This window comes from Pelodiscus sinensis, chromosome 5 (genome assembly GCF_049634645.1).
Source record: "Pelodiscus sinensis isolate JC-2024 chromosome 5, ASM4963464v1, whole genome shotgun sequence".
In the NCBI taxonomy this organism is placed as follows: domain Eukaryota; kingdom Metazoa; phylum Chordata; order Testudines; family Trionychidae; genus Pelodiscus; species Pelodiscus sinensis.
The window spans coordinates 131,083,547-131,654,519 of NC_134715.1; the positions used below are offsets into that span (position 1 = coordinate 131,083,547).

The 570,973-nt window shown below is 51.4% G+C and overlaps 4 protein-coding genes and 1 long non-coding RNA gene across 17 annotated transcripts; 3 read left to right on the forward strand and 2 right to left on the reverse strand.

The window, feature by feature from the left end:
• Window positions 1-50,107: 50,107 nt before the first annotated feature.
• On the reverse strand, window positions 50,108-52,757 carry LOC102446095 (homeobox protein not2-like). The gene is made up of 3 exons (XM_006115629.4): window positions 52,381-52,757; window positions 52,117-52,292; window positions 50,108-50,552 (listed from the first exon to the last, which is right to left on the reverse strand). Exons 1-3 carry the CDS (start codon window positions 52,676-52,678, stop codon window positions 50,355-50,357), a joined length of 672 nt encoding a protein of 223 aa, XP_006115691.2. The 5' UTR covers window positions 52,679-52,757; the 3' UTR covers window positions 50,108-50,354.
• Window positions 52,758-165,921: 113,164 nt separating this feature from the next.
• Window positions 165,922-252,931, forward strand: RAB11FIP5 (RAB11 family interacting protein 5). 4 transcript variants are annotated; one of them, XM_075931039.1, is made up of 6 exons: window positions 165,923-166,485; window positions 210,141-210,598; window positions 212,693-213,434; window positions 233,507-233,720; window positions 246,037-246,217; window positions 248,196-252,931. In XM_075931039.1, exons 1-6 carry the CDS (start codon window positions 166,055-166,057, stop codon window positions 248,579-248,581), a joined length of 2,412 nt encoding a protein of 803 aa, XP_075787154.1. In that variant the 5' UTR covers window positions 165,923-166,054; the 3' UTR covers window positions 248,582-252,931. The 4 variants fall into 4 exon arrangements, with proteins under 4 accessions (XP_075787155.1, XP_075787154.1, XP_075787153.1 ...); XM_075931038.1 differs by lacking the exon at window positions 233,507-233,720 and adding an exon at window positions 233,759-236,470 and having other exon boundaries at window positions 248,196-248,458; XM_075931040.1 differs by lacking the exons at window positions 246,037-246,217; window positions 248,196-252,931 and adding an exon at window positions 233,759-233,957 and having other exon boundaries at window positions 165,922-166,485; window positions 233,507-233,525.
• Window positions 252,932-263,562: 10,631 nt separating this feature from the next.
• Window positions 263,563-466,067, forward strand: SFXN5 (sideroflexin 5). Of its 2 annotated transcripts, XM_075931041.1 has the most exons (14): window positions 263,563-263,708; window positions 291,491-291,559; window positions 310,914-310,991; window positions 331,037-331,063; window positions 333,669-333,723; window positions 335,321-335,346; window positions 340,932-340,985; window positions 345,651-345,707; window positions 349,233-349,298; window positions 376,071-376,161; window positions 399,988-400,103; window positions 405,922-406,007; window positions 421,680-421,797; window positions 453,924-466,067. In XM_075931041.1, the coding sequence occupies exons 1-14, from the start codon at window positions 263,652-263,654 to the stop codon at window positions 453,999-454,001; spliced, it is 978 nt and encodes a 325-aa protein (XP_075787156.1). In that variant the 5' UTR covers window positions 263,563-263,651; the 3' UTR covers window positions 454,002-466,067. The 2 variants fall into 2 exon arrangements, with proteins under 2 accessions (XP_075787156.1, XP_075787157.1); XM_075931042.1 differs by lacking the exon at window positions 291,491-291,559 and having other exon boundaries at window positions 263,592-263,708.
• An 18,770-nt stretch (window positions 466,068-484,837) lies between these two features.
• EMX1 (empty spiracles homeobox 1) lies at window positions 484,838-515,292 on the reverse strand. The gene is made up of 3 exons (XM_075931043.1): window positions 514,684-515,292; window positions 508,367-508,551; window positions 484,838-485,358 (listed from the first exon to the last, which is right to left on the reverse strand). The coding sequence occupies exons 1-3, from the start codon at window positions 515,036-515,038 to the stop codon at window positions 485,191-485,193; spliced, it is 708 nt and encodes a 235-aa protein (XP_075787158.1). The 5' UTR covers window positions 515,039-515,292; the 3' UTR covers window positions 484,838-485,190.
• A 435-nt stretch (window positions 515,293-515,727) lies between these two features.
• Window positions 515,728-543,592, forward strand: LOC142829713 (uncharacterized). Of its 9 annotated transcripts, XR_012904463.1 has the most exons (7): window positions 515,728-517,178; window positions 518,617-519,770; window positions 529,648-529,886; window positions 534,945-537,066; window positions 537,570-537,678; window positions 542,982-543,047; window positions 543,374-543,592. It is a non-coding gene; the product is annotated as an uncharacterized LOC142829713 (long non-coding RNA). The 9 variants fall into 9 exon arrangements; XR_012904461.1 differs by lacking the exon at window positions 542,982-543,047; XR_012904459.1 differs by lacking the exons at window positions 542,982-543,047; window positions 543,374-543,592 and adding an exon at window positions 530,270-530,782 and having other exon boundaries at window positions 537,570-538,894.
• Window positions 543,593-570,973: the final 27,381 nt, after the last annotated feature.

A 570,973-nucleotide genomic window follows, 5' to 3' on the forward strand; every position in this document is an offset into this window, starting at 1 on the left:
AAGGAGAGTTTGCTCCAACTCCTGATGCTTTGCAGGACGCCTTCAGGACACAGGGGATGTCCTGGGAGATGTCTTGGGGGGCAGATGCTGCCTAGATTGACCAGGTCTATTGGGAAAGATCAAATGGGAAGTGAGGTCTCATATTTCATACAAATACACACACATACGATGCCTCTAACCCCCCGCAAATGCAGACAATATAAATACAAGCAAAGCGCAGACACATCCACCTACACATACCACATATCGATACAAAAGTACAGGGAATGACACAAACATTCATCATATAAATGTCAAACTATGGTCACACACACGCTATAAACACAAATGGCCATGGACAGACGCACACACAGCACCGCAAAGCTATACAAACAAAGACCTGCACGCATGAGCACGCGATGTGCACGCATGTGCACATCCAGACATGCGAATGGAAATTTGCTGTTACTTTGCAACAATGTATGTGTACACTGGAGTGTGCAATTGTGTGCATGTCTCTGTACCGATCCATCCACACCCTAGGTGTGATTCCTGCCCCTCTGTCTTTCTACTGTCACACAAAGCCGGAAGCTCTGCCGTGTGATCCCAATGTCTCTCCCACGCTGGAGGTTTTCAGAGTCCTTTCCAGAGCTGTGTGCCCCTAAAGAAAATGCATCTTCCATTGCTGATGTCTGAGTCCTGGCAAAGTCTGTGCCTTCAAGCCCTGGTTTTGTCCGGCACAGACATCAGAGGCTACGAACCTTTTGGCTTTTACTTGCAAATAAACTGTAGATGTATGAATAAGCGTGTGTCCATGTGTGTGTATTAATAAATCTGCCTTAAATGTAATTTACATGTTAAAGATCCATTATGTTACCAGAGCTGTGTAAATGGGTCTTTCTGTAAAAGCTAATTCGAATCAGTGTTTTAAACTCTGAGTATTTCAGGGTAAAAGTAAATCATGAAACTATATTGGAATACTATTAGATGATTTTCTTGTTAGTAAGGAAATACCCTGGGAATGGGTGCCCAAGCCAGACCCTAGAGAGAGAGAGATGATAAAACCACCTGCTGGCACAAAAGAATCCATCAGCTTTTTCTGTAGAGTGTTTAATTTTCCCGTTGAGCAGGCTGTCTTCCGTGACAATTTGGAAATACGTAAATAAATAAATACAGCTGTGGTTTTATTGCTCCTTGTTACAATGTAAGGCCTCAGTCCTTCAAACCCTTCCTAACCGAAGTCACGTGCGTAAAAGCTAGGGCATATGCTTAAGCATCTTGCATGGCAATAAAAAAATAGACTTCCCAACTCCCCAGAGCCTGATGTTTTCCAACTCCAGGTCTTCTTTGATGTTTTGCAATAAGATCGCTGGGGTCAATATTCTGTTACTTGCAATCAAGATTTCCTTTCCAAATAACGTAACATGTTCTGGTTAGTGTCTTTAATATCTATATCTATCTAATGGTGAATCATTCTCATAATTATTGCACTTTATATAAGAAAAGCATAGAGCTGTGGAATAATAAGCATTGTATGGGATAAATCCTCTGATATATTTGCAAATAAATACAAAATTGAAACGGGGAAAATAATTTTTCCTTCTGCAAACTTCAGAGTGAAGCTGATAATTAATTTTAATCTCTACATAAATTTAATGTAGCTGTAAGTAATTATTCTATAAAAATTAATGATAATATATAAAGCCCTTCCTCCTAGCTACTGGTAAGTAGCTCTCCACTGTGATTGGAGATTGATGGAATCATGCATAGCCCAACATTAGAGGGTACATCTAGACTGCAAGCTTCTTCCGAAAGAAAGTGTCCACACTGCCAAAGTGCATCAAAAAAGTGATCTGCTTTTTCAAAAGAGAGCATCCACACTCTTTGGGCGCTCTCTCCCATGTAAGCTGTGATTACTATGGATGGAATAGCCACCAGGGCACCTGTGCTTTTTCCTGGAGGCCTCTTCTTTCGAAAAAACTCCCTCTTCTGTGTCCACACACGCCTTTTTCTGAAAGAGCTCTTTTGGAAAAGGCATTCTTCCTTGTAGAATGAGGTTTACCAATGTCAGAAACACCCCTGATCTGAGGAAGTGGGTCTGGCCCACGAAAGCTCATCATCTAATAAACCATCTTGTTAGTCTTTAAAGTGCTACATTGTCCTGCATTTTGCAGAAACACCCCTGTGTTCTTTCGATTTTTTTTTCAAAAGAACGCAATAGCAGTGTGGACATAAGTGAAGTTTTTTTGGAAAAATGGCCATTTTTCTAAAAAAAACCTTGCAGTCTAGACGCACCCAGATTTTAGACGGAGGGGTGTGATTGGGGATGGATGGAAAAATGTACATTAACCTCTTTCAAATGAGGTATCATAAGCTTTCGTGGGCACATCCCACTTCTTCAGATGACCGGAGTTTTGAGTTGCACCTTTACACTGTCACTTCCCTAGTTAAAACAAAGCAGAAAAACTCCTTATGGGGCTGCCTGGTGCATTTGGAGTATTGTGTCCAGTTCTGGGCATCGCATTTCGGGAAGAATGTGGAGAAATTGGAGAGGGTCCAGAGAAGAGCAACAAGAATGATGAAAGGTCTAGAGAACATGAGCTATGAGGGAAGGCTGAAAGAATTGGGTTTGTTTAGTTTAGAAAAGAGAAGACTGAGGGGCGGCGTGATAGCCGTTTCCAGGTATCTAAAAGGGTGTCATGAGGAGGAGGGAGAAAACTTGTTCATCTTGGTCTCTGAGGAAAGAACAAGAAGCAATGGGCTTAAACTGCAGCAAGGGAGGTTTAGGTTGGACATTAGGAAAAAGTTCCTAACTGTCAGGGTGGTCAAACACAGGAATAAATTGCCCAGGGAGGTTGTGGAATCTCCATCTTTGGAGATATTTAAGAGCAGGTTAGATAAATGTCTGTCAGGGATGGTCTAGACAGTATTTGGTCCTGCCGTGAGGGCAGGGGACTGGACTCGATGCCCTCTCGAGGTCCCTTCCAGTCCTAGTATTCTATGATTCTATGATTGTGTCCCACCAGCTCTTGTAATCAGAGTTAGAATCATAGAATCAAAGAGCTGGAAGAGACCTCAGAAAGTCATCAAGTCCAGCCCCCTGCTCTAGGCAGGACCAAACCCAACTAAATCAACCCGGCCAGGGCTTTGTCAAGCCGAGACTTAAACACCTCTAGGGATGGAGACTCCACTACTTCCCTAGGGAACCCATTCCAGTTGGGGAGGGGGCTCCAAAGTCAGCGGGATCTAAGAGACGGTGATGGGCAGAGTAAAGGGCAAAGAGATTCCTGCACGGTGAGCGGGAGAAAGACAGGGTGTCTTTGGACAGACGGCAGCGACAGGTGAGTTCTGTATTTCCCCACTACGGCCTGGTAAAATTAGCTGGCTAATGAGGCATTTTGTTTCCCATTAGCACTGTGTGCTCTGCTAATGTATTTCTGTGAAAAAGCTGGGGATTTTCACCCAGTGGTAACGACTTGGGAAATGTCGCACCCACCAGCAAGCAAAACGGGGGAGGGGGGGGAGCCAGGTGCTTGCCCCGCTAACAACCCCCTCCTGTCTGTTGGGGTGTGCGGGGGTCTGTGGCCAGCCCCTGGGCCCAGTAGAGAGAAGCTTTTGCTGGGGAGCAGGGAGGGGAGATAAAAGGATGTCCCTCAGCCTCCTTTTTTGTGTTTTGTTTTTGAAGGCGGTGGAAAATAAAAGGGGAGGGGGAGTTTCTTAGAGCACTTTAAATAAAAGCCCTTTGTAAACATCCCCCCTTGAGCCAAAGGAACCGGGCTGGAAAGCATTTCCTGACAACTCCATTAAAGAAGGGAGCTGTATTAACATTCCAAGCACCTTGACAAGAGATGAAAAGGGGGGACTTGAATCCAGCCTCCCCTTGCTCCAGATGTTGTTACGGGCTCCCTGAAAGGGGTTTCTTTCTCCCTCGCTCTTTTTTCAGAGACAAAGATGTTGCCCACTTCAAACGATTCTAATTGATGCTAATGATTATTAGATAGAGTGGGGGGGGGCTTGTTCCCCCCGCCAGGGGAGTGCATTTTACAATCCTTTCATAGAAAGTGCCTCTTTCCCCCACCCCCCCCCAAAAAAGGGGGGGGGCTGCTGCTTTTAGAATTTCTGTCTCTTTTCTGGCTGCTGATTTTTTCCTCTCTCTCGCCCACCTTCCCCTAGACACCCTGCGGCTTTCACTTCTTTGCCCATGAGAAATTTCACACCTAGCTTCTTTCGAAGCAGGGGGGGGGACTGCATTTCCATCTGACTTGAACTGGCAGTCTCCACAGCAGAAAAGGGGCGGTGGATTTCCTAACACCAAAACGCAACACAAACCACCCCCAAAATGGGATGGAGGCCTCTTTTAATCGGGGGCCGGAGTTGCTTTTAATGCACGAAAGCATCAGGAGGGAAGAAATCTTTGCGTTCAGCTCTTCGGCTGCACGGGGAAAGGATTCGTGCCGACGATGATTACCGTAAAGGCTTTGTTATCCAGCATGTTGGGGGAGCCGGAGCGTGGGGGGGGTTGGTTATTTAAAAATTGCAATTAACGAAGTCGTGGTCTACACTCGGGAGTTATTTGGAAATAACCCCCCTTATTTCGAAAGAAAAAGTGGTGCATCCACACGACCAAGCCCGTTATTTCGAAATAAGGGGCTGGTCATTCCGAAATCCGCCCTTCTGCTTCCTTTGGGGAAGAAGCTTATTTTGAAATAGTTGTTCCGGGAGTTATTGTTTCGAATTTAGTTATTTTGAAATAATTTCCGAGTGTAGACACGCCCCAAGAGTTGGAGACTCAGCGGGAGGCCACACCCATCCCTGGGTGGTGCACATCTGCACATGTGTTGGTGCACAGAAAAAAATATTCCGCACATTGATAGAAAATATTACAGGGAACATTAGTGTTGAGGCTCCCCCATGGCAATGTATGCCGTGTGAATTCAGAATGTTCCCTGCCCTTACAATCTATGAAGGAGACAGCAAGCAGCTACAGACAGACCAATAAGAGAAACAAAGAAACAGGCCAGCATGACGGGCCATGGTCTGAGCACACCAGCAGCCTAGATCATAGGGCTCCCGCATTGATTTGATAGGTGTTGGTTATAATTTCACAGGCTGATCGTTTCAGCCTCGCCAGACCCAAGGGCTCCAAAAGGAGTCAGCCCCATCTCAAATGCTGGTAGTAAGAGGGACACTTGCATCCCTGACCATCTTTGCTAATAGCCAGCGAGGGGACAATCCTGCATGATCCAGGCCTTTTCTGCACCCAGTTATACTTTTGGCCGTCACATTCTCCTGTGGCAACAAGGGCCACGGGTTAGCTGTGCACTGGATGGAGAAGTACTTCCTCTTCTTTGTTATTCGACTTGCTGCCTAGTAATTCCATCAGGGGATGCCTGGCTTTTGTATTGTGCGAAAGGGTAAAACCTCTCTATTCACTCTTTCCACACCATTCATGATCTTATGGACCTCTGGCGTATCCACCTTGAGCTGTCTCTTTCCAGGCTAAGCACCCCTAACCTTTTCGTCTTTCCTCCTCTGGCTGCCACACCGTACCCAATGGCTGCCATGCTGTACCCTCTGGCTGCTATGCTGTACCCTCTGACTGCTGGCCTGTACCCCCTGGCTGCCGCGCTGTACCCTCTGGCTGCCATGTTGTACCCTCTGGCTGCTATGCTGTACCCTCTGACTGCCAGACCGTACCCTCTGGCTGCCACGCTGTACCCTCTGGCTGCTATGCTGTACCCTCTGACTGCTGCACTGTACCCCCTGGCTTTCACACCGTATCCTCTGACTGCTAGATCGTACCCTTTGGCTGCTGCGCCGTACCCCCTGGCTGCCGGGCTGTACCCTCTGGCTGCTGCACTGTACCCCCTGGCTTTCATGCCGTACCCTCTGACTGCCACGCTGTACCCTCTGACTACCACGCTGTACCCTCTGGCTGTTGGGCTGTACCCTCTGGCTGCCACGCTGTACCCTCTGATTGCCGTGCTGTACCCTCTGGCTTCCTGGCTGTACCCTCTGACTGCCGTGCCATACCCCCTGGCTGCCGTGCTGTTCCCTCTCACTGCCGGGCTGTATCCCCTGTCTGCCACACTGTACCCCCTGGCTGCAGTGCTGTACCCTCTGACTGCCGCATCGTACCCCCGGCTGCTGCGCCATACCCCCTGGCTGCTGGGGTATACCCTTTGGCTGCCGTGCCTTACGCGCCATACCCTCTGGCTGCCATGCCGTACCCTCTGACTACTGTGCTGTACTCTCTCGCTGCCGGGCCGTACCCTCTGGGTGCCGAGCCGTATGTCTCCCCTTTTTGAAAGAACTGAAGACAAATCTTAATGGATAGATACAGAGACCGACCAGTGAGACAATCAGCAAGACAGGCTGGGGTCTTAGGGGTCTTAGCCTATAAGTCTAGGCCAGGTCAACCATGGATAGAGTTATAGTACTGACCTCCACCTAGCTACCTTGCAGAAACAAATAGAGGTACAATTTCACAGCGGGGCAGCTAAAGCCCATGAGTTATCCCACTGTAACCCTCTCCGTTTTGTTCTGTTTTGTTTTGCAGTGAAGACGTAGCCAAAGTTAGTTTCACCTTCTGATTTCGAGGCTCATGTCCGGTGGTACCTTGTTTGGATGGCAAGGTAAGCCCCACATCTGAAAAGAGACGCTAATTTCATACCATTTGCCTTTAACACAATGAAAGCATGTTGAGGCAGGTTTGAATCCGCATCTAACATCATGCCTGCTTGTTATTTTTAGTATTGATCCAAGATTATTTCTGACATTTGATTATGCTCCAGTCCATCTTTTTTCTTTTCTTTTCTTTTCTTTTCTTTTCTTTTCTTTTCTTTTCTTTTCTTTTCTACAAAAATTTGCGTTTTCACTTAAACTGCCCCTTGGGGCTGTCTAATGGGGCGGGGCATATCACTAATCCTGCGCATCATCCTGTCAAACACTGTGTATGGGCCAACGGCAGAGTTGCAGATGATGTTGGAATTGTCATGCTGTTTCCAGACCAAACAGATGGATGCTCCATCCAGAGAAGTCTCCTTTAACATCAGTAGGGTGGTACAGAGTGGTGTCAATTGGCCACAAAGGGGTAAATCCAGGTCCCATTGAAGACAATGGTGAAATTCTCACTGATTTCTATGGGCGCACCCAGGAGGGAATTTTGCTGTTGGCTGCAGTGGAGCAGAACTGAGAGGGGATATGATAGAGGTACATAAAATCATGAGTGGTGTGGAGAGGGCGGATAAAGAAAAGTTATTTATTAGTTCTCTAAATAGAAGAAGTAGAGGACACCAAATGAAATTAATGGGTAGCAGGTTTAAAACTAATAAAAGAAAGTTCTTCACACAGCGTGTAGTCAACCTGTGGAACTCCTTGCCGGAGGAGGCTGTGAAGGCTAGGACTATAACAGAGTTTAAAGAGAAGCTAGATAATTTCATGGAGGTTAGGTCCATAAAAGGCTATTAGCCAGGGGATAGAAATGGTGTCCCTGGCCTCGGTTTGTCAGAGGCTGGAGAGGGATGGCAGGAGACAAATCGCTTGATCACTGTCTTCGGTCCACCCTCTCTGGGGCACCTGGTGCTGGCCACTGTGGGCAGACAGGCTACTGGGCTAGAAGGACCGTTGGTCTGACCCAGTACGGCCGTTCTTATGTTCTTAACTTTCACCCTGTGGCTGGATTTTCACCAATGCAAAGTCAGACAGCGGAATATTTTTCTTTCTAAAAAAACAAGTTACATTTTGCCAGGTTCTCCAGAGGAGATCGTTGTGAAAACACCGATTTCCTTGGGCTTGTCGGCTCGTCCAGGGCCTGATCCTGCAGGCGTACAAGCGCTGAGTTCTACGCACAGGTGCCGTGAATGGAATTTGGGCCGGGTCCCAGTGTGACCAGTTCAGCGAGGGCTTCGTGCGCAGTCAGGAGTTCTGCTGCGCTTCCCGCGAAGCCTCTGCCGGTGCGCTTCGCCGCATCCGGCTGTTCATGGCATCTGCCCTCACTGCTCTCTGCTCGCCTGCCAGATCATGGGTGTGTCTTGCGAATGATTTTGATTTAAATCGATTTACGATTTTGATTTACGAACCTCCTCACTCTCGTTCCGGCCCGTTCCTGTCGCACGGGGCAGAAAGGGGACATACTAGCTTTGATTGCAGCCGGGGGTGGGAGGAGAACAGCCACAGCAGAGGACAGTCATATGGCTGCCTCCCAAAACCCCAGTGTAGGGGCGTGTTGGAGGAAGGGCCATAGCATCCAGGCTCACCCCTCGGATCCCACCTACATGGGCCTTTCTGGCTACGTCACTGGTTGGGGTCACTGTCAGGAGAACCTCTGTGAGCACCAGCAGTGTCTACACGAGAGCTTCCAGGGTTATGCCAGGGATTTCCCCTGACCTTGAAGTAACTTAGCTTTGGGAGGGTGGATCCACCTTTGTTTTTCCCCCTGGGCCATGAATTCTGTGCGGTGCCTGTGAGAATCTCTGCAGTACGGTTCCCTGTGTGCGTCCAGAGGCTAGCTCTGAAACAGACTAAGCATTTGAAAGGACGCATGAAAATGCCAGTGATCATAGAATCACAGAACACTAGAAGGGATCTGAAGGAGTCATCGAATCCAGTCCCCTACCCACATGGCAGAACCCAGCACCATCTAGATCATCCCTGAGGGATGTCTGTCCAACCTGCTCTTAAAACATCTCCATCCACAACCTCCCTACGTTTTATTTTACTCCAGTTTATTTATTCCAGGGTTTACCCACCCAGATAGGTTGGAAGTTTTTCCTAATATCCAACCTAAACCTCCCTTGCTGCAGTTTAAGCCCCTTGCTTCTTGTCCTGTCCTCAGAGGCCAAGGAGAACAATTTTTCTCCCTCCTTGGAACACCCTGTAAATAATAACTAGCCATTCTTTCCTACTTCCTACTGGAATCTGCGCAAGATTATTCTTGCGCAAGAGGGCCAGTGTAGACAGCCACGTTTCTTTCTTGCGCAAGAAAGCCTGATGGCTAAAATGGCCATCAGAGCTTTCTTGCGCAAGAGAGCATCTACACTGGGCACGGGTGCTTTGGCGCAAAAGCAAATCTTTTGCGCAAAGGCACATGCCAGCATAGACGCTTTCTTTTGCAAATACTTTTTTCTGTTAAAAGTATTTTTGCAAAATCTTGCCAATCTAGACGCAGCCCCTGTGTCTGAGCCCCTCGCAACAGCAGTGCGGGGCTGGAAGGCACGTTGCTCCCCAGTTTACAAGAGGGAAGCTGAGGCACACAGAAGGATAAGGGACTTGCCCAAGGTCGTGCCAGAAATGAGAGGCAAAGCTGTCAGTTCAGCACCCGTTTATTTACTGCCTCCCTGAGCTTAACCAACTGAGCAGCCTGCCTCTCAACAGGCGTCGCAGGTTCTCTGCCGGTCTCACCGTGTGTGATAGCTGTGAGTGGTGCTTAAAGCCCCAGCCCCTGGAGTTATGTGATGAAGGGGGAAAAGTGGTTGCAGATTAAAACTTGAAAATCTGTTCCGGGTGGCTCCAAAAGGCATAGACAGTGGAAACACAATTATTTGTGCTTGTTGTAAATCTCATGATTTTTGAAGTCAAGCTCAGGGCCTTTTGAGGGCAGAGACACAATATTTCAACATTCGGACTTAGCAATCTTGGAAAAAACGAATGGCTCAATAAAATTCAAGCTCTTTTATATCTTCACAAAGGGAGATTTTTCAGTGGGTGCTGGGCACCCGGCTCCCTTATGGTCCATCGACACTGCAAAGAAAAACCCACCATGCTGAGTCTCAGAGCCTCTCTGGGGCTCCCGCCTTGCTGGATTTCAGACCCCAGGCTGTGCATTTTGGCCCATGGGATTTAGGCACCTAAAAGCAGAGTTTCTCTTTGTCGTTCCCATCTCCTGACTCAACGGTAGAGCCTGAGGACCATCTCTCTGACCGTGGGTGGTGGGTGCAGCTGGAGCTGGGGGAGGCAGGCGCCCAGCCCCACCTACAGCCCCACCCCCTCTGCTGAGGCCCCGCCCTTCATGGGGAGGGGAGTAGGCGGGGCAGCGCACCGAGCGCTCCTCAACGTCCCCAGAGCACCGGGGAGGGGCAGGGAGGCGAGGGGAGCATGCACACAGTGCAGCTCCTGGAGCACCAGGGGAGGAGAGGCGGTCGCATGATTCCAACCTCCCCGGCCAGGAGCACAGGGGAGGGCAGATGCTGCTGGGGGCAGTAGCACTCAGCCCCCAGAACGCCTATAGTAGGCATTTTGGGGGTGGACCGTGGGCGGGGCCAGGTGGGCGGTTTAGAAGGGCAAAGGCTTCCCCCACCTAACCCACCGGATGCCCCTGTTTCTGACCCTGCATTGGTCTGGTGGGACTAGGATAGATCTTTTCCCCTTAGGCCCAGATCTTGTCTAATTGTCTCATTCCCCATCTCCGGCTGGGCCAGCATTGTATGCAAGGCAAGGCCTGGGCGCAGGCCCTAGCTCCATTACAGGCTCCCTTTGTGTTCCCTGGGGCTCTTCGCTCACTCTCGCTGCGCCTCAGTCCCCCCTTGGGGGGGTAATGCGACTTCCTTCCGCCTCCGTTTCTCTCCTTAGCCCCGGCCCTCAGGAACTTGCCCTCTGTTCTTACTTGCACATGTACAGCACCCAGCACGGCTGGGCCTTGAGCCTGCTTGGGACGTTTAGATGCTGCCGTATTACAATTAATAATAATATGTCAGAGGGGCATGAGTGCTCCACTTAGGAAGGAACAATCAGTTCCATACATACAAGATGGGAAGCGACTGTCTAGGAAGGAGCATGGCAGAAAGGGATCTAGGGGTCATAGTGGACCACAAGTTGAATATGAGTCAACAGTGTGATGCTGTTGCAAAAAAAGCAAATATGATTCTAGGTTGTATCAACAGGTGCGTTGTAAGCAAAACTCGTGAAGTCATTCTGCCGCTCTACTCTGCACTAGTTAGGCCTCAGCTGGAGTACTGTGTCCAGTTCTGGGCGCCACATTTCAAGAAAGATGTGGAGAAATTGGAAAGGGTACAGAGAAGAGCGACAAGAATGATTAAAGGTTTAGAGAACATGACCTATGAAGCCAGGCTTCATGAACTGGGCTTGTTTAGTTTGGAAAAAAGAAGATTAAGGGGGGGACATGATAGCGGTTTTCAAATATCTAAAAGGGTGTCACAAGGAGGAAGGCGAAAATTTGTTCCTCTTGGTTTCTGAGGACAGGACAAGGAGTAATGGGCTTAAAGTGCAGCAGGGGAGGTTTAGATTGGACATTAGGAAAAAATTCCTAACTGTCAGGGTGGTCAAATATTGGAATAAATTGCCAAGGGAGGTGGTGGAATCTCCCTCTCTGGAGATATTTAAGAACAGGTTAGATAGACATCTGTCAGGGATGGTGTAGACGGAGCTTGGTCCTGCCTTGAGGGCGGGGGGCTGGACTCGATGACCTCTTGAGGTCCCTTCCAGTCCTATGATTCTATTATTCTATGATTCTATGATTCTATGAGTGGTGGGTGAAAGTAGGGTTGGGGGAGACAAGTGCCCAGCCCTGCCTCCAGCACTGTGTAGCCCATGTCTCCTGGCCCTGGAACATTGGGGAGGGTGGGTGTTCCGGGGCTGCTACACTCCGCCCCCCAGTACGCCTACAGTAGGGCTGCGTCTAGACGGGCATGATTTTCCACAAACGCTTCTAACGGAAAAGTTTTTCCGTTAAAAGCGTTTGCGGAAAAGCGCGTCTAGATTGGCACGGACGCTTTTCCCCAAAAGCACTTTTTGCGGAACAGCGTCCGTGCCAATCTAGAGGTGGTTTTGCGCAAGAAAGCCCCAATCGCCATTTTCGCCATCGGGGCTTTTTTGCGCAAAACAGTTTTGAGCTGTCTACACTGGCCCTCTTGCGCAAAAGCATTTGCACAAGAGGGCTTTTTCCCGAACGGGAGCAGCATAGTATTTGTGAAAGAACACTGACAATCTTACAATCTTACATGAGATCGTCAGTGTTCTTGCGCAAATTCAAGTGGCCAGTGTAGACAACTGGCAAGTTTTTCCACAAAAGCAGCTGCTTTTGCCGAAAAACTTGCCAGTCTAGACTCAGCCTAGGTGTTCTGGAGGCAGAGGGTCTGAGTGGGGCCAGCCTGGTGGTTTCCCCCACCTCTTATACCCAGTGCTCCTGCCCCTGGGGGGCAAGGGGGTGCACCACAGGGAATTTCTTGCCCCATGGGGGTGTGTGTGTGCTTGCCCTACTATCTAAGCATCACATTGCTTTGATGTTCAGCAGCTTTTCCACTTGGCTGGCTTTGCCATGCACACAGAAGTTACTGCACTTGCTTCTCTGTGGCCAGCTGCAGAATACCAACACCCATTGGCATCCCCAGGCATACTCTCCTGTGTTTTGGAAGGGGCCGTGGTGGAAGACACCCAGGCAGGCCTTCACAGGGCAGAAGCCCCATGCTGCAGAGACTTGGTGGGATCCCCTGCGAAGTAGACATGCAGCAGGAGCTGTTGCAGGTTCCGGGCCCCACTCCAGAAGAGACGGGTTCACTGCCTTCAGAAATGCCTCCCTGGTGGAACTGAAGACAGAATTTGCCCCACTCTCTGCTGGATTGAGTTGCAGTTTTTGAGCCTGCAAGAGGGGGCACCTTTTCCCTTGGAGCCCCCCCCCCCCAGGCCCTCAGCACACATGCGAGTTTCTAAACCCACCCCCCGGGTGCCTGTCACTGACTCAGCTCTACCCCCTCAGAGCAGAGCCTGCCTGACATCGGTATGAAACACAGTAGCAGGCATCCCATGGGCACAACAGCTCCTGAATCCAGGTTAGCAGAGCATGGAAAGGCCCTTAGTGTAGGCGTAACCAGCACCAGGCAGATTTGAACTCGGGACCACTGGAGCTTAGCATAGGCGCCTCTACCACTCGAGCTGTAAAGCCTGCTGGGGCTTAGTGTAGGCTGTAGACCTCCCTGGTTCTTAGCGCTCGCCGTAAGCAGTCTAAGTGCCACTGCAGGGGACAGTGACCCATGCTAGGTGTGTGTGTTACACAGGCAGGGCCTGAGAGCTGAGCATGCTTAGCCCCTGGCCGGATTGGACTCCTTATTCCTTGTTCACTGGGCTCCTTGGGAAGGAATTGTGCAGGCACACAGGATCGGGCCCTTCATTTTTGGTTTTAGCCCTTTGCCGTAGACTTAGTGGACCTGAACAAAGAGAAAACACGGGAGTGGGGGGGGGGGGGGGGGGGAGAAGCAGGCTGCCTGGCTTGCAAAAGGCCTGTTTCTCTGCCCCCCAGGCCCAGACAGCGAATACACAACCAGGGCCAAGTTTCAGACCCTCCCTCCTCCCGACCCATTGTCAGGTTAATGTTGGGTAATGGCACTGGAAAGCCCCTTAGCCACATGCAGATCTCATTAGCACTTGATAATACCAGGCATCCTGGAGAATTTCACCTCCTCAGTTACCTGTGGCACGTAGGCTGGACACCTGGAACCTGGACCATTCTGTGACTCTAATGGAGTGGGTCAATGGGCCAGCTTTACATATGCCCCATGGCCAGGAGGGGGGAGGGCGCTCCTTCCTCACCCTTTTCCATGCCCCATTGTTCTTCTGGGGCCAAGTGTTAAATGGCTACACACACCAATAGAAGCATCCAATGTTTACAGTAGCTTGAGGCCAGGGCAGCTCCTCATTATAAAAATTCCCCACATGAACTAAACCCTAAAAGCCCTTTTCTGCCACTATAATGGTGCCTACACTGGGGCTTTCGCTGGTTTAGAAATGTCAGTGAAAATCACCCCCCCCCCACACACACACACTGTTACTATACCGGTGAAAGTTTCTGAACGAAGACTACACTTCAATAACAACCAAAGACCGGGGTCGGCCCTCTGTACAGCCAATAAGTGAACTGACGTCAGTGGCGATTCCTTTAGGTTTACATCTACGGAATGTCTAGATTCAGAGTTGCGCCGATTTTAATCTTGGCTATGTCTGCACTGCCTGGTTATTTCGAAATACGAACTCCCGAAATAACTCTTTTGATATAGCGCTATTCCTCTACACAAGCAGGAGTTAGTATTTCGAAATACCAACCCCTTTATTTCGAAATAATGGGCGTGGTCATGTGGATGCACGCTTTTTTCAAAACAAGGGGCCTAGCTGTACTGGTGCAGCTTTGGTGTATAGACAAGGCCTTGTGCTGGATTAAAGCCAGCGTCAATTAGAGAGAATTGGGCCATTGACCTTATTGCCAACTTGCATGATTTTGCCATGGGTCTCATGATAATGCTTGTTTTCCTTACATAAGAACATAAAAATGGCTGTACTGTGTCAGACCAAAGGTCCATCTAGCCCAGTATCCTGTCTACCGACAGTGGCCAGCACCAGGTGCCCCAGAGAGGGTGGACCAAAGACAATGATCAAGCGATTTGTCTCCTGCCATCCCTCTCCAGCCTCTGACAAACAGAGGCCAAGGACACCATTTCTATCCCCTGGCTAATAGCCTTTTATGGACCTAACCTCCATGAAATTATCTAGCTTCTCTTTAAACTCTATTATAGTCCTAGCCTTCACAGCCTCCTCTGGCAAGGAGTTCCACAGGTTGACTGCACGCTGTGTGAAGAAGAACTTTCTTTTATTAGTTTTAAACCTGCTACCCATTAATTTCATTTGGTGTCCTCTACTTCTTCTATTTAGGGAACTAATAAATAACTTTTCTTTATCAGCCCTCTCCACACCACTCATGATTTTATAGACCTCTATCATATCCCCCCCTCAGTCTCCTCTTTTCTAAACTGAAGTCCACAGTTCTTGGAGTCAAGCCCCCTCCCCCCCCCCTCTCTTGTATGGATTTCTGTCTTCATTCGTACAGAGAAAGTAAGTTTCTAGCCCTCGTGAGTGTGCAGAAAGCTTCAAAATGTGACCCCAGTGCATCCAAATGGCTCAAAAATCAGAAAGCAAATAAAAAGAGCACCAAATCTGTGATTTTTAAGAGATTCTCATGATTTTTAAAGCCAATCTCATGATTTTTCAGGATTATTGAACATTCGGGGTTGGCCATACAGGGCGAGGGAAACAAGCTTGCCTGAGAATAGCTTTTCCCTGTGACTTTTCAGCTTAGAAAAGAGGAGACTAAGGGAGGATCTGATAGAGGTCTATAAAATCATGACTGGTGGGGAGAAAGTGAGTAAGGAAAAGTTATTTACTCCTTTGCATAACATAAGCACTAGGGTGTTGAAAAGTTTCAGAGTGGCAGCCGAGTTAGTCTGCAACTGGAAAAACTTAAAAAACAACAAATGGTCTGGTAGCACTTTAAAGACTAACAAAACATGGAGATGGCATCATGAGCTTTTGTAGAAGTGGGCTGTGCCCACAGAAGCTCATGATACCATCTACATGTTTTGTTACTCTTTAAAGTGCCACCAAACTATTCGTTGTTTTATAAGAACTAGGGGTCACCAAATGAAATGAATAGGCAGCAGTTTTAAAACAAAAGGAAGTTTTTCTTCACGCAGCACACAGTCAACCTGTGGAACTCCTTGCCGGAGGATATTGTGAAGACCAGGACTTTAACAGGGTTCAAGAAAGAACTAGAGACATTCACAGAGGACAGGTCCATCAATGGCTTTTAGCCAGAATGGATAGGGAGGGTGTCCCTGGACTCTTGTTTGTCAGAAGCTGGGATCGGGCGACAGAGGAGGGATCGCTTGATGATTCCCTGTTCTGTTCACTCCTTCTGGGGCATCTGGCCTTGGCCACAGGACACTGGGCTAGATGGACCTTTGGTCTGACCCAGTGTGGCCGTTCTTATGTTCTTATGCGTCCCATTCAGAGAAGCTTTTACCTGTCCAAAGTTTGCACTCGTCCGGCTGCCCCATGCCCATTTACCACTGGAGTTCTTCAGCTGGGACACTACCAGCAAAACTCACTAGCACCTGGCTGGAACCCACTTAGCCCATCCTGTGGGGCTTTCAATCATCCCTCCCCACGGAAGCCACCCGCTCTGATCTGTGCTTTGCCGCAGAGCCCGTACCCACCGTTCCTGGCATCACAGAACCAAGAATCCAGCCCACGGCATGGGTCAACGGGATGTACCTCCCCACCCCGTGCCGAGTGTTATGCAGTGCTGCTGTCAGGAGGCCCTTTAACGTCTTCCCAGCAGCTCCTAATCTCTGCACAGAGATGCACTGTACACGGACCTTCCAGCTGATTTTAATGGAGGGTTAGAGTCCGGAGATAAAGTTCTGAAACCTTAAATTTTAAATTAATTAGGAATTATGAACAAAATGACCTTTGATTTAGCAGGAGCAACCCCTAATCCCAGTGCTGCCTTTCAATTATCTTTTATTTCTTCATTGTTCTCCCCTAATTGGGATGCTAATGACCAAAGGATAGTTTCTAAGTGGTTCCCAGACTCTCCTTGCCTAGGGCAAACAACCATCCACAATAGGATCACAAATTGCAGGGAGAAGCGCCGGCTGATCGCATCAGAAATGGTGCAGGGATTTATCTTTCTTCCCTAACAATAACAGTATGTTCTTAATCGCCCCTCGAAAGGGAGGACTAGCAGGGGATCATTAAAAGCTGGCAGCATCTTTGTCGGAGAATCCCCTTTGTTCATCTTTCATTATTTTAATGCTCCCTCTCCTTTTAGTCCTTTCCATCTTATTAAATCAATAGACACCAGTGGGGGTAGTTTGGGGTCTGGGCCCAACCCTGGCCTGACTTGCTCACACAAGCGCATCTGTCGGAAGGTGGCTGGGTCTGGATTTCACTCTGGATGTCCGTGCGTGGCGTGGCTCCTGATTTGCACAGGTGTAAGGGAGAGCGGATGCCAGCCCAGCGGGTGCACTCGGGCAAGCCAAGGGTGCAGGATCGGGCCCCACATCCTGCCCCACTTTAAACGGAGACGCATGATGATTGAGAAGTGATGGCGCCCCACCGCTGACACAGGGCCAAGGCATAAACGTATACCCTAATGGGGCAGGCAGTAGTTCTGGTTAAAGCAAACCTTCGCACTAGGACAGCTTCTCCGTGGATGCCAACTGGCATAGATCCATTCACCTTAATGAAGCTACTTGACGTTCCTCCCGTTTCGATCGGGCCCGTTGACTCCAATGGAGCAGCACCTGTTCACACCATCTGTGAATCCCTTCAGCTGAAGAGCGCAACATGCCTTGAAAATAATAATTAATTTACCCCCTGGTAGGCAGGGCAGTTGCATTGCCCCCATTGTATTGATGGGGAAACTGAGGCACAGAGCGGCTATGTGACTCTCCCAAACGTACTGGGAAAGCTCTTAGCAGAGTCAGGAACAGGGTCCGGATCCCCCAGCCTCTGGCTCTGTGCCTTGCACCCAGAGCACCTCTCCTCCCCAGCTCTATTTATTATCCATTGTTTAATTACTGTTGCCATTATTTGCCTGGCTGATATTGCTAATGATTTAACAGATATACTCCTCACATGGTGCCTGCCCTACAAATGGATCTCAAGGTACTTTACACACATTCATAGACTCACAGAACACTTGGGCTGTGTCTACACTGGCCACTTATTCCGGAAAATCAGCCGCTTTTCCGGAATAACTTGCCAGCTGTCTACACTGGCCCCTTGAACTTCCAGAAAAGCACTGACGATCTACTGTAAAATCATCAGTGCTTTTCCGGAAATACTATGCTGCTCCCGTTCGGGCAAAAGTCCTTTTTCCGGAAAACTGTTCCGGAAAAGGGCCAGTGTAGACAGCACAGTAGTGTTTTCCGCAAAAAAGCCCTGATCGCGAAAATGACGATCGGGGCTTTTTTGCGGAAAAGCGCGTCTACATTGCTTTTCCGGAAAAAGTGCTTTTCCGGAAAAGCATCCTGCCAAGGTAGACGCGCTTTTTCCGGAAATACTTATAACGGAAAACTGTTCTGTTTTAAGCATTTCTGGAAAATCAAGCCAGTGTAGACGTAGCCTGTGACTGGAAGGGACTTTGAGAGTCACCAAGTCCAGTTGCCTGCCCCCATGGCAGGACCAAGCAACATCTACCATCCCTGACAGGTGTCTCTCTAACATGCTCTTAAATCTCTCCAGTGACGGAGATTCCACAACCCCCCTAGGTAATTAATTCCAGTGTTTCACCACCCTGACAGGTAGGAAGTTTTTCCTAATGTCCATCCTAAACCTCCCTTGCAGCAATTTAAGCCCCTTGCTTCTTGTCCTATCCTCACTTGACTGATTATATGGCCTATGGGCCTTATGCAACTTGTCCCTCTGGAGTGGAATTGTACTGGAGGTGTCACGGAGCACTAGTTTGGCCCGCAGCCTCTGCATCCTGGTGAGGGCGGGTGAGAAGGAAAAAAGCTAGGCTGAGAGCCTGCTACCAGAGACCCGAGGGCGTTTGCAGAGCTGGTAGTTGGAGGGAGGAGTGGATCTGTGGAAACTGAAGAAATCTGATCTCGAATAAACGGGACACAATAGAAACGGAACCTCCCGATGTACGAGATGACTTAGGGCTTGTCTACACTGTCACTTCTCTGTGCTGTAGCTTTCTCGCACGCGGTGTGAAAACACACTCATACACCCTGAGCACAGCAAGTTACAGTGCTGCAAAGTGCCAGTGTAAACAGACTCCCAGCACTGCTAGCCACGCCCCCGGGGTATGTGGTTTATCCACAGCAGGGGGAGTAGATAAGTATAGGCAAAGCCTTAAGATCTTTGGAGCCAGAGCCATCGCTATATTCTGTGTTTGTACAGCACCTAGCGCAGTGGCCTTCCATGAAAGGGACTTTTCCATGCTGTGGCCAGATAAATAATAACAATAGCACAGCTGGGGGCTCATCCAGGCAGGAAGGACAGTTTGGGGGCTCCCACGGCTCTCGTCCAATCTCTAGGGCAACATTTGGAGGAGCTGGATCTTGTGTCACCCCATGTGCGGTTGAATCGTTTGAGAGCAGAGCTTGTTGTGAGCCCTGATCTTTCCCATAGTAGAGAGGCTCAAGCCAAGCATGGGGGGAAACCCGGTGGCTGTTCTCGTTATACAAAGAGAGGCCAAGTGTTTGAAGAGTGGTTAATGATTTGGAAGGCTCACCTGGAGACACCTGTCAGGAGATGCTTAGACTCCAAACCCCTGAAAACCAGGCTTCTATAAGCTACCTTAAACTGCATCCCCAAAATGGCTAGTCCTTTTGGAAAATCTTGGCCGTAGCGCTAATCACTGCAGCGTCTGGTAGCTGCTAAAACGAACCTTCTGACGACGGCTCTGGATGACACAGATTCTCCATTGCCTGGCGTGCTCTGTTTACATACTGTGATTATTTTATTGTCCGGGTCCCTTTGTGCTCGGTGCTGTACGAACACATGGGGAGGGTGTCTCTAAGCTGCATTGGTTTCACTTAAGGTGAGTCTTTGGAGCCGATTTAGCTGAAACGAAACCAGCTGGCCTAATGAAACCAATGCCTGTGTGTGCGTGGCCCAAGGGAGACTGCCGGTGTATAGACAGAAAGTGCAACTCTCCGTTTTTGCGACCGTTGCAGTTTCTGTCATGCATACATGCAATTCGGTGCTACTGCTCAGGACTTGCTACCCGGCACCGGCCCCACGGCACTTCCATGAGTCAGTGCAGTCTAATAACTGAAGCGCGAACCTGCCACTTTGGGGTGTTTTAGATGCTGCTTGTAATTATTAGAACTGGGAGCACTGGCTGTTGGGAATCTGGAAGCACAGGAAATAGGAAGGCGGGGGGAGGAGATGGGCCAGGCCTGAGTGAGAGCTACAGAGGGGAGCAGCAGCAGCAGCTTTGTAAAGAGGTTTCACCTTTGTTAAGTAAAGGCCTGTTGAAGATTGTTAGTCCCTTGCTTGCATGATACAACACGCTTGGGAGCCCAGGGTTCTATTCCTGGCTCTACCACTGCAGTTCTGGGGGAAACTTCCCCCAAGCCTCAGTTGGCCCCTCTGTGACAGAGGGTGAATGATATTTTATTGACCTCTTTTGTAAAGCGCTTTGAGGGATATGAATGAAAAGTGCTCTGTCTATGAGAGTGAGGGGCCAGATTTGTTAAAGACCTTTAGGCACCTAACTCCCACTGGTTTTGGTGCCACGTAGGCACATAAATACCCATAAAAACCTGTCCTTAAGTGGTGGTGGCGGTGGTATAAAATAGACAAAGGGTGGGAAGAAGGAATGTTATTAGCCTCTTCATGGTACAGATGGGAAACTGAGGCAAAGAGGCGTGACGACCCAAAGCCCATTCTTAGATATAAGCACTGGCTTACATCCCGGGAACTCACTCATTTGACAGATGTGGCTTGTCCTTGTGTCAGCAGTCGCTAAGCATTTTCCACACAGGTCGTCAGTGTAGAGCGTACGCAGTATTTATTTGCTTGCTTTTTGTTAATGATAGGATCACGATTCGGATCCGTGTTTCACACTACGTGCACTCATGGATGTTACACCGTTATAGTTAGTGGTAACCCCCACCCGCCACCTAATGGGAATGCAGACTGGCTAACATAAAGGTGCTTTATATACCGATGTAGCTGACTTCCCTTCCGATATGGGCATAAGCTATATGGGCATCAGCACTTCTGCCTCCATAGCTCAGGCTACATCGAGACTGAAGGCTTCTTGCACAAGAAGCTTTTTGCGGAAGATCTCTTCCACAAAAACTCCTTGTGCAAGAGTGCTTCCACGCTGCAAAAGCGCATCGCAAAAGCACTGCACTTTTGCGCAAGAGAGCATCCAGATTACATGGAGCTTTCTCGCAAGAAAGCTCTGATTATGATTCATAGAATAGCCACTAGAGCACCCGTATTTTTTTCGATTGGCACTTTTTGCGCAAAAAACCCCTGTTGCCCATCCACACACACCTTTTTGCGCAAGAACTCTTGTGCAAAAAGGAGTTATTCGTCGTAGAAAGAGGAATCCCTGTATCGCAAAACCCCCTCTGTTCTGCCGAGTCACTGTAAATTTACTTGCACAAAAACACACTTGAGGTGTGAACGTGCCGCGGGTTTTTGTGCAAAACCAACTGTTTTTGCACAAAAATCCTGTAGTGTAGAAGGAGCCTCCAGGGTTGTCTCCTGCGCCTTATATCTGCTTTGTTAAAGTGGTGTGAGTTTTGTGTGTAGCCCAAGAGAGACATTTTCTTTGGCGCACTACTGTCACTGTTAAAAACAAGACCGTTTTTGCGGGGTAAGGCGATCCATTAAGGCAATTTTAACAGGAACTGCTCTGTTGAGGGGTTTAAAAGAAAAGTGACAAAATGGGCATCATAACATTGAAAACAATATAAAATAAAAGTCGGCTCCTGGCCTGTCTTCATTTTTACACCAGTGTGTGCCCCGGCGTTGGAAGATTCATAAGAGAAATGAGGAATTGTACGTACGCAATGAAGCAGTCTTGTCCTTCCTCTAAATATCATGGGGCCATGCCGAAAAGAGTGGGGATTTTGGCCACTTAAGGACTGCAGGATCTGTGCCGATGCCTTTTCTGTAATGGTTTAGTCCACTTTATGAGCCTCATTAGCACCGGTCCTACCGTTGTTCTGTAGAAGTGAGCTTTGCCCACGAAAGCCCATGATACTAGATATATTTTTGGTAGTGTCTAAGGTGCTACAGGATTCCCCATTTTTAAAGTTACAAACTAAAACAGTGATAGAAATGTAGCCGTGTTAGTCTAGTGTAGCTGAAACAAAATACAGGACTATGTAGCACTTTAAAGACTAACAAGATGGTTTATTAGATGATGAGCTTTCGTGGGCCAGACCCACTTCCTCAGATCAAACAGTGGAAGAAAATAGTTGTCCTTTTCATATGTGTTCATTTTTTAAAATTGTATCCTTTGGTATATATGGCTGTGACTATTTTCTTCCACTATTTGATCTGAGGAAGTGGGTCTGGCCCACGAAAGCTCATCATCTAATAAACCATCTTGTTAGTCTTTAAAGTGCTACATAGTCCTGTATTTTGTTTCAGACTAAAACAGTCACCCCTCTCCGAGATGTTTTGTAATGTTTGAGGAACGATACGCAACTGCTTTCAGTTCCCGTGTTCCTTTTTAGCTCAGGCCCGTCGGTCAGAGCTGTCCAGATGTCCCTGAGCTGGTTTATTTGATGTTCCAATCAGGAATTAAGGAAAAGAGCTTCTTAGCCATTTAACAAGATTACATGACAAGACAGAGACTGGAAACAAATGTGGCTGACCCCTTAACCTTTGATACATGGATCCAGACAGATCTTTTGCCTTGAACCTCGCTTCTTCCCTCAGTAGTCTGTCACCACACTGAGCGGAATGTATAGGCCAAGACTCTGGTATGAATAATCCCATTTAGAAAAATCCATCAAAAATAAAGAACTAAATAAGAGAGAGAGAGAGAGAAATCAACAACCTAAGCAGTGCAGGGAGTCTGGGCTGAACAAGCATTTAAAAAGCCACAAATGGTTACTAGAAATGTACATTAGGGAAGGGGAAAAATGGAGAACTGAATACACAAAATTAATAGATGATCGTCGTAAACAACCAGTCATGGGTAATGATCCTAGTGGTGAGGATTTATGCTCAAGTCACCAGAATTCCTGCTAAGAACAGGAGGCAAAATTCATCTCTCTAGAGAGGTCACTGGATTTCTTCCAGATTTACTCTCCAGCAAGTTCAGGTGCAAGGGCAGAATTTGGCCCACTTGGTCGTATATAGAGCGGCGGTTTTGCTGGGAGTCAGAGCCCAGTTCTGGGTGGGACTGAGGGTCCTTAGTTCCCATTCATATCTAGGGGAAAGGTTTGCCCTGAACTCATTGACTTAAAGGGTGCAGGCTTGGACCTGAGATCTTAGTACCTTGCAGGATTGGGCCCTTAAAGAGGAGGAGACACATCCCACTGGCTCAGTCCTGTACCGACTAATGCAGCTCGTGGGGAGACACCATGAGCCCCCCGGGGGGTTGGAAACAGCTGCACAGGTTCTAACGCATTACAGAGGATGGGGCGCTGCCCCCACCCCACGCTCAACAGCATCCCTGGGCTGGAACGCACGGCTGTGCTGCTTCAGCAACTTCCTCCAGCTGGGGCTCTTTGCTCTTGTCGACAGAATGGACCTTTTACCCCAAGGGGACAAGCAGGGCCAGACTGCGACCTCACCGACTCAGACTTCCAGGTCAGAAGAAACCATCACGATCATCTGACCAGCACATCGCGGGCAGGGCTCCCTGTAAGCTGAGCGCTTGGGCGGCCGCCCAGGAGAGAGTCACGTGCCACCCAGCTGATTGGCAGAGTGCTCACAGCTGCCCCCAGCCAGCAGCATGTGTTGCTATAGGTGGTGCACATCTGCACATGCCTGGGTGCACATGACAAAATTTATTCCACACACATATGGAAAAACTTGAAAGAACATTGATTGCAGGCCACAGAACCTCACACACCTGCTCCTGGAACAGACGAGCTGGGTTACTGATGGCCTGAAATCAATGGTTTAAAGACTTCAAGTTACCAAGACTCCACCAATTACACTCGTTTCAACCTGACCCCATGCTGCCAAAGAAGGCGAACCCGCCCACCTCCCCGGGTCTCTGCCAGCCTGATCCAGGGAAAAATCCCTTTCTGACCCCAAATATGGGATCAGTGGGACCCTGAGCATGTGGGCAAGACCCATCAGGCGGACACCCGGGAGGCATCCTCTGTAGCCACTCAGAGCCCTCCTCACGTCGGGTCCCGTCACTGTCCCAGAGGACTAGCTTTGTGCTGCGGAAAGGACCGTGTGTGGGCTGAGTGCTCTGGGAGGAAGATTTCCAGTGCAGCCCTTCACCTCAGCCTCGGCTGTCTGCACTGACACGGGTCCAGCTGACCCACACAGGAGGCAAATAAAACACAGGCGTCCCGCGAAGTCGTTGCCCACTTGTTACTAGACATGGCTTGATCCGACGCCCACAGAGCCAGGCTGCCCTGTTTGTACACCTCCTAGCCACAAGGGGCACTGTCATTGGCTGACCAAGAGTCATTGGACTCTTCAGTTCAGTTTAGAAAAGAGGAGACTGAGGGGGGATATGATAGAGTTCAATAAAATCATGAGTGGTGTGGAGAGGGCTGATAAAGAAAAGTTATTTATTAGTTCCCTAAATAGAAGAACTAGAGGGCACCCAATGAAATTAATGGGTAGCAGGTTTAAAACTAATAAAAGAAAGTTCTTCACACAGCGTGTAGTCAACCTGTGGAACTCCTTGCCAGAGGAGGCTGTGAAGACTAGGACTATAATAGTGTTTAAAGAGAAGCTAGATAATTTCCTGGAGGTTAGGTCCATAAAAGGCTATTAGCCAGGGGATAAAATGGTGTCCTTGGCCTCTGTTTGTCAGAGGCTGGAGAGGGATGGCAGGAGACAAATCGCTTGATTATTGTCTTCGGTCCACCCTCTCTGGGGCACCTGGTGCTGGCCATTGTCGGCAGACAGGATACTGGGCTAGATGGACCTTTGGTCTGACCCAGTACGGCCGTTCTTATGTTCTTATGTTATGTTCGTATGGCCCATGGGCACGGCTGCAGTCCAGATTCCCGGGGGCGGTGCTGGGTTCCGACTTGGACCCGTAAGTTTTCCGTCGACTAGTTTTCGTCTGGAGGAGTGCAAATCTGCAGGCCTTTCCTCGCCTGCACGAGAATGACTCACGCAGACGCTCCCATCCATTGGGACGTGGTCAGTAGGACTAGTTCCACGCGTAACGCCTACTCTGAGAGGCAGGGTGGGCACGACCGGGCGCTAGTATTGCAGCTTCGTCTGGTCCAAACCTTTCTGCTGGCCGGCAGTGATAGCCACCTATCAGCATAAGAGCTCAGCACTCCTTCCGGAAAGTCAGTATCGGCCGGCTAATCCTCTTCATCAGGGTTATTAGCACTTATTAATGAGTCTCTAGACCCAGAAGACAGATAGCTGCTTTGCAGGCAAGCCTCTGCCCCTGACCACGTATTTGGGGTGGAAGTTTGGGGCCAGGGCAAAGAATTCTTTGAAAGAAACCAGCTCCAGGAAAGGCACTCTGCTTTGGCTATGGCTACGTCTATACTACGAGTTTTCTCGGCAAAAAAGATGCTAATGAGGGACTCATTTGCATGAGTTGCAATCTCGTTTGCATATTTTCTGCCAAACCGTTTTTGCGCTAGGGGGTTTTTGCGCAAAACCAAGCAGTGTGGACAATTTCTTTTTGCGCAAAACCCCCCTTTTCTGCAAGATCCTTATGCCCCCAAAAAGGAGGTCTACTGATCTTGCAGAAAAGGGGGGGTTTACGCAAAAAGAAAACATCCATGCTCCTTGGTTTTGCCCAAAAACCCCTAGTGCAAAAAATGGTTCACCTTTGGCTTTCCCTATGGGGGGAGGGGGCAGCGTGTGCGTCACACCCAGCCTGCCCCACCCAGGCGGGGATCCCTGACCCTGCGCAGGTCCCATGCTGTGGCAGAGCCTGGAGGGGTCAATGCCATGCAAGATGGAGGGATGTGAATGGGGATGGATAGAGGGGGTGGATAGGGATGGATGGAGGGATAAATAGAGGGGTGTGGGTGGGGAGGGATGGATGGATGGGGAGGGATGGATAGATGGACATGCAGGTGAAGATAGATAGCAGGGTGGGTGAAGATAGATATGCACAGAAAATTGGGGAGGATGGATGGATGTGGGTGGGGAGGGAAGGATGGATGGACGGGGTGGGTGAGACAGACAGAGGGGTGGGATGGATGGGGGTGGTGGGGGATGGATGGATGGACAGATGGGGTGCGATGGATGGGGGTGGTGGGGGATGGACGGATGGATGGACGGGGTGGGTGAGACAGACAGGAGGGGGAGTGGATGGGGGCGGTGGGGGATGGACGGATGGATGGACGGGGTGGGTGAGACAGACAGGAGGGGGGTGGATGGGGGCGGTGGGGGATGGCCGGACGGGGTGGGTGAGACAGACAGGGGGGGGGTGGATGGGGGCGGTGGAGGATGGACGGATGGTGTGGGTGAGACAGACAGAAGGGGGGTGGATGGGGAATGGCCGGACGAGGTGGGAGAGACAGACAGGAGTGGGGGTGGATGGGGGCAGTGGGGGATGGACGGATGGTGTGGGTGAGACAGACAGGAGGGGGGTGGATGGGGGCGGTGGGGGATGGATGGACGGGGTGGGTGAGACAGACAGGAGGGGGGGTGGATGGGGGCGGTGGGGGATGGACGGACGGGGTGGGTGAGACAGACAGGAGGGGGGTGGATGGGGGTGGTGGGGGATGGACGGACGGGGTGGGTGAGACAGACAGGAGGGGGGTGGATGGGGCGGTGGGGGATGGACAGACGGGGTGGGTGAGACAGACAGGAGGGGGGTGGATGGGGGCGGTGGGGGATGGCCGAACGGGGTGGGTGAGACAGACAGGAGGGGGGTGGATGGGGGTGGTGGGGGATGGACGGACGGGGTGGGTGAGACAGACAGGAGGGGGGGTGGATGGGGGTGGTGGGGGATGGACGGATGGGGTGGGTGAGACAGACAGGAGGGGGGTGGATGGGGGCGGTGGGGGATGGACGGACGGGGTGGGTGAGACAGACAGGAGGGGGGGTGGATGGGGGTGGTGGGGGATGGACGGACGGGTGGGTGAGACAGACAGGAGGGGGGTGGATGGGGGTGGTGGGGGATGGACGGACGGGGTGGGTGAGACAGACAGGAGGGGGGGTGGATGGGGGTGGTGGGGGATGGACGGACGGGGTGGGTGAGACAGACAGGAGGGGGGGTGGATGGGGCGGTGGGGGATGGATGGACGGGGTGGGTGAGACAGACAGGAGGGGGGTGGATGGGGGCGGTGGGGGATGGACGGATGGGGTGGGTGAGACAGACAGGAGGGGGGGTGGATGGGGCGGTGGGGGATGGATGGACGGGGTGGGTGAGACAGACAGGAGGGGGGTGGATGGGGGCGGTGGGGGATGGACGGATGGGGTGGGTGAGACAGACAGGAGGGGGGGTGGATGGGGCGGTGGGGGATGGATGGACGGGGTGGGTGAGACAGACAGGAGGGGGGGTGGATGGGGGCGGTGGGGGATGGATGGACGGGGTGGGTGAGACAGACAGGAGGGGGGGTGGATGGGGCGGTGGGGGATGGATGGACGGGGTGGGTGAGACAGACAGGAGGGGGGGTGGATGGGGCGGTGGGGGATGGATGGACGGGGTGGGTGAGACAGACAGGAGGGGGGGTGGATGGGGGTGGTGGGGGATGGACGGACGGGGTGGGTGAGACAGACAGGAGGGGGTGGATGGGGGCGGTGGGGGATGGATGGACGGGGTGGGTGAGACAGACAGGAGGGGGGGTGGATGGGGGTGGTGGGCGATGGATGGACGGGGTGGGTGAGACAGACAGGAGGGGGGGTGGATGGGGGCGGTGGGGGATGGATGGACGGGGTGGGTGAGACAGACAGGAGGGGGGGTGGATGGGGGCGGTGGGGGATGGATGGACGGGGTGGGTGAGACAGACAGGAGGGGGGGTGGATGGGGCGGTGGGGGATGGATGGACGGGGTGGGTGAGACAGACAGGAGGGGGGGTGGATGGGGCGGTGGGGGATGGATGGACGGGGTGGGTGAGACAGACAGGAGGGGGTGGATGGGGGCGGTGGGGGATGGATGGACGGGGTGGGTGAGACAGACAGGAGGGGGGGTGGATGGGGCGGTGGGGGATGGATGGACGGGGTGGGTGAGACAGACAGGAGGGGGGGTGGATGGGGCGGTGGGGGATGGATGGACGGGGTGGGTGAGACAGACAGGAGGGGGGGTGGATGGGGGAGGTGGGGGATGGACGGACGGGGTGGGTGAGACAGACAGGAGGGGGTGGATGGGGGCGGTGGGGGATGGATGGACGGGGTGGGTGAGACAGACAGGAGGGGGGGTGGATGGGGGTGGTGGGCGATGGATGGACGGGGTGGGTGAGACAGACAGGAGGGGGGGTGGATGGCGGTGGTGGGGGATGGATGGACGGGGTGGGTGAGACAGACAGGAGGGGGGGTGGATGGCGGTGGTGGGGGATGGACGGACGGGGTGGGTGAGACAGACAGGAGGGGGGTGGATGGGGGCGGTGGGGGATGGATGGACGGGGTGGGTGAGACAGACAGGAGGGGGGGTGGATGGGGGCGGTGGGGGATGGCCGGACGGGGTGGGTGAGACAGACAGGAGGGGGTGGATGGGGCGGTGGGGGATGGCTGGACGGGGTGGGTGAGACAGACAGGAGGGGGTGGATGGGGCGGTGGGGGATGGCTGGACGGGGTGGGTGAGACAGACAGGAGGGGGGTGGATGGGGCGGTGGGGGATGGATGGACGGGGTGGGTGAGACAGACAGGAGGGGGGGTGGATGGGGGCGGTGGGGGATGGATGGACGGGGTGGGTGAGACAGACAGGAGGGGGGGTGGATGGGGGCGGTGGGGGATGGATGGACGGGGTGGGTGAGACAGACAGGAGGGGGGTGGATGGGGCGGTGGGGGATGGATGGACGGGGTGGGTGAGACAGACAGGAGGGGGTGGATGGGGCGGTGGGGGATGGCCGGACAGGGTGGGTGAGACAGACAGGAGGGGGTGGATGGGGCGGTGGGGGATGGCCGGACAGGGTGGGTGAGACAGACAGGAGGGGGGGTGGATGGGGGCGGTGGGGGATGGCCGGACGGGGTGGGTGAGACAGACAGGAGGGGGTGGATGGGGCGGTGGGGGATGGCTGGACGGGGTGGGTGAGACAGACAGGAGGGGGGGTGGATGGGGCGGTGGGGGATGGATGGACGGGGTGGGTGAGACAGACAGGAGGGGGTGGATGGGGCGGTGGGGGATGGCCGGACGGGGTGGGTGAGACAGACAGGAGGGGGGGTGGATGGGGCGGTGGGGGATGGATGGACGGGGTGGGTGAGACAGACAGGAGGGGGGGTGGATGGGGCGGTGGGGGATGGATGGACGGGGTGGGTGAGACAGACAGGAGGGGGTGGATGGGGCGGTGGGGGATGGACGGACGGGGTGGGTGAGACAGACAGGAGGGGGTGGATGGGGGCGGTGGGGGATGGACGGACGGGGTGGGTGAGACAGACAGGAGGGGGTGGATGGGGGCGGTGGGGGATGGCCGGACGGGGTGGGTGAGACAGACAGGAGGGGGGGTGGATGGGGGCGGTGGGGGATGGACGGACGGGGTGGGTGAGACAGACAGGAGGGGGGGTGGATGGGGCGGTGGGGGATGGCCGGACGGGGTGGGTGAGACAGACAGGAGGGGGGGTGGATGGGGCGGTGGGGGATGGATGGACGGGGTGGGTGAGACAGACAGGAGGGGGGGTGGATGGGGTGGTGGGGGATGGATGGACGGGGTGGGTGAGACAGACAGGAGGGGGGGTGGATGGGGTGGTGGGGGATGGATGGACGGGGTGGGTGAGACAGACAGGAGGGGGGGTGGATGGGGCGGTGGGGGATGGATGGACGGGGTGGGTGAGACAGACAGGAGGCGGGGTGGATGGGGCGGTGGGGGATGGATGGACGGGGTGGGTGAGACAGACAGGAGGGGGGGTGGATGGGGGCGGTGGGGGATGGATGGACGGGGTGGGTGAGACAGACAGGAGGGGGGGTGGATGGGGCGGTGGGGGATGGATGGACGGGGTGGGTGAGACAGACAGGAGGGGGGGTGGATGGGGCGGTGGGGGATGGATGGACGGGGTGGGTGAGACAGACAGGAGGGGGGGTGGATGGGGCGGTGGGGGATGGATGGACGGGGTGGGTGAGACAGACAGGAGGGGGTGGATGGGGCGGTGGGGGATGGCCGGACGGGGTGGGTGAGACAGACAGGAGGGGGGGTGGATGGGGCGGTGGGGGATGGATGGACGGGGTGGGTGAGACAGACAGGAGGGGGGGTGGATGGGGCGGTGGGGGATGGCCGGACGGGGTGGGTGAGACAGACAGGAGGGGGGGTGGATGGGGGCGGTGGGGGATGGACGGACGGGGTGGGTGAGACAGACAGGAGGGGGTGGATGGGGCGGTGGGGGATGGCTGGACGGGGTGGGTGAGACAGACAGGAGGGGGGTGGATGGGGCGGTGGGGGATGGATGGACGGGGTGGGTGAGACAGACAGGAGGGGGGGTGGATGGGGGCGGTGGGGGATGGATGGACGGGGTGGGTGAGACAGACAGGAGGGGGGGTGGATGGGGGCGGTGGGGGATGGATGGACGGGGTGGGTGAGACAGACAGGAGGGGGGGTGGATGGGGGCGGTGGGGGATGGATGGACGGGGTGGGTGAGACAGACAGGAGGGGGGTGGATGGGGCGGTGGGGGATGGATGGACGGGGTGGGTGAGACAGACAGGAGGGGGTGGATGGGGCGGTGGGGGATGGCCGGACAGGGTGGGTGAGACAGACAGGAGGGGGTGGATGGGGCGGTGGGGGATGGATGGACGGGGTGGGTGAGACAGACAGGAGGGGGGGTGGATGGGGGCGGTGGGGGATGGCCGGACAGGGTGGGTGAGACAGACAGGAGGGGGGGTGGATGGGGGCGGTGGGGGATGGCCGGACAGGGTGGGTGAGACAGACAGGAGGGGGGGTGGATGGGGGCGGTGGGGGATGGCCGGACAGGGTGGGTGAGACAGACAGGAGGGGGGGTGGATGGGGGCGGTGGGGGATGGCCGGACGGGGTGGGTGAGACAGACAGGAGGGGGTGGATGGGGCGGTGGGGGATGGCTGGACGGGGTGGGTGAGACAGACAGGAGGGGGGGTGGATGGGGGCGGTGGGGGATGGCCGGACAGGGTGGGTGAGACAGACAGGAGGGGGGGTGGATGGGGGCGGTGGGGGATGGCCGGACGGGGTGGGTGAGACAGACAGGAGGGGGTGGATGGGGCGGTGGGGGATGGCTGGACGGGGTGGGTGAGACAGACAGGAGGGGGGGTGGATGGGGCGGTGGGGGATGGATGGACGGGGTGGGTGAGACAGACAGGAGGGGGTGGATGGGGCGGTGGGGGATGGCCGGACGGGGTGGGTGAGACAGACAGGAGGGGGGGTGGATGGGGCGGTGGGGGATGGATGGACGGGGTGGGTGAGACAGACAGGAGGGGGTGGATGGGGCGGTGGGGGATGGACGGACGGGGTGGGTGAGACAGACAGGAGGGGGTGGATGGGGGCGGTGGGGGATGGCCGGACGGGGTGGGTGAGACAGACAGGAGGGGGGGTGGATGGGGGCGGTGGGGGATGGACGGACGGGGTGGGTGAGACAGACAGGAGGGGGTGGATGGGGGCGGTGGGGGATGGACGGACGGGGTGGGTGAGACAGACAGGAGGGGGTGGATGGGGGCGGTGGGGGATGGCCGGACGGGGTGGGTGAGACAGACAGGAGGGGGTGGATGGGGGCGGTGGGGGATGGCCGGACGGGGTGGGTGAGACAGACAGGAGGGGGTGGATGGGGCGGTGGGGGATGGCTGGACGGGGTGGGTGAGACAGACAGGAGGGGGGTGGATGGGGCGGTGGGGGATGGATGGACGGGGTGGGTGAGACAGACAGGAGGGGGGGTGGATGGGGGCGGTGGGGGATGGATGGACGGGGTGGGTGAGACAGACAGGAGGGGGGGTGGATGGGGGCGGTGGGGGATGGATGGACGGGGTGGGTGAGACAGACAGGAGGGGGGGTGGATGGGGGCGGTGGGGGATGGATGGACGGGGTGGGTGAGACAGACAGGAGGGGGGTGGATGGGGCGGTGGGGGATGGATGGACGGGGTGGGTGAGACAGACAGGAGGGGGTGGATGGGGCGGTGGGGGATGGCCGGACAGGGTGGGTGAGACAGACAGGAGGGGGTGGATGGGGCGGTGGGGGATGGCCGGACAGGGTGGGTGAGACAGACAGGAGGGGGGGTGGATGGGGGCGGTGGGGGATGGCCGGACGGGGTGGGTGAGACAGACAGGAGGGGGGGTGGATGGGGCGGTGGGGGATGGATGGACGGGGTGGGTGAGACAGACAGGAGGGGGTGGATGGGGCGGTGGGGGATGGCTGGACGGGGTGGGTGAGACAGACAGGAGGGGGGGTGGATGGGGCGGTGGGGGATGGATGGACGGGGTGGGTGAGACAGACAGGAGGGGGTGGATGGGGCGGTGGGGGATGGCCGGACGGGGTGGGTGAGACAGACAGGAGGGGGGGTGGATGGGGCGGTGGGGGATGGATGGACGGGGTGGGTGAGACAGACAGGAGGGGGGGTGGATGGGGCGGTGGGGGATGGATGGACGGGGTGGGTGAGACAGACAGGAGGGGGTGGATGGGGCGGTGGGGGATGGACGGACGGGGTGGGTGAGACAGACAGGAGGGGGTGGATGGGGGCGGTGGGGGATGGACGGACGGGGTGGGTGAGACAGACAGGAGGGGGTGGATGGGGGCGGTGGGGGATGGCCGGACGGGGTGGGTGAGACAGACAGGAGGGGGGGTGGATGGGGGCGGTGGGGGATGGCCGGACGGGGTGGGTGAGACAGACAGGAGGGGGGGTGGATGGGGCGGTGGGGGATGGATGGACGGGGTGGGTGAGACAGACAGGAGGGGGGGTGGATGGGGTGGTGGGGGATGGATGGACGGGGTGGGTGAGACAGACAGGAGGGGGGGTGGATGGGGTGGTGGGGGATGGATGGACGGGGTGGGTGAGACAGACAGGAGGGGGGGTGGATGGGGCGGTGGGGGATGGATGGACGGGGTGGGTGAGACAGACAGGAGGCGGGGTGGATGGGGCGGTGGGGGATGGATGGACGGGGTGGGTGAGACAGACAGGAGGGGGGGTGGATGGGGGCGGTGGGGGATGGATGGACGGGGTGGGTGAGACAGACAGGAGGGGGGGTGGATGGGGCGGTGGGGGATGGATGGACGGGGTGGGTGAGACAGACAGGAGGGGGGGTGGATGGGGCGGTGGGGGATGGATGGACGGGGTGGGTGAGACAGACAGGAGGGGGGTGGATGGGGCGGTGGGGGATGGATGGACGGGGTGGGTGAGACAGACAGGAGGGGGGGTGGATGGGGCGGTGGGGGATGGATGGACGGGGTGGGTGAGACAGACAGGAGGGGGGGTGGATGGGGCGGTGGGGGATGGATGGACGGGGTGGGTGAGACAGACAGGAGGGGGGTGGATGGGGCGGTGGGGGATGGCCGGACGGGGTGGGTGAGACAGACAGGAGGGGGGGTGGATGGGGCGGTGGGGGATGGATGGACGGGGTGGGTGAGACAGACAGGAGGGGGGGTGGATGGGGCGGTGGGGGATGGATGGACGGGGTGGGTGAGACAGACAGGAGGGGGGGTGGATGGGGCGGTGGGGGATGGATGGACGGGGTGGGTGAGACAGACAGGAGGGGGGGTGGATGGGGGTGGTGGGGGATGGACGGACGGGGTGGGTGAGACAGACAGGAGGGGGTGGATGGGGCGGTGGGGGATGGATGGACGGGGTGGGTGAGACAGACAGGAGGGGGGGTGGATGGGGCGGTGGGGGATGGATGGACGGGGTGGGTGAGACAGACAGGAGGGGGGGTGGATGGGGGAGGTGGGGGATGGACGGACGGGGTGGGTGAGACAGACAGGAGGGGGGGTGGATGGGGGAGGTGGGGGATGGACGGACGGGGTGGGTGAGACAGACAGGAGGGGGTGGATGGGGGCGGTGGGGGATGGATGGACGGGGTGGGTGAGACAGACAGGAGGGGGGGTGGATGGGGGTGGTGGGCGATGGATGGACGGGGTGGGTGAGACAGACAGGAGGGGGGGTGGATGGCGGTGGTGGGGGATGGACGGACGGGGTGGGTGAGACAGACAGGAGGGGGGGTGGATGGCGGTGGTGGGGGATGGACGGACGGGGTGGGTGAGACAGACAGGAGGGGGGTGGATGGGGGCGGTGGGGGATGGCCGGACGGGGTGGGTGAGACAGACAGGAGGGGGGGTGGATGGGGGCGGTGGGGGATGGATGGACGGGGTGGGTGAGACAGACAGGAGGGGGGGTGGATGGGGGTGGTGGGGGATGGATGGACGGGGTGGGTGAGACAGACAGGAGGGGGGTGGATGGGGGCGGTGGGGGATGGCTGGACAGGGGTGGGTGAGACAGACAGGAGGGGGTGGATGGGGCGGTGGGGGATGGATGGACGGGGTGGGTGAGACAGACAGGAGGGGGGTGGATGGGGGCGGCGGGGGATGGATGGACGGGGTGGGTGAGACAGACAGGAGGGGGTGGATGGGGCGGTGGGGGATGGATGGACGGGGTGGGTGAGACAGACAGGAGGGGGGTGGATGGGGCGGTGGGGGATGGCCGGACGGGGTGGGTGAGACAGACAGGAGGGGGTGGACGGGGCGGTGGGGGATGGCCGGACGGGGTGGGTGAGACAGACAGGAGGGGGGGTGGATGGGGGCGGTGGGGGATGGCCGGACGGGGTGGGTGAGACAGACAGGAGGGGGTGGATGGGGGCGGTGGGGGATGGATGGACGGGGTGGGTGAGACAGACAGGAGGGGGGTGGATGGGGGCGGTGGGGGATGGCTGGACGGGGTGGGTGAGACAGACAGGAGGGGGGTGGATGGGGCGGTGGGGGATGGATGGACGGGGTGGGTGAGACAGACAGGAGGGGGGGTGGATGGGGGCGGTGGGGGATGGATGGACGGGGTGGGTGAGACAGACAGGAGGGGGGGTGGATGGGGGCGGTGGGGGATGGATGGACGGGGTGGGTGAGACAGACAGGAGGGGGGTGGATGGGGCGGTGGGGGATGGATGGACGGGGTGGGTGAGACAGACAGGAGGGGGTGGATGGGGCGGTGGGGGATGGCCGGACAGGGTGGGTGAGACAGACAGGAGGGGGTGGATGGGGCGGTGGGGGATGGCCGGACAGGGTGGGTGAGACAGACAGGAGGGGGGGTGGATGGGGGCGGTGGGGGATGGCCGGACGGGGTGGGTGAGACAGACAGGAGGGGGTGGATGGGGCGGTGGGGGATGGCTGGACGGGGTGGGTGAGACAGACAGGAGGGGGGGTGGATGGGGCGGTGGGGGATGGATGGACGGGGTGGGTGAGACAGACAGGAGGGGGTGGATGGGGCGGTGGGGGATGGCCGGACGGGGTGGGTGAGACAGACAGGAGGGGGGGTGGATGGGGCGGTGGGGGATGGATGGACGGGGTGGGTGAGACAGACAGGAGGGGGGGTGGATGGGGCGGTGGGGGATGGATGGACGGGGTGGGTGAGACAGACAGGAGGGGGTGGATGGGGCGGTGGGGGATGGACGGACGGGGTGGGTGAGACAGACAGGAGGGGGTGGATGGGGGCGGTGGGGGATGGCCGGACGGGGTGGGTGAGACAGACAGGAGGGGGGGTGGATGGGGGCGGTGGGGGATGGACGGACGGGGTGGGTGAGACAGACAGGAGGGGGGGTGGATGGGGCGGTGGGGGATGGCCGGACGGGGTGGGTGAGACAGACAGGAGGGGGGGTGGATGGGGCGGTGGGGGATGGATGGACGGGGTGGGTGAGACAGACAGGAGGGGGGGTGGATGGGGTGGTGGGGGATGGATGGACGGGGTGGGTGAGACAGACAGGAGGGGGGGTGGATGGGGTGGTGGGGGATGGATGGACGGGGTGGGTGAGACAGACAGGAGGGGGGGTGGATGGGGCGGTGGGGGATGGATGGACGGGGTGGGTGAGACAGACAGGAGGGGGGGTGGATGGGGCGGTGGGGGATGGATGGACGGGGTGGGTGAGACAGACAGGAGGGAGGGTGGATGGGGGCGGTGGGGATGGATGGACGGGGTGGGTGAGACAGACAGGAGGGGGGGTGGATGGGGCGGTGGGGGATGGATGGACGGGGTGGGTGAGACAGACAGGAGGGGGGGTGGATGGGGCGGTGGGGGATGGATGGACGGGGTGGGTGAGACAGACAGGAGGGGGGGTGGATGGGGCGGTGGGGGATGGATGGACGGGGTGGGTGAGACAGACAGGAGGGGGTGGATGGGGCGGTGGGGGATGGCCGGACGGGGTGGGTGAGACAGACAGGAGGGGGGGTGGATGGGGCGGTGGGGGATGGATGGACGGGGTGGGTGAGACAGACAGGAGGGGGGGTGGATGGGGCGGTGGGGGATGGCCGGACGGGGTGGGTGAGACAGACAGGAGGGGGGGTGGATGGGGGCGGTGGGGGATGGACGGACGGGGTGGGTGAGACAGACAGGAGGGGGTGGATGGGGCGGTGGGGGATGGCTGGACGGGGTGGGTGAGACAGACAGGAGGGGGGTGGATGGGGCGGTGGGGGATGGATGGACGGGGTGGGTGAGACAGACAGGAGGGGGGGTGGATGGGGGCGGTGGGGGATGGATGGACGGGGTGGGTGAGACAGACAGGAGGGGGGGTGGATGGGGGCGGTGGGGGATGGATGGACGGGGTGGGTGAGACAGACAGGAGGGGGGGTGGATGGGGGCGGTGGGGGATGGATGGACGGGGTGGGTGAGACAGACAGGAGGGGGGTGGATGGGGCGGTGGGGGATGGATGGACGGGGTGGGTGAGACAGACAGGAGGGGGTGGATGGGGCGGTGGGGGATGGACGGACGGGGTGGGTGAGACAGACAGGAGGGGGTGGATGGGGCGGTGGGGGATGGCCGGACAGGGTGGGTGAGACAGACAGGAGGGGGTGGATGGGGCGGTGGGGGATGGCCGGACAGGGTGGGTGAGACAGACAGGAGGGGGGGTGGATGGGGGCGGTGGGGGATGGCCGGACGGGGTGGGTGAGACAGACAGGAGGGGGTGGATGGGGCGGTGGGGGATGGCTGGACGGGGTGGGTGAGACAGACAGGAGGGGGGGTGGATGGGGCGGTGGGGGATGGATGGACGGGGTGGGTGAGACAGACAGGAGGGGGTGGATGGGGCGGTGGGGGATGGCCGGACGGGGTGGGTGAGACAGACAGGAGGGGGGGTGGATGGGGCGGTGGGGGATGGATGGACGGGGTGGGTGAGACAGACAGGAGCGGGTGGATGGGGCGGTGGGGGATGGACGGACGGGGTGGGTGAGACAGACAGGAGGGGGTGGATGGGGGCGGTGGGGGATGGACGGACGGGGTGGGTGAGACAGACAGGAGGGGGTGGATGGGGGCGGTGGGGGATGGCCGGACGGGGTGGGTGAGACAGACAGGAGGGGGGGTGGATGGGGGCGGTGGGGGATGGACGGACGGGGTGGGTGAGACAGACAGGAGGGGGTGGATGGGGGCGGTGGGGGATGGCCGGACGGGGTGGGTGAGACAGACAGGAGGGGGTGGATGGGGGCGGTGGGGGATGGCCGGACGGGGTGGGTGAGACAGACAGGAGGGGGTGGATGGGGGCGGTGGGGGATGGCCGGACGGGGTGGGTGAGACAGACAGGAGGGGGTGGATGGGGCGGTGGGGGATGGCTGGACGGGGTGGGTGAGACAGACAGGAGGGGGGTGGATGGGGCGGTGGGGGATGGATGGACGGGGTGGGTGAGACAGACAGGAGGGGGGGTGGATGGGGGCGGTGGGGGATGGATGGACGGGGTGGGTGAGACAGACAGGAGGGGGGGTGGATGGGGGCGGTGGGGGATGGATGGACGTGGTGGGTGAGACAGACAGGAGGGGGGTGGATGGGGCGGTGGGGGATGGATGGACGGGGTGGGTGAGACAGACAGGAGGGGGTGGATGGGGCGGTGGGGGATGGCCGGACAGGGTGGGTGAGACAGACAGGAGGGGGGGTGGATGGGGGCGGTGGGGGATGGCCGGACGGGGTGGGTGAGACAGACAGGAGGGGGTGGATGGGGCGGTGGGGGATGGCTGGACGGGGTGGGTGAGACAGACAGGAGGGGGGGTGGATGGGGCGGTGGGGGATGGATGGACGGGGTGGGTGAGACAGACAGGAGGGGGTGGATGGGGCGGTGGGGGATGGCCGGACGGGGTGGGTGAGACAGACAGGAGGGGGGGTGGATGGGGCGGTGGGGGATGGATGGACGGGGTGGGTGAGACAGACAGGAGGGGGGGTGGATGGGGCGGTGGGGGATGGATGGACGGGGTGGGTGAGACAGACAGGAGGGGGTGGATGGGGCGGTGGGGGATGGACGGACGGGGTGGGTGAGACAGACAGGAGGGGGTGGATGGGGGCGGTGGGGGATGGACGGACGGGGTGGGTGAGACAGACAGGAGGGGGTGGATGGGGGCGGTGGGGGATGGCCGGACGGGGTGGGTGAGACAGACAGGAGGGGGGGTGGATGGGGGCGGTGGGGGATGGACGGACGGGGTGGGTGAGACAGACAGGAGGGGGGGTGGATGGGGCGGTGGGGGATGGCCGGACGGGGTGGGTGAGACAGACAGGAGGGGGGGTGGATGGGGGCGGTGGGGGATGGCCGGACGGGGTGGGTGAGACAGACAGGAGGGGGGGTGGATGGGGCGGTGGGGGATGGATGGACGGGGTGGGTGAGACAGACAGGAGGGGGGGTGGATGGGGGCGGTGGGGGATGGATGGACGGGGTGGGTGAGACAGACAGGAGGGGGGGTGGATGGGGTGGTGGGGGATGGATGGACGGGGTGGGTGAGACAGACAGGAGGGGGGGTGGATGGGGTGGTGGGGGATGGATGGACGGGGTGGGTGAGACAGACAGGAGGGGGGGTGGATGGGGCGGTGGGGGATGGCCGGACGGGGTGGGTGAGACAGACAGGAGGGGGGGTGGATGGGGCGGTGGGGGATGGATGGACGGGGTGGGTGAGACAGACAGGAGGGGGGGTGGATGGGGGCGGTGGGGGATGGATGGACGGGGTGGGTGAGACAGACAGGAGGGGGGGTGGATGGGGTGGTGGGGGATGGATGGACGGGGTGGGTGAGACAGACAGGAGGGGGGGTGGATGGGGTGGTGGGGGATGGATGGACGGGGTGGGTGAGACAGACAGGAGGGGGGGTGGATGGGGCGGTGGGGGATGGATGGACGGGGTGGGTGAGACAGACAGGAGGGGGGGTGGATGGGGCGGTGGGGGATGGATGGACGGGGTGGGTGAGACAGACAGGAGGGGGGGTGGATGGGGCGGTGGGGGATGGATGGACGGGGTGGGTGAGACAGACAGGAGGGGGGGTGGATGGGGCGGTGGGGGATGGATGGACGGGGTGGGTGAGACAGACAGGAGGGGGTGGATGGGGCGGTGGGGGATGGCCGGACGGGGTGGGTGAGACAGACAGGAGGGGGGGTGGATGGGGCGGTGGGGGATGGATGGACGGGGTGGGTGAGACAGACAGGAGGGGGTGGATGGGGCGGTGGGGGATGGCCGGACGGGGTGGGTGAGACAGACAGGAGGGGGGGTGGATGGGGGCGGTGGGGGATGGACGGACGGGGTGGGTGAGACAGACAGGAGGGGGTGGATGGGGCGGTGGGGGATGGACGGACGGGGTGGGTGAGACAGACAGGAGGGGGTGGATGGGGCGGTGGGGGATGGCCGGACGGGGTGGGTGAGACAGACAGGAGGGGGGGTGGATGGGGGCGGTGGGGGATGGACGGACGGGGTGGGTGAGACAGACAGGAGGGGGTGGATGGGGCGGTGGGGGATGGACGGACGGGGTGGGTGAGACAGACAGGAGGGGGTGGATGGGGCGGTGGGGGATGGACGGACGGGGTGGGTGAGACAGACAGGAGGGGGTGGATGGGGCGGTGGGGGATGGCCGGACGGGGTGGGTGAGACAGACAGGAGGGGGTGGATGGGGGCGGTGGGGGATGGCCGGACGGGGTGGGTGAGACAGACAGGAGGGGGTGGATGGGGCGGTGGGGGATGGACGGACGGGGATCTGTGGATGGGGACAACAGAAGGAACTCAGCGGAGAGGGACAGTGCGCTCCAATTCTTGCAAGCCGAGTGGTTCTCTTTACAGAGGGAAGTGCCTGACCCCGAGGTAACAATCTAATGGAGCTACAGGGGGTCCTCCCTGGGAGGCCCCCTCGGGACCTGAGCTGTCCCAGGCCAGGGACCTTGCGGGACCGGGGGAGGTCAGCGCTCCCCTGCTGGCTGCCTGCTCCCAAGCGTCTCTCCCTGAGGCTCCCTGCCCTGCCGCTGCCCCGACATGGCTCCCCGCTTGCTGCCTGCCCGCTGCCCCAGGGTCTCCAGGGGCCCGCTTGGCCGCTGCCAGGCCTGATCCCGCAGGCTGTTCTCTGGGGTTCCCGGCTGGGGTCGCCCACCCTGCCCCACCCCGCTGCCACCTGCCTCCACCAGCCCTGCTTCAGCTGGGGGGTTCCCAGGGGAGGCTGCCTGGTCATGCCAGCCGCACTGCCCCTGGGGGTTTGCCTGGGTTCCTGGCCGGGGCCACCCGGCTGCAGGCAGCCCTGCTGTAGCCAGGCGTTTCCCAGCTGGGGCCAGGACTCCCCGGTCTCCCGGCCCCACTAACGCCGGGGGCTCCCCGTCCCGGTGGGAGCTCCCTGGCCACGTGGCCCTGCTAACACTGGGGGTTCCCTGGCCATGATTGGAGCTCCCCAGCCACCAGTGGGTCCTCTTAATGCTGGGGTTCTGGGCCAGGGCGGGGGCTCCCCACATGCCGCCTGGCCCAGCCAGGACTCCCCAGCCCCTGTGTTGCTCCAGGGTCACTGGTCCAGCAACATCCATGTCCCTGCAACATCCATGTCCCTGCCAGACACGGACGTTGCCGGAGCAGAGAGTCCGGGATTGGGGAAGTTCAGCCTGTAGGACGTCAGCGAAAACCTCCCCAAAAGCACCAGGGCCCAGTGTTTCCAGCTCTTCGCGTATGTTTCCCCTCTCCCGGCCACCCCTCTTGCTTGTCCTCTCAGGCCCGTGGCCAGTCCCCCTGCCCTGCCTCCCGGCCTTGCGAAGCGTGGCGGCCGCGCCCCGCCCCTGGCTCTGCCCGAGGGGCCCGGCCCAGCTCACGTTCTTGGGTTTCACTCCTCTCGGGGTCCCGTGGGCCACGGGGGGAAGTGGCTGGGCTGTAAAACCGCACGTGCAGATGCCTCCATTCCCAGCGTTTTTATGGCCGCCATGGGGCACCTTACAAGCCATCCCCCAAGACAGCAGGATCGCCGGCGCCGATCGGAATAGCTGGGGCGAGGGCTGAGGGGCGTTGCAGAGCGGGGGCCGGATCCCTGGCGGGTGGGAACGGGGGCAGTTAACGGGTGTGAAGCCGCACAGCTCCCTTTGGGGGAACGGGCTGATCAGAACCACCCACATCATTCTGGCCTCGCCCTGTTGGAGGCAATGAAGCCAGCTTGCACCCACTAAGGATCTGGCCCTGTCTGCCTTCCCTGCCAGGTTCTGCACGTCTTCCTCCCACGAGTAAGGCTGGCGAGGTCAATGGGCCCCCTCGGGTGAGTACGGGTTTGTGGGGTAAGGGCGTAAGAACAGCCACACTGAGTCAGACCAAACGTCCATCCAACCCGGTGTCCCCTTTCAGATGCCAGATGCCCCAGAGGGAGTGAACAGAACGGGGGACCATCCAGTGATCCCTCCCCTGTCGCCCGATCCCAGCCTCTGACAAACAGAGGCCCGGGACACCCTTCCAACCCTCCTTGAATGTATCTAGCTCTTTTTTGATCCCTGTTAAAGTCTTGGTCTTCGCAACATCCTCCGGCAAGGAGTTCCACAGGTTGACTGTGCGCTGCATGAAGAAAAACGTCTTTTTCATGCCCAGTCCATCAATTTCTCCTCCAGGAACCCAGACCAGCAGTGCTTATTCCTGTAAAACTCCTGTGGGGCCCACTGGGCTGTGAGCCTGAGTAAAGACTGCAGGGTAAGAGCTGCCAAAAGGCAACATGAACTGCAGAGCCTGGCTCGCTAGCACCGAGAATATCCACGGTAGGTCTGAGTTAACGTGCGGGTTGCTCCTGGCAGCCTCTGTACTGGAGGTTTCTCCTCCACAACCAGCTGCCCACAGGCTCCCTGAGTATTTATTAAGCAACAAATTGTGAAGCTCCCTCTCCTCTTCCAGCATTGGGCCCTGTCTGCACCCCTGTAGCCTCGGCTGCTCCGGGGTTCCCTCGGAAGCCAGGCGCCCCCTTGGGATGAAGGGGTACGATGAGGCTGGCAGATGTTCCATGCTTGGCGCAGGGCCTGAGCCTGCAAGCACTGCCCCGAGGGTGCCACGGTCTGAGCGGGCCTGCCTGTGGGAAATCTACCCTGGCAAACCTGGAGGGGCACCGCTGAAATCAGCGAAACCGTCCGAGGGACCCTGACGTCCGTCCCACTCAAAATGGCTGCCAGGATCGGGCCCTTTGTTGGTGTTTCTTTGTACTCTTATTATTTGCTATAGTATCAACAGGCCCCATGTGGGATCAGGGCCCCACGGTGCTGCCCATAGGCACCCTGATTGCCCCTCCCTCCCTGCAGAGCTTCCTGTCTAAAGAGCGAAAGTGTGGGAGGGGAAACTGAGGCACGGTGACTTGCCCCAAGTCACTCGCAGAGCCGGGCCCAGAACTCAGGTCTCCTGAACCTCAGCCCAGGGCCGCATCAATTAGCTCATGGTGCCAACCCGGTGAAAAGAGAGCCCTCCCTCTTCCCCCGCACTGCCGGACACAGGATTCTAGAAAACGGGTCCATAGCCAAGATGGGTCAGACTAGAGACTAATTCAAACAGGCTCCCACTAGGGATGTAAAATCCCATTTCATTGGTTACCTGGTTACACATAGGCTGCGTCTAGACTGGCATGATTTTGCGGAAATACTTTTAACGGAAAAGTTTTTCCGTTAAAAATATTTCCGCAAAAGCGCATCTAGATTGGCAAGTGCTTTTGCGCAAAAGCATCCATGGCCAGTCTAGACGCGATTATGCACAAGAAAACCCCGATCGCCATTTTAGCCATCGGGGCTATTTTGCGCAAAACAGTTCTTCCCTGGCTACACTGGCCCTCTTGCGCAAGTATTCTTGCGCAAGAGGGCTTTCTCCTGAGCGGGAGCGTGAAAGTATTTGCGCAAGAAGCACTGATTTTGTACATTACAAAGTCAGTGTTCTTGCACAAATTCAAGCGGCCAATGTAGACAGCTGGCAAGGTTTTGCGCAAAAGCAAACCTTGCAAAAGCAAAGTTTTCCGTTAAAAGCATTTTCGGAAAAGCGCATCTAGATTGGCAGGACGCTTTTCCGGAAAAGCACTTTTTGCGCATAAGCATCCGTGGCCAATCTAGACGCCCTTTTCCGCAAAAAAGCCCTAATCGCCTTTTTCGCAATCAGGGCTTTTTTGCGGAAAACACTACCGTGCTGTCTACACTGGCCCTTTTGTGCAAAAGTCTTTCGGAAAAAGACTTTTGCCCGAACGGGAGCAGCATAGTTTTTCCGGAAAAGCACTGATGATTTTACATGAGATCGTCAGTGCTTTTCCAGAAATTCAAGCGGCCAGTGTAGACAGCTGGCAAGTTTTTCCGGAAAAGCGGCTGATTTTCCAGAAAAACTTGCCAGTCTAGACACAGCCATAGTGTTTAACCAGTTAACTGATTAAAGTGGGGAGGGGGGAGAAAGCCCACCCAGCCGGAGCAACACCTGCCTGCCGGGTGCCTAGGCCAGCCGCAGACAAGGGCGGCTCCTTATCTGCGGTGCCCCCCCACTCTCCCTTCCCGGGGTACAGCAGGGAGAGAGCTACTCCATCCCCCACCGATTAACCAAAACAGGTAACGGCTTACCAGTTAACCGGTTAAACATTCGCTTCCCTAGTTCCCACTAGAAGAATACCCAGGCAGGCAGGTGAGACTTGGGCAAAACTCCTCTCACATCAGGACTGCCGGGCCGGACTAAGCTTGTAAAGGGTTCGACACCCCCTCTTTTCCACCCAACCTCTTACTGAGTTTGGAGCCTGCAGGATACCACAGGATCGGGCCCCACACCGCAGCCTGGTTGTATGGAAGGGCCCGGACTCTGGCCTCCGTTCCCCATCACTGGGGCTGAGACCCCCGAGCTGCTCAGACCTCTCCCCACGCCCCAGGTGCATTATATTTCAAATGCCCTGCTGGCTGTGGGCAGTAAAGCTAGTGGCATCCCAGGTGATACGTGCTGTCGGGCCCCACCAGACAGCTACAGCCATTAGCACAGTTTGGGCTCTGGGAGACCCCCGCTAACCCCAGCCCGCTCTGAACACCGCTGGAACAAAGAGTCTCTCCAGCCTCTTCTCTTCCCTCTGCGGCTGCTTTGTGTTTCGCGCCAGCCGGAATAAACACCCTAATCCGCTGGGTTCCGCCCTCCCCCATCCGTGGGGCTGCGGATTATCGAGCCTGGGGAATCGTGGCAGGGTGAGGGACACGGTCAGTGGTTCCGATCAGTTTCAGGGTGCAGTCCTGCCAGCCCTCGCCGGTATTACACTGTGCCCAGTCCTGTGCAACTAGGGGCTGAATGGGCATGGGAACTGGCTCCGTAGACTTCGCTATTATGGAGTTTAATGGGGTGGATTCGGGACATGGTCGGTGTTTGCGATGTGGGCGGATGGGACGCTCCTAAAGCAGCAGTAGTGTTGACATGGCCGAAGTGAGTGCGAAAGTCTCTCTGCGGATCAGATAGCAGGATCAGGGTCTTCTCTTGTGTCAGGCACACAAGCGGCCATTTGGCCTAGGGCATGTCGTAAGGTGTGTTGGTTATTCTAGGGACCTCTCCCGCCCCGCTTCCCAAGCGGAGAGCCTCATTAGGAGAAAGTTCTGAATAAAATCAAGTTATCTTTCCCTGTCTCCGCTGGCCTGCACATGGATTTGTTCCTGATTAACTCCATGTCTGAGCACTCTTAGGCTACGTCTAGACTGGCATGTTTTTCCGGAAATGCTTTTAACGGAAAAGTTTTCCATTAAAAGCATTTTTGGAAAAGAGCATCTAGATTGGCCCAGACGCTTTTCTGCAAAAGCACTGTTTGCGGAAAAGCGTCCGTGGCCAATCTAGACGCCCTTTTCTGCAAAAAAGCCCCGATCACCATTTTCGCAATCGGGGCTTTTTTGCGCAAAACAAATCTGAGCTGTCTACACTGGCCCTTTTGCGCAAACGTTTTGGCAAAAGGGACTTTTGCCCGAACGGGAGCAGCATAGTATTTCCGCAAGAAGCACTGATTTCTTACAGTAGGAAGTCAGTGCTTTTGCGGAAATTCAAGCGGCCAGTGTAGACAGCTGGCAAGTTTTTCCGGAAAAGCTGCTGATTTTCCAGAAAAACTGGCCAGTCTAGACACAACCTTAGGGTACGGCTACACTAGCTCATTAGTTCGAGCTAGGTAGGGTAATGAGGGCAAGCGGAGTTGCAAATGAAGCCCAGGATTTAAATATCATTCCATGAGGAGTCACGGTAGTTCGAATTAGGATCTTTAATTCGAACTACCTAGTCTGTGCCGCGTGTAGCCGCAGGCATGGAGTTCGGACTAAGGGGGATTTAAAAATGGTGTTGCCCAGGAACATGCAAATGAAGCCCGGGATATTTAAATCCCGAGCTTCATTTGCAACTCTGCTTGCCCTCATTACCCTACCTAGCTCAAACTAACGAGCTAGTGTAGACGTACCCTTAGGATGCGTCTACACCAGTGTTTCTCAACCTTTTCCCATAAAGTGCCCTTTAAAAAAAAGAGATAAGTACCTCCAGTAACTACAGTTTTCAGACACAATTTTTTTCTACCATTGCAGCACATTTGTTTAAACAACTTAATCATAGCCGAGTGGGTGATGAACATTTTGGGTGTAAAAAGTAGAAAAATAATAAAACACTGTAAAACTTAGAACAAAAATTCAGTTTTCTCCAAATTTCAGTTGTGTTGACGTGCCCCCAGACTTCTTTTGAGTAGCTCATGCCACTGGTTGAGAAACACTGGTCTATACTGCACCCTAAACTGAAATAAGACACACAATTTGCGTATCTTATTTCGATTTTATTTAGAACTTTGGCACGTCTACATGGCACCAAATTTCAAAATAAAGCACTCTTTCGAGCCATTCCTTAACCCTCGTGCAACAAGGGATGGTGAAATAGCGCATCTGTTATTTGGAAAAATATTTTGAAATAACAGGTGTGTTCCTTGGACATGGGGTAGCTATTTCAGGGTACCTCTGCTATCCTGAAATAGTTGTGCAGTGTAAACGTACCCATTCCGCAGTAAGTGTGTCCACTCATGGAATTCTTCAGGGAGATTGCACGTTACACTCCCCCACTCTCTGAATCAGATACCACTTCCAAGTGTAGACAAAGTCTTCCATGTTTCTGAGACATGCCTCCCCCTGCACTCACTCCAGTCCAGAAGTATGGAGTGCGGACCTGCTTTTCTGAGCACAGTGGCGTCCCCAGCTCTCAGCAGGTGTGATAAAACTGGCCCTGTGTTTTACTGTGGGCTCGATTCTGCTAGCCCTCAAAGCCAGTGTTAAATCCGGAGTGACTCCAGGGCTGTGTCCAGACTCAGGGTTTTTTTCGAAAAAAGTAGCCTTTTTTCGAAAAAACTTCCCCTGCGTCCAGACTCAAGCCGCGTTCTTTCGAAATTAATTCGAAAGAACACGGCTTTTCTTTCGATGGCGGTAAACCTCATTTCACGAGGAAGAACGCCTTCTTTCGAAAGTTCCTCTTTCGAAAGAAGGCGTTCTTCAATGTAAATAGGGCTTCTTCAAAAGAGAGCATCCAGACTCACTGGATGCTTTCTTTCGAAAAAGCAAGCCGCTTTTTCGAAATTTCTCCGTGCAGTCTAGACGCTCTCTTTCGAAAGAGGCTCTTTCGAAAGATGCTTTCGAAAGAGCCTGTTTCGAAAGAAGCCTGCAGTCTAGACATAGCCCAGGTGTTGGACCTCTTGTCTTTGTGACTGTCAGAAGTTAAACTTAGTGAGGCTCAGCTCCCCAAAAGCATTTAGGCACCTCACTCACACTGTTGGTTTCAATGGCGTTAGGAGCCAAAAGACCTTTATAGATCTGGGTCCAGGAGTTTTGTAGCTAACCTGAAGACTGGGCCCTTTCCCCTGACGTCTGTGCAGAGCTGAATTGGACCCTGGCAGTCTGGTTGGTGAATATACCGGTTCCTTTTGTTTGTAATTTCATAGAATCATAGAATAGGACTGGAAGGGACCTCGAGAGGTCATCGAGTCCAGCCCCCCCCCCCCGCTCTCAAGGCAGGACCAAGCTCTGTCTACACCATCCCTGACAGATGTCTATCTAACCTGTTCCTAAATATCTCCAGAGAGGGAGATTCCACCACCTCCCTTGGCAATTGATTCCAATATTTGACCACCCTGACAGTTAGGAATTTTTTCCTAATGTCCAATCTAAACCTCCCCTGCTGCACTTTAAGCCCATTACTCCTTGTCCTGTCCTCAGAAACCAAGAGGAACAAATTTTCTCCTTCCTCCTTGTGACACCCTTTTAGATATTTGAAAACCGCTATCATGTCCCCCCTTAATCTTCTTTTTTCCAAACTAAACAAGCCCAGTTCATGAAGCCTGGCTTCATAGGTCATGTTCTCTAAACCTTTAATCATTCTTGTCGCTCTTCTCTGTACCCTTTCCAATTTCTCCACATCTTTCTTGAAATGTGGCGCCCAGAACTGGACACAGTACTCCAGCTGAGGCCTAACTAGTGCAGAGTAGAGCGGCAGAATGACTTCATGAGTTTTGCTTACAATTTGTTCAGCTCTTCTAAGCTACTAACCCCTCTCCCCGACACCGGAGTATCTGACCTCCCAATTTTAATCTGTGTCCCAAGTGGTACTGTTACCCCAACGGTACAGGTGGGGAAACTGAGTCAGGGGGACTAAAGCTAAATGGTTCGAGCGATTGGTGATTTGGGGGGCCCAATCTGAGACATCTTGAAGGGGCTTGATTTCCAGAGGGCAGGTGTTTTGATGCTCACTGGTAAGTGAGAAGGTGGTAGAATCCAGCCCATCTACTTCAGTCAAGCATGTTTCACGACATGCCACTTCTCAAACGATACAAATATTCATTCAATGTAACACTAAACGCCCAGCTCTTCTCGTGGCGGGCATTCCTCCTCGTTTGTGCCCCGCTGCTGACAACACTCAGGAGGGAGAGCTGTGCGTACAACCAGGCATAAGGCACCTGGAACGGAGCACAGCTCCCAGTTGTGTGTGCAGGAGAGGGCTCATACCCTGCAGCCTTTGCCCCCGTTTTAAAGGGCAATGCACATGGGTGAGCAAAACACAATACAAACTGGACCTCCCAGCTACGTCTACACTGGCATGATTTTCCGGAAATGCTTTTCACGGAAAAGTTTTCCGTGAAAAGCATTTTCGGAAAAGCACGTCTAGGTTGGCAGGATGCTTTTCCGCAAAAGCACTTTTTGTGGAAAAGTGTCCGTGGCCAATCTAGATGCAGTTTTCCGCAAAAAAGCCCCAATCGTCATTTTCGCGATCGGGGCTTTTTTGCGGAAAACAGTACTATGCTGTCTACACTGGCCCGTTTCCGGAACAGTTTTCCAGAAAAAAACTTTTGCCCGAACAGGAGCAGCATAGTTTTTCTAGAAAAGCACTGATGATTTTACATTAGATCGTCAGTGCTTTTCCGGAAATTCAAGCGGCCAGTCTAGACAGCTGGCAAGTTATTCTGGAAAAGCAGCTGATTCTGGAAAAGCCTTGGGCTGGCTCTGCTGGTGTCCTTAGTGCCTGGCTCTCAGCTCTTCTCCCAGCCATCAACCCCCCACCCCTGGTCCTGCTCCGGCCACCCAGCTGCCAGCTGGGGGCTCTGTGGTCCAGCAACATCCATGATCTAGCAGGACCGCAGATGTCGCTAGACCAGGCTGTGTCTAGACTACACCTCTGTCGATGGAGAGATGTAGATTAGGCATGTTGAAATTGCTAATGAAGCAGAGATTTAAATATCCCATGCTTCATTAGCATAAACATGGCCACCACTTTTTTTCGAAACGGAGCTTTTTCAAAAAAAAAAAAGGCAGTCTAGACGTGGATCTGTGGAAAATAAACCCTTTTTCGACAGATCCCGTATTCTTCAAATACAGTCTAGACTGCTGGGTTGTTTTTTTAAAAAAAGCTCAGTTTCGAAAAAAAAAGCGGCGGCCATGTTTATGCTAATGAAGCACGGGATATTTAAATCCCTGCTTCATTAGCAATTTCGACGTGCTTGATTTGCAGTCGACAGAGGGATGCAGTCTAGATGTAGCCCCCGAGAGGTCCAACCTGTATTACCTTGGCTCTTTCAGCATTAACAAAAACTGCTTGTGGCCTGTACAATACAGACATAGCAGTGCTGTTGGAGTCGGTTTTCCCTTAGCGTGCTGAAGTGGGAGTCTGGATGCCTGAGTGCTATTCTCAGCCTCTGCCACTGCCCTCCGTGTGGCCTTGGGCAAGTTCCTTTGCCCCTCTGCTCCCCTTTGTCTTGACTGTTGTAAACTGGGGCTGGGATAGATTCCTACTGTGTTTGTCCCTAGTGCAGCAGAGCCCTGCTCTCAGTTGGAGGCCACAGAAGTTGCTGTCGTATAGAAGGTCACATCTGTTACTGGCTCAACTTCTGCCCACAAGAGATAGTCCTATTCACCTTGAACAAAAAACAGGACTATGTAGCACTTTAAAGACTAACAAGATGGTTTATTAGATGATGAACTTTCGTGGGCCAGACCCACTTCCTCAGATCAAACAGTGGAAGAAAATTGTCACACACTACATAGTCCTGATTTTTGTTTCAGCTACACCAGACTAACACGGCTACATTTCTATCCTACTCACCTTGTCACCCACCAGGCTACATCACTGGAAACAGAGATGAGAACAAACTGAGGCCAGCTCTACACTGTACTGTCACTCCGAGGTGTGAAAAATCCACACTTCTCAAAATGGCCCACCTAACGCCAGGGGAGAGCATCTCCCATTGATATAGCTCCTGCCACGTACAGGGGCGGACTAACTACCCCAGTGGGAGATGCTCTCTTGGAGGGCCGGTAGCATCTTCACGGATGCTGGGCTTGTAAGTGTCAGTCGCTCAGGCCCAGCTGGTTTTATTCTTCTCTGATTTGGAAGGAGTGTTAACCCAGCATCCTCCTATTTGTCCGTACCCCTTATTGTGCCAGCGTGAAGCTGTGATTCCTGCTACACCCTTCTGGGGCGGGAGGGGAGGTGTCTTTTATTTTGTCTCCCCGCTTCACCAGAAAGTTGGTTGGACCAAGAGCAGCGAGGCAAAGAGAGATTAACAAAAGCCAAACCCCAGGTGTTCCCATGAGCCAAGAAGCCTCGTTCCAGGCTAAATCAGAGATTTATTATGAGGGGGATGGGGAAGGAGGAGTTATTAAATTGGAGGGGGGGGGGATTTGTATCCTGTCGCAAATCCAGATTGGGTGCCACTCTTTTACATTACCAAGCCATGAGCTCATATGTAGGTGCCCAGAGACCGGGGGTAAGGCCTGGCGGAAGAACCTGAGCCGGGGGGGAGCAGCAGAGTAACTGTGTTTTATTTTTAAAATAATGGCATAAATTAATCTATTTTTGCACTGCAAAAAAGTATCCCTACACTGTATATATTAGATATGTGCCCGGCCAGCTATGATACAGTATGTACAGGGTGAGGGGCTACGCACACCGCAGGAGTGTCCGGAGAGGGGTGCAGCCGCTTACTCCGAGTGAGGGGAGGCCAAACCCTGGTCATCGGGAGATTCCTCGGGGGCGTCCTTCTCTCCTTCCTCTTCCTGGTCGGGCTGTGCACCGGGTCTTTGGGGAGCAGCCAGGCCCATCTTCACCAGCTTGGCTTGCTGCTGTTCCAGACTCTGCTTCCGCCACTTGATCCGTCTGTTCTGGAACCAGACTTTCACCTTTGGTAGAGAAGAAGGGGGGTTAAAAAACCCAGACTGGCCCAGGGACCTGCACACGGCAGGCCCAGTAGCTCTAGAGGATGCTGTGGTGATGGGCGCCGGTGGCAAAGCAGAGGTACCCTCAAAGGCTGAAAAGTTTGTGGGAGATGACAGCCAGCCCCTTCCGCCCCCCTCATGGATCCCTGTCTAACAGGTCCCTCCAGGGGCCCGATCCTGAGCCCACTGCCAGTCATACTCATTGATTTAAGGGTCAGTCCAAATACACATTTGCCTAGTTGCTGGAGAGGGTCCGTTCTCCCTTCACGGGGAGGCAAAGGGGCGTCCGCAGATGCAGGAGAGCTAAGTTTGCTTCCTGCTGGCTGTGAAGCCAGGCCCAGCGCCTCACGTTCCAACTGGCGTCACCGGGCCTTAGCCACCCACTGGCGCTCCACCAGGTAGCTCGCCATGGCAACCGCCCGGGGTGTGGCGTGGGGGAAAGGCCCCATGGGCATCCTGGGGTGAATTCCCTGCTGGGCTGTTTTCAGTTCCCCGCCTGGAGTGGAAAGGGGACTGTGCGTTGCCCGCTCTGTGGAGACTGCGGCTGTCGGGGGAGACTGGGTTGTGACCATGGGTCCTACAGCGCCTGGCACAATGCGACCCAGGTCCTGAGCAGAGCTATTGTGGAGATAAGAAACAACCTTGGGCCCTGCTCAGACCTGTTCCTGTCCCAGGCCCCCGAAGGAGAAATGGGTAAAAAAATCCAGCTTGTAAGAGCCTGTGGAGCTAGATTCTGCCCGTCCCCCTACTCCCAGTGAGTGGCTCCTTCCAGAGGCCTGACTCAAAGCCCTGGCGCACGGAGGAAAAGTTCCATCCCCTCCCATGGGCTTTGGGTCAAGCCCAGAGTAAGGAGTGCACGATCCAGCTCTTGGAAATCAGGCCTGAAAGACAAACCCATTAGATGCCTCCCTTTCAGATCCCTGGTTCCTTGATCCATGGGATTCTAACAACAGAGCGGCCACACTGGGTCAGACCAAAGATCCATCTTGCCCCGTGCCCGGTCCTGACAGTGGCCAATGCCAGGGGCCCCAGAGGGAGTGAACAAAAAGTAACCCTCATTCCTAGCTCCTGACAAACAGAGTCCAGGGGCACCGTCTACCCATCCTGGCCTACAGTCATTGATGGACCTACCCCTCCATGAATCTAGCTAGTTCTGGCCCCTAATCTGTTCTGGAGGCTTTGTCCCCTCTGGCTTGGTCTCCACTCCCCTTCCTTTGGGAAACTCTTTATGTTCAGTCCCTTGATTTCCTCCCAGCCCTCCAAAACCGGGCAAGCCAGAGAAAGCCCGGGGGAGGGTCCTGCGATGAAGCAGGTACAGATTTGCTCCATCTTAGAGGAAAACTTATAGGGAAGTCATTGGTAAGGGGGCCGAAGTCCAGGGAGGTCACCTGTGGGTCCCGTCCCCCTGGGAGCTGGACGCACGGGGAGCCAGACCGTGGGGGCAGGCAGGAGGCGGCTCGGGGCGGGCGGTTCCCCGGCACTGCCTCCCCCATCTGTCCCAGGACGGGGGGAGGCGGCCTCGGCTTACCTGCTCCTCGGTGAGGTGGAGCGCCGAGGCCAGCAGGCACCGCTCCGTGCCCACCATGTACTGCTGCAGCGCGAACTCCTTCTCCAGCCGGGCCAGCTGGTCGCTGGTGAAGATGGTCCGGACGCGCTTGGCTTTGCCCGCCTTGGCTCGGAAGCAGCATTTGGCGAGCAGGCAGCCTGCGCGCAAAGCGGGGAGAGGTCAGTGGGGCCGCCAGGCGTGGGGGGCCCGGCGTGGGGGGCGAGCCGAGGGGCATCAGGCTCTTACCTGGAGCTCCGAGAGGGGGGCGCCAGCCCCCCAGGCCCGGGTAGCAGCCGGGGTAGAGCGGCCGAGGCTGCAGGAGTGGGTGCGCCTGGGCGCACGGCAAGGGCGCACCGCCCGGCCAGGGGTCCCAGCGCGCGGCGCTTGGAGGCGGCGGCGGCGGCTCTGAGCGGCCCAGGAGGGCGTCGATGGTGAAGGATTTCCCCGCCGGAGCCTTGGGGGGGTGCCCGAGTGGCGGGGCGCCGGGGTAGGGCAGCAGGGCCGGGGCGGGCAGCCCCCAGGGCAGCAGGGTAGTGGCGAGCATGGCCAGGCTGTGCCAGAGAGCGGCGCGGGGCCCGGCACCGGGAGGAGGCGGAGGCAGCAGGTGAGGGGCTGCTCAGACAGCCCGGCCGGCCCCGCTCCCTCCCTTATATCCGGAGCAGGGACCCTGAAGTGCTAATGGCTCCTGCTGCGCTTTTGTTCGCCCCTAAGTAGCAGATGAAAAAGGTGTCCGGGCCGACAAGGGAGCCAATTAATGGATGGGAGGCGGGGGAGGGGGGGCAGAAATCTTCCAAGACCTCAGGTGGGGTGCGCCTTGGGTTCACACACACCCCTCCCTCCGGAGTCACATCGACTAGTTCCATTCCGGAGTCACTTCCATCCACTGGTTCGGAGCTGCCAGCCCTCGGGCCAAACCCGGGCTGGGGGGAGAAGGGGAGTCAAGACATGAATCCAGAGGCAAAGTGCCCCAAATTTTCCTCACCCTCTTTTCACCACCTCCTGCCCTGCTTCCTGGCTTGGAAATAGGCCACCCCCGGCCAGAGCCGGGCAGCGGAAGGTGCCCGGAGCCTGGGCAGTGAAGCAAACGTGGGATCCTCCCTCTAACTGGGCCAGTTTGGTCCCAGTGGGGTTCCCCAGGCTTCAGGGAGTTGCTCCTGAGGAGGGGAAGGCAAGGCTGCAGGCGGCACCTCGCTCCCTCCTGCCTTGTCCCCCTTTCTCGCTTGATGCCGGCTGCATTGTGGGGTTCTTTGCGCGTATGACATAACCCTTTAAGGCCAGATCTGTCCCCTGCCTGTCCCCATCGCATTAAGGCACCGTAACACCCCCGTGAAGGCAGGAAATGCTTCTATCCCCATTTTACAGGTGGGAAACTGAGGCAGAGTGAATACAGCCCAGATCCACAGAAGTATTTCGGCTTCAAACTCAAATTGAAATCAATGGGAAGTAAGCGCCTACATCCCCCTGGGGATCTGGGTCTAAGTGACTTGCCCAGGGTCACACAAGGTCTTTGTGGCAGGGACTTGAACCCAGGGGTGCCCCCAGGCTAGTGCTCAGGCTGCTGCATCTTTCCCCAGCACTGGCTGCTGCTGCTACCTGCTCCTGGGGGCAGCTCTGCTGATGGGATTCAGATGGCCATTAGGTTTTGAAATTCTGAAAATTGTACACCTTTTCCTAATGAGCTGGGAAAAGTCACACCTCCGTCCCGGGCCCCGCAGGGGGGCGGACCCCGCTCCAAAGACTCCAGCGTGGCCTGCTTTTTATTGGGGGAGGAAATGGGAGTGGAGGGAGAGCGCAAGCCAGGGCCCAAACATCTGCAACGCGTTTCCCCCAGCAAGGCCGGCAAAAGACAGTGTCCTGTCGTCCCCCCCAGCTTGGGTTTCACTAGGTTCCAGGGACCGCACCGGCCGAGGGCAGAGCCCCACCACAAGCGCAAGGGGGCCACTCCCAGAGCTGAGAAAGTCATTATGGGGCTCGCCGGAGGCAGCGCCGCCTCTAGCTTGCTCTGCGCCTGCCACGAAGGGGATGTGTCCTCTTCTGCAGCTGCTGCAGGGCTGGTTGGGGAGGGGAGGGGATTGGAAAACACACGCACACACCCACATACACACATAGAGACACATACATGCACTCACACACATGCACATCCACATGCATGCACGCACACTCATACAGACACACTCACATGCACATGCACACATACAGAGCCACACACATGCAATTTGCACACACTCATACAGACATCCACACACACACATGCACAAACACACACATGCAGGCACGCACACTCATACAGATACTCACGCACACACAGACACATGCACAAACACACATGCAGGCATACACACTCATACAGACACATGCACATGCACACACACATGCACGTACACACACTCATACAGACACTCATGCACACACATAGAGACACACACTCATCCAGACACGTGCACATGCACGTACACACACTCATACAGACACCCACACACACACATGCACAAACACACATGCATGCACACACACATCCAGACACATGCACATGCACACACACATGCCCGCACACACACACACTCAACATGCACACTCACACACACATGTCTATATTCAATGCACACACGCACGCACGCATGCACACACACAAGCACACATACACACTCACACATGCACACACGCACACACACATGTCTATATTCAATGCACACACACGCACGCACGCATGCACACACACAAGCACACATACACACTCACACATGCACACACACACTCACACACACCCCAAGCTGAGGAAGGAGAGGGCTGGGGGATTTGCTATTGTCTTCCCTGCTTCATCTGCTCCTGAAAGTGCTTTGACATTCCCTCGGCTCCTGCCCACCAGATTCCCTCTTGGGCCGGGTGCCCTCTCCCCCCAGCCCCTTGGACCAATGCTCAAGAAAGAATCGAGGGCCAGATGCTGCATTCCTGGCCCACTGACGCTAAGGGCAAACAAACAATGCAGGACGGGGCCCAAAGTTACCGGCTGTCAATCAGTGATAGGGGGCCCTGGGTTGCTTGAGCATCTTCCTGGAGGTTTCATCCCATGACATCATCATGGGCGATTAATCGTGGACCCCTGGAGACTCCAGGACAGCCCTTGCTTTCTGCACCAGGCATCTGGGGGAAGTAAGGCCCAGAGCCTCCAAGATATTTTGGTGTCTAACTCCCTTGGGAACCCATGGGAGTTAGGCCCTGACACACCTTGGAGCCTCTGGCCTGACGGCCACCAGCTGAGCCTCGGTATCTTGGATGGGTAGAGAACGCAGAGCCAAGGGGGCACGCCGACCCCAGGGGAAGCACCATCAACGCAGAGAGGACTGGCCCCAGCTGGAACTGAAGAAGCCATAAAAGTTCAAGGTGGCCAAGCGAAGAGCAGCTTGTGCGCCGTTGTCCTGCTTTTTTATCTGTGCGGGGAACGTCCGGCATCTGCAAAGAAAGGCCGGCGGAGCGGGCGAGATGAAAGGGCAGCCTTGCAAAGCAGAGATGTCATTATTAGGTCTTAATGACCAGCCGTGAAAGGCCCAGGAGAGAAAGGAGCGCGGCTCCTTTAAAAGGGGGAGAGGGGCCTGCTTGCTCCATTTCATGAGTGTGTACTTTCCCTTTCCAAAACCAGGCAGCTCTGCAAACTCCCCCCCCCCCCTCACCCCATCCCACATGGGAGGGAAGCCTCTTCAAACGCTTGTTGGGAGCAGCGGCCCCCGGTGACCCCTGAGCTTCCAAATTACTTTTCCTCCCTGACATCCCCTTGCAGAAGAGATGGGCAAACACAGCCGTGTTTGGCCGGGTCAACAGATCTTTCCAGCCCCTCCCCTGGTCAGCCCCACACCTTGCAGGACAAGTGAACGGAGGGGAAGCTCCCCAGGCCTGCTTTGTGTGCCTCCCCCGCTGGGAACAGCTGGGATCCCACCTGCCCCTTGGGCACCAAAACTACCCCTCTCCTTTGTCTCGTGTGTGCCTGCGGAACGGGCACAGGTTTGCTGGGTGAACCTGGAACCTGGGGAGAGCTGGTGCCGTTCTCAGACCTCCAGCTCCTCCCGGCACACGTGCACCCACAGAGCCATGCTGGCCCTGTTTCATTTATAGCACCCTGGGAGGTGGCATGGTCTCCCCTCTTTGCAATAAAACACACAGACATCTGTCCATCCCCCTGCCCAGGAGAACAGGGCGGCCTCGTGCCTGGTAACCCATTCACTGGGTTTATTGCCAGTTACAGTAAAGCAAACAACCATAAAACCCAGGGGCAGCTCCACACTAAGCCATGTGGTCAGAGCGAATTCCGGGCAGTATCGGCAGCTCCGGAGGGGACAATTTTAAGACCAGTTCTGCCATTTTTCTTCAATGGCGGCAGGGTGGGACCCACAAGGGGTCTCAACCTCCTAGAAGATTTCTATCCAGCCCTCCCACCCCTCTCCTGTGGCTCTGAACCTGTCTTTGCAAAGCCTTGATTGTCTGGATGGAGAGAGACCAGAACCTCCTGTTTGCCCCCCACCCCGATTGTTTGATAAAGCGAGTTGGTCTCTGACAGAGTTTTAAGGACATTGGAGGGTCACGTCCAGCGTGCCCTGTAAGCTGGGCACTTCTGCGGCTGCTCAGGAGAGATTCAAATGCTGCCCAGCTGATGAGCAGAGTGACTGCAGCTAGATTTTTGTTTCTAGTGGTGGTGCACATTTGCACATGCCTCAGTGCGCAGAGAAATTTATTCCACACAGACATGGAAAAGAGAGGGAGCCTGGCTCATGTCCCAGTACACTGGGCTGCCATTTGCAACCCATCTCTCCGAGGAGTCTCACATTCTGCCTGGCTTTCGAGTGAGGCAGCCAGGCGCCCTAAACCCTCTGTTGAAAACTCCCTGAACCAGTCAGGTCAAAAGGGTTTTTCCTCCCCTCTTTGCTTCCCTATTTCAGCAGATCTCGGTTCCTTGCTGAGATCCAGAGGCAGCTCTAACTCCGGCATGTGAGCTTCCTCCAGGGTTTGTAATCCCCTTTTAATTACATCACCTTCGTGGTCCCCTCCAACCAAGCCAGAGAGCTGCACCCGCATCCCCAGGGCACAGGCGATTGTGTGGGAAACCCTCTTTTGCTTGGTCTTTGCCGGTTTTGGCTCTGGCACGGAGACACTACGAGGCCCTGATTAACTTACCTGGTATCTTTTAGATTATAGCAGCATTTGTGGACACCCAGTGAGAGACCGTCTCTGTGCCTCCCTCCCCCCAGGGTACAATCGAAATCGACAAACCAAGCCAAGGGGAAAGTGATCACACAGCTGGTGTTAGCCTCAAGCCTCGCTCCCGTGTGTCCATCCCACTTCCAAAGCCTTGTCCATTGAACCGTGCACGTCCCGGCAGATTTCTTCTGTTGTGGGGAACCCCAGGCCCACGGGTTTGCCTGAATCCAGCCCCCAAGAACAGAGCTCCCCGCCAGCCATTTCCCATCTTCCTTCGTGTGTTGGTGCTCCAGCCACAAGGCTGGAGCACACGAAATCTACTAAGCTAGACGCTGGTCTACTAATCTAGGCTCTGGTGTGCGAGGGGACGGTGGGGAGTGTCTGTCTGCTTCTCAGCCAGGGCCCCCTCGGTGAGAATTTGTGGTGGGTTGCGACTGATTTTTCTGTGGGTCAGCAGCCCCCGCCCCAGAAGGGTTCCCCGCCCCTGTGCCGACTCCCACAGTCTGTACGGGATGCTGACTTCCTTGAGCTGCCTGGCAACCAGACCGTGCACGGCAGCTGCAACCTGCTAGGGTCTGTCTCTTGCATCCCTTTCCGCTTAAACGCCTGTAGAGCTTGTCAGCCCTGCAGCCAGTGGTGCAGGGGAGCTTAGCACACGAGGCTGGGCATCCGGCGGCTGTGGTTCTCCTCCTGACATTGCAGCTTGCTCTCTGAGTGCTCCTACAACAGGCATCGGGGCCTAAATGTCTTGGAGGACACAGTCCCGACTCCGCTGAAGACGGGGACTTGAAGAGCCGACATTTCATGGCCCCGCAAGGGAGCTCGTTCTCCAGACTTTCAAAAACGGGGAATTCAGCTTTCGATTCAGGCCAGTGAGTTTGAAAAGTGGAGCCCCCGTGCCTCAGTTTCCCCATCTGTCAATCCAGGACAATGGCACTTTCCTTTCCTTTGTAGAGCACCTCAGTGTGTTGGCTGTCGAGAGCTCTGTGACTTCTCAGAGGGTGACCCTCTTTTCCTGTTTTCAGGGACCCCCCCCAAATTACTTAACATGAACAATGACCTCCCCCGAACCCAAACCTTGCTAAAGTGCAGAAAGCTTCACCTCATTGCTAACCCACTGAGTCAGCCCGTCGCTGTGGTTACCAACTCCCACGGCCCCAATCTGGAAAGACACCCCCCCCCATGCTCCCACCCCATCACATGGCCTCTGCATAGCGCACAAAGTGCCTGCCTCCCTTCGCTGCAGGTCAGCCTGGCATGTACGCCCTGCAAGGGTTAATGGGCTGCAGTGGAGGTGAGCTCATTGGTCCCTGGCAGGGGCTGGGATGGCTGGGTTATCCGAGAAAAGATGACCCTGATCACTTACCAAAGGCGTAGCCCTGGGCCCCTGCCTATGGGAGCTGATACAGGCCTAGATAGCCCATCCAGCTGCGGTGGGAGAGTGCGGGGGGGGGGGGGGGTTAGCTTTCTTTGATAACTGCACCTTGAACAGAAGCTGTCTGGGAAGTAGCCTCTCCCCAGCTGCTTGTGTATTAACCATCTGGTGTGAGAGCCTGGGCCGGGAACCCTTGTAACATCTTGTAAGAGACCCTCAGCCTGCATGCACCTGTAGAATGGGCCCAGTTCCAGGGTGCCGACCCCCGCAGGTTTGTCACCAGTCCTGTGATAGTTACTTATTGTTTTCCTTAAAGTCCCAGCACCTGCAGTCAAGCGGGTGTGTGGCTAAAACAGCTCGGCTGTGTCTCCACAAGCCAATGCAGATGTGTGGGTTCTAGGGCAACCCATACACGAGGGGAGGCGTTCCCGGTCCACACGGGTGCTTTACAGCGCTGTAACTTGCTGTGTGTGTTTGGGTGTGTTTTCACACCCCTGAGCAAGGAAATGACAGAGCAGTAAGTTGCCCGCATAGACAAGCCCCCAGTGTTAAAGGGCTAGAGAGTTCCTGCAAATAGAGTTGCCAGATGGTCTCCCAAAAAATACCGAACATGCGGGCTAAACATTTATCGAAGAAAAAAAACCAAAAAACAAAACACTGCCACGAACACACATGCTATGTTTAATACTTAACTTTATTATAAACAGTCTTCATCCTACGCCATGTCTATGTAAAGAGGCGTAGAAGTAATGGTGCAAATGTGCGTGCTATTTTGATTGGTTTCTATTCCTCTAAAGCAGGCATGTCCAAAGTCCGGCCCGCGGGCCAATTGCGGCCCGCGGTCGGATTTAATACGAACCCCGCTTCTCCCGGCTCCCCGGTGCTCTTTTCAACTGGCGCGCGCAGCGCAGCGCACCGCTTCGGGCCGCGCTGCCGCCACAGTCCTAGACCCTGCCCTGTAGGGCACGTCCGCAGCCCCGCTCCCCCGCTTGGCTGCGGGTTCGCCCTGCCCCCGTGCCGCCGTGAGGCCAGCGTGCCCTGCGCTCTCCTGTGCTGCAGTCCAGATCTCAGTTTCACCCTTCACATTAGTATAGGCAAGTTTTTTTTTCAATTGAGATGAATACATTGTAAAATCTCAGTTAATGTCAGTTGGTCTAAATCAGTTATAAATATATTTGGACACAACATGTATACCTGGTGTTATGTTCCTGTTCATATTTTTTGAACTTAAAAGTTGATAATATGTAATGTACTTTACAATGTTCCTGACATATATTTCAGCTTCCTGGATTTTTTTTCATCTGGCCTTCAGATATGAAAGGCAGAGTGATTTAACACCTGTTTAGATTTGTCATCCATGTGACGAAATGAAAAGTATGCCGTTTGCAATAAACTTTGCATAAACTAGTTAATTTGCATTTAATTTTAATGGTTCAAAGAATGTCAGGCAAAATGGTCGGCCCTCACGCATGTTCACTTCTTCAAATCTGGCCCTCTTTGAAAAAAGTTTGGACACCCCTGCTCTAAAGCAAAGACTGTAGGAGAATTTAGAAGAACTCCTTTTTATCCAGCAGCTGAAATGATTGTAGAGATCTCCCAGCACTGATCGCGCCCTGCCTCCCGGCCACTCCCCCCGCCCCCGCTAGGCTTCTGGGCTTCTCACGCACCCAGAGCGGCGATCGCGGCCCCGCATCCCAGCTGGGACTCCCAGGCGCTCCCAGCGGGGCCGCGATCGGCGCTGGGAGCCTGTGATTGCACAGAAGCCTTGCGGGGACACGGGGAGGGGCTGGGAGTCCCAGCCGCTCTCCCCGCCTGCATCAGGTTTCTGTCTGGTGCGCAGCCGGAAAAATCAGAAAACACCAGACATTGATGTGTCCGGTATTTTCTGATTTTTTTTACCAGACTGAGAGCCCAAGTCCCGGACTGTCCGGTAGAATACTAGACACCTGGCAACCCTACGTGCAAACCCTGACAGACCCACTGCCATCGGTCCCTGGTAGGGTTGCCAGGTGTCCGGTATTGACCCAGACACGCCGGTATTTTCACCTCCTGTCCGGTAACAGAAAATACCAGACACCTAGAATGTCCTGTATTTTCTGATTTTTTCCCAGCCAGGAGGCGAAAATCCCAGGCTGTCCGGCTCAATAGGAGGCAGCCTAGCAACCCTAATGCTTACCGGGGAGCTGACCGGCCCAGCGCAGGGAGGCACGATGGTAAGTGGCCACCAGCAGCCTGTTGGGGCCAAAAATCCTCACCATGTGTTTCTTAAAGGGGCCACGATGTTTTTTTTTTTATTTATATATTTTTTGCTTAACAACTCTTGGGATCCTTGTATTTATTTTTTTTGCTTAACTCTTGGTATTTTTTCTGAAACCCTCTGGCAACCCTAGACCCTGTGAGAAAGGGAGTGGCCGAAAAAATGTTGACAAGAACAGGGTGTGCCTGTGTGTACATTAACTTCAATAATGAGATGTAAAGAATGCACTGCAATCTAATTTAGTTATTGCATACATTTACATGTCGTTAGGAGTAACAATGGGAGAGCTCTTATTGAAGGCTAGGGGTCTAAAAGAGCAAAAATGGGCCTGGGTAGCATCTCAATAGGTGTCTGGAATGGGCAATGGCTTGTTATTTCCATTTAGAATGATCTGTGTCGCCTACAGGTTGAACCTCCCAAATCCAGGACTCTGGTCTGGTAACATCCGTGGTGGGGAAGGGCCACGGATGTTACTGGACCAAAGAGCCCCGCAGGCCGGGAGCGGGAGCCAGCTGGGAGAACGCAGGGGCTGGGGAAACCCAGCTGGACCAGTAGCAGCTGTGCTGGAGAGCTCCCCCATCAACAGGGCCAGGTGGCGGCCGGAGAGCCCCCGGCCCGGGCAGGGAAATCCCTGGTGGCAGCAGGGACGGGGTGGCTGAGCAGCCCCACCAGTGGACCCCCCCGGCGGCAGAGCGTCGGGCAGTAACCGCACAGGGCTGGCTGCGGCAGGGGAACCCTGGGGAATCCCCAGCAGCAGTGGGTGGGCAGCCAAGGGGAGCCCCATCTGGCCAGCGATAGCAGGGCAGACCAAGGCAGGGAGCCCCAAGAAGAGGAGCTGGCAGCGGGGCAGCCAGCAGGGGAACACTGACCTCCCCTAGTCCGGCAAACTCCCTGGTTCAGGACCACTCAGGTCCTGAGGGTGCCGGACCAGGGAGGTCCCACCTGTACTATCTCTGCGCTGCCACCTTTTCCCTTCACACCCTTCTTTTGTTTGCCTGTTGAGTCTCTGGGGGCAGGGGCCAATCTCTCCCATGAGGGGGGGCGAGGGTGCGTGTGTGCGCACGCGCGTGTGTGTATAGATCCAGCACTGACTCAAGAGAACTTGGTTTCTTTTTCTAGCTCTGCCATAGATTGCCGGAGTGGAAGTCCCTCCCATCTCTCTGTACCTCAGTTTCCTTATCTTTCCCTGGATGATGATTCCTCCGGGTCTCCCCTGGTGGGGGGGGAGGGGAGCAGGCATTGGGACACTTAATTAATTAGTGATAGAAATGTAGCCGTGTTAGTCTGGGGTAGTTGAAGCAAAATGCAGGACAATGTAGCACTTTAAAGACTAACAAGATGGTTTATTAGGTGATGAGCTTTCGTGAGCCAGACCCACTTCCTCAGATCAAATAGTGGAAGAAAGTAGTCACAATTAATTAATTAATTAGTGTTTGCAAAGAGCTTTGGGGTCAAGAGCTGGGAAGGTGCAAGAATATCCTCATTTCACAACCAGCCTTGTCTTTCTGCATTTCATGAAGGAATAAAAAACCCTTTGGCGGCACATTGAGCACTGCTGATTACCCCCTGAGTTCCACCTTTCTAATTGTGAGCTAGAGCACCTCATTGGTAAACAGGGCAGCCCTTCGCCATGCCAGGCACTCCCAGCAAGCACCCAAACAGCAGCCTTCATTAGCTAACAATTAGAGTGCCAACTGCCTGCATATCCCTAATGGGTCTAATGCTTGCTCCCAAGGTGTAACCGCTTGAGACCCTAGGGCCTGGGAGCAGATAAGCCAGGAGCTAATTAATAACAATGATGGCCATTAGCAAGCCAATGGCATTTGGAACATGCCTATGAAAGGGATGAGCTGGAGGTGAGCTGTTGCCTGGCCCGTTGTGGATTGACTGTCTGGTTTGGCTCCGCAGACCGGAAGGGGGTGTCTAGAGGTGAGATGCAGGCCTGCTCTTGTGGCTTTGGAATGGGGAGACGTTTTGGTTCACTCTGGAACCAGAAATCACAACCCAGGTCTACCTACTGCGGTATCGAGCTGTGTATTATGTCTCTACTGCACCAAGCCACCATCAATTCATTCCATCCACCTAACACAGCCACGCACCCATTAAATGTCCATCTAGCTAAATTCTGTGGCTTCCTATTAAATAACATCCCCTAGGCCAGGGATTCCCAAACTTTTCGGCATCACGCCCCCCCTTTCTGATTTTTGAAAAACCCTTACTCCCCCCCCCCCCAAAAAATAGCAGCAAAACTTGTTGAGAAAGAAAAGAAACTGAGTAGGGCAGCAAAACTTGATGGGAGGGGCGGAGGCTGGGTCGCCTTGCGCCCCCCCTGGAATTTCTTTACACCCCCCCTCAGGGGGGCACGCCCCCCAGTTTGGAAACCTGTGCTCTAAGCCCATTTAGAATTGTAGTCCTCTTTTGGTGCCTGAGTATTAGAGACCCAGGACCAAACCAGGCCAAATGGACTGACCATATCAACGGAATTCAGGGGCAAAATCGCCATTGACTCTAGTGCTGCAAGACCAGATGCAAAAGAAGGTATGTCTGCACTGCAGAGTTTTTCCAGAAAAATGGCCGTTTTTCCGGAAAAACAACGCTTACGTCCGCACTGCTATTGCGTTCTTTTGACAGAAAGTCAAAAGAACGCAGGGTTTTTCCAACAGCGGTAAACTGCATTCTGTGAGGAAGAAGCCTTTTTCTGAAAAAGCCTTTTAGGAAAAAGGCGTGTGTGGACGCGGAAGAGAGTATTTTTTCGGAAGAAGAGGCCTCCAGGAAAAAGTAGAGGTGCCCTGGTGGCCACGTTGTCCAAAGTAATCACAGCTGAAATGCGAGATAGCATCCGATCAATGTGTACGCTCTCTTTCGAAAAAGCCAGTCGCTTTTTCAATGCGCTTTTGCTGTGTAGACACTCTCTTTTGAAAAAAGGTTTTCCCGAAGATCTCTTCCGGAAAAGCCTCTTCCGAAAGAAGCCTGCAGTCTAGACGTAGCCGGAAAGAGTCAAAATGGTTTTTTGTTCTTTTCTTACATGAGAACAGCCGTACTGGGTCAGACCAAAGGTCCATCCTGCCCAGTACCCTGTCTGCCGACAGTGGCCAATGCCAGATGCCCCAGAGGGAGTGAATCGAACAGGTAATGATCAAGCGATCTCTCTCCTGCCATCCATCTCCACCCTCTGACAAACAGAGGCTGGGGACACCATCTTTACCCATACTGGCTAATAGCCATTTATGGACTTAACCTCCATGAATTTATCTGAAGCAAAATGCAGGACTATGTAGCACTTTAAAGACTAACAAGATGGTTTATTAGGTGATGAGCTTTCGTGGGCCAGACGCACTTCCTCAGATCAAATAGTGGAAGAAAATAGTCACAACCATGAATTTATCTATTTCTCTTTTAAAGTCCCAGCCTTCACAGCCTCCTCTGGCAAGGAGTTCCACAGATCGACTATGCGCTGTGTGAATCAGAACTTCCTTTTATTTGTTTTAAACCTGCTGCCCATTAATTTCATTTGGTGGCCTCTAGTTCTTATATTATGGGAACAAGTAAATAACTTTTCCTTATTCACTTTCTCCACACCACTCATGATTTTATAGACCTCTATCATATCCCCCCTCAGTCTCCTTTTTTCTGAACTGAAAAGTCCCAGTCACTTTAATCTCTCCTCATATGGGACCCGTTCCAAACCCCTCATCATTTTAGTTGCCCTTCTCTGAACCTTTTCTAATGCCAATATATCTTTTTTGAGATGAGGAGACCTCATCTGTACGCAGTATTCTTACTTCATTTTAAAAACGTGTGGGACAAAATATTACCAAAAAGAGAGAGAAATACCCGAAAAGCGAGTAGCCAACTAACTAATCATTCATTCATTAACAAATGAGATGATTCATACCAAGCTCTTGTCTAGCACATTTTAGCCATGGCTCTCAAAGCAGGTCAATATCATTCTCCCCAAAATGTGGCATTCCCTCAGAAGCTCCCTTTCCCAGATAGCGTTTCTCCAGATAGCGTTTCTTTTTTTGTTGAGCAAAAAAAAAAAAAAAAAGGAACTGACTGGGGCTGAAAAACAAAAATAGCAGCAAAACTTACGGGGGGGGGGGAGGAATTAATGGGAGAGGTTGAGTCGCCTCATGCCCCCCCTGGAATTTCTTCATGCCTTCCCCAAAGGGGCATACCCCCCAGTTTGGGAACCCATGCTCTAGGGGATGCATAGAGGATATGAATAGAGATGTAGCCGTGTTAGTCTGGTCTTGCTGAAACAAAAGACAGGTCTATGCAGCACTTTAAAGACTAACAAGATGGTTTATTAGGGGATGAGCTTTCGTGGGTCAGACCCATTTCCTCAGATCAAATTGAGGAAGAAAATTGGCATGCCCGTATATGCTGCATAGTCCTGTCTAGAGGATATGAGTCTGTTCCAGCGCCCAGCTGGAGCTCTGATCTCTTCAATACTCGGGAAGGCTTCTGGTATTGGCTAAGAGGGCAGTGGGCACCTTAGCTTTGGCGCTGTCTGTGCTGTGGCTACATGGAGTCAGTCAACAGCTCTGGCACCAAAAAGCTGAACGAGGTCAGAGCCTTTGGAAACACAGAAATCTCTTTCCTGTGGGCATGGGCGCTGGGTGAAGATAGGAGGCAAGATCCCAGACCCACCCTTTCTGTCCAGGCCCCGCCCCCAGGAGCCAAGCCCCACCCCCAGCACCACAGGGAGAGAGGAGAGTACTTGGTCCCAGCCTTTCTGGCCCCAGAGAATGGGGAGGGCGGGTGCTGGGGGGCAGCCACACTCTGCCCCCAGTATACCGACAGCAATGTCTTCTTCCAGCTGCTATACTCTCCGCCCCTGCCTATGGGACTGTGAGCCCTTTGGAGCAGGGGTTGTCATGTGCTCTGTGTACAGCACCTAGGCCACCGGGTCTGCCCCCTTCACAGCCCTGAGGGCTACTCCAATACAAATAAAGTGAGTGCAGCAATACCAACCACCAGGACCATCAGCTGACCGCTCTCTACTGTCTTTCATTCCCCAGGTGCTTTAGATACAAAGGTCACGTCCCCCACCATTGAAATGCAGCCCCCCCTCTGGGGCGTAAGGCACCAGGAGTCAGAGCCACAAAGATATTTAGGCACCTAAAGATTCAGATCAGCACCGTCGGGGGTTTACAAAAGTGCCTAAGCTGGTTAGGTGCCTAATGCACTTAGGTGCTAGTGGAAATCCCACGAGGCGTCAGCTGTCTGCCCACGGAGAGCAGCGCCACCGAACGGGTTAGGACAGGAAGTGAAGCGGGATCCCCTTCCCCAACGGAAATGGCAGAGCGAATTCGGGAAGGCAAGCTGTTGTTAGGTTTTGCCGGGGTCCCCCTCCCCCCAGATGAAAAACCCTGCTGGTTCCTTAATGATTCCAGATGCACCGAGTTTTACCAGGCGTCAGCTCAGCAATGGGCTCTCTGTGGTAGTGTTGATTGTTTATATTACAACACCTAAGGACCCTGTCATGTTAGGCGCTGTACCAGCCTCGGAGGAGAGAGCCCCTGCCTCAAAGAGCGTTGCCATCAAAACAGAGAAGAGTGGAAGCGTGATATCACTGCATTGAAGGGTCGAGACAGGACGACGGAGTGACTGGCCCGATATTCCAGAGAGAGTTTATGGGCAAGCCAGCTGCCTAAAAGATGAGACAAGGACCTTAGCTCTCAGACCATGCTGAGGCAGGGAGGCCCAGCAGGGAAGAGGGACACCTTTAGAAATCCCAATACCATCTTCTACCACCACTTCCAAGTTCTCCAGAGTCACCCACTCAGGGCTGGCGCGGACCTGACCACACCTGGTACCTAAGGGCTGGCAAGTTCCCCACCTGGACGGATCTGTAGCAGACTAATTAGCAAGGGTAAGTCCATTAATGGCTATTAGCCAGGATGGGTAAAGAATGGTGTCCCTAGCCTTTGTTTGTTAGGCTACATCTACACTGCCAGTTTTTGCGGCAGAAAATATACTAACGAGGGACTCATTTGCATGAGTCGTGATCTCATTTGCATATTTTCTGCCAATCCGTTTTTGCGCAAAAACAAGCAGCGTGGACGTTTTCTTTTTGTGCAAAAACCCCTTTTTGCGCCAGATCGGTAAACCTCCTTTTTCTGCACTGCTTGTTTTTGCACAAAAACCCCAGAACGGATGGGCAGAAAATATGCAAATGAGATCGCGACGCATGCAAACGAGTCCCTCATTAGCATATTTTCTGCCGCAAAAACTGGCAGTGTAGTCGTAGCCTCAGCGGGTGGAGATGGATGGCAGGAGAGAGATCGCTTGATCATTTCCTGTTCGGTTCACTCCCTCTGGGGCACCTGGCATTGGCCACTGTGGGCAGACAGGACACTGGGCAGACAGTGTGGCCGTTCTTATGTTCTTAGGTTCCCTCCTGCTGGATGGGTTGCCCCTTCGGTTGCTACACAACCCCCATCAGCTATGGTGGGCCTGGGAGGTGTGGCTGGCCCTCTGTCACCACAGCTGAGCCATTCTGCAAGCAGGCATGGTGATGAACTGCCCATTAAGTGAGCCTGCCCGGTGTGTTTGCCAGACAAATGCTGGGAAAACCCAAGCCCAGCGCGCTTGGTGTCACCTCTGAACGGGCTGCCAGTAAAGAGCAAGCCGCATTACCCTGCCACCGAGAGGCCAGGGCATTCCCCTTGCTCCAAGAGCACGATGTGGCCAAAGGCAGCACCACCGACTCATTCTACATGTGTGCCAGGGACACAGTGGTGGGGGCCGTCTGTGCCGCGGCTTGATTCCTAGCATGGCCGGAAAGATGTTCACACTTGTGTGGCAGCAGCTGGCGTGTGTGAAGGCCTGTGCCGTGTGTGGGGAGGGTCTTGTTAACACAGAAAGACCAACCTTTGTTTTGAACGGAGTCGTCGGGCCCTGCAAATCCGCAGATACCCGCTTTATATCCCCGCTCTCCGCAACTGTTCATGTCAGTGTGGATATCCGTGGCTCATCTCTGCGGAGACAGACGTGGCTGCCCAGGGTTCTACTGATTCAAGCACCAACGTTTCAGGGCATCTGCCCTGCCGCGCTAACGAGCCGTGTTGGATTGCTGCATGACCACCCTGAAGGTCAGCTCCCAGACAAATGCACTAGGCAATGCAGTATGGGAAGGCGGTGGACAGCCCTTGGTGGGGAAAGAACAAGTTAGGAACTATTTAGAAAAGCTAAACACACACAAATCCATGGGCCCGGATTTAATGCATCCGAGGGTACTGAGGGAGTTGGCAAATGTCATTGCAGAGCCATTGGCCATTATCTTTGAAAACTCAAGGAGATTGGGAGAGATGGTTGGAAAAAGGCAAATGTAGTGTCCAAAAAGGGAAGAAGGACAATCCAGGGAGCTACAGACTGGTCAGCCTTACCTCAGGGGATCCTCAAGGAATCCATTTTGAATCACTTGGAAGAGGGGAAAGTGATCAGGAATAGTCAACATGGATTCACGAAGGGCAAGTCGTGCCTGATCAACCTGATTAGCTTCTGTGATGAGGTAACTGGCTTTGTGGATATGGAAAAGTCAGTGGATGTGATAGACCTTGACGTTAGCAAAGCTTTGGATACTGTCTCCCACAATATTCTTACCAGCAAGTTAAGGGGTGGGTGAGATTCTGTGGCCTGCACTGTGCAGGGGGTCGGACTAGATGATCATAATGGTCCCTTCTGACCTTAAAGTCTATGAGTCTATGAGAAACAACTATATCTCAGCCAATGTTCCTGCTAATCTTTTCCACCCATGTGTGGATTTTTCTACCACATGCGGAATAATTTTCTCCATGTGCACCAAAGCATGTGTGAATGTGCACCACCATTAGAAACACAAACCTAACTGTGAGCACTCTGCTAATCTGCTGGGCAGCCTTTGAGTCTCTCCTGAGCGGCTGCCGAAGTGCTCAGGTAGCAGGGAACACCAATCTCAGCAATGTTTAGTCCTGCTGAAGTACAGTCTATTCCAAAGGGAACACAGCCCCCTCTGCAAACCACTGGGGAAACGAGCATCACGTAACACACCAGAACCATCTGGTGCTAAAACCAGACGTGTGCATCTTCGAGGTGGGTTTTGGTTTACACGTGGCTTGTTAGTTCTGCGGGGGGCGGGGCTGCCTTTTTGTTCTGAGTTTGTACAGCGCCTGGCACCTTGGGAGTTTTGGTCCATGACTGGGTACCTGTAGAAATAATGCATAGCATGGGCACGTATGTACGCATGGATGTGTGTGTTCAGATGCATGCGCTGTGTGTGTGCGTGCACTGTGGACACAGCCGTGCATATGTGTAGTATGTTTTCCAGTTGTGTTTGACAGCAGGAGCATTTTGACCCTTCCTCCCTGGAGTGTTCGGAAAACTTTATATCCCCTCCTTAAGCCACTCCGGGTGGGTTCAGGGTGCCAGCAGCCGCCCGGAGTGGATGGGCCTCAATCATGCGCTGTGTTTATTTACTAGCGCGCTCTGCTGTGTGTTCCTAGGGAGGGCTGTTTGTAATTCACACTTGCGGGTAGCTTCAGAGCTGGGCTTCAAACAGAATCTTCTCTTCCATTCTGCCGCTGACATTTTTATTTAAACGCCCTGTTTGTTTTTGATGGTAAGTCTATAGCCTTGGTTTATCTGCATGATAAATGTCATCTTCCTGTGATTGCTATTTAAAGGTCTAAGAGGCGGGATTTGGGGGTGGAATGAATCCCTCTCTTAAGCATTTTAAGATATGCGCCTGGATTTCTTCCATCAATAGATTTGACCTGGTGAAGGAGCTTGGAAGGGTGGCTTTCTCAGACAAGACTTGGAAGTAACTAGTTAACAGGCAATGCCCTGAATTGTTTACTGGTTGCAAGGCAGAACATTTAAAATAGGTACATGGAAATGCTAGGAGTTGGGGGGCGGGGGAGGTTCCACAGCAGTTAATTGACCTGTGAAACTCACTGCCACAGGACCTTATGGAGGCCAAGATTTTAGCAGGGCTCAGAAATAAAGGAGACATTTCTATGAATAATAAGACCATCGGCAGCTGCATAATAGAGGGTAAAATACATGAGAGAGATAAATCCAGCTGAAGAGCAGAAGCCAATCGCTACAACTTTGGCTTTAAGGAGGAAACTTATCTTGCAGGAAGATTGTCCTGTAATTATTTATTTATGTGATTTCTTGCACCTTTTTGTGAAGTGGTTGGTGCTGGCCGCTATCGGAAATAGGATACTAGGGTGGGATGAATCTAGCTATTCCTGTCTTCCTTGATTCTGGAGCAGTAGGAAGTAGGAGAAGGAGGATTTTAGAGGAATTTGCTTTTCTCCTTAGGATGAATTCAGAGGAACTTTGACACTGGTGAGTCATACCATATCCTACTATAATACTTTTTATACCTTCCATGCAACTCTTTTACACACTTTAGTGACTCGAGCCTCACTATGGGTGTGTCTAGACTACAGGGTTTTGTCGACAAAAGTGGACTTTTGTTGACAAAACTAAACCTGCGTCTACACTACCGCTGAGTTCTGTCGACATAACGTCGACAGAACTCAGCAGTTTTGTCGACGCTGGTAAACCTCATTTCACGAGGCATAACGCCTTCTGTCGACAGAGTTCTGTCAACAGAAAGCGTTATTGCATGTAAACTGTCCTTTGCGTCTACACTGCCATGTCGGCAAAGCAGCTTGCTTTGTCGACAGAACTGAATGTAGTGGAGACGCTCTTTGTCGACAGAAGCTTTGTCGACTGTATTTGTCGACAAAACTTCTGTCGACAAAACCTTGTAGTCTAGACGTACCCAAAGAGAGGGAAATGTTTCCCTCCCCCCATTTTACAGATGGGGAAACCAAGGCAAGGAAAGGTGAAATGGCTTCTCTGGGTTCTCACACAAAGTCTGGAGTAGGTAGGCCTCGCAGCTCCTCATTCCCAGACCGCTGCTCTTCACCACTAAGCCAGCGTTCACCTGTATCTAACCCGATATGTGTGAACCTTAAGAACGCACGTATCCATTCTGGAAAGGGAACTCTTCCCGTCTATGTAATCTGAGCATTCCCCTCCCCTTTCCCACCAGGTACAACGTCCTGTGGTCTTGACTGAGTTGTGATTTATTTATTGCAGTTGCCTCTGGGAGCTCCAGACATGACCCCGGGCCCCATTGTTCTGGTAACTGCACACACACCGAACAAAAAGCGTGAGTAAGCTCTTTGGGGCTGGAACAGGTCACCGCCTATATCTCTAGTGCTCGATAAATGATAATGGAGGCAGACGGCGGCACCCTCATAGTCCAGGTACCCTCGTAGTCCAGGTACCCTCGTAGTCCAGGTACGCGAGGGGGTGTGATCCCCAGCCTGAGGAGTCCCGCGCTGTCCAGGCTAGCGTGCTAACAGTAGAATTACAGCAGCAGTGGTGCAAACAGCAGGAGGCGCTAGCCGTCCGCAGTGTGTGCCTGGCATCTTGGCTGGGTGTGCACGTGGCTCACGCTACCGTGGCCATGTCCCCTTGTGAACACACTCGCTTGAGAAGAGCTAGCACGCCTTCCCACTGGAAAAGGAGACACGCCTTTCGCTGACCCGACCTATGAGGGGCTGTCCTCCAACTCCCTCATCATATGTATAGTGGGGTGGTTTCCATCATGCCCCTGGCACCAGTGTAGACGTACTCTAGGTCAGGGTGGGATTCCTGGCCTGCTACCCGCCTGTTATCCTGGTGCGGAGAATAGCAGGGACAGCTGCTTGGGGAGGGTTTCGTACTGATTTTATAGACTTCGTCCTAACGTTGCAGGTGACCTGGAGGCTCTAGCAAGCACATACGTGCCCCGCCTAATCCACCTCTCACTCACACCGCTTTGCTTCTGAGGCGTTTACACCCGTCTGAGGGAGAAGCCCATAGCCCCCTTCAGGTCACTCCAGGTGTCATTGAATATGGATTAGAGCCCATCCGTGGAGAAAGCTGTAAGGTTGGAGGGAAACCGAGGAGAACAAACCGGTGTCTGGAGAAGGGGGCTCAGGGCAGCAGGATCAGTCGCTCCAGCTAGGGACAAGGGATGGGGCCGGGGCATTTACAGAGGGCAGGAGGGCAGGCATTGAGGGCCTGCCAAGGGAGTGTAAGGAAGAAGAGCGCTGCGGATCTGAGGGAAGGGGAAATGAAGGCTCCCGATAGCAACTAACCTAAGACCGTTGTAGGGCCAGACCCCCTGCCCCAACCTCCCTCAGACAGCCCCCCTCTCAGGAGAGCCACCCCACTGCTGTGCCGAAGGCCCAGCAGGGGGAATTGGGGACAAAGCTACCCCCAGGTATACCCCTGAGGAGGGGAGAAAACAGATGTGCTGGGGGGAGAGAGGAATTGGAGGCGAAAGGATCCCACAAGGGCCACGTCTCCATGGAAACACCAGGCACTTAGGAAACGACACACCCGCCTCAAAGGGCCTGGCTGGAGCGAGTCCCCAGGGCCCACGTGTCTCATTAGCAGGTTATGGCCTTTTGTGGCTGCTCTAGACCTTGGGAGCTGGGGAGAAAGGGGGCTGATTTAGCAGGCCAAAGTGCCTGTCGCATTACGGCACTCGGTGGGTGGCTGGGACCACACAGATGGCAGGATGTGAAGTCGGGGCATTTTGCTGGCAGGGGTTCCTGCTATTCGTGGGACGGCTGTCCTCTTCCAAGGCCGCTCCTGAAGGAAAGCCCAGGTTGGTGCGGCCTTTGCTTTCTTTTTTCTCCCAGTCATGTATTCAGGGATGCGACAGTCTCTTATAATTACTGGGGAAACTGAGGCACACAGTGATGACATTACTCAGCCAAAGTCCTGGAGAGAGCCAAATAGGGGTCCTGGCTTGCACGCCCCCACATTAGCCAACCCATGTGTCCTCCCTCGGTAGCCTGTTTTTTTCAGACCATCCAAACCTCTTGAGCCTGCAACACCAGGTTTTGGCGGGGTTCCTCTGAGAGCCAGGCAGCTTACTGGGGAAAACCCTGTAGAACGTAACCGATTTTCTGTAGCAGTTTTTGTACCATTGTATATAATGGAGTAACACATTATATTCCTCCCTTAGAATTACACAAGGTGCGGTTTAGGGGAGGGGACCCCCCTAAAGTCAATACAAAAATCTGTTCTCTCTCAATGCTGTTTTGTTAAAAAACTAAAAAACTAGATAAATTCATGGGGGAAAGGTCCATCAGTGGCTATTAGCCAGGATCCCGACCTTTGTTTGCCAGAGGCTGGGAATGGGCGACAGAGGAGGGATCACATGATGGTTCTCGGTTCTGTTCACGCCCTCTGGCATTGGCTACAGGATACCGGGATGGATGGACCTTCGGTCTGACCCAGTGTGGCCGTCCTGTTCAGCTCTTCTGTGCCTGATTCCTGCCAGGTCCCAGCCGGCCAAAGGCAGCGCACAGAAACGAGCTGGTTTCGACGGCACCGAAGCCCAGATTCTCAAGGACATTTCGGCACCAACGTCCCACCGATTTCAGGGGGAGTTAGGTGGCCTATTTCCTTGGCACATCTGGGCCCAAGTAGCTGTGGAATCCGGCTCATGTCAGCAACCTCCAATAGGCCCGGTGGAAGGGTCAGGTTTATCGTTCTGCCACCGGAGGGCACTGCTTAACCACTAATGCAAGGAGCCAAGGGAGATTGGGTTCTTTTCTGCGCCTTCCTGTGGCGCTGCTAGGCGTGCCCGTCTGTCAGTATTGGCCTGGTTGCTGCCGGAGCAGAGCCGAGCCCTGTATGTGAGCATGTAATTGCTCTGGTCCAGGGCAGGACTCCTGGCCAGCCCACAGGTTTGTGGTGGGAGCCAGCAGGGAATAAATGAAAGGGAGGCCGGTTCAGAACACGCCTGTCTCCTGGATGCGGCCGCAATGTTAGGGACTGGTCCATTGGAACAGAGTAGTTTTGGGTTTAAAGCTCAGGCCTGGGACCCCGGCTCGTCTCAGCTAGGCCGCTGCCTTGCTGTGCGATTTCAAGCTGTTCACGGGGCTGCCTCAGTTTCCCCCCAGAGAGGATGCTGACACCTCCCTGTCTTAGGGTTGCCAACTGTCTAACTGCAGAATGGTCGCACTGTCCCTGCCCTGCCCTGCTCTGCCCCTTCCTTGAATGCCACCCCTACCCCAAACCTTCTCTGAGGCCCCCTCCTCCGCTCACTTAGAATCATAGAATACTAGGACTGGAAGGGACCTCGAGAGGTCATTGAGTCCAGTCCCCTGCCCCCATGGCAGGACCAAATACTGTCTAGACCATCCCTGACAGACATTTATCTAACCTGCTCTTAAATATCTCCAGAGATGGGGATTCCACAACCTCCCTGGGCAATTTATTCCAGTGTTTGACCACCCTGACAGGTAGGAACTTTTTCCTAATGTCCAACCTAAACCTCCCTTGCTGCAGTTTAAGCCCATTGCTTCTTGTTCTATCCTCAGGCCAAGATGAACAGGTTTTCTCCCTCCTCCTTATGACACCCTTTTAGATACCTGAAAACTGCTCTCATGTCCCCCCTCAATCTTCTCTTTTCTAAACTAAACAAGCCCAGTTCCTTCAGCCTTCCCTCATAGCTCATGTTCTCTAGACCTTTCATCATTCTTGTTGCTCTTCTCTGGACCCTCTCCAATTTCTCCACATCTTTCTTGAAATGCGGTGCCCAGAAATACTTCTGCTCCCCTCCCTCCATTGCTCACTCTCCCCCACTCTCTCTCACTTTCACTGGGTGGGACCAACAGTTTGGGATGCGGGAAAAGGGGAGGGTTACAGCTGGGGATGAGGGCTGGTGTGTAAAGCTAGAAAGGAGGGGGTTCAGAGTGTGGGACGGGGCTCCGGGCTGGTACAGGGACTTGGAGTGTGGGAGGGAGTGAGGGTCCGGCTGGAGGTGTGAGCTCTGAGGTGGGTCTGGGGATGAAGGGTTTGGGTGCAGGGGAAAGCTCATACCTGGGCCAGAAGGTTGGGGTGCGGGAAGCGGTGTGGGTCGCAGATCGGATTTAACTCAGGAGCTGAGGCCTGATTTATGATTTTTGACCTTCTGCTGTTTGACAACGCCTAACTAAATCCACTGTGCCAATGACCGATTTGTCCATCCAGAGAACGAACCAAACACGTTGAAAACATTGTTTTGGGAGCACACAAAACATTTCAAAGTCTTATTGGTTAAATAAAAAAAACACAGTTGTAATAACATTGAAACCTCAAAGTGGCCGTGAATCTGGAAAAGCGGGTTCTGTTTCCATTGGGGTGCAGGGAGAAGTATTTTTTACTCGATGAATTCAACAGAATTTTTAAAAATGCTTCTGTCGCCTCTGCACTTTCCGGCATGGGAGTTTCCCCTGAAAACTTTTGCCCTGCTCTTGCTGCACAGAGACTGGTGAATACAGAGGTGCTAGGGGGATTAGAAGCTGCTTTGGTGAGCTGTGCTCCTCGTGCGATGTGGCAGGGGGGATGAGCTGCACTCGCCCGGATTGCATCTGAAGTGGGGACCCTAGAGCAGGTGTGATGTTAAAGAAGGAAGCTGTGTATGTGGATATTGATTTGGAGTTTCTGTTATCCTGCCGTCCTGTGGAACTGATGTGCCATCAGTCTGGTCCCCTGCCGTAGCAGGGCCGTGGCCATGGGCGAGGATCCACAGTCCCTCATGTGCCTGCAGCACATTGTTGTGTGGTCGGCTGTGGACTGGTTGTCGGGAGTGGTGGGAGGGTGGCTGTGATGTACATGTGACCTACTACTGAGTGTGGTTCACTCTCCTGTGTAGTGCCACCCAGACCACTTACACAGCGAGAGAAGGAGTTTGCTCTACAGCCTGAACGGACAGCCAGCCGGCTTTTCATCCAAGCAGTAGAGACTCATGCACTAAACTTCAGGGGTGCATCTAGACAGGCAAGATTTTGCGTAAAAGCAACTGCTTTTGCGCAAAAACTTGCCAGCTGTCTATACTGGCCTCTTGAATTTGCGCAAGAGCACTGACTTTGTAATGTACAAAATCAGTGCTTCTTGTGCAAATACTTTCACACTCCTGCTCAGGGATAAGCCCTCTTGCGCAAGAATACTTGCACAAGAGGGCCAGTGTAGACAGGCACCTTAATTTTTGGCGCAAGAAAGCCCACTGGCTAAAATGGCCATAGGAGCTTTCTTGCGCAAAAGCGCGTCTAGATTGGCACGGATGCTTTCGCGCAAAAGCACTTTTTGCGCAAAAACATCCGTGCCAATCTAGACGCTCTTTTGCGGAAATACTTTTAACGGAAAAATGTTTCCGTAAAAGTATTTCCGCAAAATCATGTCAGTCTAGACGCAGCCCTGAGGTCCCAGGCTCAGTTCTGCCTGTTGGCCTTACATACAGATCAGCTCAGAGGATCTGTGGGCCCGTCTGGCTCCAAGCAGATCTCAACCCTCTAGCATGTGAGGGGTCCAAGGGAGCTCCTGCAGGTACAACTCCCCTTGCCTTGCTCTTGTGCGCCACCCATGGGTAAGCCCACTCTCCTTTCTGGGTGCCTGCTTCCCCCTGCACCTGGTCATCTCCACTGGCACGACATGGGTTTGCACTAGGGTTGCCAGGTGTCCGATATTGAACTGGATGGTCTGGTATTTTTGCCTCCTGTCTGGTAAAAAAATTCAGAAAATGCCAGACACCTCAAATGTTCGGTATTTTCCGACTTTTTCCCAGCCAGGAGGCAAAACTCCCGGGCTGTACAGCTCAATACGGAGGCAGCCTAGCAACCCTAGTGCTTACCGGGTTCTGCAGGGGAGCTGTCTGGCTCCTCGCAGGGAGGCAAGATGGCGGGCAGATGCCGGCAGCCTGTTGTGACCAAAAAGCCTCATCACACAGTTTTTAAAGGGGCCACGGTGGGGTTTTTGGCTTGTTTTTTTTTTTTTTTTTTTTGCTCAACAAACTTTTTCCTGGTGTGTTTTTATTGTTGTTGCTCGGTATTTTTTCTGAAACCATCTGGCAACCCTAGTTTGCACGGCAGCAGCATTACCTGACGCTTGGGGTGTCATGGCTGTCCTGTACCGAAGATTCAGGCTGGTGCTTTCAGTGACTTTTCTGCCTTCTCTCCAGGATCCAGAGTTTTCATTCTCTGTTTCAGTACCTGGGAGGCTCACAGGCCCCCTTTCTCACCGATGCCATCTGGGCCGCCCGGACCCACCGACGTGGAGCTGGGCGCGACTCCTGGGAGCCGAGCCCTGAAGAATCCATCTGTCCGGCCCAGAATGTCAAAAGCAGAGTCAATGCCAAATGCAGAAGCTCCTGCGGAATTGATGGCAGGGGATTTCCGAGTTTATTTGTCAACAAGAACCGCTCTCCCCCGCCCTCCTCCCCGCAAGCCCATCTAATCTCCGATACAATTGCAGTTTGCTGTGCAAACAGATTTCGGAGCAGTGTGGGGCCTGCATCCGAAATGTGTCATTTAAAGCCAGGCGGCGGAATGCTGGGTAATCTAGCGAGTGAATCCCGGCATCGCTAAAGCCGGATTGAAGCGATTTTGAAGCAATTGCCCTTCAATACCCTTAATCCCTGGCAGTGAATGGGGTTTTTAACTCTGGCCGTTATTCCGGCATTATGATCTATTGATTGACTTTTAGAAAGGGTAATAATGTAAATAGAATTATGCTCTGGAGGCTAGCGCGGCGTGATTGCCTCTGTCTCCAAAGCGCCGCGTCCCCCTCGCTCGGCCTCCCCCCACAAGCCAGCTGCATGGAAAGAAAAGACCCTGAAGCCGTACAGGGTGGGGTCAGGAGGTGACAAGTCGTAGGCTGATGGGGCTTGGAGACATTCCGGCCTGCTGAGAAATCGAGCTGCTCATCCTAACTAGCGTCGCGATGGAAAAGCCAGTGCTGGCCGGGCGGGTCTGATCCATGCCATGACGGTCGCTCTTCTGTCCCACAGGAGCAAAGCCAGGCGGGTCAACCATGCCAGCAGGTCTCTTCCAAGCCCTTACTGGTATTAACAAATCACTGAGGGTATGTCTACACTGCCACCCTAGTTCGAACTAGGGTGGCAGTGTAGACATACCCTGACTGCCCATCATGAACAATGCAGCTGCCCTGCCCCTGCGCATGTTTGTCCACACTGTGAAATGCCCTCTTAGGCCATGTGGACACAGCCTGGGGGGTTTAGAGTGGCAGGACAGTCCGGTCACTGGCCTATGACTTGAGAGACCTGCATATAATTCCCTGCTCTGCTACTGACACCCTGTGAGACCTTGGGCATGTCACTTAGTCCCAGAGCCCCTTGAGGCACCGAAAGCCTATTGATTTTATTCGGGCCTCAGTCCCTCCCTCCCTGTACCATGGGAAGAACAACATGCATTCCGTGGGTTCTCCTGGGAGCAGAAATACGTTAGAGACGGGACAAAGCTCAGATAGTATTTGAATGGGGGGCAGCTAAGTAGCGTAGCGCCTTGCCTCAGTGGGCTGCAAGCCCTCGAGTTACCCATGACCGTCTGGCAGCACGTCCCTGCACGGAGACACATTCCAGCTGACGAAAGGTCCCCCCCACCAGCGATTTCCCCGAGTAGCCCAGCTCTGCGAGAGGGATAGTTTCCCTCGCCCCGCGTGACACACGGAAGCATGTGAGAGTTGAAGCATCACGAGGCAAGAGTTCGCTCTCCCCAAGCCGGAGATCCTAGCAGGCCCAGCGTCGGGATGGGGTCTGAGAGAGAGACCCCGCAGGACAATAACGTCCAACCCCGACAATCGCCCCAGCTGCCACCCAGATGTGCGACTCCCTTCTCTGGTGTCTTTATCCAGCACTCGTCCCTATAGGACGGGGGTGGGGAGAAGAATCTTTTTTGGGTTGGGGACCCACAGAAAAAATCAGTCAGGGGCTGCACCAAAGTGAGAAGCCGACCCCCACAGTCCCTCACACACCAGAGCCTAAGGGGGCCCAGGCTAGTAGATTTTGTGAGCCCCCCTACACTCTGCGATGGGTTCAGTGTGTGGGGGGGAGGGGCTGCTGGGAAGCAGGCTCAGGGTGTGGGTCTGGGGTAGGGGTGCCAGGTGTCCGGTTTTGAACCAGACAGTCCAGTTTTGGAGCTTTCTGTTCGGGAAACCAATGGAGAAAATAGAACTGTCCGGTATTTTCTAAATCGGATGGAATGTAGATGGGGATGGACTGTCAAGAGTGTCCGGTAACCATCTGGCAACCCTCGTTGGGGGTTGGTGGGTCTGGGGAGGTGGTAGGGTGCAGGAGCAGAGTGGGGGTGCAGAGTGGGTGGGATGGGGCGAGGAGCCTTGATCTTGAGAGGTTGGATCCAGAGAAGCCAGGGGCCCGATGTGGCCCCCAAGCTGTAGGTTTCCCACCCCTGCTGTAGGACCTGAGCACCTAACAGGCGTGCTTTGGGGCAGAGGATGTCTTTCTGTTCTGGGTGTGTCCAGCGTCAGGCACAACGGAGTCCTGAGAATGCAACCGAAGAGTGATTCTAAGCATGCAGGGGGAGTGGCTGGGCGTGGATTATGGTTTATAACTGACAGCTGGACCCACCCGTGGCTGCGTGGTTCTGTTCGCCAAGGCGGGTCTGAGAGCAGCGCCGGGCACGTAGCGCAGGAGACGGGATGTTTTGCCCCGGGATTTCTGCAGCCCTTGCGTGGCAGCTGGCCCCAGATATCCCGAGAGCAGGTAGATGCAGAATTGGTAGGGCGTGGTTCTCGGGCCAGTGTTATGCAGGGCCATGATGCCGACTCTGGCTAGTCCAGGGATGGCTGCGGCTAGAACCTCCCCCCCCCCAAGCTCCAGCCCTCTTGGGAAATTTAGACTTGCCTGAGGGAGACCCCATCACTGATTGGCTGCCTGCTCCATGTCTCCGCCTCCTGTGATAGAGCAGCCAATCAGAGCTATGGCAAGCTGACACCCCCCCCCCACACACACACCCTCATCAGCAGCCAAGATGAATTTTTTTTGGGGGGGGCAGGAGAAAGAGAGCCCAGCAGGTCCACTCCTCCTCCTCCCCTCTTGTGAAATATGGGTTAGCTTGATCCCTTCCCCTCTCCACCCCTGCAACACCTCCCGCCCTGCAACTGCTCCCCCAGGCCTGAAAGAGGGGGGTGAAAAGGCTCTGGAGTTGCAGCAGGAGCAAACATAGGAGCTGTCGGGGGTCAAAGGTGATGTGGGGATGGGAGAGCGGCTGATGTTGAGCACACTGGGTAAAGGGGCCTACAGGGAAAGCTCCTCTTGCATCCCTAGCAGTCATGTGGCTCCCCAGAGAGGCCAAGACAGCAGGGCGCTCATCTCAGCTCTGCCACTGACTGACTGTGTGTCCTTGGGTGAATCTCTTGTCCTCACCTTTTCAGAAGTTTCTGCTGATTTTGGGCACACTGTGTTTGGGTGTCTGTCCACCAGGGGCTGGGTTCCTAGTGCTGGCTAAAGCCCATGGGAGTCTGGGTCACACAAGACCTCAGAAAACGCAGCCTCTGTTGTCCCATAAAGTGAGAGTGCCACAATGCAAGTGTGGGCTTAGACCACGCCGCGCCTCAGTTTCCTCCTCTATAACTTGAGGGAGATGGTGGCTGCCACCCTTTCCAATGAAGAGTAGTAAGAATGCCAGGTATTGTAGCCAGTGGAGGTGCTCAGTGTCGGGGTACTAGACACCCCCTTCTCTCCACCTCCCCAGTAAAAAACATTACCCCCTTCCTATCCACCCCCCACTGAAAACATCAACAACCCTGTTATCCAAAACACCCCCCAGTAGAACAGTAAAATCTAGACAGTCAAAGCTACAAGCTCGACCCCAAACGTTTCCCTCATCAACTGGGAGGAGAGCCAGGGACCACAACAGCCCTGAGGGACCTAGCTACCCAACCTCATATGGAAGGCGCTTGGCTGGTGATCATAGAGACCTCTGGAGTCATCAAGTCCAGCCCTCTGCCCAAGGCAGGACCAACCCCAACTCAATCAACCCAGCCAGGGCTTTGTCAAGCCAGGACTTAAACACTTCTAAGGATGGAGATTCCACCACCTCTGTAGGTAACCGGTCCCAGTGCTTCCCCACCCTCCTAGGGAAATAGTTTTTCCTACTGTCCATCCTAGACACCCCTCCCCACTGTAACTTGAGCCCATTGCTCCTTGTTCTGCCACGGGTCTCTACTGAGAACAGCCTCTCTCCATCCTCTTTGGAACCTCCCCTCAGGAAATTGAAGGCTGCTCTCAAAAATTGAAGGCTGATGGGCAGCTGTATAAAACCACAGGCTAGCCAAATCCCATGGTGCCCAGTTCCCCCCACTATTTTGTTTTCACCACGAGTAAAATACGACTGTGACTGTTGCTAATCTGTGGGGTTGAGTCAAAGAACCAGCCGTATCTCTGTAAGGTCAAAAGTAGCCAGGACTGGGTGAGAAGGGGAGTTTAGGAGAGGGAGAGAGATTTTTTTTCCCCCTTCGGTAAAATAATAATAATACAAAATTATTTCTCCTGTTTCCTGAGATTAATGATAAACTGTCCATCCCCTAACAGAACCTGATAAGGCCTCTAATTTTACTCGAAGGCCTTCAGAGGCCATTTCTACGCAAAGCAGGGGCCCAAGAGATGAATAAAGGATCTTTTCCCAGGCGCGCTTTTGATAGAATTGTTGGGGTTTTTTTTCCTTTTTGGATTTAAACAGGAAATGCCCCCTGGAGCTACAAACAATGCACAATAAAGCAAAATAATATTTTAGTCAAAATAGGCAGCCGGCGCTCGCAGCCAACTTTCAAATTAGCATTTTGAGGGCAAATATGCAGAGAATTTGAGATAATGAGGCCTGATTATTCAATCCAATGAATGTTAAATAGGGAGCGAGGGCTCCGGAGCCTTATCTCGCCGGCTTTCGATTTATTTTATTTTATTTTTAATCGTTTCACATTTGAACTCTTTATTTGTTTTAGTGCCCTTCCCCCCAACGCCCCCCTTCGCGCCTGCATGTCCGCAGCAAAGCTGATTGTCGGAAGGGGGCGGGGGAGCGGGTTGTTAAGTGTCAGCAGCATTTTGCATAGGGAAATAGCCACGGACAGAGCCCTCTGGCCAACCGATAAGGTGGCTCTGCCCCCAACCAATGTCACTTCCATGGCAAACAAGTCCAGCTTCCTCTCCAAGCTGGCTTCAGGCCTCACCGGGCCGCTGGGACGTCTGCACATTTCCCCCTGCCCACCCTGTGAGCTTTAGAAAAAAGAAACTTTATTACAGTTTAGACCTGGGTCCTTACTCCATACTGGGCCATCTCCCCAGCCCGGCCTTCTTCTAGCCGCACCAAGGACACCCAGAAAGCTCCTCCTGAGAAAGGCTTCTGCACGGCCGGGCAGTGGGGATGGGGCGGGCAGGTGCTGAGCGCTCCCTGGGGGCCCCCAGCCCTGCCGGGCCCTATGCGGCAGAGGTTGAATGAGAGGAAGGTTTCAAAGTCAGTACGGGGAGGGGCCAAGGTGTAGATGAGTCTCTGTGGGAGAGGGTCTGAGCCACACCGGAACGGAGGGGGGTTGCTGACTTGTTTGGGTGGGGCGGTCACAGGTTGTTAGGATGTGAAATTGCTGTTAATTGATTCGTCAAGTAGTCGATGGAATTACCATCGACTACTCGACTAGTCGATAGGCACTTCCGCATTCTTCCTTGGAAATGTACGAGAGCCCCCCCGGGTCCCCGCCGGGGCTCTTGTACATTTCCAAGAAGGAATGCGGAACTCCGCGGGCAGCCCGGAGCCAGCGGGAAGTCCGGCTGACTCCGGGCTGCAAGCGTGGGCTCTTGTGCATTTCAAAGTGGGAGCGCAGCATGGAGCCCGAGGTCAAGGGGGACTCTCCACGCGCTGCCGCTTTGAAGTACCCCTCTTCTCCCCGCCCTTTGCTGCCTCTATCTAATAGAGGCAGCAAAGGGGCGGGGAATCAACTAGTCGACTAGTCCTTCACATCCCTAGCTCAGAGCTGCCGGGGGGAAGCGCTAGTGAGCCTGACGGGTAAAGCAAGAGCCTCAGAAACAAACCAGACGCCTTAACCTGCGTCTCCCGGGAAGTGGCCTCTGGCGGCTCAGTATTGCTGGCACACAGTCCTGCCCTCTGCCCATCCTGGGATTCCCCCCACAGCTCGGCTGGAGCCCCTCAGTCCCACCTGGCCGCCCTCTGGCTCCCTCCCCCCACAGCTTGGCCGGTGCCCCTCAGTCCCACCCGGCCGCCCTCTCCCTCCCCCACAGCTCGGCCGGCGCCCCTCAGTCCCACCTGGCCGCCCTCTGGCTCCCTCCCCCACAGCTCGGCCGGCGCCCCTCAGTCCCACCTGGCTGCCCTCTGGCTCCCTCCCCCACAGCTCGGCCGGCGCCCCTCAGTCCCACCTGGCTGCCCTCTGGCTCCCTCCCCCACAGCTCGGCCAGCGCCCCTCAGTCCCACCTGGCCGCCCTCTGGCTCCCTCCCCCACAGCTCGGCCAGCGCCCCTCAGTCCCACCTGGCCGCCCTCTGGCTCCCTCCCCCCACAGCTCGGCCGGTGCCCCTCAGTCCCACCCGGCCGCCCTCTCCCTCCCCCACAGCGCGGCCGGCGCCCCTCAGTCCCACCTGGCCGCCCTCTGGCTCCCTCCCCCACAGCTCGGCCAGCGCCCCTCAGTCCCACCTGGCCGCCCTCTCCCTCCCCCACAGCGCGGCCGGCGCCCCTCAGTCCCACCTGGCCGCCCTCTGGCTCCCTCCCCCACAGCTCGGCCAGCGCCCCTCAGTCCCACCCGGCCGCCCTCTCCCTCCCCCACAGCTCGGCCGGCGCCCCTCAGTCCCACCCGGCCGCCCTCTCCCTCCCCCACAGCTCGGCCAGCGCCCCTCAGTCCCACCTGGCCGCCCTCTGGCTCCCTCCCCCCACAGCTCGGCCGGTGCCCCTCAGTCCCACCCGGCCGCCCTCTCCCTCCCCCACAGCGCGGCCGGCGCCCCTCAGTCCCACCTGGCCGCCCTCTGGCTCCCTCCCCCACAGCTCGGCCAGCGCCCCTCAGTCCCACCTGGCCGCCCTCTCCCTCCTCCACAGCTCGGCCGGCGCCCCTCAGTCCCACCCGGCCGCCCTCTGGCTCCCTCCCCCACAACTCCCTCTCTCCCCTGCGGCTCAGGCTCTCTGCAGACTCAGGCAGCTGCTGCTGTATGATGCTGCCGAATGGCTCTTCCACCCGCCAAGGCTAGAAAGTCTTTTCTTTTCAATGACAGTAGAGGCCCTGATGCAGGAGCACCTGGTGTAAGCACAGATCCATGGCGCTTAGGCTTCAGCCTGGCCCTGGAGACCGCAGAAGGGAGAGGGCCTCGTGGAGCAGAGGCTGTGGGCAAAGGGAGCAGAGGGGGCCTGTGTAGGATAGGAAGCAAGCGTCTAGAGTTTCCAGGGGAGAGAGGGAACCACGCCGGCCCATCTCTGTGGCCAGGGGAGGACCAGGGCAGAGCTGGGGGAAAAGGACACGTGGCCTGCTCCTCTGGAGGAGAAACTCTCTCCTGGGATTGGCCGAGGAGCAGCAAGACTGGAGATGGCCAAGGTGTGAGAGGGAGGCTGCCTGCCTGGAGAGCCTGGTAAACTGAGGCACTGAGAGGGGAAACTGAGGCCCCCCTTGCCCTCCTTAGCGCCTGTGGGATGGCATAGGAGCCTCTGGGTGTCATCGGGCTGTTCTCTGCATTTCTCCCCCAGCCAGGAGGAGGCTGAGCTGCCTGGTAACCCAGCTCACCTCCCAGGGCCTGCTCCCCGGCGCAGGGAGGTAAGCCATGGGGTGAGCTGCTGGTGGGACCTGTTGTCAGAGGGGCGCATGGCCAGCGCTAGACCCAAGGGGCCCAGGCAGCATTCCCGTCCAGGCGCACACTGCCCCAAGCTCTGGGCGGCTCTGTGCGAGGGGAATGTGGGGAGCTTTTCCTCAGTTGAGGGTTCTTTTTTTATTGTTTGTTTGGTTTTGCTTCTCACCGGTCTGCAGCCCCCCGCATTGATTTTTCTGTGGGTCAGCGGCCCCCCAACCCACAGAAGGTTCCCCACCCCGAGTCCTGAGCTCCTTTGCCCCTGCCCTCCACCTCCTGCCGCCTTTTCTCCCAGCTCCTCGTGTCTGGCAGCTAGCCGGGCCAGGGAGGTGGGTGAGACGGGGCCTTGGCTCGAGCAGCGCGGCTGAGCTGGCGCCTTCTCCTCGACATGTTTACTTGCAAGCTGTCAGGAAAGCGCGAATCCTCTTCAAAGTACATTTCACCCAATTAAATAATTAACCCAGGGTGTCACGTTGCATTTTCTACCTCCCCTCGTTCCTTGTCAGCGTCTTCCCCACCCGCACCGTTCCGTAGCGGCATCCCCAGGGCCTCTCGTGCCCTAGCTCCATGGTGAGAGCCTCATCAGGAGTCAGGGCTACAGTGACAGCAAGATTTGGCCTTTCACACCTTTCAGGTGTCTCGGAGCACAAACATTTCTGTACAACTCTGCCACTGCTCTCGGGGAGAGCAGCTGAAGCTGTTTGGTATGCAGGAACAGTCAGGCCAGATCTGACTGCAGTGCAGCTAGTCCAGCATCCTGTCCCTGGCAGTGACCAGTACCAGATGCTTGAGAGGACGGGGCAAGAATCCTGCTGCAGGGAGTTCCGGGAATAACCTGCTCCCAGAGAAAACCCCCAACCCTCACAGAGTTGGGTTCATGGCCCAAAACTGGAGCGTTCCAAAGTCTCTCCTATTCCTGGTAGAAGCAGAATTTCAAAGGCAAAGAGGCCAGACAGGCACCCGATTGCACTTTTGAAAATGTCTCCTTTCGTCTTTGCTGCTATAAGGACTGGTCTATACAGAGGACTTACGCTGCTTTAACAGCTAGAGCACTGCACTGGGACTCAAAAGGCCTGGCTTCTATTCCCAGCTTTACCATCGACCTGCTGGGTGATCTTGGGCAAGTCATGTCCCTGCCCTGTGCCTCAGTTTCCCCATCTATCAAATGGTGACAACGATACTGATCTTTGTTTCTACTGACAAAATGTGCTGTAGAAGAGTGAGGTGGTGGTAGCGGGAGTGTTGTTATTGACTATGTTAGTTTTATATTGAATGTCCAGGGTGAATGCAGGTTCTGCCTGCCTAGAGACTGTCTTCAGACCAACATAGGTCATTCCCCGGCCTTTATACTGGTATGTGTGTGTGTTAGCACAAAGGGGTTGTACCAATTTAATTGTATTGGTAAAAAATTCACACACTGCCTAGGGAAAGTGTTAATTGGGTATGAAAACTGTGTAGCTCTGTGATGGGGCCCACTCCACACGAGGTCTAAAGGGATCAGTTAGGCCAATTACCCTTAGGCTGCACCTGAAGGAAAGCCAGGAAGTGCCAGGGCCTAATTGCTGATGAAGCTCAGGGGAGGAGGAGCTATAAAGAGAGGAAGTCGGCAGCCTGTGTGTGGACTGACAGAACTGCAGCTCCTGGGCCAGGAGAGGCCATGGAGTAGGTGAGGCTGAGGACCTGCAGGAAGGAGTGTCAGGCCTGGTGGAAGAGCTAATTCCCCTAATGCACAAGGGGTGAGTAGAGCTGATGCTGTGGCAAGATCACCCCTCATTCTGGATAGAGTTGGTAGCCATAAAAATGTGTAATCCTCTTAGGGTCTGTGTGAGTCTTGGCCTCACGGACATCCTGTGGCCATGAGTTCCGCTGTGTAACGAGGTGGGGGAAGGGGAGTGTTTCCTTCTATCAGTTCTGACTTGCCACTGTTTTTGTCCAGTTGATTCTCCCCTTGCTCTCATGTTACGATGCAGGGGGAATAGCAGTTTCTGCTCTGCCTTCTCTCTAGCATGTGATTTCTTTTATAAATGGCGCCTAGGACTCCCAGCTCTCAGTCCTGTGCTCTAACCACTGTGTGAAAGGGTGCCAGTCACGCAAGCGCTGTACAGAGCTAGGGTGGCCGAGCCCTCCAGGGTGTGGGGAATCAGCTGTGGGCCCCCACAAGACCATCCTGGGAAGCAGGAGAAGACCCCCAGGGTGTGTCTAGACGATACCTCTCTGTGGACAGAGAGATGTAGATTAGGCACTTCGAAATGGCTAACGAAGCTGGGATTTACATATCCCGTGCTTCATTAGCCTAAACATGGCTGCTGCTTTTTCTTTTAAAAAAAAAAACCCCAGCCAACTAGGCGTGGATCTGTCGAAAATAAACCCTCTTTCGGCAGATCCTGTAAGCCTCATTTTTTGAGGAATAGAGGATCTGTCGAAAAAGGGTTTATTTTCGACAGCCGCGTCTAGACTGCTGTGGGTTTTTTTTTTTTTTTTTTTTTTTAAAGCTGTGTTGGAAAAAAGCGGCGGCCATGTTGATGCTAAAGAGGCACGGGATATTTAAATCCCAGCTTCATTAGCAATTTCGATGTGCTTGATTTGCATCCCTCTGTCGGCAGAAGGATGCAGTCTAGACGTAGCCCCAGAGGCTTCCAACTAACGGGAAACGCAAGCTCGCGGCATCGCCCGGTCCCTCCCCCGAGCGAGAGGGGAGCAAGGTGTTTGCTGGCAAGGCGGGGCTCTCTCATTCATCATGCACCCAGTGCAGGTTACAGCAGCAGCAGCCTGCTCGCAGGGGAGGCCCCACCTCTGCGTGTACAACTGGGACTTGGTGAGAGGGTGCTGCAAGGCATCTGTTTGCCACACGGTTCCAGCTGGGTGTTCCGTTCAGCAGCACAGATTTTGCCCAGTCTGGCGGCCTGTGGCAGTAAAGGGCAGAGAATGCTCTCCATTGGTTTGCTGTTAGTCTGACACGCTAACGACAACCCCAGGGCTTCCCATAGGTCAAGTGTGCTTGTGCACTAAGGCTACGTCGAGACGGCAAGCCTCGTTCGAAAGAGAGCGTCTAGACTGCAACCTCTTCTTTCGAAAAAGTGAGCCGCTTTTTCGAAAGAGCATCCAGCCCGTCTGGATGCTCTGTTTCGAAAAAGCCCTGTTGGCATTCAAGAACGCCTTTTTACGAAAGAACACTTTCGGGAAAAGGCGTTATTCCTCGTGAAATGAGGATTGCCGCCATCGAAAGAAAAGCTGCGTTCTTTCGATTTAATTTCGAAAAAGCGGCTGTATTCTAGACGCAGGCGAAGTTTTTTTTGAAAAAAAGCTACTTTTTTTTTTTTTTTTTTTTTTTTTGAAAAAACCCTGCAGTCTGGACAGTCTGAGAACTTGGGACGCTCTCTGCAGGGCCAGGATATTGAGGGAAGCGATGCTTCCCCTTCATTTGGCACTGGGGGAAGCCACATCTGGAGTACTGCGGCCAATTCTAGGCCTTCCCGTGGCAGAAGGGATGTAGACGCGTTGGAGAGAGCCCAGCGGAAGGCAATGACAATGATGAGGTGGCTGGAGCACATGACTTATGAGGAGAGGCTGATGGATTTGGGTTTGTTTTGTCTGCAGAAGAGAAGAGTGAGGGGGGATTTGAGAGCAGCCTTCGATTCTCTGAAGGCGGGGGGCTCCAAAGAGGATGGAGAGAGGCTGTTCTCAGTGGTGGCAGATGGCAGAACAAGGAGTAAAGGTCTCAAGTTGCAGTGGGGGAGGTCTCGGTTGGATATTTAAAAAAAAAAAAAAAGATTTTTCCCTAGGTGGGTGGGGAAGCACTGGAATGGGTTCCCTAGGGCAGGGGTGGAATCTCCATCCCTAGAGGTCTTGAAGTCCCGATTTGACAAAGCCCTGGCTGGGAGGGTTTAGTTGGGGTTGGTCGTGTTTCTGGCAGGGGCTGGACTTGATGACTCCTGAGGTCTCTTGTAGCCCTAGGATTCTATGACTCTACGTGTTCATCAGCTCAAGACTGGCGTCTAGCATCATACTCTTGCTGGGGCTCTGTTTGAAAATCACTGAGACACTCAAACTTCTGCAGAATCCAGGCCTGTATGCAGGATTTTCGGGGGTGGGGTGTAGGGTTACCAGATACTTTCTAAAAAAAAAAAAAAAAAAAGTCGCTGTGCCTTTAAATCCCCGTGTTCCCCACTCCCCCTGCCCAGACGTAGCAGGGAAGAATGTCCCCACCAGCCTTCTGTCCGAGAAACAGAAAATACTGGACATTTTACGTGTGGTTTTTGTAAACGGGGGCTGCAATTTTTTTTAATATAAAGGAGTTCAAAATAGCCGTGCAACGAGTGTGCAGAAGAGAGGTTAATGAAAATTTGAATGGAAACAGTGCTTGGTAAAATGATTGTCATAACATACTAAACATTTATAGCAGGTTTTACCGCAAGATCCCAGAAGGTAATATCCTAGAGAAACAATATTCCAAAATATTCCAGTCTTCCTCCCTGGCCGCCTGGGACAGAATCAGCTGTTTGGCCAGGCCACTGTTGCAGCAGTCTGACCCGAGCTGTGGGAGGGGCTGGTGGCTGTCCTGCTCCTGCGATAGAAGCCCAGCCCTGCCCCTCCCCTTGCTCTTGGGAGAATGGGGGGGAAATCAGACCCAGGCTTCCCCAGCCTGGCTGAAATCAGCCCCATGGGGGGAGGTGTGTTTGCATCCTTCGCACCCCCTACCTCGTGTACAGGCCTGGAATCTCTTCCAGCACATAGCTTGTTGCACTGGGCTCCGTACTACATGCTGGCTGCTAGCTAGGTTTGGGGCGACCTGAGATCTTGGAAAATGGGCCTTATGGTGAGAGACTGAAATGGACAGAGGTTCCTAGCTTAGCCTTGTCTTTGGCCTGGAAGTACCCACATGGAGAGGAGATGTCTGATAGTAGAGGACTCTTTAACCTAGCAAAGAGGTAACGAGACCCAACAGCCAGAAGAGGAAGCTAGACACACATGAGACCTAAGGGGCATATTGCAACAGTGACACGAACCAAGTTCTGGGACAAAGGATGGGCTGGATTCTCGGTGAGCTAAAGCTATTCAGTCTGGGTGTCAATCTAAACAAAACGCTTCAGCTTATCCAGAATTTACAGGCTTGACCCAGGATTCCTGGCTGAGGTTCTGTCCTGACTCCTGCAGATCAGTCTTAGCGTGGTCCCTCAAGTGACAGCCTCTGGGAGATTCATAGACATCTTGTCCTGAAATTGCCCACGGCCATAGGCGTGTGCAGCACATTTCATTAAGGTGCGCACCCAGGGAATTTTATGTTTTATTTTTTAAAGGTGAGCATTTATTGAATACTCAATCAAAAGGACATTATTTTTATTCATCAAACAAACTAAAGCTTAACTAGACTTTTTTTTAAACTAACAACTAAACTTTACTTAAAAGAGTGTATCATGCGATTAAATTAAAACACAAAGCCACTCTTTTTGAGACATTAGGGTGAGCCTGGATACACCTGGCACACCCCCTGTGCATGCCTATGCCCACTGCCCATTGGAAGCTGGCTGTGTATGTACGTGGCACAGCCCCCTGGGCAGCACGTAAGAATAGTGAGGAACCAGTGCAAAGTGCACTAGGCTCGTGCAGCATGCAATTGCTGGGGTACCAAAGGGAGGTCCAATTGGAACTTGCTTTCACCCCAGCAATCCAAGGAACTCTCCTTGGTGGGGGTGATTCTCCCCCCCCCCCCCCGCCCCCACCCAGTATTACTAATGTTACAGGAGGGCGCATTGTCCAAATTCAGCAAAGTGGGAATCAGGCGAACAGTGTTCCTGGCTACATTACTGACTCTGACAATAAGCAAATTACCCCACCTTCCTGTGCCCCAGTTTGCACACCTCTACAAAAGAGAGTACTTCCCTCCAAAGACGTGTAGGGCAATAGCTCTTCCCTCCTGGGTACTCCCATCAGAGGGGTGTGTGGAGGTGTAACTAATATTTGACAAACTTAAACAATGGTCCTGTAGCATTTTACAGATTAACCAAATATAGATAGATAGCTAGTCCTCATTGAAACAGCAGGGATAGTCTCATGCTGCTTGCTCCAGAAACCTGGCCCCATCCCTTGACCTAAAGGAGAATCTCCATTAGCAATACAAGGGCAATGAGACACAGCCAAGCAATTTTGATCCCCCCCCCCCCCAGGAGAGGGCAATGGAGTGCGGGAATGGTGACTAGAGCGCCACCTGCTGACCAGCCTGCAGCTGGTTGGGTTTTGGTGGCAGGAGGGCTGATGCCCTCATGTTGCATTAGAGATCTCACTGGTTTCGGCCCCCCAGTTTGTGGTACCGTGTAGCGGGAAGGCGGAGAGGATCTCTGGGGGCTCAGGGACCTGGTTTTGTGCTGCATGCGCTTGCCAACAGTGGGAAGAAGGGAGCCCATAATCCACCTCCAGTGCAGTCCCTCTGGATGGTAGAGGTGGTGGGATGGATCGGGTTGAGACATTGGCCAATTGAATCTTTAGTTACTTTGGTGCGAGTGCCCACAAGAGATCCAGCAGCAGGGCAGATCTGGCGCTATGTGTGCTGGCTTGCTTGGAACCAGGGGCCGGAGACCCCAAGCAGCTCAGCTCACATCTAGGCACTAAATATTGCTGAGCCCTGCTGAAAACTGGGCCACTTATTTAGATATCTGGAGTTGAGCTCTTGGAATCTGGCTTTGATCTGAGACCTGCCCCCACTCTGGTCATCTCACTGAGGGCACCTATTAGACATCAGGTGGGGGATGGCTTTCCACTTGGGCTGGGTTAGAACAACTCCTCTACCTGCAATGGGGAGTAATGGTAGTTCAAATTAGGAGCTTTAATTCGAACTACCTAGTCCGTGCCGCGTGTAGCCACGGGCAGGGAGTTTGAACTACGGGGGATTTAAAAATGGCGGCGCCTGGGAACATACAAATAAAGCCCAGGATATTTAAATCCCAGGCTTCATTTGCAAGTTCGAATGCCTACATTAGCCACCCTAGTTCGAACTAGGGTGGCAGTGTAGACATACCCATAGAAACCAAAGCATCCCCCAGTAGAGTGGTGTGTGCGCATGCATTTGATTTTTTTTTTTTGGTTTTTTTGCTCAACCAATTTTTTTTCTGCCATGTTAGTTTCACAAAAAAATACAGATCTGGCAACCAATCCCCCAGCCTGACCTTTGACCTGGCCTCCACAGAGGCGGTCGCTTGCCTGGGCTGGCTGATGGGGAGCATGACATGAACACCGCTATTAAGGACCCGGAGGTCGGAGACTCTGCCGCCTCGACCTGAGCCAGGCCAGGACCATTTTAACAGCACACGTGCTTGTCTCCTTCCTGCCGAGGCCCAACAAAAACGTTCTTCCCCCAGAATGCGCGATCTCCCCCCCCCCCTCTAGTGTTCTCCTCTGTGTCGGTAACGGGAGACCTTGTGGCATTTAGACTAGGATGCTGCGGGTGGGGGACCTACCACGTGCCCAGAGAAATCAAACTCCCGTTGGGCCGGCTGGTATAGCACACCTAGGACTGAGGGTTGTTTCGCACTGGGGCAGCCAAGAGCACAACCAGGCTCTTAGATCTGCCTCCCCATGTCCAATAGGGTCTTGATTACTTAGTCCGAACCTAGACAGTTCAGGATCTGAGCCCCACAGGCCTGGTGGATGTGGTAAGGATGTGAAAGGTTAACTGGCTCATTGGCTCGCATCAGCCTTCATGGGTAATGCTTCGTGGTTCTGGTTAACTGGTGGGGGCAGGAGTAGCCGCTTGCCTGCCATGGGCAGGGAGCTGCTCCAGCCCTGTGGGGCCTGCTGTGAAGAGGGGCTGTTCCCGGCATCCAAGGTGGGCCCATGGGAGCCACAAACAAGGACAGCTCCGCCATGGTGGATAGGGGCAGCATTCCCTTGTGCGGCCGCTCAGGAGAGATTCCAATGCTGCCCCGCTGATCAGCAGCACACCCAAAGCTAGGGTTTTTTGTTCCTACTGGTGGTGCACATGCATTGGTGCACATGGAAAAAAATATTCCACACATGGATGGAAAAAATCCTCCCATGGATGGAAAAGAGTAGAGGGCACATTGGTTGGGGGAGCCCACTCCAGCCCAGTTGGACTGCAGTGCCCCTCGTCCCTTAATTGGATAACCGGTTAACCAATCACAGAGGCTTTTACATCCCTAGTACATGGTGCAAGTGCATTGAGGCCAGTGCAGCTGGTAGAGCAGGCCTTGAGTGGATACGTAGTTCATAGACCTAATTCCACGCGCCTTGGGAAAGATAAATATTCCTCCTCCAGGAGACTCTCCCATGGGCAGAGCTGTTTAGATGGAGGCGCTGGGCTGTTTGCTGAATCAATACGACAGCTGCCGCCTCTGCGGCTTGCAACCTTCCCAGGCAGGAATACGCATTAGAGGCGCTGAACCTTCCCTGCCCCTCCTCAAAAATTAGACTTACAAATCTAATCCTAGCGCCCACTCGCTCTGACACATGGCTTATCCCCACCACAACCCTCCTGCCCTGATCCAGCACGCCGGACCAGGATCAAGCCATTTAGATGTTGTGTTGTGAGTTGCTCTTTTAATCAGAGGGCTCGGCACCTCTACCTTGACGCTGACACTGCGTTGACCCTGACACTGAGTTGGTGGCCCAAGGGACAGGCATTAATGGACTGTTACAAAGCACTCTCTAGGGTAACCAAGGAAACAAACATTGGCTTTACTTGTAGCTTTTTTCTCTCTCTTCCCCTTTGGAAAATATAATTAGATCAATTTGCAACTTTAAAATGCACACACGCAAATCATCAAATTCATTTAGGAGCTGTAGAATTTTGGCACTTCAGAGGATCAATTTTTTTATTTTCTAGCAGGCAACAGCCAGGCAATTATATTGCAAGGTGAGGCTAGTTCGAAGTCATTAAACTCTTCCAACGAATTTTTACTTTCCCGGTTTTACTTGGGTCCCACTCATTTCTGAGATGGATGAGCACTGGGCAATGTCATTTCATTCGCGTTATTGTAATTCGTTGGGCCCTGTAAATGTAGCTTTTTGTTTTCCACTATTGTCCTCACACTTATGTAGTTGCAAACCCTGAATGTCGATGGTGTAAAATGGGGCTTGCACTAGTTAGTGGTTTTTACTGGTGTCATTGTGGCTACATCTAGACTGCAAAGTTTTTGTGCAAAAACTCTCGGAGCATCCACACCTCAAACGTGTTTTTGCACAAGTAAATTGACAGAGCAGAGGGGGTTTTGCACAAGAGTAGTTCCTCTTTTTCTACACGGATGAACTCCTTTTTGCGCAAGAGCTCTTGCACAAAAAAAGCTGTGTGTGGATGGGGAATGCTTCTTTTTTGTGCAAAAAAAAAACTATTAAAAAAAGCACAGGTGCCCTAGTGGCCGTTCTGTGAATACCTATCAGCGCTTTCTTTCAAGAGACTGTCCATGCAGTCTGGATGCACTCTTGCACAAAAGGGCCTTGCTTTTTTGATGCGCTTTTGCAGTGTGGCCGCGTGCTTGCGCAAGACGTTTTTGAGGAAGATCTCTTCCGCAAAAAGCTTCATGCACAAGAAGCCTGTAGTCTAGACCTAGCCTATGTTGGCACAAGTGGCTGTAGTCTAGCAAAGCCCATGAGCTCCAGTGTCCACACTATTCTTTTTACAAACCTAGTGTGGCTGTTCCATGTGATCAAGGGGGGGGAAAATCAGAAGACAAAGACTGAAATAGAAAGAGTCTTTATTGGCGGTAGTCCTATAATGCCTAGACACTGGGACCTGATCGTTGGCTGCAAGAACCATCATATTGAGGGTTCCAGGAGGGAAATGGCGTGTCTGTATGTGGGCTATATCTGACAATGGATCGACTGCTACCTCTGAAGGGGGAGAAGAAATGGGGGGAGGAGGGCAGAAACTCATAAGAACGGCCATCTTGGGCCAGCCCAAGTCTTTCCAGCCCAGGATCCTGTCTCGGACAATGGCCAATGCCAGGAGAGAAAAAAGGTGTTTGTGTTTAAGGCTGTACATTAACAAAACAGAACACAAAGTTACATTTAGTATTGCAAGCACGTGGCTCTCAACTTTTCCAGACTCCTATACCCCTTTCAGGAGGCAGATTTGTCTGGTGTAAAAAGTTTCATCTCACTTTAAAACCACTCGCTTGCGAAATCCGACCTACAAATAGATGTCACAGCAAATGTTACAGAAAAACTGCTGACTTGCACATTTGTACTATATAACTGTGACCCCCACTCCCCAGGTCTGAGAAACACTGGTCGATCTATATATTTTAGAAATGGGTGTCTGTCCATCTGAGTCTGTTGGTTCAAGAACTCCACCAGGTTTGCTAGGTTGCCTCCTCTTTTCCTAACTTAAAGCAAGGTCAGCGTTTGGTGCCAGGACAGTGGGCTGGAATTCTGTTTCCCATAAATGGAAAGGGAGGGGTCTGGTAGGAGGGCGTTATACTGTGGAATGACCACAAGGGGGCAGCAAGCACCCCAGCAGGAAGCCACTAGTGGGCAGCAGCCGACACCCCAGACTTGACCAGGGAGCAGCTGTGTGGCTCCTGCCATCCCCAGGCCAGCTGTGGGGAGCACTGGTGGGAGGCCTGTGCTGTCCCCCCTACCCCTGGACCAGACCTGGGGAGCTCTAGTGGGAAACTTCTTCTGTCCCTTCCTTCCCCGGGACAGCCCCAGTTCGAAGCTGTGGCCCAAGGCAATAGTGTGGTTCCCTCTGCCCCCACCGCCACCCAGGGTGGCTCAAGGTACCCCCATTCCCTGCCCCTAGGCCAACCCCTTCATCCTAGGCTGCCCTCAGGGTGAAGCCAGCAGCTAGGGATATGTAGCTTCCCCCTGGTTGGCACTGGGAAGAAGCCAGTGTGAGGGGGGCAGGTGTGTGCATGTGTTCCCCTTCCCTCCCCCCTCTCTGGGCTGACCCAGGAAGAAGCCATCAGTTAGGGTGTGCGCCCCATCCCTACCCTGGGCTGGACCCGGGCAACGCTGTGTAAGTCTTCTAGTATAGCATGTAGAGCGGTATAAATAAGTCTTCTCAATACAGCTACACGGCACGCTTATTTCAAAATAAGCCATTCCGGAAGAAATACTCCCAAGTAGCTTATTTTGAAATAGCACGTCTACACTACAGGGTAGCCTGGAAATTCATCCGGGGCAGGCTCCCCTAATGTGGACGCGCTACCTCGATTGAGAACCCCAGGAAGCACTGGGGAGTAATGACTTTGAATGGCCCTGGGGGAGCAGCATTTCGAAATAGCAGCAGTGGCGCGTCCACGCTACTGCTACTCCGAAATAGCTCTTGCGGAAGAGGCGTTATTCCTCGTGGAATGAGGTTACAGCATCTGGAATAAACCACCTGTTACTTCAAATCCATTTTGAAAATGCGCTTGCTGTGTGGACACACCCTGTGAAATGTTAGTTTTGTAGAGACTTCATCATTGCTTCTCGTGTAGCCTGTCGTACACATGAGGCACGTGTCTAGATGAGTTGACCTATCCCCTGATGTGCCCCATGTACCTCTAGGAGTACAGCTGGGGATCTCCGTCGTAGGCAAATGCTCATCAGTCACTGCCCTCTGCCAAAGGTTTGGAGACCCTGATCTCTACTCCCCGTAGGCAGCCATCCCTGGAACTGCTCAGGCACGTGACCAATGAACAGGCCACAGAAGATGGCCGATCTCCTTTGACTGCCCAGGCTTCACGGGCTGTGACTTTCAGGACTTTAACAGGGTTCAAAAAAGAGCTAGATTCATGGAGGTGAGGTCCATCAGTGGCTATGAGCCAGGCTGGGCAGGAATGGTGTCCCTAGACTCTGTTTCTCTGGAGGTGGGTGACAGGGGAGGGATCACGTGAGGATTGCCTGTTGTGTATCCTCCCTCTGGGGCACCTGGTGCTGGCCACTGTCAGCAGACAGGATACTGGGCTAGATGGACCATTGATCTGACCCAGTGTGGCCGTTCTTATGTGACCCAGAAGACCTCTCTCCCAAAGGCCTCTCTCCCAGCTAAGAGCTCTTCTTTTCCATGCAGCTCCGGATAGACGCCTGTTGGCTCCAAGTCTCTTAGCATGGTGGAGAGACGTGGGCCATGGTGACAGAATCTTCATCACCAGTCCAGAAACCCCAGAGTTTGGCCTTGGCCACTTTGCTGTAGCCTAGCAGAGAAAGGTAGCCATGGTACACGGCTGGTATGTCCAATTCTGATGGGCTCGGAAGGAGGCCTTCCAGGCCTGGCAGCTTCAGGCCCATAACAAAGTGCCCTGAAAACAAGAGCAGCTGGAGGCCGCAGGACAACCCAAGCTGAAACTCCCCATGTAGGTCCCCTTTGCATTGTACCGCCACCCACTGATGGCTGGAAACTAGCACAGCAGCTCCCAGCCTTTCCCAAATGGGGACCCATTTTCATAGAATCATAGAACCATAGAGCTGGAAGAGACCTTAGAAGGCCAAGTCCAGCCCCCTGCTCTAGGCAGGACCAATCCCAACTAAATCAACCCGGCCAGGGCTTTGTCAAGCCGAGACTTAAACACCTCTAGGGATGGAGACTCCACTACTTCCCTAGGGAACCCAACCCAGTGCTTCACCACCCTCCTTTGACAATTTTGACAATTCAGGAAGACTTAGGCTATGTCTAGACTGCAGGCTTCTTTCGAAAGAGGCTCTTTCAAAAGATCGCGTCTAGACTGCAGGCGGATCTTTCGAAAGAGAAATCCGCTTTTTCGAAAGAGAGCACCCAGCGAGTCTGGATGCTCTCTTTCGAAGACGGCCTCTTTACATTGAAGAATGCCTTCTTTTGAAAGAGGAACTTTCGAAAGAAGGCGTTCTTCCTCGTGAAACGAGGTTTACCGCCATCGAAAGAAAAGCCGCGTTCTTTCGAAATAATTTCGAAAGAACGCGGTTTGAGTCTGGACACAGGGGAAGCTTTTTCGGGAAAAGGCTACTCTTCCCGAAAAAACCCCTGAGTCTGGACACGGCCTTAGTGACCCAAGGCAACGCCATCTGGGGAGACACTTGACGACCCTTTTGAAATGTAATGGCGACCCATATTTGGGGTCTCACCCATAGGCTGGGAAACCCTGCTCTAGCAGGAAGGTTGCCTCGAAAGCTGCATCGGGGGCGCTAGCATGTGCTCTGGTTGGGACTGGTAACAGCCTCCATCCCCCAGTGGCTAAACTGAGCGTGGTTTGAATTGTAAATGCTGATGTTCCTCACGGGAACGCAAGCGACAATCCGGAAACCAGACCAACAGCCTCCTCCCCTCGCCCCCAAACTCCCCCCCTACAACCTGATTTGCACAACCCCCCACCATATGGTGTAAACAAAGAGAAGAAAAGAAAATGATCCAATTAGCACATGCAATTGCCAACTTTCAGACTACTAATCAGCTCCACAACTGCCCTAGGTGAGAACCTATCATCCAGGAAGTAGCAAGATCACAACAATATATAGACACCCGCGCACAGACAAGAGCTAATTGTATAAACAGAGGCTGTGATTCCTTCCCGGATGCTGTTGAGGCATGGAGGGGTTAGTGATTCAGCCTCTGACACTTGCAAGAAAGGCTTCTCTTTGTCTAGGGAGCGAGAGGGTTAGCAGGACAAGCACGGGGGCGCCATGCTGGAGGCTGGAGGGGTTCCCACGTGTCTGATGCTCATTGCACAGCTTGTCTAACCTGTCCCGGCTCCAGGAGGCAGGGAATGGAATTGGCTGGGCCGTGGAGGAGGCTTGCTGGACAATGGTGTTGGAACAGGTTTGATAGAGCAGCGGTGGAAGCCGTGCGCTTGGGGAGCGGTTACTACAGGTGTGGCCAGCCTGAGCCTGAGAAGGAACCACAGTTGACCAATGTTCATTGCCAAAGAGCTACAGTAATTTGTCAGCAGTCCCCGTCCAGTGTCGCCTCCTCTCCCATCTCCAGCATCTTTTGCCCACCAGCAGCCGCACCGATCAGCGCCTCCTCTTCCTTTCCCACCCACTGCAATCAGCTGTTTCCTGGCCCTCCGCAGGTTCTGTGGGGGAGGGAAGGAGTGAGGGCGCAATATGCTTGGAGGTGGAGCCAGGAGTGGAGCATTGGAAATTTGGCACTTGTAGCTACAGCCCCAGAGTCGGTGCCTGAGCAAGGAGCAGCATATTAACTTCAGAAGAGCCACAGGTGGCTTTAGAGCCACAGGTTGCCCCCCCCCCCCCGTTACTACTTCCTGCCAGTGGGGTGTAGCTGCACCCTAGTTCCAGCCTCTGGTACTGGGGCTTTTGAGTAATGTCTGTTGCTGACTTCAGAGCCACCAGCCACCTCCCCAGAGCTGGTATGGCCATGCCACGCCATTCTCATGCTATTGGGCCTGGAGAGTGATGGAGACCGCACAGCGGGGGCTCCTAGGTGCTGAATACGAGTCATGCAGAAGGCAGGAGATGGTGTGAGGGGGCATTGTCCTGGGAAGTTTGGGGTGGAGAATCCGCCGAACAGGAGTTCTCACTGTGATGCGGCTGCGCTCCCAGGATACCTAAGCAGGGAATCTCCAGTCAGAGAGGTTATTTTGCCTCTGTCAGTCACATCTGTGACCACTGCGGGGAGCGTGGGTCCAGATCTGGCATCAACAAGCTAGAATGATGTTGATAAATTGGAGAGGGCTCAGAACAGCGCCCGTGGCGGATTAGAAGTCCTGCCTCCGAGCGATAGATTCAAGGAGCCTAATTTATTGCGAGGAACAAAGACCGCTAAGGGGGTGACTCGATCCCAGTCTGTGGATTTCTATGGGGATCAAATATGTGGTGGAGTGGAGGGGGGGGCTCTTCAATCTAGCAGAGACTGATACAACGCAATCTGATGGCTGGAAGTTGAAGCTGGACAAATTCAGACTAGGAATGAGCCGTGCGTGTTTAACAGTGAGGGTTGTGGTGGATGCTTCATCCCTGGCAATTTTAAAATCAGGACTAGATGTTTTCCTGAAAGATCTGCCCCAGGAATTATTGTGGGGCAGTTCTCTGGTGAACCTCACTGATATTTCGTCTGCAAATGTTTCCCATCCATGCAGTCTCCATGTGCCCTATGAACAGAGGGAGGCAAATAGAATCCTAGAACTGCAAGGAACCTCAAGAAATCAAGTCCCGTCCCCACCCTCACAGCAGGACCAAGCACCATCTAGACCAGTGGTTCTCAAACTCTTCGGCAACATGTCCCCTTTTTGATTTTTGAGAAACCCTCATGCCCCCCCCCCCCCCCCCCCCCCCATAGCAGCAAAACTTATTGAGCAAAAGAACTGACCAGGGCCAAAAAAACAAATAGCAGCAAAACTTGGGGGGGGGGATTAATGAGGAGGGGCTGGGTCACCTCGTGCTACCCCAGAATTTCTTCACCCCCCCCCCCCCAGGGGGGCATGCCTCCCAGTTTGGGAACCCATGATCTAGACCATCCCTGACAGGTGTCTGTCTAATCTCCTCCTAAAATCTCCAGTGATGGAGATTCCACAACCCTCCAGGCAACTTATTCCAGTGTTTAACCACCCTGGCAGGTGGGAAGTTTTTCCTAATGTCCAACCTGAACCTCCCTTGCTGCAGTTTAAGCCCATTGCTTCTTGTCCTGTCCTCAGAAATTGAGGGGAATCATTTTTCTCCCTGAGACAACCTTTTCGGTACTTGAAAGCAGTTATTTCCCTCTCAGTCTTCTCTTTTCCAGACTAAACACACCCCATTCTTTCAATTTTCTCTCAGGTGCAATTTTCTAGACTTTATTTTTTGTTGCTCTTCTCTGGACCTTCTTCAATTTGTCCATCTTGCCTGAAATGTGGTGCCCAGAACTGGACCCAATACTCCAAATGAGGCCTAATCAGAGCAGAGCGGAAGAATGACTTCTCGTGTCTTGCTCACAACGCTCCTATTAACACATCCAAGAATCACGTTTGCTTTTTCCCAACAGTGTCACATTGCTGGCTCCTGTCTAGCATGTGATCCCTTCTGGCCTCTAGATCCTTTTCTGCAGGACTCCTTCCTAGACTGTCGCTTCCCATTCCGTGTGTGTGAAACAGATTGCTCCTTCCTACAAGGATTTCTCTGAATTTCATCCTCAGACCACTTCTCTAGCTTGTCCAGATCATGTTGCATTATAATCCTGTCCTCCAAAGCACTTTGAACCCTTCCCGGCTTGGTAGCATCCGCAGACTTGATAAACGTACTCTCTATGCTATTATCTGTAAATGAATGATACAGGAATTTAGGTGACCTTCCTGTAGAATGCCTGTGCCATGTGATCATTCCAAGGGGTAACTTCCAGTGCGGCAAGTGTGCTAGCTCTGATCAAGCACATATGCTAGCGATTGCAGCTTGGCTGTGGCCAAGAGCAGTCCCACCCGATTTCCTGAACGTGCACGTAGGCAGCTAGTCTCAGCAGCTGCTGTGGCCACATTAGTTTTCGGCGCTCGGTTGAGCAGAGCTATTGCCTGTCTGGGTGCCGGTCCAGAGGTAGCCCTCCTTCTGGGGAGAGGTGGTATGTCAGCAAGTGCAGTGGTTCCCAACCACCGGGCTGCAGCCCGCTGCTGTGCTGTGGACCTGTGGCTGCTGGGCCGTGGCGGGTTTAGGGGCCGGGGATGGGGTACACCGCTCTCGCCCCAGCTGTTGGGAGAGCCATGCCCTGCCCTGCTTCTCCACCAACCAGCGCTCTTCTGCAGCCAGGAGGAGACTCCGCCCCTGCCCGGTGCTGGTTGGCTGAGAGGCAGAGCAGGACACGCCTCTCCCAACAGCTGTGGCAGGAGGGGCGGCACTGGGCGGTATACCCCAGCTTTGGCCTCCAGAGTCGCCGCCAGGCGGGCAGCAATGCAGGGCTAAGGGAAGGGGGTGGGGCAGGCACTTGGGGCTCCAAGAGTGGGGCTATTGCTGGAGGGCTCTGGTGTCGGAGTTAGTTTGGGGGGGGGCTCTAGGGGCAGGGCTAATATTGGGGGGCTGGCACTGGGAGGGTTGAGTGCAGGGGACTCTGAGGTTAGTGGGAGGGTGGGAGCTCCAGGTGTTAGGGCTGGCATTGGGGGCTCTGGAGGCTGGAATTTTGGTGGACTGGTAAGGTTTTATTTGCATAATGAATATGCAAATAAAATGTTACCAGTCCACCAAAAGTTTGTGATGGGTTTGCATGGTCCCCAGTATCCAAAAGGTTGGGAACAGCTGAGCTAGCGGGCCAGGACCACTGCTTTTTATGCTTTAGAACAAACTTGCCCCCCCAAAATTTACCAATGCACATGAAACAGCACTGGAGTTTAATGGAGGACTTCCACTGCCTGCCCATTCATCCACTGGTGGCTTCCAGTTACAACATACTCCCCAAACTTTCCCGGGTGGTCTGGAATCTTACTGTGTGCTGAAATAGTATTAGACAGCATGGAAAGGTCAGAAGGGTTTGTCAGTATCACCCTCCAGCAGGCAGTTTCACCTTGGCTAGCGGGGGTACGTTGATTCTTTGCTGCAGATTTTCTTCTACGGGTGGGAGTAGGGGGGTGTGTGGGTGGCTTTTTGGAGGGGGGGTTGTTTTGGTTTTTTGGTGGCAGCGTGTGCTTGGTGGCTTGTTTGTTTTGACAGAAACCAAAGGTCACAACTTGCAGGAATAACGAACAATGATTTATTTCCTCCCTCCAAACTGCAAACGAGGGAATAAAACAAAGAGCTGAACAAAGGAAAGCCAAAGCGCAGGTGGGGAGGAAGCCGAAAGCGACTGGGGCGAAGGAGAGGGGAAGAGGAAAGGAAAGAAATACAATTACAATTACCGAGCCCGAGCCAATGACAGAAGGCGACAAAAAGGCCAAGATAGGGAACGAGGAAAGATAATCAAAAGAGGAGAGAGAAAACAATCAGAGGAAGGAGAAATAAAAGGAAGATGATGAATAAAGATAGAAGGGGCTGGCAGAGCTGGGCTAAGAACCGGAACTGAATGTATAATTGGATTTCAGGCCATGTGCGCTGTGATAAGAAATGCCGTGTGCTGATATTTAAAAAAAAAAAGAAATTTCCCTGCGAGATTTGAATAACCCCATTGGGGCTGCAAATAGCCATTACAGACAATGGGCAACTCTCCTTGATGCCATTGGGGTGGGATAGGATCCCACCAAGAATTTTGGCTCAAGTCCTCTCCAGCATTTAGGTTCCCTTCACCCACCTTCTCTCCCTTGTTGGTTTTCCGTGGAAGTTACGTCTTTGATTGGACCGACTTCTGTTGGTGAAAGACGCTTCCAAGCTCCTCAGCTCCATGTACACTTGAAAGCATGTTTCTTTCGCCCACAGAAGTTGGTCCAGTAAAAGATTCTCTCACCTGGTCTCTCTAATGTCCCAACATGCCTCTCACAACATGTAAGTTTGTCAAGAAGCAATGGGCTTAACTTGCAGCAAGGGAGGTTTTAGGTTGGACAGTAGGAAACTTCCTGCTGGTCAGGGTGATTAAACACTGGAATAAATTGCCTAGGGAGGTTGTGGAATAATCAAGAGCAGGTTTGACAGACACCTGTCAGGGATGATTTAGATCAGTGTTTCCCAATTGATGCTCTGTGGAACCCCGGCACTTCCCATCCTCCCCCTTAGAGAGCTTTTTTGAGTAGGGACTTTTTTTTAAGGCAACCCTAGGGGTTCCATGGCCAAATAAAATTGGGAAACCCTGATCTAGATGGTGCTTGGTCCTGCTGTGAGGGCAGGAGACTGGACTTGATGACCTCTCGGTCCCTTCCAGCTCTAGTGTTCTAGGATTGTATGAAATCCAGGGAAGTTAGGGGCCCAAATATCTTTGTGGGTCTGGGCCTTTGTCTCCATCCGTAGATAATCAGTGGTTCTAGTCTGGTCCAGGGCTAGCAGAGACTGGGGATTGTTACCCCTGGCTGTTTTGGGGGCCTGAATTGTGGGTGATCTCAGCAAAGCTCCTCATATCAGACAGATGCAACATAATTGGTTGTAAGTCAACCCTAGTTTGCATTCTTGGCAGAGGCGCTATAGAGAATTAATTCATACATTACCCCCCCAGAAGCACACTGGTAGCTCAGTGGGCCCTGGTCTGCACTAGGGCTTTATTTCAGAATAACCCCTCTTAGGTCAAATTTATAAGCAGAGTGTCTGCGCTACCAAGCCTATTGCTTCGAAATAACTGGCTGCTTCATTCGAAATCTGTGCTTCTGCTTTCTCTGGGGAGTAACGCTAATTCCAAATTAACAGTAGTGTGGATGCTCCAGTGCCACTACTTAGAAATAATCATTCCCCGGAATATTTTGAACAAATTACTCGCCCTGTCCCGGGCTCCCTTGGGCTCAAAGTACGAGGTAGCACGTCCACATTAAGGGAATCTGCCTCGGATTCATTTCGAGGTTTCCCTGTAGTATGGGCGCACTAGTTTGACTTTGTTAAATCGGGAGCTATCAAGTCGAATTTACTACTTTGGAAATAGTTTCCTAGTGTAAACGTGGCCTGGATGGAAAGCCTGCTCTGTAGCTATCGGCTGTCCGTGCCCTGTAGTTACAGGCTGTCTGGCATTCGCTCCTCTTGCACTTATATAACACAGTTTGCAACTGGGCTAAGCTCATTCCTCAGTATCCCGTGCCACCCTGGAGGAGATCCCAGCTCGCTGCCAGACTCACTGGCTCCCAAAGAACAGAGGAAGCCAACGGGCTCTGACGAACGCTGGGAGGTTGAGTGCAGACATGACCGGCCTTTGAACTTCCCCCAACTCAGTTCCTTCTTGGTGGTTACCTACCGGTTGTACTTGGGACTTTGATTCAGGTTCCTCATTTGGGCATCTAGGAACGCCAATCCCGGACCAAGGCCCCAGTGTGCACGGCGCTGTACAAAAAAGAACAAAGTGCTTAAGCTAAGTATAAGATGAGCCTATTGGCAGATGTAGCACGTGGTGGGTCCTGGCATATCAGTGCTGAACCCTTGTTTGCTAGTGGGAAAGGAAAATAATTTTTTTTAAACTTGGGCTGGAGCATCTTCATTGTACAAGCCAAGCCAGGGGCGGTTCTGTCTCTCGGACAGAGGTGTGAATCAGTCTCTCCCATGCACACATGCAGCCACTTCCAGAGGGAAGTGCAGCAGCTGTTTGAACAGCGCCAGGACTGTGAAAATGCCCATCCTGCATCTAGTAATGCCAGGATCACTCCACAGGGCACTTGGGCTTGGGTAGAGGACTAGGAGCTGGGAGATCCAGAGGCCGTGGTTGAGTGACTCCCTCCCGCTACGAGCGCGTGTCCTCAACGGTATGGCAGGGAGGTGAGGACTTGCCCATCTCGCAGGGAGGCGCAAGAGGATCAGAATCAGATGTGGCCTGTCAAAAAGGGCCTGGAACATTCAGCCGTTCTCCTAGGTTTGTTCAGACCCAGCCTTGCTGGAGAGGATGTTGTGAATCCTAGAATCACAGAACTCTAGAACCGGAAGGGACCTCGCGAGGGCATCCAGTCCAGTCCCCTGCCCTCACGGCAGGTCCAAGCTCCATCTAGATCATGGATTGCCAAACTAGGGGAACGTGCCAAAATTCCAGGGGAGGGCGCGAGGCGACCCAGCCCCCCCCCTGTCAAGTTTTGCTGCTGTTTTTGTTTTTCACTGCTGGTCAGTTCCCTTTTTTTCTTTTTTTTTTTTTCTTTTTGCTCAAGTTTTGCTGCTATTTTTAAGGGGGGGGCATGAGGGTTTCTTAGGAATCAAAAAGGGGGCGTAATGCTGAAAAGTTTGGGAACCACTCATCTAGCCCATCCCTGACAGGTGTCTGTCAAGCCTATTCTTAAATATCTCCAGCGATGGAGATTCCACACCCTCACTAGTCAATTTATTCCAGTGTTTCACCACCCTGACAGGCAGGAATTTTTTCCTAATGTCCAACCTACACCTCCCTTGCTGCAGTTTAAGCCCATTGCGTCTTGTCCTTGAAGAGTAACTCAGGAGAGGTTGCCCAGCCCCTGCCAGGAGACCTGAATTCCCAGTAGGACGGGGTGATGGAAGGGATTAGGGATTATGGATGCGAACCTCAGGAGACCCGGGCCAACTTTCCTGAATAAATCATGACTCGTCCATCTTCCGGTGTGCTCCAGTCACATTAGCAGAGCCTGCCTCGTGCTAATCCAGCTGCAGCTGCTAAACGTCCCTGGGTCGTTTCGCCCTTGAACGCCTGTCGCTTCTATCTTCTGCAGGGCACAGCAGAGAACTCGCCGCAGTCCTAGGCCACTTCAGGCTCCGGGCTTGGCGTTCTCCACTCCTGGACCAAGATCTTCCCTGGTAGTTAGCAGTCCAAAGCCCTTTTCAATGCATAGAACACATCAGGAGTCAGCGTCAGACGCCCCATTTTGCAGCTGGGAGAACTCAGGCTGGGTTATTCACTCGCTGGCAGAATTAAATTCTGGCCAGTCCCCCTCCTCTGGATTACAGCTTTGTCCTTCCTTTGCACTGAGAGCAATTGATCTTATTTCTACTAGCTCTTAACACGTTTCTGGCTGTTACCAGCCCACCCTCGCTTTTCTTTTCTTCAGGTTAAATGTCTTAGCAAAGTTTTTAAAAATCGGAATAGGCCAAGTTTTCCAAACTACAGTAAACTTCCGATAAACCAGCACCTTTAGGGCCCAGGGGGTGTCGGATTTTCAGCTATCAGAAGGGGGGGCTATGAGGGGTGGGGGGAATGCGCCCCTCAGCGCTGCAGGACCAACCCAGCAGCACCCCAGCTGCTCTGCCCCAGGTGTCCAAGTCAGCCGCTGCTGAAACTGACCAGCGGCTGACTCGGGGAAGCTGAGGGCAGAGCAGCTCCAATTTTCTGGCTGCCTGGAGCACTTCCGGGTTCCAGATGGTGCCGGACCATTGGATGCCGGACCAATGGAGTTTTACTGTAGTTCTCACTTTGACTGCTTTCCGCTGGACTATCTCTTTCTTTGTCTAGCCCTGGGCTTCCTCCCACTCATTTGACTCCCATCCTCATTTCATTTGTCGCTCCCTTGTTAACTCCACGGAGGCCTGAAGCCACCCAGCGGAGACCTCACAACTTGTGCAGAGCAGAATAGTTACCTCCTTTCTCTTAGACAATTAACTCCCTGATACCACACCCCACAACATTGGTCGTCTTTTGCAGCTGCAGCGCATTGTTGGCTGGTATTCAATGTGTGATCCGCTAGACCAGTGGTCACCAACCAGTCGATCGGGATCTACTGGTAGATCTTGGAGCATCTGACAGGAGATCCTGACTGGTGTGGCCAAGAGGCTAGCAAGCCCGGCACTTCAGCTGCCTCTTGCCCCACTGCTGCACATCTCCTGCCCTTTGCCTTGGAGCAGCCTGCCCCTCGCGAGCCTCCTGCTTGCTGTGCAGGGCAGAGAAGGAAGATGAGGGGGTGCTGATGTCAAGGTGCCCCTCCCACCTTGTATTCTATCTCCACAGTACAGATAGGTGGGGCTGGGATGGAGCAAGTTTGCGGGCTGCTTTTGAGGGTGGTGCAGGGCCAGGGCAGGGGTGAGCCTGCCTTAGCGTCACTGCACAACCTGTGGTAAGCAGTGTCCAGCTGGAGCCTGCATCCTGAACCCCTGCCCCAGTCACAAACCCCTTCCTGCACCCCAAACCCTTGCCCCAGACCTAAACTCCCTTACAGAGCCTGTACCCTGAACCCCCTCCTGCACCCCAACTCCCTGCCCCAGGCTCAGCTCAGAGCCCCTCTCACACTCCAGATCCCTTAGCCCAAGACAGAGCCTGCACCCCAACCCTCTGCCCCTGCCTGGTGAAAGGGAGGGAGCATGGGGGAGGAAGGGAGGACAGAGTGACTGGGATAGGGACTACAAGAAGGAGCATGAAGGAGGTGGGACGAGGGAGTTCGGGTCTGAGGTAGATCCTGGATTGCACTTACATTCAAAAAGTGAACTCATGCTTAAAAAGGTTGAAGACCCCTGCGCTAGAACCTCAGATCTTTTTCAGCCTGGCCAGTTATTCTGCAGTTTGTAGTTCTTGAACTTTTTTCCTTTCTAAGTGAAGCACTTGTCTCTATTGAATTTCATCTTGTTGCTTTGCAAACAAATTCTGCAATTTGTCAAGGTCATTTTGAATTTTAATCCTGTCCCCACCCCCCACCACAAATTATTTGCAACTCCTCCCAGCTTGATGTCAGCCACACATTTTCTAAGTCTACTCCCCCTCCATTATCCAAGTCGTTGATGAATCTCCACCACTGACTCACTTTAAGACCTTGGTCAAGCCACTTCACATCCCCATGCTTCAGTTTCATCAGCCCTAAAACAGGGTTAATGACACTAACCAAGGGTGTTCTGCGACGTTGGTCTCTAGTCACTGCCTCAGTTTCCCCATCCATAAATTGGGGACAATGACACTGATTGTGAGATCTACTGAGTTAAAGTACTACAGGTGAACAAGCTGGTATTATTAGTAGAATGTTTGTTTGATCTTAAAGCACTGTTCAAATATTCTCAGCTAGAAGTGTGTATGGCTGAAAAATATTGTTATGGCAGGTGTCACTAAGTGCTGCTATTACCTATAGTCCTCCAAAAAAAACTTAAACAACAATGGTCCTCTATCACCATAGTATAGTGATCTATCACCATAGAGACTAACCAAAAAATATATAGATAGTATCATGAGCTTTCGTGGGCACAACCCACTTCTTCAGATGACAATTAAGTCCTCCAAGTTTTTTCCTAGCACGTGAGCAAATTTTCACTCATGGGAAGACATGCTGGGTTGCGGTGAGCTTTGGGTTAACCAGTGGTCCCCAACGCGGTGCCCGAGGGCACCATGGCACCTGCTGGGCCATTTCTGTGCACCCGCCAAGTGATCGGGGCCGGCCCCCGGGCACACGGCACATGGGCACTGCCGGCTCCTGGGCACGCAGTGTAGGGGCGTCCCCACGCCTGGACATGTGGCACAGGAGCAGCACCAGCCCTGGGAGTGCAGTGCATGGGTGGTGCCGGCACCGGACATGTGGCGTATGGGCGGCTCTGCCCCTGGGTGCCCAGTGCGTGAGTGGCCCCACCCCTGGGCGCCCGGCAGCCCCAAAAGGTTGGAGACGACTTGGTTAGACAAAGTTTTTTGTATACAGGCAGCTTTATCTAGCCTCCCCCTGTGTGGGCCGGGAGCTTTAGGTGAGGATGCTGTTGGAGCAGGAGGACACTTGGCTGTCTGCCTTAGCCTGTGGTTACACAGGGCCAGAAGGGGGTCTTAAGGCAGGGGGGCTCCCTAGGAATGAAGTTTTGATGTTGGTCTGAGATGTCTAGGAGAAAGGATTGCCCTGCTTGCTGTTTGACCATCTCTGTGCCAGGACTGGGGTGTTTGTTACACAAGCTACACTTGGAATATACCCAGATCCTGTGTCATTGATTTCTGCTCCATTGAACCTGCACAGCCCTGAGTTTTACCACGGCCCAGTAGGGGAGTAACTCAGCAGTGTGAACAGGACAGTGGGAGCAGAAAAAGGGGCATCTTCCAGCCCTAGCGTTCTAGAGTCCTCGAGTCATCGAGTCCAGCCTCCTGCCCAAAGCAGGACCAACCCCAACTCCATCATCCCAGCCAGGACTTGGTCAGGCCAGGACTTCAAAACCTCTAAGGATGGAGATGAATCTTCTCTCCCCTTTAGTACTTGGGGGTGTGGAGTCAGCATGAATCATAGAATCATAGAATACTAGGACTGGAAGGGACCTCGAGAGGTCATCGAGTCCAGTCCCCTGCCCTCATGGGAGGACCAAATACTGTCTAGACCATCCCTGATAGACATTTATAAACCTGCTCTTCAATATCTCCAGAGATGGAGATTCCACAACCTCCCTGGGCAATTTATTCCAGTGTTTGACCACCCTGACAGTTAGGAACTTTTCCCTAATGTCCAACCTAAACCTCCCTTGCTGCAGTTTAAGCCCATTGCTTCTTGTTCTAATCCCAGAGGCCAAGATGAACCAGTTTTCTCCCTCCTCCTTCAGACACCCTTTTAGATACCTGAAAATGGCTATCATGGCCCTCCTCAATCTTCTCTTTTCTTAACTAAACAAACCCAATTCCTTCAGCCTTCCCTCACAGGTCATGTTCTCTAGACCTTTCATCATTATCGTTGCTCTTCTCTGGACTTTCTCCAATTTCTCCACATCTTTCTTGAAATGCGGTGCCCAGAACTGAACACAATACTCCAACTGAGGCCTAACCAGCGCAGAGCAGAGCGGAAGAATGACTTCTCGTGTCTTGCTCACAACACACCTGTTAATACATCCCAGAATCATGTTTGCTTTCTTTGCAACAGCATCACACGGCTGACTCATATTTAACTTGTGGTCCACTCTAACCCCTAGATCCCTTTCTGCCGTACTCCTTCCCAGACAGTCTCTTCCCATTCTGTATGTGTGAAACTGATTGTTCCTTCCTAAGTAGAGCACTTTTACATTTGCCTTTATTAAACTTCATCCTATTTATCTCAGACCATTTCTCCAATTTGTCCAGGTCATTTTGAATTATGACCCTATTCTCCAGAGCAGTTGCAACCCCTCCCAGCTTGGTATATGAATTGTAATGGCCTGAAGTGTGGGGGGATCCCAGGCGTGGCTCTGTGTGGGGTTTGGATCAGGGGATTTCTCGTTGCCCAGATATTCTGTCCAAAGAGCCTCTCCTGGAAACCAGGCCATGGTTGGCTTGTGCTTTTGGGTGGTGCCTGCCTTGTTTAAACATCCTGCATCTCCAAATTGCAGGGAGCTGTCAGCCCTGGGCTTCCTCCCACTCATTAGACTCCCGTCTTCATCTCATTTGTAGCTCCCTCGTTAACTCCACGGAGGCCTGAAGCCACCCAGCAAGACAAGCCATCAAGCATCGGGGGCTCCAGCGGAGCTCTTTGAACTGGAGGTGTCAGGCCGTTATTGCCCGGCGGGGGGGTGTAGAAATCAGAGCCCCGCTTGCCAGGTGCCGTAAATGACTGCAGTGGCCTTGGATGAAAAGGCTGAGCCGCATCGGAGGCCGTGCAGTGCCCCTTCTGCTTCGTGGCGCGGTACAATGGCCGGATCGCCCTGCAGGCTGGCTTTTCCTGACCTGCCGCTTCCAGCCTGGCCTGGCCCCAATCTCTGCCCATTTGAGGGCCCCTGGCTCCAGTCCTGCGGCCACTGACGTCTGGTGCCATGCTGCCCGTGGGAGAACTGGTAGGCTCCGGACAGGGGCTTAGCTCTCACATGAAGTGCTGCGGCACACCCCAAGCACCAGGCCAGGCAACTGGCTCTGTTCTGCCATGGCTCCATCGTCTGACTGGCTCCCCGGCAGGTCTGAGAATTCCCGAGGATCCTGCGTGACTTGCCAAGCACCCCCCACCCCCCCCCCACTCCGCCTTCCTGGCATGGCTCACAAGACACGGCAGCTGTGAGGAAGCTTGGAGCCGCTCAGCCTGACTCAGGACTGGGAAGGGCGCTACAGGGAGAAAGCAAACAGGGCGGCAGGTCTGCCTGGCTTTGGGGGGGCCCCCCTCCCCCACCGGTCCTTGCTCAGGCTCTGGGCTCAGATCCAAAGCTCTCCCCGGGACCCAGCCGCGCTCCTCTGTAGCGAACTGGAAGAGGCCAGTGTTCCCCTCGCTGCCTCCTCTTGGGCCACTTCCACCGCGCAGCACGGAGCAGCCCTGCCATTGGGGTGCCCAGAAAACAAGGGTGAAAAATCAGGTGTGGGGAAGGGAAATAGGAGGCCTAGATAAGCAGCTAATATCGAGGTGTCTAGTCCCCCCCTCTCGTATCTAGAGAGCAAACGCAGTTCCTTGAGACCTCTGCACATTGGTTTTATTGTGGAAAAGATGCAAAAGACTCAACCAGCCAGGTGGGCTCTCTCCCTGGGCATAAGTGAAAGAGCTGGTGAATAATACCAGGGCCTAGTGCAGGGGTGGGCAATAACAAGGTGGTGGTTCGCCAGGGTTAGCTCCTGGTGGGCTGGCACCTCTATCTACCTGCATGGCCGCAGGTTCCAGTAAGTGCAGCTCCCATTGGCCGCGGATTGCCATTCCCGCCCAATGGGAGTAGCGGGAAGTGACAGGGAGAGGGACACCGTTTTCTGCGGCTCCCATTGGCTGAGAATGCCAATGGGAGCTGTGCTTGCCAGTACTTCCGGCCGTGCAGGTAAATAAAGCGATGGGGGACACCATGAGCGGACCGGATCTGGCCTGCAGGTCAGTATTTGCCTACTCCCATCTAGTGGAAATGAAACTTAATGGAGGTTGTCAGTCGACTGCTCTGTGCTTGGGGTACTTTCACCCGTGGGCCCTTCTCAGCTGTGGGTCCAGATCTCAGGATCTGCCCTTGCTCCTGCCCTGCTCAGGCGCTCAGCAGAGCAAAGTTCTGCAGCCTGATGCAATGGGATGGTCTAGGGGATCCAATGGGATGCAAGGTTCTTTAAACTAAACCGTGCTGATTATACAAGATCTCGGCTAAGGGGAGAAAGAGCTGGAAGGAAGGCAGGAGATGATCGCTTGGGAAAAAGGTTGAGAACTCCTGGCTGGCAGAGCTATAAACCCTCAAGTGAAGAGACAGTGAACATAAGAATGGCCACAGTAAGTCAGACCAAGGGCGCGTATCTTATTTCGATTTTATTTTGAAATTTGGTGCATCTACACGGCACCAAATTTTGAAATAACACACTATTTTGAGCCATCCCGTATCCTCATGAAGCGCCTGTTATTTCTAAAAGAGCAACGAGGAGTCCTGTGGCACCTTATAGACTAACTGAAGTGTAGGAGCATAAGCTTTCGTGGGCAAAGACCCACTTCGTCAGATGCATATAGTGGAAATTTCCAGAGGCAGGTATAAATATGCAGGCCAGGATCAGGCTGGAGATAAAAATATTTTGAAATAACAAGCAGCTTCTGTAGATGCAGGGTAGCTATTTTGGGATAAGGGATCTTTCGGAAAAGGCTTTATTTTCCGCAAGATCAGCATCTAGACTGGCGCTTTTTTTCGGCAAAGCTCCGTGCGGGGGGGGAAAAAAGTGGCAGCCATTTTTATGCTAATGAAGTGAGGGAGATTTAAATCCCCGCTTCATTAGCAATTGCGATACGTCTAATTTTCATCCCTTTTTATGAAAAAGGGATGTAGTCCAGATGTAGCCTTGCAGTGTAGACATCCCCCAAAGGCCCATCTAGCCCAGTATCCTGTCTTCTGACAGTGGCCAATGCCAGGAATGAACAGAAGAGGGAATCAAGTGATCACTCCCTGTCTTCCTTTCTCAGTTTCTGACAAACAGGCTAGGGACATCATCCCTGCCCATCTTGGCTAATATCCTCTGAGAGCATCTAGTTCTTTTTTAACCTTATTATAGTCTTAGATTTCACAACATCTTCTGGCAAGGAGTTCCACTGGTTGGCTGTGCATTGCATTGAAAAAATACTTCCTTCTGTTTGTTTTTAAACCCGCGGCCTATTAGTGCAAGCCAGCAGAAGGACTTCTGCCTAGATAGCTACACCAGTTCCGTGAACATTGTTCACTAAGCTGCCAGAAGCAATCAATTGTTGTAGATATATCTACCCTGGGCTTTTGCTAGCATAATTACAGCAGGGAGGAGGTGTGAATTTTTTACCACACTCTAAGCTGCCACAGCTGTGCCAGAACACTCTGGGATGTGGACCAGGCATGAATGTCCAACCATTTGTGGACATGCATGACTCTCTGGAGCTTTTCACTGGAGTAGGGGTGTGAACTCTAGTAACGTGCCAAATTTCATCTCCAGTCTTCCTAGTATATTCATACTGACTTGTTCTCCTTGGTATTTCAGCCAATGGAGGTGGTAGTCTTCAGTTCCTGAGCCAAACTCAGGAAGTTGGCTGCTAAGTTGCATGTTCCACCCCAGAAGCAGTTGCATTACATCAGCGGGCTACTCCTGTTCTTTGGGATGAAAAGTGCTGTGAAAATAGCAGGTAGCGTCACTTCCTTTGACATTAATCCCTTACCATTCGTGCACCCTTCTTAGGGACCCCCAGAGAAAGTACTGTCAATACGAGGAGAGGCACAAAGCCAGCGCGGCTTACTCCGGGATTAATGTCTCTTGACAATATTTACCCCCGTGTTAAAAAGTTCAATGCAAAATTAAGGTCCTTCGCTCTGCTACCCTTCTCTGTCCTTTCCCCAGGCCCAGGCTTCTCAGATTGTATGTGGTGGGGAGAGGCTAGTGGGATATTTGAATTTAATGTGTGAGTTTTAGACCCTTGAGATATTTGGAAAGGGGGTTTTTGACACAGCTATGAGATGAGGCAAAGGAAATGGGAGCAAAGACAGGTGGCCAGAGTGGACAAGTGAAGTGTCTGCCCCCTGGGGTCTTACTCAGCAACATGCAGCCGGGTCATTTTTCATTCTCCCTGCCTGCAGAACGAACACCGAATACCGTGGTGACCTCCCTGGGGGATGAGCTGGTCATTGCATGCAACAGCTCCTGGAGGGATTGGCTTAGAGGTCAGCTTGGAGGTGCTGAAGTCTTCCTAGCTCAGCTCTGTGCAGGGCAGCGCTACAGGCCCGAGGTGCCCCCAAAGCTAGTGTTGATCGAGATCACTCCTTGCTCAGTCAGGGCAACCGGTGGAGTCCAGTGTTCCCTGTAAGCTGAGCACTTGGGTGGCTACCCAGGTGAGATTTGGGCACTGCCCAAATGATTAGCAGAGTGCCTATTAGCGAAGTTAAATTTAGATTTAACTGGCTAATCAAATAGGCGATGCAGTGCCCCGCTCGCCCCGCACTTCCCACAGTGTTTCAAGGCGGCAGTGCCGCATGGAGCCTGGGGTCAGCTGGGAACTCAGCTTTAAAATGCCACCAAGAGCCTGAGGCCAGCTGGGAGTCCAGTCCCCAACTGACCCTGGGCTGCACATGGCATTTCAAAGCTGTAGGTGCCGGGCTCCGTGTGGCGTTTCAAAGCGGCAGCACCGCATGGAGCCTGGGCGCTGTGGCTATTCTTTTAAAGCACCCCCTTTCTCCCCACCCTTGCTGCCTCTTTCTGATAGAGGCAGCAAGGGGGGTAAGTAACTAGTCAACTTCGACAAGCAAATGCTTATCGGATAGTCCATTGACTACATGTTCACAGCCCTAGTATCTAAAGTTGCCCATAACGGACAGCCTGTGCTTCTAGTGGTGGTGCACATCTGCACGTGCCTTAGTGCACAGAACAAAATTTATTCTGCACACGGATGGAAGAAATTAGAGGGAACAATAATAAAGTCTATACCTCCAGCCTTGGGTGGGTGCGCAGGGCTTCACTAGCTGGGGTATGGGCTGCCGCTTCCCCCCCCCCCACCCCCCTCCGATTGCAGTCTAGGCATGCGCTCTGAAGCTCTGTCCTGCATCCCTGCAGCAGGGTTGGTCGGTGGAGTGCTCTGCCACATGCCCTGTGAGGACTCATGATCCAAGGAGGCTAATGGTCCCATGGCACTTTTTCATTTAAAGGGGGCTTTCCACCAGTGTCCTTGGCCAAACTCTTCTCCCTAGGGCAGCAGGCCGTGCACCAGCTGGGGGCTACCGTCCCACCCCAGAAGTAGCAGCATTTGCTTGGTGCTCTTTTGGGATGGGAGCAGCTATGGGAAGTCAGATGTCCTGGTTGCATGGGATCTCCTTCAGAGCAGGGAGTTACACAGGCCACATCAATGAAATGAAATAACTAAACACAGTCAAATGGCCCTCCCAATATCCTACCAAATTCTCCATCAGGGCCGGGGGGAGGGGAATGGACCCTTGTATTCCCTTATAATCTTATAGGTCTCTGGTGGGAGGCCAAGACCCCAGTCTCCCCCAGGGGCCAGTCTGCTGCTGTCAGAACAAAATAAGATTCCTCCTTCCCCGCACATCACCTCCCATCCCATGTGATCTTCTGGCTAAAGGAGAGTCCCCAAAAGGATCACACACCGCACAGTTCTGGCAGAGGGGGCAGATCCAGGCTTTCTGTGTGACCCCATTACAACGGATAAGGGAGTGACTCGATCAGTCTTGTGCATCTATGTGGGAACCAATATTTAATAGGGCTGTTCAGTGATTGAAACACAAATCACAGATAATAAACAAGAATAGTTTTATATATTTTGGGTGCTTTCTGCACTTTCAGCTTTGACTTCCAATGACTGCATAGAACACACAGTGTGCCGTGCTCCCTTTAGATCGATCGTTATTATACCTAACCGGAGGCTCAGGGCCGGTCTTGTCTCTCTCTGCCTAGGCTCCACTGTGCAGGTATCTGAGGCGGGATCTGCCTGTGAGGGTTGCCAGATGGTTTCAACAAAAATACCGGACACGCTTGACATTCCATCCCCATCGACATTCCATCCGATTTAGAAAATACCGGACGGTTCTATTTTCTCCATTTGTTTCCCAAACAGAAAGCTCCAATACTGGACTGTCCGGTTCAAAACCAGACACCTGGCCACCCTACTGCCCATTGGCAGTGTGAGAGAGGAACGGAGGGAAGGAGAGAGAAATGTGAAGAGAACAGACTGCCAATTAGCATATAATGAGACATCCTAGTCATACACCGTGACTCCGTACTCCTCATTCGGGAACACCGGGGCTATGTCTAGACTGGCATTATTTTCTGCAAATGCTGTTAACGGAAAAGTTTTTCCGTTAAAAGCATTTGTGGAAAAGAGCATCTAGATTGGCACGGACGCTTTTCCGCAAAAGCACTTTTTGTGGAAAAGCGTCCGTGCCAATCTAGACGTGGTTTTGTGCAAGAAAGCCCCGATCGCCATTTTTGCGCAAAACGGTTCTCAGCTATCTATACTGGCCCTCTTGCGCAAAAGCATTTGTACAAGAGGGCTTTCTCCCGAACGGGAGAGTCATTGTATTTGCAGAAGAACACTGACAATCTTACATAAGATCAGTGTTCTTGCGCAAATTCAAAGCGGCCAATGTAGACAGCTGGCAAGCTTTTTTTTGTGGAAAAACTTGCCAGTCTAGACGCAGCCCTGTAGTACAGACCCTGGCAGGGGGAGGAGAAAGCAGCTCGGTTTGTTGCTGCATCCTTCCCTCCAGCTGTGGGAACAGCAGCTCTGCCAGAGTTTTCCCCACTGCTCCCATAGAGGCAGTGCCTGGGTGCAGCAGGGGATGCAGTGTGCCAAGTAAGCCCCCTTCCCCTTTCCCCTTCGCTCTTTCCCTGGCCTGGCCAAATCTTTAACCCCGCAAACCTTGTTCCCCAGGCTTGCCAGATTAGAGGTTCAAGGGGAATCCGTGTTACAGACTCGTTTGCACAGAGCACCAGAAATAGTAAGCACAACTATTGCAATGGTGATATGGCCTGCACAGGCCTACACCGTAACCCTGTCTGCTTACGCCAAGCCGCGCGTGACTCCTGGCCTTTGCTGAAGTCAGCATTTGGCACAAGCCGATAGGAAACGTGTCAGCAAGAAGATCGATGGGTTCCGTGCCTTCGTGCAAGCCGAGGCAGTGTCTCCAGCAGCGGGAACGCTCGCATCCACAGCAAAGGGAAGGAACTGAACCGCAAGGGAGCTGGGACAAATCGATGGGTTGGATCTCAGTGACGTGTAAAGAACCTTGTAAAATCGTGTACATCCTACTAGCCACAGTGTGCTGCCTGGGGAGCGCTGGGCCGTCTCAGGCCTCTGGCCCGACCTCCCGTGCCGTCTGCGTAAGGCTAATGTAATCTCGCTGCGCAGGCTCTGTGGACCGGGGTGGGGAACCTTTTTGGCTTGGGGGCTCTGACCCACGGAAAAATCACTTGGGGGCTGCACATGAGTGAGAAGCAACCAGTTGCTCATGTGACCCGGGGGGGGAGGGGGAAGCCTTGAACCTCAGGGGCTGGATCAAGGCAAGCTGGGGGCTGCATCGGGCCCCTGGGCCTTAGTTTCCCCACCCCTGAATAGGCCCTTCTCCCTGTGCCATATAACAAACTGTGACTGTTGCTAGTTCTTGGGGTGTGTGAGTCTGTTTCATAATGAATCCGCCTCTCGGCAAGCCAGTGCCCATGTCATTTCTCAGCAGGGCAACAGAGTGAAGGGGGAGAGCAGAGCGGGGAAGGGAGCAAAGGAAGAAGGATCATTTCATCCCGACTGGTCATTAAGGAGTCTGGGGTATCTCCTCCCAGTGGCGGGATTGGAGATGCTCTGACTGACCCCAGGAGAGTGGCATTAGATGTTATTCCAGGTAGAGCTTAGTGTGCGGTTTGGGGGAGGGGAGGTTATTCCAGACTTAAGGCAATAACCGGACGGCTCTCCAGGCTCTTTACAAGCCCGGCTGCTTTCTATGAAGCTATCCCAGGGGGAGGGATAGCTCAGTGGTTTGAGCATTGGCCTGCTAAACCCAGGGTTGTGAGTTCAATCCTTGCAGGGCAAAAATTCATCAGGGATGGTACTTGGTCATGCTGTGAAGGCAGGGGACTGGACTTGATCTTTCAAGGTCCCTTCTAGTTCTAGGAGATAGGCAATCTCTATATTTAAAAAAAACAGCCCTGTTTTACATGGGCCCTGATAGCCTAAGGCAGGGGTTCTCAACTTGTTTCAGTCCACAGACCACCAGGCCAATCAAAAACTGTTCGTGGACCACCTCCTTTGGGAGACAAGATTTTAAAAAAAGCAGACAACGAACATTTTGGTGTGAAATGTATTTTTTACGAACAGATTTTTGGTGCCTGCCCCCGCCGTGGGACTTTGGACAATGTTCCTATGGACCACCGAAAAAGTCGCCATGGACCACCAGTTGAGAACCACAGGCCTAAGGCTACCCAAGCCTGGCAGAGCCGAGAATCGAACGCAGGAGTCGGGCGTGGCCGGTTGTGGGGCCAGTGAGTAAAAACGAAGCTGCCATAAAACGAAAGCGTGGAGGAGGCGTGCCCTGGGTGACCACTAGAGGGCAGTCGGTGCACGCAGAGTCATCTCTGGGACCTGAGCTGTGAGGGGACAAGATTTTATTCAGACAAAATATCCCCCCCCCCCCCCCCACACACACACACGCTGCACTGCCGTGCCTCTAGATGAGGTGTGGGGAATGTTTCTTTTTAGGCCGTGGGCCGCTGACCCACAGCAAAACCAATGGGGGCTGGAACTCCCCGATGCTGGGGGTAGCCTGGAACCTTGGGGGCCGGGGCCAGGCGAGCCGGGGGCCACATCCGGCCCTCAGGCCTTAGGTTTCCCACCTCTGCTCTAGACACCGACCGACAAGTGGGGCTTCCCTCTGGATTTGGAGCTGGCTGGCCTGTCTTACAAGGGTGGGGTGCCCTGAGGGTACGATTGGGGTCTCTCTGAGCTCACGCACGCTCCTACTCCGTGAGCTTTGGTCGTCCCATGGCTTCAAGCATCTTCCCCACGTGTACCTGGTACGTGTGCCATGGATCATTATTCATTCCTGTGCTACGGTAACGGCTCAGGTACGGGCCCCGTGGCGCGAGGCACCGTACAAACACCATCAAGAAGGGGGCCCGGCCTGCGAGAGCTCAGAGTCTAAGCAGTGTCCTCATGCTCCTGCGTCGTTCACCCCCACTTTCAAAATCTTCCCCACTGTGTTCACGAGCAGGGGTGAATAGCCGTCCCTCGCCTCTACCACACCGTAAACACAGGGTGTGGGTGTGTGTGTGGGTGGGTGGGTGTGTGTACACGCTTGTGATCTGCTCTCCCCATCTTCTTGGCTCCTGAGCAAGCCCCACAGGTAACGAAAGCAGCGTGGGCCAGAGGTTTTCTCCAGGGTGGGACCGGGCCTTAAGTTTGCAATCAGATCAAAACAAGCAAAGAAATTTCAGTCTACAAATGGGAGGTGGCTTCCCCCCCCCTCCTCCAGCTCCTTATCTCAGGGCTCCCAAGTGGAACAAATAGCGCAGGCCTGGGGAGTGAAGGAAAGAACGGCAGGAGGCATTAGAGAGAAAATGAGCCTGTTTTTATTCCGGCGGCTAAGCCGGCCAGATGGGACAGATAAAGCATGGTGTTCTGTGCCTGGCCTATTAGCCAGGGCCAGGAACACAGCCCCTAAACACCCTCTATCTCGTTTGAATCAGGCAGTTTTCAAAGCAGCAGGCGCCTTTTTCCCAGGGGGCAGAGATGGAAGCAAGATAGCTCCGGGAAAGGGCGAGCAACTGGCCGTGTAGGGTCTGACCACGAGCGCGCCAATTGCCCTGTAATGCGCCAAGCCAAGGGGAGACCGATTCTGCTTCCGCCGGGAGCCAGCGTGCCAGGGCGGCGTGGGCCATTCAGCCGGGGCTGCTCCCCGCTGGGAATTTTCCTCGGCCGGGAAAGACGCGGGAGAGGCTTGAGTGTGACCTTGCTTGGGGGGCGGAGGGGAATGTGATTCTGACGTGCTAAACGCCGCGCAATCAAGGATTTCATTATTTTCATTATGAGCCTCATTGGCAGCATTTTACATGGCTTAATAAGAGCCTCTCCGGCTATGCTCGGCCGGCCGCCTTATCGGAGACACTTTGCTTCCCTTCCCCGCCCTGTTCGCTCGTGGGCTGCTCCCTGGCCAGTGCCTCCTGCCATGTCACTGAAAGCGGGGCTGGCGAAAGGGAATGCGAGCTGGGTTTATTAGGCAGGTGCGTTCGCTTGGCTGTTGGGGGTTTTTTCTTCCTGGTCAGTCCCTTTGGGGGCGCTGGTAAATGAAAATGTCACCCACGTACAAGCCGGGGACAAGAGGGCAGCACCAGCTACCAAAACAAGGAGGCTCATCTTCCTCCTCCTGTGCAAGGGGTGGCGTGGCCAAAACTGGAAGGATCCGTCCAGCACAATTGTTGGCGGAGCTGCCTTGACTCAGTAGCTTTCACTAGCAGCCTCCTGTCCCCCTCCCGGGAGGATGTAAATCTGTCTTCCCAGGCAAGCCTGAGCTGTGAAGCAAATCGCAGAGGGAGATGGAGCAACATCGATATATTTTACAGGGGTAGAGGTGGGTCAGTGGTTTGAGCATTGGCCTGCAGAACCCAGGGTTGTGAGTTCAATCCCTGAGGGAGCCGTTTAGGGATATGGGGCAAATCTATCAGGGATGGTATTTGGTCCTGCTGCAAAGGCAGGGGACTGGATTCAATGATCTCTCAAGGTCCCTTCCAGCTCTTTGTAATAGGTAAATCTCCATGAAGAAGAAGGGGAAAAAAGCAGTGGTACAATTTTGGAATTCTGCAGGGCAGCATTGAGCTAGAGGAGGGGGGTGCGTCAGACAGATCAGGAAGGACTCTCCACTGATCTGCAACTCTGCCCTCCTGAAGGAGAGGGCTTGGGCCCCTACGTAAGAGGGTGAAGTTACCCCTCCTCCAGATGGCACTGCCCCAGTCACAGCCCCCCATGCTTGGGGGGCACTAAAATTACTTACCAACATCTGAAGAAGTGGGTTGTGCCCACAAAAGCTCATGATTTCATCAACATGTTTTGTTCGTCTTTAAAGTGCTACCAGACCACTGGTTGTTTTTTTAAGTTGATCCTGTACAGATGAACTCCCCCTCTGAAGCTTTTGAGATGGGAAGGAGCTGGAGAGAAAGGGGTTAACACTCTCCCCCTCCCCCCCAGCACTAGGACGTCTGGGGACAGGAGGGACTCGCTCAAGTGACTTCTCCCACGGCCAGGGCTGGTGACGCCAAAGAGCCAGCGAGTCCCTGCAGCCCTGGCTCAGGTCGCTATGAGGGAGGTAAAAACCAGTATTAGAAAAGTAACGGTTAAAAATTTCTAACGGTTCCACGTGGGGCAGCAGCAGGGAGCCGGTGCGCGCCGGTGAAACGTTTAAGCGGATGCTCATCGGTGAATTGTTTACACGGTGAAACTCTTACAGCGCGCGTGGCTATTAGCAAAGGTCGTCCTGGTTTTCCATGACGTGGCATGTCACAGGGAAGCCCTCCACCAAGGCCACCGCCCGCTGGGCAGGGCCCTGCACACACGCGTGGGGCGACCCGCAGGCTCACGTGTGCCAGGCTGATCTGCCACCCTGGCGCCTGTATTGGCTGCGAGGCCTGGTCTGCGCTAGAAAATTAGGTCGCTTTGACGACACCGGTCGCCCCTCCACGGCAGTGTGACGCCGACAGCGCTCGGGCGAGGGCAGAGTTCTTTTGCCGCCCGAGCGACACCCCCTGCAGCTAGCCCGCTGGGATTGCCGGTGGCAGGGGAACCCCTGCGGTCGGAGCAGGCCATGCCTGCATTGCGTGGCACACGAGGTGTGGCTGTGGGACACGAGGTCACCCAGCCCCTGGTGGGGCTAGATCGGCTTATTCGCCTTGGGCAGCCTTCCAGACTCTGGGCGATCATCTGTGCTAACCCCCCCCCCCCGTCTGAATGCCGGCTTGGCCGTGGGGGTGGGGGTGGCGTTGCTTGACACTCCCCACCGCCTTGCCTAGCGTTTCATTCCCAGGGGCCCCCGGGCGCCCCTTCTCTCTGCCCCGCGACGCCAGGCCGGGCTTCGTTTCCCAGCGGCCTGAACACCCACGCCTGTCTCTTGCCCGGCCCAGCCTGCCGCCGGCTTCTCAGCTCCTACCCGTGAAGGCAAGCTGCCCCGCGTGGCCACAAGCCCCCTCTCCCAGCAGCTTTCTGAGAAAAATAATGCCAGGCTGGCCAGTCTGCCAGGTTCCCTGGGGACAGGACGGGCGTGGAGTGGGAGCCCTGAGCCTCAGAGAGCTCCATGCACGGCACCGCCCCAGCCCCATCGCCGCTGCGGCAAGGCAGGAGCACGAGGCAACCAGAGGCCGGTCCCCAGGAGAGCCAGAGCTTGGACAACACAGGCCTGCTCCCACTGTAGCTTATGGAGGCCCTGGAACCGCCATTCCGGCCTTGCTGCTTGGGGACAAGAGGGTGTCCTGGGATCGTCAGGAGCAGCGTTGAGTGCTCTGAGTGTGTGTCTGCCCGCAACGGGTATCAGCCGCTCCGCTTCCCCAAAGGGGGCTTCTCCCTGGATCCCCCCGTTCCCTGGCTCCTCCTGGCCTAGTGCTTGCTTTCCCCTTCTCTGCTTCCACTCCCCCCCCCCCCCCTCTCCACCGCACATCTTTCCTGGCTCCAGGGCTTGGCTCTTTCTTCCTTTTTTCAAGAATATTTTCCGTCCTTGCGTGGCTGTTCCTCCTCCCATCCCCTTCCCCTTTGTACCTTCTGTGATTTCTTTCTCGCTCGTCCGTTCCCTTCCCCCAGAAACATGTTTAACCCACTCCCCTCCCTCACACGGAATCCCAGCATCCCAGTGCGTCAGCTCTTTATCACGGACACCGTCTCGCTCAGGCACGTACCTGGTCTCCATCACCTCAGTCAGCATTTCCCGAGCTTTATTCTATTTACCCTCATGGCATCTCTGTGAGACAGGGCAAGGGAGGGTAATTATCTTTGTTCAGCTGGGGAAACTGAGGCACGGGGCTACTAAGTGACTTGCCAAAAGCCACATGGGAAGGCTGTGGCAGAGTAGGGCCTTGAATGCCAGCTGGTGTCCTCACCGCTGAGCCATCCCTCCCCTTGCAAGGGGCACTAGCCCTTTTTGGAAAATAGCATTTCTCCCTGAACGTTTTTGAGCTTTCTGTCCACAAAACCAGATCGGTTTCAGTTTGGGGAACTGAGAAACCAAGCCCCGCCTATGTCGGGCTGAAAAGCTAAGTCTGAGTCAATGCTGATCGTGCCCTGTTTGCATCATGTGACCTTTTTAAGCAACACTTTTAATTTTAGATAACCCAAGCATGGCACCCACACTTAGAGGTCTTTTTTTTTTCTTAACCAGTGTAACATGCCATTCAGTATTTCAAACATCAGCTTTTGTAGGTGCATTCTGGTGGTAGCTTTGCCTCAGCCCAGCACCCCGCTGTACTAGGTGCTGTACAAACGGAACAAAAAGCTGATCCCTGCCCCACGGTGCTGCCTAATGAAGCAAAGGAGAGCCAGCTGTGGGGCGGGGGCAGAGGAAATCCTGCTCAGCTTATTGGCTTGTCAGGAAGAACACCCAAAGTGGTTAATAAGTGAATTACGTCCCCTCTCCAGGGGTCCAGTTCAGCAATTTTCAGCAGGATTTTTGTTGTTGAGACTATGGAAAGTCCCTTCCCACCACCTCCTCCCCCCTCCAATCCTGCATAGGCTGAGGGGGGCGGGGTAACAGATCAGATGCCCTAATAGGTCTGCGATTTAAGGACAGATACATCCCAAGAAACCCCCTCTTGACAGTCAGTTTAACAAGAGCCAGGTGGCTCCATGCGGCCTGCCCTGTACAATGTGATGTGGACTTCTCACACCTGTGAGGCCCACAGTAAAGGGGAGGGCGGTATGCAGGGCTGTTCTCCATTACACTGATTACAGGGGGGCTTCTCTCAGCCCCCCAGGCAGGAGGCTGCCCCTACCCCAGCCTGGTCGCGCCGAACTGTCCTGGGAGATGGACGGGCAGGTGTCCCCGGCTCACTTCAAAGCAGGAGAGGTCAGAGGCTGGGAACGGACGGAGGTCAGCAACAGCTGGTGATTTGTTTTATGAGCCAATTTGGAAATAGTCGGCAGGGAGGAAGGCCCTGCAGCGAGGTTTTCCCTTGGAGCAGAGCAAGGAGGATGCCGGTACCACTCAGGTACTGTTTGAATCTGTTTAGAGGCTGTAAGACCAGTGTCCTCGCCAGAGAGCAGAGACCAGGCTGTAAGAACTAGAAGGCTGCGTCTACACAGCACCCTTACCTCGAAATAAGCGACGCAGTTGGCGCTATGCAAAATGTGTAGCTTATTTTGAGGAAATTTCTAAATAGCTTATTTCAAAATTAATTTAGGAATAAAGCACGATGCCAACAAGTCCCTTAACCTTTGTGGAACAAGGGTTTCAGGGATGCTGGAACGGCATGCCCGTTATTTTGAAATAAGGGGCGCGTTTAAAGACGCAGAATTGCTATTTTGGGATACTTCCAGTATCCCAAAACAGCCCCGCTGTCCAGACGTAGCCTAAATCACAGTCTGATTGTGGCTAATAGACCATGTGGCTGGCTCTCTAACTCCCAGCCTGCCTCATACGGTGGCTAGTAGGTGAAGGCTGTGAGGCCTAGTGGCTAGCGCACTGGACTGGAAACTTGAGTGCAAGAGCCCAGCTGTGCTGCGCCACAGCTAGTTGATCTTGAGTAAGAGGTGATGATGCTCACTGCCTCAGTTTCCATAGTTGGTAAATGAGAATAAAGAGACTGACCGCTTTGGGATGTACCGATAAACAGAGCTGTGCATGAGCTAGGCGGTGTTAGTGGAGCCTGTGCTCACTACAATACACAGAATGCCCCTGTGATGGCACGTTGTGGTTCCCCACACTTCCTGCACCCCCGAAGTGGCACGAACAGACTCCACCAGCCAGTAGAATAGAGGGAGTTTATTGCTTCTCCAGGATACAGCACAGCACAAATATAATCTGGTTCCAGGGCAGGCCTAGGATGCCTCAGCCCCTCTTGCGATGGGGGAGCCTGGGCCCCTAAATCCCAGCCCCTTGCTTAGGCTGCTTCCTCCATGATACCAGACAGAAACTAAAACTCTCTTCTAGCCCTGCCCCCCAGCCAGGTACTGGTCTCCGCCTTCCTCCCTTTGTCTCTCCCTGGGAGGCTGAGCCCGGGTGTCTGGGTTAATCCACATTTGGGAGAGTCAGTGAGAATTTCCCATCACAGCGCAGGGGGACCCCAGGTCACAGAGCAGACAGCCCCCCCACTACGTCACAGCCCCTACCACCGGGACTCATTTTACCTTCTACCATGAAGATTTGCCCGTCTGTGCAATGGGAGAAAAGCATCAGCTACCCAAGCTTCGACTAGTTCCAGCCGTGGGGTGAGACACGGTCCCGATCCAAGGGGGTGCTGATCTTGGGGGGAGTCTTTAGGGGCTGCCATCATTTACAACAAAGACAATGCTATGTTGCTTATCCAACTCTGGGCATGACCAGCCTAATTCCCAATCTAACCTAAACCAACCTCTGCAGGCGGGGTATGGTGAGCGCTCACATAGGACATGATGGACAGGTGGATCTGACGGGGCTTGTCTGAAACATTGTGCCCAACTGGCAGGTGGTTCTCATCCTGGGAAAGGATTCGGTGGGGTCTGACTCCTCCAGGTAGGCGGCTTTTTGCCCTGCCTGAACGTGGGGGTGGCTTTCTGCGGAAAGAGGATCTAAGGGGTGAGCTGAGTAGTCCCGAAAGAGGAGTCTTAGGACCACCAACACCTGGGGAGAACGCTGGAGCTCATCCTTGTGTTCATGTCTTGGATGACAAAGCCAAACTCTAAACAAAGGGGCTGTGTCTAGACTGGCATGATTTCGCGGAAATGCTTTTAACGGAAAAGTTTTTCCGTTCTAAGTATTTCACCAAAAGAGCGTCTAGATTGGCACGGATGCTTTTGCACAAAAAGCACTTTTGTGCAAAAGCATCCGTGCCCCGTATAGATGCGCTTTTGCGCAAGAAAGCTCCGATGGCCATTTTAGCCATCGGGCTTTCTTGCGCAAAAAATTAAGGTGCCTGTCTACGCTGGCCCCCTTGCGCAAGTATTCTTGTGCAAGAGGGCTTATCCCTGAGCGGGAGCGTCAAAGTATTTGCACAAGAAGCACTGAATTCTTACATTAGAACATCAGTGCTCTTGCGCAAATTCAAGCAGCCAGTGTAGACAGCAAAATCTTGCCAGTCTAGATGCACCCAGGGGGATTTTGACCCTCGCCATTGTGTGGACAGTCATAGACTTTAAGGTCAGAAGGGACCATTATGATCATCTAGTCTGACCCCCTGCACAGTGCAGGCCACAGAATTTCACCCACCCCTCTTAGAATAATCCTCTCACCTATATCTCAGATATTGAAGCCTTCAAATACTTCGAAGACCCCAAGCTGCAGAGAATCCTCCAGTTGTGATCTGTGCCCCATGCTACAGAGGAAGGCGAAAATCCTGTTTTACAGCCAGCTGGGAAAGGCACTTGCAGAATCCGGCCAGGCTCTATCTAATACAATAACCTATGTCAGAATAGCCAGTTCCATCTGCTATAGAGGAAGGTGCAAGAACCCCCCCCCCCCAAAGATGTTAGTCCTGAGATTTTATGCCCACGCAGAAACCTCTGAGATGTCACTGTGATGGGAAGTGAGTGGGCAGGCAAGAATAGAACAATGTAAACCACCGTTTTTACTGATCCCCGGCCATTCAAAAAGAAAACCAATTGTGGGCTCAACCCAAAATAGAATTTGTTCAAAATGTTCCCCAAATAGGAAAGTGTTAAATACATTTTGTTTTTTTCAGGTCAAATGACATTTTTCAGTTCGATCCTGCACAATTTAAAAATATTTGTAAAAGGGCTGTCAATGAATCACATGTAACGCCTGCAATTCATTGAAAGCAAACTGAACCTGCTAATTATTTTTAATGCATGAATAGCATACCTGTGGGCAGGGCGGGAGGCATCAGCCGGGCTGGAGAAGACCCAACGTGCAGCTTCTCAGGCAGTGGGAGGGGGATGTAGCCCACAGAACTTGACTCCCCGACCACTGAAATAGACCCCTAACCTCTGGCTGGGTTACTGACATGCTCACATCATAGGGTCTGTTTCACAAGGCATAAGGGAGCGGTCGACAAAGCCTTCCCTTGGCGACCGATCCGCGTCTGGACTCGCGCGCTGTGCCGATGATCAGCTGAGCTCGAACAGCACCGTGGCCGTTTCTATTTTAATGAAGCCGGGGATATTTAAATCCCAGCTTCATTGACTATGTCGGGTAGTCTAATTTACATGCCTCTGTCGGCAGAGGCATGTAGTCTAGACTTACCCATAGATTCATAGAATACTAGAACTGGAAGGGACCTCGAGATCATCAAGTCCAGTCCCCTGCCCTCCTGTCCAACCTGCTCTTGAATATCTCCAGTGATGGGGATTCCACAACCCCCTGGGCAATTTATTCCAGTGTTTCACCACCCTGACAGTTGGGAACTTTTTCCTAATGTCCAACCTAAACCTCCCTTGCTGCAGTTTAAGCCCATTGCTTCTTGTCCTGTCCTCAGAGGCCAAGGAGAACAATGTTTCTCCCTCCTCCTTGTGACACCCTTTTAGATACCTGAAAACCGCTGTCCTGTCCCCTCTCAGTCTTCTCCTTTCCAAACTAACCAAGCCCGATTCTTGCAGGGAGTTGGGCTTTGGGAGGGGTGCCAGGTGCAGGCTCTGCCTGGGAGGCGCTTACCTTCACATCTCCCTGCCCCACAGCCCAGCAGGAGCCTCAGGCAGGCTTCCCGCCTGCCACCCGTGATTGAAAGACTTTCCGTTACAGAGAATCCATCATTGGGTTCCAGCCTGCAAGTGACCCAGTGCCCTTTGCTGCAGAAAAAAGCAACGCCCCCTAGATCTGCCAGGCTGACCCGGGGGAACATTCCCTTCCCGACCCCAGGTGGGGCGAGCCGTTGGACCCGCTGTTCTCCGTGGGAGTGGAGACCGAGCAGCCTGAGACTTGGAGGCACAATCTAGCCCCCCTGCTCCGGCTGATACCCTCCCAGATGGGGCTGGGCGGCAGGTGCCATGGAGCCGTTCCCGAGCACAGAGCGTTCTTTCATCCGGCCAGACGGCCATGATCCCTTTGACTGACAAGTCAACTGCCTGATGTCTTGATAACCAGCCACTTCCCTCCCCGCCTAATTAAAAACAAACTCCGACATGCAGCAGGTCCTGCGGCTCTGACCTCCTGAGCGCTCGCTTCCTTGGCGACTTCACCTCTATTAACCTTGCTCCGGCACATTAATTGGCTGGTGTAATTGAAGCAAGGAGGGAGAATGCAAGGGGGGCTCAGTTACATTCCTCCCCCCACCCGCCCCTTCTGTTGTCCAGAGAGGGGCAAGTTCACTGGGCTACCCTGTGTGGTTGGAGGCGAATCACGTCCCGTCTCGTTTCTGGTGGATCCTGCCTGGATCTCCAGCCCCTCTGGTTAATTAACTCCCCACGCAGGGCTCGGGAGCCTGGTTTATGAGTGAGGAATCTCGTCCTTCTTGCACCCTTGCCTGGTGGCAATGACTCCAGGCCAGCCCAGTTACTCATCAGCTGCATTGAGCAGTCTGGGCTGCTGACAGCACCCCAGGTAGGAGATTACCCAGGTCCTGGAGATGAACCAGGAGGAATGCCAAGATACTAGGGAATGGCCAGACCTTCTTTTCACCCAGACCCTATGTCCGAAGGCTTGTGCCTACACAGGAGAGAAGGCGCTTGGGAGGTGGGAACAGGGAGGCCTGGGTGGGGCTGGGAACAGGAATTGGCCCCTGGAGGTCTGAGCCAATGAGAAGAAGGAGCCCATTCTAGTGGGCTGTGTCTAGACTGGCAAGTTTTTCTGCAAAATCATCTGATTTTGTGGAAAAACTCGCCAGCTGTCTCCACTGGCCGCTTGAATTTCCACAAGAACACTGACGATCTCATGTAAGATCGTCAGTGTTCTTGCGGAAATACTGTGCTACTCCCATTCGGGCAAAAGGCCTCTTGCGCAAACAGCACGGTACTGTTTTCCGCAAAAAAGCCCCGATCACGAAAATGGCGATCAGGGCTTTTTTGCGGAAAAGCACGTCTAGATTGGCCGCGGACGCTTTTCTGCAAAAAGTGCTTTTGCGGAAAAGCGTCCGTGCCAATCTAGATGCTCTTTTCCGAAAATGCTTTTAACGGAAAACTTTTCTATTAAAAGCATTTCCAGAAAATCATGCCAGTCTAGACGTAGCAGTGGTGTTTAACTCTCCTTGGAGACCGAGTTCAGAATCCTGTCGCACTTGGCATGGCTCAGACACTGAGTAAGAAATGTTTCCTTCCCCCCAAAAGCATAGGAGGTATATTGTATCCCTGCTGTACAGATGGGGACCTAATGCATGGGAAGATTAAATGACTTGGCCAAGGTCATGCAGACCATCAGTGGCAGAGGCAGGAATTAACTCCGTGCCTGAGCTGCCAGACAGCCATTCATCCACCTGGGGAAACAATTCCTCTCTGTCCGTAGCAGGCACCCCAGCAGGACTTGTGAGTGATAATTCCAATGTGAACTATCCACTGCTCTCTTTATTCCGCTTCTCAAATGCTTTATTCTACTTCTCTCTGCCACCTGATCTTTCCCGATTACTGCTCAGGAGCCAATCCGCTCACTTTTCTGCTGCACCCAGAGGCTAGTGCACCCCCTAACTCTGCTGTTCCAAGCTGATTGAATTGCAATTTGCCCATTGCACATGGTTTGTAGCCTGAGAGAAAATTTGTAGATGATCATGAAATTCAACTCAGCATTGCTAAGTGCAAAATAATACACATGGAGTCTAAATTAGCTGTGTCTACCAGGAAAGAGATCTTTGAATCACTGTGGCCAGTTCTTGGAGAACATCTACTCCATGTGCAGCTGCAGCCAAAAGAGCTAACACCGTCAGAAGCCTTTGGCAAAGGGATCGGTAATGAGAGACAATATCATAGTGCCTCTTTATAGCCCCATCTTCCCCACACTTTGAACACGGCATGCAGGTCTGGCCCTCCCCACTCACTAAAGATATATTGGAATTGGAAAAGCTGCAGAGAAGGGCAACAAAAACGATCAAGAGTATGGCACAGTCTCCCTATAAGGAGAGATTTAAAAGACTGAGACTGGTCGGCATGGGAAAGAGATGACTAAGGAGGAATATGAGAGGGGTCTATACAGTCATGACAGGTGGGGAGAAAGAATAGAGACATGTTATTTACTCCTTCATGTAACACAAGAACCAGGAGTCTCCCAATCAAATCCATAGGCAGCCAGTGTGAAACAAACCAAAGGAAGCATTTCTTCACATGACACACGGTCGATCTGTGGAACTCCTTGCCCAGGGGATGTTGTGAAGAACAAAAGTGTCACTGGGTTCAAACAGAATTAGATCAGTTCCTGGCAGATGGGCCCTGTTCGCCAAGAGGGTCAGGGATGCAAACCCAAGCACCGGGTGTCTTTCAACCTCTGACTGCCAGAGTTGGGACTGGACCACAGGGGAGGGATCACTTGATAATTGCCCTGGTCTGTTCATTCCCTCTGAAGCACCTGGCATTAGCCACTGTTGGAACAGGACACTGGGCTAGATGGACCTTTGGTCTGACCCAGTGTGGCTGTTCTTATGTGAGGCAAGAAATGTAACCACACAACATTCATGGAGCCGGTGTTGGCTCAGGGGCCACATGGGAGCGGCTGTCTCTGGAAGGGCTGTACGTACGCAAAGCGCCAAATAGTCAGGCCAGCCTGGCAGCACTGGAGAGCAACAGTCTCTTCACCCGGCAGAACAAGAGGCAGCAAAACTACAATGTGGGAGGCAGCACTGCCTAGTGGTTAGTGTGCTGGGCGGCCATGCAGGAAAGCTGGCGCCTATTCCCATATCTGCCCCCGGCCTGCTGGACGACCTTGGGCTAGTCACTTTACCTCTGTGTAAAAGAGGCATAGTGCTGGCTGGCTTCTTTGTAAAGTGCTTTGAAATCTACCGCTAGTACCCGATGCGCTGGCTGTGCGGGGCAATGGTTGCGTTATCGGTGTTCCTCATGGCGCAGCCTCAAGAAGTTAATATACCAAGAGACACGCCACACCACAGCCCCTAATTAGCAGGGGAGAGGCAGTGTGGTCTAGTGGGTAAGGACTTGAACAGCTCTCGTACACCTGAGCTCTGTTTCTCACGCTGCTGCTCTCTTGTCCGTCTCGACTGAGAGAGAAACCTGGGCCGAGTTGCCACAGTTTACCAAACGCAGGCAGATTTTTAACACCTGGTCCCACCCTCTAGACCATCCCATGGGCTCTGAAGAGGTATTAGCATTCGCAGCCATGAGATATTGCAGCTGCCCATCCTGCTGTGGTTGGCAGTTAAGGGGTTAAATATTGTCTGGATGAGAGGCAGCTGGAAAGGGGGACCTTGTCGCCCTATTCTACAAGAATCCCCACTTGCTTCCCAGAATCCAGGATCATTCTCCTTTGGGGGAAGGGTTGCGAAGGGGGGTAGCAGGGCAAAAATCACCGGAGGACTTTGCCCCTTCTACTCTTGTCTGAGGCTCTCGGTGAAACCTCACTGAATGTGTCACAACTCTGACCAGGCCAGGGGAGTTGGGGTGATTGCTACCCCTCCCCCCCCCCCCGGAGGACGAGGGATGTTAGCCACTCTGTTTTATAGTTGAGGAAACCGAGGCACAGATCTGAGACCCAGATGGGACTGGTGAGGTGTGGGAACCTCCACTTCTGACTGCCCCAAGTTGAGACATCTTCAACGGGTCCGACTGCCAGAAAATGCACCCCCTCGCCCTCCTCCCCGCACGCTGGTCCTCCACCTGGTCAAGAGCACACAGGGAATGTGGGGCAGGAACTGCTTGGTGCTTTATGGGCTTTGTACATCCCTTAACCCCCCCCCCCCCTTCACGTCATTTAAACTCACCTTTTTGTTACTGATCCCGTGAGCGGGTACCGATCCCTGGGGTCGGTACCGAACACCGGCAGAGGCTGTGTGTGTGGGGGTGGGGATCAACGCCAGCTGCTAGCAGCCATGTCTCCGCAGGGCCAGGCCGGAGCATGTGGGTAGGTGAGCTGCTGTACGGAGGGGGGTGTCAAGGATGTGGTTTTACCATTCCACTGCCAGCAGGGGGCGCTGTTGGTCTCCGCATGCCAATGTAGCCACAGGCAAGTTAATAGAAAATACTAACTAGAGGAGAAGTAAAAATCCAGGCGGGTGCAGAACTAGATTCTCCAGATCAAACTGGCCAGTAAACCAGAGAAAATCTCTACACACAGGTAGTCACCGATCACGAGATGGTCCGTTCACCTGAGATACAAAACGTGTCTGTCCGAGCCCCGGCGATATTTTATCTTACAGCATCCTTTAGGAAGGCGCATCTCTCTGTCTGTCTGTGAGCCTGTTTGTCCAAGAACTCCCCCTAAGCAGTAAGAGCTAGGACCACCCCATTCAGTGTGTAGCTTCCTCTTCTCCAAACTTACAGCAAGGGCAGGGTTTGGCTGTACCAGGACAATGGGATGTGCCTGGAATGGGATTGTTTCATATCAGACGGAAAGGGAGGAGTGTGATTAGAATCACAGAATCCGAGGCCTAGAAGAGACCTCAGGAGTCATCCAGTCCAGCCCCCTGCCCAAAGTAGGACCAACCCCAGCTCAATCATCCCAGCCAGGGCTTGTCAAGCCGGGGCTTAAAAATCTCTAGGGATGGAGATTCCACCCTCTCCCTAGGGAACCCATTCCAGGGCTTCCCCGCCTTCGTAGGGAAATAGTTTTTCCTAATCTCCAACCTAGACCTCCCCCACTGCAACTTGAGCCCATTGCTCCTTGTTCTGCATCTGCCACCCCCAAGAACAGCCTCTCTCCATCCTCTTTGGAACCCCCCTTCAGGGAGTTGAAGGCTGCTCTCAAATCCCCCCTCACTCTTCTCTTCTGCAGACTAAATAAGCCCAAATCCCTCAGCTGCTCCTCATAGGTCATGTGCTCCAGCCCCTTAATCATTTTCATTGCCTTCCCTGGACCCTCTCCAATGCGTCCACATCCTTCCTGCAACGGGGGGTCCAGAATTGGCCGCAATACTCCAGATGCGGCCTCCCCAGTGCCGAATCAAGGGGAATCATCGCTTCCCTCGATCTGCTGGCCATGCAGAGAGCATTCCATGGTCTTTCTCTTAGTGCACAAGCATGTTCTGACCCATGGGAAGCCCCGGGGGGTTGTCGGAGGCATGAGTTATGTAAGGTTTTCATAGAGAACTAATGGGGAGAATTCTCTGGCCTTTGCTCCACAGGTGGCCAGTCATGTGCTCCAGCCTCCAAATCATTTTCGTTGCCCTCTGCAGGGCCTTCTCCAATGCGTCCACATCCTTTCTATAATGGAGGGCCCACAACTGGATGCAATACTCCAGATGTGGCCTCCCTAGTGCTGAATAAAGGGGAATAATCACTTCCCTGGATCTGCTGGGATCCTCCCTTCCCACGCTCCTCCTCTCCTAATGCAGCCCAATATGCCATTCGCCTTCTTGGCTACAAGGGCGCCTGTTGACTCAGAGCCAGCGTCTCCTCCACTGCAGGGAGTTATATTCACACACGACCACAGGGCGGCAGCAAGCGCCCAACCGAGCAGCCACTGGCCGGCAGCATGGCCCCCTGCCCAGGAGAGGAGCTGCCCCCCATGCTGCATGGCCCGGCCCTCGCTGCCTCAGGGAGCAGCTTCGGCCACTGTGCAACCCCCACCCTCCCGGGCCCACCCCAGAGAGTGCCGGTGGGTGGTCCCAGCCCAGCCGGGGAGAAGCAGCAGGCAGGCCACGCAGCCCTTTCTCCCCACCCCAGGAGAAGCTGACGGATGGGGCTATGGCCCCTGCCCACCCCAGGCCAGTCCCAGGGAGAAGCTGGTGGGCCCCCACTCCCTGCCCTGCATCTGCTCCCCTGAGCCCCCTTCGTCTCCACCCCCTGCCCTAACTCCCTGCTCGCCACTCCCTGAACCCCCCACATTCCCAGCCCCCTGGCTGAGCATCTTATACCCCCCCACACACCCTCAGCCTGCTGCCCTGAGCCCCTCACATCCCCAAGTCCTTCTCTGGCTCCTGCACCCCCCCACTGCTAGCCCCCTGCCCTGAAGGCCCCGAGCAGTGCTGGGTAAGTCGTGCAGAACGTCTCCAGGGGCCTTTGAGAGAAGGATGATTCCAGGGCCACGCTGCTGAGCTGGGGCTCGGGGCACCTGGGTTCTGTTCCCGGCTCTGCTGACAGATGGGCAGGGCCATCACGGGCCAGTCTCCTAAAAAAGCCATCGACTGTCTGGGCGTCGCAGCGAGGGCTCGGTTTTGGCCGGAGGGGGGTGCCCTCTGTTTGCTCCCACTGGATTGGTGCGTGCGCTGTTGGAGGGCACCCTAAAATCTGAGCCTGGAGACCCGAATGGCTCTGGGCCTCAGTGCCCCCATGCGTATAATGGGGAGAACAGCACCGGCGTGCCTGCTTAGAAAATAGACCCCCGGCGGCTCACCCGAACCCAACCGCTCGCCGTGGAGGCCAGGCCTAAGCGCGATGCCGAGACAGTCAGTGCGCTACCAGCGCCAGCCTGCTGGGAGAGGTGTGGCTGGAAGGCGGAGATGGGCACAGGGCTGTATTAGCCTTCTGACTGAGCATCGCCAGCGCGTGTTTCGTCTCAAGGGATCCCACGGGGCTTTGCCAGCTCTGGAGCCGTGGTCCCTCCAGAATGCAGCTGTTTCTGAGAGGGAGGAAAGGAGGGAGGGAGCCCGTACCCAGCAGGGCCTGCTGCTGCTCTTCCAAGTGCTGGTGGAGGACATAGTGTTAACGTCACGGGAGGGTCCTGCACAGAGGGGCCGGCACTGTAGGCTCCTGACTTTTATTTCCCCCCTGCCCCGGTGCTTCACCCCCCTGCTCCTCCCCGTCCCTTCCCCCAAATCCTGCCCTTGCTCTGCCTCTTCCCGCCCTTGCTCCACCCCCTGCTCTAGGCCCCGCCCAAATCCCACCTTTTCCTGACTCCTGCTCCACCCCCTCCCCAAGGCCCCGCCCACCGGCTATTCGCTGCTCTCCACCCTGCCCCCCAGTCCCTCCCTGAGCTGCCAATCAGCTGCCTGAAGGAGAGCCCCCTCCTGGAATGGCTAGTTGCCTAGTGGTTAGGGCACAGTGCCCCCAGTCAGCTGTGGCAGAAGGGGTTGCCCTGGGGCAGCCAGCCCTCAGCACCGCCCAGATAACGGAGCTGGACCACCATCCCCCCGCCTCCTCAGAGCCACGTGGCGCCACTGTGCAGCATTCCCATGGTGATTCTAAAGGGCCACGGCCCCTGCCACAGTAGCAGTGATGGCAGCCAGGAGCCTCAGACCCCTTTGAATCTCCGGACTCTGGGGCAACTGCCCTCTGTGCCCCTTCCCCACCCCTGTGGGCAGGTCCGGAGACAGGATCCTGAGCATCATTCCCGCTAAGGGCCTGCTTCAGTTGTCATGGCTACCACGTGGCGGGGAGGCCTGCTCCAGTTGTCATGGCTACCACGTGGCAGGGAGGCCTGCTCCAGTTGTCATGGCTACCACGTGGCGGGGGGGGGGGGGGCCGGGGCCTGTTCTGGCGGCTGGGGCCAGGAATGGAACCTGCCACGTGGCGGGGGGGGGGGCGTGTCTGCTCCAGTGGCCGGGAACCGGACTTGCCACATGGCCGGGGCAGGCGGGGTCTGCTCCGGCAGCTGGGAATGGGACGTGCTGCATGGCAGGGGGGAGGAGGAGGGAGTTCTGCTCCGGCAGATGGGAACGTGAGTGTGTTAATAAATTAGGTGCCACAGTAGCACACCTCCAAACCAGCGCACATGACCTCAGTATTGGTGCACAGGCCAAAACTCCCTCCACTCGTGGTTGGAAAATCTTAGAGGGACCCCTGATCCTGAGCTAGCAGGGTCTGGGGTCTGATCCGGGCTGGCGGTCCCTCTGTTCTGGAGTGGTCTTCAGGGAGAACCATTCTCCCTACCGGAAGCTAGTTCAGCGCTTGACTCACAACTCCGAGCACCCACCATATTTTGTCCCTCCTTTGGGCATGTTGGGCAGTGGTGGAGTGTTTGCTACCGGCTACGTCTGGGCAGTAGAAATCAGGACGCCTGGCTTCCATTCCTGGCTCTGCTGACTCACTGGCTCCCGGGCACTTGAATCTGAGCTGAGTTTGGTGCTGCACGTGGGATGATAAGGCCTTGCTCCCTAAGGCACGTGAAACGCTTTGAGAGCCTCACGTGAAAGGTGCCACGTAAGACTGATGGATCAGCAGGCGTGCCACAGCCTCCGTGAGCCCCTGGGCAAGGTGGGCGGGGCCTCAGGTGGAAAGGGCGGGGCCAGGGCAGCCAGCCCTCAGAGCCGCCTGGAGCACCCGATGTGGTGCTCTGGTGGTGATTTAAAGGGCCCGGATAGCAAAGTCTGGTCTAGCCAAATACTTACTCCAGGTGTAGTTCTTAATCTCCTCAGCATTTACCTTGAACGGGACATCTCCTGGCAGTGCGTTTGTAGCAGCAGGCCCTTTGTGACCAGCCCTTTGAAGCTGGAACACCAAACTTTGGAACCCTTTGCCCCCAGGGAACGTGGAAAACCCGGTGGAATTTTCTGAGAGATGGCTGGACCCCCCAGCACCGCGGAGGAATCCGAATCACTTCAAAAAGAGCTGGAGTCAGTCCCTGCCTGCGCAGTGACACTCGACCTGGGTGGGAAGCAGGTTTCCCGTCCTGTGAAAACGTCTGCAGTTTCGAAACATTTCCCGTTCCGCGCTGGACCGACTGGTGACCCTTGGGGAATTTGCTGTGAAGAAACAGAGCGAAAGTGAGAGACCAATAGCCAGCTTCTTTGGGCACTTCCCTGCGGGGTGGGGGCCAGGCCTGCTCTGCCTGATTCGGAGCAGGGACTTGCACCAAACTTTCCCTCACCCCAGACAAGGGCCCGGCCACCAAGCAACCAGCCATTCCAGGACAGGGCTCTTCTTCAGCCAGGAGTGCCATCTGGGACCTGACAAACCTTCCGGATGAAAGTTTAGTTGAATCAGACTCTTTGTGGCTGAACGTAAAATCAGTTATTCAATGTTCCCGCTAATCTTTTCCACCCATGTGCAGAATAAAATTGGTATGTGCACCAAGGCATGAGTGAATGTGCACCACCAAGAGAAACACAAACCCTACTGTGGGAGCTCTGCTAATCGGCCGCACACGCACAGAGCTCCAAACCTGTTGGCATCCTCTCTTCAGGTACAGATCCTGCGCTCACAGAGGGGCAGAGTCTATGAGCTTTCCAGTCTCTGCCTCTGGGTTTTGCATTCAGTCCGTCCACAGATGTCCAGGTGAACTTTAGGACACACACACACACACGTGAATTCTGGGACACACACACACACAAAACCAGGTGAACTCTGGGACACACACAAACACATACAAAACCAGGTGAACTCTGGGACACACATAAACATACAAAACCAGGCGAATTCTGGGATACACACACACATACACACACAAAACCAGGTGAACTCTGGGACACACACACACACACACACAGAACCAGGTGAACTCTGGGACACGGACACACACACACACAAAACCAGGTGAACTCTGGGACACGGACACACACACACACACAAAACCAGGTGTACTCTGGGACACGGACACACACACACAAAACCAGGTGTACTCTGGGACACGGACATACACACACACACACAAAACCAGGTGAACTCTGGGACATGGCCACACACACACACACACACACACACACAAAACCAGGGGAACGGACACACACATACACACCCCGGTGCAGTTCAGTATAGATCATGGTGGTGCACTTAATGAGAGCCATGTGGGCTAAGAGGCTCTGGGATTTATTTTCCAGGCATGGGGGTGTAAATCAGAAGTACTTTTCCCGCTAACTCCCTTGGCCAGGTTCCCAGTGAGCGGAGCTCCCCTGAACACAACGACACCTTTGCAGATTTCCACCCGCACAGCCGAGACCACAGTCCAGCCAGTGGCTGTAACAGGATCAGGCTGAATGATCCCGCTAATGAAATCCCTTGATTTAATTCTCTGCGGATAGCCTGTGACTAACGCGAGGAGGTAGCGTGAGGAGCTCTGCCCCGATCAGATTTAGCTGGAGCATTTTCCTGTTCACTGCCAGCCACAGCCATCAGCCTGACGTTGAGAGGTCAGCTGAGCCGGTACATCTGTCAGCCGACTCACGGGCCGAGCTCAGACCTGCCAGCATAAATCTGCAATGGCCCCCCTGAAATCAGCCAGCCGCCTCCACATTTGAGGTGGGCTAATTCAGCGCAGAATCTCTTGGGGTCACCAGCTGAGCTCTGTCGAGCCAAACACCCAATTAATTCATCTCTGCTAATGAAGATTGAGTCACGATGCTGCTTGCTGCATTCTGATGAACAGGCTTTTAAAGCCAGAGGTCAGATTATTTATAGCAAGGGGATTTTTTTTATTTGTTTTTGTTTTAAACACACACTCGTACTGCAAGTGTTGCTAGATTTGCTTTCCTGGCTCTTCCTGCACAGCTGTGGTATGACTGGAGATGCTACTTTTTCATGCAGTCCTTGACCTGCGGGGAGCTCTGAGGTACTGTGGCTCTTGCTTTCCCCAGCAACAGTCAGGTTCATTTTAAAAGATCTGTCTTTGGCTAGCCCTCCCATGGACTATATGACAGGGCTGCAGTAATAGGCCACTGGACTTTGATGACCTGGGGGGCCCTTCCAACCCAGTGTGTCTGACTGTGGTCCCTATACACCCGTAAAGTCCCTTTAAGCAGGGGCAGCCCGTGAGCATAGGCAGACTCGGCAGTCGCCTAGGGCGCTGCCGGCTCGGGGCGCCCGATGATGATGTCACGGGGCACCCAGACGCTCAATGATGACATCATGGCCATTGATGGCCGTGCAGGCGGGGACGCTGATCGCGCCTTCCACCTGGGGTGCCGGCTGCCGCAGCCGGCCTCGGGCCACTCCTGCCTTTAAGCACGTATAGAATCATAGAACCGTAGGGCTGGAAGACACCTCTGGAGGTCATTAAATCCACCCCTCTCAAAGCAGAGCCATGTCTAAAGGGGGACTAATAATAAGAGTTTACCAGGCCCAAAGGTCACAGGTTCAAATCCAGCCCCTTGTTGTGGGCTACTGCACAGAGATGTCTCAGCAGGTTCTATGGAATGAAGGTTGGTTGAGGTACCATTGCTGGTAAAGCAGTAGACAAATCACAGGTGGTTGTTGACAGCCTCACCAGCCCGTCTGAGGGCTGACGGAGGAGCTAAGCCAGATGAGCACATAGGACCACAGAGCTGCCAACAATCGGGGCTTGGTTGGTGCTTTCTGACACTTCAGGGTGCTCCAGTCTCAGCCAGTGACCAAGGATGACAAGCACCAGCAAGCTGCTGTTGTGTGGACAGGAGAAGGCCTAGAAAGCTTCCACTGAAAGCAGGTGTAGAATCATGGGTCTGAAAGGGAGCTCAAGCGGTCATCAAGTCCAGTCCCCTGCCCTCGCAGCAGGACCAAGCACCATTTAGACCAGTGTTTCTCAACCTTTTTTTTTATAAAGTACCCCTTTTTCAAACAAGCAAACAAAAAGTACCCCCAGGACCTACAGTTTGCAGACACACACAATTTTTTTCTACCATTGCAACACATTTGTTTAAACCAATTAATTGTAGTTGGGTGGGCAATGAAATTTTTGGGTGTAAAAAGTACAAAAATAATAAAACGCTGTAAAACGTACAACAAAAATTCAGTTTTATCCACATTTCAATTGTGTTGACATACCCCCCAGACTTCTCTCAAGTACCACTGGTTGAGAAACACGGGTCTAGACCAGGGCTACTCAACTTTGGAAGCCCCAGGGTCCACAGTGATACTCACAGCACATGCCGAGGGACAAAACTTAAATGTGGTTGCATAAGTCATTCTGCCGCTCTATTCTGCACTAGTTAGGCCTCAGCTGGAGTACTGTGTCCAGTTCTGGGCGCCACATTTCAAGAAAGATGTGGAGAAATTGGAAAGGGTACAGAGAAGAGCGACAAGAATGATGAAAGGTCTAGAGAACATGACCTATGAAGCCAGGCTTCATGAACTGGGCTTGTTTAGTTTGGAAAAAAGAAGATTAAGGGGGGACATGATAGCGGTTTTCAAATATCTAAAAGGGTGTCACAAGGAGGAAGGCGAAAATTTGTTCCTCTTGGTTTCTGAGGACAGGACAAGGAGTAATGGGCTTAAAGTGCAGCAGGGGAGGTTTAGATTGGACATTAGGAAAAAATTCCTAACTGTCAGGGTGGTCAAATATTGGAATAAATTGCCAAGGGAGGTGGTGGAATCTCCCTCTCTGGAGATATTTAAGAACAGGTTAGATAGACATCTGTCAGGGATGGTGTAGACGGAGCTTGATCCTGCCTTGAGGGCGGGGGGCTGGACTCGATGACCTCTCGAGGTCCCTTCCAGTCCTATTATTCTATGATTCTATGATTCTATGATATTCATGCAAATAGATATGCTAGTAGCTTCTTTCACACTGACGGGCATGAATACAAAAGTTAAGGCAAGACTATACAACATGCAGGCCCCATTTAAGTCAGTTCTGCTGGTATTAATAAAATGCAAGAGTTACCTGATTTCCAGCCATATGACAGCACTTTTAATGAGCAATTGACTGTTCAGGAATACAACTACTAAAATGCATCCCAACAGAGGACCATTCTATTGATTACTTTTTTGTTTTGGCTTGACAACAGGCCAGGAATTTAACTACTAAAACACATATCAACCCAAACCGTACCATAAACCCAAACCGCATCGTGGGCTGCAAGCAAACGGGTTGCAAGCCGCATGTGGCTCAAGGGCCACATGTTGAGTAGCCCTGCTCTAGATCACCCGACAGGTGTCTGTCTAACTTGCTCTTAACTATCTCCGGAGATGGAGATCCTACGACCTCCCTAGGCAATTTATTCCAGTGTTTAACCACTCTGACAGGCAGGAAGTTTTTCCTAATGTCCAACCTCAACCTCCCTTGCTGCAGTTTAAGCTCATTGTGTCTTGTCCTATCATCAGAGGTCAAAGGAGAACATATTTGCTCCCTCCTCTTCATTACAATCCTTTAGGTACTTGAAAACAGTTATCATGTGCCTTCTAAGCCTTCTCTTTTCCCAAAGGAAAAAACAACAACCATGATCTTGCCAAGTCAACAATCTCTGTCTCTTTAACACCCTGACCCTTTCCATGTGCTGTGTGATTGAAGCCAAGGCTTATATTTGGCACACAAGGCCAGCTTGGGGGAGGCTCTGTCCCCCGATAGTGGCACCTGCTAGTGGCACCTAGAACACCTGAAAATGATGAGGGGTTTGGAATGGCTGCCATATGAAAAGAGATTAAAAAGACTGGGACTTTTCAGCTTAGAAAAGAGGAGACTAAGGGTGCGTCTACACATCAGGGTTTAACTCGAAATAAGGGAGTATGGATTGGATACATGGACGGTAAGATGGATAGAAAGCTGGCTAGACTGTTGGGCCCAACGGGTAGTGATCAACGGCTCGATGTCAGGTTGGCGGTCGGGTTCTAGTGGAATGCCCCAAGGATCGGTTCTTGGACCAGTTTTGTTCAACATCTTTATTAATGACCCAGATGAGGGGATGGGTTGCACCCTCAGCTTGCAGATGTCACTAAGCTAGGGGGAGAGGTAGATACGCTGGAGGGCAGGGATAGGGTCCAGAGTGACCTGGACAGATTAGAGGATTAAAATCTGATGAGGTTCAACAAGGACAAGTGTAGCGTCCTGCACTGGGGGCAGAAGAATCCCAAGCATTGGTACAGGCTGGGGACCGTCTGGCTAAGTAGCAGTTCCAGTGGCGGCCTGTCAATACAGGCGAACTAGGCGGTCACCTTGGGCACCAAGATAAACAGCCATTGAGGGTTTTGGAGGCGGAGGCGCTGGTCGCGAGCTGATCACGTGTTTCGCCAAGGGCGCCAGTTGCTGGCAGCACATCTAGGGCCGTTCCTGAGCAGTTCTGCAGAAAAGGACCTGGGGGTGACAGTGGATGAGAAGCTGGAGATAAGTCAACAGGGTGCCCTTGTAGCCAAGAAGGCGAATGGCATATTAGGGTGCATTAGGAGGAGCATTGCCAGCAGATCTAGAGAAGTGATTATTCCCCTTTATTTGGCTCTGGTGAAGCCACAACTGGAGTATCGTGTCCAGTTCTGGGCCCCCCACTATAGAAAGGATGTGGATGCATTGGAGAGGGTCCAGCGGAGGGCGACCAAAATGATTACAGGGCGCATGACCTATGAGGAGAGGCTGAGGGATTTGGGTTTGTTTAGTCTGCAGAAGAGAAGAGTGAGGGGGGATTTGAGAGCAGCCTTCAATTCCCTGAAGGGAGGTTCCTAAGAGGCTGGAGAGAGGCCGTTCTCAGTAGTGACAGATGCAGAACAAGGAGCAATGGTCTCAAGTTACAGCGGGAGAAATCTAGGTTGGATATTAGGAAAAACGATTTCCCTAGGCGGGTGGGAACCACTGGGCTGGGTTCCCTAGGGCGGGGGTGGAATCTCCATCCCTAGAGGTGTTTAAGTCTCGGCTTGACAAAGCCCTGGCTGGGTTGATTTAGTTGGGATTGGTCCTGCCTAGAACAGGGGGCTGGACTTGATGACTCCCGAGGTCTCTTCCAGCCCTAGGATTCTATGATTCTAAGCCACACAAGTTGAGCTTTGTCAATTGTGGAGCTTATTTCGAATTTGGGAGCGTCTACACAGCACTTACTTAGAAATAGATCCCTCTTCCTCCGCATGCCCTTATTCCTGGTACTATGAGGGTTACAGGAGTTGGAGTGAGAAGTCCTCCAGCTCGACAGTATTTGGACATTATTTCAAAATAACTGCCTGCTGTGTAGGCACAGACCAAGTTATTTAGAAATAAAGCAAGTTATTTCAAAATAATGTTGCAGTGTAGACATACCCTGAGGGGGGATAGGATAGAGGTCTATAAAATCATGACAGCTCGGGGAGAAAGTGTATAAGGAAAAGTTATTTGCTTGTTCCCGTAACATAAGAACTGGGGGGGGGGGGGGGTCACCAAATGAAATTAATAGGAAGCAGGTTTAAAACAAACAAAAGGAAATTTTTCTTCATGCAGCACACAGTCAACCCGTGGAACTCCTTGCCTGAGGATTTTGTGAAGGCCAGGACTTCAATAGAATTTAAAAAAAGAGCTAGCTATATTCATGGAGGATAGGTCCTTCAATGACTTAGCCAGGATGGTGTCCCTGGCCTCCGTTTGCGAGAGGCTGGGAATGGGTGACAGGGGAGGGATCACTTGATGGTTCCCAATTCTGTTCCCTCCCTCTGGGGCACTTGGCACTGGCCACTGTGGGCAGACAGGACACTGGGCTAGCTGGACCTCTGGCCTGACCCGGTACGGTCGTTCTTATGTAGAGACTAATGAGCTTGCTATGGACTTTTAGTGCACACAGTGAGTAAGAGCTCATGCATTTAGTGTCAGAGGTCGGAGGTTCAATCCCAGCTGCTGAGGAGTTTTTGACATTACCTTCCCATGAGACCCATCAGCGGAGGGAGAGGCCAGCCAGCCATGTACAACAGCAAAGCCTCATTACCAGTAAACTGGCCTAACATGTAGTTCCTAAACTGAGTGCCCGGCTGTGCACTCCTCAGTCCTGGTAAAAGCAGTGCCAGCTTAGCTTCTGCATGCATGTGCAGAGGTCTCACTGCTGGCTGGGAATGGGCAGGAGCCTTTTAGTTCCGGCCACGGGGAGTCTGCAGGTTTGAGGTTACGGCACCTTCCCATCAGAGGCGCTCGGGAAATTGGGCAGCAAGTGGTGGGGGAGGGGTGTTCAAAGGCAAATCGAGAGAAATGGACGGCGCTTGCTCTGGCCCCAGACAAGGAGGGCTCCAATCTGGGGCATGGTTCAGCTTGATTCTGACTGTCTCAGAGGCAGTCTGGAACCATCTTGTCCCCCTTTGAGATTCGCACGGCTCCTCCCAGTGCCTGAACGCCGGCTGTGCCCGGGATGCGTTGGTGTGCACAGTTGTCATGGCACTGGGGGGTGTATCGTGGGCTCTCCTCCTGACGCGGCGGCAGGTCTAGGGCTGAGCCCCATAGCAGAATGGGCCCCAGGCGCTGACACCGAGGGTCTGCCCACGAGGGCTGTGAATTTCTGACCCAGATGGCTCCACTGCCATTTCAGTGCTGTGGGTCTCATCCCAAGACGGCGTCCACCCTCGCTAATTTCTCTGGGGGTATTTTAACACGCCCGTGCTTTGGCTCGCAGCCTGTGCGCTGTGTGATACTCTCCTGGCATTGCCCTCTGTGCACTGTGGTAATCCCTGGAGATAAAAGGCCAGGCAAGATCCTAAAATGTCACGCTAGCCTTTTGCCTGCGTGGGAACTAACAGCCGGTCGAGGTGTTTTCAATAATGAAATGTGACAAACGGGGACGAAAACCCAAGCCAGGGTCTGGATTAGCCCACACACCGAGGGCCTGATGGTGGGACAGAAGGATGGTATAACCAGAGGAGGAATCAGAAGTGAATGGACCTGGATGGGTGTGGTGGGTATTAGGCATAACAGGTGGAGTAAATCCGGAGCCGGATGAACTATGCCAGCCATCCCCCCCTTCTAGGGGGTCTTTAAAAGAGCCTTTGAGAAAACCTCTCCTCTCCCGTCCCATTTTGCCTCGAGACATCTGACCCCACTCTAGAAGTCGACCAGCCTGGCAGACTTCCTGCCTAAGGAGAAAGCTCACAGGCCTTGCTCTTCTGCAAAGAACTTTACTTTTTCATTCATGAGTCCTGGAAACCATATTGTCCGGACATGCAGCCCTCAGCCCAGCGGTGAGGATAACTAAGGGCCAGGCTGCAGAGGTACGTAACTGCCTTTTGGTTCCCTTCCTTTTGTGCTGCTTCCCCTCCCTCCTCCTACCCTATCTCTTAGGCTATGTCTACACTGCAGTTCTCTTTCGGAAAAAGGTACGCAAATTGAAAACCGCAATTTGTGTATCTGTTTCCGATTCTTTTTTGGGAAGAGACTTTTCCACCATTTGACCAGCCTACATGAAACCAAATGTGGGAAAAACCTCCTCTTTCGGAAGAGGAATACAGGGCTTCCGAAAGAACACGCCCACTTTTTCGGGAACTGATCCGAAAAAGCGGACGTGTTCCCTGGACATGGCAGTAGACATAGTCTTATTCTCTTGGCTGTTCATCAAAGCCTGAAATCAACTGGGAGCAGGGGGCTGGATTTGCTGACCTCCTGAGGTCTCTTCCAACCCTGGGATGCTATGATCAACTGCGCTGCATCAGTGCAGGGGGTGAAATGACCGCCAGAGCCCTCCCTGTCTAAGGAGAAAAGACCCAGTCAGAATCCCTGGTGGGATTGTGAATCAGGGTGCAAGCAATGGAGCCTTGGTTTGACCTGCTAGGCAAAGTATCCATTCGTGGCTGACCTGCCATCCAGGACGGCCCGTGACTATAGGTGGACTCGGCCGTCGCCTAGGGCACCGCCTTCAACGGGGTGCCCAGGGACACCCAATGATGACATCACGGGGCGCTCGGGGCACCCGATGATGATGTCAGTCCATTGATGGCCGTGCAGACAGGGACGCCGATCGTGCATTCCGCCTGGGGCGCCAGCTGCCGCAGCCCGCCTCAGGCCGCTCCTGCTGCCATCCAGTAATTGAAAGACATCAGCAAAGATCATATCTCCCCAACCTGTTCCAGCCTCTCTCCCTCTCCCCAGTGTCCATCTGTTTGTTAGACCGAGTCCACACTGCCTAGTTTTGTCAACAAAACTTACGCTGTCACCCCATGTTGTGTGGTTCGGCTTTTGGATACGAGAGGAGCCAGTAAAAACACTTCAGATGGACTCTTGTTAACTTTATTATGCACAGAATAGTAAAGGAAAGCAGTGCATGGTTACACAGATCTATTTCAATACACAGGATAGTTAGTACAGACAATAATATAGTTATCTCTATAAGTCACACACACACACACACATACACACACACATACACACACACACACACACACACACACGTCCACCGCTAAGACTTTACGATTATTAGATGATTGGATGATTGTCAGATGGGAGGTCGCGGCCCCGTTGTTTCCCCACGCGCAGAGGCGTCCACAATACATCAGTCGGTAGGAACAGGCACAGCTTCCAATTGCAGCTAGTGAGGACCCCTTACCCAAACCCTGCCACCAATTGCCTCTTCTACACCTACTTTTACAGCAAAGCAAAACTTGACGTGGTTGTTCTAGTGAAATCTGCCAATTAATCATCTCTTGTGCACGCCCCTCTTTTGACACATCCTACTAATCAAACTACACTATACGTCATTGGTAGTTCTATGACTGCATCAGTGATTTTGCTCATTAGCATTGTTATGTACCGGTACCAGGTTACTCCCAATGTTCCTGGCATGGTTTCTCTAACCAATACTCTTAACGCACTATTGTTCAACGCACTCCTGACTTTCAAAGCTCGACCGTTGGCCTGGCCTACATGCTTTCATGCACTAGGCTCAAATCAGGCCTGGTTTGCTTTGTTAGAAGCCTCACTTTGGTCAAGGCAGCCATTTTTAGTCCGGTCCATGCAGGGCCGGTCACCGCAGACATTACTATTCTGGTCAAGACGGGGTGGTCCAGGCTCCCCTACACCCCAAAGTTGACAAAATGAAACTCGCCAGAGGGTGTTCACACTCACTCCCTCTGTCGACAGATCATGTCCACAGCATCGACAGTATGAGCACTGCGCTGTGTGTACATTGCACAGTGCAGCATTGCGGGAAGGCGGAGTTGATCGCCGATTCCCTCCAGGTTTGGGCAGCATGAGTAGCTCTATGAGCTCTCCAAGCTGAGGAGTGTCTGTCCCCCTCCCCCTGCAGCAGCTGCCTGCCTGCCACTGTGTTCCTAGCAGGGCAGAACAGAAGCATCCCAATGATTTGCTCTTAGTTGTTCCCCAAATAGAGCAACTCTGTTCCAGAGCTTTGAAAGGGGAGGGACACAGGCCTGCAGGGCAGCAGAGATCAAAACACTGAGCAGAGCCATCAGGGAAGGCATAGAGAGGCGGGGGGATACTGATAGAAGTCACTTTTGCAGACAAACTTGTGGGACACACCTCTATTTACCTCTCTCCAGAGTGAAAACTGACCACTTATTCCGAATCCTTTTATTTCCTATATTTTAACTAGTTACCTACCCATGAGAGGACCGCACTCTCCTCTTCCTCCACAGCTCTTTACTTTGCTCATGAGCCTTTGGCGAGGGACCTTGTCAAAGGCTTTCTGAGAGCCCAAGTACACTACATCCACTGGATCCCCCTTGTCCCGATGCTTGCTGACCTCCTTGAAGAATTCTAATGGATTGGTGAGTGCGACGCTGGCCTACGAAGGGTTAAATCTGGCCCAGGGAGAGGGCTGAGAGGTGGAGCCTGCAGCTGAGGCAGATACAGCTAATTAAGGTCCGTATAAATAAGGACTCCTGGAGTAGAGGAAACAAAAGACAGGACTATGCAGCACTTTAAAGACTAACAAGATGGTTTATTAAATGATGAGCTTTCGTGGGCCAGACCCACTACCTCAGATCAATATGTGGAAGAAAATTGGCACGACCATATATACCAAAGTGATACAATCAAAAAAATGAACACACATCAAATTGATGAATCAGATTTAAGAACAGAGGAGGGGTGAGGGGGGAAGGTTAGTGTCTGTGAGGTAATGACATTAGGGTGATAATTGGGGAAGCTATCTTTGTAATGGGTGAGATAATTAGCATCTTTGTTAAGACCCATACGTAAAGTGTCAAATTGAAGCATGAATGACAGTTCTGAGGCTTCTCTTTGAAGTCTGGAGTTAAAATCTCTTTGAAGCAATATGCATGTTTTAAGGTCATTGAGAGAATGGTCAGTCTGGTTAAAATGGCAAGCAACAGTTTTCTCTCTGTGAGAGAGCCTGATGTCTGTTCTCTGTGCATTGATTCTTTGGCGAAGTGTCTGAGAAGTTTGTCCAATAGCAGAAAGACACTGTAGGCACATGATGGAATAAATTGTATTTCTGGATGAACAGGAGTATGTGTTCTTGATGGTACCTGGCATGGTTAGGTCCAATAATGGTGTCAGCAGAGTACATATGTGGACAAAGCTGGCACCGGGGTTTGCTGCAAGGGAAAGTTCCAGGGTTGGTATTAGTGTGGTATGTCCTGTAGTTGTCGGTAAGAATCATCCTGAGGTTAGGTGGTTGTCTATAGGAGACTTGAGTCTGTCTCCCAAAGCCTCTTGGAGTTTAGTATCCTGTTCCAGTATAGGTTGTAGTTTATTGATAATGTGTTGGACGGGTTTAAGTTGGGGGCTGTAGGTGATGACACGGGGTGTTCTATTGTTGGTTTTCTTGGCTCTGTCTTGCAGTAGATGGTTTCTGGGTATTTGTCTGGCTCTTTCAATGTGTAGAGGAACACACTCACTCACTCACACTCCAGCTGTGGAGCAGGAGGGACCTGGCTGCCAAGGAAGCTGGAGTCTTCCTGACACAGAGCAGGGCTGGAGAAAGAGAGGCAGCGCTGGCGAGCTCTGGCCAGGCGAACTACCAGGCTGCAGGGCCTGAGACAAAGCCTGAAAGTATTAGGGCTGCAGAGGAGCAGCCAGGGTAGACAGAGACCTGCCTTGCCTATGCTGAGTGGTCATTTCAGACGGCAGTGTGCCCCTGAGGTAAGGGGCTACATGCCAACTGGCCGTGGGTCCCTGAGGCAAGGTGGCACAAGGTGTTGGGGTTCCCCAAAGGGGAGTACCCCAGAGTGTGGGGGCGCTGCGGCAGGGCAGTACCCAGAGGGGAGAGCACCGTGATCTGGGAGGGATGCAGGTCCGGATACAAGGTGGAGAACAAACAGGTAAAGCAGGCGACACACCGGCCACAAGGGGGCGCTCCAGGGCTGAATCGAGCGAATTCTCAGAGTGCCCAGCAGGAGGCACCGCGAAGGGTGAGTCGCGCCGTGTTACGGCGAGACACGATTTTCCTTTACCAAAGCCGTCTTGACTCTTCCCCAACCTACCGTATTCACCCACATGTCCGGTAATCCTGTTCTTTAGTGTCCGCCATCATCCCTGGCACTGACGCGAGATGTACGGCCCCGCAATTGCCACCACCTCCATCGTCCAGGGCCCACGTGCAGTGCTGAAGTTGTACCACAGCTTGCCAGGGCTGGGGCTTGCCTCCTCAGTTATGGAACTAAAAAAAAATTGCTTGACGTCCTTTATTACATGTTAAACACCTTCCCCTATGATTCTTTGGCAGGCTTCCTGCTTCTGAGGTACCTAAAACAACTTTTCCCCCCTATTAGCTGTTGCATCTTTTGCTAGTTGCTCTTCAAATTCTAGTTTGGCCTGCCTATTATACTTTCACACTTGACTTGCCATAGTTCATTCTCCCTTCTATTTTCCTCAGTAGGATTTCACTTCCAATGAATAAAGGATGCCTTTTTGCCTCTAAACACCTCTTTTTTTTTCTTGCTGTTTAGCCAAAGGGGCATTTTTCCCAAACAGGTGTTTTTGGGTGGGGGTATATATTTAGTTTGAACCTCTTGTTAGGGTGTTTCTAAAAAAGTTTCCACACCGCTTGCTGGCTTTTCACTCTTGTGACTTGTTGCTTTTTAATTTCTCTGTAACTGGCTTCCTCATTTTTGTGCAATTTCCCTTTTTTGAAGTTAAATGCTACTGTGGTGAGTTTCTTTGATATTTCTTTCCCTCCCCTCCCTTCCCCAGATGTTACATTTAATTACATTATGATTGCAATTACCAACAGGTTCAGCTATATTCACCTCCTGTGATCCACTTAGGACTAAAACAAGACTTGTTCTCCCCTTGTGAGTTCCAGGACTAGCTGCTCCAAGAAGCTGCCATCATGGTGTCTAGAATTGTCATCTCTGCATCCATCCTCAGGTGACATGAACCCAGTTAATACGGGGATAGTTGAAACCCCCGTTATTATTGGGTTTTCTGGTTTTACCGGCCTCTCTAATCTCCCTTAGCATTTCACAATCCCCCTCACCATCCTGGTCAGGTGGTTGCTAATATATTCCTACTGCTATTCCTACTCTTATGAATCAAGCATGGCATTTCTAGCCATAGAGATTTGATGGGACTGGTTGATTCACTGAAGATTTTTACTGTATTTGACTCTGCTTGGTTTACATATAATACCACACCCCTACCAGCACAACCTACACTGTCAGTCCTATCTATTTGATACCCTGGCATTACCATGTCCCATGGATTACCATCAGTCCACCAAATTTCTGTTCCTGTTATATCGATATTTTGTCTGGCAATGGATGACAGGGGAGGGATCACGGGACGATTACCTGTTGTGTTCCCTCCCTCTGGGGCATTTGGCCTTGGCCACTGTTGGCAGACAGGACACTGGGCTGGACAGACCATTGATCTGACCCAGTGTGGCTGTTCTTTTGTTCAATATCCCCCTTTAATACCAGGCCCTCAAGTTCATTCACGGCAGTAACCCGATTTCTCACATTTGTATACAAGCTCTTCTCAAATGTGTCAATAGTTCGTCGTCTGCCTTCATGTGATGGAATTGAATGGGACTCCCTTCTATTTGATTGTTTCTCTTCCGTTCCTAATTGCACTTGACCAGTGTCTCTCCTCTTCTCTTTATTAGGATTAGAGAGAATCCCTATTAACAAATCCTTCCCCACGGGATGCCTTTGTCCACACTGTGAGCTCTTCTCAACCTGCTAGCTTTTCCCCAGCCCTTGCTTTAAAAATTCTTCTACAACATTTTACAATTATACACGACAGCAGTCTGGCTCTGTATTGGTTTATGGGGAGCCCATCCATTCTGTGTAGGCGTCTCCTTTCCCAGTAGCCCCCCCCCCCCAGTTGCTAATAAACCTAAACCTCTTCTCCCTACACCATCATCTCATGCATATGTTCAAACTCTGCCCTTCTGCCTGTCTAACAGGATCCTGGGCACAGAACCAGAAGCATTTCAGAGACTGGTTGGACTTTAATCTCTTACCTAGCAACCTAAGCAGAACCTCTTTCCTGCCTTGCCCTATGTCATTGGTAGGTACCTACATGTGTAAAGTAATGCACGTTGGAAAAAATAACCCCAACTATACATACAGTATGATGGGGGCTAATTTGGCTACGACAAATCAGGAAAGATCTTGGAGTTATCGTGGACAGTTCTCTGAAAACTTCCACACAGTGTGCAGTGGCGGTCAAAAAGGCAAATAGGATGCTAGGAATTATTAAGAAAGGGATAGAAAATAAGACCCAGAATATCTTACTGCCCCTGTATAAAACTATGGAACGCCCACATCTTGAATACTGTGAACAGATGTGATCTCCTCGCCTCAAAAAGATATTTTGGCCTTGAAAAGGGTTCAGAAAAGGGCAACTAAAATGATGAGGGGTTTGGAACGGGTCCCATATGAGGAGAGGTTAAAGCGACTGGGACTTTTCAGTTTAGAAACGAGGAGACTGAGGGGGGATATGATAGAGGTCTATAAAATCATGAGTGGTGTGGAGAGGGCGAATAAAGAAAAGTTATTTATTAGTTCCTATAATAGAAGAACTAGAGGACACCAAATGAAATTAATGGGTAGCAGGTTTGAAACTAATACAAGTTCTTCTTCACACAGCGTGCAGTCAACCTGTGGAACTCCTTGCCAGAGGAGGCTGTGAAGGCTAGGACTATAACAGAGTTTAAAGAGAAGCTAGATAATTTCACGGAGGTTAGGTCCATAAAAGGCTATTAGCCAGGGGATAGAAATGGTGTCCCTGGCCTCTATTTGTCAGAGGCTGAGAGGGATGGCAGGAGACAAATTGCTTGATCACTGTCTTCGGTCCACCCTCTCTGGGGCACCTTGCGCTGGCCACTGTGGTCTAGATGGACCTTTGGTCTGACCAAATACTGCCATTCTTATATGCTTATTAAGAGCACTGGCTCCTCCCCAGCACCGCTCAGAAGGCTGTCTAGATCAGTGGCTCTCACCTTTTCCAGATGACTATCCCCCTTTGGGGAGTCTGATTTGTCTTGTGTACTCCCACATTTTACCTCACTAAAAACTACCTGGGGTACGGCTAGACAGCGGGGGTATCCTGCAGGTATCCCGAAAAAACTCTGCTTGCGTCCAGGGAATGCGTTTGCTCTTCCGCTCTTTTTTGCAGAAGAGCAAACACGCTCTTTCAGAAGCCCGTGTATTCCTTGTTCCACGAGGAAAAAGGGGGCTTTCAAAAGAGGGTTTTTTTCCAAAATTTGGCCCAGCCTAGATGGGCCAAATTTAGGAAAAGCCTCTTCCGACAAAAGTATTGGAAAGAGATACGCAAAAGGCAGAGTGCATTTTTATCTTTTCCCGATAGATCCTCTCAGTCTAGCCGTACCCTTGCTTACAAAATCAGACAGAACGTCACAACACGCTCTTTCTGAGGAATTCTGGACTCTCTCCTGTTTACCATGTAGTGATAAAATAAATCAGCTGGAATATAAATAATGCGCATGCATTTCAGTGTCCAGTTTACAGAGCAGTGTAAACAACTCGTTGTCTACAATTTGAGTTGGTATTGACTTTGCTGGTGCTTTCCAGGTAGCCTGCTGTAGAACTAGGCGCATCTCTACACAAGCTGATGTACCCCCGGGGAGAGCTCGGTGTACCCCCCGAGGTACGTGTACCCTGGTTGAGAACCACTGGCCTAGACATCTCAAGGGCTCTGCATGCATCACGCTCAGCAGGCAATTCCCTGTGCAGTTCTCTCGGTCATCACAAACCCAACCGTCTGTATTGCGAATAATCGAATCCCAGTGACATTGCTATTACTTATTCCCCTGGGGCCGTCAGCGATTGTGGTGGAGGGACGGGGGTATATTTGTGTTGTCTGAGTTGTTTGGAGTTTGTGGAGCTGAGGCATCATAAATATCCTGGGATCGGGGCTTCCAACCTAAATAATCTCCCAGGAGTGGGGGGGAACAGCATGTCTGCTGCCTTGGCGGGTTAGCTTCACATAGTGTTACATGCTGAGCATCCAGGCACTATATGAGCTGATATTACACACACACATACACACGCACACACGACACACAGACACATGACACACACACAGATACACACACACACAGACACATGACACACAGATACACACAGATACACAGACACATATGACACACAGACACATGATACACACACAGATACAGACACACATGACACACATACATATGATACACACACAGACACACACGACACACAGACACACGACACACACACAGACACACGACACACAGACAGACAACACACAGACACATGACACACGACACACACTCAGACACATACGACACACAGATAAACACACAGACACATACGACACACAGATACACACGACACACAGACACACAGACAGACATACATGACACACACACACAACACGCACTATACACAGACACACACAGATACATATACACAGACACACATGACACACACACACCACACACACACACACGCTGGCCCTGAAGGAATGTGCTTTTCCACTTCCACCTGCAGGCAGGAAGGAGGAAACAGAGGAGGCCGTGGAGTCTGAGCCTGGCTTGGTGTCGCTCTTGCTAAGCACACATATGTGCCGTCCGTTAACAGGAGGGCGTTGGGCGGTGCAAACGTGCTCCGTCAGGCATAGAACCGAGCGCCTCTATCACCAAGCTCCAGGCTTCCTGGTTTTGCCCTTCCCTCACCCCTTGCGATACCAGGTCTGGGTGGGACCAAACCACAGTGTCAGAGGCATGGCCCAGGGAGGGGAAGGACCTTCCCCACCACGGGCTGGATGAAGGCCAAGCAGCCTATTTCCTCTCTGTGCTGTCCAACCCCCAGCAGCCCTTAGTCCTCCCCCGAGATGTGGTCGGCTGTTCACCAGGGAAAGGCAGAACCACACAGGAGAGTCTGTTCCAAGTCCCAGAGCTGGGCAGTGTCAGAGGGCCGCGGAGCCCCAGCACCCAAACCCAGACCCTATTTACTAAGCACTGCTAGACGCCTGCTAATGGGCATGTGCCGTTTAAAGGCTAGCTCTGTGCTTGGTGCTGCACCAGGCCTAGAAGATAATTCGGGTCCTGCTCTCCACGTTTTCCTGAGCCCAGCTCTCCCCCCGAGTAAGACGGCATAAATCAATGCTGCACCTTCTGGCAAGGCCACAACTGGCATTAGAACAGGGCCCCCAGGGAATGTCTACACACAATTTTTATTTCGAGAGAAGGATGCAAATAGCGCTGCTCATTTGCATCCTTCCTCTATTGTTGTTTTTTTTCCGGAAGACGGTGTTCCGTTAGTGACCCGCGTCTACACGCAGCCGAATTTCGAAAGACCCCTGTAGACCTCATTGTAGGAGGAATAAGGGGTCTTTTGAAATAGGGGTTTATTTCGAAATTCGGCCATGTGTAGACGCGGGTAAATATCAGAAGAGCATCTTCCAGAAAAAAACCACGGAGGAAGTATGCACATGCGTGGCACTATTTGCATCCTTTTCCCAAAATACAAATTGTGTGTAGACCTACCCCCAGAGTCTAATACAGGGCTTACCCACTGGCCTACCCTGCCTGCTTATTGGAAACGTTTTCTCCCAAGTGGTCTGTTCAGGAAATCCTGGTGCGTGCTTTGTGATTCAGTGGGAAGGAGTGAGAGAGCGGAGTCAGCACCAGCCTCTTCCTTCATGATCCAAAAAGAGGGAATAAGTAGCCTGGGAGTGAAAATCACAGACACAGGAGTGGGCAGGAGAGGACAGAGAAATAACAGCCTGGAAGATAATACTCTGGGACTGAGATAAGAAACTCCTTCGCTCTAACCCACTGGCTTGCTCAGTCCTGTTATTGATTCTTTCCAGTCATGTTTGGGGGATTCCTGCAATGAAAAAGACCCAGATTGGAGATCAAACGTCAGTGAACAATATTCGCCTGTGTTGTGCCAGCAATCCAGTGTGAGCTCACGGCAGGGAGAAAGGAAACAATTCAACGCTCCACCTAGCTGTGCCTGCAAATCAAACAGCCCTCACGCTGCCAGCACCCATCCCTGCAAGTGAGTTCAGGGGGCAAGTCAGGTTGTGTTTACACTGGGCGACAAAAGTGCTGTCGACATGCAAACATTGCTGAAAACTGGTCAAACCGTTTTTTTTGGCTCCCGTGGTCGACATTTCATGGCCACATTGCCGGCTCCTCTGTGAGCAGACAGAGCAAAGCATTGTGGGTAAGCATCCCAAAGTGTAGTGTTGTGGGAAGGCAGATTTGATCCCTGTGTTTCTTGGGATTCCCTTCTAGCTCTTGGAGCTCTCCAGGTTGAGGAGTGTCAAAGCAGCACAGCCGTCCCTCCAGCTCTTCCCCTGTAGCACCAGCAGCCTGCCTGCCTCTGTGCTCCTAGCAGGGCAGAACAGAAGCATTCCAATGATTTGTTCTTTGTTTGTTCCCCAAATGGAGCAGCTCACTCAGCTGTCAGACACTTCTTGGAGCTTTAAAAGGGGAGGGGTGCATGCTTGCAGGGCAGCAGAGATAACAAAACACTGAGCAGAGCCATCAGCACAGGCATTGAGGGACACTGGCGGAAGCCAGTTCTCTCAACAAAACAAACAGTTGAATCCACAGAAGCTCTCTGTCAACAATAAAGAGAGGGGGAAAGACAAATGTCTCTCCCAGGACTGGAAGTTTTTTGTTGCCCAAACTGGGTGTATTTCCCGACAAAAGTCGCATTGCCATGTAAACGCTCTCACTGTTTTGTCGCCGAATGCAGTTTTTGATGACAAAATGTGCCAATGTAGACAAGGCCTCAGGCCACGAGCTAAATCTCTTTTAACAAATGTGCCCCCTAAAAAGTAACTTCATACAAAATGAACAGCATGGACTTGCTCTTTACGTAGAGCATTATGTAAATGTGTGGAACTATATCAATGATGAATGAAGATAATAGAGATCTGCCCTGAGATGCCAAGAATAGAAATTGTGTCTGTAGCAGGGGGGTTGCTCCTGACATCTCTCGGCTTCCAGAAGCGATCTAGGTGGAAGCTGGGTAAGCAGTGAGGGAGACTGAAATGACAGGGAATGTTTAATTCAGGGAGGAGACGCATAAGGGGAGAAGTGACAGAGGAATACAAAATAATGAAAGGGAGAGAGAAGAAAATTGGGGCACTTCCATCTAACCTAAATGGGGACGAGCTTTCTAATTGTTGGCAGCTTTTTAGTATATCACGGAAGAGAGAAGGCTCCATTGGATTAGGGGAGACATGAAGCAATGGGCAAGAAGCAAGGGGCTTAAAATGCAGCAAGGGGAGGTTTAGGTTGGACATTAGGAAAAACTTCCTACCTGTCAGGGTGGTGAAACACTGGAATAAATTGCCCAGGGAGGTTGTGGAATCCCCATCTCTGGAGATATTTAAGAGTAGGTTAGATAAATGTCTATCAGGGATGGTCTAGACAGTATTTGGTCCTGCCATGAGGGCAGGGGACTGGACTCGATGACCTCGCGAGGTCCCTTCCAGTTCTAGCATTCTAGGATTCTCTGCCTAGCAAGGAAAGAACAGAAAACTGTCTAACATGCATAGGTGAAAGTGGGCCGGTGCAGGCCGGCCCAGTGTACCAGTAAGAAGTGTCTGGCATTACAGGCCCAGATACAGCTTTTCCTTCCCCGTCGGCAGCTGGGCTGGTAGGGTCCGGCTGTGCTGCTGCGGCGGTGCTTAACTTACCTGCCCCTTCCCCCCCAAGGCCCACCACTGGGCGGGAGAACAGAAAGGGGCAGGGACATTAAAGTGTTGCCATAGCAGCACTGGCAGAGTCACTGAGAGGCGGGAGACGGGGCTGCCAATGGTAGGGGGGGAAACGGAGCAGCTGCCCTAAGGCCTGGTGGAGCCGCAGGCCCTTTAAATTGCTGCTGGAGCCCCAGGGGCCCACATGATGCAGTGCTGAAAGGCTGGCTGGGTGAGGCTGGTTCCCACCCCCAACCCTTCCACCCAAGGCTCCGCCCCTTCTGCTTGAGGCCCCGCCCCTGATGCATGAGGCCCCGCCCCTTCTGCTTGAGGCCCCACCCCTGATGCATGAGGCCCTGCCCTTTTCTGGCCCCTGTACTGGTAAGGTTTTTAAATTCCTTTCATCCCTGATATAGGGAGAGAGGATGCTCACCCCAATCTGAGAACTGTCCTGAGCCCGTGACGAGGGCTGGCCCAGCAACAGCGTTTAAAGTGCTTTGAAACCTGCCAGGGTCTCCATGTGGCAGGTGGGCGCCCCCTGGGGGGACTAGACATGCAGGTGAGCCCTGTGCTGTGCTCGAGATCTGTTTTCTCTGTGTGAAAGTAGAAAGAATTATAATGTAAGAGAAAGATGAATTGTGCTGTAATAATTGAATAAGTTGAAGGAATACTGTTTGTCTCTGAACAGGAAGAAGAAAAGTATGTTAATGTTGTTTGTAAGTATGCAGATCAATGTGCTAGCCAGAGTTAATAGGAAAAGGAACATTAGGTGTTAGGGAGAAAGCAATTGAGAACCAAGTAGATATGGACAGGAGATTGCTGTGTGCTTGATGTGGAAATGAAGATACTTGACTAAGTCTCACACTAATCATGTGAAGTTTTGCCCCTCCTTTTAATCCTGTTAACTTGACTTTTTTTTGACTGTATAAATCAAGGGGTTTGAACCTTGTATGGTGCTCACATTTTCTGGATGCATTTTAGCAGAGCTTTGCTGAATAAACAGAGCGGTCTGACAAATCTGTGAGTCCTGTCTAACTTTGACAATTGTCCAGCTGTTGTTGTGTACAGACAGTTCTTGGCTGTGTGGAAGCGGTGGGGTCATTGGTTAGCCCTGCCCCTGAGAGAAGAGACTGTTTGGACTGAACTCTCAGAGGGTGTGCTGAGGGGCGCACAGCCTAAATCCCTGCTTTCCAGGGAGAGAATTATGGGACTTTGCACAGGAAAAGCTGACGTTGAGAGCTGGCAGCTAAGCGGCGTGCCTTCAGGGAAGTCACAACAGGGTCAGAGGTGCCGTCGCCTCGGGCACCGTGACAGGGGCAGCGGCTGAAGGGGGGCAGGCACGGCTGGAGGTGTAAGATGAAAGAAGGGTCTGTAACCACTAGGACACATGCCCTTCCGCAACCTGGAATAGAATCCCCGATGGCCACGTTTCAGTGTTTCTCTGCGAGCTAGCTGGGAAACCCACGGGGAAAAGTGTGCGTTTCATACACTCTAGTCAGGGCTGTCCCTAGCGGGATGCGGGGCCTGGGACAACCCCCCACTCTGCCCCACTCCACCCTTTCCCCAAGCCTCTATCCCCTCCTCTCTTGAGTGATTGCGGGAGCTGGCAAGGAGGGGCACCTCCCCACAGTGCCCTGTCCTGTGCAGGGGATGGCTCTGCCTTTAGCAGCGGTTCCCCAAGAGAAAGTATTGGCCTGCTCCCAGGTACCTTCTCAGCAGTCGGTGCTGTGGGCTGTGGTCCCGCTTATGTGCTGCGGGGGGGTCAGGATGATCCCAGCTGGCGGAATAGCTGTTTCTTCAGGTACAAACAAGATAGAAAAGTTGCCACTCAGAAGTGGGAAACCAGTCATCACACGATCCCATGGAGAACGGCGCGTCGGGAAGATTACGATTTGTCACGGCCATTTGTAGTAAAAGTCATTGGCACGTCCCAGGCAGCAAACAAAAAATTCACGGGAGGCCGTGACCTCGTTGTGATTTTTACCAACAATACCTGGGGCGGGGAGGTGGTGGGAGGGAAATGATACTGTCAGGAGTGGAGCACGGGCCCAGGTCCAGCCCTGCCCAAAGTCACGGGGCAGGGGCGCACAACCCTGGCTCCGGCTCTAGCTGCAGCTACTGACAGTCGGAAGGAGTCTCAGAGGTTCGGAAAAATCATGGGTGACTTCTGTGACTAAATCGCATCCTTAATCGCAGCGCGTCGGCAGTGCGAGTTGAACTAGGATTGCATGAGCACCTTTCTTTTAGCATTTCCAAACATTGGAGTACACGGCTTGGAGTGTTCCGGGTAATATCAATCTTGCGGGGGCTGTATTTGTTTACAAACTGTGCTCCAGTAAAGTTTTAACAACTTTGCATCAATCCACCACTTAACACTGCGGCTGCAACTTCAGCAAGTAGTTTGAAGCCCTGATCTGGCCAGATGTTGCGTGTTTTACAGGTGCCTCTCAGGGTAGATAAGAACATGACATAAGAGCAGCGATACCGGGGTTGCATGTAAGAACTGCCCTATGGTGGCCAATGCCAGGTGCCCAAGAGGGAGTGAACAGACAGGGAACCATCAAATGATCCCTCCTCTGTCGCCCATTCCCAGCAAGGTCTGGAACACTTCAGAGAATGATTTTGCATTATTGCTCATCTTTTTAAATAGCCCTTAATTCTGTGTTATGAGGACTAAATAATGCTTCTTTATTTACCTTCTCCAGTCCAGTCCTGATTTTATAGATCTCTATCATACCCTCCCTTAGTCATCTCATTTCAAGCTGAAAAGTCCCAGTCTTATTCATCTCTCCTCATATGGAAGCTGCTGCAAACCACTCATCATTTTGTTTCCCTTTTCCAATTCCAATGTACCGTTTTTTATACGGGGCAACCAGATCTGCATGCGGCATTCAAGATGTGGGCGTACCATGGGATTTATATAGAAGCAGTATGATATTTTCTGTGTTATTATATATCCCTTTCTTAATGATTTCCAACATTCTGTTAGTTTTTTGACTGCTGCTGCACACTGAGTGGATGTTTTCAGAAAACTAGCCTCAATGACTGCAAGATCTCTCTCTTGAATGGTAACCGCTAATTTAGATCCCATCATTTCATACGCAGAGTTGGGTTTATGTTTTGCATTTCTCAACATCAAATTTCATTTGCCGTTTTGTTGCCCAGTCACCCAGTTTTTTGAGATCCCTCTGTAACTCTTCACAGTCTGCTTTGAATTGAACATAACTATCTTGAGCATCATCTGCCAATTTTGCCTCCTTCTCTATTTACCCCCTTTTCCATATAATTTATGAGTATGTTAAACAGTGCCGATCTCTTTCCAGACTTCTGGGGGACATTTCTATTTATCTCTCTCCATTCTGAAAACTGACCATTTATGCCGACCCTTTGTTTCCTATCTTTTAACCAGTTATCAGTCCATGAGAGGATCTTCCCTCTTATCCCAATGACAGCTTACTTTGCTTCAGAGTGTTTGGTGAGGGACCTTGTCAAAGACTTCCCGAAAATCTCAGTACACCATATCCACTGGATCTTCCTTGTCCACATATTTCTTGACCACTCTGAAAGAGTTCTATTAGATTGGTGAGGCCTGATTTCCCTTTACAAAAACCATGCTGACTCTTCTCATAGAATCATAGAATAATAGGACTGGAAGGGACCTCAAGAGGTCATCGAGTCCAGCCCCCCGCCCTCAAGGCAGGACCAAGCTCCGTCTACACCATCCCTGACAGATGTCTATCTAACCTGTTCTTAAATATCTCCAGAGAGGGAGATTCCACCACCTCCCTTGGCAATTTATTCCAATATTTGACCACCCTGACAGTTAGGAATTTTTTCCTAATGTCCAATCTAAACCTCCCCTGCTGCACTTTAAGCCCATTACTCCTTGTCCTGTCCTCAGAAACCAAGAGGAACAAATTTTCTCCTTCCTCCTTGTGACACCCTTTTAGATATTTGAAAACCGCTATCATGTCCCCCCTTAATCTTCTTTTTTCCAAACTAAACAAGCCCCGTTCATGAAGCCTGGCTTCATAGGTCATGTTCTCTAAACCTTTAATCATTCTTGTCGCTCTTCTCTGTACCCTTTCCAATTTCTCCACATCTTTCTTGAAATGTGGCGCCCAGAACTGGACACAGTACTCCAGCTGAGGCCTAACTAGTGCAGAGTAGAGCGGCAGATAACACATAACACATCCTCCCACAAACCACATCCATCTCTGTGTTTGATAATTCCACTCTTTACTGTAATTTTAACCAACTTTCTTGTACTGAAATTAGGCTTATTGGACTGTAATTACTAAGGTCTCCTCTGGAGCCTTTGAAAAAAATTGGCACCACAATAGTTATCTGGTACAGAAGCTGAAATAAACCACAGTTAGTAGTTCTGCAATTTCATATTTGAGTTCCTTCAGAACTCTTGGGTGAAGACCATCTGGTCCCGGTGACTTACTACTGTTTAACATACCAGTTTGTTCCAAACCTTCTCTAATGACACCTCCATCTGGGGCAGTTCCTCATATCTGTCACCCAAAATAAACGGCGCCGATACTGAAACATCCATCACAGCCTCGGCAGTGAAGACCGATGCAAAGAATTCATTTAGCTTTTCTGAAATGGCCTTATCTTCCTTTAGCATTTCCAATATCCAGCGGCTCTGATTGTTTGGAAGGATGCCTGCTTCTCATGTACGTATTTTTTTTTTTACAGTTCATTGTGTCTTTTGCAAGTTTCTCTTTAAATTCTATTTTGGCCTGCCCTATTATACTTTCACACTCGAGTTGCCACAGTTTATGCCCCTTTCTATTTTCTTCAGTTGGTTTTCACTTCCAATTTTTAAAGGATGTCTTTTGGCCACTAACCACCTCTGCTACTCTGTGGTTTAGTCAGAGTGGCATTTTTGATCCTCGTACTGTGGTTTTTAATTTGGGTATGTGTTTAAATTGAACCTCTATTATGATGTCTTTAAAAAGTTCCCATGAAGCTTGCAAGGATTTCAGTTTCCTCACTGTTCCTTTTAATTTCCAATTAACTGACTTCCGCATTTTTGTGAAGTTCCCCTTTTTGAAATTAAATGCTACCAAGGTGGGCTGCTCTGATGCTCCCCCCCACCCCCAGGAGTATAACATTTTATTATGTTATGGTCACTATTATCAAGTGATTCAGCTATATTCACTTCTTGGACTAGACCCTGTGCTCCACGAAGGACTAAGTCAAGAACTGCCTCTCTCTTTGTAGGTTCCAAGACTAGTTGCCCCAAGAAGCAGTCACTGAAGATGCAAGAAAAAACAAGGACTGTGGTGGCGCTTTAAAGACTAACAGATGTATTAGGATATTCAAGCATGAACTTTTGTGAGCTGCAACTCATTTCCTCAGATGCTGAATTGGGAGGGGTTGCGACTAATCTGGAGGATAGGGTCATAATTCAAAATGACCTGGACAAATTGGAGAAATGGTCTGAGATAAATAGGATGAAGTTTAATAAAGACAAATGCAAAGTGCTCCACTTAGGAAGGAACAATCTGTTTCACACATAGGCTATGTCTAGACTGCAGGTTTCTTTCGAAAGAGCCTCTTTCGAAAGATCGCATCTAGACTGCAGGCGGATCTTTCGAAAGAGAAATCCGCTTTTTCGAAAGAGAGCACCCAGCGAGTCTGGATGCTCTCTTTCGAAGACGGCCTCTTTACATTGAAGAACGCCTTCTTTCGAAAGAGGAACTTTCGAAAGAAGGCGTTCTTCCTCGTGAAATGAGGTTTACCGCCATCGAAAGAAAAGCCGCGTTCTTTCGAAATAATTTCGAAAGAACGCGGCTTGAGTCTGGACGCAGGGGAAGTTTTTTCGGGAAAAGGCTACTTTTCCCGAAAAAACCCCTGAGTCTGGACACGGCCATACAGAATGGGAAGCGACTGTCTGGGAAGGAGTACGGCAGAAAGGGATCTAGGGGTCAGAGTGGACTACAAGTTAAATATGAGTCAGCAGTGTGATGCTGTTGCAAAGAAAGCAAACATGATTCTGAGATGTATTAACAGGTGTGTTGTGAGCAAGACACGAGGAGTCATTCTTCTGCTCTACTCTGCGCTGGTTAGGCCTCAATTGGAGTACTGTGTCCAGTTCTGGGCACCGCATTTCAAGAAAGATGTGGAAAAATTGGAGAGGGTCCAGAGAAGAGCAATGAGAATGATTAAAGGTCTAGAGAACATGACCTATGAGGGAAGGCTGAAGGAATTGGGTTTGTTTAGTTCAGAAAAGTGAAGATTGAGGGAGGACATGATAGCTGTTTTCAGGTATCTAAAAGGGTGTCATGAGGAGGAGGGAGAAAACTTGTTCATCTTGGTCTCTGAGGATAGGACAAGAAGCAATGGGCTTAAATTGCAGCAAGGGAGGTTTAGGTTGGACATTAGGAAAAAGTTCTTAACTGTCAGGGTGGTCAAACACTGGAATAAATTGCCCACGGGGGTTGTGGAATCCCCATCTCTGAAGATATTTAAGAGCAGGTTAGATAAATGTCTATCAGGGATGGTCTAGACAGTATTTGGTCCTGCCATGAGGGCAGGAGACTGGACTCGATGACCTCTCGAGGTCCCTTCCAGTCCTAGTATGCTATGATTCTATGAAGAGAAAAAGAAAGACGGACGGTCGAGGTTGGATATTAGGAAAAACGATTTCCCTAGGCGGGTGGGGAAGCTCTGGGATGGGTTCCCTAGGGAGGGGGTGGAATCTCCATCCCTAGAGGTGTTTAAGTCTCTGCTTGACAAAACCCTGGCTGGGATGATTGAGTTGGGATTGGTCCTGCTTTGGGCAGGGGGCTGGACTCGATGACTCCTGAGGTCTCTTCCAGCCCTGGGATTCTATGCTATTTTACATTAGTAGCTATGCAGTGAATGAGTCTTTGATGGTGTGGCTGATGTGGTTAGGTCCTGTGATGGTATCACTAGGGTAGATGTGTGGACAGAGTTGGTGACAGGGATTGGTTCTTGGATTAGTGTTTCTGTTGTGGGGAGTGTGGTTAGTGGTGGGTATTTGCTTTAGGTTGGGGGCCTGTCTGGCCTGTCTCCCAATGTCTGTGAGAGCGAGGGATCGCCAACGAGGGTGGGTTGTAGAGCCTTCATGATGTGTAAGCGAAGTTTTATCAGGGGGCTGTAGGTAGTGGCTAATGATGTTCTGTTGCTTTCTGTTTCATCTGAAGATGTGGGTTGTGCCCAGAAAAGCTCATGAGACCATCTACATGTTTTCTTAGGGCGCTGTAAGACTATTTGGTGTTTTAAAAGTTTTTCCAGTTACAGACTAACATGGCCACCCCTCTGAAACTCTTGCTTTCTTGGTTGGGGCTGTCTTCTAACAGGTGACTTCTGGGTACCCACCTGGCTTTATCCGTCTGTTTCTTCACTTCCCCCGATGGGTACTGTAGTTTTAAGAATGCTTGACAGAGATCCTGTGGGCGTTTGCCTCTGGGTGAGGGATTGGAGCAGCTGTGATTCTATTTTAGGGCCTGGCGGCCGTGCAGACAATGGGTTGTGTGATGTGTTTAGTGGAGGTGTGTAAGTCTAGTGGTCAGTAGGTTTCCAGAATAGAGTGGCGTTTACCCGACTCTCCGTTATTTGTGCTGTAGTGTCCAGGAAGTGGATCTCTTGTAGGGGGTGCTCCAGGCTGAAATTTATGGTGGGGTGGAAACTGCTGAAACCCCTGTGGAATTCTTCAAGGGCCTCCTTCCCGCGGGTGCAGATGAGGGAGACGTCATCAATGTAATGTAAGGAGAGGATGGGCCCCTCTGCACCCCATGCTGAGGCGACATGTATCCAGTCAATATGGGGATAGTGGAATTCCCCCATTATTAATGAATGCTTTTTATTTTGACAGGCTCTCTAATCTCCCTGGGCGTTCCACTAGGCAAGGTGATCTGTCGTCAAAGATTCAAAGGAGTCTGGGGGTCCCAGCTGCTACTGCAGCTGGAGCTCCGGGCCCTTGAAATTGGTTCCGGAGCGCCAAGCTGTGCTCTACGGACGGGGCTGGAGCACGTTGCAGTCTGAGCGGCTCCCCTGGCCTTGCCCCTTCTGGGAGCACGGAGCCACTCCTCCCTTCCCCAGGGGCCTGCGCAGGCTGTCAGCTGGCTCCCGTCTAGAACAGATCCCACCTATTATTGCTATCCTGTTACCCAAACATGGAACTACTCGCCAGAGAGACTCTATGGCACAGCTTGGCTCCTTGAAGATTTTTGCTTCCTCTGACTCCGGGCTTGCTTTCACTGAGACGGTCTCTCCCTACAGCCCCCAACCCAGTTCTGCGCCGGTCGCGTGGGTTTCCAAACCCGCGCTGCCTGCAAACCTGGGCTAACAATTGCTGGAGCCGAGTCTCACCGCCCGGTAAGCACGTCCACGCGGATGTTAGGAGCCGGGTCTCGGTGAGTGGCTTGCCCTCCCAGCGCCAAACGACCCAGGTCACAGCGGGCCTCAAAAAAGATATTTTGGCCTTGGAAAGGGTTCAGAAAAGGGCAACTAAAATGATTAGGGGTTTGGAACGGGTCCCATATGAGGAGAGGTTAAAGCGACTGGGACTTTTCAGTTTAGAAAAGAGGAGACTGAGGGGGGATATGATAGAGGTCTATAAAATCATGAGTGGTGTGGAGAGGGCGAATAAAGAAAAGTTATTTATTAGTTCCCATAATAGAAGAACTAGAGGACACCAAATGAAATTAATGGGTAGCAGGTTTAAAACTAATACAAGTTCTTCTTCACACAGCGTGTAGTCAACCTGTGGAACTCCTTGCCAGAGGAGGCTGTGAAGGCTAGGACTATAACAGAGTTTAAAGAGAAGCTAGATAATTTCCTGGAGGTTAGGTCCATAAAAGGCTATTAGCCAGGGGATAGAAATGGTGTCCCTGGCCTCTATTTGTCAGAGGCTGAGAGGGATGGCAGGAGACAAATCGCTTGATCATTGTCTTCGGTCCACCCTCTCCGGGGCACCTGGTGCTGGCCACTGTCGGCAGACAGGCTACTGGGCTAGATGGACCTTTGGTCTGACCCAGTACGGCCGTTCTTATGCCTTGGCCTTGGCGCCATTCTCCTGGCAGGGCCCCAGTGCTGGGTGATGCCGTGAGTGGACAGAAGGCAGGACTGGGCTCCAAGCAGAGCCAGGGCGGGGTTAGCAGGGGACTGGCAGCCCCCCGTGGCCACAGGAGGGAGGGACTGGCCCTATCTGGCCTGCTCCTTCCTTTGCCCCCCGCCTGGTGCTTTGGGAATGCCGGGGCGCCCCGTGGCTTGCCCTTCCCGCAGCATTGCAAGCCCGGGGGCGGGCTGGAGGCTGCAGCGGCGGAGCAGCAGGCGGGGGCGGGGCGCCAGGCCCGGAGGGGGCGGGCCCGGTGCAGGGCCCGGGGAGGGGCGGCGCGCGGCTTGCAGCAGCCGGGGCGGGGAAGGCGCAGCTGCGCTGCGGGCAGGGAAAGTTACTTTGCAGCCGGGGCGGCGGCTGCAGCGACCCTCCCTCCCCGCGCTGCACCGGGGCCCGGTCCTGCCGCCGCCATGGCCCTGCTGCGGGTGGCGGAGCTGTCGCCGGAGCCGGCCCCGCCGCGCTGGCTGCCCACCCACGTCCAGGTGACGGTGCTGCAGGCCCGCGGCTTGCGGAGCAAGGGCGGCGGCGGCGCGGGCAAGCCGGGCTCCAGCGATGCCTACACCATCATCCAGCTGGGCCGGGAGAAGTACAGCACGTCGGTGGCGGAGAAGAGCCCCGGCAGCCCGGCCTGGCGGGAGGAGTGCTCCTTCGAGCTGCCCGCCGGCGCCCTGGAGCTGGGCGAGCCGGCGGACTGGGGAGGGGGCGCCCCGCGCGGCCCGGGGGGCTGCGAGCTGGTGCTGACGGTCATGCACCGGGCGCTCATCGGCATGGACAAGTTCCTGGGCCTGGCCACCGTGCCCCTGCAGCCGGTCTTCCGAGAGGGCCGCTCCGTGAAGAGCCAGTGAGTAACCCAGCAGGATCGGGGCCCCCGGAGGGGAGGGGGCATCGCCCCACATCAGAGCCGGCTGGGAGGGGGGGGGGCTGCCGCCCCCCTCCCCGCATTGCACTTGGCTAGGGAAGTTCAGCTCTCCCCTGCAGCAGGGCAAAGCCCGGGGAAGCGGGTCTCGTCCCCCCCCCCCCCTCCCCTCCCCCCCCCCTCCCCTCCCCTCCGTGGAAATGTCATTGGGAAAAGTTCAAGCAAAAGCGGCCGAGAAGGGGTCCGCGTCCTGGGCGCGCAGAGCTGGCTGGCTGCGCGCCGAATTGTGCGCGCCCAGTGGCGCAGCGCGCCCCCCGGGGACATGGCAGGAGCGCGGCTTTTCCAGGGCGCTCGCCACCCCCCGCACCAGGAGGAGCCGGCTGCAGTGGGGTCTCCCTTCCCTCCTAGCCCCGGAGGGGGAAATAGAAGCGCCCAGGTGTTGGCGTGGCTGGAGCCCTGGGTGGGGGTTTTTGAAAGCATCAAACTCTTCTTCCCAAGTGGCGTTTCCCAGCTTGTCTGCACCAAATTTCAACATCAGGGAGCCTGCTCACCACTCACTGCAGCGGACTTGGGAGGGGCTGGGCGGCTATCCGTTGGGTAGTGTCCCTCTCCCAGGCCTGGCAGGAGACAGAGCAGAATTAACAGCCTTAAAGGGATCCGGACATTCCCCCCCCAAACCCCAAACAAATCTGGTTTGTTTTGTTCCACCGGCTTGTGGGGCTCTGCCTTGGGGAATATGGGCAGGTTTTGGTGGAAATAGGGGTCGATGGGTCATGTTCAAAAGGGACTTATTTTTCTGGGAGCATTTGCTGATTGTTTTACTCTGTGGAAGAGATCGGAAGCGTGTGTGGCTCGAAAGAGAAGTCATCGTTAGGGCTAGTTGGAGGCAAAAGCTTTATCTGCAGGCTTTGGAGCCATGGTGTCCAAGCAGTTCTGAAGCAGTGGTCGCTACTGCTCTAGCGAACTAGCCACGTTATTCTGAAAACGCAAATAATGTTGCGAGCCAACTAGCCGCGCTCAACCAGCCGAATAGCCACATGTGGCTAGCAGCTAGCGTGTTGGACGCCACAGCTTCAGAGGGAGACTGGATTGCTGGGTCATACCCATTTGCAGGCAGTTTCTCTCTAATGTGCATGCCTGTGCGTGAAATCTAACTTTCCGTGCTCCTTGCGGCTTGCTCCGGGCATTGATGGATTACGCTCTGGGCAAGGTTGGACTTGGAATGCACTAGGCTGGCCACGGGGAAAGCAATGCCTCTTTGTCAGGGTATTTGAAGAACGCAATTGTGTGAAGGGAGAGGCCCTGCATTCCCACCATGCAAACTATTTAATGAGGGAAACCGTGTTAAATAAACAGCGCCCGGTCTCTTTGCTTTGGCTCAGGTCCCTGGGTAAGCACCTGCTTAACTTTGTGCACAGGAATAGTATCCCTGCCAGTAGGAGCGGAGCCGACGGCTGTCGGGAGCCATCTCTTTGTGGTGTGCCTGGCACAGGTGGCCTCTGATTTTTGAGGGCCTACATGAGCAACAGTAACAAATGTACCATCCGGCTGTTATCTTGGGAGCCTTTTGCACTCTTTACATTTGACAGGCTTGGCCTCTGGCTGCCTTGCTTGCCGTTGCTTGTGGCTGCGTCCGGAGCTGGCGGTGATGGTGTCTCATGTGATCCTTGCATCACCGCCGTAAGATTGCTTGGGTGCTTTGGTGTGTAACCCACGTCGTGGGCTCTTGGCCAGGAACTTTGCTGTGCTCATCTTAACCCTTTTCTTGGCTCAGTGTTGTTCCTTTGAAGGCATTATGCAAAGCGCCCTCTAACTTTTTCTGTCCACGTGCAGCATCAATTTTATGTGCACTGAGGCAAGCGTGGATGTGCACCACCCATAGAAACACATGCTGTGGGCGCTCTGCTGATCAGCTGGAGTTCATTTGAATCCCTCCTGGGTGGCTGCTGAAGTACTCAGCTTCCAGGGAACCCTGGTCCATGGAGTTGTGTTTTTAATCCCGCTTAAGGTGCGGCACACTGAATGTCCCTGCAGCTGTATAAAGTTGATAGTAGAATCATCCTAAGCCAGTGGTCACCAACCAGTAGATCGGGATCGACTGGTAGATCTTGGAGCATCTGACGGGTGATCTTTACTGGTTTGGTCAAGAGGCCGTCAAATGCCAGCACTTCAGCTGCCCCTCCCATACTGCTCCATAGCCCCTGTCCTTTGCCTTCGAGCTGTCCCTTCCCACTTGCTAGGCAGGGTGGGAAGAGGAGGAGGTTCTGATTACAGGGTGGTGCAGGGCCAGGACAGGGGTGAGCCTGCCTTAGCCTCACTGCACAACCTGTGGTAAGCAGTGTCCAGCTGGAGCCTGCGTCCTGAACCCCTGCCCCAGTCACAAACCCCTTCCTGCACCCCAAACCCTTGCCCTAGCCCCCCCAGACCTAAACTCCCATACAGAGCCTGTACCCTGAACCCCCTCCTTGAACCTCAACAACTCAGCGCAGAGAAATTCCATCTCCCTTGACCAAAGACCAGAACCTGCACCCCAGCCTTCTGCCCCTGCCTGATGAAAAGGAGGAAGGATACGGGGGGGGGGAGGGAGGATGGAGTGAGGAGGGACAGGGCCTTTGAGAAGGGGCACACAGGAGGCAGGACAAGGGTATTTGGGTTTGAGGTAGATCCTAGATTGCACTTAAGATCACTTTTTTGAATTTGTGCTTAAAAAGGTTGGAGATCGCCGCCCTAAACAAAGGTTAAATCCAGGCTTGTATCTCAGGACCACATGGAATAACCAAACACTGGCTGCTTTGATTTCCAAAGAAACTCTTTAAGCACTAAATTGCACAAGGTAAGAGTTTTGAAGCGTCTGTGCCATCACACGCCCGCGATGGCCGGGGGCTATACGCGTCAGGACTTCCTGTGACAATGGCATGACGATTCGCGTGCTCCAGGACTCAAAGCTAGGAGACTCTCCATTCGTTGTCAGCAGAGTAGGGCCTAAGACACACAGCTGAGCAGTTGTGATCCCATCTAATGAGGGGGGAGGTCATTGCTCAAATGCTAGCTAGTTCAGAGCAGCGTGTTGTAATTGGGAGGTCAGCCGTGCGGGCTAACAGGGGAGCTTGATGTAGATTTTTATGGCAAGCATCAGAGATGCATAGAGAGCCGCACGGTGAGTCACTAACTTGCCTGAGGTGCTTGCATTTTCTAGGCAAGCTGATGCAGCGTACAAGCTGTGTACTGGCATAGAGTGAATCCTTCACAGGGCCCATATAGACCTACGGGAGTCTATTTGGAGGAGACCGAGGTTGTTTAGCAAACCCTCGCTGGAGACGGCAGGTTTGCAGGCTGGTATGAAAGGGTGCAAAACCCTGCAAGTCCGAGGAGTTAGTACAACAGGCTACAACCGTTACACAGTAACTTATAATTGCCCAAGCTCGGAAGCAAACTTCCAAAGTCTGGCTGAGTGGGTGAGACACAACTTTGTGTAGGAGGATGTCTGCTCCTACCAGATAACAATCAGCTAAGCTCTTGATTGAGGCCCCATCACAGCCTCGGTTGTTCTCCCCAGGTCCTATGCATGGAGATAAACAGGGGGGCTGCAGGAATTCATTAAGAACTGTCCTGCGGTATCAGATGGTGACTGACATGCAACTGGTGCTTTGCAGGGGCTGCTCACCCTGAAGAGCTTGCAACCAGGGCTGTGACAGGACCGGAGAAGATAAACTGCGAGTGGGTGGGGAGAGAAAGCCAGGGTTACAGCAGAAGGTCAACGCCTGGTTACGTTGGTGTTTTTTCTAAGCAACTCTCTCTTTTGTGCAAAGACATTGCCTGGTGCGTGATAGGCCTCGAAGAAGCAGCTTGAGGAGGAATAGCAGACAAGTCAAGGGAAGGGTCCGGGTAGTTGGAGGGTGGCAGGGAACCACGGAGACAGAAACAGGAACATAAAGTGTGGAGGAGGAACAGTGACAGTCCCTAAGTGTGCAGCTTTTGCAGAGGTGAGGGCTGTGTGTGCATCTGGTTAGGCACCTGTGGGTAGCACAGTGGGGAACTAGGGTTATTCACGGTGTCTCTTGGCACTGGTTACAAGCAGTAGACTAGCTGGTAGTTCCTCACTGCTGCTGTAGACCAATGTTTCTCCACCTTTTTTTTATAAAGAACCCCTTTAAAAAAAAAAGTACCCCCAGTACCTACAGTTTTCAGATACACTCAATTTTTTTTCTACCATTGCAACACATTTGTTTAAACAACTTAATCGTAGCCAGGAGGGCGATGAAATGTTTGAGTGTAAAAAGTACAAAAATAATAAAACGCTGTAAAACTTAACACAAAAAATCGGTTTTCTCCAAATTTCAGTTGTTGACGTACCCCCCAGACTTCTCTCGAGTACCCCCAAGGGGACGCATACCACTGGTTGAGAAACACGGCTGTAGACCATTTGTCATTGGGGCCTTGGGAAGTGATTCGTTTGAGTAGGCCGGCACAAGCCTTGTGAGCTGATGGCTTTCAGAGATGCTAAATTCAGGCTCTTTGTGGCCAGTGGTTGCTTGTGGGTTGGTACAACCTGGAATGGTGGGACCACGGTGTCCCTTAACACTCCTCCTTGGGCTGACACTGACAATGCAACACACATGACAAGCAGCAGACACCTCCAGGTGCTGTGATCATTCAGCCAACAGCGTGCAGGGACACACCCAGCTACGTTGTCCTCTAAGCCACTCATGAGCTGTACAGAGACACACAGGCCAGTAAATCCCCCCAGGTCACCAAGCCTTGCTCCCAGAAATGCCCCATTGTACACCGCTCCAGACCGTCTCTTGAGCAACGCAGGCTTGTTCATTAGTTCGCTGCTTCGTTAGAGGACAGCAAACATGCTCCAACTCTTGTCACCTGAGCAGATTCCCCCGCAAGCAGTGTGGGCAAATTGGTTGCAAAGGATACAACATTAACATACGTGTAACTGCAGAAAAATTAATTTAGGCATAGCGGTAAAGTTGGTTCCCTAAGAAATCAAATCTCAGTCTAAATGTTAAACTTTCTCCGACTAAGCAGGATTGGAATCCAGCATCCAGCAGTTTTTCCTCCCCCTGACTAGGTTTTGTAAGTAGGTTACACAAGTGGAATTCTTGGGATCAATTTTCCTAGCTCCGAGTCTTTTCTTCCAAAGGTCCTTGTTGCCTTCAGAGTAGTTGGGGAGGAGGGAGGCCAAAGTCTGTTCTGAGTCCAATTTCTACACCGCCCCCCAGTCCGTGGGCATGGAAAGATATTGACTCAGGCATAGAGTGAAGGGTCACAAGTTCTCTGTCCCTTGCTAAGTCAGTGAGAGCAATCCTCATTCTCTGCATGCTTGGGTGAGTGGATTTTCCTTAATGGGCCATCAACACAGTGCTGACTAGTCCTGATGTAAATCTCTCTGGGCTGTTCCTTAGCTGCCATGGAAAGGCCAGCGGTGAGCCTCTCCCAGGCTAGCAGAACCGCAGTGATCCCCACAGCAAAACTTGATAACTTCACATGCACCGGAATGAATACATTCAGCAGGGCAGTAACGCAACAGATCGCAACGTCTCCAAAGAGACCACCCCAGGCTTACGTTGGACGAAACATACACACTTGAATCTCCTTACTCCAGATGTTCCCAGTCCGGGAACACCCCTGGTTCGGACCCTAGCAGGGGGAGGAGGAAGCTAGGGAGGGGCACGCAGCAAAGCGCTGGTCCGGAGGTTTTTCCCCGGCGATGCCTAGGAGCTGCTATATTGAGTTTGAGTGTCACAAAGGGACAATCGGATCATTCAGGTGTGAACTTTTGTATAGCAACGGCTGTTGAATTTCACCCCATCTCCTGTGTTGAGACTAATCACCTGTATTTGGCAAACTCCCGTCTTAAAGGCATCCAGAGGTGGGGAATCCACGACTTCTTTTGGTGGTTTGGTCCAACCCATGGCTCATCAGCCTCACTGTTTAAAAAAGCCGGTGCGTCATTTCCAGTTTGAATTGATCTGGCTTCAGCTTTCAGCCCGGGGCTCTTGTTCTGCCATCGTCCACTGGAGCAGAGCTCTGTAGTACCTAGGACAGGGGTGGGCAATAACTTTTTGCTGGGGGTCACTCCAACAATGGTATTTTATAAAAAATAATAGAGGCGAGGCCTCAAACAGAAGGGCGGGGCCAGGATGCTTCTAGGCTTCCTCATCCACAGACCACGATTGATCTGAGGGTAGGGGAGCCTCTTTGCCCTTCCAGGTTCTCCCTAGGCACCCAGGCCGCTGGCGGTGAGAGGAGACTTCCCGTGTTCCCCCATCCCCAGACCAGTCAGGGAGCAGGGGATCATGCGAAGCTTCCTTCCACCCTGCCAGGTGCGCATGGCACTTCTGAATGCTGTGTGCTCCTCACAGGATGGGGCCGGAATGGAGGAAACTTCGTGTGCTCTCCCCACCCCTAATTAGCTTGGGACCGGGAGAGTGGCAGGGCCTCCGTGGGCCGGATCAACTCTCTTGGTGGGCCGAATCTGCCCCACAAGGGCCCTTTTGCCCACTCCTGACCTAAATCCCTCGCTGTTAAGCATTTGCTCCAGTTCTCGCTTCACTTCGGTGGCTCTTTTCGGCAGGTTGTAACAGCCTTTGAAAACCGTGGGCCCCAGCGCGGCTTGCAGGGTTCTAATGTCTGCCCTGCTAATGCAGTGGACAGAGGTAAAGTCACCCTGCTTGCCTGCCCTTGGCCTGCTTATACCGAAGGGTCGCGGCAGCTCTTTTGTCACCTGTTGGCAGCCAGAGCTCGTGATGAGTCATAGAACCAGAATCACAGAGCTGGAAGAGACCTCGGGAGGACATCAAGTCCAGCCCCTGCTCTAGGCAGGACCAATCCCAAGTAAATTGGAGAGCATCCTGAGAAGAGCAACAAGAATGATGAAAGGTCTAGAGAACATGAGCTGTGAGGGAAGGCTGAAGGAATTGGGTTTGTTTAGGCTGGAAAAGAGAAGATTGAGGGGGACATGAAAGCCGTTTTCAGGTATCTAAAAGGGTGTCAGAAGGAGGAGGGAGAAAACTTGTTTTTCCTGGCCTCTGAGGATAGAACAAGAAGCAATGGGCTTAAACTGCAGCAAGGGAGGTTTAGGTTGGACATCAGGACAAAGTTCCTAACTGTCAGGGTGGTCAAACACTGGAATAAGTTGCCCAGGGGCAGGGTCAATTTTCCCATTGAAAATAATGGTAAAGGTGGGGGTTGCGTTTCAAGCGGTGGTGTCCGTTGGGACTAGGACATAAGGTTGGGGGAGAAAGGGGACGGGGTTACAGCAGGGAGGGGAGTGTTTGGCTCTGGGGAAGGGAAGGGGAGGAGAAGGGAGGGAGATTGGGTTGGGAGTATACTCCTGTGATGGGTCTGCTGGGACCCACGCTGTGTCTGGCGAGGGGGAGTCAGCGGGGATGGCGCGGCGAGCGGCGAACCCTCCTACGCTTTGCAGGGAGGCGGGGAAGCCCTGTGCAGCCACTGGCAATGGGCCAGCTGGGGAAATCGTGTTATTCTGGAGATGGTCGTGTAATTCAAAAAACCTTCCCTAAAAAAAAAATCCTGCTATGGTGAAAACGTGTGAAGCAGGCACGTGTTAAATGAGGAATGACTGTATCTGAGAATGAAATTAACCATTTTAAAAATCCTATCGCTCTGAAATTGATCACAATGCACCATGAATTTGCTAGGGCCCTACTGATGGGCCCGTCTGGCCTCTGCTAACGCTGCCAAGGTTGGTCATGGGGAGACAAACTAGCCTAACCACTGGAGGTGATGCCGCTAAGGATGAGGCATGTTGGTGGGCAGCACAGTGTGACCTAGGACCTCTGGCGCTGTGTGTGCTTCTCTGTGGGTACCTGACAGCCGCCAGGACGTGACATCTGGCATGTGCGCGAGAACTGAGTTTAGGGGTTTGTCAAATGGCGTATCCAGAATGCCGCCCTCTCTGCCGCATCGGAAATAAATGTCTCGCTGCAAATGGGGACTGCATTGAGCTAGGATGCTCTCCCCTAAACCCGGCCCCGCCTGCTCCCGTGCAGGCCTGGCCATCTGTCTTGCCCTGCCACCCGCTGTCCAGCCGTCCTGCACGGCTGGCTGCACCGTCTGTCCTAACTCTGTTTGGAAGGAGCGATGCACTGACAGGTCACCCGAGCAGAGGTCTAATAGAAGCCATCGCTGTTCCTGCTGGTGCTTGGGACTGGCTCAGCTGTCTTCCGACAAACCCCAGGTGTAACAGGAGCTGTTGTCCGCGTGTGCCAAGCGGTTCCTGTAGAGCGTGCATGACAGATGCCATTTGCAGATCCCGAACGGCGTGACGGGGCGCGATTGCCGAATGAAACGGCTTCCTTTGCACAGCAGGGGATGGGACAGAGGGAGGAGAGGATCTTCTGCTGCTCTTGAAATGCCTTGAGGTGGAGAGGTTGCTCTGCACGGTGAGAGCTGCCCAGGTGAAGGCTGTCAAACCACCAGGTGTTAGATCGGGGTGGGCAAATACCGGCCCGTGGGCCGTGTCTGGTCTGTTAGGGTTCAACCCCGATGGGCTCCCCACCACCGTATTTACCTGCACCTCCACAGGTCTGGGGGTTGCCAGCTCCTGTTCCTGGGCAGTGGGTGCTGTGATCGCCCGTATCTGCAGGGGTGCAGGTAAATAGAGCAGCTAAGTCCCATCAAGTTCTTTTGCCCATCCCTGGATTAAACTATGTGCAGGGCCCTAGATCAGGGAGGGGCGCAAAAACGAGCCAACGCAAATCACGTTCCGCTGCACCCTGAAAAAGGTGGGGGTTCCTGGGGAGGGTGTTGGCGGGTAATACGGTTTTGCAAGGCTCCAAAACCCTACTTTCCGGTGGCGAGCGGCAGTGCCTTCTGGCCAATGGGGCTTGGGGGTTGCGGAACGCCGTTCTGGTTCTGTTCGGAAGGGAAGTTGTGCTCGGTGAGCTGTTTTGCTGCCCGGCGGTCTCGTTGCAAAGAAACCGGAGCTGTTGCGTCTCGTGCGTGGGTTTGGCTGCAGGTTACCTCTGCTGCTCCAGCGTGCTGCTTTTCCAAGGCCGGGGAGAGCAAAACACCCTCCCCCACGGCTGCCCTTCGGCACCTCCGTGTCCCTGGCACGCTGCTGCTTCTACAGAGCAAACGTAGGCGCAGCCAGGCAGCTATTCCAAGGGGCAGAAGATTCCACCAAAAGCGGCACGCAGGAGCAGCCGTGAAGCCTCCTCTGCCTTCTTGCACCTGGTAGCCAACTGAGTGAGGAGCAGCTCTGAGGACGGAGCCTTCTCTCCCTTCCCGCAGCACGGAGGAGCGAAGGTGCTACGGGCGTCCTTCCCCCTTAACAGCAGTGGAGGACGCGTCCGGTCGCCTGGCCAGGGCGTTGCCCCAGAAGATAACTGCGGAGAGGGTTGGCATCTGGCTAGTAGACAGCCAGTAAAATTTGCAGGCCCTGCGGGGGTGATGCGCTAGGGGTAAAGGGCATGTAGGACGCTGGCTTGGAATCCAGACCACAGGCCATACACACAGCCTGCGCTGACTCTAGGCTCGCCCAGTCAAAGAGCTTTGGACGGGTATTAACCTGGCGCTGTAACCGTGCTGGCTGCCCCCCGGCTGGCAGCTGGAATTCCTGACCGGGTTCGGTAGGGGACACGAGCCGTCGCGGTTAAATCTCCCTGTGTTTTGCAGAGTGCTGCAGCATGAAATGAGTTGCCAACAGCTGCGCCTGTTACAATGCGGGAGAGCTGAGCAGAGCTCTCCTGCTGGGGCTGGCTCTCCCCCCTCTGCGGGTCCAGGGGCTTTGGTGCTAGGAAAAGCCCCTCAAGGCAGAAACGGGAGAAGAGTCGTCATGGCTGGGCTTGTAGCTCCGGTCTTGCTGTAAACCTGTTGCAGAGAGAGGCCGAGGGCTGCGGCTGATTGCTGGCAAGAGCCGCCGTGCTTTGGATGTGTATCCTTGTGCGGCCAAAGTGGTTAAGAGACAGGAGCGGAGGCAGAGCTCATTCCTCGAGGCACCTCGACAATGGAGTGCAGGGCTCATAAGAACGGCCCTACTGGGTCAGTTAAAAGGACATTTTTTCCATCTTGCAATGCACAGGCAACCTGTGGAACTCCTTGCCAGAGGAGGCTGTGAAGACCAGAACTTTCACAGGGTTAAAAAAAGAGCTAGATACATTCATGGAGGTTATGCCTATCAATGGCTATTAGGCAGGATGGGTAGGAATGGTGTCCCTAGCCTCTGTTTCTCTGGAAGTGGGTGACGGGAGGAATCATGTGAGGATTACCTGTTGTGTTCCCTCCCTCTGGGGCACCTGGTATTGGTCGCTGTCGGCAGACAGGAAACTGGGCTGGATGGACCTTTGGTTTGACTCAGTACAGCTGTTCTTATGTATGTTCTTAACATTCTTAGTGTAACCACTGAAAATTTCAGCGGTTATACACACCTGCAGCAGGGGGCAACAGCCAGCTCCCTGGGAGCCAGTGTGCACCGTCTGCTGCCTCGTATCAGTGGCAGCAGCGCAGGGCGGCAGCCGGCTCCCTGGGAGCCAGTGCACACCAGAAGCTAGCTTCTTTTAAGCCTGCTTCTGGTGCATACTGGCTCCCACGTGCAGCCAGCTCCCTGGGAGCGGGGTGGGAGCTTGCGCATAACCATTCATGGTAACCGATAAAACCAGGCTTATCGATTAACTGTGTAAATGGTTGTCTTGTTACATCCCTCGTAGAAGAGGAGGAAAAACCGCGTGGAGATGCTTGCTCTCCAAGCCAAGCAGAACAATGTTACTGCCCTGAACTGGTGCCTGAAATTGCTGTGCTTGGCCTTCACGTCCCTCCTGAAGTCCTGCTTTTGCTGGGAGGCCTGACAGGAACTGGCCAGCTACTCGTGTCTTGGGAGGAGGGAGCTTTGGGGCGAGTCCCGATCTATCTCCCTGCCTGTCCCGTTAGCCTGTGAGCCCTCTTTGGGAGAGACCGCGTCTGTGGCTGGCCTGAAACCCTGACATGCTGCGAGGAAGGGTCATCTCAGCAAAGCTACAGCATGATTAGCCCCTCCCTAATGGCTGAGCAAATACCACTCCATGTGCGTCCTGTCGCTTGAGATAAGAGCGTCCCTGGTGCCTAGCTGAGCCGGGCCCATCCCAGCGGAGGGGTGACCTGCAGAGGAGACTTGCTGCTTTGTGGTTAAGGCACAAGCTGGGGAGACCCGAGATCTGTTCCCACTTGGTTTCGAGGCTGTTTAAGCGCCGGGGTTCTCTGTATCTCCAGTGCTCACATGAGGCTAATGCCCGTCCGTCCGAGTGGGAAGCGAGAGGAAATAGAAACTGATCACAGGAACTTGTCCTGTGGCCCAGCTAGGTTTTGAAAAACAAGGTGTTGAAATGCTCTTCCCGAGGAGGGGGGAGCTGTGTGCAGGGCAGGGCCCGGCCCAGCATGAGCTGTGATGAAATCTTTGTTTTTTTGGGACTGGAAAGGCAGCTGTATGGGGATATTTTTCGTGGTAACTTGACCAAGCCAGGAAATGCCTGGCTGTGTTGAAACCCATGATTAGTAAGCCGATCCTTCGGCGTGGGGGAAGGTAGAGGAGACGGTTAAGTGGAACGCTTTGAGTGGTGGTAGATCAAGTCAGTTGGAATAAATGGACCCAGTATTCGGGGATGTTTCCCATACCCGTGAAACTGACCAACTTTTAACCACGTTTATTAACCGGAGTGTTGTGAGCAAAACACGAGAAGTCGTTCTTCTGCTCTGCTCTGCTCTGCACTGATTCGGCCTCAGTTAGAGTATTGGGTCCGGTTTTGGGCACCGCATTTCAGGAAGGATGTGGTGAAATTGGAGATGGCCCAGAGAAGAGCAACAAAAACGAAAACATGAGCTATGAGGGAAGACTGAAAGAATTGGGCTTGTTTAATGTAGAAAAGAGAAGACACAGAGAATGGACGTGAGAGCAGCTTTCAAATACCTAAAAGGGTGTTTGGAGGAGGAGGAAGACCCATTGTTCTCCTTGGCCTTTGAGGATAGAACAAGAAGCAATGGGCTTAAACTGCAGCAAGGGAGGTTTAGGTTGGACATTGGGAAAATCAGGGCAGTTAAGTACTGGAATAAATTGCCTAGGGAGATTGTGGAATCTCTATCACTGGAGATATTTAAGAGCAGGGTAGACAGACACCTGTCAGGGATGATCTATACCAGGGATGGGCAATAATTTTTGGTGGGGGGGCCACTCCAAGGTTTTGGGAAGTGGTGAAGGGCTGCACTTTTTCTGTGGCGGAGATGCAGGATCTAGGATGGAGGTTGGGTGCAGAAGGGTGCATGGGGTAAGGGACTCGGCTGCAGGAGATGGTGTGAGGTCTCAGAGGGAGTTTGGGTGAAGGGGGGGTGCGTTGTGACCTGGGGCAGGGGATTGGGGTGTAGGGTCAGGGAGGGCGATGATGTCGCACTGGTCACCACACCCGTTCTGGCTAAACAGAGCTACTTCTCCACCCTCACTCCTCTGCCCGTCTTCCTCCCTGCAATGAAGGACAGTTGGCTGCTCTTCCCTCTGGAACCCGTTCACCTGCCCCAGTGACACTGTTTCCTGCTGCGGGGCGGAATCCAGGGGTGGCGTTTCATGCTCTGCATGCTGCCAGCTGTGACCTTCCTCGGTTCCTTTTCCGGGCAGGCGCTTGTTTTTCGCAGTCCCGTTTTCCTTGCCTGTCGCGCTGTTGGGATGCGACTTGCGTCCTTGCCCGCCGACCTGGCTGCGGCCAGAGAAGCTGTGGTGGCTGGATTCGCTGAGCCCCAACAGCGCCTTGGGGGGCTCTGCGGGACTCTTACATTTTGTGACCAGTCGCCTGGATTAGCAGGAGGCTCAAGGAGGAGCTCTCCCTAGCACACAAGCGGTGTGAGCTAGTGGTTAGAGCACAGGGCTGGGGGAGGGGGGGGTCAGGCAGTTTCCGGCATTCTGATCCTATCAGCCTCTTCCTGGGGGCAAGGGCGTGTTGCTTCCCCGTGGGTGGGTTTCCCCATCCTGCAAGAGGTGTGGCCCGTGGCTGGCTCTCAGAGGCGGCTGTTGGTGCTTGGGGCATCGTGTGAAATACGTCATGGCTGGACATCGGCGAGCGTGGGATCCACGTTGCAGGGGGGTCGGCCCATCCCCTGGTCACGGCGCTTGGCTTGGGCCAGGGCCCTGGCTGTTACGCCCCTGGGGGCCAGCATAAGCAGCGTGGAGGCTGCAGCCTGCGCATGGCAGTGTTTGTATTTCCCCTGTGTGCGGGGAAGGGTGGGGTGGGGCCTGGCTTCCTCCCGGCTCCCCCACCCCCCGGCCTCACTTCTGCTATCTCTGCACGCCTGGCCTCCACATCCGCGCTGGCCCCGTGCCGCCTGCTTGGCCGGGCTCCTCCCACAGCCTGCCAACGTGAGCCCCCCCAGGCTCCGGCTGGGCGCCGGAGAGCTCGCCGCTTCTCGGTTCCGCGCTCCTGGCTCGCCCGGCGGGTCTGGCGCGAGGGCCGAGCACCCGCCCGCTCCGGTAACAGACCCCAGGCTCTGCCTGAGTTACTCGAGTCCTCACAGCTTGCTCGCTAGACGCCTGGAGGCTGAGAACCCGCCTGGCCTCAGTTTACACCTGCACGTGATTGTGTCACCCTGAACCGGGGCTCTCCGGTCTGGCAACATCTGGGGTGGATCACGCATGTCCCTGGGCCGCAGAGCCCAGGAACCGGGAGGTCTGGCGGCAGGGCAGGAGCATGGTGGGGGGGCTGGTGACTCAGCTAGGAGGCTGGGGAGGAAGGTGGGGGGCTCTATCCCTGGTGGCCAGGGCTGCAGTTCCGCAGCCACCTGGCTCCACGGGCAGGGGGCCAGGGCCTGAGTTCCCTGGCTGCTGTTGGGGCTGGACCTTCCTGGCCGTTGGGGGGCTCCGCGGCTGGGGAACTCCAGCCACAGCGGCGGCCAGGGAACTCAAGCCCCCAGCCCCCTGCAGCTCTGGCCCCGGGGGCTGGGACAGCAGCAGGCCCAGTCTGGAGCCCTAGGGACCTTCCCTGGTCCGGCAAATCCCCTCGTTCGGGAGCAGTCAGGTCCCGAGGGTGCCGGACCAGAGAGGTCCAGCCTGTACTAGCCGTCCCAGACCCGCTCCGTGCCGTTGTTGGTTTCCAAGCCAGGCAAGTCCCTCTCTTCCCTTTACTCAGCCTTTTCTCCCTCCCCTGTGTCCCTGCCAGCTCATGCCAGCCATCAGGTGCAGGCCACCTTGCTGTGGAGCTCTGTGTCTCTCTGGCGGCCTGCTGTCTCCAGGGCGGGAGAGCGCTTCATCCCTCTGGCTCTCCCAAGGCCGGGTTCATTCCACAAACAGCCTCCCTATTCTCTTCCAGTCGCCTGGCAGGCCTCACGGGCAGCTCAGGTTCTGGGCAGCTGGTGCTTTGTCCTCGGCTTTTGGCAGCGTTGAGGTCTGGACGATGTTCCTGGAGAGGCTGCTCGTGCCAGACGGTGCGGAGGCTCCGTTGAGGCGTGGGCTGGGGCACGTCCGTTGTCCAGAAAACGGCGCGCCCCACGGCACCAGTGCAAGGTGGCTCTGGGTTTGACTCCCGGGCCCGACTGTCGAATGCCTTTTTTCCTCTCCCGTGCACCGTGCTGCTTTACCCCCCCCCCCCCCCCCCCCGAAAGCTAACGAGGAGGGTATGTGGGGAGAGCACTCGGGGGCGTGACTAGCTTCAAAAGCAGATTTAGTCCCGCTCGCTGGCCACAAGGGAAAACCTGCAGTTGTGCAAATAGGGCAAAATAGGGGGAGGGCAGTCGACTGGCTGGCGAGGTCACCTCTGTGGGCCTGGTCTCCTCCCACTTGCAGCTCAGAATTGGGTTGCGGATGATGTTCGGCCTCCCGCCGGCCTGTCAGCACTGTCTCCTGGTGGCTTTTCCTTGGACTTCTGTATTACCACTCGAGAGAGAGATTTTGGAGTATTTGCGGATAGTTCTCGGAAAACACCACTCAGAGTGCAGTGGCAGTCAGACATGCATGTTAGGCTTTGTTTTATTCTCTATCCCTTTTTCAATAATTCCTGTCTTATTGCCTCTCTATAAATCCATGGTACGCTCACATCTCGACTGCTGTCTACAGATGTTGTCACTTCAACTCAAAAAAGAGATCTTGGCATTGGAAAAGGTTCCAAAAAGGGCAACAAAAAAGATTAGGAGTTTGGAACGGGTCCCATATGAAGAGAGATTAAAAAAACTTGGACTTTTCATCTTAGAAAAGAGGAGACTAAGCAGGGATAGGACAGAGGTCTATAAAATCAAAACAGGTGTGGGAAAAGTGATTAAGGAAAAGTTTGACTTGTTCCCATAATGCAAGAACCAGGGGTCACCCAATGAAATTACTAGGTAGCAGGTTTAAAACAAAGCAAAGGAAGTTTTTCTGCACGCAGCGCATAGTCAACCTGTGGAACTCCTTGCCAGAGGATGTGGTGAAGGCCAGGACTTTAGCAGGGTTCAATAAAGAACCAGATAGATTCATGGAGGTTAGGTCCATCAATGGCTATTAGCCAGGATGGGTAGGAATGGTGTCCCTAGCCTCCGTTTGTCTGGAGATGGGCGACAGGGGAGGGTTCACGTGAAGATTCCCTGTTCTGTTCACTCCCTCTGAGGCATCTGGCATTGGCTACTGTCCGAATGGATGCTGGGCTAGATGGACCTTTGGTCTGATCTGTTCTCAGGTTCTTGTGTACTCTACCCCCAACTAAGCTTGGGAATTCTGGCAAGATCCCAGCCCAGGGAGATCTGGCTGCAGCTGGAGGCGGTGGTAGGGATGCCCTAAGGGAGGTAGAGCAGGGTGTGCCTGCTTAGGAGTCATCGATTTTCTGCACAGAGCAGCTTGGCGGTGTATTGGCTTGGCGGTGTATTGGCTTGGCGGTGCATTGCTTCATATTCAGGTTAGAGTGTGGGGTTTTTTTAAACCTGCAGACACAGATCTTCTGTAAACTAGGTGTCATGGGAAGAGCTGTAGGGACACTGCCGTTTTCCCTGGATAGGTTAAACCAGTTAAGCTGCGTTTTCCCCGGACAGAGACTAACCACGTCCAGACCCTGTTTGTACAAAGCCTCAACCAACGGGTGTGCCAATGGCTGGGTTCACATCCTGTGCAGGGCCACGAGTGGCTCTAGGCGTCCCCAGGTGCATCTGTCATTAAAGTCGTTCCCTTCGTATTCCCTGGGGATCTGCAGCAGCATCTCCAACCTGCGTGTCCTTGAGAGCGCAGCTGGAGCAGAAGAGCGGGATGGGCCTCCCAGCTATTGCAGTGACTGGAACTCGGGCTCTGTTTCTGATTTGCTCCGTCGCCGTAACAAGACGCCGTCGTCGTTGGGTGCCTCAGTTTCCCCGCCTGTCAAACAAGAGTCTCTCCAGGCCTTGTCTGCCTCGATCACCCCATTCTAGGGCGTTAATGGCTTGCGTTAGTGACAACTTGACGCTGCGAGGTGCGGCCCTGGCCACCGACGACTCATCGGGTAGCCTCACTGCCCTCCTGAAGGGAACGTGGGGGTTGGGTGGAAAATACAGGCCACGTGAACGACGGTCATTCCTCACGGCGCTGGAGGGGAAGCCATGTATGACTTTCTCGCATGGTTCTCTCCTTTCATCTTCTAGCCAAGGGAGGACCGTGAATCGGTCCCCAGTCTCCGGGGAAAAAGCCTCTCTTTCTCGTGTTATGACAGGCCACTTCAGTGACCATGCAGCTAGCTGTTTTCGCTCATAGCCAAAATGCTTTAAGTGCTTGAGGGGAGCAAATTGGGGGCAGACATCACTCGGGTCTTTCTCTGGATGAGTCTTGCTTCTGCCTACCGCAGCAGTAGGGGTACGTTTCAGACAGAAGCATGGCTTGTAAATTGAGAGATGGGGCGGTCTCGTTTTCTCCCCGAGCCTTCGGTGATTGTAAAGGAGCAAGGGCTAGTTCTGCTGTGGTAGGAGGCTTTTCCACCTGGCCTGCTCCTCCCAGAATATAAATAGCTCGGATCAGTTTCCAGCAGGGTTTTGCTGAGCTCGTGCAGTCGTCGGAGAGCGTTGCAAGGAGCTGAAGCTAGAAGAGTGAAGGCCTCTTGGGCCGTGTCCACACTCAGGGATTCTTTCGAAAAAAGTACCCTTTTTTCGAAAGAACTTCCCCTGCATCCAGACTCAAGCCGCGTTCTTTCGAAATTATTTCGAAAGAACGCGGCTTTTCTTTCGATGGCGGTAAACCTCGTTTCACGAGGAAGAACGCCTTCCTTCGAAAGTTCCTCTTTCGAAGGAAGGCGTTCTTCAATGTAAAGAGGCCGTCTTCGAAAGAGAGCATCCAGACTCGCTGGGTGCTCTCTTTCGAAAAAGCGGATTTCCTCTATCGAAAGATCCGCCTGCAGTCTAGACGCGATCTTTCGAAAGAGCCTCTTTCGAAAGAAGCCTGCAGTCTAGACACAGCCTTGCTGTCCAGGTTGGAAGAGACCTGGGCTCCTTTTTAACCCTTTGTGCTCTGCTTTGCCCCCAGCCCAATTCCTATTAAACCCCTGCATACGTCCGATATTTGTCCTTCAGCTCTGGCATCAGGAAATGGCAACGCCAGGCAGGCAGCGTGAACGTTGCTCTGGGCTTCAGGACGTGCTTCTGTTCCCAAATCTAGCAGTGAGCACAACGTCCTCCCCTCTTGCCGTGGAGATCTTGGGCCCCTGGGTTTTTCCACTGGCACGGTCGCCGTCTAACACAGGCACCTCTTGTGCTGTGACCTGGGGATGTAAGCGAGTAGACAAGTAATCGACTAACCGATAAGCCTAGGCTTATTGGCTGCTCGCGTCAACTCCTCACATTCCCCCCCCCCCCACCTTGCTGCCTCTTTATCAGAGGCAGCAAGGGTGGGGGAGGAGAAAGGAGGAGCCAGTCCGGGGGGGAGGGGGAGAGCTGGCTTGAAGGAGCCACTGCAGATAGGGGCTGCTGGACCTGGCCCGAGCCAGAGCTCAGCAACACTGGCTCAGTCCAGGCTTGCTCCGGGTCTGGGACCTACCCGCCCTGCAGCTCTGAAATTTAAATGTAGTAGGAGCCGGGCGGGACATTCCAACTGCAGAGCTGCAGCGGGCGTTCCTCCTGGACGTGGCGCAAGCCTCCGGCTTCTCCCTTATCAACTGATCGTGTAGTCGACGGAATGTCTATTAACTACGTGATTCGTTACTTACTCGCTTCCTAACACGCCTAGTTTGACCTCAGAGAGCTGCTGAAACCGTGTCACTTGGGGTCTTTGAGGTTTGTAGGGGTCTTGTGACGGACCGGGCCGTGTCTGGGCACAGCTGAGGGCGTCCGCTCAGGGCGAATTGCTCAAATCCGGGGCTCCTTACAGCCCCCAGACTGGTGACCTCTCCAAACAGGCCACAAACCAGTCCCAGAGCGCTTCAGCTGCCTGCCTGAAGCCTCACGAGCAAAACCCCTCCGACACCCCAGCAATATCCGTGCCCCAGATGGCCCCGGGCCTCATACACAGGTGGGGGGTCCTAGCACCCAATCCCACCTACCCCGAACAAGTTCTGTCCAGTCCCAAGAAACCAGCCACAGATCCCTGGTCAATTTACCCTCTGGACCTTACCCACAAATCACGCTGGGCCAATCCTTTAGAATCTATATCTAAAGGTTTATTATCACAATAAAGAAAAGCCTGAGAGTAAGGTTGTTAAAGTACAGTACGTTACATGCACCGAATCTCCCAGTTCTCGATGCAGGCTCTAGCAGAGATGTTACAGCTGCTGGTTTAAAAGTCCTTGTTGCACATCCTAGCATCAGGATGGGTTCACAGGTCTTCCGGGCTCTTCGATCCCTGCAATGCTGCCTCTGGGATGAAGTGCTGAGCTGAGAACAAAATGGCATCGACCACATGGCCTCTTTATACCTCCTTCCTGGCCTCTTGTAGTATGTAGCAGGTCACCTGGACAGAGGCCAATCTCTGTGTTCCCTGCTGGCTGCTCTCAGATGACATCCCCCATTCTTTAGGTGTGTCCTTGGCCCATTGAGAGCCATTGTCCCACAGGGCCTCGGTAATTAGCATGTCCACAGGCCCGGCCCTGCCCAATGCTTAACCACATGCAGGGAAATCTTCAGTGTCCATAATATTACATGCTAATAATTGCACACACAGACATTATACAAACACCAGAACAGCATACATAGGATTATCAGACAATAAGCTTCTATTCAATACCTCACATGGCCCCCTTCTATACCATTTTTGGGGCCAACACCCCCACCTATGGGTGCATCAGTGATCTGGCTGCTCCCCTCAAGATCCAGCAACGTGATAGGTCTAGAGGCCTCCTCCCTGAACGGGGGTTGCAGGAGTATTTTGGTGGACATGAATCTCCTGTTCTCTTCCTTCCCTGGCCTCTAGGAGCTGCTCTGATGCTTCCAATTGCTTCCAGCCACTGGCCTGTGAACAGAGTCGAGGGATGCAAAATCCCGTTAAATCAGCTAACTAGTTTAACCAGTTAAGTGGGATCCCAGGCAGGGGACTGCTCTAGCCAGTGGGGCTGCTGGTCCTGTGGTGTGGTGGGGCTGGAGCAGCCCTGTGCTTGGGGCAGGCCCTGGGTCGCAGGTCGCTCCTGGACACCAGTTAATCGTTACCCAGAAAGCATCGCGCAGTGAGGGTGCTGCTTCCCTGTTCCCTGGTTACCCATTCACATCCCTAGCAGAGACCCTAGACAACGACATGATTAACCGATAAGCCTGGGCTTACTGCTTAACCGTGTCCCCTACATGCATTTCCCTCCCCTTGCTGCCTCTGTGTCAGAGGCAGCAACAGAGGAGGGGGGAGTGGGAGCTGGTGCCCATGGGGAGCTGGCTTAAAAGCTGGCTCCCTGTGCTGCTGCTTCTGATACGGGGAACAGCGTGGAGGGTGAGGGGGGCAGGCTGGAGCCGATAAGAGCAGGGAGCTGGCTTTCCAGTCAGCTCCCTGTGTATATTGGCTCTCGTGGACCTGCCTCCTAAGACCCAGTTCCCCCCGGCACTAGGTCCCTGGTGCCTCCCCCCCACTCCCTATGCTGCTACTTCTATCAGAGGTAGCAACATGGTGTGGGAGAGCAGGGGAGGTTGCTGTGAAGGAGCCTTTGTCTGCAGTGGGCCCGAGCTCCCCGTGGGCAGAGGCTGCTCCATGGCAGGGGCTGCTCCATGGCAGGGGCTGCTGCAGAGCTTGGACCCCACCCCCTGCAGACAGGGGCTGCTACTGTAACCCACACCCCTAGTGTGGTTACTGAGCAATGCAAATGGCCCCTAGACCACTGCAACAGTTAAGGTCAAGAGACCTCTACAGCCCGGGCTGGGAGCCAACTGGCTTTTAGCTCAGAGGGTAAAGGATCCTATAGTCAGCTCCCGAGGTCCCAGGTTCAAATCCGCCTTGGTGGTGGTTACACTACCACCATGCGCTGCTGCCTCTGTATCAGAGACAGCAGCTCAGGGAGGCAGGCAGCTGGTCCATGAGGGGAGCTGGTTTTTAAACCGGCTCCCCTCACGGGCCAGCTCCCGCCGTGGGGCGGCAGGGGACTCCCCGGGAGTGGGGCTGGGAGCGCACTGGCTGTCGGCCCCACTTCTGGGGACTAGCAAATAGTTGCGTAGCCGCTAAGATTTCATGTGGTTGCACAACGATTCCGTTACCCCCGAGCTAACATCCTTGTTGCATTGTGGGCGCTGGGGGTCACGTCCGTCTCCCAGAAACCCCGAGCTCCTTGTCTGCCAGCGAGGAGCGGAAAATGCCCTTGAGCAAGCGTCTCACCGATACCTTGCGCAGAACAGACGCTTCCGTTTCGAAAAGAACCTGGGTGAGTGCCCAGCTCGCCGGCACGTAGGGCTGCCCCCTCAGTTCTGCCGACAGACTCCCAGTGCCTCTGCTACAGCGGGGGCAAAGCGGGGAGCCGAGAGGACTGGTTGGCCTCCCGCTGCTGTTCCGAAAGCCCAACCGAGGTGGGCCTATGGGGCGGTTCCCAGAAGAGGAACGGAGGCTGGGAGGTGCCGGGGAGGGGCAGTTCCTCTGACCCATCCCAAAGGCCCCTCTTCCTTCCAGCCGCCAGAGGAGGTTCCGACTTCGTGCCCCTGCTGGTGGACTCTGCTACGGAAAACTGCCCTTGCCAAGGTTGCAGGCCCGTAGGAATCCAACAGCCTGTCCTTCCCCAGGAAAAGCGCTCTGCTTTTTCAGCCCTGGGGTGGCGGTGGCTCAGCCAGGCTGCTCTTGGCCCCTCAGGAGCGTGAGGCTCCAATGCCGGTGCCGACTGGGGCCAGGAGCAGCAGGGAGCCGGCCGTGCCCTTGGCTTTCTGTTTCCGTGGGAAGCTGCAGGCTTCCTTGGCAGTTTATCCTCCCGCCTGCGTGTTCTGGGGGGTGGACTCGGAGCTGCCTGGCACTGACGAGAGGCGCCAGCGAGCCCCGGAGGCCCTGCCAGTTCTAGTAACTCCCACGGCATCCCCTGCCCGCCAGGCTAGGCAAGCGACGGTTCCCAGGTAGGCTTGCGTAAGGGGTTTCTAGTCAGACTAGTACATTGCTCAGCTCGGCAGGTAACTTCTTGAGTTGATTTTGGCAGGCGAGAGCAGGTGCTGCTGCGTTCCCCTGTGGGAACTGCTGGGGCTGGAGGCCTTGAGGGCTGGCTTGGCAGGCTGCCTTGGCCGCATGTTAACCCTGTATATGGCCTTGGTCGTTATCCTCGGCTGGACTAGGCTAGTCTTGTAGAGTACTTGGCCCTCTTCCCTCTCCTGAGCTCTTCCTTCCCTCTAATTACCTGGGCTATGTCTCGACTGCAAGCCTCTTTCGAAAAAGCCTCTTTCGAAAAAGAGCGTCTAGACTGCAAGCGGAACTTTTGAAAAAGCAAGCCGCTTTTTCGAAAGAAAGCAGCGAGTGAGTCTGGATGCTCTCTTTCTAAAAAGCCCTGTTGGCATTCAAGAACGCCTTTTTTCGAAAGAGCACTTTCGAAAAAAGGCGTTCTTCCTCGTGAAATGAGGTTTACCGCCGTCGAAAGAAAAGCCGCGTTCTTTCGATTTAATTTCGAAAGAACGCGGCTGTAGTCTAGATGCAGGTGAAGTTTTTTCAAAAAAAGGCTACTTTTTTCGAAAAAAACCCTGAGTCTGGACACAGCCCTGGTGCTTGAAGTGGAATTGGCCTCGTTCCACCCTTGGAGAAACTGAGGCAGGGCCTCCAAAGCTGCCTCTCCTGCACGTTTTGAGGCAAGAATAGAACTGGGGCAAAGTCCTCCACTTCCTTTCCCGAGCTAGTGTCTGGCAAGTTGTTGCGTGTGGTGCGTTAGCTCTGGTTTTTCCCAGTCAAGGGCCTCCCTTCATTGAGTAGATGAATCAGCTTGTGTAGTAAAAGACGTGTCGTCCGTAGGCCCCCTCCCTTCATAGAGCCACTGGCTTAGGGAGGACCACAAGGGTGCTCACCCCCTGCCCACGCATCTTGTGTCTATCCCATCCAAGGCCGATGGCCACACGGCCTGTTTCTGAAAACCTCCCGTGAAGGAGCATCCACACTGTCCCTACGCCTCGGTTTTGTGTCCTGCAGTTCTCATAGCTGGGAAGCTTTTCCGGAGATGGACTCTTAAATGGGCTCTCTTGTCGTTTGAATCCACTGCCTCCTGTCCTGCCTTTCTGGCAAGGAAATACCATTTTCTCCGCCTCTTGTATGGCAAGCTTTCCAGTGCTGAAAGGCTGCTACCAGGCCCCCTCTGGGTCTTCTCTCTTCCCAACAAAACATACCCCGTTCCCTCTGCCTTTGTGCACCTGCCTGGCCTTCGGTCCCTTTGGCCATCTCCGATGCCCGCTTCTGGACCCTTTCCAGTTTCTCCACGTGCTTTGTGTCCTGCCATGACCAAAACTATAGTGCACATCATTTGCCTCCCAGGGCTGTGCCTCTGTTAATGGAACCCAACGTTGCATTGTTAACTTGTGTTGAGGCTGCGCTCCACCATACCTCCCACACCCTTCTCAGCCGGGCTGCTGCCAGGCCGGTCAGCTCCCATTCTGGATGTGGGCGTTGGGGTTTTTTCCCCGAAGGCCAGCAAATTGTCTCCTGCCATCCTTCTCCAGCCTTTGACAAACAGAGGCCAGGGACACCGTTTTATCCCCTGGCGAGTAGCCTTTTATGGACCTAACCGCTATGAATTTATCTAGCTCTTTTTTAAACTCTGTTATAGTCCTAGCCTTCACAGCCTCCTCTGGCAAGGAGTTCCACAGATTGTCTGTGCGCTGTGTGAAGAAGAACTTTCTTTTATTAGTTTTAAACCTGCTTCCCATTAATTTCATTTAGTGTCCCCTAGTTCTTCTCTTTTGGGAACAAGTAAATAACTTTTCTTTATGCACCCTCTCCACACCACTCATGATTTTATAGACCTCTATCATATCCCCCCTCAGTTTCCTCTTTTTTCTAAACTGAAAAGACCCTGTCTCTTTAGCCTCTCCTCATATGAGACCCGTTCCCTCAGCATTTTAGTTGCTCTTTTCTGAACCTTTTCTAATGAACCTTAGATGTCTGACGTTACATTTGAATCTCATTTAGTTGTATACAGCCCAGGTTGCCAATTTATCAGGAGCCTTCTGAATTTTAGCTGTGTCCTCCAAAGCACTGGCAGAAGTCCCCCCCTTTGTGTCTGTAAACGTGATTGGTTTATGTGCGCTCATTCCACGACCAGGTCATTCACAAAGATGTTTAATAACACTGCGTCTCCAACAAACTTGGTGGCAGAAGTTGGAAGGCGTCCAGCATTGAGGCAGGGGACAGAAGGAGTTCGTGGAGGGTGCTGGGCAAGTCCCTTACACCAGACTTTCCACAGACGGTCGTTCACCACCCTGTACTTCGTTGTCGTGGTACCCAAATTGAGAAGCTGTGGTCTGACCCACAGGAGTGCCATACTTTGGCTGCCTGATGCTAAGTACTCTGAAAAATCAGGCCCTAGAGGTTTAAAATTGTGCACCACAAATTCACGCATACTTCGAACCTTGGTCTCTTTGCGCCTCAACTCCTGTCTGTAAAATGGGCATAATAGTGCTAGGGATGTAAAATCTTGTAATCGGTTAGCTGGTGAAACGGGTGTAAGCGGGGCGGGGGCTGCTCCAGCCTGTCTGGACTGGAGCGCCCCCTGCCTGTGGCAGGCCCTGCTGGGTTGGAACAGCTCACTCCCTCCCACCCCCCAAGTGTAACTGGTAAGCATCACCCAGTAAGGGTGAGGGTTACCATGTAACCGGTTAACCAGTCACATCCCTAAATAGCATCCCCTTCCCTCCCAAGCTGTTCTGAAGATAAATGACTTTTTATCACGGTCTCCGCTATTACAGGGGTGAGAGCCATAGAAAAGCCCATGCAGACATTCAGCATTCTGTTTTCAGGGCAGGGTCTGAATGGTGTGCAGTAAATAAGGCCTGGGACCACGCACTGGCCAGGAAGGAGAAAACCAAGTTTTGAATAGCTGCTCGTTCAGAGCGCACCCCCGATTGTGGGCTCTGAAGGAGGCCAGGGTTCTGGGGACACAGGACCCAAAGCTGGCGCAGTTAAAAGCTGTATCATGGATCATAGACATAAGGAGGCCAAATGAAAGGTCCTCAGGCTATCTCCATTCTGGCCTTTCCCACCCTTTGGGTGTGTCTAAACTACACAGCTCCATCGATAGAGCCATGTAGATTAGGCTGGTTGGCAGAGGGAAATGAAGCCGCGATTTCAATAATCGCGGCTTCATTTAAATTTAAATGGCTGCCCCGCTCTGCCGATCAGCTGTTTGTCGGCAGATCGGGGCAGTCTGGATGCTCCCCTGCCGACATGAAAGCCCTTTATCGACCTCCCTGGTAAACCTCATCCTACGAGGCACAACGGGGAGGTCGATAACGGGCTTTCAGGTCGGCGCGGGAGTGTCCAGACTAGCGCGCTGAGCCAACAAACAGCTGATCAGCTGTTTGTCTGCTCAGCACAGCAGCCATTTAAATTTAAATGAAGCCGCGATTATTGAAATCACGGCTTCATTTCCCTCTGCCGATCAGCCTAATATACATGGCTCCATCAATGGAGCCATGTAGTTTAGACACACCCTTTGAGTGCTAGGCTTTGCAGCCTTGTTACTGCTCTTTTCAGGCTCTATTTTTGAGTACAATCTGCCAGGGAAACCGAGACAGGCTCTGAAACACGTAGCACTCCCAGTAATGTTCTCAGCTGCCCTATTTTTGCTAAGAACTGCATCTAGCCTCCATCGAGTCCCTAGGCAGCTGCAAAAGGCCATGCAAAATCCATGCTCGGGAATAAATACATGCGTCGCAAGCCTGCCTGCTTTGGAATCTATTCTGCGGTAGAGCCGTTGTGTGTTTCTGCTGCATAACGCTCCAAAACGTGTCTGTCTTGCAATACCGGTCTGCGTTAACTGGCTGCTGCTGCAAAACCAAGCTATTAAAAGTGCCTTCAAACGTTTTCGCCTTTCCCCCCCACTTGTTTGAGCGTGTATGTTAGTGGAACATGTGGCAACACCTGATTTTTTTTTTTTTTTTTTTTTTTTTAATGCAGGGCTTGTCAGAAGTTTGTGGAAGTTGGGTTGATGGGGATAAGGCAGGGATTGTTTGGGCCCGTTTTGCCGTGGGAGAATGTACTGGCCAGTGATGCAAAATCACTGCGTTGCGGCACAATCCAAAGAACAACGTTGTGGAGTTGCGAGAACTTGTGTGTATGTGTCCTGGTTCAGGAAGCACGTTTGTTCCGGTGGGGCACAAACATCACCAGCTATGGCAAAGCCTGCACAGGGCTGCAGACTTCGCTGGGGAGCCAACGACTAACGGTGGAACGTCGAATTTGATACAGGCCTGCTTTGGTGTCACGGACATCGGAATATAGGAAACGCCATGCTGCATAGGGGTGTCAGTGGCTAACTGGTGAGCCGCTTGGCTTGCCGACCGGTTACACGCTGGCTTCTGGCCTGCTCGGAAGCTTAATACTTCAGACAGGGCCGGACTAAGGGGTGGGCTAGCTGGGCAGCTGTCCAGGGTGCCAACCTACAGGGGGCGCCCGGTTCCTGGCGGGCTACAGCGGCTGCCCATGGCGGGGGACATGTTAACCCCTGCAGCACCAGCCAGCAGCACCCTTCCCCCTGCGGCCACAGGGCTCTGCACGGCCAGGCGCAGCCCATCCTGGGCTGCGCGCCATTGGCGGTAGCCGGACTGACTGGACAGGAGGTCCATCAGTGACTATCCAGCTCTTTTCTGAATCCTGTTAAAGTCCTGGCCTTCACCACATCCTCTGGCAAGGAGTTCCACAGGTTGACTGTGCTGAGTGAAGAAAAACTTCTTTTTGTTTGTTTTAAACCTGCTGGCTATTAATTGCATTTGGTGAGCCCTAGTTCTTATATTGTGGGAATAAGGAAGTTATTTCCTTATTCATGTTTTCCAGTCATGATTTTATAGACCTCTATCCTATCCCCTCTTAGTCTCCTCTTTTCTAAATTGAAAAGTCCAAGTCTTTGTAATCTCGCTTCATATGGGACCACTTCAAACCCTAATCACTTTTGTTGCCCTTTTCTGAGCCTTTTCCAATGCCAAGGTGGAAAAGATGAGACAATCACATCTGTATGCAGTATTTAAGATGTGAGTGTACCATGGTTTTATATAGAGCCGTGTTTCTTAAACTTTTTAAGACTGAGGAACACGAAACAATAATTTTTTTTTTCATGGGGAACTCCAATATTTTTTTTTTTTTTTTTTTTTTTTTTTTTTTTTTTTTTTTTTGTCAAGCGCAAAAAAAAAAAAGTGTTGGGAAAATAATTGAGCAAAAAAAGAGAGCAGTCATTTTGAACTCTTGTTCTTCGCAGCACACCAGTGTTCCCCACCAGAACACAGTTTAAGAAACACTGAGATAGAGGCAATAAGGTGTTTTCTGTTTTGTTCTTTATCCCATTTTTTGGATACTCGTTAAGCCTCTGTAATGAGGCAGTGAGTTCCGCAGGCTAATTTTATAATCTGTTGAAAATACCCGGTTAATTTTTGGTCAACATGCTGTGAGCGCAGGGAATGAGCTGAAAAAAAAAAAAAATCTGCCTGTTGCAAGCTGGAGTCTGATTTGTTTCGACCGGCGCAGTTCCCCCACCGGATTCCTCATGGTTTCAGACCTCTAACATTCGTACCTTTTTTGGAAGGGGAGGGCAGGAGAAATACACACGTAGGGTTGACTTACGTGGCCAGCTGTGGGGCTGGTGCTGACTGCCTGTTGGCATTATTTGAAACTGGCATTTGTGGAAAATCTTCAGGCTTTCACGTCGCACCAAGAAAATGCGGCTGAGATAGCAATGCTTGGAATGACATTGTGTGTGCACCAGGTTTGCCACTCGATTTCAGGATGGAGTCCAGCGAAACGCCCTTCCTTTGAAGAGATACCCTTGCCTCCAGGCGTGGTATTTCTGCTTTGGGCAGGTCCATCCACACAGATAGACTCTGCAGCTGAGTCAGTGGTAACTAGAAAAGCTTAAGAACATAAGAACGGCCGTACTGGGTCAGACCAAAGGTCCTTCTAGCCCAGTATCCTGTCTGCCAACAGTGGCCAGCACCAGGTGCCCCAGAGAGGGTGGACCAAAGACAATGATCAAGCGATTTGTCTCCTGCCATCTCTCTCCAGCCTCTGACAAACAGAGGCCAAGGACAACATTTCTATCCCCTGGCTAATAGCCTTTTATGGACCTAACCTCCATGAAATTATCTAGCTTCTCTTTAAACTCTATTATAGTCCCAGCCTTCCCAGCCTCCTCTGGCAAGGAGTTCCACAGGTTGACTACACGTTGTGTGAAGAAGAACTTTCTTTTATTAGTTTTAAACCTGCTACCCCATTAGCTTCCAAGGGAGCACGAAAGAGAATAATGAGGGTGATTTCCTGTTGGGCTGCGTGTCTTGGTCTCTTTTCTTAGTTCACAGTTGTCATAACTCAGGCTTGTGGTCATCAGCTGGTCTCAATCCGGTGTCTTGGAATAGGCACGCATGATTCATGAGCAAGAGCCAGTTCCAATGTTTGCTCGTGTTATGAATGAACAATTGGCGGGTGACCCATTTATTAGCAAAGCACTCTTAAGTTTGCAATGCTACTTTGTTTCTAAAGCGGCATGGAGCCTTGTGAATTCTGTTCCTTCCTAAAGAAGAGCTATTTTATTTTGTATTTCATTAGGATTCTTGGGGCTAGAATTCACTTTGTCAGTATCTTCATGGACAGCATTTCTGCCTTCCTGAAGTCCTTTCCTTATTGTGCGGTGCCCTAAGCATTAACTCTCCCCCCCCCCCCTTAAGTCACATGGCTGCATATTTTAAATAGCTTCTATGTTCGTCTCCAGAGGGGTGGGTGCATGAGTTGATGGGTGAAATCATTCTTCTACAGCAGTCCAGTGTGTCCTTTTTAGGTAGCAGCTGGGGTGAAGTTCCTCAGCTGTGGATTGGCACCACCTGAGGTGCATTATCAGGGAAGTGCTGCAACTTCCTTGACTAGCCAACCTTTCATGCCAAAGCCTAGTGATCTCCTTCAGAAGCAGACATTTGAAATACAAGCACAGAGCCAGCGCTCAGAACGTCAAATCCAAATACGACGCGTGCCTATGAGTGGTATGAACAGAATCGGCGAATCGGCAGCTTTCCATAGACACCTCACTTGACCCACTTCGGACAAGATTTGGTGCCAGTATAGAACAGTGGTTGCAACAGTGATTTGTATGTTTCTCTCTCAATCCAAGAACACCATACAGATTTCTGAAACCTGAGAATCTCCTTCTCACAGAGCAGCCGGAACTCTTTGGTCCATTCGCTTAGTCCAGAAAAGCCTGTTGGCTTCTGCCCTGTGTCTTGGGGGTCGGATAATTTCCACTTGCCCTGTTGGCTCTCTGAGCCTGATACTTTTTTCTCCTCTCCCACACCCTATAATACTTGCAGGGAATGTGGCCTAGCAGGTGTGGCATCCCAGGCCTGCCAGTGAGTGAGGGGTTTAGTTGGATTCACGTGGCTCATGAATCACCTTACTCTATCTGCCTCCGCTTCCTTGGCTGGCAAAGGGGTTTTATCTCCGAGCGGTGCCAAGCCTGATTAGAAGGCTGTGTGGCCCACTGCAACTTGAGACCATTGCTCCTCGTTCTGCCATCACTACTGAGAACAGCCTCTTGCCTTCCTCTTTGCAACCCCCTTTCAGGCAGTTGAAGGCTGCTACCAAATCCCCCCTCACCCTTCTCTTCTGCAGACTAAACAAGCCGAAATCCCTCAGTCTCTCCCCCTAGGTCATGTGCTCCAGCCCCCTCATCATTTGTCGCCCTCCGCTGGACCCGCTCCAATGCATCCACATCCTTTCTGCAACGGGGGCCCGGAATTGGACATTGTGTTGGGCATTTCCAATGCTCGTTGGCGCTTGCTCAGACTCCTACAGGAGAGGAAATGCTCTCTCTGTGCGGGCGGCCCCGGGGCACGTCCTGCAGTGGGTTGTACTAAATAATGCAGGCTGGCACTCGATAGCAATGGACTTGAAAGCCCTTGGCAGCATGAATTCTGCCTGAGCCTCTGTGCTCTTCTTACACTCGCTGATACTCCTGTTATGTGAGCCTGGGTGGGACGTGGGTCCTCTGTGGCTTTCCCCAGGACGGTTCAGTCTCTGGTTGACAGGGGAGGGAGAGGTTGGTTCTCTGTTGTTTTCATTAGGGATGCAAAAGGCACCACCGTTGCACCCCCACTGGTCACCTGATCCCCGTACTGGGCCGCGCCCCGTCATGGCAAACCTCTGTACTATGGAATCTTTCCTGTGCCGTCAGCCTGTGGCAGCTTTCCACCCCAGCTTGCAGGGCATGAGGTGTTTGTACAGGCCGGCCCTCAGTCCTCGCACCACCCCTGCGCGGTGTGAGTGCCACACCGATGGCTAAGCTCGCCCAGAGTTGCTAAGTATTTTGTCTAAGGCTTGTGCAGATCCGTGGCAGGGTTGGGAGTCCTCTCCACGATGATGCATCTGACGAGGCGGATGAAAGCTTATGCTCCTACGCTTAAGTTAGTCTATAAGGTGCCACAGGACTCCTTGCTGCTTTTGCAGATTCAGACTAACACGGCGACCGCTCTGATACTTTCCACAATTGGCTCCCAGGCACTAGGGTGATGATGGCTCCCTGGATCCGCTGCGTGTCATTGGGATGGGTTCTTGTAGCATTGACCCAGGTGGCTGTTGATGTCCTATAGCAATGCCAGGCTGGCTGGAACTCTGTTTAGCTAGCTGTGTCACAGGGGTATTGTGCGCCTCCCACACACCATAGTACGATAGCACCAGTATGCTGGGCGCACTCTCTTTGCAGATCCATATTCTGCAGTCTGCCTCTGGACGCCGTTCCTGCTTTATCCCGGTCGCTCCGAAAAGCAGCATGCCGCGGCCTGGCCAGATCAGCTGGAAATGAATAGCTTCATCTAATCCACTGCCCTCTAATGCTTTTGAAAAAGGCTCCTGTTTCAGCCATTCTCGAAGGAGTCTTCAGGGAGACAAACCTCTTCCCATGTGGTACGATCTACTCATTCCTGTCCTACCGACAGAGAACCATTTCTGCTGAGCTCCACGACCTCTGTTTCTGTCCTTCCCTCGCTTTCAGCAGCACCAGAGGTTTGACTTGCAAAGAAGGGAGATTTAAAAGCAAAATGATATGACCCCGTACTTAAAAGGTAGCAGGTTTAAAACAAACAAAAATAAGTTTTTCTTCACACCGCTCACAGTCAACCTGTGGAACTCCTTGCTGGAGGATGTTGTGAAGACCAGGACTTTAACAGGATTCAACAAAGAGCTAGATAGATTCACGGAGGTTAGGTCCATTAATGGCTATTAGCCAGGGTGGACAGGGATGGTTTCCTTAGCCTCTGTTTGTTTGTCAGAGGCTGGAGATGGATGATGGGAGAGGGATCACTTGATGATTCTCTGTTCTGTTCACTCCCTCTGTGGGCATCTGGCATTGGCCTCTGTTGGCAGACAAGACCCCAGGCCAGATGGACCTTTGGTCTGACCCAATATGGCCGTTCTTATGTTCTTACTCTGGAAAATGTCCCCAAGTTAGAACATAACATAAGAACATAAGAACGGCCGTACTGGGTCAGACCAAAGGTCCATCTAGCCCAGTATCCTGTCTGTCAACAGTGGCCAGCACCAGGTGCCCCAGAGAGGGTGGACCGAAGACAATGATCAAGCGATTTGTCTCCTGCCATCCCTCTCCAGCCTCTGACAAACAGAGGCCAAGGGCACCATTTTATCCCCTGGCTAATAGCCTTTTATGGACCTAACCTCCATGAATTTATCCAGCTTCTCTTTAAACTCTATTATAGTCCTAGCCTTCACTGCCTCCTCTGGCAAGGAGTTCAACAGATTGACTACATGCTGTGTGAAGAACTTTCTTTTATTAGTTTTAAACCTGCTACCCATTAATTTCAGTTGGTGTCCTCTAGTTCTTCTATTATGGGAACTAATAAATAGCTTTTCTTTATCAGCCCTCTCCACACCACTCATGATTTTATAAACCTCTATCGTATCCCCCCTCAGTCTCCTCTTTTCTAAACTGAAAAGTCCCAGTCGCTTTAACCTCTCCTCATATGGGACCCGTTCCAAACCCCTAATCATTTTAGTTGCTCTTTTCTGAACCCTTTCCAAGGCCAAAATATCTTTTTTGAGGTGAGGAGACCACATCTGTACACAGTATTCAAGATGTGGGCGTCCCATAGTTTTATACCGGGGCAGTAAGATATTCTGGGTCTTATTTTCTATCCCTTTCCTAATAATTCCTAACATCCTATTTGCCTTTTTGACCGCCGCTGCACACTGTGTGGAAGTTTTCAGGGAACTGTCCACGATAACTCCAAGATCTCTTTCCTGATTTGTCGTAGCCAAATTAGCCCCCATCATTCTGTACGGATAGTTGGGGTTATTTTTCCCGATGTGCATTACTTTACACTTATCCACATTAAATTTCATTTGCCATTTTGTTGCCCAATCACTCAGTTTGGTGAGATCTTCTTGGAGTCCCTCACAGTCTGCTTCTGTCTTGACTATCCTAAACAGTTTGGTATCATCTGCAAACTTTACTACCTCACTGCTTACCCAGTTGGTGGAGAGACTATATAAAGGGGCCTGAAATCCGTCCCATAAACCCCAAAACTCCCGGGAGCTGTTTCCATTCTCTGCTCTGAGTTCGGGATGTTAAGCGTGTCCTTCGTTAATCATGTAGCTGACGTGGTATTTTTGTATTTTTGTCAACTATGCGATTAGTCGATAAGGGTTAGCACTGCAAGCTCTGGGTCTCGGGTTTCTCCTCCCTCCGGGGTTCTGCACGAGCCAGAACTGAGCCAGGCTGCCTGCTCGCCGGCTCCTCAAATACTTTCCTGGCAGCGTGGCAAGAAAGTCGAAAATTCAGTGTGGCGTGCTAGCAACTCTCTCGATCCTTGTTAATTCCCAGAGCAGCAGCTGTAGCACCAGGCCTTGCTCTCCCCAGGCGGCCCTGGCACGATTGTCTCCGGTAAAGCCAACGTAGGTCGTAAAGCCTAACCCAGACAAAGCAAAGAGCTGGCCGAAGAGCTGATCGCGAAGCTGTTCAAAAAGGGGACCTAACACAGGGAGGATGCGGAGAATGTGGGTTTCCCCAGGGGTCAGCGTCCGGATCACGGCCACATTGCTGCTGTAAGTGACCTAGGTACATGAGGTGAAGGGACACAGAGAGGGGCTTGCTAAATTGGGAACATGGCACACATAGGTCAGTGCTTTCCCCTTATTGCTAAGTCCCCGGGCTGACAAACCCACCAGGGCATCGTGTGATCAAAACAAGAGCGCCATAATGCGTTCAAGGAAACTGGAACCGTTTCCTTGCACAAGATGAATCGGGGCGGGGAACCGAGAGACCACAGGCCGGATCCAGCCTGTTGCTTAATTTTCAGCAGGTCTGTGGCCCAGCGCTAGGGCGTAGGGGGGTGGTGCAGAAAGAGGGGGGTTCAGGGAAGGGGAATCATGTGGCCGTTATGGCATGGGTTGCTCCGGGCTTTGTGGGGTTGGCTGCCAGGTCCCCGGGCAGCGCCAACCCCCAGCAGCAACCAGGAGGCCCGGAGGAGTGGCCCCATTCAGCTACGACTGACGGGAGAGGAGGCGCTTGGCATTGTGGGGCTGTTCATCACTGTACAGCAGGGGTGGGAAACCTGGCCCCCAAGTTGCCTGGATCCGGCCCCTAGTCTCAGGGCCGACCCCTCGTGGAGCTGAAGCACATCAAATCTACTAGGTTGGGCCCCCCCCCGGCTCTGGTGTGTGAGGGGAATGCGGGGAGGGTCTTTCCCCTCCTTGATTGAGGGCCACCCCGACCCAAAAAGGTTCCCCGCCCCCGAGCCCCACACGCCTGTGCTGCTGGTGTCTGGCTGCTGTGTGGACGCACGCTCCGCGGACAGGGCACCCAGTCCCAGGCCGTGTTCCCTCTAATTTTTCCCATCCGTGTGCGGAATAAAGCTTGGGTGCGCCAGAGCCTTTGCAGGTGTGCACTAGGGATAGCGTGCAGCTGAATAGCCGTGCAACCGCACGAGATTTTAGTGGTTACACGACGGTTCGATAGGCCCCGGGGTGCGAGGCCGGCAGGCCGTATCGGCGGCGGCAGGCGGGAGTTGGTCCGCGAGGGGAGCCGGTTTAAAAACGCCGCGAGGAGTGAGCGGGATCGGAGGGAGGGGGGGATTGATCACACGCCTCAGCCCTCCACGAGCTGCTGCGGCTGAGTTGCAGGGTCCGCAGACACTGGGACAGTCTCTCTGTGAGCACGCTCGTGACACGCTCCCGAGGGGGAACCCTCCAGCCCGGCCTTGCTCCGGGGCAAAACCCCTTCCCCACAGTGGCGATCTCGGCAGCCCTGGGTGGCTCGCTTGCCTTCGCTGGCTCCGTGCTCGGCCTGGCAGCCCCAGCCGTTCCCCCGAGCGAGCGAGCCGTTCCCCTTTCATGCGGGGCCTGCCCTGGGCTGCAGACGGCTGCCCTGCATGGGCTTGGAGGGGAGGTTGCTTGCTGGGCAAGGCTGTTGGTGTGTCCGGGACATGCAGTGCCAGGGGGCTGGGAATGAGCCAGGCGTGTCCCAGACGCAAGGCCCCATGAATGGCGAAAGCAAGAGGGATTCGGGCATAAGCTTGGCCCCCAGGGGGTCGGCGCTGGTTGCGCTTGGCGGCTGTTTGCCCTGGGGAAGCGACAAGCCACGGCTGTCTCAGACCTCTATCTGCCGAGCAGGTAGGGCACCCGCAGCCTCTCCCTCGTGGTCCTGCCCCCTGGGTGGGCCGGCCCCGCGGAGGAGAGGTGAATTCGGTCTGGTTAGTTGCTCACCGTCAAGCAGGGGGCTGGCTTGCAACCCTCTCCTGTCCCCGAAAACGTGGTCTGGGGTGAGAATGCTGGGACACAAGCGTGGGACAGCACGTAAGAGCCCGAAGAGGCGCTACTACAGGTGGAACCTCTCTAGTCCGGCACCATCGGGAGGTCAATGTTGTCTAGCAGCATTCTCCACATTGCCACTGGGACTGGGGACTGGCCAGGACTGGGGGCTGAACACAAACTTTATGGGACCACAGGAAGCTTGGCCACACCCATGAAAAGTGGCCATCTGGCAAACTGACATCATGCTGGGCCACAGATGTTTCCAGACCAGAGAGTGCCGGATTAGAGAGGTTGGGCCTGTATTTCACCTCACGTTGTTCCCAAACAGCTCCCGGTGTTGATATGTCCCAACCACACCCAGGTACCACTGACCCTAGTGCCGGAGGCTCCGTGTGCTACCAACATCTGGGGTCTGCAGGTCCCTCGGAGTTGTCGTCCTTCAGTTGTGACATGCCGCAGGGGGCTGGCGCTCTGCAAAAAGGGAGGGGTGGGGAGCTTTTCATCGAAACCAGACCACATACGGGCAAGGCGGGGGGAGGCCGGCGCACCAACGTGGAGTGAATTGGGGCTTCTGTCTTCTCTGAGGTGTCCCTCGCCGTGTGGCAGTGTTGAGAGCGAAGTTCGATGGTTGGGCGGAGGCGCAAGGGCAGGGATGTGAGGTCGGGAGGGGCACGGGGGAACTTGTGAGGCTGGTTGCTTGTGCTGGGTGAGGAGGTTGCTCCAGGGGAGAGGAATAAGAGGTGTAGGAAGTCACGTGGGAGAAGACGAATACTAATGCAGGTGGTTCCGTGTGCTGCAGAAGATAGCTGGAGAGCAGGGCAGGGCGAGAGGAAAGGAAGGGAGGGAGCGATTAGATTTTGTGTGCAGAGGGCTGGGAGTGCACACCTTGCGGCAATACGCTGATAAATGGCCCGAAAAGATTCGTGAATTGTTTGCTGGGCCTCAGAAATCTCTATCAAACGCTGGCTGGTGGAATCTGAAAACCCTTCCACTGCCACATTTCATGTGGACCGGACTTCGGAGCTGTGCGGAAATTCTCGTTTGTGCCGGGAGGGAGGGGTGGACGGTCTTGAGGGGGGAGGGGAAACACGTCTGCTTTATTTCCACATTGGCGAGGCTGTTAGGTGCCCCGTTGGGGATTAGGGTCCCGCTGTCCAAAGTAAACACCCCACCTTAGAAAGATGTAATAGTGCAGTCGATTAACTGGTAAGCAAAAGGTTATCGGTTAATGCTATAGACTACACGTATTCTCCCCTGCTCCCCTCCCCTCGCCAGGAAATTTTTTAGCAGGCGGGGCAGCAGCCCGGCTCAGTCCTGGCTCGTGCAGGGTCCAGGACCTACCCCCGCTGCGACTCTGCATTTAAAGTGCATCATGTGCAGGGCAGGCAAGCAGCCTGGCTCTTGCCGGGTCTGGGAGCTCAGACACTTCCCCCCCTCCCTCAGACAGGGGCTGCTGCCACTCTGTGTTGCTGCCTCTGTAGCAGAGGCAGCAGCGCGGGGGGACAGGCAGCCAGTCCGTGAAGGGGGCTGGATTTAAACTGGCTCCCCTCGCGGATCAGCTCCCGCTGGCACCCCGCACTGCTGCCTCTGATACGGTGGCAGGGGATTCCTCGGGGATTCCTCGGGAGTGGGGCACACTGGACTCTGGTCCTACCCCCAGGGACGATAGAATAGTCACAACTGGTAAGAATTCATGAGGTTAATGGACTATTCAATTGACCGATATTTAACATCTCTAGTCTACAATTGACAAGTGCCACAGGGATGGGGGAGGGGAGGGAGGCGCAGGAGGATAAAATAGCAGTCAAAGGATGTTGAGAAAATGGCAGTGGCCTCTGTACAATACCTGCTTTTAGATTTGCTGCCCTAGCCCACTGAGTCTGTCTTGATCCCAGAAACAAAGACCAGCCAGGTTCTAGCACCGCTCGTCAGTTTCTCCTTTAGATTCCCTAGCAGGGTTCGGTGGTGGTAACGCCTTCTGGCCCTGTTTGCTCAAGAATGGTTTGCACTGGAATTTTGTAAAAAGGCAGGGGGGTGTTTAACACTCATCACCATTCCTGCTGTGCCAGACACTGAGGCTATGTCTACACTACAGAGTTTTTTTTCAGAAAAACAGCGGTTTTTCCAAAAAAAACCCCTTCAATTACGTCCATACTGCAATCGCGTTCTTTTGAAAGACAATTGAAAGAATGAAGGGTTTTTGCCGACATCGGTAAACCTCTTTTTACGAGGAAGAAGCCTTTTTCTGAAAGAGTGTGTCAACGGGGAAGAGGGAATTCTTTCACAAGAAGAGGAAAAAGCACATTCTGCCCAGAGTAATCACAGCTTATATGCAAGCTAGTGTTCATTCAGTGTGGATGCGCTCTGTTGAAAAAGCTGATGGCTTTTTCGATGTGCTTGCGCAGTGTGGACGCTCTCTTTCGGAAGAAGTTTTTTCGGAAGATCTCTTCTGGAAAAGCTTCTTCCGAAAGAAGCCTGCAGCCTAGACACAGCCTTACAGAGCATGTCTAAACAAGAGTACTCAGAAGCAAGCACTTCTTCTTCCAGCATTAATCCTTGCTTCTGGGAGAGGAGAGATGCACAGGGAGATGTTCCCTCTTCCAAAACCTTTCTGAAGGAAACCAAGGCACTTCCATTCATCCTAAGTATTATTGGAAGCTTAAACCCCCCCCCCAAAAAACTTAGGGTGGAAGTTTGAGTCCCGTTCGAGTTTCCGCTGTGCCTTTTAAACAGGTCTGCTAGCCATCAGGATGGAAACCAAGTTTTACTTCCAAGATTGTTGTCTTCGGTCCACCCTCTCCGGGGCACCTGGTGTTGGCCGCTGTCGGCAGACAGGCTACTGGGCTAGATGGACCTTTGGTCTGACCCAGTACGACCATTCTTATGTACTTCTGAAATTGCCAGTTTATTTCTTAGTCTACTATTTGTGTGTAAATATTAGCTGGTTAATGTGTACAAATCAGCATTAATTACAGGTGCTCTCCTTTGGTAGCTAGAGCCATAGCTTTGCTAGGGGCATGTTTTATATTTGTAAAAACGTGCCTCTTGTATCGAGGAATATTTGGCTTTCAAAAATACCTTTGTCTGATCTTGGATTACCGTATTTTAGCAAATATATCCCGCACCCAAATACACCCCGCAGTTTTTCTGAATTGAGTAAAAAAAATCTTGTATACCCCGCACCCGAGTATACCCCGTGAGGGGGTGTGCGGGGTTTGTAAAAACGCATATAACCCGCAGGTTATATGCGCTAAAATACGGTAATTTGAAAGGACTGTAACATAAGAGACAGGATGGAAGAAGATAACTTTTGTTACGGTATCGTTTGCAAGGTAAAAATGTGATCCATATTGTAAGGAGATATTAGGTTCTTTAGTCATGTTTCCCTTCCAGTTGACATTTCTAATCTTTCTATGATGTAATGTTTAAAAACGACATCTGATTTCTTTTCCTGGTGGTGTAAAATGATTCCTCTGCCTTCATTTGCTGCATCTTTTCCATGCTGCTGCGCTTGTCCCAGTTCCTGCTTTCAGCCGCGCTACAGGCAAATACAAAAATATTTGCTTTGGCGGCAGTTTGTTCCAAACACTGTTTCCACCACCCTCTAATGGAAAGAATCTGCCTGAGTCGCCTGTCGTGGGTTTCTTCCCAGCATGCTGGCACCGAGCTGGTCGGTTCGAGGGCGCTGTTTACATCTGGGAGCTCCGGGCGGGGGGGTTGTTATTTCTCTCCTATGTTTTCTCTCTGGCCCCGTTATTTGCCGGCTCAAACGCAGCCTGGGAGGGATTCTAGCCTGGAGGAATGTGGGGTCCTGGGCTGTTGCAAGGCTGGAATCCTGGAGCGGCTGGTGGGTGGTGAGCACCTAGGCCCAAAAAGGAGAGGCATCGAATCGGGAGTGCAGTGGAAGAGCATTTGAGATGATTAAAGAGATCTGACCAGTTGATTTAAGCCCCAGCTTTGTTCCCGCTGAACTCAGCGAGTTTTCCCCCTTGTTTTCATTGGGGGAGACAAATTGGGGGCCTTAAAGGACGAGGCCTGAAGAAGGGATGTTAAATATCGGTTAACTGAATAGTCAATTGACCTCATGAATTCTTAGCGGTTACTCGACTATTCTATAGTCCCGGGGGGGGGGGGGCCAGCAGCCAGTGCGCTACGGCTCCACTCCCAAGGAGCCGCCCACCTCCCCCCCGCCCCGCTGCTACTGCTGGGGTGCCAGGCGGGAACTGGTCCGAGGGGAGCCCGTTTCAAAAACAGCTCCCCAGGCAGACCGGCTGCCTGTGACCCTGCAGCAGCCCCTGTCTAGGGGGGGGTCTGAGCTCCTGGACCTGGCGCTCGCGGGAACTGAGCCGGGCTGCCTGCCTACCTGGCTCTTAAGGCACTTTAAATGCAGAGCCGCAGCGGGGGTAGCTCTTGGGCCAGCACAAGCCTGGACTGGCCAGGCTGCTAAAAATGGACTGGGGGGGAGGATGGAGGGGGAATTTGTGTAGTCTAAAGCAAGGGGTGCGGGAGGGGGAGATGCGTGTAGTCTATAGTGAGGAGGGGCCAGGAGGGAGAGAGATGCACGTAGTTTATAGTGGGGGTGGAAGGGAGGATGTGTGTCGTCTATAGCAAGGGGGGAGATGTGTGCCGTCTATAGCAAGGGGGGCGCATGGGGGGATGTGTGCAGTCTGTAGCGAGGAGGGGCATGAGGGGGGATGCGTGCAGTCTATAGCGAGGGGGGTGGGAGGGGATGCACGTAGTCTATAGCAAGGGGGCGCATGGGGGGATGTGTGCCGTCTATAGCAAGGGGGGCGCATGGGGGGATGTGTGCAGTCTGTAGCGAGGAGGGGCGCCCAAGGGAGGATGCATGCAGTCTATAGCGAGGGAGGATGTGTGCAGTCTATAGCGAGGAGGGGCATGAGGGGGGATGCGTGCAGTCTATAGCGAGGGGGGTGGGAGGGGATGCACGTAGTCTATAGCAAGGGGGCGCATGGGGGGATGTGTGCAGTCTGTAGCGAGGGGGGCACGAGGGGGGATGCATGCAGTCTATAGCGAGGGAGGATGTGTGCAGTCTATAGTGAGGGGGGGCATGAGCGGGGATGCGTGCAGTCTATAGTGAGGGGGGACGTAAGTGGGGATGTGTGCAGTCTATAGCGAGGGGGGGTGCAAGGGAGGATGTGTGCAGTCTATAGCGGGGGGGATTCAAATGCTGCCCATCTGATTAGCAAAGCGTCCTCAGTGCCCTCCGCCAGCAGCATGTGCTTCTACTGGTGGTGCACATTTGCACAGGTCTCGGTGCACTCAACAAAATGTATTCTGCACATGGATGGGAAAAGCAGAGATCACTGCTTGCCAAGGATTATGCAGCCGGGCTGTGGCAAATCTGGGAGCTGACGAAAGGTCTCCTGACATCACCCTCCACTAAGTTAAATTAGTGAAAGTATTTCTGTTGCTGCGGGAGCGCTGTGCTTTGATCACAGGAGGCCTCCCTGCCCTGGGGCTGGTACTAAATTAAGTCTTGTTGTTGCTGCCTCCGTTTCACTCTTTCCAGCCAGCCTGGGAAGGGTGTAGCTCTCTTGCAAGTTCTCTTTCCACAGGAGTTTTCCATAATTACGGCTTAAAAAAAAAAATCTTTTGCCAATGCTGTATCTGTAGCTTGCTTCCTTTTGGGTGTGGGCTGCCCTGTGTTGAGAGAGCTGCTTTTCTGCCAGACCGGTCCCGGGGTGGTGAAAGCTACCTGGTTTGTACAGAGCCATGTTCCCTCTGAGCTTTTCTATCCCTGCGCGGAATAAATTTTATGCATGCTGAGGCATGTGCAAATGTGCACTACCAGCAGAAACACACACCTAGCTGGGCATGCCCGGCTAATCAGCTGGGCATGCCCGGCTAATCAGCTGGGCATGCCCGGCTAATCAGCTGGGCATGCCCGGCTAATCAGCTGGGCAGCACTGGATACTTTCCCGAGTGCCCAGCATACAAGGAACACTGGTACGGGACCCCATATGAATCCCAAATTCTGGGCCTGACCTTGCGCCAAACGAAGTGGTTTTCTCTACCCTGATTCTCATTTCATGTTGTGCTTCTCCACCTTTCTGATACTAGGGACTGGCTTGCTGCCTTCCTAAACTCAGGGAGATCCCAGGGACTGGTGCCAGACCATAGACTGGTCTTCGAGAAACGCTGGTCTTGTGCATTTCCCTTGGCCAAGACCAGATTGTCCCTTACAGATCAGTTTCTTCTAGTGCTTTGTCCAGTCTAGCTTTTAAAATTCTCAAACAGTCCGGCTTCCACCCCTACTCCCTTCTCGGTGATTATGTTCTCCTTCCAAATAGATCGGAACTGATGCATGATGCAGTTGAGACACATTTTCCCCCCCGCAATGAAACTGTGTGGAATGTATTTGCAACTATATGCCTGGAAATGACTCCTTCGTGCCAACCATGGCAGCAAGAATCGGTCTGTCCTGTGTTCCTGAAGGCTGCGGCAAACTTTTGCATGCTGTAAAAGTGTTCTGATTTCCTCGTAGCCAACCAGACTTTAATGGCTTGAAAATGAACGTGTTTGCTCGCTCAGATGGAGGCAATTTGAGAGAGAAATAGCAACTTTGTGGGACAGCCGAATAAAATGAAAACAAAATGTGGAGACTTTCGAGACTACTGTCAAAATTTCCCAACGCACGGCACCATCCTTAAGGTCTGGCTTCGGCACTCAAGTCTGAATGGCTGAGACTGAAGTACAGATAGTAGTTGGATGGAAGATGTTAGAATTAGTTTATTTTGGTAACCGTGTACCTGCTGAAAATCTACATTTACTTGTGGGAGGGGGCACAGTGGTAGGTTGGGAGAGAGTTGGGGGGCTTCAGCCAGGCTGGAACAGCCCTTCTGCTCGCTTCCCCTATAACCAGTTAACCAATATGTTAACTGGTTAGCCAGTTAAATGGGATTTTACATCCCTAGTTGGGACAGCTAGTCAGTTACAGTGTGGTGCAGGGGGCCATCCTCTCTCCAAATCCGGTCTTAGTTCCGAATTTCTAAGCTCTTCTCCTTTTCACCATCATCTTCTTTTAGAAGGTTTTTAAAAAAGTCTGTGTCCGTCTCCTGGGACCTTAACTCAAGTGTCCGCGCGTGCGTGTGTGTGTGTGTGTGTGTGTGTGTGTGTGTCTGGGATTATTATATTGTAATGGACTTGTGATTTAGGAATGCTTATATCCCCTTTTCATATGCGTAATGGCAGGAAGATCTGTTCTGAATCGTGCATGTAAAATATGCTGAGGACACAGAGTGCTTGTTTTGTAAACAAGGGCCTTTAAATAGGCATTAAGTGACTATGCACTGTCCTTGCAGTCAAGCGGTTCCAGAATATTAGACACGCACAAGGTGGGTGAGGTAATACCCTTTATTTCCTGTTGTCTCTCTCCCCAGTAGAAGTTGGTCCAATAAAAGAGATGACCTCATCCTCCTTGTGTCTGTTAATTGGCTGATCCTCTTTTAAAAATGACGTGTTGGAGTGTTTCTCTGGAATGTGCATGCAGCATTACTCTGGAGGGTAATTTGTCTGAATGTGGACAAGTTACTTAGTGGAAATACAAGTAGGGTGAGAACTGAATGGAGCAATAAGCCTTAAAAGGTGGTGTGTGTTGGACAAGGGTCTCGTTCCAATTGGCACCTTCGCGCACCAGGGTGCGTGTGTCCTTGAATCTTTTCAACCCACTGACCCCACACCAGCCCAGGGGGGCAAACGTCCCCACAGCGGGATGAGCTGGATTCTGGGCTGGCTAAGAACGGCTGTACTGAGTCAGATCAAAGGTCCATCTAGCCCAGTGTCCTGTCTTCCGACAGTGGCCAATGCCAGATGCCCCAGAGGGAGGGAACACAACAGGTAATCTTCATGTGATCCCTCCCCTGTCACCCACCTCCAGACCAACAGAAGGCAGGGACACTATTCCTGCCCAGCCTGGCTAATAGCTGTTGATGGACCTAACCTCCGTGAATCTAACTCCTTTTTGAACCATGTTAAAGACCTAGTTTTCACCACATCCTCTAGCAAGGAGTTCCACAAGTTGACTCTGTGCTGCGTGAAGAAAAACTTCCTTTTGTTTGTTTTAAACCTGCTACCTATTCATTTCATTTGGTGACCACCGAATTTCATTTGGTGATGTCATCAGAAAGTTTGTGACGTTCTTTTTACGCTGTAGCATCTTTGTCACCGGAGGAGTGGGAGGGGCTATGCCTGAGCCCTGGTTGAGGCGTTTCTTGTCAGTCAGCCTTATGGAGCATAACTGAGTCACGTGTGGAATCCCACAAGGTTCTAGGTAGAGCCCCATGTCCTCGTTAGTAGCCTCCGTTACCATTTGGAGGAAGTCTTTATTGTGCTTCCATCTACTCAGCTCTTCCTTGCAGTCCTGAGCTGATCAAAGCTGTCATGTGTCTGTCTGCATGTGTTGGGGGGCTGGGCCTCTGAGGCCTTTTTGTAAACAAAATTTGGGACCTTCGTGTGCCGAGCCTGTGGCTCACTAGAGTACCTAGCTAGCCAGACAGCTAGCAAAGCAGGCATCGGTTAACCCCATGTGTTGTTCGTGCGGCAGGGGGGCCTGAAGAGAAGCGGGGCACTTTGCAATAAAATAGGGCCCCAAAAATGAGGCATTTCCCTAGCCTGGAGTGGTGGAGCAAGGGACGCTGGGTGAGGTCACGGCAGCTGGGAAGGAGGGGTCATTGGAAGGGGCATGGGGAAGAGGGGAGAAAGCAGGTGGCGCCCAGGGCCTGGCACAAGCTGGTGGTCCAGAAAGCTTGGCTTGCTCTCACCAGACCACACTCTCTGGCTGTGGGATGGGACTCTAGTCCTTAGTGGAGAGAAGGCTGGGGGCTCCGGAGCCCTGTGTGGTGTTTTCTCCGCCAGCGAGTGGCTGCCTGACCTTGGGCAAGTCCCTTTTCCTCTGGGGGAGGGCTCTGCATCTCCGCGTGTAGACGGAGACTCGCTTTGTGGGGAGGGTGGAGAGCCTTGCCTGGATCCAGCCCCTGAGGGTTAGGGATCCCTCCTAGCCCAGCGTTGGGGAGCCCGTGCTGGTGCTCCAGCCCCCCCCCCCCCCCACAGTCCTGCCACACAAAATCTACGAGCCTGGGCCTAGGTTCTGGTGTGGGAGGGGAATGCGGGGAGCGTCTTTCTCCTCAGTCGGGGCCATGACAGGGAGGGCTTGGGGCCATGTCAGAGGGGGCTTGGGTCAGCAGCCCCGACCCCAAAAAGGCCCCCCTCCCCTTTCTTAGTGATTGGATGAGCAGTCAGCAGACCTGCTGGGTTCGGTTGTCCTCCTTTCTCCTGCTTTAGGCCTTTCCTGCCCAGCACGTTCTGGAAAATAACAGCCTCTCCCCCCCCCTTTTCTCTCCCCCTCCAGATGGCACAAACTCCACTCCAAGCCGGGGAAGAAGGAGAAGGAGCGAGGCGAGATCCAAGTCACCATCCAGTTCACCCGCAACAACCTGACGGCCAGCATGTTCGACCTGTCCATGAAGGACAAGCCCCGGTCGCCCTTCGGCAAGCTGAAGGACAAAATGAAGGGGAAGAAGAAATACGACTTGGAGTCGGCCTCTGCTATCATCCCCAGCAGCACCGGCGCCCTCGACGTGGAGGACGACGAGGCGCTGGGGGGCAAGAAATCCAAAGGCAAGGGGGGCTTCTTCAAGAGCAAACTCCGCAAGTCCTCCCTGACCCAGTCCAACACCTCGCTGGGCTCCGACAGCACCATCTCCTCCGCCAGCGGCAGCCTGGCGAACAGCTTCGGCATCACCGTTAACGTGCCCGAGGTAACCAAGTCGCCCAGCCGCCACAGCAGTCTGTCCACCGAGCACTCTGGTAAGACGATGCTGCTTTGAATCGCTAAATACGGGGCTGCCTAGGGCACTTGGGGAGCACGGGAAGGAAGTGTCCTTTATAAGTGAGACCCACTCTGAGTTTGAGCAGCGGCGGCTCCGGTGCTAGCCGGAAGGTGCCAGTAACAAATGTTGGGGGTGCCTTTTCTGATACCGGCCTGACAGAGCTGAGGTTGAATTCCCCTGTTCGTACACAGAACTGGTCTGTAGCAAAGCAAAATTCCTCCTCGGTGCCCTCCCCACCCTGAGGGAGATGCCATCTCTAGGGGTCAGCTGTCCACCCGCTTCAGTTCAGGAAAATGGTTTTGAGCGTGTGGTCCCTACGTTAGAAGAGCAGCGCCCTTCCACAGGGGTTGCGCTCTTTCCTCGGGGTCGAGACTGTGCCGTTGGAAAGAGGAAAAAGCCCCCTCTGTTAATCTGCTCGGAGCAGAGACGGGAGAAGCGGCGACTCCTCACATATGGATGCCAGGAGCTGTGTGCATCCGTATGATCAGGATTCACTGTGGATCTTTTCTCTCTGTTCATAGATTGTAGCACTAGAAGGGCCCTTGAGAGGTTGTCTAGTCCGGTGTTTCTCAGCCAGGGGTACAAGTACCCTCAGGGGTACTAGAGAAGTCTGGGGGGTGCGTCACCACAACTGAAATTTGGAGAAAACTGAATTTTTGTTTGAAGTTTTCCAGCGCTTGATTATTTTTGTCCTTTTTACACCCAGAAATTTCATCGCCCGCCCGGCTATGCTGAAGTTGCTTAAACAAATGTGTTGCAATGGTAGAAAAAAAATTGTGTGTCTGAAAACTACCCCCAGAAACTAGTTATAATTTTTTTTGAAAGGGGGGTACTTTATAAAAAAAGGTTGAGAAACAGCAGGACTGAGTGTTATCCAGACCAGAATTGGCAGTTACCGCAAAATATAATACATGTGAAAATTCCCTTCACTCCAAAGGCAGGCCCTTGGTAACACACGTATTAATGCATTAAAGCCAACCAGTGCTGCGTGCGCCCTTCCGTCCGGTGCCTGGCTTGTGCCGGGGCGAGAATGTGCACGATTGCTGCTCCCTGATCCCCTCGCACAAGGGCGTGCACCAGTGGGAAAAACCAAAGCGTAGTGCATGAGAGGGTCTCCTCTGATGGGCCCCACTGAATGCCCGGCACCTCTCTGCACTGGGCTCCACACTTAATCCTTGTGGAAAGTGGCTGCCCTCGGAGACCCGGAAGCGGGAACGAACGCGGGGAAAGCTTAAGCCACGTTTTCCCACCCGCCGTAACGTCCTCCGCTCAACGGACTGTTCTTCCCCAGGCAGCATGGTAGCGTGGGATTGTGGAGAATCTTGGGGGAACAGTCCTTCCCCCATGTAAAACAGTAAACGATGCTTCCGGCCACGTCCACAAACCGCTAAGGTCTTTTCTGGCGATTTCTTGCCTCTACTACTCTCAGATTTCTCTTAAAGTAAGGTGTTATCCTCTGGGAAAACTCCTTTCCTCCTCCCTTGAGCTTTCAGCGAGCAGGGATGTAAAATCCTGGGGAATCAGTTAACTGGTTAAAGGTTAGGTTTGCCTAATGGTTAACCTGTTTACTGACTAACAGCGAGATCTGGGCTGGGGACTACTCCAGCCCGGCTAGAGCAGCCTGCAGAGAGAGGGGCTGGAATGGATGGGGGGCTGGCTGCCAGCTCCCAGCTTCCACATGGCGGCTGGGGCTGCTTCCAGCCCCCTGTCGGAGCAGCCCCCTACTCAGAGCAGGTGGGGAGCTGCTCTAGCCCTTACTGGAATCGGTAAGCATCACCCGTTCAGTGTTAACTGGCTAACCTTTCACATCCCTATCAGTGAGGTCGCATTGCCGCTCTTGGTGAGACCGCTATAGCTGTTACAGCAATGTGTTCCTGCCCGAATCTCAGTATTTATTATAATGACGTTCTATGATGAGGTGAAGCCACAGGTGGGGCTGGAGGGTGGGGAGTTGGTGTTGTTCTGCCAAGACCGTCTGCACTGGCAGGTGGTGAGAGCAAGAGTTGCTGTGTGAAATACCTGGGTTTAAGGCAGGCAGTCTCATTGGTTGTTGCTTTCCCTCCCCTTCCAGTTAAAGACTTTCTGCCTTCGCCCAAACTGACCCACAAGAGAGCGTTCAGCGATGAGGTCTCCCAGGTCAGTGCGGTGACTGAGCCGAAAGCAATCCAAAGCCCGAAGCCAAAGAATGACTCTGTCTCCAGATCCTCTCTCTGTGTCAATGGAAGCCATGTTTACAGCGATGCACCTGCACCAAAGAGCCCAACACCTGGCGTACGTAGCCCCTCGCCGCTGCCCACTCCGCAGAATGTTGCCAGAAAGTCCGGAGAGGGTTTCCACGCCAGCTTCCCTCCTGCTGGCTCTGAAGACCTGCCCTGGAGAGTCAGCAGCTTTGAGAAGGGACAACAGAAAGAAGAGCCTCGATTCCTTCCCTCTCCTCCCAGCTTAGCAATACAAGAAGAGGACAAGGTGTCAACCAAAGCTGTGACGCTCAGCAACCATCTAGGCAGAGCCAAGTTGGAGGAAGGCAGCCGTTCCGAGACCAAACCCGTGCAGGTCACAACGCCGATGGTCTTCTCCAGGGAGGTGACGAAAGACAAACCTCTGGAGGAGACCAGAAAGGAAGACAAGAAGTCCAAGGTCGGACTCTTCCACCACAGTGGCAGCAAAAGCGAGGCCGGGAACAAGAGCTCGGGGGAGAAGCTGGGCTCAGCCGTGACGGCCTCCCCACACGTAACAACTGGTGGAGACGAGAAGAATAAGAGCAGCAGCTGGTTTGGACCCAAGGACACCAAAGAACCTTCTCATAAACCCAGGTCAGTAAAAGCAGCTGCATAGAAGATGCTGAACACAGCCCCGCTTCTGAGGCCACTGTAGGTCTTAACAAAGCTGCCCCAAGAGACCATCTAAAAAGGGGCGTTCTTCGGGTGATTGCTCACGTCCATTGCACGGAGGTGAGCGCGCATCGTGTGCATGGATCGTCGGAAGGCTTTTCCCTCAGCGGTGCCCGTTGGGCCGGCTGGGGAGCCCCCTGTATGTCCACGCCCATACACCCCTGCCGGCCCGCCACTCCCCCAGTTCCTCCTTATGTACCCCTGCCGGCCCGCCACTCCCCCCAGTTCCTCCTTATGTACCCCTGCCGGCCCGCCACTCCCCCAGTTCCTCCTTATGTACCCCTGCCGGCCCGCCACTCCCCCAGTTCCTCCTTATGTACCCCTGCCGGCCCGCCACTCCCCCAGTTCCTCCTTATGTACCCCTGCCGGCCCGCCACTCCCCCAGTTCCTCCTTATGTACCCCTGCCGGCCCGCCACTCCCTCAGTTCCTCCTTATATACCCCTGCCGGCCCGCCACTCCCCCCAGTTCCTCCTTATATACCCCTGCCGGCCCACCACTCCCCCAGTTCCTCCTTATGTACCCCTGCCGGCCTGCCACTCCCCTCAGTTCCTTCTTATGTACCCCTGCCGGCCTGCCACTCCCCTCAGTTCCTCCTTATGTACCCCTGCCAGCCCGCCACTCCCCCAGTTCCTCCTTATGTACCCCTGCCGGCCCGCCACTCCCCTCAGTTCCTTCTTATGTACCCCTGCCGGCCCGCCACTCCCCCAGTTCCTCCTTATGTACCCCTGCCGGCCCGCCACTCCCCCAGTTCCTCCTTATGTACCCCTGCCGGCCCGCCACTCCCTCAGTTCCTCCTTATATACCCCTGCCAGCCCACCACTCCCCCAGTTCCTCCTTATGTACCCCTGCCGGCCTGCCACTCCCCTCAGTTCCTTCTTATGTACCCCTGCCGGCCTGCCACTCCCCCAGTTCCTCCTTATGTATCCCTGCCGGCCCGCCACTCCCCCAGTTCCTCCTTATATACCCCTGCCGGCCCGCCACTCCCCCAGTTCCTCCTTATATACCCCTGCCAGCCCACCACTCCCCCAGTTCCTCCTTATATACCCCTGCCGGCCCGCCACTCCCCTCAGTTCCTCCTTATGTACCCCTGCCGGCCCGCCACTCCCCTCAGTTCCTCCTTATGTACCCCTGCCGGCCTGCCACTCCCTCAGTTCCTTCTTGCCGGGAAGCTCCGACAAAGGGGAGGTGGGTGGGATTTGGAATGGACATGAGCAACACCCCTCGAAGAACGACAGCTACGGGGAGGTAAGTCACCCGTTTTTTCTGACATCGCACTACAGCGTAAACGGAGCAGAGGTCCCAGGTTAGACCCTTTCTAAAACTTTCTAGCCTGCCTGCGACAGGGAAAAAAGAACTTCCCGGGGGTTATAAAGGTGTCGGGAGGAAGGATGGTCTTGTGGCTAAAACACGGCTTGGGAGTCAGGAGCCTCGGGTTCTGTTCCTGCTTCTGCCGCAGATCCGTTGCGTGAGCTTAGGCAAGGCCGTTGGACCTTCTCAGCCTTGGGGTGGTTCAGTTCTCTCGGGCGGCGGGTTCCCTCAGCGTGTTTGAAATCCTGGGTGGGAAGGTGCTAGAAGATGCTATTCCTAGGTAGCCACTGCTCCTGACATGCAGCCGGGATCCTGCTCTGCGCAGCCGGTGCGCTGTTTGGGAAGGAGGGTCTGCTCTCTGGCCGTGGAGTCAGCGTGGCCCTGTGCTGCCCAGGCGGGTGGTAGAGGAGCAACGTGACCGCTTTTGAAGTGGCTACTCCCAGCTCTGCCGTTTCCCTCGCTCCTCCTGCTTATGAGTCTCTGACTCCGCTCGTGTGCTGTGGCACTGCGTCCCGTGTAGTGTGGAACGTGGCGCTATTTCAGCACTGGGCTGGTGTTCTCATGGAGATGCAATTCCCACCCCCATCCGCCTCCTTAGTCTTAACGTCTGAGTTCTTCCAAGGGGGCTGGAACAATCCGTAGGCCGGGGGGGTGCTAAGAGCCGTTGAACCAGACTGTAAATCCTGTCTCTGATGGAAGCCAAGCCAAGGGTGCTTGTCTGCCATTTTTAACTCGGTCCTCCTGACTTGCCTGTTCCATCACGCTTACAGGTGTGGGCACTGCGACCGTACCGCTCCGCTTGTATTTTCAGTGTGCAGCAGCGAGCCAAATTGGTTTGCTTGCTGTGAGATTTGCCCCTCTGCATCCCCTGGAAACGGTCACGTCCACTGTCCTTTCTCAAGGGTTCTGCTCCAGCGGCCTGATGTGAGCACGTTTCTTTGAATCGCCTCCATTTTTTCAGGGTTTGAGGAAGGAGTTAACAGGGGAGTTCCTCTTAGGTCAAGTGTCACAAACCTAATAGTGACAGAACAGCTTAAACTCGGCCCTCGTGGGGATGTTTGCTACAGCAGCGCAGGTTTTTTTTGTTCCTTGCATAGGGCCTTGTTTTAGAAACCATTTACTCTCTTTAAGTCTTCTCTGGACCTGCCACAGAGTTTAGGTTCGGTTCCCACTTCCCTGGTACTTCTCTGTTCATGTGAGAACAGCAATACCTGGAAGTCCAGAGGTGCAAACAATTCAATGTTTATTGGGGTTCCATTCCAGCAAGCATGAATCCCGTTTCCGTTTTTCCCTTGCTTTTCCCCCGTTTCGCCACCCCCTCACTTTCAGTTTGTCCCTAATATATATACAGTAAAACCGTTATTATCCAGCACTCTGTTAACCAGAAAACTTTAACCGGCTTTGCTCTGACCCACAATACTGCCACATCTTAAGGCGCACCTGGCTTGGTTTACTATGATTGGTTTAACAATTTTTTATTTAAGAAGTGCTCATCATCTTTAACTCAAAATAGATATGTGAGACCAACTGCCTCATACTACAAAACTATCAATATTAAAAACTTGGGTTTTACTATTATTGTCCATTGGTTTTTCCTAGGTTGATGAGACCCTCGGATAACTGGAATTTTTAGATAACCGAAACGCGCTAATCCCTGTGCATGCCAGATAACACAGGTTTTACTGTAGCAATATTTTTCAGGTATACCTTAACCAATCATTCTACTGAAATTTAACTAACCAGTCCTCAAATAGTGTAACATGATTATCTAACCAATTATATTTTTACCTACCCAGCAAAATTAATTATACAGAGCAAGACAATCAAAGAAACAATAGAGATGGGGAGTGAGTCCTTACCAGGCAGAAAGCCATCAAGCTAATTTTCTAGGCTCTTCCCTTTATCTGTACGCCATAGATAAGAGCCCCGAGTTGTTGGATGGTACCTTGTTTCAACATGCATGGTTTGGAATGTACCAAAAGCCGAACAAGGCCTCAGATGGAGAGACTTTGTTTTTATCTAGGCCTTTGCAGGCAGGCCTGACTATCTATGTCCTAGCAACGTTGTTTGAGTTCCCAGCTTTTCGGCTATGTCTGCGTCCTTTTCACTAAAGAGCTACAGATTCAGAACTTGGCTTGCTGCCGCTGTTGGTATTTTGATATTAAAATGCCCCTTACAACTTCGTATTTTAGAGCAGTGGTTCCCAAACTTCTTGGCATCACGCCCCCTTTTTGATTTTTGTGAAACCCTCAACCCCCTCCCCTCCCAAATAGCAGCAAAACTTGTTGAGGAGAAAAAAAAGAACTGAGCGGGGACGAAAAACAAAAATAGCAGCAAAACTTGGGAGGGGGAAATGGATGGGGGAAAGAAGGGGAGAGGGGACTGGATCACCTTGCGCCCCACTCTGGAATTTCTTCACGCCCCCCAAAGGGGACATTCCCCCCAGTTTGGGAACCCATGTTTTACAGGCAACATAAGCCACACAGATGTGTGGGTTCCAGGCACCCTTGTATCTTAAGGAGAAATTGCTTTGCTTTGTAACTGCCTTTGTAATGTACACTTAGAATCAGAAGAGTGGTTTGAGCATTGGCCTGCTAAACCCAGGGTTGTAAGTTCAGTCCTTACAGAGGGGATTTGGGGCAAAAATGTGTCAGGGATGGTACTTGGTCCTGCTGTGAAGGCAGGGGACTGGACTCTGTGACCTTTCAAGGTCCCTTCCAGCTCTAGGAGATAGGCAATCTCCATTAATTTAAAAAAAAATAATTTGAGTGGTGAGGGGCCTTGGCTTTGCAAAAGGAGCCGTTGCTTTTCCCTCTTGCATCCACTCCTGAGTCAAACTATTTTACTGCCTCTTTGCCCTGATGGTAGAAAAGGTTTTGTTCCGCTCCTGGAAGCTCTCCCAAGTTCCCTGCACTCAATAACTAGCGAAAGTTGCATCCGTTATCTATTCCTCTGCATTTAGCTTCAGGTTAACTAGATCTGTCTGTGTGGCATCCGTCCAGTTGTGGCCTTCGAACACCGTGGATTTTGTGCAAGCTTCACAAAATCAGCTTTGTTAAAGGTCTGTAATTAGATGTTTATAGTTAAGATTTAAATAAGCATGTCGCTAAGACCGGTTTGGCAGGGTTCTGCTTTTTAACCACTTTCTTTCAAGCAATGCCCTTTCAGAAGGAACCCACTAGGCTGGGGTTCCACACGTAGGTTTGCAAAAAGGATTTTATTTTAGGGTTTTTAATTTTATTCCCCAAGATCTGGGTTTTAATCTCTGACACGCCCCCTCCGGTACTAGAAACCAGCACGACATGAGAAGCAGCCCGGGCACTGGGGGGAAGAGTAAGGAGCTGGCAACCAGCATCTGAGCTGGAATCTCAATTTTGCTCCTGTGCATTTAAATGGAACCAGAAGTGGCCCTGACTAACAGCCAGCTGATACTCCAGGCAGCAAATCCGCCCACAGCAGCATTCCCTGACTTCTATAAAAGGGATGAATGTTGTAACTCTAACCAGCCGCTTCTCCCTTGCCCCTCAAGGAAAATAAATTCAGAAGGACCTTTGGTTGGGTCTGCCTTTCGGCTTAAATGAGCCGTGCTGCTCTTAAGATTTTGTTTAGGTTTGCAGCGGTTGCCTTGAAAGCAGGAGGAAAAGTTTGTTTGTTCTGTGGAGACGCTCAGGTTTTTAAAATAATAAGAGGCTGTTTTGAGAGTGCTGGTCTAGGGCTGCGTAAGAGGAACAGACCCTGCAGGCTTGTTTGAGGTAAGGACCCTACTGGGATGCTGAAACAATTGGTTCTAGTACAAAAAGGATTTCTTACAATGTTATCAGAGCTCAACAGGTTTTGCTTCCTGCGGCTTGAAGGGGAATGGGATGATAAAGTTTGGTTACCTGGCAGGCTTATTATTAAGGGGAAACAATAACTTGCCCCTGGTAACCCTGATGGAAAGTGCTGCAGTCACAGGGGGCCATGGACACATGGAATCAGATTAAAGGAGGGAAATCATGAAAGGAAAAAAATAAAATCTCTTTTCAAAGCCATTCCTTACCCCCGCCACATCCCCTGCCGTACGCTGCCAGCGCCCAGTCCCACAGCACTGTAGGGAGGAGGGAAAGAGGGTCCGGTGCTTGCTCCATCTGATATCAAGTCAGATGTTACATATTCGGTCTTACTCCTTGCTATTTGATGGGCGCTTTGGAAAGAGTTTTGCCCACCAAAAGGCTTCCTGAGAGCCCAACGCCTATTAAAGTCAGTGGGACTTGGGCTTCCTTTGAAATGTTTACCCAGTACGTGCACAGCTTGTTTTTCTTTCATTTGGGAGCGTGAAACTGAACTAGTCAGTCTTTAGGGGTTGAGAAGCAGGAAGTGAAATGAACTAATTCTAGGCTGGCCAAACTGTAGAATCTTAGAACTCCAAACGCCCCAGGAATGGAGGTGGTTCATAATTCAGAACGAAACTGTATGGTAGCTTTTTCAAAAGCTTGCTACCGAACTGTGACTTAATACCCCTTGGAAACTTTACTATGCAGAAGAAATATGCTGCTTTTAACCGTCTTAATTTAAACAAAACAAGCACAGAAACCTTATCAGATCTTTTCAATTTTCCTGTTATTTTTTTGAGTCATCTGTTTCAAATAGAATCGTACTGTGTTGGCCTTTTTTTGGTCGCTGCTGCCTGATTGTGAATTTCGGGTTCCTAACGAGGGGCGTGATGGATCAGTTTGTAACTGATGTCCAACTGTACCTCTCCAAGCAGATGTCTCAGAGGGGTGGTTGTGTTAGTCTGTAACAAAAAAAAGTCAACAACAACAACAATGGTCCTGTAGCACCTTAGAGACTAATCAAAATACAGCCGGTCCCTGAGTTATGAATACATTGACTTACGACTGTTAGTATTTACGACCAACCTGCTATACATCCGGTCCCCGAGTTATGAATGAAATCCGCACTTACGAACAGCGCAGCCATACGTAAGTGAATGTAATCCGACTTATGAACAGATCGAGTTATGACCTAGTGTTTGGTACAGAACTCGTTTGTAAGTCGGGAACCGGTTGTATATAAGTACTGTCATGAGCTTTCATGGGCACAACCCACTTCTTCAGAGGACAAATATGGAGCAAGAGGCACAGAGGTTGAATTATAAAGCAGAAAAAGAGAGGAGAGGGGGAGGAGAAATAAAGGGAAAAAGCCTGTCAATTAAAGTGTCTGTTCTAAATAAGGATAGTCGAGTAGATGTAAGTGCCCAATACTTAGCTTTTGATGTCATTTGGGTGTGGAATATAATGGCCCATCCCGTTCATGTCTTTGTTCTTGCATATGAAGGCTTGCTCTGTGGACTCTCGCTCTCTCTAGTTGATTCCCAAAATTGCTTAGAAAGAGAATAACCGCCTTTAAATCCATTAATGAGTGCCCGGTCAAGTTACAATGTTCCCCAACAGGTTTCTGTGGCTGGTGTGTCAACACTCCTGTGCTCCATTGGGTAAAGCAGTATTAGCCCCATTTTACATGGGGGTGGGAAGTTGGGGGCTACTGAAGCAGGCAGGTTCAGTTTAAGTTTTTCCTGGGCCATGTTTCAGGGCTCTTCCTTTTTCACTTCTGATGTGGTCTTCAAGTACCACAACCCGGTAGAAAGTCGCCACCCAAGCCCCACCTCGAATGGTGATTTCCTTTCTGCTGCCTCATTTGGAGATAGAGGCACCCCCAACTGGTCCACTGTGTAGACCAGTAGGACATAACATGGGTAAAGAGCGTAGGTGCATGGCGCACTAACCAAATTACAGTCAACTTTTTTTTTTTTTTTTTTTTTGCTAGTGCAAAAAAAAAAAAAAACGTGATTCTGGGCTGCATGAACAGGAGTGTTGTGAGCAAGACGTGAGAGGTCATTCTTCCGCTCTACGCTGCACTAGTTAGGCCTCAGTTGGAGTATTGTGTCCAGTTCTGGGCACCAGATTTCAAGGAAGATGTGGAGAAATTGGAGAAGGTCCAGAGAAGAGCAACAAGAATGATGAACGGTCTAGAGAACATGACCTGTGAAGGAAGGCTGATGGAATTGGGTTTGTTTAGTTTAGAAAAGAGAAGATTGAGGGGGGACATGATAGCAGTTTTCAGGTATCTAAAAGGGTATCATAAGGAGGAGGGAGAAAACTTGTTCATCTTGGCCTCTGAGGCTAGAACAAGAAGCAATGGGCTTAAACTGCAGCAAGGGAGGTTTAGGTTGGACATTAGGAAAAAGTGCCTAGCTGTCAGGGTGGTCAAACATTGGAATAAATTGCCCAGGGAGGTTGTGGAATCCCCATCTCTGGAGATATTGAAGAGTAGGTTAGATAAATGTCTATCAGGGATTGCATAGACAGTATTTAGTCCTGCTGTGAGGGCAGGGGACTGGACTTGATGACCTCTTGAGGTCCCTTCCAGTCCTAGTATTCTATGATGCTATAACTTCATGCTGGCACCAATTAAGGCCTCGTAGCTAATGAGTGGGTGGCTTCTAGGTTTGGTAATGGACATGTGGCAACCCTGTGGACGACCCTCGTGGAATTGGGCGCTAGGGGCAGATGAATTTTAAATGTTCAGGGTTTATTGCCTTTAATAAGGAAATGAAATCACTGTGTCAGGTTTCGTCGCCTCTGTTTTCAGCATGGCTGGTGGGGACGAAATGGGAGGTTTCAGTGCTTGGGCACAGTGCTGTTGGGAGCTGGGAAGGGCCGTTTGGAACTGGCAGAATGAGCAGGAGGATTTTTGCTTACCACAAAAAATAGGGGCAACTCTCCAGTGATTGCAGCCTTGCCCGGCTGTGCCAGGCTGTTCACCCGCTCTTTCCTAGGATCATCATGGGCTAGGACAGTGGTTTTCAACCTGTTTTCAGTCCAAGACCCCTACCGGTGTCAAATAGAGCTGCAGCCCCCTTTGGAGATGCTTGGCATGGTCTGCGGCCCACGGGTTGTATCAGACGAGGGTGTCTGACGGACTGAGGGCCAATAGAACAGCGAGAGCGGGTGGTTGTTCAGTGAGAGCAATGGGTCAGATTGCAAATATAGAAACACACCCATGAGCTGTGAAGCGAGGTTGTGACCACATGCGACGCTTTATCCCGTGAAAGGGCTTTAAAAACTACAAACCATGCTCGATTTAGGCTAAAGCGGGACACCCCCCCCCCCCCCCCCCAGCTGCTGGTTAATTGCTGGTGACGGGTCTGTGCGCGTTGAAGTCTCCGGCACACCGCTTCTCACAGCTCTGTGGCCTGCCTGGCCCCATTTGACCCCCCTGCTCAGAGTAAGAGGCACTGCCAAGCCCCTTCTGTAGCCACTTACACCTGTGCAAGCGGGTGTAAAACGCTGCTGCTCGGGAGAGCTGGCAGGTAACATTTTGCACCCCCCTCGCCTTGTGCGTGACCCAGAGGTAAGTGACCTCATGCCTTGCAGGATAGCAGAAGATCCCCCCCCCCCTTGTGTTGCTGACCTTGTCCCAGCCAGTTGTGTATCCCACCCCCACATCAGCAAAACCTGTGGTGGGGGTCCCAGGGCAGATGATGGTACTGCTGTTCAGTCTTACACCCTCGCTGTCAACGGGGGGGCTCTCCCACTTCCCAGGCGGGGGAAAAGAGTCGCCAGTGAGTGGCAGGGGGGGACCCCTGATTTGGAGATAGCTGGGGCTTGGTTTGCAGAAATGCAGATCACTTGGAGCTCAGCACCTCGGCAGTTCAGGCCCGGGTTGGGGGTCTCACGTCAGGCACTGCAGATCAGCAGTTTCTCCTTGGCGCGTGGGCCAAAGCGGCTTGCCCGGAGGCCTGGGGGGGTCTCCAGCGGAGGTTAGAACGGGGGTGCTCCAGAGCCCACATGCTGGGGGAAAGGGGCGGCCTGGGAAGAGCTAGGCCAGCCGGCGCCATCCCCTTCGCCCACTGGCTGCAGGCCTTCCCAGCCGGTGCCCGGCGTAGCCTCCTCGCTGAGCCCCTGGGGGCTTGGCTGACTGGGTTTGGGCCTTTCCTTAGGGGTCTGGCCAGGCCTCGTGTAGTCCCTGCAGGCGGGAGAGACAGACGTCCAAGCCTCTGGAGCCGACGGGGAGGGGGCACTGCCCGGCTGCTCTGCGGGGCAGGAGAGCTGCAGCCCACGGGCATGAGAACAGAGCTGAGGGGACGTCACCCTAGAGTCCTCGAAAGGCCTCGTTTCTGCTCCTCCCTGCCTTGGCGAGGCCACCAAGCACCGGACGGCGGGTGGCTGGTTCTTCGCGGCCCTGTTCAGAACTGGGGCCTCACCGCACGGGGCGGGAGATCCCTCTCTCCAAAGAGCTGGTGGTCTCAGACTAGACCAGCGAGGGGCAAGCGAGGCTAGTGAGCCGGCCGCATGAGTGGCCCCCCTCCATCTCAGTGGCGGCAGGACGGTCAGACCCAAGATAGACTCCCGGGAGAGGGCCGGATGGCTCGCTGTGCTGGCGTCCCTAGAACTGGTGGGAAGCGCGGAGGGAACCGGGGCAGCGCTGGGCCTGGCCGCAGAGGGGAGCACCTGGCTCTCACCGCCAGTGCTGTCTGCAGTCAGCACCCACCTGCCCCCACGGGCCCCGGCTTTGCGTGCGAGTCACTTAGGGCATGTCTACACTACATGGCTCTGTCAACGGAGCCATGTAGATTTGTTTACTGGACATAGGGAAATGAAGCGGCGATTTAAATAATCACCACTTCATTTAAATTGAAATGGCTGCCGCGCTGAGCCGACAAACAGCTGATCAGCTCTTTGTCGGCTCAGCACGGCAGCCATTTCAATTTAAATGAAGCGGCGATTATTTAAATTGCCGCTTCATTTCCCTTTGCCTACAACCCTCATCTACATGGCTCCGTCGACACAGCCTTAGTAACACCGGTAGGGAAACGATGACATGGACGGAACCCAAATCCTGCAACTCTGCGCGTGGGCAGCGGTAAAGAACAGGCCTCGCAGGCCACACGTAGAACCCTGATGGGCCACAATTGCCCTCTGCTGGTCTAGTCGCTATATAAGAACAGCCACACTGGGTCAGACCAAAGGTCCATCCTGCCCAGTGTCCTGTCTGCCCACAGTGGCCAGTGCCAGGTACCCCAGAGGGAGTGAACCGAACAGGGAACCATCATATGATCCCTCCTCTGTTGCCTATTTCCAGACAAACAGAGGCTAGAGACACCAGCCTTGCCCACCCTGGCTAATAGCCATCGATGGACCTAACCTCCATGAATCTATCTAGTTCTTTTTTGAACCCTGTTGAAGTCCTGGTCCTCACCACGTCCTCTGGCGCATCAGTGTGATCAACGATGGGAACCCGACGAGCTCCGCACCCATCCGGGTGGGGCCGACGCTTTAAACATCCTATTAAAACACCACCCGCTCCGTTAGCCTTCAGCCCTCCCCTTGGAACAGGGGCTGCGAGCCCTTAGGCTGGCTTTTGTCTCACCCCCTTTATGTAGAGCCTTAACGGGGGAGGCTTACCTGTTACGGTGAACTGGGCGGAGGGGGGGCTGCTCCAGCCAGCCCCTGGCAGAGCCACTGCAGCCCACCTGTGCTGGAGCGGCCCCTTCACCCCCCCCCCCCCCCGTTTATTCAGGTAAACTTAATGTTTAACCCTTTATCTAATTAATCGGGATTTTACATCCTTAGTCTGTGTGCTTTGGAGGGCAGACATCCCAGGGACTAGATGTAGGGCATATGATCTGGAGCCTTTATGAAGCTGACTTGTTACCTTCCCCCCTTTCTGCCCCCCCTGCTCAGTTACTGCCCTTTTCCCTTCTGCTCAGCTCTGCAGCACTGCTCGGGGTGTGGAGTGCTGCCCCCCTGGGTGTATTGCTGGGCCAGGTAGCCTCAGAAGTCGTGGCCTGGTCCTGGGGAATTGTACGACTCCTCCCTGGAGGACGGGAAGGCCTTCAGGTGCTAGTTTTCCTAGGGAGCTTGCTGGGGTCCCGTCCCCCCGATGTTCAGACTCCAGAAATGCCCAGAGCGGCACAGAGAGCAGCTGTTGTTCTTCCAACCAATGGGAACGCGCCTAATCTTTGCTTCCATTAAGATTGGAATTTGGGTCTTGACTGCTGGCTGCCTCCGCTTTTCCGTGTGCACGTGGCTTCATTTCTCTGCTGACCCCGACCTCCTACAGTCTCTGGCCGGGAGAAATGTAGACGCTGGCGGTCTGTTGGATCAAGAAGAGGCATTGGGGTTTGCTCATCGCGCTATAAGACGTGCATATGCAATTGGGAGAGCGGCCGAGCTGTGTTGGGAAGTGCGACCAAACACTGGGTTCCTTTCTCCCCGCGTTGATCCGTTTTGGCTCACTGAGCTGTATGCTCCTTTTACGGGAGTGGGTGGATTAGTCAGGCTTTTAAAACCCAGTGCAAACCTGCGAGGCCAGGCTGCTGAGGAGCGTCTGACACCCTCCACCCACAGATCTGTGTCGTCCTTCACACCCTCCCATCCTCTGACAAATAGCTGCTAGGGGAGGAGCGCCTTTCTTGGAATGTTTTCTCTGGTCCACTGCGCCATGGGAATGTGCGTGGGGGAGAAAGAGGGCTGGAGCTAGGGAAGGAAATCCAGCTTGCCTGGTCACTCTCAAGTGACTCTGTCGAGGGAGACGGTGTGGTGTTGGTCGAGCTCTGTCTGCTGTGCAGATCTAGGGCAACTCTGAGTCCCTGCTGGCCAGGACTTGACAGTCTAGCGCAGAGTTTCCCAATTTTATTTGGCCACGGAACCCTTTTAAACTCGAAAGAATTTTACGGATCCCCTAATAACAGTCTAATATATGGAGCTGAAAAAGTACATAAGAACGGCCGTACTGGGTCAGACCAAAGGTCCATCTAGCCCAGTAGCCTATCTACCAACAGTGGCCAGCACCAGCTGCCCCAGAGAGGGTGGACCGAAGACAATGATCAAGCGATTTGTCTCCTGCCATCCCTCTCCAGCCGCTGACAAACAGAGGCCAAGGACACCATTTTATCCCCTGGCAGTAGCCTTTTATGGACCTAACCTCCATGAAATTATCTAGCTTTTCTTTAAAATCTATTATAGTCCTAGCCTTCACAGTCTCCTCTGGCAAGTAGACCACAAATAAGAAAGGATACTAATAAACAAATGCTAAAAAAGGTCGTGAGATCAACATTTAGTTGAATTGCACCTATTTAAAAACAAAAATCACATCATATTAATTATTATTATTTTTAAAATCATAAAATGTGATTGTAATGGAATTTCTCACGGAACCCTTATTTTCACTTCGCGGAACCCCGGAGTTCCACAGGACACCAATTGGGAAACTCTGGTCTAGCAACACAGAGGCGCTTGCCTGTGATAGAAGGTCCGTGCAGCGTGAAGGAAGCCCTGATGAGGCTCAGCAGAGTGTTTCATGGCGGGGGAGACGCGGAGGAGGGAGCTGAGGCGAAGGGTTGGCTTGGAAGAAGGCACAGGAGAGCTAGTTTAACATGCGGCTCTGGAGGAGTCTAAGGCAGCAAGAGGGACGTGGCAGTGGTAAAAGGGTCGCTTTTACCAGCTTGCTTGGATGGCAGCCGCCCGCTATTACCTCCCTCATCTGGACCTGTTCACTGCTGTATAGTAGCAGGGCCCCGGGGGTCCAGTCAGATTGGGTGTCTTTTGTGTAGCTTTGCTTTATATTAGCAAAGTCTTGACCATCGTCAGCTAGGCCTCACGCCTCACACCAGGCCTGTGCTACGTGGACTTTTGTTTCAGGCCCTCCTCTTACTATAGGGCCCACAGGCTCCAATCCGCTTGGGTGTCCTGTGTGTGGTTGTGTAGCACCCCGCACAGTCGGACAAGGCTCTGGATTAAAGCGGCTCCGCGAGGGAGCGTGGCAAGCGGGGAAGGAGCGGGAGGGCAAGTGTGTGGCAACAGGAAGGTGCGTGAGGGGAGCGTGCCGTGTGCGCGGTTTGTCACAGAGCCGGACGAGTGTTGCTCGACCTTGCTGGCCCCGTTTCAGTGCGACACTTCAGTAGGCTCTGTGCTTTCGGAGCAGAAATCGCGAGAGCGCAGCCACCTCCATGTTAGGGGAGTGCAGAGCTTTCTAGGAACAGGGTGGTGAAACTGTGCTGATAGGTGCCACTTTTCTCTGGGATTGGTAGTGGCGGGTTTTCCAGATTTCCCCCAGGTCCAGCCAGGTACATGCCCTAGGTCCAGTCCCTTTCAGGGAGTCCTGATTTCCGGAGGTAAGGATGGAGAATTTGCCTGCGGGGGAGCCCACTCACGGGATGTACCTGACCAAGCCATGAAGTACGTAATTCAGTGTGTGGTGGGAAATGTTTTCGTTAGCCTTCATCCCTTCCCTGCTCCCCAGGAGCAGTAATTGACAGCTGACTGCACCCCGGAATGGTTGGCCTCAGATAAACACCCTGGCTTCTCGGGGAGCACCGTGAAGAGAACACGACCGCCCACCAGATTTCTGGGAAGCTAGCGTGTCCTCCCCTCTCGGTTCCACTCCCAGCTGAACTGCGGTGGCTGGGCTGCGGCTGTCGCGTTAGAAAGCCGAAGTATTTTAAAAGTCCAGGGTGCTCAGCCTGAGCCAGCTGATACTTTTCTGTTGTCTCACTGTGCAGCTCTTCACTGGAGAGCTGAAAACAATTGGGGGCAGTGGAGGTAAAAGCCCCTCAAGAGGTCATCTAGTCCCCTGCATTCATGGCAGGACCAGGCACCATCTAGAACACCCTCTGCATATCTGTGATTTTGTGAATATGGTGGTCGGGGTGAGATCTAGAGGCTGGGAGCCAAGGCTCTCGGGTTTTTTTCCTAAATTTGCCACAGATTTATTGCATGACTCAGCACTTGTCCCTCTCTGCGCCTCATTATCCTAAGTTGTCAGGTGGGGTGAATCTGGGGGGGTGAGATCCATTATCCACAGGTAACAGCGTGGCAATTTTAGACTGTTATGCCATGTGGGTTAGTTATTTCTCTGACAGGTTTTGTGAGACCAGCTCTCTGCCGTAGCGTAGCTTTACCGAGGTGCCGTCTTTTCCAGTCAAGTGCTGTGTCCCCATTCCTGAGAGAGGATTTTAGCTCAGTATAGTTCTGAGTTTTTAAAGGATTTTTTTTTTTAGCATGAGGGGTTTCATTTACTGCTCTGGGTGGGCAGGTATGGGAAATGGGAAGACTTTTTTTTATTCTTCTTCAAAAAGCACAATTCTGCCACGTGGTTTCTGTTCTTTAAATTCAAACAGGAGTAGAAAAGAATAGACTGAAATAGCATCCCCACCCCACTCCCCAGAGGCTGTAGGAGGAGTCTGAGGTTCTTGGAATACTTATCATTGCAAATACCTATCATTCTATCACAGACACTCCCAGGGGAGAAATGCCTGCTCCGATTCGTCATCTCACAAACTCTTTTTCCACTCTCAGAAACAAGTAGGGAGCAAACCTTTTAGACTGTGGGTCCAGCACCTCCCTTCCCTATCTGGTGCGGAGTCGATGCATTTTACTGGTCCGTTCCCTTCTCTGTCTCCCGTAAAAGGGGAACAAAAATCTAAGCGCCAACCCTGCCAAAGTGGAATGTGCTGTAAGTTCAAGAGGGTGGTATTGACATCAGGGCTTCAAAAATCCTGTCCGTCTCAGAGGAGGGAGACGGTTCCCCTGGCTAGTGAAGGGACCTGCGTAACGCAGCCTTTTTTTAAAAAAAGTTTTAACCCACCTCTTGGTTGTGAATTCCCTCCCCTTCCCCCCCAAATGCGAGTCGAACGGACCTGGATGCAGCCTCACCACCCGGAGCCTGCCGCCCTCTTCCCTGTCTGGGCTGCACCCACTGAACACTTCTGGCCCCCGATCTTCAGAACTTTGCCAGCTGATCCCGAGTGAAATCCTCACCACAAGTCAGTGCCCTTGCTGTGCAGACGGGATCGGCCGCAGCCATGCAGTGTCCGTTTCCTGCTGCTGGCAGAGCTGGGTGCAACAGAGGAGGTAGGCTGGGAACCGATCACCAGGGAAGGACCATCCAAATCATGGAGCCAGGCGGCGGGGGTGGAGTCGGGTAGTTCTGGAAGGGGTCGCTTCTCCTTGTCAGCATCCAGAACTGAATACGAAAGCGAGCCCCCCAGCAGCGCCTGTGGATAGCAGCAAATCCAGCGCCCGCTGAACACTTCCGGCTGGCCGATCTTCAGAACGCTCTACAGACCTCAGCAGCCCTGTGCCCCACGTGTAACATGGGGATAACACTGGCCTATCTCACAGGGCTGCTAAGGGACACGAGCAAGACCACAGGGCTGCTAAGGGACACGAGCAAGACCACAGGGCTGCCAAGGGACACGAGCAAGTCCACAGGGCTGCTAAGGGACACGAGCAAGACCACAGGGCTGCTAAGGGACACGAGCAAGTCCACAGGGCTGCCAAGGGACACGAGCAAGTCCACAGGGCTGCCAAGGGACACGAGCAAGACCACAGGGCTGCTAAGGGACACGAGCAAGACCACAGGGCTTGCTGGTGTCGTGGCGAGGATTGGAACTTGAGTTCCTGGTTCTCTTTGGTCAGAACACTGGCCTGCCCAGCGCCCTGTTGTGCACGGGACACCGGCAAACTCACAACCAGCGCTCCTCATCTGACCCGGGCGGGAAGCCGGGGGCCGGTGGCCAGCCGGGGAGAGAAATGGAATGCATGTGGAAGAGCGGAGGAGCTGGACAAAAGTCAAAGCAAGCCCCAGGTCAGCTAAACTCCTCCAGATGTGTGAGGCAGCGGAGAGGAGGAGACAGGATTGGAAGTGCTCGTGCATCCCAGGCGTGGGTCCAGAGAAGCCCAGCGCCTTCCCAGAGAAGGAGAAGTTTGGCTGTGAGGCTCTTCTGAGCTGGTGGGGGCGGCGCTCTGATCCTAATGCATCGGCAGCCACTCGTGTTTTCAGGCCCGCTCCTCGACCTCAGTCATACAGCAAAGTTGTTTTGAGTTTTTTTTTTTTAAAGGCATTTACTGTCTGTTGAGGCAATACAGAGCACACGCTCCCCCTAGTGTAAAGCATCTTCATTTCAGAGACGCCAGAACTGCTTTCTGGAGGGTTTCTAAAGGCTGGGACCATTGCTAGAAAGCTGGTGCCTTGGGCTAGAGAAAAACAGGAAGAGGCGATCCTGGTGATCAGACAGGGTAGGTTGGAGGAGTGCCTCACGGACATATGATTTCCATTGGGGGGGGGGGTGAGAGACAGAGACACCCCCCCCCCCCCCTTTGAATGCCAGGGGTTCTGTGTGCCTCTCAAAGGTAGTACCGTTGCTCCCGGATCCTGCGGAATGTGACATTTCCTTCTTCCTAAATCCATTGAAATTGGCTTTGTGGGTTTTTTCCCAAGCCTGTTTGGCCGCAGCTAGAAATGCTGATCGGGAGCGGATCCCTTCATAACCACGTCACGGTGAGCTGGAAGGATGCCCTGGGAGCTGGGGGATAGTTCATGGCCTTATTTTCAGGGTGGGGAGGGTTTTGGCTTTGGCTCTGAAGTAGGGTGTGGCCAGGCCTACGGCGAGGAGGATGACCGGCTGCTCCTCGGAAGGGTGTGCATTGAAATGCTTCCAGGAACTCGTGTTCTTCCAGCAGAAAGGCAGTTCTCACAATCCCCAGGGAGAGAGGACACGTTTTTGTAGCTCATGGCAGAGGGTTGCACACTTAGCAGCTCATGTAGACCAAGCTCTCTGTGTTTTTCAACACTTTAAAGGCAAATGTGGAGCTAGCCAGAATGTGAGTGGCCGGGGGAGCGGGGGGAGGTCCTGGCTGGAGTTCGGGAACAAGAGCTGGGGGGAGGGGCCGGCTGCATTGGGAGGGTAGGCAAGGGGCCTATTTTGGAATCACCTGCCTGGAATGGGGATGAAGGCCCCCCAGCTGGTGCGACAGCGCCGCCTACATAAGCCACAAAATGTACAAGGGTCTAGCGAGCTGCTGCCGGGGATGCGTCGCTAGCAGCCAGAGGGCGCCAGAGAGCTTCCCCTGCGAGCCACACCAAACGGTGTGTTTCAAGCCTTTCTCGTTTCCACCGAACGAGCAGGGTTCTGCTTGCTGCTCCCTCGAACGGTCTCCGCCCTCGCACCGTTGCCCGGATGCAGTGTTCTGAGGTGGTTGCTTTACAGACGGAGAAACGCCCAGCCAGGTGCGCATAGGGCCTCGCTTTGCTTGGCAAAAAACAAAAAAAAAATGAGAAAAATTCAAACGCCGGCGGAATGCCGCATCCTCTAGATGGAGGTATTGCGTGTGGAGAACTGTAGCGCCCGAGGGTCCAGAGGAGAATCCAGATGTGCTTTGCCGCTCCCTGAGCGAAGGTGGATCGGAGGCCGCAATTGCTGTTCCGGAGGTGATTAGACAAACGTGACAGTGGCTCCGGGGCTGAATAGTTAGAGGAGGGGATGGGCTTGTCATTACGGTCGGGGCCCCAGGACTCTGGAGAGCTGGGTTCTCTTCCTGGCCTTTCCACAGACTTTTGTGGAACGTCCCAGGGCTTCCGCCACCTGGACGAGCTGAGGAACCGCATTTCTGTCCCTTGCCAGCCCCAAATATTTCGAATGGAGGTGCAGACTCCTTTGGAAATCTCCAACATAGCCTACGGACCCCAGGGCTCTGGGCCGCAGGTTGAAAACCACTGGGATAGAGCGACCATAGAATAAGGATATTTGCGCCTCTCCCCCCCCTCCCTTTCTGCCTCCATTGGAGAGAGGCAGAAAGGGGGGCGCAGGAGCCGGTGCTGGGGGGAGCCGGCTTAAAACCGGGGCTCTCGTTACATTTCAAAAGCAGAAGTGCTGTGGGGAGCACAGGGCCAGCGTGGACTCAAGTATTCCCCTGCTGGCCCGCTGCTCCCTGCTTTTGAAATGTACAAAGCAATTTTTTGTTTGCTCCTGTACATTTCAAAAGCAGGGAGCACGGGGCCAGCGGAGGACTGCCCGAGTCCCCCGCTTGCCCTGCGCTCCCGACGGTGCTTCCGCCTTTGAAACGTAGCAAGAGAGCTGGCAAGGCTCTTGCTACGTTTCAAAAGCGGAGGTCCCCTTATCGACTAATCGAGTAGTCGATGGAAAGTCCATCGACTAGTTGATCTAAATTTAACATCCCTACCTCCGCCCTTCTGTCAGCTTTGATTTGCCCAAGTCATTGGTGTCAATATTCCTCTCTGGTTAAGCTGTTGTGTGGCTCTTCCCTAGAATTGTAATCCAGTCCGCTTTCCCCCGTGCCTTAATTAACATGAAATTGCTCATTAATTTAACCAGCTTCAGATCCAAGCGCTGGCAGCCGTGTTCTCCTATAGAAATAACTCTGTGCTTGCAAATGTTATATATATATAATATGGGGGGGGGTGGATTAGGGACTCCCTTTCTCTCAAAGTCCTAGTTGACTCAGCCACTGACCTCTGGCTCCAAACAAGTAGCCGGGGTGGTTTAGGATTTGTATGCTGTTTGGTTCCCCTCTTCTTCTATAGTCCCTCTCCCTGCCCACCCCACCCCCCCTCTGCTGCCGGGGGCAGGTCCTTGCCGGAGCCAGAGGGCAGAAACCCCACTGTTTGGCGGGAGGGCCTATGATCTGAAATCGGGGGTGTGGAAGGCGCCCCCAGAGTGAGTTGGTTACCGCCCTATTCTAATAGCTTGAAGTCTGGAACTGCTGCCCCCCAGCGATGTGGGGCTCTTGGGCCAAAGGTGCCCTTAAAACCTTTAGGGATTATGGGCAAGGGGGTTGAGCTGCCCCCCTTGTGCAGAGCCTGGAAGGAAAGGGATTGAGGGGCAGGATTGCCTTATGGTTGAAGTATAGGCTGGGAGTGAGTCACTGGTGCAGCCAGGGGCCATGTCCCGTGTGTGCCCACATGCCAAGCTATTAAATTCTCTGGTCTCCGCCTCTTTGGCCGGGACCCAGGGATAACCTTCCTGTCCAGGGCCTTCACGCTAGGGGTTTGCGAAATGCCTCGTGTGGAGGAGGGGGATGGTAACCCCTGGCCCATGGTAAAGGCGGGGAAGGAACTGCATCTCCATGGATACAGCGAGGGAAACTGAGCCTCGCAGGGGCAGGGGGTGAATGGCTTGTTGGTCCCCGCAGCTCCCGTTGAGTGGGCCGAGGGCACGCTCGGGGACACGGCCTGGGAGTGCCTTGCTCAGACTCACGGGGAACCAGGGGTAGGAACAGAACCCAGGACTGCTGACTCCCTGCCCAGTGCCCTGGGCGCGCGTGCTGCCGCCTGCTCTTCAGTGTGTGTTTCCAAGTGCACCGAGCGCACACGTGTGTGTCGGGGGCGTGCCGGGGGAAGAGGGAAGGGGCTTGCAAACCTCTCCACTGCTGGTACACCAAGCAAACGACCAGGCTCCTGAGGAAGTCGCGAAGGGCTCGGCCTTGCCGCCCTGCCTGCCGCGAGCGCACCTGGAGCCCCGCTGAACTCCCCGAGAAGGGGCGTTGGCATCCAGTGCAGGTTCTCAAGCCCTCCGCAGGGAGCTTGGCCTCCTCTCCAGCTCTGCATTGCTCCGAGGGCAGCCGGCTCCGGGTGAGAGGAATTCCGTATTTGGGAAAGAAACGAGGGGAGGGGGCTGCCCAGGAGCTGCCTTGAAACCAGGGTTTCCCTTTCCTTTATAGCAGCGCATGCGCTCTCCATGCATTTGTCTTACTCATCGCTCTGCTTAACAGGCAGGAATGTGTGGTTGCTGAGCACTGCGTAGCTTGTATCGCCAGTGGGGGCGGGGGGAGAAAATGGGGGGGGGTATACTTAGCGCTGTCACGGCATTAACCAGGAGGACTATTTTGTCTTCCCTCCACAGCCTGGAAGTGTCTCCTAAGGTAGAAACCAGCTCAGATGCACCTTCTCACTTTTCCCCTTGCTCCCCTGCCTTGTGCCCTCCTGCCGGTCGCATGCTAAGCACTAACCTTTTAACCGCTACTGAAGAAAGCCAGTTTGGATGCCTGTCCCTTACCAACCCGTTCCTCCACTCCCTGCACAGCAACCCTTTCTTTGAGGACCTCCTCGCTGACCAGGTACTAAACTCTCCTTCCCCTACTCACTTTTTCTCTAGTTTCCAGTCTGGTCCGCATGCTACAAAAGAGGTCGGTGGGCACCTTTATTCCTCTGAGGATTACAGTTCCTCTGCCTCCGTAAGACTTAACGCACCACAGCAGGAGCCTTGCGTCCAAAGCAACGCTGTTCCAGAAGCCACAACCACATCCCAAGAGCCCCGCCCTCCTCCAGAACGGACTCCTGCTGCGCCTCCCGTCTTTGAGTGGGATGACACCTTTGATGCCTTTGCGACGAGTCGACTCAAACCAGAAATTCGGGAGGAAAGCCTCTTGGCTTCGGTAGTCATGGAGGACTTGGCCTATGTTGACGATCCAAGTCCAACGGAAAGCCCAGCTGAATGGGTTCAGGAAAACGAGACTGAGATAGCTGAGACTGAGCCATGCGCTGCCGATGACGTGGTGATAGGCCCGCGCTCCGGGGCAGATGTCACTGTTTTACAAGGAACAGAGACACGTTTACCGAGGACCGCGCCGGAAGCTACAGTGAGAGAAGATCATATGTTGGGTCATTTGCCTTTAAGCTCTCTGTTGGAGAGTGAGAAAACTAGCTCCTCTCCAACTTGGACAACCTGGTCAGCATTGGGAGCTTCAGGGAAGGAGGCGGATGCTGCAGAATTGACTACTCAAGCCAGTGCCAGGGCGAAATGGGACAGAGAAACTGTGCTTGTAGAAAAACCCACGGTAGCATACAACGAGGAGGAGCTAGCCAGCGCAGAGGAAGATGAATGGACGACCACAGCCACGGAAACAATTGGTGGTCTGTCGGAAAGTGACCAAAACATCACCAAGAAGGAACACGACGTTGAGGAGTGCATGGGCAGACAGCGTCCATCTTTAGACGAGGGCATCTTTGAAGAGGAAGGCAGTCCTCAAAGTGCCTCCTGCCTATTGACCGGAAGCAGTGTAGCCTTGGAGGTACCCATTGAGGCGCTTCCTGCGGAGAACGCTGCCCTACCACCATTGGTGTCCCAAGTGGAAGCAGCAGAGAAGTCGCCAACTCTAGTTGACACTGGTGATGATCGGGAGTCTAGTAACACAGACAATGAGATGATTGATATAAAGGCACCGGCAGTGATACAAACAAGTGCACGGCTGGAGGCAGATGAAGCCAGCATGAAACTAGGTTCCGACTTTCACGAGAGAGATGTCCTCTCTGCTGCCTGGACTGAGACCCCGGAGAGACAGGAGGAGTGCAGTGTGGCAGCTGGTTTGGAGATAACGGCGGGGGTACCACCACCAAAGCCTCGGAGATGGTTCACGCCCCCGGATTTCAGCGAGGAAGATGCCGAGGCCAGTTTAGACATGCAGAGGAGCCAGCAAGGCCACGACTATCGGTGTGAAAACAAGGAGGGCCCAGAGGTGGCAATGCAGCCGGAACACTCCTTTGTAAGCAGAGAGAACGTTTCCCCCGTGGCACCCAGCCCCCGTGTGTTGGGAGCAGCGATAATTGAAGCAAAAGCGAGGCGCGTCCCTTCGGTGGCTGAAGACGTTGTATCCGCCATGGAGGACTGGGGGGCTCATTTGAAGGTAGGAGCTAATGAGTACACAAAACGGGACACCTCTTCTGGGGAAAAGCTGCTAGAGCTAAATGAGGCGGCTGGGGCCGTGCAGTTCGAGACTTGCCCTTCGAAATTCTCACTAGACAGATTAGGCCTGTCAGGGGCTGGAGAAGACGCAAAGGAATTGGGAGTCGACGAGCCAGGCTTGCCGCCTCCGCTAATTGGGGCTGCCCAGTCACAACAGCTCACCGAGGGACGCCCCGCTGGGCAGACCGGCGGCGCCGGGTGGGGCTTGTCGGAGATGGCACTGGCGTTCCCGGAGAGGAAGGAAATACTCCCCGAGCAGCTGATTGTTTCCGAGCCTGATACTCCCAGAGACCCAGAGTCCAGCCCGTCGGCGCTGTTCTGCACAGCTCTGGAGGAGCAGCGGCCAACGCACTACCCCAGCCCGGCTAACCATCTGGACAGGTTGGCTCTGCAAGAGCAGCCCTCCGAGCCCAGGCCTGTAACGGGGCAGGGAGCTAACCAGGGACATCCTAGCAAAGCGCCCGCCCAGCCTGCTGAACTGGCGCCTCACGCCCCAGAAGCGTTAGGGAGCCCGACCTGGGCGTCGGAGCAGGGTAGCTGCTCGGCTGACGGAGCTGCGCCACTGTCGGGTCAGCGGCCTAGCTGGTCAGCAGATCGAACGATGGACTTCAAAAAGGCTGACTTCTGGAGGCCGGTGAGCAGGGAGGAGAGCAGCCAGCAGGATGACCTTTCACCCCTGGGCAACCCTTTCGCCCCCAGAGCCAGCTCCTCCTCCCCAAAGAACCCCTTTGTGGAAAAGCCACCGGACGCGCTCCCGATTCAGGCCACCTTGCCCAAAATGCCTGGTCAGGGAGGCTTACCCGCCAAAGACCTTCATGAGGAAGCTGCTCTACATGGCTTCCAGCCCGCTAACCTCCCTGGGGACCAGCCTCCCTTCTTGCATGGCAACCAGCCCTTGGCCTTCTCCACACCTTCCCTTGTGGCTGCGACTAACCCCAAGCAGTTCGATTTCCCTTCCCCCATCGCGTGCCCTCCAACTGGCGGGGGGCCTGCAGTGACCAGCCGGGCAGCGGCCCAGTCCTCCTGCCCTTTGCTGCAGACCAGTGGCTCGAAAGCCTCAACGCTCACGGTTTTGCCCAAGGAGACACAGCCGGCTGAGAAGCCCTCTGTCCATCCGACAAGCAGGTGAGCACGCTGGGGGAGGCGAAGGGTGTGTCCCAGAGGGAAAATAGCCCCCTTTCTCCCTTGGGCCTTTAGAAGCACCTGCAGATAGTGCATCCGTTGGCCGGAGTTGTCAACAGGAAACTGCCGTGGCCAGCCTTATTTTCCTGCCCCATCCCTCAGATCTGCACCCGTTTTAAAATAAACCCTGTAGCCCCAGGAGTGTTTCACTGGATTGGCTTAAATCTTCAACTCTAGTGGACCAAAATTGGGAGTCTCCTCAGCTGTCCTGTGCTTGCCTAGAACTAGGGTGCAGATGTTCCCAAGATTTGCCCTGGCTGAAAATCGAACCCCTGCAGAACTGTGAAGGCTGTTGATGCTCAGTGAGTTGTGCTAACGTCAGCTCCTCACAAGCTTTCCCTTGCCCCCCATGCACCGCTTTTGCAAACTACGTGCCGCCTTGTGTGTGTCTGGCAAGGGGGAGCCCCCAAACGTCTGCCCATTAACGCTCTCATGAAATGCATCGTAGCATGTTGGCCGCTGATTCAACCTCCGTTCATTCGGCTTTGGTTTCTTTTTTTTGTCGTGGCCCTTGGGTACTAAAACGCTCTTCTCTCCGTAGCTAGCCAGAACTGCTGCCGAGACCAGCCTCCGCTGAGGAATCCCAGGGATAGACAGTGAACAGAATTTGGCCCAGAAATATTTGGGGGTGAGGGGAGTGATGAGGGAATGTCTATTTCTAAGCACTGTTCAGAGTTGTGTAACTTGTAGAAATGGAGGGAGATTCTGTAGCGTTGTGCTCTGTGCTTGATCCTGTTTTCCTGGTGCAACTTCCTGTGGCCTGACTGGGAGAAGAAGGGAAGGGATCTGTCTTTACTCATCTACAAGGGGACCTATCACATTCACGGCCGTGCAAAATGCATCGTGGACAATGAAACCTGGTGTCTTCTAGTGAAATCTGGCCTCTTGTGCACTATTCCGTGCAGAGTTCAAGGAGGGTGGGGGGAGACCAGTGGTTTCCAAATTCAGGTCCTGACTCAAAAAGGGAGTTGCGGGGGGAACACAGGGTTATTTTAGGAGGGTCACGGTATTGCCACCCATAGTTCTGTGCTGCCTTGAGCTGAGCAACTGGAGAGCAGTGGTTGGAATGTTGGCCGGGTGCCCAGTTCGGAAGGCAGCAGTGAAGAAATAAGGATGGCAATGCCATACATGTCACCCTTATTTCTGTTCTGCTTTCAGAGCTGGGTGGCCAGAGAGAGGCAGCTGCTGATGGAGGGCCCAGCTCTGCAGCAGCAGTGCAGAAATGGGTTGCAATTCCATCCTATCCCATCCTTACTGCTGCGCTGCTGGTGGTAGTAGCTCTGCCTTCAGAGCTGGGCATCCGGCCAGCAGCCGCTGCTCTCCAGCTGCCCAGCTCTGCAGACAGCGCTGCTACCCACAGCAGCGCAGAAGTGAAGGGAGCAGTGCTGCAACCCCCCCACCCATCGCGACCCTACCACAACTCCTTGGGTCAGGACCCTACAATTACAACAGTGAGACATTTCGGATTCAAATAGCTGAAATAGTGAAACTGAGCCTTTTAAAAAATCCCATCACCATGAAATTGACCAAAATGGGCTATGAACATGCACATCAAGGACCAAATCCTGCTCCCAGATTGGAAGTGCCTATTGATTTTAGGGGGAGCTGGGAGGACCCATTTGAGAGCTGTCTTAGATGATCCATTAGGCCCTTACTTCTGGTACATCTGGGAAAGCATCGTTCTAAGAAGCTGGTAGGGATTTCGCTGTTTCAGCAGCCGGAGAATCCTTTTCCAGCTCATGAGGAGATACAGTAGAATTCCCTTGTCCTTATAGGCCCTGAATTATGGACCTTTCACATATAAAGCTCTCTGGCTGTGTCTAGACTGGCCAGTTTTTCCGGAAAATCAGCTGCTTTTCCGGAAAAACTTGCCAGCTGTCTACACTGGCCGCTTGAATTTCCGCAAAAGCACTGACTTCCTACTGTAAGAAATCAGTGCTTCTTGCGGAAATACTATTCTGCTCCCGTTCGGGCAAAAGGGCCAATATAGACAGCTCAGATTGGTTTTCCGCAAAAAAGCCCTGATCGTGAAAATGGCAATCGGGGCTTTTTTGCAGAAAAGCATCCAAGCCAATCTAGACGCTCTGTTCCAAAAATGCTTTTAACGGAAAAGTTTTCTGTTGAAAGCATTTCTGGAAAATCATGCCGGACAAGACGTAGCCTCTTTGTTTTCATGCTAAATGACCTCAGGGTCAGGCCATTATTTTTCCATGTAAGGGCTCCACGCCGGCCAGAGCCTTGGATTGTGCTGTCTTTAATTGAATTATTCGTCCTCGAACAGGTAACGTGGCTCAAAACTGCAGGTAAAGAAATACTTGTGTATAGAGAAGCACTGCCATCCTTCATGGAAGGAGACGTGTCCTGCCAATCCAAAGAGGGCAATACTAGGCAGCAAGAAATGTGTGGTCCCCTCAGGCTCTTTGTGTGCAATATTCACTGATGGGTTAGTTGCCATCTTCGAACTGACTGTATAGACTTAAGTTTGGAGAAGCTTTTTTGGGGCGGGGGGGGGGGGCCGCTGACCCGCAGAAAAATGAATTGGGGCTGCACAAAAATGAAAAGCAAAAAAACTCCCCCAAAACACACCTCACTGTTGTGGCTCCTGACCGAGAAGCAAAAGACACTTCCCACATTCCCCTTGCACACCAGAGCCTACAGGACCCAGGTAATAGATTTTGTGGGCCCCCTTAGGGTCTTGGGGCCAAAAGGGGTTCAGTGTGTGGGAGGAGGATGCCGGGAAGCGGACTTGGAGTGTGGGAGGTTGGTGGATCTGGGCGGGAGGTAGGCTGCAGGAGTGGGAGGGCTGGGCGGGAGGTAGGCTGCAGGAGCGGAGTGGAGTTACATAAGCGGCCTGAGAGTGGGGGTGCCCCATGGCTGGAGCACCCTCACCAGCTCCCCAATTCCTGAGCCTCTGGGGCCAGAGCCAGGCAAACTGGTGGCTAGATTTGGCCCCCGTGCCATAGGTTCCCCAGCCCGGTACAGTCCAGGGCTAGTCTCAGCTGTGGGAAGAAGGATGCATTTGTGGTTGAGGCCCAGGACTGGAATCTAGGGGAGCTGAGATCTGGGGCTCCCACCAACTGAACATGGCCAAGCCACTTAACCTCCAGACGCTCCAGTTTTTCCATCTGTAAGATGAGGTACTTGCCTGATGGGCCTATCGTGAGGTATAACTAATTAAGATTAGGGATGTTAAATTGCGGTTAATTGACTAGTCAAGTAGTCGATGGAATTTCCATTGACTACTCGTCTAGCTGATAAGCACTTCTGCATTCCTCTTTTGAAATGTACAAGGGCCCCCGGTGGGGCTCTTGTACATTTCAAAGGAGAAATTCTGCGTGCAGCCCAAGGCCAGAAGGAAGTCCGGCTGACTCCGAGCTGCACATGGCATGCCTGCTTTGAAATGTACAAGAGTCCCCAGCGGGGGCTCTTGTACATTTCAACGGAGGAATGCGGAAGTGCCTATCGACTAGACAAGGCAGTTGGGTTGTTGCACACGCAGTGCACGCTGGGGAGGCCTTTTGTACAAGGACACCCTGCTCAGCGAGGCCATGGAACTGGGGCAAGGGATGTACAACGGGGATGGATCGGGGCACAAGGTGCATGAGAACGACTCCAGCTGTTGCTGCCATGGTGTACGTCCACCACCATGAAAGTGGCCACTCCCCACCCTCTGCTCCCGGAGAAACTCCATAGCTCTGAGCAGCTGGGCTAGGGGAAGACACTGAGTAAGTATGTGTGGGCCGATTGTACTGTGGTGCACGCATGTGCAGGAATGGGGACTGGAGAACAGGTCGTCCTCTGCAGCCTTCCCCAGTGCTTTCCACCAGCCCATCGTCCAAGAGCAAGACTCGTGCACCTTCCCAGAAGGGCTTTCCGGTAATGACAAAGCGATTCCAGCCCTCAGTGATTCCGCCTGCCAGGTGGTAGGGCGGGTAGTCACACAGACGAACCAGTTAGACCTTTCCACTGTCACTCGCTCCTCTAACATTCCACCAACACCAGCAGAAACGGGATTGAATCCGGACAGGCGGACAGCCGGTGACAGGGAGAATAAGCACGTCGGTATCTTCTAAACTGGCTTTCAGGTCAGTTCACACACGGAAAACCAAGACGGGGCAAATCTTCTGCCCGGAATAGAGCAGGATGTTTTACGTTAACTCTGCATGGTGACTGCCACAAAGCCAGGCTTGGTTTCATACAAGTTCAGAGAATTAAAATAGAATGTTGTCTGTGCTGACCACCTGCATAGCACAAGCCATAGAATTTCACCCTGTAACTTGTCTCATGATAGTAAGATGCAGCTCTAGGGGTCAGAGTGGACCACAAGCTAACTGTGAGTCAACAATGTGACACTGTTGCAAAAAAAGCAAACGTGATTCTCGGATGCATTAACAGGTGTGTTGTGAGCAAAACATGAGATGTCATTCTTCCACTGTACTCTGTGCTGATTAGGCCTCAGTTGGAGTATTGTGTCCAGTTCTGGGCACCATATTTCAGGAAAGATGTGGAGAAATTGGAGAAGAGAAACGAGAATGATGAAAGGTCTAGAAAACATGAATTATGAGGGAAGACTGAAAGAACTGGGCTTGTTTAATATGGAAAAGGGAAGACTGAGAGGGGATATAACAGCTTTCAAGTATCTAAAAGGGTGTCACAAGGAGGAGGGAGAAAAATTATTCTCCATAACTTCTTAGGATACGACAAGAAGCAATGGGCTTAAATTTCAGTAAGGGAGGTTTAGGTTGAACATCAGGAAAAACTTCCTGTTAGGGTGATTAAACACGGGGATAAATTGCCTAGGGAGATTGTGGAATCTCCATCACTGGAGATATTTAAGAGCAGGATGGACAGACATCTATGAGGGATGATCTAGAGGATGCTGGGTCCTGCGGTGGGCGCAGGGGACTGGACTCGATGACCTCTTGAGGACCCTTCCAGTTCTAGTATCCTATGGTACTAACCTGGGCATCGTCTACGTATTGGGGTTCTACCATTGATGTTGTGGTCTTGGTCTTGGCTCTGATGTGACTCAGATTGAAGAGGCTACCATCCATCTTTTAGGTTATTTCAACTCCACCTGGGAGATCGTCTCCAATGACCTGGAGCATGGCTGCCAAAAAGATATTAAATAGCATTGGTGTGATCACACACCCTTCTTTGACTCGAGTCCTTACGTCAGTTGGTTCAGTTGTGTCGCCATTGCTGAGTATCACGGCCCGCAAGTTGTCGTACAAGAGATGTATAATACTGACAGTGTCATAGGATCTTCCAGAGGGCCTCGCGGTTGACGGAGTTAAATGCTTTTGTTGAATTGAAGAATGTCATATACAGAGGCTGATGTTGCTTCCGACGCTTCTCTTGTATTAGGAGGGCAGAAAAGATTGTATTGGTCATTCCTCGCCTTAGTCAGAAGCCACATTGTGACTCCGGAATGGCTTCTTCAGTCAGTGGAAAGAGGCAGTTGAAAAGGACTTGGGTGAGAATTTTATCTGCAGCTGAGAGCAAGGAGATCCTTCGGTAGTTTCCGTGGTCTGTCCTGTCACCCATCTCAAAGATGGTCACTATGATGGCATCTCTGAGCTCGCTGGGTACGGTTTCCTCTCTCCAGATCATCAGAATGAGGGAGCATATGCACAACAGCAGGGATGGTCCTCCTTGCTTGAATGTCTCAGCAGGGATCCCGTCAGTGCCTGTGGCCTTGTTGTCTTTCATCTTTTTTGTGGTTGCTTGGATCTCGCAGATGGAGGGTTCATGATCCAGACTGACACAGACAGGTAGGCTGGTGATCACATGGAAAATGCTGTCATCAACAGTAGCGACACGGCTGAACAGAAGATGGGCTCCAAGCAATCATCGACGTTTTCGCCATGGCCTACCGCAGGTTGGGACCGACTCTACGCACGAAAGACCAAGGTTCTCTTTCAGCCTACACCCACCACACCGTTTCCCGAACCAACCATCCCGGCGGACGTCCAACTGCTGGAGAATGTCAACCAGCTTCCCTGATCTCAGAAGCGATCTGCCCAGCAATGCTGCCATCGACCATGAAATCTGCCACCAAATCTCCAGTGCTTACGGACATTTACGGAGGCACGTTTTCGTTGACCTTGATCTCAAGATGCAGACCAAGATCGACGTCTACAATGCCGTCTTCATCCCAACCTTGCTGTATGGAGCTGATGCCCGGACTCCAAAGGGACCTGAGCAGAATATCGGGCAGGCGTGGCCAACCCGCGGCTCACGAGCCACATGCGGTTTGTCCCCCCCCCCCCCCCCCAATCAGTGCGGCTCGTGACGCAACCTCCATGCCCCCTGAATATGGCCCACGCCTCCCAGCTCCCCTGTGCTTACCGGGGGAGGGGAACTGTCTGGATCAAAATGGCAGATCCAATATGGCGGCTGCGGCTGCTGAGGCCAAAAAGCCGCCTTAAAGGGCCGGTCCTCTCTCTTGTAGCACAAGAAAACAAAAACAAAAAAACACTTTTTGCCCTAGCTCTTTGTGCTGGATCCAGCTGGATCTTGGCTCTTTGTCCGGAACAGACTGGCCACCCCTGATATTGGGCATCACGCAGCAGGACAGACAGACCAACGTTAGTGTCCTTGCGAAAGCTGATTCCTGCAGCATCAAGGCAATAATTGCCCACAGGCAGCTACGATGGTCTGGTCACGGTCAGGAGGCCTGACACGCTTGCCTGAATGGATTTTCTGCACTCCGCTGAGAACCGGGACAAAGTCTCGTGGTGGGCAGAAAAGGCGCTACAGGGATGTTCTTAAGAACACCTTGGTAAAGTGCGGCATTGATGTGACACCTGGGAGAGGCAGGTGAATCGGGTAACCTGGAGGACCACCATCTTTGAGACCACCTTTGAGATCAAGTGACATCTCCATGAAGAAGATCAGAGAGCCTGACATAAGGCCTGTATTGGAGCAGCTGGTCTCAGCACCACTGGCGGTAGAGACCTCATGTGTACCCACTGCCAGAGAGTGTTCCTTGCCAGAATTGGCCTACGTTCTCATCTACGTACTCATCAGTTAGAGGCATCCAAGGGGAAATCTTATTCGCTTTGAGGGATCCCAGAGGCAAGTAGGTCTCCTCTGAGTAGACCCCAATCTCCATGAAGATTGGTGGCTTGTCTGTTTCTCTGGTTGATCTTAAACCACTGTGAAGTTCACAAAAATTGACACTTTCCAGAGCCTCCGGGTGCTTTCTACCGTAATGTAAACTCCACGATGCTCTGTGATGTAGGTCATTATGAATTCTGTTGTAGGGAAACTGAGGCACGGGGAGCAGCTGAGAGACAGGTCTGAAAATGCATGAAGAATGAGTAGATGGAGCTGGGATTCGAACTGGAGACTGCTGGCACTAGTCTTGTGCTATAACCGCACGCCTTGGGAGAGCCGCCGTGTGCTTGCTAGGCGCTTCAGGTTCCTCGGCGGCAGTGCGCGATGGGACGCGACGTGTGCGTCAGCCGTGGGTAGTGTTCTTTGCAGGGTAGCTGCTGAATGCGCAGTGTGCTTCCCAGCATTGGTTTGTGCTTGTTACTCCGTGTCGTGGCACAGGTTTTGTGTATCCTCTGCCCGTTGTTCCCTCTCTTCCCCATGGGGTGGGTGCTGTTTGCCTCAGGACACATCTTTCTGCAGGGCTGTCTCTGCAGGGGCGGGTGCCCGGCACTGGCCCCCACACACGGTCCTGCGAGGGTCCTGTGGAGGTTGCCAGCTCTCCTGGGCCGGATGCCATTTGCTGCAGTGGCGTTCGGCCTGGGAGAGTTGGCAACCGGGAGCAGCGCAGGGAGGGAGGCTCAGCCGCAGCGTCAGGGCAGCGGGTGGGTGGCGAGCAGCGCGGAGGGCGGGCTGGAGGAGCAGAGCGCAGCCGCGCTGCTGGCCAGAGAGACGCAGTGCCTGGTGAGGTGGCTGTGGCTGGCCAAAGCTGCCGCTGAGCCTGTGGGGGGGAGGAAGCGACCAGGAGATGGGGCTTGGGGCTGCTCAGCCCACAGGCTGGCCGGCCACCCCGTGGCATAGGGCAGTGGTTTTCAGAATACGGGTCGTGACCCAGCACTGGGCTGTGGCAAGTCAAGCACGGCGGCGTCTGGCCGTGTAGGGTGCCCAGGTGACTCGCGGGGTTGCTATGGCAACGTCCGGCCTGTCCTGGCACCTTGGACCACACTGCGCCCCACAAGTGGCCAGCAGCAGGCCCAGCTCCTAGGCCGGGGCCACGGGGCTCTACATACTGCCCTCCCCCTGAGCACCAACTCCACGCTCCCATTGGCTGGAGCTGGTGCTCGGGGATGGGGGAGCAGTGCATGGAGCCCTGTGGCCCCCAGCCTAGGAGCTGGGTCGTGACCCGTACTTTGAAACCCACGGCATTTGCTTGTCCCATCCCGGACAGAGGAGGGGGCCGCTGCTGCCTCTCTCCGACCCCTGCAGACAAGCCAAGCTCCGGGCGCCTTTTTGTCCTCAGCCTGGCGGGTTTCTTCGGACAGAAGTGGGAAAACCAAGGCCTGTCCTTAGGCACGCGCAGCTGCGTGGGGCACCGTGCCGGTGGTTTTCAAACTTTTTTTCCTCACGGCCCTATTGAAGAAAATTGGTGATGCCCGTCACCCTGTGGGGTGGGGCTGGGAATGAGGGGCTCGGGGTGCAGGAGGGGACTGGGGCAGGGCGTTGGGGCGCCAGGTTGGGCCTGAAGTTACTTCCAGCGACTCACTCAGCAGAGCAGCGGGGACTCAAAGGCTGCTTCCCGCCTGCCCTGGCGCCTCAGACCGCGCTGTGGTCTGAGTCCCGGGCGGGGGCGCACAAGCGGTTCTGCGCGCTGCTCTTGTGCACAGGCCTCTGTCCAGGATGGGGCAAGCAAATGCTGATTCGGTGGCTCCCGCGGGCTCCTGGCAGGTTGCCATGGGGGCACTCGGGTGCAGTCCCGGTGCACGGGGCGCGGGGCGGCAGTGGCTTGCGTGGTGTAGGCTCGCTGTCAGCCCTAGGGTAGGCACGTCCCACGATCTTTTCCAGCAGGCTGCCGTTCCCCATTGAGTCTGAAATACACCGAGCCAAGCCAGACTCTTAGGCCCAGGCTTGGTCAGCAAGGGCCTGAGCCGGGCCCCGAGCCTCAGCGAGGCCAACCTGCCCCCAGACGGAGCACATGGAAAGCCTGGGTCGGTGAGGTGTGGCTGCCGGACTGCAGGCCCCAGAATGCAATGCTGCCATCACAGCCCACAGAGACCAGGGTGCCAGCATGGAGCGGGGCCTGACTCCCTGTGTCCAGAGGAAGAATTGCATTGTGGGACTTGTAGTCTCCAGGGGTGGCTGCGTGGCAGGGTTCTGTGGGCTCTCGGTCCACCCCTCCCCCCCCACAAGCGCAGGTAAACAGTGCGGTGCATGGCAGCTGTGGGGACCCCCTGACTGACGTACAGCTAGCTCCCCCCCACACACACGCAGAGCAGCCAAAGGGCAGATGTACGTCCTTCCCCATCCCCCAGCTCTGCCGGGCGTTAACTCTCCCCCTTCTTTGCTCCTTTTAGTCCTCATCCCGTGAAGCCCATAAGCGCGGCAGAGGTCTCCGGGGAGAAGCAGCAGCACCGATCCCCCCTGACGACGGCCCTGAGCAGCGGCCTGGAAAAGCTGAAGACGGTCACCACGGGCAGCATCCATCCGGTGGCCCCTTCGTCGCAGCCGGGGAAAGCGGAGCCCAAGAAGCTAAAGGTGGGGTCACCGCCACGCACCCACGGCGCCACCCCCCCTGCCCGTTCATGCCGCCGCCTGGTGCGGCGTGACCGTGGCGATGGGAGCCCAGGATGTCCCTAGCGGAGAGACCGTTGTACGTGGGAGCCTGTGAGGCCACGGGACGGCCTCGCTGCCGCTCGTCCTAGCCACTGTTCTCAGCATCGCCCTGCACTGATGGGGGAGGGTGGGCGCGGTACCCGCTCTTTCCCCTTGTCTCTCCCCTACCAAAGGGGGTTACCGGTGCGTGTTCGTGCTGCGGCAAAGGCTGCCCCATGGAATAGGGATGCGAACGTGTATCCTCATGGTTACACGCAGCCTCAGTCCTCCCCCCACTTCCCTCACTGCCTGGATCAGGCCATGAGGAAGGTGGGAGCCGGCTTTTAAGCTGGCTCCCCATGCATGGCTGACTCCTCCTCCCCCGCAGCCTTCACAGGGGCAGCAGCAGCACAAAGGGGTGGAATCGGCTCCCTGTGAGCGCCGGCTCCTGCGGAGCTGCCTGTCCCCTTCACTACAGAGGCAGCGGTGTGGGGGAGGAGGGGCAGGCGGGGGCTGGTACATGCGGGGAGCTGGCTTCTGCCGAGCTGACCCCCGACTGTGCTGCTGCCTTTGATACAGAGGCAGCAGTGGGGGAGGGGGCAGGTGGGAGCTGGTACTTACATGGAGCCAGCTTTTAAACCAGCTCCCATAGAGCTGCCTCCTCCCTCCTTCCCCTGCCCCACGTTGCTGCCTCCCACAGAGGCAGCAGCATAGTGTGGGGGGGAGCAGGCAGGAGCCAATGCTCATGGGGAGCTCAGCCTCTCCGCCCCCCCCATACCACGGAGATGATGCTGGAGGGGAACTGGCTTTTAAGCTGGCTCCGCCCCACCCCCTTCCGACTCCTGCTTCCCCTCCCCCCCACCTTGCTGCCTCTGATACAGAGGCAGCCGGGGGGCGGGAAGCACGTAGTCGAGTAGTCACTCGAGTACCCGATAAGCCTATGCTTATTGAGTGGCCGATTATTTGCTTACACCCCTAGTGCTAAGAGCGGGGTGGGGGGCACTGGCCGCGGCTTGGGCTACCCACCTGAGTCCAAGCCCGCCCAACCCTCTGTGTCTGACCTCGGGTGGCTAGCCTGCATCTTCACCAGCAGTGCACCGTCCAGACTGCTGCTGCGTACACGCTAGCATGAGTCTGCTGGCCGGGGCCAGGGGGCTCGCTCCCCATGCACCACAGACCTGTCCCAGAGGTAATCAGCCTGCAGGTAATGGCGGGGGGAAGAGGGGAGAGGAAACCTTAGTTTCGAATAGGGCAGCGTGGGCTGGGGGCATTCCACAGCCAGTGGGTGCTGACACCAAAGCACCGACTCTCCTGAGTTTGTGGCTGCTTTCCCGTGGCTCCTGCGATTCCTTGCTCTGTGCCTCCTCCAGTTCCTCTTCCCCAGACTCTGCCGTGCGACAGTTGCTGTGTCTATGCAGGGGGCTGGACTTGGATGACTTCTCAAGGTCCCTTCCAGCCCCTTTGATTCACACGTACCCAGAAATGCCCCCACACAACACCCCCCACTGATGTTCCCGGTGCATCTCAGGAGTCCGCTGCAATCACCGAGCTTCAGTTCCCAGCCCAGCTCGCTAATCCTGTCTGCGTCTGCTCGTGGGCCGGCAGTCACCTCCTGTCCCTTCACGCAATCCAGCTCCGTGGAGAGCCCCCTCGCCGCTTCTCAGTCATGACGCTCAGTCTCTGCTCTCCACTGAATTCCTGTCCCCCTTCGGTGCCCACGAAAGCGGCTGTGCAAAATGCACTGAACTAAAACCTGCGCGGGTGATTCTCTGGCGTGCGCAGATCCGCCCGCGGCACACGCCGCATAGGGTGACTCCCCGCGCCCACGGCTTGCCGCTGTGCTTGGCAGGGTACGGAGCAGGCCCCCTCTAATCTCGCCAGGGATTAGAACTCTTCTAATTTCCTTTTGTTCCCACTGCAGGATCCCGCACGGCCGGACCAGTCGGCCAAGTATTATCACCTGACCCACGACGAACTCATCCAGCTGCTGCTGCAGAGGGAGAAGGAGCTGAGCCGGAAGGAGGAGCATGTCCAGGAACTGGAGAACTACATCGACCAGCTGCTGGTGCGCATCATGGAGCAATCTCCCACCCTCCTTCAGATCTGCCTGGAAAAAAACACCCCCAGCAAGTAGCCTCCGCGCAGAGATCTCATTGGCGTCGCTTGTCCACAGCGCATCTGGAATCACCACGCCAAAGACCCACACACACACGGCCCCCTCCCCTTCCACGTGAAGCCCCGGGCAGCCCTGGCGGCCCATACACATTTGCAGAGAATCTTGCAGTAGTGACTAGCTGTGTCTTCTAAGAGATGTGCTGTGGCTCCAGGAAGTGGCCTCATCGGGGCATGGAACACGTCAGCACCCTCGGCAGCAACCACGGCAGCATGGTTCAAGCACATCTTGGACAGACCTCTTGCCAAAGCCGCAAGGAGGCCCTGGGCCTGGAAGTGAGAGAGTTGGAAATGTGCCATCTAGCCCCTATCTTCAAGCTGCCACTCCTGCCCATGCTCCCGTGGCTCTGTGCTACCAGAAATGGGGTGTCCTAGAACCTTACCTGTGACCCCTGAAAATCACAAGTGTGTGGCTCCCCTCCGGGTTGCTGGGCCAGCTGAGCGTGCCAATGTGGCAAGGGGCAAGTGGGAGGACGAGGTTCACCTGTCGTCTTGTATTTCAATGAGCCAGCCCCAAGGAAAGGGTTCCCCATCCAATTAGCAAGCACCTCTCTCAGTGCTAAGTAGCTGGCCCTGCGGGAGAGGAGACAAACAGTGACGCTGGTGAAGTCGGCGGAGCGCGACAAAGCATGTGTCCGCGCTGGAGCACGAGCTGCGTTGATCATTTTACTGCAGGTTTGCCCCTGTGACACGCAATCGGCTCTTTCTCACCCAGATGGGAACAGAACTTCATGGCTTCCGGGGAAGAGACCTGTTGATGTTCATGCAGGGTCTGTCCCCTAGAATGTCCTTCACGGACCACGCTGCCCGTCGCCGATGTGTATGCCACCGGCACGCACGCTGCTGGACTCGTGTTGGCAGCAGTCCCAGCTGATATTTCTGCACAGTATTATCTCGTTAGATTCCTCTTTCTTCGTTTACAGGGAATGTTTGAAACCACCACGGCCCTTGACACGATCTGCCTACTTCTTTGTATTTTTTTGTTTTTTAAATGTGCCTGGAAGATGCTGTAAGAAACAGAAACGCGAGTGCAATAGAGAGTGACTGCCCAGCCCCCTCTATATGCAAGTTAGCCAAACACCCGTCAAATGCATTCAGATACAGTCTAATAAACTAGCAGTTCCCCACTCTAAAATACCCCCGGTACTGACATCACGACTAGGGCTATATCCCAGCTAGCCACACATCAGGCCTCTTAAATCTTCTGCCAGTGCCCAGATGTTTCACGGGGCCGGCGCGCTCAGGAGGTGCATATGTAGCGCTAGATGTGGGGGTGTAAATGAACAAACTCCGTGTGTGTTGGTTGGCTTAGTAGCTGCAAATGTGGCGAGCCCGGGATTAGTACATCTGGCCGCCACAGAAAACAGCATAGTTGGCGGTTCTGATGCCCTCTTGGGAGCGGGGAGAAGTTGCTGATGTGTTTTACCTTTCGGTTTTTAGCGCTTGTCAGTTTCTTCTCTCTGCTCCATCAAGGCATGGCGGGAGAGGGGTGCCCCAAACTCAGGCTGGAGTTCAGTTTCCTCAGCCTGGCCAAAGGGCCTTGACTCCCTGAGGTTTTGCTTATTTTGTAAACCTTTTCCCCAGTCCCTCACTGTTACCTGTTTATATGTATGCAGAACCACGTCAGAAAGTTGTGCCTTTTGTAGCAGAGGAAAGGCAGTTTCCTGCTAAAATGGTTGATTCGTTAAACCCATCCTGCAGTCTAGTGTATTATTGTCCTTACCTGAGCCTGGTGGGCAAGTAAAATTTTGCAAGGTCGAGGTAGGTAAGGTTGGGGGAAGGGTTGTTTGTTTTTTAAGGCAATAAAACATCATCCTGGGCAAAGGGTGTGCAGATAGCTTTGTGTCCCCGGGCTGGAACTCTTTTATGGATGACCGATGGAAATGACTTGAAAGTGTTTCCTAAGGATAGGAATACAGGGGCGTGTGAGCCAAGGGAAAAAGCACCTGGGTAAAATCAGGACTAGATCCTGCGAGGCAGTCGTGCCTGGTGGCCTGCCAAGAAGAGCGAGCTGTTGGAACAGGATGGGAGGAGAAGTTTTAAAAGGGGATCTGATGTTACAAGCAATTGAGAATTTCTGGCCAGGTCCCGTGTGTAGAATACCATAGGAGGAGGCGGCTCTTACTCCCTTGGAAACACTGGCTCTGAGCATTTCGGTCCTGGTTGCCTTTGTTTCTAATAGGAAAGAAGTCTGGGGGGGAGAGGGGGACTCTGCCTGAATTGTTCTGTGTGTGCACGTAGCTGGGGGGTGGGCAGGGTTTGATATTGTACCATGTAGGGTTTTAAGAAATATATCCAGCTTTTTTTCCTTGTACAAGTTCAGGTATCAAGAAATTTTCTCTGCATGTACAATGCAAAGTTTCCCCTGGCATGAGAGCCCGGTTCTTTTCCTGGCTGTACGCCTCTCGGGTGAGCTCTTCCTTTTAGTTGAGAAGTTGCATCGAGTCTGATGTAAGGAGGCAAAACGCTCATAAAAACAATTGAGCAACTACTCGTAGCGAACGGAGTGGAAGGAAGGGCATGATCACAGGCAGGTTGAGCTAGAATATGAAGGCCTGTGTCAGATGGACGTGCTCAAGGAGGGATGTCTGTAGTAGTTAATCTCTATGAGAATTAATGTGTCCGCACCGGCTTTTAGGCATCTGGTGTACGAAAGGTGCATGCCCCATTCTGTCTGTCCTCTGAAATATCCCTGCTTCCTTGGCATGGCACAGCTCACGCAGGGGGGAAGGGGAGGAGTTTGCCATCTTTTCACTATTCTTCCAGTGTACGACGCAGCGGAAATCACACTGCCTGGTACCAAACCATTCTGATCCCCGGGCAGCCTGTAGAGCCTATGAGCTGTTCTCTTGGCGAGGCTTTCTGGTCGGATTTTGTTTCGTCTTCTCGTCCCGAGGACGGACTGACTGTAGGTGCTTTCCACACCCACACAAGTGCCAATGTTTTTAAAGAGCTCTCTGCACCCCCTCTCTCCACCCCCGTGCTTCTTAACCCTTTTATGGTTTAATCACATCTACAAATCTCTCTGCCTTAGTCGCTTTTCTGCTTTTCAGAGCTTGAAAGTTTGGCACTTTTTATATAGTCAGGATAACCCTGAAGTGCTGCATCACAACACACTGTACCAGGACAGTGGCCTTGTTTAACAAGTGTGTTTCCTTTCTGGGACCTCTCCTGCCTCTGTTACTGCTGTACGAACCCATAGGCTGCCTTGCCCCGCAAGAATCCATGCAGTGAGAAGTGGTACATAGCTTACCTTTCTGCAGAGCGGACGGCTTTAAAAAATGTTCAAGCCCCGATCCCACTCTAGTAGGACGTTGTGAGAAACCATTTGGGAGAGACTCGGCGGAGCAGGTTCTGCCAGTGGGCAGCGTAACATCTGAATTAGCCAAAGCTAGCGTGTGGGGAGTATGGCACCAACGTAGCGATTGTCATGGCTAACAGGGTGTCATCTAATTAACCATTAGAATTGGTTTGTGATTGCCCTTTGCGGGGGGAAAGGCATTCTACATGGGAGGCTTTTCAGGAAGTCCATTTGCTGTTTTGGCTGCCATCTCTCCACCGTCTCACAAACGCTCTTTCCCCCAGCGATTTGCGCTCCACATAACAGAGCAGAGACAGTTAACGATGCCGCAAAAGTCCACAGAGCAGTGTTCCAACCAGAGTGGCTATTAAATGAACGGCATTTGTTCCTCCCAACGTCCTGGAGAGCGATACGGAGATGTTCAAATGGAGATGCCTTACAAAAAGGAGGCAGGGGAGAGTACAATAGAAATACTACTGATGCTCCAGTCCTGCCTCCCTACTTAAAGGAAGGGGGGGGTGAAAACAGTGAGTTGAACCGTCCTTGTCCCTCTGTGTAGATCTAAAGCTGGAGCCTGAAGTGAGGGCTAATCAGTGCAAGTGAGAGAACTTTAGTACGTATGGATCACCTGCTGCGGTCAGCCACTCACTCGGTCTGAAACAAAGCCATTCCCATAACTTTGTTTTGCATCCCTATAAAGTCTGCCTCTTCCCCGCCCAAGCGGCTTCGCAGATGCGCGGAAGATTGTGTCTGTCGTGCTTTGTTGTCGTAGGGTCAGTAATTTTTTCCCAATAAACCCCATCAAGTTCTTTATTTACTCTTCTGGCCAGGGGCGAATGGGGGTGTACAGAAGAGAGTCCAAGTGATGGCCTTAAACCGAAACAAACTTGAAGGGATATGGATCCTGAACAGAATCCTGTAAACCCAGCCTATTGGAGTTGGATAATCTTGTTTGTAAAGAAACAGTATTTTCTGTGCTATAAATGTGTGTTGGAAATGCACCTTCCCCCACCCCCCAGGGTCAAGAGTGTTCAGATGGGGGAGGAGGGTTGTTGATTTCCCTGTTCTTCACAAATGGGAAGAAGGTTCTGTTTCTTGATTTCATAGTTGCAACTAATGTTTATAAAGAGCTTGTTTATTTACGTTTTAAGCACTTTAAAACAATAAAAATTGTTCAAACTGTTCCTAGACGCGTCTGATCTATTGATGGAAATGGAGTGATCAGTTTTTGTTTTTTTTAAATTTCCTGAAATAGAAGGATGGTCTCCTGTAAGGGTGTTAAATTGCGGTCAATTGACTAGTCAAGTAGTCGATGGAATTTCCATCAACTAGTCGATAGGCACTTCTGCATTCCTCCTTTGAAATGTACAAGAGCCCTTGTTTCAAAGGAGGAATGCGGAACTCCGCGGGCAGCCCGGGGCTAGCGGGAAGTTTGGCTGACTCCAGGCTGCACATGGGCATGCCTGCTTTGAAATGTACAAGAGTCCTCAGTGGGGGCTCTTATGCATTTCAAAGCCATGGAGCCCAAGGTCCGTAGGGGACCCCCCAGCTGATGCCAGGCTCCATGGAGCTGCCTCTTTGAAACACCGAGGCGGTGTTTCAAAGCAGCAGAGTGGCACAGCTGATCTGTGGCTCAGCTGTGCGGTGCTGCCACTTTGAAGTACCCCTTCTCCCCCCCTTCTCTTTAGGAGTCGGGGTCTTTATTTTTCATTCCCATGCATGTCCCTGCGGCATGGACCACTATTTAAACTTGCGTCCTTACCCAGCACGCTTATAGTGATGTGCCCTTATTCAGGGCAGTTCATCTGTAGATCTCCAAATGTCTTTGCCATGGGAAGGCAGCATCACTAAATCCATTTTTATGGGCCAAGGCAGGAAAAAAGTGACTTGCTCGATTGAAGTAGCGCTGGGAAGAGAAACCAGACTTCTTTCCGTTCGGTGGGTCTCCTGGCAGCTTACCCTGTTAGGATAAACTGTGCTGTTACCTCCTAATGGGTAACATTTTCTTGTGTCCAAGTGATGCACAGTATTTTGCCTGCGTAATGGGGACACAAGATAACTGGGAATCATCTAGTTTGAAACCTCCAGCTGCCATCTCATGGATTATTTATTACTTACAGTCGTCCTGTAGAGTTTGCCGGGCTTATAGTTGGGTGTTTGACAGTAACCCCCAATCTCTCCAAAGGCTTGATGGTGCTTTCATTCTGGGTGGTTGTCCAAGCTAGGGTGGAGTTTAGCGCTCACATCCCCCTCCCTCACAGAGGATCCAGACTCAATCACTTGAGAGCTGATCATCCTCTCATGCTTGGCCAGGACAGGTGGATTCTCCCACAATTCTCTGGGGAAGAATCCGAGCTCAGCTCAGCTTCCTGCTACAGAACCATGGGATGTGCCCCTAGAAGTCCACATGTGAAGAAGAATCCCAAGCATTGTCACAGGCTGGGGACTGACTGGCTAAGTAGCAGTTCAGCAGAAAAGGACCTGGGGGTTACAGTGGATGAGAAGCTGGAGATGAGTCAACAGGGCGCCCTTGTAGCCAAGAAGGCTAATGGCATATTAGGAGCATTGACAGCAGAGCCAGAGAAGTGATTATTCCCCTTTATTCGGCTTTGGTGAGGCCACAACTGGAGTACTGTGTCCGATTCTGGGCCCCCCACTATAGAAGGGATGTGGACGCATTGGAGAGGGTCCAGTGGAGGGCAACCAAAATGATTAGAGGGCTGGAGCACATGACCTACAAGGAGAGGCTGAGAGATTTGAGCTTATTTAGTCTGCTGAAGAGAAGGATTGCAGCCTTCAACTTAGAATCATAGAACCATAGACCTGGAAGAGACCTCAGAAGGTCATCAAATCCAGACCCCTGCCCTAGGCAGGACCAATCCCAACTAAATCAACCCGGCCAGGGCTTTGTCCAGCCGAGACTTAAAACTTCCTGAAGGGAGGTAATGAAGAGGCTGGAGAGAGGCTGTTCTCAGTGGGGCAGATGCAGAACAAGGAGCAATGGGCTCAAGTTGCAGTGGGGGAGGTCTGGGTTGGATATTAGGAAAAACGATTTCCCTAGGCGGGTGGGGAAGCACTGGGATGGGTTCCCTAGGGAGGTGTGGAATCTCCATCCCTAGAGGTTTTGAAGTCCCGGCTTGACCAAGCCCTGGCTGGGATGATTGAGTTGGGATTGGTCCTGCTTTGGGCGGGGGTCTAGACTTGATGACTCCTGAGGTCTCTGCCAGCCTGGGGATTCTAGGATTCTATATGGGGTGGGAGATGTAGCAAAAGGGAGGCCACAGTGACTTGTGGGATTTTGCAGTGAGGCTGAGCTAGGCTAGGCTAACCCAAGTGCTGATCCCCTGGATTAAAACACACACCCTTTGGGGTGAATCTCTGCTATAAGGCATTGCCTAGCCACAGTACCCTGGCAAGCGGCGTCCTCGTTCCCAAAGGCACTTGCTTCTCTTGATTTCAGCCAACCCCTCTTCCCTGAAGGGAGGGGAAGCCATTCTTCCAAACGCTCAACGAACCCACACCGTCAACCCTGTCCCTGGTTCCAGGAATGTCCCCTCCTCTGCCCCGTCAAGGAAGAAGGTGAATTTACAGCAGATTCCCTATGTTGGAGTTATTCCGGGGATGGAGTAAGGTAGGTAGCACCTGAATCCACTCAATCTGCAGAGCTCTTGTGTTAATAGGGAAGTAGCCCACAAATCATCGCTGGGGAGCTGCAAACATCTGCTAACCCCCAGCAGGCGCCTCTGTGAATCAGAGCCTGGATTCAGGTGTATGGCTATTTTGTCCCTTATCACAGAGAGAGCTGCTTCCTTCTTTTGAGCTATCCTTTAGCAATCAGGAACTGCTGTCCTTGGATACAAAATTGTGTCCATAGAGACTTGGCCAAACCACATCTAATTGGGAGAGAGACATTCCAGAGGATGCTGCGTCGTGAGTGAGAATTCAATTAAAAAGGGTAGGAATTGCCCTGAAGGACACAAACAAGATGAGTGGGCCCTAAGTGCGATGCCAGCAGGGCAGTGATTCTGCCATTTCTCTCTAGAAAAAGAGGAATCCCCGTGCAATGTAAGGAAAAGATCGTTTGCTAGGGCCTCCTCTACACTTGGACTGATTTAGCTACATTCCGCAGGGGTGTGAAAAATGCGCTACCTTGTGATTAAGCCCATCTCACCCCAGTGTAGACGTGGCTTCCACCGCTTGGGGAGGTGGGGTACGTACAGAAAAACCCCTTCTCTTGATGGTAAGAGCATTTACATTACAGTGGCTTGGTTGTAGCATCCATGATCTAGACATGCCTTAGAGCAGCAAACTTGTTTTTGAAGCTTCCATGGGGTTATAATCCCCGGGATTCACAGCGTTAAACTGAAATGTTTTGCCCCAGGAAGAAAGTTGCGACATGACAATGGGATCAGAACAATCTTAGCGCCTGCCTCCCGCGGACACCCATTCATGAACTCGCAGGCACAATAAACAGGTTCAGACACACCTCCCTGCCGTCAGAATTTTAACATTTTTCTTTCAGTCTGTAGCGTTTGACCTCAGGTCAGGTATTGGAGGTGGGTAGCCATCCCACCTCAAATACCGACCTCCCACGCGACACAGCCTCAGACTGGGGCAGGTGTCGGACGACACACAGCCAAAGGACAACTGTGTGGCGGCGATTCGGACAAGTCAGGCCTGAATTTGAGAGGCGCGGTGCTGCTGAAGGTCCAGGTGACTTGTATGTGAAGGTCTAACAAGTGACACTCTTCGTAAGACTAGAGGAATATAGGTCGTCGGAGAGTGATCGCGGGTCCCTTTGGGCCTTACGATGTTCTGGCCAAATCCAGTAACGATAGTCTCCGTGCTGACGTTCCCAGCTGCAGATACAGTTCCCTTCCTGTCCGTGCGGTTCGTTGGGGCATCATGCTGCTAAACACCCGCTAACGGGATTGTTCCATAAAGGCGCATTGGGTTCCTGTAGCAGTGCCCGAGGATGAGCGGGTAGGTCCTGTTTAGCCTGACAAGTCAACAGGCAACTGGTGGGCCAGTGCGCAGAAGGGCGATTGTAAGTGTCACTCGTCGCTCAGCTTTGACACCAGGTTGCTTAGTTAGGCACCTGATTTCTGAGCTCCTATTTCTAAAACCCTTACATGAGAACAGCCACGCTGGGTCAGACCAAAGGTCCATCTAGCCCAGTGTCCTGTCTGCCCACAGTGACCAATGCCAGGTGCCCCAGAGAGAATGAACAGAACAGGGAATCATCCAGCAACCCGCTCTCCTGTCACCCATTTCCAGTGTCTAGCAAACAGACACTTGGGACACTATCTCTGCCCATCCTGGCTAATAGCCATTAATAGACTTATCCTCCATGAATTTATCTAACTCTTTTTTTTTGAGCCCTGTTATAGTCTTGGACTTCAAAACATCCTCTGGCAAGGAGTTCCACAGGTTGGCTGCGAGCTGTGCGAAGAAATACTTCCTTTTGTCTGTTTCAACCTGCTACCTATTAATTTCATTTAATGAGCCTCTAGTTTTTGTGTTCTGGGAAGGAGTAAATCACTCCTGAGACCTTTTTGTTTCATAAGAACGGCCGTACTGGGTCAGACCAAAGGTCCATCTAGCCCAGTAGCCTGTCTGCCCACAGTGGCCAGCACCAGGTGCCCCAGAGAGGGTGGACCGAAGAAAATGATCAAGCAATTTGTCTCCTGCCATCCTTCTCCAGCCTCTGACAAACAGAGGCCAGGGACACCATTTTATCCCCTGGCTAATAGCCTTTTATGGACCTAACCTCCATGAATTATCTAGCTTCTTTTTAAACTCTGTTATAGTCCTTTGGGTATGTCTACACTACCCCCCTAGTTCGAACTAGGGTAATGTAGTCATTCGGAGTTGCAAATGAAGCCCAGGATTTGAATTTCCCGGGCTTCATTTGCATGAAGCCGGCCGGCGCCATTTTTAAATGCCGGCTAGGTCGGACCATTTTTAAATGCACGGACTAGCTAGTTCGGATTAGGCTTCCTATTCCGAACTAGCCGTACGCCTCGTGGAACTGCTGTGTGAAGAAGAACATTCTTTTATTAGTTTTAAACCTGCTACCCATTAATTTCATTTGGTGTCCTCTAGTTCTTCTATTATGGGAACTAATAAATAACTTTTCTTTATCGGCCCTCTCCACACCACTCATGATTTTATAGACCTCTATCATATCCCCCCCCAGTCTCCTCTTTTCTACACTGAAAAGTCCCAGTTGCTTTAACCTCTCTTCATATGGGACCCGTTCCAAACCCCTAATCTTTGTAGTTTCCCTTTTCTGAACCCTTTCCAAGGCCAAAATATCTTTTTTGAGGTGAGGAGACCACATCTGTACACAGTATTCCAGATGTGGGCGTCCCATAGTTTTATACAGGGGCAGTAAGATATTCTGGGTCTTATTTTCTATCCCTTTCTTAATAGTTCCTAGCATCCTGAATATTTCAGTAGCTGCTGCCTTCATCTCTTGCTTTTTATATGTCCTGCTTTGTAGAATAGTATCTTTAACACAACAAAGGTTGGTGCTCACCATTCAACCCCCTTCACCTCTGGCCGGGGGGGGGGGGGAGCATCTGAGCTTAGGGGGTAATAACTTGCATCTTCTCTTTGTAAAAGTCCAGTCTGACCAGGGAAAGCTCTGAATGGATAAAAACGACATCTAAAAATTCAGATGCCAGCCTGATGATTGACAGCTGCTTCTATTATTCCAGTGCGGCTATGTTAATGTGCAGGCCTGGGAGAATGCTAGTCCAGTTCCTTATCCAGAAAGATGCATGCATGTGATGGGAACCCGGAGAGTGGCTTCAGTTTTATAACTCTGGTAAGTCTAACAGCAAATGTTATCTGCTGTTCCTGAAAGTGGCGAATGATCGTCTTCTGAAAGAAAGATTCAAATCAGCAGAACGGTTGGTGCTAATTGCAAAACGATGTAGGTGCATCATGTGCTGAGGACTCCGTCTAGTAGGAGCATTTAAGCACCTGGTTTTCATGTCTCGGGCAGGGCATAGAGGACCTTTGTGCTTCTCTGGGCATTTTGCAGAAGAGACCAGAATGCAGAATATTTCAGGCCAACTGGCCTCCCTATCAGGGGAGGAGGAAAGGGAAACTGATGGAGGAGATTTCAAAAGCCCTTTGGGAAAACAGATCTTGTCAAATACTCTTTAAACTGCCATCATTATCAGCATTAAGTCTGTGTTTGAGCGGAGGTCAGGGTTCAGGGTAAACACAGGTCCCTGCACACCTGTGAAAACAGAGGAATATGGGAAAGGCGGAGGATATATTTCCAGCTGTCCTGCAATGAGCAGAATTTACCAAACAATGAGGGCATTAGAGGTCTAAAGGGGGTTTGTCCTGTAATGCGCTGAGTGACACGCAAGTGTGTTTTGGGTCTGATAGTATATTAAAGCTCTAATACCATTATGCCACTAAAGGACTTAGATTGCATGGGCCTCTGCTTTGCACGGATCCAGTCACAGCTGAGCTTTGGCCACTACACCAGAGCTTCCAGCTCCTCTCTTCTAATCTCCTTCACCTGTTATTTTATCAACCCTCTGTTTTCTTTTCAAGGCCCAGGTTTCTATTCATGAAATTCCTCATCCCTTTAGATTTTTAAAAAATTTCCTTTAAGCTTGGGGAGATGACTTTGCTGCTCAGACAGAGGTGTTTAAGTTCTCCATAATCCTGGTTTGTTTTTCATCCAGTGGGATCATTTTCTATTCTCTAGCTCGGCACCTGTTGGGATGTATCATGTTAGCACTGATAACATAGCTGGTTTGGGAGGAAATGTTCAGCAAGTTATGGTACAGGGTCAGGAATGGACAGCCAGAAGACCACACTAAGTAAAGAGAGCCTGAAATTACTTGATGAGGTTGTATCTGCTGCAGGAGCAATCAAAGTTGTTGGGTGTGGAGCAAACGAATTAAGAAGCTGGAGGTAAATGAGGAGAAAAGCCTTTTGTGGCTTGATTTCTGCAAGGCCTTACTCCTGTGCTTAATATCAAAAGGGCTACTCACTGGGCAAAAACTGAAGCATAGCACAAGCCTCTATTGTGGGATTGCAGCCTAAATTGTTTACTCTGTGGCCCTACTAATGCAGGGATTCTCCCTGCAGAAAAATGACTGGCTTTATGGAGTGTTGTCCAGGATCAGAGGGTATGTCTATACTACCCCGCTAGTTCGAACTAGGAGGGTAATGTAGGCATACCGCACTTGCAAATGAAGCCCGGGATTTGAATTTCCCGGGCTTCATTTGCATAAGCGGGGAGCCGCCATTTTAAAACCCCGCTGGTTCGAACCCCGTGCAGCGCGGCTACACGGGGCACGAAGTAGGTAGTTCGAACTAGGCTTCCTAGTTCGAACTACCGTTACTCCTCGTGAAATGAGGAGTAACGGTAGTTCAAACTAGGAAGCCTAGTTCGAACTACCTAGTTCGTGCCCCGTGTAGCCGCGCTGCACGGGGTTCGAACCAGCGGAGTTTTAAAAATGGCGGCTCCCCGCTTATGCAAATGAAGCTTGGGAAATTCAAATCCCGGGCTTCATTTGCAAGTGCGGTATGCCTACATTACCTCGCTAGTTCGAACTAGGAGGGTAGTGTAGACATACCCAGATTTACTGCAGGCTTTTGGGTTTGTGGCAATAGGACTCTTCTACTGATGTTTACCTTTTGTATTGTTTCCGTTGCTTGTCTTTTTTAAAGTCCACTGGCAAACGTTCCCAGCCCACATATCATGCAATGGGCTGCTGCCTCAAAACCTGAAACTGAGGAGCAGCCAAAAAGAAACTCACTAGAATCATAGAACTGGAAGAGACCTCAGAATGTCATCAAATCCAGCCCCCTGCTCTAGGCAGGACCAATTCCAACTAAATCAACCCTGCCAGAGCTTTGTCAAGCCGAGACTTAAACACCTCTAGGGATGGAGACTCCACTACTTCCCTAGGGAACCCATTCCAGTGCTTCACCACCCTCCTAGTGAAATAGTTTTTCCTAATATCCAACCTGGACCTCTCCCACCACAACTTGAGACCATTGCTCCTTGTTCTGCCACCTGTCACTACTGAGAACAGCCTCTCTCCATCCTCTTTGGAACCTCCCTTCAGGAAGTTGAAGGCTGCTGTCAAATCCCCCCTCACTCTTCGCTTCTGCAGACTAAACAGACCCAGCTCCCTCAGCCTCTCCTCATAAATCATATGCTCCAGCCCCCTAATCTGTTCTGTTCTGTTCTGTTTTGGTGAGTAGGTTAGGCCTTGCCTACACAGGACACTTTTTCATATAACCTATGGGGTGAATTTAAACCAATCTAGTTTTAGGGGTATAAGCTTCCCTATGCAGAGGCTAATTCTGGTATGAGCGGCTTCTTACGTTTATTTCATGTAGTTTGGAGGTAGTAAGTTAAGACAAAGTCTCTCGGAAGCCAAAATAAGATGTCCATGCAGGACAGGAATCTCTGCTGATAAAGCTATTCGGGTGTGGTTATTAGGGATGTCAAGGTGTAGGCTAGGCTTATGGGTTAATCTTGTTAATCTTGACAACTACACCTATTTATCCCTCTCCCCCCAAACCTCCTTCCTACCCTTCCCCCGGTGATAGAGAGAGAGTGGCAGTGGCCTCCCTGGAAGTGGGGCCAGGAGCTCACTGGCTTCTGGCCCTGCCCCAGGGGACCATGGAAGAGTCATGTAACCACTAAAATTTCATGCAGTTACACAACTATCCATTTATCCAATAGGTAACACCCCTAGTGGTTATAAGAAGTAAAACTTTACGATGTGCACAAAGTCTTAGAGCCCGGATTCTTCAGTTTTCTTTTAAACTGAGGAACCCAGTACAGCTAACCCCAGATGTTAAAAAAAAATAGCTACTCCGACTCTCCAAAAGTTATGAATTGTCTTTAAAATCCAAAAGATGAACTGTGTTGGGGCTCTTTTTGTTTGCCTTCTGCTTTTTGAACCTTTAGGGTGCACTGGGGTTACGGTTTGAAACTTTCTCCACAGCCCCTTCCATCCCCAATGTTCTATGACTAAGCAGTATAACAGCTGTTAGGGGGTGGCTGGTCTCTTGTCCTCTCCCTGCAGACAGATGTGTGTGCAGGGAAGTGCCCTGTAGGGGAAGAGCTTTGTTTATACATGTTGATATTTGTTAGAAAAGGCAGGCCAAGGAACTGGGAGTGGAGCAGAAGGGAGTGAGGTTTGTGAATTTCAGGGATTCTCCTTAGAAAAAGTCTCTCTTAGGATGTCTTAGCTTTCCCATGAGACCCAACCCATGTTTGCAGAGCTCCTGAGTTTGAGGAATGGTCCTGCTTTGTCTCCACCCCAACCCTATTTGAAACAAACATTTTCCCCAGATGGGGCTTGTGGAAGAAAACATTGTCCTCACTCTGAGTTTGTAGCAACAAGTAGCCAGAGGCAGTTTTATTACAAGCTGCAGCAAGGGAAAAACTGGTTCGGACGGGGGGAGAGGGGGGGAAGCCCCCCCCCCCCCGAGGCAGATCTTCGACTACAAGCAATTATGAAGCAGTTTATATACTGTCTATTAGATATAATAACAATAACAATTAGTCTCCTTCCCATTACAAACACCAATGGCTAACAGTTATTAAGTTCCACCCAGATGCTCCTTATCTCAAGGTCCCTGCCAGAGTCAGCGTTCTATCCTTATCTCCTACGGAGGCAAGAGGCAAAGGCAGCGTCTAATTACAGATCTCGCGTTGTCAGGTCACAGACTTAGCCTGACTCTTGCTCTCTTGTTAACAAGACCAAGATGGCTGCACACAAATTCCCTTATTCCCTTTTCCTGCCTCCACAGGCTTCTCAGCAGGAGGCAAGGGGCAGATTGGCCTTGGGTTCTGCCTTTACAAGGCCTGAGGGGGGGCTAACCTGAGGGTCATAGTTAGGGTTGGCCTGGGTGTGTGTGTAATTGTACAAAACCAAACAGGGCAGGGGACTGGACTCGATGCCCTCTCGAGGTCCCTTCCAGTCCTAGTATTCTGTGATTCTATAATGTCTTCCCCACCCCCTTCCATCTGTTTGTTCTCTCCTCCCATCACTTCCATTGGGCTTGGCCAGGGCTTTGGCATGTGACTGTGTGTGGGGGTGTGGGTGTGTGGGTGCAGGGCTCTGGGCTGGGAGTGCAGGCTCCAGGTGGGACCAGAAATGAATCAGGATGTGGGAGGAGGTTCCAGGTTGGGGCAGTGGTTTGAGCTGAGAGTGCGGGCTTCGGGTGGGGCTGAGGAGGAGGGGTGCAGGCTCCAAGAGGGCATACGGGGAGGGAGGGAACTCTGGGTTGCATAACGGGGCTGGGGTTGCATGGTCCTAGTGGCACTCAGGTGCCTCCCAGGCCTTGGCGGTGCCTTAGCACAAGGGTGGCCAGGGAGCTCCGTGCACCGCCCCTTGCAGCTCCCATTGGTGGCGGTTCCTGGCCAATGGGAGCTGGCAGGGCAGGGACAGCGCCCAGGGACCCTGCAGCTGGGCGGAGGCAGGGCTGAGGGGCAGCCTCCCTGAGCTCCTACTGCGCCCCGCACTGGACTCCTAATGGCAGCTGCTAGTGTCTGGTTGAAATCCAGGCACCTGGCCCCCTCCACACCTGCTGCTGGGCTAGGGGGAGCCCCTTCCCCTTCCCTCAGTCCCAAGCCCCCAAACTACATTTCCCAGCATGCACCACTTCTTTCCTCCACGTCCCACCAGCCCTTGCCAAGCTGGCACTCCATTTCCCACAAGGCCATGCGCCCGCCACGGCGGACTACATTTCCCATGGTGCCGTTCGGCGGCGGGGCGAGGGAAAACTCCATCCCCCAGCATGCCCCGCCGGGCTGCGGAGGGCCGCGTCCAATAGGCGGCGAGGGGCGGGCCCGGCGGCGGAGGAGGCCGTTTAAAGTGGTGGCGCTTGCGGGGCGCGCGGGGCATGGCGGAGCCGGCGGAGAACCCCCCCTTCCAGCTGGGGAAGCCCCGCTTCGAGCAGGTGCGGCCGCCATTTTGCGCGCGCGAGGGGCGGGGGCGGGGCCGCGCCGGGGGGGGGGGGGGTCTCGAGACTGGGGGTTGCCAGGGGCGCTCCCTGGCGGGACGGGGCGCTGCAGGGAAGGACGGCAGCCTCCGCCCTCCGGCCCCGTCCCGCGCGCTGATTGGTGGGGCCCCTCCCCTCCCATTGGTCCGCCGCGCTGCCCCTCACGCTCTCGTGCGCCCCGCCCCCTTGGCCCTGGAGCGGCGCCTGGGCGCCGCGGGTTCGAGCCCCGCGTAGGCTGGGACCCCCCCCCCCCCAGTGCGGACCCGGGACCGGCCCCGCGTCTCCGCTGCTGGGGGAGAGGGATAGCCCGGGTCCCCCTGCCCCCTTCTCGCGGGTCCCCCCCGCTCCTCTGCCCCGTGTCCCCCCTTCTCCCGGGTCCCCCCCCGCTCCCCTGCCCCGTGTCCCCCCCTTCTCCCGGGTCCCCCCCCGCTCCCCTGCCCCGTGTCCCCCCTTCTCTCGGGCCCCCCCCCGCTCCTCTGCCCCGTGTCCCCCCTTCTCTCGGGCCCCCCCCCGCTCCTCTGCCCCGTGTCCCCCCTTCTCTCGGGTCCCCCCCCCGCTCCTCTGCCCCGTGTCCCCCCTTCTCTCGGGCCCCCCCCCGCTCCTCTGCCCCGCGTCCCCCCTTCTCCCGGGTCCCCCCCCGCTCCCCTGCCCCGTGTCCCCCCTTCTCTCGGGCCCCCCCCCGCTCCTCTGCCCCGTGTCCCCCCTTCTCTCGGGTCCCCCCCCCGCTCCCCTGCCCCGTGTCCCCCCTTCTCTCGGGTCCCCCCCCCGCTCCCCTGCCCCGTGTCCCCCCTTCTCCCGGGTCCCCCCCCGCTCCCCTGCCCCGTGTCCCCCCCTTCTCCCGGGTCCCCCCCCGCTCCCCTGCCCCGTGTCCCCCCTTCTCCCGGGTCCCCCCCCCGCTCCCCTGCCCCGTGTCCCCCCTTCTCCCGGGTCCCCCCCCGCTCCCCTGCCCCGTGTCCCCCCTTCTCTCGGGCCCCCCCCCGCTCCTCTGCCCCGTGTCCCCCCCTTCTCCCGGGGCCCCCCCCCGCTCCCCTGCCCCGCGTCCCCCCTTCTCCCGGGTCCCCCCCCGCTCCCCTGCCCCGTGTCCCCCCTTCTCTCGGGTCCCCCCCCGCTCCCCTGCCCCGTGTCCCCCCTTCTCACGGGTCCCCCCCCGCTCCCCTGCCCCGTGTCCCCCCTTCTCACGGGTCCCCCCCCGCTCCTCTGCCCCGTGTCCCCCCCTTCTCTCGGGCCCCCCCCCGCTCCTCTGCCCCGTGTCCCCCCTTCTCTCGGGTCCCCCCCCGCTCCCCTGCCCCGTGTCCCCCCTTCTCCCGGGCCCCCCCCCGCTCCTCTGCCCCGTGTCCCCCCTTCTCTCGGGTCCCCCCCCCCCGCTCCCCTGCCCCGTGTCCCCCCTTCTCCCGGGTCCCCCCCCGCTCCCCTGCCCCGTGTCCCCCCTTCTCCCGGGCCCCCCCCCGCTCCTCTGCCCCGTGTCCCCCCTTCTCTCGGGTCCCCCCCCCCCGCTCCTCTGCCCCGTGTCCCCCCTTCTCTCGGGTCCCCCCCCCGCTCCTCTGCCCCGTGTCCCCCCTTCTCCCGGGCCCCCCCCCCGCTCCTCTGCCCCGTGTCCCCCCTTCTCTCGGGTCCCCCCCCCCCGCTCCTCTGCCCCGTGTCCCCCCTTCTCTCGGGTCCCCCCCCCGCTCCCCTGCCCCGTGTCCCCCCTTCTCCCGGGTCCCCCCCCGCTCCCCTGCCCCGTGTCCCCCCTTCTCTCGGGTCCCCCCCCGCTCCCCTGCCCCGTGTCCCCCCTTCTCCCGGGCCCCCCCCCGCTCCTCTGCCCCGTGTCCCCCCTTCTCCCGGGCCCCCCCGCTCCTCTGCCCCGAGTCCCCCCTTCTCCCGGGCCCCCCCCGCTCCCCTGCCCCGTGTCCCCCCTTCTCTCGGGTCCCCCCCGCTCCTCTGCCCCGTGTCCCCCCTTCTCCCGGGTCCCCCCCGCTCCCCTGCCCCGTGTCCCCCCTTCTCCCGGGTCCCCCCCCCGCTCCTCTGCCCCGTGTCCCCCCTTCTCCCGGGCCCCCCCCCGCTCCCCTGCCCCGTGTCCCCCCTTCTCCCGGGCCCCCCCGCTCCTCTGCCCCGTGTCCCCCCTTCTCCCGGGCCCCCCCGCTCCTCTGCCCCGAGTCCCCCCTTCTCCCGGGCCCCCCCCCGCTCCCCTGCCCCGTGTCCCCCCTTCTCCCGGGCCCCCCCGCTCCTCTGCCCCGTGTCCCCCCTTCTCCCGGGCCCCCCCCCCGCTCCCCTGCCCCGTGTCCCCCCTTCTCTCGGGCCCCCCCCCGCTCCCCTGCCCCGTGTCCCCCCTTCTCCCGGGCCCCCCCCCGCTCCCCTGCCCCGCGTCCCCCCTTCCCCCGGGTCCCCCCCCGCTCCCCTGCCCCGGGTCCCCCCTTCTCCCGTGTCCCCCCCCCGCTCCCCTGCCCCGTGTCCCCCCTTCTCCCGGGTCCCCCCCCGCTCCCCTGCCCCGTGTCCCCCCTTCTCCCGTGTCCCCCCCCCGCTCCCCTGCCCCGTGTCCCCCCTTCTCCCGGCCCCCCCCGCTCCTCTGCCCCGTGTCCCCCCTTCTCCCGGGCCCCCCCCCGCTCCCCTGCCCCGTGTCCCCCCTTCTCCCGGGTCCCCCCCCCGCTCCCCTGCCCCGAGTCCCCCCTTCTCCCGGGTCCCCCCCCGCTCCCCGCTCCCCTGCCCCGTGTCCCCCCTTCTCCCGGGTCCCCCCCGCTCCCCTGCCCCGTGTCCCCCCTTCTCCCGGGTCCCCCCCCGCTCTCCTGCCCCGTGTCCCCCCTTCTCCCGGGCCCCCCCGCTCCTCTGCCCCGAGTCCCCCCTTCTCCCGGGCCCCCCCGCTCCCCTGCCCCGTGTCCCCCCTTCTCCCGGGTCCCCCCCCGCTCCCCTGCCCCGTGTCCCCCCTTCTCCCGGGTCCCCCCCCGCTCCTCTGCCCCGTGTCCCCCCTTCTCCCGGGTCCCCCCCCCGCTCCCCTGCCCCGAGTCCCCCCTTCTCCCGGGTCCCCCCCCCGCTCCCCTGCCCCGTGTCCCCCCTTCTCCCGGGTCCCCCCCCCCGCTCCCCTGCCCCGTGTCCCCCCTTCTCCCGGGTCCCCCCCCCCGCTCCCCTGCCCCGTGTCCCCCCTTCTCCCGGGTCCCCCCCCCCGCTCCCCTGCCCCGTGTCCCCCCTTCTCCCGGGTCCCCCCCCCGCTCCCCTGCCCCGCGTCCCCCCTTCTCCCGGGTCCCCCCCCCGCTCCCCTGCCCCGCGTCCCCCCTTCTCCCGGGTCCCCCCCCGCTCCCCTGCCCCGAGTCCCCCCTTCTCCCGGGTCCCCCCCCGCTCCCCTGCCCCGAGTCCCCCCCTTCTCCCGGGTCCCCCCCCCCCGCTCCTCTGCCCCGTGTCCCCCCTTCTCTCGGGTCCCCCCCGCTCCCCTGCCCCGAGTCCCCCCTTCTCCCGGGTCCCCCCCCGCTCCCCTGCCCCGCGTCCCCCCTTCTCCCGGGTCCCCCCCCGCTCCCCTGCCCCGAGTCCCCCCTTCTCCCGGGTCCCCCCCCCGCTCCCCTGCCCGAGTCCCCCCTTCTCCCGGGTCCCCCCCCCGCTCCCCTGCCCCGCGTCCCCCCTTCTTCCGGGTCCCCCCCCCCGCTCCCCTGCCCCGTGTCCCCCCTTCTCCCGGGTCCCCCCCCCGCTCCCCTGCCCCGTGTCCCCCCTTCTCCCGGGTCCCCCCCCGCTCCTCTGCCCCGTGTCCCCCCTTCTCCCGGGTTCCCCCCCCGCTCCTCTGCCCCGTGTCCCCCCTTCTCCCGGGTTCCCCCCCCCCGCTCCTCTGCCCCGTGTCCCCCCTTCTCCCGGGTCCCCCCCCGCTCCTCTGCCCCGTGTCCCCCCTTCTCCCGGGTCCCCCCCCCTCCTCTGCCCCACGTCCCCCCTTCTCCCGGGTCCCCCCCCGCTCCTCTGCCCCGTTTCCCCCCTTCTCCCGGGTCCCCCCCGCTCCTCTGCCCCGCGTCCCCCCTTCTCCCGGGTCCCCCCCCCCGCTCCTCTGCCCCGTGTCCCCCCTTCTCCCGCGTCCCCCCCCCCCGCTCCTCTGCCCCGTGTCCCCCCTTCTCCCGGGTCCCCCCCCCCCGCTCCTCTGCCCCGTGTCCCCCCTTCTCCCGGGTCCCCCCCCGCTCCCCTGCCCCGTGTCCCCCCTTCTCCCGGGTCCCCCCCCCGCTCCTCTGCCCCGTGTCCCCCCTTCTCTCGGGTCCCCCCCGCTCCTCTGCCCCGTGTCCCCCCCTTCTCACGGGCCCCCCTGTGTCCCTCTGCCCCGTGTCCTCCCTTCTGGGTTTCCCCCCGTGCCCACCCTGCCCCATGTCCCCCCCTTCTCTCAGGGCCCCCCCGTGTCCCTCCTGCCCCCGCGCTGGGTACCCCTGTGTCTTCTTGTCCCGGGTACCCCTTTGCCTCCTCTTGCCCCAGTACATCTGTGCCCCACCTGCCCTGCGGCATGTCCCATGCCACCTGGCCCCAGGCACATGGAGAGCGCTGTCGGGTCAGCCCTTGCATACCCGCCGGCACGGAGGGGGTGCATGGGGAGATCAGGACAGCCCTTGCATACCCGCCGGCACGGAGGGGGTGCATGGGGAGATCAGGACAGCCCTTGCGTACCCGCCGGCACGGAGGGGGTTCATGGGGAGATCAGGACAGCCCTTGCATACCCGCCGGCACGGAGGGGGTGCATGGGGAGATCAGAACAGCCCTTGCATACCCGCCGGCACGGAGGGGGTGCATGGGGAGATCAGGATAGCCCTTGCGTACCCGCCGGCACGGAGGGGGTTCATGGGGAGATCAGGACAGCCCTTGCGTACCCGCCGGCACGGAGGGGGTTCATGGGGAGATCAGGACAGCCCTTGCATACCCGCCGGCACGGAGGGGGTTCATGGGGAGATCAGGACAGCCCTTGCGTACCCGCCGGCACGGAGGGGGTGCATGTGGAGAGCAGGACAGCCCTTGCATACCCGCCGGCACGGAGGGGGACGATGGTGAGACAGGGCCGTGAGGGCGAGAGGAGACTCACTGCGGCCCTGCTCTGCATGCCTGTGCATTTCTTCTCCTGTGAAATCCAGCAGTGACTGCCTCCTATGAGCTTCGCTCTGCCAGGTTTGCGCCGCTGCACTCTGGTGCTTTTTTATCCATAAAGCACCTTTTGAGTCCCATAGACGGGAGAGTACAGGTTGGACCTTCCTGGCACCGATCTGACCAATCCTGGATAAGGGAGTTTGCCGGACCATGAGACGTCTGGTGTCAGCCTTCCCGCTAGGCTCCTCTTCCCAGCCTCTCCGTCTCGTGAACTGGGGCAGTCTTGCTACCAGCCAGAGTTCGCAGCAGCCCCACCGCAACTGCTAGAGCTTGTGGTAGCCTGGCCACCCTGCCGGAGCTCGCAGGAACCCCGCCTGAGCTCATGGAAGCCCCGCTGCCCTGCCAGAACTTTCAGCGGCCCCACTGGCTGCAGGCTCGTGAGCTCTGGCCCCCCCACCAGCTTCTCTGTCCCACCAGCTGCGGGCTCTGATGTGCCATGGGATCTGCTGATCCACTGGTCCCGCTGGCTGATCCACTGGTACTGAGCCGCCAACAACTTCTGCTGCTGGGGCTCTCTAGTCTGGCAACATCCGTGGTCCTTCCAGACCACGGGTGTTGTTGGACCAGAGCGTTCCGGACCACAGAGGTTCAACTCGTGACTTTGGCATTGGAGACAGGAATCGGATTTTCAAAGGTGGAAACACATTTCACAGCTTGTCGTGCAATTTTTTTAATATAGGGGAAATTCAGAAAAGCAAATATTGGGTGTAAAAAATCCATTTATGAACAAATTTTGTGACTTAGAGAATGAAACTACGTTTTGCTTCTTTCCCAAGATGTTAAAACGCTCCTTGGCTAAAGCATTTGTCAATGTTTCAGTGTGATAGTTTTGTTGATTTCTTTATTTTTATTCTAGAAGACTTACCTGACATTGCCCATGTCCTTCAGGGCAGGGGGCTGCGCGTGCATGTGTGGGGGGGGCGGGGCGGGCATGCAGGAGTCAGGATAGGGCTTTGGTGATGGGGGAGCAGGGCAGGAAGCTGGGGGTGTGAGGGTGCAGGAGTTAGGGTGGGGGTTGAGGGACGGGGGGCTGGGAATGTGGGGGAGCAAGAGAGTGAGGGTTGAGGAGAGGCTGGGGGGGTCCCATCCGGTAGGGGCTTTCTCCAGCCCTCACTCCCCCTGGCCTGCTTTAAGTTCGGATAAGAGGAAGCTGCGCACCAAATTTGGTGGCCTTAGCTCTTACCGTTTGTGAGCATGTATGCAGAGAGAGATTAGTTGGGAGATGGCCAGCCAGGACACTAACGCTGATACGTCTGCAGTGGTGATACATCTGCATCTTCATTACTGTGTCGCTTAGCTCTGCCCAGAGCAGGCCTAGAAAACATGATAAAATGGCTGACAACTTGTCTGCACTAGCCACTCCGTCAGCAGCTCCATCCGTACAGAAGAGGGGAAACTTCCCTAGGGAGTCTAGAGGCCACAAGTCCCTGCTGTGATGAACATTCTGCAATTTTCTGGATTTTCTCCAGAAAGGGTAGGGAAGGGTGTGGATCCTTCCTAAATTAACTACAGGTTGGACCTTCCTGGTCTGGCACCCTTGGGACCTGACTGGTCCCAGATGAGGGATTTTGCTGGACCAGGGGAGGTATGCGATGCCCTATAGGACGAGCTAGGTAAATACGAGTGGTCAGGAAACTTGTAGATGTGCACAGTAGACTTTGGTTTGGTCTGCTCATGCTTACGGAGACCATGGCCTAAAACGAAATACAGAATCATGAAAAGCTAGTGAAAGGTTTGGCGAAGGTAGGTCAGTGGTGGGCAGCCTGGGCCACGTTTTTCCCATTGGGATTGTGTGTGTGGCCCGCAAGACATGTTATGGTGTTTATCATTGTCCACATGCATGGTTGACAGATTCCGCCTGTTTCTGTCCATGTGCTTTTCTTACTGGTATTGCTAGAGTGATGCATGTAAAGCAAGGACATGTGAAGTGAGGTGGGTGCTGACTGTACACAACGTGGACGGTGAGAGCCGAGCGCTCCCTCTGCGTCCAATCACAGTGCTGCTACAGGTCAGTCGGCACCCCCCGCACATTCTAGAGATGCGAGCGCAAAGAGCAAAATTACCCTGTCCCGGGGACCATCTTGGTTATGAGACTCTTGCCTCCCACTGGGATGGAGGCCCACTCATGTAGTCTACTCCCTAACCTCAGTTATCCATTGTTGAGTTAGGCCCTCAATTCTGCTCTGCATTCTCGCTGCTCCTGCATTAGGAGATTGTGGAGACTTTGTTTCCTGGACCATTCATGGCCAGCGCTTGGCCAACAAAAAAACTTGCCCGAATCTTGTCCAGTAAGGCGTCACCACATACTCTAGTTCCTTGGATGGTAGCAGTTTATGTGATCTACTCCAAGGATTGTTGGTTTCTTTCACTAACATGAACATTGAGAGCACGGGGCAGAGATGACCGATCTGGTTTTCAATTCACGTGCTTCTAGCAAACAAACAAAAAGTTAGTCACAAGAATTTACTTGTTCCTATGATTTTTCCATCCCTTTCCCTCTCTCATCCCAGATTACTTGGAATTAGTCCTAAAGGCCATAAGGTTTCCAAGGAGACTTTTTCACTATCCTGCTGAGTTCTGGACAGGATCACAGTGTGACAGGAAAGTTGCCAGCTCGTTGACTTGCTAATTGTAGGTGGCAGCTGCCCTGGAACTAAGGCAACTTATCTGTTTTGGGAGGCTCAGCGACATAATGGAAAGTTTGATTGCTTGGTGTCCAAGCAGCGCCAAAGTTCGGGAAGCAAACCTACTTTACTACTTACCTGCCCATCTACTGAAGGAAGGGTGGGTTTCTGGTTAAAGCACAGGACAGGAAGTCAGGAAACTTGGGGAAGTACAGTGAGAAATCTGTGTGCAGCAAAGGGGTATTTCATTGTGCTAATCACCTTCTTGTCTCAGTAACTCAAGGGATGTTCACATTGTCCAGAGCTTTTCAACTGGACAGGAGGAGGAGACAGGAGTGGGGTGGAGCACACTGGCTGCCAGCCCCACCCCTGGGGACTATAGAATAGTCGAGTAACCGATTAGAATTCATGAGGTTACTCGACTATTCAATTAACTGATATTTAACATCCCTAGTAAGTTGATCTAAGTACATTGGTTTCAGCTACACTATTCATGTAGCTGAAGTCGTGTAACTCAGATTGCTCTCTCGCAATAGGATAGACCAGGCCTGAGTTGGCTCACAAAGGGTTCGGTCCTCATGGAGTTTTTGCTGATATGGTAGCTCGTCCATTGAGACGCAGCTGAGACCTACAACCTAGACGGACATGTTATATGTGCATATGGTTGTTAACATCATGCCCTCCCCATTCTGGGTTTGTTTTTCTTAAAACACTGTTACAAATGATGATCACTCCTTAATGAGCAAAATGCTCCTGGGTCTGTGCCTGACACCCGCCTGACATGCCTGCCAAATATCATCTGAATCAGAGGCAGCAGTGCGGGGTGCCAGGCGGGCGCTGGTCCATGAGGGGACCCAGTTTAAAAACCAGCTCTCCATGTGGACCGGCTGCCTGTCGCCCCGTGTTGCTGGCCCTGATACAGAGATGGCAGCAGCCCCTGTCCGGGGTGCGGTCTGAGCTCCCGGACCCAGTGTGAGCCAGGCTGCCTGCCCACCTACCTCCTAAATAACACTTTAAATGCAGAGCTACAGCGGGTGTAGGTCCTAGACCCCTCGCCAGCCAGGACTGAGCCGGGCTGCTGGCCAGCCTTCTAAAAAAATGTAGGGGGGAGACTGTAGCATTAACCTATATGCTTTTGCTGATCGGTTAATGGGTTAATTGACTACACTTCTACATCCCTGCCACTTACCGTGGTGTCTTCACTGTGGTGTGTGGACAGGAGACACTCTCCCATCTACTCCGCTTCCACTTCTCATTCTGCAGGAGTATCGGAGACCACGGTAGAGTAATTGGCGGTTGATTTATCGTGTCTGTTTCAGATGCAATAGATCGACCCCCGCTAGATCAGCTGCTGCCCCTCGGTCCGGCCAGTACTGTAGATATGCCCTCAATAATAAAAGGCCATGTTGTGAATAGGAATATAGATTTCTCTCATTGCCAAGTGACCAAATGTCTTCCTAGTGATTTCTGTTGTTACTGCTAACCCATGGGGTTTCATAAATGGGAGCAACAATAAAAGCAAAAATGCTAGTGCTTTAGCTACCACGTTGAATAACCCTGTTTTGATTCTAGATCTTCTTTGACCGGGATTCTAGATTTCATGGGGGTTAAAATTGCTGGCAGAATATCTGTTAGTGCTCCCATTGCATCAGCAAAGGGATATTCTACGGGGAAAGGAAAGGTCTAGTATAGCTAAGGCCTGTGTTGGAGAGCTGTCTAGTTCAGCATTGAGTCAGTAAAGGAAAGCTGGAGGGTCAGCTGCCAATGTTACCTTGTTGTGAAGTTAGGGGACTAAAACTTAGGTTGACCTAGCTACATTGGTCAGAGGTATGAAAAAACCCACACCTCTAAGAGAAGTAGGTAAGCTGACCTAAACCCTGGTGTAGACATCTTTAGGTTGATGAAAGAATTCTTTCATGGACCTAACAATGGCCGCTTGAGGACAGGAAGTCAGGAGACTTGAGGATGTGGATTTACTACAGCAACAGAAGAACTCCTTCAGTTGCTGTAGCAAATGTCTGTATCTCTCTCGCTGCCATTGTAGTGCTTGTAGTATCGATATACCCTCAGTTTCTAGAGCAGCTATGCTGGCACTTTTCACCAGAACTAAATTGACATAAGATAGGGAAGACAGTATCAGATGGTTGCCTCATCTCAAAAAAGATATATTGGCATTGGAAAAGGTTCAGAAAAGGGTAACAAAAATGATGAGGGGTTTGGAACAGGTCCCGTATGAAGAGAGATTAAAAAGACTTGGACTTTTCAGCTTAGAAAAGAGGAGACTAAGGGGAATATGATAGAGGTCTATAAAATCATGACTGGTGTGGAAAAAATGAATAAAGAAAAGTTATTTACTTATTCCCACAATATAAGAACTAGGGGTCACCAAATGAAATGACTAGGCAGCAAGTTTAAAACAAAAGGACGTTTTTCTTTACTCAACGCACAGTCAACCTGTGGAACTCCTTGCCAGAGGATGTGGTGAAGGCTAGAACTTTAACAGGGTTCAAAAATGATCTAGCTAGATTCACAGAGGTTAGGTCCATCAATGGCTATAAGCCAGGGTGGGTAGGAATGGTGTCCCTGGCCTCTGTTTGTCCGGAGGTGGGTGACAGGGGAGGGATCACGGGAGGATTACCTGTTGTGTTCCCTCTCTCTGGGGCATCTGGTATTGGCCACGGTCGGCAGACAGGACACTGGGCTGGATGGACCGTTAGTCTTGCTGTTCTTATGTTCTTATACCTGTAAAAGCAAACTTTATTTTTATATCAAGTGTTCCATGAAATCCTCTCTCCTTCCCCCAGCTTTCCCCTCAACCCTCTGCTACTGACCAAAGGGGCCGCGTGTTCCCAAATTCTCTGTTTATTGTCATCCACTGCTGTGTTGCATCTGGACTGAGCTATAAGATCCTTGGAGCAGAGATCTAGTTAATAAGGCACTTTTATCTTTACTTGTTTTGTAACACACCGGGGAGATTTATGGTACTATCTAAATTGTAATAATACTGCTACTTCTGGATCATGTTGTTTTGTTTCTTCATGGAAATGATGGCTAGAAACAATACTGTGGTCCTTTAAGAGGAGAGATGAGTAAAACAAGGGCTGTAAAAAATTCAGTTGTGCTATATTAAGAATCTTTGTCCTTGAGGAGAAAGACAAGGGAAAGCTGCCTGCTAGGGGAAAAAAAATCCACCCTTGGCGGGACAAACTTGCATTTCATGGGGATTGGCTTATGCCAGTTAAAATGGTTTCACTCTCCCAGTTGTTTTCTAGAAGCCAGAGAAAGTGCTTTAACACAAAATGTAGGTTTTCTAATTGACAATATCCATGCCCACCGGTGCAATTATAAATGAGAAACTATGTCCCATTTCTCCATAATCGCTTGCTGTGCTCTTTACCTGCTTTCCCCAGGATCATCAGTGTTTGTCAGCCAGATCTCTAACTGGTCCAGATCCCAGGGTACGAGGACTTGAGTCACCTTGTTCCACCCCTGCACTCAGCATGAGGGAGACTTGCTTGTTCTTAACTGGGTGTCAGCTCCCTGGCACCTCCAGCCAGTTAACCCAGAGGAGGGGGCTTGGGTGGGTAAGCCCGCTCTTACCTTGCCTTGCAAATTAAAAATAGCGAACCCCAGATCCCTTTGCAGCATCCAGCCCTTTTGTCTATGAATGCTCACAGAAATACCAGTTCTGCTGATCCCAAAAGAACTGCGGACACACCAGTTTGTATGAGTCAGCATAGGATCAGCTTCTTGTTTAATACCACAGCTTGGTGATATATTTAAAGTGAAAAGGAAGGAAGGAACAATTAGTTTCACACATACAGAATGGGAAGTGACTGTCTAGGAAGGAGTCCTGCAGAAAGGGATCTAGAGGTCATAGGGGACCACAAGCTAAATATGAGTCAACAGTGTGATGCTGTTGCAAAAAAGGCAGACATAATTCTGGGATGCATTAACAGGAGTGTTGTGAGCAAGACATGGTCTGCTCTACTCTGCAGGGATTAGGCCTCAGTTGGAGTATTGGGTCCAATTCTGGGCACCACATTTAAAAAAAGAAAAATTGGAGACGATCCAGAGAAGAGCAACAAACATAATTAAAGGTCTAGAAAAAATGAGGGAAGACTGAAAGAATTGGGCTTGTTTAGTTTGGAGAAGAGAAGACTGAAAGGAGACATGATAGTTGTTTCAAGTACCTAAAAGGGTGTTACAAGGAGGAGGGAGAAAAATTGTTCTTAGTCTCTGATGTTAGGACAAGAAGCAATGGGCTTAAACTGCAGCAAGGGAGGTTTAGGTTGGACATTAGGAAAAAGTTCCTAACTGTCAGGGTGGTTAAACACTGGAATAAATTGCTTGGGGAGGTTGTGGAATCCCCATCTCTGGAGATATTTAAGAGCAGGTTGGATAAATGTCTATCAGGGATGGTCTAGATGGTACTGGGTCCTGCCATGAGGCCAGGGGACTGGACTCGATAACTTCTTGAGGTCCCTTCCAGTCCTAGTATTCTATGATTCTATGAGTGCAGCAATACAGAAGTGAATCCTGACAGAAAGAGGCAGCATGACCTAGTGTCATTGCCGTTAGGGAAACCCACAACGAATTGAAGCCATGTTCAGGCTTCCAAGCTAGAGATTTTCCCTTTCTCTTTGCAGGATTGAAGCAAAGGGCTAGACCTGAAACACTGGGGGCAGATAAGCTTATCCTGGTTGACGTGATTTCAGGTGGTGTTTGTTGCAAAGTGAATTAGTGTGCCCCTCAGAACAGGGGAAGAAATGTGCTTGGCAAGTGGATAAAGTGCGGACCTTTGCTACGCCAAAGGAACTAGGTCTGTCAAACCCATCATGTGAAAGTCCAGTTCCTACTCAGGCTACACTCCATTTTGAAAGAGTTCCACCAGGGAGGGTCTTCTGCCTCTTCAAGAACCATTCAGGGCAGAGGAGGTTTTCTTCGCAGACCAGCTTAACTTGTTTAAAAACCTTCTGCCATGAAACGTGTTTAACTGTCAAGCTGCTTTGCTTTGTGTGCACCTGAGGCCCTGTCTTCCCTTGGCTGATGTAGTATGCAACGTTGGTATCTGCAGTACAGTGTAGCTTGGGGTGCACAATAATTTTTAATAGGGGGCCACTCCAAGATTTTAAGTGGTCCAGGGCTGCACTTTTATGGAGAGAGTGTAGCGTCTGGGACAGCAGGTGGGGTGTTGAATGGAACTTGGAATAAAGGACTAAGATGCAGGAGGGAGTGTGGAGTCTGAGAGGGAGTTTGGGTGAGGGAAGGGGCTATGATCAGGGGCAGGTGGTTGGGGTGCAGGATCCAGGAGGGGGTATGGGTGCAGGAGAGGATTCTGGCCTGAGAGAGGTATGTAGGAGGGGGTGCAGAGTCTGGGAGGGAGTTGTGACCTGGAGGAGGTAGGGAGAGGGGATACCCAGGGTTTGGGTAGAGACCTGGGGCAGTGGCTTGGGTTGCAGGGTCGGGCAGGGGGTATGGATGCAGGAGAGGATTCTGGACTGGGAGAAGTGCGTAGGAGGGGGTGCAGGGTCTGGGAGGGAGTTGTGACCTGGAGGAAGTGAGGTGAGGGGATACAGAGGGTTTGGGTGGTGGCCTGGGGCAGGTAGTTTGTGGGAGAGAGAGGCTGGGGTGCCAGAGGCAGGCTCTGTCTCGGAAGGGCTTATGTAGGCAGCTCTGTCTGCTGGGTTGACTGTTCCAGGTGGCTCTGCTCTGTCACGGGGATGGGGGAGGGAGGAGGCTTCGTTCATGCTCCTACCTCCAGCAAAATTTCTTAACTGGCCAATGGGAGCTAAAGGATTTTGCTGGGGGAAAGCCTCCCAGGCCCTCCCCAGTGTGCCGAGCATGGCGAACCAGCTTTTAAAGGGGGCAGCTGCTGCATAGTCAGGGTGCTGGTGAGGTGGCCGTGGATTCGGTGGCTTGGTTGGCCACATCCGGCCTGCTAGCCACTTGCCCACCCTGGTGTAGCTGCAGCATGTGTACGGGGGCAAAGAATGTCTAACCCCATCTTTAAAAACTCCCAACTTGGGCTGAGTTTGTGCCAGCGAGCTTGAGGTGAAAGACTGTTTGGCCTCGTCTTACACAATTTTCGTTAAATTCGTTCAGCTTCCTATGTGGACACACTTATTTTGGGTTGAGGGCATAGTTTTTAATCTCACACCTCTTCCCAGTCTATTGAAACTGAAATAAGCCCTGCTGAATCCAGAATTAATGTGTTCACACTGCCTTCTGCACTGTTTTCATTAAATCACTTTAAATTGCTGCCTTAAGATGAACGAGTACCGCTCTGCAGGTAGGCAAGCCCTGTCTTCCATTCCCAATCCTCTAGTTATCAAGTTCTCCATGTGTCTGTTTACAGTGTGTAAGAAATGTCCGTCTCTTGGCTTTCATTTAAATTAAGGTGACCGTCAAATGTTGCAGTTGCCCGTTACCCTTTAGCCTCTTTCTGACTTTCCCGAGCCTGTAAGAAGTATTTCCATTCTTGTACTACTTATCTTGAAGTCAGCTGGATCTTGCATGGCCTACAGCACAATGATTTAATTGAAATGGAGCTGTAATGTGCTCCCTCACTCCCTATGAACTGCTATGCTGTGTAGAGGAATTAATATTCCGAGCCACTTTTCAGAACTAAACCCTGTTTTCAGGCTGGTGAGAACTGGAACCAAAATAGCCTCGGTTAATCACAGCAAATTTGTGTGTGTTCAGTTTTCTTCCAGTGAACTGGTTACTATAACAGCTGTTAAAAGAATCAGATGGGCAACAGAGACTCTGTGCACACTTTTATGTTACCTGATGACAGTTGAAGGTCAAGTCAGTTTACAAGTATCTTTCTCTTTAAACTCTGTTATTTATGTAGAAATACAGGTGAAATATCTAGGCAGTCTTTTCCCAAGGAATCTGCCAGTCAGAGCTTCAGGCCCTTGGAAATAATCCTATTAATAAAAGAAATATCTTGTATATTCGGTGAAAATATTCTATAGCTGTTTGGGAGAGCAGTCAGAATAGAGAAGGACACCAAACCCCTATCATTCTGTTGCAGCAGACACCATGAGATAAAATTTCTAGCTCTGCCCTAGCCCTCTTCCCCAGAGACTATGCAGGAAGACTCTGCAGGATTGGCAGAGGAGGTTTGTGTCTGGCCCCCCACAGGTAGCTTGTCCCTAGAAGAGTTGGCAGGAACAGGATGAAACAGACAATTGTCCTCATCAGTTTTACTTGGCTCCTTTGAGGTGCGACTGGGCGGACGGACCTGTCTTCAGGGAGTGCAATGTACTCCAGGCCTCGTGAGCTTCAAGGAGTTGCTCTGCTGGGACTAAGAATAACACGGAATACAAGCTAAGTGGCCTCTGTTGTCTTGTCAGCACATCAGCGTTCGTCTTCTGGAGTTACGAAATGTTGGGATGGCGGCAGATGGCAGCACGTTGGACTCTAGCCGCAAAGAAGCTAGAAGTACTGAGCATCCCCATTTGTAGATGACTCCAGGCGCATCATCTTACCGCCCAAATGCAACCCCTGGAGTATGGGAGAAGGGAAGGGACTCTTGAATTAAAAAGGAGTAGAGAGAGGAAGAAATACGCAGATGCGGGACAAGCAGTAAATCTTCATGATCCAGCGGTGAGGTGAAGAAGTGGAGGCAAGAAGAGGACATCATAGAGCAGTGGTCCACAATGCGGTGCCCGTGGGCGCCATGGCGCCCACCGGGGCATTTATGTGCGCCTGCCTAGTGACCAGGGCTGGCCCGAGCCATTCTTGCGCCCTGGGCGCCCAGCAGCCCCAAAAGGTTGGGGACCACTGTGATAGAGTATGGCTAATGGGTAGATTCTGCTAATGCATTTTCATAACTAGAGTTAATTGGACAGTTATCTGAAAGAAACGCAAACACCTACTCCCTCTTACGAGTTTTGCAATCTCTTAAATTAGCAGGCAAGAGAGTGTGTTTACAGAGAGCTAGGGGAAGGCAGTCACGAGAGGGGCCTGAATAACACTGATCCTCAAGCAGTGTCTCCTGCTTAGAACGTCCTAGTGTCTGGGGCCATGTCTACACTACGGAGCCAATGTAATAGAGCCCCCGAGTGTAGACACAGTATGAACAGTCAGGAGTTCTACTGGAAAACACCACCTGCTCGCAGGACGTTAGCTGTGCCAGCAGAAGCGCTCTTCTGTTGACATCATAGCATCTCCACTGGGGTCTTTTCTGGCTCAGCTATGTTGGCCGTGGGAGGTGTTTGTTTTCTCAGCACACTCCTGACCACCATAGCTAGGCTGTTATAATTTTGTAGCCTCGATTAGGCCTGAGGTTTCTCTGTGCTTTTGTGTGGTAGCAGGAGCCATGTTCTGTGCTAGTGGCCCCATTTTCACACTGCGTAACTTTAAACCTGTTATTAAGATTCAGACTTGGCTCTTCTTGCTGTTCATTGGTTGCCACTAGGGCAGTGGCATATTTCCATAAGGGGCACTTTCCCAAGGACTTTGCGTCAAAGATACGAGAATAACTGATTAGTAACGTTGGTTGGTGAAATAATAACTGTGATTGTCGATTAAAATTCTCAGAGGCCTAGTATTTTTACTGGTAAAAATGGTCATTCAGGCTATGACAATCTCAAATTATTGGTATGATTTTAGTTAATGTTGGGGGAGAAATAAGGGAACTCTTGTTGAAAAGCATGTCCAGTGTGCTTTATCTCAAGGAACTGTATTAAAATGGCCCGCTTTATTACTGGAAATGCTGGAAGAATCTGATAGGAAGATTAAGAGGAACAGTATTAAACAGTTTACATACTTTGGGATCAAAAACTGATTGTGATAGGCTGAATGCCTTGCAATGCTACCTGATGTGCCAAGATACCACTGAGGCTGTCATCCTTTTCTGTCATCCTTGGTCTCCTTTTCCTGGTCTCGTTGGAGTAGGCTCCCAAGCCTTTTCCACCCAACCACGCATGCAAGGGCCGCATTCAACTGCAGACTGATATACACACACTGAGATCCTCTCTGGGAAAGCTCAGCTTAAGTGACTTGCCTCAGCACCCAGGTGCCCCACCTCCCTCGGAGACCAAACCCAAAATTATATGAAATTTGCCTCCTCCCTCACTGTGGAGGAAAATATGCACAACTTCTTGCCCTCACTGTTAGAAATTATACAAATTGGGTTATGTTCTAAACATGAAATAAGTTTATTAACTACAAAATGTGGATTTTAAGTAATTAAAGAGGAAGCAAAGAGAACAGCAGAGTATTAAGAAAATAATTCCTCACTCTAGATATTGTTTTAGGTTGATTCCTTCACAAGCCAAGTAGTTCTCTCCCTCCCTGCCCCATTCCAATGCTTTCCGGGTGTTCTCCAGCATCTTTTTGAGTGGAGAGGCAGAGGAGAAACAAATTGAAGACCTTGATTGTTTTTGTCCCCCACCTTATATAGGATTTCCAATGGTGGGAATCCTTTGATTCCTCCACCTTCCAAGGGAAAAGTTCAGCAGTCCAAGATGGAGGTTAGTATCAGGTGACTAGGTCACCTAATTCTGTAGTATCACAGCATCCATGACAGCGCGGAGCATCCGTGGGATGCTTTTTTCACTGTCCTCACGAATGGGGCATCAGCTTGTCTGGTTTTTCCATTGTTGTACCTGAAGTTTTGGCAGTGGGCGTCACTCGAAGTAGCATTATTGAAATACAGACACATAGTCAATATTCCTAACTTCAGATACAAAAACGATACATTCATGCAAATAGGATAATCATTTGGTAAATCAACACCTTTCCAGTGATACCTTACATGAGCTATCTTACATAAAGCATATCTTCGTTATGCACGTTTTCATAAAGAATTTGCTTTGGCTGCTTAAAGGCTGCAGCATTGAGGTCTTAATAAATGACTGAGAAAAGGCATTGTTTTCTTTATGAGATGCAGTGTCTTGTTTAATTGTGAATAAAAGTGATGGTGAAGTGTTGCATCATTCAGTGAATACTGTATGGCAAGTAAGCAGTGTTAAATGTCAATGTATAATTAAAAACAAAGGTGTTTAGGAGTTCTTTGGTTTGAATCTTCATAACTCTTTTAGAAATTGTGGCTCTAAACCTTTTCTATTTCCAGAAATGCCTAAGAGACTCTCTTTGAAACCCCCCACGTTTTTGTGGATCTGTGGTAGCCAACCTGCTAAATGGCCTGTACCTTTTGGCTGCTTATCCCTTAGCTTTTCATGGAGAAACTCAGTGCTCTAGGCATACACTTGAATTTGAATAAGAGACCTGGTGCATAATGTAGGGATGTGTTTGTTCCATGCAGTTAAGTTTGAAAAGGCACACCGATTACAAATAGTAATGGGATTGGGGTACAGAATTAAGATCAGAATTTGAACTGCCCCAGGACTGGAGGAGGTTTGGATCTAGTGGTTTGATTTGGATGTAAATCAGTAGTGGGCAACCTGCGGCCCATGGTCTGCATGCGGCCCATTGGGGTTCTGTGTTTGGCCCACAAGACCTCTTGTTTACTGTTGCCCGTGCACAGGGTGGCTAGATTCTGCTAGTTTTGATCACATATTTTTTTTCCTACCTGTATTACAAAAGTGTCACGCACTTAAAGCAAGGGCATGTTGAAGTGAGGGGCATGCTGATTGCACACAATATTGTGAGAGCTGTGTGTGTCCTCTGCATCCCATTAAAGCACCGCTACAGTTCAGTTGACACATCCTGCAAATTCTAGGTACGCAACACAGTTAGCAAAACTACCCTATCCCAGGAGACCATTGTGATTATGACAATCTTGCGGCCAACTGAGACGAAGGAGGCTACTCGTGTGGCCCACTCACTAGCCTAGGCTGCTCCTCGCCGGTATAGAGACTTATAAATCGATTCCCCTTAATCTGACAGGGAAAGCATCTCATTTACCAGGGCCAAGGAGAGGAGAATTTTCAAGCTGGGGCTTATTATTTTGTGAAAGAAATACGCTTTGTGATGATATTTCTCTCTCCTGTACAATATACACTTGTGTTTCTGTAGCACTTGTGTTCAAAGCATGGGGGCACCTTATGTACTGTTTTAGCAAAGTTGCTGCTCCCCGATTACGATAAGCCTCTCCCTTTTTTTCAGACCGCTATCAGCACTTGTACAGGTTGGAGGCACCTTTGGGACCTGCCCGGTCCTGAATGAGGGATATTCATTTCTGGCCCCCTAGCCCTGGCCCTGCCACTGGCTTTCTGGCCAGCTACCCCTCTGCTGCTTGCCTGCTGCCCTGCCAGCCCTGGGTCTGCCAGCCCCACTGGGTTTCCTGACCCCGCTGCCACACGCCAGGTTCCCAGCCCTCCACGGGGACTTTCTAGTCCTGGAATATCCGTGATCCTGCGAGATCAGAGACTTTATAGAAACTTCCGTTCAATATAAGCGAATTCAGCCTTATAACAGTATGTGTTGTAGAAAAGAACTATTTTCATATTAAACATGGGGAAACAGAGACATGGAGAAGTAAAGTCATTTTTTCCCCCCAATCATTCGGCCACAGGGTGGATTGATTTAAATCACAATTTAAATAACCAAGAAAAAAACATTGATTTAAACCAACCAAGTATCCCTCTGATACTTATTCACATATTTCTTAAACAAAGGTGCAAATTTGATCCCCAAAGCATCTTATTTTACAGCTCAATACAGCATTTTACAACATCTTTTTACTTACACTTTTTTAGGTAACTATATTTATTAATTTAGGAAATAATGAGTATTATGCACTATCTGTGTCAAGCTGCAGAGACAACATTAGGAATGCGAATAACTAAATCACACACACGTGCAAGTCCAATAGCACTTAAACTACATCTTAAATGTTATGTAATAAAATATGTTTCACCTTTGCAAATGCAGCAGTGTCCAGAGTGGTCAGTTGATGGCTGTCTTTAAACTCTTTTCTTCTTTAATTTTGAAATGTTAAAAGCTTTGGAATGGTAGCCGAGTTTGTCTGTAACTAGAAAAACTTAAAAAACAAAGAATAGTCTAGTAGCACCTTAAAGACTAACAAAACATGTAGATGGTATCAAGCTTTCGTGGGTAGTGAGTGGGTTATATGCACAAAAGCTCATGATATCATCTACATGTTTTGTTAGGCTTTAAGGTGCTGCTAGACTATTAGTTGTTTTTTTAAGTTTTTGAAATTTTATTAATTCTAACAGACCTATCCTTAGATCACTAAATGTACAATATCCTTAAAACTTCTGCAGTTAGCTCTCATCTTCCCCACTCTCACTGTTACTTTGATTCAGAGACTGAAACAGAATAGGAGCTTTCCTGTTTTTTCAACTTGCAGTAGATTTCTTAGCTTTGAGTGAATAATAGCAGACAATAAAATATTCTTTCTGTGCCTGCAGAGGAAGCCACAGCTGTGAATAGTTGACTTAGAAATGGAATTAACTCTGTTTCAAGGTGCCTGGCTAATGATTTCCATCAATTTAGGGGAGTGACTTTATTCAAAACATCATCAGTGAATGTGTACTGATTAAATGGTTTCATTCCAGCCCCCCCTGCAATGTATTATGACTGGCATAATAGGAATGATTTTGAGATACCCATGCCATGGAAGCAGCAGCATCTTTGGAAGTTGAGGCATCTACCTTTATACCTGGGGTTAAGATTGTTCACAATAAAAGGAGGTGGAGGAAGCATTTGATCCAGTCGCTTGTTTATTTCCTGCAGTTTAATTTTCTGGTGAGTTATTTAGAACATAAGAACGGCCATACTGGGTCAGACCAACGGTCCATCGAGTCCAGTATCTTGTCTGCCAAAAGTGGCCAATACCAGATGCCCCAGAGGAAGGGAACACAACAGGTAATCCTCACGTGATCCCTCCCCTGTCACCCATCTCCTGAGAAACAGAGGCTAGGGACACCATTCCTACCCATCCTGGCTAATAGCCATTGATGGACCTCACCTCTGTGAATCTAGCTAGATTGTTTTTGAACTCTGTTAAATTCCTGGTCTTCACCACATCCTCTGGCAAGGAGTTCCACAGGTTGATTGTGCACTGAGTGAAGAAAAACTTTCTTTTGTTTGTTTTAGATCTGCTGCCTATTAATTTCGTTTGGTGATCCCTAGTTCTTATATTGTGGGAATAAGTAAATAACTTTTCCTTATTCACTTTTTCCACACCAGTCATGATTTTATAGACCTCTATCCTATCCCCCCTTAGTCTCCTCTTTTCTTTCTTTCTTTCGTTAGTGTGTCTTGAAATGATTTCAATAGCAGCAACATTTTCTTTGACGTTTGTGTAAGGCTTCAGTGTACTGAGCATATCCTCGACATTCCTCTTTAATCCAATGTTAGATATTTTAGGTGAGATACTTTATCACAGGGTGTATCAACCCTGCACTGAGAGAGCCCCACCTCCAGAGCCCTGGTGGGCATGCTCCAAGTGGAGACTGACTATAAAAGCCCCTAGAGAAGCTCATTCAGGGCTGACTGCTGAAGGGGAAGGAGGCGTGGAGGGACCTCCAGAGGAGGAAGCACAGCCGGACCAAGGAGCAGCAGCTGGGCCAAGAGTGGCTACTGGAGAAGCTGCAGAATGAGAGTGAGCCTACAGAGAGGACATCTGCCAGGTACCAGTGGGAAGTTGCGCAGGGCTGGGAATTGCTACCCAAGCGCTCAGTGTGTTGCTGCAGGACTCACCGCTGAGCGAGCAGTAGATTGTGCCACTGCCAGTAAGGCCCTGGGCTGGGTCCCAGTGGAAAAGGAAGGCCTGGGTACCCCTACCCCCTCCTTACATATCCTGTGTGTGGAGAGCATTACCAAGGCTGTATTGACTGAGGCCATTGGTCTGTATTACCCTGAAGAGAGGCTTCTATGTTGATTGAGGCTGCTGGGCCATATTACCCCAAATATAGGGACATGTATATTGACTGTGGCCACTGGGCCATATGACCCTGCACATAGGAGTGTGTAAATTGGCTGCAGCCATGAAGCTGTAATATCCTGAATACAGGGGTGTACTTTTTGATCGAGGCTGCTGGGGCATAACATCCTGAGTAAAGGGGCGTTTATAGTATCTGAGGCCATTGGGCTCTGTCATAAATAGACTCAAGGGTTGTGAGGTACTCAGTCAAGAGAATAAAGCCAAGGGGCCTCCAAGGGCTTGTCACCCCTCGACATACTTCCATCCCTTTAATCACAATTTTCTTCACAACATTTGATGAGAAAAGGCCAATTCTTAATAAATTGCTCAAAACCACCACAGGATTCCATCGAACGTTCTGAGCGAGAATTAGTTTGGCTCCTCTTGCTCGATTCAGCTTTGCTTCTCTTCTCTGAAGCAAAGTGGCTGATACAGAAGTCTTTTGTGATGTCTTTTATTTCTAGAGAAGACGTGCTTAAGTCTTTGGCTCAAAGATGTGTGACATGGGCACTGCAGCCATGTGTCATTAAGGCGCATCCTTCCATTTCTTCTTCGAAGTGTCCTCTCATCTTTGCCATGTTTGCAGCATTGTCTGTGACAAAACAGCACACGTGACAGTTGAATTTTTGTTCGCAGTTTATTACAGCTTTCATTGACACTTCTTTTAAATATTCTGTTGTGTGGGCAATTCCTGATGTATTTATTGTTTCTGAAAGAGATGTAGCCCCATCTTCTGTTGACACAGGCACATATTACTGGATCATTGTCTACATTGCTCCACCCATCATGGGTTAAACTGGCAAATTTCCCCTCTGTATTTCTTGAACAATGTTCAAGTTCCTTCTCACACAGTATATCTAGTCACCTTCCATCAGTGTTTGCTCTGCCAGGTGGAGAGTAGCCTGGTCATGAGGACTCAGCCATGTCAATGAAGGTGTTTATTGATAACCGTGCAAAAAGGAGAATTTATGGCATAAATGAACCGAGCAATCTTTTCATCTCTGGTGTCTTATTGGTATTTGCGGTCCTTGCTACCAACCCATCCATAGAGGTGGATGATTGAAATCTTTTGCTCGCTACTGACGCTTTGTTGTCTGAAATAGGTTGAGTTGCAGCTCTGCTGCTAAAAGTACAAATGGATGACTGAAGTTGTTGCAGATAACCAGTCTTAAGTCTCTTACGCTTAAATGAGATCCTGAAACAAAATTAAAACATGATTTTCAATAGTCACACCCCTCGCTCTATTATTCAGTTAATCATTTACATTTTTTCAGCAAGGATAAAGATCCAATTCCAAATGATCAAAATGCCTATGCTATGGCGAGAGCCACTCGCCAGCCCCACACCATGCATGCGCCAGACCGGCACTGCGCATGTGCGAAGCACCGGTGAATGGGGCGCACGGAGCAACCGGCTAAAATCTACTCGCCATGGGCGAGTAGAAACAGCGGTTTGTCAAGCCCTGCTTATTGGGTAGTTGAGTTGGCTACTTGCTTCCCCATACCCACTTGCTGCCTTTGTGTTCTTAGTGTATTCCACAGTGGGATCTGAGGAAAGTTGTCTGTAGAATGCGCTATTGGAGATACAGCTTAACATCCCTAATGTACAATTTTGGAGTAAAATTGAACTCACTGGCGCTTCTGTTTTTTGAGACAACAAGTATAGGATGAGGTTCCCATGGGGAAACTGAGTTATGCTGAAGTAAAGTAGGGAATAGATTTATGACATCACCCTTATGGTCTGTGATTATGATGTTTCAAAATAATGTACTATAAAATAAGAAAATGACACTGACAACTCTAGACTCTGAATCAATGGCGACTGGCAACTCTCTCTTACTGCAGCTATACCGTATACCTGGGTGACAGATTCTAAATCTAGTTAACTAATTAAAGAAGCCCATAAGGATTAGCTAAACTTTTTTTTTCCTAGCAATTTCCAGCATAGCACACAGCTTGGGAATTTACTTGTTAAATCACACTTATTCTGAAAGGCATAGAGAATGTCTTGAAGAATGATGCATTTCAAAGTGAATTAATTAAGTAATTAACCAGTGGATCCACATTGTTCTTCAGACATATGCATATCTTCATCTATATCATTTTCTTCTAATAAGCAATTTTCCTTCTGCTGTTTCATTCTTGCAGCTAGGTCCTACATCATCATCTTGCTCTTTTTATACTTGACACATTTTCCTTTTTTACCCAGGGAAAGAATTTCTTCAAAATATTCCCAGACAGAGTCTCTCTTACACCCAGCAGCTATGGCCGTTTTTCTATGGCAAAAGTGTAGGGGAATATAGGAAATTGTGTGTGCGCTGAAGAATGTCTTCTCTCTTTTTCTTTCCAGTACACTCCACTGTTCCTTTCTGTGCTGCCTCTGTCCTTTCTTATATATCATTGTTTCTCAAAGTGCGCTGCAGGCCCACTTTGGGAAAGCTGCTAGTTGGCCCCCGCCGCTTTGTTTGCTAAAGTATCCCTAGCCATGGAGCCTTGTGGCTCGCGTTGGCTCCAGTTCACCATTGGCTCCGGTTCCTGCGGCTCTCCTTGGCTGTAAGCGGCGAACCGGAGCCGGGTTCCGTGGCTATAGATCCTTAGGGTATGTCTACATTAGCCTCCCTAGTTTGAACTAGCGAGGCTAATGTAGGCATTCGAAGTTGCAAATCAAGCCCGGGATTTAAATATCCTGCGCTTGATTTGCATCTTCCCGGCTGGTCACTATTTTTGAAATTTACAAGTCCGGACTAACTGCCTACGTCTACACGCGGCAGGGGCCCGGTAGTTTGAAATAAAGCCCTAGTTTGAACTACCTGTTGTTCCTCCTGGAATGAGGTTTAACAGGTAGTTCAATGTACGGGCTTTAATTCGAACTGCTGGGTCCCTGCTGCATGTAGACGTGGGCAGTTAGCCCAGACTTGCAAATTTAAAAAATGGCGACTGGCTGGGAAGATGCAAATCAAGCGCGGGATATTTAAATCCCGGGCTTGATTTGCACTTTGAATGCCTACATTAGTCTCCCTAGTTCGAACTAGGGGGCTAGTGTAGACAGACCCTTAGAGTAGGGTTAGAAGAGTAGGGTTAGAAGAGTGTAGCTGTTTAAACAGGTAACCAATAAGCATGAGCTTCTCAGTTACCCAAACGGTCACATGTGGTTCCCAGTTCAGCTCCCAGGGAGCCAGCTGCTGTCCTGCACTGTTACCTCTGTACCAGAGGCAGCAGCATGGGACAGCAGCTGGCTGCTTGGGAGCAAGGCAACAGGCGGGAGTGGGTACTCCCGGCACGTACTGCCTCCCGGGGAGCTGCTGACTGCCCCACACGGTGGGTGAATGTAACCGCTGAATTTTTTTCAGTGGTTACACAGCCAGTTACTTGCGTTTTAACATCCCTAGTGGGGATTTTAACTAAGGTGTAAATGTGTAACTGCTGGATGTTTTAGCAGTTACATGTTTACATGTGGGGGGTTGGGAGCTGGAGCTTGCGAGCTGGTGCTTGCAGGGAGCCGGCTTTGGCATCCGCCTTCCCCACCTTGCAGCCTCTGTATCAGAGACCATAAGGTGTGGGCAGGCAGGTCTGCACAGTCGACTTAAAAGCCGGCTCCCCGCATGTATTGGCTCCTACCTGCCCCACCTGGGCTGCTGGTGATACAGGGGAAAGGGAGGGACTTGGCTTGAAAGCCGCTTCCCACATGTACAGGCTCTTGCCTGCCCCCTTTATTCTCTGCGTTGCTGCCTCTCTATCAGAGGCAGTGGGGCGAGGGGGCAGGTGGCTCCGTGGGAGCCAGTGCTTGTGAGGAGCTGGCTTTTAAGAGCTCTTATTATTAATATTAAGGAGCTCTTAATACATTTAAACAGCACATTTAAATGTCCTCTTAATACATTTTAAAAGCACAGCGGGGAGGAGGGGTAGGGGGAAGAGGAGGACCAGGTGTGAGCCAGGACAACTGATTCCCGGTTCGTACCCGTTCTCCCTGCTGTGCTTTTAATACATTTAAAAGGCAGAATAACAGTGGTTAGCTCCCGGGGCCAAAAGCTAACCTTGCTGCGGCGCTGCAGTTCCCTCCCTTATCAACTAATCGACTAGTTGATAATTCCATAGAATCAACGCCATAGAATCATAGAACACTAGAACTGGAAGGGTCCTCAAGAGATCGTCAAGACCAGTCCCCTGCCCTCGTGGCAAGACCAAGCACTGTCTATATATCCCTGGTAGATGTCTGACTAATCTGCTCTTAAATATCTCCAGTGATGGAGATTCTACCACTTCCCTAGACAATTGATTCCAGTTTTTCCTACTGTCCAACCTAAACTTCCCTGGCTGCAGTTTAAACCCATTGCTTCTTGTCCTATCCTCAGAGGCCAAAGAGAACAATTTTCCCCCTTCCTCCCTGTGACCCCCTTTTAGATACCTGAAAATCATTTAATGTCCCTATTAACAGGAGCTGTGTTCTTTTGGCTACAAGTGCATCTTAGTGACATTGGTGCAGAGTGCAAGTGACTAATAACGTGTTCGAAGTCCATTTCACTCTGTAATCCAAGTTCCTGGAAAACAGCTTTTTCCTGTAGAGGCGAGCAGCGCTAGTGCAGTTCCTTTGCATGGGAAGGACTCGGGAGGGAGAGAGAATTACAATATATGTAACCAACAAACCGGGCCAGTTCTTTACCATATTCCTTTGTTTGAATGTTGCATCCACTTTCCTGAGCTTTTTCTCCTTCTGTCTTTTATATTATAAACACTTTGTGTTTGTGTAGCACCCAGCAGAAAGGCCTCTCATCCCAATTGGAGCCTTTGAGTGCTACCATAATATAAATATTTATTGCTGTTCATTCCTGGTCCAAGAGTGGGTGATAATGAAAAACGTAAGTTAATTCAGTGAAAATTTGCCTGCAGCCGTCTAGAATAGCAAGATACCAAAATGGTAATTGCCTAGGAAAAGCTTAAACATCCTGGCCTTCATTAATCAATTTTGGAGACCTGAAAAACCATTTCAGTCCTTGTATGTACGGATCAAGCACCTCAAATTAGCAAAATCACTATTGATTGCTTCATTCAGTGTAAGGTCTTCCAGGCAAGGGTTGTGCGCGTGTTGTAAAACACCCAGTACTATCAGGTTAAAACTCATTTTAGAAAAACCAACAAGAAACCCATAATCGTGTTTCTGATTCACATGAGTTTACTAAAAATGAGAATTTAATTTACTTCGCACCTGGTCCCCTTGGATGATAAAAATGGGCACAACCATTTCACTTCTTTGTTCTCATGTGGTATCACAACACTTCAGTATGCTAGGCTTTGGTCTTGCGAAGGACTCTACAGGGTGACCAGTGTCCCCCACATCCAGCCCCTTGCAGGATTGAGGACTCTGGTTTGTAAATTCTTGGGGCATGTTGAAGAAACGTTTTCTCCTCCTTAAATTGTGACACCTGTTTTAATTCAGCTGCGGAAGACAAAGAGTCCTTTGTCATCTATATATTTGTTCAGAGCCTCAAAGCCTAGGTTTGGTTTATCTCGTCTACTCTGGAGAGCTTATGTAGGAGACACCTTATCAGCTTTTTTGTGAATAGCGTTTCCCCTTACTTTATACTGTATATAATTGAACATAAGCCTGTTCGTTTATAACCCAACCCCCAGACTTACAGAGAAAAAAGGGTAAAAAGTCTCTGACCCATTTATAAGCTGACTCCAGAGCACAGACTTCCAGACCCAGCTCATCCTCGTCAGTGTCAGCGTGGGCTGAGGGACGTACAGGCTGCAGGCTCAGAGCCTTTCAGCTCCCATTGGCTGCTGTTTGCTGTTCCCAGCCAATGGCAGCTGAGAGACTCCGTGCCTGCAGCCTGCACGCCCCTCAGCCCGTGCTGCTTCCTGCAGCTCCCATTGGCTAATGGGCCCCTGCCCACTGGTCTGCTACCTTGGCTGCATGTAGCTCAGCCATACAATCTGCCCTGCCCGCCTGCCACTGCGATCCTTGTGGGGGCTGCCGGCATGGAGCCTCTCCGCTCCCATACTTCCCGCAGCTCAGGAAGAACCCATTCATAAGCTGACCCCCACTCTTCACAGCGGGATTTTGTTCCAAAAAAAGTCGTCTTATGAACGAGTATATACGGTAGTTCTCCAGAGGAAGTAACAATATAAAATGCCTTTCTGTTTTACAAAGGAACATCTTGTCTATGCTCTGTCTTTCAGACTTCATTTTATGGCCGATTCCGGCACTTCTTGGACATCATCGATCCCCGCACGCTCTTTGTTACTGAGGTAATGTTTTTACTTCTTGTAATCTCTGAAAATACTACTTATTTGATAGAGTTGATTTAAAAAAAGAAATATTTAAGTGTAAGTGTATCTACTGATATACCATTAGCATGGCTTTAAGGGACCAATTCTATCACACGCAAAGCATATTCAGTTTCTTTTTTACTTCAGTGACAATTGAAGATGGTTTCCGCTAGGGATGTGAAACACTAGTCAAATAGTCACACTCCCCTGCTTGCTACCTCTATCAGAAAGAGGCAGTAAGGAGGGGGGAAATATGGGGTGCTTCAAAGGGGCAGTGTCACATGGAGCCCATGGTCAGCTGCTTTGAAACAGTGTGTGCGGCCTGGGGCCAGCTGGGAGTGCTGAGCTACACTTGGCATTTCAAAGTGTCAGCGCCACATGGAGCTGCAGGTCGGCTGGGCTCCATGTGGGGCTGCTGCTTTGAAATGCTGCGAGGAGCACGGGGCTGGTGGGGGACTGCTTGAGTGCCTTGCTGATCTCATGCTCCCCGCAGCGCTTTTTCCTTTGAAGTGTAGCAAGAGCCCTGGGGTTGTTGCTACACTTCAAAGGCAGAGGCGCCCTTATTAATTAATCGAATAATCAATGCAATTTGCATCGACTATTCAATTAGTCAGTTAATCTATATTTAACAACCCTACTTTCCACCATTCAGGATGAGGCTGTAATTGCACAAACATCAGGAAATTGAGAGCCAGTTTCCACCGTATTTTCCGTTAAAGTAGAAGAGCTCACTATACACATCCTCGAGACCTCCCAGATATTCTTCAGCAAAAAGGAAAGGTGTTCCTAGTATTTTAATCCGGAAAACTCCCCCAAATAAAGTAACGGAAAAAGTTTCAAGCCTTCGCATGTCAAAGGAGCAGAAAAGGGAACAAATCCAAATTAAAAAATAAATAAAACCTGTTAGAGATCACTTTCAAGGTTGCTGTTGAAACCTAAAACTGTATTTGTACTCTGGAAAGTGACTCTTTACAAATGGCATCATGAAGTTCCTTGCTGATCATTTCTGTGCCTTTGGGCGACACTTAGTGTGACAGTCCCCCTTGTGCTTTCTGAAAAATGACTTATGAATATAAAACATGCATCACTCAAAGGGTGTGTCTAGACTACAGAGTTTTGTCGACAAAAGTGGACTTTTGTCGACAAAACTATACCTGCGTCTACACTACTGCTGAGTTCTGTCGACATAATGTCGACAGAACTCAGCAGTTTTGTCGACGCTGGTAAACCTCATTTTACGAGGCATAACGCCTTCTGTCGACAGAGTTTCTGTCGACAGAAGGTATTATTGCATGTAAACTGTCCTTTGCGTCTACACTACCATGTCGACAAAGCAGCTTGCTTTGTCGACAGAACTGAATGTAGAGTAGATGCTCTTTGTCGACAGAAGTTTTGTCGACAGTATCTGTCGACAAAACTTCTGTTGACAAAAGCCTGTAGTCTAGACGTACCCAAAGATGCATTAGACAAAATACCTCATGTAACCCATCAATTTTAATGTATAGTCTGCTGGATCTGTATATCCTGTTTGGAGAGGGTCCAGCGGAGGGCAACCAAAATGCTTAGGGTCCTGGAGCACCTGATCTACGAGGAGAGGCTGAGGGATTTGGGTTTATTTAGTCTGCAGAACAGAAGAGTGAGGGGGGATTTGAGAGCAGCTTTCAACTACCTGAAGGCAGGTTCCAAAGAGAATGGGGAGAGGCTGTTCTCAGTAGCGACGGATGGCAGAACAAGGAGCAATGGTCTCAAGTTACAGTGGGGGAGGTCTGGGTTGGATATTAGGAAAAATTATTTCCCTAGGAGGGTGTGGAAGCACTGGAATGTGTTCTCTAGGGAGGGGGTGGAATCTCCACCCCTAGAGGTTTTGAAGTCCTGGCTTGACAAAGCCCTGGCTGGGATGATTGAGTTGGGATTGGTCCTTCTTTTGGCAGGGGGCTGGATTCGATGACTCCTGAGGTCTCTTTCACTCTAGGATTCTATGATTCTATTTTGGTGCATGTATCATTCTTGTATGTAAAGTTAGAAATATGAAGTATGAGACTGTTCTATAGTTTTAAATGTGCTCTTGACTTGGTGATCAGCTTAACAACTTGTGAAGAACCTTGTTTGTCCCATAAGTCTCATAGACTCATAGACTTTAAGGTCAAAAGGGACCATTATGATCATCTAGTCCTGTGGTCCCCAACACGGTGCCCGTGGGCGCCATGGCGCCCGCGGGGGCATTTGTCTGCGCCCGCCAAGTGCTCAGGGCTGGCCTGGCCCTGGGCATGTGGCGCCGCGGATTGACCCCCCGCGGCGCATGGGGGGAGGGGGGGGAGAGAGTGCCAGCGCCGGCCCCGGGTGCGCAGCGCTTGGGGAAGTGGGGGGGAAGAGAGCGCCAGCCCCGGGCGTGCGGCGCTTGGGGGAGAGAGCATCAGCGCCGGCCCCGGGCGCGCGGCGCTTGAGAGAGAGCGCCAGCACCGGCCCCGGGAATGCGTCTATGGGGGGGGGGCCCCGCCCCCCCGGGCGCCCGGCGGGCGAACGGCTATGCCCCCTGGCGCCCAGCAACCCCAAATGGTCGGGGACCACTGATCTACTCTGACCCCTGCACAGTGCAGGCCACAGAATCTCACCCACCCCTCTTAGAATAATCCTCTCACCTGTATCTCAGATACTGAAGCCTTCAAATACTTTGAAGGCCCCAAGATGCAGAGAATCCTCCAGCTGTGATCTGCGCCCCATGCTACAGAGGAAGGTGAAAAACCTCCAGGATATCTGCCAATCTACCCTGGAGAAAAATTCCTTCCCGACCCCAAATATGGCGATCAGCTAAACCCTGAGCATGTGGGCAAGACTCACCAGCCAGACACCCAGAAAGTTCCCTATAGCAACTCCTATTATCCCTCCCTTGACCTATTTCCCACTGATAATGAATGGTCAATTAGTTACCAAGATCATGTTATCTCATCAAACCATCCTCTTATCATAGAATCATAGAACTGGAAGAGATCTCAGAAGGTCATCAAGTCCAGCCCCCTGCTCTAGGCAGGACCAATCCCATCTAAATCTCCATGTCTAAGCAGTGTTTGGTTCTAGAAAAGTCTAAGCAGTGTTTGGTCCTAGAAAAACATGTGACCGTACTGCCTGGTGCTGGGGTCCATCTTGTACCTGGTAAATTTCCACTCAAGGTGGAGATGTAAACAAAAGATTCTCGCCTTGGGGGAAAGTCTATTTAAGCAATGGGAAGCTATCAGTCCTTTGTCTTTAGCTCACCTGACATACCTCAAAGGGATACAAAGAGGGCGGGAGACCCAAATCAGAGTGAAAGTGTTTGTTTCTGGCTTGAAGATTATGCCTGAAATAAGAACAGCTTTTTAGAGTAAGAACTGCTTGCAATATGTGTTTTAGTGAATTAGAACTAGCTATGCCTTTTCTTTTCATTTAAATGTAGTAACTTACTTTGATTTGTCAGTTTTCACTTGCAACTGCTTAAATCCTACTGTTAGTAAACCCACTTTTGTTTACTATCAGGCCCAGTGTAAATTGGTACCTGGGGGGAACAACCATTGTGCATATCTCTCTGTCATTGATAAAGGGGATGAGCGTTCACTGTGTAAAATGTTTACACAAAGGAAGATGGATTTATGGAGGGTTTTTGGAGGGTTGGTTTCCTGGGTGTTGTGCCCTAGAACTGCATCCTCCCAAAGCTGAAGCGGTTTGGTGTCTGGATTGCTCTCCAGGGCGGCGTTTATCCCAAATCTGTGCCTTATCTGGCAGAGACCAGAGGATTTGGCTCAGCGGGACAGGGTGGTGGGGAGCGGTGTTCCAAGCTGTGCAGCAGGACAGCTTCACAAGTGATTGATCAGCCCTGCCCAGTCAGAGGCTCAGGGCTCTATGCAGGGAGCTGACTGGCAGGGCGGGGCTGATTGATCACCTGTGAAGTTGTGCTGTTGCACTGCTTAGAGGGAACACGGGTGGGGAGCCCCAGAAAGTAAGAAGGCAGGTATCAGTGACATGATCAGCACACCGGGGAACAATCCCAAGGGGGCTTCTGTGACAGCGCCCCATCACGCTTAGTCTACAGGTAAAATGTTTTTCTATTTTCTGACAGTTTCACAAATGCTGCCAGAATCTAAAGGTCAACCTGGTCTTTTCTGGTTTGTGCATTGATACCTGAAATAAAGAGTCTGCAATTGGAGGTCTGTTAACAATTCTGCTGATGCTACAAGAGCTAGAATTGTAGGGAGTGAGCGATTTCTATACAGCACAGTTGGCCTTGTGATGCTCGCTGGAGTCATAAAATGTAATAAAAAGGTATTATGCCATTAAAGCTAGAAGATTTAACTCTGAGTAAGCACAGGGCAGCACGCACTTCTTTTGAATAAGGTGTTGGCATTTTTACATAGTGACTTTCCTGATTATAACAGTGCCGTAACTTACCTGATTTGTGTGCATTTAATTTTGCATTGAAATTGACATGTACAGTTTTTGCATTTAATATTTCATACAGTTATTGATCTTAAAGAATATTTCCCCCCAAAAGATATATTTCAGTTGGTAAATCTTAAACAATGCTGCATACTTCTGTCTAGGGGAAGATACAATAGAGAATAGACACCTTTTTTGTGTGTGGCTAATACTGCCACGGTTGTAAATTTAATTTTAGTGCATGTTGCAGAACACCGACTGCTGAACTGTCTTAATGTCAGTGGCAATCGGGATCCAGTTCTCTGCACACAAACTGAAAACATGCCCTGCCAAGTTTTTAAAATGTCTCTTTTTTTCCTGAATCGATCAGATTCATTCGAAGACATACGGGTAAGATGTATTAGATTAGTTCTCTTTGGATTCCTGTCCAAGAGAACCGCAGAGAATAAAACTGCAATTCTGATGCCATAAAATAGATGTTTATAGCTTCACTTATAAAAACACAAGTTTGGATGAAATGTGAAATCCAGTTTTCAAAAGGCAGTGCCCTCGATGTGGAACACAGCTTGAAGAAATAACCTACTAGGAAGAGAGAGGTTTATAATTGCATGAGGATGCCTGTGAACCCTCAAACTGGCAAGAGAAAGCACGGTGAAAGAGATACTGTTACTAGTGAATTCAGTGGCTTTCTCTCACACATGAATTGGTATTTATTTAAAGACAACACAAGCATACAAGTGAAAATAGAAAAATTACTACATAATAAGGCTTGATTCTTAACATTAAACTCACTATTGATAAATGAAAAGTAATGCTCACTGGAGGGGAAAAAACATTTCCACTGTGCATTACTGTATTCCGTGCAAAATTCAAGTTGATAATGACTTTATCGAATTAGAGTGATGCAAATGTGAATCCATTTTTTATGAGATCAGAACTGGGCCCCAAGAAGTGCAGTAATTTTTTTTTCAATTGTGAAGCACAATTGTATAGTTTAATTTTCTTTATCAACCATAAGATGCAGATGTTCTTAGCAGGAACTTTTTCTTTCACCCCCATTAACAAAGAAAAAAGACTTTCAGTGGGAACCCAGTCTGTCCTCCCCATCATTGAGGTTTCTGCCTACCTCTTCAGAATTAGAGATGGGCTTGAACACTGAAGCAGCAAAGCTCTCTTTTAAAGCATTAACTTCTGTAACTCTAGGTAGTCTTGTTATCTCTGAAAATATACAGTTCTTCTTTGAATCACTCTATGGTCTTGGCCTCACTGACATCCTGTGGCAGTGAGTTCCACAGGATAAATATGCTCTGTATGAAAAAATATTTTATCATTTTTTAATTCATTGTCTTTCCTTTTAATGGAATGTCTCTTTGTTTTTGTATCATGAAACAGCACTAGCAGAAACTGTTACCTATATTTATTGTCTTGTCTTATTCTTCTCTTTTCTTAGATTTTCCATCCCAATCTATTTTTAAAATCTCTTCATTGGAGAGCTGTTCTAGGCCTCTAATCTTTCTCATCACCTATGTCTGAAACCTTTCTAATTCTGCAATATATTTTTTGAGATTGGGTTACCAGAACTGCAGACAATATGAGACCGCATCATGGATTTATACAATGGCATTAGAGTAGTCGCCGTATTATTCTCCATTTAATCCCATATAGATCTTAACACCTTTTGGGGATGTTTTGACCATAGCTATTCATTGAGCAGAGGTTGTCACTGACGTACACCATTACAGTCCTTTTCCAGAGTTGCTATGATTAATGTATAGTCCAATAGGGCATATGAGGAGATCAAATTTTTCCTTCTACTGTGCATTGTGTTGGGTCCGGGACTCCTTTGGGTCTGTCATCTGATGCGCTGAGACACTTATGAGCCTGTTAACTTTTTTCATGATTAAAATTAACCATTCATTACTTCTCTTGGTTTTCTGCCTTCTTACCAGCTTTAGTCTGTGATGATATTTGGCCTGTATCCCCATCCTATGATTACTTAGCTTTTTTAGGAGACTCTTATGAGGGACCTTGTCAAAGGCCTCTAGGACATTTAAATAAATTGTCAACTGATTTTCCTTTATCTACATTACTGACCGCTTCCAAGATTTCTAATAAGTCACCAAGACATTATTTCCCTCTGCAGAAGCCTTACTAGTTTAACCCTGTCAGCCATGCTGATCTCACAGGGACAGTCTAGCATGTTCCCAGAATACAATTTTTTTGGATGGAATTATGCTGAAGCTCCCATGAGTCCTCAGCAGCATGCTATGGGAACATCATTAACCCTTTTCTCTTGGCTAATCTCTTTCTTAGTAAAACCGATATTAATATCTAGGGTCATGTAAAGAACCCTTAAGCATGTGCATTCTGCTTTGTTTGTCTACACCGTCGCTGCACGATTTGTGTCTGACTCACTGCTCTGAAAGACTTAGTGTGTAAATAGAAAAAGCCGTTCTGTTCTGTGTTATACTCTAACCGGGGAATAACATCTAGAAATGGCTGGAAGAGTGAAAGATAAAACATGGCCATATGCAGCAAGCCCTTTCCTGCTGACAGATGGCTACATCTTTCAGGCCTGGGGCTCTTCTCAAGGAACAAATGGGTTGTTGTTTGTCTTGGAAGAGCCCAGTATCAGCGGAAAGAAATGGACAAATGAGCTTTCTAATGAGAACTGCAAAAATTGTTCCACAGCAATTTTAGCTGGATAGTTTCATTTCCTTTTCTAAACTGGTGTATGTTGCTAGGCACTTGCAGCGTCCCATCCCAGAGGTGGCTGTACTCTGATGTTCAGCAAAGTGATTCCTCTGTATGGGAAACCAAATGGAATTGCATCAGGGGTGAACTTGACTCCTAGTTTTGTAGAATCCATTGGTAAAGTCTGGGGAGAGCTTTGGGCTTGTTAGACTAAAAGGTGCTACGGAGATGGATACTATTGCAGCTTTAACATTTAGCATTGTAAAATTATGAGACTAAAGCTTACTCTGATGCAGGTTTTTCATACTAGTGTGCCTTGCATCTTTGAGGACCTCAAATATTAACTCAGCCTCACTGTGAGGTAGGTATTGGTATTAATTATATCCATATATTTTAGAAATATGCATCTGTTTGTCCAAAAACTCCTCCTAAACAGTAAGAACTAGTATCAAAGGGGTAGCCATGTTAGTATAAATCTGCATAAACAATGCAAAGTCCTGTGGCACCTTATAGACTAACTGATTTATTGGAGCATAAGCTTTCGTGGGCAAAGACCCACTTCGTCAGATGCGTTTAGTAAGAGCTAGGATGACCAAATTTGATGTGCAGCTTCCTCTTAGCCTAATTTAAAGCAAGGCCAGGGTTTGATTGTACGAAGAAAACAGGAAATGCCAGGAGTGGGACTGTTTTCCATAAAAAGGAGGGGGTAGAGAGAGGAGAGACATGATACTGAGAGTGGCCATTGGGGGACAGCGAGCATGCAGGGGAGAGCTATACTGTAGAGGGACCACTGGGGACAGCCGCACCATCAAGATAGTGGGAAAGCCTGGGGCTACACTACCTTGCCTGGCACCAGACCTGTTTCCGGAACCCCTACCAGCCCTCTGTTCTAAAGGATCCAGGTAATGCTGGGTAAGTCTTCTGGTGTTGATATGATTACAATTTAAAATGAGGGATGAATAGTGAGCACATGTGCTTTGCATGAGCAAACCAGTAGCAGAGCTGCGATTCATGTAACCACCACCAGGCGGATTTGAACCTGGGACTTCTGGAGCTGAGTATAAGGAGCCTCTACCCTCTGAGCTAAAAGCCAAGTTTCTCCCAGCCTATGCTGTAGAGGTCTCTTGGTCTTAACTGTTGCTGTGGTCTAGGTACCACTTGCATTGCTCAGTAACCACACTAGGGGTGTGGGTTACATTCAGTAGGCCAGGCTACCCTATCCAAAACCTCTTATTTTACATGCTTTCTTGCATCTATCACTCTGAGATCTAGACTTCAGCCCTTAGTTACATTGCATGTAAGCCTTAAAGACAGGGGAATTCTTATAATTTTCCCAGCAACTAATTTCAAACTTTCTTAATAAGCAGAAAACATTGTGCTGCTGAGGTCAGGCCCAGTTAATCTTGTAGTTGAGACTACGTGAAACCTCTTGGTGGGCGACAAGCCTGTTTTCAGAAAAGTGTGAGGTTAAAATGATTGGAATAATACTTTAAATTGCTCTGTAATTAAGCCCCATCAGAAGAAGCAATGGGGATTGGCAGATATTTTTATAAACCGAACTTATTCCATGTGACATTAACCTAGACAGACTGTTAACACACTGCAGGAGAGGCCTTTCATTTAAAAAGCTTATAATAAAGCCAAAGTTAAATAAGAATTAAGAGTCAAGTTGCATTCAGAAGCACTGTATTTTAACTGTCTAATCAAAGAAGATCTGTCCTTGCCTGCATCAGTATTAAGGGCCGAACCTTGCGTAATTTGGAGCACCCATAATTAGGTTTAAAGTAGAATCACAGTAAAATGTGTGCATTATTTCTTCTTACTCAACAGATCTACTGTCTGTTTTCAGTGTCATGACTGCGGGTTTTACACTGACAAAAAGTTTCTTGTTCCTGTCATTTTACTGGAGATTTAATACAGTGGAGTCACCTGGATTCTAGCCTGCTTTGCATATCATCTGCAGAATCACCAGCAATAATGATTTAGGATTTTTACCCGGGATTGCATAAGTGGCAGAAAGAGGCTCTGAAAATCCAGCTATGCTAGATTGAGTTTGTGGTGCTTGCAACTAGGAGGTACTCTTAGCAGATCAGATCTGAAATCCACTCTTGTGCAATGTGTCTGGTTAACCCACACGCCTAGGCTGTGTCCAGACTCAGGGGTTTTTTCGAAAAAAGTAGCCTTTTTTCGAAAAAACTTCACCTGCGTCCAGACTCAAGCCGCGTTCTTTCGAAATTAAATCGAAAGAATGCGGCTTTTCTTTCGACGGCGGTAAACCTCATTTCACGAGGAAGAACGCCTTCTTTCGAAAGTTCCTCTTTCGAAAGAAGGCGTTCTTGAATGTAAATAGGGCTTCTTCGAAAGAGAGCATCCAGACTCACTGGATGCTTTCTTTCGAAAAAGCAAGCCGCTTTTTCGAAAGTTACACGTGCAGTCTAGACGCGCTCTTTCGAAAGAGCCTCTTTCGAAAGAAGCCTGCAGTCTAGACATAGCCCTAGTGTCGTGCACTGTAGGGACGTTAAATGTAGATTAATCGGCTAATCGAATAGTCGATGCACTTTGCATGGACTGTTTGAATAGTTGATAAGGGCACCTTTGCCTTTCAAGTGTAGCAGCAGCCCCGGGGCTGTAGCTACACTTCAGAGGTGTAAGCGCTGCTCCTGCTGGCCCTGTGCTACCCAGAACGTTTCAAAGCGGCAGCACCACATGGAGCGCAGGATCAGCGAGGGAGTCCCCAGCTGACCCGGGACTCCACACGGCTCTGCTGCTTTAAAACACCGCATGCAGCCTGGACTCCAGCTGGCCCCGGGCTGCAGGTGGTGTTTCAGAGTGGCAGCGCCACATGGAGCCTGGGGTCTGGCCCTGGGCTCCACGCGGCGCTGCCACTTTGAAGCAGCCCTCCTTTCCCCCCACCCTTTGCTGCCTCTTTCCGATAGAGGCTGCAAGGGTGGTGGGGAGCGACTAGTCAACTAATGTGTCGACTCTCCGATAAACATTAGCTTCTCAGATAGTCGACTAGTTGTTCGTGTCTCTAGTTCGCTGTCCTATGTAGGGGCAGACTACGTACAGGGAGAGATAAGAACAAATGAGCTCTACAGCCTATGTTGAGTGCCTGCTTGCTTTACAGCTCAAGCTGTAGAAGCTCGTACACTAAGCTCCAGAGGCCCCAGGTTCAAGTCTGCCTGGTAGCGGTTCCGTCTGCACCTCCAAAGTCTCACTTAAACTCGGGGCTGTGTCTAGACTGGCAAGTTTTTCCACAAAATCATCTGATTTTGCGGAAAAACTTGCCAGCTGTCTACACTGGCTGCTTGAATTTCCGGAAAAGCACTGATGATCTCCTGTAAAATCATCAGTGCTTTTCCGGAAATACTATGCTGCTCCCGTTCGGGCAAAAGTCTTTTTCCGAAAGACTTTTGCGCAAAAGGGCCAGTGTAGACAGCATAGTACTGTTTTCTGCAAAAAAGCCCCGATGGCGAAAATGGCGATCAGGGCTTTTTTGCGGAAAACCGCGTCTAGATTGGCCACGGCCGCTTTTCCGCAAAAAGTGCTTTTGCGGAAAAGCATCCTGCCAATCTAGACGCGATTTTTCAAAAAATGCTTTTAACGGAAAACTTTTCCGTTAAAAGCATTTTTGGAAAATCATGCCAGTGTAGACGTAGCCAGGGATCGTGCTGTTCAATGGAACAAAAGTGGAGTGTGCTGATTCTCTTTTAAAAAACCCACAATAAACTCTGCTGTCAGGTACATCAGTGTCAATGTGGAGATGCTCCACTGACATATGAGTCCTTTCCAAAGGCATTGTTAGTCCTGATCCATTGCTAGGGCAGGAGAACTCTGCATCCCGGAGGGCTAAATCCCATTGCAAACTCTGATGGGCCTGAAAGGAGATGGCCAATGGGTGTCTTTATGTAATAATATGCAGCATGATGCAAATACTGAGCAGCTTTCAGAGGTGCTCGCCTCATAAAAGCTGAGAGAGGCTGTTGTGCCTCTGACAATTGAAATCTCTATGAGGGTTTTTTCAGGGTTTTAATCCTTTTCTGGTCCATTGACTTGCCACTAATTTAACGTGAGTGAATGATTTCTATAAAGTCAGTATGAAATTCAGTGAAGCAAACTTCTCTCTCTTTTTTAAGGTCAAAACCATTTCTTGCTCAGGAAGGGCAGGCAGGGAAAGAGGAAGTAGATGTTGCCTTATATTTTAAAACTGTACATACTTGGACCAAGGTTAAGACAGAAATAGGAGACTGACTTATTAAAAGTCTCTGGATTAGGATAGGAGACTGATTTATTAAAAGTCTCTGGATTAGGATAAAAGGGGCTAAAAAAAGGGTAATGTCATGGCAGGGGACTACTTACAGACCACTTAACCAGGAAAAAGAGACGGATGAAATTTTTTTAAAACAATTAACAAAGTCATCCAAAACACCAGACTCGGTGATGATGGGGGACTTCAACTAGCCAGACACCTGTAGGGAAAATAGCACAGCAGGGCAGAGATTATCCAACAAATCTTGGAATGTATTGGAGACAGTTTTTTAGTTCGGAAAGTGGAGAAAGCAACGAGGGGGGAATCTGTTCTAGATTTGATTTTGACAAATTGGGAGGAGCTGGTTGAGAATGTAAAAGTGGAAGGCAAGTTACGTGAAAGGGATTCTGAAATGGTCGTGCTCATAATTCTAAGGAACGGTAGCAGGGAAAATAGCACAATAAAGATAATGGATTTCAGGAAGGCAGGTAAGATCCCATGGAAAGCAAGTGAGGGGGAAAGCAGTTCAAGAGACATTGCAGCTTTTCAAAGAGACATTCTTAAAGGCACAAGAGAAAACTCTCCCACTGTGTATAAAAGATATGAAATAAGGGAAGAGACCATGCTGGCTTAACTAGGAGATCTTCAATGATCTGAAACTCAAAAAAGAGTCCCACAAAAAGTAGAAACTAGGTCAAACAACAAAGGTTGAATATAAATAAATAACATATTTAAGGCAAAATTCAAAAGGTCTAGGTACAAAATGAGATTAAACCACCAAGAGATATAAAGGGCAACAAGAAAACATTCTATAAATACATTAGAAGCAAGATGAAGACCAAGGACAGGGTAGTCTGGTACTTGGGGGAAGGGGATTTAATAACTAAAAATGTAGAAAAGGCAAAAGTGTTTAAATTATTTTTTTGTTTCAGTTTTCACCAAAAAGATTGGATTTCTAACATGGTGAATGCCAGAAAAAATGAGGGGCTAAAAAAAAAAAGGGGGGGAAGAACAAATTAAGAAACATCATCATGTCACCAAGGCCTAATGATCGCTGGTTTTGCACATCGTTCAGGCTTACTGATCCTTTCCGAACTGATATCACTTGCTCAAGATTGATCTCAGTACCTACTGCCCCTCGGAGGAAGCAGTAGTTTAAAAGTTACCCAGGTTAAAATTGTCTCCACCGCATGGCTCAGTCCAAGTTGACAAGCCAAAGAAAGTCAGTTTGCGTACGTGCAGCATGACTGGAGCTCTGTTGCAAACCGGAGTTTGCAGGCAGCCAAATAAGTGGATAGCTCTGGGTGCTATGCTGTGAGTTAATGTTCTCCACGGCTTTCTGAGAAGGTGTTCTGTGCTCGTCGGTTGCTCTTGGCCTCTGTTCTGCAGAAGCTTCGGCAGGTTTTGCTCTGAGAGCGCATGTGCTGGTGAAGAGCGGATATTTCGAAGTTGTCTAGAAGCTATGTGCATACTCAGATTTTACATTACTGACTTAGAAGTACTGTCAAGGAAAATAGCTTAAATTAAGTAGAGGGAAGAAGAAACATTCCTGTAAGCAGCAGCAGTCACCGCAAACCCCAGATGATACTCCCACAAACTTTTAGAAAAAAATGAAGCAGTACACAATAAACATTTAAAGCGACCCTCTAAACCAACAGACAGAACTGTAGCCCTTTTTTTTAGCTTTATGGAAATCCTGGTGCAATCTTTACTATAATGGTATCACCCACTTTAGAGTCAGTGGTACTGTTAATGTTGCAAGTTGCGTCAACTCTGTATTTCCTGGGTTTAGAAAGTTTAAAGAGCAAGTGCGTTCAACATTCTGGAAGTGTGTGAAAAAGTCTCAGAGGGGTATGTGTGTTAGTCTGTAACTTTAAAACAACTTAAAAAAAAGAGTAGTTCTGTGGCACCTTAGAGAATAACAAAAATATATGTCAAGGATTGCGAGCTTTTGTGGGCAAAACTTCAAAGTGGGTTTTGCTCATGAAAGCTCACAATCTTAAACCTATATTTTTGTTACTCTCTAAGGTGCCCCAGGACTATTTGGAAGCGTGTGAGGCGCTGCTGGTTAATTTTAACTCCGTATTAGCACAGTGTTGGGGCAGTTAATAATTTTGTATTAAAATAATCTCAACAGTTCTAAACCAAGTGCCTTTCATATTCTTAGTAGGATCACCATGTTTTACCTTTTGTTTCTTATGACATTCATAAGTTCCATTTAAGCCAGCTGTTATCTTTCACAGAACTTAGCAATTTTGTTGGGAGGCTCTTTCCTTTCCTGAAGCCTCATTTATGTTTTTGCCTGCTGAGCCCAAAGGAGAAATTTAAGGGACTGCAGGTTTAAAAGCAAAAATTGGGTTTTTTGTGTCTGTTTGTTGCTGTACTAAACAAGATGAGATCTAGCCAGCGTTGTTATAGTAACTACTAAGGTTTCCTGAAGAGAAGAGGGGAAAAAATAGAACACAGATCCATTCATTTATTTACTTCAGACTTTCATTCAAAGTTACATGCTGTTCTGTGTAGATGATTTGCAAGGCTCATGGTGTAGGTAATTTCAGTGGAAAACCCTACCTCCCCACCCCCACAAACCCAATACAGTACTAATAATGAGCAAGAGGAATTCTCCGCTTATTGAGCTAGCAAGAGTACTTTATTGTGGAGAGTTGTTGAGAAAATTGATTCTTTTCCCTAGATCCTTGCTTATTATTAATTTAGTTATCTGTAACTTTTCACATCTGGATTGCCATAGCAGAGTCTCCAGTTAATTCCATTTTAATATAAATTAAATACCTTCTTATCTTTTAAAAAAAAATTAAACTCATTCAGATAGGATAAACCTATAACATTACACAGGATATTGATACCATTCTTATACTTGCTCTTGTTTTGATACAACTTGTTGTAACTCCTAAGTGATGTGGTTTTATAGCTTTCCTGTCACTTCTAACCGCTTCCTATAAACGAAGGAATACTCTATAGAAGCATTGACAAGGATAAGGAAGACTGTGCCACCTAATTTTTTCCCATTAGGATGGTTATTCTGAGCACCAAAAAGGCTAAAGAACTAACTTTTCTTGTTGTTTATTTAAATGTGAAGAGTTCCATGCAGTCTTTTTTTTCTTTGTAAAAGTTGTGGGACCTGTGACAGACATGGACCACAGACCACATGACTCTCTTTACTTGAAAGCATTTCAGGTGCCCGTCATTGTTACATCTTGACTCCATTATGTGTGTGTCTCTATATAAAAAAGTGTTTCCTGTAGGACAACAGAGTGACATCATCACTGTGACGGGGTGAGGTCATAGACGACCCCTTGGGGGTGACTCCCGGGGTGTTGACAAGGCCACTGCCACCCTCCTTTTTGCTCTCTGGGGCTTCTCACCGCTCTGTCCTGCGGGGTCAGCTCCCTGGTCTCTCCCAGCCAAGGCACAGAGCTGAGTATTACAGCCCCCCGAGAAGCAGTACAGACACTGAATCTCTTCAGGTCCAAGGAAGATGCAGTTTTGGACCCAGCTTCCTGGGATACCATTCCCCAAATGGGATCAAATCCCCCAATGAATTATTTGGGGAAGCCCCCTTTAGCAATGAAGGCCTGCAAGGCCTCGGAGTGGGGGGGGGGGGGGGGGGAAGGAGGAGCAACAGCCCTTGGGCTGGTGGTGGCAGGGAGAGGAAAAAGGGCCCAGGCTGCGCGGGAGGAGGGAGGAAGAGAGGGTCAGGGCTGGCATGGCTGGGGAAAGGCCAAAGGGGCCAGGCTGGTGTGGGCGAGGAGGGAGAAAGGGCCCAGGCTGGCACAGGGGAGAGGAGGAGAAAGGGCCCGGGCTGATGCAGCTGGGAGGGGGGGGGGGGAGGAGAGAAGGGGCCCAGGCTGGTATCACTGCAGCCCAGGCCCCCCCCCCCCCGGTGCCTGGGGGGGAATCCGGGGTTGTCTACCCCCGCAAGAGGGGGGTTGGCGAGTGTAGCGAACCGGACCCTATTTTTTTCAGAGATCACTTCCTGTTAGGAAAGGGCCCAAACTTTCCTTCCCTCATTCACACCTCAAAGCTGCTAAGGCTCAGAGGGGTGGCTGTGTTAGTCTGTAACCCTAAAAATGAGTGTGTGTGTGTGTGGGGGGGGGGGGGGGGGGTCCTGTGGCGTCTTAGAAACTAATGTGTGTGTGTTTGTGTGTGTGTGTGTGTGTGTACACACACACACACACTGTCAGCATAATGAGCTTTCATGGGCAAACCCCACTTCTTCAGATGAGTTGTGAGAAGTTAAATCTTTGGATGGGCAATTCCAGGAGGGTTGTCTTAGTGTTTTTTTTAAATAACTTGTCTGTGTTCCTGTTATTTGTCTGTAGTTTTTCCCAGCCTGGCTACTCAAGTGACTCCTGCAAACGTCAAAGGCTGGCTTTTCCAGAGCTTGGGGCTTTATGATCCCAAGGACACTCAGTAGTTAAGCAGGGTCAGTTATTAGGGCTGTTCAAGGAACAGGTTGAGACGGGGTGAATCTGTGACAGGATTCTGAAGAAGTTGGGGTACCTGCCTAACACTGCGGGGGAGGAATGGTAAGCTCTACATACACAGCCCTGTGTTTTGTTTATTTTTTTGGTTGAAGCTCTTTGCCGTCTTCTGCTTGTTGGTGTTCCGACTGTTAAGCATAAGAAATACTTCGTTTTGGCCAAGCTGGTGGGTCACAATGGATATATACCACTGGTTTATAATTCCCACAGGGCAAAACCGCAGGTACCTAACCGAAGTGGAACCTGCCCAAGTAATCTTGGTGAGCACAGGAGTCTGCACTCCAGCTTCTAGTCTAAGAGTGGGAGAATCTGGTGACTCCAACCCACAAGAAGCAGCTTGTCACCTGAAGAGATGTACGCGGGCAGAGCCATACAGGGAACTCACCCCATAACCGTAACTGATCTCCACTGCAGCTCTTGAAGGGAAGAAGTTTGCATTTCTTTAAGGCTGTTTTAATTTTTCTTGTATTCCTTCTTTTTCCCATCTCCTTGAAATTAAGCCTCATTAGGTGTCTTTGCAAAGACGACTCACTTTTACGGCTGTGTTGAATCATGACTAACACACGTAAGCCAATGCAAAATGTCATATAGGGCCAGAAGTATGTGAATATACATGGAATTAGGGTAGCGTATGCAAAAATGGGCATTAATCCATCCACAGCACATTAGCTCTGTAGAACGCTGGGATTGCCACTTTTTCATTAATGCTTTTAAGTACTGAACGCTTGAAAGGCACTAGTCATTCATTTATTGCCAATTTCAGGTTGGCCTAACTGCTGGCATTTCCAAGAAAACAACAAAGTATGCTTTGATGTTTGCAACAAAAAGGGATTAATACTCTGCCAGCAATTAGCAGATAGTCTATAGAAGAACAAGTTTGGCTGTAATGATACTTTGCCTAATTTTTGGAAGGACTATCTTATTAATGTTGGTGAGCATCTATATTGCAATGGTAAGGGCTCTAAGTGCTAATGTAGATTATAATCAGATTTCATCATGTTAAAAAAATCTGTATGTACATAGCTTCCCTATCTTGACTTAACAGTTCTAACAGCTAGTGCAGAAATATTAAACTAAACAAGCCTGACAGTAACATTTGAAAACATCAGCGTTCCTGCAGGGAATCTCTCATCCAGGTAAATAATCTGGATTGTCTTTCTGTTTTAAATAAATGGGAAATATGTCTCTAGCCCCTTGGCATTTTCTGCAGCCTCACTGCAGGTTTGACAGGGCATTGGATAAGAAGTGCCCCCCGCTGAAACCAGCCTTTACAGCCTGACTTGTTCTTCTGCAGGTTTTAGACTAATTGAATGGAGATTACTTCCCCCTTTTTTATTACAAACATCAAAAGAATTGTGCGGTCTTAGTTCAGTGTGTAATTGCAAGATCACCCTCCCATTTTAAATATGATTATATACTCCGGAAACAATGGGACTTTGTGATTCATCAGTACATGAACGTTCACCTGTGATCATTTGAATGCGTGAGATTTTAAAAACTGCCTTTTAGTGTGGCATGAGAAAGTTGCTTATTTCTGTTTACATGTAAAATGGGTGGGATTTTCAAAAGTCCTTGGCTCCTGCCTAATTCTGGTCCCACTAACTTCAGTGGGAGTAGAATGATGCCAACACTGGTTCTGAAAATCCAGGCCAAATGTGGATGTGTGTATTGCCGTCATCATTACAGTGCCAGCATTTGCCGACAGTTACCACGTGTTGGTACCCGAGAAAGCATTGTTAAATCAGTTCTGAGGTATGTGAAAATATTGTTGTATCTCAGATGCATGGGGCCTGCTTCTGACCTCCTGTATGGTGGTGTGAAGCAGGATAGCTGCATTGATTTTGAAGAAGGTACATCCATTTTGAGATCAGAAACTGCATTGGCTTCAGTGGAGTTATCCTGCTCCACACTGATGTAGCTGAGATCAGAATCAAACATGCTGTTTAATAATTGTTGATTTTTTTTAAAGGTAACGTGTGTGTGTGTGTGTGTGTGTGTGTGTGTGTGTGTTCCTTTTAATAGTAGAGGTTCGAGTATCGAGGCTAGTGCCTCTTACTGCAGTTCATTAGCTTGAATTTATGCAGTAGTCCGACTCGTTCTGTATTTTTCAGTCCTGTAGGCAAATGGAGTTTTGACTTCAGTGGGTGTTCTGACGGTGTCTGGAGTTCAGGGTTTGGTGCCATGTATGAATCGATTCCTTATAAATGCACTCTCCATTGCATCTGAGTAGGTCATTTTGTCTTAAAAAAAAAAGTATTATGAATCCAGCTTCTTGCACAAGGTAGTAAATCAGTTTCATCACACTGACTAAGAAAGTTTCAACTGAACAGTACTCTGATGCCATTTGAGCCAGTGTAACTGCTGATGGGCAGATTTGAACTTGGGAACTCTATAGCTCAAGTTGTAGAGACTCCTACACTAAAGCCAGCTGGCTCTTAGCTCAGGCTGTAGAGCTCCCTTGATCTTATCTCTTGCTGCAAGCAGTCTAAATGCCACTCAATGGGACAGTGAACCACACTAGGTGTGTGGGTTACACCAGCATGATGTTACATACCTGTACAAACAAAGAGGAAGACAGTCCCTGGCTCTAGAAGTTGATAGTATAAATCAAATACAATATGCTATAATAATGTTTACTTTTTTCCTTGTATTCCTTTGGTATATATGGTCATGCCAATTCTCTTTCAGAATATGATCTGAGGAAGTGGGTCTGGCCCACGAAAGCTCATCACCTATTAAACCATCTTGTTAGTCTTTAAAGTGCTACATAGTTTTCCTTTTGTTTTATGCTCAATGTGTGTGCTTGGGCGGTCGGTGCAGCTAAGGCTTGGGAGGCAGGCTCCTAGACCTACCGACAGCCCCTCCCCCTCTGCTGAGGCCCCGCCCCCACCACCGGGAGGGAGAGGAGCAGCAGCTTGCCGAGCACACGCGTGCACCCCCACCACCACCGTGGGGAGGGGAAGAGCACGTGGCAGCATCCCCAGGAGCAGCGGGGAGGTAGGAGGCCAAGTGGCCTCCTTAGCCCCAGAGTAGCGGGAAGGGAGGTGTCTTTGCGGCCTGAGCTGGCCCACGCCTCCCTGTCCCTGGTAGCCGCAGGGAGGGAGGAGGTCACATGGCTTCAGCCTCCCAAGCCCCCGGAGCACTGGGGAGGGAGCAGCCCGAGCCGGCCCGGAGCACAGGGAGGGTGGGTGCTGGGGGCAGCAACACTCTGCCTTCAGTACACCTCTAGCAGGTGTTCTGGGGCTGGAGTATGTGAGTGGGGGGGGGCAGGCTGGCAGTTTGGGAGGCAGAGCCTTCCTTGCCTAAGCCACCGGATGTCCATGTGTGCGCGTGTTTATAAAAAGACACCCATCCCAAGGCCTGCATAGAGAAGTGTGTTTTATGACTTGCATATGGTCCTATAACCTAGATTCACAGCCTGAGGTCTAACAGTACAGAACCAATGTTGCTGATCATGCTTTATTGTTTTATGTCATTGCAGAGTCGTCTTAAAGAAGCTGTGCAGTTGCTGGAGGATTATAAACATGGGACTTTACCCCCAGGAGTCACCAACAAAGAGGTAACACATACGAGTAGCTGTTTACTGGATTCCTACATGTGCCTGGACAACTTTACTGAAGAAAACAAATGTCTGTAGCTAGTCCGTCAGTTTGGTCCTTTCCTGGCTTTGTACTGTCATGGCTACCCCCAGTTATCATCTGCTACTGATTTGTTTTTAGTGTTACTTTAAAAAAAAAAAAAAAAGTCCGTAATGATGGTAAAGTTGATGACAATCATGGTGCTGGGATCTGAGCTGGAATTAGTTGCAGTGCCAGTATTTGCTCCCTCTGGAAGGAACTGGATATTTTATACTAGCTATTCCATGTTCTTTTTGGCATTGGGTATCACAGCTTGATGCGTATCACGTTAATGCTCATAATTTGACAGAAATCATAGACATATAGGCCTGGAAAGGACCTTGAGAGGCCCTCTCGGCCTTCCCTCCTGTACCAAGGCAGGATCAAATGTACCCAGACCATCCCTGATGGGGGTTTGTTTTTTGTTTTTGAGGCATTAAAAAAATAAAGCTGAGGAAAAGTCCACTAAAGGTGGCTTAACCTATAAACATGTTGACTAAAAATGATTATTAAACGTGAGTATAACATTTAAAATTAAAGAATTGTGCGGATTAAGAATAACATTCAGCACCAGCACTACCCCAGCTCTCACAAAACGGGTGTTTTTCTAGTTCAAGATCCAAAACAATATGTTGCTTTCTTCATTAAGCTGAAGTCTCACACCAGGCAGGTCACCGTGTTCATGTACTGACTGCCAGACTCGTCTTTAAACACTTCCTTTTTCAGGGGTCACGTTGATTGTTGATATAGCCTCACTGAAATAAGTGCACTTACATTATATGTCTCCTCCAGCTATCATATCCTGTTTTAGGGTCTCACTGGGGCTTAGGTAAGAGATAGATGTCTGGACACTTAGGGTACGTCTAAACAGCAACGTTATTTCGGAATAACTAACATTAGTCCAAAATAACAAAGAGCATGTCTATACTGCAAGCCGTTATTTCGAAATAATGGCGAACTGGAGGACTTCTTACTCCAACTCCTGTAACCCTCATTTCACGAGGAGTAAGGGAAGTCCTTCGACTTCCTGTTGTATCAACAGTGCCAAAAGCCAAAGGAAGCTCTTTTGACTTCAGCTACTCATTGATGTAACTGAAGTTGCGTAGCTTAATTCAACTTTTGCCCTGCTGTGTAGACATGCCCTTAGAGTGAAGCAACAGTGTGCGTGGTTTCTTTGACAGGGTTACTGGCTAGGGGATGGGAGAAGCAGTAGACATGATCTATCTGTATTTTAGTAAGGCTTTTCACACAGTCCCACATGACATTCTTATAAGAAAACTAGTGGTGTGCGGCCTAAATGAAATTCTAGGTGGCAGGTGCAAAAGTGGTAGAAAGAGTAGAAATCAGTGACTTGCTGAAGACCTGCAGGATAAACTGTGAAACCTTTATTAGCAGTTCAAATGGTCCAGCAAAAACCTACTCTCCGGTTGTAGTACACTGGACATCTTGTTTTGAATGAACCGTTAAAGTAATATGCCACCTGACTTTCTGTAACGAGTATTAACATTGTCCCTGCCAATATTCAACACTGTCTTCGTTCCATTCAGTGACTATTGCCAGCGATTCTCTGGCTGCAGCCAAAGGCATAATAACTGTGTGTATTTTGTCTTTTTACATGTTCATTTTTCATGTACTGGCATTGTTTCACCAAGCAATGAAAACAGTCAGAAACTCTGTACCATCAAATGTTTTTTCAATACTTTTATCTCTTTGGCAGGGCTTTTAAAGAGAGATTTCTCCTCCTACATGGACTCCTGTAAACCTCATTTTTTGAGGAATAAGGGATCTTGCAAAAAGGGGGTTTTCCCCCCGACAAATAGCCCCGTCTACATGGAGCTTTTTAGGGGCAAAACCTCCTGCGCAAAAAGGATCGGCAGAAGATATGCAAATGAGAGCGCGATTTGCATATCTTCTGCGGATAAAAACGGCAGTGTAGATGCAGCCGAAGAACTGACACTAGAGTTGTAGATCTGTCTGTCCACTTAGAGGTGCCGGTGTTTGTGATCCTTGCTGACGGGGGAGAGAAATGTCCCAATGTCCCACCTTTCTCTGTGTACAGTAATTCCTCATTTAACACTGTCGATGAGTTTCTGAAAATGTTTGTGCTAAGCAAAAACGTGCTATGCGGGTCAATTTTCCCATTAAAAATAATAGAAAATGTGGGTGTTGCGTTTCAGGTGGTGGTGGCAAAGTCCATTTTTTGTTGGTGCTTGGTCATCAACATCAACATTAGATATCTAGCAACACAAGATAACTAGCAACACAAATCGCTGCGGTTTGTTAAAACACAAAGATAAACACGTGAGTGAGTGGAGGAGTGCTGTGACAACGTGTATTCATCCGCTCAGGCGTATTACCACAGTTTTCATCAACTTATACCACCGCATGAAGTAGTCTGCCACTTGATTATCTTCGTGTTATTTCGGGGATGGTCGTGTTATTCGAAAAAGTTCCCTAAAAAAAAAAATCATGCTATTGCGAAAACGTGTTAAGTGGGCATGTGTTAAATGAGTAATTACTGTACAGAGATACCTTTGTATTTTTGTATTACTGAGAGCTCTAGCAGATTTCTTTGTCCCACCTGAGTGCACCCGTCAGCTTTCTCCCAGTTCCTTATTGATTTATTTTCATTTGCATTCATTACAAGCTTCTGTACGGTGAGAGAGGGGTAACGTGTTACATGTAAAGGGCCCGATCCTGTAAGCCCTTTGTTTGCAGGTACCCCTGGCTTTTTGGAGGGCTGCAGGAGGGATCTGGCTTTTAGTATGGAACTCTGGTGCCTGGTGATATTTGAAAGGAGATAGATGAGACTGACACACACATGTGCCTTCGGAGCCAGTTTTCAGCAGAAGGTATAGACCATAACACATCCAATTCTAAACAGGGCAGCCAGTCCCAGACTTCTTCCTGGGGGGGCAGGCCTCCATTGGAATAAAGGCATTGTCGAAGAAAGACTTCTCTGAGGAAGAATGGCCGTCCCAAAAATATTGGGGGACTGCGTCACGCTGCTCGGTGCCCAGACACATCCTCCCACTGGAAAGCTTCACCACCTGCAGACGTTAAGATGTGGCTTGTGTCCTTTATTCCCCATCTCCTTTGCATCATTTGTCTAATTTGCAGAACTGCATCTGTGTCCTGTCTTTGCAAGAGTCCCTTTTCCAACCTGTCCACCCGGCCAGCACAGATTGGAAGAACAGATTGATGCTGGCATGTCAGGAGTGGTGAAAGTTGAAAGAAGCAGTATGTGATGTCTACCAGCTACACAGGAGAGGTTTGAAGACTCCTTGGGTGACAATACAGCCAGTTTCCCTTTTTCATTATTGCGCTCAGCGCTACACAAAAACACAGCGCAGGAAAAACAGGTGCCTGTCCCAAGGAACTTACCTTCTCATGCTGGCCGTGGACGATACTGCTCAGGCACAGGGTGCTGCTGTAGAAGTGCTTAATTAGGGCATGAGAGCTGGAAATGCTCTTTCACAAATTAAAGAACTGCCACATTCCTTCTACCCTCATGTTTGATGTAGGTCCAGAGAAGAGCAGCAAACATGATGAAAGGGCTAGAAAAACGTGACCTATCATGGAAGACTGAAAGAACTGGATTTATTTAGTCTGGAAAAGAGAAGACTGATAGGAGACATAACAGCATTCAGGTAGGTTGTAACAAGGACGAGGGAGAAAAATTGTTCTCCTTAACCTCTTGAGTTTAGGACAAGAAGCAATGGGCTTAAACTGCAGCAAGGGAGGTTTAGGTTGGACATTAGGAAAAACTTCCTACCTGTCAGGCTGGTTAAACACTGGAATAAATTGCACAGGGAGGTTGTGAAATCTCCATCACTGGAGATATTTAAGAGTAGGCTAGACAGACATCTATCAGGGATGGTCTAGATGGTGCTTGGTCCTGCCGTGAGGGCAGGGGACTGGACTCAATGACGTCTCGAGGTCCCTTCCAGTTCTAGCATTCTATGATTTTAGACTTTATCTTACTGAAATGGCCCAGGTCTTCCTCTTGGTGTGGTAAAACCTATCGAACTATAATGACAAACTAGTAGACTCACTTCCCCCCCAAACAACCTACTTACTAAGTTTAGCAAAACACGCCCATCCAACACACAGAGAAGGTCTGTTATTGAGCAGCACAATAAACCCAGGTCTCCAAAGTCCCAGGCTCGTGCCCTTAATGCTGAACCTTTTCCCTTGTAAAAGAAAGAGTCTGCACATGTGTCCGTGGAAACAGAGCTCTAGGTTGTGAGCTCTGGCTGCCCCAAACCAGAGAGAAGCTATTTTCTCTTGCCACAGAGGGCAATGTACGAGGCAGTGGGTTTCAAAGTGGAGATGCAAAAAGTCAGAGAAAAGGTAACCATGTAACCGCTGCAAATTGTAGCGGCTGCACACCCTGCGAGCTTCTTTCTACTTTAGAGCCTGTAGAGGGGATGGCAGCCCCTGCCAGCCTCACTCCCGGGGAGCCAGTGTGTAACCTGGAGGGAGGGCCCTGGATTTGGGTTCCACAGGGCTGGAGCAGCGCCCTGCCCGGAGCAGGCCCCAACGGTTAACCAGAACCGATAAGCATCACCAGTTTAGGATGCTGCTTACCGGTTAGCCGGTGAACCTTTCACATCCCTGGTTCAAACTAAAGCACAGCGGATTTTGATTAAATCTTAGGAACAACTTCCTTCCTGTAAGAACAGGAAGACAGTGGAACAGATGCCCAGGGAGGTGGTGGAAGCTCCTTCACGGAAGGTTTTCAAGAGGAGGCTGGTGAGCCATCTGTCTTGGATGGGTTAGACACAACAAATTCTGCACCTCGGCAGGGGGTTAGACTACATGACCTTTGCAGTGCCTTCTGACTCTATGGCTCTATGATTGTAGGTCGAGTGTTTTCCTGTATGTGTGCAGGAAACCAAACACATTGTTGGGGGCCCAGGCAATATACATGGAAAAGAAGCGCCTGTGTATTTCTCGTGCGCCCAGCCCTGCCGCGTCTTGGCACGGAGAGAACAAAGAGACAGCCGTTCCTCTCACCTTTTTGTCCTTACATTGTTTTTCATTCCACCACTCTCAAGATACCTCACCCCTGGAGTAAGCAAGTGTCACTGAAGGAACTGGAAGGAGCCGCAGCATGAGAGAAATGCGAGTGTTTGAAATGTGTCGTCCTGCATCCCAGGAGAGAGACACTCTTCCTCCATCCAATGCGTCCCTGTGTGTGTTGGCTGCGCACCCGCGCTGGCATGTCGCTTGTGGCTTCTCGCTCCTCCGCTTTTCCTAATGCAGTTTTGGCAACTTGTTGTTTTGAAACGGCTTCATTTCTTCCCCATTAGTCTCAGTGAAGTGAAAAGAGACTCGCCAGTATAATGGGCATGGGTTTATTACTGTGCTCTTCCTTCAATCATGTGAGCAGCAGGAAGAGCCGCTCCTGCTGTCCCAGGCACAGCAGAGGATAGTGAATCTATTGGAAGGTAAACAGCATCCCTTTTGGAGAATAACAACTTTCCTTTGCAGTGTTGATGAAGAGTGAAGAGGTCCATTTGCAGTAACTGGACTCTCCCCCTCTCCCATCCCCTATTACATGCATTTGCTCAGAACGCTGTATACTGGGTCTCCTATTGCTTCCTTTTCCGAGGGATGTGCTCTCATGGTCTGAGGACAGAACTTGGGCCCATCTCTCTCCTGCAATTTAATCCCTGCTAGAACCCCCAGGTCCCGTCTATACTAGGATGAGAACAAAACCCGGAAACAAGGCCTAAAATCAGTTCCACCAAAACAAGACCCCTGCTGGGCCAGCCATCCCACTTCCAATGCCTGTGGCCAGACAGCCTGCCTCCATATCATCCATCTTATTTGCCTCTCTGAAGCACAGGGCAGAGAAGGAGCAATAATATCAGCATAGTCTATGCTGGCTCATCTGATCCTGAGAAGCTGAAACACAGATATGTGGATAGAGAGCAGCTAAGTCGAGAAGCTGGCCTCGAGGCTGCGGCTGGCACCTATGTTGATTCGAACACACAGTCCCAGGAAGAGGAATTTCCCACTGAGAAAACAATGTCCAGTACTTCAAAATTTAATCATCTCAATTCTCTCTTACAAGTGTAAATTAAGTTCACAACTTCCTTGTAAGAACTGGTCTCACAGCAGACAGACCAGCATCAATTGGCATTGCAGATAAGAAAGAGAAAATACGTGACCCAATGGGTATATAAGATGGGCCCAGCACACACTCACTTGGAGTGTCATTCTACCCTCTACCTGCTGGTCGGGTTAGGTGTTTGACCTCCCGAGGTTCTATGGGGACGCCCACCTCATATTTTCGTCTTTCCTAGGAATTGAGGGACCGGCCCTGGCCTGACATGCTGGAGTCGAGAGGCACAGAAGGGGGTAAAAATGGTACCTGGATGTGGTCCTCTGTCTTAAGTGTACACATAGAAAGAGTAAGCTGTTACTTGGTACCATTATTTCTATTTTTCTATCTTTATCTTCTTTGTAACCATTTTTAAGACCTATATTTTGCTAATAGTTAAGAAATAGAACAATAGCCATTGCAACCATATGATTTATAAGCTTCCTCAATAAACCTGTAACTGTTTAAGCTTTAACCTGCCTCCTTCAGTTGCTGTAACAGAACCAAGCACAATTTAAAAGAACTTCAGCCGGTCATAAAGGGACAGACATAGGGAGAGCTTGGGCGTTTGGATCTGTGTCACTCCCAGGTGACAAGATCTGTTGGGGCACCTTTTCAGCCTTTCCTAGGCTGCCCTCTGCGAAGGAACCCCCTGTGTTCTAGCAGCTAAAATCTAAGGTGTAATAAGCTCTTCCTATATAACGGGGCGTCTGTTGGCCTGCTGGCCACCCTCTGCGATGGGACCCCGGTCCTAGCAGTAAAGGCACGGACGTTAAACCTTTTCTCGGAAACATACACACACACACTGCCCTGACCGTCGGCTGACAATGCCCCATGAGTGAACCTTCCCTCGAAGGCAGACGGGGCCCCAACAACCGTCCGGCACCTTCCCCCCGTCAGAGCAGGTGTAGGTTCCTTGATGGGGAAAAGGGCGAAGACTGAGCCGGCTTGAGAGAGAAATGGGTAGGCTGGGAGTAAACCAGGTTGTTCTGGTGTCTTTCACATGCGCACACACTCAGCTTCGTTAACTTCGATAGGAAGGTCTCACCATGATGGTTTGATGTCCCCTGCAGAGAATCACTGGCTGGCAGGAGGTCCTGGTTGTAGTGGAACCATGCTGTGTATGGGCCCAGCTGCCTATGTACCCCTGCGGAACTCCCAGGGTAGTGAAAGGGGCGCACGTTGGCTGGGGCACATCCCCACCCCAGTGGAACAATAGGGTGCCATACCGCCCCATCTGCGGAATCCGTCCAGTGGGGATGTTGCGAAAATTAGTTAGTTAATTATTATAAAGTGCTCTTACAGGGTAAACTGTTATTTAAGGGCTGTGAATTTTGTTCCCCCTGATTCTGCCCTTGCTTACACTAGTTTACACCATTGTAACTCTGTGGACTTCAGTGGAGTTACTCTCGGTTCACACTGGTGTAACTGAGTGGGGAATCGGGCTCTTAATTTGCAGTCATGCAATTCAGGCAGACGCTGGGCAGGTTTTCCCGCATGGCCCTGCCAACAGCATGTCAGCTATTCAAGGCCTTGGGTCTCTCAGTGAGCACCGACTCCTAGATAGCCTGGGTTGTTTGAAGGCTTGTGACTGACAATTGGCCGGCACATAGCACACATCTGTGTGGCAAGGAGGAACTTGTGGCAGAGAGTCCGAGTCTGCCTACAGCGGCGCGTGCAGTGGCGCTAAAAATAGCTGTCTGGATGTTCAAGTTCAGGATGGAACCCGGGCTCTGAAACTTGCCTCCTCCCTAGACATCCAAGTGCCAGCCCGGCCCCCGTTGCCTGCGATGCCATCTGCCTCGTGCTGCAGCGTGAGCCCAACTCTTTAGATCTGGCTCCGAGGCTCGCTGGCACTGGGGCTTCTGGCTTGCCACTCCCGGTGCCGGCGGAATGCCTCACATAAGAAGGGCGGGAGATTGCCACCGGAGTGGTGCAGCTCTTTTGCTGATTCATCTGGGTGGCAGTGCAAAGTAGAGATGTTCCTGGCTCACTCGGACCGTGTATGCCATATTGCCACCAACAGCGCGGCCTCCACCACCCCTGGGCCAGCCCTCGGGGAGCTGCTCCCATCCCCTACCCTGAGCCCAGGGCCGGTCCGGCAGCCCTGCGCGGCGCCCCCTACAATGGGGTGTCCCGGGTGGTAGTCTGGTCAGCCCGTAACTTGGGCCTGAGCCCTCCTCACACCTCCCAGCTCCCTGCCGTGAGCCTCCCACCCTCTGCTCTGACTCCTGCACCCCTGCATGCCTCTGGTCTCCTGCCCCAAGCCCCTCCTCCCCCTCCACACCTGACTCCTGCACCCCCCCCCATGTCCCTAGCCCCCTACCTTGAGCATCCCCAAGCCCCTGATGTGTCTCATGCACCTCCTTCCTCCCCCCCCCCCCAATCTGAGCAAACTGGGTAAATCTGATAGACCTCTCTAGGGCGAGGGGAATTAGAAGCAGAGACACTGGTGCTTCTGGGAGGGAATTGTGACTTGGGGAGGTGCAGAGGGTTTGGGTGGTGACTTAGGGCAGGGAGTTGGGGTGTGAGTGCGGGAGCCGGAGACAGGCTCTGGCCAGGAGGCACTTACCTAGGCAGCTCCCAAATGAGTAGCCCAGCTGGACTCCCTGCCTGCTTGCAGCCCCGGGCCACTCAAAGAGGCATGTGCGTCTAGGCGCCGTGTGCCCCTTGCAGGGGGAGAGACTTCACACACTGCCTCCACCCCCAGCACTCGGGCCAGTGGGAGCTGTGATGATTGTAATGGTGTTGGGGGCAGCACGTGAAGTCTCCCCCCTACCCTCAAGGAGCACACGGTACCTAGAGGTACATGGTCCCAACGACCAGCTGCTTTGAGCGCCCTGGGGCCGTGGCAGGCAGGAAGTGTGCCTGAGGGTTCCGGCAGGCTGTGGGCCAGATCCAGCCCTCAGGCCATGTTTTGCCTGCCCCTGGTGTAGATCTTCCCTAGTGTGCACTACATGTTCCCTACTGCACTCTAATATGATACACTGGGGAACTTTTAGTTCATGCCAAAAGGGTCTACACGGGCCAGTTAGCATCCAACACATTAGTGCACGTTAGAAATCAATCCCCATAGTCCACGTTACTCCCCCTCTCCCAGGCAAGTAAGCCCTGGGAGACAGGTACTACTATATGTGTAAGTAGAACTGCCCCTGCCTTTCTAAGGTGGGCTTTGATGCATAGGAAAGTAACTGAAAACATACAGCTCTCTAGTTACCAGTGCTCCATTGGCTAGTCGGATGGACTGGTCAAACTTTATAGGCCTTTTCCTTGTCTCTCTTTTTGATTTAAGGCCCAAAAAAACATGCAGAAGCTCAGTAAACCAATTGTACCAAAATAGAGGTTGTGACAAAATACGCCCTTTTACTCACACTATTGTAATAATCTTTGTGAGTTATGCTTTGTAAGGTACCATTTCGAAACCTATAATTTGATGGTCATTATTGTCCAAGTAAGAGATGTGGTGATGTTGTATGTGGCTTTATAAGATTCCTCTGTTCAGACGTTATTAACACGTGTTCCAAGCCCATGGCCCTGCCCCAGGAGAACATAAGAACGGCCGTACTGGGTCAGACCAAAGGTCCTTCTAGCCCAGTATCCTGTCTTCCGACAGTGGCCAGCACCAGGTGCCCCAGGACAGGTTTGTCCTAAACACAAGGTTGTGTGCTTGCCTTTTGGCGTTTTAGTAGTACACAGTGTCATCAAGTAGGAAGGGAATGTAAATGGAAAGTCTAACAAGTAGGGGAAAAACCCAGCAGGGAATATTCTTCCACATAGATTCTCTGGTTCTCAAATAGAAATGTTTTTCGAGAGGGTGACTGAAACTATAAAAAAGGAGGGACAAATCCCCCAAGACACTCCTCTCTCTCTCTCTTTCTCTTTATCCGTCACATTCACTATACATGAGAAGACAAAAAGAAATAGCTACAGAATGGCCACACTGGGTCAGACCAAAGGTCCATTTAGCCCAGTGTCCTGTTTTCCAACAATGGCCAATGCCAGGTGCCTCAGAGGGAGTGAGCAGAACAGGGAATCATCAAGTGACCCCTCCCCTGTCACCCATTCCCAGCTTCTGGCAGACAGAGGCTAGGGCACCATTCCTATCCCTCCTGGCTAAGAGCCATTGATAGACCTAACCTCCGTGAATGTATCCAGTTCTTTCTTGAGCCCTGTTAAAGTCCTGGTCTTCAGCACATCCTCTGGCAAGGAGTTCCACAGGTTGTGCACTGAGCTGAGTGAAGAAAAACTTCCTTTTGTTTGTTTTAAACCTGCTCTGTGTTAATTTCATTTGGTTTCCTAGTTCTTGTATTATAGGAAGAAGTAAATAACTCTTTTTTATTCACTTTCTGCACACCAGTCATGATTTTTTAGGACTTTAACAGGGTTCAAAAAAGAGCTAGATAGATTCATCAATGGCTATTAGCCAGGATGGGTAGGAATGGTGCCCTAGCCTCTGTTTGTCTGGAGGTGGGTGACAAGGGAGAGATCACGTGAGGATTATCTGTTGTGTCCCCTCCCTCTGGGGCATCTGGTATTGGCCACTGTCGGCAGACAGGACCCTGGGCGGGCTGGACCTTTGGTCTGACCCAGTATAGCTGTTCTTAAGTTCTTATTTTTTTAGATCTGTCATATCCCTTCCTCCCCTCCCCCCGTGGTCTCTTTTCCAAGCTGAAGAGTCCCAGTCTTATTTCTCTCTCCTCATATGACAGTCATTCCATGCCCCAATCATGTTTGTTGCCCTTTTCTGAACTTTTCCCAATGCTAGTACTTTGGGGAAGGGTCTAGACCTGAAGAGTTTGGTCAGTAATCTTGCTGGAAGCAGATGAGGAGAAATTCTGCTTGAATCTAATATAGTTTGTTAAATTAGGCATGAGTAAGCATTTGATCTTTATTTTTCTTGTAACCATTTTTAACTTTGACATGTTACTTATACTCGCTTAAAATCTCTCTCTCTGTCGTTAATAATCGTGTTTTGCTGTTCAATCCAGTGTTTCAGCTGAACCGTCGGGCAGACTGTTTAATAAGCTGTCATTTTGCTCCCTTAAAGGAACAATGGACATAATATATTTGTACTGGCCAGGAGGAAGCTGGGCAATACAGGACAGACATTTCCGGGGGAGGTTCTAGGAATGGGAACGAGTTCGAATCACCCAGCTGCTTAACCAAGACTTGTGAGAGCCAGGGTGTAGCTGGTAGGCTACAGTTACACTCAGACACTCAGGGTGTGGCTTTCCTGCTGGTAGGCTGTTTGTGAGTGGCTCACGTTGGAACCACCACAGCCAGGCATTGTAAGGCACCAAATGTTGCAGGGCGGGGCGGCACAGCCTCTGGATCCCCCTCCCCCGGCCCGGATTGTGCCCTGCTATGTCACAGATGCCCCTTGAAAATTGAACTCCGTCCTTGAGAGCTGCTGACATCCATTGACCATGCCAATAACTAAGGCTTTCGTTCTGCGCCACCTTCCATGTGAGGGCATCTAGAACAGCTTTATAAAAGTTCATCAGCAGGTCTCAAAGGCCCATTTTATAAATGGATAACTCAAGGCCCAAATGTTCAAACTTGGTGCTTTGACAATTAAACCTAGATCTACAAATCTAGTTCGGTGCCTAACTCCCATTGACTTCAGTGGGAGCTAGACAGCTAAATACCTTAGGAGTCTGAAAATCCCAGCTAAGTAAGTGAGTAATAGAGATGTAGCCATGTTAGTCTGGTCTTGCTGAAACAAAAGACAGGCACCCAGCTACCATGAATGTCTTTGTAATGCAGTGGGTCTTTCGCTCTGGCAACCCACATAGAGGTAGGCTAGTATCTCAAGTTGGGCACCCACCATTTCAAACCTGCTTTGAATGTTTGAGGCATAATGACTCTGTGGCAGACCTGGGATTGACTCCCAGAACCTTATTCTAACCAATTGACAATACTGCTGTCCTGTTTCATTTGTGAATGCATGTCCTAGCACTCAACACAAGTGCTGAGTATTATTAATACTTGAGGCAAACAGTTAGCACGTCCTTGATGTCTGCTTGAAATATTCCTCAAAGAACTTTCAAAGCAAAGCAGGCAGCCCCCTAGCAGGGACAATATTTCTCCTGCAGGGAGTTAAACAGGTTTGTTTTTTTTAAGGGATTGGGGGAAAGAACAATGCCAGGAGATGCTCTGGTGCATAAAGCAACCCCTGATGTATGACTCATTGCAGTCGCTATACTGAAACACTCAGAATTCCGTGTGCGATAGATAATCCAAGCTGTGCTTTAGTAAATCTTTTCCAGGCCCCGAAGTGAGAAACAACTGGAACTTCCTGACTTGGGTGCAAACTCCAGACTGCAATCTCGTTAACACTGACGTTTTGTGGGGGCAGGCAGGATCTTGCAAAAGGGTGAGAAAAATCTCCCAGACAGAGTAAGAAAGAGGCTAGCCGGGTTCCAAATGAGACTTCTGTGTCATTGTCCAAAAAAAGCAGAGGTAATTACTTACAAGGCACTCACGCCTTCCTAGCGATTCACTCTTAAGCATTGTCTAGAATAGGGAATTTTTTGCAGAAATTAGGGTTGCCAGATGGTTTCAACAAAAATACCGGGCACACTTGACATTACATCACAATCGACATTCCATCTGATTTAGAAAATACCAGACAGTTCTATTTTCTCCATTTGTTTCCCGAACAGAAGGCTCCAATACTGGACTGTCCGGTTCAAAACCGGACACCTGGAAACCCCTAGCAGAGATTTGTCACTGTTGTCAATTCCAGTGTAAATGGGCTGCTTGCAGCATTTTAAGCACTGTGTTCTCTGAGCCTACTTAGGGTGGGTCTTTCTGGACACAGGTCTTATGCAGACTAGCTCATTACTGTTGGTCTCCATGTTTCTAACTCCAGTTTGAGCAACAGTGAGAAATGTTTACCACTGGGTAGACCAGGCTTCAGCATGCAAACAGAATCCGCTCTCAGGTCCATGGGCTCTACATGGGAGTGGAGAGATTTTGCTGGGGGTGGGGGCAGCATGCAGAGCCTCTCCTTCCCCCGGCATCTGGAGCAGAGAGCCACAGGAAGCAGTCAGCCATTTTGAGCAGCCTATGGCTGTGGCAGGCTGGGAGCCTGCCTCAGAGTCCTGCACGGCTGCTGGCTGGGAGCCATGTAGGTAAGCACTTCCCGGGACATTCTGCCTCTGGCACCCAGCCTGTCCCTCTGCTCAACTCACCATCCAAACCCTCTGCACCCTCCCTCCCTTCTTCCCCCACACCACAGCCCCCTCCTGCATCCCTCCAGAATCCTATCCTGCACCCATTCCCCCTCCCGAACCCTGCCCCGCCAAGCCTCTGCCCCATATCACAACCCCCTCCTTCTTGCAAACTTTCTCTTAGATCCCACACCCTCTCCTGCACCTGAGTCCCCTAGCCTGAGCTCCCTTCTGCACCCTTCAGTGGCGAAGCAGAGAAATGCAGCTCCTGACCCTGTGGCTGCACTTCCTGCAGGCGAGACCCAACCTATTGCTCTGCGTCTCCCACCGCTGCTGGTGACTACGGCCAAAGTCGGGCCCTTACTGTGTGTGCCAGGCCCCCCCCACCAGTCTCCCTAGATGCCCAGGGACTCTGGCCCCGCCAGCTGGACTCTGGCCCCTCCTGCAGTGTTTGTGGGGCGTGTGCCCCACATGCGTCGCTCCTGCATGGGGTGATTGGGATTGAGGTGGAGCTGGTTGAAATGGTGATGTCATCTGGGACTTTCTCTCTGGCCCAGTCTGGTCATGGTATGTCGAGGATGAGGATGCCAAAAGCCTGGGGTCCCAGGAGGTGGTGTGCAGGGCAGCTGTGATGCTAAAGCTTGCTCCAGTAGCCAATTTTTCTCCTTTAAAGTCTCTTACATTAAGGTCCCACAAAGGGGATGGTGGGTGGAATAGCCCAACCTCTCCTTATTTTATCCACCAAGTTGGCCTAGTTTCTGACACATGATTTGCTGATTTTTCCCCTCCTTTTATTTATCAAGAATTATTTTTACACAGACCATGAGTTATCTTAGTAGGCCTTTATGTTTGGACTAAGTTTATGTATTTTGTCTCCTTTCAGACCTTTGCCCATCAGCACTGGTGATTGTAGGTTATTGTGACATTTTGTGAACTTTGATGTCCTTTTTATAGTTGGACTCACCATGAGGGCAATTGGGTAGGCCCAATTATTACAACAAACCCCAACTGAGAAAAGCTCCTGTTCACCACTTCCCTGGATTACTTGGGTTTCTATCTCCTCACTGTGCTCTGGGTCTGTCATGCCTGTGACGTGGACCGCCCCAAATTTCGCATAATCCTAGTAGAAACTCCTGAGGAGATCTTAACTTCACACGTTCTTGTTCTTTACACAACTCTCCGGTGCCTCCATAACAAAGTCGTAAGGTCCCCGCAGATGAAAAAGTGCTGAAGTTGTCATCAACTAGAGAGCTATAGACTGTCATCTTGGAGCAATTGCAAATGGCCCCTGGAGCTGACTCATTCACTGTGATGAAGCATGTGTCTGTGAAACATGCAGGAGGCAGACTTGTCATCCTAAGAAGTTGTAATGGCCACAGGATTGTCTTCCACTTACCATTGGGTTGCTGCCCAGCAAGTGAAGTCTATTAACATGGTTCGGTTTCCTTTGGTTTTGTTTTTTTACTTGTTTCTTTTGTGTAAATCCAAATATGAGCAGATATGCTACTAATACCAAAACTGGAGGGGTAGCAAACTCTTGGAGGCAGGGTGGATTTGATTAAAATTGAATTGATTTAAATCACTAGTCAGGAAGACTCAATTTAATTATAGTTTTCTACATAAAAGTACATTCTTGTTGGTTGTCAGATTCTTCACAACTCAGAGATAGATGTAGGTTTCATTTTTAGAAGGTACACACTGTATGTTTTTCAACAGTGATTTATTTTGAAAACTTTTCAGATTAGTTTTACAGCTATATCAGAAAATTAATGACTGTTTGGTTATTTCAATCACCAAAGGTAATTGAAGCAGATATTTATGAGGTGAACGGGAGATAAACTATCTCCAATTCAACAGGTTAATCGTTAATACTCGGAGGGTTTTCTTGCTATGCTGTAATAGGAGGAGAACATCACCAGACAGACATTTAAATTGTTTTATTTAACTAAAACAACAATTTTATGTAGTCTGGTTTTTTTTTCAACAGCAAATACATATCTAAACAAAAGAAGCGTATGAATTTTTGAATTTAATTAAACATTCAAGTTTTCTAAAATCAAGTTTGTTAAAATAGTTTTTAACTAAAATAGTTAAATGAAATATTTTAAAAAACAAAAGTTAAATTGACTATGTCAGCCAGGCCAACATGCATACTTAAATACTGGCTTCTATTCATTGAACTGTTTGAAAAATTAACCTAAATAATCTATACAGAAGCCTCTAGAACCCCATAAGATTAGATCCCTAATCCACGAACTATTGGAACTCATTTACAGAACTTTTCTTGAACATTCCATGAATTAGAATTTATAATCTCTATTCCATGATGAGATATCTTTGAGCTATGATGTATTTTAATTAAAACTATCTTTACATAGTTTTTCCTCAAAAAAGCATTTTATCAAAAAACCTGATTTAAATTTTTAAAAATCTGATTTTGATTTTTTTTAAAATCATTGATTTTTTTTTAAATCCACCTTGCTTGGCTGGAACACAAACGATAAAGTGGCTAGTGTGACAGGCATGGCAATTTCCTCCGATATTCTGGGTAAAGCTGACGGGAGTAAGTTTAAGTCGTTTGGAAGTATATTGTGTTTAAAAATGCAAATAGTTATGTGTTATTTTGGGTTTGCATAGAATGTCTCTAGGGGGCAGTCATGACTAATGTAAACTCTGGGTGTTAAGAGCTTCAGAGAATCAACTGAAATAACCAGAAGACAAGAATGAACTTTTAAAGTTAAGTGGGTTTCCCAGGCAATCTCTAGGGGGAAACGGATGCAAGTGTAAACTCACTCATCTCTGCAAGAATTCAGTTTTTAGAAGCTTCACTCTGAGGAGGCAGTCTTTAGCTGCTCCTCGCCTGTTGCATGAGGACAAACTTATAACTACAGAAGAGTCCCTGGGTGGGGTTTGAAGGACTGATCCCTGCCTGACCTCTTGGAGTTTTCTATTGTTCTAATATGTTTTCTCTGTAATGCTTTCCCTTAAGAATAGATGTGCTTGCTTAGAAAATGTGGCGCGGTAACTGTGGGCAGTTATTCTCTTTGTAGCCTCGGTGGAGAAAGCAAAGCAGGCTTACGAAGGCAGTCTGACTCGCAGCAGAGCTCTCCGTGTAAGCAGGGAACTGTATAGCTTGAAAAAAAAAACTCTAGTCAGGAGGGAGGTACGGGCGTTCGCTCAAGAGAGGTGACAGCCGAGGATTCTGGGAGCCCAGAGTGGGTGACCTTACCGAGCCATGCAGGGGAAATGCAGGTGGGCTTGCCCTGAATGGTGACAACTAGTATATACTTCTGTGTTATTAATGCACAGTAACTCCTGTGCGAAATAGGAACACCCATGGTAGGAGACCACCCAAAAGTAGCCCCTTATTTAGTAACCGTGGGCTGACGAGCATAAGTCTGGGATAACTCTCCTTACTTTAGTGCAGATGTTTTGGATTCACAGTCGTGCAAATGAGATCCGAATTTGGCCTCCCCCCATCTCTAACATGGCCAGAGAATGTGTGAATGGAATCCCTAGCTAAAACAGAGACCTGCTGTCAGCAGCCAGCCACTGATTGGCAAAACCAACTACTCACAGTGTTGAATGTATTGGAAAATTTTTGTAGACTTGCTGCAAACAGAAGATGAATTAGAGGATAAAAAAATTGAAGATGAGCTGGCAGGATCTTTAGGTGACTCATCAGGTGCATCTTATAAAGGCTCTTTCTGGGAAGAAGTGGATAATCCTGTGTCCTTACAATATTTGCTCTGCAGCAAGGAGATGCAGAAGCATTGGGACCCGTTAGTGAAATTAGAGACCTTGACCCAAGTGCCTCGTGGAACCCGCTCAGAAACATCCTTCCGCCTCAAGAACTCTCTTTTTCACTAGTGCATTTGAAAACCGAGCTGAACGGGGAAGCGAAAGGCTGTTCTCCGCACCCATGTCTAAGATCATGCCAGAAAATACATTGACTTTGCTGCACAGTGCGTTTAGAAGAGGTGGAAACAAACAGTACAGGCAACCCCTGCATTTACGACCTAATTGGTTCCTGGAGAACCGTTGTAAGTCAAGCCCTTTGTTCCCATAGGCACAATGTTATAATGGCAGTTCCGTTCCTGAAAACCCATTTCATACCCTAAAATACCAAAAATGACTCTGGAAATGGAGGAAAACTAAACTAAATAGTTCAACTAATGCACAAAAATAACTAAAAAGTGAAGATGAATGTGGCGGAGATGCGTGCAGGTCAAGCAGCAGCTGCAGACTGGTGAGTCTGACTGACCTTGTGCCTTTCCTGTTTTGGGATGACGTGTGGAGTCTGCGTGGTACACCGTCGTAAATACGAGCTGCAGATGTAAAGGTGGGGGGGATTTAGGCGCTATCTTGCATGAAGAAAGGGTTGTAAATGCAGGGGGTTGTAAGTCGGGGGTCGCCTGTAGAATTTCTCTTTAATGGAAGGTGGTTTTGTTTAATATTCTGAAGGTCAGTTGATGACTTTTATACCTTTCTACACATGCTACATTAAAGGAGCCGCACAGTCCAGTGCATAGGATGCTTGCCTAGCGATTGATGCCTGCAGGGAGGACCGCCTAGAGCCGTGATGTCCAACCAGTTCTGAAGCAGTAGCCATGTTAGCAAACTAGCCGCATTATTCTGGCAATGTAAAGCCAACTAGCCACACTCAACTGGCCAAATAGACACATGTGGCTAGTGGCTAGAGTGTTGAACACCATGGAGCTAGAGGAACAGGGGGGAGGCACCCCATTAGCAATTAACATTTTGGCAGCAGCGTGGGGGAGCCTTCCGAGTGCTGCCATGAGTTACTTACGGATGCTAGCTTGGGATTTGAATTGATCTTGGTTTAATTCCCTTATTTGCCACAGGCTCTCTGTGTGATGTTGGGCAAATCACTTATTTTGTGCCTCAGTTTCCCCTCTGTATAATGGGGATAGTAGCACAGTCCTTCACAGTGCGGTAGTGAAGATTAATACACTAAAAAGTCTGAGAGGCTCAAAAACCGCAGTAACTCAACTGACATCAATAGTTATTCAAGATTTATACCTTTGTCAGTGAGATTGGAAACTGGGTGTAGATAATACTTGGTAGTAGGGCTTGCTGATAATTATAGGCCATGCTTCCTCACCTGGAGATAGTATCTTACCCCATCAATATTCCCACTGAAAAATACTCCTCGACAGTTTTGATCCCATAACAAGTCAACACAAATTTTTGCAATGATTTGAATGGGAGCAGGTGAGAAAGGGTGGCAAAATCCTATAGTTCGGATTAAAAAAATTCCAACCCACAAATGTCTAAACCAGTGGTCCCCAACCTCTTGTGGCTGCCTGGCTGGGCAGGGGTGGGGACGCACATGCACCGCGCACCCGGGTGGGGGCCATGTATGTGCCCGGGGCCCGGGACACAAGAATGCTTCAGGCCAACCCTGGTTACCAGATGGGCGCACACAAACACCCCAGCGGGCTCCATGGCACCTGCGGGCACCGTGTCAGGGACCACTGGTCTACACCACACAAGGCAAGTCCTGTTGGATATCCTTTTCTCTGTCTGACTCTCATCCTCCCCCACCCATTCCTTCAATTACTGGCTATACTGGATTGTAAGCTGTTTGAGACAGGGGCTGTCTTTCAACATCCCCACACCAGGGCCTCATTTTGATTTGGGCCTTGGTGTGCCACTTCATTACACATAGTAATAAAAATATGTGTATTCTGAATATTCAGGACACTTTCCTTTTTAGCGCGCGTTCTTCAGTGAAGAAGATTTTCCTTGCACCTTTCTTTGTGGAAAACTGAAAAATGGGCCAGTCATCCTATTGAGGCTAATAGGTAGTTTGCATTTGAATGCATGTTTACAGATGCATCACTACAGTGTTTAGTGTGGAATGCCCTCCACAGACCACTGATTTCAGTGGGAGTGGGAGCACATTCACGGTATTATCATGCTAATCATATGCTCAGATGTGTACACAAGAGTAAAGAGGGCAGCATGCCTCCTCTGAGAAGCTCACAGTACAAGGTCTGTCATCTTCCTTTCCAGGTGGTGTCAAGCGCCCGTTTGTCAGGGTGGTTAAACACTGGAATAAATTGCCCAGGGGGGTTGTGGAATCTCTATTACTGGAGATATGAAAGAGCAGGTTGGACAGACGCCTGTCAGGGATGGTCTAGATGGTGCTTGGCCCTGCCGTGAGGGCAGGGGACTGGACTTGATACCCTCTCAAGGTCCCTTCCAGTTGTAGTGTTCTAGGATTGATTTCAGTAGAACTATTGACTATGATAAGGTGCTATCCATGTGGATAAAGGTGGCAGAATAGCGCCCTATAAAACAGATTATATCAGGGTGGGCAATAAGACGGTGTTGATTCATCCTGGTGGGCCACTGCCATAGCTCTTGTTGGCCAGGAACGACGATCTGCAGCCAAATGGGAACTGCAGCTGTGGAGTGGCAGGAAAATACAGCAGCGGCCAGCCAGGGGTTAACCCTGTCCAACCCTGCTGGCTTGCAGGCCAGTTATTGCCCACTGCTGGGCTCTGTGACATCGAGAGGAAGGTTCATCCTCACAGTGATTCTCCCTGTTCCTTTAATGTAACAGATCAGAGGATAAATGTTTCAGGAGTTGTCTGAAACGGGTTCTCAAAGCTTGTGAGGTCTTGTGTGCTGATTTTTTAAAAAAAATTAATATGTTCTTTTATTTTTCTAGCTTTGGGGAGCTCAAAAAATAAAGCAGGTAAAGCATTTAAAATATTTTATCCTCCTTTAAAATACTGTGATTCCCTTCTGTTTTTCCTGAATGGGATTTTTTTTTCTCTGTCTTGGTTTTCCAGAGATGTTTTTGTTTGGCAAGATCAAACAGCATGTGTAAATAACTTTTTCCCATGCAGGAATCATGATTTTATTTTATTTTATGTCATGTCATGTCATGTCATGTCACCTATCTATCTTAGGGTACGTCTAGACTACATGCCTCTGTCGGCAGAGGCATGTAGATTAGGCTACCCGACACAGTAAAATGAAGCGGATTTAAATAATCGCCGCTTCATTTAAATTTACACGGCTGCCGCGCTGAGCCGACAAACAGCTGATCAGCTGTTTGTCGGCTCAGCGCGATAGTCTGGACGCACGGGTGGCGACATCAAAGGTATTTGTCGACCACCCAGGTAAACCTCATCCCAGGAGGCTTACCTGGGTAGTCGACAAATACCTTTGATGGCGACACCCGTGCGTCCAGACTATCGCGCTGAGCCGACAAACAGCTCATCAGCTGTTTGTCGGCTCAGCGCGGCAGCCATGTAAATTTAAATGAAGCGGCGATTATTTAAATCGCCGCTTCATTTTCCTATGCCTGGTAGCCTAATCTACATGCCTCTGGCGACAGAGGCATGTAGTCTAGACGTACCCTTAGAGTTTTCTTGATCTCCACATTCCCATGGAATGTTTGACAGTTCTTCCATAACAATAAAAACAGTCACATCTTTCCCCTGGACAGTCCCAAATTACTAGCAAACTGATTCTCACCGCTTTTACACCAGTTTCACACAGATGCATCCTCGCTGACTTCATATGGAGATTTGGTCTTTATCTGGGTACGATGAGAGAAACCAAAAGGGACTTTTATGGATGGCAGTAGAATGGAGTATGTTGATGGTCTCAGTCCAATTCTTAATGAACTACTGCAGTTGACTCCTTTATAGATGATCTCCATCGTGAGGCCAAGAACTGGACAGACATGAATGCTGAAATTCTCCTAATGTAATGCAATGAACCATTATGGAGAATTCTGTGTTTCAGTAGCACGAGATGAGTTTGCAATCATGTTTTCAGCTGGCAACATGATGGTCAGTCTCTGGAGGATTTATTTCCATGCAAATGTCCATGCTTGTCTTCACCTGGTTTACAATCTGGCATATGTATACATGCGAACGGAGGGTGCTTACATCATTGATACAGATTATTGAAAGAATCTTCCCACTTAATCCTAGGAAAATGCATCCATAGATTTCCTGGGTGTGAGGGCTGTGGATAGAAGCCATCATGTATACATTCAGGAAGAGTTAAATAAAACCTGTCATTTCAGAAAGCATGCTTTTGATTGTATAATCACCGGGATTTCTGAACAACTCAATTTACTGCAGGAGAGCGGAGTAACACTTCTGAAATAATTTGAATTTAAAATCTGTCCTGAACATTTGCTTAGAACGGATTTTTTTTTTTTTTTTGCATTCAGAAACTTTACTGTGTCAACTTCAAACCTACACACAGGACAAGAGAGCTACATTGCACTGACTTCGGTTGCTGCTTCCTATCTAGTCCACTTGATAATGAGCTATTGCTATCTAATAGATGTTAGTGCCCTGCGCACAGTGAATTTACTTGAAGTGGCCAGATTACAAACCCACCAACAAAAGTGGCCTCCTTGTTAGCAGTCTTGGTAGAGACACCAAGGACTGGGTGAGCCATAGAGACTGAATTCTCCTCTTGTCCCTGAGGTAGCACCTCCCAGGCCGGGCTGTCCTGAGGGGAGCACGGAGCCTGGAGCAACCTCCACGCCAGAGGCCCAGGCATGGAACTCTGGGCAACCCATCCTGCCCCTTCCCCAAGCTTCACCCCTGCTCCATTCCTGCCCCCAAGCAACGTGACCCAGGGGATTACCCGGGGCCTGTGGTGGCAGGGGCCAGAGCGGTACCACAGCCTGCTCCTTCCGGCCCGCCGCCCTCCTGGCTAGCTGTGCCCTGCTTCTCACAGTGGGCTGGGAAGGGACACCAGGGAGCAAACTGCTGGTGCTGCTCCAGCTCCTGCTGCCACAGTGAGTGCGTGGGGGGAGGAGAGGGTGATCCCTGCTGCCGCGCCAGGTTCCAGGTAATCCCCTAGGTCCTGTCCATGGGACACTTGGGGCAGCACAGGGCTTGGGGCGACCTCCCTGATCTGTTCTATGGCCAGGACGGCTCTGTTCCCAGGCCAGAGTCAAGGCACAGTGTGGGCTGTTCTTTGCGGACGTTGCTGCTGCTCATTAATGTACCGTTGCTGTACGTCTGTCTCTAGTGTTGTCAGTCTGTCGCTTTTCACTAGCCCTCAGTCATACTAAGAATTTTTAAAGGAGCAGAAAACCATTAAGGAGGGGGAGGCTTTTGTGAAGCTAACTGAATGGGCAGAGGCCGCTGATCTGGGCTGCAGGCGCCACATGCATCATGCTGCTGACGCGCCTGCGGAGAGACCCTACGTGTGTGTCTGCTCTCCGGTTAAACGGACTGTACATAATGGGAAGGGTCGGTCTCTCTGCTACTTACCCACCACTTGCATGCTTTCACCGTGTCTATTTACTGATTGCTTTGTAGGCCATCATACATCCTGACACTAATGAGAAGATCTTCATGCCTTTCAGGATGTCAGGTACAGTATAGCCTCTATCTACTCAGTGTACCGATCTGGTTGCTAATCTTACTGAACCCCCCCAGTAAATGCGATAACCCCGTTTTTGTCCCAGTTCTGTCTCTGAGTCTTTTAAATGTTTAGTGTCTGCCTCGTTCTTCTCCATACCCCCTGGACAGCTGAATGGGAGCGCCAGCTAATTTCATCTCTGGCCTCTGTAATGCGCCCGTCTCGGTTGTACCCAGCACTCGGTGGCAGTGTTAGCAGTCAGTGGGGGGAAGAAAGTCTCTATGTGAATAAACACTGAGGCTTTCTTCCACCCAGAAGAGTGGATTGGGCCCACCTCCCATGATGACAGCCTAGCGTAAGAACCTAACTCCAGCAAGAGTCTTGGAAGGTATCTTCCATGCCAGCCCATGTTCGTTCACCCTCAGACAAAGGGAGGGGGAGAGAGAGAAAGTGCTTTGCTTTTGTGATATACCACATCCAGTCGTGGTGTGAGACAGCTGCTGTTGCATCATTAAATCAACCCCTCCTCTCCCCCGCCCCTTAGAAGGGACGTTACCTGATTTCTAATACGCTGTGCCGGGCCATGGCGGACGTGATCTGTGAGCATGGGAGGACTAGCAGAATTGGTGTGTCAATCACTAAAAGCTTTTTGGAAAGGAAAGAGAGCCTTGTGGCTAAAGGACTCCTGGGTCGTCTCCTCCCCGCCTCGTTCTGCCAGTGTCTTGCTGTGTAACTCCGAGCGAATCATTCCACCTCCCTGCGCTTTGAGATCCCCATCTGTCCACTGGGGTTGTGAGACTTAATGCCTTAATGTTTGTAACATGCGCGTCGCCCCTCGGGTGGGAGGGGTCAGAGCACAACAGAGCATTGTGGTGATTGGCCTCTCTTGCGAGGGGAGCGACCTATGAAGCGTGTGATGTTTGTAGAGGGCCATTGATATTTTGGGTACATTTTGCTCGCACAAGATTGTGATTCCATTTTAACTATACTGTTACAGCTAAAGCAGCATTGCCCATCCCCCACTGTGGGTGTAGCTTCCTTGTGCAACTTACTCTGACTTGGGAAAAGAAATAAGATGCACCAGTATAAGGTTTTTTTATATTGTAATAACTACATCCATACTAGGGTTTATATGCCCGACTGTCGATACAAGTATCACATGCCTAACCAATGTAGGCCTGTATAACTTTTCCCATGTAGCCCAAACCCCCCAAAATCCTTGGGAAATGCTTAAAACCCCCCAGAGCAGAGAAGGAAAGTGAGGTAAGAACTGTGAGTCCTTTTCTCCCCTCACTCCTGACTGTCAGGCTGGAGTCACTGGAGTTACAACCGCATGGAAAGGAGACTCAGGCTAAGTCTACACAGGCACTTTACAGTGCTGAACTGTCTGGCTTAGGGGTGTGAAACGCACCAGTGTGAACTGCTAGCTGCTTCCCTCAGGGCGATGGTTTACCGTGGCTGCACTTTAAACTTTTAAGTGTAGACGAAGCCTCAGGCTTGTCCTATGCGCTTCCAATCCTACGTTCATAGCGGCACTAAGTTTCTCAGGTGAAATATCTCCTTAACCTCCGTGGATTAAAATGTGTGTTTCTTTCTTTCTGTTTTATAGGTTACATTCCTTTTGGAACACCCATCGTAAGTATTTTAGCATCTCTCCCCTCTCGGCCCGAGTGTAACAGGAAATGCATTTTTTAGCACTCACGTAGACTTCTCCAAATTCCACACTACATCGGTGTGACATTCACAAAATGTTCACACCTTTCCCATCACACATTAGCGAGGGTTTCATTGTGCAAAATATGCCCTGCTGGAGTTAGAAAGTCCTGTTTAAAGTCGTTTGCCTCTTACACATTATTCACTTCCTTCCCTGCACACAAACCCATTCTGCTATTTTTGTAATAGCTTTGAGCTTCTGGTTCACCTTATATCTGGCTCTTACCGATTATTGCTCTGGAGAATGTCTACACTGCAAGGAAAAGCCTGTGGCTTGCCCATACCAGCTGACTTCCGGTTTGCAGAAGCACGGGCTAAGGTGCAATTTAATTGTGGTGTAGATATTTGGACACAGGTTGGTGCCTGGGCTCCAGACCCTCCAGCTTGGACCTGAACATCTACGCTGCAGTTAAACAGCCCCTTAGCCATCGTTCCCGCTAAGGTGAAGGCCTGCACAGCCGTGCACCACAAATTCTTCCCCTGCCCGCCTCCTCTGGAGAGCTGCGCAGCAACACGTGTGCGGCAGATGGCTGTTCTGGCAGGTGGGGCTAGCTGAGGTAGTGCAGTGAGGGAGCCGCTGGCGTGCGGGGCCAGGACTTGCTGTGGCCTCGTGGAGGTGTGGGGGGTAGGCCTGCTCTGGGGCCGGGGGTGCCAAGTGGTGGGTGGGGACCTGGGCGGGGCTTGTTCTGGCTGCTGGGGCTGGGAACATGACCTGCTGCATGGCGGGGCGGGGGGGGGGGGGGTTGGGGGTCTGCTCTGGTAACTGGGAACATGACCTGCCACATGGTGGGGAAGTGGGGGGGGAGGGGTTCTGCTCCGGCAGCCGGGAACGTGTGTGTGTTAATAAATTGGGTGCCACGATGGCACATCTCCAAACCAGTGTACCTGACCTCAGTATTGGTGCAGAAGCCAAAACTCACTCCACTCATGGCTGGAAAATCTTAGTGGGAACTCTGCCCTTAGCCCAAGCCCACAAACCTGGGTCAGCTTGCATGGGCCAGCTGCGGGTGTCTAATACTGCAAGGTGCACTGATCACCTGTGAAATGTAACTTCTGCGTTTATCCTTCCTCCTCTGCATAGCCAACAAGTTGCTTCCAGAGTGTGACAAACTTATGAGAGGCCCACAAGCTCTTTGTCCCCCCAGGATAATGTAATCCTTTCCCCCAAGGAAAATCAAACCCCTCTGTCTAATGAACAGCTGTGATGGGTTATTGCAGTTGGTAAAATTAATATTTGGGGACAGTATCTGAAGTGAAGGCTGGGACAGAGGTCTCCCTGACTGCGTTTAAAATGCTTAAGCTTCAGTTGACCCTTACCTTTTGCCTGTGAAGTAGCTAAGTATTACGCCCAATTTACAGATTGGGAAACTGAGGCGCAATGATTGTAAATGACTTGCCCTAGGCAACACAGCAAGTTGACATCAGAGCCATGATGAAAAATTCATGTACTTTTGGATTCCAGCTTTTTTTTTTTTTAATAAAAATCCTCTAGCCTCATATATTGGAAAGCTTGAAATTTGCTCCTTGTAAACCAGGAGTGGGGAACTAAGGCCCAGGGGCTGGATGCAGCCCTCCGGCTTGCCTGACTCCAGCCCCCGAGGCTCAGGGGCTGGAGCACACAAAATGGGGGAGGGATAGCTCAGTGGTTTGAGCATTGGCCTGTTAAACCCAGAGCTTGGTTCTTGAGGGATCTGGGGTAAATCTGTCAGGGATGGTGCTTGGTCCTGCCATGGGGGTAGGGGACTGGACTCGATGACCTCTCAAGGTCCCTTCTGGTTCTATGAGATAGGTATGTCTCCATATTAAAATCTACTAGGCTGGGCCCCCGTAGGCTCTGTGTGGGAGGAGAATGTGGGGAGGGTCTTTCTCCTCAGTCAGTGAGGGGTTTATTTGTTTGTGTTTTTGCTTCTCACTTGTGTGTGACTCCCAGCTGATTTTTCTATGGGTCAGAGGCCCCCGACCCAAAAAAGGTTCCTCGCCCCTGTTTGTGGCGTCCAACACTCAGATGCATAGCTTCCAAGGCCAGGAGGAACCGTTGTGATATCTGTGCTTGCCCCCTGTATGGCAAAGGCCATAAAAGTTCCCCCAAAACAATTCCTAGAGCATTTTGTTTAGAAAAAGACATCCAGTCTCGATTTAAAAATTGCCAGTGATGGAGAATCCACCAGGACCTTTGGTAAATGGTTCCAGGGGTTCATTGTCCTCCCTGTAAAAATTATACTTTATTTCCAGTCTGAATTTATCAGGCTTCAGCTTCCAGACATTGAATCCTGTTATATCTTTATCTAGTAGATTGAAGGGCCCATTATTCTGTAAGTAGGTACTTACAAACTGCAATCAGATCACTCCTTCTTTTTGTTCAGCAACATAGATAGAGCTCTGAGGTGTCTCACTGTGTAGGGCACAAGGGTAATAAGCAATAACACGAACACCAAAACATGGAGGTTAAATTGTTATGATTTATTTGTTGTATCTAACATTTTGGTGGCAAGTTGTGTGGGGCATTATTTTTAAAAAAATTAGGTTAAACAAAAATGAGTTAACGATCAAATTGACAATGGAATCGGCCCAAATCCAGAGCTGTCAGCAAAGCGGAGAGCTGTCAGATGAGTCCAATTTTGCTAGCTGTAAAGGATAAACTGGAACCTCTTGTCATTTTTTAAAAAGAAGCATTTTCAAATGTTAAAATTAAAATGTAACATGTATGCCAATCTATCTGTGAAATGTAGTGACAAAATTGGCAGCCTGCTGTAGCATAGAAACAGTTGGAATCTTACATTGAGCATAGGGGGATGGGATTTCCTCGAGCAAAATGATTGTGCAGCAGTCTGGTGGTTCTCGCTTGGGACCAGACACCAACTTAGGAAGAGCCTTCCTCTGAGCCTACTGAACTCAGCAGCGTATCCCAGTGGGTAGAGCTCTGGAATGGGAGTCCACAGTTCCCTGCCTGTCCGTGCTTATGGCCCTGCTGCGTCAGCTTGGCAAGTCATTTCTAACATTCTGAGCCCTTGGTAAAAGGGCCAAATGATATTGCCTCTCTTTGTAAAGTACTTGGGGAAGAAAAGCGATAGCAGTGTTACCACCTCCTGCAACTCTATCGCGATTCTCGTGATATTGGTCAATTTTTTTAATGCCTCACCCCTGGTTTTGTGTGCTTCCTTGGGAATCTCAGCTTTTTCTTTCTTCCCTAGGGTTAAGATTAGTGGGTTTTGATTGTTGGGCTTGGCAGTATTGCAGTAGGTAAGAGCTGAGTATTCTTATTAAAATGGACTTACAGATCAACCCAGTTTCCTTAACCTATAGAAAAGGACTTTGGTTTTGTAAACATAAAGACCCCTCTTGCTAATTCCTCCCATTTGACCTCTTTGAACTAGAGTCTTGTCAGAATCAGCAAGTGTTCAGGGAACGGACCTCTATCCCTAGGCTTCAAAGCTGCAGTGACCATCACACCAGTCCGGCAATTAGAATTTTGTGGTTGACATATTTCTAGTGTTTAGGGTTTTTTATTTTGTTTTCATTTTTAGCTATTTTTTCCCTGACAGTAATTAAAAGTGAAGCTGTACATTCCTTGGCAGACTCTTGCACATATGGAGAGTTTGCATTAAATGTGCCTCTTTCAGTCATGCAGATTTTGGGTGTTCTTTTTCTTGTAGTATTTCTTGTTTTCTTCCACTGAGGTTCAGACTATAAATGACTAACATTTGGGGCTGCCTCCTCTTCCCCCAGTCTCTTTAACTCATTGGCTCTTGGGGCTAAATTCAGGTCTGTTGGACTGAGATCAACTCCTTTGAAAATATCTGGGCCAAGTTCGCTCATATTGTAAATCTTGGTGTTAGTTAAGCGTTGGGTGTAAGTGGTAAGGTAGTGTAATTCACTGATTTGGCATTCAGCAGGCATTCAAAGTAGGTGTAACTTGTATTTCAAGAAAGAGTGTAGGAGGAAAAAGCAACCAACAGGAAGGTGTAAACTAAACCAGTCCTTCCCAACCTTTTTTACACCTCCTGTTAGTGGTTTCTCTCTTCTGGACCCTTAGCATGTGAGCTGTACCCTCAAAACTGATGCTACTGCAAACGAGTATAAATTGTAGGCTCACCTCCCTTCCTTTTGACTCATTCTTTTGGCTGTTATATCAGGTTTTACCCTCCCTTCATCCTCAGCATAAATAAAATCAGAGAGGATGATCCGGCTCCGTATCCAAGAGCATGGGTGAATTCACAGTCATTTGCCTAGGGAGGTTGTGGAATCTCTGTCACTGGAGATATTGAAGAGTAGGTTGGATAGACCACTATCAGGGATGGTCTAGAACAGTGGTCCCCAACCTTTAAGGCTCCCGGGCACCCGGGAGATGGGGCCACTCACGCGCCGGGCACCCGGGAGGTGGGGCCACTCACGCGCGTCCGGGGGCACGCCAGGGGACCGGGATGCCCTTGCACCCGGCACCGGCATGTGCCCTAGGGCCAGGGCTGCCCGAGCACCGTGAGCCCGGGACCGCCGCTGCCGCCCGAGCTGCGTGCCTGGGGCTGGCACTGGTGCCGCTCGAGCGCCGCGCGCCCGAGTGCCCACATGTGTCCTGGGGCTGGGGCCACCCAAGCGCCGCGCGTGTTGCGCGCCTGGGGCCGGCGCCTCCTGTGCGCCGCGTGCCGGGGGCGGGGCCGGGGCCGGCCCAGGTTGTCGGCAGGTGTGCAGAAATGCCCCGGCGGGGCAGTGAGTATGGGACTGAGTGCCTGGCCCAAACGTGGACCTCACGGGTATTTGTCACTGTGGGTGCGAGGTATCTGCACTGACATATTTTAACCATTTAAAACACATGATCATTAAAACTCCTGGTCCTGACTGAAGTGCAGGTTACAGCCCTTGTACGTCAAGATGATAGTTCTCCTTTTTCAAACATTAAAATCTGATCTGCTTTTGATATTTGCTAGAGGGAGTACATTTCTAAACGTTGCCACAATGAACGTATCAGACAAGAATACAATCTTTCCACTCCTCCTCCCCCCAAACAAGGACAAATTATTAGTGAATTTCTCTGAGACATGATATTTAAATCCTATTTCAGAGGATACTTGTGCAAAATAGTTGATTACCAAACTGTGGACGTCCCAATTAATCCTCAGAAAAATGTAGCTTCTAATACTTTGTCCTTCTATCCAAGGATCTCAAAGCATGTTGCAAAAGTAATTAAGGCTAATCAACATGAGGGCAGGGGAACACAACCATCCCCATTTTACAGATGGAGAAACTGAGTTACAGAGACATTAAGTGAAAGTTAGTGAGTCAGAAACAACAGGAAAAAGAATCTTGCTTTCTAGATATCCACCCCTTTTCTTTACCCTTGATACTGGGCGACATGATAAACCCTGATAGAGCAGATACATTCTCCACCTGTCTACCACAGGTGATAGAAAGCGCCTCCATATGCTTAATACGTAGGAAAGCCCCACAAACACACTGACAGTATATTCATGATGCTCCTTCTATTGTTTTTTAACCGTTTCTCTCTCTTGTAGGTTGTTGGTCTTCTCCTGCCTAACCAGACGCTGGCAACCACTGTCTTTTGGCAGGTAACGATCTCCTGCCATGGCACATAGAGTCTCTGGACTTGTGGGACAAAGAGCAAAGCCTCATTGAATTGCATCTCCAGCATAGTCCCAAAAAACGAGGATAGTTTGATTAAGACACACTTACCGTCCTGCATCGAGAGCATCTTACTTACTGAGAAGACAGCCTGGCTGGTTGCAACTGGGAACTTTTGGTAGGCCTGGAGTACGCTGCAAGCAAACCCATGGGGCTGAGTCTCTGCTGCCCCACACATTGTGTTCTCATTTACACCTTTGTAAAGGAGGTGTAAAATGGTGCTAACTCCAGTCCGCCGCCTTTGCGCAAGTGTAAATGATGAAACAAGGTGCAAAGCCATGGAGAATTAGGTCCTCGCTGCTGACACCTCCGCTGTTTGGAAGACACTCTGCCAAGTAGTTGAGGCTCCCGCCTTTGCAGACCTTGGAAAGGGCATGCTCTGTTAGCGAGACAAGGTGGGGGAGGCAATTGGACCTGCTTCTCTGGGTGACAGCAACAAGCTTTCTCGCTCCACGGAGCTGTTAGAAAAAAGAGCTTTGTGTGGGCTCCAAAGCTTGTCTCTCACCAACAGAAGTTGGTCCGGTAAAAGACATTACCCCCCCCTTCCCCGGCTTGTCTCTCTGGGATCGTCATGGCTACAACTAGGCTGCCTCTTCTCCTGGGGATATTCATCCACAGGTTTCTGAGGCTTCAGAAAGGCTCCAAGACTGAGGGGACAGCAGAGCATACAGGCAGAAGACTCTGCATGGGCATCATCTGACAGTTCCACTGACAGCAGAGCTCCATGCCAGTTCTGCAGGCTGAGTCGGGTGTGGGAGTGGAATGGAGGCTTGGCTAATGTTTCTACGATGATGCCTCTGTAGCTCCTTTTTGCAAAGCTATTGGGGGTGTGTGTGTATCTGTGTGTGTGTGTGTGAGTGAATTTTAGCCGTAGTAAATGTTCTCCCAGTTAGATGATTCTGATTAGTTGAAGTAATAAGGCTTACTCACACTGTGCTTAAAAACCTTTCTGTTTATTGCCTTTAAAGTAAGTAGTGATTGATATAAAATGTCATACCAGCCATGGAAGATCAAGGCAAAATGCAAACTATCTAGGACTTAAAGTGTATGTGCAGACAACAGGACACACAAACTTATCCTAGTAGCTTGTGGTTTTGTTTAAGTTAAGCAAGGTAAGTGATGACCACAGAGTTCAAGTGCTGAAGCAGCATCTTGTGAGACTCAATTCAGTGGTGAATCCTGGTTTGACGCTGCCTGAGGCATGTTGCATGTATACTAAGAAGACTGCATTTTTTCAGTTTAAATAAGGGCGTCAAGATCCTGATGTGAACGGGAAAGAGTACTCTAAAAACAAACAGAAAAAATCAACCCCCAAGAGCATAATCCAAAAGGAATTTGTTGACAGAATATACATATTTCAAGTCCCTCCCCGTCCATTAGTAAAGCAGCGTGGACTTCCCTGGAAGTGGCCTGTGCTTATGCAGAGGTAGAATTCAGCATGTGAAATGTAGGCTCCCAGCTGCTTGTCAGAGGGTGACCAGACACAAACTCAGCCCACAGCAAAGAAAAGGGTCACAGCCTTCAACTTGACTAACTCGGGGTGTCTTGGGAGGTTGCAGTGACATCAGTGGTTCGCAAACTTTCTCGGGTGAGGATGGCCTGCTGGCCACCCCCCACCAAACCAAATTGACCCAGATGACAGAGTTACCAGGAGAGGTTTGTTTTGGGAGTCCTTCGCTCAAACTGCGCCTGCCAACTTAACATGTGGTACAAAGAATATGGAGGGTCACCAGACTTTGGGTGAGAACATTTTTGCCCCACCCCCCTTCCTTCTTCCTCTGTCCCTGCTCCCCTCCATCTTTCCCATTCTCTTCCTGCCCTTCCTTTCCAGCTTTTCTGACTCCTTTCTGTTTCTTTCCCCTCTTCTCTCCTTTCGGTATCATTTCTCAGGTACTGCCCAGCAGCAGGAGAAGAGCAGCCCCGTGCGCCCGCACTGACACGCTTTAACCACAGCACCTTGAGTACGCATGTTGCAGGCCAGGGCATGTCAGGCCCCAGACTGAGGTAAGCAGTCACTGGAGCAGCATGAGTGGGACCACTCAGCATCTGGAATCCCGTTTTTGCTGAATTGAGGGACTGTGCAGAACGCCTTCCCTCCAGTAGATCTTTTCCTGGCTGTGGGGAGAATGGCCCTACTACCACTGCTGCCCCCTTTCAACACTGCAGAGAGGGGGAGAGGGCCATCCAGCCGCCCTCTGAAGAGTCCAGAAGTGTATCAGCCAGTCACCCTAGAAGACCGCAGAGCCAGGGAATGGATAGCAGGGCTCCGTCCCCACTCTAAAAACAAGGTAGGAAGGGAGCGGGGCAAAACGTGTCCCAGTTTTATATTTTGGAGCTGAGATTCTGATTGGTAATTGGGGTGGAGCTGTGGGAGGGTGACTGAACAGGGGTGCTATTGGGTTTTCAATTAAACCCAATTCCACCCAGGTTTGAGGATCTGTTACCAAAGGTTTCCTAGCTCTGCTCAATGGACCACTACTTCAGTGGCGTTTGATTAGTGGAGCTTTATAAAGACCCAGAAACGAGGAAAATTCCCAGCACCGATTGCCAAAAAAAACCCAATTCTTGTAAACGTTTTTTTTTTAAGCATAAAAGACAAATTTTGGTGGCCGACTATTCCTTGCTGTGAAAGTTCTGAGATCAATAGGAAGAACATGCGTGTGGGCCACCACTACGGCTTTTTCCCAGCTTGCTCTTTTTGTGTCTCCGTCCTCCCCGCATTTCACCCCCCGGTGACTCTCTCTCCCCTTCCTTCTTTCTAGCTGGAGAAGAATCAGTAGTATCCTACTCTTACATTACCCCGCTTTGGGTGGGGTGGGGTGGAGAACCATCGTTCTTTCCGTTCACAACAGCTGCTGTGGATAAAGCACTTCAGTTCAAAATCACGGTGCTCCTCTTCTCCAGTTGCCAGCCCTGTTGCTTACACGCTTCCATTGGCGTGAGTGCTATCCTAGAAGTCAGGGATGGAAATACCAATTAAATGACCTAGACCGTTGTGCCTGTAATTGTACGGCAGATCCTCTCACAATCCCCAGACCAGCCTCTCATGAACCCCAGTTTGAGAACCACTGAGTTTAATGAGTGTCTAAAGGACTGGCTGCTACGGCCTGTAATATCCTGCCACTTTCTATAATGGATGCTATGGAACAGAGCAGGCATAAGAATGCTTAATGTTAAATTACCATGTAGCGTAACCCTTCAATGGTGTTACATTTATGAAAAGAATTTTAAAAAGGTTTGATCTTTCCAGCTGTAGATCAGTTTTTATCACAGTCTTACTATTTCCAGGTAGGGCATGTTTGTTTATTTCTGGATTGTGTCTATGAGGTACACCTTACAACGGTACAACCGTGTTGTTATAAGGTGCGCAGTGTAGCAGTGTTAGGTATGCAGTGTAGCCGTTCTTTGTCGCTGGGAGAGAGCGCTCCCTTCAACAGAATAAAATCACCCATAAGGGGCAGTAGCTTTGGTGTCGAGAGTGTGTCTCCCACTGATAAAGCACTGTCCAAACCAGCACTTTTTGTCACTAAAACTCTTAGCCCTTCAGGTAGGGTGTGTGTGTGTGTGTGTGTGTGTGTGTGTGTGTGTGTGTGTGTGTGTTCACACCCTGAGCAACAAAAGTTTCAGCGGTGAAAGTGTCAGAGTAGACAAAGCCCAACTGTGTGTCTGTCGGTGTGAGTTGAATGCTAATGAAAAGGGGAGGGTTAAAACTATTGGGATGTCAACCAGAGGCCAAAGAGTGTAAGGCCAGGAGTAGTACCCTATAGCAAAATGGTGACAGTAGAGGATACTGAGCAGAGACCCCTCCCTTAGACGAATGGGGGAGACCAGCCTATTTGTCTTCTTTTTGGTGGTAGGGACCAAACAACTGTTTTTTGACAACACATCGGTGCAGGAGACTCTGTCTTACTGTGTGTATGTACAGACCTATTCCAGTGGTGCTGTTGTCTCTGTTAGAACCTGTAGCTACTACTTTAATACCAATAATACTAATAGCAGAAAGCTGCTGTTCTCGCATAACACGATAGGATGTGTAAGTCTGAGCACACCTCCTGTTTTTACTGAGTATTCTTACGTATCATGAAAATAATTCTGTTAATAGATTTTGTAAAACTTTTATTTATAAAAACTAAATTTAGCATCTGAACTATCTGACGCATCCCTTTTCAACTTGACTCTAGTACAGTAGTCGGAAGACCAGATTGATTGTCCATTGATGTCAATTCAAAGAGTCCCCCTTAACTTCAAAGGGTATTGGCTCGGACTCCAAGCATGCACAAAGCCTTAGAAATGCGCTGGGGTGTTGGTAGCTTGTATGCGTGTGTGTGTGTGTGTGTCGGGTAGAAAATGGACATTTCTGCCATTAGTTTTTCTCTCTCTCTGCTATACTTGTGCAGACATGTGACCGTTTTCTTCTAGATATCACAAAGCTCCTATGACCCAGTGGGAGGAATAATGGGATAAAGTGGACTTTCCTCTTATCACGTTTCTAGGAGGGTTTGGTTTTGGTTTTTGCAGCCATAGTGACACAGGTGTAGCCATTATTTTTAAACCAGTTGTTAGTCTCTTATTCCCTTTTGTTTCCTTTTTAGTGGTTGAATCAGAGCCACAACGCATGTGTCAACTATGCAAACCGAAATGCAACAAAGGTGAGGAGGTGCTACCTAGGCAGTATCTGCAGTAAGTCTGGTCTGATCTGTTTTGACACTTGACGGCATAATTCCTGAAGCTTGGACTTTAACAGACACTGTAGGGTAGCCACAGCAGATGTATGGATTGGCCTTTCTCCAGTGGAGACTTCACTATTACATTACATTGTCTTCAGTAAGAAGTGGAATGAGTTTGTGTTTTCACTCTAGTCCAGGGCTGGGCAATAATTTTTTGCTGGGGGCCACTTCGGAAATTTTTAAGTGGCCCTGGGCCGCACAGGAAGGGGTGTGGCATCAACCAGAAGGGGCGTGTCCATGATATTTCCAGGTTCCCCCCCCAGACAATGATTGGTCTGGGGGTAAGGGAGTTCCTTTGCCCCCACCCCACATTCCCCCAAGGTGCCCATGCCCCTGGTGTGGGAGGAGGCTTCCCTCGCTCTCCTGCCGTAGGCCAATTAGGGCCTAGGTTGGGCAGGGAGCACCCAAAGCCGACTCCGCGCCCCCCTGCGAGCAGTGCGTGGCGCTTCAAAGCCTTGGGGTGGGGGAGCAGCAGATCCAGCCCCTTGTCTCCATCCATCTGTGGAATACATTTTGTTATGTGCACTGAGGCATGAGCAGATGTGCACCACCACTGGAAACACTGCTGGTTGGGAGCACTCTGCTAATCAACTGGGTGTCACCTGACTCTCTCTTGGGTGGCCGCCCACATGCTCAGCTTACAGGGAACACTGACTCCACCAACCTTCACACGAGGGGGTTGTTCCAGAATAGAAGAAGCGTTGCTGGTCTTGGTTTAGGTGACAGAAGCAGATGTCGTTCCCGTTCTATAGAATATATGCATTCTGTATGTAGTGCCAACTTAGTGCCTTCCTAGGATTTAAACTTTATTAGTAACTCAGATAGCCTCAACAGATCTAAAACCATTTGCCCATGCAGGACCTCTCGGCTCTAGACCCTGGTTCTTTCTACCCAGAGAGATGCTCTAATCCCGCTCATTTGCTAAGTAGCTTAGCGCTACTAAGAACCATCTGCTGGTGCGATTCTGCAGTATTCCCTCTACACCTTCAGATAGGTTTCAAGCCTTTAATGGCAGAGTGACTTCTGAGAGGAGTTCTGCAGAGTGCTAGAGTCCATCCGCCTCTTTCCAGGGGTAGGGGTGGGCAGCATTTGTTAAGACGCACACAGGAGTTGCACATGCAGGCCCTCTGTGTCTAATGCTCCTGTTTTCAAGCGCTTTTAAAAGTGGGGCCTTTTTCCAGATACTTGGCTTCTCTCTTCTCCATTTCACTTTGGACCCTCTAATTTGTGGAGGCGAGTGAGTTTCTTTTCCAGATCTTGTTCTCCTACAGGGCAGACAACGTGTTACCACAACCTCAATTTGCCACTGGGCTGGCCAGTCTCGATTGGTAATAAGTGACTTAATTTGACAAATAGCAAATATGATAGATACCTGGCTTTTCTGATGACAAAATAAGACTTCACAATTAAATGTGCAACCCCTGTTGGGAGGCAGGGACAAGTCCTTCCCTGTTTTGTTACTGTTCCAGGGATGCTCTTACTCCTGGTTTTTCTTTTGTGCTCTTTTATATTGCATAATTTCTCATGATGAAAGGTCTAGAGAACACGACCTATGAAGGAAGGCTGAAGGAAATGGCTTTGTTTAGTTTAAAAAAGAGAGGACTGAAAGGCGACATGAGAGCCGTTCTCAGGTATCTAAAAGGGTGTCACAAGGAGGGAGGAGAAAACTTGTTCATCTTGGCCTCTGGGGATAGAACAAGAAGCAATGGGCTTAAACTGCAGCAAGGGCGGTTTAGGTTGGACATTAGGAAAAAGTTCCTAACTATCAGGGTGGTCAAACACTGGAATAAATTGCCCAGGGAGGTTGTGGAATCTCCATCTCTGGAGATATTTAAGAGTAGGTTAGATAAATGTCTATCAGGGATGGTCTAGACAGTATTTGGTCCTGCCATGAGGGCAGGGGACTGGACTCGATGACCTCTCGAGGTCCCTTCCAGTCCTAGTATTCTATGACAGGGCCCTCTCCACGGGGCAGTCTACCTCACTGGCCTAGGTCTGCCCCGCTGCGGGTGCCCAGGATTAAAATGGAAAGTGCTGCTTCTTGTGGCGACAGGCCCCCAGCCCCCTGCTAGTGCTGAGCCAGGGTTTCGGGCCCATCCCTGACAGAAACTCAGTCCCGGCAACATGAGCAGTGACACGGAGAAGAGCTGAAGTCCTAGTATTCTATGATTCTGTGGTGGCTGACAGCTCAAGATCTGAAGCTGAATAGAAGCCATCTGGCTTACCTGTAATAGATTCTCATTAAAAGCTAACGAACTTGTCAGGTCAAGATAATCTTTCAAAGACCTGTAGTTAAATCAGATAGCTTTAGGTTAATAACGTAGGCGTGAATAGCTCTGTCACTTTGCCAAATCACATTTACACATAATATGTCCAAGACAAATAGTAAATTTGTGGTGCTAAATAAATTCTTTTCCAAGTCCTCTAACTCAGTGGCACTCAACCTTTCCAGATGATGGTATCCCAGTCAGGAGTCTGATTTGTCTTGTGGACCCGTTTCATCTCGCTTAAAATCAGCTTGTGATTTACAAAAGGAGACATAAAAATACAAAAATGTCACAGCACGCTCTTACTGAAAAAGCACTTACTTTCTCATTTTTACCATATGTTTGTAAAATAAATCAGTTGGAAGCTAAATACTGTACTTACGTTTCAGCGTGTAGTAGATAGAGCAGTGTAAAGAAGTCATTGTCTGAATTTTTAGTTTGTACTTACTTTGCTCGTTCTTTTTATGTAGCCAGTTGTAAAACTAGACAATTATTTGATGAGCTGATGTACCCCTAAAAGATCTCTGTGCACCCTAAGGGTATGCAGACCCCTGGTTGTGAACCTCTGCTTTAACCTAGTGGCTCTCACCCTCTCCAAACTATCGTACTTTCAGAAGTCTATTTGCCCTGCATACCCCAAGTTTCACCTCACTTAAAAACCACAGAGGCCCTGCAATCTAAGTTCTGTACGTCAGCCCCTGCTACCCGGCAGGTCTCGGGCTAAAGGCGGTAATGTAACTTCGTGAGGCCCTGCATGCCAGCACTGCACTTGTGACATCCTCCAAACGCATCCCACAACCGGTGTTCCATCCATGTCTAGAATAAGTTTTATGTGCACTGAGGCATGTGTGGATGTGCACCACCAGTCGAAACACATGCTGCTGGCGGTGGGCACTGTGGGCTCTGCCTGTCAGCTGGGCGACATTTGACTGTCTCCTGGGCAGCTGCTCAAGCACATAACTTACAGGTAACAACTGCCCAAGTTGATAACCACTGTTTAAACCTATGCCACCAGGCTGTCATTCCTGTTATTTCAGCATTCCCACTTGCTAAGAGGACCACGGATAAGCTAGCAGATGTGGCAAAACCAAACTTTTTAAGAATAATCATATCCATTCAGAATTATTTTCATAACCAGAATCCTGTGTTGAAATTGTTACTTTTTCTTTCCTTTCTGAAGCCTTCTCCAACATCCAAGTTCATCCAGGGCTACTTGGGAGCTGTCATAAGCGCTGTCTCCATTGCGGTGAGTAACACTTTCTGTTTCTCTCCTCTAAAGAAATAACGTCTCCCCTGTACTAATGGTGTATCTTTTGGAGAGATCAGTTGTTTGAAATGGGAAATGGCTTGACTTTAATAGTCAGAACCTGGACTGAATGTCAAGAAAAGGGCTCTCTGTCCATAGGCAGCCAGCCGTTGCAATTCCGAGGCATTACACTCTACAAAATAACCCGCTACTCCGAAATGTCCCTTATGCCCCGTGGAATGAGGTTTACAGGGATGTTGGAATAGCGAGCCTGAAATAACGGGCTTGCTGTTAACTTCGGGATAGCTATTTTGGGATAATCCAGTATTCCGAAATAGCATTGCGGTGTAGACATAGCCACTGTGTGGTTTTATGATGTCAGTGGGAGAGCTCTCTCCTGTTGAAATAGAGCAGCTACCGTACAGTGGTGTGGCTGTGTAAGCTTGCTAGCGTACACAGGACCTTAGCTCTGTGTAGTAGAAGTCCCGGTTATATCTTCACTGGAAAGTTAACTTGAATGTCAATCACTCTATTTATCTCCCCCACGTAAAATGGCACTTGCGCTGCACAGATTGGTTGCATTAGCTGCACAGATTGGTTGCATTAGCAGCTGCTGAGTTCTGCTAACTTGAGCGTTAGTCTGTACCTAAGTGGGTGGGCCAACTCCAAATTAAAATCTCCACCGCACTCTAGTTAAAGGTTTTGTGTGTGGGCAGGGTTGGAATTATGGGCAATATTCAAGTTGTAATTCACATTTAACTCTGCAGCAAAGACAAGCCCTCACAAGTTTACGTTCCCTACGTTTATGGCTTCGTTGGGTGACTATCAAGTGTTCCATTCTTAGACTCCCGAGGAGCACCAGTTCAACTCAGCTGTTCGTTATCTGCGTGGGGTAGACACGGGTCCGGGGTAGACACGGGTCCAGAGTTGACTCCGCGATTTTTCTTTTCAGGGAGGCCTTTCAAATATGGCCTTAAAAACGAAAGTGTTCCATTGGCTCTGCTTGGACATTAAAAAACTCCATAGTGGTTTTTGTAAGAGTAGGGATTTTCCCCTGTTGCCTTGGCCAAAACATCCCCCCCCTCACTTCCATGGAGCTGCCAGCAGGCTACGGCCCTTCACAGCAGCAGTGACTATGTTTCTATTAGAGATGTGAAATCTCATTTAATCGGTTAACCAGTTAAACGTTATATTTAATGTTTAACTGGTTAACTAGGGGTGGACATGGGGCTACTCTGGCTTGGCCTGGGCTGCTCTGGCTTGGCCAGGCCTGCTGTTGGCAGAGGTAACTCCGGCCAGGCCAGACCTGCTGCAGCACACTGCAGGCAAGAAGGGAGCTCCTCCATCCTGGCTGGGCTGCTGGTTAACTGGTTAACCATCGACATCCCTAGTTTCAGTGGTGTTGTGTGTAAATAAAATGCTCAGACCTACAAAGTCCTGTGGAGATTCCCCAGCCTCCCTAAGCAATATATGTCAGGGGGGTCAAACACTGGAATAAATTGCCTGGGGAGGTTGTGGAATCTCCATCCCTGGAGATATTTAAGAGCAGATTGGACAGACACCTGTCAGGGATGATCTAGACGGTGCTTGATCCTGCCATGATGGCAGGGGACTGGACTCCATGACCTCTCGAGGTCCCTTCCCGTTCTCGGGCATGTCTAGACTTGCTTTCACTTTCAAAAGAAGATACACAAATTCGGCGTGAATTTACGTATCTTCTTCTGCTCGCTTTTTCAAAAGAGGTTCTTTTGAAAAAGAAAGTAGTCTAGACGCAGTTCCTTCGAGAAAAAAACCCTTTTTCAAAAGAACTGTTCTTCCTAAAAAAAATGAGGTTTTGCACAGTTCTTTCGAAAAAGGGTTTTTTTTTCTTGAAAGAACCTCGTTCGAAAAAGCGATCGGAAGAAGATATGCAAATTCGTGCCGAATTTGCATATCTTCTTTCAAAAGTGAAAGCAAGTCTAGACATGCCCCTAATGTGTTATGATTGTATGAAGTCAACAATTTTCCCTGAGTAAGGACAGCAGGAATGAGCGTAGAGTTTGTCAGGTATTTTGGGATTCTTTGGACTCCACGTACGCATCTTGTGTATGGGCAAGTCTGCACAACAAATGTAAGTCATCCTAAGATGCATCAGCATACAGCGTCTGCAATGATTCAACTGCTTGTGCATGTGCACACTACACTGCCTATGTCAGCATGGTGTGTCCTAACCAGGAGTGCTTGCACCAATTCAACTGGAAGTGTGGTACAGTACAGGATTGCTCCTGAATACAGCAATAGTCGATATAAGCAACAGAACATCTACACCGACACTGCACTGGCCTAATTGCATCAACCCAAGCGCTACACCTCTCAGAGAGGTGGAGTTATTAAGTCAGTGTGGTGGGGGAGTTACGTCGCCGGGAGCTGCATTTTAGTGTAGACCAGGGGTTGACAACCTACCATAAGTGGCACATGAGCTGGTTTTCACTGGCACACGAGCCTCCCTGCTGGATCTATGCCGACAGTATGTCCCAGAAAACCCCGCCGGACATTTCAGTACTTGCAGGGAAAAAGCGACCGAGAAATGGCTTCATGCACTGCCACTGCTCCTAGCACAGCACAGCACAGCACAGCACAGCAGCGCAGCCTCCTCCCCCACTCCCCAAAGCACGTAGACGGCTCCCTTGGAGCTTTGCTGGCGGGCAGCTGGGCCGGCTTCCAGAGGCACCATTTTCAGGCCACTTTGCCATCCACTGCCCCACCACCACGTCCCTTCCCCTCACCCCATGTGGCTGGAGTGCCAGAAGAGTGAGGTGTCTCCACTGGAGGCCACATCAGTGAGGGTTGGGGGTTCTTAGAGGAGTTTTTTTGCTTCTCACTTGTGTGGTTCCCAACTGATTTTTTCTGTGGGTCAGTGGCCCCAACCCAAAAAAGATTCCCTGACCCTGCCATACATAAAGACATTGAAACCTTTTGGGTTGGACATCAATTAATATTTTACATTATTTAAAATGAAGTTTGATAAACTAACATGAAAAAGTTAAAACGCTTAATTGGTTAATCATTTAAATTAAACCGTTCTCCCCAGCTGCAGCACTAGCAAAATGGCTCAGGCATAATTATGTAATTAACAGTGAGTTCCATTAGGAACTGGTGGTCTGCGGAAAGGTTTGCATTGACCCAGGTGGTCCACAGGGTGCGCAGTGGAGAGACACCCTCCCAGGAGAGCAGCACAGCCCAGGGCAGGAGGGTTAAATCTTGGCACGCCACTTAGGAAAGTTTGCCAACCTCTGGTGTAGACACTTAGGATACGTCTAGACTACAGGCTTTTGTCGACAGAGGCTTTGTTGACAGATACTGTCGATGAAACTTCTGTCGACAAAGAGCGTCTAGACGACATCCAGTTCTGTTGACAAAGCAAGCCGCTTTGTCGCCATGACAGTGTAGACGCAAAGGACAGTGTAGATGCAATAACGCCTTCTGTCGACAGACCTCTGTCAACAAAAAGCGTTATTCCTCGTAGAATGAGGTTTACCGCTGTCGACAAAGCTGCTGAGTTCTGTCACCGTTACGTTGACAGAACTCGGCGGTAGTGTAGACGCAGGTATGGTTTTGTCGACAAAAGTCCACTTTTGTGGACAAAATCCCGTAGTCTAGACTCACCCTCACAGAGTTAGGTCAATGTAAGCTGCCTTGCCTCAACCTAACTGTGTAGTGTAGTCAGACCAGGGCTTAGTTATTTTCCCTTCTTCATGTAAGTTGCCACTTCTGAGTGTAAATCACTCTCATTTTACTGTTACTAATTGCCAAGTTACTCTGCTTTACCACTTGCATGCAGTTTTCAGTACAATTTATACAACTGCTGAATTTGGCCCTTTTTTCCCTTCCGTATTTCATCAAGCAATCACCCCTCCCTCCCCCCCCACACACACCTCAGACCTTTCTCTGCAACAGGTACAAACTGTTAGCCCCCTAGGTCAATGGTTCCCAATCTGTAGGGTGTCTGCCGAAATCTTGAAAGTAAGGATCGGGCCCATCGCTGGACTGCAACTTTCCGCCAAGTGATTCTTGCCCAGGGATCACCGTTCATGACCACCTGTCTTCCTGCTGCCAGCTGTGCTGCCGTTAATGCACCAGCTCCCTTCCCTGTCCCAGTCCTGCGATGGGCCTGATCCTCACTTTTCTTTTCTTTTCCTTTTCTTTTTTTTTTCTCCCCCAGGGCTCCGTGCCTAGCTAAGGGTGGAGTACCAGGGCAGGAGCTGCCTTTGGCCACCAGAGTCCCCTTGCCGTATCCTCCATGGACGGGCAGGGGACGGAGAGGGTGGGAGCTGAGGAAGCAGCGTGGGCCAAGGGGCGTGCTGGCTGCCGCAGTATCAAGCAATGGAATGTTTGAAAACAGCTTATTGTTTGGGGGGCATTGTAAAATTGTAATAGATTGAAAAGGGGCCTGAATGCTTGAAAAGGTTGGGAGCCGTTCCCCTAGGTGCACGCACGTGGAGCAGGCAAAAGCCTGAGAGCAGATAGCCCTTTCTCCCTTTCCTGAATGTCAGCAGCTCTCAGACCAGCAACAAAAGTAGATTCCAGAAGGGGACCCTCCACCGACAAAGCTGAACCCCTCCCCATAAACAACCGCCGTTAGTAGCGTTCTCATAAGCTATTGTGGGCTTTCACATCTACTTGTGCTGTAAATATATATAGAACATTCATATTTATAATTAATCCTAACTCGTTTCCATCCAGTTAACCCGTCCTGTTGGAGTTATAATCGGAACAACACATCCTGCAGGACAGGTTTGACTGTGTGTGTTTATACAGTGTCATTGCTACACAGCGTCTGGGCCAAGCAGTCTCCCTTCCTCACTTGGAGCACCCTTCCCTTTAGGGTAGTTTTGAAATGTAAACCTTCTCCGTGAGACCCTTGAGCTATGCAGAGATGTGACTTTTTGCAGATGTCTGGGTTAACAGCCAAAGCCAAGTTTCTGGAACGGGTATCCCACATCTGTGTCTCAAACAAAATTAAAAAAAAAATCAGAAAGAGCCTTAATTTTTGTTCCTGGGGATTCTAAGGCCCTAGACCTCATTAACTGATCTCTGCTGTCAATTAGCAACAGATCACCTCCCAGCGTGAGCCTATTAATACTAGATGACCTGAAAACAAGTGCCATTATCTCCAGTGGTCTGCAGAGACCTGGTATTAATTAAAGTGAGTCCCTTCCATGTTTGCAGTATGATCAGTACAGAAAGGTCTTGACAAATCTGTTGATTTTAGGTCACGTTTCCATAATTTAAATACCCTTTGCCTGTAGCTAACCACAGTGGGATATGTTCTGTTCTCACGCTTGTACGACCAACTGAGGTGGAAGGAGGTGTAACTTAGAACAGAATTTGGTCTTGTGTGGTTAGCAGTTAACCACAAAGCTCTGCAATGCTTTATAAACAATCTTTTCCCCATTATTGTAGAAGTGGCATTTCCTGGTTTGAGCTGCTTTTTTCATTCTTACAAATTCATTTCCTTTCTGCTTGGTCCTGTGACTTTCATGAAGCATCCCATACCAAAGGAGGTAATTTCTTTCTTCCTTTCCCTTTCTCCTTTTTCCCTTTCCTTTTGTCCTTTTTTCCTTTTCATTTCCTTTCCACACTCTTTCAAATGCAATAAGGAACATCAGCTCCCCAATTAAATTCCATTCTGGCCTCCTTGCTGTGCATTTCTGTAGGAGGCTGTCATCTTTGCTGGGGATCATTTAAATGGGTTTTCTTAGGGAAAAGGACAAAAGGGGTTCTTTTCGCGCTTATCCCATGGTGCTCAGATGATGTCAGTGGAGCAATGCCTGCTTTTTACCAGCAGAAGCGAGGGGAGAATCAGGCCTGGTGGTGTATGTCAGATTTGGTGAACAGCTTCTACGGCCATTAAGCAAGGTTTTCATTCAGAAGCGAGAGACCTGTGTTGACATCCTTCATCTATCAGAGAGTTCTTCTGGGACCTGAGGCAGGTCCGTTTGGCCCAACTTCACAAAGCCTTAGGCAGTGTCTACACTATGGATCTTACAAGGCACATCTCTACCATGACAGCTGTGCCCTTGTCAGGTCTCCCATGTAGCTGTGCTCTGCCAGCAGGAGAGCTCTCTCTGCCGGCATAAATAACCCAACGAGCAACAATAGCTATGTTGGCAGTGGAGTCTCTTTCGCCAACCTAGCGCTGAGTGTACCAGTACTTTTGTTGGTGAAACTTACTCTGGTCGGGGAAAGAAAACGGCACCAGGTCCGGGCATTTCTTTCTTCACCCACTCAATTACCAGATAAATTAGCCATGTAAAACTGGACTAGAGAACATACTGTAGGCACTAATCCTTCCTTGGCAGTGGAAGAAGGGGATGAAATAGCAGATTTAACAGATCCCTCCTATCACTGATTGACATGGTTTTTCTAGGATTCTCTGCAAATGTATTGCCTCCACAGATATACACTTCCTGAGTTCTGGACAAGAATAGAGGGCATAGGGTAGACAGGACTCTTTAGAGAGCTGTGGGCTTACCCCCAAATGAGTGCTTTTCTAGAGCTAGGCTAACTGTTTTAAAGACCGTTGGATTGTCGCAGTGTACCATACAACTTCCTAGAGCGTGGCTCTGTGGAGGCAATATGTTTAAAGGATTCTAGTTACGGGTAAGTAACCTACATTTTTTTCTCTCTCTCTCTGAGATTTTGGTGTATTTTTATCTTGTTCTCGGCACACTTGCCAAAGCAAGCTGTCTTTCTGCCTCTTATTTTGATTGCTATCCACTTAACTGATCTTCTGAATGCTCAGCAGTAATTGTTCTTTTTCAACAATTGGAGTCCTGTCTAGGGATATAAGCAACGGGTCAACTATCCGATAAGCATCAGCTTAGCAGATAATCGACTAGTAATGCGACTAGTCGCCTCCTTTCAGAGGGGTAGCTGAGTTAGTCTGTAAGTGGACTTTTAAAGTTTTCTGTCAGAGAGAGGCAGCAAGGTGGAGAAGCAGGAGTCAATGCTGGAGGGGAGCCAGCTTAAAAGCCAGTTCTCCCCAGCACCATCTCTGCGGGTGGGGGCTGCGGGGGAGATAGAAGCAGTCCACTCATGCTGCAATTCTGCTTTTGAAATATACAAGAGCCCCAGCGGGTAGAAGCAGACGCCCCGCAGGGAGTGCAGGTCAAGTGCGGGAATCATATTGACTATTCGATTAGTTAATTAATCTAAATTTAACATCCCTAGTCCTGTCACTAGTGCTTATTTACCCCTTATTCGTGATTCTCTGGCTGGTCGCTGTGGTAATATGTGAAGTACAATTCATGTCAGCTGGCTTCCCAAAACAAGACGGACAAAGCCAGGGAACACTAGTAGGAATCGAGAGAAACCAGGTGGACTTGAAAATATTTTTTTCCCAAACATTCCAGCTCCAGCAATTGTAATAAGTCAGAGGAGTTTGTGATGATCTGAAAACTCTTTACTTGTAATCTTATGGGTTAAGCTTTAGAAGTGTCGAGAATACTAAATAAGAGACAAGCACATGATTATTCCTGTTAACAACCATTTTCAGTTACAATAATTGTAAAAGTTATTAGCTTTCAGGCCCAAACCTTCCAAAAATTTAGGGGCTTGGGCTGAAGCCATCACTAATCCCAGCACTGAACTGCAAAGAGTCAGCCATCCCTTGCACTTAGGCTGCGAGAACTTAAAGCAGTTCAGGGTAAGAGTTGGAGGCAGCTGTAGAAACACCATCACAACGCTCAATCTAAGGGGCTTCCTTCTGCATGTGGGTTCACTGCAAAAACTGGGGAGGGAAGTCTCCTATGTAAAAGGAAAAGAAGTGGGTGCAGGTGTGAAACGTTGCTTTCCCTTCAGGTGAGTGATGGCAGGCCGCCTTTCGGGTGGAGATGATGCTTGTCTGACTGCCATCGCCCAGGAGAGCATGAGGGGCCTAGAGCAGCCTATTGAGGCTCCCAGGAGGGAGCAGGGGCATCCCTGGAAGCCTAAGGGAGGACAGGGTCACAGTAGGGTTGAATTCCCCACAGACACCCCTAGTGGAGCCTTAGGGGTTTTCAAGGGCTAAGAGTGGATTAGATTGTAAAGGGTTACTCAGTAAGCATTAGCCTCACCGACATTCTTACCAAGTCACCAAGTAATCGGAGGGCCCAGCCAGCAGGAGCAGAGACCCCGCCCATTGCGGCCCGGTCGAATAAGGTGTTGAATAAGATGGTTTCCAGTATAGACCCCTGTGGAACATTACTAGTTATCTCTCTCCATTATGAAAACTGACCATGTATTCCTACACTTTGTTTCCTGTCTTTTAACCAGTTCTCAATCCACAAGAGGGCCTTTGGAGATCACAGGATCTAGTATCCCAGCCTGGGTGGACAAGCTAGGGCTAGCGGGGCTTCCGCTGGGGCTCTGAGAATACTTGTGGAGACAGTGCTTTGAAGCGAAACTCCATCCCAAGCCACAACTTCCAAGCACTGTCTCTTCAGCTATTTTCATAACGTAAGTACAAGCCGATAGTTCCAGGGTTGGAGCTCCTGTGGGTGCCACAATGCTCTGTGGAAATACCCCAAGAGACCAGAGGGTCTGAAAGGGGAGGGCTATGGCTCCAAATCTACTGTTTCTGGTTGGTTCTTTGCTGCCTGGCTGACTCCACAGGAGAGAAATCATTGACTCAGAGGAGCCGAGACACATCTTAAGAGTTAGTACTTACATGGGGCCTCACATCTGTAGGTCTCGAAGTACTTTACAATGGAAGCACACTTATTATTATCTGCGTTATACAGAGGGGGTAACTGAGGCAGAGCGAACTAAAAGGACTTGCCCAAGGCCACCCAGTAAGCCAGAACTAGAAACAGAACGTGGCAGTTCTGGAACCCAATTCCAGATAATCCACTAAACTGTAGGCGCTTGTAGGGTACAACAGGGCACGACAGGATGAGATCAATGATACACTCTGGGCTGTCTAAAGGATAAGAGGAACTTGGCATCAACAGACATCGCTGAAATAATACATACATCAGTTTTTTGCTTCAGAGTTCTCCGAGCAGAAAGGGGAAACCAGTGCCGCTGTGGGAAGTACGTTTTCTAGAGGAGGAAGAATAAATATGTGCAGGAAATCAGATATATGTCAGTTGAGGTGAGCAAGGAATCCAGTGACTGTCGGGAGAATGGGGGAAGTTAGAGCCAGCCTCCATCCAGCATATAACTCCAGAATAGGCTGGCAGCTCTATAGCTGATAACTTGAAAACTGAAAGGATCCAAGAAACGACAGTCCTATGAACTTTCCTTCAGTCGTGAGAAAGAAGCTGAGGTTTTCTCTCTGCTGCACCCTATCAATACAGTCAATCCTCAGTGACCCTATGCTACAGCCAGCCTACCAGTTGTGAGGGTTGGATTCAGCTCCTTCCAAAGGTAATTGGTGCTCCCTGCCACCCAGTCAGAGCAGATTCTGAGGATGCTCTCTCTGCTTCAGGAATGCCTTCACTGCTGGTAAGAGACCAAACAAGTTTCTGTACGCAGAGCTCCATAGTGGCAGAGCACATGTGCCAGTTCTTTACTATCTTTGCTGTCGTACTGCAGAGCAGACTAACCTTGCACTAGGAAAAACTAATCAAATCAGATGAAGAGGCTTGACTATTGTGTGCCTACTGTCTTGTGTGTGCTTACTGCATTGTGGGAGTTCTCCATAGACAGACACAACTATCGGGGTGTTGCAAGCATCAGTATTATAACTGATTTGCTGAGGGGCGGCTGTGTGAGTCTGTAACTTTAAAAACAATGAGTAGTCCTGGGGCACCACAGAGTGCGTCTACACAGCACCCTTACTTTGAAATAAGGTAACGATTTGCATAGCTTATTTCGATGTTATTTCAAAATAGCTTATTTCACAATTTGGCACTGTCTACACAGGGCCAGATTTCGAAATAAGGCGCTATTCCGAAACGTCCCTTATCCCTCGTGCAGTGAAGTTTACAGGGACCTCGGAGTAGCGAGCCCGTTATATTTTAATATAATGGGCTTGCTCTTAAGATGCGGAATAGCTACTTTGGGAAAAGCTCTGCTGTGTACATGTAGCCTTAGAGACTAACAAAATATATAGTATCATGAGTTTTCATGGGTAAAACCCAGTTCCAAGCTCATCTGATGAAGTGGGTTTTACCCTGAAATCTCATGATACTGTATATAACTGCTTTTGTATATGTACTATGTTGCTGTTTCCTGGCAAGAAGGAAAAGGTAGTGTTGCAATGATTATACTGGTTGTGAGCAGGAGGGATAAGAGTAGCAATTGCTATGGAACAAGGACAGTGGTAAGTAGAATTGGTTGAAAACTTTCCAGTGAAATAGTTTTCCATTGGAAATGGTGATTCGATGGAAATCAGGATATTCTGTGGGAAAGGATCAATTTTTGTTGAAAATTTGATTAGGTCAACACATACCATTTTTTCTGTATTGGTTTGATTGGTATGAACATAGAAGTTGAAGCAACATTTTGATCTTAACAAAATGCCACAGGACTCCTCGCCGCTTTTGCAGATTCAGACTAACACGGCTACCTCTCTGATACTTGAAACATTTCAGTGTTTCTGAAATTCAATTATAGAATTTCCATTCCATGGTAAATTTTGACTTTTTTCCACTGCAGAGCAAAACCATTCAGCATTTCCTTCAGAAGGGGAATTTGGTTTCTGATTAGCTTCAGTGGTAACACCGAGAGAGAATTAGAAATGAGCAAATAGCTTTGGTAACTCAGTGTGGAGAAATGTAAGGTAGTGAGGCTGGAGACAGTAAGCAAGAAAAGAACTCGGGGTAGCCGAGTTGGCCTGTACAGGATAAACTTAAAAAACAACAAATAGTCTGGTAGCACTTAATAGACTAACAAAACTTGAGTGTCGCTCTCTGCCAAGTGGAAGGATCAGAGGCAATGTGGGATGATATCAGGCCTAGCTTGCATCAGGTATTAGCAGTAAAATAAAAAATAACAACAATCTGATACAGCAGTATAAGATTCTGAGAAAGTAGCATCCAAAGGGCGCTGAGATCAATAAGACTCTTTTTATTGATTTCAGCAGTTTTTGGATTTGGCTGTTAAGCATCAGATTTGCAGCACTTAAGTTCCTCAGAACCACAGTTTCAAAGCATTTGAGGATTATCCAAGGTAGATAAATGGAGTTCCATTCAATACAGTGCATAGGAGGAGCACCATTTGGTCAAGTCTTCAAAACCAATCATAGAACCATAGAGCTGGAAGAGACCTCAGGAGGCCATCAAATCCAGCCCCCTGCTCTAGGCAGGACCAAACCCAACTAAATCGACACAGCCGGGGCTTTGTCAAGCCGAGACTTAAACACCTCTAGAGATGGAGACTCCACTACTTCCCTAGGGAGCCCATCCCAGTGCTTCACCACCCTCCTAGTGAAATAGTTTTTCCTAATATCCAACCTGGACCTCTCCCACCACAACTTGAGACCATTGCTCCTTGTTCTGCCACCTGTCACTACTGAGAACAGCCTCTCTCCATCCTCTTTGGAACCTCCCTTCAGAAAGTTGAAGGCTGCTATCAAATCCCCCTCAGTCTTCTCTTCTGCAAAGTAAATGTACCCAACTCCCTCAGCCTCTCCTCATAGATCATATGCTCCAGCCCCCTAATCATTTTGGTTGCCCTCTGCTGGACCCTCTCCAGTGCATCCACATCCTTTTTGTAGTGGGGGGCCCAGAACTGGACGCAATACTCCAGGTATGGCCTCACCAGAGCCGAATAAAGGGGAATAATCACTTCTCTGGATGTGCTGGCAATGCTTCTCCTAATGCAACCTAATATGCCATTAGCCTTCTTGGCTATAAGGGCGCCCTGTTGACTCATATCCAGCTTCTCATCCACTGTAACCCCCAGGTCCTGCCTGCTTTGTATAATGATCCTACTGGATTTCTCAGAACAGTAAGGGCTTTTCTCAGTGTCTTTTGGCTAAACTGCTGACCTCTCCCATCTTGTCCACCTGGTGCCTCCATCACAGAGGTGCTGTGTGCAGGTAAACTGTTGGCATCCTTCTGGTCTCACACCTGGATGGCCAGTAAGTTATACCAGTGAGAACATGGTGTAAGTGAGATCAGGGATGCGGTAGGGATGTTAAGAAGCGTGTGACTTGTTAATCATGCAGCCAACAAAAAAAATTGTCGACTACACGATTAATCAATAAGGGTTCACACTGCAAGCACTCAGTCCCGGCTTGTGCCGGATCCAGCACCTACCCCTGCAGCGTCTCTGCATTAAAAGTAATTTAGGAGCTGACAGGCAGGCTGCCTGGGTCAGTCCTGTCTCGTGCCATGTCCCGAGAGTATTATTGCAGAGCTGCAGCGGGGTAGCTCCAGGGACCCAGCACAAGCCAGGACTGAGCCAAGCTGCCTGCCCACCAGCTCCTAAATTACTTTTAATGCAGAGCCACAGCAGGAGGTAGCTCCCTGTACCGGCACAAGCCGGGACTAAGCCAGGCTGCTGGCCAGCCCTCTAAAAAATTTACTGGCAAAGCCACAGGGACAGGGGAGAGGGAGATGTGGGTAGTCGGGAGCATTGACCGATAAGCGAAAGCTTAACGGTTAATCATTAACCGACTGCACGATCACATCCCTGATGTGTGGTATATGTAATTCCACAGGAAGGCATCCATGGTGACTCCATAGTTGAGCACCTCCAGATTTCTGGTTATAATTGGGATTAAATCCCTGTTGTGAATGGACGTTAATGTGTGTAAGGTTGCTGTTGGCCATACTTTCCGATGGCTACAGATTGAATTCCCAAGCAAAGCTGGAAGTAAATCCAGTAACTCATCTGCTAGGAATCATGGGCTTGAGCATAGATTTGCTGGAACATGTTGCCCTCTGTTGGCTGCGGGGCTGTTGTGAATTTCTCCCACTTAAAAACTGATGGGGGAGGGGAGGCAAACAATACAACCCCATATGCCTTTGTTTGCATTGTCTATGTCTAACGCATGTCTTTGTTGTGGGGGCAGCGTCGGATCAGTGTGTCTGTAACTGTTCATTTAGATTCTTTTCAGTGCTTGGATTTTGTAAATTAAGTGACAGATAACAATGGGCTTATCACTTAGCAACCGTGACTGGATGTTGAAATGAAAGGGAGGGGCAGAGGAGGTGTGTTTGAGCTAGAATAAATACAACTGCATTTAAATGGAACCCAGGTTTACTCATTGTGGCCGCCTGTCTCCTGTCAGGGCCTGTAACATGGGCTGTCTGAGCTAGTGGTTGGAACCAGGAGTAGCGTCAGGATCAGGGTCACACCAGCGGTCAAAGCCAGAGTCAACAACTGGGGTCAGGGCAAGGAAGAGAGGGAGTAGTGCAGCCATCGAAAATACTGGCAAATGCTTGTAAGAAAGAGTCCCAGTTGGTCAGTGCTATGTGACTGTGTTCTAGGGAGGTTAACTGGATAACCAGAAAGCATATGCCTTATTGGCATGCTTACCAGCTAACTCCCGGTTAACCGGAGGGCCCCTCTCCTGATGGCTTGCTCCTGCAAGAAACCATTTCCTGTCTGCAGCTCTTGCACTTGGTCTCTCCCTTTCTGGCTTCCTGCCTGAAGGGCAGATCTGCTCCTGAGAACTCACAGAACCCCGAGGTGATGGTCACCCAGCAGTGCCCATGCTCACTCCAGAGGTTCAAGAAGGAGTCCGCAGTGAGATCAAGGTTGGGCTGAGCAAGCTATCGGGGCCTATCACGTGGGCTGTCTGAGCTAATGGTTAGCGCAGGAACAAAGTCATGCCAAGGGTCAGAGGCAGAAGTCCCACCGTGGGTCAAGCCAGAGTCAGCAACTGAGGTCAGGGTAAGAAAGCAGGTAGCAGGAAGAGGCACGGTGACACGGACAAGGAGCCGGAATCAGGCAACGAGGCAGGAACTTAGCCTCTAGACGGAGTCTGGGCAGATGGGTCAGGAGCACCCAGCAGCGTCCAATCAGCAGCCTGCTGTTAGTGGGCGTGGCTTCTGGTAGACAACAACAGGAAGCAATTTCCTCCTCACCCCTTGCAGCTTGATGGCACGGAGGATGAGTCTCCCGTTCAGAGGACCTGGTGTAAGACCTGACCTCTCCAGTGGCTGTATCACAACCTGGTTTGAGTCTGCTTCAGCCTTTCATAGATGCCAGAGGAGACCATCTAGTTTGACTTCCCACGTAGCACCAGCCAGAGAAATTCCCCAGAGTAGTTCCGGGAGCAGATCTTTTATAAAAACCACCTGATCTTTATTTAAAAGTTGTCAGAAATAGAGACTCCATTACATCCCTTGGTAAATTGCATCCCTGGTGAATTACCCTCACTTAACAATTTGTCTTATTTCCAATCTGAATTTGTTGAGCTTCAGCTTCCAGCTGTTGGAGCATGTTCGATCTTTCTCTGCTAGATCGAAAGGCCCATTATTAAATATGTGTTCCTCATGCAGGTAATTATAGACAGTGGCCAGTGCACCCCTTAACCTACGACAGGTTTTCCAGTCCTTTAATCATTCTTTTGGCTCTTCTCTGAACCCTCTCCAGTTTATCAGCATCCTTCCTGAGTTGTGAGCACCAGAGCTGGGCACAGGATTCCAGCAGGAATCGTACTTGTGCCAAATACAAAAGTAAAATAATCTATCTACTTCTACTTTAGAGTCTCCTGATATGCATCCCAGGATAGCATGAACTCTTTAGGTTACACAGTCAATCTGGTAACTCATGTCCAGCTGATTATTCGCCATGGTCCCACAGCTATTTCAGAGTCACTGCTAGAGGTGTAAAATCCCAGTTCATCAGTTACCTGGTCAAACGTTAGGCTAACCTAACATTTGGGCTCCCGCTCCCAGTCCCTGAACCAGGGACTGGGACTGGCTCTCCTGGCTCCCAGTCGCCAGCTGTGCGGGGCTGGAGCAGCCCATGGCTTACCTATTCACATCCCTAGTCACTGCTGCCCAGGATAGAATCCACTCCCCTTTATGTAAGTACGGTCTATGTTTTTTGCTCCTAGATGAATACATTTACATATAGCCATATTAAAACTCATGATTTGCTTGTGCCTAGTTTATCAAGTCTGAGGATTAGCCGTGTTAGTCCGTAGCTTTAAAAACGTGTAGTCCTGTGGCACCTTAGAGACTAACAAAAATATATATAGTATCGCGCTTTCGTGGGCAAAATCCAGATTGCTCTGTATCAGTTACCTCTCCTAGTCATTTTTTACTACTTTTCCAATTTTTGTGTTGGTGATCATTTTATGGAATCTTCAAAGTCATTGATAAAAATGTTAAATAGGGTAGGACCAAGAACGGATTCCACTGGAAACACGCCCACTCAGGTGATGATGATTTCCTGCTTTGAAAACTCTTGGGTGTGATTTATTTGAACATACTCCAACCCTCACTTATGCACTCCCGCCCCACACCCCAGCCCCCTGCCCTGAACCTCTCCTCAATCCTCCACCCTGACTCCTGTACCCCCCATGTCCCTAGCCTCCTGCCTCCCTCTCTCATCCCCAAGGCCCTGTGCTGACTCCTACACCACCCATACTGCCTGCCCCCTGCCCTGAAGGACCCAGGCAATGCTGGGTAAGTCTTCTAGTTTTATCTTATAATTGTTTTCAGCTTTGTGAAATTAGCCCTATGAAAGTCAAGCATGTGGGTGCGTGTTACTGATCTGTACTTTATTCTGCTTGTGCATGATAAGCGTGATGAAGTCCTGACCTCTTATACCTGAGCTCCCATTAATTTTTAGTTCTCTGATCAATTCTTCTGTATCTGGTAGGACCGTCTAATAAAGAATTGCCCCTGGTTAGCGGTAATACTTTTTGAGTTAGGAATTTGTCATCTGCAATGTTTAGAAATTCCAAGAATGTTGTAATACTGGCTGCATGAGACCTCCCGCGGACGACACTCTCCAGTTGAAGTGCCCCATGGTTATCCTGCTCGTTTTCCTTTGCCTTGCAGATAGGACAGAAGAAGGCCGTCATCTTTTTCCCTAATGACAGCTGAGTCTTTTAGCTCAGGCAGTAGAGCTTTATGCTTTTAGATCTGGAGGACCCGCGTTCAGTCCCTGCTGCTGATGGCCCATCATGTCACATAAACATTGAAATGTGCCAGTATCAGATATAATACCTTTTTCCTTGGAAGCGCTGTAATAAAACCAATTACGCTGTTTAGCGCATATGCAGTTTTAGGGCTGCTCTAACTCTAGACTTAGCACAACTCTTGTGCACTTTTATGAACAGATTCCAGCATTGTCTGTACCCCGATAGGCACTCTGCCATTTCAAACAATCACTGTGAAGCGGACAAGGTTCTGTACACGAGCAATTAAAGAACCAACAAAGTATTTTGTGAGGCCCAGTGCAGCTGCATTGCTTGAGATTGGTTTCATTATCTTTGAGGGGTGGTTAGGTCCCGATTCAGTCAGGCACCTAAGTGTGGACCTAACTTTTGACTTGAGTAATCGCATTGAAGTTAAATGGGAGCTTGTTTGCATGGGAGGTGTTATTTAAAGTGTAAATTTAAACTGGCCGAGCTAAAGCCGTGCAAGAGGCTTTGTGGACGCTTATTTCAGCGTAGCTGAAGTCAGCGTTGGAATAAGTGTGGCTGTATTGAAATAAGCCATTCTAAAACCAGATGTAGCCTGTCCACAAAGCCTTTTGCACAAGTTATCTCCATGGTATAGACGGGAAACAGATTTGGAGAGGCCAAGTGATTTGACCAAAGCCACACAGGAAGTGTGTGGCAGAGCAGGTCTTGAACCCAAGTCCCCCCTCTTCTGGGTTCGTGCCCTAATTCCTCCTCCTCAAACCCTTGTACTCCGAGTAGCGCATGGGTCATCTACAAGTCTCCTCCACTTCACTCTGTCTTGAGACAAAACTTCTAGCTGACTCCAGAAGTACCCCAGTTGTTGTCCTTCAGTCTCAGTAGATCTTCTCTATGTTGTCCGAGGTCTTTCTCTTTTGCGATTTCTTTGCTCTAATTCCACTGTGCTTTAAATAAAAACAAGGAGTTCTGTGACCCTTTAAACACTCGCACGTTTATTTGGGCACAAACTTTTGTGGGCCGGAAACCACATTGTCAGATCCATGTTGCTTTTGCTGAAACAGGCTTAACGCGACTACCCCTTTTCTTATTTGAATTCTTGGATTATTTGAGTAGGAGTGAGCTGATCATTCAGTAGGAAGCTCTTTGACTTTCTTCGTTGTCTTCAAGGCCTGCGTAATCTAGCCTCAGTCTACATCTCTGACCTAGTCACTAAGGGTGTGTCTAGACTACAGGGTTTTGTCGATAAAAGTAGACTTTTGTCGACAAAACTATACCTGCGTCCACACTGCCTTTGAGTTATGTCGACATAACGTCGACAAAACTCAGCAGTTTTGTCGACGTATGTTAACCTCATTCTACGAGGAATAATGCCTTTTGTCGACAGAGTTCTGTCGATAGAAGGCATTATTGCATCTACGCTGTCCTTTGCGTCCACACTGTTAAGTCGACAAAGCGGCTTGCTTTGTCGACAGAACTGGATGTCGTCTAGACGCTCTTTGTCAACAGAAGTTTTGTCAACAGTATCTGTCGACCAAACTTCTGTCGACAAAACCCTGTAGTCTAGACATACCCCAAGGGTATGTCTACACTGTCTCTGGGAGTCCGCCTCCCGGCCTGGGTACACAGACGTGTGCTGGGGGGCTCATGCGCGCTCCCTCAAGATAGCTGAGTAGACACTGCTTTGAGGACGTGGCTCAGGCTGGACTTGTTCTCAGAAGCCAACAGGACAAGGGGAGCTTGATAGCCTGAGCTCCAGGCTCAGATGTGGTGTTGGACATACACCCCCCACTTCCTCAGTGACTGGCCTTGTGGCCGTGCTCCCCCACTTCTTCCACAGCCGGCCTTCTAGTTTTTCCCCACGCTTTCCTCCTGTGAACAGAACGCCTTCCTGGTCCAGGGCCCTGAGCCACCTCCCTCCCTCCTAAAGACCACCTGCATCAAATGGCCACCAGAAGAGAGTCAGCGGTAGCACTATAGACACCCCCACGCGAGTGATTTCCTTCTCCGGGCTGCCAAGGGCCTCCTGGCTGCTCTGTGCTTGGCTTGCCGGGAGCCGTAAGCACAGCCGGGCAGGAACGGGCTTGTGTGCTCTCGGGTGACGTGCTTAAGCACAGAGGGATCCAGCAGCCGCTTTTACTCCCCACCGCCACTGCTCTCCCCTGCATGGTTCTCCTCTTCCTCCTTCCCCACCGCCCTCCCCACTCAGGCACCACCTCGCGCACACAATTCACTCTCCTGTCTCGGCGAAGGTACCCCGTGGCTTTTTCCAATCCCAGCTCCCTCGTCTCGATAATTGTTTGCGAGTGGCGTGGAGCGGCTGCACTGACAGCCTGTGAATTTGGTGTGATAGCCCATCATCAGGTTGAGCGAGCGAGCCGGAGGCCACCCACCGGCCTCAGGACTGCCTACCACTCAGTGCCGTAAAGGAACATTTAGAAGGAGGAGGAGGTCAGCCCAACGCAGGGCAAGGGAGAAGAGGGAGAGTGACCTGACGCCTCCTTAGGGCTTAGCAGGAACATGGCTTCAGTCACTCAGTGATTTTCCTCCCATTCCTGCTTCCGAGAGCAGGTGATGCGCCCTCTCTGCCTGTTTGACTTTTGTGGTGCGTGAGTATGTGGCTCTGAATCCGGCAGCCCTGCCCTGAGCAAACTCCCAAAGACGCCTGCTCCCATTTCTTTGCCTCTCTCCTGCCCTGACTGTTCATAGATTTTAAAGCCGGATGGGACCCTTATTCACAACTTCATGAATTCCAAGGTCAAAGGGGGCCTGTCCCAGGGTTTGCTACTCACTGCAGAGAGCATAGGCACCCACTGGGAGGGTGCCGTGGGGCTGGAGCACCCTCGGGGAAAGGTTAGGGGGTGCTGATCACTCACCAGCAGCCACGCTCACTTCTGGAGAAATGGTCGGAGGTCAATAGAATGAAGTTCAATAAGGACAAATGCAAAGTGCTCCACTGAGGAAGGAGCAATCCGTGTCTCACACACAGACTGGGAAGCGACTGTCTAGGAAGGAGCACGGCAGAAAGGGATCTAGGGGTCAGAGTGGACCACACGCTAAATATGAGTCCACAGTGTGACACTGTTGCAAAAAAAAGCCAACATGATTCTGGGAGGCATGAACAGGAGTGTTGTAAGCAAGACACGAGAAGTCATTCTTCCTCTCCATTCTGCGCTGTGTAGGCCTCAATTGGAATATTGTGTCTAGTTCTAGGCACCACAGTTCGAGAAAGATGTGGAGAAATTGGAGAAGGTCCAGAGAAGAGCAACAAAGATGATTAAAGGTCTAGAGAACATGAGCTAGGAGGGAAGACTGAGGGAACTGGTCTTGTTTAGTTTGGAAAAGAGAAGACTGAGGGGGGATATGATAGTGGTTTTCAGGTGTCTAAAAGGGTGTCACAAGGAGGAGGGGGGAAATTGTTCTCCTTGGCCTTGAGTAACAGGACAAGAAGCAATGGGCTTAAACTGCAGCAAGGGAGGTTTAGGTTGGACATTAGGAAAAAGTTCCTACTGTCAGGGTGGTGAAACACTGGAATAAATTGCCCAGGGAGATTGTGGAATCTCCATCCCTGGAGATATTTAAGAGCGGGTTGGACAGACACCTGTCAGGGATGGTCTAGATGGTGCTTGGCCCGGCCGTGAGGGCAGGGGACAGGACTCGATGACGTCTCAAGGTCCCTTCCTGTTCTAGTGCTCTATTGTTGTGTGATTCTGTCCCCCTCACGTGCCTCAGCCTCTGGTGGCCCCACTAACCAGTTCCTGCTCTGCCGTCCCCTCACTTCCAGGGTGCCACAAACAGCTGATTTGTGGCATTCGGGAAGCTCAAGGAGGGATAGGAGCAGGGATAGGACACGCTCTGTGGAGGTGGTGGGGGAAGAGGCAGGTTGGGGGCTATGGGGAAGGGGACGGGGTGGGGGCAGAGCAGAGGCAGGACAGGGTTGGAGTGGGGCGGGGCCTGGGGCAGGGAGGGTCAAGCAGCCCCATGGCTAGAGGGGAAGTCGGCACCCATGGCTGTGGGGCCTCCTTGTGGCTCGTCGTGGAACTAGCTCTCCACTAGTCTGATGTTCCCTCTTTCTGCCATCTCTGAAGTTAGGTTACTCCCTCTGCACGACTCGGCCTTCTGGCCAGGTTGCTATGGTCCTCCCCTTGTGTGGTCACCAAGTCTTGCGATATAAACTCTCTGTCGCTCTTCTGCTCTCTGTCCAGGCCTGCCCTCTGCTCCGTGTTCCAGCCCAGGGACCCGACGTCTAGCAATTGCCATCTGCTTGCTCCCAGACCCTATTGCTATCTCCCTGGATAACTCCTAATGTTTCCTCACAGCCTTCTGGCCCACCCTTGGTCACCACTGAAACCTCCTCTGTTCCCCGAGGCCACTTACCTCTCTGGGTGCTTGCTGGAGCCTGAAGATTGGACTCAAAATCTTTCTGCCAGGCGAAGTCTCATCTATACTGGAGCTACGGTCTGTGGAGCAGAGCAGACGCGCACACCGTGTGAACCTCGCAGCAGCAGGCTGGCTGTTAATCAAGTAGCCCAGAGCAGCCTGTCCGCAGTTCCCAGTTCAAACCAGCCCCATCGGCCACTCCCCTGTTTGCAGAATCCAAACCGATCAGCAATGTCATGGTCATCTCTGAACTCCAGAAACATACAACAGCAACATTGCCAGGCAAAATCTCTGGCCTTGTGCCCCATAAAACGCCTCCTTGTGTAGCACCAGCTCCCCGTCTCTCCAGGGCATGGCGGAAGGGTTCCTTCCAGCTGCCCTCTTTATGCCTAGCCTGGCTCCTCCCCCACCTGGGGTTCGTTAGCCATTAAGCAGTATCATTCCTGCTCTCCTCCTGGTGCAGGATTAATTGGTCCTTTTTTCCTACTTTGGCTTTATGTGGGGTATTGGGAGGGTGGCTAGTCTGACCCCTGCGTAACATGGCCATAGAGCCTCTCTGCACAAAACACTCAGTCTGGATTTAAAAGTGATCATTAATGGGGGATCGGCTCCTGTCCGAGTACGATGCTGTGGTCTAGCCTGTAGGCCATAAGAACGGCCGTACTGGGTCAGACCAAAGGTCCATCTAGCCCAGTATCTTGTCTGCCCACAGTGGCCAACACCAGGTGCCCCAGAGAGGGTGGACTGAAGACAATGATCAAGCAATTTGTCTCCTGCCATCCCTCTCCAGCCTCTGACAAACAGAGGCCAGGGACACCAATTCTATCCTCTGGCTAATAGCCTCTTATGGACCTAACCTCCATGAAATTATCTAGCTTCTCTTTAAACTCTGTTATAGTCCTAGCCTTCACAGCCTCCTCTGGCAAGGAGTTCCGCAGGTTGACTACATGCTGTGTGAAGAAGGACTTTCTTTTATTATTTTTAAACCTGCTACCCATTAAGGCCGGAGGAGCTCACCCCGTCGTTCCTTCCTCAACCCTATCACTTCCGTTGGAGCTGCCGCGTATCTTTCAGAAGGAGCCATACTTGCCCGTGGACGTGTCTACCAACAGGAGTTGGCCATTTCAAGACCTGTTGAGACAGGTCAGCCCAAAAAAGCGGGGGAGTGCGTTCCCGCTGCGCTGCGTTTGCCGGTGCGTCTCCTCACACTTATGTCCACACAGCAGCGTGCAGTTTCACTGAATGCACACTAGGCGCTGTGGGTCGGTAGCTCAGTATTCTCCGTGTCACCCAAAGGTTTGCCACCTCGCGGGAACTCTGCGGTGTCCACCTGCTGCCTTTTCCCGGCAGGCTCCTCTTTCTTCGCTACAGCATTTTCCCTGGTTGCTGCGGTGGCTTCTCGTTTACTGCTGCCAGGGCAGCTTCCTGCACCCTCCTCAGGCCTGCTGGATGACTCGGGGGCTTGCTGCTACCTCTGTACAGGACAGTACCCATTTGCTGATGTGCAGTCAAAAGTAAAGCCCCTCTCCTCCTCCCCCGTCTATGCCAGAGGACTCTCTATCTTTTGTGTACTTACAGGGATGCAGACCATGCCGCTCCCCTCCTTTGAGTCCCACCACTGGGTCTTCGTCACCTCCCAAATCAAGTCTAAGATTCTCGTCCGTCAGTGCCCTGCGTGACTCCCCGTGCCACGTTTCTGTCCTGCTTCCTCACCACATCCCTCCTTCCTCATGTGCCCCTGCGCCATCTCTTCTTTCTCTGCTCAAGAACATGCCATCTTCTTCAATCGAAAGATCATTTCCTCTGCCCCCCACCAACCTCTCCCTTTCAGCCTCCGTCCACTGTCTCTGCTAACGCTGGCTCTGGTTCCATAGTTTCCCTTCTCCTGCCTTCCTCTCATCCCATGCTCCTGGACTGCACTCTGGCTTCCTTCTCTCCCTTTGCTCCAGCCCATACTTCTTCCCACTCTCTTCTCCTGTCCTCTCCCCGCTTGCTTTCCAATTTCCTTCCTTCTTCACATCTGAGTTCCGGTGAGTCTTCTGCTGTGTCTGTCCTGACCCACCCTTTGTATTAATTATGTTTCAGGCCCTCTCGTGGCCCCTTTTATGCTGGTGAGTATGAGGCTGAAAGATGAGTCTCATTTAGATCCCTTCCCGAAGGTCTGGATTTCTTTTTGCAGACACTGGCGAGGAGATGGTTCAAATACCACCATTAAGCTGGACCATCGGAATTGTTAGACTGAGTCAAAACCGTAGACCATGGAGGCCAGCATCTTTGTCTCCAAGGAGGTGCTTCAAAGGAAGATGCAGGGAGCCTTACAACAGGCAGCTGTTGGGTAATCTGTCCCCCAGGCAAGTCTCCTGACTCGTAGGAGGTAGTGAGGAAGCGCTGTTGGCTTTTGTGGTGGAGTTCTCAGGGTGGCTTTCTTTGTAAAAAATCCATCACTGAAAAATAAATAAAAACGCCTCGTGGTTGGCGACCCTCCGGTATTGTTACTCTGCAGTTTCCGAGACAGCCCTCAGAGCAATCCCAAATCCCAGATCTGGCGTTGAGTGGGAGCTCTTCCCCGTGGGTTTGAGGGGGAGCCGGATCGAACAAACTCAGGGTTGTGCCTCCCGCCTCCTCTTCCCCCCCCCCCCCCGAAAAAAAAATTAGCCAGACCTCAGAAAAGTCACAGGCTGTGTCTACACTGGGCCATTTATTCCAGAAAAGCAGCTGCTTTTCCGGAATAAGCTGCAAGCTGTCTACACTGGCCCCTTGAATTTCCGGAAAAGCAGTGACGATTTACTGTAAGAAATCAGCTGCTTTTCCGGAAAAACTATGCTGCTCCCGCTTGGGCAAAAGTCCTTTTTCCGGAAAACTGTTCCGGAAAAGGGCCAGTGTAGACAGCACAGTAGTCTTTTCCAGAAAAAACCCCCAATCACGAAAATGACGATCGGGGCTTTTTTCCGGAAAAGCGCGTCTACATTGGCCACGGACACTTTTCCGGAAAAAGGGCTTTTCCGGAAAAGCATCCTGCCAATATAGACGCTCTTTTTCCAGAAATACTTATAACGGAAAACTGCTCCGTTTTAAGCATTTCTGGAAAAAGGTGCCAGTGTAGACACAGTCACAAAGTAAGAGGCATTTACTTAACTAACTTTTGCCTTCTGAGGTTACACTTGCGTCATGGCTTTAAGATTTCTCTGCAACCATGAGGGGAAAAAAATAATGTAAGAGTTAAGGTTCTTATATAATCCCTTGACTCCAGGAGGTGGGGCTTTCAGAAAAGCACCAAATGTTGGGTCGCTCGTGGTAAAATCCAGAGCGAACTCTGCTCTCAGCACTGAGCTGACTGCATTGAGGATGATGACAATAAGCAAGTGGGGCAAAGACCCTCCATGAAAAATAGGAGGGGAAAATACTTTGCCAGAGGCAAATGGAGATCCGAAAGAGAAAGTGATGCTATTTTCAAGCTACTAAGCAAGCACTCTGTAGTCCAGAGACTGCCTCTTTGATGTGCCGTCGCAGAATGGGGCCAGATCTTGGTGGTGCTACGAACAAATAATAATTAACTGTATACATCCCTGGAGTAATTTCATGAGCATTGAGTTACCTCCGTCATGCATTTGGCCCACTGGTCATTATACCTCTGGCCAGCCCACACAATTAAAACCCATGAATAAGTCTTTGCTGGTGGTCCTTCTGTTTGCAATGATCTGAGATCATAAATACCTGTATGTTTCAGTGCATTCTCCTTTTCCTGTTTCCAGTGGTTCCACTTAGTGGCCTGCGGGAAAGAGTTCACAGATTGGGTAAAATAATTTAAAACCTGTAAAAACAAACCCTCATTAGTTTCTTAAATCTAGTCCCTGTGTTGAGAATTTGGGGAGATTGGATTTAAATCCGTATCAACATTTAATTTCATATGCACAGCAGGGTGGCTGCTCTAGACAGAAGATTGAATTCATCTGTGGCACCCAATTGAATTTGACAGTAAAATGTTTTTTATTATCAGCCACTTCACAGCAGTGACTCAACTCAACCTTTTTCTCTTTTCGAAAGCTGCTGCGCCCGCACTTTGCTTTCACATCCTGCGCTCAAAGCTGCACGCAGAGGAGGTCGATAGCAAAACAAAATATGACATCGTGGCAGATCCAGTGAATCAAATCTATAAGCACTGCAGCTGCATTAGAAGTGTAGTGGTACCAGCAGCTGTGGTTAGCATTGTCTGAGCATTTAGAAACCCCAATTTTTTCCAAGCTTGCTTTTGTCAGGGACTCTAGCCCAGACGGCTCGGTTCGTTGTCTGACCGCAGAGAGACAGGCAACACCAGCAGAGTCCAATCACAAGCTCTTTATTGAAGAGTGCACACAACAATAGAGAGCGGCCCGTCTCCAAAGAGAAGCAGCCCCGATTTTAGTAACAGGTAGGCTTATAAAGGCAGTTCCGTCGTGTCATAAGCTCTTCACCCAAGCCACTTACCCCCCTTTCTAGAAACTTTTAATATCTATGCATATCTTAGCCAACCATACATTGTGGCCAGAAACGCTTCATAATGCATCAGCAACTTTCTTATCAATCACAAAAGGCAGGTACCAGGAACAAGGAGACAAAAGAATCGGGTACAAACAAAGGGCAAAAAATAGGGAGGTAAGAGTAGCGAAGGGGAACAAAAACAGGGAGTTTCTGACCAGTTCCCAAAGCAAGCCGCAGTAGGTACAAATATGTAATTTATCACTTATCTTACTTTTATAACCTGAGCCAGCATGGAGGGTTCTGTCTGAACCACTTTCCTGGATCTGGTCAAGAATACTCAGAGGCCTATGAAATTAGCCTTTGTTAACTTTCCTTAGCATAATGTTGACCAGGCCTTGTTTTTCTGGGCCCAACACTTTCATCTCTGGGGCTTAAATTTTCCAGGACTTGGAATGTATGAGCAAATGCTGAGAATGAAGAAGGGGAGGAAAAGAGAAACATTTGTCTGATTATTTAAAAATGTGTGTATAATGATTCTTTTTGAACACCACCAATACCAGAATGGGGGGGTGATATCATGTGAATGTGGAAAAGGACAGTTTGGCAGAGAAATACTCCAGAGAAGGAGAATCCTAGAACACGAGAACTGGAAGGGACCTCGAGAGGACATCAAGTCCAGACTTCTGCCCTCGTGGCAGCCCACCATTTAGGAGTGTCACTCTCTGTTCCAGTGGAAAATTGCTTGGATTGAGAAGGGTGCTGTGGGTGTGAAAACTCTAATTGTGTTCACGCAGTGTTTAAATAGTAATGGTGTTTTTCAGCATTTCCCCCCAAAAGGACAACGACGTTGCATGTGCATCTGTAACTGACCTGATTAGAAAATGTTGGAGTTTTTTCCCCCCACAAACAATTTTGATTTTTTAAAGAAAATGTATTGTTTATTTGGTAAGAAAATGGAAATCACTGAAAACCAAAACATTTTCAGCAGCTGAAAATTTTCGGCATTGCACTTTTTCTGGCTGACTCTCTTAGAAACTGTCAAATGAATTACAGCCAAAACTTTTGAAAAACAGAAAGTTTTTGAGAAAAGCAGACGCTTTCTGCAATAAAATTGTGTTTAGATGAGAACTCGATTTTTTTGTCGGAGTCGTGGGGGGAGGAAATTTTGATGGAAACATTTTGAGCAGCCTTAATCTGTAACCCACACAGATAGATTGTAGGGTTTTGTTCCCCTTTAATAGCTGAGCAAAGACCCACACTGTTGCTTTGGGTTACATAAATGCTGCTACTTAGGGATTGCAGTAAAAATGCAGTGCCTCTTGTGTCGTTCAGGAAATGGGCGGAAAAGATACAGTTATTGAACCAATGCCTGCGTGATGCGGCACCTAGACCAGCTGATGAGCCTCTGCTAAAAAAGTTGTCTTCTAGCTAATGTAGTAGAGAGATTCATGCATTAAGCTCCAGAGGTCCCAGGTTTGATCCCAGCTGATGATATCTGGGATCTGTTGCTATTACAAGTATATGCTGCCATCTACATGGCTAAACTACTATTCAATCCAAACTCTGCTAGAGGGGTGAGGTTAGCTGGATAGAAAATGTAAACTTCACATTACAGGCAATGCAAAGAAGCCCAGAAGAGTAACACTGTAAGGGATCCCGCCTTTTTTTGGGTGAGTGGCAGTGGAGGGCTGGACGTTGTGGGACAATGGGAGGAGGATGGGAGCATTGGAAAGGGCTACAAGTAAGGTTACCTGAATGAATTCAACTTCTGAATCATTTCCGAAGCAAAGGTCTCTTCCCCTTTCAGTTTCATTCTGTCTCTGTTAGGAGCTCTACTCCTTAATTGCTGCAGGCCCGGGGATGTGCACCACTGTTTGGCGCTAAATGCTCTTAATTTTCTTTCATTTCTCCATCTACAGGTGGGCCTTAATGTTCTGGTTCAGAGAGCAAACAAGTTTACTCCAGCCACCCGTCTCTTGATCCAGAGGTTCGTGCCGTTCCCTGCTGTAGGTAAGCAGTGACATACGTCTATATACTCTTCTGTGTGTGATACAGTCCTGCATATGGATTTAATGCTGTCGAGGCAGACAGGTAGCTTCTGTCTCTGCAATTTATACTGTTGCCTGAACACCCGGCTAGCAGGAATGCAAGGTGTGCAGTGAGCAGCTCGGATGTTTTTATTCTAAACAAAATACAGGACTGAAACACGCTGTTTCAGTGAGAATAACCCGTGTGGGCCGCTCATCCTGTTTGAGGGAAGACTGTGTCAACTCACAGGGCCCGGGCCCAACAGGGTTGTAGATTCGCTTCAAGACAGAGTGGATTAGGGATAGTTGCTTTTATTAATCTTACTACATAACTACTATTACAGGCTTAATACTGTCAGATGGTTACACAGCTACTGCAAAGTGACAGATCAATAAGCATAAGCAGAGCGATGCGTAAAAGAGAGCAACAGGCACTTGGAAATGCTTACACCCCTTCAGTCTGCAGGGAGTCCTGTTCCTGTCACCTCGCACCAGGCCGCAGTAGACATGGCTCCAGCTGGGGGAATCCAGGGCACCCTCCGAGGTCTAGGTCCCTGGTGAGACTCACTGGACACGAGACTCCCTACACTAGTTATATGACTCTTAATACATTTAAAAAACAGAGGTGCAGCATCTGAGACTGGCCATGAGCCAGGAATCAGTTGATTCCCGGCTCTCGCCCAGTTCCTACCACCCCTCTGTCTCCGCTTCCCCCTTTTAAGCCAGCTCCCTTCCCCCCCTCCCCCGGATGTGGGGGGAGAAGCGACTTTTCGAGGGACTAGTTGATTAGTCGCTTACAACCCTAATCTGAAGGAAGCTAGTAAGACTTTGGTGTCAACACCGTAGCTCCCTGCTTCTAAAAATCGAAGTTCCAGCGTGCTGTAGGTTCCAAGTGAAATGAGTGTGGTGGTCTTGGCCTCCTCCCTGGTGGTTTGGACATCGCATTAAAATATCCGCTGCACTGTGCGTCATTCTTAAGCCTCTAGAGATGCTGAATCAGAAGTGCAGGAGCATCAGTGGATAAGTCTGAATTGCACTGACAGACGATGTGTGGAGAGGCTGTGGGGTTTGGTGCCACTTGGTGCCATCAGTTCCTTGCTTTTGAGTACACTCACGGTCTCACAAAAAGCAGAGGGAGACAGACATGTGCATGAAAGGACTGAGAGAGGCTGTTGGCCGCGTGGTCTGATTATTGTATAAGATTGCCAACCTGCCTGTTCAACGAAAACAGCTGCTGCACGTCATCCCAGTGAAGCCGCAAGTGTATTTAGGCACCTAACAATGCACAAAGGCACCTGAGCAGGTTAAGGACCTCGCTCTACTGAAAGTCAGGGGGAGTTAGGCACCTTCGCTTAGACAATCCAGGGTCACTACAAGGCTCTATTGTTGGGGGCAGGGGTGTTAACTGTGTGAAAAATGGCAAACATCACAGATATGGGGTTCTTCTGCTTTTTTACACTGGGGAGAGAGGCCGGCTAGCCGTGGCCCATTAAAATCTAGTTTCCCCTCTGGAGTGAAGGCAGAGGTGATGTGTTCTGCTTTATGTACAGAACTCTTGAGTTAAACTCATTGCTCTGACTGATTCCCTGTATGACATGGGGCAAATCACTTCAGGTATGTCTACACAGCAGCATTATTTTGGAATAACTAATGTTATTCCCAAATAACATAGTCCGCCTCTACACTACAAGCCGTTATTTCGACAGAATGTCTAAGTCATGTTGAGTCGGAGGACGTCTTACACCGAGTTCTGTAACGTCATTGTACGAGGAGTAAGGGAAGTTGGAGGAAGAGGGCTCTTTCTCGGACTTCCTGCTGTGCAGACAGTGCCAAAAGCCGAAATGAGCTACTTTGACTTCAGCAACGTAATTGACATAGCTTAAGTTGCATCGCTTATTTCGGCGTTAGCCCTGCTGTATAGACGCACCCTTGCAGACTCATTTTCAGGTAGCTTCTACTTTTGTATGACTCACTTGGGCCTGCGTTTCAGAGATGCAGAGCACTTGCAGCTCCTCTTGACACCAGCTGGAGTGGAAAGTGAGCCCTGCTTCCAAAACTCAGGTCCTGGGTGTCTATGGTTGAGTGCACAAAAAGGCAGGTCCCAGAATCCATAGCCCGTTCTGGAAATGACTTCCTTTATAAGCAAGTAGACTTACCTCCCTCTTGGGGTGCTTGAAGATTAATGTTCATAGAATCCTAGAGCTGGAGGAGACCTCAGGAGGTCACCAAGTCCAGCCCCCTGCTCAAGGCAGCACCAATCCCAACTAAATCAACCCTGCCAGGGCTTTGTCAAGCCGAGACTTAAAAACCTCTAGGGATGGAGATTCCACCCCCTCCCTAGGGAACCCATCCCAGTGCTTCCCCACCCGCCTAGGGAAATAGTTTTTCCTAATGTCCAACCTAGACCTTTCCCGCTGTAACTTGAGCCCATTGCTCCTTGTTCTGCCATCCATCATCACTGAGAACAGCCTCTCTCCATCCTCTTTGGAACCTCCCCTCAGGAAATTGAATGCTGCTATTAAATCCCCCTTCACCCTTCTCTTCCGCAGACTGAACAAACCCAAATCCCTCAGTCTCTCCTCGTAGGTCATATGCTCCAGCCCCCTCATCATTTTGGTTGCCCTCTGCTGGACTCTCTCCAATGTGTCCACATCCTTTCTATAGTGGAGGGGCCCCAAATTGGACACAGTATTCCAGGTGTGGCCTCACCAGAGCCGAATAGCGCACTTGACACTGCTACAGAGGATACAAGAAAGTTTCTCCCTGTATAGAAGGGGTGGCCAGACTTGCGGACCTTCTGAGCTGCAGATGATGATCTTCAGAAGTGTGAGATAGGGATGTGAACGAGTAGCCGGTTCACCGTTCCCTGGGAGCAGCCCCTGCCCATGACCCACTGTTGGCGTAGGGATACTCCCGCCCCATGGGGCTGCCAGCTCCCAGCCAGTCTTACCTGGCCACGGTTTCTAGACTGCTCGGGTACAACATAGTCTGAGTATTTTAAAGGACTAATCACCAGTCATAAGTCATTGCTGAGTCGGATAATGATTATTAAAGCGATTCCACACATTTAATGAATCTTTTTCTATTTCTGTAGCGGAACACTGAAGTGCTAACTCTTCAGGGCTCTGCTCATTTTAAAAACTTTTCGCTCAAGCTCGAGTCTGCTGCTGACTGATATTCATCAGTGCTTCAGACCACTGGAAAGTGAGCCCGGCACCCAGACTCTCAGAGCTATCGAGGTGTCTACCTCCCATTGATTTGAGTGAGAGTTAGGGGGCTCAAAACCTTTGAGGAACTGGGCCATAGTGACTGGTAAGGTTCACTATTGCCTTTGCCTGTGTTGCAACATATGGAGCTGAACTTCTAAAGCAGGGGTGGGGAACCTAAGGCCTGGGGGCCGGCTGCAGCCCCTGACTTGCCTGGTGTGACATAGTGGGGGTACCTTGCTGGTTGCTAGGCTTGGGCTGTGGGTGACCCCCGCTGGCTGCTGTCTGTACCACGGCCCAGCCGAGTAGCTGATGGGACAGGGAGGTAACCTGTTCGACCAGTTACCCCCCAGGGAGAGGAACAAAGGAAGGTGGAAGGCAGCCCCTGGCTGGGGGGCGGGGCTGGAAGGGACCGTCTTTAGTTTGTCTGGGAAGCAAGGGAGAAGGGGCAAGGGAGAGGGCTGGGATTGTAGGGCCCAGCCACCCCCCTTCTCAAGGGGGGGCACTGAGGCCTCCTAGCCCCAGTTCCTGTGACGAGATGACATCTGTGCTGTGCTGTATCCTGGAGAAGCAATAAACTGCCTCTGTTCTACTGGCTGGTGGAGTCTGTCCATGCCGCTACAGGGGTGCAGGAGACAGGAAAACCCCAACGCGCCGCCACAGCTGGATCCGGCCCCCGAGGCTCAGGGCTACCCCCCAACATTGGAGAGCCCACGCTGGTGCTCCAGCCCCCCATTATCCCTACACAGGGCTGGCGCACACAAAATCTACTAGCCTGGGACCCCGTAGGCTGTGGTGTGGAGGGGAATGTGAGGAGGGTCTTTCTCCTTCTCAGTCGGGGGCCACACCAGTGAGGGTTTGGTTGGTTTTTTTCTTTTTTTGCTTCTAACTTGTGTGTGGCCCCCCGACTGACTTTTCTGTGGGTCAGTGGCCACCAACCAAAAAAGGGTTCCCCACTCCTCAGTCGCCCCAGCCCAGGCTCCATTTGTGGGCACCAGCTTTGAATGTGTAAGATACTGTTTGTGCCTCATCACTACTGTGGGCACACAATAGGACTTGCACGTATTTTTCAAAGCTGCTGCACCTGCACTCTGTATCCACACCCTGCATAGTGACCCACAAGGAAGGTGGTCTGTCGCCGACTTGCATCGTGGTGAGTTGGAACGATGCCATCAGAGCATTGGCAGTCCCAGAGAGAGTCTCTCTCTTTTTCTCAGTGACATTTTCCTCAAAACTGAGAGTGATTCTGCAAAAGTTTTGGTTCCGATGCAAAAAGGTTCATCTCAGAATTCCTGGATCAATTCTCATTATGATCCATAGAACATACTAACTTCCTTCCTCTGACCTCAGCTGGCATATCTGGTTTGACTGAGCTGCCCAACGGGAAGTCTTATCTTGGACTAACACACATGACATGCCCTACTAATGTTTATTACATCTGCATCCTCTTTCTCCAAAAATCTCAAAGATTTTTACAAACATGATCATGATCCTTGTTCTGCACATGGGGAAATTGAGTTTTAGGCAGCAGGTTTAAAACGAACTAAAGGAAGTTTTTCTTCACGCAGCACACAGTCAACCTGTGGAACTCCTTGCCAGAGGATGTATTCCTGGAGGTTAGGTCCATCAATGGCTATTAGCTAGGATGGGTAGAAATGGTGTCCATTTCTCTGTCAGAGGCTGGGAATGGGCGACAGGGGAGGGATCACTGGATGATTCCCTGTTCTGTTCATTCCCTCTGGAGCATCTGGCATAGGACACTGGGCTAGATGGACCTTTGGTCTGACCCCGTCTGGCCACTCCTATGTACATAAGCACTGTATTAAAACCAGTTACTCTGGTTAGCATATGTGCAGAGGTGAGCAAGAAGCTTTGTGGATACTCATTTCAGTTTCTGCAGAGGTCACATGGTGGGTCGGGGCAGAGCTGGGAGTAGAACCTGGGTCTTCTGCCTCAAAAGTTCTTCCATCTAAACAGCAGACAGTGCTGCCCCGGGAGTGTCCACCGCTCAAACCGAGCGTGGGTGTGTCCCCAGGCAAATAAATACAGGATGACGTGAAAAGGATGCCAGAGTTGGAAGGGGCTCGTTGAGTGTGCAGGTGAGATGATGCACTGTGAACTGTTCAATATTTGCATGTTCTCCTCAGTGCACAGGGATCCCTCCTTCATCCGTTGCTCCCAGTTCAGGTCCGGTGACTGAACCAGCCCTGATTTATTCACCACCCAGCCTGTAACGCGAGTGAGGAAAAATAGCATGGAATCATGTAATAGATTGTATCATATAGCACACCCCATGTGCAGAATACATTTTATTGTGTGCACCAGTGCATGGGAAGGTGTGCACCACGATAAGAAACACATGCTGCCGACTGTGAGCACTCTGCCAATCAGCTGGGCGGCACCTGAGTCTCTGCTGGGCTGCCGCCCAAGTGCTCAGCTTACAGGGAACGCTGTTCACAAGCACAGTGCTAACGGGAACATGGGGAACCTGTTACTAAAACAATCTGTTGTGTACCACAGTGGTTCCCAACCTTTTTTATACCGGGGACTGGCAAACACATTCACAAACTTCTGCAAATAATGAATATGCAAATAGCATGTTACATCAACCAAAAGTCCTCAGAGCCTCCTAGAGCCCCTCTACTACCCCCAGTGCCAGCCACTGACGCAGTCTCCTGTACCCAACCCCTCCCCCTGTGCCAGCCTCCCGCCCTCAGACCCCCCTGGTTCCAGTTCCCCATTCGAAATGCCTCCGTGCTAGCCCCTTAAAGTCCCTCCCACCAAACACCCCCCCAGTGCCAGCTTCCTGTTTCCAGAGCCCCACTGCGCCCAATCCCCTCAGAATCCCCCCAGTGCCATCCCACAGTCCCCAATATTAGCCCTGTCCCCAGAGCCCCCCGTGCTAGTCCTGCCCCCAGAGCACCCCAATGCCAGCTCCCCACCCCAGATGCCCCAGTGTCAGCCTCTCACCTCTTAGAGCCCCCCAGTTCCTGCTCTGCCCCCCTCACCTAGCCCTGCGCTGCCTCCCAGCTGAGTGCTGCTGCCCGGGTCGTGACTGCTCTAAGGCTGCCCTCCTGCCATGCAGCGAAGTGCTCTTCTGTGACTGGGAAGAGACCCCGCCCCTGCCTGGCGCTGGTTGGCTGAGAGGCACAGCAGGACACACCTCTCCCAAGAGCCACGGCAGGAGTGGAGGTGCTGGGTGGTGTATCCCAGCCCTGACCCCCAGCGTCGCCGTGGCCTGGAGGTTGGGAACTGCTGGTCTACCGCACGCTCCCTGAATAATCTTGGGCGGACCATATGGCCACTTTAGGTCTCGGTTTCCTCATCTGCAATATGGGGCTAAAGATACTCCCTTGCTTTTAAAAGGCACTGTGAGATCTAGGAGTGAAAATGTATCATGAAAATCCCAATCACAATGGGCACAGCTGTCTCAGATGTGCGTTTAATGGGAAGTTGTCTTGTAACCATTCTTTTGTGTTCTGCATCCAGATGGCATTAAAGCTTCGCTGTAAATTTCAAAGCCTGATTTTTAGACCAGGCTTGGATCAGCAGTGTATGTACGCACTTTCTGCCACCAGGTGGTTCTATTTTTACACGGAGGTGTTAGGAGAAAGAGGTTAAGCTGGCGTCAGAATTGATTGGGGACCCTAATTAATTTGTTTAGCCCTTAATTAATTCTCTAGTTCTTATTTTATTGTGTACTGTCGTGCTTAATTGTGTGCCAGGACATCAGGAATCCTCCCATTAATTACTGTTGTGTTGTTTGGAGAGCTGGAAGTTATTGGTTTGGAGACCTGGGCAAACTGCTTAATTAAGGGTTTGTCTTCATATTCGCTTTCAACTACCAGCCTCCAGAAATGATCTAGATTTAATCGTGTGATGACATGGGTCCAGATGCTGAGCTGATGTCAGCTGGTGTCACTCTACTAATGTCACTAGGACAGTTCCATCCAATCTGGTTCACTGACTTTGCTGGCACCGATTTACAGCAGCCAGGAGTCTGAATTGTGGTATGTTGCTCAGAGGGGGCTTCTAGAAATTCTCTTCTCATACCAATGAATTATGCTCACTCCCATCCTTAGCCTCTTTCCTCCCACATGTGCTCAAAAGTGGTGGAACACCAGTAAAAGGCACCCACCTCTAGGGTGGAAGGCAGCCACTATCCTGTGTCCACTAGCATGTTTCACGCCAGGTTGAGGGGATAAGATTTTGGCCAGAGACAGAGTATGTCTTCGCTGCAGTTTCCTTGAACCCAGGTGTGACGTAGTAAGGGAGCTGTCTGCTCTGTAACCTGGGGTTCCCCTTCATTGTGACGTGTGATTCCCAGACTCACCCACATGTATATTGGCCCACACACCTAGTCCCGGCTTGAGCAGGTAACAAGGCTCTTCCCAGGGGAAGAGACAAAGGAAGGGAGGCGGAGACGAGCACCTGGCTGGGGGGCAGGGTCTGGGAATGAGGCAGTGTCTGGCTGGGAAACATGAAGGGAACAGACTAAGCTGAGGGTTTGAGGGTGTGATGGACCCCAAGGGGTCTGAGGCATCCTGGCCCTGTCTCCTGTAACAACATCATGTCTATGCTGTGTTGTACCCTCTCTATTCTACTGGCTGGCGGAGTCTGATCTGGCTGCTACAGGGGTGCAGGATCGGGGGGGACCCCGACGCGCCGTCATGCCAGGTAACTAGGTATGGGAATCGTCGCGGTCTAAGAGTTCCGTCCTGCACTTGGGATGGAAGAATCCCAAGCATTGTTGCAGGCTGGGGACCAACCAGTTAAGTAGTAGTTCTGCAGAAAAGGACCTGGGGGTTACAGTGGATGAGAAGCTGGATATGAGTCAACAGGGCGCCCTTGTAGCCAAGAAGGCTAATGGCATATTAGGTTGCATTAAGAGGAGCATTGCCAGCAGATCCAGAGATGACATTATTCCCCTTTATTCGGCTCTGGTGAGGCCACATCTGGGCTGTGTCTAGACTGGCCAGTTTTTCCGGAAAATCAGCCGCTTTTCCGGAAAAACTTGCCAGCTGTCTACACTGGCCGCTTGAATTTCCGCAAAAGCACTGACTTCCTACTGTAAGAAATCAGTGCTTTTTGCGGAAATACTACGCTGCTCCTGTTTGGGCAAAAGTCCCTTTTGCACAAAACTTTTGCGCAAAAGGGCCAGTGTAGACAGCTGAGATTTGTTTTCTGCAAAAAAGCCCTGATCGCGAAAATGGCGATCGGGGCTTTTTTGCAGAAAAGCGCGTCTAGATTGGCCACGGACGCTTTTCCACAAAAAGTGCTTTTGCTGAAAAGCATCCGTGCCAATCTAGACGCTCTGTTCCGAAAATGCTTTTAACGGAAAACTTTTCTGTTAAAAGCATTTCTGGAAAATCATGCCAGTCTAGATGTAGCCCTGGAGTATTGTTTCCAGTTCTGGGCCCCCCACTACAAAAAGCATGTGGACGCACTGGAGAGGGTCCAGCGGAGGGCGACCAAAATGATTAGGGGGCTGGAGCATATGACCTACGAGGAGAGGCTGAGGGAGTTGGGTCTGTTCAGTCTGCAGAAGAGAAGAATGACGGGGGATTTGAGAGCAGCCTTCAACTTCCTGAAGGGGGGTTCCAAAGAGGATGGGGAGAGGCTGTTCTTAGTGGTGACAGATGGCAGAACAAGGAGCAATGGTCTCAAGTTGTGGTGGGAGAGGTCCAGGTTGGCTATTAGGAAAAACGATTTCCCTAGGAGGGTGGTGAAGCACTGGAATGGATTCCCTAGGGAAGTAGTGGAGTCTCCATCCCTAGAGATGTTTGTCTCTGCTTGACAAAGCCCTGGCCAGGTTGATTGAGTTGGGATTGGTTCTGCCTAGAGCAGGGGGCTGGACTTGATGACCTTTTGAGGTCTCTTCCAGCTCTATGATTCGATGATTCTATGAACACTGCAGTGCTATTTTGGGATACTTGTGGTATCCCAAAATAACTTCAGTGTCTTTGAACACGCCTGTTATTTCGAAATAAAAGGGGCTCGCTATTCCACGAGGATTAAGGGTTGTTTCAGAATAGCAGTTTATTTCGAAATTAACGCAAGATAAACTAGGCAAATTGTGTAGTTTATTTCGAGCAAAGGGGGCAGTGTAGACACACCCTAAGGATGTGAGTGTTCAGCCATTAAGCTACGGTCAAATGACACCTGTGTAACCATGTCCACACTGGTTCTACAGTAATGTAGTGCCTCTTAGGCACTAAGATTGAGAGAGATCTCCTGGGTCCGAGTACTCCACTGAACTGTGTCACTCTGTGAATCCTTTGCAGTGTATTGCGGGAGAACTTACTGCTCTTTCTGGATCTCTGTGCAGAAGACTGAGTAAGCCAGTGCTGTAAATAGACGCGCTTCTAGCTAGTTACACTGCTAGCAAGGCACGAATCCAGCCCGGCATACCGAGGGCCTGTTCTAGCTGTCGGTATCAATGCAGCTCTCATTTGCATTTCGGCACAAACACAGGCCCTGAGATGCAGTGGAGGCCGTGGCTTGTTGCCTTGGGAAGGCAGGGGCAGGTCTTGTTGAGGAGACCGTGCCAGAGGCATGCAGCAGTAGAATAGGGGGAAAAGTGGAGGCAAACTTCCGCACAAGCAGGCCACTTGCATGGAGCTGTGTGAGGCGCTTGCCCTGGCCCTTACACCTCACAACTTGCATCCGAGGCAGGCCAGGCCGGTCTAGATCACTTGTTGTTGCCGCCTGGTAGCGGCCTCTCTTAGACTGCTGCAGATCGGTGGCTACCTTGTGTGGTGGTGGCAAGCCGGCGGTCAGTGCTGTGGCCATGGGGATGCGTGGTTTGGTGGCTGTTGTGATTTGCCCATAAGTGGTGAGGATTGCTCATGTCCCCAAAATAATTACTGGCTTTGGGAGAATGGGACTGAGAATCCTAGAATACTAGGACTGGAAGGGATCTCGAGAAGTCATCAAGTCCAGTCCAGTCCCCTGCCCTCACGGCAGGACCAAGCACCATCTAGACCAGGGCTACTCAACTTTGGAAGCCCCGGGGGCCACAATGATACTCACGGCACATACCGAGGGCTGCAACAGAAGTGTGGTTGCACATACATGCAAATATAGATGCAAATAGCTTCTTTCACACTGGTAAGCTGGCAAGGTTAAGGCAAGACGACACAACAAGTAGGCCCCATTTAAGTCAGTTCTGCTGATATTAATAAAATGCAACATTTCCCCAATTTCCACCCCTAGGTCAGCACTTTGAATGAGCAATGACAGTCCAGGAATGTAACTGCTAAAAACTATCTCAACTCAAGACCATTCTGTTGGCCACTTTTTTGCTTTGGCTCCCACCTGTGAGCCCCATGTAAACCCAAACTGTGCCACAGTCTGCAAACAAATGAGCCGCCAGCTTCATGTGGCCAATGGACCACATGTTTAACCTTGATCAGATCATCCCTGACAGGTGTCTGTCCAACCTGCCCTGGAATATTGTGTTCATTTGGCACACCTTGGTTGACCACAGAAGGGGATTCACATGCACCGACATGGGATGTGCCACAAGGTGCATGACACCAGAGGAAAAATTCCAGAGTGTTTTAAATGTGGACCAGGAAGGACTTTCTTCCCTCCCAATAGCATGGCTAGCAGCGAGGTGTCTCTGCCCACTGCTGCTTTAGGGACTTGGGTTCTCCTCCAGCTCACAATGGGACCATCTGGCAGAAGAAGAGTTAATTACCCACTTTGCAGCTGCAGGAAGGTGATGGGCTATGACTTCGACTGACAGCCAGCCAGTTGGCGCTGCCTAGAAACCATTTGACCGGCAATGCCTGTAATACCATTGTGTTCTCAGGGCATGCTGCAAGCGGCACGGCGTATGTGAGGCTATGGGGTATCCTTTCACCAGGAGTGAGTCACAGACTGTGCTGGTTTACAGACGCAAAGCAGGCAGCCAGAAAAACATGGGGTCTTGGCCCAGGAGAGTGAGGGATGTCCTGTGAGCCCACAGCCTTCCTTACAGTGGAAACGCCCTAACGTGGAGTTGTGTGTACTGTGCATATCAATGTATCCGCTGCCGTTCGGACTACTAAAAGCTTTCATCTGAACTTTGTGCCTTTTCCCCAGTTGATTGTGCAGACAAATACTTTATGTGAAAACAGCACCAGCATCCCCTCTGACACTGTGCTAGGAAAAGGACAAAGCCTGCACTGAGCTGTAAACACCCGACAAGCCAGACGATCAATGCAGTATTGCAGGAAATGGAATTGCACTCACCGGTGGATGAGTTCTCTCCCTCCCTCCCTCGGATGCACAGCGGTAGCATAAGCACGTACATCTGCCCTTGTACTTTCCGCTGCAGGAATATGCTCATTGGCTCAGACCCCTCTCGGAATTCTTCCTGGGCTTCATGATGAAAAGAAGTCCACAATCGATTGGTGGGAAAGTGCTTGGGGGAAACTGAGTCACGGCAGTTCAGTGACTTGTCCGAGGTCAGGCAGTGAACCTGTATTAGAGGACAAAACCCCATTCTCCTTGCTCCTGCTCTTATTGCACTGTCCCGGAGGACTCACTGTGTACTACATTTATTGATAGCATCTCTCTCTCCGAGATGGGTCTGCTAAGGAAATGGACTTGTCACAAAATAAACAGCAAACCAAGGAGCCTGAGCATATTGTTTGATTCTGGAGGGACCTGCTGCCTTCAGGGAAATCTCAGGCTGGGAAGATACAACTCTTGTGTCCTCATGTGAGCAGCTGGTTGCAACTTTCATCCTTTTGTTACGACAGGAATATCACGCCCCCTAGGGTTCAGAAGACCAATCATCCTTGTGGAAATACACTGTGATACACAAGATCAGGTAACTTGTGTCCCTCAGAGAAGCAATTTTTGGAGTTCCACTCTTCTCCCCACCCTCCCACCCCACGCACGTACCGGCTTGTTCTTCTTCGAGTGGTCCCCGTGGGTGCTCCACTCCAGGTGTCGGGTCCCGTCCCGGCGCCGCTGGTCGGAAAACTTCTATAGCCGTAGCCGAGCCGGACCGCGCACGCGCGGACGCAGCGCGCGGCGTTCGTGCCTTTGCAACGGTCCGGCTCCCCCTTGTCAGTTCCTCTCAGCCGCCCGTGGTTGCTGGCGGAACGCCGTTTGTCTCCTCAGACAGGAGCCGTTACTACAAAAAAAAAAAAAAAAAAAAAGGAAACAAAAAGAAAGAGAAAGTTAGTTAGTTAATTGGTTAATAATAGTTAGATAGGTAAAAAAAAAAAAAAAAAACAAAGAAGACAAAAAGACAAGAACGAGACATTATGCCTGGGTCACCGGGGTTTAAACGGTGCGCTCTCTGCAAGGAAGCCATGCCAGCATCTGACGGGCATGAAGCTTGTGTCAGATGCTTAGGAGAAGCGCATGTGCCACAAAAATGCACTCACTGCGCTAAATTGACTCCGCGGGCACGCAGAGATAGAGATATGCGCCTGAAACTGCTGTTGTGTGACAAAGCTTTACAGCCTCCGGAGCAGCAGGTCTCAAAGTCCTCTATAGGACAAAGGAAGAGATCAGATTCCCCTGAGGCGCTGGGATCAAAAAAGAAGAGAGTTTCTCCCACCCGCTCTCTCCCGCCTCCCTCGCTGTCCCGGGCTGGTCAGGGACACAAGCCGGGTGTCTCCGGGGCGGCAACGCAATCAGGCAGGTCGCATAAGCCGCAAGCGGCAAGCCGCTCGTTATCGGCACCGGCTCCGCGTCCCGCCGAGAGCACGGTCGCTGCGGAGCGCTCGGCACCGCCACAGGGGCTGGAGCCGCAACAGTCTGCCCAGCCGCATCGAGCGGCACCGCAAACGGCTATGGGAGGCCATGACAAGCCGGCACCGTGCTCGGCACCGGATGCCGCATTGCCAGACGGCGCCGGGGGGCGGAACGAACGGGGCCGACAGATCGCCCCCCACCGTGCCGAGTCGGCACCGGCAGATCATGCTGCTATCGCAGCTGCACCGAGTGACCATCTGCCTGCGGTGCCGGGCAAGATGCTAATGCCTGCCGACAATGCTGTCGAAATTATTCCTCCCCCTACCAGCTGTTCCTTATCAGTGCAAGGGGGAGAGGCTTCCCCTACCTCAGCAGTCCCGACAAAGGCTGCTAGAAAGTCAGCACGAAGGCATTCCATTTCACCTTCACCTCAGCCTTCAGTTTCTCCTTCTCAGTCACTGAGGGCTAGTCATCCTCCGTTGTCTCATAGCCCAAGAATGCCTTCTCCTCGCTGTAGGTCAAGATCTCGTTACTCTGACCATCGGGAACGATATCATTGCTACCGTCGGGAATCATCATACAGATCCCGCTCACCTAGCTACTCCCCGCCTAGATCTTATCATAGGCGGTATGACAGCAGATATTCCTCACGAAGGTCTTCCCCTGACCATTTTGAATATAGAAGTCACCGGTCAGTTTCGGGATATGGGAGACCTCATTCTCGCTCTCATCACTGCTGCTGCCATGCTCCTCATGAGGCACGTCAATCCTCTCCAGTTCAACACTGGAAGAGGGCATCGCCTAATCACCAGAATCCTTCGCCTTCAGTTCAGCTATCTGAGCCCGAGGAAGGACAGATATCGGATACGGACGATCAATTACGATCTGTAACTCAAAAAGATATTTCCACATCTTCCCCAGACGAGGCAGTGTTTGAAGGGGATCCATCTCCCCCGGACGACACTAAAGAATTTCAAGACCTTTTTAGGAGAGTAGCCCAGTCTCAAGAGGTTCAGATAGCAGACACTCCAACGAAGCAGTTTAAACTCTGGAGAAATTTGCACCCCAAACAACAATCTAAGGTTGCTCTTCCTATGGACGAGGCAATCCTCCAATCAGCAGCAGAGATTTGGAATACCCCGGCTTCGACTCCACCAACTTCGAAACCGGCGGAGAAGCGTTATTTTATAGCATCCAAAGACTCAGAATTTCTGTTTACTCACCCGCAACCAAACTCCTTGGTCGTCGACGCAGCTCTCCAAAGGGCTAAGAACCCACAATTGAAGAATGCGGGGGCTGATAAAGAGGCAAAGAAACTTGACATATTTGGCCGAAAGGTTTATACATCGGCCACCTTGCTTCTTCGCATAGCGAATTATACAGCTCTGTTGGCAAATCATAGCTTCGACAGTATAGCGAAACTTACAGACCTGTCCCAAAGATCATCGGAGGCGGACAGAGAGTTGTTACGATCGATCCTCAAGGAGGGCTATGCATGTTCCAAGGCCAATCTTCAGATAGCCATGGATATAGCAGATACAGCAGCTCGAGGAGTGGCAACAGCGGTGTCCATGAGGCGTTTCCAATGTAGCATTTGTAAGAGCGCGCACTGGCCCATAGAGTGATCACAGACTCTTAGCACACTAGAACTGGAAGGGACGTAGTGGCCAACCTAAACCTCCCTTGCTGCAATTTAAGCCCATTGCTTTTTTTTCTATCCTCAGAGGCCAAGGAGAACAATTTTCTCCATCCTCCTTGTAACACCCTTTTAGATACTGAAAACCACTATCATGTCCCCTCTCAGTCTTCTCTTTTCCAAATTAAACAAGCCCAATTTCTTCAGCCTTCCTTCATAGCTCGTTTTCTAGACCATTAATCATTTTTGTTGCTCTTCTCTGGACCTTCTCCAATTTCTCCACATCTTTCTTGAAATGTGCTGCCCAGAACTGGACAAAATACTCCAGTTGAGGCTTAATCAGTGCAGAGCAGAGCGGAAGAATGACTTCTCATGTCTTGCTCATAACACTCTTGTTAATGCATCCCAGAATCATCATATTGTTTTTTTGCACACTGTTGACTCGTATTTAGCTTGTGGTCCACTCTGACCCCTAGATCCCTTTCTGCCGTAATCCTTCCTAGACAGTTGCTTCCCATTCTGTCTGTGTGAAAAGGATTGTTCCTTCCTAAGTGAAGTACTTTGCATTTGTCCTCATTAAACTTCATCCTGTTTACCTCAGACCTTTTTTCCAATTTGTCCAGATCATTTTGAATTTTGACCCTATCCTCCAAAATTGCAACCCCTCCCAGCTTGGTATCCTTTGCAAACTTAATAAGCATCCTCACTATGCCATCATCTAAATCATCAATGAAGATATTGAACAGAACTGGTCTCAAAACAGACCCCTGCAGAACCCCACTTGTTATACCTTTCCAGCAGGATTGTGAGCCATTAATATCTACTCTCAGAGAGCAGTTATCCAGCCAGATATGCACCCACCTTATAGTAGCCCCATCTAGGTTGTATTTCCCTAGTTTATTGATAAGAAGATCATGCGAGACCATGCCAAATGCTTTACTAAAGTCTAGGTATGCCGCATCCACCACTTCTCCCTTATCCACAAGGCTTGTTATCCTATCAAAGAAAGCTATCAGTTGATTTGACATGATTTGTTCTTTACAAATCCATGCTGGCTGTTACCTCTCACCTTATTATCTTCCAGATGTGTGCAGATGAATTCCTTAATTACCTGCTCCATTATCTTCCCTGGCACAGAAGTTAAACTAACTGGTCTGCAGTATCCTGGGTTGTTCTTATGTCTCTTTTTATAGATGGGCACTTAGACCTTTTCCAGTCTTCTGGAATCTCTCCCAGCTTCCATGATTTTTCAAAGATGTTGGCTCAAGGCTCAGATGCTTCCTCTATCAGCTCCTTGAGTATTCTAGGATGCATTTCATCAGGCCCTGGTGACTTGCAGACATGCTGAAAAGAAATGCAATCCAATGGTCCATATTCATCCGAGTGTAAACCTGCCAGGCTAAGGAACATGGGAAGAAAGAGTCGACTTGCAGAGTTACCAGGAACCTTATCTTCAAAGAAACAAAGTTAATGTTACAAACAGCTTGAAGAATGATCCTGAACATGTGCCACCAGACCAGCCACGATCGCTGTTCAACTACCCTTTGCCTTGATGCTAACACGTGATACATGCATTGCTACACACATTGCTCGCCTCAGGTGAATGTATGAGGCTGAATTTTGGGATGTGTTGGTTATAAGGCATTGTTTTAAAAACAGAGAAAAGAACCCAAATGCAGCTCTGAAATAAGTTACTGTAGCTATACCACAGTCCGCAGAGTAACATTTATACCAACTCTGAATTAGGGTCCTTTTGTACCCGTTTTCTGTGCTTTGATCAGCTTCCTGCTCTGAAGCATTGTCATGGTGTAAAGAAATGTTGCCTACACAATCCATCTGGTTTTGGTGTTTGAGTGGGGGGGGGGGAGGGAGAATGCCATTTGAAAAGGAAAGTAGCAACTGGTCTGTGACGTAGAGTCTAGATTAGCTTGGATTTGAATTCAAACTCCCCCAAAATGTGGGTCCGTTGTGTGCTTGATCTATGAATTTGAGAACTGGGACCTACACGGATCAACCGTACCTGGATACAACAGCAACAGATGTTCAAAGTGAATGCTTTTTGTTCCTGTGTAGCCCTGCAGGGCCAACACAGTAAAGGGAGAAGGAGCTGGATTCTGTTCCTTTTTGTGCTTCATCAGCAGAATTGCCTACTAAGGACTCAAACACACACTTAACTGTGTAGCTGAGTTGATACCTAAGTGCCAATTGATTATACAGGGGTAAGCCACTGAAAGCAATGGGATTGCCTCGCTGTTGCTAGGGCCATTATGTAAAGCTAGGGCAGTGGCACAGATGTCACTGGAGGCAGAATTTGACCTTTATCAATGGGGATGATGTGGAACCCAGTTTGGCCTCCTAGGGCCGGATCCAAAGCCCACTGAAGTCAATGAAAAGACTCCCATATGTCAGGCCCCAGCTCCCCGGGCTAAGTTTGCAGGGATTTAGCAAAACTGTCTTTTGATCTAGCTCTGGGTCGAAGTCCATACCCGAGCTCTGAGATTTGAGAGATACGTTTCATAGAGAAATTACTATGAGACAGCGAACCATAGTCGCCTTTCAGCGTGGAGCAGCCCTTTAATGCTGCTGGCATGTATTGTAAGTCAGCTCAGGAATTTTATTTCTGCTTGGTGGAGTGTCACTAATGCAATGCAGGATTTTTTTTTGGTCACCTAAAAAGAACCTTTTAAAGTTTCAAGATTTGTGGCCAAGTTAGCGCCAATAGGAGTTTATGGAGGGTGCTTTTCTGGTTTTATAATCTTTTTAAACAATTCCATTTAAGCAGAACAAAAGGGCATTTTCACAGCAAGATGCAAAGTGGAACACATTGTTTAGTAGAAGTTGGTAGGATATATTGCAAGGGACAAGGCATTCGGTGGATGATAATCTTAGATATTTCATATTTGACCAGGACTTTGGACATATAAAGGGATACATATTATGAAAGATTGTCAACAAAGGGAAACTTAGGACAGGATTGTCCCCAATTCTGAACATTAGACTCTGTTTGAAGGGACGCTGGACTCAGTTCAGACTTTAAAGATGACTGAGGGGTTGAGCTACTGCAAGCGCTAGATCAGCACCATAGATCACTCTCAGCGCAATAAGGGAGATCTGGTTTGCTTTTACAGCAGGAGCTGATAGTTTACTCCCCCCCCCCCCTTTGTTTCTTCCACTGTATATTTGGATTTTAGCTTTTTAAATACATTGATATACATTTAGTGCTGGTGAAAGGTGCTAGATTTCCCACCCCGAAGACTCTGCCTCTTTTTCATCCACAGAGCAGGTACCTCACTGTGCATGTCGAGCCTGATCTTTAAGCAGTTAACAAAGCTGGAAACCAGCCGTGTCAGTTTCATAGAGGAGGAAGCCCAGGTATACAGAAGCGAAGTTGCTTCCCAAGAGTCACACGGCACGTCAGTTTCAGAATCAGGAACAAAGCCCAGGGCTCCTTCATCTATTCTGGTCCCCTGCCAAGTGGAACACGCTAACTCCATTCAAGTTAACGGGAATTTTGCCATCGCGAGGGCTTCGGGGTGGGCTGACCATAGTCGTAATTAGAGTCTCTCCAGCATTTAACAGAGGCCTGTTTGTAACCTGTGTTGCAGATAGGGTGCCCAGATGTTCCGATTTTATAGGGACAATCCTGATATTCAGGAGGAGGGGGAGGGTTCTTACATAAGCGCCTATTACTCTCAACCCTTTGTCCTGATTTTTCACCCCTGCTAGCAGAAAGAAAGTAAAACGTATTCTGAGTTTCTCTTTTTTCCCCGCTATGGCAGGGAACAGTTAGCAGCAGTTGGCATTCGGGTTCCAGCTGCCTGGGAATGTGGAGGGAGAAGAATTGCAAGCCAGGCTTTCTGTCAGGGAACGGTTTCCAGCACCCTAGCCTTCCAGTTCTCTTTCCTGGAAGCATGGAGCCCTGGCCTCAGCCCTCATGCTAGGCCAGCTCCATCCTCCCATCTCTCCTCCCTTCTATATAAGTCTCAAAGCAGAGAGCCAGGTGCCAGAGCATAGTTGCAAATGACCCTGAAAGCCCTGTGTGATGGGCTGGATTAGGCCCCAACGCCCCCTACAGGAGGCTATTGCCGCCCCCCATCCCAACAGGAGGAGCGGAGAAGAGGTCCTCCAGGCACTATAGAGTGGCTGTCTCTGCGGCAGCCAATCAGGACCCAGCAGAGGGGATATAAAAGAAGCTGCAGGGGTGGAGCTTGGCAGTTCCTTTCAGGAGCTTGAGCCAGCCAGGTCTATACCCTGACTGGGAGATCAGCACTACGGCTAGCTCCCAGTGTGAGCTGAGCTTAGATCTGGGTAAGACTCAGACTCAGTGGCCGAAGACCAGCCACAAGCAGAGACTTACTAGCACCGTGGACAGAGGCCTAGTCCGGCCCTGGTTCCAGGACTTTGAGGAAAACCGGACAACCAGGCAAGGATCCTGCTCAATGCCTCTTGGCCGCAGCAGGGCGCTCATCAGCGGGTGGACCTGTTACACCCTGAAATACCTACGTGTGCAGGGCGAAAGGGGAACAAACGCACTCCTGACCCGAGACGTTACAGGATGCTCAGAGCTTGGCAGTTGCTAGCAAAGAGTGTGGCTACATCTACATTGCGCAGTCTTGCGCAAGAAGATATGCAAATGAGCCGCTGTTTTTGCGCAAGGGGCTTTCGCGCAAGAAGGAGCAGTCTACACTGCTCCTTCTTGCGCAAAACCCCCCTCTTGCGCAAGAGCTGTTCTGCCTGGAAAGTGGCAGAACGGCTCTTGAGCAAGAGGGGGGTTTTGCGCAAGAAGGAGGAGTGTAGACTGCTCCTTCTTGCGCAAAAGCCCCTTGTGCAAAAATGGTGGCTCGTTAGGTATGCAAATGAGGCACCCCGATTTTCATTGCCACGCCTCATTTACATATCTTCTTGCACAAGAATGCGCGATGTAAACGTAGCCTGTGTGTGGTGACCGAGAGGGAAGAAGAGACTTGATTCTCCCTGACTGTCCCCCTCCCCAGCATTACTAACCCACATAAAGTGAGAGATTCCCTGGTACCTTCCCTGTTATGCCCCACACCACAAGTGTGCTCAGTCCACCTGCCAGATAACTCTACACCCTAATCCCACACAGTGCTTCAGCTCTGAAATTTGTGTGCGTGCATGTGGTTTCCCTCCTATGCTGGAGTGTAAACAGCAGTGATGCCACAAAACGGCTTTCATTGCTGGGAGCGGCATTTGCATCGGGGCCCGCCCACCCACCAGTCGGGGGTGGTATGTTGATTATACCATATGAATTGACTTTAATTAGCAATCATTAACCCTTTGAGAGCTGCCGAAAGATGCCTTTTGGAAGGAGTTCCTAGAGTGAATGATATTGCAAAACCGGACTCTCTTGATAGCCTGATCCCGTTCTCTTAGCTTGCATCAGTTTAACTAGTTGGTCCTGTTTATTAGCTGAGTCCAGAGGTGTGCATCAGAGCCTCGCGACTGTGTCCTGTACAGAGATGGAGGGGAGGGCGTAAATTACATAGGAGCTGGTGGTTGTGGTACACGTAAGTGCCAATGACACAGGGAAGGGTAGGAGAGAGGTTCTGGAGGCCAAATTTAGGCTGCTAGGAAAGAGACTGAAATCCAGGACTTCTCTGAAATGCTTCTAGTTCCACGCGCAGGGTGAGGTAGGCAGGCAGATCTTCAGAGTCTCAGTGCGTGGATGAGATGATGGCGTAGAGAGGAGGGGTTTAGATTATGATGGGGGGAGGGATAGCTCAGTGGTTTGAGCGTTGGCCTGCTAAACCCAGGGTTGTGAGTTGAGTCTTTGAGGGGGCCATTTAAGGATCTGGGGAAAATCTGTCGGGGATGGTACCTGGTCCTGCTGTGAGGGTAGGGGACTGGACTCAATGACCTCTCAAGGTCCCTTCCAGTTCTATAAAAAAGAAATTATTAGGAACTGGGGAAACTTTTGGGAAAGGAGGAGCCTATACAGGAATGGTTAACAATATTATCCGGTGGATAATATACAGCAAGGATGGGCTCCACCTAAACCCAGACTGCTGGCATTTAACATTAAAAAGGTCATAGAGCAGTTTTAAAATTTAGGGCTAGGGGAAGCCAATGGGTGCAGAGGAGCACGTGGATCAGACAGAGACATCTCTTGGGGAGGCTCTATTAATAGAGATTCTCTGTGCTCTAGTAAAGAGGAGTGGAAGGAAGATGATAAAGTATGGGTCCGATCAGATGAGGAGCAATCAAATGAGAAAGAGTCTAACACATCAGGAAATGGCAGACAGAAATAGTGACATTATTCAAGGGCTTATCCACAGACCCTAGAAGTTTAAATAACATGATAGGTGAACTAAAGCAGCAGTTCCAACCACTGGTCTGTGGACCTGTGGCCGGCCGCAAACCGCTGCCTGCTCAGCCATGGCACTCTGCCGGGCCACGCCCCCAGCTGCTAATGAACTCCACCCGCTGGGGAGCTCCGTTCCCTGTGCGCTAAATATTCTCCTCCCAGCCTCCCAATGTGAGTGACGCTGTGGGCTGCCCCATGTGCCGCGGCTGGAGCCAGGCCATGGTGAAGCTGTTCCAGCTCCGGTGGCAGCCACGCGGCCTGGCTGGTGGGCTTGCATGCTGGGCAGCTTCCCCATGTCCTTTCCATTGCAGGCAGCGTGTTCGGGACCAGGGAGTGGAGCCTTCACAGCCATGAGCGTCCAGTAGGGTCCCCCAGGGGTCTGTTCTGGGACCAATCCTATTCAACCTATTTATAAATGAGCTGAAGAAAGGGTTAAACAGTGAGGTGGCAAAATTGGCAGTTGATACTAAACTACTCAAGATAGTTAAGACCAAAGCTAACTGTGAAGATCTCATCAAACTAAGGATATGTCTACACTTGCACCCGCTTTCGAGAGAGGGAAGCAAATGTCGACATTCGACATTGCAAATGAAGCCGGGATGTAAATATCCCGTGCTTCATTTGCTTATTCATGTTATGGCGCTATTTCGAAAAAGAAACGCGGTCTAGACAGTTATTTTGGGAGAAAACCCTTCTTCTGAAATAACCAGTAAATCTCGTTGTATGAGGAATAAGGGTTATTTCAGAAGAAGGGTTTTCTCCCGAAATAACGGTGTCAACACAGCATTTGTTATTACAAAATAGGGTATTTCGAAATAGCGGCGGTCCACAATTATGCAAATGAAGCGTGGAAAATTCAAATCCATGCTTCATTTGCAATTTTGCTCAGCTGCATTTGCATCCCTCTCTCGAAAGAGGGTGCAAATGTAGACATACCCAAAGTGATTGGGCAATAAAATGGCAAATGAAATTCAATATGGATAAATGTAAAGTAATGCACATTGGAAAAAATAATCCCAACTATACGTACAATACGATGGGGACCACAACTACTCAAGAGAGAGATCTTGGAGTCATTGTGGATAGTTCTCTGAAAACATCCACTCAATGTGCAGTGGCAATCAAAAAAGCAAACAGAATGTTAGGAATCATTTAAAAAGGTATAGAGAATAAAACAAAGAATATCTTATTGCCTCTGTATAAAACCATTGTACACCCACATCTTGAATACTGCGTACAAATGTGGTCACCTCATCTCAAAAAAGATGTCTTGGCATTGGAAAAGGTTCAGAAAAGGGCAACAAAAATGATAGGGTTTGGAACGGGTCCCATATGAAGCGATATTAAAAAGACTGGGACTTTTCAGCGTAGAAAAGAGGACACTAAGGGGAGATATGATAGAACTGTCTATAAAATCATGACTGGTGTGGAGAAAGTGAATAAGGAAAAGTTATTTACGTGTTCCCATAACTAGGAACTAGGGGTCACCAAATGAAATTAATAGGTAGCAGGTTTTAAACAAAGAAAAGGACGTTTTTCTTCACACAGCGTCTTGGCCTGTGGAACTCCTTGCCAGAGGACATTGTGAAGACCAGGTCTTTAACAGGGTTCAAGAAAAAACTAGATATATTCATGGATGACTCTGAGCCAGTCTGGGTAGGAATGGTGTCCCTAGCCTCTGACAGAGGCTGGGAATCGGTGAGAGGAAGGATCGCTTGATGGTTCCCTGTTGTGTTCACTCCCTCTGGGGCATCTGGCATTGGCCACTGTCGGAAGACAGGACACTGGGCTAGATGGACCTTTGGTCTGACCCAGTGTGGGCACTCTTGTGTTCTCATGCTCTTAATATAGTCCAGACTAACAAGGAGGGGAGGTTATGTCAAAAGAATTCCAGCACGGAACCCTAATCAGCCATAAATCTCAGCAGCGGGCAGTTCTTTGGGGCTAGGTATGAGCCGCACAACTGGAGCATGCTGGAGGTTAAGGCTAAACGTTGACTGAAAATCAAGGGAACCCGCTAGGGTGCTGGTGGTTTATAGCCTACTTTGGAAAGATACCTAATGAAAGTGTCAAGCAAGTAGATCTCTTTAAGAAAGAAAGAAACAAAGCCAAATCTAAACAGCTTTTCCCCCCTTAATGTTGCCACCCCGTGATGAGAGTTCGGTAGGAACCGGGTTTACAACCACATGTGTTAATGAAACTGCTTCTAATTAGATTCTACAAAACTTGGTAGGTGCTGCTAACAGCTGAAGGCAGCTGTGAGGTAAAACATCTGGATTTTGTTCCCGCAGCTCAGTGAAATTGTTTTCAACAGGTTTCTGTCGTGTCTGCAAACAGCTGTTTGTCCAGAAGGATCTGTGTCCGTCTAAGCTGTCCTGGGGGGAGATGAAGGCAGATTCCTTGAGACTTTGGGTCTGTAGTCAGGACCCACTCCTCATGGAGCCGTGTCTCGTAGATAGAGTAGCAGGCAGTGGCTCAGACCATAACTACTTAGTGCCATCCTGGGGCGACCCTCTCTGGGAGGTGGGTCAGGGTGCGGGGGTACGATGGGAAGCAGGATTTGAGTAGGGGAGGGGCAGTCATCATACGAAAGCGAGTTTGGGGGAGGTTGAAAATTTAGGTGTTTCCAAGTCCCATTTTGCCTCCATCTACCTCTGACTGTGACCACAAATTGCCTGTCCAGTCAAAGTATGTGATCTCGACGTATTATCCTCCTCTCCGATAATCATGTGTAACTCTCATTACAAGTGTCAGTCCTCCCTCTTCAAAATCCCCTCGGGGGTCCAATTCTACTCAGTGACAGCGAAGCAAAAGCAGAACGGGGCAGATGTTATTGAGAGCCGAAGGCGGCGGTGTGGGTTTTGAATGAGGGATGCGGCTGCCCAGGTGGCCTGTGAAACCCGGTGGAGGGATTTCTGATCATTGTGCTTTTCTCGCCCTCAGCGAGTGCCAATATCTGCAACGTTGTCCTGATGAGGCACACGGAGCTGGAAGAAGGGATCGACGTCCTGGACAGCAATGGGAACATTGTCGGATCTTCCAGAATTGCTGCCAAACATGTATGTACCTGCAGGGCTCCCTGGTTCTGTGTCCCTACCTGCTAACCATGTAGGTACCTGCAGGCTCCCTGGTTCTCTGCGCCCCCGCCTGCTAACCATGTAGGTACCTGCAGGCTCCCTGGTTCTCTGCGCCCCCACCTGCTAACCATGTAGGTACCTGCAGGCTCCCTGGTTCTCTGCGCCCCCGCCTGCTAACCATGTAGCTACCTGCAGGGCTTTCTGGTTCTCTGCGCCCCCACCTGCTAACCATGTAGGTACCTGCAGGCTCCCTGGTTCTCTGCGCCCCCGCCTGCTAACCATGTAGGTACCTGCAGGGCTCTCTGGTTCTCTGCGCCCCCGCCTGCTAACCATGTAGGTACCTGCAGGGCTCTCTGGTTCTCTGCGCCCCCGCCTGCTAACCATGTAGCTACCTGCAGGGCTTTCTGGTTCTCTGCGCCCCCACCTGCTAACCATGTAGGTACCTGCAGGCTCCCTGGTTCTCTGCGCCCCCGCCTGCTAACCATGTAGCTACCTGCAGGGCTTTCTGGTTCTCTGCGCCCCCGCCTGCTAACCATGTAGCTACCTGCAGGGCTTTCTGGTTCTCTGCGCCCCCACCTGCTAACCATGTAGGTACCTGCAGGGCTCTCTGGTTCTCTGCGCCCCCACCTGCTAACCATGTAGGTACCTGCAGGGCTCTCTGGTTCTCTGTGCCCCCGCCTGCTAACCATGTAGGTACCTGCAGGCTCCCTGGTTCTCTGCGCCCCCGCCTGCTAACCATGTAGCTACCTGCAGGGCTTTCTGGTTCTCTGCGCCCCCGCCTGCTAACCATGTAGCTACCTGCAGGGCTTTCTGGTTCTCTGCGCCCCCACCTGCTAACCATGTAGGTACCTGCAGGCTCCCTGGTTCTCTGCGCCCCCGCCTGCTAACCATGTAGCTACCTGCAGGGCTTTCTGGTTCTCTGCGCCCCCACCTGCTAACCATGTAGGTACCTGCAGGCTCCCTGGTTCTCTGTGCCCCCGCCTGCTAACCATGTAGGTACCTGCAGGGCTCTCTGGTTCTCTGCGCCCCCGCCTGCTAACCATGTAGGTACCTGCAGGGCTCTCTGGTTCTCTGTGCCCCCGCCTGCTAACCATGTAGGTACCTGCAGGGCTCTCTGGTTCTCTGCGCCCCCGCCTGCTAACCATGTAGGTACCTGCAGGGCTCTCTGGTTCTCTGTGCCCCCGCCTGCTAACCATGTAGGTACCTGCAGGGCTCTCTGGTTCTCTGTGCCCCCGCCTGCTAACCATGTAGGTACCTGCAGGGCTCTCTGGTTCTCTGTGCCCCCGCCTGCTAATCATGTAGGTACCTGCAGGGCTCTCTGGTTCTCTGCGCCCCCGCCTGCTAACCATGTAGGTACCTGCAGGGCTCTCTGGTTCTCTGCGCCCCCGCCTGCTAACCATGTAGGTACCTGCAGGGCTCTCTGGTTCTCTGCGCCCCCGTCTGCTAACCATGTAGGTACCTGCAGGCTCTCTGGTTCTCTGCGCCCCCACCTGCTAACCATGTAGGTACCTGCAGTGCTCTCTGGTTCTCTGCGCCCCCGCCTGCTAACCATGTAGGTACCTGCAGGGCTCTCTGGTTCTCTGCGCCCCCGCCTGCTAACCATGTAGGTACCTGCAGGGCTCTCTGGTTCTCTGCGCCCCCGCCTGCTAACCATGTAGGTACCTGCAGGCTCCCTGGTTCTCTGCGCCCCCGCCTGCTAACCATGTAGGTACCTGCAGGGCTCTCTGGTTCTCTGCGCCCCCGTCTGCTAACCATGTAGGTACCTGCAGGCTCCCTGGTTCTCTGCGCCCCCGCCTGCTAACCATGTAGGTACCTGCAGGGCTCTCTGGTTCTCTGCGCCCCCGCCTGCTAACCATGTAGGTACCTGCAGGGCTCTCTGGTTCTCTGCGCCCCCGCCTGCTAATCATGTAGGTACCTGCAGGCTCCCTGGTTCTCTGCGCCCCCGCCTGCTAACCATGTAGGTACCTGCAGGCTCCCTGGTTCTCTGCGCCCCCGCCTGCTAACCATGTAGGTACCTGCAGGGCTCTCTGGTTCTCTGCGCCCCCGTCTGCTAACCATGTAGGTACCTGCAGGGCTCTCTGGTTCTCTGCGCCCCCGCCTGCTAACCATGTAGGTACCTGCAGGCTCTCTGGTTCTCTGCACCCAGACATGCTAAACACGTATGTACCTTGTGGGTTCCCTGCAGCTGTGCACACGCACACATAAGACATGTATGTACCTGTGCAGATCCGTGGATCTGTGCACACATACACAGCTGGCCTTTAGGACCAATGAAGCCCATGTCTGTGGGAGAGCTAGAAACAAAGGAGAATCACAGTTGTCAGTTACTCAACTGGGGTGGTTTAGGCCTTAATAATCATCCAAGATAAATCAGGCTCTTGAGGTTAATTACCTGCTTTGTGGAGACAACTATGGTGAGCACTCAGAAATCTGGGGGCTTTGTTGTGCATGCCGGATTAGGGGTACCATTGGGGTAGAAGCTGCTTTTGAGTATTTGGTCCAGAAAACCTGGTTTAGTCAATCAAGATTAATGAGAGTAAGAATGGTAGAAATGCTCCCCAGTCTAGTAGCAAAAGGCGGAGTGAGAGCCGGTGGGTGAAGCTAGACACATTCAGATAAGAATGTACGGCACGGGGTTTTTCAAGTGGTCACTAAATCAACTTCCCTAGACCTCTGATTCTTCAGCACTTGAAGTCCTTAAATCCAGCCGGGCTATTTTTTAAAAATCTGTGTTCTAGCTCCCCCAGAAGTTGTGGGATTGGTGAAGGAACGGGCATGTTATGCTGGAGGTTAGATTAGAGGATCATAATGATCCTTCTGGCCTGAAAAATCTAATATCTTTTCAAGTGAGAGCCTCTTGTTCACTCCCAGCTGGTCTGAGGATTTCACTGGGGAAGCTATAAGCATTTCACTTACGAGTATGAAGCAGAGATAACACGCACCTTTTTACAAATGAGAAAAACGTAGTTTTAGATTAGCTCTTTAACCCATCCTGTGCCGAATGACACTAGCTACCATGAACCAAACCTTTGTAAGGAGACTCCAGCTGTTTTTATTTCTCTTGTTAACACCTGGTTTGCTCCTCCCCAACTTTCTGAACCGGCGATTCGGGGCATTCCAGCTCTGGGAGGGAGGAGGAGGAGCAGGGATGGAGCATAAATCCAGTGATTTGCACACACCAAAAGTGAAGGAAAGGGGAGGGAGGAACCGGTAAGTGCAGTGCCTAGTGCATGAGAGGCATGTGGGGGAGGGGAGCAGCCAGAGGGTCTATGGGCTGCAGGTGACGTGCCCACCGCTGTTCTAAACTGTCCTATGCTCATGACTATATTTGGACTTTCCTGTTTTCTCTTCTTGAGTAGCTTCGTCTCTGGCACAGCAGCGGATTGTCTCCTTGAACCGGGTGCTTTTCTAGTGGGTTTTAATGTGCAAGGTGAAGTGTGCAGTGGCACACGCCCAGGCAGGGTTGCTCATAATACACAGGGTATCTAATTTACCCTTCCAGGTGCCTGCCTCCCTGTTAATGTCGCCATGTGACTGAAGGGGAAACTGAGGCACGGAGCTGTTAAGCAATTTGCCGAGGGGCTCAGAAGCAGGTGGTGTTTAGAGCGGAAGCAGGTTTCCTGACTCGCCCCCACCCGATCTCTAGCCCAAGACCCCTCTGGGTCCCAATGTCAGGCCAAAGGGCGCAGGCCCGGGTCCTGAAGGGTAGCCAGCTTCCCAGCTTCCATTGATTCAGTGGGAGAGAAGCAAGTCAGTGTCTCTGAGGACCTGGGTTTGGCTGGTTGCCTGGCAGCTCCTTTTGAGTGCCAAGCTCCCGGCGGCTTGCTCTGTGCAGGAGAGGGCAGGGCAGCACTTGGCGGGGTGGAGAGGTGAGCCAAGCTGCCCTCCCATGCTGCTGCTACGGGCGGGTTCCCCGCACGAGGGGATTGGAACACAGTGAAGGGGGAAAGGGTGGGGCCGTTCAGCCGCCATCTTGCCTCGCGCACCAGGCCAGGCAGCTGTGCTGTCCCCCTCTCCTCTCTCCGTTCACCTGGGCTCTGCTCTCCCCAGCATCTTAGACTCCTCAGTTCTCCTCCTCCCAGCTCTGCCTGCACAGCCTCCTTCCTCAGCCAGTCTGCTTCTGGCAGCACCTGGTTGTCTCCCTCGTGGGACCCCTCCCAGCACCCCTCGCATGAGAACATCAGAACGGCCAGACGGGGGCAGGCCAAAAGGTCCATCCAGCCCCGTGTCCTGTCTGCCCACAGTGGCCAGCGCCAGGTGCCCCAGAGGGAGTGAACAGAACAGGGAACCATCCAGTGATCCCTCCCCTGTCGCCCACTCCCAGCCTCTGACAAACAGAGGCCAGGGACACCCTCCCTGCCCATCCTGGCTAACAGCCATCGATGGACCTATCCCATGTTCCCTCTAAGATTTTCCATCCATGAGCGGAGTGTTTTGTGTCTCATGCGCCAGCAATGAGGTCGTGTGTGCTGCCGTGGGACGCCCCCGTGGCGCAAACCCCCAAGAGACTCCTAGGTAGAGTCCCCTTACTTGTGGGGAGAAGGTGAGACATGCCCCCCCTCCTCATGGGGCTGGCTGTGAGTCCCCACTTGGGGTAGAGGGAAGCAGCTGCCAGCATCCTGGGCTTGCAGGGGAGAGGTGTTGGGGATGGGGCAGTGACACGTGAGGAACGGGGGGGAGGGTTGACAGAGCATTGCGGGGGCAGGAGCTTCTGAAGGGCAAAAGAGAGGTGTGGGAGGGGTCAGAGATGCAGGGGGCTCGAGCCCCAGGAGCAATCACACCACAGCCCCACTCCAGCCTTGGACAGCCTGCCCGCAGAGCAGTCGGGAAGCCACTACAGGCCCGTACACAGGAGCTGATCCATCCCTGCCCCTCCCCTTTTCCCCCAGCTGTTTGCAGGTTCCTGCTGTGGGAGGGAGAGGGGGGAAGAAGCAGGGATGGTGCACGAATCAGGCGATTCATGGGCTCCAGAAGTGCTGAGAGGGAGAGCGAAGGAGCAAGTAAGTGCAGGGTTCTAGTGTCCCTGTGCACAAGAGGCTCATGGGGGAGAGAGGCAGAGGGGGGTCACGGGGCCGCAGGTGGAACCCCTGTGGGCTGCTGCGGCCCACTGAAGTGCAGGAGGCCCCTCATGCGACCCACCCACCGTTATCGGTTGCCCATCCTTGCTCTACAGTCCAGCAGACAAAGGTGTATCTAACACAAGATCCAATGGCTGGAAACTGAAACTAGACAAATTCAAATGGGAAAGAAGGTGCCAGTTTTGAACAGGGAAGGTAATTAGCCATTAGAACAACTTGCCAAGGGGCGTGGTGGGTTCTTCATCACTGGCCATTTAAAAATCAGTTTTAAAATGTCCATCACTGGAGATTTTTAAGAGCAGGTTGGACAGACACCTGTCAAGGATGGTCCAGATGGTGCTTGGCCCTGCCGTGAGTGCAGAGGACTGGATCTGATGACCTCTCGAGGTCCCTTCCATTTCTAGCGTTCTCTGAGTAAATATTTTTCTGAAGAACTGCTCTAGCTCAAATAGGAATTAATTGAGGGAAGTTCTCAGGCTTGGGTTATGTAGCAGGTCAGACCAGATGTTCACAGTTGCCTCTTTCGGCCTGACAGTCTACAAATCTACATGCAAGTGACTGATAGGAACCTTGTTATTAGTCTTGGTTGTTGCATTACAACCGTATACCCACCATTCAAAATGCCAGGGGAAGGATGTGTGTCCCAGTGGATTGCTTGATCAATCAAGGCATATGCTGAGACCAGTTTTAAGTGTCTGTCTTCTCTCTCTTTTTTATTTCAGGCACTGATGGAGACAGCCCTGACTAGAGTGGTCCTGCCAATGCCTATACTGGTTCTACCTCCAATTATTATGTCTCTACTGGAAAAGTAAGTGTTGGATGATGTGGGACAAGGGGAAATAGCCAAGGGGCAGTGAGAGACAGCCTTTGTGGGTAAAGATGTGCAGTTTAGGATATGTCCGCGTAACACCAACAGGCAGAACCTGACTTGGGACCTCCGGAGCTTCGTGCATGAGGTCTCTCCGGAGCTTCGTGCATGAGGTCTCTCCGGAGCTTCGTGTATGAGGTCTCTCCGGAGCTTTGAGTATGAGGTCTCTCCGGAGCTTTGTGTATGAGGTCTCTCCAGAGCTTCGTGCATGAGGTCTCTCCGGAGCTTCGTGCATGAGGTCTCTCTGGAGCTTCGTGCATGAGGTCTCTCCGGAGCTTCGTGCATGAGGTCTCTCCGGAGCTTCGTGCATGAGGTCTCTCCGGAGCTTCGTGTATGAGGTCTCTCCGGAGCTTTGTGTATGAGGTCTCTCCGGAGCTTTGTGTATGAGGTCTCTCCGGAGCTTCGTGCATGAGGTCTCTCCGGAGCTTCGTGCATGAGGTCTCTCCGGAGCTTTGTGTATGAGGTCTCTCTGGAGCTTCGTGTATGAGGTCTCTCCGGAGTTTTGTGTATGAGGTCTCTCCGGAGCTTCGTGCATGAGGTCTCTCCGGAGCTTTGTGTATGAGGTCTCTCCGGAGCTTCGTTCATGAGGTCTCTCCGGAGCTTCGTGCATGAGGTCTCTCCGGAGCTATGGCCTTAACTAAAAGCCTCTAGTTCACCTCTACGGCCTGAACTAAAAGCCAGCGGAAGTTGTGGGAGCAGGGAGGGGATTCATCTGGGATGTCTCTGAAGTCCAGGATGCACTTCTTCAGCTAAGGGATGTATGTAACCCACACACCTGGGAGATGGGTCACCGTCCCACGGAGTGGCACTGAGACAAAGAAGGAGTTTGCTCTATAGCCTCAGCTGAGCGCCAGTGGCTTTTAGCGCTAGCAGCAGAGGTTCATGGACTAAGCTCCAGAGGTCTCAGGTTTCCACTTACAACACTGACAGGCAGAATCAAACCTGGGACCTGTAGAGACTCATGCTTCTGTCTCTCTGTAAGTGGTCTCAGTGCCACTCCATGGGACAGTGGACCTCCCACAGCAGCTGTGTGGGTTACCCCTGCTCTGGAACCAGAAGGCGTCATCCTCCCCTTCCCTCTCCCCGCACTAGAGACATACCCATGCTAGCTCTAGCTAGAGTGCTGAAACTAGCAACGTAGCCACAGCAGTGCAATCAGCAGGAGGGGCCAGTCCCATCGGAGAACCCAAGTGTGGACTCGGGTCAGCTAGCTCTCCCATGCGGCCGTGGCTGCTCTTCAGGTTTCAGCTTGTGAGTTTGATCGGAGCTAGTGTGAGTGTGTCTGCCTGAGCCAAAAGTTACATTCTCAGGCTCCAGCGTGGCCATTCACTGTGATTTGAGAGGCAATTCCCTTGTCAAATAGGCCAAGGACAAAAGTGTCCTCCGGTGCAGAGCAGCGATTGTATTGTCAGACGCTGTACTGCTCTTTTGGCCAGTGGTGTCGAATAACGTAGCTTCAATCTCAGTTTTAGGGCTTCTCCTTAAAAGGAACAAGAAGAAAACTTCTCTCTGAATTGCTGCAGCCTGAGCCCAAACCCAGCGTATTCAGTGGGAAAAAATCCCCGTTAAATTCTGCGGACTTTGGATCAGGCAGTAAGCATGTTATTTCATTCAGGCCTCTTTCTGAAACTGTGTCTCATTATCAGCCGCTGTCTGGAAGCCTGGGTAGGACACTAGCCTCAAATACTGTCTGTTGCATGCCCTCTGAAACGTGGCTACCTGGGGTAAGGGCTCATCTACATGGGCCACCGTACTTTGCTGTAACTTTCTCGCTCAGAGGTGTAAAAAAACCCACCCCGCCCCCAAGTGCGGCAAGTTGCAGTGTTGCTAAGTGCCAGTGTAAACAGGCTCCCAGCGCCGTTAGCTATGTCCCTGGTGTCAGTGGTTTACCGTGACCACACTGCCACATTCAAGTGCTGCGCGTGTAGATTTAGCAGTGTACCCAAAGCCTCAGCTTGACTCCCTTGTGATGAACGGCTGCATGGCATTTCATAAGAACAGCTGTACTGGGTCAGACCAAAGGTCCATCTAGCCCAGTAGCCTGTTTGCCAACAGTGGCCAGCACCAGGTGCCTCGGAGGGGGTGGACCGAAGACAATGATCAAGCGATTTGTCTCCTGCCATCCTTCTCCAGCGTCTGACAAACAGAGGCCAGGGACACCATTTCTATCCCCTGGCTAATAGCCTTTTATGGACCTAACCTCCATGAAATTATCTAGCTTCTCTTTAAACTCTGTTATAGTCCTAGCCTTCACAGCCTCCTCTGGCAAGGAGTTCCACAGGTTGACTACACGCTGTGTGAAGAAGAACTTTCTTTTATTAGTTTTAAACCTGCTACCCATTAATTTCATTTGGTGTCCTCTAAATGAAATTCATTTCAGTGCGCTTTAGAGAAATGCTACCCTATTAGTAGCGCCTTGGGGGGTGAGGGATATCATAGTATGTCTAATTATCTGCGTCACCGCATTTTAACAACATGCGTTCTGCATCTGCTGGCCACTCCCCCTCCCAGGTTTCAGCAAGTCCTTTTTCCTTTCTGCTAAGAAGGTAGCGCAGGGGGTTCTTCTGGTTCCGGATGTTTACTCCTTCCTGGCTTCTTGAAAGATTTTCTCTGCCAGAGAAGAGGCCATCGACTATCATCCCATCAGTACACCTCATTCAGTTTCAATGGGCTTTAATGGGGCGTGTGTCACCTGCGAGCCTTCAGAGACTGATTACTGCCTTGAAGAAGAGTGTCTCTAAAGAGCCAGCTCCCTTTGTTTAGACAGGCTAAGCTGGAAGCACTTTTAAAGCAAATGTTGGCAACATAAGACACTCCAATGACAAAGTAAACAATAATTAGCCCGACTGGGGATTGAACCAAGGACCAGAGCTTTGTCCTTGGTCCATAAATGCCACTGGACGATGTGAAATTCTCTCTGCTAGTTAACCAGGATCAAGCGTGATGTCTGATGTGCTTCTGAGCCTCTTGCATTTGTTCATTGGTATTGCTGTAGCCTGGCAAGACCTACTCCAAGACCTGGTCCGTGGAGTGCTTGGCGCTGTACAAACACAGTGTTCCTACCCTGGACTCTTTTACATAGACAGAACAGACAAAGGGAGGCAGGAATCAAAGTATTATTAGCCCCATTTTACAGATAAGAAGCTGAGGCAGAGATAGATTAAGGGCCTGTCTACGTGGGGAAACTGACTAGATTCCAATTTGGATTAAGCTAAATTGGAATGAGTGTGACCACACAGGGAACTATTCCAGAATAGCTATTATGCTTTAAGATCAAGCCCTGCCTTATTATGGAATCATTTCAAAGTGCTTTACAAAGGAGTTCAGTATTGTTATTCCCATTTTACGCATAGGGAAACTGAGGCAATGGGAGCAGAAGTGACTTGCCCCGTGTCACCTAGGAGGCCAATGACAGTGCTTGGAATTGAACCAGGACTCCTAGTCCCAAAGGGTTAATGCCAAGTAAAAAGTCTGTGCCGTCTGATGAGCTGTAAAACTAGCGTGTTATCGGGTATGTGCAAGGTGGTTTAAAGATCTTGGGGAACTTTTGATCCCCTTTGCCCAAGTGTCCTGGCCAGATCTTGGGAATTTTGGCATCACCTTAAAAATAACCCCCTCTGTTCCAGTCGTAGTCACCTTCCTCCTCTTCCCCCCCATGACCGCACTGGGCCTTGCCTTGCTCCAGCATCTCTTCCTTTTCTCATTAAGTCCCCCATGCATTAGGTACCGACTGCTCCAGCCTGCATGTGCTGAGGTGCAGTGATCTTCTCCTACCACTGGGGTTGCTTTCCTTACTGTAAATCTGGGGGTCTTTCCTGCTGCATGGACCTCCCGGTCGCTGCTCTTTGTTCATCCACCTTGGCTCAGTGGTTTTCTCAGGCCAGTAATTATAGTCTGAGGCTCCTTTCCTGCAGCAAGGAACTCTCTGCCCTTAAAAATGGGGGATGCAGGCAGCTTTGGGACGCCAGCAGAGGGTACCCAAGGGTAGGAGTCAGAAGACTCCCTAGGAGATTTCAGGAGTTCGTTCATCAGAGGAAGGTCAAGGCAATAGCAGACTAGGTCAGCAAAGAAAGAAAGACTCATAAAGCCAGGTTTTGAGGTGGCTAGCAAAGCTACATGGGTTTACTTCATGAGAGAACCAGGCCCATAAAGATGCCAATGGGGACATTGGCTGGGATTATACATTTGAATATTCGTACAATAGGAGCCTATTCAACATGTTTCTTGGAGCCTAGCTCCTGGAGTCAAGTGATTGGGTGAAAATCTCAGGATTCATTTTTTTAAAGTAATTTTTAGCCCTCATGGGTGCAAAGAAGAGCTTGAAAATGTGACCTGAGTGCTCCTTAAAGGCTCAAACCTCACCCAACCAACCAAACCCAACAGTTAGGTTTTTTTTTTTTTAAATCTCATGATGTTGAAGCCAGTTTCATGGTTTTGAGGCTCTGACTTTAATTTCTGAATGCTTTGGATTGGCAATACTGAGCGTATAGAATGAGGACTAGCAGAAATACAATTTTCTACATATTTATAATATTTACAGACAATGCAGAGATTTTCAAAGACACAAAAGAGCATATGGGCAGCCAATTCCCATTGGCTTTCACTGAGAAAAAGGTGTCTCGCTGTCATTGTGCCTTTGAAGATCTCTCCCGTGATAATACCTAGATTTAGAAAGCTATGATACATTATTCTGATTGCTGCCTTGCTTTCTGCCCTCATCGGTTCCAACAGGAACTTGTCTGCTGCTCTCTCGAGAACAGTTGGTGCTTTCAAAAACGGTCCCCTGCCATCTGAAGGCTTGGAACCCCAGTTTTCAAGTGCTACGACACTCCATCTTTCATTTATCTTTAGCAATGTGTGAGTTATCAGCTGCTAAAATCATGTTGGTATTGATATAGAGGAAATCACGAGATCATAATCATGATGATGTGATTTTTAAGATCTTCAGTTTCAAGTCAGTTCAACATTACGATGTATCTCCCAGTGCTGCTGCACTGCCTCACAGAAGTTATCATTCAGATGTCTGACCAGGCACCATCTTCTATGGTGCGCCATATAGCTTGGTCAGAGGGGAAGCTGCATTGCATCATAGGAGACATAGTCAAGTCAGGGAACCTGGCCCATAGGAGAAAATGGTGGCATGAGACTTGTAAACTACAACTCCCATGAAGCAGTACAGTACCATGAAGAGATTCAGTTTAATTTCGAATCGGCTTGAAACAAAATGTTTTGGATTAGTTCAACAAACGGAGACATTTCAATAGGAGTGTAGCCAACCTGAAATTAAATATTTTGATTCAGTATTCCTGATAGAAAATTGAAATGTGTTTGGCAAAATCAAAATTTTCCAGTGAAAAATTTCAATTTTGCAGAAACTGCCTTTTCTGTCAAAAAACAATTTAATTGGAAAATTGTCAGGCAGCTCTTTTTTCCTGTCTGTCAGAGAGACATGATGTGTGAGTTTGAAAACTTGTCTCTTTCACCAACAGAAGTTGGTCCAATAAAAGATATTACCTCACCCACCTGATCTTCTAATATCCTGAGGCCAGCGAGGCTAGAGTAACACTGCAAGCTGTCTGTCAGATTCTGGCTGTGATGGGACAGTTTTATTGCAGCTATAATAAGAGACAGATGAGGTGTATTACACATAGCTTTCGTGATTTAAAAAAATTCGTATTACTTTAAAAATGATATGGAGACTAATGATTTACTATTTTGATGGCTGAAAGTGATTTTAAATAAACCTAGGCCTGAGTCACAGAGTTCCATCTGGATCTTCCTCAGAGCTCTGGTGTGTTTGAATCTGAGGTTTTGGTTAGTGAGAAAAGTGACTCGTACAAATGCCGCTCTGATGTCAATTGGTGTTTTCCCTTGACCTCAGTGGAGCCGTGTTCCGTCAGCCCATTGTCCCCATCAGTGGTTTTTAGCTTAAAACAAAACTAATCCAATGTTGCTGGGCGGGGTTTGTCCCAGTATTTTAAAAGTTTATTTTAGTGGCCAGTTCCTGGTCGTCGTCTTTCCATTTGGATCCGGGTCTTTCATCTCTCCCAGCCATATCTCACATCTCTCCATCTGCATGTTTTAACTCCCCCAGCTGCCTCTCTCATCTCTCATGCCATTTTTTTTTCAGCTCTCTTGGCGGTTCTAGTCTCTTCGCCTGCTGCGTATTTTAACTCCCTGGGCCTTCCTTGTTTGCTCTTTAGGCAACTCAGTGTTACCTCCCACTGCTCAGCTCTCTGGTGCTCCATTCTTTCTCCATGTCTCATGCATCTCCCGCTGCCTGGATGTGAGGTGGAAGCATCCATCCTCTCGAATCCACGTTTATTTTGGGACGGCGCGTGCCATGCAAGCAGCACAATGTTGGTTATTTTGCACAGATGTATTCTTGTTTAAGTTGTATAATTAAAAATACCTATCTTAAGACAGACTCAATAAAATAGAAATGCAGCATAGCTGCATCCAGGAACGTAGTAACATTCAAAGTTTAGGACGTAGCTAATTTTAAAACAGAAGAAAGTATGAGAACTCCATTGTGCACCTTCTCTGGTGTAGGCTCACTGGACCAAACCCACCCCTAACACAACTCTCGTTTCAGTGGTGTTACACCAGGAATGAATGTACTGTATTTGTCTCTCATTACGTTGTCATCATGTGTATGCGTATATGAATCCTACTGGACAATGGCTACAGGGAGATGAGGAAGAAAAGGTGCAGAGATTCACCAACAAAGCATTAGTTGCTGCAGCCATATTGCTAGCTTCCTCTCATTCCCCTTACACAGCTTCTTGCTTCTCACAGAAACAGAGGTAAAACCTGTTCATTGTATGGATTGTACCCTTGTTATCGGACACAGTTGCAGCCTAGCATGGTTCTAAAACACTGCCCTTGCGGTATGATCCCATTAAGTTAATTGGGAACAGGACAGGGCTTCATCTTGGGAAGTGGTTCTGGGTGTAAACTGGTGAAATCACACCAGTTAACACCAGCAGTGATTTTCATAGAATCCTAGAACACTAGAACTGGAAGGGACCTCGAGAGGTCATCAAGTCCAGTCCGCTGCCCTCACGGCAGGACCAAGCACCATCTAGATCAGGGCTACTCAACACACAGCCTGCGGGCCACATGTGGACCGTGGCCTGTTTATTTGTGGCCCGTGGGTGGGAGCTAAAACAAAAAAGTGGTCAATAGAATGGTCTTTTGTTGAGATGCATTTTAGTAGTTAAATTCCTGGACTGTCATTTCTCATTCAAAGTGCTGACCTAGGAAGGGAAATGGGGTAAATATTACATGTTATTAATATCAGCAGAACTGACTTAAATGGGGCCTGTGTGTTGTGTAGCCTTCCCTTAATTTTGTGTTCATGCCCCTCACCGTGAAAGAAGCAGTTTGCATGTATATGTGCATGTATGTGCAACCACACTTAAGCTGTGGCCCTCGGCATGTGCTGAGAGTATTATTGGGGCTTCCAAAGTTGAGTAGCCCTGATCTAGATCATCCCTGACAAATGTTTATCTAAGCTGCTCTTAAAAATCTTCACAGATGGAGATTCCACAACCTCCCTAGGCAGCTGACTCCAGCGCTTAACCACACTGACAGGCAGGAAGTTTTTCTCAATATCCAACCTAAACCTCCCTGGCTGCAATTTAAGCCCATTGCTTCTTGTCCTTGTCCAGAGGCCAACGAAAATATGTTTTTCCCCTCCTCCTTGTAATACCCCCATTTTCTATAAGAAAATCTGAGGCAAGATCTCTGCTCCAAAGAGCTTACGGCCTTAGCCTGTATGTCAGACATACAGCCCTGGTGCCAGACCCAGCTTTCTTTACATGGCCCACATGACCTTCGGACTGGTGATAGCTCTGTCAATGGGCAGAACTGAGAATGGGTTTCGGTGCAGGGGCCTGCGAGGAAGAAGGCACAGAGCTGCGTGGAGATCAGCGAGGCGGAGGGGAAGGAGGACGTGCTGGCAGAGCAGAGAGTGCACAGGCTGTGGAGTGAGAACAGAGGTATAGGCAGGAGGAAGTCTCTGAGCTGCGCAAGGCCTGAAAGGCCAGGATGAGAATCTGGCTCTGGCTGCAGGAGGTGAGATGAGGCAAGTGGAGGGATTTTAGGAGAGGAGAGGAGGGGGAGGCAGGGAGCACAGGGCTGCAGTGGGGATCGCAGGGGTGTGTTTAGAATATCACCCTGCACCTTTCAGCAGCAGAGGTGGTGATACAAATGTCAAAGCGGACTCCTCGCACCCAGCAGGGTGCCCCATGTTCACCGAAAGCCTATTGGAGACGTTCCCATCCTTTCCCACTGCAGAACCCACCCCGCAGCTGGTATTTTGTGGTCCCTAAGTGGGCAGTCTCCGGCTACGTCTAGACGACAAGCCTCTTTCAAAAGAGCGCATCTAGACTGCAACCACTTCTTTGGAAGAAGCGAGCCGCTTTTTCAAAAGAGATCACCCAGGCAGTCTGGACGCTCTCTTTCGAAAAAGCCCTGTTTGCATTCAAGAAGTGCACTTTCGAAAAAAGGCGTTATTCCTCATAAAATGAGGTTTACCACAGTCGACAGAACCGCTGCCTTCTTTCGATTTAATTTCGAAAGAATGCAGTAGCAGTCTAGATGCAGGATATGTTTTTTCGAAAAAACCCTAGAGTCTAGACACACCCTCCGAGAAAGGACAGGGTGTTGGAGACCATGGGCGGCGCTGACATTGCCTTCCCAAATAGGCAGGGTGGCCCCACCCATGCTTTGCCCCAGGCCCCCTCACACCTGTGTGCAGCAGGCTTCTCTTGGCCTGGGGCTGTTGGCTGGAGAGGCAGAAGGAGGGGAAGAGGCATCCAGGGGTCAGGCCCAGCCCACACTTCCCAGCCCTGGTGCTCCAGAGCCAGGAAGGCCGGAGCCGGAGTGCGCATTGGGAGGGGAACAGCTGGGGAACCTTGGGTCACTCCGGAGCTGGGGGCGACAGCGAGAGCTAGCCGCTGTGGTGGGGGGTGCGCTTGGCTCTGGGTCGGAGAAAGTGGGAAAACTGCAGCCACTTTGATAAATTTGTTCTAGACAGCAGCATTATCTTCTGCCTGGTCCCAGGAGCGCAGTTACACCTTTCAGCAGCCTTTGTGCAGTGGAGAGTTTGTGTCAGGATTTTAACAGGAACTAGCACAACAATTTCTCCTTCCCTCTCCCTCAACCTGTGATAAACCCAGTGTCTTGGGGTTTGTTGCTGTGCAGGAGAGGAGAACTGGGAATCAATTAATTTGTTTTTTTGAGCTAAACAAAAAGGGAGTCTCATAACCAGAGCAAAAGAAGGTGGCAGGACTTTTTGGCAAACAGACGAGAACTAGAGACCTTTGGCTGGAAATCTTCCTGCTGAGGGGATACGTAAGGCTACTGGTTTGATTTATTCAGGGGCAGGATTCTCGCTATTCTGTGCTGTATAGATCCTGAGATCCTGCAGCAATGAGTGTGGTATTTGTGCCTTCCCCTAGCGCATTAGGCAATGCGATTGCACATCTGTCACATATTTTGTTCTCTTGTCCTCATCTCCGGGGAGAAGTGTGTGCCACAGTCTTTTCTTTTGGAGGGTTTGTACCCACCTGCATACTTGCTGTGTGTTTATACTAGAGATGCAAAGGTCAAAGAAACATTCCTGGCACTCAGGACAGCAAGGGGGGAGGTTCGTGGTGGTCCGTAGGTCTCGAGGGAGTTCATTTTGCCTTCTTGGGCCTGCCCCTGAGAAAATGCTGTCTCCTGCACAGACAGGCTTTCCCCTTCTTGCAGGGATGCTAAATTGCGGTTAATTGGCTAGTCAAGTATTCGCTGGAATTTCCATCCACGACTCGACTAGTCAATAGGCGCTCCTGCGTTCCTCCTTCGAAATGTATAAGAGCCCCCACTGGGTCTCTTGTATATTTCAAAGGAGGAATGGGGAACCATGTGCAGCCCGGGGTCAGCGGGAAGTCCCCCGCTGACCCCAGGCTGCATGTTGCGCTCCCGATGTGAAATACCACATGGAGTCAGGGTCAGCTGGTCCTAGGCTCCGCACAGCATTTCAGCGGAACCTGGGATCAGCTGGGGACTCCCCAGCTGACGGCGGGTTCCGCGTGGCACTTCCCCAGATCCTGATCCTGGGTTCCGGTGAAATGCCGTGTGGCACCGCCCTTTGAAGTACCCCCTCTCCCCCCCCCAACTTTGCTGCCTCTATCTTGTACCCGTTGGAGTCTGCTCAGGGCTGAACGCCTTGTGCCCAGGTACGTCCTCTCAATGTTGCACAGAGGGCAAAGGTCACAAAGTGGAAGACAGCGGTCAAGTGGTTTCACTGAAATACCCTTTATTCTGCCATAAAACCAGACGGGCCCGTTTTCAAACATTTACTGTCTAGTTTAAAATAATCCCGAGCCGCTGACTGAGCCAGGTACCTGCAGAGAGTTTCAACCTGTTTCCTTTTGGCAACGCCCAGCGTGTGCTCAGAGCTCTCCACACACTCTGCAGATCTAGCCTGTCTCACGGAGTTCACAATGGGCAAGGCAAGGGAAAGAGGGAATATCACCAGGCGATTTCTTTACCGGATCGCTCCATCCGCTGTAGGGTGCCTCTCAGAAGTGGGTCTCCAAGAGGGACTTAAATGCAGGCAGGGCCGGGGCCCTGTAGGTAAGCGCCGAGGGTCATGTCATGCACAGTGGGCCACACAGAAGAAGGCATAGCATGACTGTGTGTGAAACTGACCAGTGGTCCAGGGAGGCTGGTAATGTCAGCGGAGCGCAAGGGCTAACGAAATGCATGGAGAGTGGCCAAGTTATACTGCCCTAGAGAAAAGGGTGGAGGGTTTTGCTAGGCAGGGGAAGGCTCTGACTTCCTAAACCGCCAGCCTGGCCCTGCCCCCAGAACACCTACCGCAGGCATTCTGGGGGTGAAGTGCTGCTGCCCCCAAGCGCCCTCCTTTCCTCCCCATGATCCAGGGCTGTGGAGACGGGCCATGTGCCACCCACCCTCCCTGTGGAGCTGGGGGAGGGAGCAACTTGGCTCTTGTGAGGGGGCGGGGCCTGGGAAGAATGGGTGGGACTGGTGGCTTTTCTAGAGATGAGTTTCTTCTCTCTCTTAACCTCCCATCTAGCCCAGATTTTAATATGATTGGTCTCAAGGCATGCAGTGAAATGGGCTCAGCTCACAGCATCATATCCGCATGCGTCCAGGCCTTGGCGAGGCTCTGACATAGCACAAGTTAAAGCTGGTTTTTTGTAAAGGGAAACCCTGGAGTCCCTGGCTCCCTTGGCAGCTGCCTCATCACTAGCAAAGCACAGCATCCCATTGAGAGTGGCCCTTTGTGGGGCTGGGGGCTTGCAGGGCATGTGGGGGGGAAACTCCCTCTGGGAACGGATTTTGAAAAGAGAGACCTTCCAGCTGGCAAAATAAATCAGCTGGATGGTTCTGATCCCTCGGGGTAGCTGCTTGTGGCAAAAGTGGGTCAGCAGGCTCCAGCTACAGGACAGTTCCATGAGGGACAGGAAAACGACTCCAAACATTCCTTTATTTGGGAGGTGCAGTTGTAACAAGATGCTCTGAGTAGCCACTGCCTGCCTGTGATGTGCCTCGGGTCTTTGACCCACAGGAAATCAACATACTGTTCCTGCCCCATTGTAACTGTCAATCGCTCACAATACGCGTTCGCTATGATCCTGTTTATATTAAACACGACAAAACCCACAGAATCTGCCAGTCGGGAGATTTCAGTTAACTCCTGTCATATTTAGTTTAGCATCTAACACCTTCTTCTAGGCAAATACAGCTCTGGTTCACTGAACCCGATAACTCCTTTTTAGTACACCAAGTGACTTCCATATGGAATAAATTACAGTACCTCCTGAAAAACACCAGAGGCAGCTGCCAAATTATGCAAAATTTAAATCACTAATGAACAATGTGATGAAAGTTGAATGAAGGTGTATTTACAAGATCTACAACACACGGTGTCTGTGGAGCAGATGTACTGTCTGCATAAGTTGATCTAGATACACACACACGCATATATATATGTATATATGTAAATGGGATCTGTAAGGTCTTTCTGTTTTAAATACAACTATCTCAGAATAATAATTTATACCTGAGATCAATGAGCCAGACGCTCTTCATTATGTCATTGGCTTGCTTATATCTGCTGTGCGTCAGCAGCAAGATGCAAAAAAAAAAAAAAAGTAGGCTCTAGGGAATTTTGAGGGGGAGTAGACAGACAAGCCTTAAAAAGAGAGGGAGAGAGACAGACAGAAGGAGAAAAGTGGCAGTGGCAGGAGGAGAAATACTCTACACATCCATAGTGTGTTTCCTCCAAAGATCAGTTTACAAATGTTCATTGTGCTTCACAGTCGAGTGTCAGGAGGCGACGTGTGTTTCAGAAATGGGAATAATAGGATTGCGATGTTACTACAGGTTGAACCTCTCTAATCCAGAACTCTTTGGTTCAGAAACCTCCATTGTCCGGCATGATTTTAATTAGCCGGATGTCCACTTTTCATGGGTGTGACCACGTTTCCTGTGATCCCATAAAGTTTGTTTGCAGCCACTAGTCCAGACTATCAGTGTTTTGTGCTGTTATTTAGCTCTAAATCACTCCTAAATGTCCTCTAACAGCCTAGTTAGCAGTGGAAGTGTTGGTAATGCTACTGACCCCCCGTGGGCTGGCAAATTCTCTGCTTCAGAACTGGTCAGGTCCCGAGGGTTCTGGACTAGAGAGGTTCAACCTATATTTTGCAGGAGCCTATGCAGAGGAACGGAAGAATCAAGGCCCATGTTTTCAAAGGCATCTTCTAATTCTACATGCTTTGTGTTTGGGTGCCCAGGTTAGGCATGCTGGGTCTGATTCACTCGTATAGCTTGAGGGTGACTTGCCCCCGTGCACCGCTGCTCTGATTTGCTAGTGTATTGCACTCATTTTCCACTGGTGTCGTTGACAATGCTAGCGGCAGCAAGGCATCTAAAGCCAAGCACCCAAAAACTGGAGCGACTCAGAATTAGAGGCCACTTGGAAAGATTTGTGCCGGTCCGACATATTGTGAATGCTAGAGGACTCGGGTAGGCAGCCGAGCTAACCCCCCAGCATAGGTGGTGCTGGAACAACTTTTCTTGGGGGGTGCTGAAGGCAGAAACCACGGATTGGGGCTGTTATTGCTACTTCAAACCAGGGGGGTACAAAAGCAGCCCCCTCTCCCATAGTTCGTGCACCTATTGACTAAGCTACCGTCTCTCGGGGAGGTGGATTAAATACAGCGAGCGAACCCCTCCTGTTGCTGGAGTGTCTGTGCTGAGGTGGTGCCACCATGACCCTGTGTCATTTCAAGTGTAGACGTCTCAGGGGCGAACCTGTTGATAGGAACTAGGAGTCCGCTTTCAGTTTTGCGCCCTAGCAGCTGGGCAAGACTCCCGGTCTCTTTGCCCGGAGATAAACTAGTTCACCATTCAGCAAACAGCGAATTAATTCTTTGTTCCGCTTCGAGTAGGGCCCTGCCCAATTCATGGCCATGAAAAAGGCATCCCGGACCATGAGAAATCTAGTCTTTGGTGTGTTTCTATCCTGTACCAGCGATTCACAAACGGTAGCAACCCGAGGATTCCCATTTCGATTTCAAATGTTCCGCTGGCCCCCCCCCCAGGCTCTGCCCCCACTATGCCCCTTTCCCGAAGGCCCCACCCCACCCTTCTTCTTCCCATCCTGGTTAATCCTGCCCTTTCTGCCCCCTCCCCTAAGCACACCCCATCCCCCCTCCTCCTGTTCCCTCCCAGCACCTGCTCACCCTGCTGAACAGCTGTTCCCCGGGGCCTTGATCAGCTGGGACAGTGAATTCCCTGGAGGTCCGCGGACACCAGTTTGAGAGATGCTGCCTTATACGCCACCAATTTCATAGAGCGACCAGGGCTGCTCCTAACCCAAAAGGGAATGGCAATGGGGGTCCCAAGATTATTTTAGGGGGGTGCTATTGCCACCCTTCTGTGCTGCCTTCAAAGCTGGGTGGCCGGAGAGTGTCTGCTGACGGAGGCCCAGCTTTGCAGGAAATAGCACACAAGCGGGCAATATCATACCTGGCCAGCCTTCTGTGCTGCTGCTGGCGGTGGCCCTGTCTTCAGAGCTGGGCTTCTGGCCAAGAGGCACCAATTGCCAGTTCCCTAGCTCTGAAGGCAGCACCGGCACCTAAAGCAGTAAGGGAAGCGCTACCTCAATCCCCTCCCAATAATCTTGTGACCCTCCCCCCAATTCCTCTTTGGGTCAAGACCCCTACAGTGACAACACCGTGACATTTCAGATTTAAATACCTGAAATCACGAAATGTACTGTTTGCAAAATCCTGTGGCCATGAAATTGACCAAAATGGACTGCGAATTTGGCAGGGGCCTTTGCAAATAGGAGATTGTGGAACAACTAGCAATAGAGATCAGATGTAGGTTTTCGGATGGGGGAGACCACTGTCGGGATATTAGGCAGCATTTCTGGTCCCTCTCTGCAAAATACAGACGACAATATTTCGATAAATGTTATTCCGAGAACTGATTTGAGAACAAAGATTCTAAAGGCAGAAGAAAAATGATCCTCCTAGCTAATTATGAATCATTTATACTGAACTTCACAAATTTTAGAATCCGAGTCCCAATTAAGACATTACACTTCATGTGTTAATTAGGTTTTTTTTTTCTTTAAATCAAGCCATAACTCTTCTTAATTAGGAGGTTATAGCCATTGTAATTTGAACTGGCCTGTGTTTAAAAACCTCCTGGAAATGACACCTGGGAGCTGTACCAGTGATCCCTTTAAATTGGTTTAGTTTTTACTTGGGTGATTATACGGACCCCAACTGGGCAGTAATTAAAAAGGGGGTAGCTTCCAAATGAAAGCGCCGGGGTGAAACCCAGCAATGGTGCCTGGGTTTTAAACTGTGTGCCCGGGAAGCCGGAAAGAGGCCAGTCTCTGTGAGTTTCTCTACAAGGGCTCTAATGGACGGTGGTATTTTACGCACAAGTTGAATGCATCAGGCCCAGCAATAGGCTGCCCCTCTCGGAGAGCGGGGATCCATTATCTACTTTTCATTGCTGGCAGCTCTTGAAAGCTCAGTGTCCAAGAGAATAACGTTAGAAGTTCGTCAGAATATCGCTAAGGGCCTGATCCTGAACCTCCTACTCAGATACACCCCCTGCTGACTTCTGCAGGAATGCTGCCTGAGCGTAGGCTACAAGGATTGGGCTTATGTGCTTTTCCAGGCTCCTGCTAACAGACGTTGGATAATACGGGCCCAGCTTGCACAATGTGCACCTCTGAGTTAGTCCAGTTCGCTGTCAGGGGACTGCTCAAGCCTACAGGATTGGTGCAGATGGTGGGGCACCGCGAGTAGCGCTCTCTTCTGCGAGGGGGTCTCTCTGATCTCGTCAGCAGGGCGTCACTCGACGCACGTGAGGGCCAGAGAGCTGGTCCTTTTTCAGGAGCGTTGCGGTAGCGGGAGGGCTCTGGAGACCTGAGCCCGGGAGACGGTGAGATGGGGGTTGGAGCTGCTCCTGGTGCGGTTCTAACGGAGCAGCCGCGCTGGGGTGGCCGATGGCGCGAGGTAACTTGGGGTGTCTGTCGGGCTAACCACGCCTCCCTCCTCTTTGCAGAACATCTTTCCTGCGATCCCGGCCCCGGATGGTCCTCCCCGTGCAAGGCCTTGTGTGCCTCGCGGCCTTTGGCCTGGCTCTTCCCTTGGCCATCAGTCTCTTCCCGCAGATGTCGGAGGTCAGTGCACGTCTACTCTGTGTCACACTGCACAGCATGAAGCAGGGGTGTCCTATATCTCTCTTGCCCCAGCCGTAGCTCCAGCAAAGTCGGTTTGTCTCACCCAGCTAAGGGGGGGGGGGGGTGAGTTTTTATCAGGGGATCGATTGCCACCCCAGCAGCCCCCAGAATGTAAAACCTCATGTGGTCCTAGAGATTTGGGGAGGAGTCCATGGGAAGTGTGGCTCTTTCCCACCTAGGCATAGAGAGGACATGTTGAATTGGAGCTTAGGGAGACGGAGCAGGCCTGCAGCCGTGGGTTTGGTATGGGGAGAAGACACTGACTCACAAAAATCGATTGCTCTGTTGAACGTTCACTACTAGGCTTCCTCTTCTTTTGGAGTCAGCTGTTCTCTTCTTGACTTAAATATGTGCTTGGTTATATATATGGCCTCCTGCATGTACATCACAGCTTGCTCAGCACATGGCAGTACTGGATGCATGCACAGAGGCATGTTCATCTTTTATGATCACTTGGGTTTTCCTTTCCCTTAGCTGGCGATTGGATCATACAGTACCTGCCCTGAGTGATCGAACCAGGAGTTGTGATGTTGTTATATTTATTACAAAGGATTTAACTCCTGAGCTTTGGAGTAAAGCAAATGCAGGCTGAAGTTAACCAGCAATGAACTGAATAGAGTCCCGTGTTCCATGCAAGAAATACATGGTTTAAAGGCAACATATCGCACCATTCCTATTTGGCTCCTCCTTCACCCCATCCTTTTTTTTTCCTCCCATAGGACTTAGCTGGTTCATCCCCACCTGTCTTGAGGATACTTAGGCTAGGCAGCAATCCGTTTTAACACATACTCATCGCAGGGAGGAGCAGGGACCCAAAACGTTCTAGTGAGGCTTTTTAAAAACGTTATCCGGAAAGTATCCTGTCTGCTTGTACTTACAGGGTAGCAGCTGTAGTTAAAACAGTAACACGCTAAAACTGACATTGTGGCCCTCTGTATTATTTCTGTCATTCTAGGTCAAATGTGTTCAGTTCACAAGTCAACCCATGGTTGTGTTTCCTGCCTGAGGGACCTGACAGGTCACCATGGGCTCTAGGGCTCTGTCTACACTACGAGGTATTTTTTTGGCAGAAAATATGCTAATGAGGAACTCGTTAACATAAGTCGTGATCTCATTTGCATATTTTCTGCCGTTTCTTTTTGCGCAAGGGGTTTCTGTGCAAAAAGAAGCAGCGTGAACTGTTTTTTTTTTGCGCAAAAACCCCATTTTGCACAAGATACTTGTGTTTCTCCTGGACAGACATAAGGATCTTGTGCAAAACAGGGGTTTTGCGTAAAAAAAAAAAAGTTCACGCTGCTTTCTTTTTTGCGCAAAAAACCCTCGCACAAAAAGAAATGGCAAAAAATATGCAAATGAGATTGTGACTTATGCTAAGGAGTCCCTCATTAGCATATTTTCTGCCAAAAAATCTCGTCGTGTAGACAAAGCCTAAGAATCAAACTGGTTCATGCGGTCTTCAGAAATGAGCTGCCTCTTTCCTTTCTGATGCTTCTGGCAGAACCCTGCCTGCACACCCTCCCATGTCTGTGTTGTCTCCAGAGAGTGAATGTCGTGAGCATGTGGTTTTGTCTTAAAGCTCCTATGACAGGAAGACGCACAAGGAGCAGATACGTTCTCACGGCTTCACACAGCATTCCACCGTGTCCATTTCATCTCCAGAGCATCTCTTCTGGGCAGGGACCGGCTTTGCTTGGTGTCTCGTGCACTTTTGTGTAGGCTTTTTTTGGCCAGAAGCTACACGTCAGGGCCAGTTTGTTCTCTTGCTTAAAGGGTCACCAACATGTAAGTTAAAAGAAGATGGGATATTTAACTGTGGAAGCCATGGAATTGGGGTCCATTCACAACTGCCACTGAAATTGTTTGGACCTAACTTCCTTGGACGAAAACAACAAATGGTCTGGTAGCACTTTAAAGACTAACAAAACATGTAGACGGTATCATGAGCTTTCGTGGGCACAACCCACTTCTTCAGATGGCCAGAGTTATGAGTTTAGGATGTGCATACCCAAAATAAATAGGGGAGGGGGAGGGGAGGAGGGAGGGGAAAAAAGGAGGGGGCTGAGAGACAGGGAGCTAGAGGGAATCAGTAAGTATCTGAAGATTGAGTAGTTAAAACAAAGCAGATAAGAATCAAAGTCAATGGATAGAACCCTTCCTGACAGAAGAGTCTACCCAAAGAGCTGTTTGCACCGTCAATGGCAGTTAAGTTGGTCGTGTCCCAACCAACTTTCATCACCATTGAGTCCATTAGCATGTGAATTGAATTTGCGGATGAACTCTAATTCCAATGCTTCTCTGTGGATCTGGCTGATACTTACTGATTCCCTCTTGCTCCCTGTCTCCCACCCCCCTTTCTTTTTTTTCCCCTCTCTCCTCCCCCTCTCCTATTTATTTTGGCTGTGCACATCCTAAATTCATAACTCCGGTCATCTGAAGAAGTGGGCTGTGCCCACGAAAGCTCATGATGCCGTGTACATGTTTTGTTAGTCTATAAAGTGCTACCAGACTATTTGTTGTTTTTTTTGTAACAGACCTAACTCGGCTACCCCCTGAAGCTTCCCTAGACAAGTCAGTAAGGCTTAAATTTTCAAGAATGTCCACTAACAGGCCCGCCGACCAGGGGTGGGGAAGGAGAGGAGGCAAAGGGAGCAACACTGCCCCAAGGCCTGGTGGTTGAAAGGGGTCTGGTGCCCTGGCTGCCACTGCCCTTCTTGGAGCTGCCTAGGGAGGCAGGGGCTCTGCCCGGCACGCTCCAGGTAGTGCTGGGGGCACGTGGTCTGGGCAGTGCAGAGGACTGGCTGCCTTTCGCTCTGCCCCTTCTACCTGAGGCCCTGCCCTTTCCAGGAGCATGGACCCGCCCCCTCACCATCTTGCCATGGGCCTGGCATGGTTGTCAGCATCCCTTACAGTTGGGGTTTCCATCTTCAAGCACCTCGGGGCTGATGAGCACCGAGTCAAGCCATGGGTATCTAAAGTTTGTTATCCAGAAATTGATGCATCCAAAATGATATGCCCTCTGTGAAGGTTTGGGCCTTTAAAAAAAAAAAGTCCATGCCTTTGTTTCCCTATGCAAAAAATGAGCTTGTGACAATGCGTACCGACACCTAAAATGCACTTTGAGCTCCTTTGGCCTGTCAGGGTTTACTGATGTTAATGGCCGTGTCCAGCTCTGTTCATATTTCAGAGAAAAATGAATATCCGTCTTGAAAATTGCAAACAAAGGGACATTTTTAAATGATACAAAGATGATTTGACAGTGACTTTCTAAAAGCAAAAAAAAAAAGTGCTGATTAGCTGCTAAAATAGGCTGGCGTGCTCTCCGCCCACTCATCGTGTCAGCGAAGGCATCACAGCCAGTGGTGTATTGCTCATTATCCACCGGGACTCAGCTCTCGTCCCTCCGCTTTAAGAGAAGTGCGGTTCTGCTGTGGGAACTGCGGTATCAGGCATTTTCATAGTTCGTCTTCTGAGACTCCCAGTCTTTAAACCAGGGTGGGCAAGGTATGGCCCGCAGGCCAGATCCAGCCCACTAAGCCTTTTAATCTGGCCTGTCTGCTCCTGCAGCTGGGAGCAGCATCATACAGAAGCTGGGGAGAGGGGGAGAGGCTTTGCACACTGCATTCACCCCCAGCAAAATCTCTCAGCTCTTATTGGCTGGGAGCCGGCCAATGAAAGCAGTGCGGCACAATTTCTCAGCTCCCATTGACCAGTTTCCAACCTATAGGAGCTGAGAGATTTTGCTGGGGGCAGAGGCAGTGCGCTGAGCCTTCCCCCACAGAGCAGAGAGCCCCGTGGAACAGCCAACTGAGAGCTGCTTGTGTGTGCTTTTGGCCAGAGCCTGCCTCTAGCACCCTACCGCCTCCTGCACCCAACTCCCTCCCAGATCCTGCACTCCCTCCTCTCCTGCACCCATACCCTTCCTGAACTCTGCACCCCAATGCCCTGCACCAGGTCACAACCCCCTCCTTCAGCCAAACTCCCTCTCAGATCCCACACCGTCTCCTGCACCCCAGTTCCCTACCCTGAGCTCCCTTGTGCACCCAACCTCTGCCCAGACCCAGCACCCCCTCCATAGGAAAGCATGACCCTTGACAACTTACCAAAACCTTGGTGTGACTCCCCCATCAAAAATTATCACCCACCCCTGCTTTAAACGGTTTGCCTCTCCAGCCCTACAGAGTCTGATTCTAATCCATTTAATGGCCGATGAGCTATCGGGACATTCAGCACCCCAGAAATGAGCAGAGTAGGTCAGTTCTCTAAAACCATAATCTCTTCAGAGCCAGTTCTCCACAGACATGACTAGGTGTCCTGTCGCAGCCCATCTCCCGAGCCTCAATTTGAAGCAAGCCCCTTCAGGATCTGAGCATGTGATGTGTTTGGCTTATGTGTGGGCACGAGTAGCCCACAAAATCTCCTTCTACCAGCTATGCTAGCAGACCTTCCTGTGCCTCTCGGTATGACCTCTGTGCCCAGTGCTAGAAGTATTTGTGGCCAAGCAGCTAGAGATTGGACGCTAGAGACACTTGTAACGAGCTATGTCCATGGAGCAAATGATTGGCAACAGGAATGTGACCAAGGTATTCAGCTCCAAAGGCGGCCTGGCCCAAAGAGGGACCATTTAAAATGGGTGGGGAACCTTTTTTGGTATGGGACCCACTAGGCCACAGAGAAATCAGTCGGGGGCCACATGCAAATGAGAAGCAAAAACCAAACAAACCTCACAGACGTGGCTCCCAGCTGAAAGGAGAAAAAGAGAGAGACATTCACCTCACTCGTGCAACTCGGGGCAGCAGCGTTCCCCGTACACGCCAGCTCTGCGGTGCAGGGGGGAGGTGCCAAAGCGTAAGAGCTGGTGTAACTCTTCTGGGGACCCATAGTTAGCAGATTTTGGGGGGCCCCCAGGCTCTAAGGTGGGGCCAAAAATGAGGAGTTCAGTGTGTGGGAGGGGGCTGCCGGGAAATGGGGTTGGGTGTAGTGTCTGTGGGAGAGAGGTGCAGGAACGGGATGGGGGTGCAGAGTCTGGGCGGGAGGGAGGGCGCAGGAGCAGGCTGAAGGCAGAGGTGAGGGGGCTGGGCAGGAGGAAGGGTGCGGGAGGGGCTGGGAGTGCGGGGGCTGCGGGTGCGGGGGCTGGGCAGGAGGAAGGGTGCGGGAGGGGCTGGGAGTGCGGGAGCTGCGGGTGCGGGAGCTGGGCAGGAGGAAGAGTGAGGGAGGGGCTGGGAGTGCGGGAGCTGTGGGTGCGGGAGCTGGGCAGGAGGAAGAGTGCGGGAGGGGCTGGGAGTGCGGGAGCTGCGGGTGCGGGTGCGGGGGCTGGGCAGGAGGAAGGGTGCGGGAGGGGCTGGGAGTGCGGGAGCTGCGGGTGCGGGGGCTGGGCAGGAGGAAAGGTGTGGGAGGGGCTGGAGCTGAGGGCGTGCAGTCTGGGCGAGAGGGAATTGGGGCACCTACCTGGCTCAGTTCCCGGGAGGGGGCACAGGGCTCTGCACTGCGCTGAGCTCACTTGTAGACACTGGTCCCCTGCGCTGTTGTTCCCCCAGCCGGCTCCCCTCCGGGCGACTGGGGTCAGCTGGAGTCTCTGCCGCTCTTCTGCCTTTTAAATGTAATAAGAGTCACTGGTGGCTCTTTCTACATTTAAAAGGCAGATAGCGAGCTCCACACCCCCTCCTTGTCGACTAATCAATTAGCTTATTAATCAAAATTGTATATCCCTAACGCATGTACTTCTCTATTGATGTCAGCGACCAAACGAACGTAGCAGCTGGTTCATTATTAAGCTCTCCACTTGGGAGCTTCAGTGGCTTTTTGGTCTTCATTGATTTTAGTGGACTGATGGGGGGAGCCTTGTTTTATTTTGGTTTATTTTGATGGCTCTGGGCACTGTAAAAACCATACAGGAAACCTATGCAAAAGCCAATTCCCATCTCCAAACCTCTACTTGCCCATCCTGTCAAAGTGCATGCTCCCTATAGGCCTGAGAAAAATGGTGACTTGCCACATTTTAAAATGGTTAAAAGACAGGAAACAGAGGGTAGGAATAAATGGTAAATGTTCAGAATGGAGAGGAGTAACTAGTGCTGTTCCCCAAGGGTCAGTCCTAGGACCAATCCTATTCAACTTATTCATAAACGATCTAGAGAAAGGGGTAAGCAGCAAGGTGGCAAAGTTGGCGGATGATACTAAACTTTTCAAGATAGTCTAGACGAAAGCAGACTGTGTGGAACTTCAAAAAGATCTCACCAAACTGAGTGATTGGGCAACAAAATGGCAAATTAAATTTAAAGTGGATAAGTGTAAAGTAATGCACATTGGAAAAAAAAAAACCCCCGACTATACGTACAAAATGGTGGGGGCTAATTTAACTACAGTTAATCAGTAAAGAGAAGTTGGAGTTATCTTGGATAGTTCTCTAAAAACGTCCACGCGGTGTGCAGCGGCAGTCAAAAAAGCAAATAGGATGCTAGGAATTATTTAAAAAGGGGTAGAAAATAAGACAAAGAATATCTTAGTACCCTATATAAAACTATAGTACTCCCACATCTTGAATACTAGATGTGGTGTCCTCACCTCAAAAAAGGTATTTTGGTATTAGAAAAGGTTCAGAAAAGAGCAACTGAAATGATTAGGCGTTTGGAACGGGTTCCATCTGAGAAGAGGCTAAAGAGACTGAGACTTTTCAGTTTAGAAAAGAGGAGACTGAGGGGGGATATGATAGAGGTCTATAAAATCATGAGTGGTGTGGAGAGGGTGAATAAGGAAACTTTATTTACTTGTTCCCATAATATAAGAACTAGAGGACACCAAATGAAATTAATGGATAGCAGGTTTAAAACTAATAAAAGAAAATTCTTCATACAGCGCACAGTCAACCTGTGGAACTCCTTGCCAGAGGAGGCTGTGAAGGCTAGGATTATAACAGAGTTTAAAAAAGAGCTATATACATTCATGGAGGTTAGGTCCATAAAAGGCTATTAGCCAGGGGGTAGGAATGATGTCTCTGGCCTCTGTTTGTCAAAGGCTGGAGAAGGACGGCAGGAGACAAATCGCTTGATTGTTGGGGCACCTAGCACTGGCCACTGTTGGCAGACAGGCTACTGGGCTAGATGGACCTTTGGTCTGACCCAGTACGGCCGTTCTTACGTTCCGAAGATTAATGAAATAGGCTGTACAGTTGGATTCTTAAGCCTTACGATTTGATTCTGCTTGCGTTTACAGCAGCATAAGTCAGAAGTCGCTCACTCAGAATTAGTGGAATTACACCAGTTTAAAGCCTAAGTGAAATCAGAATCTAGCCTTAAAACTGCCTATGCAGACATTAAAATGGTTACTTGTGAATTGATCAACCAAGCTTTGGGAAAGTTCAGGCATCGAAACTGTGTCTTGGGCTCAACTGGAAACCGGTAGTGATGTTTCCTTGGTCTGCTGCAAGCGTAGACGAACGTGGGAATATGGTAAGGTTTAGCCCATTAATTTCAGTATGGTCTTGTTGACTCTGAAACCTAATGCAGCAGTATGCAAGTCAGCATTCAATATTTCACTGCTGGTCACTTTACCAGAAATCTCCTGCTGGTATGCACGTAAGAGACAATCTCCGACTGTTTCCTACACCTCTCAACATCTCCTACCCAGCTACTGTAATCTACAGCGTCGCGCTGCCAGTCCCCTGTGCAGTTATGCGTTGCCTGTACAAACATCTGCTACATGTCCACCACGGAAAAGGGAAATGGCATAAAATCAGCTGAATTCAGCATGCCAATAAATAAGGCAAGGGCTGCTCTACTGAGTTCATTGTTCACATCCACATTTAATTAACTCAAACCCTTCATGTTCCGTTTCAAAGAATTTGCTGCACAATTTCCTGCAGAGTCCAGGCCTAGCACGCTGGGTAGGGCACGGGGCTCTGGTTACGAGGGCGGAAGCATCTGGAAGAGGACTCAGTGACCAAGAAACCCAGCTCCCATCACAGGCTTAGTTTAAAGGCTTCTATTCGCCGACCAGATGAAGGACAAACCACCGCCAAGAAGGAGAGTGCCTGCAATTGAAATTCTTCTCTTAAAATAATCTCCCGTTTGGATCTTCAGGGCAAGAGGAAAAACACTGCAAATACAAGACTGAGCTATTGTTTTCCAATCTGTTTCAGCCTTCATCTTGTTGGCAGGCTGCATTAGAAAAGCAAAAGGTTAATGAGCCAATGTGCAGTGGGATTATTGCAGTAAAGATGACAGTGAACCAGTAATTACTAATTAGATGCAGTTTAACAGGAGGAACAAGTGAAATCTCCTCTTCACCAACTGTCAATAATTAGCAGATTTGGTGAGGTTGAAATGTGTCCACAGTTAAAAGGCTGATTTTTTAATGAAATGGCACTTGACAAAAAGAGCGGTATGGAGGTCACAGCCATAAGCCCTCCAGAAGCATCCTTGGATCCTACTTAGGAGGGAAATCAGATGCAAGGCAACAGGGGTTCTCGAAGCAACCGTCCCTTCTTCTCTTGGGACTGCCTTACTGGATGGGATTCTCTGCAGGAGCTGTGTCCAACTTGGAGAGGAGAGGGGGAAAGGATTCACCAGCTGCTGGGGGGGGAGCGTGTTAAGAAGTGAGAAGCATTGCGGCTCCCGGGCGTGAAGGAGGGGTTCGTGGATGCCAATGGGTGTAGGCAGCGACGTTTGTGGTCAAGGTTGGCCTTGAAAACTCCCCTGCTTGTGACAAGCGCCATGAGGGCTTAAATGCTGACAAGTGTCGGACCCCTGGTTTTAGGTGTGAACTATGCGGTGCACTTCAGCAGACCCACAACTCCACTCCTGGATCGTTGTTTGGGACCACTCGGCGGGAAAAGCAGACACCTGCAGAAACACCAGCATTTCTTCCTGCGGCCATAAGGCGTTCCTGGGAGAGCTCCTTTCCCGGCGCTGACTCAGCCCCGCTTGGGAATCCGCCGGGATCTCCGTACACACCGACAGAAAGAGTCCTAGACAAGCGTCCCTTTAGTTTCGAATGCTGGTTCAAATTTCAAAGGATGAGTTGGGAACCCAGTAACTCCTTTGACTTGGTCAGCCTGTGTCTTGGCTGGCCCTGCTGCTGTTGTGGTGGGCTGGAGATAACAGCTGTGGCACTTGGAGCTGTGTCAGCTGTGGAGGATGGTAAGGGTTTGTGTGTGGGTAGGGGGGACTGACTCCTATCTGAGGTTGGCGTTTGAATGAAGGGCAGAAGTACTGTGCTCCATCGGAAGGGGGGAATGAGGGCAGGAGTGGGAGAGAGCCCAGCGGTGGGAAGTCTACACCCTCTAGGCCCATTGTGGGCCCATTGGGGGTCTGTGTGTGACCCACAAGTCCGTTGTCCATGTGCAGGGTGACCAGATTTCACTGGCTTCCATCCGCGTCGTTCTTTCCCTACTGGAGTTAGTGACGTGCATGTAAAGCCCACTAAAAATCATAATTTGCTGGACAAGAAAGTCCCCTCGATTGGCCTGACGCAGCAAAGCAGATCAGCTCAAAGGGGCTAGCAGGAGAGCAAACCTACCCTGTCAGAACTGTACGCGTCAGAAAGATTTTGCACTGCCTTGAGTTAAAACAGGAGGGCTTTTGCCCACTTGTGTCTTGGACACTGCCAATCCCACCCCTCCCGTCACCATTAGCTGAATAAGAAGATAAAGCACAAAAAGAATGAAGGAGAAAATGGCCCATCCCTCTTCTCGCCAGCTCATTCCCTGGCTCTTTCTCGTCTCTTGTTTTCTTTCACCTGCACCAGCTATTCCTCCGTCAAGGGCCGGGTTCACAGGCCTGGCGTGCGTTTCCTGAGGAGCCAGATTTCACAGGCTGTTTTTCCTTTGGCCTTGCCCTTTGGCCTTCCCTTCACGCCTCCTCTCCGCTCCCCCTCTCCCACCTTGACAATCTGGCATCTGCAGAACACCTTTGCTGCAAAAACAACCAGGGCAAAAAAAAAAAAAAATCACAGTTGTTTGCTTCCTGTAGAGCCGGTTCCTTCGACGAGCACACCCTTTCATCCCCCTCTCATTGTGATGCTCTGCAAGGCTGCTGTCTGGGAGTTCATTAGTGCAGCAAGGTGCCGCGCGTTCGAAAGGCATTGAGAAACGCCCAGGGCCCATGTGAGCACTGGAGCATGTAAAAAGTGCCAGCAGAGAGCATGGTTGTTTGAATGACAAGGGTCTCTTTTTTTTTGTTTTTGTTTTTTTGTTACGCTCTTCAAAGAAATAAGATGTCATGAAATGTTGGCAGTAAGAATCCGAAAACCTTTTCCATGTCAGTTCCGTGTGCTGCAAACATCCCACTGCTGTTCCTCTCCCACCTGGCTCCGGCCTAGCCTCGTCACTGAGGTGCCGGCTTCTGCTACTTTCGCCCTCCCTACCATATGGAACTGCCCCATCCACCCCGACTCTCCCCATCTCCACCACTGCCAAGCAGAAGCCCTGAGCTCCTACTGTACACTGAGCCGAGCCACCAACGAGCCAAGTGCCTGCAGCCGTTTGGTTCCTTCCTGCTTCCTGCCTGCCTCTACTCCAGTCTGCCCCAGAGTGGGCTGCGTTTTAATGGGGGAAGCTGTGCACAGTTTGTCGGGGGAGATGGCAAGCATCAGAGCAGTACTCAACCTTTCCACGGCTAGACAGAACCACTCTTGTCATCTAGTCTGATCTCCTGCAGAACACAAGCTCAGAGTGACACCTGCTTGAACCAGAACACTTCCTTTTGGAACTGAGGAAAGATTGGCACTTTTCTGCTTAGAAAAAGGAGACGGGGGGAGGAGGGGATATAGGATAGAGGTCTGTAAAATAATGACAGGGATGGAAGAAGTGAATAAGGAAAAGTTATTTGCTTGTTCCCATAATGTTAAGAACTAGGGGTCCCCAAATGAAATGAATAGGTAGCAGGTTTAAAACAAACAAAAGGGAGTTTTTCTTCATGCAGCGCACTGTCAACCTGTGGAACTCCTTGCCAGAGGATGCTGTGAAGATCAGGACTTTAACAGGGTTCAAAAAAGAACTAGATAAATTCGTGGAGGTTAGGTCCATCAGTACTTACGGGTAGGAATGGCGTCCCTAGCCTCTGTTTGTCAGAGGCTGGAAGTGTCTGACAGGAGAGGGATCGCTGGACGAATCCCTGTTCTGTTCACTCCCTCTGGGGCACCTGGCATTGGCACTGTCAGAAGACAGGACGCTGGGCTGGCTGGACCTTTGTTTTGACCCAGTGTGGCCGCTCTTAAGTTCTTAACATCCAGTCTTGATTTTAAAACTGCCGGTGATCGCAGTCCTTAGTAAATCATTCCAGGGGCTTACTCCCCTCACAGTAGTATTCCTTCTAGTTATTCAAAAGTCCATCGCACTGATTATCACAATTCTCCGACATAGGCCACGGGCTGGAGCAAGAGAGGGGACTACATGACTTAGGTGTTGGATTGCCTCACTGCAACACCCACGCCTCATCTCAGTTGGACGATGTCCAGGCATGCCTGCTGCCAACCTGTTGGCAATAATCTCCCAGAAGTGGCATCTGCAGACTCCTGGGAGTTTTTCTTGTGGGCAGCCCGTGGAATCTCTGTAGAGCCTTGTTACTATTAAAGGAACGCGGGAAGCCCTGTGCTTCCAGCATAAATCTGTGCAGTGCCCTTCTGAGTCATGCTTCAGGAGAGCAACACACGTCGCTACATATCCCAGGAGACCCTTCGACATGGAAAGCAGCTAACCTTTATAAAAGGAAGAGGATTAATGGCTATGGAGATGTGCCTAGCATCGAATCCTTCTGTCTCTCCGTCTCATGCTGCTACCCATCTCTGCAGGATCTGAGCACCGTCCATGTAAACTCTGTAGCAATAGCCAGGGCCACTTCTCCTCTGTGCGGTACGTGGTAGCCAATTTCCATCTAACCCAGACTGGTAGCAGATGGAAGATATTTCCTGGTGGCAGCTTGGAGACTTGCACAAAACAATTTGGCTGGTCAGCATCGAGGTTCTCGTGAACTCGTGTCTGAGTTACAAACACACCCTCTGCAGCTGGCACCTGAGTTGTCATCCGCTGGGGTTGGATTGATTCGAGGTCGATCTGCCTCGTTCTCTCTCACACCTTGTCTGCGCTTCCTCATGTCATCGATCTACTTTAGCTATGCAAATGGCATAGATGAAGTTGATATACCACAGTGTATTGCATATGGTAAGGTCGGTGGGGGCTGCTCTATCGTCGATGCCGTCTACGTTGAGGGGGGACATGATAGTGGTTTTCAGGTATCTAAAAGGGTGTCATAAGGAGGAGGGAGAAAACGTGTTCATCTTGGCCTCTGAGGATAGAACAAGAAGCAATGGGCTTAAACTGCAGCAAGGGAGGTTTAGGTTGGACATTAGGAAAAAGTTCCTAACTGTCAGGGTGGTCAAACACTGGAATAAATTGCCCAGGGGGGTTGTGGAATCCCCATCTGTGGAGATATTTAAGAGTAGGTTAGATAAATGTCTATCAGGGATGGTCTAGACAGTACTGGGTCCTGCCATGAGGGCAGGGGACTGGACTCGATGACCTCTCGAGGTCCCTTCCAGTCCCAGTATTCTGATTCCACTCTTCTTGCTTTGGTGGAATACCAGCGTGAATGGAAGCGTGCTCAGAGATCGATTTATTGCATCTAAGCAGACATGATAAATCAATGGCTGGTGGATCGATCACTGCAGTATCCACCCACCCCGTAGTGTAGGAGGGCCTTAGTCACTCGCTTGTGGGAAGCACACTTCCCTTGTGCCCAGGCTGTGGCTGTGTTTCAGAGGAAGAGCAGGAAATTCTGTCTTCAGAAGTTCTTGTTCCCAGCACCAGTAGCTCTCGGAAGTTATTGAAAGCAAGGCAGCCGTTGAATGAGAAGGTTTGATGTAGCAATGCCTCTTTGCACCCGAGGGTAATTAGCAGACACTCTGGCATGTCTCATCCCTTGCATGTCACAAGTGAGCAGTCTCCAGGTTTATTCAGCACCCAGATTTTTTTTCCCATGCCCCTGTCAAAACAGTGTTGATGTGTGAGTGGGTGGATCTGTGTTTTGAAGTCTGCTCACAATAGTGGCAAGTTGTTTCCTGACCCAATCACCACATTTGTGCCCTTTCCGTGTGTTGCCTTTGAAGCTCAAAAGTTCGTCCTTTCCACCAGCAGAAGTTGGCCCAGTAAAATATATTACTTCACCCGTCTTGTGTCTGCTAATGCAAGTGTGTCACCTTGCTTCCCACGGAGCTGTTAGGAGGTGAATCTTTCTCCCATTGAAATCCCGCCCGGGTGAAGTTAATAGGAGATCAGCATCCTGCAGGATCAGGCCCTATGCCGATAGCCTTGATTCCCCCTTCTTCCCTCCCCCGAGCAACAATTTGAACTGTTCTTTGTGGTCATTTGATGTGGGTAGAGAGAGAAAGAACCCCTTTGTACTGCACAGACAGCTTCCCTAACAATGTCAGAAAGGGATCCAGTTTCATGTTTATATCTCTGTCCCCTGGATACAGGTTCAAGTATGTAAACTATCCCTCCTGCAAGCACAAACTCCTGCAGGTGTGTGGGTGCTGGTGGGCATAAAAACATTCCTGACACCCATCGCTTTTAAGGCGTCTTCACCTCCTGATAGCCACAAGCCATTAAGAGTCAAAGGAAAGAGCTGACATCCGACATCTCTAGGTAAACAACTAAACATTAACCCTTGAAGAGGCTTGACAGCCAGACTGAAAAGATTCCATGCTTCCATTTTTGCAGAGCCGGCTAATTGCCGTCTTTCTCCGGGACATTTCTCAACAGTCCCATACTCAAAGGGATGGCTGCTGAGGTTTATCACAAACGGCTGTGGCTCTGCCCATAAGAGGCCATGCTCCAAGCAAGGTATTATGGACCCATGGCTGCTTAGCAAGCAGAACTGTTCCTAATGTGCCTGCCAGAAGGAGAATTGGTTACTACATGGACCATCCAAAGAACAAAGCAAATGGCCCAATGGCAAGTGATGACAGCCCACCCACCGGCCTTTCTGTTTGAGGTCTGCGGTATGTTCCTGGTAGTCCCACTCTGTATCCCAGCCAAGAGAAGGCGACCCAGTCAAAGCATGAGATTTCAAAGCTCAGGCAGGTTGTCTGGCATCTCACAAGCGACAGCAGCGTCTCTACATCCTTTAACACCCGACAGGCTGTCCTTAGCATTCCCTCCTAGTCTCACGTACCTGCAGGGATTTTATATTCCCCGTCAAGCAGCCCGGAATGGTTTCTCTGCCACACGCTCTGGGTGAGGAATTCTCTTTGGAATGGAGTCAGTCTGATTTTAGTGCTCATAATGATTGCCATAATCCGCACTGCCGAGGCTTCAGATTGAGAGAGCATGCGTGGTAGGGAGAGGTTTTGTAACCACATGGGTTCCAGGATATCAGAGAGGCAAAGTGGGTGAGAGAATGTATTTTATGGGGCAACCCACCCACCTGCAGGAGTACTTGCATGCGGCATGCATCGTTTACATATTTCTACCTGTGTCCCAGGGACAGAGAGAGAAACCGGACAGCAGAGCTCTTTCTGACGATCTTACTGAATGTGAAGAAAACTCTAATGAGAATTCAAGCTATTTTAATCCAGTAAAAGCTATTCCCTCACTGCCTGGGCTCTAGAGAAGGGAGTTAGTAGTCACTCTTCCATCTTTCAGCGGTCAAGAGACAATGGCACTTGCTTGAAATGCCGTTAAGTCATGTTTCCGAGAGGCGGCCATGTTACTGGTGTCACACTCCCATCTCTGTATGCACGGACAGCTGCCAGCTGAAGCTTCCACTTCATACATCTGATGAAGTGAGCTACAGCCCTCCAAAGCTTACCCCCTCATAAACGTGTTCAACTTTAAGGCGCCGCAGGACTCCTCGCTGTTTTTACTGTTACTTCCCTTGTCACTCAGGCAAGCTGCCATTATACCACTTTAGGTTTGGCGAATGAATAGTGTCAACATTCCAGTTTTGTGTATCCAGTGCTTGTTACGCCACAGCACGTTCACTAGTCACATCATTGAAATGCAGCTCCCTTGGGAGTGTAATACAGCCTGGTTTAGCTGTGCAGAACAACACTCCGCAAGCACTAGGGACGGGGCGTGAAGAAATACACCATGTCCACTGGAAACTTCTGGGAGAGCGGGAGTTAGAGGAGCAGAATTTATTCCTGACCAATGTCTTTGTTGCTTCAACAGGGATTCATAGGGGGAAAGTGTCACCTCCCGAACCACAAGCAACATTTCCCGTAGCATCCTCCATGCTGGTTTCCCATCCACATGCTGATCTAGGCTGACTTTGCTTAGCTAGTCTATACTCGGCACTCGTGTTAAAAAGCTTCTGTGCTTTGGACCATAGTTGGTGGGCCTGACGTTAGTGATTTCAGTGAGAGCTGTAGGTGCTCAGCACCTCTGAAAATCAGGCTGTTTTGATTTTGGGGGCCTCGATGCAGATGGGGACGCCCACTCCGGGCATCCAGATGTGACAGTGTGAGTCTTCACAGCCACCAAAAGAGGACAAAAGTCCAATATGTCTATATGCTCTGGGGCTTGTATAACCACAGCTGGGCTGCTCCAGAACCTGAGTTCTGCTGCTTTGGCTACAAAATGCCTGTGGCCTTCCCCATGACGTCTTCTCGGCAGGCTAGTCCTGATCTTTCCAGAGCTGCTTCAGGTGCTGAGGACCCCACCCCAGCAGAATGCAGTCTGCAGCCTAAACTTCCGGACTAAGGAGTAAGGAATCTCTCTCTCCTCCTTCGTGCTATGTTAAATGTTGCCACGCAGTTAACCTCCGAAGGACTTCCTCTTGTGGGGAGGGTTCTCAGCCCCCTACGACTGCTGGTTCTGGCTTGCGCCTGCCTCTTACCTTAGAAGAGACATCTCTATAGGACTGGGATTGGAGCCATCTCCAGTTGTGGGCCTACCATGGCTAGCAAACCGCTTGCTTTATGTGCACTTACCTTCCGCTGTGCATACCTCATATAATCAGGATTTCCCTGCAGAATAAACAAGCTGAGGCAAAATTCTTCTTCTTCTGTTCCATGTGAAAGGGCATCATAAGCCCTACCATTGACTAGGCGTGATTCTGCCTCTTCATCTGGTTCTCCAGTGGGAGGGAGGAAGTGCCCTGCCTTTGCCCGGACATGACCTGTTTTCTGTCCGTAGCGACTCTGGGTTTTTTGATTCAGTCACGTGCCTGGGAGTTGCCATTCTGTAAGCGCTTGTAAGCCGTAACTTCATGTTACACGCGTGTTGACCTCTGAGCGTTTGTCCAGCGCATGCCTAATGGTTGCCGTCGCTGCATGCCCCACACAGCGCATCTCTGCTCATCAGAAGGATCATCTTTTCCCCTCCCTCCTTCATTTCACACCCCTGCCTTAGGGTCGCTGTGTGGCCAACTCATGATTTCATTGCAAGCCTTGCACTATTTGATATTCTTCTTAAAACCTCAGCTCCTTCGGACAAGTGAGTAGGTAAGAATCTTGGCTTGGTTAATTAAAAAACACATTTTCTAGTCCTCATGATTGTGGAGGAAAATTTCAAAACGGTTCCCTAGTACCCCCAATGGTTCAGAAACACCTAGACGGTGTGAAGACCAGGACTTGAACAGGGTTCAAAAAAGAGCTAGATAGATTCATGGAGATTAGGTCCATGAATGGCTGTTAGCCAGGCTGGGCGGGGATGGTGTCCCTAGCTTCTCTTTGTGTGGGAATGGATGACAGGGGAGGGATCACTGGATGGTTCCCTGTTCTGTTCCCTCCCTCCGAGGACCTGGCATTGGCCACTGTGGGCAGACAGGACCCTGGTCTGGATGGACCTTTGGTCTGACCCCGTCTGGCCGTTCTTAGGTTCTGATGATGTTTTTTGTGTATTTTTTTATTTTTTAATCTCGTGGCTTTTGAGCCAACTTCATAATGTTTTGGAGACTGGCTTCATAATGATTCTCGAGTGCTTGGAGCGGTCAGGACTGAAGCTGAGCCGGCAGGTTTGGAGAAGACTCTTTGAGGCTGTTTCTCCGGGAGGTTGTCTGCAGCGGGATGAGCCATATGTCACAGAGATGCAAGCACATTCGGATTTCTGGCTTCGGGGGTCCCGCAGCGGAGGCCAGAGTTGGCAAGTTCCTCCCTGAGCCTCGTGAGCCCTCAGTGTCCCTGTCTGCCTGAGCTGTCATTGTGAGACACCGTTAGGGAAATAACCGAGCCAAGCCTGTGGAGGGCTTAAAAATTAGACCTGGCAATGGAAGTCAGGGAGGGATAGCTCAGTGGTTTGAGCATTGGCCTGCTAAACCCAGGGTTGTGAGTTCAATCCTTGTGGAGACCATTTAGGGGCAAATATTTGTCAGGGATGGTACTGGGTCCTGCTGTGAAGGCAGGGGACTGGAGTCTATGACCTTTCAAAGTCCCTTCCAGTTCTAGGAGATAGGCAATCTCCATTAATTTATTTATTAAGTCCAGCACCAAACAGAATTGTTCTCTGCTCCGAAGGGCCTTCTGCCTGGAGGCTAACCTGCATAATGGGTGATAGCTGTAAACACCAGCTCTCCCTTCTGATAAGGCTCTTCTGACGCAGACACAGGGCTTCATGTTTGAACAGGGCCACGCTGCACTAACACACGCCGACGCGCTGACTCAGGGAGTATTGCTGCTCGCTGTCATCCATGTCCCTGATGTCACCCCTCTCACTGCCTCCAGCTCTCACTTGGTGCTCTGTCGCAGGCCATGACGCTGCCACAGTCCTGCCCAGAAGAGTCAGCAGATGTGAGAAAGCGTAAATAAGCAGGTGGTCCCCAGGCCTGTCACCGAGCCGTTTTCTACAGAGCAGATTTCACCAGTGGGGCAATGCAGGCTGCCCACGTTAAAACCCTTTCTCTCCTGGAGCGTCTCCTTCGTATCATCCGACCCAACGCCGTAGCAGGCACCCTATCCCCAGACAGATGGAGCTGGTAGCCAGAAGCTCCCACTGAAAGAGGATGCAGCAAACATAGATACCACGCACAAAGAACGCATCTGAAACCGGCCACCTCCATGTCCACAATCGTCAGCTGCAACTGTTGCTTTTTTCAGTCAAAAGAAAGGATTATAAAATTCACTTCCTTCCAGCCTGAGAACAGGCATCTAAGGCCACATGGCAAATCAGCAGAGGCAATGGATAGTAACAGCCCTAATTCCGCCACTAACCCGTCTGAAATTCACAGGTAAAGTACGCCAGTGAGGTTTAAAGCGTATCGTGCTCAAAGTAGATCTGCCATCCTGCAAGCCTGATCTGCAATGAAATGGGTAACCGCTTGGCAGTCACAATGGAACATCTGATCATCCCCGCATTACGTACGCCCTCCCTATGAATTACATGGAAATCTGCGCCCAGGCCGCTAGGGCCTTGCAAGGAGGTGTACATCAAACACACCCATAAGTTGTTAGGTATGGTCTCAAGTTGTACCTCTTTACCAGCTCATGCCTTATTTCAAAACGTGAAAACCACAGCAGGGTTGGCAGTAGGGATGTAATAGAGCAGTCGATTAACTGGTAAGCAAAAGCATATAGGTTAATGCTATAGACTACGCATCCCTTCCCCCTGCCCTCCGCTTGCAGTACATTTTTTAGCAGGCTGGCCAGCAGCCCGGCTCAGTCCTGGCTTGTGACAGGTCCGGGACCTACCCTGCTGCGGCTCTGCATTTAAAGTGTATTAGGAGCCGGGCGGGCAGGCAGCCTGACTCAGTTCCAGCTCACGCCAGGACCAGGAGCTCAGACCTCCCCCTTAGGGGTTGCTGCCACCCCATGCTGCTGCCTCTTTATCAGAGGAAGCAGCCCAGGGTGACAGGCAGCCGGGCCACAAAGTGAACAGGTTTTTAAACTAGCTGTCCTTGTGGACCAGGTCCTGCCTGGCACCCCACAAGGCAGCAGTGCGGAGTGGCAGGGGGCCCCTTGGGAGTGGGGCTGGAGCACACTGGTTGCCAGCCCCACCCCACGGAATATAGAATAGTCGACTAATTGATAAGAATTCATGAGGTTAATTGATTATTCAGTTAACTGATATTTAACATCCCTAGTTGGCACTTAGGGAGTGTTTGTCTAAGGGCTGCATAGGCCAAGCCTGGAGGTATTTCATTTTGATTTCTCAGTCGTGGGCTTCATTATAACCCTTGGATGCACCCTGGACATGTGGCTCCTAGCATGTCTGCATAGGAAATATTTCTCTGTTTGCATCAGGTGGCACTTGTACATTAAGAAAGGGAGACAAAAATATCCAGGGTACACTCATATCTTTAATACTTCGTGCACATCAGGTTGCCCCCGTCTCAAAAAAGATATATTGGAACTGAAAGCAGTACAGAACAGGGCAACAAAAGTGGTTAGGCATATGGAACAGCTTCTTCCATCCGAGGAGACATTAAAAAGACTGTGACTTGTCAGCTTGAAAAAGAGGGGATTAAGGGGGATAGGATAGAGTCTATAAAATCATGATTGGTGTGGAGAAATAAATAAGGACATGTTTTAAATCTGCTCCCTATTAATTTTATTTGATGACCCCTACTTCTTGTGTTATGAGGAGTAAAAAACAAGGAAAAAAAATATTTTTTCACACAATGCAGTCAACCTGTGGAACTCCTTGCCAGAGGATGTTGTGAAGACCAGGACTTCAAAAAGGAATTAGATAAGTTCATGGAGGATAGGTCCATCCATGGCTGTTAGCCAGGGTGGGCGGGGCTGGAGTCTGGGTGCATCTAGACTGCAGAGGTAGGGGGGGTGGGTGTCAGAAAAATGGCCATTTTTCTGAAAAAACTTCACTTACGTCCACACTGCTATTGCGTTGTTTCAAAAGAAAATCAAAAGAATGCAGAGGTTTTTCTGACATTGGTAAACCTCATTCTACGAGGAAGAATGCCTTTTCCGAAAGAGCTCTTTCAGAAAAAGGCGTGTGTGGACGCAGAAGAGGGAGGTTTTTTTGAAAGAAGAGGCCTCCAGGAAAAAGCACGGGTGCCCTGGTGGCCACTCCGTCCATAGTAATCACAGCTTACACGCGAGAGTGTGTCCAATGAGTGTGAATACTCTTTCGCAAAAGCAGATCCCTTTTTCGATGCGCTTTGGCAGTGTGGACTCTCTTTCGGAAGAAGTTTTTTTGGAAGATCTCGTCCGAAAAAGCTTCTTTCAAGAGAAGCCTGCAGTCTAGACGTACCCTCTGCTGGAAGCTGGGAATGAGTGACAGGGGAGGGATTACTTGATGGTTCCCGGTTCTGTTCACCCCCTCTGGGGCACCTGGCATTGGCTGTTCTTGGCAGACAGGACACTGGGCTAGGTGGATCTTTGGTCTGAGGCAGTCTGGCCGTTCTTATTTACCTTAGTGCAGCGGAAGGGGACATAAAGTTTTCATTTCTTGTGGACAGGTGAAACGGGGAGGAAAAGGGTTCTTCTGTGGATGCTTCTCCTGCATTTGCAACAGCCTCTCTAACAGAACCCCCTCTCCTCCCGTCCCCCTCCCCTCCCGTCCTTCAAACCCCACCACGCCTCTTCTGCCACTCGGCTCGCCTCTGCTCTCTCCACCCTGCCTGGTGCCTGAGTCCTTGCCCACAGGTGACATTTGCCTATTACCAAGAGGGTGAACTCTGCAGGGTGTAGGTCGGCGTCTGGTTTGCAACGTGCCGCCTGCTCCTACGGACGGACAGCGCTCGGGGGAGCTAGGCAAGGACGGTGCCAAAAGCTTCCCTTTGCATCCGTCTGCCGGTGCTGCTCATGCCCATAGGGAGCATGTCCTGTCATCCCTGTACCGATAACAAATGCGAGCTGCTCTGTTCACTGGCCACATCAGGACGTGGCTTTTTAAGCTCTGCACAGCACCGGTGAGGCCTCTCTCAGTTCCCCGTCCCTGCCCTTCCCCCCCCATCGGTAGGCATTTCCCTACCGTGCTCTAGGCAATGGCCTCGCCTCCACCATTCAAGCTTCCATGACGGTCGCAGGAATTACTCTTTAAAAACAAGGAGTCCTGTGGCACCTTAGAGTGCGTCTACACAGCAAAGTGACTTTGGAATAACGGCCATTATTCCGAAATAACAATGCGAGCATCTACACAGCAATTCCGTTACTTCGAAATATTTTCAAAATAAGACAGCTTATTCTGACTTCTGAAAACAGCATTCTACGAGGAATAGTGCCTCTTCCATAATAGCTATTTCGAAATAAGGCGTGTGTAGACGCTCCATTGCTGCTACTTCGACACAGCACCTCCCCAGGGCCGTGCTAAGTTACTCCTGCTGGGGCTCTAAATTGAGATAGCACGTCTACACTGCAGGGAAGCCTCAAAATGAGTCCGAGGCAGGCTTCCCTAATATAGATGTGCTATTTCAAAATAAGCTATTTTGGAATACCTGTTCCGAAATAGCTTATTTCGAAATAACTAGACATAGACATAACTAGACGTAGACATAGCTGTAGGGTGTGTCTAGATTACATCCCTCTTTCGACAGAGGGATGTAAATTAGATACTTCGAAATTGCAAAGGAAGCCAGGATTTGAATTTCCCACGCTTCATTTGCATATTCGCGTTGTGGCGCTTTTTCGAAAAAGCGTTATTTCAAAAGTGAGACCGCAGTCTAGACGCAGTTCTTTCGAAAACAGAAGCCTTTTTCGAAAGATCCTGTAAACCTCATGAGGTTAAAATGATGTAGTCTAGACACACCCTTAGGGTATGTCTACACTTCCACCCTCCTTTGAGAGGGAGATGCAAATGAAGACATTCGAAATTGCAAATGAATCCGGGATTTAAATATCCCGCATTTCATTTGCATATTTGCGTTATGGCGCTTTTTCGAAATAACAGACGCTGTTAAGACGCGGTTATTTCGAGAGAAAACCCTTCTCTCGAAATAACCCTTATTCCTCATACAATGAGGTTTACCAGTTATTTCGAGAGAAGGGTTTTCTCTCAAAATAACCGCATCTTAACAGCGTCAGTTATTTTGAAATAGAGCCATAACGCGATTATGCAAATGAAGCACGGAATATTTAAATCCCAGCTTCATTTGCAATTTTGAATGTCTTCATTTGCATCCCTCTCTCTAAAGAGGGTGGAAGTATAGACGTACCCTCAAAGACTAACAAATATATACATCTCATGAGCTTTTGTGGGCAAAACCCACTTCCTCCGGAGCTGGTAGTCGTCACTTTCCCTCCCTCACCAGACAGCTCTTAGGGAATGTCAAATTCTGTACTTTAATGTGCCAAGCCAAAGGCCAGGCTCAAAGCAGAGATGCAAAGAAATGAGTCGCAAAAGCCCTCAATGGCACAAGTAATCACCGGCTAAATGTCTTGTCACTGTGCAGCTATTCTTGATCCCTGCCTGTCTCGTGGACCCAGTCACGCGTCTCCCAGCAAGCCCAAAGTTTATGCTTTTGTCTGGTTGCTTGCATCAGGCCAAACCCCTGTGGTGTTATTAACTGAGCGGGGCCCTACAGCCACTTGGAACTGCCTGGTGGCAACAGAGAGACACTCCAGATCCTCCTGCTCTTGGAGGGACAGGAGAATCTCCATTTGGTATGAGGCATGGAAGGCCATTGACACATATTCAGGCAGGTTTGATTTCTTCCAGCAGAGGGGATTGGCAGATGCACACAGGAGCTTGTTCATTTGGACACGTGTTAGTGGGAGCCTGGGTTTTGAAAGCTTCATGGAGACAATTCAGCATAAAAAAAAAGTTGTGGCGTTTTCCACTCTCGCTCTGGAGACTGGGCATCGTTTGTGGGCTTTGTGGAATGACCCGGTTTGCTGGTTGGTGCCCATAATGGGTGGGAAGAGAATTGACTTGAGTCGTGAGAGATCACACTCCCTCTAGAGAATGTGTGTAGTCAGGAAGTGAGGATACCCCATGGCACAGAAGTGGCTTATAGAGCACATTTCTCATTGGCAACTGTGGTTGAGAGGGTTCACAAGCTCAGTACAGCCCTTTAGCTCTTCTTCCCCTGTTGTGGCTACTGATACTCCTGGTGTAAGTGCCGTCCAGAGGTGATTTTTCAGGGGATGAGCACCCGCTCCTGCATAGGACACTGATGTGCATCTGTATTCATGTGGGTGTTGCTGTGGGTGGACTGGGCCCTACACAGTTAAGGTGTGTACACAGCAGAGCTTAACTCGAAATAAGCGATGCAATTTGAGCTACGTCAATTGCGTAGCTTATTTGGAAATAGGGAGCGTCTATACAGCTCTTATTTCGAAATAGAACCCTCTTCCTCCAACTTCCCTTACTCCTTGTGCAATGAGGGTTACAGGAGTCAGAGTAAGAAATCCTCCAGCTGGACAGGATTTTGACACTATTTCGAAATAACTACTTGCTGTGTAGACACGGACTAAGTTATTTCAAAAGAACGCTATTTTGTGCACAGAGGCCACAAAGAGATTTCTGAATGCAAAGGGAGCACTCCAAGCTGCGCTCTGATGAGCAAATCCCAATTTCCTTCCTGATTCTGCCTTTAATGAGAGAGAGTTTCCGTTTTGGTGAGCTAACAGGAGCTTCTTGGACTCTCTCGTTGACCTGAAGAAAAGAGAGATGGGTTTGCTGTCTGTACATGTCTTTTAAATTGGTTTTCTTTTTTGGAGAGCAGCTCTCAGCCTTCTAAAACATGGCACTGCAGGATTTGGTTTGATTTTTGAATGTTATTGCTATTAAACAACATAGTTTCATTTACTCTCCGTTAAAAACCAAGAAATGATATAACAGCATGGAAAAGCTTTAGATACCACTGTCCAAGCCGCACAGACGATCTTACTGCAGGAGCGAGAGAGGATAAAAACCTACTTGATTGCTTGTCCATCCCCAAGCAGGGTCAAACCCATCAATAATGTTTGTTATACACATTGGGTCACCTTCTCTTAAAGTGGGCGGTGACTTCTTTGATTGTACAGCACCATGCGTAACGGTGCCTAGGTCCAGACTGGCATCTCTGGGTACTGCTGGAATACACTGAATAATTGTGAGCGAGTACCACGCTGGATTCTGGCCCCATTTGTTTGCAAATGCCACTGGGTCGGTGCTCTGGGTTCTATCAGGCCATTCCATGTGGATTCAGATTCTGAGGCCAGAACGGACCGTTCTGATCAGTTAGTCTGACCTAGATAACGTAGGGCACAGAACCTGACCCAACACGTTCCGCGTCAGTGTCATCAAATCGTAGAACCATAGAGCTCGAAGAGACCTCAGAAGGCCATCAAGTCCAGCCCCCTGCTCTAGGCAGGACCAATCCCAACTAAATCAACCCAGCCAGGGCTTTGTCAAGCCAAGACTTAAACACCTTGGCTGTGTCTAGACTGCATCCCTTTTTCGTAAAAGGGATGCAAATTAGACTTATTGCAATTGCAAATGAAGCAGGGATTTAAATCTCCCCCGCTTCATTAGCATAAAAATGGCTGCCGCTTTTTTCCGGCTCGGAGCTTTGCCGGAAAAAAGCAGCAATCTAGACGCAGATCTTTCGGAAAATAAAGCCTTTTCCGAAAGATCCCTTAGCCCTTATTTTAAGAGGGATAAGGGATCTTTCGGAAAAGGCTTTATTTTTTGAAAGATCCGCGTCTAGACTGGCACTTTTTTCCGGCAAAGCTCCGAGCCAGAAAAAAGCAGCAGCCATTTTTATGCTAATGAAGCGGGGGAGATTTAAATCCCCGCTTCATTTGCAATTGCGATATGTCTAATTTGCATCCCTTTTACGAAAAAGGGATGCAGTCTAGACACAGCCCTCTAAGGATGGAGACTCCACTACTTCCCTAGGGAACCCATCCCAGTGCTTCACCACCCTCCTAGGGAAATCGTTTTTCCTAATATCCAACCTGGACCTCTCCCACCACAAATTGAGACCATTGCTCCTTGTTCTACCATCTGTCACTACTGAGAACAGCCTCTCTCCATCCTCTTTGGAACCCCCCTTCAGGGAGTTGCAGGCTGCTCTCAAATCCCCCCTCACTCTTGTCTTCTGCAGACTAAACAGACCCAACTCCCTCAGCCTCTCCTCGTAGGTCATATGCTCCAGCCCCCGAATCATTTTGATCACCCTCCGCTGGAGCCTCTCCAATGCATTCACCTCATTTTTGTGTCTGAACTAGGGGTGTTAAATATCGGTTAATTGAATAGTTAATTAACCTCGTGAATTCTTACTGATTAGCCGACTATTCTATAGTCCCTGGGGATAGGGCCAGAAGCCAGTGTGCTCTGGCCCCACCCCTGGGGAGCCCCCGCCACTGTGCGCTGCTGCCTCTGTATCAGGGGTCCCAAGCGGGAGCTGGTCTGCAAGGGGAGACCATTTAAAAACCAGCTCCCCTCACGGACCGGCTCTGTCGCCCCGCACGGCTGTGTCTGATAGAGGCAGCAGCCCCTGTTCAGGGGAGGGGCTGAGCTCCTGGACCCTGCACGAGCCAGAACTGAGCGGGGCTGCCTGCCCACCTGGCTCCTAGTACACTTCTAATGCAGAGCCGCAGCAGCGTAGGTTCTGGATCTGCTACGAGCCAGGACTGAGCCGGGCTACTGGCCAGCCTGCTAAAATAGGTAGTGGCAGGTGGGGGGAGGAGAATGCATGTAGTCTGTAGCATTAACCTATAAACTTTTGCTCATCGGTTAATCAAGTACACTATTACATCCCTAGTTTGAATGCGAACATCATCTTCTCTCATTTTATTCCTGCCCCATAGAACAAGCCATGTCCCCTCCCCCCCATCACGACGGAGCCTCAGTCAATACATGCTGACCCTCCCCTTGCGAAAACTGGCTTTTTTTTTTTTTTTTTTTTTGGCTGAGCGATTAGCTGTATGCCAAATCCATCTGGTCTGGTCCCCCTTAGCTGCCTTCCATATCATGACAGGATCCCTGGCAGGAAGCCTAGACCTGTCTCCCTCTCTCTACCCTGCGGAGCACATTCCTTTCTACACCTTTTCCCGAGCCGGGATCGAAATGATTATCAACCCCCAACAAAAAGCATCTGCTTTCTGCCTGCTTCTGCTCCACCGGACGCGCGGGTACGTCACACCCATGGCAGCAGCGAATGCAAAACACACACAACCCCCCACCTTGCAGCCCCGCACGCGGCGCGGGCTGATTAAACTTGCCACTCCCAGAGCCTGTATCACACTCTCTCGCTCTGTCTCCGCAGTCCCAGCTGTGACCACCGCACCATTTGTTCTGCCAGCCCACGCCAGCTCTCGGAGCCAGTTCTTTATCACCCCAATTAGCCTTGTCTGTACTGATTAGAAGAGAGAGGCTTCCGCAGCAGGGGACAGACGGGGGAATAGAACTCTCTCGCCGCCGCCGGCGGGAGCGCTTCCCATTAAAACGCTTTTGTTCCCCTCGAGGGATACATTTCACCGGGTCAAGAGCACGGCCGGGAAGCCGGCTCTGCCATGCGGTCTTCCTCACCTGGGTTATGCTCATTTATAAACAGATGCTCGAGGAGAGACACTGGGTGGATTTGTTTGAAATGCACCTGGTAGCCTGCCGGGGGGAAGATGTCAGCTTGTTAGAAGGGCACCAAATCCCAGAGCATGAGAGGAGCGGGAATAATATTTAGTCTTGGGAGAGGCTAGCTCGACTTAACAAGCGCAGGAAGAGTACGGCTCGTTCCTGGCCCCTTCCTGCCTGTTCTGCATTTCCCAGGCCCGAGCTAGCTCCTGGTGAGGTTAAGGGTGAAGCTTGATTTGGCAGGAGCAAGGTGAGGTGCTGCTCGGTTCCCTCCCTGGCCCTTTTCAGTGCTCTTTGGCAACGGATTGCAAACTTGGCTTCCCTTTAGTGCGTACTCGAGCTGTTCTCACACTCCTGACACCCACTGCCATAGCCCAGCTCCCCTTTGAGTCCCAGACCTCCTGGCAATGATTATCCCTAATTTACTGCGGGATCATCCCCGACACACACGTGAAAAGGAGACTGGCATCATTAGAACTGCACCCCACAAGGGACATGCCCTGGGGAGGGATGGAGACTAGTCTTCCCATATCCATGTGCTCTAATTTTTCCCAATCCATGTGTGGAATAATTTTGTTCTGTGCACCGAGGCCGGTGTGGATGTGTACCACCCACAGAACACATGCTGGCTGTGGGCGCTCTGCTAATCAGCTGACAAACAGAGGCCAGGGACACCATTTTATCCCCTGGCTAATGCCTTTTATGGACCTAACCTCCATGAAATTATCCAGCTTCTCTTTAAACTCTGTTATAGTCCTAGCCTTCACAGCCTCCTCTGGCAAGGAGTTCCACAGGTTGACTACACGCTGTGTGAAGAACTTTCTTTTATTAGTTTTAAACCTGCTACCCATTAACTTCATTTGGTGTCCTCTAGTTCTTCTATTATGGGAACTAATAAATAACTTTTCTTTATCGGCCCTCTCCACACCACTCATGATTTTATAGACCTCTATCATATCCCCCCTCAGTCTCCTTTTTTCTAAACTGAAAGGTCCCAGTCGCTTTAACCTCTCTTCAAGCAGCCAGCTGAAGCGCGTTCTCCAGGAGCTGCACGGGGCGTGGGGGACGTTAGGGGGGTGATGCCGGTTGCATGTGGTGTGAAGGAGCTGTAGTCTCTGTGCGGCAGCCCCTCCAGCCCTGCTGTCTCACCAGCCCTCCAGCAGCTTGCCGGGGAGGTTGAGTCGTGTGGGGACGAGTACCGCACCGGGTGGTGCTGCCGGGGAGGGGTCTAGAGGCGGATGCATCAAAGCCCATAGGAGCCCTCCGGGTTGTCTTGGGGGCAAGTCCCCGATTCAGGCTTTTCCATTCATGCGTCATCTTCCTGAAGACGAGGCCAACGTATTCGGTGACCATCGGTATCAAAGGCTCCAGAGGCCCAGCAGGATGCGTTACAGAGGGATGTCCCTTTTCTCTGGACAGCGCGTGGACGTCAGCCAGACCAAGCGTCAAAGCCAGGCCGAGCAGATACCAGGACACGGGCAGCTGCTGGAGCATCCTACCCTCAAGTATCCGAAGCTCCGTGTTTAACACGCAGACGGGATGGAAAGCGCTACGGAGCGGTCTGTGGAGAGAGCCCGGCTAATGCTGCCGCCAGGACTTCCACGTTGCATTTGCTGGCTTGTGACACTCCCGTTCCAGAGCCTTGGTTTTTCCATTTCTTTCCTATGGGAGGGGAGTCACCTGGGGGCATTTCTCATCGGTGCTTTGTGAGTGCCTCTGCAAAGGACTTTGTTCCTTCATCTGCCTAGGACACACGTCTGCACTTCGGGGCGTGGAGCTGACGTTCGGGGCCAGGGCTTCTAACACCTCCGCTCGGTTGCCTTTAGTGCAGCCATGCAGGCCTCAGGGTTCCCCACCCCCCGTCAGTTATTTCCAGTCTCCCAGGAGGTCCTGAGTGGGCCCAACAGGACCCCGCAATAAAAGGTACCCAGTGCACCCAGGATTGCTTACACAGCCGCTTTACTTCCATCATGTGCTACGGGTCTCTGGAAGGAGACCTGTCCCTGCATGGACTGCCTGTGCTATGAATTTGTTCTCTGCTCCATGAGCTCGGCCTTCTTCCCAGTCAAACAGCACCATTTCTCCACTGTCTCCTCAGCTCCAACACCATCCATGAGGGCCACCGATTGCCATCCTTATCCCCTCCTCTGGCCTTCCCTCCCCCGCCCCCGGACCTGCCTCCCGGGCTGCACAGTACTGTGCGGGGACTGGGCGGCTGTGTACGAGTGAGAGCGCTGTAGACCGTACAGGGGTCTCAAACTGTTCTTCCTCAGTGCAAACAGGGAGCCCCAGAACACCCCCTGGAGATCCTCAGGGACACATGCAATACACAGTCCCAGTGGTTCTGATCCAGGGGAATGTGAACCACTAGGGGAACACAGGAGTCTCCCAGGGGGTCCATCAACTCATCTAGATGTTTGCCAAGTTTTTGCAACAGGCTACCTAAAAAGCACTAGCGAAGTCAGTGCACATTAAAATGTCATACAATGACTTCTTTATACAGCTCTATATGTTATACGCTGAAGTGAATGTAAAATATTTATAGACTAACAGATGTATTGGTCTATAAGGTGCTACAGGACTCCTTGTCGCTTTTTCAGATCCAGACTAACACGGCTACTCCTCTGATACTTAAAATATTTATGTTTCAGTTCATTTCTTTAATAACTATGTGGTAAAAATGAGGAACACAACCAATTTTTCATTAACCAGGTGGCTGTGACCCTCTTGTATTTTTCTATCTGGTTTTTGAGGCCACATTCTCCACTTGCTGTGCCGGAGATCAATCTTCCAATGTTTGATTTAGTAGGTCTAGTAAAGACCCGCTAAAGCGAATGCTGAGGGTGCCCCCAGTCATGAGGAGTAAGGGAAACTGAGGGGAGCATTTGCGCCCGTCGACCTCTCACTGTGAAGATGGCGCCAAGCTCAGCGGAAGGTATGTCAACTCCGGCTACGTTATTTACGTAGCTGGAGTTGTGCCGTCGTGTCTTCTGGGTCTAGTGTGGACCTGGCCTTCGCAAGTCATTGTTAAGTGAAATGAAACTTGGGGGTGTGCAAGACAGATCCGACTCCCCAAAGGGGACCCGTACTCTGGAAAGGTTAAGAGCCACCGCTCCAGCCCGTAAACTGCAGTCCTTAGAAATCCCTCATCCTTTCCACATAATGCCCATTGTCTGGAGCCTTGTGCAGAGAACGAAGAGGAGCAATGAATTCACACTCCAAGCCCCTGCATGCGGAAACCACAGTGCCACCCTCTTCCCTGCTTCATCCACCAGGTTCAGATAGCAGCTGCTGTCCTTCTGTGCATCCTCTGAGCCATTTGACCCGGGTAGGCCAGCTATCTCTGCGCTGCTCTGAGGCGGCAGCCACGCAGTCCCACCCATTCACCCAGCTCTGCACCCTCGCCGTGGGGCTAGAGCTTTTCACAGGCTGCCATCCTGAGTTGACTGCGTGGTTGTGTGAACAGAGCAGAGACTTCGGTCAAGTGGGCGAGTCTGAGACTAACCTGCGCGTATATATCTCCCTTACCTCGGTCTCCGAGCTAGGGAATTCGAAGGCACCTCTTGCTGTGAGATTTAATCCTGATCTGTGAAACTGCACTGTCGATGTGTAAAAACATCTCCTTCCATACCGGAGGGGAAAAAATAGAAAGGAAGGCTCTGTGAGAACCAGCCAGATCAGAGCTAATCCTGGTATGAAAATGGCGGCTGTCAGCGCTCGTGTACAATGAGAGGAAAGGCTATTCTCTTCTTGCGGAGTAGCTTCCCCCTATTACAATGCTCCACTTTGTGTGTCAGTAAAAGAAGAAATGGTGAAGTTGCTAATAATGGCACTAAAAGAAAATATGCTACATCTGTTATGGATAGCAGTACAAAATTAGCTGATCACACCTCTGACACCCAAGATGTCTTCACTTAAAATACTCGTTGGCTTACTTTACATAATTTGATGATTATATTTAAAAGAAATACAATTTTGCAATTACTGTTCTTTCTGGTGCGCTATCTATGCATCATTTTCTTTTTATGTTTATATATTTCTCCTTCATTAGTGCAGTCTGAAGGGTGATTAGATCCCTTCAAACATTTTACAGAGGTTAAACGTTGATTAAGATTTAATTATTACTGTAAATAGCTTGGAATGACATATGGTGCAAAAACCTGACATATGTGCATTTGAATAAATGAAGTGCTATTTCCCATGATGCCTCAGTAGCTGTTTAACAGCTTTGCTGAAGGGTTATGTTGCACCTCATGTTAAGATTGCTTTGATGTTATATTTTGTTGGGTTTGTGCAGCTGAAAGCTAAGAACAGTTTTTCCAGTTTTTAAAAACATTGAATATTTTAAATACCTAAATTGTTTTGCACAAATTTTTGCTAATTTGTCTAACTAGGTTAAACATTTTCAAAAGCATTTAGATTTTAACGTGGGTTCCTAGCATTGTGTCAGCTACAGCACTGATTAAATGTATAGGGGTTTTAAAAGGATGATACTTTAAGGTACATTGTCTTGTTTTCGGGGGGGGGGGGGGAATCCTGGCTTGGACTGGACAAGAAGAATCCCTCCTCCACCCCACCCCACCCCCGATTAGAAGAAAAAGGAGATTTCACAGAGAGAAAAATGCAGTGGAGCATGGAACAATGCTGCCTTTAAACCATGCATCATAGACAATCAACTTTTCAAAGACTTAGATAGTATATTATTGAGTCTGTTATATTGTGTATTATGTTATCTGATGCTTCTTTGTCATGCCATAGGTGTCCATAGCACAGAGAGGAGTCATAAAATCGTAAGACTTGAAGGGACCTCGAGAGGTCAATTAGTCCTGTCCGCTCCACTTATGGCAGGATTAAGGAAGATGTGGGGGGAAATCTGGCCTTACTGAAATCAACTGGACTTTTGCCACCAGTTTCAACAAGGCTAGGATTTCGCTGCCAGTCTCCCTCCGAAGACGTTAGGGCCCTGATTCTGGATCTCAACATGCAGACTCTGGCATCCACAAAGAGCCCCGCTAACTTCACTGGGTCTTGGCACAGTCAAAAGGGTGGTGTTAGGCCTTTTTGTGAATCTCCCCCCGTCCCCCACCTCCAAAGCACCCAACCACAGGAGTCCTGTCGCAGGATTGGCAGTTAGCTAGGATCCGATGGGGTGGAGGGGGAGGCCGCATCAGGCCAGGGAAAGGGACAGGGATGTAAAATAAAACAATAGAGTTTCTTTAAAAAAAAAAAGTGTGTGTTTAAACTCGTACAGAATTTCAAAGATCGGCAAGGGAGGGCGTGTGAGTCCGGTCATGTAACAGAAAATTCAATATCAGCTGGTGTGAGATGAGTGTAACCATGGGATGGTACCCTGAGACGACCAGACTACATTTGGAGAGTACAGTTATTACTGCCTGTTACTACAGACCCCTGGGCAGTTCACAGCAGAGGAACTCCATTGGGCGAGCTGTAACGTCCATGACTCGTGGGGTGCTTACACCTGTTTTGCAGTTACGAGACCAGTGTCAGGCTTGCTGACTTGAACGGAGTCCCCCCTCAATTTATGCCAGCTGAAGTAAAATCAGAACAACATCAACCAAAGTCTTGCCCCTGCTTATTTATATTACTGAAGTATCAGGCTTCTGTTGCCATCAGACGATATTAGCCCGATTCTAATCTTGCCTCCTCTTTCATTTGGCAGATCGAGACCTCTCGACTGGAGCCAGAAATAGCAGTGGCCACACCCAGTAAGACTGTTGTCTACAATAAAGGGTTGTAAGTGGACGTGGATCCTCTCAACACAGAAGATTTGAGGAGGAGAAGGGGGGAAAACAAGCACTAGAACTCAGAGATTGTAACCTATTACCGCTCTCAGGAGCTGGGAGTGAATTAACACTTTCAGAATATTGACACCTCACATCAGTCAAAAAGATTCATATTTAAGGTTTTAAATTAGCAACGAGAAGAAAAACAAATGACTTTCAAACACTTTAGAGAGCTAGCTACCATATAACGTCCTGAATTAGAAACAGCGCTGCATGGAAAGGCGTTTAATGATATGTTGACATGGGTATGCCTAACTCACCATGAAAGTAGACTACACAAGACACTTTTGTTTTTTAATAAGAATTAAATCTCCGCACTTGGATGCTGCACAGATATCACTCTCTAGAAATCAATTGGTGCATGAATTAGAAGTGCTAGCTAGGGCGTTTGATACGTGTACAGTATTGATTAAATGTCAATCTCGCACCAGTAATCTTGCACAAAAACAACCTTTAGTTAGGTTTGTGACACTTTGATTCTAAACAAATAACACAATGAAGGTCTTAGCCTGTGTGCCCTCCCTCCCTCTCTGACAAACAGCCACAATCAGACCCTGCCATTCATTGGATATTCTGTGTGATTGGCGCCGAAGGCTCTAGCTTATTGGCAGACTTTGCCCAGGGTAGCAAGATAACGAAACATCAACCTGCCAACGTACAGTGCACAGAATGGGAAGAGATCTATCGGTAGAAAGAACACAGATCTGTCCCATAACTTTGCATAATGGGCCAAATTCTGTTCTCATTGGCATACTCAAGGCATAACTTTACTGGTTTCTGTTAAAATACACTGGAATTAATAAGAGCAGAATTAGGCCTAAATGGTGAAGGGACAGAGCTTCAGCTCGTATAAACCAGTGTTTCTCAACCTTTTTATATATATATATATATAAAGTACCCTTTTTTTAAAAAAAAAATTGTAAGTACCCCCAGTACCTACAGTTTGTTTTCAGACACACACAATTTTTTTCTACCATTGCAACACATTTGTTTAAATGACTTCATCGTAGCCAGGCCGGCAATGAAATTTTTGGGTGTAAAAAGTAAAAAATAATAAAGTGCTGTAGAACTTAACACAAAAGAATCAGTTTTCTCCACATTTCAGTTGTGCTGACGTACCGCCCAGACTTCTCTGGAGTACCCCTAAGGGTACTCGTACCCCTGCTTGAGAAACACTGGTCTAAACTATCAGAACTTCCCCCTATTTGAGTGGCACCCTGTTGATTGGCACTGTCGGAGAACCTGACTTATAATATAAATCACACTCTAATCGCTCACCCCAGAGGAATTCTGCTGCCGTCCGTGGAGGTGCACACGTTTAGGCTGGTGTTACCGAGATTAGAATCTGTCCCGTTGGTGCATTTCACAACTGACTACAATTTAGAATGCAAGGATCTTTATCCAGGTACAGTGGGGAGGGACGCTATAGAAATGCATATAGTATAATTATTAAAATGCCTGTTTGGGTTTGGAGCTTTTGGGGGGTGGAGGGAGGGGGTGCATGGGAAACCAAACTGCCTCTCTGCTGTCGAATGTATGCAAATGGTGTCTTGCAATGTTTCGTAGTAACAGACCTATGTCACCAGTGTGTTCCTTCCGGTTTATGCTAGTCTGACAGCCCACTGGAGCTACACCAGTGTAAACACGGAGTTGCACAGTGGTGGATCAAGCCAAAGGGGGCTGATTCCGCTCCCATGCTGGTGTAAATCAGGTGTAACTGCATGGGAGTCAGTGGGGTTACACCAGTCTCCGACCAGCCTAAGTGAGAGACGAACCAATCTCAAAGCATTCTAGCCATATTTAGAGTTGATGGGCCAAATCATGTTCTCAGTTGCACTGGTGTAAATCCAGAGTCATTTTACTTAAGTCTATGGGCCTGTTCTGGGTTTCCCCCAGGGTTACAGACAACAGACTTGAACCCGGTATATTTCTTCTAATGCACTAGATCACATGAATGTACATGGGCGAGGCAGCCAGCATCTGCTGAGCAGTAGCTAAGCATAAGGCATGTAGTAGGGACAGAAGAGAATAAATGTGCTCTAGCAAGGCACAGAAGTGTACGAAATAGCAGGCCAGGCTTTGACTGGCGCAGGAAACGGCAGGGGCCGTGGGGATTCCGGTCCCCCAATGCACAGGAGTGACGTGGGAGTTTTGGGCTGATGTTCCTCTCGCAGGGGTTTTTACCCCAGAGCGTCTCCATTTCACCAAAGGCGCTGCCCCTCGTGCTTACCTGCACGGAAGGCGAGTTGAGCCCAGTCGCATTAGGATCACGTGTCCGTGGTGTGGACGAGTCAGGCCTGCAAAGTCCAGTTCTGCCAGCCACACGCTGCATTATTCCCAGGACACACAAGGCCAGATCCTCAACTGGTGTAAATTGGTGTCACTCCTTTGAGGTCAGTGATTTACACCATCTGACCACCAGGACAACTGATTCTTCACTGCCTTGTGCCTTGTGTCATTGTTCACACCTGCCTTTGCACTGGGGGCCTGATCCAAAGCCCATTCAGGTCAATGCCATACATTCCATTGGTTCTGGATCAGGCCCAGAGCGAGCGCCGGAACCCTGCCTTCTTGGCAGGGTAACACTGCACATCCACTTTGCACAAGTATCTAAGCTGACACAAGGGGCAAGCCAACACAGAACCAGGCCCGTTGGTTCCAACCGGTGTGTGCGTGGGTTGTTTGGCTCACAGCAGCAATGAAACAGAAAAGCCAGGCCTACCACGGCAGCTGTTTAAGAAATGGAGCCCACAAAGAGATGAAACCAACAAATCTCAACTTGCTAGTGAGAAAGACAGACAGCTTTGGACAAAAACACAGATCACAGAAAACAACGAGTAGTCCTGTGACACCTTAGAGGAGAACAAAAATATCTAGTGTCATGGGTTTTCATGGGCAAACCCCACTGTCTCAGATGAGTTGGGGTAGAAATAACAAGGAAAAAAAGTAACTGTCAGTTTCAGAGCCAGTACTAATGAGGCTAATTAAGTGGGCTGGAAGTGTCCCATACTTAGCTTAACAGAAGGAAACTTGGGACTTTTCATTGCTGCACTGGTTGGGTGAAAGATAAATGCCAAATTAAAATAAACCTGAGCCCCACAACTGATGGACACACACATAGTCACACACACACACACAGGAGGGAAAAACTGGTCTTAAACATGTGCCAAAAGTGTATCAGCTAAACTGAGCTTCATGTGAAAGGGAATAATCTCGTGTTCTTGATGAATGCAGAAACCAAACTGGATCTCGCTGTCTGCCGTGCAGTCTGCATTCAGTATTGTTCTGAACTGAAATCCAAGTGGCGAACAAAAATCAGCTGCTCGTATGAACAATGAGCAATGTCCTGGCTGTGTTTTCTCTCGGCATCGCTCGATTTTCCATGTCATGGGTGTTTTGTCACCTGTCGAACCACTCTGCTGAAAGCCTGCCAACCTCTCTGAAGGGAGGAGTTAACTGAGTCATTGGAGGGTGTGGAGGAGGTAGGCGCGAGTACTTCTTTGGAACGATGTCACTGCTGGGGGGGAGAGGGAGAGATGATTTGTTTTTACATCATAATTACTGATCAAAGATTCCACTAGCTGTGAACTTTAGCTACCTGCCGGGGCTACAGATGGAGTGAGTAATTTTCAACATGCAGAGCTAATTACAGTGTTTGGTAGAAAAATATTCAAGGATTTGCTCACTGCATTTGGGTTTTTTTGTGTGTGAGAGATACCTGAGGGGAGAAAAAAAGAAACAAGTTTTGCAAATGAGAAAGGAAGGAAGGAAGACTAGTTATTCTAGTTAAGTCTTTCCCAAGAAGGATAGGCAACTGGATTGTGTCACTACAGTCATAAACGTTGACTGCAGAGTGTTTTAGAGCAGTACTTTGCAGGAAATGAATTAGCAGAGGTACTAATCGCTAGTTGCACTGTGAGGGTTGGATGGTGTAAAAGCGAATGGAAGTTGACTGTGTTGAGTGAAGAAAAACTTCCTTTTGTTTATTTTAATCCTGCTGGCTATTAATTTCATTGGTGACCCCTAGTTCTTATATTGTAGGAATAACTAAATAATTTTTCCTTATTCACTTTTTCCACAGTTCCATATCCCTGATCATTTCTGGTGCATTTCTCTGTATGTTTTCCAGTTCCAAGACCAGACCTGTATGCAACATTCCAAGTGTAGCAGGGATGTCTGAAGTGGTCTTATGATATTTTCTGTCTTATCGATCCTTTGCCTAATAATTTCTAAGGAAATTCCCTGTTAGCTTTTGTTACTGTCATTGCATTACTTTGTGGTTATCAACTTTGAACTTCATTTGCCAGTTTATCGCCCAGTTTTGGAAGATCCTTCTGTAACTCTTAGCAGCTAGCTATTTTGGATAATTAGCTATTTTGGATAATTCTCTATTGTTTGCAAATTTTTCTACCTGTTCACCCCCTTTTCCAGATCTTTTATGACTATGTTGAACTGCACCCATTCCAGTCCAGATCTTTGGAGACCCTGCCTTTTACCACTCTCTGTAGTGAAAATTGTCCATTTATTTCTAACCTTTGTTTTACCCAGTTACAGATCCATGAAGAGACCTTCCCTCTTACGCTATGACTGCATACTTTGCTTATGAGTCTTTGATGCAGGACTCTGTCAAAATCTTTCTGAAAATCTAAGTATGCGGTATCAACTGGATCACCCTCGTCGGCTTGTTTGTTGACACCCTCGAAGAATTCTAATAGATTGGTGATGCAAGATTCTTTACAGAACCTATGTTGACTCTTCGCCAACATCTCGTGCTCATCTGTGTGTCATCTTTAAGTAGCTAAGGCATTGCCCCAGTCTCTGCCGTAAAGCCTTCCGTTTTGTGATGCGGGGAGATGAAGCATGTGACACACACCGTACTATCTCATAGAAAATTCAATTTTGTTTTCTTCTTTCCTTGTCCTTCCCTGTCATTCTCCAGAGTCTTGTTCTGTGTTTTTCCGAACCAAAGATCAACTGTGTGTTTCAGTCTGAATTGTGACCACTGTCTGTGAAGGGAAATAACAAAACAAGAAAGAACAAAAGTAAAGGCTCCATGAGAGGGCAAAGTGTGTGCATGCATTATGTCATACACTGCCTGCACTCTGCCTCGCAAGACTGAGCGCCGCACAGAAGAAGACACCTTGAAAAATTAAAAGTCCAGTAACCTGAAAACCATCCTTGTAAAGTAGGCAAACCATCCATTGGATCTGAACGTCCTTTGGCTGTGTAGTGTGTATGAATCCACATCTGACTCTGATTGCACAAGGAGCCTGGGCCCATCTCTAATTGCCATGATGGTTCAGTCCGGGTTGGTTTTCCGCCTCAAGGCCACCCTTTTTCACTGTTGCCAGGAGGTGAACTGAAGTCGCTGCTGTCCGGTTCTTCAGTGAAGCACAGAAATGGATCATCATCTTTCTGTCCTTCAGCCGTTCTCCTTTTATCTGTAGGAGGTAGCAGGAGAAACCGAGAGTGCTTTCTGCCGGCATCAAAACAATCGTGTTACCCCACTGCGCTCTCATTGGTGGTGGTAAAAAGCAAGGGAAGAGCATTAGGGACAATTTCTCCCTGATTTGTGGGGGTGGGTTCAGGGAGGAATTCCTTTCCAATCTTCTGGACAGCTTCTGTGGCTGCTGGCCTGTGTCTAGATTTGAGTCCCCTTGTCAGAAATGTCGTAATGCAGGTCTTCTGTTCGTAGGTTCCCAGGCCAGACGGGACCGTTGTGATCAATTAATCGGACCTGCTGGATAACACAGACCAGAGGACTGCTCCACAACCATTCCTAGAGCAGATCTAAGAAGTCACCGCGTCTTGATTTTAAAAATTTGCCATCGCTCTTGGTAAAGCCTGTCCGTGCTCAACGGATGCACCGTGTCCCAGGGGTCAGCTGCTACAGAGGTGACAAAGGCAGGGGAGTCTAGAGATCATCCTACAGGGCCGGCTGGATTGGTGCCTGTTAAAGTAGCCACATCCTTTTCTGTCATGGACCCCTTGCTTCCCAAGGATGGAGGGCAAGTTTTCCTGGCTCGCTTCAGCTGCTCTGCATCACTTGTGCTGCTCAGAGCAGCCCGTGTATCCAGCCTAGACTAGGTAGGGTTTTATGTTGCCCTTGCCAAGCATGTGTCGCCTCCATTGACGTGGTCCGGAGCGCCACTCGGATTGCGGCTGCTACATGGGCCTCAGTGACAATCCGGAGCGAAACCAGGGAGTGGAACAGACTCAGCCCCCCTGTTCAGTACAGTAGAGGGCAGGGAAGTGGAAACAGGTGTCACTCTGTTACCAAGCTTCTTTTTCGCACTGTTTTGCATGCTGAGTCCTTTTCAGTCCTCTCCTGTCGTTCATCTGCCTTCTCTCCCCATTTGTATTTCTTTCCCCGCCCTCCTAGTCTTCTCCTCCTTCCACCTCTTGTCAGTCTGTTCTCTCCCCGTCCTGCTTTAACCCCCGGAAGTTCCTCTCTGTTCTCTCCTCTGCCTCCATTCAATAATTACTGCCTCTCTTAACTCACCGCTGCCTGGCAGGGCAGCCTTTCCCCCTTGAGCAGATGCTGTGGGGTAGTAGCAGAACGAGTGATGGAACCCCTGTTAGCATGGGATGGACGTGCCAGGCCATCTCCTGCCAATGATTGCTAATCCAGGCATTTCTCAGCCAGGAATAGCGCCCTTTACAGTAGTGGCCTTCCACCAGAATAGAACTGGCCTTAGGTGGGAAGGGATCTGCCCGAAGACTGCGTCCGTGGGGGGACAGAAGCCAGGGAGAGACAGGAGATGGGCGGGAGCAGGGAAAAGATCTATGAACATGAAGTGGAGCAGACCGTGTCTTCAGCAGACCACAGCTCCCGCTCAGCTTGACACCTGCCACGGAAGGCGTGGCTCCTCGCAGTCAAAATGGCCCCAAAAACAGTACGACAGGGATTGGGCCTGCCAAGAAGACGTCTCTGCAAACTTGGAGATGATTTGCCAGCAGGTCACGCTGCCACCCCCTCCGGCCCGTGTCAATGGAAAATTGAAGGCCCGAATCCAATGGGAGCGTCCCAGGGCAGGAGTTGAACATGTTTCCAAAGAAGCTGGGGAGCGCCCAGTCAGCCGCTGTGTGCAGGTACACGACTGTGGACATGCACGATTCCCTCCCCGGAGCCGACTGGGGAACGGTAACTCCAGCGACAGCCGCAGCCGGCTCCCACCGGAGAGCGCCTCCTGCTGGCACCCTTCCAGCCTGAGGAGAACACAGTGCCCTTGCGCCCCCTACTGCCCCCTGGCAGTGCCCATTCTCCAGCAGCTCTGGCTCCCGCCACCCCGCCTCTGCCCTGCCTTGATTGGCTGGCCATTGCCAAGACTCTTTATAATACAGGAAGCGTTATAATACGCTCCGTGATGTAGCGTCTCACCCTTTCCCGGCCTTCCCTCTCTTCCCGCTGGCCGTTGTCTAACTTAGGGCTATACTGTCCTCCATCGTTTGAAACCGGGAGGATTTCCCATTGACGTCACTGGCAAGCGTCAGCTGCAGGTCACCTTTTGCTTACACTGGTGCAGATCAGGAATAAGCCCCATTGAAACCAATAGCTGGAGAGGCCACGCCAGCCCTTTGGGATCTGTAAGATTTTGGGGCCAGGACCCAGGTAGGGATCCATTTTCCATTGGGCTCGGTGCTGCCGAAAGCCAGACCAGTAACAATGGGCCCGACTCGCCATGTCCTTCCATTTCTGCAGGTTTAAGCTGGAAATCTGTGGCATGAACCCAGTTTACATTTCGGGTGCTGCACTGTTGAATGAGACCTGATTTTATTTTTAATCACTGGCTCATGTTTGAGAAGGGTTTGCAGTGGATTTGGGGGGCAGTAAAAGCAGCAGAGTGGTTCAGCAAGGAGGGTCGATGCTCAGGCATTTAATTGCCCAAGGAACAATTAGTCTTACGCAGCCGGTTTCATTTGCAGTTGTACGCAACATCTGCATTCGCCCTGGAATACTTGAAACGTGTACCGCGAGTGAGAGTTGCTGGTTTTGCACTGTATTCTCTGTCGCCCGGGCTTAGCGCGAGCCTGGCCCTGGTTTTAAGGAATTATGAATCTCTTGGTTTATTAACTTCTGATGTTGTTTACATTTTCCCCAAACAATGTGACACGATAATGTGAACATACAAGGCTCAGAATGAGCAAACTGACTGGACCACGAAGCACTATGAGCTCTGAGCTCTTTCATTCGGATTTTTCAAGCATGACTTGGTTTTTGGAGCTCCAGCCTGAAACTACTTGAAAGGGGGCCAGATTTTTAGAGGGCGGGAGCTCAGCATTTCCTAAAAATTGGGCCCCTTTAGGTTTTTCAGGTTGCTTTCCTTTGCTCTCTCCCCCCCCCCCTCCAAAATGGAAGCACCCAACATGACTAATCGCTGTTTTTTAAATGTCGCATCTCTGTTTACTTGCGAAAAGTTTTTTAAAAAGGCCCAAATTCTGTTCTCTAATGGTCCTGTAGTAAATCTGAGTAACCCCACTGACTTCAGTGGTGTTAACCCCAGTTTAGACCAGATGTAAATGAGATAAGAATCCGGCCCAAATAAGAATCTAACATGATTGATAGCGTGCATCTTCAGAGAAAAGACACACACACACGCTTTGCTATGAATGCAATATTAGAAATTAAAAGCATGGTACTTGGAGAGCGAGAGCACATTAGTAGTGTTTATTAGGACAGCAAATTGTGCCAAAAACAATACACACAACAGCTAATGATAGTATTATGCACATCCACTTAATAGCTAATTAATCTCTCTGACTTTCCTAATGTACAAAAGAGTTTCGAATCTGTGAGAACAGCACCGTCATTTGCATTTATTATTTCCCATAATTGGGGAAGTGGGAGAAATGGCAAAAGAAACACATCGAGTTGTTCACCTCAGCAGATAATAATGAGATGATCATCTCCCGTAGTATTTAATTAGAAAGGGAGCAGTTAATTGATTTCTTGGGTATGTTAATTAAGAAATAACGAGGCCCAGTTTGCAGCAAAAGGAGCCAGCAAGAAGTTTGAGTCCCTTGGGGGAGATGTGTTCGTGTCGCGGCTCCCAGGGCAGGCTGATACGTCAACGGGAGCTCAAGAGGACTGGAAGGTTGGTGTAGTGTGAGGGTGTTCAGGACCCAGGTAGGAATCAGCTGCCTCCTCTTCCCCTGTGGCAGACCCCAGCAGGAGGGGGCGGTGGGACCAGAAACTTGCCTCAAGCACTGTCGTGAACCAGTTGTTTCTGTGACCTGCTGTTCCTGGGGGAGTTGCCAAAGGCGAGGACTGTCCATGCAGCAGCTTTGCCTCTCAGCATCGGCCCCAAGGCCACCTCACGGCCGCGGGTGACTCCAAGCTCATAGGAAGACCCTACGTTAACTTCGTAGCAGATTCCTCACCAGCAAGAGGCTCTACCTGCCTCGCCAGAGCCTCCTGCTCCATTCCCACATTCCGATATGGTGAGGCATGACAGCCAGGAGTCCATGCTAGATGCACGCATGGGAAGCCCTGAGGAAACCTCGTCTGGGGGAACTGCTGCCGCTTCATTCCAGCCATTAGCCTAACCAGGGGGCTGTTTCCCCTCTGGTGCTGCTGTGTTGCTTCAGTGTGGACGCTGCCCGCCCCAACAGGAGGGATTCTCCCCTCAGCATAAGTGTCTCCCTGAGAGGCCTAGCTGTGCTGATGGAAGAATTCATCCATCGCCCTAACACGGAGACTTAGGTCAGGAGATTTGACTACACTGCTCACGGGTGTGGCTTTTTCACACCTGGAGTGAGGTACTTATAACAGCTAGGGATGGAAAACGCCCCAGTGAACTTAGTTCACCGGTTAAAGATTAAGTTTAACCGATTAACTGATTAAACCTCACAGCGTGGATCTGCTGTATTCACTGGCAAGCCAGAATGTGAACCCAGTTGTGACGCAAAACCTTTGTAAGGAGAGAAGACAGAGCTAAGCGGTAAGTGGTGTACATTGCATCCTGGCTAGAGCAAGAGCAGCCCAGGCAGAAAGTCTCCTTGCCTGTCTGTTTAGCCGGGCAATGCTACTTTCCTCCCCACGCCGGGGCTAGGTAAGAGTCTGAGCACTCAGCAAAGCGATAATAGCTACTTTTGTTCAATACACTTTGTGAAAGCGAACGCATAGTGCCCCTAGATGACGCAGGAAATCTCGTCTCTCGTCTCTCGTTCGTGTCTGCTTCATGCATTTCTTTAGTCAAAGTTGCCTTCCTTGAGCGTCTTCGGCTATTTCATCTCGGCTTTTGTTCATGGCTTGTCTCGCGTGTTAACCAAAGCCCAATCCTGTAAGTTAGGCCGGACGCCACTTCCTCGGTATTGACATGTGACGCGTGCACACTGAGCGTGTGAGCTCTGCAGGGCAGGAGCACGTGGGCAATCCCCAGCTACTCTCTACCGACAGGCTATTCCAGAGGGCTCTCGCCATGGGGCTGGCTCCATAGTGACCTCTATTAACTCAAAAGCAGCCTGCTCGCTTACTGGGCTGTATTGGATTCAATCCTATGGAAGGCAACGGGCGCTTTGCCAAAGTAGCTGAACAGGACGTGGCTTCGGGGCGCTAAGTCTTCCTGCCCTGGTGAATCCAGTAGGCTGCCCAATGCAGTGTAGGCTGTGGATTGTCCTGAGGGGAGCATGGGGCCTGGGCAACCCCCCGCCCCCGCTGCAGGCCCCACCCATGCTCCGAGCCCCACCCCCGAGCAGGGTGGCCCAGGGCGTTACAGGGGCCAGGCACGGCAGCAGCAGGGATCGCCCCTCACACACCACACAGGCGGCTGGAGCTGGAGTGGCCAGCCGCCTGCTCTGCCACGCCACCCTCCCGGCCTGCTGCGCCCCACCTCTCCGCAGCAGCAGGAACCCAAGCGCCCTGGAGCCGGGGCACTCTGCTTCCTCCCGCCACTGAGAAGCTGAGAGCAGCAGGGCAGAGCAGGCTGCTAGGTTGCTCTGGCTCCTGCCACGCCGAGGCTCCCCCAACCGCTCAGTGCCTGGGACGGCCACCCCACACTGTCCTATGGACAGGGCATCTCTGAGCATGGGGTGCCAGTCTCCTGCTCGTGCTCATTCTCACGGAGCTAGCCCCAGTATCAATGGCAGCGTAGCCCCGGGGAGCAGCCGTGGAGACACCAACGTCCCTGAAACCAGCTTAGCCGTGCCCTTCCGACACCACTCTCCACGCTGGCACGGCCACGCTGCTGTTCCTACTCCCGCTGGCACAGTGACAGCCGCCACGCGTGGGCGGATGTGAGCACAGGAGCGCCCCCCGGTCAGGGTGTCCTCCAAACAGGCAGGAAGGGGGCCTGCCAAGTTGCCGGTTTTAGGTCTGAAACGTGAAATCAAAACATGGCCCTGAAACAACAGGAGAACGCTGACCGTAGATCTCAGGGTTACTTGGATGCCACATACCAAGGGAGCTCGAGGCGTCTCTAAAAGAGCACGACTCAGAATGCAGGCGCGCTGGCAGGCCACCCAGCTGCATTCGGAACGTTCCTTGACGCCGTTAAGACCAAAGCTGGGTACAAAGCGTTCTTAGGCTACAAAGACGCGAGTGAAAAGGGGCAGCTCTGAATAAAAACTCGCTTAGAGCTACTGGGGTCACGTGTGTGAAATAGGGAGGCTCACACCCGTGCCGACCACACTGGTTATTGCAGACCTTGAAATCCCTCGGGTTCCCTTTGAGAAATGTTCTTTTTAAAAAAAACGCGTCGTTACTCACGTCCTCCTGTGCCCTTAAGCAGCCTGAAGGAATCTGCTGTTTTCAGAAAACAAGTCCCTCCCATTTGAATGCACCTTATAATTGTATTGAATGGCAAACTGTAAATCATGAGAAAAACAGGGGTATTCTCTTTCTGAACTGTCTCGTCTTCCAGCAGTTATGATAATGTAACTTTACAAGCACATATACCTCTGTCAATTTCAATCCGCTCCGGCACGCACACAGAGTCTTTTTAACCTTCTCAATAGATTTATCAATCACAACACTTTATGTAACACTTCTAAATGTCTGGAATAAAAACCGATGCATTTAAGCCATTTGACTCTTGCCTCGTTATTGTATGTATAATATGAAGGAGGGGGTACATGTCTGTTTTCATCCAGCAGCGGTTAGTGGGCACAGAAATATTCTGTTCGTTATTATATGCTAACTCTGGGTTCCTATTTTTCTACTCTGGCTCATCTGAAGAAGGGGATTTACCCATGAAAGCTCATGAAACTAGCATAGTAGTCCTGTGGTTAGTCTCTATAGTGCCACAGGACTACACATTGTTTTTACAGTTAGGCTACGTCTAGACTGGCATGATTTTCCGGAAATGCTTTTAACGGAAAAGTTTTCCATTAAAAGCATTTTCGGAACAGAGCGTCTAGATTGGCACGGACGTCTAGATTAACACTTTTTGCAGAAAAGCGTCTGTGGCCAATCTAGACGCGCTTTTCCGCAAAAAAGCCCCGATCGCCATTTTCGCAATTGTGGCTTTTTTGCGGAAAACAAATCTCAGCTGTCTACACTGGCCCTTTTCCGGAAAAAGACTTTTGCCCGAACGGGAGCAGCATAGTTTTTCCAGAAAAGCACTGATGATTTTACATTAGCTCGTCAGTGCTTTTGCGGAAATTCAAGCGGCCAGTGTAGACATCTGGCAAGTTTTTCCAGAAAAGCGGCTGTTTTTCCAGAAAAACTGGCCAGTCTAGACACAGCCTTAGGGTATGTCTATACAGCACGCTTATTTGGAAATAAGCTATTCCGGAAGAAATACTCTCAAATAGCTTATTTCAAAATAGCACGTCTACACTACAGGAAAGCCTCAAAATTAGTCTAAGGCAGGCTCCCCTAATGTGGAGTAAGAATGTTGTCTAGCGATTAATTTACTAGTCAAGTAGTCGATGGACTTTCCATCGACTAGTCGATAAGCACTTCTGTGTTCCATCTTTGAAATGTACAAGCGCCCCAGCAGAAGCACCCGCATGGAGTCTGGGGTCAGTGGGGGTCATGCTGCGCTTCCTCTTTGAAATGTACAAGAGCCTCCGCTGGTTACTCTAATACGTTTCAAAGCAGGCACTCCGCACGGAGCCCGGGGTCAGCTGGGGAGTCCCAGGCCGACCCTGGGCTCCGCATGGCATTTCAAAGTGGCAGCACCGCTTGGAGCGCGGGATTATCTGGGGACTCCCCAGCTGACCCCGGGCTCAGTGCGGTGTTGCCGCTTTTAAGTACCACTGTCTTCTCCCGCCCCCTTGCTGCCTCTATCTGATAGAAGGAATATGGGGTGAGGAGCAACTAGTCAACTATCTTGTCGACTATCCGATAAGCTTTTGCTTATCGGATAGTCAAGTAGTTGACTAGTCCTTGACATCCCTAATGTGGGCATGCTACCTTGATTTAGAGCCCCAGGAGACACTGGGGAATAATTACTTTGACTGGCCCTGGGGAAGAGCTATTTCAAAATAGCAGCAGTGGAGCATCCATGCTACTGCTACTCTGAAATAGCTGTTTCAGAAGAGGTTTTATTCCTCGTGGAATGAGATTTACCAAAGTCGGAATAGGCAGTTTATTAGTTCAAATTTATTTCGAAATAACGGAATTGCTGCATAAACGCTCACATTGTTATTTCAGAATAACGGCTGTTATTCCAAAATAACACAGCTGTGTAGACGCACTCTTACAGACTAACACGGCTACCCCTCTGAAACACATTAGAGTCTAAAATGTACTGTCCGTGTGTGTGTGTGTTCTTTCCTGCCACTGCTGGATGAACTGAGAGAGAGAGAGAGACGGGGGCGGGTATACAGGTTCATCCAAAAATGTTTTTCAAGATTTATTAATGTGGGCAACCTAAAACAGCCATGCCTTTATTAACTCTTATAGGAAATTAATTTTCTCTGCTTAGTCCTGTCTAAAGTAATGGCTGCCCAGTGATGCATTCAGTAACGCATCCAGCCAAGTTCAGAAATTAATTCAGATGAGTGTTTACGTGTCATTTAACTCTAATTATTTGAGAGTGTTTGAGTTAATCTTTTAAAAACCCTTTTACTCAGTTAGTAAAATAATAACATTCACGCCCTAAACAATTACTTAGATAGAATGTGGGGTTTTTTCCCAGCACTTATGAGGTGAATCATTACCTAGATTTTCAGGGACGTAGATTCTTTCTCAGTTTCTGTTACGGGTAAGAGGCAGTAACTTGGGGTGGAATTCTCTCTTGTATAGAATCACTGCCAGACCCATGTGAATCCTTTGGGGATTTATGGGCTGGCGGGGCCTTAGAATTTCCTCTTAGGCTATGTCTACAGAGCAGCATTATTTCGGAATGACATAGTCAGCGTCTACACACAAGCAGTTTTTTTGCACATAATGTCGCAATAACGTCCAGCTGGAGGACGTCTTATTCTGACTCCTGTAATGCTCATTGTACGAGGCGTAAGGGAAGTCGGGGAGAGAGCTCTACCTCAAAATAACTGCTGTGTAGACAGCGCCAAAAGTCGAAATAAGCTATTTTGACTTCAGCTACGCAATTAGCATAGCTCGAGTTGCATCGCTTATTTCGAGTGTAGCCCTGCTGTGTAGAGATTAGTCACCAAGATTTCCATCTTCCAGGGAAGGGAGAAGAACGAATACAAACATCAGTGTCTCTCCTCCCCTGCCGCTCATCAGGTGTCTTTGTGGAATTAGACAAAGCCCATAACAAATTCTGTCTTATTACACGCCACAAAGAGAAGCTAAACCCACCTCTCTCCATATTGCTCGTGCCATGGGACACTGACACGTCCCTCTGTGGGTAGTTTTTTATATAACCGTTGGGTGGGATAGAGCTTAATTCGTTGCTCTTCGCCGCTAGTGCCTAAAAACAAGTCCCATAGAAAAGCACATGGAGAGCTGGAATTCCGTCACTGAAGAATTTCAGCGAGGATTGCACAGGATTAATCGCCCCGCTGTCCAGTCCAAATGGAATTAACTTAGGGTATGTCTACACTACAGCACTAATTCGAACTAACTTAGTTCGAATTAGTTAATTCGAACTAAGCTAATTCGAATTAGCACATCTAGACTTAAAAACTAGTTCGAATTAGCGTTTTGCTAATTCGAACTAGCATGTCCACACTGAGTGGACCCTGAACTGAGGTTAAAGATGGCCGGAAGCAGTGCCGGCAGGGCATCGGGTTAGGACTTAGAGTGTGGAGCTGCTGTCTCAGGCTAGCCGAGAGCTGTGCTTAAAGGGACCCGACCCCCACCCCGGACAGACAGTTCTCAGGGGTTCCCCGCTTGCAAAGCAGTCCGGGCTTGGAGTGCCCTGAGTGCCCACACTCGGCACATCACAGCACTTGGCCATCAGCCCGGCTGCACTTGCCGCAGGCTGCCATCCGGAGGGGGGGTCAATCAAGGGGCTTCAGGAGAGTTTCCACCCCGAAGAGCCCGCAGAGCCAGCCCAGTCCTCCCCATTGGGGGCTCGTACCCCATTCCTCCCTCACCTCCTTCCACTTACCCCTTCCTAGCCCCCCTTCCTGATGTACAAAATAAAGGACACGTGTGTTCAAAAATAGAATCTCTCTTTATTGAACAGAACTCGGGGAGACTGGGAAAAGGAGGTTGGAGAGGGGAAGAGAGAGGCTGGGAGAGGGGAGGGCAACTAAAATGATCAGGGGTTTGGAACAGGTCCCATATGAGAGAGGCTAAAGAGACTGGGACTTCTCAGCTTAGAAAAGAGGAGACTGAGGGGGGATATGATAGAAGTCTATAAAAGCATGAGTGGTGTGGAGAGGGTGCATAAAGAAAAGTTCTTCATTAGTTCCCATAATAGAAGGACTAGAGGACACCAAATGAAATGAATGGGTAGCAGGCTTCAAACTAACAACAGAAAGTTCTTCTTCACAAAGCAAATAGTCAACCTGTGGAACTCCTTGCTGCAGGAGGCTGTGAAGGCTAGAACTAGAACAGAGTTTAAAGAGAAGTGAGATAAAGTCATGGAGGTTGGGTCCATGGAGTGGTATTAGCCAGGGGGTAGTAATGGTGTCCCTGGCCTCTGTTTGTGGAAGGCTGGAGATGGATGGCATGAGACAAATGGCTTGGTCATTGTTTCGGTCCCTCCCCTCCAGGGTACCTACTGTTGGCTGCTGTCGGCAGACAGGCTACTGGGCTAGATGGACCTTTGGTCTGACCCAGTACGGCCATTCTAAGCTCAGGGCTCAGGGTCGGGGGTCTCAGTGGACCACCTTGATTTTCATGCCAACCTGCTCCTGGGTGGCCAGGCTGGCAGCTATCCTGCCCTAGACGGCCACTTTCCTGTGCCTAGTGCGGAGGTCATGGATGAGGTCCACGATGTCTGCACTAGACCAGGCGGGCGCCCGCCTCTTGCGGACCTGGGCAGGCTCCCGGGAGCCACCAGCCTGGTCCCGGGAAGAGGCGGAGGGCTGGGTGGCAGCGGGTGGCTGGCTCGAGCTGTGCCAGGTGCAGGGTCTGCTGGCTGGGTGCTAGCAGGCTTGCACCTGGCACGGGCACCGTAGCCAGCCCGTGCCCCTTTAAGGGCTCCGGGGCTGGGAGGGGGGCAATAGAGTTTCCCTGGTGTTGGCCAGAGTGGCCACCAGGGCAAGCTGGGGAGGGCTAGCCTCCCACTAGTTCGAATTAAGGGGCTACACAGCCCTTAATTCGAACTAGTTAATTCGAACTCGGCGTTAGTCCTTGTAGAATGAGGTTTACCTAGTTCGAAATAAGCGCACCGCTAATTCGAATTAAGTTCGAACTAGCGGTTTGTATGTGTAGCGCCTATCAAAGTTAATTCGAACTACGTCTGTTAGTTCGAATTAACTTCGTAGTGTAGACAGACCCTTACTGCTTAAGTACCAGCGTTATAAACTCCTGTGATGAACATAGTAAGTAACAGTACCAGCTACCACTTAGTTGCTGCAACGTCCCATGGCTAGTGTAGAATCCACGTACTTTGTCTTCACTGTTAAACATAAATAATGAAAACAAACTAAAGTGAAACAGGCCAGTCCCCGCAGAAGCACAGTGAGCAGAAACTCAGCATTCCCGAAAGTTTAGGCTGAGTGCACTTGAGTCTCATTTCCACTGTTCCCTGAGCTCCCCACGTCCCCCCAGCTCCTGCCCTGATTCCTGCACCCCTCCTCCTATACTCTGCTCTGAGCCCCACCTCACCCTGGACCCTGACTCCCACACTCCCTGCACACCCCCAATCCTCTGCCCTGAGCCCTTCCTCACCCCCCCCACCTTGTCTCCTTCACCCCCTCGTCCCAAACTCACTGCCCTAAGCCCCCCACTTCCCTCAAGCTCCTGCCTTGACTTCTGCACCCCCCACATCCCCACCCCCTGCCCTGAGTCTCCCCACACCCTGACACACCCTTGCCCCCGTCATGGGTCTGTTTAGGGGCCGGTTCTGGTCAATATCTTCATCCACTATTTAGATGATGACATAGAGCGTATGCTTATTGGCTACGTCTAGACTGGCATGATTTTCCGCAAATGCTTTTAACGGAAAAGTTTTTCCATTAAAAGCATTTGCAGAAAAGAGCGTCTAGATTGGCACGGACGCTTTTCCGCGAAAGCATTTTTTGCAGAAAAGCGTCCGTGCCAATCTAGACGCGATTTTGCGCAAGAAAGCCCCGATCACCGTTTTTGCAATCGAGGCTTTTTTGCGCAAAACACTACCGCGTTGTCTACACTGGCCCTCTTGCGCAAAAGCAAAATAGCATTTCTGCAAGAACACTGACAATTTTACATGAGATCGTCAGTGTTCTTGCAGAAATTCAAGTGGACAGTGTAGACAGCTTGCCAGTCTAGACGCAGCCATTAAGTTTGCAGATGATACAAAGCTGGGAGGGGTTGCAAGTGCTTTGGAGGATAGGGTCATAATTCAAAATGATCCAGACAACCTGGAGAAATGATGGAGGTAAATAGGATCAAGTTTAATAAGGACAAATGCAAAGTGCTCCACTTAGGAAGAAACAATCCGTTATACACACGGAATGGGAAGTGACTGTCTAGGAAGGAGTCCTGCAGAAAGGGATCTAGGGGTCAGAGTGGACGATACGTTAAACATGAGTCAACAGTCAGAACTATGCAGCACTATGAAGACTAACAAGATGGTTTATTAGGTGATGAGCTTTCGTGGGCCAGACCCACTTCCTCAGATCAATTTGAGGATCTGAGGAAGTGGGTCTGGCCCACGAAAGCTCATCATCTAATAAACCATCTTGTTAGTCTTTAAAGTGCGACATAGTTCTGTCTTTTGTTTCAGCTAGACCAGACTAACATGGCCGCATCTCTATCACTATGAGTCAACAGTGTGACGCTGTTGCAAACAAAAGCCAACATGATTCCGGGAGGCTTTAACAAGAGTGTTGTGAGCAAGACACGAGGAGTCATTCTTCCGCTCTCCTCTGCGCTGATTCGGCCTCAGTTGGAGTCTTGTGTCCAGTTCTGGGCACCGCATTTCAAGAAAGACGTGGAGAAATTGGTGATGGTCCAGAGAAGAGCAACAAAAATGACAAAAGGTCTAGAGAACATGAGCTATGAGGGAAGGCTGACGGAATTGGGCTTGTTTAGTATAGAAAAAAAGAGAAGACTGAGAAGGGACATGAGAGCAGTTTTCAAGTATCTAAAAGGGTGTTACGAAGAGGAGGAAGAAAAATTGTTCTCCTTGGCCTCTGAGGACAGGACAAGAAGCAATGGGCTGAAATTGCAGCAAGGGAAAAACTCCCAAGTGTCGGGGTGGTTAAACACTGGAATAAATTGCCTAGGGGGGTTGTGGAATCTCCATCACTAGAGAGATTTAAGAGGAGGTTGGACAGACGCCTGTCAGGGATGATCTAGACGGTGCTTGGTCCTGCCGTGAGGGCAGGGGACTGGACTTGATGATTTTTCAAGGTCCCTTCCAGTTCTAGTTTTCTATGAGGCGCCTGTGCTCCATCCCACTTACGTTCTTACAGGGACTGTCCTATCAAAATCGCCCCCAATCTCCTGCAAAAGACAAGGCAGCTTGTGAGGTGAATGGGGAGGGGGAGCAGTTGCGGTGGGGGGGGACTGAAGAAACAGGTGGACCATTTCAGATGCATTTCTCCCAATATGCCAAGCTGCCCTGGCCGGTGCAAGGCGAGGCCCTTGTGGCCACGTCTAACCCACATGCTGAGCTAGGCGCCCGCCTGGGAGCCGCTCCACAGAGGAAATCGATTGTTAGATAAGAGTGTGAGTGAGCCACTCCTAGGCCGTCATTCGGGTCTAGCAAAGCAGCAGGTTTCTGGGCTCAAGGAAGCTGAGGGCCAGGTCTCAGAGAGAGTCCAGGGGATGTTTAAAAAAAAGGGGGGGGCAAACCTTTTAGCCCAAAGCCAACGTGGCTGAGAAAAGGGCTTTGTCGCCACGTCGCTGCCGTGTCCTGTCAGCCTGTGGCTTGGGCCTTCGGTGCAGGGCGGAAACCTTCAGGACACGTCGCGCCTTCCGGGACATGCATCAGAAGGCCTGCAAGGCTCTGCTCAAGTAGCGACGGGCTCCAGGCTCGCCCCACGCCCGTCCATGCAGCCTGAAGGAGCTGGCGTCTTCGTGCATCCCGTGACAATGCAGGGTTAGCCCTCGTTTGTGTAGTTACACAGGCAGCTCCAGCTAAGCGGCTCCCGCCACTCCCCTTGGGAGTCAGTCATCCACAGCCCTAGCCTCTCTCCTTGTCAGCCCCCGGCTGAGGGGACCTTAGCCGCACAACATACCACCTCTAACAATACAGCACCCCCTGGTGCCACCCGGCAATCTCCGCAGCTGGCCGGCCGGCGTGGAGGCCAGCCTGCTACTCACACTGCCAGTGAGACGTGTCCTTAGCGGCCAGGAAGAAAGCCCAAATTAAACCCTCCCCTCCCCCCAAAAAAACCCACAAAAAATCCTGCATCCCATATTGCTGGAGAGGCCGAATAGCTACATAAAGCATCCCTGATATTTCAAAAACCCAGTACTGAGGAGAACATTTCTCCTGCTAGCGGGTCTCTTGTCAAAGCTGCCTTTCTGTGCACAGCCCAAAGGGTGGGCCTCAGCAAAGCTGACAGTGTTTCAATGCGTTAGTAAGTAAATCTAATTAAATACAGGCAGTCCCCGGGTTACATGGATCCGACTTATATCGGATCCCTACTTACAAACGGGGTGAGGCAACCCCGCACTAGCTGCTTCCCCCCAGCAGACCAGGGAGACGCGGAGCGGCTTTTCTCAGCAAACACCTCAGCTTGAGAATAAAGGACTGAGGGAAGTGAGGTGTGGGAGAATAAAACTGAGCTCTGGAGAAATGTTTGGCTAGAGTTTCCCCTACAATATGTACCAGTTCCGACTTACATACAAATTCAACTTAAGAACAAACCTACAGTCCCGCTCTTGTACGTAACCCGGGGACTGCCTGTAATACACACTTTGAGGTCGTGTAACTCTCTTCTCCCAAAAAAAAGAACTCGCACGCTTTTCACATGCCTACATCTACACTGGTGCGATCGTGCGCAAAAACGCTTTTGCGGAAGAGTTCTGCAAAATCTCTTCCAGAAGAGAGCGTCTACACCGGCATGTGCTTTTGCACAAGAGGTGTGCTTTTGCACAAGAGCATCCGTGTCGACGCTCTCTTGTGCAAGAAAGCTCTGATGGCCATTTTAACCATAGGGCTGTCTTGCGCAAGAAATTCATGTTGCCTGTCTACACTGACCTCTTCTGGATGAGCTCTTGCGCAAGAGGGCTTCTTCCTGAGCAGGAGCGTCAGAGTTCTGGTGCAAGAAGCCCTGATTTCATACATTAGAACGTCAGTTTACTTGCTCAAGAGCACGTGGCCAGTGTAGACAGGCAGCAAGTTTTTGCGCAAGAGCGGCTGCTTTTGCGCCAGATCGTGCCAGTGTAGACACAGCCATGGTGTGTCTCAAACAATGGTGCTGGGAGAGTCGCTTATGTTGCACTTGCTGGAATTCGGCTCCTCTATGTCGCCATGATATGGCTGCGCAGTGTAACACCATGGACCTGTTGCCCGCTTTACACCGACGTAACCTAGAGCAACACCAGCCTCCCCCCCATTGCCTTCCTAAATCCCAGTTTCTATGTGTGATATTTGTGCTATTTAGGTGATCTGCCAGGCGAGAGAATCCAGTTGGCTCCAGAACCTGCAGGAGCAGTCAAAAAAAAAAAACGTACAGAATCTTAAGAACCATTAGGAAAGGAATAAATACTAAAACAGTACATAGCATAATGCTGCTAGATAAAGCTATGGTATTGCCACACCTTGCACCCCATGTGCCATTCTGGTCACCCCATCTCAGGTAAGCAATATTAGAATTGGACATGATGACAGAAAAGGGCAACAAAAATGTCTGTGGAAGAGGGTGAAAAGGCAGGACCTTTTCTGCTTGGACAGTGACATATGACAGAGGTCTATAAAATAATAGCTGGTGTGGCAAGGAAGTGTTCTTTACCTGTTCACATAACAGGAGAATCGGGGGTCTCCCCACAAAATTAATAGGCAGCAGGTTTAAAACAAACCGAAGGGAGTACTTCTTCACACAACGCACAGCCAATCTGTGGAACTCCTTGCCGGAGGATGTTGTGCAGGTCAAACATATAAATGGGTTCAAAAAAAGAATTCTTGATGGACGAGCGGGTCATCAAAGACTATTTATGAAGATGGTTGGGGTTGCAGCCCCAGGCTCTGGGTTCCCCTAAGCCTCTGACTGCCATTGGCTGGGACTGGGCAACAGGGGAGGGAATAACTGGAAGATTCCCTGTTCTGTTCACTCCCTCCGGGGCATCTAGCGCTGGCCACTGTCGGAAGACAAGACACTGGGCTCGATGGACCTTTGGTCTGACCCAGTTGGGCCGCTCTTAACCTGCTTGTCGTCCCTGTGCCTGGTGTCTACCTGCACCCAGGTGTCATCCACCCCCGGGCCTGCTTGGCCCCTCCCCTCCCCCTGTTTGTTTAGCCTTGTGGCTTACATGGCCGGCTGGGCGAGCTGTTGGGAGGATGCCTGTCCCAGCCCTAAGCAGGCAGCTCTCAGGCCCCTGGGCCGAGCCCCTGGGGCGGTGAGACAGATGGAGAGTGCGGGGGGCAGGCACAGGAGGTCACTGGTGTGTGAACAGTCGCACGGAGAGAGGCGTTTAGTAACCTGATCTCAGAGCGAGTGTCCCTGCTCAAAGCAAAACACGGGGAGGGAGGGGTTCCTCTTGCTTCAGGGCCCCAGCAGTTAGTCGCCTGCTTTCTGTCTCTGGAGAAGCAGCCTACCCCAGGGAAAGACAAACCCTGGGGCACCGCGCTCCCCAGAGCTGCCTCATGGCCCGGAGACTCCGCTACGCTGCCAGGCTGCAGGTTTCAGCCAAGCCGATCGAAGGCAGGGCCCGTTCCACCTCCGTACGAGGGAAAAGGCCCTAAAACGGGGCCTGGATGGGGAAGAGTTGCACACCAAGGAACTGTGTTTTAAGCAGGCCTGGGGCACGTGCGGCACAAACCGTCCCCGAGTTTTAGGGCCTGGCGAGCAGGGCGTCTGGTTCAGTCGGTTGCAGGAACAGGAGCCTGCTGCAAAAGGGGGGGCCCCCAGACTTCCTCAGCGCGCTGGCGTGTTTGGCTTTGGCCACCCAAATTCTCAAGGAACTGGAGGCTGCCGGCTTCCCAGGGCCTGTGTTCCCCTCCCCCAACCCCGTTCCTGGCCCAGATGACTGAAAAAAACCAGGTGTCTCTGGTTGGAAACATCCCCGAGAGGGCAGAAATGCCTCCTGCTTGGGCGTTTGCAGCACCAGCTCCCGGCCCCTCAGAATCCTGACTCTGCGCTGGTTAGGCCTCAGTTGGAGTATTGTGGCCAGTTCCGGGCACCACATTTCAAGAAAGATGTGGAGAAATTGGAGAGGGTCCAAAGAAGAGCAACGAGAATGATGAAAGGTCCAGAGAACATGAGCTAGGAGGGAAGAGTGAAGGAATTGGGTTTGTTTAGTTTGGAAACGAGAAGATTGAGGGGGGGACATGATAGTCGTTTTCAGGTATCTCAAAGGGTGTCATGAGGAGGAGGGAGAAAACTTGTTCATCTTGGCCTAGAACAAGAAGCAATGGGCTTAAACTGCAGCAAGGGAGGTTTAGGTTGGACATTAGGAAAAACTTCCTACCTGTCAGGGTGGTTAAACACTGGAATAAATTGCCCAAGGAGGTTGTGGAATCCCCATCTCTGGAGATATTTAAGAGTAGGTTAGATAAATGTCTGTCAGGGATGGTCTAGACAGTATTTGGTCCTGCCATGGGGGCAGGGGACTGGACTCGATGACTCTCGAGGTCCCTTCCAGTCCTAGTATTCTATGATTCTACGACTCCCCGGTGGAAATACCGCAGGGCTCTCGAGGGGGGGGAGCGGCGCGTGACGGCCCCTACAGGGCTTTCAAAGATGCGATGGAGGGGCAGGTCCGGCTAAGTAAAACGCTCTGTTAACACAGCGGCTTCCACCCGAGAGTGCCAGGCCTAGAGCAACTCCCTTTCATGCGCCGGTCAAGGGTACTTACAAGGCAAAGGGAAAGCGCTTCCTGGATATTCAATACCCAGCGCAGGTGTGAAGAGCCGCTAAACCGTAACCCCCCCTTCCCCTGCATACCTGCCATACCTGTGCTGCCGGCCCTGAGCCACACACCGGGCGGACCCCGGCCTTTTCTCAGGCCCTGGCAGCTCTAAGTGGCTCTCTGTTGCGACAGGATGGGTGTCAATAACATGACCATGGCGGGGCTTAAAAACAGAGGAGACCAAAAGGTCTGGCTAAGGGCCTTTGTGTGGTGTCCCCTACAAAGGAGCCCTCGTTTTGGGAGATGTCTATCTCGCTAATAGCTTCTTTCACTGCCCGGCAGACAAAGGCGCGGCGAGGGCTGCAAACACCGGCAGAGAGGAGCGAAAGGCCCCCGTACACAACGCACCGCGGCTCCAGCTTCCCGCGTAGGGCCAGTGGGGGGGTCGGGCTGCAGGACACAGCCCAGCTGGCAAGCCCAGCTGCATTGTGACGCACACCTAAGCGATGCAGGCGAGCGCTGTGCTGCCCGACACACCAGCCGGATACCGCAGGGAGCCACACCTCGGACGTGCCACAAGTAACTACACTTGCCACGCGCACCTTCAAAGGAGCAGCTGGACACCTGTCAGGGACGGTCTAGAGCAGTGGTCACTAACCAGCGGAGCGGGAGCTACTGCAGATTGTGGAGCCTTTGACAGGTGATCCCGACTGGCGTGGCCACGGGGCTGGCACGTGCCAGCACTTCCGCTGTCCCTTCTCCCCCTGCTGTGCACCTCCTGCCGTTGGCCTTGGAACTGCCCCTCCTTGGGCGCCTGCTACGCGCAGTGCAGAGCAGGGAAGGGAGAGGGGGGCGCTGATGTCAGGATGCCCCCTCTCGCCCTGTAGTCTACGTTCACAGAACGGAGGGGGGCACATCAGGGCTTGGGATGGAGGGAGTTGGCTGGCTGCTTTGGAGCATGGTGCAATGGGGACCCTGCCTTAGCCCCACGGCATCACCACCTAGGAGCCACCTGTGGTCAGCAGTGCCCGGCTGGAGCCAGCCTGGATCCCCTGCCCCCGTCATGAACCCCCCTCCTGCACCCTAACTCTGTCCTAGCCCTGGGTCCCCTTACAGAGCCTGTGCCCTGCACCCCAACCCCAGCTCCAGGCTCAGCTCACAGCCCCCCTCACAAGCCAAATTCCCAAGACCAGCGCCTGTCCCCAAACCCTCTGCCCCCGCCTGGTGAAAGGAAGGGAGGATGGGGGGGGGCGGATGGAGTGAGCAGGGGCGGGGTCTCGGGGAAGGGGCACACAGGGGGCGGGGCCAGGGTAGTTGGGGCTGAGGTAGATCCTGGATGGCACACACATTCAAACAGCGCTCGTGTGGCGATGGCTGGGCTAGCCGGGGCGTGGTCCTGCCGGGAGGGCAGGGGACTGGCCGCGATGAGCTCGCAAGGGCCCTTCCGTTCTAAGCGTCACAGCATCATGGCGAAGGCCCATCCCAGACTGTATTTTTTGCGTGTGCGCCCACCCACGCGCCCGCCCGGCTCCAACGCGCTTACACAGCCAAGAGCAGTGGAATTAGCGCCACCGTACAGCCCCAGAGAGCCTCCAAGGCATCCACCACAGACCCATCCGCCTTTCCTGGCGAGCGTTACGGCTGCACCTGCTCTCCCAGCTCGCTCTCCACTGGCACGGCTTTGTGTTCCACAGGCCTGACATCACATCCGCTTGTACCAGCCACAAGGTGCCACACGCCTGGCTCTGGCCTGGCACCTTTGCCCCTCTCCTGTTGGGTAGCCCTGCCCCCGTCTCCCCTCTACATCGGTGATGGGCCCCCCACAGCCCAGAGTGGCCCCGGGAGACGTTGTTTGCCGTGGCTCGCACGGCCACCGGGTTTCGTCCACGTGGGGTTGTGTGACACGGACTAAACGCCAGGGCTCGTGACGTGAGGTGTGGGCTGGCTGCACACGCCATTGACTGTGGGAGCCGCGTGCTCCCTCCAAGCCCAAACGGTTCAAGCCACACACCCTGCAAAATCTAGGGGCACAAGCACAGGGAGCAAACCTGCCCTGCCCGAGAGACCAGCGTGGTTCTGAGGCTTTTGCGGCCCACGGAGAGGAAGGAGGGAACCCCCCCCATGCGGCCCCCTCACTAGCCTGGGGTGCCCAGCTACCCTGCCAGCAAGGGCGGGCAAGAGCATGGTGGCCGGTCCCCAGGTTCATCCCAGTCAATGTGCACAATCACCCGTTCCAGTGCTGCCCCACCCGCCGTGGGAAACACTAATCGCCACCCTAGATCCCCCCCCCCTGTAAATTGAGCCCATTGTTCCTTACGCCGCCATCTGCCCCCACGGAGAACAGCCCTGCTCCATGCGCTTTGGATCCCCCCTTCTGGAAGTTGAAGGCTGCTCTCAAATCCACCCTCGCTCTGCTCTTCTGCAGACTGAACAAACCCAAATCCCTCAGCCGCTCCGCATAGGTCATGTGCTCCAGCCCCCTAAGCAGTTGTGTCAGCCTCCGCTGGACCCTCTCCAATGCATCCACAGCCTTTCTCTAACGGGGGCCCAGAACTGGACGCAATACTCCAGATGTGACAGCCCCAGAGCCGAATAAAGGGGAATAATGTCTCTGGATCTGCTGGCAATGCTCCTCCTAATGCCCCCAATATGCCATTCGCCTTCTTGGCTACAAGGGCGCCCTGGTGCCTCCGCTCAGACCAGAAAGGGCAGGCTGATGCCTCCCTGCCTTGAGCTTCGTGCTGGCATCAGCAGCTGTGACGCGTGAGTGTGAAATGCCACCTCCGCATACACACACACACACACACACACGCGCGCAGGCTCACACCCACGCCGCACCGGTGTAAAGGACAGTCTCAGTTACAGCCCAGCGCCTGTGTTACATGCACCGTCCCCAGGAACTGTGCTGTTTTCTGCCTCCCTCATGCTGTCTCCCCAGGGGTTAAAGAGCTGGTGTCAAGGGGCCCGATCCTGCCGGGAGTGCCGCTGCAGGCGGGTGAGTCGGTGAGGCTCCATGGGCCAGATTCCCCTCTCGGCAGCGCGGGTGCAAAGGGGACTTGTGTGACGAGGCCGTAACGTAACCCCAGTGAGGGGCTAACCAGGCCTGGGCCGCTCCAGCCAGGTAGGCGTGAAACTCTGCTCAGAAGAGCTCACCGGCTGGCTCCCATCCTACCACTGGAGTTTGCCGAGCCGGGGTCCCCCCGAGGCCACCAAGCTTACCAGGTTATTCACTGAGGGACGGCTGCCGCGTCCTCAGAGCTACGAGGGTTTGTTCCCAGCCGCCAGGCTGCCGGGTGAGAATTCTGCACACACCCACCCCCGGCCCCGCTCCCCGTCAGGCCGAGGAGCTGTTAGCTGGCCTGTCTCACACAGTCGCGGCTCATCACAGGGCTGTCACTCACAGCCCTCGCCAGGATAAACAGCCTTCAGCTCTTCTCCGTGCCGCTGCTCATGTTGCTGGGACTGAGTTTCTGTCAGGGATGGGCCCGAAACCAGCACTTTCCATTTTAATCCTGGGTGCCCACAGTGGGGCAGACTTTTGGGCTCAGCCCTAGGCCGGTGAGGTAGACTGCTCCATGGAGAGGGCCCTATCATAGAATCACAGAATACTAGGACTGGAAGGGACCTCGAGAGGTCATCGAGTCCAGTCCCCTGCCCTCATGGCAGGACCCAGTACTGCTAGACCATCCCTGATAGACATTTATCTAACCTGCTCTTCAATATCTCCACAGATGGAGATTCCACAACCTCCCTGGGCAATTTATTCCAGTGTTTGACCACCCTGAGGCTGTGTCTACACTGGCAAGGTATTCCGGAAAATCAGCCGCTTTTCCGGAAAAACTTGCCAGCTGTCTACACTGGCCGCTTGAATTTCCGGAAAAGCACTGACGATCTCATGTAAAATCATCAGTGCTTTTCTGGAAAAACTATGCTGCTCCCGTTCGGGCAAAAGTCTTTTTCCAGAAAACTGTTCCGGAAAAGGGCCAATGTAGACAGCACAGTAGTATTTTCCGCAAAAAAGCCCTGATTGTGAAAATGACGATCGGGGTTTTTTTTGCAGAAAAGCGCGTCTAGATTGGCCATGGACGCTTTTCCGGAAAAAGTGCTTTTCCGGAAAAGTGTCCTGCCAATCTAGATGCGCTTTTCCGAAAATGCTTTTAACGGAAAACTTTTCTGTTAAAAACATTTCCGGAAAATCATGCCAGTGTAGACGTAGCCTGACAGTTGGGAACTTTTTCCTAATGTCCAACCTAAACCTCCCTTGCTGCAGTTGAAGCCCATTGCTTCTTGTTCTATCCTCAGAAGCCAAGATGAGCAAGTTTTCTCCCTCCTCCTTATGACACCCTTTTAGATACCTGAAAACAGCTATCATGTCCCCCCTCAATGATCCTTGCACATTCCATCCTTCTCCGCTGGAAAGCACCTGATTGAGGTGAGGGGACCATGTGAGCCGGATTCCTGCTCGCTAAGAATAGGCCTGAAGCTACCACTCCTATCACAGAGCAGGTATCACCCGCAATGGGGGACCCTCACTGCTCTCCATCTGGGCAAGCGTAACTGCCACGGGGCAGATTTGAACCTGGGACCTCTGGAGCTTAGTATGGAGCCTCTACTGCTTGGACTAGGAATACAGCTGCCTCTCAGCTTAGGCTGTAGAGCTCCCTTGGTTGTCTCGCTCGCTGTGGTCTCAGTGCCACTGCATGGGACGGTGAGCCACACTCGGTGTGTGGGTTACACAAGTGGCAGGAGACTCCTGTCACACAAAGGCCACATTAACTGCTCTACAACCTCACGGTGCATGGGGAAGAAAGGAAGCGGGAGGATCCAGCCTGCAAAGCTGTTTGCCTTGTAATCCTGATTCGCATTTGGTTTCTCCAAGTTCCCGGGTCGTACGTCTTCACTGAATGGCTCCCCAGCATCCAAACTTCCTTGGCACCCTGGACCCGAACCCGTCTGTCTCCAAATGCCCCAACCTGGTTGGGCATCTCACCACTTAAGTCTTGCAACCTGCACTTTGGCATTTGTCTGACCTCAAAGGCTTAGCAATGGAGCGGTCAGCAAACCAGAAGGCTAAGAACTTGCAGGGAGTTGCAGACGCAAGGACAGATTCTCTGCAAACTGGTAAGCGTTAGCTTCCTACCCCACCCCCAGAGAAGGGAATCACCCCTTTTCCTGCCTGCAAACCCACTGGAGAACACCCCAGTTCCTGGGTGCTGTATGCAAGGATTCACCTCATCATGTCAGACTCTGGGCTCTGTGTCCACTATTTGCACTGCTAGGTCACTTCATGTCGGTTCTGCTTGCTGGGTGGATAACTGCAACTTTTTTAGCCTGGGAGAACAACCACTAGCAAACGCCAAGGATCTGCTAGCGATGCTTAAGAGAACCGTTTGTGGGGCAAAACCACCAGAGCCACAGAGATTCTCACAACTGCCCGAAGCTGAAGTTAGCCGGGTTGACTTTTAAAAAGCCATAGCAACGCTGGCCAAAAAATGTTCGTTAAAAAAAAATTATTTAGCGAAAACTGCAGTTTTCAGCCAAACAGAGAATGCGTCAAGGCAACTTGGTTTTTCACCGAGTTTTCAAGGTTTCAGCAATAAAAAGCAGAACTGAAAGGAAACAATCGTTTTTGTTTGGGCTGGGCATTTGAAATCTGACCTGGAGATAAAACACCTACTTGAAATGAGCTAGAAATATTCATTTCACCCTCTCTCAAAACCTAAATCCGACCCAAAACTTTTGGAAGGAAGGCATTGCGTCTGGAATTTTTTAAGGAAAAAAGAAACATGGATTTTACAATCAGCTCAAATTTACCTCATGCACAGAATGTCCAACGTTATAATGTAAAATAATAAAAATAACCATGCGGAGTCCTAATGAAGTGGTTTTTACCTGCAAAAGCTGATGCCCAAATAATTCTGTTAGAGTACAGCTATAAAGCAGCATTATTTCAGAATAACAAAACGTGTCTATACTACAAGCCTTTATTCCGAAATAATGGCAAGCTGGAGGACTTCTTACACCGACTCCTGGTAACCCTCATTTCACAAAGAGTAAGGGAAGTCAAAGGAAGATTGTTCTTCATAGAATCATAGACTTCCTGCTGTGTAAAAGCCAAATTAAGCTATTTTGACTTCAGCTACACCATTGACGTAGCTGAAGTTGTGTAGCTTAATTGGACTGTAGCCCTGCTGTGTAGACATACCCTGTCTCTAAGGGTACGTCTAAACTACATGCCTCTGTCGACGGAGGCATGTAGATTAGACAGATCGGCAGAGGGAAATGAAGCTGCGATTAAAATAATCGCGGCTTCATTTAAATTTAAATGGCTGCCCCGCTCTGCCGATCAGCTGTTTGTCGGCAGATCGGGGCAGTCTGGACGCGCCGCGTCGACAAAGAAGCCTTTCTTGATCGGCACAGGTATGCCTCGTGAAACCAGGTTTACCTGTGCCGATCAAGAAAGGCTTCTTTGTCGACGCGGCGCGTCCAGACTGCCCCGATCTGCCGACAAACAGCTGATCGGCAGAGCGGGGCAGCCATTTAAATTTAAAGGAAGCCGCGATTATTTTAATCGCGGCTTCATTTCCCTCTGCCGATCTGTCTAATCTGCATGCCTCCGTCGACGGAGGCATGTAGTCTAGACACACCCCAAGGCGCTACAGGACTCCTTGTTGTTTTTGCAGATATTAGCTAACACGATTACCCTGTGGAGACATCAAAATAGCCACGCATTTTAGAAGCAATATAAACTCCCCATGGTTCAGAGTATGAACGAACCTCTATCGGAGGACAATGAAAAATATCCCCACAGGCCGATTATTCCGCAACTATGGGGCACTTATGCCTATATCTAAAGCATCTGGTTCTAGCATGGGCAGCAGTTCCTAATGCCCATGAAAAATAAGGACCTACAAACCTGGGTACAGGTTAACGAACTTGGTCACAGATAACAGTGAATCAGCATTTCCCTGCTCATCCAGTTCTACCAGGAATGATTTCAGTGCCAGTGATTTTAAAACACTCTGGAGAAGGGTCTGTGGTCGGATGGGAAAAGTGGATATCTTGATCTGACCAGCATCTGTGAATTCTTGCGACCTGTAGGCAGCACCACTGGATTCCTCCCACCTCCGCCCTTCACCCTGCCAAGGGAATGAGATATACTTTGAGCCCATGTTGCTTTTATTACCATACAGTCACGCACGCTACAGCTGTTCACTACCTACGACAGGCCACGCAGGCACACGCACAAAATTAAAAAGAATAAATTAAAATAAACATGTGTAAAAAAAAAAAAAAGAAAAGAAAATTGTGTACATGGAGTTTCTTGGTTGACTTTTTTATTTGATCGTGTGGCTGACCGACAGCGTCAGGCTGGGAGGAATGGCAGCTCGGCTCAGTTCCCAGAAGCGCGTGACCGGCGTTTCCTCTGCTCTCCAGGCGTTTTCCTTTCCAAAACGCCTGTGAAGGCCGGCCAGGGCGCAGAACTCGGTGCTGAGGGAGGAGTTGGCCCGTAGGCCTCTCGTTCGGCCTACGTGCCACGGAGGAGGCTCAGCTGGTGGCGATTGCTTTGCCTTTGTGAAATCTCTACAGTTTTTCTTTTCTTTGCCCCGTATTTTCCCCTCTTCCCCCATGTTCCTCTCATTGGTTTATTTGCCAGCAGCCGGCCTCCTTTTCTAGTCATTGGAAGTGACATCAATGTCTTCCCCATTGGACTGCTTGGTGGCAATCCGCCATCTATTGATGTGATGCGAACCTTTCTTCTTCTGGTCTGACTCCGGGCCTTCCTCCTCCAGCTTCTGCCTCTTGTATTTCGTCCTTCTGTTTTGGAACCACACTTTCACCTGGGCGAGACAGAAAGAGGAGGGGGAGTCATGGGGAGGCTAACGCTCTGGGCGAGTATTTCGACGCGGCGCAAGCCTTGCGTCCAGAGGGTCCCTCGAGCTTTTCTTGTTTGGGGGGAACCTTCTGCTTTCCCTACACCCCCACCCACCAGGATTGCCAGCTAGTTAAGGCTTGGTCTTCCCGAACATGCTTTATGGTGAGTGTATTGCTTGCAGGATGTGTGTATTAGAGGGCAGCGTTGTGATGGTAGCCGACAGGGATTGTGGTGTTGTGCAGCGCGATGCTTCCGATGTGTGCAATAAGGGACTGACTGGAATGGAGATGTCGGGCAGTGGTTTTCAGTCTAGGGGTCACGACCCAGCACTGGTTGCACAATATCAAGCACCGGGTCTCCTTGCTGTAGGGAGAACTGGGGGCTAGTAGGGGTGCTAAGGCGGCTTCCTACCTGGCCTGGCCCTGCAGAGCTCGCGGCATCCCGGAAGCGGCTTGCAGCAGGTCTGGCTCCTCGGTGGAGGGACCACGGGGCTCCATGCGCTGCTCCCGCCCTGGGCATTGGCTCCACACTCCCATTGGCCAATTCCCAGCCAATGGGAGCTGGGGGGTGGGGTCTCTGCCTGCAGGTGAGCGCCGCGGGCATCGCTGCTTGTGGACCTCCGCCTAGGAGCCAGAGCTGCTGCCGGCCGCTTCCCTGGGGGGGCAGGCTGGTCTGCGGTGCCGGGAGAGGCAGGAAATTGCTTCAGTCCCCCCCGCGCCGCTGCCCGGGAGCCGCTGGAGGACAGCCCGTTCTCAGCCATAAGCTCCAACCCCCTGTCCCCACCCTGAGTCCCCCCAACCCGTAGACCCCTCCTGCATCCAGACCCCTCGCTCCTGGCTTCTCCCCCCGCCCCCGCCGCGAGCCGGCCCTCTAGTCAAAAGACCTCCACCCCTCTCACCCCCACCTCTGTAAGAGTGACCGCGCCGTGCGGTACAACAAAGCTGTAGCCTGGAAAACATCGGGGGGGGGGGCTCACCGGGAGGGGTGTGGGGGGGCCACCTCCCACCCTCGCCTGTACATTTCCAAGTGGGTTCACTACCTTGCGAGAATGAATTGTGAGAGGTGAAAAACGCCCAGGGCGGAGCCACGCTCAGGTGAGATGACAGACTCCCCCGACCCCTGGGGGGGGGGGGGGCTGCGTCATGCTCCCGGAAGGGGCGGGGCCAGAGCAGCTGGCCTCGGTGCCACCCAGGCCACACCTCCCCAGGGCCATCCGGAGCACGCCAGCTGGGGCTCTGCAGCGCGCTGTGCTGGGCTCTGGCGGCAGTTTAAAGGGCCCAGGGCACTGAATTGCCAGGCCCTGGGGCAGTTGTCTGCTTTGCCCCCCCCCCATCCCCATTAGGCCTGGCTACACTAGGAACTGCCATTGGCACAGCCACATTGCCCGGGGGAGAGGGGTTGGAAAATCCACCCCCTTACGTGACGTAGGCAGACAGGCTACTGGGCTAGATGGACCTTTGGTCTGACCCCGTACGGCCGTTCTTATGACGTAGTTACGCCAACCTAACCCCAGTGTAGCCAGCACGATGTCGACAGGAGCATTTTTCCAGTGACCACCCTGGCGAGGAGGTTACCTGGAGAACCCCGCCTAGCACCGGAGGTCGGTCTACACTGGAGCCTTCCAAGTGTAGACAGAGCTTCAGGGTGTGGACCCCTAGGAAGGGCTGTGCAGCCTTCGATGGGTCACAGCCTAGAGTCACTGGCTTTAGGAGTGACTGAGCCCGCCCCCGTGCTCTCGCCCGAACCTCCTCCCAAACGGGAGGTGTTGGTGCAGCTGCACCCCCTGGCTTGAAGTGGTTTCCATCAGACACAGGGTTTACAGCTGGGCTCTGTCATGCCCTCGCCCTCCTCCCTCGTACCAATTGTTCCGGCCCCCCTGCTCCCAAAAATCTTTTTTCAAGGCTCAAAAAAAAAAAAAAAGTGCCTGATTTTTCACTTCTTTTGTGCTCTGCCCAGTGGCCACCTGGAGTAGCATGAGACGGGCTCAAACACCAGGAGGAAGAGACGAGTCCCGGGGTATTTCTGGCCTGGGTGATGACACCAGAAAGTGCCGTCCCCGAAACCTGCTGGCTCTCCAGCGCTGCTACTCAGACCCACGTGACAGGGCGTCTGCCCCACGCTGGCCCTTTAAAGGTTAAAACCCCGCCCTAGGAGAGGGGTGGAGCTAGGGAGCCAGCGTGAGCCAGTTAGGGCCCAGCTGAGCGCTGTATAAATAGAGGCGCCTGGAGCGGGTGGAGACAGACTCGATCGTGCTCTGTCTGAGGAACAGGAGGCTTCCTGAGACGGGGAGAGCTGGGGAGCTCTGGTCAGGCAAACTCCCAGGCTGAAGGCCGGAAGCAAAGCCTGAGTGTACTAGGGCTGCAGAAGGCAGCAGGTCCACACCCCCTTGCAAACCCTGTGTTTAGGGCTACCGCATGGTTTAAAAAAAATACCGGACACACTCGATCTCAGATGGGGGGGCTGGCCGGGGGAGATGGGGGGGACCAGCCGGCGGGAAGCGGCGCTGACCAGGCAGGAGCGGGGGGGTGACCGGCCAGCGGGGAGTGGGGCTGGCTCGGGGTGCACACAGATCCCAGGGTGCTGCCTGTCCCGCGCTCAGTCCTGACAGGGCTCACGGGCGAGTCCGGCCCCGGGGATATGCATCCCGCCCCACCCCCACACTCCGTAGTTACATACTGTCTGGCGTACCTAGACCTCCCCCACTGCAACTGGAGCCCATTGCTCCTTGTTCCGCCACCTGCCATCCCTGAGAACAGCCTCTCGCCAGCCTCTTTGGAACCCCCCTTCACGGAATTGAAGGCTGCTCTCAAATCCCCCCTCGCTCTTCTCTTCTGCAGACTAAATAAGACCAAATCCCTCAGCCTCTCCTTATAGGTCATGCGCTCCAGCCCCCGAATCATTTTGGTTGTCCTGCACTGGCCTTTCTCCAAGGCGTCCACACCTGTAATTGGTCGCATCGCCTCGCGTCTCTGCTGAGGAAGTACAAACCTTCAACTGGGGCTCAGCAGGCCTGAGGTCAAGTCCCAGTTCTACCCTGGGCTTCCTAGGTGGCCTCAGGCAAGTCACACCCGTGCCTCAGTTTCCCCATGTGTACAATGGGGATGATGCTCCTTTTTTCTACCAGGTGAGGCAGACATTTATCCGCCGTCCTGATTTTCCCCAGCTCCCGGTCCAGCTAGTCTTGGAGAGGGGCCAGGTCCTCCCGCGATGAGCCTCATTAGCGGTACCGTTTGTAATGTACCCCAGATGTGAACGACAAAGCCCAGCAGCCTGCAGGGTGAAAGCGCCTGTGCAGCCCTGTGACAGAGCTACCAAGAGGTGCCCGACGGATGGCGGTGCGGGGCACAGGTCCGCGCTCCCTCCACGGCTCCACGGAGCAGCTCTGCTAAGCTTCTCCCTTGTCTACACCTTTCTGCGGCTCCCTCCCGCCTCTCTCTATTCACTGGTCTCTTGCGCCTGACTCCGCAGTTGTCTTGGTGTCCGCCCAAGCAATCCCTGGCCCCGCGTTGCACCCCGGATGCTGGGGACAAGAACAGTGCATCGTGCCCGGAGTGTTTGCTTAGAACCCAGCAGGGCAGCTGGTGCAAAGAGCGTGAGGTGTCGGGTGCTTGGAACAGACACTCCCCGCACATCACAAGTAATCCTAATGCTCATTCAATTCGTGGCCAAACGGGCAGAACGAAACCCTTGTCCTCCCTGCTCACAGGGAAGCGAATGGCAAAGCTCCACGGATTTCCACTGGGTCTTTGAGTGTGGCCTATCTAGGAGAGGAGGGATGAGCCGACGGCTCTGCCCGGGAGATGGGAGACCTGACTTTCGTTTTCTGCATGTCCCCGACCGCCCACGTGGCTGGATCACTGGGTCTCTCTGGCCCAGGTTCTCAAAGGTATTTAGACACCTAACGCCCATTGAATCAATGACGTTATTACACCATGAAGCATTGCGACGCCTAAACCCCCTTGTCGAGCTAACCATGCATGCCTCAGTTTCCCTACCCGTGCAATGGGGATAACTGTGGTGCCCTATGAGTTCCCACATCGGTAGAGGCAATCCACAACTGATCTTAATCCGTCCGAGGAGGCTGTGTGGGTGGATGTGCCTAGAGGAAGGAGGGGAGAGGCATAAACAGGGGCCGGACCAGGGTGTGCTGAGGACCTGAGATGGGGGGAGGCGTATTTGGGGGGCTTGATGCTTGGGGAGGATGAGGTGTGAGTTTAGGTGGGTGGGAATGTCGCGTCACTGGTGACGTCCTGGGTTTGTAGTGAAATAATTTCACAACCGTCATTGACAGTTACCGTTTTTTGGGGGGGGATGTCCTGCTTTTCTCGGCCAGGGGGTGGGAGAGAGACATTTAGTGCGGCTGCTCGTCAGCCGTTGAGACAGACCGAGAGAGGCGAGAAAGCTGGACAGGCAAAGACATCTCAGAAGAGGGAGGAGAGAGAAACAGAGGCCCTGATAACTCAGGGCAAGCAGCCACGTTTGACAACTGTGCTTAGCATGAGCTTCCATTCCAAAGTGTGACTCTGTACAGCGTGCGTCCAGATCTCGTTTGCTCCATCTGTAAGCGCAAAGATGAGCTTTTATCAACAGCCAGGGCCATACACTTAGCCTGGCAACTGGAGTCCCTTCCAACTCATACCCACCGCCAGCGATTATCTTAAGAGCGCCGTGTGCGCTGAACCCCCATCATCCAAAATCCAAACCTCTCCCTTGTCCCCTCTGTCTCGAGTGGAGGGACGAGGAAGGGATGCAGCTAACGCAGCAGTTCGGATAACAAAGCAGAGACCCCCAGCCAGACCTGTGAGGAGGAGGGGGAGACAGAACATGAGGAAGGCTGCTATTTTATACTGAATTAGGACAGAGTCTATTGGCACTGATCAAGGTCAGAGCCCCATTGTGCTGGGATCTGCACAGACACACAGAAAGGGCAGGTCTGCCCTTGTGGAGAAAGTCAACCTAAGATACACAACTCCAGCTATGAGAATAGCATAGCTGGAGTCGACATACCTTAGGTCGAATTTCCAGTGTCCCCACAGCGGGAGGTCGATGAAAAACTCTCCCGTTGACTTCCCTTACTCCTTGTGAGCCGGTGGAGTAGCGGAATCGAAGGGGGCGCCCTCAGCGGTTGATTGAGAGGGTCCTTACTAGACCCACTAAATCAAACTCTGGGAGATTGATCTCCACAGCGTGGATCTCCCTGTAAGTGAAGACAAGCCCTGAGAGACAATCACAGACCGCAGAGTGGTATCTGTGCTAGACTGTAACTTTAAAAACAACGAGTTGTCCTGCAGCACTTTAGAGACTAACAAATATATCTAGTAGCATGAGCTTTCATGGGCAAAAGCCACTTCCTCAGATGACCTTGAGTGGAGAAAAAAAGAGGGGACCCTCACAATGTTTCTGTTTTAAACTATGAGGGGTCCCCTTCCCCCCCCCCCCCCCCGAGAACTGGGCAATTTCTTGAATATATCTGAGCCGCTAGTTTATTATTTAGTTTGGGGACTAAGCTGAATAATTTTAAAAAACAAATAAACTGGGTCAGTTTGAACAGAAATTGATTTTTTTCCTCAGCAAAATGAAAAGAAATTGTTTCAGGTTGAAACGAATTGTTTTTGTTCCACTTTAAACCATTTTTGCAGGTTTCTTTGTTTGTTTCAGTTGGTCTTCAAGCGTTTTTCACCAATTTTTTGCTTTGCCTGTTTTTCTAAGTCGCTAAACTGCCGAGGCCGTTTCAAAAGGAGAACCTGAAACGATTCGTTTCAAAATGGCTGGAATGAAACGGTGCAAAGCGAAAAGTCAAACCCACCTGTTGCAAAATGGTTGAGGCAAAACATCTGGAATGGTTTTTTGTGTGTGGCGTGAGGGTCTGGGCTAGTCCCTGAATTTCACCTGAATTCACAAATAGTTTCAGTGCCCTCTCAAATGCATGTTTTCATTGAATTTACTATTTGCCCCAAAAGGTCCTGATCCGGCCCCAAACACTGCAGTGTCTGAGCACCTCAGTAGACACCCTCCCCTCCCTCTTGTGAGGCAGGGGAATCCTCTTATCTGAGTTCCACAGGTGGGGAGAGGGACACAAGGTTACCCAGGGAGAGGCGGAGCCCGGAACTGACAAGGGGTCTCCCAAGCAGTATTCCCTGTATGCTGAGCACTTGGGTGGCCCCCAGGAGAGATCCAGGTGTGGCCCAGCTGATTAGCAGAGCACCCACAGCCACCTAGTGCCGGCAGCATGTGTTCCTATTGGTGGTGCGCCTCTGCGCTTGCCTTGGTGCATATAACAAAATTAATTCTGCACATGGATGGGGGAAAAATTAGAGGGAACGCTGCTCCCCAGCCCCAGCTTAGCAGCTGGAACCAGGATGGTCCCACAGCCACCTAGAGCCGGCAGCATGTGTTCCTATTGGTGGTGCGCCTCTGCGCTTGCCTTGGTGCATATAACAAAATTGATTCTGCACATGGATGGGGGAAAAATTAGAGGGAACACTGCTCCCCAACCCCAGCTTAGCAGCTGGAACCAGGATGGTCCCACAGCCACCTAAAGCCGGCAGCATGTGTTCCTATTGGTGGTGCGCCTCTGCGCTTGCCTTGGTGCATATAACAAAATTAATTCTGCACATGGATGGGGAAAAATTAGAGGGAATGCTGCTTCCCAGCCTCAGCTTAGCAGCTGGAACCAGGATGGTCCCACAGCCACCTAGAGCCGGCAGCATGTGTTCCTATTGGTGGTGCGCCTCTGCGCTTGCCTTGGTGCATACAACAAAATTGATTCTGCACATGGATGGGGAAAAAATTAAAGGGAACGCTGCTCCCCAGCCCTAGCTTAGCAGCTGGAACCAGGATGGTCCTTCCTCCTTGCACGGAGAACTTGGCTCACCAGTTCATGGATAGTTCTCTAGCTCAGGGGTGGCCAAACTTATTGACTGTGAGCATCAGAGCTTCGTACGACAATCTTTAGAAGTTCAAGAGCCAGGATGTGCCTGCCAGGGCTTGGGGCTTGAACCCCCCCCAACAACCTCCTGCAGATTTTTGCCAGGGTTTGCTGACCCTATCTCTGGCAAAGTCTCTAACTCCACCACCCACCACAGGGCAGAAGCCCTGAGCTCCGCCCTCTGCCCCCCCTCTGACAGGCAGAAAAGGGGGGGAGGGACATGGCTGGCTCCGTGCACCTCACGTTACCAGTGAGAGAGCCGAATGCATCTCACGAGCCTCAGAATGGCCACCCTGCTTTAGTTTCCAGCTGCCTGCTCCCTCTCCCGCAGCAGGGCCGACTCTGCAGAGAGGCAGAAGCAGGAAGGATTTAGTTGTACTGCGAAGGTCGGCCAATCGGACGCTGACAGCGTGCGGGGAAAAGTGCCTTGGTGTAGCCAGGTGCTGCTTTTAACTTGCCGTATAAGTTAAGCGCCACTGTAAAAATCCAAGCATCCTAGAACTGGAAGCGACCTTGAGAGGTCATCAAGTCCAGTCCCCTGCCCTCTCGGCCGGACCAAGCACTGTTCAGACCAGTGTTTCTCAACATTTTTTTTACAAAGTCCCCCTTTAAAACAAATTCTAAGGACCCCCAGTACCTACAGTTTTCAGACACACACAACATTTTTTTCTACCATTGCAACACATTTGTTTAAACAACTTCATTGTAGCCGGGCGGGCGATGACATTTTTGGGTGTAAAAAGGACAAAAATAATAAAGTGCTGTAAAACTTCAAACAAACACTGTTTTCTCCACATTTCAGTTTTGTTGACGTCCCCCCCAGACTTCGCTCAGGGTTGAGAAACCTGATCTAGACCATCCCTGACAGGCGTCTGTCCAACCTGCTCTGAAATATCTCCAGCGATGGAGATTCCACAACCTCCCTAGGCAATTTATTCCGGTGTGTAACCACCCTGACAGGAAGTTTTTCCTCCGGTGCAACCTAAACTTCCCTTGCTGCAGTTTAAGCCCATTGCTTCTTGTCCTGTCCTCAGAGGCCAAGGAAAACAATATTCCCCTCCTTTTAGGTACTTGAAAACGGCTATCACGTCCCCTCTCAGTCTTCCAATAGTGCCGTGGAATCTTACCAGGGCTCAATGTGTCAGTGGGGACGACCTGAAGAGGTGCTAGGCCTCGTTCCTGGTCTTGGACACACAGGCCTCCTGCCATCCCCATCACGCTGAGTGTACAGAGGGACCCAGTGTCCGGCTTTCTGAGGACAGGACAAGGAGTAATGGGCTTAAAGTGCAGCAGGGGAGGTTTAGATTGGACATTAGGAAAAAATTCCTAACTGTCAGGGTGGTCAAATATTGGAATAAATTGCCAAGGGAGGTGGTGGAATCTCCCTCTCTGGAGATATTTAAGAACAGGTTGGATAGACATCTGTCAGGGATGGTGTAGACGGAGCTTGATCCTGCCTTGAGGGCGGGGGGCTGGACTCGATGACCTCTCGAGGTCCCTTCCAGTCCTATGATTCTATGATTCTATGATTCATCCGATGCCTTTCCCTGGCCAGGCTCAGCAATGACCCGCTAGCCTGGCCTACCCTAGGACATGGAACAGCGGCTGGCCCCGTGGATTAGAACTGACGGCTCTTTGAATGGGAGCACAGAGCGGATGCAATTCTTTGAAATGCCATCATAGATGGGGGAGCAGAGGGGCAGAGGGTCTCCTGTGTTTGTACAGCGCCTAGCACGGAGGGGGCTCTAAGCCTGAGCTGAATGAGAAAGACAGAAGCAGTTTGCTCGTGTCTACACTGGCCCTCAAGCCGTAGTGAAAACTGGCGAGTCGAAACTGTAAACCCGCTGGGGCCACGTCGGGAACTGAACAGCGGCAACTCCCGCCGCAGTCCCTGGGAGCAAAGCGGGTCTGGGAAATTGGGCCCGGCTTCGCCCTGGGGCGCAGTCCCAGACTTGGGGCCGTCTCCTCCTGCGGTGGGGATGGAACCTGGGAGCAGGGGAGGTCTGGGTGTCGCGTGACAGTCCAGCCCCCGACGGCTCCGGCTCCTCTCCCAAGCCAGTGCTGGGCCCTGCCTCGCTGTTTGCGACCAGAGGGCTCCGCAGACACATGAGAAAGGCAGGCGGAAGGCAGCCCCGTGGGGGAGGGATGCAACCCCAGAGCAGGCACTGAGACGCACTTCGCCGCCGCCCTGGGAAGGCCCCCGTGCTCGCTCCGGAGGACGGTGTCCCTGTCCCAGTGGGGACAGGAGCCCCATAAGTGAGGGCTGGAGCCAAGAGGGCAGACAGCACATCCCTGCCTGCTTGCGTGGAGGAGCCTTCATTCTCGACAGCGCTGCAGAGTGGTTACAGCAGGGCCCGGTCCACCAGGACTCCAGCTTTGTTGCCATGGTGACCAAACTGTATGGCCTTGGGCAAGTCACCCCGCAGTATCCCAGCCCCCCACGGGGCAGACAGAGCTGCTGGCCGGCTGGGAGGGGTGAATCACGGTCAGCAACGTGCTTGGAGATCCTGGGTAAGGAGGCCAGAGCCATGGGGGGCAGAAGGGACTCTGCCTACGCCCAGATCCTCAGAGGCACATAGGTGCCCAAATCCCTTGGATTTCAGGGGGAATTAGGTGCCAAAACACTTCTACAGGCCCTCTGCTGCGTGGGTATTATTTTGCAAAGCCTTTGCCATAGGCGTCATCTCCCACATGCGGCTGGGGCCCTCAGCCAGTGTTCCTTGTCGGCTGAGTGCTGGTGCGGCCGCCGAGGAGACATTCAAATGCCGCCTCCCTGATGAGCAGAGCACCCCCAACCTCCCCACAGCCGGCAGCATGTGTGGCTATTGGTGGTGCACATCCACACACGCTTTGGTGCACATCACATTTATTCCGCACACAGTTGGAAACAAAATAGAGGAAACATTGCTCAACCAATGCCCTATGCAAGGACAGGGGGAGAGGGGTCCCTTCCTGGTGTCCCAGAGGGGGAAGCAGGGTAGGAACTAGGCCACGAGGGAGTGGGGGGTTGCCATACTCCGACCCAAAAAAGGATTTCTCACCCTAAACCCAGCACATGATGGAAACCACGGTAAGCTAGGGGGGTGGGTTGCAGCAGCCCCCTCCCCCAGCACCGATGTCCTCGGATGAAATGGGGAAGGGGGAGCATTTAAAATCCAATCCACATGTAGGCCTTTGCTCTCGGACTGTGATGTTTAGGCTGCCCGGGCACAGGGCCGGCAGGAATCCAGACATCAGAAACGAGCCGCTTGTCATTGTCAGATACTGAGTAGCTGTTTGCTTCCTTGTCAGGCAATATATTTAAATCTTCATCCTATGTCTGGCCCCCCCTCACTGGGAGTCTCTGAGCCCCCTCACAATTTTGAATGTATTTAGCCCTACAGGAGGCAGGGAAGTCTTATTTTACACATGGAGAACCAAGCCACAGAAGCTAAGGGACTCGCCCAAGGTCACACATAAAATCAGTGGCAGAGAAAGCATATAACTGCAGCTCTGTTAATGCCGAGGCTACCACCTTGCCCACTAGACCACACCTCCTCCTCCCCAAGGTGCAGAAAGAGTTTGCGTGTTGCCCCGCCCGCAGCTCTCTTGGAGAATCGTGCATACCTCTCACCTTCTACGTAAACATTATGAAGAGATTTTTATAAATGATCAAGGAGCAAACTTTTCCGTGTCAGGATTTGTCCAGAGTTCACCTACGTGCCAGGGTCTGAGATGCTGCAAAGGAACCGGGTGAGTAATTTTGCTCAAAACAGAACTGCTGGCGGAGCAAAACCCATCCCCGGACTGAGTGCATACTGTGATCTCATTAGAGCACGTGTCCCGGCTGAGTCAACACCTGGCTGACGCGTCTTTGGGAATAAACAACTGCCAGAGTTCTGCTTTGATGGCGACTCAGTAATGGCCTTAGTCCTTCCTAGCACCACTGTCCTGGCCACATGCAGTCCTTCAGGGACTATTAGCGCATTTCCACAGGAGCAAAGATCTGGATCCCAGCTCGGGTAGTTACTTTCTGCTTCCTCTCTAATGCCGCGTCCATCGGACACAATATTATTTACGGTCTGTCTTGGAGAGCTGAGGCTGGACAGAGACCACTGTCCACACCACTGCTGGCTGCATTTCAGTTAGGAGCAAAATAATGCCCGGGTGTCATTTATGAGATGATTTGGAACCCGTCCTGGTGGAAATCAAAGCCCGGGGAATCCGTTCAATTGCTCGCATAGCGCTAGGGTATTTTCAAAACCATACCTAGAGCTGCCTTTCATTCAGCCGCTCCCAAGCACCTCGCAAACTCCAGTTCTGTCTCCCCGACGCCAAGGGTCTGGGGGAGTAATCATGAGCCCCAATTTAGAGCAGGGGAAACTGAGGCACGGAGCAATTCGGTCGCTGGGCTAAGGTCGAGCACTCATCAGAGCTAGGCATGGAACCCGTCCCGTCAGCCGGCGCGCTGTCAGCACTAGAGAGCACGTCTTTCTCCAGTCTGATGAGGCAGGGGCCTAAGATCTGGGAGCGAGGTTACAAAGGTAAACCACCCTCCTTCACACCACAGGAATTCCCAGACTGGATCAAACCCATGCACCATATAGCCCAGACCTTGTCAGACATTGGCCACAGCCGGATGCTTCCCAAAACAAGTGCAAGAACCCCACCGTAGGCAGAAACAGGAGTCTGCCCCCGATGAAATTTTCATCCTGATCCCTAATAGAAACGGCTTAGATGAAGTTGTTAGCCCTTCCGAAACTCTCTTCGCATTAGCGATGATAACCCTGGAGAGTCTCACCCATATAAACCTCTGACCAGTCCCTCTGAATCTCACTTAATTTTTAGCCTCAGTGACAGTCTGATCACACCCTGAGTCAAAGACGCTTTTTACTGGTTTGCTATTTTCCGTCTTTCCGTTTCGTAAACATCCCTCGTGTTGCGTTATGAAGCAGGGAGAACAGAAGTTCCCAGGCTACGTTCTCTGTCCCTTTCCTTGCTTGGAAGACTGAGGTTTCCCTTCCCGCTGTGTTAATGCAGGGCCAGCCGTGCGCAGGAAAGGAGCGCTGCTTGACATTTTAAGTGAACGCAACCAAGTTGCCTGAAATTAACATGCCGAACAGACAGGGGGGAATCCAAACTGTTTAAACCCCAACCAAAGAGAAGTCATTCTTCCGCTCTACTCTGCACAGATTAGGCCTCAGCTGGAGCATTGTGTCCAGTTCTGGGCACCACATTACAAGGAAGATGTGGAGAAATTGGAGAGGGTCCAGAGAAGAGCAATGAAAATGATGAAAGGTCTAGAGAGCACGAGCTATGAGGCAAGGCTGAAGGAATCGGGCTTGTTTAGTTTGGAAAGGAGAAGACTGAGAGGGGAATTGATAGAGGTTTTCAGGTGTCTAAAAGGGTGTCATGGGAGGAGGGGACGGAATTGTTCCCCTTGGCCTCTGAGGACAGGACAAGAAGCAATGGGCTTAAATTGCAGCAAGAGAGGTTTAGGTTGGACATTAGGAAAAACTTCCTGCCTGTCGGGGGGTTAAACACTGGAATAAATTGCCCAGGGAGGTTGTGGACTCTCCATCACTGGAGATATTTAAGAGCAGGTTAGACAGACATCTGTCAGGGATGGTCTAGATCATGGGTTCCCAAACTCGGGGGGCGTGAAGAAATTCCAGGGGGGCGTGAGCGACCCAGCCCTCCCCCCCCCCCCCATCAAGTTTTGCTGCTCCAGGCAGTTCCTGTTTTTTCCCCTCAACAAGTTTTGCTGCTATTTTGGGGGGGCACGAGTGTTTCTCAAAAATCAAAAAGGGGGCGTGATGCCGAAAAATTTGAGAAGCACTAGTCTAGATGGAGCTTGGTCCTGCCATGGGGGCAGGGGACTGGACTCGATGACCCCTCGAGGTCCCTTCCAACTCTAGTGTTCTATGAGTCTATGAAATGCTAAACGGGTTCCTGGTTACACTCTCCCTCTCTTGCAAGTGCTCCATATGCAGAATAAAGTCTGCAGCAGGGGCTTGTTAGCAGAGGGACTGCATCACGCAAGTGAACCAGATCTCAACTTCTACTGCTGCTGCTCCTGGTTTCAAACCCTGCTGATGACCCAGGAGGAAGTGTGTTAGACAACCATAATCAACCGCTATGGAGGACTCTAGGGTTGCGGAACCAAATCTGACAGGGAATGGACATGAATCACCATTACTATGTATGCGTTTTAGGCCTTGTCTATACTACACCCGATCCGTCCACCGGCCATCAATTTATAATGTCTGCTTAGACGCGATCAGTCGATCTCCACACATGCTCCTGTCCAAACTGGTACTTCACCAAGACGAGGAGAGTTCCCGGTGGCGACAGGAGAGCAGCCCCCGCCGATCTTACTGCACCCAAGACGCCACGGCGAGAGGTCGACTTCAGCTACACTATTTGCATAGTCGAACTAGATCGACAGTGCCCGTGGATGTAGACACAGCCTCAGTCTTCACTCCGACCCTGCAGCCGCCAGCCCTTAGAGCTAGTCAGTGTTTTCTTGCTACCATGAAACCTTGTTTCTCTCTTGCCTGTTGCAAGCCTAGGAATAAAATACCTTGTCTGTTGTTCCTCTCTGTGCAGCGGTGGCCGGGGATGGATGGGTGGAGCCTTTGTACTTGGTGAGGGCCTTTGGGAAGCAGGCAGGAGTAGCAGAACAAGGAATAAATAGCATACGGAAGAACTGGTTGAACCGCACAAGCTCCATCAGAGTGGTGCCTTCTGGCCTGAGAATCACAGCTGTGCCCTGCATTCCCGGTGCACCCTGCTCCCTACCACACCATGTTCCTTGTCCGTGTCCTTCATGGCAGAGGTAAGACGGACCCAGCTGTAATCGGTATGAAGGAGATTCCGTATGGAGACGGCTGGACGCAGGGGTTCTGTCTAGCTGCCGTGCTGGATACTCCAACTCCTGCACCCTATTGGCACCACGGTGGCTTTTAATTCCCAGCTGGGGCTAAGGTGTCACAGAGAGACCAGAGTCCAAATGCTTTCTGAATGCACCTCCAAGGCAGAGTTTGCCATTGGCCAACACAGATGAGCTTAGGAAATCAACATCAACTCACCCCACATTTTATCTTTTCTCTGGATTTTATCTTTTCTAACCCTAACCCCAGAGAAATTCAATTGCAAGAATTTAACGTTAAATGAAACATGAAGGTTACACGCATAAATGTGCCAAAGGCCAGGGATGAAGAGTGAAGGAGGGATTGTGGTCGGGAAAACAACAGCATAACTGTGCCACTTTCTCACTCCACAGACATGTATGTGTAACTGCCACAAGGTGGATTTGAACCCAGGACCTCTGGAGCTTAGCATAAGAGCCTCTACAGCAGGGTTTCCCACCCTATGGGTCAGAACCCAAATATGGGTCGCCATTACATTTCAAAAGGGTCGCCGGGTGGCTCTGCCCCCTCTCCTCTCCTCTCCTCACCTCTCCCAATTTTTGAATTGCCTTGGGTCACCAAGTCTTCCTGATTTGTCAAAATGGGTCCTCAACTGGAAAAGATTGGGAACCAAAGCTCTACAGCTTGAGCTATAAGCCAGCTGGCTATCAGCCTATGCTATAAAGGTCTCTTGTTCTTATCTGCAAAAGTGACAAGGAGTCCTGTGGCACCTTATAGACTAACTGAAGTGTAGTCTATAAGGTGCCACAGGACTCCTCGTCACTTTTGCAGATTCAGACTAACACGGCTACCCCTCTGATACTTGTTCTTATCCGTTGCTGTGGTCTAGGGGCCACTGCATGGGACAGTGACCCACACTATGGCTATGTCTACACTCACGGCTTCTTGCACAAGTACAGCCGTTCTTGCACAAGAATCCGCAGAGCATCCACACTGCCCGCTCGCTCTTGCGCAAGGAAATTTACAGTACGGCGTAGTAACAGAGGGCTTCTTGCACAAAAGCTACGCTCTTTTTTAACAGGTGTAAGCCTTCTTGTGCAGGAGCTCTTGTGCAAGAGGGCAGTGTGGACCCTCAGCAGGGATTTCTTGTGCAGGAAAGCCCTGTGGCTAAAATGGCCATCGGAGCTTTCTTGCGCAAGAGAGCATCCACACAGCCATGTGAGCTCTTGTGCAAAAGCACAGCTCGCACATGGCAGTGTGGACGTTTTCTTGCGCAAGACTTCTTGCACAAGAACCCTTGCACAAAATATTCTTGTGCAAGAAGCCACCAGTGTAGACATAGCTTAGGTGTGTGGGTTACATGAGCATACACACACCCCCAAAACGCCCACACACCCCATCTGCGTCTCACAGTCAAAGCTGCCCCCTAAACTACGTTTTCACTCCTTTTTGCCTTGCAGAGGCCAACACAGCCATGAGAGAGGCAGCTCGGTTCTGTTTCAGCTCCTGCAGAGTTAGCCGAACCGTTCACCAGATTCTAGTCCCAGATCTTTACTGTTTGTGTCAAGACAGAATTAGGATAGAAGCAGCTTGTCCTTTGGATGGCCAGGCTGAGTTCGCTGGGCTGGCGGTTAGAAGAAAACATCATAGGGATTGTCATCAGAGCAAACTGGATCTGGACTCATAGAGAGACGAAATAAATAAAACCCCAGTGGTGCCTTTTCTACAGTCACTTTCCAGGGTGTAATGGCTCTTTAAGAGGGAAAATCTGGACTCCGTTATGCCTTCACCAGAATCAGTGAAGATGCTCCAGATTTATACCACTGTAACGAAGAGCAGAATCTAGTCCGCATTTATCCTTGGAATGTAGCCTCCATCCCCGTGAATACATTTATACCTCTGTTATTCTGTTGAAACACACGTTCTACTGTAGCAATGAGAGGCGTAGTCGATACAGGACTAGCAAACACACATTAGTTTGCACCCGAGGACTCCGTGACTTCTGGCACCGTGACCCTCGCTGAACTGCATCCCACAGTTTGCTTGAGAGGCGACAGGGTCACGCTGCCACCCAAAAAGCTTTGCTAAAATACAGCGAGGGCTTTATAGTCCTGTTATTGTTATGAGCAGCATTTTTTTGGGGGGGGTTAATATGAGGCACAACTCTCATGGCTGCGAGACACAGGAATAATGACTTGTCCTCTCTGGCCTGCCTGCTGTTGGATCCATCGTCCAAGTCCTCCACTCACGCTGTTAACCATAGAATCACAGAGCACTAGAACTGGAAGGGACCTCGCAAGGTCATCGAGTCCAGTCCCCTGCCCTCCCGGCAGGACCAAGCACAGTCTAGATCATCCCTGACAGGTCTGTCTAACCTGCTCTTACCTATCTCCAGTGCTGGAAATTCCACAATCTCTGGGCAATTTATTCCAGTGTTTAACCCCCCTGACAGGTAGGAATTTTTTCCTACTGTCCAACCTAAACCTCCCTTGCTGCAGTTTAAGCCCATTGCTTCGCATCGTGTCACGGCACATGGCAGCTCCGAACATAATCTGCACCTGCTGGCCTTGCCGCACCTCCCAGTCCTAGATTTCACATAAAACCAGCAGCCCCTACAGTAATGCCACTGGGAAAGTGGGAGCTAATCCAGACACAATTCCACTCCCTCCCTACTCTGCCATCCCCCTCCCCCCGCCAAACACAGCCGAAAGCAGGGGCAGGAAGAAATCACACTGGAGGCCTTTCCCCCATATTCCCTGGCACATTTCGCCTTCCAACCCCAAATGTTCATCAGGAATCTGCACAGCATCCTTTTCAGGGGGTGGTGAATGTAATTCCCCTCCCCCGTGTCACAGACAGGGAAACTGAGGCAGAGGCACCGGGACTTGCCTGTAGTTGCCGACTCAAGTTCAGGAGGCTGCAGCTCCTAGGCTTGTGTGCCAGCCGCTAGCATCTCTCCCTTTTATGTTCCCCTCCACGGTAGGGTCCCCTCCCCACGCTCTTCCCTATGCAAGTCTCAGTGGAATTTTGCCTGCTTGAGAGGGGAAGAATTTTCCCCAAGGAACAATGAGTCGTTCTGTCTCCTACACATCAGATCAGCAGGGCAACGGGGAATCCAGTCACCCTGCCATTCTCCCTGCCTGTCGGCCTTTCTACCGGCCCCTGGCCACACGGATCGTGTGTAGCAAGCAGCTGTGTGACCCTCCCTGAACCATTAGGATTTTACGAGTGTAAATGCACCTTTCTCTCCGCCGCCAGTTTCACGGTGTGGCCACACAGATGTCCCGCCATCACATGCTTTCCCAGAATGCCAGCTGGGATGGGGTGGCATGGGTCCGAAGGGACCCATCTCGGCATCTCGGCTGTGGCCCAAGTGTTCCCTCAGGGCTACCGGGGCCTTTGAATGGGGGCTTGGAATTATGCTCTCAGGTCGTGGGCAAAGTTCCCCCTATCTTTGCCGGGCACAGAGCTCTGCCTTTGCTTGGTGATGGAGCATTTTGGAACCACCCAGCCAAGGAGTTTGGAACTGCCCTGAACTTGGAGGTTAGAGGGGTAACCCTGGAGACCTGCCTCTGGTGGAACAGGGAGGTTTTCGTTGGCCAAAAGTCTTCCCAACAAGTCAAACAGCATTTCGTAAATTTCAGTTGGTAAATTTATCCCAGCCCCCGACACACGCTCAACGGCCAACACCATCCCTCTAGCCTCACTGCTAACCCAGAGCACGGCTCCTCCTCAGCAAACCAACAAATGCACAGCACACGGACGATGCATGCATCCCGACCTCCGCACCTCACAACAAACCCACAACCCTCTGACACAAATCGACACACGCACACAGTGCACAAATGACGCACACAGCCCCATTCGGCACGTCACCCCAAACTCTGCAACACAAATTGACAAGCACATAGCGCACAAGCGCATCCCCCATCACACCAATTCCTCCGACACAAATCAATGCACACACGCAGCACACAAACCCACAACCCCTTCTGACACAAATTGACACACACTGCGCACAAACTACACATACCTCCCAACATCAGTGCGTCACACCAAAGACACGACCCCCTAACACAAATTGACACATACAAAACACAAATTACACCTGCATCCTGAATCAGTGTGTCACAGCAAGCTCACAACCCTTCTGACACAAGTCGATACACAAACAGTATACAAAGGACACACAAATTCCAATATCAACACTTTGCACACAAACCCACCAGCCTTCTGACACATCACCACACAGCATCAGCATCCCAGTACACACATAACATCAGCTCTGGAGTTGTGCGTTTGTGCGTCTTTGGGGGTCAGTTAGGTAAAGAGCATTTCTCGCATCTGAAAACAAAAATATGTCTGTCTATGTGTGTGTATGTGTGTGTCTGCAAGAGCAGTCTGAGAGAAGGTGCATGTATTACACAGGAAGGATGCTACCACGGATGCTAAACACAGGACCAATGCATTGTCCTCTCTGCTCGCGCGTTATTGGATCCGCTCTCTGCACAGATTCCGAACACTCCACACACACGCCTCCCGGCATCAGCACGTCACACCAAACCCACAACCCCTTCTTCTCCAAACCGCACTGTCAGAGAACACCAACGACACATATCCATCTGCATTACCAGCACAGCACCTACCCCTCCTACCCAAATCCACACACAGATGACACCCACCCCCCCATCCCGACAGCGGCACCGCACCCACAACCCCACCCACGGCGAGTGGGCCTGGCCAGGCTGGATCCCCGATAGAAGTGTGTTATTGTCTGGAGGAGCCCCGTGGACTCTATTCCAGCCCCCTTTTCCGTGCCTTCTCCCCCTCTCCCCCCCGATTATGTCAACTCAGTAGAACATAAGAACGGCCGTACTGGGTCAGACCAAAGGTCCTTCTAGCCCAGTATCCTGTCTGCTGACAGTGGCCAGCACCAGGTGCCCCAGAGAGGATGGACCGAAGACAATGATCAAGCGATTTGTCTCCTGCCATCCCTCTCCAGCCTCTGACTGCGAGACACCTCACACCCTACACCACAAGGCAATGCCTGGGCAAGTTTTTGCTGGGTTGGGATCCACAGGGTTGGGCAGGTGTGGACGGGGTCCTTCAAACCCCTCTCTGCCTTCCAGATGTTGCTCTCTGGTCCCAGCTGGGCCTCGCCCCAGCTGGGTCCCTCAAGCTGCCCCTTCTTGGGAGAGGAGGCAGGTACTTAGCACCTTCCCAGAAAGTCTTAGCCGGGACTGGGAGCAAGTTCAAAAAGCAGGTGCCAGGAGAAGAATGACCCAGAGATGGAGCAAGGCCCATGCCCCTGTTGGTGACCGTAGGCTCCGGGGGTTGAGTTACTGACTTTGGGCTATTTGCATGTTTCTCATCTGAGATCAGAACTAAGTATGGGCGGGTTTCTCTGTGAGGCTCGGATGGAGGGGGGGGTGGGAGAGGAAAGAAGGTGCCTGTATCATGGAAGAAGGGTGTGACTCTTCCATATGAAACGGGGGGTGTGTTGTACATGACACATCATGTGTGTCTTACATAAGAGGAAGCGTAAGCCTTTCCCTGGCTGTGTGTGTGTGAGAGAGAGAGAGAGGCAGAGAGGCGAAGCATGTGCAGGGTGGTTGTGTGCTGTACACATCATGTACCCACACTGCATGTGCTGGCTGTAAATGTGTGTTACAATCTACACTTCGTGGTTCCTATTTTCGGAGTGCGGATGGGATACTTTGATTCCACCGACCGGTCGGGGTCTCCGCCAGCCGGTCTGTACTGCGATGCCCATTCATGCAGCAACATGAATGTTTTGGGGACAGCAGGTGTGTATTGCTCATGGAAATGTGGTTCATTCCCCCCCCACACACACACACACGTGCGCACACTTTACACAATCAAACATACACCGAAAAGCCCCACAACTCTAAATACATTAACAAAAATACACATCTGGGTTGAGCTGGAAAAGTCCCCTTTGGAAATCTCCCAAAGATTTCCACTTGTGGAAACTTGTGAGCTACTTTGGTGACCCTGGCGTCCAGGTGGGACCCATCTCTTCCCATTTAGCCTCTGATGGCTATTTGCTTCTGCGGGACGGCCGATGCCGTGAAGTGGTGCGGAAATGCTATTAAAGGCTAGAATCTGGCTCTAGATTCCCGGCAATTCCAACGAGAAATCTCTCAGCCACCCTCCAGTCTGGTTTCACCGAGTGGATGCTGATGCTAAGTAGCCCTGTGCTAGAAAGCTACAAAAATGTATCCACACGCTTTCTACACACACTATGGCTGCCCAGAGACTGCGGCGTGAGCGGCCTCTTTCCTTCCGTCTATACACATGCCCGTGCGCCCAGATTTCGAGATAGGCCATTTCCATTTTCTAAGCACATCGCAATTATGCTTGGGGCAACCTGCACAATTGCAAGGACTCCACGAACCCCCAGGGCAATATTTGACTGACGTTGCCTTCAGAACTAATTGGCATTTGTTCCATTAACCTTTCTGAGGCCTTGGTAGTGCTGGCTTCATATCTGAGGAAGGACAGAAGGAGCAAAGAAGAGCGCAGGACAGCAGAGTGTGTGGGATGAAGGTGGGTGGCAAATCACGGCCCCATGCAAGCCAGTTCTTAGACTGTCTCATTGGCTCCAAAGGGGGATGAGCAGAACCAACCCCCCTGGGGAGACCGGATCCGGGTCTGAATTCTGTGGCTCAGCCTCATCCGTCTCTCTGTCTCGTAGACCCATTTTCCCACGAGCTGTTCCTTATGCCCGATAACGCAGTCTCAGAAACTCTTTTAATCCTGGGGCAACTTTTTGCTGATGATTTTTTCCCCCAAGAGTGTGTGTGTGTTTATGTGTGTGTGTGTGTGTGTATGTGTGTGTAAGAGAGAGAGAGAGAGAGAAAAAGAGAGAGTATGTATATGTGTGTGTGTGTGAAAGAGAGAGTGTGTTTATGTGTGTGTGTGAAAGAGAGTGTGTAAGTGTGTGTAAGAGAGAGAGAGTGTGTATGTGTGTGTGAAAGAGAGTGTGTGTATGTGTATGAGAGAGCGTGTGTGTGAGAATGTGTATATATGAGAGTGTGTATGAGTGTGAGTGTGTGTATGTGTGTGAGAGAGTGTGTGTGGGTGTATGTGTGAGTGTGTGTGTGCGTGTGAGAGTGAGTGTGTGTGAGAGATAGTGTGTGTATGTGTGAGTGAGTGTGTGTATGTGTGTGTGAGAGTGTGTGTGTGTGAGAGAGAGTGTGTGTGTGTGTATGTGTGAGTGTGTGTGTATGTGTGTGTGAGTGTGAGACTGTGTGTGTGTGTGTATGTGTGTGAGAGAGTGTGTGTATGTGAGAGTGTGTGTATGAGAGAGAGAGTGTGTGTGTGAGTGTGTACCTACACAAATGTAATATAGTTCTATTGTTACACTGTACAATAAAATATACTCTCACCTAGAATTCAGCAAGATTCTAAACCGGATTGGACATAGATGTAGCTACTGAAACCCCCCTCTCCTACCTTAGACGGGATAACAACGTCCAAGGGATATAAACCCTCTGAATTCAGGGAATGCACTGAGAAGGAACTTTCTCAGTGGCGGTTTATTCCCTCCTTGTCCTCTGTGGGAAATTCAGCACCTTCTGAAGAAGCTGATGTGGATGGACACAGCACCCTGAGCTAGACAGACCTCCGGGCTGTTCCCGGCTGGGTATGCTCCTCCACTCCTTCCCCTCTGCATCTTTTCCTCCTCTCTCTGGCATTTTGTTTTTACATCCACATTCCTATCTCTAATCTTTCTGGATTTCCGTCATTCTTAACACCGCGCGGGTGGGAGGGGGAAGGGAAATGCCCTTGTAAAATCTCCCCCAAGACAGGAGAACGTTGACATTAAAACAAAATCTCCAGCCTTTTTCTTTGCCAGCCGGGTTTGGTTCTGTTTCCTCGCTGGCTCGACTTCTAAAATGTGGAAAGTTGGCGGATAGACTCTAATAAGGGGAATAACGCTCCCTTTCCGCCGCCTTACACGCAAGAGGAGAGCGCTACCCCTTGATAGCAGTTCTTGTTAGTAGCAGGAATCGCTAGCCCAGAATTGGGGATAAGTCAAAAATGGGTCCAGGGAGTATTGCTCCCTTAGCCCAGGACTTTGGGGAGAACTGAGCTTCATATCCTTGATATATTGAAGAAGAAGAAGAAGAAGAAGAAGAAGAAGAAGAAGAAGAAGAAAAGGAGAAGGAAGAGGACTAGGCCAGATTTTTATCATCTACAGACCGCAAGGGAGTTTAGCTAGTCCAGTGTTTCTCAAGTTTTTTTTTATAAATTACCCTTTTAAAAAAAAATAAAAGGACCCCAGGACCTACAGTTTTCAGCCACACAATTTTTTTTTCTACCATTGTAACACATTTGTTTAAACAACTTCATCGTAGCCGGGCGGGCGATGAAATTTTTGGGTGTAAAAAGGACAAAAATAATAAAACGCTGTAAAACCTCAAACCAAAATTGAGTTTTCTCCCAAGGTCAGTTGTGTTGCTGTAAACCCCCCCCCCCCCCCCCCCCCCCACACACACACACTTCTCTCGAGTACCCCTGAGGAGACTGGACCAGTGGTTGAGAAACATTGATCTAGTCAACTGTGTTGCTTTTCTGGTGTGTAGTGGGGTCAGAGCGTGGCTCTGACGCCCCAAGACATCCGCCCGCTTTCCCCTACGGACGCCTGAGCGATGTCTAGGGGAGAGGTGGCAGGTTTCGGCCCGCCAGCCGCACAGAAACCCGAGCAGCAAGCTCCTTTGCTAAAGCAAAACCTCGCGTCTGCAACCCCAGCGGCTGGAGTGCCACTCCGGAGCCTGCAGCCGGCTCTCCAAAGCGCTCGGCGGCCTCTGTTCCCTCTGGAGCCAGCGGGACTTCGAGGCTGTTCACCAGCGCCCCGCGGCCCGGCGGAGCCTTGTCCGAGTCCCCCCTAACCTCCCCCCCACTCCCCCTAACTTCTGGGGGCCCGCGGCGGCGTGGAACTCGCCGGACAGCTGCGCTCGGACCCGCTCCCTGGTGCGCGCTGCGCCCTGGCGCTGCCCCCTCGCCCGCCAGGGACAGATGTTTGGGGCGCTCCCCTCGGTGCCCAGGCGCCTGCCCATGTCCGCCTGGCACATAAGCCCCCGCGGAGGGGTCAGAGAGGCTCTGAAGGGAGGGGGGCGAAGGGAAGGTGCATGGATCCCCCCCCCCCCCGCACACACGGCACCTACCTGTGTCTCCGAGAGGCTGAGGCTGCTGGCCAGCTGTTTGCGCTCGGCCCCCACCACGTAGTGGTTCTTCTCGAAGGCCCGCTCCAGCCGCAGGAGCTGGGAAGGGGAGAAGGCCGTGCGGATCCGCTTGGGCTTCCGGGCGAAGGGCCCGTGCAGCAGCAAACCCTCCTGGGACACTTCGCTCCCTGCGGACAGAGCGGGGGAGAGTCAGAGACTTGCCTGGACCGGAGCGAGGGTGGGGCTGACTCCATCCCCCCTCCGCTTCTCCATCGGCCCGCATGGGTCCGAGCAGCCCCCTCCCTGCCCAAAGGGAGCTCCCCCCTTCCCATCCTCGGGAGCGGCCACGCAAGGGCCTTAGGCAACCTCAGCACTGGGGGGGTCCGATGGGACAGGAAGAAAAGTAAAGAGAGAATCGAGGAAAAGAACAAAAAGAAAGAAAGAAAGAAAGAAAGAAAGAAAGAAAGAAAGAAAGAAAGAAAGAAAGAAAGAAAGAAAGAAAGCAGAGAAGGAAGGAAGGAGGCAGAGAGGGAAGGAAGGAAAAGAAGGAGGCAGAGAGGGAAGGAAAAAAAGGAGGCAGAGAAGGAAGGAAGGAAGGAAGGAAGGAAGGAAGGAAGGAAGGAAGAGAAGGAGGCAGAGAAGGAAGGAAGGAAGGAAGAGAAGGAGGCAGAGAAGGAAGGAAGGAGGCAGAGAAGGAAGGAAGGAAGAGAAGGAGGCAGAGAAGGAAGGAAGGAAGGAAGAGAAGGAGGCAGAGAAGGAAGGAAGAGAAGGAGGCAGAGAAGGAAGGAAGAGAAGGAGGCAGAGAAGAAGGAAGGAAGGAAGGAAGGAAGGAAGGAAGGAGGCAGAGAAGGAGGCAAGGAAGGAAGGAAGAGAAGGAAGAGAAGGAGGCAGAGAAGGAAGGAAGGAAGAGAAGGAGGCAGAGAAGGAAGGAAGAGAAGGAGGCAGAGAAGAAGGAAGGAAGGAAGGAAGGAGGCAGAGAAGAAGGAAGGAAGGAAGGAAGGAGGCAGAGAAGGAAGGAAGGAAGGAAGGAAGAGAAGGAGGCAGAGAAGGAAGGAAGGAGGAAGAGAAGGAGGCAGAGAAGGCAGGAAGGAGGCAGAGAAGGCAGGAAGGAGGAAGAGAAGGAGGCAGAGAAGGCAGGAAGGAGGCAGAGAAGGCAGGAAGGAGGCAGAGAAGGAGGCAGAGAAGGCAGGAAGGAGGCAGAGAAGGAGGCAGAGAAGGCAGGAAGGAGGCAGAGAAGGCAGGAAGGAGGCAGAGAAGGAGGCAGAGAAGGCAGGAAGGAGGCAGAGAAGGAGGCAGAGAAGGCAGGAAGGAGGCAGAGAAGGCAGGAAGGAGGCAGAGAAGGAGGCAGAGAAGGCAGGAAGGAGGCAGAGAAGGAAGGAAGGAAGGAAGGAGGCAGAGAAGGAAGGAAGGAGGCAGAGAAGGAGGCAGAGAAGGCAGGAAGGAGGCAGAGAAGGAGGCAGAGAAGGCAGGAAGGAGGCAGAGAAGGCAGGAAGGCAAAGGGAGCTAGCGAGGAACGCAGGCCCGGAGAGGGGGAAGCGAGGCCAGGAGAAGGGACTGGAGAGACTTGGCGGCGGGTGAGCTCCGTGAGGCTGCAGTGGATGGATCCGGCTTCCTGCTTCCCCGGGGGACCCCGCCAGCGCCAGCCCCGGCGAGCTGCCCCGGCCCGCGAGGCGCGCTGGGTTCCGCGCCCTGCCCGGTGCTGAGCGGCCCGGCCGCCGGAGGAGGCAGCGCCCACGGGCGCCCATAAATCACCGGCAGGCTCCCTTTGAAGCGGCCTTATCGCTGCTCCCGTCCCGCGCGGGGTCAGGCCGCGGGGGGGCCGGAGACAAACGAGCGGGGGGCGATGGGCAGGGACCCGCCCGGCACTTAAGCAATTGCGAAGCGCGCGGAGCTTTTAATTAACTGCGGGGCCCGGCCTGGGAGAGGGGGGCCGGGGGCTCCGCCGCTCCTCGGGACCGGCCGCCTTCCCAGCCCCCGATTGCCCGCGGCGGGGACAGGCCGAAAGCAGGAGCAGCGCTTCCAGAGTAATGGGATTCACCCGCGGCCGCAGCAGCCTTCAGCTGGGCCGGGGCCGAACGGGCCGCAGCGGGGACCCCAGAGAGACAGGGGTAGGGAGCGAGGTGACACGGACGAGACACAGAGCGGGGGGGGGAGGAGACAGAAGAGGTGGAAGCCGGTGAGTCTGGCAGGCGAGTCGGTAGAAAGGAGAAACGGGCAAGAAAGACTCGGGCGAGGAGAAGTGGAAACAGACACGCAAGGTGGAAAGAAAGAAAAAGCTGTTGAATAGAGTGGAAGTGGAAACGACTCGTTTTTTAAGAGAGGAAGGATGGAAGAAGTGGAAACCGGTACAGGAAGGAAGAAAATATACTGAATAGAGTGACAGAAGTGGAAACGGGTCAGAAAGAAAGAAAGAAAGAAAGAAAGAAAGAAAGAAAGAAAGAAAGAAAGAAAGAAAGAAAGAAAGAAAGAAAGAAAGAAAGAAAGAAAGAAAGAACTGGAAACTACTGGTTGTTTTTAAGAGAGGAAGAATGGAAGAAGTAGAAACGGATAGAAAGGAAGGAATAAAGGGAGGGAGGAAAGAAGGAAGGAAAGGAGGGAAGAAGGAAGGGAGGAAGGAAGAAGGAAGGAAGGAAAGAAGGAGGGAAGAAGGAAGGAAGGAAGGAGGGAAGAAGGAAGGAAAGGAGGGAAGAAGGAAGGGAGGAAGGAAGGAAGGAAAGGAGGAAGGAAAGGAGGGAGGGAGAGAGGGAGGAAAGAAGGAAGGGGGGAAGGAAGATATCGGAGAGCTGGATAGAGTGACAGAAGTGGAGACACACCTGGCGGGCCGGTCTGGGAGCGGATAGGAAGAAAGGCAGGGGACAGAGCGGAAGGGGTGGACCAGAGACCTATGGTACAAAGCCAGCCCTGGGCCTACAAGCATGAGACAGGTGCGGGAAGAGAGAGCCCTTCTCCCACAACGCTCCCTTGTCCGAGCGATCTCGGCCCCTCGGTATCTAGGGCCGGGGCCCTCCCGCCGGTCTGTACAGCGCCGAGCGCAAGGGGGCCCAGGATCGGGGCCTCTGGGCGCTGGCCCGGGGAGGATCACACACAAGCCGCTCGCCTCCTCCTCTCTGCCCCCTCTTCGGTTTCGCCTCCGGCCCCTGACATGCCCAGGACGAGGCAGGACTGGCCGCTCCGAAGGGATCTCCAAGCGCAAAGGCGCCCTGCGCGATTTCCCTTCGCAGCCCACCCCCACCCTCCCTCCCAGCAGCACCGCCGCGCCGATACTGGGCAGAAATAATTTCTTGGCTGGGGGGGGGGGTTGGTTTTGTATATTGGCCCGGGAGGGGGGCCGGTTCCTGCCCGGCCCCCTCCCGAGGGCAGGAAAAGGGGGTCCCCAGAGGGAACCGGCCCTGGCACCCCTGGATTGGATTTTTTCTATCTGCCAGGCTAATCAGCGCCGCTGCTACGGAACAATTCCAGCAATCTAGCGAGCGGCGATGTATTGCTTCAGCATCGCCTGGAGCCGGGGGGGAACTGGCTGGCGAGGAGATAACCTAATCTCCCCCTCCCGCCGGAACAAAGCGCCCTTTGACGCGGCCCTGCGCTCCTTTTACTCGCGGGAGTGTATGGAGTGAAAAGCCGACGGTGGATTTGCATTTCTAACGCCGTAATGAGCAGCGGGGCCAGGTCTGGAGGGGGGTACAGCCCCCTGAGCACAGCCGCGGCTTTGCAGTCCTAGCCCGGGTCAACCCCCTTGCACGGGCGCTGGGTGCTTTGCAAAAAGACAGGCGGCTCCTTTTTGGAGAAACCTTTCCCCTGGGTCGGGGGGGGATCGCAACAGGCTGCCCCCCCCCTCCTGGCAACTAGAGTGTCAGAAGGCTCCGCAGAGTTTGGGGGGGTAGGGAAGGGCGCACCATTTCCAAGCGATTACGCGTGAAGAACTCCCGCACCCACGTGGAGGCCTAGACAAGGCTCCTTCCCCCTCGGATTCGAATCGGCCGCGGTATGTAAACACCCCTCCTGTGCACTCGCGCCTCTCTCCTCCAGAGGTGGCTGCTTTTTCAGAAGCGTGGCATGCGACACGGAAAGAAACAACATGCCCGGGAGGTCCCGCTTTCGATCCTTACGCGCCGCAGCGAAGGGGCGCGAGTGTGTGCGTGTTTACACGCGGAGAGCGCTTCGGAACGGATCCGTTTCTGGGGCCGGAGGAGCCGCGCGATGAAGCTACCCAGGTCTCTTCGGAACGGGCACACAAGCCGTGTACACACGCAGTACAAATGATACACAATCCAATTCGTGCTCTACTCCATCCCATCGGCTGAAGAAGTGGATTTTGCCCACCAACGCTCGTGATACTCTCCACTTGTGATAGTCTCTAAAAAGTGCCACAGGCCCACGCGTTGTTATTGTAATTATATGTAAAGAAAGGTGTATATTTGTACAACAGAATATCGTCTCTCTCCGATGCGTGTAAACGCTGCGTGCGGACATTATCGAATATATTCTATCGCTCACGGACCATGGAGGCGCAGATCTATCTAATTATATATATCTATGCAAATATAATTAGATGTAATTTTCCACCTGCAGGGCCTGGTCGCTAGGACTGCTCCTGGCTTCTATAATCACTGGCAACACTTCCCCCGACTCACTGAATTCAGAATGTCCCCCATACTGCTGGGAAATGCGAAGGCAGCTCGCACATTTCTTGCTCCGGGTTCTGATCCCTTTTCCAAAATGGCAAGATTCAAGGGGGAAGCTGCGTCGGAGTCGGTCAGATCTTCCCTAATTTCCCCCCTTCTCTTTCTCCCGGGGAACTAGCTTCTCCCTTCCCTTGGAGTGTCCAGCAAAAGGGCAGAAAACTGGGAGCAAAAGCTCCAAGAAGCTGGCGAAGCGAGTTTTGTAGCTGCAGACGTTTCCCGTGGATTTATTTCTACCCTGCTTCCGCGACCGTGACACCGCGTAGAAATTTAGTTTATTGGAAACCAAAACGAGCGCGCGCAAAAAAAAATACAAATCGAAATCCGGAAGGCTTGAAAACCGCATCCAATAATTCTTTAAAAGGGAAACATTGGGCTTACTCCGGATCATTGTTTCTAGCGACAGCGCTCGTTTATTGATTGCTATTTGCTCCTGCGCTATCCTTACCGCTTTAGGCGAGTCGGATGTTCTACATATCGCTAGAAAGGAGATCCCCAACGTTTACACTTTCTCCCTCCAAGCAGCGACTCACTGGTTTCGAGTCGTTTTAGCTAGACTCACAGAAATCGGCATAATAGGCAGATACACGTCTACACACATTCGGGTATGGAAGTGTATTTGCGGGCATACACAGTTTGTGTAGATCGCACTGAAAAAATATATCCCTATATAATGACCAGTGTTAGAAAGTCCTATGAAACAAAATACAGGACTATGTAGCACTTTAAAGACTAACAAGATGGTTTATTAGGTGATGAGCTTTCGTGGGCCAGACCCAGAGAGAAGGAATCTATATAGCTAAACGCATGTCTATTTGAGCATGCAAAATAAATGCAAGAAAAGAAAGAAAGAAAGAAAGAAAGAAAGAAAGAAAGAAAGAAAGAAAGAAAGAAAGAAAGAAAGAAAGAAAGAAAGAAAGAAAGAAAGAAAGAAAGAAAGAGAATGAACAGGGCGAAATAATATATTATCATCGATCAATTTCTGTTGATGAATGAGACAGGCTTTTAAGCTACACAGAACTCTTCTTCAGAATAAATTCAACAATGCACAAACAGTATGCGTTATGTATGAAAATATATATATTGAAACCTTGTCCCTGCCACCAACAGAAGTTGGTTCTTTAAAAGATATTACCTCACCCGCTCTGGCTCTATCCTGAGTCGTAAGAGGGCTGAGACAGGATAGATAGATAGATAGATAGATAGATAGATAGATAGATAGATAGAAAGAAAGAAAGAAAGAAAGAAAGAAAGAAAGAAAGAAAGAAAGAAAGAAAGAAAGAAAGAAAGAAAGAATGGAGCTAGATAGATAGATAGATAGATAGTATAGGGATGGATAGATAGACAGACAGGGCTGCCCGCAAGAAACCGGCCCCAGGAATTGTTCAATTCCCCAACCCTCTCCCCAGGACAGATCCCTTGCACTGTCGGGGACTCCTGTGTGGAGAGAAGGACGCTCCGTGCACACAGCCCCACGCCCACGCGTGCCCGGACCCAGTATCCCCGGCGCACCGCCGGGCCCGGGGCAGTGCCGGGGCCGGCTGGCTGGAGGAAAGGGGCCGAGGCGCAGCGACGAGGCAGGGACCCCAATCCCCCGCCCGGTGTCCGAGGGCTGCGAAGTGCGGGCGAGCGGCGCGTTACCTTGGAAGCGGTGCCCGAAGAACCGGTTCCGCAGCACCCAGGGGTAGAAGTTGAGCGGGTCTCTGTGCTGGGGGCCGAAGAAGGCGTGCGGGTGCTGCAGCTGGGACGCGCCCAGGGCGTGCGGGTGGACGCCCAGGGAGGGGTGGCTCACGGCCTCCGGGAAGACCAGCTCCGGGCTGCTGTAGAGGGAGCGGCCGGCCGCCGCGCTGTGGAAGCCATTGACGAAGGCCTCGGCGGCGGAGGGGTTGGGGTAGTTGAGGGCGGTGGGCCGGAGGGGCTCCTCGGACGCCAAGTGATTGTCCTTCGCCACCAGCGACTCGATGGTGAAGCAGCGCTTGGCTGCGGGCTGGAACATGGCTCGCTCCGGAGTGACGCTCTTTGGAGGGGGCCGCGCGCCTGGGTCCTGCGTGTGTGTGTGCACACGGTGCCCCCGGCGCGCGCTCACACACACAGTCCGGCCCCCCCCTCCCGCCCCCCCACCCCAGAAGAAACGCGAGCAGGGGGGCGCGTCTTCCCCCCGCGAGGGGAGCGCAGCCAGCGAGCCCGGCAAACTTGTCCCCGGAGCGCGCCGCCTTGGAGGAGGGCTCTCCAGCCGGCCCCGCGCTCGCACACCATACACACCCCCGGGCTGGCTCGCGGAGCCGTACAAATAAGACGGGTACCTGGCCAGGGCCAGCTGATTGGACAGCTCACCTGCCCTAAGGTTGGGGAGGGCATAGGGGGGAGCGAGATCTCCTGAAAAAACCGGACTGGAGCCTCTGCAGAAGCAGCCACGCAAACTTGGCAGCGCTGCAGCCACCGGGGGCTGCCTCCCGGCTCCTCCATTGGCTAACCTCCCCCCAGCCCTCCCCAGCGCGCACACCTCTCCCCCGCTCCGCTTTGCAGGAAGGGGCGTTGCGGCGCAGGGAGAAGCCCCCGCCGCGCCGCATGGAGCGCGCACCGAGCGCTTGGAACGGGCCTTTGGGTTCCAAACCGGCTCAGTTGCTTAAAGGGGGAAGCGGGGGGGGGGGGGGTCGATTTTAACTCGCCCCCTCCCCTCTTTTCAGTCGTGTGTGCGTTGGGTAACTCCCTCCACTGGAGAGCCAAGGCGGTTTTTAATGCGGCGCCGTCACCATTTGCGTCCACATTGCTTCAAACCGAATTGTTCCTTACACACAACACGCGGGAGCCCTCAGATTATCCAGCGGCCACTTGCCAGTTCTGGGGTTTACTCCAATTCCCCCCCATCCCCAGAGACAGCAGCGTCCCCTCCTCGGCCGGTGGACACCAAGGCCAGGCGCTCCGCCTCTCCCTGCGCACATCGGATTGATTTCTTCTTTGGCGAGAAAGGGTCGTGCGAGCACGGACCCTGCGCTCGCAAGCGGCGACGTGTTCTGCTCGGTTGGCCTTCCAATGGGCCATTTGAGGGCCTCTACTCAAAAGACTTGTCTTGTTTGTCCTCGTTGGTGGTTGCGCTGGTCAGAGGAACGTGCTCATAACAACCCCCAACGTATAAGTTTAAAACAACCCCCAACGTATAAGTGCGCACCTGCCTGCCTATTGCACACGCAGTCACATAACCGCACACCTCCCTGCCTATTGCACACATACTCACATAACCGCACACCTCCCTGCCTATTGCACACATACTCACATAACTGCACACCTCCCTGCCTATTGCACACGCACTCACATAACCGCACACCTATTGCACAGGCAGACACATAATTGCACACCTGCCTGCCTATTGCACACGCAAACACATAATTGTACACCTGCCTGACTATTGCACACGCAGACACATAATTGTACACCTGTCTGCCTATTGCACACGCACTCACATAACCGCACACCTATTGCACAGGCAGACACATAATTGCACACCTGCCTGCCTATTGCACACGCAAACACATAATTGTACACCTGCCTGACTATTGCACATGCAGACACATAATTGTACACCTGTCTGCCTATTGCACACGCACTCACATAACCGCACACCTATTGCACAGGCAGACACATAATTGCACACCTGCCTGCCTATTGCACACGCAGACACATAATTGTACACCTGCCTGACTATTGCACACGCAGACACATAATTGTACACCTGTCTGCCTATTGCACACGCACTCACATAACCGCACACCTATTGCACAGGCAGACACATAATTGCACACCTGCCTGCCTATTGCACACGCAGACTCATAATTGCACACCAGCCAGCCTATTGCACACGCAGACACATAATTGTACACCTGCCTGCCTATTGCACACGCACTCACATAACCGCGCACCTGCCTGCCTATTGCACACGCAGACGCTTTGCACCGGGCTTGGTTAGCTTCGCAGCAAGATTACTGCGGGTAGGCAGACGGCTCGGTGCGCCTGACTTTCTTACAACGCGGCTCGGCAGCGGACCGTTTCTGACGGGCTCTCCCGCCGAAGATGTCCATCTCCCGGATCAAAGGGCGCTCGGGACAGGAACTCGCCGGAGCCTGAACCCCTGCGTCTCGGTAGGGTTGTTTTAAACTTTCTCATTCAAAGGGGGGGGGGGATCCCGACTTTGTGGCCTCTCCCCCCGCCCGTCTACTCCAGCGCCCCTCCCAGCTTGCCCCTGAGATTTTTACTGCGGAGGAAAACTCCTGGGGTGGGGGGGATCAATCCCCTCCCCCCCCAAAAAAACTGGTGCAAACGTCCGGAGCCGCTTCCCCGGGCTTCCCCCGCCCCTTCCCGGGCCGAGTTCACCCCGGGTTTTGGCTGCGGCTCCCTGCTTCCAGGCCCGGGTCCAGGCGGTGCTGTTCGGTCCTCCCGCAGTGCGCCACACCGCGGGGTTAAAGTCTGGTTTCCACTCCAGCGGGCTGAAATGCGGCGTGCGGGCAACCCGCCGCCCTCCCCTGCTGCTGGGGGTGAAGCCTATTTAAGGGGGGGAGTTACCCCGTAAGCTGGGACCCTTCTCGCTTTCTGTTCTCCTCGCTGTCTTGCCCGGAGGTGCCCTTGGCCCGTAGGAAGGACAGATCTCTCCCCAGGCAGGTGTCTGCCCAAATCAGAGGGCGTGGGACGCAGACACTGTTTTGGGGAGACACCAGATTCGCCCGCCTGGTGTAAACGGGTTCGAATAGCGCCCGGGCGGGGAGGAAACACCGAACTTCTGTATTCCTTGCTCGGCGCGTTTATCCGCGGACGCGCGGGCTGAGGGCGCAAGGAAATGGACAGAGCCGTTTACACGGGAGTCCGCGGGGATCGCAGCCCTAAATCGAGAGGCGGCCTTTGGTTCTGCTCTCTTGGCGGGGCTGGAGACGTGGGGGGATTTGGAAGTGAAGGCTCTAGAAAAGGCGTCGAGCTAGAAAGCGAAGGAGAGTGAAAATGGTTCTGCCCTAGGAGGAGGAAAAAAAAAGGTTTGGTTGGAAGCAAACCGTTGAATGTTGCCAGGCCCTCCGCGGCCACACACAGGACCGCTCCGAAACCCCCTAAGTCTTCTCAGTATCGCCGGGGGGTTGTTAAACGGCTCCTCGGCGACCCACAGATGGAGGCAGGCTGTAGGAATAAAGCGGAGTTTATGACATTCACGATCCAACGGAGGGACACATCTCCACGGGGAAACAAAATTCATTCCTCCTGGGCCAGAGGAAAATCAAGCGCTTTAGAAACCAGGGAGCCTGCGGTGTCAGATCCAGTGTTCCCCTGGGTCTGTAAAAAACAAACCAAGCAACCCAACACAATGTCTCTTTCCCGGGTTAAAAACCAACCCAAGCCCTCCGCTTTTTGTTAACCCATCATTTAAAATGGAAGCTTCTGTAGCTGTTCATTTGGGGATTTCGGGGTTTTTTGCAAGCACGCTCGGTGGGTAAAAAGAAAGGCTAAAAATGAATTAAAATGTGTGTGTTTGATGTGTCCAGCGGTTAAAAAAAAGGACCAGTGTAACGTGTCAAAACCTGCCACTCTATTTTCCAGAGCTTTTGGAAAACACCCGTTTGGTTGTCGAGCAAATAATGTGGCAAGCAAGCTCTCCTGTCTGCCCGCCGGCTTTTTCCCACCCCTCTTTGAAAAGAACAATTCGATTTCATTTCGACTTTGAAAGCGACTTCGCTCGGATCCATTCGGCTTCGTTCACCTGGCTCCTTGGCAGCTGTAACACATTTCCTGCCGCTGTTTGATCCCGCGTGGGAGCTGCGGGGAAGGGGGGGGCGGGTTGCAGGATCCTTTTGCGAAGAGTAACATTTAGGCTTTTCAAGAGAGAGTCCGGTTTGCGGGTGCCCGAAAACGGAAAGTCGTTTTGAAAAGGGGCAGCGAACCAATTAAAGAGCCGGGCGAAGAGGAGCGGCTGCGGTGTGTCCCTTTACATTAAAGCAAAAGGGAAGCGATCCGTGCCTGCAGGAGACACCGCGGTTTGTCTTCCCACGAGAAGATCCGAATTCGTGCTCTGGATCCGGATCGCCCATCGCTCACAGCGAATCGCTCATAAAAGGGGGTTATTATTTCTGTTCTTCCGAGGGAGCCAGCTTCTCCGGAGGGGGGAAAACAGAGCCTTCCTAGCCTTGTCAATTTCACTTCGCTCCACGCCTGGGTGCAGCGGATTGGACACCGTTTCAAAGCGCTGCTGTTGTGTGTAAACCCAGCCCGAAATCACTCCACTTCGCTTTCGCAAACAGGGGCGATTCCAAACCCAATCCGCCCAGAAACTTCCCCGGGAGGTGGAGATTTCCCTGGCTCCCGAGGAGGGAAACAACCAGAAAGTAAAATCTCCAGCCTGTGCTTTGCTGCCGGGTGCAAGGCCCATGTACCAGACAGTCCAGCTTGTCTAGGGCAACCAGGGAGCGGTTCATTCCTCCACGCGGAAAGCTGGAAAGTGGAGGAGACATTTTATTAAAGAAAGAAAGTCCGCCCCCTTCCCCCGGGCTGGGTTGAATTGGGAAATTGGAACTGGTTTGGATCTCTCTTGGCTGAGCGCAATCAGGAGCGTTTCGTGCGGGGAATCGGATTCAGAACGGATGAAAGTGACCAGGGGAGACAATTCGGGATGGATTCGTCTGGACCCGCCTCGCCACGCTCCGGAGACTCGGTGAAACGAAGCCGGCTCCGGGTCGGACCCTAGCAAGATCGGAAAGGTGGGAGGGAGCGGAAGGGGTCAGAAGCCCGGAGTGGGGGGGGATTAATGCCCCCGGGGTAATTGATGATTATGGTTTCCCGCTAGCAAACGGAGCAGGGGGAGGGGGCAGATACTGACTCTGAGATTGTGAATTCAGGTGGCTTTTCTCCCCCCTCCCCCCCACACTTTCCTTCCTTATCGATCTCATCTAAGGAAAGTGATTCCCAACACCCCTTGCCCTCGCTCCTATTTCCCCCGTGTAGACATGCCCTGGTGGCTGGGATCAGACCTGCAGCCGTTTCTGAGGGCTGCAGGCGCTGCCCCTCCCTCCCCCTGTTAATCTGTAACCCATCAGCCTCCCTCATCAAAGGGCACAATGTGGAAAATCAAGACTCACACACTCAAAAGGGCAGCCCCGGGGGAGGAACCTGGTGGGACATTAAAAGTTGATCAGACTTCAAAGTGCTGCATCATTTCCTTTTAAACTCGCCTAATGATTATGGGGGTGGGGTTATTAACTTGCTTTGGCTGGAATTTTATCTCCCTCATTTATCTCCCCCCCCCCAGCCTGGCTAAGTGGAGTTTGGGAACTCCGAAAAGTCACGAGGCGGACACTCTTTAACCACAGGCTCTTACTTGCGCACACTTTTGGGTGGCTGATGGCGGAATCCTACCCCCCAAGAGCCAAACGTCTTCCCTTCTTGCCTGCCAGGGGTTAGCCATAAGCGGAGTCTCCTCTGTGCCTCTTTCCACTCATCCTTATCGATTTCCTTCTGCTCAGGTGGTTCAGAATTATTTAAAATCAGGTGTCCTGTCCACCCAGCCCTCAACTCCAATTGCTGGGGTTCAGGGGTAGCTGGGTGAATCAGTTTCAGCAAAAAGAAAAAGGAGTCCGGGGGTACCTTAAGGATTAACCATTTTATTATAGTGATAGAAATGTAGCCGTGTTAGTCTGGGGTAGCTGAAGCAAAATGCAGGACAATGTAGCACTTTAAAGACTTTAAAGATTTTATTATGGCAGAAGCTTTCCTGAGTTGCAGCTGATGCAGTGAGTTGCAACTCGGAAAAGCTTATGCCATTTGTCTTCCTCCCCTTCATTTTTTTCCTTCTCCCCCCCCCCCCCCCCCCCCCCGCTTTCTTATTTATTCTTGGATCTGGACTTTCAACACTCACATCATCTGAAGAAGTGGATTGTGCCCACGAAAGCTCATGATACTACCTACATGTTTTCTTAGTCTTTAAAGTGCTACCAGACTATTCGTCGTTTTTTAAGTTTTTCCTGTTACAGACTAAAGTAGCTACCCTGCTGAAGCATAATAAAATGGTTAGTCTTTGGGGGCACATCGACACCACAGGGCAAAAATCGAATTACGCTATGCATCTTCAGCTACGTCAATTGCGCCGCTGATGTCGAAATAGCTTCATTCGGCTTTTGGCGCTGTCTACACAGCAGGAAGTCGAAGGAAGAACACACTCCCTCCGACGTCCCTTATGCCTCGTGAAATGAGGGGTACAGGAGTTGGAGTAAGAAGTCCTCCAGCTTGACATTTTGAAATAATAGCTTGCTATGTAGGTGCACTCTTTGTTATTTCAAAATAACATAAAGTCCTGAGGGTGAAGGACAGACAGATCTCTCCTCACCACACACAGAGGCTACATCCAGACTGGCATGATTTTCTGGAAATGCTTTTAACGGAAAAGTTTTCCGTTAAAATCATTTTTGGAACAGAGCGTCTAGATTGGCACGGACGCTTTTCCGCAAAAGCACTTTTTGCAGAAAAGCGTCCATGGCCAATCTAGACGCACTTTTGTGCAAAAAAGCCCCAATCGCCATTTTCGCGATCGGGGCTTTTTTGCGGAAAACAAATCTCAGCTGTCTACACTGGCCCTTTTGCACAAAAGTTTTGTGCAAAAGGGACTTTTGCCCGAACGGGAGCAGCATAGTATTTCCGCAAAAAGCACTGATTTCTTACAGTAGGAAGTCAGTGCTTTTGTGGAAATTCAAACGGCCCGTATAGACAGCTGGCAAGTTCTTCCAGAAAAGCTGCTGATTTTCTGGAAAAACTGGCCAGTCTAGACCCAGCCAGAGAGGCAGGCTAATAGACGGACAGGGATAGCACTATCAGGTTGCATCTACATAGCATCCTAAACTCGAAATAAGATAAATAAAGTCATATCTTATTTTGATTGAATTTCGAAATAGGCTATTTAATAATAAGTGCCAAATTTCAAAATAATGTGCTACTTTGAGACATCCCTTAACCCTCGTGGAACAAGGTTTACTGGGAGGTTGAAATAGCATGCCCATTATTTCGAAAAATATTTCAAAATAACGGCTGGCTTGTGAAGACATGAGGCAGTGTAGACATACCCTTAGTGAGACACCAGAATAAGAGTCAGGAAACCTGTGTTCTGTTTTTAGCTTCCCCGCTGCTGCTTTGGACAAGGCACTTTGGTTCCCACTGAACAATGACAGAAAACAGAAGTCAGGGAACAGAGGTTAACTGTGGCCGAAGAATGAATTCACAAGTATAAATAATACATGAAGGCTACGTCTACACTGGCATGATTTTCCGAAAATGCTTTTAACGGAAAACTTTTCCGTTAAAAGCATTTTCGGAAAAGCACGTCTAGATTGGCAGGATGCTTTTCCGCAAAAGCACTTTTTGCGGAAAAGTATCCGTGGCCAATCTAGACGCGGTTTTCCACAAAAAAGCCCCAATCGCCTTTTTTGCGATCGGGGCTTTTTTGCGGAAAACAGTACTATGCTGTCTACACTGACCCTTTTGCGCAAAAGTCTTTTTCCAAAAAAAAAGAACGGAAGCAGCATAGTATTTCCGGAAAAGCACTGATGATTTTACATGAGATCGTCAGTGCTTTTCTGGAAATTCAAGCGGCCAGTGTAGACAGCTGGCAAGTTTTTCCACAAAATCAGATGATTTTGCGGAAAAACTTGCCAGTCTCGACACAGCCCATTGGTAAAGAAAGAAGCACCAATGAGAACAGCAACATGAGCTAAGTTTGCAGCTTTGCTCATTAGGATGCCTTGTAGTGTATTATCTAGTCAGGGATTGGTTTCCCTAATTAGTAAGCCAGTCATAAAGCATGTAATGTGCATCTGTTTTATAATCACTGGAGATATTTAAGAGTAGGTTAGATAAACATCTGTCAGGGACGATCTGGATCTGCAGGGTCCCACACTCTAGGTACAAGCCAGATGTGGCTATTTGGCCAATTGCGTGTGGCTAGTTGGCTCAGAAAGTGTGTGTCTACACTGCACTGTAACTCAAAACAAGATATGCACTTCGTGCTACGCAAATTGCGTATTGTATTTCAATGGTATTTTGAAATCGCTTCTTTCATCATTTGGCGCTGCCTACACAACACCCCATTCCAAAATCAAGTGCTGTTCCGAAACGTCCCTTACTCCTTGTAGAGTGAAGTTTACAGGGACATCGGAATAGTGAGCCCAAAATAATGGGCTTGCTGTGAAGTCGCGGGATTGCTAGTTCGGGATACTCCCGAAATAACGTTGCAGTGTAGCTACACCCCAAAGTGTTTACGTTTTCGGAATAATGTGGCTACTTCACCATAGCGGTAGCCTCTGTAGTGGCTACTGATTCAGAATTGGTTGGGCACCACGGACTAGACAATGCTGGGTCCTGCCGGGAGGGCGGGGGGCTGGTCTCGGAGAGCTCTCGAGGTCCCTTCCAGTCCTAGTGTTCTATGGTTCTATAGATGTGGATCGGTTCGGGTGTAGCTTTATGAAATGCCAGGGGAGAAGCCCCGGTGACCAGCCTACCATGCTGCGGAAGGAGATATAGAAGCAAAAACTATAGGAGCCCTTCTCCTGGGCCAAGTGACTTCGTCTGCTTGGTTCTTTAGGTCCTGTCCACGCTACTCACTGAAAGGGAACCCAGCCCCAACCAGCCCCATGGGTATTAAAGTAGGCTTCACACTGAGCCCTGCTTAAAACCCACCAGCTCCTGACCCCCACCTTAGCTTACTGCTTGCTCTCTATTTTGGACTGGCTCTTTGTTCTCTGGTTTGGAGGGAAGGCTGGGTGCAGGAGCAGGGTGGGGGTGAAGAGGGTGGAGGGGAGGTTGGGTGCAGGAGCAGGGTGGGGGTGAGGGGACTGGAGGAGAGGCTGGGTGCAGGAGCAGGGTGGGGGTGAGGGGGGTGGAGGGGAGGTTGGGTGCAGGAGCAGGGTGGGGGTGAGGGGACTGGAGGAGAGGCTGGGTGCAGGAGCAGGGTGGGGGTGGGGGGTGGAGGGGAGGTTGGGTGCAGGAGAAGGGTGGGAGTGAGGGATCTGGAGGGGAGGCTGGGTGCAGGAGCAGGGTGGGGGTGAGGGATCTGGAGGGGAGGCTGGCTGCAGGAGCAGGGTGGGGGTGAGGCTGGAGCAGGGTGGAGGGGAGGGGAGGGGAGGTTGGGTGCAGGAGCAGGGTGGGGGTGAGGGGACTGGAGGGGAGGCTGGGTGCAGGAGCAGGGTGCGGGTGAGGGATCTGGGGGGGAGGTTGGGTGCAGGAGCAGGGTGGTGGGGGAGGGATCTGGAGGGGAGGTTGGGTGCAGGAGCAGGGTGGGGGTTAGGGATCTGGGGGGGAGGTTGGGTGCAGGAGCAGGGTGGGGGTTAGGGATCGGGGGGGAGGTTGGGTGCAGGAGCAGGGTGGGGGTGAGGGATCTGGAGGGGAGGTTGGGTGCAGGAGCAGGGTGGGGGTGAGGGATCTGGAGGGGAGGTTGGGTGCAGGAGCAGGGTGGGGGCGAGGGATCTGGAGGGGAGGCTGGGTGCAGGAGCAGGGTGGGGGTTAGGGATCGGGGGGGAGGTTGGGTGCAGGAGCAGGGTGGGGGTTAGGGATCTGGGGGGGAGGTTGGGTGCAGGAGCAGGGTGGGGGTGAGGGATCTGGAGGGGAGGTTGGGTGCAGGAGCAGGGTGGTGGGGGAGGGATCTGGGGGGGAGGCTGGGTGCAGGAGCAGGGTGGTGGGGGAGGGATCTGGGGGGAGGTTGGGTGCAGGAGCAGGGTGGGGGTGAGGGATCTTGGGGGGAGGTTGGGTGCAGGAGCAGGGTGGTGGGGGAGGGATCTGGGGGGGAGGCTGGGTGCAGGAGCAGGGTGGTGGGGGAGGGATCTGGGGGGGAGGTTGGGTGCAGGATCAGGGTGGTGGGGGAGAGATCTGGAGGGGAGGCTGGGTGCAGGAGCAGGGTGGTGGGGGAGGGATCTGGGGGGGAGGTTGGGTGCAGGAGCAGGGTGGTGGGGGAGGGATCTGGGGGGGAGGCTGGGTGCAGGAGCAGGGTGGGGGTGAGGGATCTGGAGGGGAGGCTGGGTGCAGGAGCAGGGTGGTGGGGGAGGGATCTGGGGGGGAGGTTCGGTGCCGGAGCAGGGTGGTGGGGGAGGGATCTGGGGGGGAGGTTGGGTGCAGGAGCAGGGTGGTGGGGGAGGGATCTGGAGGGGAGGCTGGGTGCAGGAGCAGGGTGGTGGGGGAGGGATCTGGGGGGGAGGTTGGGTGCAGGAGCAGGGTGGTGGGGGAGGGATCTGGGGGGGAGGCTGGGTGCAGGAGCAGGGTGGGGGTGAGGGATCTGGAGGGGAGGCTGGGTGCAGGAGCAGGGTGGTGGGGGAGGGATCTGGGGGGGAGGCTGGGTGCAGGAGCAGGCTCAGGATGGGAGGTGCAGGTGGGGGTGCGAGGTTTGGGCAGAAGAGAGGGTGCAGGAGCGGGGTGGGGGTGCGAGGTCTAGGCATGAGGGGGATGGGAGTGTGAGGTCTGGGCAGAAGGGATTGAGGGTGCTTACCTGGCACCATGCCCCCACCCCCGCAGCTTCCATTGGCTGTGATTCTGGCCAATAGGAGCAGCAGGGAAAGCCCTCAGGGGAGGGGTTTCCTGCTTTGCCATTCCCCCAGCCAGGGCAGAGGGAGCACGTGGAGGCCGCTTCCTTCCTCTTTGAGTCAGATCCGGCCCATGAGGCTCCAAACCCCAACCCCCACAGCAGGAATCCGGCGTTCACGCTCCAACCATGCGAGGGGGGGATCATGGCGCAGGCTTCCCCCTGTGGGAGGAGGAGCCCCGAGCCCACGGCCCACCTGCAAGATGGTCACGGACCACACTCTGAGAACCACCGGGGGAGAGTTACCTGGGGAGTAGCAGGACAGGTTTGCCTGGCGTCTTTCTCTCCTCAGCTCAGGCATGAGGGGGCTGAAACCTAATCCATGGAAGCGGGCAAGGGTTGGTGTCCGGATGTGATGGCTGTACATGAGGCTGCTGCAACTCCAGGTGTTGGAGTGTGACACGTGGGGTCCCATTCCAGATTCTTGCATTGCCCCAGGAGGACACGCCCATGGAAGTGATAGGCAGTGTTCCCTAATGGGGATCTAATAAGGCTTGGGGGGGGGGTCCAGTCTCAGCTTAGTCACTAAGCTATTGTGCAACCTTGGCCCAGTCACTGTTACTTGCACGGCGTCAGTTTCCCCATCTGTAAAATGGGCACGGCAGGACTGATTTCTCACAGCAGGGGGGCTCCATCCCACAGGGCCGTAGTGGGGAGAGCTGCAGGTACATGCTGCAACGGGGCCTGTCAGCAGCACTTTGCATTCCAAGGCTTCCAGAGTGGCTGATACTAGAGTAAGGGGGCTGGCAAGAAGGGCCAGACCATCTCACATGATAGGGGGATGTGATCTGTAGGGGCCCACCCAGGCTGTGGTTTAATAGACAGAGAGGATGGGGAGCTCTCACAGGGGGAGAACGGGGGAGGGGAGAGATACTGCTCCCTCAAGTCAGGCAGAAAAGAGGGAAATCCCCACTGCTTTTAGCTCCCCTTCGCCTTAAGCTCTGGGCCTAGACTGCCCAAGTCAGGCCTCCCACCTAATTCTGCAACCGCTGTGCAATCAAATCTCCCTCTGAGCGTGAGAGTTGGATGCAAGAAGAACACAGGACCAGGGCCATTGGGAGTCACATGTATTCTGAGCCTAAAAACAATCTACCCTGGGCAGCTCCTTTAAAGAAGATGCACCAATAATATTAGCACTTGCACCGCTCGCAGGACTTGTCCACCCTGGCAAGTTTTTGTCACCAATAACTGAGTTTTGGCGAGAAACCAGTGAGAGCGTTTACACTGCAATGTGACTTTTGCCGGGAAAAACACCCAATTTTGGCGAAAAAACTTCCGCCCTGGGAGAGGCTTTTGTCTTTCCGCCTCCCTTTGTTGACAAAGAGCCAGTGAGGACTCAGCTGTTTGTTTTGTATCTGATAGTGCCTGCCCTATAGTGCTGCTCAGTGTTTTGTGATCTCTGCTGCCCTGCAGGCATGTGTCCCTCCCCTTTCAAAGGTCTGGGAAATATCTGACAGCTGAGTGAATTGCTCTGTTTGGGTAACAAACTAAGAGCAAATCATTGGAATGCTTCTGTTCTGCCCTGCTAGAACACAGGGCAGGCAGGCTGCTGCTGCAGGGGGAGGGCTGGAGAGATAGCCGTGCTGTTTTGGCATTCCTCAGCATGGACCACTCACAAGAAGTGCAGGGATCATCTCTGCCTTCCCACAACACTGCACTGCTGGGTGCTCACCCACAACGCCAAGCTCTATCGGTCAACAAGGTGTGAGCCATGTGGCCATGAAACGTCAACAATGGGAGGCAGAAAAAAACGGTTTTCACTTCTGGCGACTTTTGCTTGTCAATGGCACTTTGGTTGCCAAACCTTCCTGGTGTAGATACAGCCACATTGGCAGCCGGTTGCAACCGCCCACCTGTGCATGCAGAGGGTGTCCGCTCATCAGTGGCCCTGCTGATTCTCCAAGTCTCAGATACTCCTTGTACGGTCTTTCCCCAAGGACCACTTACGAAGCTCTGCAGAGGGAAAGGAGCATCTCTGGGGTTTGGTACCTGATCCAACATGCTATGCCCAGCACGTCTCAGTCCCCTTTGGATCCAGATGAAGAAGTGGGTTGTGCCCACGAAAGCTCATGATACCATCTACATGTTTTGTTAGTCTTTAAGGTGCTGCCGGACTATTTGTTGTTTTTTAAGTGTTTCATATCCATTTTTATCTCCAGGAAGGATGGACTAGTGGGTAAAGCACTGAACTACTCTAGTCCTACTGCTTTATAGGACCTGTTGCCCATGACGTCACTTTATGCCTCAGCAATCCGTCTGTAAAATGGGCACACTACATACTGACTGGCTACTTCCTTCCCAGGATTCGTACGATAAGGGTACTGGGCATGTTAAGTTGTAGAGGAGCATTACTTAGTGGCACATTGCTTAACATCCTCCCTTTGAGAAAGATGCTTTTGTCTAGAAAAGTGTTTCCCAATTTTATTTGGCCACGGAACCCTTTTAAACACGAAAGAATTTTGCGGAGTCCCTAATCACAACCTAATATATGGAGCTGAAAAAGCAAACTACAAATAAGTAAGGTTAATAATAAACAAATGCTAAACAAGCTCATGAGACCAACATTTAGTTTAATTGCACAAATTTAAAAACAAAAATCACATCATCTATTTTTTTAAATCATAAAATGTGATTTAATGGAATTTTCTCGCGGAACCCTTATTTTCACTTCGCGGAACACTGGGGTTCCGTGGAACATCATTTGGGAAACAGTGGTCTAGAAACTAGATGCACATTTTGGACAGGGAAGGTGAGTAGCCATCCGAACAAACCTTGGAGGGGCATGGTGAGTTTTCAGTCACTGGAAGTTTTGGAGACTGGCTGAGGTTCTAAAAGAGATCCTGTAGGTATCGGCTGGACGAAAACATGACGGGATGAGATTCTTTGGAAGCCAGACTGTCTGAAGAGTGTGGCCCCTTCCGGCTTTCCAATCTATGAATTTTCCTCCTGGAAAGATTTGTCTGGAAACCGTCTATGGGACCTTAGATGATTCATATATTTATTTTCCCCATTGCCGTATGAAAGGCAAACCGAGTGTTTCCATCCGCGACTGCTAGGTGCTTACAACACTGACATTCGCAATGAGAAAAATAGTCAGGGAGGCATCTTAGCAGCAGTTTTATTGTGTTAATAAGTTTGGCGTCTATAAGCAACATATGTAAATGGCTGATATACTGTCTTGCTGCCATTTAACATTATGTTGCTGAGGTGACTGGGTGCCAAGTCTGCAGCTTTTCGACTAATATGCTGGGAGCTGCCAATTTTTTTAGGTTGTTTTTTTTTTAATTTAAATAAGTTAGCAATCTGCCCGTGCCAAAACAATGACTCGGGCCCTTGCGTCTCCTTTGAGAATTCCTAGGAGTGTGGATAAATATTGTGTGTGTTTATCCTTCTTTTCAGCTGAAGGGCCCAAAAGCAAAATCTCTGAGAAGAACCAGAGGAGGCTTCTCAATCGATTCGTTTCTCCACCATTCCTTTTTGGTACAAATCAATCACTTGGAGACATATCCCTCCACCTTTAGAGCAAGGAACTCAAGCCATGTCTTCACTACATGGATGATCGATGCTGCCATAATCGATCTTCCGGAGTTTGATTTAGTTAGTCTAGTTAAGACTTGTTAAATCAAACTCAGAGGGTGCCCCTGCCAGCGTCCGGTATTCCTGCTTCTGCAAGGAGTAAGGGAAGCTGATGGGAGTGTTTGTTCCCATTGGCTTCCCATTCTTAAAACAAAGTGTGTTGACTCCAGCTAGGCAGGGAACCTTGAAACAAAATCCGTCGACTCCAGCTATATAACTAACTTAGCTGGAGTTGCGTATCTTAATTCCATCTTCCCTTTTAGTGTAGACCTGGCCTTACTGAGCAGCGAGGACACTGGGTCGTTTTATTGCAAACAAAGCATCTTCATCCTTGCTGTATTTCCTGGGCCAGCCCTGTTAAAGTTCAACGACTGATTTTGGGGGCGGGTGGGGGAGCTCCAATCTTGCTCTGATGCCTGCAGTGTTTAGTCTACACACTTGCTTTTCAGCAAACCTCCACTGGTACCTGAAAGAGACCAAGGGGAAGGGCTCTGATAGCCACCAGTGGCGATCATATCTCGTCTTCCCTCTGCAGACACTCAAGACACGGAGCATGGTGGCGTAGAATACTTGGAGAAAACTCCACAAGCTTGCCAAGCAAAGCCATCCTTGTTGGAAGCGTAGATGCCAATAGCTCTGTGCTTCCCCCTTCTCAGGCTGGGGGTGAGGAGAAGGGGAAAAAAAGACGGTTAGTTTCTGTCTCGTAATTTTCAGTTCATTTATGTTGAATTGCTGGTTTCTTGCAGTCATATGGATGGCAAGCTCCCAGCCATTATTAGTGTAAACAGATTTGTGCACAGTATATTTAGCCATTCCATATTGCTTTCAGGAAGTGTGCACATTTTAATGGCTTATACTTAGAGGGCCATATTCTGCCGTCGCGCTGTAGGAAGGCGCCAAATGGGAATGGCGCATAAAACAAACATTGGGTGGCGCGCTCGGGCTGCAAGGCTCTTTTGGGGTCATGAAGGAAACCGTTAGGGCAGAGTCCGGGGAATCTGGCTTGGTTGTCACCTTCCTTCAAAGCAGGCGTCAGTCAGACAATAATACCGTACGTTTATTCACCTGCAGATCTCACAGCGCTTGGCAGGAGTGCAGGAAGATCACAAATGGGGAATATTAGGTAAAGGGAGTGGAACAGACTTCTCCAAGGGGAGAGTTAGTGGAACAAATGGATGCACAGCCCGAGTCTCCTGAGCTAACCCCCAAAAGTTGGCTTTCTTGTTGTCATTCCTTTCGCGGCGTGTCTGCCAAGCTAAATAGGAGTCAACAGTGTGACACTGTTGCAAAAAAAGCAACCATCCTCCTGGGAGACATGCACAGGAGTGTTGTGAGCAAGACACGAGAAGTCGTTCCGCTCTACTCTATGCGGATTAGGCCTCAGCCGGAGTCTTGTGTCCAGTTCTGGGCCCCGCATTTGAGGAATGATGTGGAGAACTTGGGAAAAAGTCCAGAGAAGAGCAACAAACGTGCTGAAAGGTCTAGAGAACATGAGCGAGGAGGGAAGACTGAAAGAACTGGGGTTTAGTCTGGAGAAGAGAAGACCGAGATGGGACATAATAGCAGCTTTCAAGCATCTAAAAGGTTGTTACAAGGAGGAGGGAGAAAATGTCTGAATCATAGAATCATAGAATCATAGAATAATAGGACTGGAAGGGACCTCAAGAGGTCATCGAGTCCAGCCCCCCGCCCTCAAGGCAGGACCAAGCTCCGTCTACACCATCCCTGACAGATGTCTATCTAACCTGTTCTTAAATATCTCCAGAGAGGGAGATTCCACCACCTCCCTTGGCAATTTATTCCAATATTTGACCACCCTGACAGTTAGGAATTTTTTCCTAATGTCCAATCTAAACCTCCCCTGCTGCACTTTAAGCCCATTACTCCTTGTCCTGTCCTCAGAAACCAAGAGGAACAAATTTTCTCCTTCCTCCTTGTGACACCCTTTTAGATATTTGAAAACCGCTATCATGTCCCCCCTTAATCTTCTTTTTTCCAAACTAAACAAGCCCAGTTCATGAAGCCTGGCTTCATAGGTCATGTTCCCTAAACCTTTAATCATTCTTGTCGCTCTTCTCTGTACCCTTTCCAATTTCTCCACATCTTTCTTGAAATGTGGCGCCCAGAACTGGACACAGTACTCCAGCTGAGGCCTAACTAGTGCAGAGTAGAGCGGCAGAATGACTTCACGAGTTTTGCTTACAACACACCTGTTGATACAACCTAGAATCATATTTGCTTTTTTGGCAACAGCATCACACTGTTGACTCATATTCAACTTGTGGTCCACTATGACCCCTAGATCCCTTTCTGCCATGCTCCTTCCTAGACAGTCGCTTCCCATCTTGTATGTATGGAACTGATTGTTCCTTCCTAAGTGGAGCACTTTGCATTTCTCTTTATTAAACCTCATCCTGTTTACCTCTGACCATTTCTCTAACTTGCTAAGGTCATTTTGAATTATGTCCCTATCCTCCAAAGAAGTCGCAACCCCACCCAGTTTGGTATCATCCGCAAACTTAATAAGCGTACTCTCTATCCCAATATCTACATCATTGATGAAGATATTGAACAGTACGGGTCCCAAAACAGACCCTTGAGGAACTCCACTTGTTATCCCTTTCCAGCAGGATTTAGAACCGTTAACAACAACTCTCTGACTACGGTTATCCAGCCAATTATGCACCCACCTTATCGTGGCCCTATCTAAGTTATATTTGCCTAGTTTATCAATAAGAATATCATGCGAGACCGTATCAAATGCCTTACTAAAGTCTAGGTATATGACATCCACCGCTTCTCCCTTATCCACAAGGCTCGTTATCTTATCAAAGAAAGCTATCAGATTAGTTTGGCATGACTTGTTCTTCACAAACCCATGCTGGCTATTCCCTATCACTTTATTACCTTCCAAGTGTTTGCATAGGATTTCCTTAATTACCTGCTCCATTATCTTCCCTGGGACAGACGTTAAACTGACCGGTCTATAGTTTCCTGGGTTGTTCTTATTCCCCTTTTTATAGATGGGCACAATATTTGCCCTTTTCCAGTCTTCTGGAATCTCCCCTGTCTGCCATGATTTTTCAAAGATCATAGCTAAAGGCTCAGATACCTCCTCTATCAGCTCCTTGAGTATCCTGGGATGCATTTCATCAGGACCTGGTGACTTGCTGACATCTAACTTTCCTAAGTGACTTTTAACTTGTTCTTTGTGAATCCTATCTTCTAAACCTACCCTCTCTCTGCTTGTATTCACTACATTAGGCACACCTCCAGACTTCTCGGTGAAGACCGAAACAAAGAAGTCATTGAGCATCTCTGCCATTTCCAAGTTTCCTGTTACTGCTTCTCCCGCCTCACTAAGCAGTGGGCCTACCCTCTCCTTGGTCTTCCTCTTGCTTTTAATGTATTTATAAAAAGTCTTCTTGTTTCCCTTTATGCCTGTAGCTAGTTTGATCTCATTTTGTGCCTTTGCCTTTCTAATCTTGCCCCTGCATTCCCGTGTTGCTTGCCTATATTCATCCTTTGTTAGTTGTCCTAGTTTCCATTTTTTATAGGACTCCTTTTTTATTTTGAGATCGTGCAAGATCTCCTTGTTAAGCCAAGCTGGTCTTTTGCCATATTTTCTATCTTTCCTACACAGCGGAATTGTTTGCTTTTGGGCCCTTAACAACGTCCCTTTGAAATACTTCCAACTCTCCTCAGTTGTTTTTCCCTTCAGTCTTGCTTCCCATGGGACCTTACCTACAAGTTCTCTGAGCTTATCAAAATCTGCCTTCCTGAAATCCATTACCTCAATTGTGCTGGTCTCCCTTCTACCTTTCCTTAAGATCATGAACTCTATTATTTCGTGATCACTGTCCCCTATACTGTCTTCCACTTTCAAGTTCTCAACTAGTTCCTCCCTATTTGTTAAAACCAAATCCAGAACAGCTTCTCCTCTGGTAGCTTTTTCAACCTTCTGAAACAGAAAGTTGTCTCCAATGCAGTCCAGAAACTTATTGGATAGCTTGTGCCTCGCTGTGTTAGTTTCCCAACAAATGTCTGGATAGTTGAAGTCCCCCATCACCACCAAATCTTGGGCTTTGGATAGTTTTGTTAATTGTTTAAAAAAGGCCTCATCCATCTCTTCCACCTGGCTAGGTGGCCTGTAGTAGACTCCTAGCATGATATCACCCTCGTTTTTTACCCCTTTTAGCTTAACCCAGAGACTCTCTACACAGCTATCTCCTACATTCATCTCCACTTCAGTCCAAGTGTGTACATTTTTAATATACAAGGCAACCCCTCCTCCCTTTTTTCCCTGTCTGTCCTTCCTGAGCAAGCCGTACCCTTCCATACCAACATTCCAATCATGCGTCCCATCCCACCAGGTTTCTGTAATACCAATGATATCATAGTTGTATTTATTGGTTAGCAATTCCAGTTCTTCCTGCTTATTACCCATACTTCTCGCATTTGTATATAGGCATCTAAGATACTGATTTGATCTTGCCTCCCTGTTGTGCCCTGACCCTCCTTTCTCCTTGCCATTATAGGCCGTAGTCCCCCCCATTTCCAACCCATCTCCCAGTCCCGCACATGCAGCACTTACCTGTGGGCTTTGCTCACCTGCCCCCAACAAACCTACTTTAAAGCCCTCCTCACAAGGTTAGCCAGTCTGTGTCCAAACAAGGCCTTCCCGCTCCTAGAAAGGTGAACTCCATCTCCGCCAAGCAGTCCTTCCTGGAAGAGCACCCCGTGGTCAAGGAAGCCGAATCCCTCCTGGTGGTTCTTATGGAGGGTAGGTCCATCAGTGGCTATTAGCCAGGATGGACAGAGATGGTGTCCCTCGCCTCTGTGTGTCAGAAGCCAGGAATGGGTAACAGAGGAGGGATCACTTGATACTTCCCTGTTCTGTTCATTCCCTCTGGGGACCTGGTTTTGACCACTGTGGGCAGACAGGACACGGGGATAGATGGACCTTTGGTCTGACTCAGTGTGGCCGTTCTTATGTTCTTAATTTATTTTCCTTAACCTCTGAGGACAGGACAAGAGGCAATGGGCTTAAACTGCTGCAAGGGAGGTTTAGGTTGGACATTAGGAAAAACGTCTTAACTGTCAGGGCAGTTCGGCACTGGAATAAATTGCCTAGGGAAGTTGAGGAATCTCCATCATTGGAGTAGGACAAGAGCTGAGGCACATGGGGCCTGTGTGGGTCTCCCTCGATGAAAACTGGGTGGCCACTATCAAATCCCCCCTCGCTCTTCGCGTCTGCAGACTAAACAAACCCAAGTCCCTCAGCCTCTCCTCATAAGTCATATGCTCCAGCCCCCTTAGGTCAGCAAGCAGCTCAGGGTGAGATTTTTCACACCCCTGAGTGTAGTTATGCCAACCTAGTTTTCTAGGACTTGATCTACACTACAGAGTTGGTGCCAGGTAAGGTGACTTATGCTGAACTAACCCTGTAAGTGCGGACATGACAGAGTTGCTCCTGCCAATGGAAGTCACCCTCGGCACTGACCTAAAAACTCCATGAGAGGCGTAGTGCTTAGGTCAATGCAGTGTGGGCAACACAGTGTCCAGGCAGACACTGCATTTTTGACATTGCTTGTTGGCCGTGTGGAAGCAGGACTAAGGGAGAGGGGATTTGGGTGGCCATTTCAGGGTTTGTCAGTAGCAGAGCAAGAGTCTGGGTCACTCTGACGCCTGCTAATGCTAGAGCTTGAAGAGACGCTGTGTTCACCTCTCTGTCTCTCTCTCCAAGATAAGAGTGGAATGCTTACCTCAGTGAGAACCTTGAGATAAGACAGTGTCCGATGGAAACCGAGTGACCAGGGAAGTAATTGTTTAATGTTATATGTAATAGAAAGGTATATATATTGGTTTTTAATTGCTTTGTGTGACGGTGCGTTGGGGGTCCCCCGTCTCCTGCACCCCGAAATGGCACAAACAGACTGCACCAGCCAGTGGAATAGAGGAAGTTTATTGCCTCTCCAGGATACAGTACAGCACAGATGTAATCTGGTTACAGAGCTGGGCTAGGATGCCTCAGGCCCCCTTGAGATGGGGGAGACTGGGCCCCTAAACTCCAGCCCCTTTCCCTAGGCTGTCTCCTCCATGCTTCCAGCCAGCAACTAACTAACTCTCTTTCAGCCCTGCCCCCCAGCCAGGGCAGCATCCACCTTCCTTTGTTCCTCTCCATGGGGGGTGTCTGGCCCTACTGGTTTGCATAGTGACTCATCCTGTTTTGCTGGGTCGTGGTACCCACGGCAGCCAGTGGGGGTTACCCCAGAGCCAGCAGCATAGAAACCAGCCAGGTACCCCCACTACGTCACACTTTGTATTTGAAGATTCGCTTATGCTGTCTTCCCTTGCAATATTGCTCGAATAAACTGCCTCTGGCAACTTGTTGCTTAAACACAACTCAGAGTGAAGGCTCGTTATCTTCCACAGCTGTCAACACCACGAGGGGGAGGAAGGATTCCAGTTGTCAGTGCCCCACATGTTTAAGTTGGTGAAAGTTAGGATGCCTCACTGGCAGAGGGGGTGTAGCGTGGACATGAACTACCTCAATAATAACTGTAGTGGCTGTACATTGACCTTACTTAGCTTGACTTAGTTTTGTAGTGTCGACAAGGCCTAATCTAGACAGGGCCCCTGTCAGGGAACCATAGAGTTTAAGGCTAGAAGGGACCACACTCCTCCAGTGCACTGTATCTTATAGAGGCGGGACAAGTCTTGTAGTATGTCAGGGCAGGAGAATGGGTGTCAGGCTGTTTGGGTTCCATTCCTGGGACAAGATCCACAGAATCAGATGGAAAATAAACCACCATCATCCTCATTTAGCCCCATCCATATAAATAACGTGGTGCCTTCTGAAGTGTAATTGACATTTCATGCTGTTCCAAGGAAAACTATATTACGATGCAACGTTATTTTGATTTTGCATTAACAGGAGCGTTCTGAGCAAGACACGAGAAGTCATTCTTCCATTCTCCTCCGCGCTGCTTAGACCTCAATTGGAGTATTGAGTCCAGTTCTTTCATTTCATGAAAGATGTGGAGAAATTGGAGAGGGTCCAGAGAAGAGCAACTAAAAAGATGAAAGGTCTAGAAAACATGAGCTATGTGGGAAGGCTGAAGGAATTGGGTTTGTTTAGTTTGGAAAGGAGAAGACTGAGAGGGGACATGATAGAGGTTTTCAGGTATCTAAAAGGGTGTCACAGAGAAGAGGGGGGGATTATTCTCCTTGGCATCTGAGGACAGGACAAGAAGCAATGGGCTAAAACTGCAGCAAGGGAGGTTTACTTTGGACATTAGGAAAAACTTCCTACCTGTCAGGGTGGTTAAACACTGGAATAAATTGCCTAGGGAGGTTGTGGAATCTCCATCACTGGAGATATTTACAAACAGGTTAGACAGACACCTGTCAGGGATGAGAAGGTGCGTGGTCGTGCCGTGAGGGCAGGGGACTGGACTTGATGACCTCTCGAGGTCCCTTCCAGTTCTAGTGTGCTATGAGTCTATGATTTAGTAGCACTCAGTGTTCGTATTAACACCTCAGAGGCCCAGGCGCTAGGCGCTGTACAAACCCAGGACCAAAAAATGGTCCCTACCCCCAAAGAACTTCCAATCCAGGTATGAGACGAGGGCTACGCAATGGATTCGGACCACAGAGGGAGTGCAAGCGGACAAGGAGACCATTCTGGGCAGCGTGATGGGCAGGGATTTCAATTTTTGTAGGCATCGCCGCAAAGGAGAATTGCAAGGAGGATTTTGAAAGTGGGCCGTGATAAGAGATGGTTACGCAGAGCTCATCCCATGCGTGCCGGGCGCAGGAGAAAGCAGGAAGCTTGCGTGAAGACGTCACAAGTGGGCTGATCAGAGGTGAGTCTCGACAGCCCAGTAGTGAATGAGAGATGACAGGTGGGCGGGGACGAGGCCACAAAGCGCCTTGAAAGTGAAGCCAAGTAGCTTACAAGTGAAATGATAGAGTGAGGGGCATTGTTGAAGGAGAGAAAGGGGGGAGGTTGTCAATGCAAGTCAGGAAACCCCTCTTTGCGGCTGCATTCTGAACGGATCCGAGCAAGGCAAGATCAGACCAGAGAGAAGACTTTGGCCATTTTCAAGACACAAGATGATGGGCACCTGGGTGGGTGTGTTAGTTGTGGGGGGAGAGAGGAAAGGCCGTAGCTCAGAGATGTCAGGTGGGCAGAAAACACAGGCGTTCTCTGCAGATCCGATCTGGAAATGCTTAAAAAGCAGCAGCACTTTGCAGCACGAGTAAGCTCAGAGGGCTATGACATGGATTGGCGGTCACCTATTCCGATTGCTTGTGTGTAGGGGGATTCAACGTTTTCTATTAAGGATTGCTGTGTTATTCAAAACAGATTTGATCTTGGGCGGACACCATCGGCCTTACGCAAAGAAACATCCCACCAGCATGAAGGCGAAGTCTACCTGCAGATGGATTCGATCCAACCTTCAATTTGCATCTGCGTATGTTTCCTTTTGTGGCTCAGTTTGGTCAGTGTTATTTGCTGGTTGCCAACCCTGTATTTAAAAATATGGGACTAATTTCTGAGCACCTCTGCGCTCCCCCACCTCCCAATATGATTATCATCATCATTAATAATAACAACCCTGGAACTATACTCACCTACATTCACCCAAAGGTATTTCTTGCTGTTTTTTGCAGCACTCAGAAACTCCTGAGCTTGTTGTATAGAGATTAAAATATAAAGCATGTCCCTTGTAATAAGGGACTGTCGACAACCTTAGCTGGCAGCCCCTGGTAGAAAAGAGCCCAGGACTTGCAGCCCCCCACATGAAACTTTCCCTTTCATTCATATGAACACTGGCCCTACATGGAAGGATCTTGCTGGTTTCAGCAAAATTATAACCATTTCTCCATTCCGCTCCCCCGTTCTCCAAGTCCAGTGCAACTCAGTGGAATTTAAAGGGTCCCATTGATGAAAAATACCCCCCAGTGGTGCCTGCTGTTTTCTTGCCTACTCCTGCTCTGAGTGAGCCCTGTGATCACTAGACTCAGGAGAGTTTTGAGCGGGGATACATCTTTGTGTGACTCCGAGCCTTTGACTGCACTTTGCACCTTGTCAGTTTCAGTCCTAGGCGACTCAGAAGGTGCACAGCCCCCATGTCTCTGCTAAAATCTTAATTGCTAAATGGGGTGCCCCCTCATGCTCCCTCCCTATTCCACCAGGAGACCCTCCCTGCACACTTTCGGCGACAGGCACCAGTCTCCTATGTTTTCCCCGCTGTCATCAGGCCTCTGACTCCACAATCAGTCTTTCCTGGGTACATTCGTAGATCCAGGTAGAGTCTCATGACTTCATTGTGGCTCCCCAGGGCTTTGTCTGAGCAGAGCAAAATGCAAGATTGGGGGTATTCATTCAGTGTGGGTCAGTTAGCGTGGATTCTTCACACAGCAGCCAGGGGAAATAGAAAAAAAGGTAATGGGAACATGTCAAAGGTACAGTCATAAAACCTGGCAAAGGGACTCAGAGAACCTGACACCCATCGTGAGAAATTTTCCATGGAGGAGGACGATTGTTTAGAGACGTGTTTTAATGATCTTCAGCAACTCACCAATGAAATATGTTAAAAGCAAATTTTAGATGAAGGTCCTGTCGACTAACACGGTAAATTGAGAAACTGATAGTACGGCAAATGCTTATTAAATGGCTTCATTACTCTTGAGTGGATCTTTTACAGGCTAATAGCTCTGGCAGGCTCTTTCACTGTTCTCTTGGATGGGGCGGGTGAGTGGACATTAAGACCCAGCAGTGCCCCAAATTTTTGGGTGCCCCACGCAGCTGTGTATTCTGCGTGTGGGTCAGGATGGCACTGGCCACACCTGCTGAGGGTCTGGGCCTAGATTTCGAGCTGTAATGTTTCTAGCTGTGTGTGGCTGGTGGGAATCAGTTCTGCACCAGCGCCTGCTTTCCAGAAACCTGTAACCGTCGGAATGGAGACTGGCGTCATTGAGGGTAGGATCCGGCTTTCATTTACAGCACACAGATGGGTGCTGCAGTTGATGAGCCATATCCTCAACTGGTCTCAGCCAGTGTTGCTCCACCGAAGCCAAGGAAACAGTCCCAATTTACACCAGGGAGGGCCGGGCGCTCAGTTTTGGAGACAAGCGGATCTAATGCAAAACTGAATAAAATGGACAATTTTAGGACGGTTAGGACCCCCCCATTTTAAATTTGTTACCCCCCCCCCAAATTTAACCCTCTCCCCCGCCCCCAAAATCTCGATATAACTGTGGTCAGTGCAGTGACACCAGGAGAGAGCTGGTGCAGCTGAGCCGAGCCAACATTCGGGCGCTGAGATGGGTCGGGGTCCCACCCTGCCATCCTTACCCTGCCTCTCGTTAGCAGCCCATTTGAAATCGATGGGCCTCCTCCCATCGCCGCCACACACTCGGCTGGTCCAAAAAAAGGCTCTGCCAAAGGACGAAGTGCCTCTGTGGAGACAAAAATGGCCCAGCAATTACGAATCCAGGCTCAGCATCTGCAAAGCTCACACCGGGTGAGATGGCCCGGAGGAGGCGAGGGGATGCAGCATGGGAGAGGGGGACAGAATTGGGCCCTCTGTGAGTTATGCTTTTCATTCTGGCTGCCTGTGTAAACAGACAGCTGGAAGAAGAGTGTTCAGATGCCAGTGAAAGATGCCGAAAAGGCTGCTGTAACATGCCTGGAAGGGAGTTTTAGGCTCAGCCAGTCTCTGAGCCCAACGGCAGAGGGGAAGGAGTTTGGGATCTGTCTCACCATGGCTACCCAGGGTCGAGAAAAGTATGCCAGCTCAGGGGGCGGGGTGGGGTCTCAGACATCAAGCTCCTTTCAGCGAGGGAGAAAGCCAGAACATCAGGGCGCTGTTATTGGATGTCATAATCCCCCTCCAGAGAGTGTGAAAAATCAATTAGAAAGAATTAGTGATGTGCCGAAGCTGGAAGTGGGTATTGTGCGGGGTGAATCACAGGCCCCGTCCTGCAGAGACCGACTCACATCAGCCGTCCCGACTCAGGCGAGTAAACCCAGTTCCCTGGCTGTCAGTGGCGTTATTCCTGATTTACACCCACATACGTTAAAGAGAGGAAACCCAGCAGCAACAACGCTCACGGACAATTATTCGCAGCGCCTTGCAAGTTGCAGTATTAATTTGCAAATCATTACTCAGATACAGAAGACAAGGATTGCTTATTAATGGCTTCGTATCAGCTTGGTTTCTTCCCGAGGCCTAGATCTTTTAAAAGGCATTTAGTCGCCTAACTGCCTTTCGGAGCTGCTCCCGGCTGCTCAGTGCCTTCCACATCCCAAAATGCTTTTCGACTAGTGGACTATGCGACAGAGAAAGCACCGGCTGGGGCTGAAAAGTAGGCGATGAGCGATTAGCGTCCAGCGTTAGGTTTCTCGCCCAGGTAGAAATGAAAGTTCGTAAGGAGCGTGATTGTGTGGTGGTGCGGTGGTGTGCATCTGCGAGGCTTGTGTTCCTCGAATGCCCCGAGAAAAGGAGAATTTAGACTGGGGAACTTCCTATCAGACTGCAAAGTCCTTTCCCAAAGCAAACTTAAAACATTTAAATCCCGAGCGGACAAAGCAGGCAGGCCCTGATTCGGGAAAGCAGTTAAGCACATGCTTAAATCCATTCCTACTCAGGACAGCCGTTAAGTATGTTTTTAAGTCCCTTTCGCTTCAGCAGGGCTGGGGAGGTTGAGATTAGACGGTGGGGAATCATGCTGCTTTGGCCCTAGTGGCTCGGGGCTGGCACATGTTCTAACTGAGTTTGGCCACATCAGGTCTAAGCCAGCTCCCACTGAGGCAAGTAGAAATAGGATCAAGCCCTTTATTTCTAGGCTGTGTCTAGACTAGGGCACAGGCTGCACGTGGGGCCCTCCTTCATCTCAGCAGGCCGCAAGATTGTCGGAATCAGGACGGTGTCCCTAGGATTTGCTGGTTGTGCCCACTGATCCGGAGCAGTGCTGGGATTGGCCGTAGAGGGAGCGCCCGGCTTTCACCGTCAGCGCTGTGTGCAATCAGCACCCGCCTCCCTCACGGGTGCTGGGTCTCCGTGTCTGTCACTTTACTAACACCAGTAGGAAAAAAATGTTGCGGATGGAACCCAGTGGAATCTGGCAACCCTGCACGTGGGCAGCAGTGAACAAAATGTCTTGTGGGCCGCACATCGAACCCCGACGGGCCACAGGGTGCCCACTGCTGGTTTAGTCTAACTCCCTATAACACAGCCCCACAATAATTCCTAGAGCAGAGCTTTTGGATAAAACATCCAGGCTTGATTTAAAAATGGAGAATCCACCATGACTCTTGGTAAATTGTCCGGAAGGAAAATTCCTCTTGCTGCTAAAAATGGACATTGTATTTCCTGTCGTTATTGGTTGAGCTTCGACTTCCAGCCACTGGGCCGTGTTAGATCTTTCTGTACTAGATCAAAGAGCCCGTTAATTTTGGTCCTCCATGTAGATACCAAGTTGCTCTGTAACCTTCAGTTAAGCTAAACACATTAAGCTCTTTGAGTCTGTCACCACAAGCCAGCTGCTGTAATCCTCTACTCATTCTTGTGGCTCCTCTCTGAACCCTCTTGGCTACGTCTAGACTACATTCCTTTTTCGTAAAAGGGATGTAAATTAGACGTATCGCAATTGCTAATGAAGCGGGGATTTAAATCTCCCCCGCTTCATTAGCATAAAAATGGCTGCCGCTTTTTTTCGGCACGGAGCTTTGCCGGAGAAAAGCGCCAGTCTAGACGCTGATCTTGCAGAAAATAAACCCTTTTCTGAAAGATCCCTTATCCCTTATTTCATAGAGCATAAAAGCTAGATCCCTTTTCCTTATTTCATAGAGGGATAAGGGATCTTTCGGAAAAGGCTTTATTTTCCGCAAGATCAGCGTCTAGCGCTTTTCTCCGGCAAAGCTCCGTGCCGAAAAAAAGCAGCAGCCATTTTTATGCTAATGAAGTGGGGGAGATTTAAATCCCCACTTCATTAGCAATTGCGATACATCTAATTTACATCCCTTTTACGAAAAAGTGATGTAGTCTAGACATAGCCTCTTCAGTTTAGCAACATCCTTCATACAGCCAGGAGCAGCCCGAGGACGGCTGCAGCAGCTGGCACCCCAGGCAGAAGGCACGATTGGCGCCCCCGCCTGCACGGCCATCAATGGCTGTGATGTCATCATTGGACGCCCGGGCACCCCATGACATCATCATTGGGTGCGCAGGCTGGCGGCACCCTAGGCGATTGCCTAGTCTGCCTAGGCTCACGGACCACCCCTGCATACAGCGCACAGGCAACCTGCGGAACTCCTTGCCAGAAGATGTTGTGAAAACTAGGACTTTAACAGGGTTCAGAAAAGAACTTGATACATTCACGGAGGTTAGGTCCATCAATGGCTGTTAGCCAGGATGGTTAGGGATGGTGTCTCTAGCCTCTGTTTGTCTGGAAATGAGTGGTAGGGGAGGGCTCACTTGATGGTGCCTGTTCTGTTCACTCCCTCTGGGGCACCTGGCCTTGGCCACTGTGGGCAGACAGGACACTGAGCTGGATGGACCTTTGGTCTGACCCCGTCTGGCCTTTTTTATGTTTGTATCCTTCTTGAATTGTGAGCATTAGAATTTTTGCCAAATATTTGCCATTCTAGTCTGACTCGAACTTCCCTTAATTGTGCATCCCAGAATCACATTAGCTCTTTGGACCCCCGCGTCACACTGGGAGCTCATGTCCTGCTGATTATTCACCAAGACTGTCAAATCTTTTTCAGAGTCATTGCTTCCCCGGATGGAAACTCTCCCACCCTGGAAGGATGGCCTGCATTCTTTGTTCCTAGGTGCATACATTTACAGTTAGCCCTATTAAAAAGCCTCTTGCTTGCTGGTGCTCAGCTGACCGAGCGATCCTGATCACTCTGCATCAGCCAGCTGCTCTCATTATTTACCGTGTGTACAATTTTTGTGTCATTTGAAAACTTCAGCAATGACAATGTTATGTTTTCTTCCAGGTTGTTAATTAAAATGCTATAGAGTTTAGGGCCAAGAACTGATCCTTATAGGAGACCTCACTAGAAATACACCCAGTCAATGAGGATTAAAATATTGCCCCAACATTAACTTTCTTCTGTTTTGTTTTTTGGGTTTTTTTTTTTTAACTTCCCAGATTTATTGAAATTCCAAGATGTATTGAAAACCAACATTAACAAGACCAGTTAGTTCGATCAGCCTGCTCTTTTAAAACTCTTGGATGCAAATTTATCTGAACTTGCTAATTTAAAAATGTCTAATGTCATTAGTGGCTGGAATGGAAAATATGTTATCATATGATATGACTACATGATCTGTTTTCTTCTTGAAATATAGAACAGAAATGTGTATTGAATACTTTTGCCTTTTCTGTGTTATTATTGACAATTCTACTTATCCTTCTAGCTATGGACCAACACACTTGTCAGGATTGCTTTTTATTCCTAATATACTTTAAAACAACTCCTCCTTGTCCTTCATTCTTCCTGCCATATGTGTCTCCTTGTGTCACTTTGCTTCCCTTATCACTTTTCTACACTTTCCTGAGGCGGCGAAATGGTATGATGTCATGCTATGGTGTAAACTAAGCCTTGCCCCCTAATACAACTCTTTCAGAGGGAACATGGTCTTGTAGTTAAGGTATAAGAGTCAGGATATCTGAGTTCAGTTCTTGGGTCTCTCACCGACTCCTTTAGTGACCATGGGCAGATTATTTTATGTCTCTGTGCTCTCAGAGCCCCACCGGACGTTTGTTAGGCTATGTTCATTAATATTTATAAATTGCTTTGAGATCCTCAGACAGAAAGTGCTATGGATGTGCAAAACATCAGTTATTTGTCCTAAAAGGTTGCCTATTTTCAACCTGTCCTGGCCCTGTTTTAATAACAGCAGTTCGATAGGTGCCAGCCAAGAACTTCCAGTCCATGATGTGCCTTTCACACTAGGCCTCCAGAGACCTCCTAAATCCCTCAGGAATCAGTTGTCAATCCGGTTTTACGCTTCCTTTGCCCCTCCCAAGCTTCAGCAACAATCTCACCAGCTCTAGACTAAGTGGCTCAATTAGCATTTAATTGGTGCACCAGCAACGGGCTTTCGAGTCCAATGATAGCAACAGTGAGGCTAAGTGGGTTTGGGTCTGTAGTTCAAGCCCATCTCCTTCACTCCGGGGTGGGAAGTGATGCAGTCAGTGGCTGCTTTCCTTCTCTTCTCTTTCACTGCACAAAAACGAAAACCCAAACTCTGATTAAAATCCTCTTTTTTTTTTAAATTCACCTGCCCATCTTTCCTCTGTCTCTGTCTCCCTTTCTATCCAAACTCATAATTAATCGCTCAAGGCAAAAGTAATGAATGTTAATTGGCCATCTGTACAAAGACTAATTAAAATCTACCATGCTGGGGATTAAAACATACCTATAGCAACTGACTGAATTGCGAATGAGACAGAGAAGAGATTGAGAAAACAGCTGAAAGGCTTGTGCAAAACACAATTTCGCTTAGGTGTGAGATGAGTTGCAACTTAGAGATCTGAGATGCTTTATTTAAAAAAAAAAGGAAAGAAAGAAAGAAACTTCTCCACGCTGAGCCAATACGGGAGGAATTGTTTAATGGAAGTAAAACCCACAAGAGATTTCAAAGGAGGCGCGACTTACTTTAGGCCCTAACCTTTCAGGTTTTGTTTTGATTAAAATAAAAGAATAGACATCGCCACAAAGACCTCAGAAAGGAAGAGAAAATGTTTCACGACCATCATCCCTTGCACGGCTCAGTGAGGCTGGGGGGCAGGGGCCCAGACATTGGAGCTGAACAATCCCGTGGCACTATGAAAGCAACAGGATTGTGGCTGAGAACCAGAGAGTGAAACTGACTAACCTGTCAAAGTAAAAATAACCTGTCTAATATCACTCATTGGTTTTAGGCTCTAACACCCATTGGCAATCATGGAAAAATGTCCATTGACTTCAATGGGCTTTGGATCTGGCATGTTATAAAGTGCAAATACAAACATAGAACTGCGAGAATGGATCAGACCCGAGTCCAGCTAGCTCAGTATCCTGTCTCTGAACCTGGCTACCAACATCTGCTGCAGAGGAAATGGCAAGGAGCCCATAGTTGTGGACAACTATGTCCAGAATTATTTTAAATTTCTTCCTGGTCCCCACAGTTAGGGAAATCCACACTAGGGGGTTATTTTGAAATACGTTATTCTGAAATAATAACTCCCAAAATAACAATTTCGAAATAGCGCTATTCCACTGCACAAGCAGGAGTCATTATTTTGAAATAACAAGCCCTTTATTTTGAAATAGCAGGCTCGGTCGTGTGGACACTTATTTTGTTATTTCAAAATAAGGGATGCTATTTCGAAATGACTCCCTAGTGTAGCCATGCCCTAAGAGACCGGCGTATGCTCGGAACAAAGCATCACCTGAAAAAGTAAATCACACTGGTACCAACATTGCAACTTTCATAAGAAACCGACGGTGTTTGCTGTGTATCACGTGGATCACAATCAACTCACTGGTTTCCTGTGCTACTGACAGGCACTCACGGCCTCTTATCGGAGATGGTCCGCTTCTGGGGCAGGGGCTGTCTCTTTGTTACATGTGCAGCATGGGCTGTTGAGAGTTATAAGTAATAGTAATAATGGTACAGGTTGATCCTCTCTAGTCCGGCACTCTTTGGTCTGGCAACATCCGTGATCCGGCGTGATTTTAGTTAGCCGGATGGCCTCTTATCATGGGCGTGGCTAAGTTTCCTGCAGTTTCATAAAGTTTATTTACAGCCACCAGTCCTGGCTCTCAGTGCTCTGTGCTGTTATTTAGCTCTAATTTACCCCTAAATGTCTTCTAACATCCCAGTAAGCAGTGGAAGTGCTGGTAATACTGCTGGATAACATTGACCTCTGTGGTCCGGCAAATTCCCTGGTACGGCACTGCTCAGGTCCCGAAAGTACCGGACTAGCGGTTCAACCTGTACTTATAAGAAGGAATTGATTCTAACTTATCTGTATGGCTGTGTCTAGACTGCATCCCTTTTCCGGAAAAGGGATGCAAATTAGACACATCGCAATTGCAAATGAAGCGGGGATTTAAATCCCCCTCGCTTCATTTGCATAAACATGGCTGCCGCTTTCTTCCGGCTCGGAGCTTTGCCGGAAAAAAGCAGCAATCTAGACGCGGATCTTTCAGAAAATAAAGCCTTTTCCGAAAGATCCCTTATTCCTCTTAAAATAAGGAATAAGGGATCTTTCGGAAGAGGTTTTATTTTCCGAAAGATCCCCGTTTAGACTGGCGCTTTTTTCCGGCAAAGCTCCGAGCCGGAAGAAAGCAGCAGCCATGTTTATGCAAATGAAGCGAGAGGGATTTAAATCCCCGCTTCATTTGCAATTGCGATGTGTCTAATTTGCATCCCTTTTCTGGAAAAGGGATGCAGTCTAGACACAGCCTATCTGTTTTATCTTAAGAGTTGAAGCTCTTAAAACTGCAGTGAAGTCCTGGGAGGAGGGTTTTGTTGGGTTTTTTTTCTTAGCAGCATGTAACAGGCTAGTAATGTTTGCCTGAAACTTCTTCTGCCTCTTAGCAGGCATTGATCCTGTTGCAGAAGGGTTACGTGGGGTCTGCTGGACTTAGGCATAGATTCTACAAAAAGCTCCTCTCATGCAAGTCCCGGAAACCACAAGTGGAGTTCTTTGCAGGATGAGTTTCTCACCAAGGCAGATGACTCATTAGTCCAGCTGGAGTTAGAAGAAGGGGGAGCGGCTACGAGGGGAAGGAAGATCTAAGGCATGGGCAGAGCTGTTCTAAAGGAGGAGTCTCAGGAGCAGCAAGGATGGGGACACATCTGAAGGTGAATTTTAAGGTGTCCAATTATCAATGTCTTTATTAAAAAAGCCAAAACCTAGGCAGGGGCCACAGCTTGTGGGCTTTGATTTGGAGGAGGTCGGGAAGGCTCCTGGCCACGCGTTGATTCTTTACAAGGCTAACTTGGTAATTTGCCAAAGCAAATATTATACTAAACACCCTTCCCATCCCATTAACAGCACAAGCCCCCACCCTGTCAACTAAGGAGCCACTAACAACTTCAGTGTGGCTCAGAAGATCCATTCTCTGAACACACACGTTTATAAAACACCCCCAATGGGCGATTATGTCTCTCAGGGATGGTCTAGACAGTATTTGGTCCTGCCATGAGGGCAGGGGACTGGACTCGATGACCCCTCGAGGTCCCTTCCAGTCCTAATATTCTACGATTATTGTTGGCACCCCCATCCCTAAAATAGGGATCCGAGGTCCTAGCTCTCTGACACATTGGATCCTCTTTGGATGTTTCCCCGAACATATGTGAAGTGGGGGAGGGGAAGGAGAGGAATTTCAAATGGGCGCAGTGTCTGTTAGCCAAATGAGTGTGACATTTCATACAACACGCTCCTTGCCAAACTCTGCCACCCGTGCAGCCACCCGGAGTACAACACGGAGGGCAGATACCATGGTGATGAGCTGAGATCTGCCTTTAGACAGACAGAAAGAAAACTAAATGTGTCCCGTACATCTCTTCAGCAGTACGACTGAGAGGACACCAGCGACATGTATTTCTTTGATCTCTTCTACCCCTTACCCCCGAGTAACCCTAATAAGTCACAGTGCACCATTAACAGTACAAAACCTCCTGTTCAGAAGGCAACAGAACAGGGCAACTGTTAAGTGATCCATTCTCCATAAATCTATCTAATTCGTTGTTGAAGCCACTTATATTTTGGGCCTTGTCACACCATCCCCTGGCAAGGAGTTCCACAGGTTGACTGCACTGTCTCATGAAATGCTTCCTTCTGTTTGTTTTAAACCTGCTACCTGTTAATTTCATTGGGTGAATCCTAGTTAAGCAATAACCTTTCGGGGGAGATCTAGGTTTACGAGGTACTGCCTCAGCGCTTGGGCCTGGACTAGATCATAGCATCATAGACTCAAAGGGTTGGAAGAGACCTCAAGAGTCAGCCCCCTGCCCAAGGCAGGACCAACCCCAACTCAATCATCCCAGCCAGGGCTTGGTCAAGCCGGGACTTCAAAACCTCTAGGGATGGAGATTCCACCCCTCCCTAGGGAGCCCATCCCAGTGCTTCCCCACCCTCCTAGGGAAATCGTTTTCCAGCCTAGACCTCCCCCACTGTAACTTGACACCATTGCTTCTTGTTCTGCCATCTGCCCCCACTGAGAACAGCCTCTCTCCAGCCTCTCTGGAAAGACGGTATCTTGAAATCTCTTCCGGCTCTATACATCTCTGACTTGCGCATCTTTCTGAAGGGCTTTGTGGATAAGAACCACAGTCCCTGAGTATTGCAAACCCAAGGAGTTCTTTCAGAGGAGGAAGACTTTCCCCAGCTATTTGTAGCCCCGATGGATGGCAGAGAACCCACAAGCCACACCTCAAAAGGGAGAACTAGGTGGCTTAAAGCTGCTGCCATCCAAGGCATGTGTCAAGCGAGCTGGTGGGCTTGGCCCAGGCGGCTTTCACAACTAGGGCTGGTCCCACAGACGCCGCAGCGGGTCAAAGACACTGAACTCCCCTCTCATCCCACCGGAGGCTCAGCCAGATGGCTGCATTGAAGCAAGGCTGTGTATCTCCAGGATTTGGGCTCCTCCGAGACACCAGCCATGCCAAACGCCTTGTCGCCCTCCCTGCTTGCGTCTCCATGGCAGCAAAAGGGAAAGAACCCAGAGCTCCATACGCACCGGCCTCCTCCCATGCCAAGCCCCACGAGGCGGCTGATTCCACCCATCAGAGGCCAGGGTGGCCCATACGCTGCAGCCCACCGCCTGGCAGCATTGTTAAAGGGGGAAACTAGAGGCTTAGTGAATGAACATTTTCTTTATGAGGATTTCTTTGCACCCATGGGCCATAGTGGTGGGCAATTTAAAGGTAGACAGGCAGATGACACAGCCGTAAGGGCTCTCGATACCTACTTTTAACGGGAAGGGAAAAGCAGCCCCAAATCCCAATCTGCTTCATGGAATCATAGAACACTAGAGCTGGAAGGGACCTTGAGAAGTCATCACGTCCAGTCCCCTGCCCTCGTAGCAGGACCAAGCACCGTCTGCCATCCCTGACAGGCGTCTGTCCAACCTGCTCTTGAATATTTCCAGTGATGGAGATTCCACAACCTCCCCCGGCAATTGATTCCAGTGTTTCACCACCCTGACAGGTAGGACGTTTTTCCTAATGTCCAACCTAAACCTCCCTTGCTGCAGTTTAAGCCCATTGCTTCTTGTCCTATCCTCTGAGGCCAAGGAGAACAATTTTCCTCCCTCCTCCTTGTAACACCCTTTAAAATACCTGAAGACTGCTCTCATGTCCCCTCTCAATCTTCTCTTTTCCAAACTAAACAAGCCCAATTCCTTCAGTATCCCTCGTAGGCCATGTTTTCTAGACCTTTCGGCATTTTTGTTGCTCTTCTCTGGACCCTCTCCACCCCACTGGCCTCTCTTCCCTGTCTTGCTGCACCATAGGCTCCTTGTCTGAGCCAACTCCTCACACTGCCCCAGATCCATAGGCACCCCTGGTTCCCCGCCACCGCCCCACATGCCAGGGGCTCTGCGGTCAGTCCCACCCTATGTCCCATTTGGTTAAACTGTTCGCTCTTTGGGAGCAGAGACTGTCTTTTATTTTTGAACCTGCCCAGCAGAATAGTGCTCTGAGCTCAGTTGGGGCTTGGAGGTCAGGGGTGGGCAATCATTTTTGAAGGGGGGGTGCCACATCACAAATTTCGGAAGTAGTCGTGGGCTGCCCTGAAAGGGGCGGGAGCTCAGGCAGAAGGGGCGGGGCCAGAAGACGTCAGTGCTCCCCTGCCTACAGACCCTGATTGTCCTAGGGGTGGAGGAGAGCATGAAATCTTTGGCCCCCACCCTGCCTGGGGCATGCAGTGCCTAAAGAGAATCACCAGCTGTTTTGAACAGCTGTTGGTTCCCTCTGGTGCCACACGCCCCTGGCAGGGGGAGGAGACTTTGCACACTCCCCCATCCCCGGGTGTCGATTGGCCGGAGGGCAGGGGACTGGCAAGGCGGCCGCGGGCCGAATCCACTGGCTTGGCGGGCTGGATCCAGTCCGCAGACGGTGTCTAGCACACCCCTGTTCTAGGTGCGAGGAAATCAATACAATCCAGAACAGAATTACAACCCACCAACAGAATCAACTGGGTTCATTTATCTGGGCTCCCCCGCATGATGCAAAGCCCCCTTTTCGTGGAGACGTCCTGCCACACTGTAGTTCCTAGAAACCACCTGCAATTAACAAAGCATTTTTGGTGCAACTTCCCTCCCCCGCCCGCCAACCAGCAGATGCTGAAAAGTACCCGGGGCGCATGGCAGCTGTACATCGTCCTCATCGCCGGCGCTGTTGCTGCTGTTTAAAATATCGCTGTGAACTGGGGGTGGGAGGAAGAGGAGGGTGTTGTCGCGTCTCTCTCTCGCTCGCTCCGGGCTCCGAACTCGCTGTCGACCCTTGGCTCCCGTTTCTGCAGATGACTCTGTGTCTGCCGGGGGCCAGGGATGACTGAAGGGGTTCTCGTGTTTACAGCCCCACTGGCCTGCTCCCTTACATCAGCCGTTAAGAGGGAGCATAATATTTTCCTGACCTTTTGGCCTGATCACTGCAGGCCTGCAGAGGAGGCTGGTTGGTGTTGGGTGGCAGAGGACTGCAGAGGGATATGACAAACAGCACACTCCCTGCTGGTGTGGGGTACACGGCTGCCCCCCCCCAATCACTGTTTAAAGCACCCCAGAACTTCAGCCAGAGAGGGACACATGGTGTGGCAGGATTATAATTTTCTATCACAAGGTTCTGAGACTCTAAGGACTCACAACTATAAAGCGTCACTGCCCAGAGCCATGCATTCCTGCACAGTGTCTTCCTTGCAGCCCTCAAAAGATTGAACAATTAAAAGAGCCCTCAGCATAGGTCACTAGGTGGAGAGCAAACTTCTGCCTTCAAGATCAGGCAGTCTGAGCTAATGGAATAACTGTTAGCTGGCAGCAGGAGTAAGTTGTTATCCACTACTTGGACTAGTGCATTAGTACAGTGGTGCACAACCCGTGGAAGGTGGTTGCGGCTGTCTTCAAGGGCAGGGGAGTTGCAGCACTGGGCCAGCCCCCATTTTTTCCCCAGCTCAGCATATATGCAGCAGGGGCGGTGGGAGTGGCAGGCGAGTGGAGAATGGCATTTAAAGGGGCCATGCTTTTTTTTTTTTTCTTTCTTAATCAAAATTTTCCCCGGGGGTCGCACCAGGAAAAACATCGTGCACCACTGCATTAGTAAGAGCATGGCCAGCAGATCTACGGAAGTGATTATTCCCCTTTATTCAGCACTGGTGAGGCCACATCTGCAGTATTGCGTCCAGTTCTGGGCCCCCTGTTACAGAAAGGACGTGGACGCATTGGAGAGGGGCCAGCGGAGGGCAACAAAAATGATGAGGGGACTGGAGCACATGATCTACGAGGAGAGGCTGAGGGATTTGGGCTTATTTAGTCTTTAGAAGAGAGGAGTGAGGGGGGATTTGAGAGCAGCCTTCAACTTCCTGAAGGAGGGTTCCAAAGAGGATGGAGAGAGGCTGTTCTCAGTGGGGGCAGATGGCAGAATGAGGAGCGATGGTCTTAAGTTGCAGTGGGGGAGGTCTAGGGTGGATATTAGGAATAACTATTTCCCGAGGCGGGTGGGGATGCGCTGGGCTGGGTTCCCTAGGGAGGGGGTGGAATCTCCATCCCTAGAGGTGTTTAAGTCCCAGTTTGGCCAAGCCCTGGCTGGGCTGATTGAGTTGGGGTTGGTCCTGCTTTGGGCAGTGGGCTGGACTCGGTGTCCTGAGGTCTCGTCCAGCCCTAGGATTCTATGTCTAGCCCCTAGTGTGACGGGTTGTGACCTGCAATTCCCCAGTGCGCTACCTGAAGATGTTCATGTATTAGTAAGAGACATTGGGGTGAACCGCGCCGAAATTCTGCATTTGACTATTAGTTGAGCTTGGCCCGTTTTCCCCTTTGGCACCTGCCCAGCTTAGCCCATTTTCTATCTGACCCCTCCCCCTCCCCGACAAGCTCCCCCCATGGGACCCACGCCAGCGGTGAGCATGGAGGGTGGCAGCGGGAGAGATCCAGACGTTATGGCCGGCTCTTAACCAGAATGTTTGGTAATGTGGGTTCTGATTAACAGGAAGCAGGCGAGAGTGGAAAGTCCAAAGCAGCGAAGCCCCATGAATGATGCACACGCACAGCCTGGCTTGTTAGTGCCTTCCCCCGCCCCCCTCCGGAATGAGCTTTTCCCCTTTGGCTCGGCTTTTGCAGCTCCTCTTCTCGCTTATTAATTGTTTGGCTGGTTACAGAGTGACGAGCAAATGTCAGAGAGCTGGTGTGGAAAGTTCAGACCCTCACTCGATCCTTGGCTCTGAACGGGGACTGGGAAGCAGAGCAGAACAAGCTTTCTTAGCGGCAACCCGGCCGTTCCTAGCGGGGAGACTGACTAAGCACCAGGCGCGGGGTCCTCGGCTGCTCTGAATCAACATCGCTCCTGTGACTTCAGGCTGGAACCTGGCCCACGTTTTCGGGCCGGGATGAGGTTCAGGTTTTGGGCTCTGCTTTGGTTGTCTTTGCCTGGCTCTTTGGGTGAGTGCCGTGATGGCAAAAGGCGTTGAAAGCACAGCATGTCCCCCTCCAGTGGCAGGCGGAAGACAACAGCCTACTACTGCCAGCAGCTAGTGGATTTACACCTTTTCTCAAGTGCCTTGTTGCTTAATGCCCTGGGACCAAGCACTACCAATGACCCACAGCGAGGGGTTCTGACAAAAGGGGCTGGCGTGGCTCTGGAAATGGACAGCATCTGTCCAGCCATAGCACAAACAACGAGGCAAGCCTCATCTGCTCAGTCCCTGAGCCATTTTGCATCCACCTGGCTGGGACGAACCAGGCCACACAATCCTCTGGCAAGGAGTTCCACAGGTTGACTGTGCACTGCGTGAAGAAATACTTCCTTTGGTTGGTTTGAAACCGGCTATTTGGTGACCCCTAGTTCTTACGTTATGGGCACAAGTAAATAACTTTTCCTTATTCACTTTCTTCACATCGGTCATGATTTTATAGACCTCTAGTTATCCCCCCCTTAGTCTCCTCTTTTCTAAGATGAAAAGTCCCAGGCTTTTTAATCTCTCTTCCTGCTCATGTGACGTGTTCTATGACCCGACCACCGACTGGGCGTGGTTCACGGTCTCATGTGGTTGCACTTAGACCACGTGCAGAAAATGAGTTTGCTGAGCCACATCAGGCTTTTAGCTTAAGCCATAGAGGCTCATGCACTAAGTGCTAGAGGTCCTAGGTTTGGTTTTGCCAGACAGTGCTACAGGTGCATGGGTGGGGAAAAGGGGAATTAGAGCAACACTGAAAAACTTCACGGGGGCCCAGCTGCTGCTGCTGGCTTTTACTCCTCACCTGGAGTCTTTGGGGCCATGTCTTTATTTTGTTTGTACCCTGCCTAGCACAAGAGGGCAGGGGCCAGTGTTCCCTCTGATTTTTTCCACGTGAAGAATAAATATTGTTACGCGCACCAAGGCATGTGCACCACCAGTAGAAACACATGCTGCCACCTGGAGGCTCTTTGCTAATCAGTTGGGGGGCATTTGAATCTCCCCTAGGTGGCTGCACATGCACTCAGCTTCCAGGGAACACCAGTGGGGGGCCTCTACAGAAGAACAGCCAGACGGGGTCAGACCAGTGGTCCATCTAGCCCAGAATCCTGCCTCTGACAGGGCCCGTGGGAGATGCTTCAGGGGGCACGACCAGAATAGGACAATTATCGAAAGATCCATCCAACCAACTTCTGTCTGTCAGAGGTTTAGGGATGCCCAGAGCCGTAGGGGCAGCTAAGACGATGCAAAATTAATAAATAAAATGGACTCAGGCTGGATTCATCGATTTTTTTAAGGCCAGACGGGATAATGGTGGTCACCTAATCTGAATTCCTGCATAGCTCAGGCCAGAGAATATCCTGCCAGGATTCCTTTACCCCGTCCCACACACCCGAGCTGAGCTAAAGACATTCTGGATGGGAAGACTGATGAAAAAGACAAGCGACGGGGAGAAGAGATGCAAATACAGTCTGCAACATGGCAACCCCGAGTCCTTCCCGGCTGAAGTCCACCCCGCAGTATCTTTGCATGCTAAGCGACGTGACTCTGCCCAGCGAGGCCTGGAAGAAGAACTTGGGATGGTTTAATGAACAACAGATCATTTCAGAAATGTCCCTCCATTAACCACAATATAGCCTACTAAATAATCACTCATTAAAGGCACTTGAAGCCCCAAAGAACAGCACAGTTTACCAGCTAACAGATTGCTCCGTCGCTCTAAACTGGGTTAATCTGTTATCCGGCTCCGCTTTGCTGACCAACCAACCCGCCGTCGTGCATTGCAGGGCAGACCCTCCAGGGGCAAAGCTGACGTGGAGCTGCTGGGAATCCGTTTATTTACTGCTGAGACACAGACCAACGGACCCCGGGGATGCAGGGAGGAACAAGGAAGTTCAGGCTCAGGGCCAGAGACAAGATCAGGGTGATAGGCACCGACTTCCCTTCTAGCCGGTGGGTGCCCGATCACCCGCTCCACTCCCAGCCCTGCCTCGGTTTCACCCAGGGGCGGCCCGTCCATATAGGCAAACTAGGCGGTCGCCTAGGACACCAAGTTAAATGGGGCGCCAAACGGTGGTGCAATATCATTGAGGGGTTTGGAGGTGGGGCGCCGATTGCATGGTTTGCCTAGGGCACCAGTTGCTGGTAGCTAGTCTAAGGCTGCCCCTGGATCCACCCATTCCCGCAAAGCCCCGCCCCCACCCGGCCTCTTCCCAGGGGTCGGCCACTGTCGGAAATCCATCCCCCCATCAAGGGGATGACAGCAGTCTTTTGACAAGAGCTGAGAACGTGGCCTGGGACTTTTCACTTGACTTGAATCGGGCAGCATCTCCTTTGCCTGTGGCCCGAGTCACACAGAAGAGAAGGGGACCTCTGAAAATCAAGCCTCCCTCCAAGGCTCACTCCGCACTTCCCACGGGGATGCTCCCAGGACACAGATGACATCCTCAAGCCCTCAGTGCGAAGGGCAGAGAAAAATCACTCTGGGATTCCATCCGGCTTGTTCTTTGTGCCTTTCTACGACACAGCTCATACTCTGAGCCGTTTGGGGTCTGGTGACCCAAGGGCAACGTGGGGTCATCGGCCAAGCTGCAAGGGTGCTGCATCTGCTCCCTTTTTAATTTGGAAGGTTTTGCATTGTGGTCATAAGGATTTGGTGAGGATTTCTGGCCAGACACCAGCCGAGCCAGGAGCAGGGCTCAGGTTCTGAAATCCCAGAACCGACTCTTTTAAAAACAACCCCTCTGTGTACCTCAGTCTAAAGCTCTCAGAGAGTTGTGCTTGCCAGAGTGCAGGGCACATCACTGCATAGGAAGCACAGTAGAGGCAGTACATTCGACTGGTTAGAGCAGGCAGCAAGGGTGCAGACCAAATATTTTCAGACATACTGAGCCCGCGCTGTCTTCAGTGGGATTTCTTAGATGACTAAAGGAGACAGGATCAATGTTTCCTCTAATTTTTTCTATCCATGTGTGGAATTAATTTTGTTACATGCACTGAGGCACTTGTAGATGTGCACCACCCATAGAAACATATGCTGCCGTGTATGGGCACTCTGTTAATCATCTAGGTGGCACCTGAATCACTCCTGGGTGGCCGCCCAAGTGCATAGCATATAGGAAACACAGGACAGGATCATGTTTGCATCAGCACTGCCAATTAAAACATAGTTGCTTGTGCCCCATTGTATTCCTCTGCTGCCTGCCGCAGCACCTTTCGTGAATGGCTCCCGCTTGTGTTCCTCTTCTGAACTCTGCCCGTTGTCGGGATCAGGGCTGTGGTCAACCTCAATTGTCAGGAGAGGCAATTGATCATAGAGAGGTGGGTTGGAAAGTCAGAGAGAAACACCCCATCCTGGGGTCTAAGGGGAGAGCATGAGAGAAATAACTGGGGAGCTATCAGGGTACTACTGGGAGGAGAGGAGAGACTAAGGTGCATGAGGAGAGCTCCCCATTGTGATCTGAGATGGACAGACTCAGATTTCTAACTCACAGGCTGTGGTGGACCTTATCCTTTGAAATCCCATCAGCTTCACCCAGGAGCTGTACCAAAGAGAACATGGAGAGCAACAAGGGAAGGAGAGCCAGGGCCAAATCGAACTGAGGGGAAACATACCCTGGCAGTAGCTTAACCCGTAACTATATGCTGCAAGGTTTCTTACAACTTCCTCCGTGTTGCTATGGTCAGAAATTGCACTAGATGGACCAGTTGGGCAAAACATATGTTCGTGTGAAAGGCCTGGTTAGCGCCTTCATGCTGCTGGGAATCAGTCGGCATTAATCAGGAAAATAACTACAAACTCGAGACAAAGGCATCCACACAGTTCGAGCTCCAGTTTTGTCTCTACTGTTTACCAGCGATCACACCCCTGCTGGATTTGCTCTATGGTACACAGCAACACCTACAGGCTGAGTAATACACTGCACGTAAACAAGCACCACCTCGCCTCCCTGCTAAAATCTTCCCCCTGCACTAGAAGGAACTGTTCCGTGCAGCAGCTGTCCAGAGAGGACAGGAAAATGTGGAGACCGTATGGAAAGAGATAGAGGTTGGGATGGTCATGGTCCAAGGGGAATTTTGGCTTCACTTTGTTCAAACTTCAGGCACTGTTTCAACGCAGGCTATGAGCTGGCTCCTTTCCCTCTTCCAGTTGGGTCTCTTGGAAAGCCATGCCTTCCGTGGGTCTGGTGTGCTCCTCCAACCCAGCCTCTCCGGGATGAGACAGGAGAGGAGAGAGGAACGTGGGGCACGGGCAGGATGTTAGTTCTGCTGCATTGCCTCGGATGGGATATTCAGCTAATTTAGATCCTTTTAAATGATCTTGGCCAGACGGGTTAAATGACATGGCACAGCGGAGTCCCACGGGGCCTACAGACCCCCAGCGCAGAGCCGGGTAGAGCTAATCGAGGTGAACTGCCTTAGGCATGAAGAACAAGTCGGAGCAGCCTTCGCCCTGCTCCCGCAGGCTGAGAGGAGGAGAGAAACAAGCTATCCTGGCCGCATTGGGTGTAACTGAAGGAGGGGGATGGATTAGCTGCTGCGTGGAGTCAGGTTAGGCACTGGGTTGTCACTCAATTAAAGTAAATCAATAATTGAGTGGGGGTGGGGTGTCCTAGAACATGGATTCCTCACATACTCCTGCGTAGGTTCAATGCCACGTGCTTTATTTAGCAATAGTGTATGCAAGTGCCCTTCCCGTTAGGCGGCTCCCGCTCCGTCACAGAGGGAGGAAAAGGAAAAGAAAGAAGCGGGGAAAACCAGAGAGGGAGACAGAGAAAAAACCCAAGGGGCCTGTCCTCCCTGCATTGGTTTTGCTCTGTTTAAGAAGCTCACTGAGAGGAAAACACAGGGTGGGGGCATGCCAGAGAGGAGTCTAACGCTACGTCTACACTACAGGGTTTTTGCACAAAACCAGCTGTTTTTGCACAAAAACCCACGGAGGGTCCACACCTCAAGCGCGTTTTTGTGCAAGAAAATTTGCAGTAAAACGGCAGAATAGAGGGCTTTTTGCAGTATAGGTATACCTCTTTCTACAAGGAATAACTGCTTTTTGAGCAAGAGTTCTTATGCAAAAAGGTGTGTCGGACACTCATCAGGGGTTTCTTGTGCAAAAAGGGCCTATCAGAAAAAGCACAGCATGGCCACTCTGTGAATGGGAATCAGAACTTTCTTGCTCAAGAGTGTCCATGCCGTGTGGACGCTCTCTTGCATAAAAGCACATCACTTTTGCGATGTGTTTTTGAGGTGTGCACGTGCTTTTGTGCAAGAAGTTTTTGTGGACGATCTCTTCCGCAAAAAAGCTTCTTGCGCAAAAACCCTGCACTGTAGACAAAGCCAAAGTGTTGCTGTGTACCATATAGCAAGTCCAGCAGGAGTGTGATCCCTGGTGAACAGGAGAGACAAAACTGGAGCTTGAACTGGGTGGATGCCTTTATCTCGAGTTTGTAGTTATTTTCCTTGCTGTGCTGAGCTAGTGCTGCAGCCCCATGTGCCTGCCTGTGGCACCGATCTCGCCTCCTCTGTTGGCCTGGTGACACAACAAATCTTTTAAAAAAAACAACAACCCACCCCCGAACAAGAGGCTGCTGTTTCATTTGATTGACAGTGTCAGACTATTTAGCATCATTCACCTTTGATAATAGCACGATTAGCACAGCAGTAATCCTGTCTGACCGGTGAGTGGCATGACCCAACATTCGGGGTTAAAGGGGGGGCTGATAGGCCCCTCTCCACGGAGCTCTCAAAAGGGAGAGGAGAAACCAAATCTCATAGCTGTGAAAAGCAGCAAAGCCACGACCCAACACAGAGCCCTCGGAAACACTAGCAAGAGCAGGGCTTGGATGAGAATCAGAGCCCTTGGCAGATACGATCGCCTCGCTCCCAGGGAACGAGAGGCCGCCCAGACCGCGTGGCTCTCTGTCACATCAGTAACGGACAGCTGATCCCTGGGAGTCCCAGGTGTGCTATGCCCCAGCGGGTTGCCTATGAGAACGAAAGTCTGCGTTCCTAGCAGGAAACCTGACACACCGGACTAGGCAGCTGAGCAGAGAGTTCAGAAAAGGGGGAGTCAGGGTGGCAGATAGGAAGCAGGGTAGGAAGTTGGGTCTTTTGCTCTTTATAAGACACGTGAAGAGTGAGGCCCAAATAACCACGGTGATGAAATATATGCAATGTGTCAGGCCTGGATACATGTATGAACCACTGCCCTGTCAGGCCCTTACATGTATGAAACACAGGAAGCAGTAAGACCTGTTGGCCCTGGTCTACATGAGGGCTTTATTTCAAAATTATTTTAAAACTAATAAGAGAAAGTTCTTCTTCACACAGAGCATAGTCAACCTGTGGAACTCCTTGCCAGAGGAGGCTGTGAAGGCTAGGACTATAACAGAGTTTAAAGAGAAGCTAGATAAGTTCATGGAGGTTAGATCCATAAAAGGCTATTAGTCAGGGGATAGAAATGGTGGCCCTGGAGACGGATGGCACCAGACAAATTGCTTGATCATTGTCTTCGGTCCACCCTATCCGGGGCACCTAGCGCTGGCCACTGTGGGCAGACAGGCTACTGGGCTAGATGGACTTTTGGTCTGACCCAGTACGGCCGTTCTTATGTAACCCCCCAAGGGTGAATTTATAGCAGCGTGTCCATGCTACCAAGCCGGTTATTTCGAAATAACAGGCCACATAATTCGAAATCTGTGCTCCGGCTTTTCATCAGGAGTAGCGCTCATTCTGAAATAGTTATTTCAGAATAGCAGTAGAGTGGACGCTCTGGTACCGCTGACTCAAAGGAATTACTCCCCAGAGTCATTTGAACTAATTGCTCCCCAATGCTTCCTGAGGCTTCAAGTCTGAAGTACCGTGGCCACATGCACAGAGCCTGCCTCAGACTCATTTCGAGGCTCGTCCGTAGTTTGAATGTTCGTAAGTCGAATTTAGTAATTTTGAAATAGTTTCCTAGGCTGTGTCCAGACTCCATGCCTCCGTCGACGGAGGCATGTAGATTAGCCAGATCGGAAGAGGGAAATGAAGCCGCGATTAAAATAATCGCGGCTTCATTTAAATTTAAATGGCTGCCCCGATCTGCCGATCAGCTGTTTGTCGGCAGATCGGGAGAGTCTGGACGCGATGCCCCGACAAAGAAGCCTTTCTTCATCGACACAGGTAAACCTGGTTTCACGAGGAAGTGGGTCTGGCCCACGAAAGCTCATCATCTAATAAACCATCTTGTTAGTCTTTAAAGTGCTACATTGTCCTGCATTTTGATTTCAGACAGTAGGAAGTCAGTGTTCTTGCGAAAATTCAAGTGGCCAGTGTAGACAGCTGGCAAGTTTTTCCGCAAAAGCAGCTGCTTTTGCCGAAAAACTTGCCAGTCTAAACACAGCCGTAGTGTTAGGATGTTATTTCTCAAGGTAAGTCTGTGATAGACGTCAGACTAGAACCTGGATCTCCTAAGCTCCCATCTTCACTGTAACCACTAGACAGCACTTCCCTAGTGCGTCAGCTGGGCTCTGTGGCGTGCTGACACGCGTTTGTTTATTTACAGTCTGTCTGAGAAAGGAGTCACCCGCTCCTAGAAAACTCCAGATTTACTCAAGCTGAATCAAGGAACGGCCAGCGCCAGCCATGTGTTGGCACCTGCTGCTTGCACAGACTACAGGTGGGGTGCAGGTGTGGGAGAGCAGCGCTACCCATCGGTGAGAAACATCATAAACCCTAACCAGCATTTACACTGTGGTAGCCACCAGGCCAGGACACGGCCAGGACCTTGTTGTGCCAGCCACTGTGTGAACACAGCAAGGATAGTCACAGTTGACCTTCCATCCCGCTGCTGTCACTGAGCGGCAGACAGGAAGGGTGCCATTGCATGACATTAGTCTCACAGGGGACCGCCTGCAGGGCTGTTTCTATTGACTTGCCGTGGGCACCCCATTCTTGTCATGCAAGGACGAAGAACGTGAATGCCCGAAAGGTCCCTGTGGGACATTTCCTCGTGAACACACTTTTCACTCACTGGTGAGAACGGCCATTGAAATCTCCATTGTTTCCCAATCTCGCTGATCATATTTTGGAGTCAACTTGCATGGACGTTGGGCTGCTTCCTCAAGGTTGCCCGATGGGTTACGCAGAGCAGCAATCACCCTTTCAACATGGCCCACGCCTGCACGACAGGGCGGAGGGCACCGTTCCCCGGTCTCGACATGCCCTCTTCTGGCAAGATGTTAAATGGCAGAACAAGGGATGAAAAGGCAGTCAGGTTTTGCACGTCCTAACGCCGCGGTTTTTAAACGTAGGGTCACGACCCGGTGCTGGGTCGGTGGAATGTCGGGCACTGGGTCTTGTTGCTGCAGGGGGGTCAGGTGAGCAGTGGGGGGGCTAATGCAGCTCCCTGCCTGTCCTGGCGCTGCATGTCACAGAATCTCACGTCTGGACTTCCTGGCCTCCTTACAAGGCCAGTATACTCGGCATGGGGCCAGTGTATTTAAAGGGCCTCTCTCTCTCAGACAGACACACACAGGGGCTGCGTCTAGACGGGCAAGTTTTTCCACAAAAGCACCTGCTTTTGCGGAAAAACTTGCCAGCTGTCTACACTGGCTGCTTGATTTTGCACAAAAGCACTGACGTTCTACTGTCCGAAATCAGTGCTTCTTGCACCAATGCTTTCACATTCCCATTCGGGCAAAAGCCCTTTTCCGGAAATGCTTTTGCGCAAAAGGGTCAGTGTAGACTAGACAGCTGAAAACTGTTTTGAGCAAAAAAGCCCCGATGGTGAAAATGACAATTGGGGCTTTCTTGTGCAAAACAGCATCTAGTGCTTTTGTGGAAAAGCGTCCGTGCCAATCTAGACGCTCTTTTCTGCAAATGCTTTTAACGGAAAAACTTTTCCGTTAAAAGCATTTGCGGAAAATCATGCCAGTCTAGACATAGCCAGGGTGTGTGTGTGTGTGTGTGTGTGTGTCTCACACACACACACACACACACACACACACACACACACACACACACACACACACTCTTTGGCACTGGGCAGCCACCTCGACACTGTGCGGGGGAGAGAGTGGTGCACTCCTGTAGGACAGTAGGGATTCATCACGTTCAGTTTCTGCAGGGAAGTATTTGCAGCCTCTGCCTTGTTTCTTGCACGCGCCCCCCCCACACACACACACCTCAGCCCCTGCTGCCTCCTTAGAGTGTGAGGCTACATTCAAAACAGGTTAACCCTCGAAGGCTCAGCCGAGGGCCAGCTCATTTAATAGCAAGACAGAAATATTCCACTCTCTGCCTCCACCACCCTAACCGTGCTTCGCAAGTATTGCTGTGGGTAGTACGACATCGCTTAAAATTGTTTACAACTTGTCCTATATCTGCATACACTGTCTAACACCCCCCCCCCTTCCCCTGTTTACATTCATTCTTATGGAGAAACTGGATTCACTTAACACCGTTTTGCTTACAGTCACATTTTTCAGGACCAGAGCTCCAATGTTAAGTGAGGCATTACTGTACCTCCTCCTTCTCACAGTCTGCAAAAGAGATGGTTTTTGCCTTAGCTTTCCCCCAAAATTCAGCCTGGGGCAGACACCTGGCTTGGAAAATTTCAACCCAAATGATTAAAGTTTGGCAAAGTTATGAGCCACGGAACCCATGGTCTTATGGGAAACATGTCTGACAATGCGAACTGCAGGCATCACTACCAGCTCCACCTATGAAACAACACTGAATAGCACAGCCCTCGAGGCTCATCGCTGTGGTTTGTGGACAGGATGGCAACGGAGGAAAAATTGAGGGAGTGGCGCATGACATAAGAACACACTAGCAGCGATAGTGAGTCAAGCCACAAGTCCATCTAACCCAGGATCCTGCCTTCCAACGCTGGCCAATATGAGGTGTCCCAGAGGGAATGGACAGGACTAGGAATCAAGTGATTCCTCCCATCACCCATTCCCAACTTCTGACAAACAGGCTAAGGACACCATTCCTGCCCATCATGGTAATAGCTATTGATGGACCTATCCTCTGTGAATTTATTTAGCTCTTTTTTGAGCCCTTCTCACGTCCTGATCTTCACAACATCTTCTGGCAAGGAGTTCCACAGGTGGACTGTGCACTGAGTGAAGAAATGCTTCCTTTGGTTTGTTGCAAACCTACTGCCTACTCATTTCACTTGTGTTGTGAGGGGTAAATAACTTGATTATTTTCTCCCCACCACTCATGGTTTTATAGCCCTCTCGTTTCTCCCTGGAGTTGTGTCTCTAACAAAGAGGTAAATAATGAACAGGATGGGCCATGGACAGAGCAATCTAGAATGCTTGGTGTGACCTAGTGTTGGTACCTTGCTGGTTTCTGTGCTGGGGCTGTGGGTGACCCCCACTGGCTGCTGTCTGTAGCACGGCCCAGCAGGACAGGGGATGAGTCACTAGGCAAGGGTCTCTCAACCTGTCCGACCAGCTACCCCCCAGGGAGAGAAACAAAGGAAGGTGGAATGCTGCCCCTGGCTGGGGGCAGGGCTGGAAGCGAGTTAGTTAGGTTGCTGTCTGGGAAGCAGGGGAGAAGGAGCTAGGGAGGGGGCTGGGATTGTAGGGCCCAGCCACCCCCCCATCTCAAAGGGGAGGGGCACTGAGGCCTCCTAGCCCCAGTTCCTGTAACCAGATTACATCTGTGCTGTATCCTGGAGAAGCAATAAACTCCCTCTATTCTACTGGCTGGTGGACTCTGTTCATGCCACTACGGGGGTGCAGGAGGCGGGGGACCCCGACGCACCACCACACTTGGCAAGCTGGGCACAAGCAAACAATAAGCTTTTAAAATGTGGTTAAATATAACCTACAGATACGTGGCCATACTTATAGGTTGGGGGCTGGAGGCTCTGTCCCAGGAAGCTGTGAGGCTGAAAAAGATTAGGAGGTGGTGGAGGAGAAGCAGCTGAACATGGACTCCCAGTGCACCATGGGGCCAAAAGAGCTAATAGGGTCCTTGGAGGCATACATGGGGGAGAGGTTAGTTTACTTCTGTCTGGGGCACAGGTGTGATCCCTGCTGGAATTCGGGGTCGTGTGCTGGTGCTCACACTTCAAGGAGGAGGTTGATAGATTGGAGAGGGCTCAAAGAGGAGGTAGGAATGATGAAAAGGCCAGAACACCTGCCAGTCGCAGGGCAGGCTCACCGCCATAGCGCCGCAGCTGAGCATTAGCTTGTTTGGCTGGCTGGACACTTCCCTCTAGCTGGTGTCTAACCATGTTTCTCTTTGACCACGGCATCCTCTTCAGGACAGGGCCCTCGGGCAGTGCCCACTCCAATGTCCACCCCTCCTCAGAGGCCCCCAGTTCTCCTCCCAGGAAACAGCCAGCTCCCCTGCACCCACCTTGCCTCAGTGACCCTGTCAGTCTTCTTCTAGCCCCTGCCTCAGGGGCAAACTGCCGTCTGCAATGGCCACTCAGCAGTGGCAAAGGGGTGTGGACCTGCTGCCCCTGCCTACTCCAGCTGCCCCTCGCAGCTTCAGGCTTGGCCAGAGTCTCCCCAGTCCTTCCTTCCTTCCTTCCTTCCTCCCTCTGCTCTGCTCTACCTTCAGGAAGTCTCCTACTTCCCTAGCAGCCAGGTCCCTACTACCCTGTATCCAGAGCAGCACTTAACTCTCCCACCCACTCCAGGAATCCTCCTTTATATAGGTCCCAGCTGGGCCTTCATTAGCCAGAGCTGCCTCAGCTGGGGCTTCACTCTCAGCCCTCTCTCAGGGCTGGGGTATGGCCCTTAAAGGGCCAGGGCAGGGCAAACACCCTGCCTCACTGTCCTATAGTGATAGACTCCAGGGCTGTGTCTAGTCTGGCCAGTTTTTCCGGAAAATCAGCCGCTTTTCCAGAAAAACTTGCCAGCTGTCTACACTCGCTGCTTGAATTTCCGCAAAAGCACTGACTTCCTACTGTAAGAAATCAGTGCTTCTTGCGGAAATACTATTCTGCTCCCGTTCGGGCAAAAGTTCCTTTTGTGCAAAGGTTTTGCGCAAAAGGGCCAGTGTAGACAGCTCAGATTTGTTTTCTGCAAAAAAGCCCCGATGGCGAAAAAGGCGATCGGGGCTTTTTTGCGGAAAAGCGCGTCTAGATTGGCCACGGACGCTTTTCCGCAAAAAATGCTTTTGCGGAAAAGCGTCCGTGCCAATCTAGACGCTCTGTTCCGAAAATGCTTTTAACGGAAAACTTTTCTGTTAAAAGCATTTCCGGAAAATCATACCAATCTAGACACAGCCCAGACGCACAACTTTTTCAACTCGACACAGAGACGATCTAGAATAGGGATGGGCAAACTTTTTGGCCCAAGGGCCATATCCCTGTATGGAAATTGCTTGGAGGGCTATGAATGCTCACAAAATTGGGGGTTGGGGCATAAGAAGGGGTGAGGGCTCTGGCAGGTCATGCAGGCTCTGGAGTGGAGCCAGAAATGGGGAGTTCAGGGTGCAGGAGGGTGCTCCTGGCTGGGAGGAGTATGGAGAGCCAGGAGGGGACTCTCAGATGGGACAGGGGATCGGGGCACATAGGGTGGTGAAGGCTCCATATGGGGGTGCAGGCTCTGGGGTTGGGCTGGCGATGGGAGAGTTGGGGTGCAGGAGGGTACACTGGGCTGGGATCAAAGGGTTCGGAGGCTGGGAGGGGGATCAGGGCTGGGGAAGGGTTTAGTGTGCAGAGAGGCTCAGGGGTGCAGGATTGGGGCAGTGCTTACCTGAAGCGGATCCTGGAGGTAGCGGCCCAGCCCCCATCCGCTCCCATGTGGAGGTGGGGTCACGTGGCTCTGCACACTGCCCTGTCCGCAGGCTCCACCCCTGCAGGTCCCATTGACCAGGGCTACCAGCCAATGGGAGCTGCAGAGCTGGCACTGGGGGCATGGGCAGTGTGCAGAACCCCCCGCTTCTGCAAGCCGTGTGGAGCCCCTGTGCGCATGGGCAGGGCAAAGTGACCCCTCACCCCACTCCCTGGCTGGAGCACTGGAGCGGGGCAAGTTCCCAACCCCAGCTCCAGTGGGTGCTTGAGGGCCGGATTAAAAGGTCTGATCGGCTGGATGCAGCCCACAGGCCGTCGTTTGCTAACCCCTGGTCTCTGAGTACCTCCCCGGGGAACAAATACTTTATAGTGGGCTCTTCGGTCAGGCAGCGAGAGGTGCTAACATGACCCGACACCTGGAAGTTGAAGCTAGAGAAATTCAGACTGGAAATAAATTGTACATTTTTAACGAGGAAGGTGACGGGGGAATAAATCAGCTAAGGGTGATGGTGGAGTCTCCATCACTGAGGCTGTGTCTAGACTGGCCAGTTTTTCCAGAAAATGAGCCGTTTTTCCGGAAAAACTTGCCAGCTGTCCACCCTGGCCGCTTGAATTTCCGCAAAAGCACTGACTTCCTACTGTAAGAAATCAGTGCTTTTTGTGGAAATACTATGCTGCTCCCGTTCGGGCAAAAGTCCCTTTTGCGCAAAATTTTTGCGCAAAAGGGCCAGTGTAGACAGCTCAGATTTGTTTTCCGTCAAAAAGCCCCGATCACAAAAATGGCAATAGGGGCTTTTTTGCACAAAAGCGCGTCTAGATTGGCCATGGACGCTTTTCCGCAAAAAGTGTTAATCTAGACGTCCGTGCCAATCTAGACGCTCTGTTCCGAAAATGCTTTTAACGGAAAACTTTTCCGTTAAAAGCATTTCCGGAAAATCATGCCAGTCTAGACGTAGCCTGACAGTTTATCAATCAAGACGGAATGTTTCCTGAGTGATCTTCTCTGGGAATAATTGTCAATCAGCCTCAGGATGTCGAACTAGAGGATCCCCGGGGTCCCTTCTGGCCCTGGGAACCTCTGAAGGCCTGGAAGGGTCCTGGGGGCACGTTATTGAAATGACCACACGGTGGCAGCACCAGTGCACGGAAGACAGGCCCTTGGGAAAGGTGGGGAAGAGCCCTCCCCAGCCGGCAAAGCGGGCGGAGAAAGAGGGGAGCAGACTTTAGAATCCCGTCCGGGTGGGGATGCGCCTTGTGCAGCTGCTAAGAATCTCCCCGCCCTAGAGGGAGAGGCATTCAACGGGCAGGCCAGGGCTGGTGACTGCTGCACTGCTTTGCTGTTCCGACGGCAGGAGCACCGAGGTGCCCTGGACAAGGACCAGGAGCGAGATGCTTTCCTGGCGGAGCACAAAGGTGGCCCAGGAACTCACAATCCCAATATAAGCCAGGAAGCAACGGATGGATACAGATAGAGGAGACTGCTGGGGAGGGGGGCACCCACATGACTCCTCCTCGTGCCACTCCTTGCCTGGGGAGGGCCAAGACCAATATTCCCTCTAATCGTTTCCCATCCATGGTAATATTTTTCCATCCATGTGCGGAATAATTTTTCTATGTGCACTGAGGCATGTGTGAATGTGCACCCCCAATAGGAACAAAAACCTGGCTGTGGGCGCCCTGCTATTGAGCTAGGCAGCATTTGAATCTCTCCTGAGTGGCTGCACAAGCACTTAGCTTACAGGGACCATTGGTCGGGACACCCCCAGTCTGCCCCAGACCCTCCCAGACTCTACTCCACCCTCTCCCTGCCTCTTCCCCTGTTCCCCCCCTCCCCACACCTGCCCTGCCCCCACACCACCTCTTCCCTCCCCCTCTCCCTCTCCCTCTCTACCCCTACCTCTCCCTCCCCCTCCCAACCTCTGTCCTGCCCCCACCCCCAGGAACTGGGGTAATGGAGCAGGCTGGGGCTGCCCAGAAGCTCTGTCCCCTGGCCCCTCCCACCCACAGCATTTGAGGGGGGCACATGACCCTTCATGGCCCCCACAGGCGTCGCTCCTGAATACAGCCAGATCAACAGGGGGACCCTCTCCTTGAATACTGCGTGCAGGTTGGATTGCCCCATCTCTGAAAAGGTATCTATATTAGAACTGGGAAAGGTACAGAGAAGGGCAACGATCCTTATGGATCTGGACTCCTGTAAGGATTAAAGATGGCCATTTGAACCACGCTTACTTAGCAATGCCACACAAGAGAAAGTGCAGGAGAGCGCTGTATCCCGTCGAAACGACCAGAAAAAAAACAAAATCAGCAGAGAGCACTTTAGTTATGAAATATGACGAGGAAACTGTAACTGACATTTGATTACAGTAAAAAATAAAACAAAATGACACAGGATTGAACCTTGAATGAGCATGTACGTCAGAATCGCCGCGGTATGTTGCCTCCAAAGGCCAACGATCCGCCCATTGGTTTATCAGCTGCTCTAAAATATCTAGCATAACAAGCTTGCAAATGATTTTCTTCCTGGGTTTCAGAAACTTTCAATCATACGGTTTCATTCTACATCCATCACTTTCTCTCTAGAGGATGATGCATTGCTGAGCATTGGATCACATGTGCAATAATTCCAACACCAAAATGGGTAAAAGCTACTAAAATAAGCCACCCAGATGATAGCTTGAAGAATCAATCACAGAAGGACGTAACTGAGGTGAAGAAATGTGTTTATTCTACGTAATTCCTACTGCATGGTTGTTACCAACAGAATTTAGTTCCACACATCACAGTGCATCATCATCAATCATAAAGTACACTATAGATATTAATAACAAACATCTTCCTATCACTGTGCTTCCCAGCCATACAAAGCATCGCCTTAAGGGCATAGCACAAGGATGCAAAGACAAAACGAGAGTCCCTAAGAATCCCAGGGCTCCGGGAGCTGGGACTTCATGGAAAACACAAAATATTCTCAGACTCAGTGGTGCTCAGCAGTATTAGGACTTTAGAGACCAAATAATTTGCACAAAAGACTGAACGCATGCCAGGTCTCGAAACTGACATTCTTGTAGCATGGTCAGTTAAAGGCAGCATTCCCTGTAAGCTGTGCACTTGTGCGCTCAGGAGAGATTCAAATGCCGCCCAACTGATTAGCAGAGTGCCCACAGCTAGGTTTCTATTCACACATGCTTTGGTGCACAAAAAAATTTATTCCACACATGAATGGAAAAATCCATATATGGATGGAAAGGTTAGAGGGAATATAGATTAAGAATATGATTTTTTTAAATGAAAAAATAACATTCCTGAATCAGTAAAATGTGGAGTCGTAGACACAGTGATACCCGCATGAAAGTGCTTTTGCTGGTACAATGTATTTCATGCTAGGAACCAGCATAAGTTGCATCCACACTAGAAGGGTATACCATACCAGCCACCTTTCTAGTGTAGATCTAGCCCAAGTAATCCTGTTATTGTAACATGTGTCCTACTTGAGTTTCATTCCCCACCCCCCAGTTTTGTTAAATAAAGAGTTTGTGTTCATGAAAATATGTGTATTTTATCTGACATCAGGAAGGGGGGTTAGGGAGGGGTAAGTGGAAGGATGTGAGGGAAGAATGAGGCACAAGCCCCCAGTGGGGCAGACCAGGGAGGCTCTTAGTGCTCCTCAGGGTGGAAGCTCTCCCGCAAGGCCTCCTGGATACTGACAGCCCCCCGATGGACCTCCCGGATGACAGCCTGCAGAAAGTGCAGCCAGGCTTGCAGCAACGTGTCCAAGAGAAGCATCAGAGTGCCCAGGGGCAGCTCTGGCTCCATGTTGCCGAGTGCTGTGGTGTCCCGAGTGAGGGCAACCAGAGCACGCAGAGACAAAATGCTCTGCTGTCCCTCATCGAGGTAGACAAGCAAGCAAGGAAACCTGAGAACTGGCTGTGTGGGTTGGGGGTCCTTTTAAGAACAAGCCTCAGATAGCCTCAGGCAGCAGCCCCACACAGTAAGTCCTGACCTGGTGCCCTGCTGGAACTGGTTCCAGCCAGCCTTAAATGCGATTCAGCATCCACTCAGTGTGGACGCGCTATTTCGAAATAGCAAAAGGCTATTTTGAAATGTATTCTGTGTGTAGACGCGTTATTTTGAAATAATTATTTCGAAATAAGGTATTTTGAAATAATACTGTCGTATAGACATATCCTATGATTTCACTCTACATCCATCCATCTCTCTCTCTAGACCAGGGCTACTCAACTTTGGAAGCCCTGGGGGCCACAATGATACAGCACAAGCCGATGGCCTCAACTGAAGTGTGGTTGCACATACATGCAAATATACATGCAAATATATGCAAATAGCTTATTTCACACTGACGAGCATGAATACAAAGATTAAGGTAAGACTACACAACACACAGGCCTCATTTAAGTCAGTTCCACCGATATTAATAAAATGCAATAGTTACCCAATTTCCACCCGTATGACAGCACTTTTAATGAGCAATGACAGTCCAGGAATGTAACTGCTAAAAACTATCTCAACAGAAGACCATTATATTGACTACTTTTTTGTTTTGGCTCCCACCCGCGGGCCACAAACAAATGGGCATGTTGAGTAGCCAGGCTCTAGAGGCTTATGTGTTGCTAAACATGGGATCACATGTGCAATAATTCCAACGCCAAAATGGGTAAAAGCTACTAAAATAAACCATCCAGATGGCAGCTTGAAGAATCAATCACAGAAGGACGCAACTGAGTTGAAGAAACGTATTTATTCTACGTAACTTCTACTGCATGGTTGTCACGGAGAAAATTTCACTCCCTTCATGCCACTATGCAGCCTCATCAGCAATGCTCCCTCTAATTTTTTTCCACCCATGTGCAGAATAAATGTTTATGTGCACTGAGGCATGTGTGAATGTGCACCACCAATGGAAACAAACAATGGAGTTGAGAGCGCTCTGCTAATTAGTCCACTGGGTGGCATTGGAATCTTTCCTAGGCAGGCTGCCTGAGTCGTGGGACGGGGCAGGAGGCAGGTTGGGGGTGGAAAATGGGGGGGGGGGCAGGCAGGAAGCTGGGAAAGGTGGGGCATAGAGTGGAGGGGGCTTGTTCTGTCCCATCCCGTCCCTGACCTGGGGAGGAGCATGTTTGGTGGCCCCAGAGATTACCCCTCACCAGTTGCCTGCTCAGCTTGCTCTGTTCCATATGGCCATGCCAGGGCCTATTCCGGTTGCTCACGGTGATGAGAAACCCAGCCTGGCCTAGAAGCGGGGAGACGGTGACACTCAGCATCTGGCGCTCACTGCTCAAGCAAGGAGAAGACTGGCCATGAGCCCTCCTCCGTGTCCT

Bases quoted from the DNA above. Each gene is read 5' to 3' on its own strand.
- LOC102446095 (XM_006115629.4), bottom strand. From the start codon at position 52,678: ATGCTCGCCACTACCCTGCTGCCCTGGGGGCTGCCCGCCCCGGCCCTG. The intron at 52,293-52,380 runs GTAAGAGCCTGA...CTTTGCGCGCAG, and splicing joins CCCCCCTCTCGGAGCTCCAG to GCTGCCTGCTCGCCAAATGC. The intron at 50,553-52,116 runs GTAAGCCGAGGC...TCTCTACCAAAG, and splicing joins TCCACCTCACCGAGGAGCAG to GTGAAAGTCTGGTTCCAGAA.
- SFXN5 (XM_075931041.1), top strand. From the start codon at position 263,652: ATGGCGGAGCCGGCGGAGAACCCCCCCTTCCAGCTGGGGAAGCCCCGC. The intron at 331,064-333,668 runs GTAAAGCATTTA...ATTGCTTTGTAG, and splicing joins GAGCTCAAAAAATAAAGCAG to GCCATCATACATCCTGACAC. The intron at 333,724-335,320 runs GTACAGTATAGC...TCTGTTTTATAG, and splicing joins CATGCCTTTCAGGATGTCAG to GTTACATTCCTTTTGGAACA.
- RAB11FIP5 (XM_075931038.1), top strand. From the start codon at position 166,055: ATGGCCCTGCTGCGGGTGGCGGAGCTGTCGCCGGAGCCGGCCCCGCCG. The intron at 166,486-210,140 runs GTGAGTAACCCA...CTCCCCCTCCAG, and splicing joins GGCCGCTCCGTGAAGAGCCA to ATGGCACAAACTCCACTCCA. The intron at 210,599-212,692 runs GTAAGACGATGC...CTCCCCTTCCAG, and splicing joins TCTGTCCACCGAGCACTCTG to TTAAAGACTTTCTGCCTTCG.
- EMX1 (XM_075931043.1), bottom strand. From the start codon at position 515,038: ATGTTCCAGCCCGCAGCCAAGCGCTGCTTCACCATCGAGTCGCTGGTG. The intron at 508,552-514,683 runs GTAACGCGCCGC...CTCTGTCCGCAG, and splicing joins CTTCGGGCACCGCTTCCAAG to GGAGCGAAGTGTCCCAGGAG. The intron at 485,359-508,366 runs GTAGGTGCCGTG...TGTCTCGCCCAG, and splicing joins TCAGCCTCTCGGAGACACAG to GTGAAAGTGTGGTTCCAAAA.